Source organism: Rhododendron vialii, chromosome 7a (genome assembly GCF_030253575.1).
Source record: "Rhododendron vialii isolate Sample 1 chromosome 7a, ASM3025357v1".
In the NCBI taxonomy this organism is placed as follows: domain Eukaryota; kingdom Viridiplantae; phylum Streptophyta; class Magnoliopsida; order Ericales; family Ericaceae; genus Rhododendron; species Rhododendron vialii.
In genome coordinates this window covers 6911224-7479888 of record NC_080563.1, presented here as the reverse complement: position 1 = coordinate 7479888, position 568665 = coordinate 6911224, and the positions used below count along the sequence as shown (strand labels likewise).

Here is a 568665-nt window from a genome sequence, read left to right as displayed (position 1 = left end):
GAGAATATATATATTTTTCTGAATATACAATGTTAGGAATTCGCTGTGGCGGCACTAAAGATCGTAGTCGTAATGTTGTTGTAGTAGATTGAAATATAGAAGATAATGTCAATCCTTTTCGGTGTTCTTGTTTGAAAATATTTTCAATTTTTGTTGTGTTGGTAGTTTTAGACACCCATTTTTGAATTTGAAAATATTTAAGCCCCACTTTGAGCGAATGTCGATAATAAAATGGCTTTTCCAAAACTTTGATGAGGTGTGGATACTCTATGAACGCTGTGGTACACTTATGCAAAGAAGAATTACCTTAGAATTAGAAATTTGATTACCAAATGAAGTGTAAAACGTTTTTTTTATGAAAAGTTGGTTGCAAGGAGACCGATTCAAAGAATATTGGAGCGACTAAGGCTAAATGTATCCTGGACTGATTTTTAATTTTTTTTGGGGATTGATTTTCGCACTCCCCAAATTGTTAATCGCACTCCCAATTTGGAAGTGCGGTTAACAAGCTAGATAGTGGCTTCGACGATTTTTGTAGTTGTATTGTTTCTACCCAATTTTCAAAAACGAAATGCAAATACCTTTATGGTTGGGTTCCACCATCTTATAGTACTTTAAAAACAACATTTATTGATATATAAGGGGTCTTGATCCGATTTAAAATGAGAAACATACACCTGTTTTACTAGAATGAATCATATTTGACACATCAAGGGTAAAATAGTCACTTATTTTAATGTACAGATGATTTTTGATTGGAACTACTTGATCTAGAAAGTAAATTGGACAAGGTTTCTAACGGTCCAAACCAAGCACAAATTGAAGTTCGGGAGTGTCCGAGGCAAGTTCGCAAAGTTGTACTTATTGTGCATGTTTCTAATGCGCCCGGGGCGCATTGAAACGCGCCTGGGCGCATAGGATTGTTCCTGGGGCGCATTAATGCTGCAAAACTTACCAAACTTTGCGGACTCATCCCGGACACTCCCGAACTCCAATTTGGGTGTGGTTTAAACCGTTAGAAAGCTTGTCCAATCTACTTTCCTAGCAGATTGGTTTTCATGAAAAAAAATTTGTACATCAAAATACATGACTATTTTACCCTCAATTGTTTGAAAATCAAGTTATTTCAATAAAACTTTCATATCGCTCTCATTTTAAATCAGATTAAGACCAATTATATAATGATAAATAAGATTTTCACTGTGTTGAAAGACGATGCAAACGAACATTTAAAACAATAAAGTTTTTTTTTATTTTATGAAAAGTCGGTCGCAGGGAGACCGATTCAAAGATCATTGGAGCGACAAAGGCTAAATTTATGCTGGACTGATTTTTTTAGGTTTTTTTAGGGAGAGATTTTCGCACTCTGCAAATTGTTAACCGCACTCCCAAGTGGAAAGTGCGGTTAACAAGTTGGATAGCGACTTCGACGATTTTTGTAGATGTCTTGTTTCTACCCAATTTTCATAAACGAAACGCAAATACTTTTATGGTTGGATTTCACCACCTTTTAGTACTTTAAAAACACTATTTATTGATATATAATGGGTCTTAATCCAATTTAAAATGAGAAACAAACACGCGTTTTATCGAAATGAATCTTATTTTTACCTATTGAGGATAAAATGGCCACTTGCTTTGATGTACAATTGATTTTTAATACAAACTACTTGGGCTAGAAAGTAAATTGGACAAACTTTCTAATGGTTCAAATCATGCGCAAATTAGAGTTCGGAAGTGTTCGGGGCAAGTTCACAAACTTTGATACGTTACAGAGCATTAATGCGCCTTAGCGCAATCCTTTGCGCCCAGGCGCACTTCAATGTGCCCCGTGCGCATCCTGAGCACCGCACTACAAGTCCATTCTGACAAATGTGGCTTTGGGAACTCTCTACCACAAGGCTCTTAACTTTTCCTTTTCAAGTCACTGTAACCACCCACAGAAGTTGGGGGCAGTCGCGTTGTGTATTGAGTTCGACATTTGAGGGTCCCTTAGGGCGAGGGTTCCTTTGGTTATTGCCAGTTGAGCTTCCTCTTTCTTCTGGAGCAGAGGGACCTTCCTTGAAGCTTCTCTACTCGCGCGAGGGTTTCTTTATCTGGGGACTCGGCGTAATGCCTCCGAATATATTGGGATGCAATGCTTCCATCTTATCTGTTCTTAATTTTTCGGAATTGGATATTTTTTTACTTTAGCATCATAATTCATATCATCATCCTTTGCCATACCTGTCCCATCCCCTTAGTAAAATGTTTGTTTCGCCATTCAAAAAAATTCATCCTTTGGCATAGAACTGAAACTGAGGGCTGTTTTTAGCATTTTCCTTCTACATATGTCGGAAGATATGTATATCTTGTGGTGTCTGTGCGCACACGGATAGCAGATTTGAATACAGGCTCCATTTGATTCAAAACACTCCAATGGGAAATGCAAATCTATCGGGGATAGGCGCAGAAGATGGTTGATGTACTGTGTTTTGCCTACTGCCCTTGCTGGGCGCATAGGATTGCGCCCGAGGCACATTAATGGTGCAAAACATACCAAATTTTGCAGACTTGCTCCAGACACTCCCGAACTCCAATTTGCGCGTGGTTTGAACCATTAGGAAGCTTGTCCAATCTACTTTCCTACCGAATTGGTTTCGATGAAAAATATTTTGTACACCAAAAATACAAGACCATTTCACCCTCAATTGATTGAAAATTAAATCATTTCAGTATAACACTCGTATCACTCTCGTTTTAAATCGGATTAAGACAAATTAAATAATGATAAATAAGGTTTTCACCATATTAAAAGAAGATGGAAACGAACAATTAAAATAATGATGTCTTATTTACGAAAAGTTGGTCGAAAGGAGATCGATTCATAGATCATCGAAGCGACAAATGCTAAAGTATATTTCTGCGCCCATCTTTTCCATATTCTTCCATTCGATTAATACATCCCTAGATCTAGGCTACTCCTTCATTTGGTAAGAGTTTCCACTAGGTTCACAGGGCTCTCCGTACTTCATTAAATAATCAAAAACCATTTCATCATACGATTCATCCAAAGCGAGACTTATGGTGAGGGTCAGAGATAATAACCTGAGGGAGTCGAGCTCATAGGGGTGCTCCTCTTGAGAGTTTTTTTTTTTTTTTTTTAATGTTATTGCATATGATCCACTAATAGTTAAGTTTCTCTCAATTCGTGTGTGAGTGTTTGGTTTTGATCCTCGACACAAAACACGAGTCCACTCAATGAGCATTAGTAGAAAACTTGTCATGTTCAAGACAATGCCAAAATCAAAACAGAAAGAAGAAAGGAATAACAGTGCCAAAAAGCAGAATGAAGGGAACTCAAGGGATAGCAATGATCAAAGACTTCCTGAAGTGTCGATGATGATGAAACGGTTCTTTCTAGGCTTTGATGAAGCGTGGATACTCCATGAACACTATGAAACACTTCAGCAAAGAAGAAATACCTTAGAATTAGGAATTTGATTACCAAATGAAAAGCAAAACGTGTTTTAGCCTTAGTGGCTTCGACGATTTTTGTAGTTGTCTTTGTTTCTTCCAAATTTTCATGAACGAAACACAATTATGTTTATGGTTGGATTTTGCCATCTTTTAGTGCTTTGAAAACACTATTTATTCATATACAATGGGTCTTGATCCGATTTAAAATTAGAAACATACGTGTGTTTTACTGGAATGAATCATATTTGACCCATCAAGGGTAAAATGGTCACTTATTTTAATGTACAAATGATATTTTATTAGAACTACTTGATCTAGAAAGTAAATTGGACAAACTTTCTAATGGTCCAAACCACGCACAAATTGGAGTTCGGGAGTGTCCGAGGTAAGTTTGCAAAGTTGTACTTGTTGTGCATGTTCCTAATGCGCCCGGGCCGCATTGAAAGACGCCTGGGCGCATGAATGCTACAAATCTTACCAAACTTTGCGGACTTGCCCCGGACACTCCCGAACTCCAATTTGGGCGTGGTTTGAACCGTTGGAAAGCTTGTGAAATCTACTTTCCTACTATATTGGGTTTCGATGAAAAAAAATTTGTACATCAAAATACATGACCATTTTACCCTCAATTGGTCGAAAATCAAATTATTTCAGTAAAATTTTCGTATCGCTCTCATTTTAAATCAAACTAAGACCAATTATATAATGATAAATAAGATTTTCACTTTATTAAAAGGTGATGGAAACAAACAATTAAAATAATGAAACTTTTTTTATGAAAAGTTGGTCGAAGGGAGACCGATTCAAAGATCATTGGAGCAACAAAGGCTAAAGTAACTGTTCGCGACAAAGGCTAAATTTATCTTGGACTGATTTTTAGTTTTTTTTAGGGAGTGATTTTTGCACTCCCCAAAATTTTAACTGTACTCCCAAGTTGGAAATGCAGTTAATAATTTTGAGAGTGCAATAATCACTCCCTTTTTTTATACAGTGTATATATTTTCTTAATTAATTTTCCGGTCCAAGAATAGTTCAGTTCTCAATTTTTTATCATGCGACGTGAACCCTCTGTTGTTAGTATTATTTTTGTTTTCTCTCTCTCATTTTTGGTCAACTCTATCAGGGTGTATGCAATTATCGAGTATACCAAGTTATATACTCCTAAACTCAAATTTTGCCGATGTGAACCTAGATTAATTCCTGAGTATAATTTCACCGTCCAATTCTGAGGAGCCTACCGTATAACAAAGCTCTGTATGAAGTAGTCCCACAAGAGTTGATAACACAAGGGGATTTCGAACACGATATGTAGAAGAGAATAAACCTCTAAAGGCCTTGACTGCTGGTTCAATCCGATGGGATTATAATGATATACTAACAATTGAGGTATGGTAATTTTATCAGTGAAATCTGAAATATAGGTTCTTATAGTTGGAAATGCAAGTTATTACCAACTCAATAATTCAAAAACTGAACCTGGTTTCCAGTTTGGGCTGTGTTGATTGTTGTTCATTTAAATCATTTCAGATGCCCTACATCAACAATGAGACAATTTCCTTTAATTGCCAATAAAAGCACCAGAAACCATACTTATGAAAGGAGTCAAAGAACAATTCAAACTGACAAGTTTTTGTACTGTTAATTAAGAACACTCATTACTCATAGTTACAGGGGTAGCAAAGACTTTCTAAAGTGTCGATGGCGAAACGGTTCTTTCTACGCTTTGATGAAGTGTGGATACTCTATGAACACTGTGAAACACTTAAGCAAAGAAGAAATACCTTAGAATTAGGAGTTTGATTACCAAATGAAATGTAAAACGCATTTTAGCCTTAGTGGCTTCGAAGATTTTTGTAGTTCTCTTGTTTCTACCTAGTTTTCATGAATGAAATGCAATAATTTTTATGGTTGGATTCTGCCATCTTTTAGTGCTTTAAAAACCTTATTTTTTGATATACAATGGGCCTTGATCCAATTTAAAATGAGAAACATACACTCGTATTTTGACCCATCAAGAGTAAAATGATCACTTATTTTGATGTACAAATGATTTTTGATTGGAACTACTTGGTCTAGAAAGTAAATTGGACAAGCTTTCTAACGGTCCAAACCACTCCCGAACTGGGGTTTTGGAGTGTCCAGAGCAAGTTCGCAAACTTGGACTTGTTGTGAAAGGCGCCTGGGCGCATAGAATTGGGACTGAGGCGCATTAATGCTGCAAAAAATACCAAACTTTGTGGACTTGCCCCGGACGCTCTCGAACTCCAATTTACGCGTGGTTTGAACAGTAAGAAAGCTTGTCCAATCTACTTTCCTACTGAATCAGTTTTGATGAAAAATAATTTGTACATCAAAATACATGACCATTTACCCTCAATTGGTCAAAAATCAAATTATTTCAATAAAACTTTCGTATCTCTCTCATTTTAAATCAGATTAATACCAATTATATATTGATAAATAAGGTTTTCACTGCATTGAAAGATGATGGAAACGAACAATTAAAATAATGATATTTTATTTATGAAAAGTTGGTCAAAAGGAAATCGTTTCAAAGATCATCGGCGCGACAAAGGCTAAAGTATGTTTCTAAGCCCATGTCCACATCTAAGATCCATTCGCTTCATACATCCCTAGTTCTAGGGTACTGCATTATGTAAGAGTGTCCACAAGGTTCATAGAGCTCTCCACACTACATTAACTAATCAGAAACCATTTCATCATCAGAATTCACCCAAAGCGAGGCTTGCGATGAGGGTGAGAGATAACCTAAGGGAGTCAAGCTCAGAGGGGTGCTCCTCTTGAGAGTTTTTTTTTTGTAATGTTATTGCATATGATCCATTAATAGTTAAGTTTCTCTCGTCAATTCGTGTATGAGTGTTTGATTTTGATCCTCGACGCACAACACAAGTCCACTCAATGAGCTTTAGTTTAAGTTTTATTTGGTAAGTTGCGTTTCCTTAAGAAAAAAACAAACCAAGAAACATCGAACAAGGGGATATTGGATATCCTTGAGAGTCTAACACGAAAACCTGCCATGTAAAAGACAGGGCCCAAACCAAAACAGAAAGAAGAAAGGGATTACAGTGCTAAAAAGCAGAACAAATGGAACTCAAGGGGAGCAAAGACTTCCTGAAGTGTCGATGATGAAACGGTTCTTTCTACGCTTTGATGAAGTGTGGATACTTGCTGAACACTATGAAATATTTAGGCAAAGAAGAAATACCTTAGAATTAGGAGTCTGATTAACAAATGAAACGTAAAACGTGTTTTAGCCTTAGTGGCTTTGACAATTTTTGTAGTTGTCTTTTTTCTACTCAAATTCCATGAACGAAATGCAATTATTTTTATGGTTGGATTCTGCTATCTTTTAGTGCTTTGAAAACTTTATTTTTTGATATACAATAGGTCTTGATCCAATTTAAAATGAGAAACATACACGCGTTTTACCATAATGAAATATATTTTGACCCATCAAGGGTAAAATGTTCACTTATTTTGATGTACAAATGATTTTTGATTGGAACTACTTGGTCTAGAAAGTAAATTGGACAAACTTTCTAACGGTCCAAACCTCACGTAAGTTGGAGTTTGGGAGTATCCGGAGCAAGTTAGCAAAGTTGGACTTGTTGTGCATGTCCATGATGCGCCCGGGACGCATTGAAAGGTGCCTGGGCGCATAGAATTTCGCCTGAGGCGCATTAATGCTGCCAAACTTTGCGGGCTTGCCCCGGACGCTCCTGAACTCCAATTTGCGCGTGGTTTGAACCGTAAGAAAGCTTGTCCAATCTACTTTCCCACGAATCAGTTTTGATGAAAAATAATTTGTGCATCAAAATACATGACCATTTACCCTCAATTGGTCAAAAATCAAATTATTTTAGTTAAACTTTCGTATCGCTCTCATTTTAAATCTGATTAAGACCAATTATATAATGATAAATAAGGTTTTCACTATATTGAAAGACGATGCAAACGAACAATTAAAACAATAAAGTTTTATTTAAGAAAAGTTGGCCGAAGAGAGATCGATTCAAAGATCATAGGCACGACAAAGGCTAAATTTATCCTGAACTGATTTTTAGTTTTTTTAGTCATTTTCGCACTCCCCAAATTGTTAGTTGATTTTTGCACTCCCAACACCCCTTGGGAGTGCGCTTAACAATTTGGGAAGTGCAAAAGTCACTCCCTTTTTTCTACAGAAGATATTTTTTCTTAACTAATTTTCTGGTCCAAGAATCAGTTCTCAATCCTTGGTCATGCGATGTGAACCCTCTGCTTGTTACCAAGTTATATACTCCTAAACTCAAATTTTGCTGATGTGAAAGTAGACTAATTCCTGAGTCTAATTTCACTGTTCACTTGTGAGTGGCCTACTTAAAATCGCGACAAAAGCTCCGTATGAACTAATCCCACTAGAGTTGATAACACAAGGAGATTTCAAACACGGAATGTAGGAGAGAATAAACCTCTAAATTTCAGATCTTGACCACCGGTTCAACCCATGGGATTATGATATACTAACAATTGACTTTATCATGTAAAAGCTGAAGTATAGATTCTTTATTTGAAAATGCGAAGTTATACCAATTCAATAATCCAAAAACTGAACCTGGTTTCCTGTTTGGGCTGGGTTGGTTGTTGTTCATTTAATCATTTTAGATGCCCTTCATCAACAATGAGACAATTTCCTTTTATTGCTAATAAAAGCACCAGAAACCATACTTATGAAAGGAGTCTTAGAACAATTCAAACTGACTAATAAATTAAGAACACTCATTACTCATAATTACAGGGATACATATCATTGACTAATCTAACCTTTTGATATTTTAGGGTGGCCAGTTTAAGTGCACCTCCGTTAATACCCTGGAGACCAACCTAATTGAGCAGTTCATAGCACGACAGGAAAAGAAAAGAAACGTAACATTAGCTAACCTAACCTACCAAACTTATAAGGAGCTGAGAATTTGATGACCCATGAAGTTTTGTGACCTTGATAATGCCTTCAAAAGGCTGTTGAAATTTTTCGACGATGACCCGCCTTTACTGGTGGCCTCAACTGCTAGTTTCTTCCACTCCATCGCCTTCCTCTTCATCGCTTTACCCTCGTCTCCCTCCATCAACTCGCGAACTAGGCTTTCCACTTCTTCCTTCTCCATATCCTCGTTGATCTTCATCCCGATACCCCATCGGTTACAGCTGTACCGGCAAGTCACTTGATGGTCATGACCAAAATACGGCCAACCGATCATAGGCACTCCAGCACAAATGCTCTCAAGCATTGAGCTAGTCCCAAAATGACTCACGATCACTCCCACTGAAGGGTGGGCAAGAACTTGCTCCTGGGGGCACCATGTGGCTATCAGACCCCTTTCTTTAGTCTTTTCCAAGAACTCAAGTGGCAGAATCGCCAATTGGCTCTTGGCGAAATCTGGTGTAATCATCCAAAGAAATGGCTGGTTGCTATTGCAAATGCCCAAGGCAAACTCACATAGTTGTCGCGGGGTCATGACCGCGAGATCACCAAAGCTTATGTATACAACTGAATTGGGTTCCATGGAGTCTAGCCATTTCAGGCAACGGATTTCGTCTCCACGTTGATTGAAGGGAACTGATTCGAGATGATCACCGGAGCCAGTGGTAGCCGAGTTGAGCAGCATTTGGAGGGGGCCAACGGCATACACATGTTGAAACATGGGCTTGATTGCATCGAAAACATCGTGTTCCAGAGCTTCGAATGTTTCAAAGATGATACCCGAAGCTTGGAAAGCCTCCTCTGCTTCTCCTGTGGGGAAGCCATTCTCGTATAGCTTAGCATGTGGGATGTCACTCAGATGGATGTTTTTCAATACGGAGGTCGAATCTAGAACCATTTCCAGTTGCACATCTGTAAATCAGTTCAAAATTGTTAGCTAGCTTGAAATAGATGCAACTCATACACAAGATATACATGTTTTGTGGTGTTCAATGGGATTTACCCATAGGTGGCATTAGGCCTTTCTCGTGGAGGTATCCCATGAAGGCACAAGCATTTGGAACCCAAAGGAGATAGCCAGGGATCCCCAGTTCTCTTGCAATCATAATGTTGAAAGGCATCAAACCATCTGATACAATACAACTCACCGTCTTGCACCAGTTCAGTCTCGTAATGAGATGGTGTAGTGGAGGCAAGAATTTTTCCTGGGCAGACTGACAAAGCAAGTGGTAGTAGTCCGCGGTGGTGGTGGTGGCCGGAGGAGGGAGGATGGCGGGGATGGTTTCAAAGCGGAAGTTAAGGAGGTTGGCAAAGGATTCGAGGGCCCCGGATTTGAGCAAGTTGTTGTGACTAAACTCTGTGTTGACAAAGGTGATACGGAAGCCGAATGAGTGGAGAATGTTTGCCAGTTTAAGCATTGGCTTGATGTGGTCTTGAATTGGGTAAGGGATGCACATGACATGAGGCTTGTTAGGGTTCATTCTGCTCACAGTTGAAGATGAAGCCATAACTGTTTTCTCACTCCTATTCCTTGCTAGCTAGCTACTCGAGTGCAGCATAGAGGAATGTTTGCCTCGTTTTAGTTTCGATAGCACGTTAGTTGTGCATTTATATCCTGGCTCTGGCTGAGTTTTAGTATTCTATAATCTATATAGATATTTACTTGATTAATTTGTTGATTGATCCAATAGTAGTTTAGAACTCGTCTTTGGTCATGTGAGGTGACCCTTTTAATTCAAATATTAGTTTTATGGTCTCACTCATTTTTAGTCCACTCTCCTGGGAATCTCAGTGCCGGCCTTGGGCGGCCGTTTTAGGGCCCAAAAAATAGCCCAATTCTCGTATATACCAAACGTACACCAGATTGTGTGTGATCTATTTCGGGGTCCCATACTAATGATTAAAGTCATTCAATTTGTTTAAAATATTCTTTCAAGAGTACAAATAAAAAATCAGCTCATTCCAATGTCGATAAGGGATCAATTAATTCAATTTTGTCCCCGCGAATTCAAGAAGGCAAAGTACCCGTATGGACAGGGTGTTGGAAAGCTGGCCTTCTGGTTGGAGTTTGATGGAGTCTCTTGTGAAAATCAAGAAGAGAAAATCAATTTATGGCGCGTTACTGTGTCCCTTTTCTAACATTGCAGCCAAACAACCCGCGCGCTCACATGGTCATGACGCAGGTGTGTGAGCCGGTGTCGCTGGATAACGATGCTCCGAACAACAAGAGTTTAGCCACTTCAGCGCAAACCTAGTAAAGTAAACATACTAGAAGTGCTTCTACGTATAGTTTTACTCAAACTTTTCCCATCTAAGCAATATGAGACGTAACTCGCATAAGAAATGAACACTCCAAAAAGGAACAAGGAAAAGCTTTTCAAAACCCCCAAATCAAGATGCTGTTATTTTGAAAATTTATGACACTGGCCAACTTAGGCTGGAGGTTTCAAACCGCGAACCAGGAGGAAGCTAATTTCAACCGCTTGAGGTTAATAGTGCCGTAAAAGTTGATAACACGCAAGAGGTTCGATCCTCAGAAAGGAGCGAATTTTTAAATTCACGGCCTTCACCACCTGGCCAAGCTTCGGAGTTGCAATGAAAAGTATATTAGTTGCAAATTGATGACAATTCTTGGTTTCAAGATATCGATTTGTACCTTTCCAAGATTTCAATTTATGCTGTGGAACTCATGCTAACCACCTTAGTCACAAAATCCTTCAAAATAGCATTCGCTTCCGTTCTCAATTCTCTCACTCACGGATTTTAGTTGCTTCTGAGGTTTTTAAAAAACATTTTCACGGTCGTGTATTCGCGCTCCCACACTCGTACCGAGCCGTGCATTATGGGGCTTAGGTCACCACAGTATTACAGAAGAGAATCTTGAGGGTAAAATACGATAATGTCATTGCCACAGTCCTGCAAGTCTATCTTAAGCATTTTAGATCCTTTCATCTAACTTCATGCGAAACGGACCACAATCCTTGATAAATAAGGTAAGATAAGCACCAAATTGACCGGGGTTGGTAGAATGCAATCATGTAGCCATCATTTTCGACATTTTGTATCGTTAGTTACGAGATGTAATGTAACGGGGTCCGATCTTCTTTGTCCCGAAAATCTTTGTGCCTCTGTGCCGAAAGATTTTCTGGCCGTTGAATTGTGTGATGTTTTTTATGTTTTAAATCCAACGGCCGGAAAATCCCTTGGCACATAGACACAAAAATTTTCAGCACAGATAATCCTGTCTTATAATCTAGCAGCCTCAATACTCTTTGCGATACTAAAACTAACACATACGGGCCAATTCATATGGAGTTTGCTTCAACTTTAATTGAGTCTTTCACTAGTGTGCGAATTTTCTGTCATTTGATCATCTGGTCACTACCATGATAGAATCTAATTACACAATCTTTACATGTAAATGATGGAACCACTTGATGTATTGTTAAAGACGCCCTTTTCATTGTGTACATAAGCAATACATTATTTATCCATTGATCCTCTTTCAATCGCAGTATCAATTCCTAAAGATTTGTGTTGTAGATTTTCTTGTTTTTTTCATTAATAATAATAATGTGTGTAGAATGTTTGGAGCAATATACCAATTTAAAGGGGTCAAATTTATAAATTACTATCACAAACCCATATTACAAATTTTAAAAAGTTGGGTAAGGTAAAGTGGCCTTACTTGTATCTACTTTCTCTGCTCATGAGGGTCAGATTAAGATGGAATAAAGATGATGAGATTACTTTTGACCGTTGCATGAGAAGGGAGATAATTCAGAGGATGGCAACCGGAACCGTTCCGATCCCGCCCGCCCCGATCGGGGTAGGTTTTCGTCAAATTTTCAGGTTTCGGAATAGGTAGGTTAGAGAGAAATTACAAAAATCCAATCGAGTCAGGTATGGTTCGGGATGATATTAGCCCGCCCCGTTACTCGTCCCGAACCTGCCCCAAAATGTTTTAACACGACGCTCTGCTCCCCTCCGAATGGATTTGGATCCGCTACTCCGATCCAGACTGTCTAGTGTTTTGTTTGATTTTAACCCACTTGAACTAACAAACTAACAGCAGCTGACGTGGCTTCTTCTTGAGCTGTAGAAGAGCTGTGATCAGCTGTGGTCTTCACAAAAGCCATGTGCTATTGGTGTTAAATCAACCACATACAAAGACATTGACAGCAGACTACGGCTCCGTTTGTTTGGACGTAAAATATTTATTGGTAAAATGTTTTATCTATTTTTCGGTGTTTGATTGTGTAAAAAATTAGGAAAATATTTTACATGTAAAACATTTTCCATCAATTGGATGAAAATGACTTACTCTAAAATCTTCCATAAGTTATTTTTCGAAATGAATCCGCTGCCTTCTACTGTAATTCTCACAACTCAGTTTCCTCAATCGTCAGTCTTGACCCACATTCAATTCCAATATTCTCATATATCTCCACCATTTAAGCCTCTCCCATCTCTCTACGCTATTTTGTTGATTTCTGAAAATATTTTCAAGTGTCAGCCAAACGCCGAAAAATAAAAGTTGAAAGTTTATTTTCTGAAAAAATATTTTACATGGTAAGATATTTTACATCGAAACAAACGGACTCTAATTTTTTATTTTTTGATCCGCACAGCAGACTACATGTTGAATCCCCGTCAACAACCCATGTCAATGTGTTCACAGTATTTTGGACATTACAAGGTAAATAGAAACCTCCACTTGATATCTCGAGAGTCACTTTACAAAAGTTGTCGAGAAAAATGTTCTAACCTTTCTATGACGAAAAATTCGCAAATCTCCAAGAAACATTTAATACTGGCATGCCAATTCTTGAAAAGAGAACAATTGGACTAATAATCAGATTTTCACGAATTGCATACGGTCAGTCTAAACAACCTAAAAATGTGTGTGCGTGAGTATACATACATGTATGTATGTATATTTAGAGAGAGAGAGAGAGAGAGAGAGAGAGAGAGAGAGAGAGAGAGTTTCATGTGGGGAAAACCCTAAACCTGAAGCAACAACACTTGTAAACTTTCCCTAATTCCGAAAAGCCCTAATCTTAAGTATAAATTCAGAGTTATGGGGGAGAAAGATACAGGGTTACCTAGATTGCTGGTCTCAGTGAATCAGTGGTGCACCTAATAGGGAACGCTTAGCTAATCTAATGAATAGGCTACCCTATTACAAGAATGCTTAACATGAATAAAGGAACAAGATGAAAATAAAGGAAAAAGCTCTACACAATCAGCAAGAATAGAGCTACAATCAGAGAGAGACTTGCCATCTTGAATCAAAGCCTGAACTACCTGCAACGAGTCACTTTCAACAATAATTTCAGAAAAACCTTTAATAGCCGCAGTGACAAGGGCTTCACGAAATCCCAAAGCCTCAGTAGAACGTGGTGATAAGAAACCAGCAAAAGGAATCGAAATAGACCCCAAAATTTCACCAAAATGCTTCCTTGCTACAATACTCACACCAGAAATGCCATTCTTCTTGTTAACTGCACCATCAACATTAAGTTTAATAACATTAGGTGGAAGGGGAAGCCATGACGAGGGGTGGGGTGGAGTGGAGAGTCTAGGGAGGGAATGGACCATTTCTGTAGCTGCCTTGAACTCCTCGCATAGGGTGATCACTTTTTCAACTGTAGTAGAGCAAGTCCAGAACTTTTTATCAAAGTACGCAGTGTTCCTCCCCTTCCATAACATCCAGCACAAAGTGGCTAAAATAGCATAGAGATCTTCCACTCCACTAGAATTACAAACCGATTGGACCATACCAATCCACCATTTAGTAAATGAGAGAGAATCGCAAGAGGGTGAGACAACATTAGCAAAGGGGGAATTTTCCCACACTTTCTTGGATGATTTACACTGAAAAATGAGATGCTCGATAGTTTCAAATCCAGAATTACACCTTGGACAGTAAGGAGAAACATCAATCTTTTTCTTGAAAAGATTAAATAACACCGCAAGAGCGTTGTGAGAGCATCGCCATAAAAACATTTTAATCTTGTTGAGAACTCTTAAGGACCAGATTAGTCTCTAAATACCATCCTGTGAAGAGCCCGAACTGGATTCTCCTCTCTCTCTAGAGTTGTACGGAATACTGCTAGATCTCGTCAAGTGATATGCTGATTTGACTGAAAATAAATCATTATTTGTATAGTGCCATACCCCTTTGTCCGAAGCACCTTAAGAGCTAATTGGAATAGAAAGAATAGCTTCCACATCAATATAAGAAAATAAAGCCTTGATTAAAGGGATATTCCAAGAGTGAGTTACCTTATCAATAAGATCAGAGACCCGAGTGACACTGTGATAGAGAGAATCCATTGGTGGGGCGGGACTAAGCACACGAAAGTTAAGTGAACGGGGAAGCCAAGGATCATGCCAAATATTAATAGCTTTACCATCACCAACGCACCATCTCCACCCTTTTCGCAACACTGTTCAACCTGCACAAATAGTCCTCCAAGCCCAGGAGGCTGACTTTGGGCAGGAGGCCTCCCAAAAAGAGTAATAATGAAAGTATTTCCCTTTGAAAAAATGTTGGAATAGAGAACCGGGGCCATTAACCAAACACCATCCTTGTTTAGCAAGAAAAGCTAAATTGAAATCATGAAAATCACAGAAGCCAAGCCCTCCCTGCAATTTACTATCACAAAGCTTATTCCAATTAACCCAACTAATTTTGTTCTCACCTTCTTTCGAGCCCCACCAAAATTTTCTAATCACACTGCATAAGTCCTTGCATACTCGCTTTGGCAATAGAAAGCTTTGCATGATAAAATTGGGCATCGTAATAGCAACAGATTTAAGCATGGTCTCTTTCCCAGCCAAGTTCAAAACCGTGTCCTTCCAACTCTTAAGTTTGTCAATAACCCAATCTTTAACATATTTGAAGACACCAATTTTTGATCTGCCAATAATAGATGGTAAACCCAAATACTTCCCACCATGATTCTCAAAGCGAATATTAAGAGCCTCCAAGATCCCTTGCTTCACGTTCGCTGGAGTATTAGGACTAAAAAACAAAGAGGACTTATCTCTATTCACCATTTGGCCATAAGTTGTCACACCCTTGATTTTTAACATAAATATAAATGATTTCCATAAATAAAACCTCGCCATAATCCGTACAATAACCACAATAATGTAGCATTCCCAAAATATTACATCTTTGGCTCCGAGGCCCAAATTAACACAAGTACTGAATATTCAAGAGTTAAAGGTTATAATATTCCATAGTCAAAGGATCTACAAATAAAGTTACAAATACATCTTCAAAAGAGATTTACAAAGATGCCTAAGTAACTCCTCAATCGTTAGCTTTCAAAAATAATTCCACCTCCAAGCATTTCAACCATGCACGCTATTGCCCTATGTTAGTACCTGAAAATGATAATAGGCTTGAGCTACACTAGCCCAGTAAGAAATTCTACGCTAACATTATATGCAAGAGAGATGCAAGGATGATCACAAGGCAAGAACGGGATGGAGACCCAACAATAGGCAATGACCAAAGTTCAACAATCCAATATACTCGATACGAAATCTAGTAAACACCTCAATCTTCATTCATCTCAACTTCCCATGTGTCCGATGTCACTTCGCGTTATGTGTCATGAGCCGAAGCTCCTACCAGGCTAATTATGGGACCCCGATATCCCCTGCCAAGCGCACGCCTATAAGGTTGGGCCTTGAGAGTTCAATATGAGCATTCGCTCCCGCCGGGCTAATTATGGGACCCCGATATCCCCTGTCTGGCACCCACCCGTCGATGGGCCCCGAATGTTCTTGTTGTGTCGATAAGTGTCCAAGAATCTTATACTCACATAACGTGTCATTTCAATTTAATCAAAGTCCATATGGAAATCAACGTCCAATTATACCAAACAAGGGGCGAGGAATGCAAAGATACTCCACGAACTCAACGAATATGATTTTCAATGTTATGGAATGATTTGGTGATGATTAGAACAAGTTAGAAGTGATCGGGGGTCAAAACAATGGAGTTCAAAACAAAGAACGAAACCTGACCTTAGGCACTGTTGTATAGATAGTTTGAATTTCAGTATCTATACAACCATGCTTAAAAACGTTCCAGAGACTATAAATCAGTATCGATACAATAGTAACTTAATTCGTTCCAAAGATTCCTGTATCGATACTGAACAAATCAGTATCGATACAGATGGGTGTTTGACCAGATTTTCTGTAGATTTCAACGATTTCAACTACAACAACAATAACAACCATAAAGAACACGATTTAAGGCTAGTAAGCACTTCTATTACATATATTGAGAGGTAGAATCCCTACCTCGAGGCCGAAGAACGAAACCCACGAGAATTTCGAGCCCTAACTTCCGAAAATCAAAACCGAGTGCAATACGACTCCTTTGAGCTCAAACCGGTGAATTACGAACCACAATACGCGTAGAGGGTGAAGGATTAAAGGTAGTTTTAAGTGAGTTTTGAGTTATTGGAGTGAAATTAGGTGAGAGAACAAGAGAGAGGGAGAGAGGCCAGGAGAGAGAGAGAGAGAGAGAGAGAGAGAGAGAGAGAGAGACAGTGAGAATGAGAGGGGGAAAATGATCCCATGCTCTCTCACCCCCCCTATATATACTCCTACACAAGCAAACTACACATTGCACCCTTCCACAATCAATTCTAACATTTTAGCCTCAAATCATATAAAGACAATTGTTCCACTTTCTTCCCTAATAATTATGCATTTATAAAATATTAATTTTGATAAATAAATACGGGTCTCTACATAAGCTATCTTATATTTCCGCAAGATTTCATCAATGGCATGACACCCCGAGGATGTGGCTTCCCAGAATAAAAGCGAATCATCAGCGAAAACAAATGCGAGATAGAAGGGCAGTGCTGCGCTATTTTAACACCATTAAGAGATGACTTCATAATAGCCCTTTGAATAAGATAATGGAATCCTTCAGCACATAAAATAAATAGTTAAGGAGAGAGAGGGCAGCCCTGCCAAATACCCCGAGAGGGCGTGAATAGCTCTCACCCTTCTCCCCATTAATTAAAGTTGCAAAGTAAACTGTGGTGATGCAAGACATAACCCACCTGATCCATTTTTCATTGAACCCAAACTTGCGTAGAACTGCTTCCAAATAAGACCACTCTAGACGATCAAAAGCCTTGGCCATATCTAGCTTTAGAGCAACCCACCCTTTCCTCCCATACCGCCTATTCTTTACGGAGTGCATAATCTCATGCGCAATAAGAATATTGTTCGAGATTTGCCAACCACCAACAAAAGCACTCTGATTTTCCAAGATAATAGAAGGAAGAATATCTCTTAATCTATTAGCCAGAATTTTAGTGATAAGTTTGTACGATACATTGCAGAGGCTAATTGGGCAGAACTGACCTGGCGTGGTAGGGCAACCCACCTTCGGGATCAATGTAATTAGCATCTGGTTCACTAAACGAAGGAGGTGGGAAGAATGGAAGAAACTTTTAACAGCTGCCACCACATCCTTGCCAACAATTGACCAATACGATTGATAGAACAGTGCCGTCATCCCATCAACTCCAGGTGCTTTAGTAGGTCCCATATCCATAAGGGCCGTATGAAATTCTAACGGTCCAAACTACGCACAAATTGGAGTTCGGAAGTGTTCGGGGGCGAAGTAGTTTTTGATGTACAATTGATTTTTGATCCTCGATGTTAACATCTTAGGACTACACCACTGTCACTTCACCACAACCAAACACACAAAATAGTTTCAAATGATCGCAATAGTAAAATCAACAAAATCTCCACTATCAACTAATACATTAAGAATATTTCGCAATCTAAAATTTTTGAGCACTTTACCAATGTATATTCGGGTTGAGAATATATATATTTTTCTGAATATGCAATGTTAGGAATTCGTTGTGGCGGCACTAAAGACCGTAGTCGTAATGTTGTAGTAGATTGAAATATAGAAGATAATGTCAATCCCTTTCGGTGTTCTCGTTTGAAAATATTCTCAATTTTTGTTATGTTGGTAGTTTTAGACACCCATTTATGAATTCTCAATTTTTGTTATGTTGGTAGTTTTAGACACCCATTTATGAATTTGAAAATATTTAAGCTCCGCTTTGGGCGAATGTCGATAATGAAACTGCTTTTCCAAAACTTTGATGAGGTGTGGATACTCTATGAACATTGTGGTATAGTTATGCAAAGAAGAATTACCTTAGAATTAGAAATTTGAATACCAATTGAAGTGTAAAACTTTTTTTTATGAAAAGTTGGTCACAAGGAGACCAATTCAAAGATCATTGGAGCGACAAAGGCTAAAGTACTTGTTTGCGACAAAGGCTAAATTTATCCTGCACTGATTTTTAGTTTTTTTTAGGGAGTGATTTTCATACTCCCCAAATTTTTAATCGCACTCCCAAGTTGGAAGTGCGGTTAACAAGCTAGATAGTGGCTTCAACGATTTTTGTAGTTGTCTTTGTTTCTACCCAATTTTCATGAACGAAACGCAATTATGTTTATGGTTTGATTCCACCATCTTTTTGTACTTTGAAAACACTATTTATTCATATACAATGGGTCTTGATCCTATTTAAAATGAGAAACATACACGTGTTTTACAGGAATGAATCATATTTGACACATCAAGGGTAAAATGGTCACTTATTTTAATGCACAAATGATTTTTGATTGGAACTACTTGATCTAGAAAGTAAATTGCACAAGCTTTCTAATGGTCCAAACCACGCACAAATTGGAGTTCGGGAGTGTCCGAGGCAAGTTCGTAAAGTTGTACTTGTTGTGCATGTTCCTGATGCGCCCGGGGCACATTGAAAGGCGCCTGGGGCGCATTATTGCTGCAAAACGTACCAAACTTTGCGGACTCATCCCGGACACTCCCGAACTTCAATTTAGGCGTGGTTTGAACCATTAGAAAGCTTGTCCAATCTACTTTCCTACCAGATTGGTTAAGTTGAAAAAAAAAATTTACATCAAAGTACATGACCATTTTACCCTCAATTGGTCAAAAATCAAGTTATTTCAGTAAAACTTTCATATCACTCTCATTTTAAATCAGATTAAGACCAATTATATAATGATAAATAAGATTTTTACTGTGTTGAAAGACGATGCAAACAAACATTTAAAACAGTAAAGTTTTTTTTTTATGAAAAGTTGGTCGCAGGGAGACCGATTCAAAGATCTTTGGAGCATCAAAGGCTAAAGTACCTGTCCCGACAAAGGCTAAATTTATGCTGGACTGATTTTTAGCTTTTTTAGCGAGTGATTTTGCACTCCCCAAATTGTTAACCGCACTCCCAAGTGGGAAGTGCGGTTAACAAGTTGGATAGCGGCTTCGACGATTTTTGTAGTTGTCTTGTTTCTACCCAATTTTCATAAACGAACGCAAATACTTTTGTGGATGGATTCTACCATCTTTTAGTACTTTAAAAACACTATTTATTGATATATAATGGGTCTTGATCCAATTTAAAACGAGAAACATACACGCTGTTTACCAAAATGAATCTTATTTTTACCCATCGAGGATAAAATGGCCACTTCCTTTGATGTACAATTGATTTATGTTACAAACTACTTGGGCTAGAAAGTAAATTGGACAAACTTTATAATGGTTCAAATCATGTGCAAATTGGAGTTCGAAAGTGATCGGGGCAAGTCTACCAACATTGGTACGTTATAGAGCATTAATGCGCCTTAGGACCAATCCCTTGCGCCCAGGCGCACTTCAACGTGCCCCGTGCGCATCCTGAACACTGCACTACAAGTCCCTTCTGACAAGTGTGGCTTTGGGAACTCTCTACCACAAGGCTCTTAACTTTTCCTTTTCAAGTCACTGTAACCCCCCACAGAATTAAGTTGGGGGCAGTCGCGTTGTGTATTAAGTTCAACATTTGACGGTCCCTTAGGGCGAGGGTTCCTTTGGTTATTGCCAGTTGAGCTTCTTCTTTCTTCTGGAGCCGAGGGACCTTCCTTGAAGCTTCTCTACTCGCACGATTGTTTCTTTATTTGGGGAGTCGGCTTAATGCCTCCGAATATATTGGGATGCAATGCTTCCATCTTATCTGTCCTTAATTTTTCAGAATTTGATATTTTTTTCCTTCAGTATCATAATTCATATCATCATCCTTTGGCATACCTTTCCCCTCCCATTAGTAAAATGTTTGTTTCGCAGTTCAAAAAAAATAATTCTTTTGGCATAGAACTGAAACTGAGGGCTGTTTTTAGTATTTTCCTTCTACATATGTCGGAAGAAATGTATATCTCGTGGTGTCCATTCGCACGCGGATAGTAGATTTGAATACAGGCTCCATTTGATTCCAAACACTCCAATGGAAAATTCAAATCTATCAGGGATAGGCACAAAAGATGGTTGATGTACTGCGTTTTGCCTACTGCCCTTGCTGGGCGCATAGGATTGCGCCCGAGGCACATTAATGGTGCAAAACATACCAAATTTTGCGGACTTGCCCCAGACACTCTCAAACTCTAATTTGCGCATGGTTTGAACTGTTAGGAAGCTTGTCTAATCTACTTTCCTACCGAATTGGTTTCGATGAAAAATATTTTCAATACAGAGGTCGAATCTAGAACCATGTCCAGTTGCTCATCTGTAAATCAGTTCAAAATTGTTAGCTAGCTTGAAATAGATGCAACTCATTCACAAGATATACATGTTTTGTGGTGTTCAATGGGATTTACCCATAGATGGCATTAGGCCTTTTTCTTGGAGGTATCCCATGAAGGCACAAGCATTTGGAACCCAAAGGAGATAGCCAGGGATCCCCAGTTCTCTTGCAATCATAATATTGAAAGGCATCAAACCATCGGATACGATACAACTCACCGTCTTGCACCAGTTCAGTCTCGTAATGAGATGATGCAGTGGCGGCAAGAATTTTTCCCGGGCAGACTGACAAAGCAAGTGGTAGTAGTCCGGGATGGTAGCTAGAGGAGGATGAGGGAGGATGGCGGGCTGGGATGGTTTCAAAGCAGAAGTTAAGGGGTTGGCAATGGATTCGAGTGCTCCGGATGTAAGCAAGTTGTCGTGACTGAACTCTGTGTTGGTGAAGGTGATGCGGAAGCTGAATGAGTGGAGAATGTTTGCCAGCATAAGCATTGGCTTGATGTGGTCTTGAATTGGGTAAGGGATGCACATGACATGAGGTTTGTTAGGGTTCATTCTGCTCACTGTGGAAGAAGATGCCATAGCTGTTTTCTCACTCCTATTCCTTGCTAGCTAGCTACTCTAGTGCAGCACAAAGGAATGTTTGCTTCGTTTTAATTAGTTTCGATAGCACGTTAGTTGTGCATTTATATCCTGCCTCTGGCTGAGTTTTAGTATTCTATAATCTATATAGATATTTACTTGATTAATTTGTTGATTGATCCAATAGTAGTTTAGTACTCGTCCAGAGCACTGGATGGTGTATATAAATTTTAAAATGTTGATTCTTACGATCTTACTTTTTTAGGTTTAAATTATAATGGAACAACAAAAAAGAAGAGAGGAATTTTATCGTTCTTCAAACCAACTGTCAATATATCAGAAATTGATAGGGTACGTTTTTGTAGGGTACAACTTAAATAGGTACGTTTTTGTACTTTTCTTTTGTTTATTTTGAACATTTGCATATTTATGTACAAGTTTGTATTTTTTTGGTTTATATATATATAAAATTTGGTTAGCCAAGGATAGCATAATTTCCTGGTTCTACCCTTGGTTGAAGAAGTCTTGCAATGAACGCTAAGCAATGTCGGGTACGTTAGGGTGAGACCATACGTTCAAAATGTACGGCTCGAGTTCTTGATTGTTGGTTCAAACTTTTTCCGAACATCCACACGTACGCTAACAATGTACTTATTTCTTAGCCAGTAGTACCTCCGCAATCAAACCTCGACGTAGTCCGCGCAGGACACCCAGGCCATGCCCTTGTTCGCAAATAAGGTCCCTCCAGGCCATGCAAGCAGATTAGGAAGGCGAAGGTCAACTACTCAGGAGTCACAGGGATTGTTCATTTTTAGATTTTGAAGGAGGTTTGAGTGGAGAGAGATAGATAAAGAAAATGTATTAGGGACCGTGCGCAGGATTTTCAAAGCCCCCAAACAAACAAGCTCTATCGATGGATCTGATCCTTCTTGAAAGTCGTTGCCAGCCATGTGTGCCAAAAGCCACCACCTGAGACAAGCTGGGACACCACCCCACCCCCAAAAGCTGCTCTAAAGTGCACGGCCACCGGCCCAAGCGGGCGCCACGCAGAAGAGGGTCGCTTGGTTTCAACGATTTTTATAATGGTCTTGTTTCCAGTATATTTATGGTTGGATTCCGCTATCTTTTACTACTTTAAAAACACTATCTATTGATATGTGATGGGTCTTTATCCAATTTAAAATGATAAAGATAATCATGTTTTACCGGAATGAATCTTATTTTGACCCATCAAGGGTAAGATGGTCACTTCTTTTGATGTACAAATGATTTTTGATCCAAACTACTTGGGATAGAAAGTAAATTGGACAAGCTTTCTAACGGTTCAAACCACGAGCAAATTGGAGTTCAAGAGTGTCTGGAGCAAGTCTGCAAAGTTTGACTTGTTTTGCAACATCAATGGGCCTCGGGGCAATCCTATGTGCCCAGGCACACTTCAATGCGCCCCGGTCGCATCCTGAACACTGCAAACAAGTCCAACTCTGCGAACTTGACCCTGATGCTCCCGAATTCTGATTTGCGAGTGGTTTGAACCGTTAGAAAGCTTGTCCAATCTACTTTCCTACCGAATTGGTTTCGATGAAAGATATTTTGTTCATCAAAATACATGACCATTTTACCCTCATTTGGTCAAAAAATAAATCATTTCAGTAAAATGCTCATATCACTCTCATTTTAAATCCGATTAGGACAGATTATATAATGTTAAATAAGGTTTTCACTTTATTAAAAGGTGATGGAAACGAATAATTAAAATAATGATATTTTATTTATGAAAAGTTGGTCAAAGGGAGACCGTTTCTAAGATTATCGGAGCAACAAAGGCTAAAGGACGTTTTGCCGCCCATTTACACATTATATGTTCCATTTGATGCACACATCACAAGTTATAGGATACTCTCTCATTCTGTAATAGTGTCCACATGGTTCATAGGACTCTCCACACTTCATTAAATAATCGAAAACCGATTTATAATTAGGATTCACTCAAGGCGCGCCAGACTTGTGGGGAGGGTGAGAAATAACAAGAGGGAGTCGAGCTCAGAGGGCTGCTACTCTAGAGAGTGTTTCTGTAATGTTATTGCTATGATCAATTATTAGTTAAGTTTCTCTCATCAATTCGTGTATGAGTGTTTGGTTTTGATCATCGATGCAACATCTTAATATACTACACCACTGTCACTTCACCATCACTTTCACCACAACCAAACACACAAAATAGTTTCAAATGAACGCAATGGTAAAATCAACGGACACACTTCGGAAACATAATCTCCACTATCAACTAATACTTTAAGAATATTTCACAATCTAAAAATTTTGAGGACTTTACCATTGTATTCGGGTTGAGAATATATATATTTTCCTGAATACACAATGTAAGGAATTCGTTGTGGACGCACTAAAGATCATAGTTGAAATGTGGTTGCAGTAGATTGATATATAGAAGATACTGTCAATCCTTTTCGGTGCTCTCATTTGGAAATATTCCCAATTTTTGTTGTGCTGATAAAATTTAGACACCCATTTTTTAATTTGAAAATATTTAAGTCCGCTTTGGGCGAATGTCGATGATGAAACGGTTTTTCCTAAACTTTGATGATGTGTGGATACTCTATGAACGCTGTGGTACGCTTATGCAAAGAAGAATTACCTTAGAATTAGGAATTTGATTACCAAATGAAGCATTGAACGTGTTTTAGTCTTAGTGGTTTCGACAATTTTTGTAGTTGTCTTATTTCTACCCAATTTTCATAAACGTAACATAAATATCTTTATGGTTGGATTCTGCCATCTTTTAGTACTTTAAAAATACTATTTATTGATGGGTCTTGATCCAATTCAAAATGAGAAACATACACGTGTTTTACCGAAATGTATCTTATTTTTTACCCATCGAGGATAAAATGGTCACTTCCTTTGATGTACGAATAATTTTTAATACAATTACTTGGGTTAGAAAGTAAATTTGACAAGTTTTCTAATGGTTGAAACCATGCGCAAATAGGAGTTTGCGTAGACACCTCCCAAACGGGGCATCGCCATACAGATTGTTCATGTTTGTTTGATTCTACTTCATAAACCAGAATCGTGGACATTCCCATGGTTAGGAATATCTCCACACATTAATGGTTATCATTAAAACAGAGTCGCCACCTAGTTTATAAAATTAGGAAAAACAGATTGAGAATCTGGGTACGGGAGCCAAAAGTATGATAAGGGGAAGGTGTTAGGCACCCCTCTTCACCCAACAGTGAGACTGGCCCATAATCATTCAGCATACGATTATTACTTGCTTTATTTAATTCTAAACACATGGACGGGTTTTTAGCCTTTAATAGTTAATATGGTGAGCCAGGACAGTAAGTAAAGCATGCATGAAATAAACAGGAAAATAGCAGGTTGTCCCAGGGAATGGATCCCGCGGCCGGTGAATTGATTGGGTGGCCAAAGAATAGATTGGGCGGCCGAAGAATCGATCTGGCTGCCGATAAATCAATCTCTCAGGGAGATTTTCAAGTAACATGTTTCACGGGTAAAGGAATAAAGTTGAGGCCGTGAGATCAATGTTACGGCCGAAAGATAGATTCTCCCAGGATTCTATATTTCTTTCTGAAATGCTATTTGACTCCGAATTGGGTCCTCTGAGTGACTAAAAGTACTCACCAAAAGTACACGGGTTTACGAGAAGTCAATCAGCAATCACTGTATCCATTCATCATCGGGATGGTCCCCAATGAGAGACTTGAAATAATCGTTAGGCCAAATTGGGGTGTCTACAGTTTGGGAGTGTTCGGGGCAAGTCCACAAAATTTGGTATGTCTTGGAGCATTAATGCGCCTTAGGCGCAATCCTATGAGCCCAGGCGCACTTCAATGCGCCCCAGGCACATCCTGAACACTGCACTACAAGTCCATTCTGACAAGTGTGGCTTTGGGAAAGATGAGGCTCGCTTCGCTTCTGGTGGCTGTAAACATCATAGAAATCCTCAACCACATGGCTCTTAACTTTTCCTTTTCAAGTCACTGTAACCAGCCTCTCCACAGAAGTTGGGGCCAGTCGCGTTGTGTATTGAGGTCGACATTTGGTGGTCTCCTCGGGCGAAGGTTCCTTCGGTTATTTCCCATTGAGCTTCCTCTTTCTTCTGGAGCCGAGGATATTGAGCTTCCTCTTTCTTCTGGAGCCGAGGATTTCTTGAAGCTTCTCTACTCGTGCGAGGGTTTCTTTATTTAGGGAGTCGGCGTTAATGCCTCTGAAAAAATTGGGATGCAATGCTTCTATCTTATCTGCTTTTATTTTTCGGAATTGAATTTTTTTTCCATCAGTATCATAATTCATATCATCATCCTTTGGCATAGAACTGAAACTAAGGCTGTTTTTAGCATTTTCCTTCTACATATGTAGGAAGATATGTATATCTCGTGGGTTTCCGCGCGCACGCGCATAGCAGATTAGATTAAAGGCTCCATTAGATTCCAAACACTCCAATGGAAAATTCAAAGCAGTCAGGGATAGGCAGAAGATGATGGATGCACTGCGTATTGCCTACTGCCCTTGCTGGGCGCATAGGATTGCGCCTGAGAAGCATTAATGATGCAAAACATATCAAACTTTGCGGACTTGCCCCAGACGCTCCCAAACTCCAATTTACGTGTGGTTTGAACCATTAGAAAGCTTGAACAATCTACTTTCCAACTGAATCAGTTTTGACGAAAAACATTTTGTACATCAAAATACATGACTATTTTACCCTCAATTGATCAAAAAATAAGTCATTTCGGTATAACACTCGTATCGCTCTCATATTAAATCAAATTAAGACATTATATAATGATAAATAAGATTTTCACTGTATTAAAAGATGATGGAAACGAACAATTGAAATAATGATATTTTATTTATGAAAAGTTTGTCAAAAGGAGATCGATTCAAAAATTATCGAAGCGACAAATGCAAAAGTATGTTTCTGCGCCCATTTCCACATTCCAAGTTCCATTCGATTCATACATCCCTAGTTCTAGGATACTCCTTCATTTATTAAGAGTGTCCACAAGGTTAATAGAGCTCTCCACACTTCATTAACTAATCAGAAACCATTTCATCATCAAGATTCACCCAAGGCGAGACTTATGGTGAGGGTGACAGATAACCTGAGGGAGTCGAGCTCAGAGAGGTGCTCCTCTTGAGAGTTTTTTTTTTTTTTTTGTAATGTTATTGCGTATGATCCACTAATAGTTAAGCTTCTCTCGTCAATCGTGTGTGAGTGTTTGGTTTTGATCCTTGACGCACAACACGAGTCCACTCAATGAGCTTTAGTACAAGTTTGATTTGGTAAAAAGCAGAACAAAGAGAACTCAAGGGTTAGCAAAGACTTCTTGAAGTGTCGATGATGAAATGGTTCTTTCTAAGCTTTGATGAAGTGTGGATACTCTATGAACACTATGAAACACTTAAACAAAGAAGAAATACCTTAGAATTAGGAGTCTTCATTACCAAATAAAACGTAAAACGTGTTTTAGTGTTAGTGGTATTGATGATTTTTTTAGTTGCCTTGTTTTTACCCAGTTTTCATGAACGAAATACAATTATTTTTATGGTTGGATTCTGCCATCTTTTATTGTTTTAAAAACTTTATTTTTTAATATACAATGGGTCTTGATCGAATTTAAAATGAGAAACATACACGCATTTTACCCAAATGAATCATATTTTGACCCATCAAGGGTAAAATGGTCACTTATTTTGATGTACAACTGATTTTTCATTGAAACTAATTGGTCTAGAAAGTAAATTGGACAACCTTTCTAACGGTCCAAACCACGCACAAATTGGAGTTCGGGAGTGTCCGGAGCAAATTCGCGAAGTTGGACTTGTTGTGATTGTTCATGATGCGCCCGGGGCGCATTGAAAGGCGCTTGGGCGCATACGATTGCACCTAAGGTGCATGAATGCTGCAAAATATACCAAATTTAGCGAACTTGCCCCGGACAATCCCGAACTCTAATTTGCGCGTGGTTTGAACCGTTAGAAAGCATGTCTAATCTACTTTCCTACCGAATTGGTTTCAATGAAAAATAATTTGTGCATCAAAGTACATGACCATTTTACCCTCAATTGGTCAAAAATCAAATTATTTCAGTAAAACTTTTGTATTGCTCTCATTTTAAATCGGATTAAGACCAATTATATAATGATAAATAAGGTTTTCACTGTATTGAAAGATGATGCAAACAAACAATTAAAACAATAAAGTTTTATTTATGAAAAGTTGGCTGAAGGGAGATCGATTCAAAGATCATCGGCGCGATAAAGGCTAAAGTACGTTTTCACAACAAAGGCTAAATTTATCCTGGACTGATTTTTAGTTTTTTTAGTCATTTTTTCACTCCCCAAATTGTTAACCTCACTCCCAAGGAAAGTGTGAAAATCAATATGGAGTTGATTTTCGCACTCCCAACACCCCTTGATAGTGCGGTTAACAATTTGGGAAGTGCAAAAATCACTCCCTTTTTTATACAGAAGATATATTTTCTTAACTAATTTTCTGGTCCAAGAATCAGTTCTCAATCCTTGGTCATGCGATGTGAACCCTCTGCTTGTTACCATTAGTTTAGTTTTCCCTCCATCATTTTTGGTCAACTCTATCGGGGTTTATGCAATTATCGAGTATACCAAGTTATATACTCCTAAACTCAAATTTTCTTGATGTGAACCTAGACTAATTCCTGAGTCTAATTCACCGTCCACTTGTGAGTAGCCTACTTAAAACCGCGACAATGCTCCGTATGAATTAATTCCACAAGTGTTGATAACACAAAGATATTTCAAACACGGAATGTAGGAGAGCGTAAACCTCTAAATCTCAGGCCTTGACTACCAGTTCAACCCCATGGGATTATGATGATATACTAACAATTGAGGTATGCTGGTATGGTAATTTTATCATGTAAAAGCTGAAGTATAGATTCTTTTATTTGAAAATGCAAAGTTAGACCAATTCAATAATCCAAAAACTGAACCTCGTTTCCAGTTTGGGCTATGTTGGTTTTTGTTCATTTAATCATTTTAGATGCCCTTCATCAACAATGAGACAAAGAACAATTCAAACAGACTAATAAGTTAAGAACACTCATTACTCATAATTACAGAGATACATATCGTTGACTCACCTAACCTTTTGATGTTTTAGGGTGGCCAGGTTACGTGTACCTTCATTAATCCTCTAGAGACCAACCTAATTGAGCAGTTCATAGCACGACAGAAAAAGAAAAGAACCGTAACATTGTCTAACCAAACCTACCAAACTATTTATAAGGAGCTGAGAATCTGATGACCCATAAAGTTTTGTGATCTTGATAATGCCTTCAAAAGGTTGTCAAAAATTTTCGCCGATGACCCGCCTTTACTGGTGGCCTCAACTGCTAGTTTCTTCCACTCCATCGCCTTCCTCTTTATCGCTTTACCCTTGTCTCCCTCCATCAACTCGCAAACTAGGCTTTCCACTTCTTCCCTCTCCATATCCTCAGTCATCTTCATCCCGATACCCCATCGGTTATAGCTGTACCGGCAGGTCACTTGATGGTCATGACCAAAATACGGCCAACCGATCATAGGCACTCCAGCACAAATGCTCTCAAGCATTGAGCTAGTTCAAAAATGACTCACGAACACTCCCACAGAAGGGTGGGCAAGAACTTGCTCCTGGGGACCCCATGTGGCTATCAGACCCCTTTCATTAGTCTTTTCCAGGAACTCAAGTGGCAGAGTTGCCAATTGGCCCTTGGCGAAATCTGGTGTAATTATCCAAAGAAATGGCTGGTTTCCATTGCAAATGCCCCAAGCAAACTCACATAGTTGCTGCGGGGTCATGACCGCAAGATCACCAAAGCTTATGTATACAACTGAATTGGGTTTCATGGAGTCGAGCCATTCCAGGCAACGGATTCCGTCCCGGCGTTGATTGAAGGAAACTGATTCGAGATGATCACCGGTGCCAGTGGAAGCCGAGTTGAGCAGCATTTGGAGGGGGCCAATGGCATACACGTGTTGAAACATGGGCTTGATCACTTCGAAAACATCGTGTTCCAGAGCTTCGAATGGTTCGAAGAAGAAAACCGAAGCTTGAAAAGCCTTATTCCCAGAAGCAAAATACATGATTTTGCAAAAGAAGATTTCGGCAACATTCTTACAGATACAAGCAATGGACCAATTCTAAGTTCCATTCGATTCATACATCGCTAGTGGCTAGTTCTAGGGTACTCCCTTTTGTAAGAGTGTCCACAAGGTTCATAGAGCTCTACGTACTTCATTAAATAATTAGAAACCGTTTTATCATTAGGATTCATCCAAGGCAAGACTTGTGGTGAGGGTGAGAGATAACCAGCAAAAGGAGTCGAGCTCAGGGGGGTGCTCCTCTTGAGAGTTTTTTTTTTGTAATGTTATTGTGTATGATCCACTAATAGTTATGTTTCTCTCATCAATTCGTGTGTGAGTGTTTGGTTTTGATCCTCAACGCACAACATGAGTCCACTCAATGAGCTTTAGTACAAGTTTGATTTGGTAAGTTGCTTTTCATTAAGAAAAAACAAACCAAAAAACATGGATCAAAGGGATGTTGGATATCTTCGAGAGTCTAACACAAAAACCTGCCATTTACAAGACAAGGCCCAAACCAAAACAGAAAGAAGAAAGGAATTACAGTGCTGAAAAGCATAACAAAGGGAACTCAAGGGGTAGCAAAGACATCCTGAAGTGTCGATGATGATGAAACGGTTCTTTCTACGCTTTGATGAAGTGTGGATACTCTATGAACACCGTGAAACACTTAAGCAAAGAACAAATGCCTTAGAATCAGGAATTTGATTACCAAATGAAACGTAAAACGTGTTTCAACTTTAGTGGCTTCGACGATTTTTATAGTTGTCTTGTTTCTACCGAGTTTTCATGAACGAAATGCAATTACTTTTATGGTTGGATTCCGCCATCCTTTAGTGCTTTAGAAACACTATTTATTGATATACAAGGGTCTTGATCTAATTTAAAATGAGAAACATACATGCGTTTTACAGGATTGAATTATATTTTGACCCATTAAGGGTAAAATGGTCACTTATTTTGATGTACAAATGATTTTTAAAAGGAACTACTTCTTCTAGAAACTAAATTGGACAAGCTTTCTAACGGTTCAAACCTCAGGCAAATTGGAGTTCAGGAGTGTCCGGAGCAAGTTCGCAAAGTTGGACTTGTTGTGCATGTTCATGATGTGCCTGGGGTGCATTGAGCGGCGCCTGGGCGCATAGGATTGCACCTTAGGCGCATTAATGGTGCAAAACATACCAAAGTTTGCGGACGTGCCCCGGACACACCCTAACTCCAATTTGCGCGTGGTTTGAACCGTTAGAGAGCTTGTCCAATCTACTTTCCTATTGAATCAGTTTTGATGAAAATTATTTTTTACATCAAAATACATGACCATTTTACTCTCAATTGATCAAAAAATAAGTCATTTCAGTATAACACTTGTATTGCTCTCATTTTAAATCGGATTATGACAAATTATATTCTGATAAATAAGGTTTTCACTGTATTAAAAGATGATGGAAACGAACAATTAAAATAATGATATTTTTTTTATGAAAAGTTGTTCAAAAGGAGATCGATTTAGAGATCATCGAAGCGACAAATGCTAAAGTATATTTCCACGCCCATTTCCACATTCTAAGTTCCATTCAATTCATACATCCAAGTTTCTAGTTCTAGGGTACTCCTTCATTTTGTAAGGGTGTCCACAAGGTTCATAGAGCTCTCCAAACTTCGTTAAATAATTAGAAAACGTTTTATCATTAGGATTCATCCAAGGCAAGACTTGTGGTGAGGGTGAGAGATAACCAGCTAAGGGAGTCGAGTTTAGAGGGGTGCTTCTCTTGATAATTTTTTTTGTAATGTTATTGTGTTTGATCCATTAATAGTTAAGTTTCACTCAATTCTTGTGTGAATGTTTGGTTTTGATCCTCAACGCACAACACGAGTCCACTCAATGAGCTTTAGTAGAGGTTTGTTATAGTAATTTGCTTTTCATTAAGACAAAACAAACCAAAAGACATGGTCCAAGGGGATATTGGATATCCTCGAGAGTCTAACACAAAAACCTGTCATGTACAAGGCAAGGCCCAAACCAAAACAAAAAGAAGAAAGGAATTACAATGCTAAAAAGCAGAACAACGAGAACTCAAGGGGTAGCAAAGACTTCCTGAAGTGTCGATGATGATGAAACGGTTCTTTCTATACTTTGATGAAGTATGGATACTCTATGAACAGCGTGAAACACTTAAGCATAGAAGAAATACCTTAGAATCGGGAATTTGATTACCAAATGAAATGTAAAACATGTTTCAACTTTAGTGGCTTCGATGATTTTCATAGTTGTCTTGTTTTTACCCAGTTTTCATGAACGAAACGCAATTACTTTTATGGTTGGATTCCGCCACCCTTTTGTGCTTTAAAAATACTATTTATTGATATACAATGGGGATATATGCGTTTTACCGGATTGAATCATATTTTGACCCATCAAGGGTAAAATGGTCACTTATTTTGATTTACAAAATGATTTTTAAAAGTAACTACTTCGTCTAGAAACTAAATTGGACAAGCTTTCTAACGGTTCAAACTACGTGAAAATTAGAGTTCGGGAGTGTTCGGGGCAAATTCGCAAAGTTGGACTTGTTGTGCATGTTCATGGTGCGCCCGGGGAGCATTGAACGGCACCTGGGCGCATAGGATGCGCCTCGCGCCTAAGGCGCAGTAATGGTGCAAAGCACACTAAATTTTGCGGACATGCCCCGGACACTTCCGAACTCCAATTTATGCGTGGTTTGGACCATTAGAAAGCTTGTCCAGTCTACTTTCCTACTGAACTGGTTTCGATGAAAAATAATATTTATATCAAAATACATGACCATTTTACCCTCATTTGGTCGAAAAACAAATTATTTTAGTAAAACACCCATATCGCTCTCATTTTAAATCGGATTAGGACCAATTATATAATGAAAAATAAGATTTTCATTGTATTGAAAGATGATGGAAATGGACAATTAAAATAATAAAATTTTATTTATGAAAAGTTGGTCGAAGGGAGGCCGATTCAATGATCATCGGAGAAAGAAAGGCTAAAGTACGTTTTTGTGATAAAGTCAGGGAGTGATTTTAGCACTCCCCAAATTGTTAACCGTAACAAATTTGAGAGTGCGGTTAACAATTTGGGGAGTGCAAAAATCACTCCCTTTTTTAAACAGAGTATATATTTTCGTAATTAATTTTCTGGTCCAAGAATAATTCAGTTCTCAATCTTTGGTCATGCGATCTGAACCCTCCGCTCGTTACTATTAGTTTTGCTCTCTCTCTCTCTCTCTCTCTCTCTCTCTCTCTCTCTCTCTCTCTCTCTCTCTCTCTCTCTCTCTCTCTCATATTTTTGGTCAACTCTATTGGGGTGTATACAATTATCGAGTATACCAAGTTATATACTCCAAAACTCAAATTTTGCTGATGTGAACCCAGATTAATTCCTAAGTCTTATTTCACCGTCTACTTGTGAGGAGCCTACTTAAAACCGCGACCAAGCTCTATATGAACTAATCCCACTAGAGTTGATAACGCAAGGAGATTTCGAACACGAAATGTAGGAGGAAGGTGAACCTCTAAATCTCAAGCCTTGACCACCGGCTCAACCCGATGGGATTATGATGATATTCTAACAAATGAGGTATGGTAATTTTATCAGTAAATGCAAAAGTTATACCAATTCAATAATTCAAAAACTGAATCTGGTTTCCACTTTGGGCTGTGTTGATTGTTGTTCATTTAAATAATTTCAGATGCCCTTCATCAACAATGATGCAATTTCCTTTTATTGCCAATAAAAGCACCAGAAACCATACTTATGAAAGGAGTCAAAGAACAATTCAAACTGACAAGTGTTGTACCAATAAAATAAAGTAAGAACACTCATTACTCATAGTTTAAGGCCAATTTATGTGCACCTCCATTAATTCCCTGGAGACCAACCTAATTGAGCAGTTCATAGCAAGACAGGAAAAGAAAAGAACCATAACATTCACTAACTTAACCTACCAAACTTATTATAAAGAGCTGAGAATCTGATGACCCATGAAGTTTTGTGATCTTGATAATGCTTTCAAAAGGTTGTTGAAATTTTTCGTGGATGACCTGCCTTTACTGGTGGCCTCAACTACAAGTTTCTTCCACTCCATCGCCTTCCTCTTCATCGCTTTACCCTCGTCTCCCTCCATCAACTAGCGAACTAGGCTTTCCACTTCTTCCCTCTCCATATCCTCGTTGATCTTCATCCCGATACTCCATTGGTTACAGCTGTACCGGCAGGTCACTTGATGGTCATGACCAAAATACGGCCAACCGATCATAGGCACTCCAGCACAAATGCTCTCAAGCATTGAGCTAGTCCCAAAATGACTCACGAACACTCCCACTGAAGGGTGGGCAAGAACTTGCTCCTGGGGGCACCATGTGGCTATCAGACCCCTTTCTTTAGTCTTTTCCAAAAATTCAAGTGGCAGAGTCGCCAATTGGCCCTTGGCGAAATCTGGTGTAATCATCCAAAGAAATGGCTGGTTGCTATTGCAAATGCCCAAGGCAAACTCACATAGTTGTCGCGGGGTCATGACCGCGAGATCACCAAAGCTTATGTATACAACTGAATTGGGTTCCATGGACTCTAGCTATTTCAGGCAACGGATTTCGTCTCCACGTTGATTGAAGGGAACTGATTCAAGATGATCATCGGAGCCAGTGGTAGCCGAGTTGAGCAGCATTTGGAGGGGGCCAACGGCGTACACATGTTGAAACATGGGCTTGATTGCGTCAAAGACATCGTGTTCCAGAGCTTTGAATGTTTCGAAGATGATACCCGAAGCTTGGAAAGCCTACTCTGCTTCTCCATCAAGGAAGCCATTCTCGTATAGCTTAGCATGTGGGATGTCACTCAGACGGATGTTTTTCAATACGGAGGTCGAGTCTAGAACAATGTCCAGTTGCTCATCTGTAAATCAGTTCAAAATTGTTAGCTAGCTTGAAATAGATGCAACTCATTCAAAAGATATACATGTTTTGTGGTGTTCAATGGGATTTACCTTTAGGTGGCATTAGACGTATCCCATGAAGGCACAAGCATTTGGAACCCAAAGGAGATAGCCAGGGATCCCCAGTTCTCTTGAAATCATAATGTTGAAAGGCATCAAACCATCTGATACGATACAACTCACCATCTTGCACCAGTTCAGTCTCGTAATGAGATGGTGCAGTGGCAGCAAGAATTTTTCCCTGGCAGACTGACAAAGCAAGTGGTAGTAGTCCGGGGTAGTAGCCGGAGGAGGAGGAGGAGGGAGGATGGCGGGGATGGTTTCAAAGCGGAAGTTGCGGAGATTGGCAATGGATTTGAGGGCACCGGATGTAAGCATTGGCTTGATGTGGTCATTAATTGGGTAAGGGATGCACAGGACATGGGGTTTGTTAGGGTTCATTCTGGTCACTGTAGAAGAAGAAGCCATGGCTGTATTCTCACTCCTATTCCTTGCTAGCTAGCTACTCAATTGCAGCACAAAGGAATGTTTGCCTCGTTTTAGTTTCGATAGCACGTTAGTTGTGCATTTATATCCTGGCTCTGGCTGAGTTTTAGTATTCTATAATGTATATAGATATTTACTTGATTAATTTGTTGATTGATCCAATAGTAGTTTAGTACTCGTCCAGAGCACTGGCTGGTGTATTTAAATTTTAAAATGTTGATTCTTACGATCTTACTTTTTTAGGTTTAAATTATAATGGAACAACAAAAAAGAAGAGAGGAATTTTATCGTTCTTCAAACCAACTGTGAATATCAGGAATTGATAGGGTACGTTTTTGTACTTTTCTTTTGTTTATTTTGAACATTTGCGTATTTATGTATAAGTTTCTGTTTTTTTGGTTTTTATATATAATTTGGTTAGCCCTGGATAGAATAATTTCCTTGCTCTACCCTTGGTTGAAGAAGTCTTTCAATGAACGCTAAGCAATGTCGGGTACGTTAGGGTGAGACCATACGTTCAAAATGTACGGCTCGAGTTCTTGATTGTGGGTTCAAACTTTTTCCGAACATCCACACGTACGCTAACAATGTACTTATTTCTTAGCTATTAGTACCTCCGCAATCAAACCTCGACGTAGTCCGCGCGCAGGACACCCAGAGGAGTCAAGAACTGGACATGGATAGCATTGCACTCCCTTCTTCGCAAATAAGGTCCCTCCAGGCTCCATGCAAGTAGATTAGGAAGGCGAAGGTCAACTGCTCAGGAGTCACAGGGATTGTTTGTTTTTAGATTTAGAAGGAGTTTTGAGTGGAGAGAGATAGATAAAGAAAATGTATTAGGGACCGTGCGCAGGGTTTTCAAAGCCCCCAAACAAACAAGCTCTATCGATGGATCTGATCCTTCTTGAAAGTCGTTGCCAGCCTGGTGTGCCGAAAGCCACCACCTGAGACAAGCTGGGGCACCACCCCACCCCCAAAAGCTGCTCGAAAGTGCCCGGCCACCGGCCCAAGCGGGCGCAACACAGAAGAGGGTAGCTTGGCTTCAACGATTTTTGTAATGGTCTTGTTTCTAGTATATTTATGGTTGGATTCTGCTATCTTTTACTACTTTAAAAACACTATCTATTGATATGTGATGGGTCTTTATCCAATTTAAATTTGAGAAAGATAATCATGTTTTACCAGAATGAATCTTATTTTGACCCATTGAGGGTAAGATGGTCACTTTCTTTGATGTACAAATGATTTTTTATCCAAACTACTTGGGATAGAAAGTAAATTGGACAAACTTTCTAACGGTTCAAACCACTCGCAAATTGGAGTTCAGGAGTATCCGGAGCAAGTCTGCAAAGTTTGACATGTTTTGCAACATTAATGCGCCTCAGGCGCAATCCTGAACACTACAAACAAGTCTAACTTTGCGAACTTGCCCCGGACACTCCCGAACTCCGATTTGTGAGTGGTTTGAACCGTTAGAAAGCTTGTCCAATCTACTTTCCTACCGAATTGGTTTCGATGAAATATATTTTGTCCATCAAAATACATGACCATTTTACCCTCAACTGGTCAAAAAATAAATCATTTTAGTAAAATGCTCATATCGTTCTCATTTTAAATCGGATTAGGACATATTATATAATGTTAAATAAGGTTTTCACTTTATTAAAAGTTGATGGAAACAAACAATTAAAATAATGATATTTTATTTATGAAATGTTGGTCGGAGGGAGACCACTTCTAAGATTATCGGAGCGACAAAGGCTAAAGGACGCTTTGCCGTCCATTTACACATTCTATGTTCCATTTGATGCACACATCACTAGTTATAGGGTACTCTCTCATTCTGTAAGAGTGTCCATAAGGTTCATAAGACTCTCCACACTTCATTAAATAATCGAAAACCATTTTATAATAAGGATTCACTCAAAGTGAGCCAGACGTGTGGGGAGGGTGAGAAATAAGCAAATGGAGTCGAGCTCAGAGGGCTGCTACTCTAGAGAGTGTTTCTGTAATGTTAATGGTATGATCAAATATTAGTTAAGTTTCTCTCATCAATTCATGTGTGAGTGTTTGGTTTTGATCATCGATGCAACATCTTAGTACACTACACCACCGTCACTTCACCGTCATTTTCACCCCAACCGAACACACAAAATAGTTTCAAATGAACGCAATGGTAAAATCAACAGACACACTTCGGAAACATAATCTCCACCATCAACTAATACATTAAGAATATTTCACAATCTAAACATTTTGAGGACTTTACCAATGTATTCGGGTTGAGAATATATATATTTTCCCTAATACACAATGTTAGGAATTTGTTGTGGCGGCACTAAAGATTGTAGTTGTAATGTGGTTGTAGTAGATTAAAATATAGAAGATATTGTCAATCCTTTTCGGTGCTCTCGTTTGGAATTATTCTCAATTTTTGTTGTGCTGATAGTTTTAGACACCCATTTTTTAATTTGAAAATATTTAAGTCTACTTTGGGCGAATGTCGATGATGAAACGGTTTTTCCTAAACTTTGATGAAGTGTGGATACTTTATGAACGTTGTGGTACGCTTATGCAAAGAAGAATTACCTTAGAATTAGGAATTTGATTACCAAATGAAGCATAGAACGTGTTTTAGTATTAGTGGGCTTCGACAATTTTTGTAGTTGTCTTGTTTCTACCCAATTTTCATAAACGAAAGGTAAATATCTTTATGGTTGGATTCTGCCATCTTTTAGTACTTTAAAAACACTGTTTATTGATGGGTCTTGATCCAATTTAAAATGAGAAACATACACGTGTTTTTCTGAAATGTATCTTATTTTTACCCATCGAGGATAAAATGGTCGCTTCCTTTGATGTACAAATGATTTTTAATACAAACTACTTGGGTTAGAAAGTAGATTGAACAAGCTTGCTATTGGTTCAAACCATGCGCAAATAGGAGTTTGGGAGTGTTCGGAGTAAGTCCGCAAAATTTGGTATGTTTTGGAGCATTAATGCGCCTCAGGCGCAATCCTATAAGCCCACGCACACTTCAATGCGTCCCGAGCGCATCCTGAACACTGCACTGCAAGTCCATTCTGACAAGTGTGGTTTTGGGAAAGATGAGGCTCGCTTCGCTTCTGGTGGCTTTAAACATCAAAGAAATCCTCAACCACACAGCTCTTAACTTTTCCTTTTCAAGTCACCATAACCAGCCTCGCCACAGAAGTTGGGGCCAGTTGCGTTATGTATTGAGGTTGACATTTGAGGGTCTCTTCGGGCGAGCGTTCCTCTTTCTTCTGGAGCCGAGGATTGCTTGAAGCTTCTCTACTCACGCGAGGGTTTCTTTATTTTGGGAGTCGGCGTTAATGCCTCCGAATAAATTGGGATGCAATGCTTCTATCTTATCTGCTTTTATTTTTTGGAATTGGATTTTTTTTCCTTCAGTATCCTAATTCATATCATCATCCTTTGGCATAGAACTGAAAGTGAGGCTGTTTTTAGCATTTTCCTTCTACATATGTCGGAAGATATGTATATCACGTGAGTGTCCGCGCACAAGCGCATAGCAGATTTGAGTAAAGGCTCCATTTGATTCCAAACACTCCAATGGAAAATGCAAAGCTATCAGGGATAGGCAGAAGATGGTGGATGCATTGCGTATTGCTTACTGCCCTTGCTGGGTGCATAGGATTGTGCCTGAGGTGCATTAATGCTGCAAAACATACCAAACTTTTCGAACTTGTCCCGGACGCTCCCGAACTCCAATTTGCGTGTGGTTTGAACTGTTAGAAAGCTTGTCCAATCTACTTTCCTACTGAATCAGTTTTGATGAAAATGACCAATTTACCCTCAATTGATCAAAAAATAAGTCATTTTAGTATAACTCTCGTATCACTCTCATTTTAAATCGGATTAAGACAAATTATACAATGATAAATAAGGTTTTCACTGTATTAAAAGATGATGGAAACAAACAATTAAAATAATGATATTTTATATTTGAAAAGTTGTTCAAAAGGAGATCGATTCAAAGATCATCGAAGCGATAAATGCTAAAGTTTTTTGCGCTCATTTCCACATTCTAAATTCCATTCGATTCATACATCCCCAGTTCTTGGGTAGTCCTTCATTTTGTAAGAGTGTCCATTGGTTCATAGAGCTCTCCACACTTCATTAACTAATCAGAAACCATTTCATCATCAGGATTCACCACAGGCAGACTTGTGGTGAGGGTGAGAGATAACCTAAGGGAGTTGAGCTCAGAGGGGTGCTCCTCTTGAGATTTTTTTTTTTTTTGAATGTTATTGTGTATGATCCACTAGTAGTTAAGTTTCTCTCATCAATTGGTGTGTGAGTGTTTGGTTTTGATCCTTGACGCACAACACGAATCCACTCAATGAGCTTTAGTACAAGTTTGATTTGGTAAGTTGCTTTTCACTAAGAAAAAACAAACCAAAAAAACATGGACCAAGAAGATGTTGGATATCTTTGAGAGTCTAACACAAAAACCTGCCATGTACAAGACAAGGCCCAAACCAAAACAAAAAGAAGAAAGGAATTACAATGCTAAAAAGCATAACAAAGGGAACTCAAGGGGTAGCAAAGGCTTCCTGAAGTGTCGATGATGAATCGGTTCTTTCTACACATTGATGAAATGTGGATACTCTATGAACACCGAGAAAAACTTAAGCAAAGTAGAAATACCTTAGAATTAGGAATTTGATTACCAAATGAAACGTAAAACGTGTTCCAGTTTTAGTGGCTTCAACGATTTATATAGTTGTCTTATTTCTACCCAGTTTTCATGAACGAAATGCACTTACTTTTATGGTTGGATTCCGCCATCATTTAGTGCTTTAGAAACACTAATTATTGATATACAAAGGGTCTTGATCCAATTTAAAATGAAAAACATACATGTGTTTTACCGGATTGAATCATATTTTGACTCATCAAGGGTAAAATGGTCAATTATTTTGATGTACAAATGATTTTTAAATGGAACTACTTTGTCTAGAAACGAAATTGGACAGACCTTCTAACGGTTCAAACCACGCACGAATTGGATTTCGGGAGTGTCTGGAGCAAGTTCGCAAAGTTGAACTTGTTCTGCATGTTCATGATGCGCCTGGGGCGCATTTAACGGCGCCTGGGCGAATAGGATTGCGCCTGAGGCGCATTAATGGTGCAAAACATACCAAACTTTGCGGACGTGCCCTGGACACTCCTGAACTCCAATTTGCCCGTGGTTTGAACCATTAGAAAGCTTTTTCAATCAAGTTTCCCTACCGAATTGGTTTCTTCGAAAAATAATTTGTACATCAAAATACATGACCATTTAACTCTCAATTGGTCGAAAATCAAATTATTTCAGTAAAACGTTCGTATCGCTCTCCTTTTAAATCAGATTAAGACCAATTATACAATGTTAAATAAGGTTTTTACTGTATTGAAAGACGATGCAAACGAACAATTAAATAAGATTTTCGCCGAAGACCCGCCTTTACATTTGGCCTCAACTTCTAGTTTCTCCCACTCCATTGCCTTCCTCTTCATCGCTTTACCCACGCCCCCCTCCATCAACTCACGAACTAGACTTTCCACTTCTTCCCTCTCCATATGCTCGTTGATCTTCATCCCGATACGCCATCGGTTACAGCTATACCGGCAGGTCTCTTGATCGTCATGACCAAAATACAAACCGATCATAGGCACTCTAGAACAAATGCTCTCAAGCATTGAGCTAGTCCCAAAATGACTCACAAACACTCCGACTGAAGGGTGGGCAAGAGCTTGCTCCTGGGGGCTCCATGTGGCTATCAGACCTCGTTCTTTGGTCTTCTCCAAGAACTCGAGTGGCAGAGTTGCCAATTGGCCCTTGGCAAAATCTGATGTAATTACCCGAAGAAATGGCTGGTTTCCATTGCAAATGCCCCAAGCAAACTCACATAGTTGCTGCGGGGTCATGACCGCAAGATCACCAAAGCTTATGTATACAACTGAATTGGGTTTCAAGGAGTCGAGCCATTCCAGGCAACCGATTCCGTCCCCGCATTAATTGAAGGAAACTGATTCGAGATGATCACCGGTGCCGGTGGAAGCCGAGTTGAGCGGCATTTGGAGGGTGCCAACGGCATATACGTGTTGAAACGTGGGCTTGATCGCATCGAAAACATCGTGTTCCAGAGCTTCGAATGTTTTGAAGATGAAAACCGAAGTTTGGAAAGCCTCCTCTACCCAATCTTCTTTTTCCCAGAGGCAAAATACATGACTTTGCAAAAGAAGTTTTCGGCAACATTCTTACAGATACAAGCAATGGACCAATTCTAAGTTCCATTCGATTCATACATCCCTAGTGGCTAGTTCTAGGGTACTCCATTTTGTAAGAGTGTCCACAAGGTTCATAGAGCTCTACGTACTTCATTAAATAATTGGAAACCGTTTTATCATTAGGATTCATCCAAGGCAAGACTTGTGGTGAGGGTGAGAAATAACCAGATGAGGGAGTCGAGCTCAGAGTGGTGCTCCTCTTGAGAGTTTTTTTAGTAATGTTATTGTGTATGATCCACTAATAGTTAAGTTTCTCTCGTCAATTCGTGTGTGAGTGTTTGGTTTTGATCCTCGACGCACAACACGAGTCCACTCAATGAGCTTTAGTATAAGTTTGATTTGGTAAGTTGCTTTTCACTAAGAAAAAACATACCAAAAAAACATCAGGAAATTACTGGCCGGCCCTGTTTTTTAGTTGGGGCTCCTTCCGAACCCCCTTTTGTAATTTGTATTCCGTGCAGCCCCTTTATAGGGGTTGTTTTACAATTTTACCCGTTTTCCTATCGTTTTAATTGTTTGGGTCTTTTCCTTCGTTTATAACTCGATCGGCGCATGAGTCGATCACTTACGAGGACGCCTGGCAATGAGGAGAGAGGATTGCAGGATTGCAGCGAGAGGAGTAGATCGAGGAGTAGATCGAAGGTGATTGTAACAGTGATCGAACAGAATATTTTACAGTCGTAAGCAATGGTGAGTAAATTATAATAATTGAGATGCTGAATCAGTAAATTGTAAGCAAAGGTGATTGTTTTTTTGATTATTTGTCTTTCTCGTTAGTGTTTAAGGGAAAGAAGAATGAGATTTGGTTAACGGTGTTAATTTAAGCTAGAATGAGTTTTTGTTATCAGTCGGTGTGAGTTCTGGTTTGAAGTTAAGCTAGATTATTTGATGTTCTCGTTATAGTCTTGTGAATTGTGTGTTATAGGGGATGGTAGTTGCGTATTATGTATTATCAATTACTGTTTGGTGTGAATTTAAGCCAGAATGAGTAAACAGTTGGTGCGAGTTGTGGATAGGGCTAATAGGTGATGTGAATTGTTCGTTATAGTGTTGTGAATTGTGTTACAGGCTAGTTCGTAATATGTTTTAACATTCCTGTTTGGTGTGAATTGTGTCATGCAGTTGGTGTGAATTATTATTTTAATTTTGGATTGTGTGTTATGGTGGGGAGTATGTGCATGGGAGGGGGTGTGAATTGTTAAATTTGGTTCGTGAATTTTGTAGTTTTTGTGATTTATGAGTTTCGTGTGTTCATTTCTTTTCCATTTTTTTTGTTGATAGGGTGTGATTTCCGAGAATTCAGTCATCTTGATGTGTAAATGCAGTTTGCGTACTATTCCAATAAAGTGTTGCCGGTCTTTCACGTCGTACATGGATTTGGTCGACAAATTGTGCTTCAAGTTCAGTGGGTTGAGATTCGATTCAGTGAGGCTTTTTTATAATCTACGGGATTATGATGGCTGTGTTTTGGAGAATGATGATGATTTGGAGGTAATGTCTTCTTTAGCTGGTTGTTATGGTGTTGAAGTAATTGACGTTACAGTTGTAAATTCTGGTGGCAGTAATGGTTGTTTTGGGAGTGATGTTATGGCTATTGGAGTTGATTGTTGTGAGACTAGTTGTTTGACTACTGATGTTGGGTCTGTTGGACTTTGTGGTGGTAGTAGTGGCAGTTATGGTAGTATTTTTACTAGTTCAAAAGGGAAAAGGTCAACTGTTAGTTGTTTGACTACTGATGTTGCGTTTGTTGGACTTTGTGGTGGTAGTAGTGACAGTTATGGTAGTAGTTTCACCAGTTCAAAGGGGAAAGGGCAAGGTGTAAGTGGAAGCAATGATGGTTTGTGTACTGATGTTGGAAGTTGCAGCATTTCGAAAGGGAAAGGTTTAGGTGTTATTCGTTCGGAATGGAGGTTGGATGTTGAGAAAGAGAGAGACTTACTACCCACATTTTGTCAATATCAGGATCGTGCATTACTGTCTGACGGTTGGCGTCATTATATCAAAGAAGTTAACCAGAAGTTTGAGAGCGGTGCAGTTGAGTTTCGTGATAAATTGGCAAAGTTTGCAATATTTTATGGTTTTGAGTATAGTTTTGCAAAGAATGAAAAGGATAGGGTGACTGCATTTTGTAAGGATGCAGATTGTAAGTGGAGAGTGCATGCGAGGTTGGACAAGGTCAGCAGTTATTTTTATATACGTAGTTTTGATGATATCCACTCGTGTGGTGCTTCTGTCCTTACCACAAAGCATTCGCGGGCTTCGTCCAGTATGATTGGAAGATTAATGAGTGCTCATATTTGAACCACACCGCAGAAACGCCCGGTCGATGTAGTTAGTTCACTGAAGGGTTTGTATGGGGTGGATGTTCCATATAAACGAGCTTGGGAGGGTGTTGAGAAGGGGAGGTCTGAAGCCTTTGGGGATTATGATGCATCCTTTGATGAATTACGGTGGTATCGTGAGGCTGTTAGGAATTCTGATCCTGAAAGCGTGTTTGAAATAGAGGTAGACACTGAAACGAATCGATTTCAAAGGTTGTTTGTTGCGTTCAGTGCATGTATTTCTGGTTTTAAACATTTGAGGCCCCTTTTGTTTGTCGATGGTACATTTTTGAAGGGAAACTTCAAGGGATCATTGCTTTCTGCGAGTGCGAAGGATGGTGATAAAGGTACAACTTTTTAAAGTATTTTTGTGTGGTGAATTATTTTTGGATTGTGAATTATGTGTGAGTTGTTAATTGTTGTACTAATACACTTTTTTTTTCAAGACTGTTTCCATTGTGTATTGGTGTGGCTGATTCGGAGAGCAATGAGAATTGGTTGTGGTTTATGAAGAAGTTGCGTGGTATTTTGGATGGAGATACGATAAGCATTGTCTTTGTTTCTGACAGGAATGCTGGAATAAAAGCTGCAGTTCCCAGGGTTTTCCCTTCAGGATTTCATGGGTATTGTCTTTACCATTTGAAGAACAACCTTCGTGGTCGATTGACAGGTGGAAGGAACAAGTATAAAGAGCGCGTAATTGGTCTGTTCAGTTTATGTGCTTATGCACCAAATGAGATGAAGTTTAATGAAGAAATGGCTAGGTTAAAGAAAGCAGGTGGGGAAGCAAGGATTACAAATTTCCTAGTTGATTTGCCTTACGAACATTGGGCTAATGCTTTTTTCCCGGGACAGCGCTATGGAGAGATGTGGTCTAATTTGGCTGAGTGCTTCAATTCTTGGATAGAGAAGGAGAGGCACTTACCGATCACACAACTGGTTGATCGAGTACGGATCAAGCTTATGGAACAGATGTGTTTTAGGAAACAAACTGCAGCGAAGTGGCGTCAGGTTCTTTGTCCCACAATGGATGAAGCTTTGGCAATTGCTTTTCAGGAGTCCAAGGCCTGGGAAGTAAAATTTTCTTCACCAGATGTGCTCAAAGTTTTATGCAATCCATTTGTCAAGGTGGATATAGGGAGGCATAGTTGCACTTGTACGCAATGGCAATTGAATGGTGTACCATGTGTGCATGCAGTTTGTGCAATTAAAAAGAGCGGGAAGTCACTGAACGCATGTGTTGAACGTTACTTCCATGTGGAATGTTATCGGGAGGCATATTCTAGACCTATTATGCCTGTTCCTACGCTGTGGAAACCTGAAGTTGCCAGTGATGCTGTGATATTATCTCCTATTTCTAGAAAGCCACCAGGGAGAAATAAGAAGAAGAGGATTCGATCTTTTGGGGAGAAGGTCAGACCCATTAAATGTGCTAGGTGTGGAAAGAGAGGATCTCATAACAGGAGGAGTTGTAAGGAGGCTATCAATTAAATACTGCCAGGATTTCATAACAGGCTTTGATTTGAGTGGATATTAAGAAATAAGTTTTCATCTGGATTTAGTTGAATTGTATTGAGTTGAATTGATATTGAGTTGAATTGATTGAGGATTTATTGATTTGGTTATTTTTGGTGTTAAGTTTTTGTGGATTTTGCTGCTTTTTTTCAGAATGGTTTGTATTAATTGTGGTGAACAGGGGTTGTGAATTCTATCAAATAAAGGGAGTAAATTAAACAAGGGAGTGAATTCAACAAGGTGATGAATTCTGTTTTTGTGAATTATTTATTTTGTATATTTGTATAGTATGAATCTTTTTTTGGGCGTGTGAACAACATGGTGAATTTTGTTTTTAGGGTGTGTAAATGCTGTCAAATAGACGGGGGTGAATTCTATATTTAGGGCGTGTGAAATCCGACCAACAAGGGGGTGAATTCTGTTAATTCTGTTATTATGGTGTGTGAATTCTATCAAAAAGAGGAAGTGAATTCTATTATGGTTTCAATGTGTGAATTGTGTTCAATATGGGTGTGAATTCTATTTTGTTAATTTCTCATTGTCAAGCAGATTGCCAATTATAGACGCAGTGAGTTGCCCAGTCAGCTTGAGGATTTTCCTAGAAGAGAAATAGTTTCCAGAAATTCGAAACCTTCTACAATAAGTATTGTGCATGTGAAGGCTAGCAAAATGAAGAATTCACATCTTAAAAAAAAAAAAAACTTAACTCGCTAGCCGCAAAAATGAAGAGTTCATGACAAGAAAGAAAAAAAATAGGATTCACATCTCCAAAATAAGAATCCATACTTCGTAAAAAATCAAATTCCAGAACAATAAACTAAGAATTCACACCTCAGAACTTACTACGCAAAAAATGAAGAGTTCACAGCAAAGAAAAAGGGGAGAATTCACATCTCCAAAATAAGAATCAAAATATCGAAAAATCAAAATTCACAAAACGAAGTAGAATTCACACCTCAGAACTTACTACGCAAAAAATAAAGAGTTCACAGCTTTGAAAAGGAGAGAATTCACATGTCCAAAATAAGAATCCAGATATCGGAAAATCAAAATTCACAAAACGAAGTAGAATTCACACCTCAGAACTTACTACGCAAAAAATAAAGAGTTCACAGCTTTGAAAAGGAGAGAATTCACAGGTCCAAAATAAGAATCCAGATATCGGAAAATCAAAATTCACAAAACGAAGTAGAATTCACACCTCAGAGCTTACTACACAAAAAATGAAGAGTTCACAGCTTCGAGAGAGAATTCACAATTCACACCTCAGAACTTACTACGCAAAAAATGAAGAAAAGGAGAGAATTCACATCTCCAAAATAAGAATCCAGATATCGGAAAATCAAAATTCACAAAACGAAGTAGAATTCACACCTCAGAGGTTACTACACAAAAAATGAAGAGTTCACAGCTTCGAGAGAGAATTCATATCCCCAAAATAACAATCCACATCTCAGAAAATGAAATACATCTAGAAGAACGATAACAACTGAAGATACACAGTCTATCTCTTCAATGCAATAAGATTTTTGGACAGAAACAAGAGAATATCACATCTGAAAAACATTGAAATTTTACTCGATTTACAATGATCAATGTGCAGCTAGTACAATGACAAAGATTTTCCAGAAATGTGTTGCCGCTTTTGCAATCTATAGAAATGTGTTTCCTACTTTTTCCGCTGCAGTATCTCCTGCATTGGTAAACCTGTTAACCCAGCACCTCCTCACGGCTCATTCAATTTGACCTTGTTGTCTCTGCAGTTCAGCTTGCCATGGAGTCTCCTTGCCTCCTCTTCACTTTTGTGCATCTCCAACGTCCATGACCTTGATTTTTGGCTTAGTATCTTGTGTGTGATATCTGCCCTTATCTTTCTGACGTGATGCTTTGTGAGGCTTTGTGCAATCCCATCTACATCATTATTGATATAATGTTGGATGATGTAGCACACGATTGGGCCACAATCAAGTCTGCAGTAACAGATAAATTAAATGTGTTAGTTGAATGCTTATATTTTTTCTTTAGGTTTAGGTTTGTAGAGACAGAGAAGTGGTTTTAAGACAAACGAATTGGGCTGCTGTTTTGGTGTCGGACACATGCAAGCAGTTGATGAAAAGTTTTCCAGTCTTGATGTGCGTATTTCTGAACAGATGTATTTAGTGATTGCCAGCCTCTGATGAATTTAGAGGATCAATTAGTAAAAAACAAATGAATTGGATTCTAATATAGAGATAAGACAAAGTAATTAGTAAGAAGTTAACCAATGGAGTCGATGCATCAAAGTAGTTGTCCCTCCCTTGGATTTTCAGTGAGTTGTAGTATAACCACATTGGTCGAGTAGTATCAAGGATGAGCAGCGTCCGGTGGCTTTTGCAGAATATTGGGAAGATCAGATATGATGCGGAATTTATGGCATCTGGCAGTAGTTCTCCAAACATTTGTTCATTCTGCTCAGTGGTGTTCAATACAAACGAGTTCTGTTTTGAAGGAAAAGATTTTGATTTTTGTTTAGAGAGTTAATACATTAGGCTATTTAAAAAAATAATAATACAGTAATTTGTTTCATACCATCAGGTCTCCAGAGAAGATGTATGACCTATTCGGTTGTGATTCAATCAAACTGAAATTCGGAAACTTGTCGTACTCCTCGACCAGAAGTTCAGCATAGGCATTTATTGTCTGTAAGACAATGTAATGAATTAACTTATTATATAGCATGCGGTATTAAATTTATTATGAATGTATGTACCTCGTGGCCAAGCTTGCCATCTCGAAGTATCTCTTAGATGTTTTCAACCATTACAAAGCCTTTTGCTCCAGTATAGGCCACATTGCTGTTCAAAGAAGACAATGTTTTAATAGTACAAACAAAGATTTAGCTATGCAATCAATTAAAAAATGAAATTAGGAATACTGTCAGATGGAGTGTGAATTGTGTCAAATGGGGGGTGAATTCTGTCATGTGGCGTGTGAATACTGTGAAATTAGGGGGGTGAATTATACAAATGGGACATGTGAATTCTACATTTGTTGCTCCTGTATCTCAGAATCCCTAAACTACCACTATTCTATCGCATAAAGTAAGTTGGAATTCTGTCAAATTGGGGTGAATTTTATTTTCAGGAATGTGAATTCTTTCAGATGGGGTGTGAATTATATCAAATGGGGGGTGAATTCTTACTTTGGAGATGCATTTGCCCACATTTCTTTGATGAGTTGCAATGTTGGTTGTGGCAGAAGCTTTAAAACTTGCATCTAATTGTTGAGTTTTTTCAACTGCTTGCGGTTTGCTGGTCCATCTGTTTGCATTTCGCCAGCTCTCTTGTCAAGTAGGGGATAGGTGTACATGGGATCGACATTCAGCTTCCTTGTCCCCTGGCTTGTTTTGTCCTTGATCCTTCGATATTTTGATGGTGGAGTGGGTTTTTTGCTAGTCGCCTGTGTAATGGTGTGCACAAAGTCCAGAGTGTCTTGCGTTGAGTATGGTTTTACTTGAGCACTCTGTGTTACACTGTGGACTTGTTGCTCTATGTTTTGCTCTTCAGTCTTGTTTGAGAAGGGTTCAAGTTGTGGACTATCTTTGCTCCTTTGTTTGGTTTCTTGCAATTCTTTTTGCAATTCTTTATTTTCCCTTTCAAGCTCTGCGTTGTTCCTTTCAATCTCCTGTTTGTGTTGTTGTAGAGCTTCCACCTCCTTAATGAAAACCATCTTCTCCTCTTCCAGCTTTGTTATCTCAGTTTGCAATTGGTGTTCCTTTTTTTCTTCAGCCTTCTTCTCTGCAAGTGAGATTTTTTTCTCCTCAATTAATGCCATTCGTGCATCTGTAAGCTGCTACTCCTATTTTGCCACAGCTTCTTTGAATTCAAGCTCCATTTGCATTTTTTCCAGTCATGCATCTTCCAGTTCCTGAGCCTGTTTGCCTGCAGTTTCTTTCAATCCAAGTAGATCTTTTTCTCCTCGATTAATGCCATTTGTGCATCTGTGAGCTGCTGCTCCTGTTTTGCTGCAGCTTCTTTGAATTCAAGCTCCATTTGTATCTTTTCCTCACTGATTGCCACGTGTGACTCTTTGATATTTTGTATGGCCAAGAGAAGAGCTCTTTGTCTTTCCCTTGTTGATTCCTTCTTTCCTTGTACAAAAATCAATTTTTTGAAAGAGTTCTGCCATTTTTACCTCATTAGTTTTGTTTTGTTCCTTGAGTGTGTCAATTCTAACTTCTTGTTGCCTGTTTACCTCCTGGAGCTGCTCAACAAGCGGTTCAGTTACTCTTTGCACTGCAGAGGAACACAGAAATTCAAGGTTTGGTTAGGGTTCATCTTGATCAGGATGGATATATGTTGGCAAAGGGGATAACATAAGATGTGGAAACTCCCCTTCATTTGTTGGCAGGTACGTGTTAGGGACAAGTGTTGATCCCGAGTCTTTATCAGAGATAAATCTTTGGATTTGACTTTGATTTTGGGATATGTGGAGCAGCGCTTTTGATACTTCCAACTCATTCGCCTGAGGAGGGTTTTGTGCTTGAAAATGCTGGTTGGGTTGTGAAATGTCCTCAAGGCCAAGATAATCATGACCACTAGCATGAGCATTGTCATCATCTCTGTCTTCAGCATTAACAGGAGAATAATTACCAGCACCATCATCACAAGGACTATCATAATCATCAGCAGCAGCATCATTATCACTATCATCGTCATCATCACCATTGTTGTCATTTTCTTCAGCATTAACCAGAGAATAATTACCAGCACCATCATCACGAGAACTATCATCATCTGCAGCAGCATCACCATCGTCATCGCCATCGCCATTGCTATCATCATCATCATCATCTTCATTTTCAACTTCATCTTCATCTTCTTTTTCTGCTTCTCCTTCTCCTTCTCCTTCTCCTTTTTGAATACAAGGGAATTTCATTTTGTAAAGTTTGTGTTCTTGATCCGTTTCAGTAAGTTCAGCAACTCGTACCTATGACAATGATTGAATATGTCAAATAGATTTCTAACATCAATAGGAGGATACATATTTTACAGGCCGTGAAAGGCAGAATTCAAATCCTGTAATGCAGAATTCATATTCTCTGATGCAGAATTCACACCTTCAAGGGGGGGGGGGGGGGTTGAATGCTGTCATAGGGGGTGTGAATGAGGTCAAATGGGGGGTGAATTGTGTCAATTTTGAGGTGAATTGTGTCAAATTTGAAGTGAATTGTGTCATGTGGGGTGTGAATGGGAATGTAAATCCTATCAAATGGGGGGGGTGGTGTGTGAATAATACACATGGGGCATATGAATTCTACATTTTGTAGAATTCACACCTTTGAACTAGATATATTGCGCAGGCCAAATGAAGAACTGATATATTTGAAAAGGACAGTACTCACTTTCCTTGTGGCAATAATTGAGTTTACCTTAATTTTTCTTGTGTTCACGATGTTCGGAATGGCTTGCAACGCATGTTCAAGTGTGGATATATTCCACTTAAGTAATCTGGGCACTTGATGTTCTGACAACTCTTGTTCAAGAATGTTTGTGTGCTCGCATAGCCAGTACTGCAAATATGTAATTGATTAGCAGATGTATTGGAAGTGTTGTATGTCATGCAATTGTAAAAACAAATTTGAGTCAGTTCACTTACTGGAAGTAGCAATTGGCAGCCCTTCACATCTTTCGGTGAATGTTGGGATTTCTTTATTGATTCAACAAGCTCATAGTGTATTTCAGCTGCCCAGTTACTTCATCTTAGTTAGGTCTTCCATTGCATCGACATGCTTCCATGATACCGTTATACCGGATGTTGGGAAAAAAAGTTTGACGATGAGAAACATGCAGACCAAACGTGCAACATCTTGCACATCTTCAATGTTGGTTTTGTTCTCTTGGGCAAGTTCTTTCAACATATCTGATATGGCTTTGGTTGTCAGTCTTTGTTGAATGTTGTGTCTCTTGGCAAATGCAACCTGTTCTCTAGTCTTCAATTTTGCTGCAAACGGCTCCGTACCGCAAGATATTCCAAAAATTAACTTTACATGATTTGCCGTTAGCTTCACATTCTTCCCAACTATTGTAAAGTAATCTGTTTTGGGATTGTATGCAACAACAAGTTTTGTGAAAACCTTTTCTGACTTGATGCATTTATCAGCATTCAATGTCCGTGAGATGATTGCATCAATGATCAGCCATGATGGTGTTTTTTTCAGCAGGTTGGTCACCTCTGAGACTCAGATCTTGCAGAAACGTAACTGTCAACTGAAGGTTGGATCTATTTTTTGTGTCCGTTTGTGTATGTGTTTGTGTTGTTCTTGTCCTTTTCCTTGTGCTTGCTCTTCTCCCTTGTTGTGGGTATGTCAATGTCAATGAGGTTTGAGCTGGTTGTGCCGTTGTTGACCTTGTTCTAATTGGGTAGGTTAATGCCAAAGAGGAGTGGGATGTGGTTTTTGATGGAATTTGGCGTGGACTTTTCCTTGTTCTCTTGGGTTGTTGGACTTGGTGGTTGGGTTTGGACTTCTCGTTTTCTTTTTTCCGTCCCACGCGTTTTTGGTGGTGGTTGGGTTTGATTTTCTGTTGACTTTCTTGCCAACCTTTTTCTTTTTGGTACTTCCTGAATTGGTTGAGTTATTGGGCGCAGTAGCCTAATTGGCTGTACCTTGCATGGTGGTAGCTTCTTGGATCCAGAAGGACTAGCTGTTAGTGGTACCCTCTTCAATTCAACTTCCTTCATTTTTTGTTCTATTTCTTGATACTCTTTTTGGGAGACATAGCATCCCCATTCTATTGTCATTGTTCCTTGTAAGATTTTGTGTCTATGGTAAGAGACAAAGTGAAATTTATAAGGGACAATGACATCAGGGTATCAAACAATTCTGAAATGCTGAATTCAGACAGAAATAATTAATTCACTCTTTTGAAAAAAACAGAGCTTGCTACCCAAAAATGAAGTATTCACACCTTCAGAAAAGAAATATGATTCACACTAACAATTATTAAATGCAGAATTCACATAAGCATAAAGAATTCATAGCTTTAAAAAAAAACAAAAAACAAATCTCAGTACCCCAAAATGTAGAATTCAAATCTCAGTACCCCAAAATGGTGCATTTGAATTCTGTTTTCAGGAATGTATGGTGGAAATTGGATGAATTATGTTTTGAGAAATTGGTGTGAAGTATGATTTTTAGGGCGCGTGAATTCTTTCAAATTGGGGTGAATTCTATCATGGGGGGTGTGAATACTGTCAATTGGGGGGTGAATACTGTCAGATGATGTATGAATTGTGTCAAATGGAGTGTGAATTATGTCAAATGGAGTGTGAACTCTGTCAAATGGGGTGGGGATTCTGCCATTGTAGGTGTGAATTCTTCCAATGTTGTGTGTGAAGTAAACCAATGGTGCTTTAAGCAAATGGTGCATGTGAATTTGCACAACTCGCTAGCTGCAAAAAATGAAGAGTTCACAACAAGAAAGAAAAAAAAAACAAGATTCACATGCCCAAAATAAGAGTCCACACTTTAGAAAATTCCACAACAAATTAAGAATTCACACCTCAGAACCTAGTACACAAAAAATGAAGAGTTCACAGTTTCGAGAGAGAATTCACATCCCCAAAAATAACAATCCACATCTCGGAAAATGAAAATTCACAAAACGAAGTAGAATTCACACCTCGGAGCTTACTACACAAAAAATGATGATTTCATAGCTTCGACGGAGAATTCACAGCCCCAAAATCCATAAACCGAATTCACATCCTCAAAATCCACAAAACAAAGAATAAATCACACCTTAAAAGATAAACGCAACTCACACAGGCAAATATATAAACAAAAAGTCAGAAAAAGTCAAATCTAAGGTGTGTGGATCATGATACACAGGCAACAAAAGCAACATACAAGAATTCACATGATGTGAAATACGAGAGTATAGAAAAAGTATAGAACAAGAAGAAAACAGTGATTACCGAAGAAGGGGGACAATCTGGTGGAAGGATTGACGATGTTGATGAGTTTTTTTGGGTTTGTTGAAGGTAGAAGGACGTCGATAACGTTTTGAAGAACGTTGAGGGTTTAGGGTTTGCTGAAAGTTGAAAAGGACATGGGCGAAGTGTGTTTTTTGGGATTATATGTATTGTTCGACTATAGCGGGGGTATTTTTGGTAGTTTACTTAAAACAGGGCTTATGGGGAATGGGCTTTACAAATGGTGGGCTTGGATGGGTAGCTGTTGACATTTTGGGGCCGGCTAGTCAGAACCCCAAAAAACATGGACCAAAGGGGATGTTGGATATCTTCAATAGTCTAACACGAAAACCTGTCATGTACAAGACAAGGCCCAAACCAAAACAAAAAGAAGAAAGGAATTACAGTGCTGAAAAGCATAACAAAGGGAACTCAAGGGGTAGCAAAGACTTCCTGAAGTGTCGATGATGAAACGGTTCTTTCTACGCTTTGATGAAGTGTGGATACTCTATGAACACTGAGAAACACTTTAGCAAAGTAGAAATACCTTAGAATTAGGAATTTGATTACCAAATGAAACGTAAAACTTGTTTCAGCCTTAGAGGCTTTGACGATTTTTTTAGTTGTCTTGTTTCTACCCAGTTTTCATGAACGAAATGCAATTACATTTATGATTGGATTCAGCCATCCGTTAGTGCTTTAGAAACACTATTTATTGATATACAAAGGGTCTTGATCCAATTTAAAATGAGAAACATACATGCGTTTTACCGGGTTGAATAATATTTTGACCCATCAAGGGTAAAATGGTCACTTATTTTGATGTACAAATGATTTTTAAAAGGAACTACTTCTTCTAGAAACTAAATTGGACAAGCTTTCTAATGGTTCAAACCACGCGCGAATTGGAGTTCGGGAGTGTCCAGAGCAAGTTCGCAAAGTTGGACTTGTTGGGCATGTTCATGATGCGCCTAGGGCGCATTGAACGGCGCCTGGGTGAATAGGATTGCGCCTGAGGCGCATTAATGGCGTAAAACATACCAAACTTTGTGGACGTGCCCCGGACACTCCCGAACTCCAATTTGCGTGTGGTTTGAACCGTTAGAAAGCTTGGTCAATCAACTTTTCCTACCGAATTGGTTTCGTTGAAAAATAATTTCTACATCAAAATACATGACCATTTTACCCTCAATTGGTCGAAAATCAAATTATTTCAGTAAAACGTTCGTATCGCTCTCCTTTTAAATCAGATTAAGACCAATTATACAATGATAAATAAGGTTTTTACTATATTGAAAGACGATGCAAACGAACAATTAAAATAATAAAGTTTTATTTATGAAAAGTTGGCCGAAGGGAGATCGATTTAATGATCATCGGCGCGACAAAGGCTAAAGTACGTTTTCGCGACAAAGGCTAAATTTATCTTGGACTGATTTTTAGTTTTTTTAGTCATTTTCTCACTCCTCAATTGTTAACCACTCCCAAGGAGAGTGCGAAAATCAATATGGAGTTGATTTTCGCACTCCCAACACCCCTTGAGAGTGCGGTTAACAATTTGAGAAGTGCAAAAATCACTCCCTTTTTTTACAGAGTATATATTTTCTTAACATTTTTTCCGGTCCAAGAATTAGTTCTCAATCCTTGGTCATGCGATGTGAACCCTCTGCTTGTTACCATTAGTTTAGTTTTCTTTCCCTCATTTTTGGTCAACTCTATCGGGGTTTATGCAATTATCGAGTATACCAAGTTATATACTCCTAAACTCAAATTTTGCTGATGTGAACCTAGACTAATTCCTGAGTCTAATTTCACCGTCCACTTGTGAGTAGCCTATTTAAAACCGCGACAAACCTCCGTATGAACTAATCCAACAAGAGTTGATAACACAAAGAGATTTCAAACAGGAAATATAGGAAAGAGTAAACCTCTAAATCTCAGGCCTTGACCACCGGTGCAACCCCATGGGATTATGATGACATACTAACAATTGAGGTATGCTGGAATGGTAATTTTATCATGTACAAGCTGAAGTATAGATTCTTTTATTTGAAAATGCAAAGTTATACCAATTCAATAATCCAAAAACTGAACCGGTTTCCGGTTTGGGCTGTGTTGGTTGCTGTTCATTTAATCATTTTAGATGCCCTTCATCAACAATGAGACAATTTCATTTTATTGCCAATAAGAGCACCAGAAACTATACTTACGAGTAGTCAAAGAACAATTCAAACTGACTAATAAATTAAGAACACTCATTACTCAGAATTATAGGGATACATATCACTGACTAACCTAACCTTTTGATGTTTTAGGGTGGCCAGTTTACGTGTACCTCCATTAATCCTCTGGAGACCAACCTCATTGAGCAGTTCATAGCACGACAGGAAAAGAAAAGAACCGTAACATTGTCTAACCTAACCTACCAAACTTATTATAAGGAGCTGAGAATCTGATGACCCATGAAGTTTTGTGATCGTGATAATGCCTTCAAAAGGTTGTTGAAATTTTTCGCCGATGACCCACCTTTACTGTTGGCCTCAATTGCTAGTTTCTTCCACTCCATCGCCTTCCTCTTCATCGCTTTACCCTCGTCTCCCTCCATCAACTCGCGAACTAGGCTTTCCACTTCTTCCCTCTCCATATCCTCGTTGATCTTCATCCTGATACCCCATCGGTTACAGCTGTACCGACAGGTCACTTGATGGTCATGACCAAAATACGGCCAACCGATCATGGGCACACCAGCACAAATGCTCTCAAGCATTGAGCTAGTCCCAAAATGACTCACGAACACTCCCACTGAAGGGTGGGCAAGAAGTTGCTCCTGGGGGCACCATGTGGCTATCAGACCCCTTTCTTTAGTCTTTTCCAAGAACTCAAGTGGCAGAGTTGCCAATTGGCCCTTGGCAAAATCTGGTGTAATCATCCAAAGAAATGGCTGGTTGCTATTGCAAATGCCCCAGGCAAACTCACATAGTTGTCGCGGGGTAAAGACCGCGAGATCACCAAAGCTTATGTATACAACTGAATTGGGTTCCATGGAGTCTAGCCATTTCAAGCAATGGATTTCGTCCCCATGTTGATTGAAGGAAAATGATTCAAGATGATCACTGGTGCCAGTGGAATCCAAGTTGAGCAGCATTTGGAGGGGGCCAACGGCGTACACATGTTGAAACATTGGCTTGATTGCATCGAAAACATCATGTTCCAGAGCTTCGAATGTTTCGAAGATGATACCCGAAGCTTGGAAAGCCTCCTCTGCTTCTCCCTCGGGTAAGCCATTCTCGTATAGCTTAGCATGTGGGATGTCACTCAGACGGATGTTTTTCAATACGGAGGTCGAATCTAGAACCATGTCCAGTTGCTCATCTGTAAATCAGTTCAAAATTGTTAGCTAGCTTGAAATAGATGCAACTCATTCACAAGATACACATGTTTTGTGGTGTTCAATGGGATTTACCTTTAGGCGGCATTAGACCTTTTTCTCGGAGGTATCCCAAGAAGGCACAAGCATTTGGAACCCAAAGGAGATAGCCAGGGATCCCCAGTTCTCTTGCAATCATAATGTTGAAAGGCATCAAACCATCTGATACGATACAACTCACCGTCTTGCACCAGTTCAGTCTCGTAATGAGATGGTGCAGTGGTGGCAAGAATTTTTCCCGGGCAGACTGACAAAGCAAGTGGTAGTAGTCCCGGGTGGTGGTGGTGGAGGCCGGAGGAGGGAGGATGGCGGGGATGGTTTCAAAGCGGAAGTTGCGGAGGTTGGCAATGGATTCGAGGGCCCCAGATTTGAGCAAGTTGTTGTGACTAAACTCTGTGTTGACAAAGGTGATACGGAAGCCGAATGAGTGGAGAATGTTTGCCAGTTTAAGCATTGGCTTGATGTGGTCTTGAATTGGGTAAGGGATGCACATGACATGAGGCTTGTTAGGATTCATTCTGCTCACTGTTGAAGAAGAAGCCATAGCTGTTTTCTCACTCCTATTCCTTGCTAGCTAGCTACTCGAGTGCAGCACAAAGGAATGTTTCCCTCGTTTTAGTTTCGATAGCACGTTAGTTGTGCATTTATATCCTGGCTCAGGCTGAGTTTTAGTATTCTATAATCTATATAGATATTTACTTGATTAATTTGTTGATTGATCCAATAGTAGTTTAGTACTCGTCTTTGGTCATGTGAGGTGACCCTTTTAATTCAAATATTAGTTTTATGGTCTCACTCATTTTTAGTCCACTCTTCAGGGAATCTCAGTGCCGGCCTTGGGCGACCGTTTTAGGACCCAAAAAATAGCCCAACTCTCGTATATACGAAACGTACACCAGATTGTGTGTGATCTATTTCGGGGTCCCACACTAACGATTAAAAGTCATTCAATTTGTTTAAAATATTGTTTCAAGAGTACCAACAAAAAATCAGCTCATTCCAATGTCGATAAGGGATCAATTGATTCAATTTTGTCCCTGCGAATTCGAGGAGGCAAAGTACCCGTATGACAGGCTATTGGAAAGCTGGCCTTCTGGTTGGAGTTTGATGGAGTATCTTGCGAAAATCAGGAAGAGAAAATCAATTTATGGCGCATTACTGTGTCCCTTTTCTAACATTGCAGCCGAACAACCCGCACGCTCACATGGTCATGGCGCGGGTGTGTGAGCCGTGGTCGCTGGTTTAACGATGCCCTGAACGACAAGAGTTTAGCCACTTCAGCGCAAAGCTAGTAAAGTGAACATACTAGAAGTGCTTCTACGCATAAGAAATGAACACTCCCAAAAGGAACAAGGAAGCTTTTCAAAACCCCCAAATCAAGATGCTGTTATTTTGAAAATTTATGACACTGGCCAACTTAGGCTGGAGGTTTCAAACCGCGAACCAGGAGGAAGCTAAATTCAACCACTTGAGGTTAATAGTGCCATAAAAGTTGATAACACGCAAGAAGTTCGATCCTCAAAAAGGAGCGAATTTTTAAATTCATGGCCTTCACCACCTGGCCAAGCTTCGGAGTTGCAATGAAAAGTATATTAGTTGCAAATTGATGACAATTCATGGTTTTGGATAGCTATCAATCTAATACGGACTTTTCAAGATATCGATTTGTACCTTTCCAAGATTTCAATTTATACTGTGGAACTCATGCTCGTCGATTGACTTAAAGATCATTCCAATTGGTCTAATTATCACCAATCAAGTTATGTATCCTTCCGACAGGTAAATGGTGTGCTAATCACCTTAGTCACAAAATCCTTCAAAATAGCATTCGCTCCCGCTCTCAATCCTCGTTTTACGCTTGCGCTCTCAATCTTCTCACTCGCGAATTTTAGTTGCTTCTGAGGTTTTTACAAAACGTTTTCACGCTTGCGCAGTCGTGCTCCCACACTCGCATCGAGCCGTGCATTATGTGGCTTAGGTCACCACAGTATTACAGAAGAGAATCTTAAGGGTAAAATACGATAATGTCATTGCCACAGGCCTGCAAGTCTATCTTAAGCATTTTAGATCCTTTCATCTAACTTCATGCGAAACGGACCACAATCCTTGATAAATAAGGTAAGATAAGCACCAAATTGACCGGGGTTGGTGGAATGCAATCATGTAGCCATCATTTTGTATCGTTAGTTACGAGCTGTAATGTAGCGGGGTCCGATCTTCTTTGTCCCGAAAATCCCTGTACCTCTGTGCCGAAAGATTTTCCGGCCGTTGAATTGTGTGATGTTTTTTATGTTTTAAATCCAACGGCTAGAAAATCTCCTGGCACAGAGACACAAAGATTTTTGGCACAGAGAATCCTGCCTCGTAATCTAGCAGCCACAATACTCTTTGCGGTACTAAAACTAACACATACGGGCCAATTTATATGGGGTTTGCTTCAACTTTAATTTAGTTTTTAGCTAGTGTACAGTAAGATTAGTCTCCAGAGATTAGTCAAAATGCACGTAAAGTCGTAAAGTGACTCGAACAACTAGAGTCATAAAAAGAAGTAATAAAACTAAATCACCCTGTATCGCTGTATGTATTGTTACTTGTAGGGGTCTAATTTAACGAATTTTCTGTCATTTGATCATCTGGTCACTACCATGATAGAATCTAATTACACAATCTTACATGTAAATGATGGAACCACTTGATGTATTATTAAAAAAGTCCTTTTCATTGTGTACATAAGCAATACATTATTTATCCATTGATCCTCTTTCAATCGCAGTATCAATTCCTAAAGATTTGTGTTGTAGATTTTCTTGTTTTTTTCATTAATAAAATAATGTGGGTAGAATGTTTGGGCAATATACCAATTTAAAGGGGTCAAATTTACAAATTCCTATCACAAACCTATATCAATAATACAAATTTTAAAAAGTTTGGGTGAGGTCAAGTGACCCCACTTGTGTCTACTTTCTCCGCTCATGAGGGTGATATTAAGATGGAATAATGATGATGAGATTACTTTTGACCGTTGAATGAGAAGGGAGATAATTCGGAGGGTGGCAACTGGAACCATTCCGATCCCGCCCGCCCCGATTGGGGTAGGTTTTCGTCAAATTTTCGAATTTCAGAGTAGGTAGGTTAGAGAGAAATAACAAAAATCCGATCGAATCAGGTATGGTTCGGGATGATATTACCCCGCCCTGTTACTTGTCCCGAACCTGCCCCAAAATGCTTTAACACGATGCTCTGTTCCCCTCCAAATGGATTTGGATCCGCTACTCCGATCCAGACTGTCCAGTGTTTTGTTCCCTGAGATCCGCCGGGGAGGAATCAAAAGAACTGTTAGATTCAAGTATGAGTAGTTCACGCATGCTATAAAATCTATGATTTTACCCTATACCCTAACATTTTCTCTATTCATCCTTGTATATCCTCTACTATACCAAAAAACATTACTCCCTCCGTCCATTTTTAAGTGTCACGCTTCGTAACTCTAACTTATTAAGAAAACATCATCATTACACTTTTTTTATCAACTTTTACCTCAACTTTCCCTACTTACCCTCTATGGAGATATCATCATTACTCTTTTACTCACTAACTTTTTAAAAATATAATCTACTTTTAGGGGCAAAATGAAAAATGTACCAACTTTTACCCACTAACTTTACAAAATGGACATTTATTAAGAGATAGTCCAAAATAGAATATTGGACTTTAAAAAGGGGACGGAGGGTTTATATATTTTGGGGAAAATGACGGCACAAGACGTGTTTTAATAATTAATATCCTCCAAGGACATGCTAAGAACAATTGTTAATGTTGAAAATGTCCTTGACGGATATTAATTATCAAAACATGTCATTAGCCGTCATTTTCCCTTGTTGGCCTGGAGCAGAAGTCGCGAGAGAGATTGTAGAACTGTTCATAGAGAAAGAGAGTGGGCCTGGGCTAAAATGGCTTGTTGGAATGGGTTGGGTTTCAAAATAAAATTGGATGGGCTAAAATTATACATAAAAAAAATTTCTTTTAAGTTCACATGGACTATAGCCCACCTCACTTTAACTATACTTTTGCTACGTATGGCAAAATCCGTTGCGTTGCCATCCCTAATTAGAATGTGACAGTTTAATACCACACCTTCTCCTAGTTTTAGTTAATCCTCACATAGGATACTTAGGCCATCCACAGTGGTATAATTAAAAATGGATAACCAAAAGTTGACACATCAGCTTTTGATTATCCATTTAAGAGGTTGTTAAGCTTATCAATGTTGAGGTCCACAATGGTCACTTCTAATTCATAACCAAAATAAGGGGTTCACTACAATTTCAATCTCTCCTTATATTTTCCACCATTGATCACTTCCCTCCATTACGTTTTTTTTTTTGGCAAAAATATATCGTTTACATACCTTCCTTAATTTTGGGAAAAATTTCCCTCATATTATAAATTTGGAAAAAAAAATCATGTACTCAATAAATAAATAAATAAATCAGATATGTTCTTGAATTTGGAAAAGAATGCAAGGTTCTTCATGTACTCAATCACAGAGAGAGGATCGAAAAAAGAATAAAATAGAAACGGAAAAAAAAAGTAATATACCTTAATCCGGCGACAATTAGTTGAATTGTAAATGATCGAAAAGATATGAGCTTCATTTTTGGAGGGAAAGAAAGATAAACAGTTTGTGGTTAAAGAGAATGAGATATAGAGTAGACGAAGAAGAAAATACCATTTGAAACATGCGTGTATACAATTTTGGAACCAATTAACTTGTATGGTGTGGGATCCACAAATTTTGATTATTGAAAAAGGTTGTTAGTTTTGGTTATCCAAAGCCCAAAATTTGATTATTTCTAAGAATGTTGCTAAGTTTGATTATACCATTGTGAGCTATTTTTTACACTAACATTGTTAACTTTAAAAATAATTTGCTTTTGATTATACCACTGTGGATGGCCTTATAAGAGAATAAATTATATATAGTGTAAATATTTAATTTTTTTTTAAATCAATTATATTGTATCATATCACTAAAATAATAGTGGATCTCAATTATTAGAACACTGCGATATAACGCAATGTAATTAATTTGAAATAAATAAATATTTATTCCAACGGCGTAAATAATTTAATCTTTAATTGTAATCTAAATAATTTAATCTTTAATTGTAATCCAACCGGTCCCTGTTCCGTAATCATGGGACTAAAACAAATACTAATGAGAAACAGACGAGGAATGTCCAATTATGATCCAGATCCTGATCCAACGTCTCTAGTTCCAGCAAATCAAATAACCCCCGAAAGTATCTGCCGTTATCATCAGCGGTAAACCCCCGCATGCATCTGCCGCGTTGGCGAATGACGCCATTGGCGTCCGTTTATTCGAGAGACCTTCTTTGCTCTTTCGTGGAAACAAAATCAAGACGATCTCGAAGCCCACCCCCTCTCTCCTCTCTCTAAAACCCATCACGCCCACACCGATACTTTGATCAATTCCCTCAAAAACCCAGTTGCCCAAATCCAGTCTTTTCTCTTTCTCGCTCGAGTATTTTCATTTCGCTTTCATCACAACAGCGTGTAAGCCTCGAAGCTTTCGGCCGACACAGAGGCGCAAACCAACAAATATCCAAAATCAGTGGCCGACAAACGAAGGTTGTTTCAATTTCCCATCTATATCTTAGCTGCTTTTAGGATTATGACAAGTTTGGTGGGGTAGCTTACCCGATTTCATTGACGGAGTTTTCAAACTTTGGTGCCTTTGAATCTTCCTTTCATTGTTCACATCTGTTTTTTTGACCGATGCTGATTAATTGAGTGAAGGTGGAAAACCCAATGTTCTGAAACGCCTTCTTATTGTTGTTGTCATTTTCTCGAATTGAAGGAGGGGAAACTATTTGGAGTCAATTGGGGTTGATAACCTCATTGGAGCAAGTTTTAAGATTTCGGTGAATAAGTTGCAACTTGCAAGCAAATCATAGTTTCTTGATATTTGGGTGGGCAATTAGCTGATTCTGGTTGTGGGTTACGGAGGCTGAAGAACCTATCGTTGGGCTCTTCTAAGCATAAATTGATTGCTGATAAGGAGTTTGAAGTTTAGGCGAATAATTGAAGTTGGTTGTAACTGAGGAAGATGGTTGAAAATTCTGAGGCAATGACAAACAGTGTGCTCCCAAACGGGTCTATTCAAAACTCAAATGGGCACACAGAAGAGAAGCTAGACGAGCTTCGATGCCTTTTGGGGAAAGCGGACGGCGATCCATTGAGGATTGTTGGGGTTGGGGCGGGTGCTTGGGGTAGTGTTTTCTTAGCCCTGCTACAAGATAGTTATGGTCACCTTCGCGAGAAGGTTCAGATAAGGATATGGAGAAGAGCCGGGAGATCTGTGGATAAAGCAACAGCTGAGCACTTATTTGAGGTTATAAACTCAAGGGAAGATGTGTTGAGGAGACTGATTAGGCGATGCGCGTACTTGAAGTATGTGGAAGCAAGATTAGGTGATCGGACACTCCATGCAGATGAGATTTTGAAAGATGGGTTTTGCTTGAACATGATTGACACACCACTTTGCCCTTTAAAGGTGGTCACCAACTTGCAGGAGGCTGTGTGGGATGCGGATGTTGTTATAAATGGGTTGCCATCAACGGAAACTCGTGAGGTGTTTCAAGAAATTAGTAGGTATTGGAAGGAGAGAATTACAGCGCCAGTGATCATTTCTTTGGCAAAAGGTATAGAGGCTGAATTGGAGCCCGAACCACGCATTATAACACCCACTCAAATGATCAACCGGGCGAGTAAGACCTCACTTTCTCCTTCTTTCTCTTTCTCCTTCTTTCTCTTTCCACTCTATATGTCATTGCATTCTTTGCTAGAACTGTGACCATTTTTCTCCTGCATCAACTTGTGGTCTTTGTTATGTCGTAATGGATATCTTTAGCTAACTACGGTGGGAACTTTAATATTTCTGCCTTATTTTGATATTCCATGTTATGCATCCTTTTGTTTCTGTAGTAAATGAACTGTTATCTCCTTGTCCTAAAATTTAATCATTTGCAGCTGGAGTTCCCGTTGAGAATATTCTGTATCTTGGGGGACCCAACATTGCATCAGAGATTTACAACAAGGAATATGCTAACGCACGGATATGTGGAGCTGAAAAATGGAGGAAACCATTAGCAAAATTTCTGAGGCAGCCCCATTTTATTGTGTGGGATAATGGTGATCTTGTCACTCATGAAGTTATGGGAGGCTTAAAAAATGTGTATGCTATTGGAGCTGGTAAGATCCACACTCCACTTTATTGACCGATAAATGTTGAGCACTACATGATATGTCATTTTTCTGCATAACAACAAAGTTCATGTATTGTTGTACTTGTGGCCGTATAATCTATTCTGCCCATACACGAGAACAGTTTGGACTCCAAGTAATAGACAAGTGTTTCACGGTTGACGTTTGATGCTTGAGATGACCGGCTGTGTAAATTCGTTTGAAAATTGAGTAGCACCATTTTATGCATGGGGTGTTTTTTCTTTATGGATAATGTGTTGCTAGTCATCTCATCAAATTTCATTCATGGACATAAATGCCCGTGTAACCCACATTAACCTAATAATTGTTTGGCTTTAAAGATTTTTCCTTGTTTGAACCAAATATCTACGATCTCAGGATAGCCTCAGTGTGAATTCAATAGAAATAAAAGCTAATAGCAAAAGAGTGTCGGGAGTTCTCCTTCCTTATAGTAGCAGTTACATCTATGTATACGACAAGAAAGCACACACAAGAAGGGCGCTAAGTAACTAAGGTGATCCTTTCTATCCTAGCTCGTTTCTCGTTGAGCTAATTTTCTAATCTAGATCTTGTTCAGCCATGCAGTGCTTCTGCCTTTTCTGATCTTCAACGAAAAAACACATATGATCAACTGGAAGTCTAAATGTGTTCGTTTCAAGAATTCTCTTTTATTATTTTGTGGGGTTGTGATTCCAATCTAGGACCTCAACTGAGCCTCTGGTTCTGAGAATGGGTTGGCCTAACTCCGTCGTCTCAACCTGCACAAGCAACACCCACCGTTAGTGCCCAAGCCGGTCAGAGTCGACCGGCAAGGCACTCCGATGGTTACATAAGTGATTGCGAGTGGAGAGGAAAGCACTGAGCATTTAGGGTTGAGAGGAACAGCATACCCTCTAGGGTTGATCTTTTATCCCTTACATAGAGCCGCAAGACTTGCTCTCCAAGTATGCACGTGTCTGGCATGTGAGGTAACTGCTCTGGCTGGCGTCACATATGACGGGGCGAGGCGGTTACTGTTCACGTGCATGAGATGCTTCCCGAGTTTGCAAGAGCAGTAACCGTTCTGGCTACGTCAGTCGTGAAGTATGGAGCCATACAGCTAGGTGCACATGGCCAAGTCGGCATATGTAAATCCCCGGGTCATAACAGTTGGACTTGATAAGACACAACAACCTCCGAGTTACGCGGTTTGGATCCAGTTCTCCGGCCCGTGCCATAGTTGAATCTTACGACCCGAACCTTGGGGTCCAGCCTGTTCCTTCAGTCCAGCCCAATCGATTGAGTCCAGTTAGCCTGGTCTGGCTGTTGAGCCACCTGACCTAACTGAGCTGTATTAATTGGCCCACTACATATTACATATTTCATATGTTTTTTCCCCGAATCTTGATTGGTAGCCGTATTTGGGAGCACTTTTCCGGTTCCAATTCCCGATATTTTGATGTGTGTATATAACACACACAGACCATTGCGTATTGTAAAACAATGACGCTAATTTAACATGGAAAACCTTTTGAGGCACAATATAAATGTCATAGGCAGCAATCAAACTGAAGTGTGCTTCATGGAAGAATTGAGAGTATGTTTTAGTCTGGAACACTTCATATGTATTTTGAGGATTCAGAATGTGTAGCTGAAGTCTACAGGTATTTGTAAACTTGTTCAAATATAGCTTATTGTCTCCATTCTTTTGGTTATGGACTCGTTTCACCAAGAGGTGGATTACCTGGAATTCTTATGGCATCTTAGATACTGTCTTGTACTTGTGACATAAAAACAAATGTTTTCCTTCGTTTTGATGTCTTGTACTGTTGTATTATTTGTTATATTCATCTATCAAATCGATTCTGAGTCTCAGCTTGGAACCTTTGCATTGATGTTCCGGAGTTTGATATCACAGGTATGATAGCAGCTCTGACTAAAGAAAGTGCCACCAGCCAATCTGTATACTTTGCTCTCTGTACATCAGAGATGATATTTATTACTCATCTCTTGGCCGAAGAACCAGAGAAGCTTGCAGGTCCCTTGTTGGCGGACACTTATGTAACCCTATTGAAAGGTCGTAATGCATGGTACGGCCAGAAGTTGGCCAAAGGGGAGCTGAGTCTAGATATGGGTGACAGCATCAAGGGAAAGGGGATGATTCAGGTAAACACTTGATTAGAAAAGGAATTTCTTATTTGAATGGTTGAAGTCGTTGAGTCTGAAAATGCTTGAACTCAAACTGGAAGTTCAAGGAGATAAAATATCATGAGCTCCTTCCAAATCCATTGCAACATTTGCTTGCCCTTCAGTTGTTTATTACTTGAGCTTCTGGCAAGTATCAGGATATTTCTAAAGAGAATTTTTGATGCGTGGTTCTCATTTAACTTGGCGGGATGTTGTCAAGTGTCTAAAAGGAAAAAATATCTAATGCTGCCTATGAACATGTTTGTTATGCATTTAGCTTTCATATTCAAGTGAAAAGAACTGCGTGACTATCTTGCCTTTGGAATTTGATCAACTAGTGATGTGCTGCGAAATTCTAGGTTACTGGATTTGAACAATTTCTGCCATTGAGATATAGTAGAGATTTCTGTTTTACAGAGTCTTTCTGGTTCACTTACGTCTGATCAATCTGTCTCGCATGTCCCCAATGCTAAGTTTTCCTTGCCTTTATTACAGGGAGTCTCAGCTGTGAAAGCATTTTATGAACTGCTAAGTCAGTCCCATATAAGTGTGCTACATCCTGAAGAAAAGAAGCCCGTTGCTCCAGTTGAGCTTTGCCCCCTCTTGAAGACACTATACAGAACATTAATTACAAGGTATACATAACTAACTGCACATATCTCTCTCTCTCTCTCTCTCTCTCTCTCTCTCTCTCTCTCTCTCTCTCTCTCTCTCTCTCTTGACCTGGAATATGCATGAATTCTCAGGGAGCTTCCAACAGAGGCCATACTTCAAGCACTGAGAGATGAAACCATGCATGATCCACGCGAACGGATTGAGATAGCGCAGAGTCATGTGTTCTACAGACCTTCACTTCTTGGGCAGTAGTGTCAATGGCCCATAGTTCTGTGCCTCCTTTGACTACAACCTTTGGATGAAAGCATGGGCGAATCAAACCTTTGGGAACCACTAGGTACCTTATGTAACAAGGTTTTGTTGTAGCATGCTCTGAAGAAGCCGGCGGAAGTTGTGTTGTATGGTTATATTGGAAATATTCGTTTGTTTTTTCAACTTATTTGTTTTGATTGTTTGATTACAGTGCCTTTGATTGCAGGATCAATGTAAGTTTCTTCACACTTATGGAGATTATATAACGAAAAGATTGATCCCGTAGGCTTTGTTTGGATCATGAATTTGTGGCGGAAAAGGGTAGAGGAAAGATAAGTGAAATTAATTGGTAGAAAGTGTTTTGCATTAGAGAAAAACTTGAACTTAGAATTGAAGTTATTCCAAAGTGCATTTTAAAAATTCATACTGAAATATAGATACTATTTGAATTGTATCTGGAAATAATTTAATGCTGCGTCGTCCTCCTGAAATACATCATATAGAATCCATGACAAAGAATAGCAAAAAAAAATTGATCGTCTCGCTCCCTTTTTTTTTTTTTTTTGGCATCAAAAAAAGAATTTCATAGATACGGAGTAATAGATAATAGTCAATACATGAGATAACATATTACAGCCCCAATCAACAAAGAAAAGATTACAAAACTAAGAAATTACAAGCTAGATAACAGAATACAACGAGCATAAACAAAGAGAGCAACTCCCAAAGCAAAAAGATTCACTTGAGAAGACTATCTGTTGTCGAAGGGATAGGTTATATCGACTTCAGAGTGAATCCTAGAAGATGCAGCAAATCATGCCAAATGGAATGCATGTTGAACTTTGATGCGCTCTCTCCCTTCTTATTAGTACTTGTTTTGTGTCTTTTAACCTATGTGTATAATTCTATAATTTTTTATGTGCGGAAAAGTAATTTGTAAACGTGAATGAACGCAGAATAATATTATAACTTCATATGAATAAAGAGGAAGATGGAATCTAAATATAACACTTGTAATTGCAAAAAAATCACTGCAAAAAACTTTTTCAGCAGTATTTTGCCTTCCCAATATTTTTTTTTCCCGTTTTCAGGTAAAGTAACGACGACGCTTTAATCAATGTTGATTTTATTTTTCTCTTTGTAATCTCTCATAGATTAATAATAAAAAAAATTTCTCTTTGTAATCTCTCAAAGATTAATAAAAAAAATTCGCCGTTAAAAAAAATGTTCATTTTTAATTAATGGTTAAATTCAATCTTTTTTCTTAGTAAGTCGCGTTTTGTGCAAACGCTTTCGTAATACAACGAGAACGCGTGTTTCCCATGCACGGTTCCAGTAATAAGGATTTAGCGGGGATAGGATCACGTCTTTATGCCTAAACTTGGCCATTTTTCGTTTCGTTCCTCTGCCGAGAGAGTAAACTAGGGCACGAAATCTGCTCCCAAAATATCCCCGGTATCAGACTCTCTCTCTCTCTCTCTCTCTCTCTCTCTGTGGTTCAATAATTTGTTGCATGTTCTGTTTAACTTGTTGCATTTTGTAGATCTTAATGCGTATTTCAGTTGGGTAGGTCATTGGGTATCAATTATATCTATTGGTTATGCTAAATTCGGAGTACTAATTTGTTTATCCTCTTTCTCGTATGTATGGGGAGGAAAAAAGACAAGCCCCTGATAAGATACAGAGACAATACACAGATACGTATCACAAGGAGACAAATTTAGTTAGAGAGAGATGTCACTGGTGGACTACGCTTCTTCAGACGAAGAAGACGAAGCGGGAGTTGGCGAAGAAGGAGTGAGAGGAAGCTTCCAATCTCCGAAAGACGAATCGAAGCGAGATCAACCGCCTTCCCTGCCTCCTCAAAGCCAGTAATTCTCGTTTTGGTTAAAGTATTCGCCTTTAGCTTCTTCTACACAAGAAAGCCGAAACTAGGTTTTTTTTTAATTAGGTTAATGAACTGCTTTATTTTGCTCTGGTTGGTTGCACAGAAATGCCAATTTGGCTGTTACTTAGTTGAGAGCAGTTCAACAATTTGGCATCATTTGAAGTGATTAGCTTTCTGTAGGGGCTTCAAACACCATAAAATTGTTGATAAAAGTTTCTTAGGTTTTTCCCCCTTTCCTGTTTTCTAATGCTCCAAGTGGAGCGTTATTGAGTAGCGTTTTTTTGTCCTTTTTTTATTCGAAATCTGGATAAAGGATGGCCCTTTTAGGTATGGCAATGGAATATTGTAATTTGAATTAAGTAATTCAAAATCTGTGGATGTGTTCCTTCAGTGTTATATGTTCACGTCAAATAGAGAAGTTTTTTACTCCTAATTGTAGATTAGGGAATTGTTTCTTGTAAAGCAATGATCCTTATTGAATTTGGTTAAAGAAAATTTGCCGATAGAAAATGTGTAGTTATTTAACTAATGGTTGCCCCCTAATCCTGAGATGGCCCAGTTCACATTCTTTTGGAGAGAATGAAAACGCCCCTATATTTTGAGACACTCTCAATGGTGTGAAACTGGGATTCTGGTTTTGACTGTTTTAGTATTGAGATAATGAAACATATTGTCGGAAACCTACTGTGAATGCTATTGAAAGAAACAAGCTACTTGTTTTTGATGTTTAGGAAATCAGGGCTGTTATCGAATGAACACCTTCGAAGTTCAAAGTCGTCGGAGCCTTCTGTTGTGAAACTTCCTGATGCTTCACTCCTTTTAAATTCGACTCCTGTGTCATCTGATCTGGTGAGTGGTTCTGACCACTCTTTGAGAGTTGCAGCTGCAATAGCTGAACGTGAGTCACGAAAAAGAGAAGCAAATATATTAGCTTCTGCTCTACCCCAAAGTAAAGTTCCAAAGGGGAATTTGCCACATCAGAAGAGTATTCCAGATACGGTAGCCGGTCTGTTAGTTCCACCACAGCTTAGCGGAAGGTGAGCTGTGATCTGGCTTATATTTTCATCTATTATGCTTAAAAAGTCATTTTCTGTTTTCTCTTTGGTCTGGATCTATCTTTCTAATGCTTCTCTAGAGTAGTTGTACACATTGTGATTGAAGTTTGATTGTGCTACGCCTTGGCAAGTTAACAGTCGAACTATTGCTTCTGTGACCTACGTAATTGATGACATCCTAATTCAGACAGCAGTTTAACATATTTATTCCCCTCTAGCACAGTTTGATTTAAGTCAAGTTCAAGACTCTTAAGTTGGCAATTAGTAGCGGTATAGAACAACTAGTTTTGATGGATTAGTGGATCTGGTCTTGGAAGTTTTCTCTTACATTTCTAACAAGTCAATGTTTTTCGCCTTTCCCAACTACTTACAACTTTTCTGGCTGTGTAGTGTGCTCTTCAAGTAGGGATAAAATGAAAGTTCCACCTTTTGAGGGATTTTAATTAGTAGGGTTTGAGTGATGGAAGTGGGAGTGGCGGGGGATAGTGTGGAACTACGAATGTTTCCCCCAACATGCAATTTTTTCCAGGGACTTTAAATAGCTGGTAACAGAATATTGAGTTGGTTAGAGGGAGTAACGGGGGGGTAGTTTGGTGAGTTGGGAGTATTGGAGAGCAGTAAAATTCATTTGCTAGGTTGTCATATATGCACAAACTTAATGTAGCGCATTTATTGTAGATTTCGTACGACCATAGTTTCTCTCTGGAATTTGTATGCTCCTCAATTGCCACTCAGACTCCGAGAGACCTAGTTCAACTGGTTTTTTCCTTCTCCTGTTTTCCCTGATCATGTATATCTGGGGAAGGGTGGATTGGCAGGGTTCGTACCTGGCATGGTTTCAGAGCAGACTGGTTTTCTTTTGCATTGTCAGTATTTTAACATGTTTTATGCTGCTTCAGTTTTATTGTGGCAATCCATGATATAGTTTCTGATGATTTGGCAACCATTCTGGCAGGAGTAATATTGTGACAGAAGATATAGGCAAACTCTTTGTACGAAGAAATGCTGATCCCGCATCTCACTAAGTCCTGATGTCTGTGATAGATCCTTCATGCGAGTCTGCTGTTGGTTTGAACTAATGTACTCTGCATGAAGGTTACTAGGATTTTCCATGGAAGTACTTTCATATGAATTGTCAGTTGTGATGTTGGTGTTAGTTACTGAGTAGATTGTTGTATGGAGTCTGCAAGCGTGTGGTGGTTCTCTGATTTGGTCGAGATTTAAGGTAAACTATTTAGGAACAGAACCTTATAACATCTAGGATCGACCCTGAGTCAAAGCGCAAAAAACAGTGCCTGGTTCTAGTTTGCTTTCAGGGTTGATGCCATACCTAAACTATTTATCAAGTTAACATAAGTTGGTTTTAGCTACATAAGCAAAACAAAAATCTTAAATGAACTTCTAATTTTGCTGGATATTGTAGGACTTGCTTGTAAAATGTTTAAATATACAAACTCTTTGTACTGTACATTAACTGTTACGGAAGTACGATGGTCAATAATATAGTGTACAAAGCACACAGAATCGCATGTGCATTTGCTTATTACGATTAATTAAAAATACAAAGTGAATTGGTTTTATTGGTTCGTATACTTCTTATATCAATGCGTTCATATACTTCGTAGTATCACAATTATTGGAACTTTTGAAGTGTAAATCCAGAACCAAACCGTATCATGAAAATCAATCAAAACCATTTCTCAGTAGCCAAGGATTATCAGTTTCACTCCTTGCGTAGATTTATTATTGATTCTCCGCTGTGTGTATTTATAATTGATGATTGCAACTGTTTGATGTTGAAGGGAAACTTTCAAACGTGAGATCAAATTTGCAAATGGGTATTTATAGAAATCAAAGAAGAATCACTTGCCAAATCTCAAACCATAAATTCAGGACACACCAAAGTATACCTGAAATCACCCCCAAAAAAAAAATTCAAGTAACTTTCTAAGGTTTTCCTACCCAAAACACCAAATTTCCAGCTGAATTCTGATGAGAATCCTTACATCAGCCTAATTTGAAACACAGTTGGACTTGAAGCACCAATATCAAGCCAAATCTGGACCACTGGGGAGAGGATCATAACCATCATGATGTTTCTGAACAATGTTGCGAACTTTAGACTCGCCAACAGGGATGCACTTTAGGACAACTGCGACGGGCAGACTTACTGCTCCAATTACTATGCTGGTTAACCAAAGCTCCCAGCTCAGAGGCACAGTATCTGCAAAAGTGCCAAGAAATTCAACGATGACAACTTGAAAAGCCACTGTCGAGACGATGATGGTCATGAATAACCAGCTGCTAAAGATGCCGCGCAAAATGTTCATCTTCTCCATGTCCCTGCTGTTTATTTCGTTGAATACCTGACATAGCAAGAGCGATTTAAAGAAAAATGAAAAACAATGTTAACTGTTTATCAAGCCTATGGAGCTTGAGCAGCCTGATTTTTCGTGTGAAAGTGCTCCTTTTTTTTTCGAGTGAAAAGATGATCCTAGTTATATTAATCGGAAAGGAAAAATTATAATTAAAACAACAAACAAAAATAACAAAACAAAAAATACAACTGCAGTGTCGGAACCCAGGAGGAGGTGGAGAGTCCATGAAATTAAAAGTGGTAAGCCTGTTCCCGTTGCAATAGGCCAGATCAGGACCGGAAGATCGGAGCCGGATGAGCTGCACATGCCTTCACCGTTGCCGTCAGAGAGCTTGAAAACCGTCGCCAGGCGGATCGGAGTCACAAGCCAAAACCCAAATCTGGTCTCCGTAGTCCAAAAATGAAGGAGAGAGAGGGAGGTCATCCATGGCGGGAGATGAGCTGAGAGGGGAGGAGAGGAGAAAGAGGCCAGAATCGGGGAAGAAGGGTACTGAGTTATCAAATGTTCAATTAGTTTGTATAATAATGAGCAGATCACAAATGGCTTCTGGGGAGCGAGCAATCTCGAGTATGGCTAGTTACCACCCATTCTCCATCATCTATAATGATATACAGAATGATGTGACATTTTGCGATCCCTTCGTTTCAGGTCAAAACACCCGACATTGTGGTTTTGTTTTAAAAAGCGCCACAGTCCCGACAATGTTGATGTACTCATAAGATCATGATCATAGTTAAACCTACGATACACGATAGGTATTCTATGATTTGTATTGTCTCCTTCGGAGAACGATACGTATCTCACCCTATATCTTTTTTGTATAAAAATCCTACGATACGACTGCGTATCCTACGCGTATCCCAATTCGGTACGTATCCTACGATTAATTATTCGGAAAAAGTCGGACCTTATTTCTGGAAGCGGAACCCCAATGCATTAATCTAAGCCATTTGATCTACTTATGGCATCTTTCAAACCATTTGATAAAATTCAACCTCAATGTAGGGCAGAATCGTAATTCGATTGTATTTTGTTGCCTGACTTTTCTTTCCTTAGCAAAGAGAACATGAAGTCTTAATGTAGTAGGCTCCAATTGAGAGACTTGAAATTTTGCTTCTTAAAAACTTTTTTTTTAAAAGCAAACATAGTTTGTTGGTGTTATTAGGTGTATCAACTTTTTAATTGTATTTTCATATTAATTATGATTAACATTGTTGAAGCATAAACTAAATTTAGTATTTTGGCACAGGAAAGTTAAGTTCAAACAAGTCCAATTGACAAGATCCAAAGATGAAAGATATTATTGAAGGAGATATAAATATCTAGTCTTTAGGAACACTAAAAATATCTATCTCTAGAAGTTCTAGAATATCCTTGCGAAATATCTAGAGTTTTTTTGTGATATGTAATTCTAGAATTATCTCAAAGTTTATCTTGTATGAAAAATATCTTTGTACTAGAGCTTTCTATGGAGTGGTATAAATAGGGATGGGTCTAGCTATTTTCTACCAAGCCAAAAAAAAAAAAGTTTGTTCCAGTGTAATACAAATAGTCTCATTCCCCACTGTCTTTAGTGTTATGTTCTCCCAAAAATCTTGTCCAACTAAACAATAGAAACTCACGTATCTTAAGATACACAATACATAGATACGATGTATACAATTGAAAAAATGATACAAGATACGTATCCCAATTTTAAAACATTGATCATGATACGTTAGCTATATATGGTCAGACATTACTAAAAAAAGTGAAAGTTGAAAACCAGGCAATTCAAAAAGCATGCGTTAACAAGTCAATTATGCTTTCGATCGAAAAAGGGAAATGAAAAAAAAAATGAAGTCCATGCTTCAAGGAAGAAACAGCTGAATATAGCAGAAAGAAGTACCTGGCAAAACACAAAGGTATTGAATATGAATGTATTGAGAACAGATTCAGCATCTGATCCATTGAGCTTCAACAGCCGTTTTCCATCAAAATTGAAAATAGCAAGTACAACCAGTTGATAAATACTCTGACCAATAATATTCCTCCACATCACCTTAGTGATGAAACTAACATTCCTCCCAATCGGCGGCCTTTTCATCAGCTCATCGTTAGGAGGCTCGGTGGCCAGTGCTAGTGCCCCGAGAGTGTCCATAATCATGTTCACCCACAGCAACTGAACAGCGGTAAGAGGGGCAGATCCTGCAAATTTCTTAGAAATGTTAGTTTTTTTTCTCGTGCAATTGCGAAAACTATATAAAAGGGTGGACGAGCAAACCGGAGATGCAAGCAGAGACAAAATTGATCATGAGGGCGACGATGTTGACTGTTAGCTGGAATTGAACGAATTTCTGGATGTTGATATAAACTGATCGGCCCCATTTGGCAACGTTCACAATGGTTTTAAAGTTGTCGTCCATTATGACAATATCTGCATTTTCTTTGGCAACCTGTTGGAAATATCGGCGGAGATGTTAGTAAGAATGGCCTATCTGAGCTTTCATGAATTCCAGGTAAATTAAAGTAAAACTTGGTGTTCTTATGGAAAATGAACTGATTGGCAAACTGTGGATTTCATATCGATTTCTCTACTAGTACAAGTAAACAAACCTCCGTTCCTGCTATACCCATAGCAAGTCCAATATCGGCCTCGTGCAAAGCAGGAGCATCGTTCGTCCCATCACCGGTCACAGCCACGACTTCTTTGAAATTGTTCCTCAACTGGGTCACTAGCTTATGCTTGTCCAACGGTAATGATCTAGCCATCACCTACACAGAACAATAACTCTCAATACCCTTCCCAAAATATAAATACATTTGCCCACAAAATTTTCCAAAAGCTTTCGTCAAACCTGAAGTCTAGGAATGATATCCCTCATCTCCTCTTCACTCTTATCTCGAAATTCTGGCCCTTCTATTGCAACACCATCAGCTGTCAAAATCCCACATTCTCTAGCAATGGCTTTGGCAGTATGGATGTTGTCACCAGTCACCATACGGACCATTATTCCTGCAGCCAAACAGGTCTTAACGGCCTCCTTCACACCGGGTCTAACCGGATCCTTAATTCCCACAACTGCTATAAGCGTATATCCATCATCAGTAATAACACTATCCTTATCATAAGCCCCTTCTGTATCCTTGTAAGCCAAGCACAGAGTCCTTAGAGCCTCACAAGCAAAACTGTTGATAACATTTGCAATACTTTCCCTTTGTTCTATCGACATAGGAATAGAATCCCCTTCTTCATTGACAACTTTCTCACACATTTTCAAAACAATTTCTGAGGCACCTTTGGAAAATGCTCGAATCCCACCACTCGGGAGAGAAACAAGCACAGACATCTTCTTCTTAACAGAATTGAAAGGTTCAATTTTTAGTATCTTCGAGTCTGTCCAAGAGGCCTTAAAATCATCCCTGAAAATCATGCCAAATTCTAACAACGCCGCCTCTGTTGGGCTTCCCATAACGTTGGTCTTTCCGTCTTTACCCTTTACTATCTCAGAACTCGTGTTCTGGAAAATTGACTGCAAAAGCATTTCCAGTACTTCTTTAGAAACCGAAGAGTTTAATGAATTCACGGCTTCATACCCTGTTATTGATTTTTCTTGGCCACATATCCATAACTTGGTCGCAACCATATGGTTTGTGGTCAATGTTCCAGTTTTATCGGTGCAAATGCAACTAGCAGACCCCGTTGTCTCACAAGCCGATAAATGCCTCACAAGCGCCTTCTCGTTCATTAGTTTCTTCATTGCAAATGCAAGACTTAGTGTCACTGCCAATGGCAACCCTTCTGGAACTGCAACCACAAGGATAGTTACTGCAATTGCAAAGAAATTCAAAAGATCAAGCGCATCGTTAGTGGACCATTTCCTGATTTCGTTATTCATCTCCTTCACTATTAGAAACCGTGTGGTCAAAACCAGAAATGTCAACACAGCGAAAGCCAAGCCGATTTTCCCAATAATAGTTGCTACTCCATTTAGCTTCACTTGCAATGGGGTCTCATCTTCTCCCCCCTCATTCAAAGTGACCATCAATCTCCCCCATTCGGTCCTCATCCCAACCGATGTCACCATCATTTTACCAGAACCGTCTTGGACTTTGGTCCCAGATAAGAGAAAAGGCAAATTTTCTTCGACATTCACAGGCTCACTCTCACCAGACAAGCTTGATTCATCGATCGAAAGGCTGTAGCCCGATACGAAAAGCCCATCTGCAGGGACTTGGTCTCCAATTGATAAGTGCACAACATCCCCAACAACTAAGTCATAGATTGAAACCTTCTGTCTGGTTCCATCTCTTGTCACTTGAACAATTATGTTCTTCTTTTCCTTGTCCAAATCCTTAAATTGCAAGGACTGTTTGTAATCACTGATTGCAGTAACAAAAACCACCAGGAAAATACATAGGATTACTCCTAGGCCATCATACATTCCTTTCGGCCACCCTTCTGTGGCAATTCCCACACCTATTGAGACGGCAGCACAAACCATGAGGATGATCAGAGTCAAATCTTGAAGGGCATCCCAAACAAACATCCAGAAGGGTCTAGAACGCTTTTCCACAAATTTGTTCAATCCGTAGACCTTTTGCCTCAGAGGTAAATCACTCGCGGAAATGCCATCTTTTAGTGAGACCGAAATTTTCGTTGCACATCCGTCCACTCCACCGTGGGAGACCAAGGCCTTGGAATTGTGAGAACGAACAATCGAGGCGAGTTCATCCGGTTCAATGTCGAAACCAGATTGTCTAACTGAATCAGAGAGCTTGTGCTCGGTCCGACTACCCACTGCACTAGACAACAACATAAAAAGTTCAGAAGGGAAACGGAGTTTGAAATGAATGAGAAGAGTAGTATTGGGGTGGATTTAGTAACATTCGTACCGGCAATGAAATGCAGTGCTGCTTTATGCACGTACAGAGCTACTCTTATTTTCTCCTGGAAAAGAAAGGAAACATAATTAGACTAAAGTAATCAAATGTTGAGGAGCAAAGTATGGAGTTTTGGAGAAGTGGCAAAGTGCGGTATTCCGTTCCCACGGAGGGAAACACCAAATCATTGGGTACACCAAATGAATTCTGTGAAGTTAGAGGTACAGAATCTACTACGAAGTCATGTAGGCTCTCCTATTCAAACATGCTACGCATGTCGTGCTAGATCATCTGCTTTTATCAGCCAATTAAAGATCACCACCGCATTTTGTCGGTCATCCATTGTCTCCCAGCCATCCAACAAAAGTGAATGATCATGTCCCAACTAGGTAATTTGTCGCTACGTAAATAGTTAGGAGTACCACGTAGGCAACGCCACATAGTATTCCGGGAACGCTGAATAATTACTCGTTTTTTTGTTCTTTTTCCCCTCTGTTCTAATGCATTTGTAGTCGAATGGTAAGTGTCTTTTACAAATCCTATACTCCCTTCGTCTCAAAATTGTAATTCCTCTTTGGAACTCCAACTTTTTAAGGGAACACAATCTTAGTCTTCAATTTCGAAAATTTCCCCCTCTTTTCAAATGCAATGACTACATTTTACGCTCTAGTGTATTTTCTCCTACAGTTTGGTTTTTGAATTAGAATGTCGGGATGAAGGGTAAAATACACAATGCTTTAATTTTTTTCTCTGACTTAGTCAAAATGGTCAGGGATTATGTTATAGTAGATTAAAAAAAAGGAAAGATGGACCAAAATTTTGGGGCGGATGACACAAACATGGGACATTTGTTAGGACTGAGGATCACTGCCCATAGGATATTAAAATTGCCAAATAATACTAGGCCACTAAATAGTAATTATTCAATGCCCGATCTTGTGTTCGGTAAAGGATTTAAGGTAGAACTTTTGGGTAATGGGTGAAGAGAGATCGAAAGAAACATGGAGGCAATAAGTGGAGAGAAACTTATTGAAAACCGCGTGCACAGAGAGGGAGAAAGGTTCTGAGAACCCAAGGGAAAAATGGTTCTAGTTACTCAATTTTGAACTTATGACCATACCAGAAATTTATTGGCTCCATTCAACAATACAAGATAATGTGTTGCAGTATACCCGTTTTTGGTCTAAGGCTCTAATTCAGTATAGCCGTTTGTGGTCTAAGGCTCTAATGCAGTATAGCCGTTTGTGGTCCAGGCAATAATCCGATAAAAACAGAGCTACAATGCAGTGTTGTCTTTATTTTCTAACAATTCCATGTTTTCTACAGTGGTACAAACATTTAACCAAACAATTGAATTTTCATTCTAAATATGCCCTTCACAATTAGCAAAATTTCAAAGAAACTCCCCAGCAAATCATTATCCTAAATAACCCAATCGAAAAATAGATGGAGCAGGTTTCAAATAAAGGTGGTTACGTAACGTATCGGCCGTTACGTAACTGGATCTTGGATCTCCGATACCGTTCTTTACTAACGGTTCGGCTAATACAGACTGATATGGTACGATGTCAGCCGATGTATGGCCGCATCAACGATACTATTACGTTTTCCGATACCGCAATTTAAAACGGTGAGATTGAGGCAAGTCAAAGAAAAGAATAATTAATGAATTAATGAATTTATTGACTCCTTCTATGGGCTCCTGGAGACCCTTCTGAATACTCACACCATTGAATGGTGATAACTGGAAAGGTGATTTCCTAATTGGATAAAAAAAACAAGTGGGAATGGAGTGCATCATTGAAGCAAAGAAGAGATGAAAATATCTCCAACAATCATCATTTCACTAATGAAGATCATATGCAGGGAACCCATATATAAAACAAATATTTCTTTAAAACAGCCCCCAACAAGTCAATTGATATATATTTACTCATCAATGCAACTTATACCAATGCATTAGAAGTTGAAAACTTGAAAGGACTTTCCAGGTGTTTGGGAGTATCTCAATGTACTAGAATATCTGTCCACTAAACTGAAACTTTCTATTGATAAGCACAACATTCAGTTTAAAATTTGGGGACATTGTATCATGTGATTCATGTATTGTGTTCACAGAACTACTGCCCAAAATTTGGTATGAATTGGCTGATAAGAAGGATTTCTAGAGCTTGAAAGACAAGAAGGTGTGGGCAAGGAAAAAAATACAATCGTTGTATCTACCATTTTTTCATGTTCTGTTACTAAGAAAAAAAGTGTGGAGGGGTGACCAGCTACAACAATTTTTTCCATGACCACAAAGACTTCAGACCTGTCAGGAGCTCCGAAGGAATCAATCACCCGTAAGTTTGTATTATCTCATGGAGGGCTAGTGGATCATAGGCTCAAAGAAAGGGCCCACATCAATTGTGAGTAAACCATTTACCACTTGGCTAACACCTCAGTTGCATGTGCCGTTTTTCCATTGAGTTATCCACATTTATGTCTCGCCCATCCTGATCAAGCTTGGAATTCTCTTGTTCACACAAAGGAACAAACTTTTCATATTTTTTATTATTATTGAGAAACTCATGTTTAAACTTAATCCTGAATTCAAGCCATAAACACTGTATAAATACCTTTTTGCGCAAGTAGGTATTTATGTCTAATTTATTTACTGGTACTATTACCTCTCTTAAATTTAAATTATCTACCTTACGGGAAATCGAATTTTCCATAAATTCAACTATCGAATGACTAACATTAGTGATACAAAACAAATTGCACCATAAAAATGCATAACACGTAGTGAGCCATAAAATTCGTAAATAACCATAAAACTCGTAATAACTACTAGATATATGCATAACTTTATTTCTCTACGGTATTCACCTATTTGTAACTACACTAAAAACATATCCGATGCAAAACCGAAAATAACGCAACATAAGATTTAAGAAAAACGTAATGTTGCGATGGTTCACACATTATGACCATTTTAACTATTTACACGCGCGAAGATAGTATTGAGCAAGAAAGATACTTTTTGGCTATAAAAATTTCGCATGGTCACAAAAAAAATTGTGTAAACAACGGCAATACATGACTGAGGTTATTAAGCAAACAAACTTGAGTGGAACCTCTTGATGTCCCTAGCTACCACGGCACTGTAGAATAATCCATGCGTTCCATGGTTACGTGATAAGTTGATTTTTAGTAATTAGTTGCTGAAACTAAACCATAAATCAAACACAGCTTTATTTTTGTTAAGTCGTGTGGGATTCGTGTGATTATAAGACACATAGGCGACAGAAGGTTCTATTTGCCCGAAATTAGGGCACGTTTGGCGGCTGTCTATTTGCAAGCCCGTTGACACATCGGGCTATGAAAAACCTGGCTGGAACTTGTACGCAGCACTCGTACAGAAGAAAACAAGAAGGTGGGGGGGATAAAGGAAGAGGAATGGTGCATTGGGTAGATTTGTATTTTAGGGGTTTGTTATCAACTTTTAGAATGGATTCAAGAAGAACGCATTACGAAAAAATGAATCGAAGAATGCAGAATTCAGAAATTATCTCGGATGGGATTTTCGGATTCTCATTATATTCCATACATTTGCACACTTTTACTGTTTTGTTACATGTACATATGTACTCTGTACACACACATATTTCGTCTGATGATCCGGTTTATCCTGGTTTGGAATGTGACAAATCGGACCAAATCTATTTTCTCAGGTTGGCTAAAAAACTAACCGAACCAAACCGGTTACCTCTAGAAATCGAACCAAATCACCTGTTTGGTCCAAGTTCGCTTTCCGTCCCGTTTATCAGTTTTTCCTCACCCCTACTTTCCATGGCTATGTGAATGCTGGAATTCAAAAGAAGAATGGTGCACCCACTCCTACAAAAGTAAGACAAGATTTGTGTTTGTTGTTTTGTTTTTTTTCAAACCATTGACCTCTTTTTAGGAAGTTCTACAACGACTCGGTTGCTTAATTGACTTGGTGATCCATCTAACACGGTTATTGTTGGAAATTGTTGAAAAATCAATCCATATTGATCTGCCTCAAAGATATCAACAAACTTCTTACGAATATATTACCACATACGAAGAGATTTGACCATTCCATTTTTAACGTGCACAAAAATTCAGAAAACACAATACGTATATCAATGATATCACAATAGCTTACCCACAAAATCAAACATTTATCATGTTGTACGACATCATCAAAAATTTAATCGTCAACTAAGGTTTTAAATAGAGGTAGTTACGTAGCATTTTTTATCATCTACTAATACCGTTAAACTTAACTTACTTTGGTACACCGGTGAGACTGAAAAATAACACGCATATCCTTCGGTTCTAATTATTCATTGGTTCATTGTTTCGATTCACGAATCGGTTCACAATCACTACTGTTACAGGCCTTACGGCCACTACATCTCATTTAGGCACTTTAAAACTCTCAAACGTTACTTTTATAATTCACGACCACCACGACCTTAGATCACTTGTCAAATCTCCGAGAACTTAAACGAACGACGTAGTATATAGAAAACAAGATATAATCGAAACCTGAATTTTCTGGCGTTTGCGTTCGGCCTCGGCGCGCTTGGCGAGATCGGCAACCATGCGGAACCTCCTCCGAGGATTCTTCACCAACCAAACCGCAGATCTCCATCTCCTCAGCGCCTCCTCCGGCGGATTCTTCGGCTCCACGTCGAAGTTCTTCCTCAGGTAGCTCTCCATCGAATCTTGCACGTACGCGCACAGGGTACGTCGTCAAATCGAAACCCCTAGCTAGTTCTCAGCTGCGTTACGGGAAGAAAAAAACTAGGGTTAGAGGCATAATAGGTATGGACTTGTCGTCAATTTCGGCAGCTTTTAAGAGCCGAGTTTTTTTGCGGACGGAGAGATGAGATCCGCGCTAGAATGGCGGGAAAAGGCTGTAGAACCGGAAGGGTTTTGGCGAGGAAAGATCCTTTACGATAAACTTGTGCTGCATTAAGGACATGCACGGGAGAGACGAACTTATAGGTGAACAAGTCATTTACGGAGGCGCGAAATCTCATCCGTCCATCTTGACAGGGCCAGCTCTGAGATTTTGTGGGCCTAAGACGATTTTAAAAAATGAGGCCTTTAATAAATGTATACAAAAAAAAGAAGTCGATAAATGAATTTTTCAAAACTAAATACATGTATTCAACGCGAAAAATCCCACAAAAAATACAATAAATCGCAATATTTCAAAAGCATCATTGTCGTTACTTTAAACATCACTCTTCTTCTTCTTGGTTTTTTGTTTCTTTGGCCGGTCCGTTCTTCCTTTCTTGCGTTTGTTTGCAATGGGATAGTGTTTGTGTAAAAGGGGAAAAGATGATGGTAATGATGCACGGTGCACCCACCAGACAGTCCACACTGAATAAATTTCAAGGGCCCCAGATCAGCAATCCTGTGATTCCTTTTATTCCATCTTCTTCTTCTTCTTTTTTTGTTTATTCCTCGGTTCCGTGTTCTTTTTAACTGGGCCACTGGGCCCTGTTCGCAATAGCCAGTGGGCGATGAGAACAATGGGCCTTGGGTTTAAAAATAGGCCCTATAACAAACATATATACTTAGGTACTGAAAACAAATGGGGGCCCTAGTTTTTTGGCTTTTTTGGGGGGCTTAAGACTCAGGCCTCTTGGGCCTTAGCCCAGAGCCGGCACTGCATCTTGACAATTAGCGATTGAAATATGTTTTGAAACTTTGATTGATAATAAATATCTCTGACGGTAATAGTTTGTTTTTATCCGAATCGTTCAAAATACTTTTTGACGCACGAAATTGAGCTCCGTAAAAATTTTTCACAGCTCCATAAATAAGTTATTCTCCATGCACGAAAGCTTCTTCCGTTATAAAGACGCGTACGTAAGATGGGCTATTTCGCGGTTGTGGCCCATGCGGCCTGGCCTGTTAATTTTGGGTGCCATAGGCCCATAACTTTTCCATCAGCCCTTGTGCCGAATTGGCTCGGTTTAAATCGTGTCGCACCCTGCCAACCTATTTGGAAGTCTACAGACGCATATTTAAAACGCAATTGCGTTCGGAGCTGTCCTATGCATGTGGACCCATGTGCATCAAACGACTCCAAATGCAGTTGTGTTTTGTTGGTGCATTGCTCTTTTGATTAATTCTGAAACTGTGTCCGAACAGCGTTTTTTGTCATAATTTGTAGTATTTTGTTGTGCTCGCATTCAGGACGGAGCCAAGTGCAAGGACGGGGAGGCCCAAGTCTCCCCCAACCTTGCTAGATTCAGTTTTTTTTTTTTTGGGGTACGTCGGAATTTCATTCAAAGACAAGAAACGCAAGTTCACAACAGGAGAAATAAACAGGATACTCAAACCGGCCTAAAGGACCAAAACATCTAATCTAACCTGCCTAACATTTAGGCCGTCTCTGATAAGGAATTCCCTGAGGGAGATGGGGATGTCCACCGCTATGATCAGGTCTTCGTCTTGCTCTGCTCCCATGTGGGCGAGGTGGTCCGCACACTGATTAGCAGCGCGGTAGATGTGATTCAGTGTCGTATCCGTACAAGTGAGGAGGCCATGCGCTTCGTGAATAATAACACTCTGTGCGTGATTGCCCGGATTGCCATCTTTGAAAAGATTCACTGCCAACATAGCATCTAACTTGATATGGACATTCCGCAAACTTTTCTCCAAAATGATTTGCAGTCCTTTGTATATCCCCCAAAGTTTCGCTTCAAGGCCAGATTCGCAGTTAAGCTTTCCAAAGAATCCCAAAATCCAGTCGCCTTTAGCATCTCTTGAACACCTTTAGCATCTCTGAACAGGCCTCCAAATCCAGCTTTCCCCGTTTGATTCTGAAAAAACCTAAATCGCCTAGATTTATTAATATTTGCTATGTATGAATTCTTTAATAAATAAACCACCAATCAATCCAAATGCAGGAACGAAAAACAATCAAAAGATAATACCAGGATATACGTGGAAAACCCTAAACGGGAAAAAACCACGGGAAGGAATCAAGCACTACTAAACACAAGGTTACAAGAACTCTTACTATAAGTTTGAACTCCACAAACCTAAACCTAGACGATCTTGCCGAATCCACGTACACCTCTCTGAATGCTTGACCGCCACTGCCTTGAATCCACAAGCCTTCCGTTCGCCTTCCGGAATCCACCGAAGGACTTTACTTAGAGATTGATTGATCAATGTTGTTGTAGAACAAAACCCCTCGAAGATGATCCTTTAGAACATATGTGATGATATACCTTCACTAGTCTTCGAGGTGCAAAAACCCTAGCCACCAAAAGAGATGGAATATGAAGAATACGATCTCAGCCTTTTTATCTCATGGCTACTACATAATATGACCTAATAGGTCGATATTTATAGGCAGACTTCAATAAAGTTGTTTCCTTATTTCCTTAATAATCAAATCAATTGATTGCACATCTTCAATTGATTTTCCCACGATTCAAGCTTTCCATATTTCCTTCCTGCCACTGAATATCAAATCCCTTGATTGCCGTAATAATCTTCCACTACAGCTTCCTAAAGACTCGAACACTCGATTACAAAATATCATTGATTTCCTTCCACTTTTCTAAACAGACACTTTAAAAATGAATAAATAAAACATACAACTCGATAATATGAGATACACGCCGGTATGTGATTTGTCGTGAAATTGCCAAATAAGAGTGACCACAAAATATGGACCTTACAGATTCATACCAGCATCCATCAGTGTTAAGCTTGATATATTATACCTGCATGGGGAGGGCTCCAGTTAGAAGTCCGAGTGGTGATGAGGTCATGTAGGCGAGGGGTTTTAAAGGCTGAAACAATTTCATGAGCATAATCAAATATTGTCTTGGCACTAACAAGAACATCATTATCTAGATTATCAAAACTTTTTTTGTTTCGGTCTTTCCAGATTTGCCAAAGAGTGGTGGTGAAAAAGGTATGCCAAGGCAATGTAAAACTGCTGCTCACTGAAATTTTAGACTTAAGATTGGAGGAAAGCCAGTTGTTAAAAGGACCGTTAAAACCCGGGCGCATGACATGACCGAAAGGGATAACATTTCAAAGCTCAATAGCTTTGGGACAATCCCTGAAAAGATGGTTAAGATCTTCAGGGGAGGAATTGCATCAAGGACATAGGTCAGAGCTGCAGATACCTCTTCAGCACGAAGCTTCTTGGTTGGAAGTTTATGGAGAAAAATGAGCCAAATGAAAGTTTTGAATTTTGCAGGAACTTTGAGTTTCCAAAACCACTTCCAACCCTTAAGATCATTCGCGTCTTGAATGATAATTTTATAAGCAGCAGCAGTCTTGCCATGATGATAATTTTATAGGGTGATCTGGGCCTTGGTGGCCAACAGGTAATCTAAGGATAGAGTCAATAGTTCCTTGGTCCACAATCTGGCTAATCCCATCCAGATTCCATCTACCATTAATAATAATATTTACAACTTTGCCATTAGTAAGAGTGTGGTCTCCTGGGAAGCGAGTAGCAAGGGGAACATCCCCACACCACCAGTCTTGCCAAAGATCCACTCTCCTGCCATCTCTGATCACCCATTTTAAACCCTTTTGGAGGATTTCTTTGGTCTCCACAATGCCTCTCCAGACGTGAGAAGCAGGCCTATGTCTAGGCCATGAAAAAATATTATGGTTTCGGAGGTATTTGTCTTTCAGAATGTTAACCCAGAGGCAGTCCTCCTGAGTATACATTTTCCACCCCAGCTTCGTTAACAAAGCCAAATTCTGAATTTTTGCGGATTTAATACCCAATCCACCACAGTCTTTATCTTTGCACACTTTATCCCATTTGACCAAATGCAATTTTTTCCTATTAGGGGTGTCCCCCCATAGAAAATTCCTGTTTAACCTGTCAAGACGCTCACAAACAGAAGCAGGTAACTTCATAGTCTGCATAGTGTAACTAGGGATAGTAGTAGTGACAGATTGGGCCAAAGTGACCCTGCCCGCGAGCATAAGGGTGTTGGAACTCCAGCCGGAGAGAGTGAGTTGAACTTTTTCAATAATTTGATTAAAATGATTCTTATTAACACGACTGTGAAAACGGGGGATACCAAGGTATTTGCCCAAGTCATTGGTGAGAGGAATACCACACAAATTACTAATCTTCTGGCTTTTCTTCTACTTATGTTAGCAGAGACAAACAATTTAGATTTGGCAAAGTTAATGGTCTGTCCCGATATGTCACAAAACGTGTTAAGCACTTCCATGATGCTCCTACAAGTGGACATATTAGCTTGACCAAAAAGCATGAGGTCATCCGCAAAGAATAAATGAGTGAGGGGGCATGAGTTTTGAGAAACCTTTAACCCTTTCCAGCCTCCTTCGCTGCTTTTATTATTAATGAGGAGCGATAATCTTTCCATGCATAGGACAAAAAGGAAGGGGGATAAAGGGTTTCCTTGTCTAAGACCCCGGCCAGGGGAAAATTCATTGAGGGCTTCCCCATTCCAAAGTATGGAGGATTTGACATTAGAGACACAGCTCATAATGAGGGAAACCCAGGAGGCATTCAAATTAAAGAATAGGAGAGTATCAAAAAGGAATTTCCAGGAAACTTTGTCATAGGCTTTTGCAAGATCAATTTTGAAAATCATGCCTCCTTTTTTTCCTTTCTTCCTCCTCAGAGAATGGAGAAGCTCTTGGGTAATGATGATATTGTCATTAGTCGATCTACCAGGTATGAAGCTACTTTGGAAAGGGCTGATTATCTTTGGAAGCAAGGGCCTCAGTCTATTCACAATAATTTTGGTAAGGACCTTATAGACAACATTGCAAAGGCTAATCGGCCTAAACATCTTAATGGACTCAAGGGTTATCAGTTTTGGGGATAAGAGATTAAATATGCAAAATTACTATATCAGACCCTCCAAATTTTATAAAATAAAATAAAAAGTGTTTATTTGGTGGAAAATAATTACTCTATTTTATGGGTAAATATATGTTCTTCCAAGTATGAATAGAAAGTGAGTATATTTTTCTTGAAGAACATTATTCCCGTTTGATTTCATGCTTGACTTTTTATATGTAAGAAACACTTACAAATTTAACAACTACTGTATATGTAAATATGTGGAATTCTAGATTCTAAGTTTCGGCCTCCTCTCTAATTAAATCCTAGCTTCGTTCCTGCTCGTGTTTGAATTTTGCTAGTCCCGTGTACGTGCCAAATTATGCTTTGCAAAGTTAAAAAAGTGTGTTTAAGGGAAAGTGTTAACATATTTGAAGATAAGTTATTGGTCAAGAAATTTACAATTGAATGAAGTCATAAATTGTGAAATTAATGGCGATTGTGTTGCCTATACTAACCCAGCCTAATTCGATTCCCGTAAGCACTCATTCCCTTCTCATTTTCTCTAGGATAGAGTAGATTAGAATTAATGAATGACCAAAAAAAAAAAACACCCTAATTTACACCCAAGGCCAGCCCAAAGTATTTGGGTGCCCAAGGCCTGTTCTAAGAATGATGCCCTAAATGCTTGACAATTTTTACGGAAAAAAAAAAAAAACAATCAGAGAAATCCAAACCTTGACTATTACATGCATACATACATACATACATATATATATATATATATAAGTGTTACCCAAATTATGCAACCTAGAGGGGGGGTGAATAGGATTGCTAGTAATAATTACCAATAAAAATTTATCTCTAACAATATATGCAAACAATAAGTATGCAATCAAAATAGAGAGATAGAGAGATAGAACCCGTTTATAGTGGTTCGGTCCGGATTTGTCCACGGTCCGGCCCTACTCCACTTCTCCTCAAGCAATTACTTGAAGGTTAGACTAATCTTTAAAAGATTACAACTTGTAAGTCTTGCGGGTGCTTACAAGAACCGAATGCCTCTAGCTTTCCCGAGGAGCTAGCACAACCGCAAGAATTTTCTCCGAAAACTTCTCAAAAACAATAACACCCAAATTCCAACCCGAATTTGGTCTTCTAAGCTTTCAAGTGTTTGACTCAAACACTCACTTAGGAAATACAAGTATGTGAAGAAGGTATGAAAATTATCGCTCACGACTTGTACAAATTTTCTCTCAAGAATAATATGAAAGTGGAAGAACAATGAGAATTTTTGGCTTTGATCTTTTGAGAATTTGCTCTTGCAATAATATGGAATGTTGTAGCTTGTGTATGTACTCATTAATGAGTTCTTGATGCCTTATATAGCCATCCATATGCTTCCTAGCCGTTGGAAACTAGCCGTTGGAACTAGCCGTTGGAAACTAGCCGTTGGAAACTAGCCGTTTGAAACTAGCCGTTGGAAACTAGCCGTTTGAAACTAGCCGTTTGATAGAGTGGTCATCCGGGTGGTCGTCCGGTTGTCACAGCTTTCTGTTCAGACAGCCGGCTTGTCAGCCGGTTCGTCAACCTGTGGCTCACAATTTCATCTAAATAAACCCGTTAAAGCATGTATTGAGCTCAATAAAGTCTTTGTAAATATAAATCATGAATCCAAGAGACTTTATGCTATATTTCAAGGTCACGAAAATATTTAATTCGGGAATCGACTTTTCGATAATTTTGTATTTGCCGAATAAAAATATCATTGAATTAATCATCAAAATAATTAATAGAGATGCATATAAATTTTCACAAATTATAATGCATACATTTTTCAACAATCTCCCCCTTTTTGATGATGACACAAAATGATAGTTTTTATTCAAGTAGGAGTTATGCCAATCTCCCCCTTAATACATGCACCAAAGCAGTTATCTATGATCAACGAGTAATAGCAATAATCATCAGATCATAGCAAGCAATTTTTTAAATCAACAGATCATAGCGAGCAATTTTTTAAATTAGCCCACAACGGACAACGGTTAAAAATATTAAAAATGGCAAGATAGATCAATTAAAACTTGGCTTTTTCTCCCCCTGTGACATCATAAAAAAAACTAAAAAGAGAAAAACAATAGGGCCATGGTTCCAGCACCATGCCGCTCTTGCCCTGTAGCACTCTATCTTCGTTCATTGAGAGCTTGGCGTCCTTGATTTTCGTATTCTCGAATAATGGCTGCTACAACGGCAGCTATAATGCCAATCCAATACCACAGAGTATCCACATTTACATTCCACCCGAACCATGGTGGTATTCTTATTGTAAGTAACGCACACAGCAGAATGAAGATAAAGAGTTGCATCCAAATGGTTTGGATAAACAACCTGAACTCTGCTCGTTCGGCATCTCTTTCGTAAAACTCAAACGGTAACCCTTGCGGTAAGTTTGCCATTGCTCGATTTGGAAGGATAGAGATTTGGAGAGATTTAGGCCGAGAGAGAAGGAGAGATAGATAGATGAGGAGATAGAGATTGTGTTGTTGAATTTATAGAGTATGAGATTGCCGAATTGTTTGAAATGCTGCGCCGAATTGTTTGAAATGCTGCGCCGAAGTGTTTGAAATGGTGCGCCGAATTGATTGAATTGCTGCGCCGAAAGAGAGATAATAGGGGATGCGGCACCGAATAGAGATAGGATAGGGGATGCGGCGCCGAATAGGACAAGAATAGGGGTGGCGCCGAAAAGAACAAGAATAGGGGAAGAAAATTGTGTTCGGGTGTTTATTGTTGTGTCCCCTTAATACATGCTCCCCCTAAAAGAGAGTTTTTTAAAGAATGCGAGGGGTATTACCGAGAATGATTATCCCTGCAATCTTAGAGACAAGAAATTCATATCGGCGAAGTATATAAGAGACAATTTAAGCACTAAGCCATGAAGTTCATACAAACTAAGTGTAACAGACTTAATAAATCAGAGTTAGCAACGCAAAAGCTTGAATAAGTCTCAACCTCACGGTTGTCCGGTTGGACATCCGCTTGGACATCCGACTGACAAATGCAGGTTAAGTCCAGAAATCGTTTAAGAGGAGTAACATTAAAGACCATAAAACTGATTTTCTTCATACCAAACACAGGAAAATGAAACATATGATAAAATGTTTGGAGGGTGATTTCTTTATCAAGATCATTTGTACTCTCCATCAAGTATGATATTTACGAATTCAATCAACTCAACATTGAATCCAAAAAAAAAAACTTTTGACATCAAGAACACAAAACTTTTTCATAAATGATTAGACATGCCGAGTTCTCGTCGAATGAAACAAAATTGTTCTTCACCAAGGGGTTTTGTGAAAATGTCCGCCAATTGCTTGTCGGTACTAATAAAGTTAAGTTCAATATCCCCTTTTTGAACATGATCTCTTATAAAATGATGTCTAATCTCAATATGTTTTGTTCGAGAATGTTGAATTGGATTCTTGGTTAAGCTAATTGTGGTTAAGCTAATTGCACTAGTATTATCACATTTAATAGGAATATGATCATATTGCAAATTGAAATCCTCCATTTGTTGTTTGATCCACAATATTTGGGCACAACAACTTCCGGCCGCTACATATTCCGCCTCGGCGGTAGATAGAGCTACGGAATTTTGTTTCTTGCTATGCCAAGACACTAGAGAGTGCCCTAGAAATTGGCAAGTCCCACTTGTACTTTTACGATCAACTTTGAAACCTCCAAAATCCGCATCCGAATAACCAATTAAATCAAATACAACTCCACGTGGATAAAACAATCCTAAGTCATGAGAACCGCCAACATATTTAAAGATACGTTTAATAGCTTTTAAATGCGATTCTTTAGGACATGATTGAAATCTAGCACACATGCAAACACTAAACATTATATCCGGTCTACTTGCAGTGAGATAAAGTAATGAGCCGATCATACCTCGATACATCTTTTCATTGACGGCCTTACCATTCTCATCTTTGTCTAGCTTAGTTGATGTGCTCATTGGTGTGCTCATTGGCTTTGATCCTTCCATGCCAAACTTCTTAATAAGTTCTTTCGCATACTTGGCTTGGTTGATTAGGATCCCCTCATTAGTTTGCTTGATTTGAAATCCGAGGAAGAAGTTAAGCTCCCCCATCATACTCATTTCAAATTCACCTTGCATACACTTAGCAAACTCTTTGCACATATTATCATTAGTGGCACCAAAGACAATATCATCAACATATATTTGAATAATGAGTATATCTTTACCTTTGGCTTTAATGAAAAGAGTAGTATCAATTTTTCCACGAGTAAAGCCATTGTCAAGCAAGAATGAACTAGGTCTATCATACCATGCACGTGGTGCTTGCTTCAAACCATATAAAGCTTTTGAGAGTTTAAAAACATGATCGGGGTATACATGATCTTCAAAGCCGGGAGGTTGTTTGACATAAACTTCCTCATTTATGAACCCATTCAAAAATGCACTTTTCACATCCATTTGATAAAGCTTGAAATTTTTGAAAGATGCAAAGGCAAGTAATATGCGAATAGCCTCTAATCTAGCTACCGGTGCAAAAGTTTCTTCAAAATCAATACCTTCTTCTTGATTATAACCTTGAGCAACAAGTCTAGCTTTATTCCTAACAATATTTCCGGATTCATCTAGCTTGTTACGAAAAACCCATTTAGTACCTATAATAGTGTGATCAAGAGGCTTAGGTACTAATGCCCAAACTTTATTCCTTTCAAATTGATTTAACTCATCTTGCATGGCCAAAATCCAATTTTCATCATCTTGAGCTTCCGGAAAATTTTTAGGCTCAATTTGAGAAACAAAAGCTTGATTTTCACAAAAATTTCTATGAGACGAGCGAGTGGTTACCCCTTTCGAAACTTCTCCAAGAATCAAGTCCTTTGGATGGTTTTGCACGAATCTCCAATCCTTGGAAAGATCTTGGTTGTCTCCCATGGCATCTTGAGGTTGATTAATTACTTCATCTTCTTTGATTTGAGAGCTTTCTACTTGAGTATCACCATCAACTTTTTCTTGAATTGTCAAGTCATGAATCTTATGTGTAATCTCTAAGTCATCATTATCAACAACATCCTTAGTAGCACAAGGATTAGATTCATCAAAGGAAACGTGAATAGATTCTTCAACAAGATTAGTGCGCTTATTATAAATTCTATATGCTTTGCTAGTAAGAGAGTAACCAATAAAGATGCCTTCATCCGATTTTGAATCAAATTTACCCAAGTTATCTTTTCCATTGTTTAATACATAACATTTACAACCGAAGGCATGAAAGTAATTAATGTTGGGTATTCTACCATTCCAAAGCTCATAAGGAGTTTTCTTGAGGATAGGCCTAATTAAAACTCGATTCAAAATATAGCATGAGGTATTAACGGCTTCCGCCCAAAAATATTTTGGCAAAGAGTTTTCACAAAGCATAGTGCGGGCCATTTCTTCCAGAGTACGATTTTTTCTCTCTACTACTCCATTTTGTTGAGGAGTACGAGGTACGGAAAAGTTATGACCAATACCATGTTCATCACAAAACTTTTCATATAAAGAATTGTCAAGTTCTTTTCCATGATCCGTACGAATGTTAGAAATAACAAAGCCTTTTTCATTTTGAACTCTTCTACAAAGTTTAGTGAAATTAGGATAAGCCTCATTCTTATGAGCTAGGAACATCACCCATGTATATCTAGAGAAATCATCAACAACAACAAGACAATAATAGTTTCCACAAAGACTTGGAGAGCGAGTTGGTCCAAACAAATCCATATGAAGTAATTGCAAAGGTCTAGTAGTTGAAACAACATTTTTGGACTTAAAAGAAACCTTGGTTTGTTTTCCTTGTTGGCAAGGACCACAAAGTCTATCTTTTTCAAATTTGATTTTAGGAAGACCTTTTACCAAATTTTTTCTAGAGAGTTTTGAAATAGCATCCATACTTGCATGTCCTAGGCGCCTATGCCAAAGCCAACTATTTTCACTCAAAGCGGAAAAACATTTTATATCACAATTACTTAAATCATTGAGATTAAAAACATATACATTTTCAAATCTTTGTCCAACGAAGAGTGTCTTGTTGCTTTTGTCATTTTCAATGATACATTTGGATTTTTCAAAGATAACACGATTTCCTCTATCACATAATTGACTTATGCTAAGAAGATTGTGTTTTAAACCATTAACAAGTAAAACATCTTCAATAATAGGAGAATTACCTATATTGCCGATTCCTATGATTTTACCTTTGTTGTTGTCTCCAAATGTGACATGTCCACCATCTTTAGACGAAAGAGAATTGAAAGCCCTCTTGTCACCGGTCATGTGTCTTGAACATCCACTATCAAGGTACCAACTTCCTTCCTTGAGAGAACTTTTGAAGCATACCTACAATAGCACATCAATTCTTGACTTTTGGTACCCAAATCATCTTGGGTCCTTGAAGGTTAGCATTGATACGGTTCTTAGGAACCCAAACCTTTTTTGCATTAGAAGATGAGTATCCTTTCATAGGACATGTAGGAGAAATATGACCAATTTTACCACAATAATGACATGTCAATTTAGAATGGCTAGAAGGAGGAACATCTTTTCCAAAAAGATTTTTGTGTTGAGTGGGATTATAACCAATTCCGGCCTTGTGAAAAGAAACCATTTGTTTTCCAAGAAGAATGTCTAAACTTTCTTTTCCATTAGTGAGTTTTGAAAGAGAATTAGTTAAATCATCAATTTGTTTTTCTAAAGATTCGTTTTTGGAAGTATCCTTCAAATACTCTTTTTCTTTTGCCAAAGAGGTTCTTAAACTTTCATTTTCTTCCTCCAAAATATCTTTCTCTTCAATTAAATCATCCATTTCTAGTGAGAGATCTTTAGCAACCTTTTTAAGAAATTTGTTTTTAGAAACAACTTTTTCAAATTCTACTTTCAACTCTTTATAGGCAATAAACAATTCATCAAAGGAATAGGATGAGTCGAGATCTACCTCGTTTTCTTCGATGGCCATGAAACACAAGTTAGCGACCTCTTGTTGCTCATCGTCCTCATCGGAGCTACTATCGTCACTATTGTCCCATGTGGCCATCATAGCTCTCCTTTTGTCCTTCTTTGAATATTTTTTGGCATATGGACATTCACTTTTGATGTGGCCGGGCTTCTTGCACTCGTAGCAAATGATTGGATCCTTTTTGCTACTTTCTTCTTTGCCTCCATCTTTTCTTGAAAATCCTCTGCCTTTGTGAGATGCTCTATTTTTGAGGAGTTTCTTGAACGTTTTTGTGATGAGCGCCATTTCATCATCCTCACTTTCGTTGCTTGAATCCTCCTTGCTTTTTGATTTGCTTGTTGTACTTTTGAAGGCAAGATCCTTAACTTTCTTCTCTTTTTCACCCTTGAGGTTGTGATGCATTTCCTCCGTCATGAGAGATCCCATGAGCTTGTCCATCGTGTATGTTGAGAAATCTTTGGATTGTAGGATGATGGAGGTGGTAGTGTCCCAATTGGTTGGCATGGAACGGAGCACCTTCCTTGTCATTTCGGATTGACTGTAAATCTTTCCAAGAGCTTTTAAACCGTTAGTAATACTAGCAAATCTAGCAAACATTTGAGATATAGATTCATCCGGTTTCATTTTGAAGAGCTCATAGCTATGCACAAGAATATCAATTTTGGACTCCTTAACTTGACTATCTCCTTCATGTGACATTTCTAACTTATCCCATATTTCTTTAGCCGATTCACATGCGGAAACACAATCATATTTATTGGGAGTAATAGCACAAAAAAAGAAGGTTCATAGCTCTATAGTTCTTTTCTATTGAAGCCTTTTCCAAATGACTCCACTCATAATCTGGTTTAGGCATAGTCTCTTCTCCAACTTTCTTAGTAGGAATAATGGGACCATTTTTGATAATTTTCCATAGATCATAATCCGTGGATTGAATAAAGATCATCATTCTATTTTTCCAATGAGAGTAATTTTCTCCGGTGAACAAGGGAGGTCTATTGGACGATTGACCTTCGATACAAGAAACATTACTAGTGGTTGCCATGGATCTTAACTCTTAGATGGTTAAATCTACAAACAAGAGCCGAGGCTCTGATACCAATTGTTACCCAAATTATGCAACCTAGAGGGGGGGTGAATAGGATTGCTAGTAATAATTACCAATAAAAATTTATCTCTAACAATATATGCAAACAATAAGTATGCAATCAAAATAGAGAGATAGAGAGATAGAATCCGTTTATAGTGGTTCGGTCCGGATTTGTCCACGGTCCGGCCCTACTCCACTTCTCCTCAAGCAATTACTTGAAGGTTAGACTAATCTTTAAAAGATTACAACTTGTAAGTCTTGCGGGTGCTTACAAGAACCGAATGCCTCTAGCTTTCCCGAGGAGCTAGCACAACCGCAAGAATTTTCTCCGAAAACTTCTCAAAAACAATAACACCCAAATTCCAACCCGAATTTGGTCTTCTAAGCTTTCAAGTGTTTGACTCAAACACTCACTTAGGAAATACAAGTATGTGAAGAAGGTATGAAAATTATCGCTCACGACTTGTACAAATTTTCTCTCAAGAATAATATGAAAGTGGAAGAACAATGAGAATTTTTGGCTTTGATCTTTTGAGAATTTGCTCTTGCAATAATATGGAATGTTGTAGCTTGTGTATGTACTCATTAATGAGTTCTTGATGCCTTATATAGCCATCCATATGCTTCCTAGCCGTTGGAAACTAGCCGTTGGAACTAGCCGTTTGAAACTAGCCGTTGGAAACTAGCCGTTTGAAACTAGCCGTTTGATAGAGTGGTCATCCGGGTGGTCGTCCGGTTGTCACAGCTTTCTGTTCAGACAGCCGGCTTGTCAGCCGGTTCGTCAACCTGTGGCTCACAATTTCATCTAAATAAACCCGTTAAAGCATGTATTGAGCTCAATAAAGTCTTTGTAAATATAAATCATAAATCCAAGAGACTTTATGCTATATTTCAAGGTCACGAAAATATTTAATTCGGGAATCGACTTTTCGATAATTTTGTATTTGCCGAATAAAAATATCATTGAATTAATCATCAAAATAATTAATAGAGATGCATATAAATTTTCACAAATTATAATGCATACATTTTTCAACAATAAGAATTTGAAATTTTCCTTCAAATTAAGTTTAATTTTAATTCTGATACTTGCTGTCTGCGTGTTGCTTTCACGTGCAACCATTCTGTGAGCAAGTGGAACGAGTGGAGTAGAAGGCTTTATAGGTGAATACTTTGCCAATTGAGCCTTCTCTGTTGATGTGGGACAAACAAGTTGCAAAACAAAGCCTCCCACCTATAGTCATACACCGCTAGCTGAAGGAAACAATAAAGGCAAAGAATCTTTCATAAGTAGAAAGTCCTATTGTCTCGGTACCAATGTTTAAGAGACTAGGCATTGCTTCTGAAATTTGGATCGGGCCTTTCCTAAAAAAAGTCCTACCCAACCCAAATACTAAAAAGAATTGGAGTGCCCCAAAAATTGGACATCTTCAGACCTTGTGCCTGGGCCAACTCTGTTTACAACTTTACCCTAGTTGAAATAAGGAACAAGTGTATCTGACGTTTTATTTTTGTGGGCATGCAACAAGCCCACCATGACTTTAACCCTTTATTTGATAGAGCTTATCAAGATACTCCAGAACCGGCAAACTATCTACGAAGATCACAAGAATGACCAGATATTACGGGATCGCATGAACCAAACGCGGCAAACTATCTACGAAGATCACAAGAATGACCAGATATTGCGGGATCGCATGAACCAAACGCGTAGTTTACGATAATTGCTCGACTTCATATTTTCATATAGATGATATTCTTCATACACAGAATGATTTGAACAAAAGATATGATCCAGAACCGGCAAACTATCTTGTAAAGTTCAAATTTAGACTTTAGAGAAGCATGGTAAGGTGAGTGTGTGTGTGTACAGAAGGGGACTACGAAAACTTTTTTTTCCCACATAAAAGAAAAGTTGTTGAATTGCTTTAATGCTTACACGAACGATCTATTCACGAGAACATAAAAGAAAGAATGGTTCGTGTTTTCCAGATGTGATCCATAATCGACGACCGACCGATGAGTCGGCGAGCCAGTTTCTATTAGCATGTGGTGGATGTTTTGACATTTTTTTTCTATACTATACTCTCTCGTTCTCTCACGGGCTCGAGTCAATTACTTACATATGATTATATAAAGAAACAATTTCTTTTGATGTCTCGCGTTTACTTTGGAACAACAACTTGTTACAACTATATATGCCATTATATTTATTTTTTTCTGGTTGTATACGATTATAAGCAAACTTATTTTATGTCATGTTTTGATAATCTCTTTGACTCCAATAATTCAAAAGAGAAAATCGGATTTCCAGTTTTTATTTTATTTTATTTGGGAAGCCAATTATTGGAAAGCCTAATTAGAAACGAAAGCAAAACAATGATGGCTGATGATGTCTGTTGGGAAATCAAAACAAAAGCAGTCATTTTCAAGATACATCAACTTCGTCTAAGCTCCCCCTCCAAACGCCCTCGAGTGTTTAAATAATGGATACGGGCGGAGCTAGGATCTTTATCCGAAGGGACCGAATTGACAGAACTAACTTAATATCAACAAAATCACAGTCATTCTATATGCTTTTCTTCCGCATATAATACGTTGTATATAATTTTTTAGCCGTTTACTTTAATAAATTGATGATAAGTAGCATTACCCAAAAAAAATAGATGACAAGTACGAATTGACGAGCGACCAATGCAACCAGCTTGGACTAAGGTCTGCTCGGACTGTGGGTGGCCGTGCATGTGTCGTAAGCATAGAGGCGACTCCCGACAGGCTTACAACTATCTCCTAACTCATGGGGATAAGACCGGTCTTATCCCCATGGGAATCACCAATCCAATAGAGGTTAGAAAAGCTAAGGTCATTGGACTCAACCAATGCCATCCTTATCTAAGGATTAAAGGAACTCTAACTCCTAACTAAAATGTCCATAAAATCACTCTCTTGATGCAAGGGTATGTACAAGCGCAACTCTTGCCAGCTTGAATTCTTGATCTTCTTCCTCACTACAAATCGATTGACTTAGGTATAGGAGGGGTTTGAATGGCACACTCTGGTATCCTTAGTTATTGTTTGCAGGTCATTTATTGAGCGCGCCAAAAACTGCTTCATCCGTAGAATATCCATATCCTCGTGTTTGATTGTATTTTATGAAAAAATTAATTGAGAGATTCTTTGGCATAGTAAATTCATTGGAATTGAGAATTAAATTTAACTTTGTTTACAATTCTAGAGTTCAGTTTCCTATTACGAACATAATTACTAAAAGGTATATAAGTACATAAAATATTCAAAATTAGAGGGATGCCAGGGCCCGTTAAATCGCCGCCACACACAGATTCGTCCTTAGATATAGTTCCTCGGATCCCGAACTAAGCGCACTATCCAAGTCATTCATGAGTCTTTTTCAAATCCTCTTCCGTCATAAATCGTTCATTTTTTAAATCACGTCGAACAAATAAATCCTCTTCCGTCTTAGATTAGTATACATCAAATAAATCAAGAAACACGAAACGTGGACAGTGCAAAGACAATGATAGCTGGTGTCTGGTGGGAAAAATAAAACAAAAGCTAGCGGTCATTCTCAAGCTACACAAACAAACTTGGTCTGATCGCGCCTTCCAAACGCCTCTTGAGTGAATTTAATACTACGAAGCAAATTGCCCTTGCAAGATGTGACCCTAGCAGACTTAACAGCCAATCAATTGGGACTAGTTCGGTTGGTCAGGACTCTTGCATCTCACTAGGAGGTCAATAGTTCGAGTCTTTCCACCTGCATGTGAGTGTTCTTTTCTTAAAGGGTTTCTCTTTTCTTTGTTTGTTTCTACTCTATAATAGGCTTATTTCTTGTACTGGTTGAGTTGTTGGGTTTGGTTGTCTCGTGAACTCTCACAATTGATGTAGTGTCCCGGATTTGTACTCTGTACTTCATATCTGATGTAAAATGATCTCTTCTGTCGATTGAAAAAAAAAAGGGGACTTCATAGCCACAATATATGGCATAATCGAATTCATTTTTGTTTTATCAGCCAATGGTTATAGGACAAAGATAATGTACGGAAGTACTATTTGAAAATAGTCCATTTAATCTCGATGATTGATTTTTACCCTCTCCAAATTGTTAATCAAAAATCAATTTAGGGTTTATTTTTGCACTCTCCCAATTGTTAACTTTTGGGGAATTTGATAGTCAATATGAGTTGATTTTCACAATCTCCTTGGGAGAGCAAAATTAACAATTTAAGGGGTGCGAAAATTACTTCCCTTAACCTTTCATTAAGTATGTCATTCCGGAGGTGATACTGTAGATAAGTACCCTACCTACTTTTAACATTCCTAAACATATTTCCCGCCCAAGTCTCTAAAATTACTCTCTTTGTTCGTAAATGATAGTCCACGTTCAAATCTTTAATTTAATGTCAAGAAATTCAAAAAGTTATGCACTGAAGTATCTTATATTTGGGTTTAAAAATTGCACGTATTTACATGGAAAACTATCATTTAGAAATGGACAGAATACAATTTAAAAAGTGCATAAAGACATGTGCAATCCAAATATTTATTACTCCGTATTCATTGCAACTGCAATACAAATACTGTATTTATTTTCATCTCTATTTCAGTACAGTAAAACACAAACAATATTTCATTATTTTGTTTACCGAAAAACAATATTTCATTAAGTGAACTATAAAAAAGATTTTAAATAAAAACCGGGTTGGCAACGGAACGAGGTGGGGGGGATACCATTGTCCTCGTCCCCGAGCCTCAAACGTATATACACTTCTCATCCCCGCCCAGATCTCCACAGGATAATTTTTTTTTACCCTATAGATGTAGTTTTAGAATAAATAAGAAAAATACTGTACGGAGAAGTTTTAGAATAAATAAGAAAAATTTTGCAAGGAAAACGGGGATTTGTGGCGTAGGAGAAGTTTTTGGGTGCCAAGCAGGTATCACATGACGGTACTCAAACGCATTTTGAACGGTCAAGATTTTTTCCCTCTCTCCCCTCACTCGACTGCACTCTCTCCCCTCTTTCTTTTTCTCTCTTAAATCAGAACCGTCGAAAATACAATTGGACGATCCAAATTGCCGACGGAGTATCCCATGTGGACAATACCCTACCAGAACCCAAAAATTTATCGGTACATAGGATCGGATCGGACGAAATTCCATAGACGATGTTGGATTAACTTGTACTTACGCTATAACTCTCCTCTCCCTAGAAAATTTTTCAACGGAGTGTGAATACCATGTGATGCCCGCTCGACGCATTCAGATCATCCATTGCGGTTTTAGACGCCTCAAATTTAGAAAGAAAAAGTAATAGGGTGAAAGGGTATTAATTTGGACCATCAAAAAATACATTGGATGGCCCAAATGTTCCGAGCGAGTATTACGTGGTATATACTCACCCTACGCCGACAAATTTCTACCCGTCCTGAGTCCACAATCCACATCAAATTTGGAATTGGCTAAGATACACAGACAGTCGCACATTTATGTGAGGGTGTTGGAGCGGTTTGGGACAACATGTGTGACCACTAGATAGCTACTCGCAAAAATTAAAAAAAAGAAAAGAAAAAAAGATACATTAATTAAATTAAAAAAGAAGAGAAAATGTACACATGTTCACGAGCACACAGCCCCCAAAAGATTCCCTGCGTCGAGGCACTTTTGTCATACGTGTGGCATCACATCTACTTTTAGATCTGTTTATTTGTGTACTTTCCCCGTCAAAACCCACTATTTCTTCCTCCCCCCTAATTGGGCAAATTCCACTCACACCCCTCCACTTTTGTTCCTTTGACAGGTTTCCCATCTATGCATGGGTGGGTGGAAAAGGTAACGTTACAAGTTTCATTTAGAATCCTGAATCCGAACCTTAAATTTTGAATGAATATTTTCTGTTTGACCCAAAAAAAAAAAAATTCTGAATAAAAAGTTAGAATATCGGATCAACCATTTACGCATATCCAATGGAGCTTATTTTAAACAAGGTTACTCGAATCATTTTAAAATTAATGAAGGATTTGGATATTTCGTGTGAGATTCAAAAGTAAGCCCCAAACGCCGTTGTACATTTACAGTACCCCATTTTTTTTGGTACCACTTTTTTTGGGTTTGAGTTAAATTGATAGATACCACCACTGTCACCACTGACGAGAGAGATGTTGGAAATTAAAGGTACTTTGTTTTTATAGATGGCGAAAAAGAGATAGATGAGTGAGGAACAAGGCCCGGTGAAAAATGAGATTGCTTTTTTGTGTTGTGGCCTTGTGTTGCCTTGGCCCCTCACTCAACACTTCAATCCCCAAATGAGATTGCTTTTCTGTGTTGTTGTGGCCTTGTGTTGCCTTGGCCCCTCTCACTCAACACTCCGTTCCCCAACTACTCGTGTTACCATGTACTACCAATATGTGATCCCTCCTATTTTTGCATGGTTTCCGGTGGCAGTCCGATTAACCCCTCTATCGTATGTGCAAGGTGACGATTTCTCTTTTTAATCCAACTTCCAACGGCTGACATTTGCATCTAAGTCCTAGAACTGTAAATGAACTGAGCCATTCGCGAACTGTTCGAGGCTCAGTTCGGTAAGAGCTCGTTTGAGTTCGATTCGTCTGCTAAACGAACTGAACCTGAACCTCAATTCTAGGCTCGTTTCGTAAATGAACCGAACTTGAGTCTAACGGCATTCGGCTCGGTTATGTTCGCGAACCTATACTTAAATTTAATTAATAATTCAATAGGAGTCTATTTGTAAATGTAAAAAATTTTAAGGTTGTATGTATAATTCAATACTTATTTTTCTCTCAAATTTTATACGACCAATGAGAAAATTTAAGTTCGCTTGAGTTTAATGAGTTGAGCCGAATCAAACCTGAGTCTTGACGAGCTCAATTCGAGCTTAGATTCGGCTCGGCTCGATTCATTTGAGTTTAGCGAGCCAAACTCGAGCCAAGATGTTCAAGTTCGAATCGAACCCGAGCCGAATCCGAGCCGAACTCGAGCCAGACTAATATCTTAACGAACCCAACCGAGCCGAACCCGAGCCTTGAAAATTTTAACGAGTCGAACTCGAGCCGAGTTGTTCAGGCTCGAATCGAACCCGAGCCGAACTCATACCTTAACGAACCCGAGCTGAACTTAACAGAGTTCGGCTCGATTCGGTTCGTTTACAGCCCTACATCTAACTGTTGACTAACGGCTCGGTGTAAGTGAAAAGTGAATACAAACTACACGAGGGGAGAATATTTATAAGAGAAAAAACCTCCCGGGGTGTTGGGTGAAATTTGCCCATAGTACATGCATGTAAATACATGCTTACATGCCTATAGAGCGAGCAAAAAAATCTAGAGAGAGAGAGAGTTTAAAGGGAAGTGGGCATCACTTGCATCACATGGGTATTGGTGGATAGGACCCACACAAGCTGGCAATAGATAAATACGTAGGACCCACGTGCGGTGTCAGCATCCATGTGACAATGTGCCTCTCTGCCTTTTGTGGCCCTCCTCCTTTCCCCTCCACCACAGGCAGAAAAGAGAGAGGGAAAAAAGACAGGGACCCACCTCATTTTAAAAGGAAACAACTGCAGCAAAAAGACAAATTCTTCACGAAAATATGAAAACCACTAAACACGAGAGAGAGAGAGAGAGAGAGAGAGAGAGAGGGGAGAGGGGGTACCAATCAGATTTGAAAAAGACACCTTCGTTTCTCTTCTTTCTCAAATTTCCTCTTTTCTGTCTATTGAAATTCTAAGGTTTGATACTCTGTATTACAACAATAGTAAACAGCAAGTTATGGTAGAAACTACCATTTCTTTGAACCTAGAAAAGGCTAAAAACTTACGCCACTACTCATATAACTGAGCTGAATCTATCTTTTTTTCCTTTCATTTGGACCCTCTGAACTTCCAAACTTCTACCCTTTTGGGGGCACCAAATCAGCCTTGTAGTTACAACCATGATTTGGGACTGCTGCTGTACATTAATTTTGGTCTTCCTAAAACAACATGCAATAAACAAAACGCTACACTTTGGGACTATAACACTCATATGGGGAAAGGAAAATACTAACTGGAGAGAAAAAGGCAAAGAAAATAACAGACCCCCCAAGAGTTACTGCTACTGCTACTGCTACTACACATTGATATTGATTGCTTGTTTGGTTTTCTGTGACTTTTTTGCTTCTTTTTTTTTTTTACCTGCGGTCCAACTCCAGCTAGAGAAAAAGTGATGTGGGAAATAGTACAGCAGAGAGAAGCTGGTGGCCCACTTCTTTTACTGGCTCTTATGTATGCATTTGTATCTTAGTAGTATATGGTATGGTGGTGGTTGTGGTGGCGGCGGCGGCGGAGGCGGTGGTGGTTTCTCTACAGATCTTGGTTTTGGTTACTTCTTTTCAATCTTCCTGCAAAGCAAGAAAACATAGAAAAAACCCAAAAACCAAGACATCACAACCAAATTGGTTGACACCAATAAAATAAAATTATAGCTTAAAAATAATGCAGGTATGATTACTCACCTAAAAAGCTAAAGGAAGCTAAAACCCAAATGGGCCCTACATTCCAATGGCTCCATGGCTAGAAGAGAACCTGAAATCATAACCTTGGCTGAATATATTATACACAACACTGAGAAAGCTATGTTTATTTCCAGAAAAGTGGAGGGAAAAAAAATAGTACCTTGGCACTTGAAAGTAGCAGGATTTGAAAGGAGCCATGTCCAGAGTGGAAGTGGCAGGAAGTAAGGATGAAGTGATCAAGTGATTGTTAGCAGGTTCCAGCGGAACCACGATGCTCTTTCCGGCAGCCTCAACGGCAGCAGTGTCGGAGAAGGCTGTGCTGTAGTCTCCGGTGGCTTTAGGAGATGCAAATGGGCTATCAGGTAGATTGTGCTCCAACAAGCTATATCCAAACACCAGCATTATGGAAAACAAGCAATTAAATCAAGACCCAAAATAGAATCAATCCAGAAAAGCCACAGCATTACAAAATCTGGCAGAATCACATAATTAAGGCAAATCTTAGAAACAAAATGAGGCATGCCATTATGGGTTGACATTCTGTTAGATTTTTTTTTTTTTTTTTTTGATCCGACATTCTGTTAGATTTGAAACACCAAAAGTTCTATAATACCTTTCTGGGAAAAGATCACTTTCTTCACGCTGATTAGGGCTTTCTTTGCCATTGCCATTCTCAGCAGTGCCATTTGCAATTAATGAATCTTTCTCTTTCTCAGTCCCATTTGCGGTTTTTTCCGATTGCTCATCGGCAGCAATGTGCATTGCCACATTGGAACCATTTTCTACAGAAAGAAGAAGAGATGCATCAACATTCCATTTCTCATCTCAACATTCAACCAAAAATAGCAATCAGTTAGATATTAGTGAAAATCCCGGTCAACCGAGCAAAAGGCCGGAAACGAAATGTACACAAGTTATAAATACCGTTTAGTGCTTCTGGACTGGAGCGATCGAAGGGATGACCGGGAACTTGATTGAAGAAATTCGGAGAGTTAGTGGGGGACGGAAAGGAAGCGCCGGTGGAAAGGGTACGGTGGTGAATCGGCCTCTTCATGTCGAGAAGCTGCAAACCCATCAGTCTCTCATCCAATTTGCTTTTCCACATCAAGTCTTGGCTATCACAAAACATCCGCCCTCCTGAATTTGGAAATACAACCCATAATGTTAATAACGGACGATAACATTGTAAACAATTCCGCATAGCTTCAATGCGAGGATATTCGAGCAAACTTGAGACTTTTTTGCTTACCAAGATTGAGATCATAGGCGTCTCTTGAGTCTAACCCAGTTGGGCTTCCACATGCTGAGAACTCTCCCCTTTCCATTTGTTGCTGAAACTTCCTGCAATTTGAACTTACACTATTAGCAAAAAAATAAATGTATATATCTTTGAGAGAGAGAGAGAGAGAGAGAGAGAGGGAGGGAGAGTACCTGTACTTATCAGGAACTTTGCCCTTCTCCTTGTATGGCTTCACAAGAACCCGAGCATCACAAACAAAATGAGGGTTCCCTTTTGCAAGAATGAGCTTAACAGTTTCTGGGTAAACGAAGGTCACAAACCCGAACATCCTCTTCTGTTGATATGGAATTCTCACATCTTGAACTGGCCCATAAATACTTCAAACAAACAAAAAATGGCAAAATTAGAAAAATTAAGCAAGTTTCCGAATTTAACACCCACTGCAAATAGCACTGAATTAAGTACAGTTGATGATGGTAAACCTGAAGTAATTGGACACATCCTCTTCTCTGAAAGTGCTATCAGCTGGGAAAGTCAAGTAGATCTGTCTGGAACCAGGGCTCATCATCCCAACGGCGCCGTTCATCGGAAACTCACTCCGGTCGAGCCGAGACCGCCCGAACTTCAGCATATCCTCTCCCATCATCACCCCCCTTTAACATGGTGGCATATCAAACTTTTGAAACAAAACCCACTTGATGGGTTACATATGAATAACAGCATCTCCAGCCCTTACCCTTTTTGTTACTCAAACTCAAAACTCCAAGCAAAAAATATCTGGAAACTCACTCCACTCCGTTGACTCAAACTAGCACCCAACTAAATTTCACTCAAATTTCCACTAAAAATCGAATCTTTACTCAAATCAAGTGGACTCAAACTAGCACCCAACTAAATTTCACTCAAATTTTCTCTGGAAATCGAATCTTTACTCAAATCAAGTGGACTCAAATCTCTACTTGAATTACAAAAGACCAAGCTTAACTATGTTATAGTTCAAGTTTTTCCACTTCAATTTTCTGGTAAAGACCGAGATTTTACTAAAATTTGAGGGGGGGAAAAAAAGAAGCAAAAGGGTTGAAGATAATCTAGCATGTTTGAACACAAACCTTGGGGAATCGATTTGTTGTTGCTGAAGGAGAAGATTCAAGCACTTATTGGCAGCCAAAGCCGAGTAAGGAAAGCTAGAAGAAGCCATAAGCTGAGAAGCAGCAGCCAGCCTCTGCTGCTGCACCGACTTAGATCTAAGCAGCTCGTGACACTGCTCCGGCGACCCAACCACCGCGTCAGAACCCATGTCAGCCGCGGCGCCGCCGTGGACAAACCTACAACTGTTCCCGTTCTTGCAGTACCCCCTGGCGTAGTACAAGCACGGTTTCCATCCAAACCCAAAACCAGGGTCCACGTCGGACCCGTAAGAAGGGTCCAAATCGCTCACCGAGCAGCTCCGGCGGTGGAACCCGGCGCCCGCGCCTCCCCACTCGGCGGCGGCGGAGGCTAAATCTTGATGTGGGTTGTAAAGATCGGGGCTTTTTACGCCGTCGTTCAGGAAGGACAGGTGGTTTTCGAGATGAAACTCGTCTATCAAGTCACCCTCTCTGCTTGTGTAGAAAGGCAAGGCGGCGGAGTTCATCGAGGAGTGTTTCTGGAAAGGGGATAAGGCCGTGTTTGGACTGATTAATTCAGGGTCAGCAGGGCCGTGGTAGTCGGAGAAGGAGTTGGTCGCGTCCCACGAGTGGTTCGGTATGCTGAGGGGAGAGGGGAGACTGGGCCGCGAGAGCGGCCGGAACGGCGACGGAGAAGACGACGGCGACAGCGGCGTTGACGGAGAGTTTGAGGCCAGACCCAGATCTTTTCTTGCTTTATAAACCACTGAGTGGACCAGTGATTCAGGGCCAAAGGCCAAGCGAATCATCTCTTTCTCCCCGTGGTCTTGGATCAGGAGGAGGCCCATGATTTTCGAGGCATTTTCTGGGTCCAGGTTTTGGATCCTCTTGAGCACAATTCTTGTTGCTTCATATGTATCCATGGTTTTGGTTTTCGGGGGGTTGGTGGCAGATTTCCACTCCAACCCTTGTTTTGTTTTGAATTTGTGTCTACAAAAAGGAGTGAAAATTACTTCTTGGTGTGGTTTTTAGGCACAGGAGAAGTGGAAGAAAGCCCCCGGTTTTCTTCAACTACCACAGACCATACCTAACAGCTAGAGAGAGTGATTGAGTGAGTATTTTCTCTCTCTCTTGTTCCTGCAAACAAAAAAAAAATACATAAAAAAGAAAGTAAGGGAGAAGGGGGGAAAAGGAAGTGGGAAAAAGGAGTAAACCCGTGTGAGGGTTCCTTTATCTTTTATTTTTCTAGTTGGGTTTCTCTGTAAAGGGAAGCTATGAGAAGTAGAAAGCACAGGTAGAGGTGAGTATTTTCCACCAAAAAGAAAACAAAAAGAAAAGAGGCAGAGGTGAGAGGTCACTCCTCTTCTTTTCTCTTCTTTTTTTCGAAATTCAAAGGGAGGAGGACTTTGTACTGTTTTTAATTTCTACTACTTACCCATGAAATCTCTCTGGTCTTTCTCGTCTGACGAGGTCTGAAAGGAAGAGAGAGGAACAAAGCCAATTCATTCATCGGTAGTATCATTCATCTCTCTCTCTCTCTCTCTCTCTCTCTCTCTCTCTCTCTCACTCTGAATCAAAGTTATTGCTACAAAAGCCAAAGGGGAACCACCGCCTTGTTTCTATGCAGGTTGCAGAAATAGCAGCAACCAGAAGCAGAGCCCATCAATTCCTGCTTTCTCTGCTGCTGAGAGCACTCTCTTGGTTCGAAGCTTCCCTATCAACCCCTCCACTTTTCTTTTCTTATTAAAGTTTTGTGGGCAAAGTGGACAGGGAAGCTGATTTCCTCGCTCTGTATCTAGCGTTTTTACTGACCAATAAGTTACAGAGTACTCTTCCTTTCGTCTCAAATTGGACATCAATTTTTTATATCTATATTAATTTCAACTCTATATCTTTTAATATGAATTTTAAAAAATATGCAATATAGATCTTGTTTGATAATTTTTGATTAATTTTATTATACAAAATTTTCAAATTCATAAAAAATATTATAGATTAAAAAATATAAATGATAAAAAATGACACAAATTTTAAAAATTATCATTCTTTTTTAACGGAGGGAGTGTAAGTTATGGACAACTCTTGTTGTTGAAAAATGTAGTTTTTCTACAAAACACGGTCAAAGTGTTTCTACTGACTCATAAGTCATAAATGATACATGGGCGGGTCAAAGAAAAAATTGAAGGAGAAAAATAGGAGGGAAATGAAAAGAAAGAAGCATATGTAGATTAGTGTAAACAACGTGATAAAATGCATTAACTTGTAGTCAAAAATTTTTAGTGGAACCACCTCATGTACAGGTTTACAAATTGAGAATAAATTCTTTACACCGCCGGTGTAAACATTTGTTTCCTCCAAATCAATTGCATTACGACGTGTCAAAATAGTGGTCCCAATTAATAAAATATGACGACGTGGCGCAATACAATTGATTTGGAGGAAACAAATGTTTACACTGGCGGTGTAAAAAATTTATTCTCTTACAAATTAGGGAGTATGAAGGTAAATTATGAGATTTGGGAATCCTTCAGGTCACCGCAAATCACAGCCGTCCAAATATGCTTTCAACGGTCTGAAATTAAATGAAACTTTCCCTAAAAAGTTTCATCTAAATCTAGATCGTTGAAAATACTCTTGAATGACTGGAATTTGCTCTACACACCCTGTAGTGCCATGTAGTTTCCGAATCCAAAATTATGACCATAAAAAAGGGGGGTAAATTTATGAATCCATTTTTTAATTGCAATAAGTATGTAACCACATACAAATACTTGCCCTCACTCACTCGCACCCCTATTGTGAATGAATGTATGTAAGTATTTGTATGTTTGTGTGTGGTGGTAACATTGTTGTTTTAATTGATGTGGAATAAGATATATATTTGAACTAATTTAAAAAAGTTGTGCTTATGGTATTGAGACAAATTATCTCTAGTATTTGGATGTGAGTAGAATGATCTGTCTTGCAATCATTTTGTGTGCTTTATGATATGTTCCACTAACTTAAGTAAATAATTTTTTAAATTAAATATGATGTATTGTAAGAGAATGACATGTTCCGTAAAACGAAAGATAAATATTTAAAAAATAAGAACCTTGGCGGAACGAGGTCTTAGACCGTTTAGTCCATTTAAACAATATGGTAGATCGGCCCCGTTCCAAAAACCTTCTTAAAAAATAAACAGTTTATTTCACATTTCCAAACTCAAAAATAATGTAAATGAAAAATATTTTTTCAATTTTTTTTGCATCATATAAAAGATCTCATTGAGATCCGTCAAACAAGATCTATATTGCATGTTTATAGATTTCAATAAGCCCATAATTTTTGAGCTTGAAATTGTCTTCTTAAAAAATAAAGATTTTTTTTTTGTTCTGGAACGTGGGTTCGTTCTAGAAACCTTCTTAAAAAATAAACAGATTATTTCACATTTTCAAACTCAAAAATAATGTAAATTAAAATTAAAATTTTTTTTTGGCATTGTTTAAAAGATCTCAATGAGATCTACCAAACAAAATCCATATTGCTAGGAAATTTTTTTGCTTAAATACATGATTTTTGAACTTGAAATTGACTTCTTAAAAAATAAGCAGCTTATTAGAGTTCTGGAACGAGGCAATCCGTTCCAGAAACCTTCTTAAAAAATAAGCAACTTATTTCACATTTTCAAACTCAAAAATAAAGTAAATGAAAATTAATTTTTCAACTTTTTTTGCATTGTATAAAAGATCTCATCGGAATTTTTCAAACAATATCCATATTGCATATTTTTATATTTCAATAAACCCATAATTTTTTAGCTTGAAATTGCCTTCTTAAAAAATAAGAACTTTTTTTGGTTTCTGGAACAGGCTCTCGGCAGCCCAGAACTTGATTTAAGTACTTGTTTTTTAATAAGGTAATTTCAAGCTAAAAATTAATGTGTTTACGAAATATTTTTTCTAACAATATGGATATTGTTTGATAGATCTTAGCGAGATCTTTTATACGATGCCAAAAAAATTTTAAAAAAATTATTTACACTATTTTTGAATTTGAAAATGTGAAATAAATATTTATTTTTTAAAAAAGTGTTCTGGAACGAAACTATAATTCAAATCTAAAACTTTAGGAGGGTGTCGAGTCGGGCAGCCCTTAGATATTGATAATGAAAAGGTGATTGATGGTGAGTTTCCCATAAAAAGTCTATAACATATGGTCTTTAGGCAAGTACTAGTCCATAACTTATGCATCCAATCAGTGAACTTGATAATTTTGTGAGGGGAAGAAATTATTATGTAGTCTTGTTTTGGTTTGATAAATGAGAAGAAGCTAATGCGATAATATATCAATTGGGAGGTATTCCTCCGGACTAGACTACTGCTCATTTGTCAGGCGAATAGATTATGGGTGAATAAGGAAGAAAAATAAATAACAGGTGGACATGTTATAAGAGAGGTTAGTTAAAGTCTTAAAGAGTGGGATTGACTTATAGTTCGTTTAGCTAGTACTGTACTATATAATTGATGTGGGTAGACAAGAGTGAATAATGTGATAAATTACTTTGTTACCTTCATTATATCATTGCAATGAGAATACAACAAATGTTTGAGGGGTAATTTCATATTTTTTTCAACCAAATTAACTCATTCTAGGATGGGGTGATGTTAGTTGAGACGCTAGCAATGGGATAAGCTCTGCCCCCGCCCCCTCCCTTTTCCTCCTTCCTTTTACAGGTTCTCTCACTACCAAACTCCCTTCTTCGTTCTCATTCCCTTCCTTCTCGCACTCGCTCCCTTCTCCCCATTCCTTCTCCTCCTAACAAACGGACCCATAAGACAGCTCTTCTAGGGTTGTCATTCCTCTAATTTTGAAGAATTAACATATCACTAAGACTAATACCGAAATCGTTATTTTTTAAAACAAAAGAGACTTATTATATCTCATTAGTCACATAATCTTTCAAAATACTCTGTCCTTCAATGTTCTCAATATATTCCCGCATTTTGCTTCCGCTCTCAATCTTTACTTTTGTAAATTTTTGTACTCCCTTTAAAATGTTTTTCAAAAATGTTTTTATGCTCACGCACCTGCTTACCCAATGCATGCAAAATTACATAATAGTAGTAGTACACTCGTAGCAGTTGAAGCCCACCACCCATGAGAGAGGCCTTCAGAGTTTTCAGAAGAAATTATGGTTCTGGGTATTGCTACATAAACGTACTCTACCTAAATGGAAGGACTGTTTTTGGTCTATTTCAGTATTTTGCCGATTCTTCTCTTAAGTTTACAAGATACTTGTTATCTGAAAAAAAATCAAGTTGATTTGTTGTTGACAATATTGCCGTCGGATATAATGTATTTTTACAAAATGGCCAATACTAATGATTAGGGATGTCGAATATCCATTTTAAGTCAAATGTCATATACACAACAATCAATATCAGATAAATGATCCCTTAACACTAAACTTGTTAGAATAACTACTCGGATCACGTAGGTGTAAGCACCAAAAAAGAAGAAGAAAGAGAATCACGTATGTGGGCCCCTCAATGCCCTCAAAGCACCATTTGTATGGGGAATTAATACTCTTAATTGAGGATGACCGAAAATATCTAATTGGGGCGAAGCATTAATAACTGAGGTCAAAATCATAATCATGGTATTTTTTTTAGTAGTGGCAAAGATAATGTATTTGCTAATAATGGGTGAATTCAGATTCGATGCTCGTACTGTTACGCAGTGCATAAATTTACCTCATTAGATACGGTATCTGTATATCTTTTCGTATTGACACACGTAAATTATCAATAATCATTGGTCCGTCATTCAATTGCAAGCCGATTTCCACCATTTTTACTGGGAAGAGATAATTCCCCCCACTAAGTTGAAAGGTTAATATTTTATTTAATTGGTGCGGTAACTTGAAAAAATCTTAATATTATAATTTTAATGGAGTCAAATTTGAAACATAACTTTTGAGGTCACTTGTCCAATATTCTCTCCTCCCCCACGCACTTACGTAATCATAAAAAGATCAGCCCAATAATTAGGACCTGTTCGATTAAATAAGTCAATTAGCTTATTTTTTTTATTCTTATTTAAACTTTTTTTTGTAGCCATAATGAGAGGAATTTAAAAAGTAAAAAATTATGATAGGAATCCAATTTTTTTGAATAAAGACGAAAAAATTGACTTATTGGCTTATTTTTGTCTTTATTCAAAAAAATTAGGTTTCGATCGTAATTTTTTATTTTTTAGATTTATCTCGTCATGACGATGTAATAATCCCCAAAAAAATTGACAAAAAACTAACAAATATGAAAAAAAATTGAATAAAGACAAAAAAATAAAACCAGTTGGCTTATTTAGCCGAACGGAACCTTAGTTCGGTTGGTTAGTCGGCCGGTTTGCTCATCACATAATTGATCAAAATTTGATTATCTGGTTTAAGCCGTAAGAAAGTAATAATGTCTTGTGAATTTTTTAGTCCCAACGTGAATGTCCTGCCTTCGACCGGATCAAAGAGTGAATAAATCGAAATGCGCGTAAACTAACCTGGACAACACTGACTGTAAAAAAAAAAAAAAAAATTGTAAACATCTCATGCCAATGGTTCAAAAGTACTACTACCGTATAACTTCTCTTTTACCTTTGAGGTTACATAGAAAGGGAAGGGAGATAGAGAGAGGGGGGAACATACGGATAAAAAAAGATAATGGTAAATTTCACCTGCATCCCCTGAATTCTAGAAGAATTACACTACGAACCCCATGCTCTCTGAAATCACACTGACACCCCTTTTAGACAACAGCGTCGTAAATGATCTTTTAAACTTCTGAAACTGCCCTCAACTTATTCTCCATTATATCTCCTCTATTACCCTTTACTCCATTTCCCAATTAATCTCCTTCAATATATTCCTTTCAAACTCCTTGGCCCACTCAAAAATCAACCTTCGCCTCCACCAAAATCAACACCACTGCCACCACGAAACACTATTGAAATAAAAACCACACCATTTAATCTACAAACTTAATCAAATCAAACCCTCGACTTACAAAAACCAAACCCACCTCTATAAAAAAACAGATTTATAAAATCAAAATCTCATTACAGATTCATCGAAATTGAAATGCACAAGAATTACCAACCATTGGTGAAAGAAGTTTATGGAATGATAAGAATAATGGTACTTTAGGATGTATAAGAGAATTATATGTGAGAGCGATAGAAGTTAGGAGTCGGGTTCCTTCTCCGCACAAGTAGCCGTCAATTTGAGAAAGAAAATAATGTGAAGTATCGCAATGGTCCATAATCAAGATCTTATTTTTAATGGAGAGATAGAGAGAGTTGAGAATAAATGTAAGTGAGTGGATCCATTGAAAATGACGAGAGGAGAGAGAAAAAGGGAAAAAGAAAAGAGAGAGCGTGATCTCCATCAAATTTGATTATCCAAAGAGAAAAAATTTGCTAATTTTAATTATCCAAAAGCCAAAATTTGGTTATTGCTTAAGAGGTTGGTAAGTTTAATTATAAGATTGTAAGCCATATTTTGGATCAATGTTGTTAATTTTAAAAATCTTATACTAGTTTTGGTTAATGCCATTGCAGACACTCCTATGTCATGACTTTACATTTAGTCAACGAACGGTTTGTTAAAAATTGGACGAGGGTGTTACCAAAATTATACAGTGAGGAAGTGCAGTGTGATTTCAGAGAGAGGAGGGTGAAGTTGTGATTTCAGTAGAATTCAGGGGTACAGCGTCAGCGCGCTACTGTACTAGTCTACTGTACTGAAGCGGACAAGATCTGCTGTGCACGTTCTATTGTGCTAGTACAGGCGAGTTAAGTCCTACATGCAGTTATAGCGCGTGATCTCACCTTCCAGTGGGCATCTTTTCTGTAAAGGACGTGGGGCCCACTTCGTGCATCAATACCTGGCTCTGTCTGGTTTGAATTTTGAGATTTTTGTTTTTTGGTTAATTATAGAGAAAATTTATTGAGGAATCATATGGAGTCAGAGAGGGGTATTATATTCTAGAAGCTAAAAATGAAATGAGAGTAATACCTTAGGCTCTTTAATTTAGAAGGACCATTTGATCTCGCTCTCAATTTATGTTTCATGCTTTTGTTTTTAATCTTTACTCTACTTAAGTTTAATAAGTAATTTTAGATGTTTTTCAAATAAGTTTTTACGCTTGCACTCACGCTCCCACCTTTGAATAACACGTGCCTTATGTGACGTAGATGACTACCCTTCATCTTGAGAGAGATTATTTTGTGCTTATGAGGCACCACCACGTGATGCTCTATGCTCATTTCACATCACACATAGACGTGGGACCCAATAAAAAAAATGTGTAGGAGCATGTCCATATGTTATATCCTCTCTTTTTTTTTACTTAAATCCAAAATTTTAAGTAAAAACACCCTAAAATCACTTCACTCGTTTGTTTACGTAAACCAAGGGGTACACAAATTTTGAAAAGCTATTTCTCCCCTCCCATATTTATGATCTTGCCGAAGTTTTTACTCAAATTGTGCCTAAAATTAGATTTACTAGTCTGTTGGAGTACTTCCTACCAAATGAAGCTTCTACTTACAGTTTAATTCAAACTCGAGTAAAACTACAAGTATGTAAAGACCGGAGATGCTCCAAGCTCCCACCCCAATAGATGGCGAAAAAAAGATATGGACCACCTTGCGATAGTGCCTGTAGTCATCTACATCGCGTAACGTACGTGAGTACGCGTGAGCGCAAGTACAAGGACAAATGTTGAAGTGTATAACTCCCTAAATATCTGATGAAAAAGGGACCGGATGGATCACGTAGCGCCCAGGGCGCCGAATAATGTACTGTTAGTCTGGTATTGATGATGTTTTTAAGGGTTGAGAATTTCCGTTTGTTGTTTGATTGTACTACTAGTTCATGATGAGTGCATGCTTTGTTTAAGGTGAGATAGTCAATGCCTCTCCAATCACCTGTCTATAAAGAAGAAAGAGAAAGGCAGCTGCCTCTCAAGGCTCATCATCTCCTGCTAAAGACAAGAGAGAGTATATAAAGAAAGCAAAATTCGCTTTGCTTTTCCTGACTTTTAGAGAAAACACACGTCATTTAGGAGACCTGTTTGTTTTAATGTTTTGAATTTTAATTATTATTTTATTTTTTTTTAAATATTATTTTTATTTTTTTAACTATTTATTTTTAATTATTACTCTATTTCTCTACATTCATTACCTATAAATTCAAATTTAAAATTTCAAAACGAATGGGATATTTCCAATGGGTTAAGCTATATATTTTAAATTTAAGATCTTTTATAAATTGGGACTCAAAATTAATATGGTTACTTTAATCGAAAACACTATGGGAAGCAACGTGGAGGGTCTCGATTGAGAACCGACCATTTGTGGGGCGGCCCACTTCGGGATCCCACTCAAATGATCCGAGGTGTTGATTATTTTTTAAATATTTTTCCGGGTGCCCTGAAGAAATTTCAGATCATTTGGATAAATGCAAGTGTGTATCCATATGTTGAATGTTTCATTTAGAATTCATGATTCTAAACTATGAAACAAAAAGTGAACTTTGGATCAAGCAATTATAATTATCCGATTGAGCTGAAATTTTACAAGAATACTCGAAAAAATATTTTAAAAAATAACGGTTCAGATAATTTGAGTATGACCTCAAAAGCTTTGGGATTTGCATCTTTGGTGCTATCATCGTACTTGGCGCACTCTCGCGCTCTCTCTCTCTCTCTCCCTCTCTCTTCTGTTGGAAATAATTTACAGCGAGCTGATCAAATGATTGTAAATTATTTCGACTTTTTTTTTTATCTTCATCACTGATCTGAGGGTGGAAAAATGGTGGAAGAAATGAGTAGTTGCCACTTTGTGAGTGACAGTAAATTGTGTCTTGTTTTTTTTTTGAAGAGTGAACTACTATAATTTATTAAAAGAAAAGGGCATTCATTAAGCCTGGAGGACATGCACCTCTCCAAAATGCTTTTCAATTTCACCTGAGTTGCTGGCCTTGCTGCAGACAGTTCAACATTATTCTTTTGGATACAATTCCAAACACAACCTAACATCCCGTTTTTGGTTTCTTGCCAATTCGTATCTTGCTATTTATAGTATTTATTTACTACTTACTTTCTAACTTACTTATTTGCCTTTAAATTGAGTTGATAAGTAATACTAATAACCAGCCAATTAGGGGAGTTGCCAAAAAGTACTACTCTTACTACCCATTCCTTATTTGTTAAAAAACAGAAAACAATAAGCAAAGGAGAAAGCTACATGAGAATAACTTAATCACAAAGCTCTGTGAATAAGTTATTCATGGAAACGCTCAATCTCAGTCGTCCAAAAGTGTTTTGGACGATTTGTATATATTAAAAATAATACTCCTATCTATTAGCAGTAATAGATTGTTTATAGTCCGTATCGTCCAAAACACTCTTGAATAACCGAGATTGAGCGTTTCTATGGATAACTTATTCACGGCTAGCTCCTCCGTGAATAAGTTATTCTGAAGCTATAGTAGTATATCTTTCTCTTTCTCCCACAAACACGAAGCTCAGAAGTCAGACCTCAATGACTCGTGATGATTTTTCAAATTAACAAAATGTTCAAGTGGTGTTCTAAAATCCTTAATCTCATCATGCAATCAGAACGGTTTTATACATTTAATTGTTGATCTAGTAAAATCGTGCGGTGATTGGGGTCCAAATTAATAATTTCCAAGAATCACCCAACAATTTTCACGGTAGATTTCAGACCCTCCATCTCTCCACACATTGATATGGAAATTTATTCACTTCGTCTTGAGCCACCCTGGTGGTTATAATTTTTCCTCCAAATATACTAGTGAACATCTAGTTGAGTTGGCCCCCTTGAAAGAGAAGTAATTTCAGCTGTAGGAGGACACTTAAATAAAAACAAAACAAAATAAACAAATGAGTTACTGATATCTCTGGGTCGGCTCTCAAGTATTTGGAATCCAAAGTGAATTACTGATTCCAAAGGTAGGGCCCTCTACAGTCTATAGATTATTTATTTTGATTATTGTCACATTCGAAAGACTAATGTGAGAATTCGCTAAATAACTCGAATACGAGTTTTTCTACTTTAATTAGCTCATTGATCGAGTATCGAAAATACAATTAGTATCGGAAGCTTGAACCGGGGGTTTGTTCTTTCGGAGTCTTAGAGCCTTTTTTTTTTCTTCTTTGGACACGGTTTTCAATAATTTTTTTTTAATTTATTACTATTTCAATTTTTCTATCTATTTCTATTCGCTTGTTATCCAAAACACTTCCACAAAACCCCAAGAGAACAACTCTTCTTCGGACTTAGTTAGGTAGGAGAAATTTCTGGGTGCCGAGCAGGTACCACGTGTCGGTATCCATCGACGATCCTAGTCATCCAAACGTATTTTGGACGGCCCAGATTTATTTTCCCTCTCTCTATCTCACACAACCACTCTCTCTCCTCTTTTTCTATCTCCAAAATTCGGACCGTGACGGCTAGAATCACCGACAGGTATCACGTGCGCCCGACACCCAAATACTTCGGGTTCAGATCCCGTCCAGTATGGGGTTACCCTCCAGTCCCGTCTAGTTCGGCCTTTTGTGGGCCCTTTCCGGTTCCACAATAATGATTAGAACCGTTCACATTTTAGAGCTCGTCGAGACCAACGACCATACCAAAAATCACGTTGATCAAATACCGTTTGGTATCATTTCAAAATGCATTAATGTTGTCTAAAAAAAAGGTGAGAAACACAGGATTACAACCCTTCAACAAATTTTTTCGAAACTTAATACATTTTGAAATGATACCAAACGGTATTCGATCAACGTGATTTTTGGTATGGTCGTTGGTCTCAACGATCTGATCATTGTTGTGGGCCCGAAAAGGGCCCACAAAAGGCCGAACTGGACCGGACTGGAGGGTAACCCCATACTGGACAGGTTCTGACTCCAAATACTTCTCGGTAGGTAGGCATTTATTTTAAGACACGTATGGAAGAGATGGATACAAGTTATGCCACAATTTCAAATCCGTTAATTTGCTTGCGAACATTTGTGGAGGAATTTACGGAGGACTCTCACATTAAACGAAGTTTCTTGTACGGTTGGATTCTCAACAAAAAACTTGTTTTTCCCCCATGGCCTCGTACACAATTAATTTACGTTAGTCATTTCTTTAACTGAGTTTAATGATAATTACTAGGTTGGTCAATGGCATGGTCTTCAAACAAAACAAAAAATGGAAACAAAAAAAAATCACCCGAGATCCATTGAGAGATCGAGCTAATGACAAGCTGATGAAACAAAAAAAAAAAAAAAACACAGAAAAACCAAGTTCAGAGGAACATCATCAATCTTGTGCTTTACACCCTTCGCTCGTACCCAAAGACAATATTAATAACTTCTATTGTCTGTTGGGAAAAATGTTCCAACCAACCAGACTGAGAGAGAGACCTACACAAATCTAGAGAGACACCGACCACCGACCCCCGTTCGTTTTGGAGTTTTGGAATTTTTCTACACTCATTATCAACAAATTCAAATCCAAAATCTCCAAACGAACGGGGTCAATATATCCGAGTTTATAGTGTGAACGAAAATAAAAATTAATGTTCCACGTAATTGAATTGACCACAAAACATTATTACAACAATATTGCTAGCTACACAGATCTCAAGGGACATATGGGCTTGGTGGTAGGAAGACTGAATTCGAGGGGCTGTAGTGCGGTTGCCGCACTACACAGTGTAGTGCGGCTGATTCGACCGTCCATTTCGGTATAGACGGTTCGAATTTAATCCGAGCCGTCGATTGTTTGGATCCCAGTCCGAGCCGTCCATTGCCGAGATGGACGGCCAGATCAAACGCACTGCACGTGTAGTGCGAGGGGTGCACTACAGCACCCCGGGTAAGGGGGGGACTTGGGGCCTTGTTCCTGTCAAAATCTCGGATCAAATTTTTTTAGGTGCTATCAATTTTTGTAAGAAGATTGCATATATGAGCTTCTCGATAGCAATATTGGACCTTTGCTATAGACAGAAGAATTGATTCTTCACAAATTAATTGAGTAGCGTATAAGTTAATTGAATATATTGGACCTCTGCTGGACAGAAGAATTGATTTCTCAAAAATTAGTTGAGTAGCTAGCGCATAAGCTGAGCCGCATACTTGATGTATAAAAAAGAAAAAAAAGAATGTTAGTGACACCCACTTTTGCACACCCTCTTAATCTTTGTGAGTGTATGCACAAAAGTGCCTATAGAATCAAAATGTTAAAATAGAACGCTGTGTAACTTTCCAGCAGTATGGTTAATTTATAATATTTTAATGTGTTTCGTAATTTTTGTTCTAGAATTCATAACTTTTCAGCAGTATGATTCGTAACATTTTCATTATGATTCATAACATTTTGGTGTATTTCGTAACCTTTATACGATTCGTAACTTTCTAGCAATACGATTCATAACATTTTCTCTATAATTCATAACATTTTGGGAGTGCATATGATACACATCCAAATAAATAGTGTGTATTGTAGACTTTCCCGTCGTTGATTTACTAGTATTTTCCTTGGTGCGAAGAATACATATGTGCTCTCTCCATCCCATAATTGTGGTTTCCTACGAATATATGTGCAATTTTCGAACTTAAAAATAGTATATTTACCAGATTTTTTTTTCTGATGAGATCTTTTGAACGATGAAAAAAAAAAACTTATCGTAGCAAATATATTATTTTTTAATGTAAAATTGCATGTGTAGGAGACCAAATTTAGGGGGAGGGGGAGTAAAAATTGCTTACTCTATTCGTTAAGGAGTATTGCATCCAATATGAGCAATATCCCATCCAATCTCCTGCAAATCTCTAGCTAATTAGCTATCACTGCATATTCTCAGTGCTAAAAACATAAATTCTACTTAATCTTCTCAAGCGATTACAGAGACTTGAACCCTCATCTCGAACGAGAAAATTAGTGTAATCGTTGTTACCATTTTGTTTTGGATTTTCTTCAAATTTCAATTTCTTAATTTTTGAGTCGATCATTCACTGGTCTTGATGAACGAAACCTAAATGGTAAAAAATGATGACTAATAAAAGTCCCAGAAAACTCACTATGAAAGGAGTAAGTCCAAATAACATCTTTAGGCAATTTTGGTCCATATTTAAGCACTTTTTTTAAAAAAAATTTCTGCCGAGACAAATGATTATCTAAAATAAATTAAATAAAAAGTCAATGAACATCAATAACCCCCATTCTTTTTCGAAAAAATAATATTGTCAATACACACCCTTAAATTTGGAATTGGCTAATTGACAGTTTACTTAAGTGGATTGTACCGTGTGGTTGGCCCAATTTAGGGCATAACGGATCTAATTTGATAGTTGGAATCATTATTTTTGTAGATCTTTGTCGAGAACATAGATCATATAAAAAATCATGTTCTTGGGATACAATCAGTATGTGAATGAACACCTTCATTTTGTTAAAATTGTGTTGGTCACACTAGAGTGGACTTATTTTTTGTAAACTAAATGTGTTCGGATCAACTATTGATTGGTATCTAAACATCGTGATTTTTTTAATGTTAATGTGCTCTGCCAATTTTACAAAACAAGCGATTTGATCATTAAATAGGCCCGTTATGACCCCCAAATGGGCAAATCACCTGGTGGACTCTGCCAAGTAACTCAAGGCAGAATCTTCTATGCCGAAAATCCCTGTGTCTCTATGCCGAGGGATTTTTCGGCCGTTGGATTGTGTAATGTTTCAAAACTAACGGCCGAAAAATCCTTCGGCATAGAGACAGATGAATTTTCAGCACAGAAAAGATCAGATCCCGAGGAGCTCAGTCCTGAATTTTCCATTTTGAGATTATGAAATGCACTACTTGGTCGATCTTTTAATGTGAGAGAGAGAGAGAGAGAGAGAGAGAGGTGGAGCCGTTTGTAGTACTGGTATAGTAATATGTCACTATATGGTAGTGAGTGTGGACTGTGGAGCTCATCATCACTCATCAGTATGAAATTTAATTTGGTTTGTCGGTTGCGCATACAAAGTCGCTTTCAATTAGTGGGAGACATAATTTTAATACACACATGTAATATTGATGCTATACAAATATACTTAATCAATCAATGTATATAATATGTGTGTGTGTGTGCATGTATGAGAGAGAGAGAGAGAGAGAGAGAGAGAGAGAGAGAGAGAGAGAGTCTACAAATCTGCAAATAGTGAAGCAACATGCAAGTTGGGCTCCATGAATTATTGAGAGTCTCCTCTTCTGATCTCCTCAGACCCCACTTCTCTCACCTTTTTTGTACACTACTTTGAACTACATGAGTACTAACCCCCTTAACTCACCAATCCAGTTACAAATTCATGGCTACTCATATTGTAATTTGTTGCCAATCACAACGGAGAGTGAGTGAATGTAAACTGAGAATTTAACTTTGAAGTTGGTTTTTTTTGCTGTACATAGAACTTTGAGCGTAAACCTTCGCCCGACTCATCATGAATATTAAAATTTGTGTTCTGAGTTCCCGCAAAATATGCATGCTGAGAACACAGATTTTGATATACATGGCGGGTCGGGCGAAGGTATGCTTTGGGTCGTCTGTGGGTTTACGCTCCATGGCCCTGTTATAGGATGGTTCTAGTGTCATAAAAAAAAACTTATTCAGTTTGATTATAGATAAAAAAAAAACAAAAAAAACAGACACCAAAACAAGGCCGAGACCAAATAATTTGAAATACGTAACACAATTTTTACTTGAAGCTGGAAAAAAGACATAACTCAAATAAAATATTAAACTGATTGTGATGAATGTGTATCCGTGCATCCCCTCATAGAAAATAGTAGTACCAATTGCGTACTTGATCCGTCCTCCTTTACAGTGGTATTTATTTTGAGGATTCGGGACCGTACCTTAATAAGTGTATATTTTGAAATTAAAGTTAGGGTAGGTGAAATAGGATGCATTTTTCATTTTGTTCAGAGTAGATTCTAAAGAATTCCGTAAAAAGTGTAATTTTGATGTCTCAATTAATAGCAATTAGCAATTATATGATGTTTTCAACAAAAAAAAATAATAATAGCAATTATAAAAAGTTACAATTTTTAGTACTGACGATTTTTTCATAAAAATTGATTATACAAAGTTGGACAATTAAAAAGGGACGAAGAGAGCGTGATTTTCTCTCCGAACAAAAAGAAGTGATGCAAAGGTGTGTTGGCAGTTGTTGCCATTTATGCCTTTCTGCTATACAAAATTCTTAAGAAGATTTGTTCAAATCTTTTGAGAATGACATGTAGGGTCTTTTGTCTGCAGGAGAGGCCACTTTCAAAACTAGTATCATTTTTTCAAGCAAAAAACTGCAAAAAATATAAAGAAGAAACATTGAACCTTATTGCTAAGCAGGCAACCAAGATAATTACCAGAAGAAAATACCAGACGAGGGAGGCAGGGTAAGACTAAAGTGATGTACTGTGAGAGAATGACGTGTCTTGTGAAACAAAAAATAAGTAGTTGAAAATAAGAACCTTAATTAGCGGAACCGAGCCTAATGTATGATCTTTATTTCTTTTATCAAACCCCAAAGGTATGATGAGCTATTTGCTTTTATTTTGAAGAATTTGGAACTGACTGCCAAAAACATTGAACAATAGTAATCAATCGTGAAAAGGATAATACAAATTCGATCGAATTTTATGAAGTAAAGACCAAACAGTCCATACAACTAGAGATGAGAAAATGATCAAGAGGCAAAACACTAATGGCCTGCTTGTTGCATCAGATAACACATGGATTAGAGACTCTAATATTCAAGAGCAAGATATCTTGTAGTATTTGGACAAGATATTTACTGTCCCGGACTACATGTACATCGGCTATATAATCTCACAAAACGTGAAACACATATCATTGGAGTCGTATCATTATTCTCATCATTATGAGTTCATTGTGATTGCAAATTCTGTGAGTTATATATCTTTTCACTATTAATCCCGTCAAACAAAAGGACACCGAACTCAAGTTATCCTTTACCTCCGCCCAAGAATGCTAGCAGGGTTAAGTTTTGTAAGTTCACCCATGACCCACTTCTCTAGCCAAGCTGAAGCTCAAGCCCAATTTATATATATGAGACAAACTTTACCTCGAGTATCGAACGTTACCAAACAATCGCGAAAATTTAGTTCAATTTGTTCATCTAGCAAAGAAACCAACTAATCAAGTATGATTGAGCTTAAATTTTTCGCGATTGACCTCTGGTGCAGGCCCCTTGGGCCCTCTGTCGTGGTGGCACTCTTTAGTGACGAGGCTCTTGGGCCTGCGTTAGCTGGGCTGGCTCCCACATCGGGAGTTTGGGTATTGTGTGTGTGTGTTTAAAGGATTCATTATGCCTCTTCCTAGTCAGCAATTGCCTAGGTGAGTTAGTATGTGGAATTACTCTCTTGCCTTTCTTCAAAGCTTAAATTTTTCGAAGTTAGCATATCGGTTCACTTGTAGTTGTGTTCCTATTGGGCTAGTTTTTGCTTATGAATGTGCAGCCCCAAGTCCATCACAAGACCACGGAACTTGGGTAAACAAATCGTGACTACTAGAAGTTGAAGGGCACCATTAAATTTTTGACAAGAAGTCTGAGGAAGAAAATGACACGAGATCCTATTGTTGATCAACTTTGCTAATTAGGGGAAAAATTAAAAAAAGAATTCGGATCTTTGGTACTCTTGAGTGATATCAATCTAATTGTCCTTGCAGCCACTTTTAGTAGGAGTATATCAATTTTCTGTCTTGTTAGGTGGCCAATGGGCCTATCTGAGAAAGATTTTCTGTCCAATGAAAGACATCGAGTTTGGCCCAAGCACCATCAATATTGGCCCCAAAGTGAGCACCAGTCCTCTCTATTTCTTTATTTACACACAGCATTTTGAGGTCCGACTTTTTTTTTTTTAAAGGCGAAAAACTTTCATTAATCTTGAAGTTGTTGCAAGATTCATAGGAGCAAGGAAATAGCGTGCATGTTCAAAGAACATTTTTCTCTGATCCGAGACCCAAAACCTATAATTGGCAAGAAACCAATCGAAGGACATCCATATGGGACGAGCCCATCTACATAGGCCGAAGCCCAAACACCTTGTATGGGTCTAAAATTTCATTAATTTTGAAGTCCTACTTAAAAGCATCCCCAAACCAACTCGCTTTATTTCTCTATTTTGGAGACTCAAATAATTAGAAGTAAGCATGTCATTGTTCATATGCACTCCAACCAAAACTCTCTATTTTTATCTTCATTTTTTGAATACAACATCCATCCAAAATCTTAGTTTATAATAGTCTTATGTATTTGGTCACTATGTCGAGCATTTATCTCATTTTAAAGGTTTTGTCGATAACTTTTTAACAATACCAATTTTATATGCTTTTATATACATATTAAAAACTACTCCGTAGCATTTTAACAAGCAAAGATCTATCTCTATTTTTTGGAGGAGCGTCCATACGGACATTCAAAAGTGGACCTCCAAGTGCCGGACAGACTCGCCAATACGAGAGTCGATCAAGAAGAAAAAATGGCGTCTCATATCATTTTGCTAAACGATCTAATCTCACTCCCGGAGGTGGACATGCGAGGAATGGCTTTTGAGAGAGTTTAGTTTGTTCATTTTTGGTGTACCCAAAAAAAAAAAAAAAAAAAAGTGGGCCTCCATGGCCTTGTTCTTCAAAATGGAGATTTAGCACTTTAAAATGGAGTTTTAGGGTTAGGTTCAAGATGCCCTGAGTTGGCCGAATTAAAGCACTTCAGTTCGAAAATACTGTACTAAACTTCATCGGCAATTACAGAATACGCACTCAACAGATCAGATGGTATATTTGTGTTTTGTTTGGACCCTAACCGAGAGCCCGTAGTTGGTTCCAACAAGGCAGGCACAACGAGGGTGGGCGGAATGATCAGGCTTCCGCATAGCATCAGGGACAGCGAGAAGTTTTTCACAGAGACAACTAGTCGACTTCGATTCTTTATGTTGAACCCAAACAGAGATCACATAGTTGTAGGTTTAAAGGAATTCGATTAGTGGTCTCGTTGGGCCTGGATATCAGTCAGTATCAACCGGTGTAACAGCAAATAACATAACGTGATGTCCAAAACCGGCCTCAATATTGAACAATATCAGCCGATGCAACAACAAATATCAGAATAAGATGTCCAAGATTTTGACATGAGCCGGCCTCCTCCCGCGTACTAATTTTCCATTGTAGGTTTAGAAATTGTTTTTCTAAAGCCGAGGAAGTAGATTATAAAGCAATTATATAGCAATTAGGTGGACTCGAACTCAGCCAACTAGGCTACAATGTACCGGAGACTAACTAAAATAAGTACTTATTTTTTCAATTAAAGGTAATGTATTATGAGAGAATGAACTGCCTCGTAAAAAGGAAAATAAGTACTTAAAAAAATAAGAATTTTAGCTGAACAGGATCTAATTTTTAGAAAAATACTACCTTGTACTAAAACTATGGGAATGCATCTATGCTTCAATTGGCATCATGGTCTCTCTAGCACTACACAGAGCTTCACTTTGGTCCAATTAGATCATCATGTTGTTGCAAATTGTTCATGAAAATAAGGTAAAACCACCAATCTCCGAATAGGAGGACCAAATAACAATCATCTCTATTAAATTCTATCTTTCAACTCTAAGCTAACGAAAACTTTGCCGCAAGTGGGCTGTGGGAATTGTGATTTAGCCCCCAAGATTAATCGATGTGCACATAGGCTGACCCAGAGATCCAAGTTATTAAAAAAGAAAAAGACTAACAAAAACTTTCCAGCACACCTTTACCCAGTACTAGTTTTTTTTTTTTTTTTTTGATCCGCCTTTACCCAGTATTAGTTAAACCAAGCAGTTCTATTCACATGCCACTCATAGATAGCAAAACATGCAAATTCTTGAAACGGATAGATGTGTATTGGAACTAAACCTGTTTTTTTTTTTAAAACTTTTTGAACTGTGTGTGTATATATATATATAGTTTATTTGAACTGTTCGATAAAATACAAACAAAAACTGCTCGGATCAAGTTCTTTCCGGTCTTTTGTTTTGCTCGGATCATCGTAAATTTATCGGGAAAGGGACGTCCTTAACTTAATACGGTAAGAACGTCCTTACTTGAAGTTTTGTGTATATGTATATGTTCCACCAATAACCACTTTATATCAACAGAAGTACTATCTGCTTTCTGAAGGTCAAGCAGTATCAAAACAGGACAATCAAAGGATTTGTGAAACTTACAAGAACATGAGATCTTCCTCTTCAGATTTCTTCAGCACTCACTACATCATTTGTGTTAGCTCGACAGTTGATCACCGTCGGTTGACAATTCTCTTCCCATGGAACAGCTAGGTCCGCTATCTTCCCACCTCCACCACCACCACTAGCCACCACAGATGCACCCAAATAAGGATGAAAGCATGGAACCTCATTCCCACACTCTAACACCAATGCACTCCCATTCGAGTCCAACCCACAACCACCTTCCTTAAAACTAGAAGTAGGATTGCACAATGAGAAAACACCCAATTCACCGTCAATCTTCCCTCTGAGATCTGTCAATAACCCTCTCAGCCTCGAGATTTCGGCTTTGAGAATCGCCTGCCCTTGTAGTTTCCTAACCAACTGCTGGTTCAACAGCCTCAGTTTCTTGACTTCCTCTTCTAAGTAAGCCGTGTGTGCTTTCTTCTTCTCTCTGTACTTTCGCACCGCTTCTCTGTTCCCTAAAGGCCTCTGTTGTCTTCCCACTGGATTTTCTTCTCCGGAGGGAAATAACCGGGTGTGGGTGTGGTAGCATGTGTGGGTGTGGGCTGAGTAGGGGCCTGGAGAGTTGCACGTGTGGTTGTGAGTGCATGTTCTTGTTTTTTTCAAGAATTCATCAAGAAATGAGTCTATTGATGAAGATGTCTGAATGGTACTGGAAGGATAGGGATTTGATAGAAAACCCTGGTCTGGAATCTCTATCTCACCATCATCCATGTTATTTTTTCACTTGCCCGAATGAAACCCTAGTTCAAACACAAGCCACAATTCTCATTTTCTGGACTAATCAAACAGAACTGTGATATTTTCACCAAATTTGACTTCAAAACCCAACCATGAAAAAGTAGGATGCCATGATTGCTTTAAATCCAATCCAGAATTTATGCGAATTGAAGAATATGTTGAGATTTCAAGTGCCCACAGAACAACTCCTATGAATAGAGATTGATTGTATTAACATATCAGAAGCCAGAAACTTACTTGAGGAGTCAAAAGAATACCCACATGGAGATAATCCAGGAAAAGTAAAATTAGGCATAAAGTCAAGATTTTGAGGTAGAAACAGTTGAAGTGGAGAAGGGAATAAGAACCCCAGATGGGGCAAGGTGTGTGCCCAAAAAAGGAGATCTTTTGTACAGAATCTAGGAAGTGGCCGGATGGGTTTGATCAGATTGGGAAGCAGGAGATTCTCGGTTACCTTCTTAGTTTCTGGTTTACTATGCTCAGGATCTTAATTACTTGGTACTATAACTTATGACCACATAAATGTGGATGAGGGTTAGTTTGTAGTGAGCCTTTGGAGTTAGTTTGTTCTTAGTTAGTTGATGATGATCTTTGTATGTCCTTGGTTGGTTTCTTCCGAACTTCCTTTCTTACTTTCGGGGTGCTTTCGGGGTGCCAGGTGGCATGTGATTGTCCACGTCTTCGGTGCCAACCTAGTTGGGATCATGGCCGTGATTGTGATGCCGTTGTACTCATGCTCTCTTTAATCTTTGTAAATGTTTCTCAAGGATTAATAAAGCCTTTCTTTTGCTCAGGGCAAAAAAAAAAACTTATGACCACATAAATGGTTCAATTATTTGTGAGAATCAAGCAGCTCCTTTGTCATTCTTTTATACCTGTGGCAGGCAGAAATTTCTTGAATGAAGAACGGAAAATCTGGAATGAAAATATTGTCAAATAACCTTTCAGGCCTTCACTACAATTTGATATGTTCATAGATGAATTATATAAATGAAGATCACATGGGAAAGCGGTGGTTTAGGCAAAACTGGATGGTAGAATATGGAGTATCTATAATCTGTAACTATACTAAATTTGTAGCAATTGTAAAATGAGGGAGAAAAATTGAGATAGACGGGTCCTTCCTAAAAAATTTCTTAATAATAAGTTTCGAGCACGGTTACCCAAGTATGTTTCTTGCTTCCAGCGACAAATAGGGCTGCAAACGAGCTGAGTTGTACAATGTTCAGGTTCGTTCGTTATGGTTTTTGGCGAACTCGAGCTCAAACTCAATGAAAATTTGGCGAGTCAAGCTTGAGCCGAGATTTTCTAAGTTTGATTCGAACTCGAAACTTGTTCACAAGCCTTTACCAAATCGAGCTTATTGTTCACAAACAGCTCGGTTTATTTGCAGCCCTTGAGACAAAGGCAAGTCTAAGCATAACAAAACCAGCATGATTACTTGCCATTTTCGAGGGGCAATGTACCTGTCAGATAGTCATCTCACTGCACAAACTTTGCATGAAGAATAATTAAGCACCAAATGATGTATACCTTGCACAAAATTGCGTTAGCAGCGTTGCCAAGTGAGGATTGAGCATTTATCCTCGCTGTTTATCCCGCTATCCATTATTAAGAGGATGCGAATGGTACAACTCTATGATTTCTTGAAATTGTGGCAAAAGAAGTTCAAGATTTTGGCCCAAGAGATGGATCTTTTCAAACATAAACTGATTCTGCAAAAACGCAAATGCTGAGAAAGAAAATAGAAACCAAAGAACCCAAATGGGCTGATAGAAACCAAAGAACCCAAATGGGCTGCTAGAGGGGGAATATCTTCATGGTTCTCCAACTGTCTGAAAAAGAGAATGTGAATCCACAAAACAGATTAACATGGTAAAAGAAATGCTCCGACTGATGTGGTTCTTGTTTCTATATGTAGTTCATGTGTATCTCACCTGCAAATAGATGATGATTATCTTCTCTCTCTTTCATTCAACACCGGGAAAATGAAACTTCATAAAATAGGAAAAAAACAAAAACAAAACACCTGGTACAAGAAATGCAAAATCTCATTTCAAACACCTTCATATCCATACTTGTGCTTGCGGCCACTAGGTTGTCATACATTAGCAAAGTTGGCTATACTAATACATAAACATGGGTTATATTGTACAACGGAATATGAAATGTAACAGTTTTACAAGATTACATCATCCGTATTTCAGATTATTATAAAATTACTAATCAACATAGCAAAGAAGATTACAAATATTGTTACAACACTATGAATGGATCTCGGATCTTTAGAGAGAAAAGATATGAATGGATAGAGATATAAATACCGTATTTGTAGTGAAAGAAATTTTTTTTTTTCTTTTGTTGACTTCAAAAACCAAGAAAAGAATGAAATGATATTTATCGGAAATACAAGTTTTACTTAGTATGCCTGAAAAAATGAGTAAGTATGTTTGAATTTAATTTTCTTTCCCCTGGCGAATCCAAGATCACACATAGCACAAAGGAAAAGAAAATGAATATGATAGAATCACCAAGGATCCAATTGCCAGAGAATTTCTAAGTGATTGCAATTGATCGAACTTTTGACCCTATTTAGAGCTGCTTGCCTATGTTGCAGTAGCAAAAGTGAGCCATTGTCAAGTTGTTTCTCCGTCTCATCAATTTTCTTTTTCCGGGGCAGCTTCCTTGAAAAGATCTTCCATTTTGATTCAAACGCACATGCTACAAATAGAGATGATGGAAAATAAATAAGCAGCCTCATCCAAGAAAACAACAACAAATGGAGAAGTATATAAAGTAAAAAACTCAAGCAACAACATGAATAAGTGAATTCAACAAGAAAGAAAATAAGGAATATATGCAAAATTAAAATATTTCCACACCTATCTTACAAATGGAGTGTGTAATGAACTATAGCATCTGGGACCTACTTGAATGGCATGTAACGGACACTAAAATAAACATTTTTAATTAATATAGTATTTTTCAAAAAAATAACCAATAAACATGCAAACAGTATCATACGTTAATTGAAATAGGTCATAAACAAGCAACTGACAAAATACATATGGCATGCAATAGTTGATAACCAAAAGTACGTCACCGACTCTTCAACTAGAACTCTGAGAACATAAATTATGTAAACTACTAGATTTCTCAAGTAACTTGACCACAAACACATTAATTTGTTCCGAAGAAAAAAAAAAGAATTTGGTTGTACCTATACCACTGTACGAATCATCATGACTGGTAAAGGGCACAAGAATTATAAGTGTTACTACATGCTAAGTCAACTCTTAGAATTATTAGCTAAAGATATCCGGATGTCAATGAATTTCTCACTCAGAAGTGGCCATCAAAGATTAGTTTGTTGGGAGTAGCTAAAATGTTTTATGAAAATTATTCATGGCAGCAAGACTGTTTCATGCTTAGAGTCAGTGGCAGATTAAAAAATTTAGGTTAGAGGGGCCACTTGTTAAAGATATCCTAATTGACAAACCCAAAAGCAAATGATCAACAGTCCTAATCAGAAAAGAAACTCCAAGAACAAATAGATTCAATGTACAAAATGTGCAAAAAAAAAAAAAAAACACAATGCTTAATAAAAATAAAAATGCATCATATGAATGAAAAGAAACAAAAATTTGCTTTGGGGTGTTTTAAGTTCATAGGAGGGCCAGTTTGATAATCTTAAAGTACTTGGGGCATTAATTTAGCTTCTCAAGGGGGTAAATGAAAGATAATACAAATAGCAGGGTCTTATAGGGGCTATATGTAGTTCAGGGGGACAGGGGACCCCTTTGGTCCCTTCTAAAATCCACCACTGCTTAGAGCCTTATCTTCTACCAATCCCAGATTTAAAAAGGAGGGTTGTGCGTTAGGTAATGGACAACCAACACGTAAAAGACCTTGTTAGATCCTTATGACATGAATCTAATGAAGAAAATGGATTCTGTTACATTTATTGGCGATTTCAGGATTCCAACAAACCATTGAGTTTGTATTGGTCCTTTTTTCATTTGGGTTTGAAGGTGGTTTTTATTCTGTCGAGCCTAGATACTCCAACTCATTTCTATCTTCTTTTTTATTAGGGTTGTGCGTTAGGAACATTCTTTCTCTCTCTTGTCCATCTTTTCTTCCTCATCCCAATGTTCCTGACTCAGTTATTTGGACTGGTTCTCCTTCATCCAAGTATCAAGCCTCTCATGCTTGGAATGCGTTTAGGACCCACTGTCCTGTTGTACCCTGGCAATAGGTTGTTTGGTTCTCAAAAAATATTCCCAGGCATAGTTTTATTCTACAGATGGCTGTTAGAGGAAGCTTAAGATCCAAGGATAAACTTCACAAATGGCGGTCATTGCTAGCTCTACTTGTTCTTATGTGATCAATTTCCTGAAACTGTGGAACACCTCCTCTTTGATTGTTCCTTCTCCAGTCAAGTGTGTGCTGCCATTGCTGATCTCTGCTACATTCCTCTGGGTCCTGCCCTTTGATCTCAGAAGATTGCCTGGTTCTGCTCTAATTTTAAAGGGAAGGGTTTTCCTAATCTTCTACGGAGGCTTGCTTTTGCTGTAGCAGTTTATTTTGATTGGCAAGAGAGGATTAGTAGAGTTTTTGGAGGCATCCAAATGCCTCCTTCAGCTGTAATTGGGCAGGTCAGATTTGAAGTTAGGGTCAAAGCATCCCACAGCAGGAATATCAAGCCTACTTCTTTAGCCTCTCAGCTTTGCCAGAATTGGCACATTTCTCTCTAGGATCTTTCTACTTAATAGGCTTTAGTTTTTTCAGTTTTGCTTTCTTTCTCATGCCTTTGTACTTTGTACCTCTTGAGGATTCTCTCTTTGGTTTCTAATAATATGGATAACTAACACACACAAAAAACAAGTAAAAGAGTGATGCAAAAAAAATAATGGCGCAACAAGAATCGAAGAGTTATTTTTATCATGTCTTTTAATTTGTAGTCTAAGTATTCATTCACACAATTTTTAGTGTCATTTGTTGGTTCAAGGAGTCATTGAGTTGTTCATGGAGTCTACCTAGTTTTCTGTAGTCAAGTGTTTGTTTTTATTTAATTTTAGCTTTGAAAATGCAAGTGTCTTTTCCTATTCTTGGAGGGTTGTTCCAAGTGCCTATAAATTAGGTTGCTATGAATGAAATTCTTAGAGTGTGTTGAATTAAAAAAATAGCCTTTGGCTTGTGAAAAGATAATTCTTCTTGCAACTCTTATCCTTCGGTGGATTCCGATAGGTGGCGAGTTCCCCGTTTCTGTATCTCTTAGGTGGATTCCTTGGTGAGCGGTCCCCAGCCCTATATCCCTCGTTAAACCCTCGGGTGGTGTCAATCTGTATCCCGTTGGTTCCCTAACTTGGGTGGTGAGCTTTATCCTTTTTTCCCTTTTACCCTCTTTTTACTTTTCTTCAATCCCATTTGCAAAACCCGGCATCAAAGAGGCATTAGATCCTTGTGACATGAATATGAGGGAGAAGACATATTCATGTAGCCTACCCCAATTGATTGAGACGAGGCTCGGTTTTTGTTTGGTTTGGTTTATCCATGGCAGCAACGAAGTCAAACAAGCTAAAATATAGCTATGTTTGAAAGACCCGGTAAAGTTCATAATCATTTCGCATTACAACATCGTGAAACTAGGTGGTTCTGGCTTCAGTAGGTCAAACACCACCCAAAACGGTGGAATGTTTTGGGGGAAGGCAAACATATATAGCTCAGTGATTATTCCAAGTATTGTGTAAGAAATTGTTGCAGAACAAGTGCATATGTGCTGAAACAAAATTGTCTACTGTTAAAGTAGTCTCGTGATCTTCTACAGCTTTAGGCTAGTTAAATACCTTCACTTCGGTCCATAAATCCTTGAATAATGCATGCACAAACCCATGGCTTTCCAATACAGGAAGCTTTTGCACCACCTTTCAGTTCACCGTTATGTTGTCTAAGGCTATTAAAGAACAACAATCTTTTAGAAAATTGCTTCTATATCACATCACATATGCGTCGGGATTAAAATTATTGTAATCTTGCAACAAAAAGACTGAATGCCAGTAAAAACAGGAAGGACAACCCAATTTAAAAAGACAAAATGTCATATTAGTATATCCGCATAGGGAAACAGGACCAAGGCAGTATTTTCAATTTCTCCAGCTTTAAGGTGCCCCTAAGCCGAAGGAATTTATCACCCTTTTCAGTTTCCACACATTAAACGAACCTCAACTAGTGGTTTTCTTACTGTAATATAGATTAAAGATTCTCCGAAACAAGTATAACACAAATCACAAAGCAATGATACCTTCTGTTTTACTCGAGCATCTCCACTCCTACTCAAATCATGACTCAAACTCAAATATAAGTAAAAATCACCCTAAACTCTCTTCCACTCCTTACCCAAACCTATATCAAATTTAAATTTGGTTAGACTCAAATTTTAGAAGGCAAATTTCACTCCTTTACATTGACAATATTGCCATTAATGAAGTTTTTACTCAAATTTGTGCATAGTTGTGCTTGGGTTTGAATTTACCCATTGGAGAACACAATACCAAGTGAAGCTTTCTCATATTTTTACTCAAATTTGAGGAGATGCTCTAAGAGTCTAATTCGGAAATACATTCACAAACCAAAAGCTCTATTTTAATTTTTTTTCGATTTTTCTAACTTCTGCTTTGTTATAATTCATCAATCATTTAACAAATATTCAGTTACAGAAAACTTCCACATGGCCACATTCCTACTGGCTAACATTAACATAAAACAAAGCAGAATTCAAAATTAACGTCATGGACAAGCCGTAGTAATCATAACAATAATATTAAGGGCCCTAATATTAATCTGACTAATTGCAACAAAACAATCGGCGATTCTTAAATGAGAGAGAGAGAGAGAGAGAGAGAGAGAGAGAGAGAGTAGTACCGGCGAGAGAAATTGGTGGTGACGCCAACATATGTTTTGATTGGGGTATTGGTGGAGAGAATGAGGTATACCAACCATGAATGCTTCAATGAAGACGAAGATGATGGTGACGGGGAATAACTAGGTCGTAGAGGTGAGGAGGGAGAAAATTTTGATGGTTTATTAGGGTTAGGGCTACTACCAAGATGATGATGATGATGAATATGATGGGGTTTCACATATGGGAATGCTTTTGATAGTAATCTCGTCATTCCCTCCCTATGTGCGGATTGGTTCTCAGTTGGAGTTTCAGACACATGCCTAGAAAACAGGTTTCAATTTGGTAGGAATTTTTCAGGGGAAAGCTACAGGCAAGGCGTGTTTGGAAGTCATCATCAGGAGAAATTTTTCAGTGCTGAGTGATATCACGTGGTGCCCGTGATATCACGTGGTGCCCGCTCGGTGTATTCGGACCGTCTATTTCGATTTTGGACATTTCGGATTTGGAGAGAAAAAAAGGCGAGAGAAAGAATAGGGGTGAGAGGAGAGAGAATGTTTTAATCTGAACCGTCCAAAAATGCATCGGATAGCTCAGAAGTGCCGAGTGGACACCACGTGGGACATACCCGCAGGCACCGAAAAATTTCCCCTTCATCATCAGAGACACTACTATAGCCAAGTATGCCATAACTGTGGATACCCCTATAACCTGGCAAGAAAGAGAATGTTCCAAATTGGATTTGTAGGGAAGTTTCCGTTGAAATTTCTTCGATGCATTGATGAATAAAACTACTTACCGATTGAAAAAAAAAAAGAAAAGAAGACTAATGTAATTTTTTGTATCTTGTATTGAACAACTCAAATTGTTGCGGATGTACAATGAAATTGACAATTTACATGAATTGTCTCTATATCGTGACCTACAGATTACAGATAAACGTCATGTTAAAAATATAAGTAACTTCTTCAATTCTCTTAAAGAGACAACAAAAAGGTTACCTTCTTCAATTCTCCCAAGTACGATTTAAGCGATTCGCGGTACAAAAACATTAATTCTAATTCCTGAATAGAGAGCTACAAAAGAACTAAAGGTAATTTTCTTCCCCTTCCTTTCCCCAAAAACGATTGTCTTTAATCATCACTAAACAAGGTCAAAGCAACGATCAATAAGAAAAAAATCATGTTCAGAGTGTCCGAATAATGATTAATTTGGTTATAAAACCTATTTATCTTTAAAAGGAGTTTCAATTGATCAAACCAATTTTACATCTAAGATAAGATAAACCTGTAAGGATCCTATGTTGGTTGCTATCCGAGCAACATGAAATTTGGCACACTTGATAATCTTGAAGACCTTTAAAAATGAAAGGTTCCAACAATCTAAGTGGGTTTAGAAAGAGCTCACACATGGACAAAACTAAACGTCTAAACATATTAGAGATTGGGGAGTTCTTCCCAGTTCATGGGGTTTTTAACCTTCAATCCATAATGGCAAGGAAACCATGCTACAAGTTACACACTTAGCAACTGAGGGATCAAGGTGGGATAATCCGCTAGCCCCAATGGGCTATCCACCTTCCGTTTCTGTTTAATTCTTTTACTCTATTATTTTCGTTTTCTTCTGTTTCCGTTGTTCTGGTGTAACAAGTGGTGGCGATTGTGGCGGTCTCCAGTTTTGTACATATGCATGTGGCGGTCGTTCGACCTTAAGTGACGATCGCCAGTTAGTTGTGTTGATCGCAAGAAGTTTCTGGCGGTACAGAGACTCTATTTTCTTGTTTTCTACATGCTTCCCCAGTTCCCTTCCCTGTTTATGGTTTTATTACTCGTTCTCATCCATATCTGTTTAATGGCTAATTAAAACGTGCTTGCAAAATCAATGGAACAAACTGAAACGCTTTATGTCAAACAATTAGAGGCCAACCTTATCTCCTTAACATGTAACCCTTTTCTTTCAATACGACAACGAATCAAACTCGGGGTAGGTATATAGGTACATATAAGGCACAAACCTTTTGTTTATATCATCAGGTGAACTTTCGTCTTCGTTTCCACAATGTTACGCTTTTCCTTTCACGCAGCCACCAATTAAAATTTGGGCACGCTACATATATAGACATAAACCAGCTTTTCCTTTTAGTACGGGTAAACTTTGGTCTTCATATCCCCAACAAGTTACCTTTTCTTTTGATGCCCACTACCAATTGATTCGAGGTCTTTGTTTGTGTGTTTATCTTACCTTCTGTATTCCTTAACCTACATGAGTAGAGTATTAATATTTGATTCTTTTTTTTGATAATCTTAATGTTTTGTTGGTTCAGCAACTTTCTTTCTTTTAGGCAGTGTGCACTAGTTAATGCACTCAATTGACTCCATGGATGAAAAGAATTTATTCATTCCATAGATTCTGCTCACCCTCTTCGTTTCCCTACCGTTTTGTGATCTCTTTAGTCTGCAAACAACAGAAAAACATGGCTGGACAAGCACTTCTTGGCGCTGCACTTGGAGTGCTGCTTGACCGTTTGGCTTCCAAGGAGTTCATCAACTTCTTCCGGGGTCGAAAGCATGACGAAAGTCTCCTCAAGAAGCTGAAGTTGAAATTGCTTGGACTTAATAGGTCCTCATGAAATGATGCAGAGGACAAGCAGATCACTGATCGAGCTGTGAAAGAATGGCTGGACGAGCTTAAACGTGCTGTTTACGACGCTGAAGACTTGGTGGATGAGATTGCTAGTGAGGCTTTGCGGTGCAAGGTGGAAGCCGAGTACCAAAGCAGCCCAAACCAGGTACAGCCTTTGATATCTTCTTCGTCTTTCACTATATTATTTGACGATGAGATAGATTACAAGTTAGAGAGGATGATTGATTTATTAGAAGATTTTACGAAAGAAAAAGATGTACTTGGTTTGAAAGAAGTTGCTGGACAGAACTGGTCTCAGAGGTTGCCAACAACTTCTTTGGTGGATGAATCCTGTGTTTATGGAAGGGAGAATGACAAGGAGGAGATAATGAAACTGTTGCTCTCTGATGGAGAAAGTAGTAATCGGATAGATGTGATTCCAGTTGTCGGGATGGGTGGGGTGGGCAAGACCACCCTTGCTCAACTTTTGTACAATGATGGCAGAGTGGAAGCGCATTTTGGTAAGAAAGCATGGGTTTGTGTCTCTGACGTATTTGATGTTTTAAGTATCACAAGAACAATTGTAGCGGCATTTATTGGGTCAGCTTCTGATGCAAAAGACCTAAACTTGCTTCAAGTTATGCTGAAAGAATCATTGGCCGGCAAGAAGTTTCTTATTGTCTTGGATGATGTTTGGAATGAGAACTATGAACATTGGAACCTTGATTACTCCTTTGAAATTTGGAGCATGCAGGAGTAAGAATATTGTTACAACACGCAATGAGAGTGTTGCATCTATTGTTCAAACAGTTCCAATTCATGGTTTGAAGGAATTACCAGAGGAAGATAGTTGGATGTTGTTTTCCAGACATGCTTTTGAGAAGGGTGATTGCAATGAACATTCCAACCTTGAAAAGATTGGCAAGGAGATTGTGAAAAAATGTAAAGGTTTGCCTTTAGCCGCAAAAACACTGGGTGGTCTTTTGCTCTCCCAACGAGATGTTAAGGATTGGAATAATAAACTGGAAAGTGCCATATGGGAATTATCAGAGGAGAAGAGCAACATTCTTCCGGCATTAAGATTGAGCTATCACTATCTCCCCTCCCATTTAAAAAGATGTTTTGTTTACTGTTCCATATTTACTAAAGATTATAAATTCGTAGAGGAGGAATTAATCTTACGATGGATAGCAGAAGGACTTTTGGAGAAGCCCAAAAATAATAGGACAATGGGAGACGAAGGTTGTGAGTGCTTCCGCGAATTGCTTTCAAGGTCATTTTTTCAGAGATCAAACGTTAAAGATTTTTTTGTCATGCATGATCTTGTTCATGATTTAGCTCAATCTGTGGCGGGAGATTTCTGTTATAAGTTAGAAGATGGAAAGCCATGCCGTATTTCTGAGAATGTACGCCATTTCTCATATGTTCGTGGTAGATTTGATGGCTTTGATAAGTTCAAGGTAATTAAGGATGCAAAGTGTTTGAGGACTTTCCTTCAAATAGACCGTAGAACTTATGGCAAACAGTGGTTGAGCAGAAAGGTGTTGGATGAGATTCTATCAGGACTGACACGTTTACGGGTTCTATCTTTGCCGAGATATCAGATTGAGGAATTGCCTTATTCAATTGGCAAACTGATACATCTACGCTTTTTGGACCTCTCCTACAATCGAATCAACCAGTTGCCAGAATCAATCTGCACCTTGTATAATTTAGAAACATTGCTGTTATCTAATTGTCATCTTCTTACAACTTTACCAGCAAAGCTTATAAAATTAATTTTGCTGCGTAATCTTGATTTAACTGGAACCAACTTAAAAGAGATGCCAATGCACATAAGTAGATTGAAAGATCTCCAACAATTAACTGCTTTTGTAGTGGGAGAGTGCAGCGGGTCAGGTATTAATGAGTTGAAAGAGCTTCATAGTCTTCGTGGAGCAATCACCATTGCAGGTTTGGAAAATGTAACAAGTGGCAACGATGCATTGGAAGCAAAGTTGAAGGAGAAAAAGCACCTTGAAAAGTTAGCGTTGGAATGGGGTAGCCCTACGGAGGATTCACTGAAGGAAAGAGATGTTCTTGATAAGCTAGAGCCTCATACACACTTGAAACACCTCCATATAAAAAACTACAGAGGCACACAATTTCCTACTTGGTTAGGAGATCAATCATTCTGCAAGATGGAGTCGTTACGTTTGGAGAATTGTGAGTTTTGCTTTTCCTTGCCACCACTTGGTCAACTGCCCTCTTTGAAGGAGCTTACCATTGCAAGGATGCCTTATATAATGAACGTGGGCCATGAATTTTATGGAAAGAGTGGTTCTTTAAGCAAACCGTTTGAATCTCTAGAGACTCTACGTTTTGAAGAAATGTCGGAGTGGGTGCAATGGATTCAGTTAGATGCCGGAGAGTTCACTCGGCTTCAAAAGCTTGAGGTAGTCAAGTGTCCCAAGTTGATCGGAGACTTGCCGCAAAAGGTGCCTTCTCTGATGAGACTTGAGATAAAGGAATGTCCAAAGCTTGTGGCTTCACTTCCGAGTACTACTTCTATACGCGAGCTAGTGTTCGACAAATGCGAAGAGGTACAGTTGGAGTGGCAAGGTGTGTATTCCGTTGAAACATTAGAGATTTCAAGTTCTGCAAGTTTGGAGGAATTTGCAAGGGAGCTGTCAACACTAACAAATCTGAAGGAGCTAAAGGTAGAGAAATGTCCAATGCTTGCCAGAAGAGGGGCTTCCCACTTCCCTCTTTGCGCTGCAAATCGAGCGATGTCCGTTGCTGAAACCTCGTTGTCGCAAGGAAGAAGGAGAAGACTGGCATAAGATTGCTCACATCCCTCTTATAAATATCGATGGTGAAGCGATCTTCGACCAAGTCCATCTCGGTCCAGTAGACGTTGCTGATGTTACTGACTTTTACGATTTTTAGCCAGGGAAAAACCAGAACGTTGGGCTGAGGTAATTGTTCTACACTACTTATGCAATAGTTCCAAGAAAAATTTGACCTGTCATTATTCATTCCATTGATCATCTTCTGATTCTTCTGCTATTATTTGTCCAGCTAGCCTATAAGTATTAGTTTCTCAACCACTCTTCTTTTTTTATTGCTTGTCTCATACTTGTTTTAAATACAGTAAGCCATCATAATACTAAGCAGGATTTCAAAATAAATGTGATTTGATCGAATAGTTGTGGATGTACCATAAAATTGAGACTTTGCAAGAACAATCTCTAGATAGTGATCGACAAACGAACATTTTGAATTGTGAAAGTAGAAGTCGTGTTGGACTCGCCAAGGGGGACTATTTTATTTGGTTGTTCTTGAAGAGACCAGGTAAAAGTCTCACACCAAAAATCTAAAGAACAATCAAAATTTTACCAGTATTTGACGTTTTAAGACAAAAATAATTTTTTTTTGAAACTACTCAAATTGTTGTGGATGTAACCATGAAATTGACAATTTACATGAGTTGTCTCAATATCATGACCTACACATGAACATCATCTTAAAAATTGAAGTCTTTAACCCTCCATCATAATAGACTATTTGGTCGATTTTCTTGAAGAGAATAAAAAAAGTTGTGTCCGCCAAAACTCGCAAGTACAATTTAAGCGATCCGCCAAGTACAAAAACATTCTAATCCCTGAATATAGAGCTACAAAAGAACAAATCGAAACCTTGGAAGGATTTTCAAAACTGAACGTACGGTCCAATACATATCAGAGATTGGAGAGGATTTTCTCCTAACAAAAAAGACACACCATTGCTACAACAGGAAGTGATCTTGTTCAATAGTCAATAGAAATTCAAAATCATTGACAAGGGTGAAGGGACAACAAGTTGGAAGATAGTCACCCAAAGCAACTTAATGCATGGACTGTGGCGAAAAAAAAAAAAATTACTTATTCATATATCTATTTCTAAACACATCAAAATATAACTGTGAAACAATTAGCAAAGTCCACAAATGTCCTGAGAACTTCCATCTGTTTACTACTTTTAAAACACCAAGAAATTGGAACCATAAGCCTGCCGTAACCTATCTGAAAATCCGAGTTCTTGTATATATAAAGGTATCAGAGCCCAGGCATAACACCACAATGACAGAATTTCAAACTCCAACTTTAATGCTGGGCGGAGTTTTCCGTTCCAATTCATCTCACAATTTGCCGAGTCTTGATCATTCATTAAAGTGTTGTAGCCAGAAATTGCACTCATCCCAGTCACTAGTCGTAAGTTGCACCTGTGCGAGGCAGTACAAATGCATGGATCAAAATGAGGGGGGAAAACATAAAAGTGGGGAAAATAATGTACAGCATTCTCAGGGTTAAGAAATTGAGGTAGGAAGAGTGGTACCAGGATTTGAAAAGCAGTACTGAAATCAGCGTCATCCAACAACTGACAAAGCTGAACAAGCTTTTCAGCAGTAGCTTTTGAGATGTCCCCGCTGTTAAGCTTGGCAAACAAGGGCACCTATTTTCCTTGAATTATCATCAATTTCTCGCTTCTTAGCTAGACTTGCGCGTGAACTTCCCAGTGCTTCGATGTCTCATTAAAAAGCCGCGTCAAGGCCAGAATGACAGGTCTTTATGGTAGAAGCACATTATTCACAAATAGCAACACACATCAGATGAGGCAATATCTTTATGGTATTTTTTTTCATTTTTCACAAAATATGAAGATCTGAAATCGCACTTTCTTAAAAGTTATCCATTGTATCATCACTGAGTTTAGTACTTGTCCCTATCTGGTTCAATTGGTCACAAGTTTCGAAAGAATACCCATCTACACGTTTTAACGCTTATCATTGCAGAATAAAGGATTGAAACCTATATAAAGCTCCGAGTCTAACTAAAATACCACAAAACGTTAAACAAAAGCAGAAGACGTACTGTTGCTGGGTACATTTGAAGTATCATCTGTCTGGACCGTGTTGGGCATGTGCTGGCTGATTGAACTTGGGCTGGCTGAGTAGGGCTGTGTTGGACCCATGTCCAGGAACTGTAGTTCCCAGGAGGTCCAGTTTGATAATTGGGGTTGTTGGTTCCCTAAAAAATTAACTAAAGAGTAAATTTCAATATACCGCAATGCAACATCGACGCTGTCAACTAAAGTCTCAGTGAACATAATGTCATAAAAACAAACTTACAGGATACAGCTGAGAACCCAATGTCGGCTGCTGGTATTGCTCCACATTCCTGAACACAGGAGGGGCTGCATGGACAAAGGGTTTTACTGGTTTACTGTAGTCTGAGGGGTTACCGGCGGAGTAGCAAAGTTCATCTTGTATAAAATGTGTCAACATCTCAACAGAATCAGAGTTTGCAGCAAAATTTCCTTCATATAAACTGAAAGTTGGAAAGAACATCAAAATAATAGGAAGAAGAAAATATTTAAGTGAAACTGAGGATCAACAGGTTCATGCTATTACCATCGCAAATGCCAAAAGTTCTGGCTTCAAAGTTGAGAATTATTCTGGTGAGGAGAACTATCCTTTAGTGCGAGCATGAGTGGAATTAAAACCAATTATGTAAACCAATTGGGATGGAAGAAACATTTGAGACTGGAGCTGGCTGCATAACGTATCCCATGTGAAGAGCTCAATGACTGTAGGTAATTTTCCCCATAAGGATTCGTTGGAACGGCTTCTTGCTAGCTGTTGCAATGGTACTGTTTCCTACAGAACAAAGAAGGGATAAATTATATAAACAGTGAAAATATAACTACAAGCAAAATAACACAATTCCAAAAGTAGCAATATTCTAGAGTTAGACAGTTCCTGAAATATAGTTATATTAGTAGTTCCATAGGTCAAAATGAAAAAGATTAAGCACCTGGTAAAAATGGCGAGGGATGCACGTCCCGATTGTGACTGGAAGTTCTCAAAAGCCAGACACATGGGTACTTCTTTCTTTCTCTGCCATAATAGTGACACATTTATTATAGCTGGAACAGATGTTGCAGCAACGTAGCCCTACAATATTAGCCTTCACAAAGTCCTAATCCAAACACGGCCTAGATGATCTGCCATTGCTTATCATACAATTTTGGCCACCCAAGATCCGCCTGCTTTTAGAAGCCATGCAATGCAACCTGACCAAAGTTGTAAGTTTTAAACAAAAAAAGCCATGATTGCGATTTTATGATTCTGCAAGAGCTTATGCTCAGTAGAATACCAACCTAGAAAAATTAAGAATTAGAGAAATATGCAGTAGCTTAGATGCTTTACAGAACACAAGGACCAAGTAGTTTATAATGGAAAGTGACACAAGAATATCACATTTGACTCTGGAAAGTAAACTTAGGGCAAGTACAGAAAATGCAAGTGAAAAAAGCTAACATCTTGAGCTAAACCACTCAAGGGAAAACAGTACTCAGTCAGACCTTCACGTTTCTTCTACAGAAAAACCAGCCCTCATGTAGCTCAGCATTAAACCAAGTGGAATGCACCAATATAGGACCAATTGAAAGTCGACTCTATGCTGATTTATACAATTAGAAATCTTTGTCAATATTCCCTTCACTATTTCGAAAACTATATTTTTCAAGCTAGAAAAGAATACAAAGTGCTCATACTGAAGAAAGATGAGAGATCAAACCTCCATAGCTGTACATGCCTGTAGCTGTTTATTATCAGTCAACTAACTTCCAAACTCAGGAACTTGAAAACCAAATAAGAAAGCTGCGGTCTTTGCCTAATCCAAAAAAGAAGAAAAAAGAAGTTTAGCAAGCAAAAAATAAAGTGAGTTGCATGACACTGAAAAAGAATGTAACTTGCGGGCTTGAACGAGCACCAACTTCAATGGAAACCAGCTCAATAGTAAAGAGAATTAACAAGGAAAAGGCTTATGACATCCAATTTCTTCAAGTTATTCCACTTCATGCCTAATAACCATGTATTTTGTACGGTCTTTTCAGCTTATAAACATGAGTATCAAATGGTTACTATAATTCCAAATGATCTTAGAATGAGCACCAAGACCAATAATATGTGGTGGTTATTTTTACTGTCAGTATTCTAAGAAAAATACCTGAGTGGGAAGCTTTGGTTTTCCTTGGCCACATATCGTAGATGGACTTATTCACTGATTACTTCATCATTGATAGTTATGAAAGGGATGTGAGCAATCTTATGCCAGTCTTCTCCTTCCTTCCTGCGGCAACGAGGCTTCAGCAATGGACAGCCGCTAACATACAGCTCTAAGAGAGAAGTGGGTAATCTCTCTACCGTAAAGGATTGGAGCTGAGGGCAAATGAAAAAACACATGCATTCGAGAGAGCCAAGAAGTTGAAGGCCCCTTTTGTTGAGTGATTTGAGATTCTGCAGATCTCCGAAGTGGAGAAATGTAAGAGTGGGGGGCAGCAGCCCATCCTCGGGGAACGACTCCAACACATCTTCGGATTCACCCCACAGTGAAAAGCTTGTGAGAGAGGGTAGTGTTTGCAAACCCCATTCTCTTCGGCCACCGACAAGTTTCTTGCAATTCCAGATTTTAAGATGACCCAATTTGGAGGGCAGACCCCCTTCCGGAAAAGACTCAATTTCTGGACATCTGGATAACTCTAACGACTGAAGAGACGAAAGGAGGGTGTGCATTTGTTCTGGCAGAGCCTTCAGTTTCTCACAACGATAGAGAATCAAAGAAGACAGATTTGGAGCAGGTAATCCTCCGCAGGGAAAAGATAACATATTATTGCAATTACTGATGGTAAGTTTCTCAAGTAATGTCACATTTTCGAGCACAATGCCATCCGGAATCAACAGGGTCTCAAAATTTTTACAATCCATGATTCCCAGAGATTGAAGCTTTGGGAATAAACCTAGTTGGAGGGATTTGAGGCTCTCACAGCTATCCAAGGTCAGCCTTTCAAGGAACATACTGCACTGGCTGATCTCCTCAGATATTGGGACACAGAGACTTGAATTCTCTATCTTCAGCTCCTTCAGATTTGTTAGCGTTACCAGCTCGCTTGCAAATTCCTTCAAGCTTTCAAAGCCTGAAATCTCCAGTTTTTCAACAGAAGACACACTTTGCCACTCCGACTGTACCCCTTGGCATTGCTTCAACACTAGACTGCTTATAGAAGTAGTCCTTGAGAGTGAAGCCACAAGCTCTGGGCAGTCCACTATCTTAAGTCTCGCCAGAGAAGGAACATTCGTCGGTAAGTGTCCGATCAGCTTGGGACAGTCGCTAACCTCAAGCTTTTGAAGCCGAGAGAACTCTCCAGCGTCTAATATACACCAATTCACCCAACCCGACATTTTCTCAAAACGCAGAGTCTCGAGCGACTGAAACGGTTTGCTTAAAGATCCACTCTCTCCATAAAATTCATGGCCCACATTTGTTATTCCTGGCATCCTTGCAATGGTAAGCTCTTTCAAAGAGGGCATTTGGCCGAGTGGTGGCAAGGAAAAGCAATTCTCACATTTCTCCAAATGTAACGACACCATATTGCAAAACGATTGATCTCCTAACCAAGTAGGAAATCTTGTGCCTCCATAGTTTTTTATCTCAAGGTGCTTCAAGGTTTTATGAGGCTCTAGCTTTTCAAGTACATCTCTTGCATTCTGTGAGTCCTCTATAGTGCTATTCCATTCCAACGCTAGCTTTTCAAGATGCTTTTTCTCACTCATTTTTGCTTCCAACGCATCATTGCCGCTTTCTACATTTTGCAATCCTGAGATGGAGATTGTCCCGCGAAGGCAATGGAACTCTCCCAACTCGCTAATACCTGTGCACTTTCCTACTACAAAAACAGTTAATTGTTGGAGATCTTTCAACCTACTTATATTCATTGGCATCTCTTTTAAGTTGGTTCCGCTTAAATCAAGGTGACGCAATGAAATCAGTTTTACAAGATCTGCCGGTAATGTTGTTAGAAGATCACATTTAAATAACAACAATGTTTCTAAATTGTACAGTGTACAAACTGATTCTGGCAACTCCCTGATTTGGGCCCGAGAAAGGTCCAAAAAGCGTAGATGTATCAAATTGCCAATTGAATATGGCAATTCTCCAATCCCATATTCCGACAGCGACAGCAGCCGTAAACGTGTCAATCTTGGCAAAATCTCATCCACAACCTTTTTGCTCAACTTGATTAATTCACCTCTACCCTTGAATGGTAGGAAAGTTCTTAAACACGTAGCCTCCCTTATTTCCTTGAACTTCTCAAAACTACAAAATCTACTTCGAACAAATGAGAAATAACGCACCTTTTCAGCAATACCGTGTGGGTTGCCATCCTCTAGCCTATAACAGAAATCTCCCATCACATATTGAGCTAAATCATGAACAAGATCATGCATGACATACAAAGAATCATTAGCATTTGATCTCTGAAAAAATGACCTTGAAAGCAATTCGCGGAAGCACTCATAACCTTCTTCTTCCACTGTCTTATTATTCTTGGGCTTCTCCAAAAAACCTTCTGCTATCCAAATTGAGACTAATTCCTCCATGTTGAATTCATAGTCCTTAAAAAATGTGGAACAGTATGCAAAACATCTTTTTAAATGCGAGGGGAGATAATGATAGCTCAATCTTAATGCTGGAAGGATATTGCTCTTCTCCTCTGATAACTCCCATATGGCACTCTCCAGTATGTTGTTCCAATCCTTGAGATCTCGTTGGGAGCGCAAAAGACCACCCAATGTTTTTACAGCTAAAGGCAAACCGTTACATTTTTTCACTATCTCCTTACCAATCCTTTCAAGGTTAGGATGTGCATTGCAATCTCCCTTCTCAAATGCAAGTTTGGAAAACAATTTCCAACAATCTTCCTCTGGTAATTTCTGCAAACCATGAATAGGAACTGTTTGCATGATAGATGCAACGCTCTCATTGCGCGTTGTAATGATAATCTTACTCCCTTGTGCTCCAAATCTGAAAGGAGTCATCAAGGCATTCCAATTGTCATAGTTCTCGTTCCAAACATCATCCAAGACAATAAGAAACCTTTTCCCACTCAATGATTCCTTCAGCTTGACCGCAAGCAAGTTTGGGTCCTTTGTATCACAAGCCTTCTCAGTGACTGCCTCAACAATTGCTAGTGTGACCCTTGAAACATCAAATACGTCAGAGACACATACCCATGCTTTCTTAACAAAGTGCCCATCCAATCTACCATCGTTGTACAAAAGTTGAGCAAGGGTGGTCTTGCCCACCCCACCCATTCCAACAACCGGAATCACATCTATCCCATTACTACTTTCTCCATCTGAGAGCAACAATTTCATTATCTCTTCCTTGTCATTCTCCCGTCCATAAACACAAGATTCATCCACCAAAGAAGTTGTTGGCAACCTGGTTTGGGACCAATTCCGTCCACCAACTTCTCTCAAACCAAGTACGTCTTTTTCTTTCATAAAATCTTCTAATACATCAATCATCCTCTCTAACTTGGACTCTATCTCAACGTCAAATAATTTACTGAAGGACGAGATCAGAGACTGTACCTGGTTTGGGCCACTTTGGTTCTCAGCTTCCACCTTGCACCGCAAAGCCTCAGTAGCAATCTCATCCACTAAGTCTTCGGCGTGGTAAACGGCATCTTTAAGCTCATCCAGCCATTCTTTCACAGCTCGATGAGTGATCTGCTTGTCCTCTGCATCATTGAGCACCTTGTTAAGTCCAAGCAACTTCAACTTCAGCTTCTTGAGGAGCCTTTCGTCATGCTTTCGACCAAGGAAGAACTTGACGAGCTCGGGGGAAGTCAAACGCTCGAGCAGCACTGAAAATGCAGCCCCGAGAAGTGCTTCTCCTGCCATGTTTTTTTTTTCTGTTCTTATGCTTCACAAGATGGTAGGGAAACAAACAGTGCAGGAAAACCATGATTGAAAGCCTCTGCAACCTTATAAGGCTAAGCTGAATCTATTTATGGAATGAATGTCTTTTTGACTCTTTTTATTTTTATTTTTTACTATTGATGGAAAGCCACTTGCACCTGCTTAAAAGAAAACAAATCAAATTTAGTGTGCTGTACCAAGAAACCAATAAACTAGATGACGAAATTGAGACAAAATGCAAATTAAAGAGAATATTTTAGACATTTTACATTTTATTTTTACAATGAAAAGACAAACTCATACGTATTATATTTCTCACCTTAATTATTTTTTCATTGAATAATCAAAATATTTTGAGAAAATTAAGAATATTATATTAGAATATATTACATGTAATATTACAAAATTCGATAAAATAGAAAAAAATGAATGCCAAGCGATACATGTTGGAAACTTACCTACAACTTTGTGGAAACAATAAAAAAAAAGTTACTCCTTTTTAGTGTAAAGTGTTTTTTTTTTTTTGAGAAAAGTTTCTATCTCAAAAAGTCCTATATAAAAAGAAGAAATGATTTGTAACTATAATTTTTAGCTATTAAACTTTCTTTAGAAATTATTAATGAAAACTTTATTGTTAGGACAGATTTTATATTGTTTTAAAAATGCACTTGCTTCTTTTTCAAGCTCAACAATCTCTTTCGAGATAAATACTTAAAATGCGAGAGATAATGCCACGACAAGTTTTTATGGTGCCACGACCACCTCATTCAAAGTGACGAGTTTACCCTCAGGGCGTGTTTGATAAGAGGTTTGGAGGGGAGGATTGGATTAATAATCCCATAGGGTTGTTAATACCTTGTTTGGTTAGGTTTTTGTAGGGGGGATTAGTTATCCCATGGGATTGTTAATCCCCCAAAATTGGGGTATTAGCAATACCATGGGGGGGGTGTTACTAATAATCCCATCCCCATGGGATTGAGCAATACATGTTTAAAAACCCACTTCAATCCCAATCCCAATCCTAATCCTAGCCAAAACAAACATGTTATTTACAATTCCTTTCCATTCTCAATCGAATCCCAATCCTAATCCCGTGCAAAACAAACATGAATAAATAATTCATCTCCTCATTAATAATCCCACCTCATTCTCAATCCCAATCCTAATCCCATATCATTACGAATCCCCTCAAAACGAAATCTGCAATCAAACACGCCCTCAATTCGTAACATTCCGGCTTGGCGGCTTCCTTTCCCCTTCTCTCTCCACCCTCCCCTTCCCCCTCTCTCTTCCTCTCCCTCCATTTCAGAAACCCTGTTGTTGAATACCCATTCACGAGCCCCTCCATCACTCAACGATGACCCAAACAAGAAGGTCGATTGCAAAGTCTCCAAACTATCTTTTCAGTCTAGCTGATAGGAGTGCTCCTAATTTAGCTTGAGGAGGCGAACAATTTTGAACCAGAGATGAAAATATGAGAAGGTTCCTCTGGATTAAACTATTCTTTGCTTGTCGAAATGAATATATGTGAAGGTTTGTGTCTCAAAGTTGGGAATCGGGTTCGGACTCTTCGAAGCGAAGTCGAGAACCAATAAATTATTATTTTTCCCCTTCTCTGACCTGAGGTTGCGAACGAGAACGTATTTGAAACTAGGAATTTGCTTTGGCAACTCGAGAATGCTATCGATTCGATGACAATGTGGAGAAAAGGGGGTGGTCGTGGATCGGAGAAGGGGTGGGTCGATAGAGAGAACAAAGGAAAAGTGGGATTGTTTCGAGTTCAGAGGTCAAAAGAGACGAGATGAATTCCGACTTGGTTGCTTTGAATTCCAATGGCAAGATCGTCCTACAAGTTTGTGGCACTAAAAAAAGGGAAATTTTTAAAAATGGTCCCTCTAGTTTGCACGAGTTTTCATTTTCGTCCCTCTACTATTAATTGTATCATTTTTAACCCTATAGTTTTCATTCCATCTCAATTTCGTCCTTCTCCCTGACGCCGTCCATGAAACAAACGGAATTGAAGGGCAAAATTGTCATTTTCTCTCACAGAAGGACCAAATTGAAATTTTATGCAAACCAGAGGGATTATTTTTAAAATTTTACATTTTACTTTTGTTTTTTGCAAATAAAATAAAAAAGACCATAAGAAATGTATTTGACAACTGAATTATTTTTTATTGGGTAATCAAACTATATTGAAAAATTTATATTTCATTACACATTACAAAAATATTAGAAAATGCACAAATCAACCCCTTAGCTAATGTCTTTGTATCATGTTCTTATAATCTTCTTATTTTTTCACCCAATAAAAAAATGTTTAAAATCCGTGTTTATTTGTTATATGAGTGATCTTATGAGTAAGTCCAAAAATAAATACACTTATACCCATATTTTAATGTATTTGATCTCTTAATATTTAATAGTGTTTCATTGCTTAATTAAACACAATTACAAAATTTCTAAATACTACTGAACAACTTTTTCTTTTTAATCATATGACAAAAAAAATAACGATAGCGAAAATTCAATTGAAAAAAAAATACAAGACCAAGACAATTAACATAAGGGTTGTTTTTTGAATTTTCTCATATTTTTTGTGATGTATATAATAAAAACTTTACAAAATTTCAACATATATTTTATTATTCACTATAAAATGAGATGAGAAATATATTATATATGATGTATTTTAAATTTATTTACAAAAACAAAAGTAAAAAACAAAATTATAGAAATAGTCCCTCTAGTTTGCATGAAATCTCAATTTAGTCCCTCTGTGAGGAGAAATGACAATTTTGTCCTCCAATTCCGTTTGTTTCATTAACGCCGTAAGTGAGAGGGACGAAATTGAGACAGAATGCAAATTATAGGACTAAAAGTAACACAATTGATACTAGAGGGACGAAAATGAAAATTCATGGAAACTAGAGGGACCATTTATAAAAATTTCCCCTAAAAAAATTAGTCGTGGCATTATCCCTGTCCTAAAATAATTCCATGTTTTTTGGAATTTTTCACAAAGTATTTTTAAATGTTATTATGAACTTCAACAGTTTTGGAAAAAGTAATGTATCATCACTATGAATTGCGCAAAAAAAAAAAAAAAATTAATCGATTTGAGTCTTTAGTAACTTAAAATTTGACAAGAATCGTTTTTACAATCAAATTTGTATAAAAAAAAAATTTGCTCCTTTGGTTTGGCAGACATTTACAACCTTCCATTGTCAAAGCAATTTGAAAAAAACAATTGTACTCCAAAGTTTGGTTGAAATGTTAGAATATTTTAAAAAAAAAAAAAAAGATTGGCCTTAGTAATCTGTAATAAGCCCCAAAATCAACCAACCAAAATAAAGTTATCAAGGTGACCTAACCAATCAATTGAGCAAGTAATAATTTGCTTCCCATAAATGGACATTTGTGGTGGAAGAGAATTACCATCCCCACACGGTTTTTCCTTTTTCGTTTTGCGACTTTTTTCTGGGTTACCTCCTATTTGCAGGAAAAGATGGGGAGGTTCATCTCCTCTTTTTACAACACAAAAAGTTTGGCATAAAATTCACAAAGACGAAAAAAAATATTGAAAAAGACAAAACCAAATAAGTACTTATTTTATAAATTAAAGGTGATGTGTTGTGAGAGAATGACATATTTCGTAAAGCAGAAAATAAAGTACTTAAAAAACAAGAACAGGGCCATAGTCTACAATTTTTTGGTTAGCGGAAACATGGCCTGAAGTTAGGTAGGTGATCTGATCAAAATAAAGCTGCAAAGCCAAAAATAGGGTCACAGGGCAATAATTCATAGTGCCCAAAACTTTTAGCAATTTTTGGAGGAACCCCACACGGTTTAATTCCCATCCTAACTAAGCGTTTGGGAATTTGTGGAGGGAGTGAGCCAAACTCACACGGTATTTCCTTTTAAGCCCTTTTTCCAGGGTTAGGTTTATCTCCCATTTGCTGTAAACAACAATGTTGTAAATGCTTGTAATAGTGGACATTATTATGCAAACAAACCACACTCATTGACCGCTAATTGAAAGAAGCTTACCACATAGGAGAAATTTCCTTAGCACCTCCAGTTGTACATGGATTTGATTTGTAAACTAAATCATTTGGCCATGAAATTGAACTTGAACTTGTGAAAAACAGAGAGAGTGATGAGTCTATTTGCAAAAGTAGTTACACAAGCTTGTCGTACGTTAAGACAAATGAAAAGTACAGAATCGCTGAGGACCCAATTGCCAGTGAATTTCTAAAAGTCATTAATCGATTTGAGTCTTTAGTAACCTAAAATTTGACAAGAATCGCTTTTACAATCATATTTATTAAAAAAAATACAAATTGGTCCTTTGGTTTGGCAGTACATTTACAACCTCCATTGTCAAAGCAATTTGAAAAAAAGCAATTGCACTCCAAAGTTTGGTTGAAATGTTAGAATATTTATAAAAAAAAAATGGCCTTAGTAATCTATAATAGGCCCCAAAATCAACCGACCAAAATAAAGTTATCAAGGTGACCTGGCCAATCAATTGGGTAAGTAAATACAGTAATTGATTGAAGAGAACCAGCCCCACACGGTTTTTTCTTTTTCGTTTTGCAACTTTTTTCTGGGTTACCTCCTATCTGCAGAAAAGAGGGGGAGGTTCATCTCCTCTTTCTACAGCACAAAAATTTTGGCATAACATTCACAAAGACGAAAAAAAATTGAAAAAAGACAAAACCAAAATAAGTGCGAACTTATTATTTATAAGTATTTATTTTTTGAATTAAAGATGATGTATTGTGAGAGAATGACATGTCTCGTAAAGCGATAAATAAGTACTTAAAAATATTAAGAACCTTAGCAGAACGGGGCCGTAGTTTACAATTTTTTGGTTAGCGGAAACATGGCCAGAAGTTAGGAAGGAGTTATGATCAAAATAAAGCTGCAAAGCCAAAAATGGGGTCACGGGCAATAATTCATAGCGCCCAAGACTTTTAGCAATTTTTGGAGAAACCCCACACGGTTTAATTCCCAACCTAACTAAGTGTTTGGGAATTTGTGGTGGAAGTGAACCAAACTCACACGGTATTTCCTTTTTCAGCAGGGTTAGGTTCATCTCCTATTTGCTGTAAACCACAATGTGGTAAATACTTGTAATAGTGGACATTATTATGCAAACAACCCACACTCATTGACCGTGAAATTGAACTTCCTTGGCACCTCCAGTTGTGCATGGATTTGATTTGTAAACTAAACCATTTTTGGCCATGAAATTGAACTTGAACTTGGGAAAAACAAAGAGAGGAGTGAGTGTATTTGCAAAGTAGTTACACAAGCTTGTCGTACGTTAGACAAATGAAAAACTATAGAATCGCTAAGGACCCAATTGCCAGTTTTCTAGGACTGCAATTGATCGAACTTTTTTCTAAGCGACTGCAATTGATCGAACTTTTGATGCTATTTAGAGCTGCTTGCCTGTGTTGCAATATTTGAAGTGATCTATAGTCAAGTTCTTTCTCTATCTCGTTAATTTTATTTTTCCGAGGCAGTTTCCTAGAAACTTTCATTTTGATTCAAGCGCACATGCCACGAAATAGGGTATGAAAAATGATTAGCAGCCTCATCCACTATGAACACCTTGACGAATCGGCATGTACAAGAAGTGAAAACCTTAGAACAAGTGAATTCCATCAGAAACAAAAATGAGGAATATAATACCAAGATCGACTATTTGGTTGTTTTTCGAGGATACCGGTGAAAAGTCTTATACACCAAAAATCTCAAGTACAATCAAAGTTTTATTTGATGTTTTTAAGACTAATGTATGTTTCTTCTTATGAGACAAAACAAATGTAATTTGATCAAATAGTTGGGGATGTAACCATGAAATTTACATTTTGCATGAATGGTCTCTATCATCATGACCTACGGATAATCTCATCCTAAAAATATAACACGTGTTGAACCTTCCAACATAGACTATTTGGTGAAAATCTCTTACATACAAGAGAAGGGAAAAAAATGTCATATTAACCAAAAATCTTAATTACAATATAAGAGTTCGACCAGGTATATATAAAAACATTCTAATCCTTGAATAAAAAGGTTCAAAAGAACACATCGAAACCTTGGAAGGTTTTTTCCCCTTCCTTTCCCCAAAACTCATTGTCCTGAATTATCACCAAACATGTTCAAATCAACGGTTTAGAAAAAAAAATGCTCAAAGGAAAAAAGGGACGAATCTCAACCGTTGGATTTCCCCACTTATGGGCCCTTTTCGAGCCCACTTCAATGCTATTGCTAGCATTTTAGTTCAGGCCAAAAATCATAGTGACGAAATAGATATTAATCACCCCAATTATTTTTAGATCCACCTTCGCCACAATTGATTGAACACATTTTCTCTAAGATAAATATGTAAATACCATGTGTTTGGTTGCTATCCGACCAACATGAAATTTGGTGGACTTAATGATCACAACGAGCTCCAAAAATGATAGAGGTCTTAAAAACAAAGTGGGTCTAGAAAGAGCTCACCAATGGACAAAACTAAACAGGGATTAATTTTATCCAATAGTCATTAGAAGTACAAATGTATAGCCTCCCAAACACACAAGCCAGGGACAAGAAGTTGGAAGCTAATCACCCAAAGCAACTTAATGCATGGACTGGGGACAAAAAAATTATGACTAATTCTTATATATATTTTCTAAACACTACAAAATATGACTGTAAACCAAACAGCAAAGACCACGAATGTCTTGAGAACTTCAATCTGTTTATTGCTTTTAAAACACCAAGAAATTGGAACCATAAGCCTGCCGTAACCTAACTGAAAATGTGAGTTCTTGTATATATAAAAGGTATCAGAGCCCCGGCAGAGAACCACAAGCGATGAGTTTCCAACTCCAATTTTAATGCTGGGCGAAAAAAACCTTTCCAATTCATCTCACACTTTGTCGAGTCTTGATCATTTGTTTAAGTGTTGCAAGCCAGAAATTGCACTCATCCGAGTCGCTAGTGGTAAGTTGCACCTGTGCAAGGCAGGATAAATGCAAGGCTCAAGACGGAAGACAAAAGACATAATAGGGGGAAAATGATTGTTGCTAATTTGATTAAGAAATTAAGGAAGTAGTACCTGGATTTGAAGGGCAGTACCGAAATCACCGTTGTCCAGAGACTGACAAAGCTGAACAAGCTTTTCAAAGGCATTTTTGGAGATGTCCCCACTGTTAAGCTTGGCAAACAAGGCACCAATTTTCCTCGAGTTATCCTCGATTTCCCGCTTCTTAACTGGATTTGCACGTAAACCTCCTAGTGCTTCCGATGTCTCATTAAAAAGCCGCATCAAGGTCATAATGTTAGGTCTTCGCTGGGCTGAAGCACATTATTTACAAATGAGCAGAGCAACACATATTAGACGAGGCAGTATCTCTATGGTATCTTTTTTCACTTTCTCCAAACAATGAAGATTTGAATTCATACTTTCCTAAAAATTACATCCTTTTCATCATTAAAAAGTTTTAGCACTTATCCCTATCTGGTTTAATTCACAGGTTTGAAAAAAATAGGCATGGGCGTGTTCGAAAGTGCAACATTACAAAATAAGGGATTGAAACATGTAAAGCCCCAAGTCTAACTAAAAAATCACGAAACGAAAAACGAGAGGAAAAGAAACACCATTACCAGGTACATTTGAAGTATCAACTGTCTGTGCTGTAGGTGGGGGTGAGGCAGGAGCTATGGCTGGTTGAACTTGTGCTGGCTGAGTAGGGCTGGAAGGCTGTGTTGGACCCATGCCAGGTCTTTGGACTCTTGCACTATTAACCGACATAAATCCCCCAGATGAGACGGAATACTCCCAAGTGATCCACCAACACGAGGTCCTGTTTGATAAATGGGATTGCCGGTTCCCTAAAAAATATAAACAAAGAGTACTTCAGTACACCGCAATGCAACATTGAACAGTTACTAAGGTCAAAGTAAATTTAATCTCATAAAATCAAACATACTGGATACAGCAGAGAACCCAATGTCGGCTGCGGGTATTGCTCCACGTTCCTCAACACAGGAGGGGTTCCAGCCTTCCAGGGACAAGGGGTTTTACTGTAGTCTGAGAGGTTACTGGTGCTGTAGCAAAGTTCATCTGATATAAAATGTATAAACATCTCAACAGAATCAGAGTTTGCAGCCTAATTTCCTTCTTTTAAGTGACAGTTGAAAAGTACATTAAACTAAATTGATGGAAGAGAAACAAAATAGGAAGAAATTATTTAATTGAAACTAAGGAACAACAGGCTCGTGCTATTACAAAAGCAAACACCAGAAGTTCTGGCAAAACAATCATCTGAGTTGTAAAGCTTCAAAGTTGAGAATTCGATTTCTGTCTGCAAGATTTATAGCTAACCCAAAAACTTTTAAGTAGCAATAAGCGCTATGGAAGGACAAAAATCATTCAGGAAAGCAAGCTAACTGCTACGGAAGACACTATCATGATTCTTTTAGTACGAGAAATTATGTGCTCCCTAGTGGAATTAAACCCAACTATGCAAGTACCAGTTGAATTTGAGGTGCTTGGGATGGCACAAACATTTGAGGCTGTGGTGCTGGCAGATATGGGGCAGGAGCACCATATCCTCTCCCCTATGAATAGCTAAATGACTGTTGGTAATTTTCCCCATAACCATAAGGATCCGTTAGAATGCTTTGTTTCTGTTGCGATGGTACTGTTTCCTACAGAATAAAGAAGGGACAAACTACTAAAAGATTGAAAATATTACTAGAAGCAAAGTAGTACAGATTTTAAGTTAGACAGTTGCTGAAAATTAGTAGTTCTGTGAGTCAAAATGATAAAATATTAAGCACCTGGTAATAATGTTGAGGGGCCTCAACTGTGCCAAAACTGGATGGACCAGCACCGTATGCATGTCCTGCTTGTAACTGAAAGTTGTCGAAAGCCAGAGACTTGGGGTACTTCTTTCTCTGCCATAATAGAGACACAAAATCATCAGCAGGAAAACACGTAGCAACAACTTTGTAGACATAAATTTTGAACCGTAGAATTTATCCACGCTTCGAAATCCATATCTCAAATATCCACTGTTCAAGCGAACAGTGTTGATTTTTTATATGCAGGCTCCTATTCCGATTTGGATTTCAAATCGTTAATTACATACTTAAAAAATAAAACCTCCGATTAATAAAGAATAAAGAACAAGAAATAGACTGGAATAATTTAACTTTATTGATGATTGGGGTTTAAAACCCTTGTTTACATCAAAACAGAGAATACTGGATACATTTAGAGGGATTGGAACTCTTTACCTATCGCTTGATATGCTTACTCTTACTGGTCTTCGAAATTTGTTGAAGATTGCAGGTGGTAGTGAGCGAGTAGGCTGCTTTGATGGTTGTAGATCGTGGTGGTTTTGCGTGAATGGGGTATATCTTCTCTCTCCGTATATTTTCTACGTTGAGGGAAAAGAGGTATGATGATGAAGAGTTGAGAGATGAAGTATGAGATCTGAGGTTTGAGATCTTGGGGTCGATGAGAGATAGATGAGAGATGTTAGGTCTGATATGAGATTGAGGTCCTAGGTCTGATAGATACGATGAGAGAGATCTCCGATCCTTTTCCTTTGATGATGGACCTCATATTTATAGGGGCTTCTATCATCAGATGCTTGGCCGTCAAATAATTCATTTGAATTTGAATAGTTGTTGCCAGAGAAAAGATGATATCATATCTTCTCAGCCTCTTCAAATTTTGAATATTGGTTGCGTCAGATGACATCTATCTTATAATATTCTTCTGTTTGCACAGAAGTATTTTCTTGGACTCTACGTTTTATTTGATTTGAGACGATATTTGGTTTGTAGGCCCTGCGAAATGCGGGCCTACATGGTTCAACCGAATATTTGATTCGTAGGCCTTGCGAGATATGGGCTTACATGGTCCAACTGATTTGTAGTCCTGCTACTTCTTCCGCAGGCTCATATATTCGTTAGGCTTGTCGGGCCAATACGTGTTTGTTGATTCGCGGACTCGCTGGGTCAACACTTCTTCCGTAGGCTCATATATTCGTTAGGCTTGTCGAGCCAACACGTATTTATTGATTCGCGGACTTGCTGGGTCAACACTTCTTCCGCAGGTTCATATGCTCGTTAGGCTTGTCGGGTCAACACATGTTTGTTGATTTGCGGACTTGCTGGGTCAACATGCTTTTAGACTCTTTACATGTCTTTTAGTCCGCAAGCCCAACATAAGATATTCATCAATCTTTGGTTGAAATTTATGTGCCAACAAACAACTTAGCCCCACTTCGGACAAATAGTAGAATAGCTTTTCACTTCGAAGATCAACGTAGAAAACTCAAAACAAACTCCCTAATATGGAGATAATAAGCCTGAGGTGGCTCTTCTTATCACATAAAAAAGTACCAAATACAAAACTAGAAGTAAAAGCAGAATCTATGTAATCTAGTTACAATTGCAATAGGTCAAACACAGCCAACTGCCCAGCCCAGCTGGATATATACCCGGAACTTTCTTTTGAGTCCCAATTTTACGAGTATTCTCCAACACTCTTTCATCATGTCCTCTGGACAAAAGCAGTAACTATGATCTATGATCCATCTAACCAGGTTCCAAACTCCAAAATTAAATTGTAAATCAGAACTCAAAAGCCTTCAATGCCCATATACGAAACTTCAAGTACATTAAAAAATGTGGTGCTTCAGGAATATCAGAATCAGCAATTAAAGAAACATCTATTTCTCTCTCCTTTTCCCCCTTTTTTGCTTGGTCTAGTTCAAGAGGTGGATCAATCTCAAATAATTGCAGTTTAAATTTCAGAATTCTACTATACTATGAAAAAACAGTGTAGGGTTCATGTACATCTATAAACATCTGTTAAGTCTAGCACATATGCATCACTTCCAAAAAATGATAGTGATTGCATAAATTCTGAGTTTCCACAAGAGAATCTGTCTGCGTTGTATTTCGGGTTCATGTGCATCTATAAACATCTGTTAAGTCTAGCACATATGCATCACTTCCAAAAAAATGATATTCTTTGGCTAAACCACTCAAGGGAAGGGTCCAAAATATCTGTTCAGTATACAGAAGGACAAAGTAGTTTATAATAGGAAGTGATGCAACAAAATCAAGTGGAATGCAAAATGCAAGTGAAAAATTCTAACGTCTTTGGCTAAACCACTCAAGGGAAGGTGGTCCAAAATATTCTGAAATACATTACTCAGTTAGACCTTCAGGTTTCTTCAACAGAAATTTCAGACCTTATGTAGTTCAGCACTTGACCAAGTGGAATGCACCACCATGGGACCAATTGAAAGGCGATTCTACTTTGATTTATACAATTAAGAAACATTTTGTTCATCTTTTGAAAAAAAAAATCTTTGTCAACATTCCCATCACTATTTAGATAACTATAATTTCCAAGCCAGAAAATAATACAACGCGCACATGCTGAAGAAAGATGAGATCAAATCTGCACAGGTGTACATGCTCCAGCCGTTTGTTATCAATCAGCTAACTTCCAAACTCAGGAAATTGAAAACCAAGAACGTTGGAGAGTTGCGGTCTTCGCCTAATCCGAAGTTCAAAAAAAGATTAAGCAACTAAGGCCAATTAGATTTGTGGTGGTTATTTTCATTTTTTGTAGTAGTAGTAGTCGTAGGTCCAAATGGGGTTGAATCAATAACCTATACTGCTCGATCAGATCACCTTTTTGGGTATGCAAAGAAATAAAGAAATAGCTAAAAAAAAAATGAGGAAAGGAAATGAATATGGAAGCCCATACTTCCGCATGCAAAAACAAAAAGTGGATGAGGAATTAATAGTGGCTAGCTGGAGAATTAACGACAGAAGAATCACAGAAGATGAATGGAATGAAATAATAATGACATGTCGAATTTTTCTTGGAAGTATTCGAAATGGAATGAAATACCTGAGTTGGAAGCTTTGGTTTTCCCTGGCCACATATCGTAGATAGAATTAGTCCATGATTGGTTCACCATCGATGGTTACAAGAGGGATGTGAGCAATCTTATGCCAGTCTTCTCCTTCCTCCCTGCGGCAACGAGGCTTCAGCAATGGACAGTCCTGAATTTCCAGCTCTGAGAGGGAAGTGGGAAGCCTCTCCACCGATAAGGATTGGAGCTGAGGGCAATCGGCAATTGTCATGCGTTTGAGAGAGACAAGAGGTTGAAGGGCCATTTCGTTGAGTGATTTGAGATTCCGCAGATCTTTGATGCCGAGATATGTAAGAGTGGGGGGCAGCAGCCCCTCCTCGGGGAACGACTCCAACACATCTTCAGATTCACCATTCAGCGAAAACATTGTGAGAGAGGGTAGTGCTTGCAAACCCCAATCTCTTCGGCCACCAATAAGTTTCTTGCAACTATGGATAGTTAAAAAATATAATTTGGAGGGCAGACTCCTTTCCGGGAAAGACTCAATTTCTGGACAAGAAATTAATGTTAAAATCTCGAGAGATGGGAGGAGGGTGTGCATTTGTTCTGGCAGAGCCTTCAGTTTCTCGCAATCCATGACCAATAAATCCTTCAGATTTGAAGCAGGTAATCCACGGCCGGGAAAAGATAACATATTTTTGCAACCCACAATTTCTAGAGATCGAAGCTTTGGGAATAAACCTAGTGGGATGGATTTGAGACTCTCACACCTTTGCAAGCTCAAACTTTCAAGCAACATATTACAGTGGCTCATCTCGTCAGATAGTGGGACATATAGCCTTGGACAATTCCATACACTTAGGGACTTCAGATTTGTTAGTGTTACCAGCTCGCTTGGAAATTCCTCCAAACTTGCAAAGCCTGAAATCGTCAGGTCTTCTACAGAAGAAACACCTTGCCACTGCAACTGCATCCCTTGGCATTCCTGTAACTCTAGCCGGCGTATAGAAGTAGTGTTCGGAAGTGAAGCCACAAGTTTTGGGCAGTTCGGTATTTTAAGTTCCACCAGAGAAGGCAACTTGGTCGGTAAGTGTCTGAGCTTGGGACAATTGATTACCTCAAGCTTTTTAAGCTGAGAGAACTCTCCAGCGTCTAATATACACCAATTCACCCACCTTGACATTTTCTTAAAAAGAAGAGTCTCCAGAGATTGAAACGGTTTGTTTAAAGAACCACTATCCCCATAAAACTCATGGCCCACGTTCGTTATTCCCGGCATCGATGCAATGGTTAGCTCCTTCAAAGAGGGCAGTTGACCAAGTGGCGGCAAGGAAAAGCAATTGTTGCAATTATCCAGACGTAAAGACGCCATATTGCAAAACAACTGATCTCCTAACCAAGTAGGATATCTTGTGCCTCCATAGTTTTTTATCGCAAGATGCTTCAAATTTGTATGTGGCTCCAGTTTTTCAAGTACATCTCTTGCATTCTGTGAATCCTCTGTAGAGCCAAACCATTCCAACGCTAGCTTATCAAGGTGCTTTTTCTCACGCATCTTTGCTTCCTTTGCTTCGTTACCACTCTTTACATTTTGCAACCCTGAGATGGAGATTGTCCCGTGAAGGCAATGGAACTCTCCCAACTCGCTAATAACTGTGCACTTTCCTACTACAAAAACAGTTAATTGTTGGAGATCTTTCAACCTACTTATATTCACTGGCATCTCTTTTATGTTAGTTCCGGTTAAATCAAGATGACGCAATGAAATCAGTTTTACAAGATCTCCAGGTAAAGTTGTAAGATGACCACAATCAACTAACAACAATGTTTCTAAGTTATAAAGCGTACAAACTGATTCTGGCAACTCTTTGATTTGGGCCTGAGAAAGGTCCAAAAAGCGTAGATGTATCAAATCGCCAATTGAATGAGGCAATTCCTTAATCCCGCAATTCCTCAGCGATAACAGTCGTAAGCGGGTCAATCTTGGCAAAATCTCATCCACGACCTTTTTGCTCAACCACTTCTTGCTCAACGACTTCGAATAATATCTATGCTTTAATGGTAGAAAAGTTCTTAAGCACTTGGCCTCCCTAATTTCCTCAAACATCTCAAAGCCAACAAATCTACGTGGAACGTAAGAGAAATGACGTACCTTTTCAGCAATACCGTGTGGCTTGCCATCCTCTAGCCTGTAACAGAAATCTCCCATCACGTATTGAGCCAAATCATGAAAAAGATCATGCATGACAAACAAAGAATTATTCGCATTTGATCTCTGAAAAAATGACCTTGAAAGCAATTCCCGGAAACACTCATAACCTTGTTCTTCCACTATCTTATTATTCTTGGACTTCACCAAAAAACCTTCTGCTATCCAAATTGAGACTAATTCCTTCATGTCGAATTCATAATCCTTAATAAATATGGAACAGAAAGCAAAACATCTTTTCAAATGGGAGGGGAGATAATGATAGCTCAATCTTAAGGCTGGAAGGATGTTACTCTTCTCCTCTGATAATTCCCATATGGCACTTTCCAGTATATTATTCCAATCCTTAACATCTCGTTGGGTGCGCAAAAGACCACCCAGTGTTTTTGCGGCTAAAGGCAAGCCTTTACATTTTCTCACTATTTTCCTACCAATCCTTTCAAGGTTAGGATGTTGATTGCAATCTCCCTTCTCAAATGCATGTTGGGAAAACAACTCCCAACAATCTTCCTCTGGTAATTCATGCAAACGATGAATAGGAATGCCTGTTTGCATGATAGACGCAACACCGTCGTTGCGTGTTGTAACAATAATCTTACTCCCGTGTGCTCCAAATCTGAATGGAGTCATCAAAGCGTTCCAATTGTCATAGTTCTCGTTCCAAACGTCATCCAAAACAATAAGAAACTTTTTCCCACTCAATGATTCCTTCAGCTTGAGCGCAAGCAAGTTTGGGTCCTTTGTATCACAAGCCTTCTCAGTGACTGCCTCAACAATTGCTAGTGTGACCCTTGAAATATCAAATACGTCAGAGACACATACCCATGCTTTCTTAACAAAGCGCCCATTCAATCTGCCATCGTTGTACACAAGTTGAGCAAGGGTGGTCTTGCCCACCCCACCCATCCCGACAATCGGGATCACATCTAGCCCGTTACTACTTTCTCCATCACAGAGCAACAATTTCATTATCTCTTCCTTGTCATTCTCCCGTCCATAAACGCAGGATTCATCCACCACAGAAGTGGATGGCAACCTGGTTTGGGACCAATACCGTCCAGCAACTTCTCTCAAACCAAGTACGTCTTTAGCTTTCCCGACGAATTGGTCTAACTCGCCGATCATTTCCTCTAACTTGGAGTACTTCGTACCACCACGGTCGAAACACCGAGCGAAAGTCGAGATCAGGGAATTATCTCGTAACCTTTTTTTGCCTCTTGGGTAATAGGCTTCCGCCTTGCTCCGCAAATCCTCGGTAGCGATCTCATCCACCAGGTCTTCGACGTCGTAGACAGCATCTTTAACCTCGTCTAACCAACGTCTCACACGTTGATCAGTGAACTGCTTGTTCTCTGCATCATTGAGCACCTTATTGAGTTCAACCATGGTCTCCTCTAGCTTCTTGAGGAGCCTTTCGTCATGCTTTCGACCCCGGAAGAAGTTGATGAACTCCTTGGAAGCCATACGGTCAACCAGCACTCCAACTACAGCGCCAAGAAGTGCTTCTCCAACCATGGCTGCATCCATGTTTTTTTCTGTTCTTTGAATACAAGAGAGATGACAAGAGGGCGGGGAAACAAAGAGAGTGCAGGAAACCAAGATTGGAAGCCTCTGCAACCTTATGAGGGTGAGCGGAGTTTATGGAATAAATGTATTTTTTTAGGAGGCAAAAACAATAAACAATAGAGAAAATTGCGAATGCCATACAGCTGGTTCGAAACTTTCCTAAATCATGGTAATTTCTACCTCTCGACCAGTTTTGGCTCGAAATTTAGAGTGGTACTTTAATTAATTGGAGAGTGAAATGAATGGGACTTCATTTCCCGCTAGTAATGGTAACGCCGTAAATAAAGGCTAGAGATAGGACGTGGCCAGTTTTGGCTCAATTATTGAGTCGGATTTTTTTTTTGCCTTTATTTAGTTTTTTTCCCTGTATGTTAGTTTTGCATCTTCTTCTTTTTTGAAAATTATTAGCTTGTCTTGAGAGGAATATAAAACGTAGGAGTAAAAAGTTATCAAGAATTTCTAGGAGCTGAAACTTTCATTAATGCGGTCGCTATGTTGTTACATCTTCATGCTTTTTTTTTTCCTTTTGTTTCTTACTTATATCTGGAGATAAAATCAGTTCGGTCGGTTTTTGACCGTTTTTATCACTGTTCAAACCAGTCGGTTTGTAAATCTTTAAAACTGTCACTGACTGGTCGGTGCGAAACATTTCAGTTCGATGGCTATCGAAGCGGTTCGGTTCAGTCATTGCTCGCAGTCTTGGGATTTTTGAACATGATTCTCAACATGTCTATGTTTCTACGCACACTTCGAAGGTTGGATCAACACAGATTTGAAAGAAAAAAAATAGAGTGGGTGCTCAAGTGTTTGAGGGTTGGTGTGGTGTCTCTTTGTGGCACAAACCGGCGTAGTTTTGAGGGCCTTTGTGTTTTGGCTCCATTTGGCAAAAAAAATAAAATCGTTTTGATGTCCCACACGGCGGCAGCGCACTATATGGAGATGCACTACAACACCCCCAAATCCAAATACGACTCCTGTATGAAACTCAGTGTTCTAAAAGGTGCTCAGCGCTAGTCGGGTGGTAACACACTGCCAAGCGCCTAACTCGCCTAGGCACCGCTGAGAGATTCTATTTTTATTTTTAAATATTTTCTATGAATTTCTTGTGGAATAAATTAATCTGGATGTGATAAAATAAGTTTTGGCAATTAATGTCTCTCCAAACTAAGTGTTTACATCACTATAATTTGCATTTTGACTGTCTTCAAAAAAAAAAAAGTCTCCGCCTAGCCGCCAAGATTTGCCTAGCTCCGCTTAGAGCCGCCGAGGGGTATAATACTGCCTAATGAACCGCCCTTCATGTCCTTTAAATCGAAGCAATGGGATTTTTAGTAATAAAGGACATGAATCTGCCAATCCTTAGATGTTAACAAATTACCCAAGTCCAAAAACATTGATATCAGTTAAGCACGCTTTTTAGCCAAAGTTTTTGTGACCATAATTTATTCTATGCGGGGTGTACCATAAGCTTTTCCAAATTCTATACAATCTACTTTCTATTCACGAACTATTACTTTTTTTAATTTGGAAAAAAAGAACTAAAATTCCTGGCAATTACACTATGTTACATTAACAATTAAATCAGGGAAGTGCTACAATACACACCCCTTATTTGGGTGAGTATCATATGCACCCTTATTAAAATACACCAAAATGTTATGAATCCCAAAATGTTACGAATCTATTGCTAAAAAGTTACGAATCATATTGTTGAAAAGTTACGAATTTTTAGTATAAAAGTTACGATACGAAATAAAATGTTATGAATGACCGGTCCTACAAGTAAATTTTTATGAGGTGGCACAATATGAACCACACAATAGGTGCATATGGTACACACCTTAAAGGGGTGTGTATTGAAGACTTTCCCTAACAAATTAAAGCAGTGTATTTGAGGCAATGGGTATTGTACGTACCAATGGAGGTGAATTTGGCAATCCCTAGATGTGAACATAATGATAAAGTCCAATCATTGATTAATTTTATAGGAAAAATTAATTGATGAAATGGTATTTACGGAAAAGAAAATCAAGTTTTCTGATGCAAGACTCAACCATTACTGGGGGGTTGCTTGCGTTAACCAAACAAGGCTCATAATAATTGTACCATGTCATGTGTGTAGCACAGTAGCAGTTACCAATCAAAACGTAAGTAAGAAGGTAAGACATAGAAAAAAAACAAAAACCTCCGGGTCAATCGGTGGTTGCATTTAAAATCATAGCGGCCAGCATCAGTAGCTATTTTCAATTTGGCCGGCATCAGTAGCTATTCTATTTGACTGGCATCATTAGCTATATTTTTTTCGGTACTATCATCATTAGCTATATAGAAGATAAGATAAGACAAACAAAAACAAAGATCTCTCGGTCAATTGATGGTTGCATTAAAAAATTAAGGTGGCCGCCAGCGGTAGCTATACGGAAGGTAAGACATATAAGAACAAAGACCTCCAAGTCAATTGAAGGATGTTGCATTAAAAAATCAAGGTGGCTGGCAATAATAGCTGCATTCTATTGGCAGGTAGAATTAGCGATAAAAAATCAATGTGGCCGGCAGTAGTAGCTTTACAGAAGGTAAAACGTATGCAAAAGAATCCGAGTCGATTGATGGTTGCATTAAAAAATCAAGGTGGTCGGCAACAATAGCTATATTCTATCGGTAACATGTTGGAGGTAAGGACGAAAGTCTTCTAACAGAGAAACTTTACCAGGTCCAGCCACTCAGCCAGATCTAGAATCTGTGTGCATGCAGGTAACTGTTTGAATCATATAATTGCCGAACGATGTATGTAAACAGGTCGATAAAGAAATGTGAAAAAGAACATGAGACTGGCGAGTTTGCCCCACAAAATTTTGAGACTTGGGGCTTCTATTTTTGTTGTTAAACAAATGTAAGAATGTGAGGCGGTACATGACAAAAATTTCAACAAAGTTTTCTCTCCAAAAGTTCGATCCATGGTTCCACCACAAGTCTTGTGTTGATGATTTGAATCGTTCATCTTCTAAGAGATTTATTGTAGACAATATGTACACAAAAAAGATAGGTTGATTAAATATTGATGAAAGATACTAACTGAACCACATTTCTCTTGAGAAAATTGATGGTTGAAATTCTAGCTATTGTTGCCGGCCACGTACCTTGATTTTTTAATGCAACCAAGATAGGTGATTTGTTTAGATAGTCACGATTTGCGAATAATGAACATTCCGTCACTAGCTCCAGATCAATTGGTGGTTGCATTAAACAAAAAGAAGAAAAGGTTTATGCCTATATATGTACCTATCTCCTAGTTGAATAGGGAAGGGCATTGGTCACTTGTAAAAGAAAGTCTTGGTACAGAATAGTCTAACATTGTTTGGGTATGAACTGTGAGATCACTTAATAATATGAGGGACCTCTCCACGAATTGTCAATTGATTCTGGGTTGGATACGAATTTCACAATTCGATTAATTGAATAGTAGAAGAGCTTATTTGCCTATTAAAAAAAAAAAGTAGAAGAGCTTATTTGACTTCGAATATAAACGTAGAAAACTCTCATTAAGATGAATCAATAAGTCACAAAGATTTGACCCAAAACTAACAAATGCGATTCTTTTTCAATAAATACAAAAAAAGTTAACCTTTTTTTTATTTTATCCAAACTCACCCGTAGTATTACATCGATTTTTTGTGGGACTCACTTTTGGATCCCAAAAGATGATCCGATCCGTTCATTAATTTTAAAATTATTTTTTGCATGACGTTGTAAAAAATCAGTTCCATCGCATAGATGTAAGTGGTTGATCCAATCTTACAACTTTTTATCCAGAATTTTAATCCGAATTTTTGAATAAGAAGTTTTAAGTTTGGATCAAACACTTACCTTTTTATCGGATGGAGCTGATTTTAGAAAGGTCGCTCGAAAAATATTTTAGAATGAATGAACAGATCGGATCATTTGTATGGGACCCAAAAATGGGCCTCACAGAAAATCTGTTGAGAATTTTGTGCAAAAAAATCTGTTTGGTAGCAAAATTGGAGAGAGAAACATATTTTCGGTTTGTTTTTGGACGGAAGTTGACGACAGGGGTGTAATTGATGAGTTCTTTTGATACGTCAGGTGTTTATGTGATGTTTCGTTAAGGTCAAGTGTCTATGTGTAATTTGCATGAAAGGTCAGGTGCTAATATGAAATTTTCCGGAAGAGAAGGCTCTTGGTCACTTATAAAAGGAAAGCCTTGGTACAGAATAGTCTAACATTGTTTGGATACGAATTTCACAAGTCCATTAGTTGAACCTAACCTTCAGTCAGCGTTTTTTTATAGCATTAAACATTAATTTCTGAATTTACCATCCAAATCTAGAATCATTGTGGCTGCAAAAAGAAGTACGTAAATCGGTAAATGGAACATGAAAAAGAATAATGATGAGGGATGCTTGTTTCTGCAAGTTATCACAAGCCAGAGACTTGGGTACTTCTTTCTTTGGGATCATAAAAATCTTGACCGTCCGTTGCTCGGATTAAAATTCGAGCCGTTCATTATCGAGATCAACGGCCGGATGGGCAGATCGGACACCACTGCCAAGCTGGATGCTTGGCAACATCCCCGGGCCCTACTTGGGAGGAATAGTAGAAGAGCTTATTTTACTTCAAAAATCAACGTAGAAAACTCGAAACAAAACACCCTCTTATGAAACTAATAAGCATCGGGTGGCATCATCAATGAAACCATCTTCATATCACATAAGAAATTACCAGATAAAGACCTGGAATCTAAACTCGAAAGGATTATAATAAGCTGGTACAAGTAACAACGAATGTGTTATTACGAAGAGGTCAAACAAAGCCAGGCTCAGTTGGATATCCGCGTAAAAACCTGAAACTTCTTTCTAAGGCCCATTTTTATCAGTATCCTCACCTGTTATTTCATCAAGTCTTCTATAAACAAGCCCGTGAGTCCGTGACTAAGATTTATCTAATCCAATTACAATTGCAATAGGTCAAACACAGCCAGGCTAAGCTGGATATATATACCCCAAAACTTTCTTTTGAGGCCTAATAGTTTCACCAGTATTTCCCCACATTCTTTCATCACATCCTCCATACACAAGCTGTAACTATGATCTGTCGAACCAAGTACCAAATTCCAAAGTTCAATGCCCATAGTACTACAAAACTTCCAAGTACATTAGAAACATAGTCTCGTTCAAAGATATCAGAATCGGCAATTAAAGAAACATCTAATTCTCTCTCCTTTCCCCTTTCTTGCATGGTATAGTTCAAAAGGTGGATCATTCCCAAAATAATTGCAGTTTAAAGTTCAGAATCCTACAATAATATGATAAACAGTAAAGCTTCATTGTTCATGTACATCCATAAACATCTGTTAAGTTTAGAAGATCTGCATCACTTTTAAGAAATTATCGTGATTGCCCATATTCCGAGTGCGTTACATTTCGATCTCAAAATATTCTGTGGTACCGACTTCAAGGATCACTAGTTAATCCTCACAGTATGTGACAAAAAAAGCTACGAGCGTGCATCTTTCTTTTTAGAAGTACTAATTTGGTTATCCTGTTTCTCATATATAAAGCAAGTAACTAATGTAAGTAGAACATTAAAATGCCAACAGGGGCTGCTACATAATTGCTGCAAAAGAATTAAAATCAAAACAGAGTACACCCATACCAATTCCACTCCAGCTCATAGAAATTGATGATAAAAGCAGAAATCCAAGAAAATTGTGATGACTAATGAGACAAAGAGATAAAGGTAGCAGCACCTCAGGGCTCGGACTTATACACCTAACTTTGTTTCCTCCATGTCACACACTGAAAACTGGTTTGATCACAATCACGTAATGCCAAAGCGATACAAGCGCTTTCCTTCACAAAGTCATAATCCAAACACGGCCTAGATGATCTACCATCACTTCTCATATAATTTTGGCCACCCAAGATCAACCTGCTTTTAGAAGCCACTCAATGCAACCGGACCAAAAGTTCTTATCAGATAACAGCTAGCCATGATTGAGATTTTGTGATTCAGCAAGAGCTTATACTCAGTAGAATACCAACCTAGAAAAATTAATGATTAGAGAAATATGCATTAGCTTAGATGCTCTATAGAATGACCAAGTAGATTATAATGGAGTGATGCAACAATATCACATTTTTCTCTGGAAAGTAAACTTAAGGGAACTACAGAAAATGCAAGGGAAAAAAGCTAGTAACATCTTTGGCTAAACCACTCAAGGGAAGGGTCCAAAATAGTCTGAAATACGGTACTCAGTCAGACCTTCACATTTCTTCTACAAAAAAATCAACCCTTGTGTGTACCTCAACATTAAACCAAGTGGAATGCCCAACCATAGGACCAATTCAAAGGCGTTTCTCTGCTGATTTATACAATTAAAAAGCATTTTTTTACATCTTTTGAAAAAAAAATCCTTGTCAACATTCTCATGAATATTTCAAAAAATGCAATTTTCAAGCCAGAAAAGAATACAAAGCGCATATACTGAAGAAAGATGAGAGATCAAACCTGCATAGCTGTACATGCCTCCAACGGTTCACTACCAGTCAGCTAACTTCCAAACCCCGAAAATTGAAAACCAAATAAGGACGTTGGAAAGTTGCAGTCATCACCTAATCCAAAGTTAAAAAAAAAGCTCGGTGAGCAAAAAATAAAAGTAAGTTGCATGACATTGAAAATTAAAGAATTTAAAATGCAGGCTTAAACAAGCACCAAGTACTTCAATTGCAAACAACTCAACATTTAAGAGAATTAACAAGGACAGGTTTATGATATCGAGTTTCTCCAATATTTAAGAGCATTAATAACAAGGACAAGCTCAATGTTTACGGGCTTTTTCAGTTTATAAACATGAGTATCAGATCGATGGTTCTATAATTCCGAATTATCATAGAATGGGCACCAAGGCCAACTACGTAATTTGTGGTTGTTTTTTTTATAGTTTCTACTTTGTAGTAGTAGTAACAGTCGTAGTTCCAAATGGCGTTGAATTAATATGCTATATATATACTGCTTGATCAGCTAGATCACCTTTTTGCATATGCTAAAACAATTAATAACTAAAAAAATCATGAGGAAAAGAAATGAATGTGGAAGCCCATTCATCTACACACATGCAAAAACAAAGAGAAGTGGTCGAGAAATTAATAAATTAGTATTTATTAATAATAACACATGCAAGAATCAGAAGATGAATGGAATCAAGTAATGAGTGGGAAGAAATACCTGATCAGTGGGAATAGCTTATACTTCACCATCGATATATATACGAGGGATGTGAGCAATCTTATGCCAGTCCTCTCCTTCCGCCCTGCGGCAACGAGGTACCACCAACGGACAGTCCCAAATTTCCAGCTTTGAGAGGGAAATGGGAAGCCTCTCTACCGACAAGGATTGGAGCTGTGGGCAATCGGTAATATACATTTCTTCGAGAGAGACAAGAGGTTGAAGGCCCCTTCCGTTGAGTGATTTGAGATTCACCAGATGTCTGAAGCAGAGATATGTAAGAGTGGGGGGCAGCAGCCCCTCCTCTGGGAACGACTCCAACACATCTTCAGATTCACCCTTCAGCGAAAAGCATGTGAGGGAGGGTAATGCTTGCAAACCCCAATCTCTTCGGCCACCAACAAGTTTCTCACAATTACCGATAGATAGATAATCTAATTTGGAGGGCAGACCCCCTTCCGAAAAAGACTCAATTTCTGGACAGCCATATAAAATTAATGAGTGAAGAGATGGGAGGAGGGTGTGCATTTGTTCTGGCAGAGACTTCAGTTTCTTGCAATTCCATATTTGAAGAAAAGTTAATCCGGAGGGCAGACCCCCTTCTGGAAAAAACTCAATTTCTGGACAATCCTCCAACCATATTTCCTGAAGAGACGGCATTTGGCCGAGTGGTGGCAAGGAAAAGCAATTCTCGCACTTCACCAAAGTTAACGACACCATATTGCCAAACGGTTGATCTCCTAACCAAGTAGGAAATTTTAATGCCTCCATAGTTTTTAATATCAAGGAACTCTAAGTTTGTAGGAGGCTCTAGGTTTTCAAGTACATCTCTTTCCTTCCGTGAATCCTCCGCAGTGCTACCCCATTCCAAAGTTATCGATTTAAGGTGCTTTTTCTCCTTCAACTTTGCTTCTGATGCGTCGTCGCGGCTTGTGACATTTTCCAAACCTGAGATGGTGATTGCTCCACGAAGACTATTAAGCTCTTTCAACCCATTGATACCTGACCCGCTGCACTTTCCCACTACAAAAGCAGTTAATCGTTGGAGATTTTTCAACCTACTTATATTCACTGGCATCTCTTTTAGGCTGGTTTCGCTTAAATCAAAAAGACGCAATGAAATAAGTTTTCCAAGATCTGCCGGTAAAGTTGTAAGAAAACGACAATGAGATAACAACAATGTTTCCAAATTATACAGTGTACAGACGGATTCAGGCAGCTGAGTGATTTGACTGTAGGAGAGGTCCAAAAAGCGTAGATGGATCAGTTTGCCAATTGAATAAGGCAATTCCTCAACGCCATATCCCGGCAAAGTTAGCAGCCGTAAACGTGGCATTCCTGAAATAATCTCATCAAACACCTTATTGCTCAACCACACCTTTTCGCTCCGCCAAACATAGTAATTGGTTCTAGGGTCTATTTGAAGGAAAGTCCTCAAACACTTAGCATCCTTAATTACCTTTAACTTATCAACGCCATCAAAGTTACGTCGAACATACGAGAAATGGCGTACATTCTCAGATGTACCACATGGCTTGTCATCCCCTAGCCTATAACAGAAATCTCCCATCACATGTTGAGCTAAATCATGAACAAGATCATGCATGACAAACAAATAATCAACATGATTGGATCTCTGAAAAAATGACCTTGAAAGCAATTCGTGGAACCACTCATAACCTTCTTCTTCCACTGTCTTATTATTCTTGGGTTTCACCAAAAACCCTTCCGCCATCCAAATTGAGACTAATTCCTTCACGTCAAATTCATAATCCTTAATAAATGTGGAACAGAAAGCAAAACATCTTTTCAAATGGGAGGGAAGATAATGATAGCTCAATCTTAAGGCTGGAAGGATGTTACTCTTCTCCTCCGATAATTCCCATATGGCACTTTCCAGTATATTATTCCAATCCTTAATGTCTCGTTGGGAGCGCAAAAGACCACCCAGTGTTTTTGCAGCTAAAGGCAAACCTTTACATTTTCTCACTATCTTCCTACCAATCCTTTCAAGGTTACGATGTTCATTGCAATCTCCCTTCTCAAATGCATATTTGGAAAACAATTTCCAACAATCTTCTTCTCGTAATTTTTGCAAACCGTAAATAGGAACTGTTTGCACAATAGAAGCAACGCTCCTATTGCGCGTCGTAATGATAATCTTACTCCCATGTGCTCCAAATCTGAAAGGAGCCATCAAGACATCCCAATGGCCAGGGTTCTCGTTCCAAACATCATCCACGACAATAAGAAACTTTTTCCCACTCAATAATTCCTTCAGCTTGACATGAAGTGAATCTAGGTCCTTTTCCTCACAAGGCCCCCTTATAACTTTCTCAACAATCGTTTTCGTGACCCTTAAAACATCAAATAGGTCAGATACACAAACCCATGCTGTCTTCTCAAAATGCGCATCCACTCTGCCATCATTGTACAAAAGTTGAGCAAGGGTGGTCTTGCCCACCCCACCCATCCCGACAATTGGAATCACATCTATCTTATTACTACTTTCTCCATCAGACAGCAACAATTTCATTATCTCGTCCTTGTCATTCTCCCGTCCGTAAACACAGGATTCATCCACCAAAGAAGTTGTTGGCAACCTGGTTTGGGACCAGTTCCGTCCAGCAACTTCTCTCAAACCAAGTACGTCTTTTTCTTTTGAAAAATCTTCTAACGTATCAATCATCTTCTCTAACTTGGACTCTGTCTCATCGTCAAATAATTTAGTGAAGGACGAGATCAGAGACTGTACCTGGTTTGGGACGCTTTGGTACTCGGCTTCCACCTTGCACCGCAAAGCCTCAGTAGCAATCTCATCCACCAAGTCTTCGGCGTCGTAAAGGGCACCTTTCAGCTCGTCGAGCCATTGTTTCACAGTTGGATCAGTGATCTGCTTGTCCTCTGCATCATTGAGCACCTTATTAAGTCCAAGCAACTTCAGCTTCAGATTTATGAGGAGCCTTTCGTCATGCTTTCGACCCCGGAAGAAGTTGATGAACTCCTTGGAAGTCAAACGGTCGAGCAGCACTCCAAATGCAGCGCCGAGAAGTGCTTCTCCAGCCATGATTTTTTCCTGATTTTTGCAAACTAAAGAGATCACATGAGGGTAGGGAGACAAAGAGTGCAGGAAACCAAGAAGTGCTTCTATGGAATGAATATATGTCAATTTTTATTATTCATGGAGTGAATTGAGTGCATTGACCTGGCAGGTGACACGAATAAATGTAATATTATTTTTTCTGAGGAAATGTATTTTTTATTAGTGGAATAAATGTATTTCTCTACTTATGGAAAGCCACTGGCACACAGCTTAAAAAATACATATCAAAGTTAGAGGAGAACAATTTTGTTCATCCTCGCGAAGGTATACTCATTTTGCGTTCTACAGTAAAAATTCAACTAATTTTTTTCCAATCTCAATCTTTTGTAGAGATAAAACAATTCCATGCTTTTTGCATTTTTTCACAAAGTATTTTTAATTGCTTTTCATGATCTTTCACAATTTTCAAAAATATCAATATATCATCAGTATAAATTACGCAAAAATCTTTAAGGTCTTTAAAGATATTATTCATTCATCTCCGATAAATATGTGGTGCGATATTTAACCCAAAGGGCATTGCACTCCTATAGTAATGTCCTTTAGATGTACTAAAAGACATTAACAGATTTGAGTCTTCATTAAGTTAAAATTTGACAAAACTCGCTTTTAGAATCAAATTCGCTATAAAAATTTGCTACGTTGGTTAAGGAAATTAAAATGACTTTTCAAGGTATAAAATAACCCATCAAAGACTAATTTGCTCATGTAGTTGTTAGTTTACCACCATTTGAGTTGACTTCTCTTAATCTCAGCATGATTTCTTACCATAATTAGCTGGGAATGACTTCGGTGTCCCCAGTCATTTTGGGAACATCCTAACTTTTGGCATAACAAAATCATTATGAGTATAACCAAAATCCATTACAAGCATGGCAAAACCATAACAAGGGATAACTTGTTTGTTATGCATTGGTTGGGTTTGGTTATGCCTTGGTTTTTTGGATATTCCTTGGTTATGCCTTGTTTGGATTTTATTATGCTTGTAATGGGTCTTAATTATGCTCATAATGGTGAAGTTATGCCAAAAATTACAGTGTCCCCAAAATGACCGGGGACACCATAGCATCATCCTAATTAGCTAGACCAAATTAACTATATAGTACCACACAAGTAGATCGTTTGGGGAATGACTTCGGTGTCCCCGGTCATTTTAGGGACACCATAACTTTTGGCATAACAAAACTATTATGAGTATAACCAAAACCCATTACACTCATAACAAAACCATAATAAGGCATAACTTTTTTGTTATGGCTTGGTTGAGTTTGGTTATACCTTGGTTGATTTTTTGGATATTCTTTGGTTATATCTTATTTGGGTTTTGTTATACTTGTAATGAGTTTTAGTTATACTCATAATGGTGAAATTATGCCAAAAATTACGGTGTCTCCAAAATGACTGGGGACACCATAGCATCATCCGATGGTTTGGCAATGCATTTACAACAACACTTCGGTGTCTTCCTTCCTTTTGGAGACACTATAACTTTTGGCTTAATAAAACCATTAAGAGCATAACTCAAACTCATTACAAGCATAACAGAACCATAATAAGGCATAACCAAAATCAACCAAAGGCATAACCAAAATCAACCAATCCGACGGACGAGATTATGCCACCTTATTGGGAAATGCTATGGTGTCCACCCGCCATTTGGAGACACCGTAATTTTTGACATAACTGACCATTACAAGCATAGCCAAAACTAGTGATATATATAACCAAGGCCTACAAAGGCATAACCTCCAAAATTTTCAAAAATTTTGGAGATTTTGGGAGTTATGCTTTTGTAAGGCCTTGGTTATACATATCACTAGTCTTGGTTATACTTGTAATGGTCGGTTATGCCAAAAATTATGGTGTTCTCAGAATGACTGGGGACACCATAGCATCATCCTTACAAATTTAACCAAAACTGACCAGTCAAACAAGTAACTCCAACAGGTCAAAGAATTGGGTATAATAAAACCAGTAAATGGCATAACATGAAACCCAAAAAGGCATAACACGTGAATTTCATGGGTATAACATTTTCCAAACTGGTATAACATAAACCCAAATTAAGTATAATTAAACCATTAAATGGCATAACTAGTGAGTCATAACAACATGGCCATAACGGAAACCATCAAATAGCATAACAAAAAATCATAAAAGGCATCACTACAAGAAAAATGAACATTGGTGACGATAAAGTGGCGACGAAATTTAATTTCATCACTAAATGAGTATATTTGGCGACGAAAAAATAAATTCGTCACTATTTTGACAACTTTTGTGACGAAATAATTTCATCACTAATTATACCTGTTTAGCGACGAAAAATATATTTTTGTCACCAAAGGTACCCATTTGCCGACGAAATACATTTTTCGTCGCCGAAAGCTTAAAATTTGTGACGAAATTATTTTTCGTCACCAAAGATAATCATTTGGTGACAAAAAATATATTTCGTCGCCAAATGTGACCAATTTAGTAACGAAATATTTTTTTCGTCACCAAATACTTAACTTTGGTGACGAAAAATAATTTCGTCACTATTTTAACGCTTTCAGCGACGAAAAATATATTTTGTCGTCAAATGGGTACCTTTCGTGACGAAATTTATGAATTGTGCTTTGTCACTAAATGTATTTCGGACATAACTCTTTACTAAAAACTCTGATTGAGATAATTCAAATTGGGTTTAAACAATAACTCAATTGCCTACAACTTTCATGTTTATCAAAATTGCTAATTTTATTGTTTAAAGGTTCAAAATTACATTCAAAATACATTTTCATGTTAAACATACATGTTATATATTAGATATTTCAAAAATTTATTGAAAAGTGTATGTGGTGCAGTTGGTCGGAGCTTGCACGAAAAATTCAAGGGACTCAGGTTCGAAACCCAGCAGGAGCAAAAAAGAAGGATTTTTTTCCCATATGAAAACGTCTTTTGCAACGAAAAAATTCGTCACCAATTACTTATATTGGTGACGAAAATTTTCGTCACCTATGTGATCCATTGGTGACGATTGTTTTTGTCGTCAAATAGCACAATAAGCGAGGAAAAAAAATTCGTCACCAATTATTCACTTTTTGGTGACGAAATATTTCGTCATCAAAAGACACTATAGGTGACGAAAAATTGATTTCGTCTCCAGGTAGGAATCCTCGACAACCTTTAGCCGACAAATTTTTTTCGTCACCTATATTATTTGTGACGAAAAACATACAATTTGTGACGATTTTCATTCATCACCCAAAGTAATTTTTCTTGTAGTGCATAACAAAAATCATAAAAGGCATAACGAAAACCAAAAGTAGAAGAAGCATAACAATACCACATAAGAGCATAACAATAACCCTTAAAAGGCATAACAATAACCTCTAGAGCCATGACAATACCCCACTTGTCTTTTTTTCATTTCTTTTTTATTTGAAAATGTTTAACTGTGGTTAAGTGGGAAAAAATTTAAAATGTAAACATGTTTTGCGATTATGTTCAACAGTCAAATGTAATGGACCCCAGTAAATTAATCATTTATTTTAACAATCAAGGCTGTTGATTTGGTTGTTATTGTTGATTTAGTTATTTTTTGGAATATTAGGCTCCATCCAATTTATTCCGGTTTATGAAGATGTTTCATTGGTACAAAAATTGAACATAAGAATGATAACTTATGTCCGAAAAAGTTTGTAACAATAATCAATTTACTTCATTTTTTGTAGGAATGATCTAATCTCTCTTACACAAAAGATAGACGGTTCTGATTTTGAAAAAATAGATAAAGCGGTCATCGAGTTGTGAACTAAAGGAATTTAATACCTACATAAGCATCAAATGTGTTCCAAACATATACTTGCTGACATCCGATTATCACTGAAGTTGGCGACAAATATAGAATCGATAAGATGTGCAATCTTAATGGTTTAGATCGGTTATCAAAAAAAATTATTAAACAACTTCCTTTAAAATCTATGCGTTGAACCTTATTGTTTCTAAACTAATGTCTTGTGCTTTTGTGTAATGTACAATAATCATATGATCGCAACACAATCAAGACGATCAATACCGTCCATTTTGTTTTGCTTGGTGTTTTAATTATTCTCGTACATTTTTTGGTCTATCGGATTTAGAGTGGCCTTTTATTGGGACGTAGATACATTATTAGAATGACATTTTATATCCAATCAAGTATGTATTGTTAAGAGATGTAATTCATTTTTTGCAGAAGTATTCTAATTTAATAGAAAATTGGAAACCGTAATATTAAATTTTTTTTTTTTTGCTCTCATAGTTAATCTTAGCCTTTTTATAATACTTGTAATATTAATTTACTATTATTATCTTTCCTTATCTTTTGCTTTTTAGTATTTACTAAATGAAGCATATAAAAAATTAAATAATTTTTCTTTCCAACAATAATCTTTATTTCCCAAACACGAATTCCCAATATCTCCAATTCACCTCAACACTATTATATTCTTATGATGAACAATAATGAATTGATCTGGAGTTTCAAATATCGATAATTATTAAACGGAACAAAATTTCAGAAAAATAAAAATACCCAAATTTAAATCTCCGAAAAATTAATATTCTTTTTTTTAAAATTATTACACATATAGTTATGTCTTTTTAGAAGTTTATTTTCTTTTTTGTTTTTTGTACATACTTTAAATATTATTGTTTCCTTTACATAACATAAATAGGAAATATCTTCATTTTTTTCTATTCTTTTTTCTTATTGTATTCTCACACTTAATTCTCAGTTTTTTAATTTTTTAATTTTCTAAAATAACTTATAAGTTGTTATTAACTTACTATATTTTTTTCTTTATTACTTATAAATTAGTAGAAATATTTTCTACGTGAGTTTACAAATCCATTCACTTTTATATTATTCATAAAAATATACTACTTTATCCTTTCATAATACTCGTATATTGATTTATTTTTATTTATTAGTTTTTCTTTTCAAGATTTACTAAATGAACCATGTTATTAATTAAATAACACACACACACACACACACACACATATATATATATATATATATTTTACAATCACCAATACTAAAGATCATTAGAATATAGTAGGAACAAATACAAAAACTCATGATTTCTTCAATTAATTTAACATAAAAAATTAAATTGATATAATTGTGACGTTTTATACCCAATCGTTATTACCCAATCAATAATATCATCTCAGTCGCGTGTCATATTAGTAATATCATAAGGCATATGCAGTTAATATCATAAGGGCCATCATATTCATAAATAATATCAAATAGAATGTCGGGATCAAAAATAATATTACAATGGCTAAAAACGCAAAAAACACATGTAAGCTAATTTTGCAAAAAACTCATGTAAGCTATTTTTTCTGTTTGGACTCATTTCAAGCTCTCTTAACTAGTCAAAACTACTCTATTATACTTACGGAGAGTAAGAAAATAGTTGCCTACCTCAGGTTCGGTCGAAACAAGCTAAAAACAAGTTTTTGAAAGTTTTCGATTTCTCGGGGGATGACGGGAATGGGGGTTTAGGCTCGATTCAGGGAAGTTAGTAGCGGTTTTGGGAGGATTTTGGTGGGTAAGGAAGTTTGGAAGTGGTAATTCGGAGTTTGAGGTGGTGTAGGTGGGAAACCCACTTTTCTCTCTCTATGGTTTATCTCACTAAACCTCTATGGCCGGAGCTCGGTTTCACCTATTCCTCTACTGGGTTTGGACGTATTGAGGGCGAGAGAGGTGTGTGTTTGCTGTGGTTTCGGAGGTGAAGGAAGAGGAGGTATTTATTGAGGAGTTTGGAGGGAGAGGAATGGAGAGAGATGTCTGGAGGTGGCGCTGGCCGGCTGGAATAAAGATGAGAGATTGGAAGAAAAGAGAACTTCATATGTTGTCGATCAGAATAAAGATGAGATGTTAAAGGAGTTGTAAAGATGAGATGTAGAGAATAAAATTGTTAACTGTGGTTGAAGGGGTGGGGGTAAAGGTTTTTTTTTTTTTTTTTCCCACCAATGACTGGAATAAATTGGAAAACTAACAAAAAAAATTGGATTTCGATCGTAAATTGTAAACCGGAATAAATTGGATTTCGATCGAATATTTTACTTGTTAAATTCCTCGTCATGAATAAACAATAATATCCAAAAAATTGACAAAAAACTAACGAATACGAAAAAAATTTAAATATGAACAAAAAAAAACTAAGTGACTTATTTAGCCGAACAACTATAAGTATAGAATCACTGAGGATCCAATCGCCAGTGAATTTTTAGCCAGATGACTGAACTTTTGATCCTGTTTAGTGCTTTTTGCCTGTCTTGCATTAACAGAAGCAGCGATCTGTTGTCAATTTCTTTCTTTCTCCGGCTTATCAATTTTATCTTTTCGAGGCAGTTTCCTTGAAAATATTTTCCATTTTGATTCAAACGCAAATGATGCAAAATAAGGTATATATATATATATATATATATATATGGAAAATAATAAGCAGCCTCATCCACTGAGAACACCATAACAAATGGAAAAGTACATGCATAAAGTAAAAACCTCAAATAACAAAGCGAACAAGTGAATTCATAAAAAAGAAAATAAAGACAAAGTAAAAGATATATCCACAGCTATCTTTCACTTTCAAATTTACATCATTTCTTTCTTAACATCCTCTCACAATTACTTGTGAGACAGAATATAAGATTGAATGTGTCCCAAGCATTGCTCGATCGTCTTACAAATGAAGAGTGTAATGAACTAAAGAATGCATCTCGGACCTACTTGAATGATATGTAAGGGACACTTAGAATGGGTTTGGAAATTTTTTTTTTTATTTAAAGCCATTAATTCGATACAGTATTATTTCACTTTCGGATATACTGTTTTTATTTTTCGCAATAAATTTTAGGGGAACTTTCACATACATCCCTATACTTTTAGCAATGAACAATCAATTGATGAGCAAGTGATAATTTGATTCCCATTCTATCTGGATTGGACTTTTGTGGTGGAAGAGAACCCACCCCCACACGGTTTTTTCCTTTTTCCTTTTGCAACTTTTTCCTGGGTTACCTCCTACTAGCTATTTGCTGGAAAAGAAGGGGAGGTTCATCTCTTTTCTTTTTCTTTTTTCTTGTAAACAATAAAAAGTTTGACGTAAAACTCATTAAAGTGAATTTTTTTTTTAAATAAAAACAAAACTATAATGCCATAGTCTATAATTTATTCTATAATTTTTTGATTAGGGAAAATATGGCATGAAGTTAGGAAGGTGACTTGACGAGGTAAAGTTGTAAAGCAAAAAATTGGGGTCAGGGACAATAATTCATAGTGCTGAAGACTTAAGCAACCCCACACGGTTTGATTCCTCCATCTCCAATATTATCTAACTGATTGGGAATGAGGTTGTTATCTTTTTCACGAAGTAGTGCGATCACAGTAGTCCATTCGCGCAATCAATGGTTGAGATTCGTTTTCAATTCTTACCAGTAAGAATTGATTTTCAATCCGGACTGTCTAAAAACACTTTGGACGGTCGCGATTGGGCTCCATTACTTCTTCTTTACAGAAACAACCGTTAAAAAAGTTTTTCTGAGTGGGAATTTGTGGTGGAAGTGAACCAACCCCAGGCAGTTTTCCTTTTCACCTCTTTTTTTTTTTTTTTTCCTGGCTGTTTCGTCCTATTTGCTGAAAGAAGCTTGCCAAATAATTTCCTTAGCACCTCCAGTTGTACATGGATATGATCAAGAAATCAAAGTTTTGTAAACTAAACCATTTGATTCCCATTCTATCTGGATTGGACATTTGTGGTGGAAGAGAACCCACCCCCACACCACACGGTTTTTTCCTTTTTCCTTTTGCAACTTTTTCCTGGGTTACCTCCTACTAGCTATTTGCTGGAAAAAAAAGGGGAGGTTCTTCTCTCTCTTTTTTCCCTTGTAAATAACAAAAAGTTTGACGTAAAACTCACAAAAGTGATTTTTTTTTATAAATAAAAACAAAACTATAAAGCCATAGTCTATAATTTTGTCTATAATTTTTTGATTAGGAGAAACATGGCATGAAGTTAGGAAGGTGACCAGACGAGGTAAAGCTGTAAAGCAAAAAATGGGGTCAGGGGCAATAATTCATAGTGCTGAAGACTTAAACAACCCCACACGGTTTGATTCATGAAGACTTAAGCAACCCCACACGGTTTGATTCCTCCATCTCCATTACTCCCTCCGTCCCTAATTAACTGTCCACGTTACTATTCTGGACATTTTAAAAAATCATTTATATCTTCCAAAGTATAATATTTTTTATATGCAATATGGATCTTGTTTGATAGATCTCGATTGATTCTATTAGACAAAATTTTGAAAATTATGAAAAATAGTATAAATTAAAAGATATAACTCATTTTAAAAAATTTGGAAAAAGTGAAAGTGGACAATTAATTAGGGACGGAGGGAGTATTATCTAACTGATTGGGAATGAGGATGTCTTTTTCACGGATCACAGCCGTCCATTCGCGCAATTAATGGTTGAGATTCGTTTTCAATTCTTACCGGTAAGAATTGATTTTCAACCCAGACTGTCCAAAAAAACTTTGGACGGTCGCAATTGGACTCCATAACTTCTTCTTTACGGAAACAACCGGTAAAAAAGTTTTTATGAGTGGGAATTTGTGGTGGAAGTGAACCAACCCAGGCAGTTTCCTTTTCACCTCTTTTTTTTTTGGTTTCTGGCAGTTTCCTCCTATTTGCTGAAAGAAGCCTCCCAAATAATTTCCTTAGCACTACATGGATATGATCAAGAAATAAAAGTTTTGTAAACTAGACCATTTGGTCATGAAACTGAACTTGAACTTGGGAAAAACAAAGACAGTGAGTGTATTTGCCAAAGTAGTAACACAAGCTTGTCGTACGTTAAACGAAGTTGGCAATTCTACGTATGCTAATGGTGCATTAATTGTAGAAATGATGAATACAACATACAAATCACCCATGTTTTACATTATAATTCCTTTCCAAAAATATTGACCAACAGAGCAATGAAGATTACAAATGTTGTAATACTATCGATGGATCTTTGAAGAGAAAAGATAGGAATGGGAAAAGATATAAATATCAAATTTGTAGTGAAAGAACCAATAATTTTTTTTTTCCCCTGCCTTTGTTGAGTTTAAAAACCAAAAAGAAAACGAAATTATGTTTGCCAGAATACATTTTACTTAGTAGGGAATGACTTTGGTGTCCCCGGTCATTTTGGGGACACCGTAACTTTTGGCATAACAAAACCATTATGAGGATGACCAAAATTCATTATGAGCATAACTAAAACTATTATGAGCATATAGAACCATAGCAAGGCATAACTTGTTTGTTATGCCTTGGTTGGTTTTTTGAATATTCCTTGGATATGCCTTGTTTGAGTTCTGTTATGCTTGTAATGGGTTTTAGTTATGCTCATAATGGTAAAGTTATGCCAAAAATTACGGTGTCCTCAAAATGACTGGAGGCATCATAGCATCATCCTACTTAGTATGCCCAAAAAAAATTGAATAGGAATGTATAGATTCAATTTTCTTTCCCCATCAAATCCAAGATCACACATACCACAAGGAAAGTGAAAAATGAAAACGAGAAGTATAGAATCACTAAGGACCAAATTGCCAGTGAATTTCTAAGTGACCGCAATTGATCGAACTTTTGACGCTATTTAAAACTTTTTGCCTGTGTTGCAATATACCAAAAGTGATCTATTGTCAAGTTCTTTCTCTATCTCATTAATTTTATTTTTCTGGGACAATTTTCTTAAAAGTTCCATTTTGATTCAAACCCACATGCTGCAAAATAGGATATGGAAAATAATTAGCAGCCTCATCCATGGAGAACACCTTAATAGATCGATAAGTACAAGAAGTAAAAACCTCAGGTAATAGCATGAACATAGGTCAATTCCATCAGAAAGAAAAATGAGGAATATAAGAGTACCAAGATGGACTATTTGGTTGTTCTCGAAGATACAAGTGAAAAGTCTTGTACAGCAAAAATCTCAAGTACAATCAAAGTTTTCTTTGATGTTTTTGAGACAAATGTAAGTTTCTTTTTCTGATACAAAGCAAATGTAATTTGATCAAATTTTTGCGAATGTAACCATGAAATTGACATTTTGCATGAATGGTCTCTACGTCATGTCCTACAGATGAACCTCGTCCTAGAAATACAAGCCGTGTTGAACCCTCCAACATAGACTATTTGGTGAAAATCTCTTAAAAGAGAAGGGGAAAAAATGTTGAATTCACCAAACATCTTAATTACAATTTAAGAGTTTTTTTTTTTTTTTTTGGATCTTTACAATTTAAGAGTCAACCAGATATAAAAACATTCCAATTAATGAATAAAAATTTACAATTTAAGAGTTCGACCAGATATAAAAACATTCCAATCAATAAATAAAAAGATACAAAAGAGAGCACATTGAAACCTTGGAAGGTTATTTTCCCCTTCCTTTCACCTAAACTCATCATCTTGAATTATCACCAAACATGGTCAAATCAACAATTTAGAAAGAAAAAAAAATGTTCAAAGGAAAAAGGAGACCGTTCTCACAGTTCTCATCCGTCTGGTTTCCCTACTTTGTGGGTCCTTTTTGAGCCCACTTCAATGCTGGTGCTCGCATTTTAGTTCAGGCCAAAAATCATAGTGAGTGATTGATGGTTATGGAATGCATTTTATCAAATAAAAAAAACTTCGCCACCATTTTTTTTTTAATCCAACTTCGCCAAAATCGCCGCAATTGATTGAACATATTCTATCTAAGACAACTATGTATCTACCATGTGTTTGGTTGCTATCCGACCAATATGAAATTTGGTGCACTTAATGATCAACCCGAGCTCCAAAAATGAGAGGTCTGAAAATCGAAGTGGATCCAGAAAGAGCTCACCAATGGACAAAACTAAACAGGGATTAATCTTATTCAATAGTTCATTACAAGTACAAATCAATGGCCTCCCAAGCACACAAGGGACAAGAAGTCGGAAGCTAATCACCCAAAGCAACTTTTAATGCATGGACTGTGGACAAAAAAATTATGACTATTCTTATATCTATTTCTAAACACTACAAAATAAAACTGTAAACTAATCAGCAAAGACCACGAATGTCCTGAGAACTTCCATATGTTTATTGCTTTTAAAACACGAAGAAATTGGGCTACAGTACAATTGCTGCAAAAATTAAAATCAAAGAGTAGATCCACTGCACATACACTCTTGCTGAAAGAAATTGGACTTTGACAAAAAGCAGAACTTCCTAGGAAAATGTCATCGAATTTGTGAGGATTCAAAGAACAGTAAAGAAAGTTGCAACTCTGAATATAGCTAACTTCGTTTGCTCGATGTCACATGCTAAAAACTGTTTTGATCACAATCATGTAATGCTAGAGCGATACGAGCGCTTCCCTTTGCAAAGTCATGACCCAGCATGGCCTAAATGATCTGCCATTGCTGCATACATTTGGTTACCCAAGATCCGCCTGCTTCGGAAGCCGGCAATGCAACCGAACCTAAGTTGTAAGCTTTTAAAAATAACAGCCACATGATTGAGATTTTTTGATGCTTCAAGAGCTTATGCTGAGTAGAATACCAACCTAGAAATATTAACCACTGAATTAGAGAAATACGCAGTTGCTTAAATGTTCTAAAGAAGCACTAACTAGTTTATGATAGAAATGGATGAAACAAAATCGCATTTTGTTATGAAAATGGAACTTAGAGCATCTTCAACCTTGACCCATTTTAAGATTTAAATTTAAAAATGGGGCAAAAACTATAATAATCTCTCTTTAATCTTTGACTCAAACCCTTCCCCATTTTGGGTTTTACTCATTTCTTTGCCCAAATCTGGGACAACTTTTGTCGAGGGGGGGGGGGGGGGGGGGGGGGGGGGGGGGGGGAGGGAGAGAGAACCTCGTTGGCAGCGGCGGCGGTCTAAGAGGCGATGCAGAAAGCGGTGGCGGCGTTGTGACCTCTAAGCCTTCTTGGGTCCCCCAGAGTTGTCATCTTCTTTTCTGGCCTCCGATGATGATGATGAACGAGTTTCAGAGTTGTCTTTTGTGGTTGTGTCCGGTTCTGGGTATGTGTGAAATTTTTTTTGTGTTTGATTCTAGGGGAGAGAGAGACGGAGATGGAGAGAGAAGAGTACCAGGTCTCCTCATTTTGGATTTGATTGTTTTACCTTATTTACGATTATGCCATTAAGAATAAAATGCATATATAATTGGGTTTGATGGTTGGAGATGTGTCAACTTAAAATGGATTTTTACCCAAAATTTAACTCAAATTTGAGGGAAAAAATGGGTGAAGGCTGGAGATGCTCTCAAGGGAACTATGAATATGGAAAATGCAAAGCTAAAAATGGTAACATCTTCGCTAAACCACCCAAGCAAAAAATGAAGCACTAACTAGTTTGTGATAGAAATACCCTGAAATACGTTACTCAGTCTGAACTTCAGGTTTCTTCTATAGAAAAATCAGCCTCGTGCAGCTCAGCATAAAACCAAAATGCACCACCCTTGGAGCAATTTAAAAGGCGATTCTCGGCTGATACATACACAATTAAGACATTTATTTCAATGTTTTGTAAAACAAAATACTTTCTAACATTCCAATCTCTTCTGGAAAAAGATACTAATTTCCAAGCAAGAATAGAACACAAAGAACCCATATTAAGAGAAAGATGGAAGATCAAACTTGCATAGCTGTGCATGAGCTGTGCATGCCTCTTGCTCTTTGCTATCATCGGTCAGTTAAATTTCAAACCTGGAAACTGAAACAAAAAGAAAAACATCAGAAAGCCGCGGTCGTCGCCTAATCCCAAGTAAATCAAATTAGCGAAACAAACAAATAATAACAGTCACTTGCATGACACCGTAAAAGAATATAACATTCAGGCTTAAAACAAGCACCAAGTTCAAAGGCAAACTACTCAATTTGAAAGAGAATTACCAAGGACATGCTTACGATATCTCAGTTCTTCAAGTTATTCTACTTTATGCCTAACCACCATGCATTTGGCACTGATTTTTCAGCTCATAATAAACAGAAGTTTCAATGGTACTATAATATTGAAAGATCATCAAATGCGCACCAAGCTAGGACAATAACAATATTGTGTTACAGCTTGGAGAATGCAGCTTGCAATTAGCCCATACTTTTCTACATGCAAGCCTGTTTCGGGTGTAAAAGAAGATTAAAATCTCTGGAATTTTGACATCTTTATAAGATGAAAAAAAAAGCTAGTAACCTCTTCAGGGTCTATTGGACCGAGATAGACTTGGTCAAAGACAGCTTCAGAATCGATGCATATAAGTGGGACATGTAACACCCCGTCCCACATCGGAAGTCTACATGGATGATCTTGGGCATATAACAAACCTTGTGGGTTACTACTAGTACCTTGTGCTTAAGCTTTTGGGCCATGTGGTGTGGCTTGTGGATCAAAATCGGGATACTGGGCCAGTGGTCTGCTTGGGGCGTTACAGGTGGTATCACAGCCATCCATGTACACGACCATGTGGGCCTTTGGAGTTTGGTTGGATTTGGTTGTTGGTTAATTTGGTTTGATTAGTGTCGGTGATTATAGTGCTCAACCCCTCGCGAGGGTGCGAGGCTATAAAGTTGGGGAGATTGTAACACCCCGTCCCACATCGGAAGTCTACATGGATGATCTTGGGCATATAACAAACCTTGTGGGTTACTACTAGTACCTTGTACTTAAGCTTTTGGGCCATGTGATGTGGCTTGTGGATCAAAATCGGGGTACTGGGCCAGTGGTCTGCTTGGGGCGTTACAGGACATGAGCAATCTTATGCCAGTCTTCTCCTTCCTTCCTGCGGCAATGAGGATTCAGCACTGGACAGTACATAATAAACAGCTCTAAGACGGAAGTGGGAAGCCCCTCTTCTGGCAAGGATTGGAGCTGACTGCAATTCCAAATCAGCATGTATTTGAGAGAGCCAAGAAGTTGAAGGCCCCTGCAATCAGAAATTCGAAGTAGTGTCAGATTTTTGAGCTCAGTCCCCTCTGGAATCACCAGGGTCTCAAAATTATTACAATCCTCAATTTTTAGAGACTAAAGCTTTGGGAATAAACCGAGCGGGAGGGATTTTAGACTCTCACAGCCAAACAAGGTCAATTTTTCGAGGGATGTGTAGCAGCGACTCATCTCCACAGATAGTGGGAGTTCTAGTTTCGGACACCACCGAACAGTAAAGCTTTTTCAAATTGTTGACGAGCATCATTCCCTCCGGAAATGCCAAAAGCCTTGGACAATTCTCTACCCTCAGCTCCTTCAGATTTGTTAGTGTTGACAGCTCGATTGCAAATTCCTCCAAACTTGCAAAATACATAATCTTCAGAATTTTAATGGAAGGTACACCTTGCATCTCAAACTGTACCCCTTTGCATTCCTCCAACACTACCTCGCGTGTACAGGTAGCCCTCTCAAGCGAAGCCACAAGCCTTGGGCATTTCTCTACCTCAAGTCTCAGCAATGAAGGCACCCTTTTTGGTAGGCCTCCGATCAAATTGGGACAGTTGATGACCTCAAGCTCTTGAAGTCGAGGAAATTCTCCGGCATCTAACTGAATCCATTGCACCCACTCTGACATTTCTTCAAAACGTAGAACCTCCAGAGATTCAAACGGTTTGCTTAAAGACCCTCTCTCTCTATAAAATTCATGGCCCATGCTCGTTATGTTGGGCATCTTTGTGATGCTAAGCGACTTCAAAGAGGGCAGTTGACCAAGTGGTGGCAAGGAAAAGCAAAACTCACAATTCTCCAAATTGTTCCACGAAGACTATGAAGCTCTTTTAACTCATTAATACTTGAGCTGCTGCACTTTCCCACTAAAAAAACAGTTAATTAGTTGTTGGAAATCTTTCAACCTACTTATATGCATTGGCATTTCTTTTAAGTTTGTTCCACTTAAATCAAGATGACGCAATGAAATTAGTTTTACAAGCTCTGGTGGTAAGGTTATAAGAAGATGACAATTAGATAACAACAATGTTCCTAAATTATACAGGGTACAGATTGATTCTGGCAATTGAGTGATTTGATTGTAGGAGAGGTCTAAAAAGCATAGATGTATGAGTTTGCCAATTGAATAAGGCAATTCCTGGATCTGATCATATCTCGGCAAAGATAGCAATCGTAAACGTGTTAGTCCTGAAATAATCTCATCCAAAACCTTTTTGCTCAACCATTGCTTGCCATTGGTTCTACGGTCTGTTTGAAGGAAAGTCCTCAAACACTTAGCATTCTTAATTACCTTGAACTAATCAAAGCCATCAAATCTACCACAAACATACGAGAAATGGCATACATTCTCAGAAGTACCGCATGGCTTGCCATGCTCTAACCTATAACAGAAATCTCCAACCGCAGATTGAGCCAAATCATGAACAAGATCATGCAGGACAAATTTAGAATCAACAGCATTTGACCTCTGAAAAAACAATCATTCTACTTCCACACCCAAATATACACCCATTTACACACCCTCACTACAATAGAGGTGGAGCCCGCACACACTACACATCCAGTGTGTATGGGCCCCACTTCCATTATGAGTGGGGGTGTGTAAATGGGTGTGTGTTTGGGTGTGGAGTTAGAATTTTTGCTAAAAAAATGACCTTGAAACCAATTCGTGGAAGCACTCATAACCTTCCTCTTCCACTGTCTTATTATTTTTGGGCTTCTCCATTAAACCTTCTGCTATCCAATTTGAGACTAATTCCTCCATGTTTTTTTTTTTTTTGATCCGCTAATTCCTCCATGTTGAATGCATAATCCTTCATAAATATGGAACAATAAGCAAAACATCTTTTTAAATGGGAAGGGAGATAATGATAGCTTAATCTTAAGGCTGGAAGGATGTTGCTCTTCTGCTCTGATAACACCCATATTGCTCTTTCAAGTATATTATTCCACTCATTGACACCCCGTTGGGAGTGCAGAAGACCACCCAGTGTTTTTGCTACTAAAGGCAAACCTTTACACTTTTTCACAATCTCCTTGCCAATCTTTTCAAGGTCGGGATGTGCATTGCAATCACCCTCCTCAAAAGCATGTTCGGAAAACAACATCCAACTATCTTCCTCTGGTAATTCCTTCAAACCATGAATAGGAACTGTTTTCATGATAGATGCAACTTTCTCATTGCGTGTTGTGACAATAATCTTACTCCCGCGTGCTCCAAATTTAAAAGGAATAATCAAGACGTCCCCAATGTTCATAGTTCTCATTCCAATATCATCCAAGACAATAAGAAACTTCTTCCCACCCAATGATTCTTTCAGCTTGACCTGAAGCGAGTTTAGGTCTTTTGCATCAAAAGCCGGCCCCGTGACTTCCTCTACAATTGTTCTTGTGATACTTAAAACATCAAATACGTCAGAGACACATACCCATGCTTTCTTAACAAAGTGCCCATCCAATCTGCCATCGTTGTACAAAAGTTGAGCAAGAGTGGTCTTTTTTTTTTTGAGATAGGCAAGCAAGAGTGGTCTTGCCCACCCCACCCATCCCGACAATCGGAATCCCATCTAGCCCGTCACTACTTTCTCCATCAGAGAGTAGCAATTTCATTATCTTCTCCCTGTCAGCCTCCCTTCCATAAATGCAGGATTCAACCACCACAGAAGTGGATGGCAACCTGGTTTGGGACTGAAAAATCCTAGCTCCTCAAGGTTTAAAGATTTGCTATGTTTTAATCTCAATCAACGATTCACCAAGCGATAAACAAAATCAATCTCACAAACGGAAAGCAAACAAACAACGAACACCAAGATATACGTGGAAAACCCAAAACAGGAAAAAATCACGGGAAGAAATCAAACACTACTAAACAACGAGGTTACAAAAAACTCTTACGATAAGGTTGAACTCCACAAACCTAAACCTAGACGCTCTTGCCGAATCCACATACACCTCTCTGAATGCTTGACCGCCGCTACCTTGAATCCACAAGCCTTCAGTTTGCCTCCCGAAAATCCACCGAAGGACTTGAACTTGCCTAGGAATCCTCCTTAAGGCTTTTCTCAAATAAGTTGAAGAAGATGTTGAAACCTCTTGGAGATGTCGTGTATGCTCAATGATCCATCAATTGGATTGGAACTCCAAGATACAAAGTAGACTTCATTCACCGAAGTCTATTTCCTGCTGTCCTCTTTTTGTTTTTCTTAAAACCACATGCATAGCCGCTGCTCCCTTTTCATTGTTTCTTTTATATTCAAAGGCAATTGTTTAGACTGCCACTTTTCTCCCTTGCCCTAGCAGCCGAAAAGAGACGGTATAAAAATTACTTGTTCCGCTCCCAAATTTCGCCTTATCAAGAAAGGTTGCTCCGGTTGATAACCCAATCAATCCATACCATTTTAGCTCGATTCACTCACTCGCAATTAGATATGGATTTGATTTCCTTCCACTTCCTAAACAGACAATCTAGAAATGAAAATAAATAAAATACAACTCAATAAATGGAAATACAAATAAATGTGTTTTTGTCTTGGAATTTGCCAACACAGAGAGACCGTGACCCGTGGTCCTAACAGGGACCAATACCATCCAGCAACTTCTCTCAAACAAAGTTTGTCTTTAACTTTCACGACGAAATGATCCAACAAGCCAATCATTTCCTCTAACTTGGAGTACTTGATCATACCACCACGGTCAAAAAACCGAGCAAAAGTCGAGATCAGAGAATCATCTCGTAACCTTTTTTTGCCTCTTGTGCAATCGGCTTCCACCTTCCTCCGCAAAGCCTCGGTGGCGATCTCATCCACCAAGTCTTCGACGTTGTAGACAGCATCTCTAACCTCGTCTAACCAACGTTTCACATGTTGATCAGTGAACTGCTTGTTCTCTGCATCATTGAGCACCTTATTGAGTTCAACCATGGTCTCCTCCAGCTTCTTGAGGATCAGCCTTTCGTCGTCATGCTTTCCAGTACCCCGGAAGAAGTTGATCAACTCCAGGGAAGCCAAACGCTCAACCAGTGTGGGGGTGGGTTTTCCTCGTGATCTTTCCTGTGTAGCTTTCTCTGTCTGATGGACCGTGGGAGACGGTGTTGAACTTGAGGTACCTACAGAACCGGAGGGGGATGTTCCTCCGGGAAGAAGCTCCGACGAACTAGTCAGTAAGTGGAGAGAGAGAGAGAAGTTTGGCAAGAAATAAGCTAGTAGTAGAGAGAATACAACACATAAGAAATTTTTCTCATCATCTCCCTTAACGGTGGTGCTCTTCTATTTATAGGTGAAGGGGTAGAGTGCTGAGCAAGTTGGTTTTACTTTCCACGTGTTGTTTAATGCTCGGATGACGTCCTGCAGCAGGGCCATTTAATGAGCGCCTATTCCCAGATCTTACAGAGTCACATGGGTCGATGTCAGAAATGTCACATCGTTCAGAGATGTCATTTCGAATATCAGAAAGGACAGTTTACTTATCAAAAGATATTTCTGGAAGGTTCTATAAACTACTGTACTCGGTGGAGCCCATTCCTGACACACGAAGAATCTCCGGGCGTTTGGTGTTCTTTCCGAAGAACAACTTAGCCGAACGAGAGGACGTCCCCGGGCGTAGTACGATCACCGAGCGAGCTCAAATATATGTATGTTCGGATAAGGCATACAACGTTCGGCGAAGTACCCGGGAATCCGTCTATCCTTCGGATGACTAATGACACATCATGCCGAAGCTCACCCTTATTTACAGATGAACTGAGACAGCAGGACGACGGATCAAACAACGTGTGAACCTTTATTCCCCCTTCTGGACCTTGTGAACCTATGATCCTTCGGATATTTCGGCCCCCTACAACCAGCACTCCAACTACAGCGCCAATAAGTGCTTCTCCAATCAAGGTCGCAGCCATGTTTTTTTCTGTTGTTTGCAGAGTACTAGAGAGATCACTCACAAGACAGTAAGGAAACGAAGAGTGCAGAAAACCAAGATTGTAATTTTTATTCATGGATTTAATTGCGTGCATTGGCATGTACGTGAGGGCGGAGTTTATGGAATAAATGTAGTTTACGGAGTAGCCATGATTCCATATTCATGGAACTGTGCAATCTCGGCTTTAGACGGTCCGGATTTAAATGAAAGAAATTTTTAGAGAAAAGAGTTAACTCTTCCTCGAAAGAATGTTTAAAATTTGGACAGTTCAAAAGTGTTCTGGACAGTCCGATCCATCTCCTTAGAAACTACAGAGCTCTGTTTTTAAGTTTTTCTCTATAAAAAATAGAGAAAATTGCGAATGCCATACAGGTTGCTCGAAACTCACCTAGCTAACTCCAATTTTATGGACAAAGCTGCGGTAATTTCTACCCCTAGGCCAATTTTGGCTCAAAAAGTGTTAAATACTTTAATTCGATAGTGAAATGACTGGGACTTCATTTACCGCTAGTAATGGTGAAGCAGTACTATTTGAAGCAATTGGTATTGTACGTACCAATGGAGGTGAATTTGGCAATCCCTAGACGTGAACATAATGATAAAGTCCAATCATTGATTAATTTTATAGGAAAAATTAATTGATGAAATGGTATTTATGGACTAGAATTTTGGCATCGACAAGAACAGGGGATGCTTGTGTTAACCAAACAAGGTTCATAATAGTCCATATAGTACGTTACGAATTTTCTTGCACACTATTAACTTAATTCAAACATTTTTGTATTTCAAGATTTTCCTAATATTGTGCAACGTTTTTGGACTGGATTGTGTAGTGGTTGGGGCAGAAAGTTCTTGGCCATGCATCTACTTTCCCCTTTTTCTTTATTTATTTCAATCTTATAGGTGAGCATTAGAAAAACATAAAAGAAAAGGGAAAAGGAAGGGCGGAAGGTGTCTTGTGACCCCATTCTAAAGGCAGCAAAAAAGGAAGGTTAGGAAAATTGAACAGAACAGATGTTAAAGAGGAGAGAACACTCAAACAAAAGTTAGCAGAGGAAAGCTGTCAATACCACTGCCCCCCTCCCTCCTTTTCCTTTTAAAAAGATCATCAAAACCCTCTTCAAAGCCCACAAAAATCAGAAGGAAAAGAACACCAAAAAAAAAAACAGTTCAGATACAGCAAGCACAAGATCTGAAACAAAAGCCATCAACAGAAACAGAGAAAACAACTGAGAGGAAGAATTAGAAGGAAAGGAAGAAAGTGAGAAGAATAACTCATGAACAACATGAGAGGAAGAGAAAGTAAAGGCCCTCTTTCAACAGATCTCTTGGTCTGTTTTCCTGCCAGAGCCCATCTGACACTAATGCCCAAGCCCATCTGCAGTCCGGCGCGGTCATCGGATTCCAGTAAACGCCACCACCAAAACCACAATCACAACCAGCATCAGCATCAGTAACAGACCAACCACCACCTCAGAAAATTGAGCAGCAGAGGTGGTGGGGGTGGCCATGCCAGCCCTCTCTTATGGTCCAAAACAAAGCCTGTGGGCCCGGATATCTCTGAGCCCACATCACCGAAAGTCACATGCACTGGACAGTTCAAAGTCCGGCCCAAGGCCTCCTGTAAGAATTGGCAATCAGTCATGGAAGAGATAGAATAATTGCAGTTTAAAGTTCAGAATCCTACAGTAATAAGGAAAACAGTAATGCTTCATTGTTCATGCACATGAATACCATCTGTTAAGTCTAGAAATTATCGTGGTTGCCCATATTCGGAGTGCGTTACATTTTGATCTCGAATATTATGTGGTACCAACTTCAAGGATCACAAGTTAATCCTCATAGTATGTACCAAAAAAAGCTATGTGCATGCATCTTTCTTTCTACGAGTACTAATTTGGCTATCCTTTCTCATATATAAAGCAAGTAACAAATGTAGAACATTAACATGCCAATAGGGGCTGATACATAATTGCTGCAAAAAAAATAAAAATCAAAAGAGAGTAAGCTCATTGCAATTGCACTCCAGCTCATAGAAATGGGATTTGATAAAAGCAGAAATCCAAGAAAATTGTCACTTGACTTTGTGATGAGACAAAGAGATAAAGATAGCAGCACCTTAGGGCATAGGGCTTGGACTTATATACCCAACTTTGTTTCCGCCATGTCACACACTGAAAATTGGTTTGATCACAATCATGTAATGCCTAAGCGATACGAGCGCTTTCCTTCACAAAGTCATAATCCAAACACGGCCTAGATGATCTGCCATCGCTTCTCATACAATTTTGGTCACCCAAGATCAGCCTGCTTTTAGAAGCCATTCAATGCAACCGCACCAAAAGTTATTATCAAATAACAGCCATGATTGAGATTTTGTGATTCCGCAAGAGCTTATGCTCAGTACAATACCCACCTAGAAAAATTAAGAATTAGAGAAATATGCATTAGCTTAGATGCCCTACAGAAGGACCAAGTAGATTATAATGGAAAGTGACAAAACAATATCACATTTTTTCTGTGGAAAGTAAACTTAACGGAACTACAGAAAATGCAAGTGAAAAAAGCTAACATCTTTGGCTAAACCACTCAAGGGAAGGGTCCAAAATAGTCTGAATACGGTCTCAGTTAGACCTTCACGTTTCTTCTACAGAAAAATCTGTTCTTGTGTAGCTCAGCATTAAACCAAGTGGAATGCCCAACCATAGGACCAATTGAAAAGCGTTTCTCTGCTGATTTATACAATTAAAAAGCATTTTTTTTCCATCTTTTGAAAACCAAATAAGGACGTTTGAAAGTTGCGGTCTTGGCCTAATCCGAAGTAAAAAAAAAAAAGTCTGGTGAGCAAAAAATAAAAGTAATACCAAAAAAGGTGATCTGATCAAGCAGTATAGTAGATTGATTCAACCCCATTTCAACCTACGACTGCTGCTACTACTACTACAAACACTAAAAATAACAACCACAAATGTAATTGGCCTTGGTGCCCATTCTATGATCATTTGGAATTATATTACCATCTGATACTCATGTTTATACGCAGAAAAAGAAAAAAGAAATAACTAAAAAAATTACGAGGAAAAGAAATGAATGTGGAAGCCCATACATCTACACAAATGAAAAAACAAAGAGAAGTGGTTGAGAAATTAATAATGCTAGCTAGCTGGAGTACTCCATTTAATAACACAAGAATCAAAAGATGAATGGAATGAAGTAATGACATGTTGAATTTTTCTTGGAATTAAGTATTTTTTGGGTAAATTGGAATTAAGTATTGTATATGCAGTGCGGAACAAATACCTGAGTGGGAAGCTTAGGGTTTCCCCTGCCCACATATCGTGGAAATAGACTTATTTCTCCTCCTCACTGATTACTTCACCATCGATACATATAAACGGGATGTGAGCAATCCTATGCCAGTCTTCTCCTTCCTCCCTGCGGTAACGACCCTTCAGCAATGGACAGCTAAAACTTACCAGCTGTAAGAGGGAAGTGGGAAGCCTCTCTACCGACAAGGATTGGAGCTGAGGGCAATCGGTAATTTGCATGCGTTTGAGAGAGACAAGAGGTTGAAGGCCCCTTCCGTTGAGTGATTTCAGATTCGGCATATCTCCGAAGGTGAGATTTGTAAGAGTGGGGGGCAGCAGCCATTCCTCGGGGAATGACTCCAGCACATCTTCAGATTCACCCCACAGTGAAAATCTTGTGAGGGAGGGTAGTGTTTGCAAACCCCAATCTTTTCGGCCACCAACAAGTTTCTTGCATTTGCTGATAGTAAGTTTGCCTAATGTGGAGGGCAGACCCCCTTCCGGAAAAGACTCAATTTCTGGACAATTCCCTAACGTTAAATTCTGAAGAGATGGGAGGGTATGCATTTGTTCTGGCAGAGCCTTCAGTTTCTTGCAATTGCTGATAGTAAGAAAAGTTAATGTGGAGGGCAGACCCCCTTTCGGAAAAAACTCAATTTCTGGACAATTCCGTAACCATAACATCTTTAGAGAAGGCATTTGGCCGAGTGGTGGCAAGGAAAAGCAATTCTCACACCTCTCCAAACTTAACCACCACATATTGGAAAACGATTGATCTCCTAACCAAGTAGGAAATTTTGTGCCTCCATACTTTATAATCTCAAGGCGCTTCAAGTTTGTATGAGGCTCTAGGTTTTCGAGAACATCTCTTCCCTTCTCTGAATCCTCCGCAGTGCTACCCCATTTCAATGTTAACCCTCCAAGGTGCTTTTTCTCCTTCAACTTTGCTTCTAATGCATCGTTGCTGCTTGTTACATTTTCCAAACCTGCGATGGTGATTGCTCCTTGAAGACCATCAAGCTCTTTCAACTCATTAATACCTGACCCACTGCACTTTCCCACTACAAAATCAGTTAGTCGTTGGAGATCTTTCAACCTACTCATATGCATTGGCAGTTCTTTTAAGTTAGTTCCACTTAAATCAAGATGACGCAATGAAATCAGTTTTATAAGCTCTGCTGGTAACGTTGTAAGAGAATAGCAATTAGATAACAACAATGTTTCTAAATTATATAGGGTACAGACTGATTCAGGCAGCTGAGTGATTTGACTATAGGAGAGGTCCAAAAAGCGTAGATGTATCAGTTTGCCAATTGAATAAGGCAATTCATCAATCCCATATCTCGGCAACGATAGCAGCCGTAAACGTGACATTCCTGAAATAATCTCGTCCAACACCTTTTTGTTCAACAATGAACAGTGAGGTTTTCTACGGTCTATTTGAAGGAAAGTCCTCAAACACTTAGCATCCTTAATTACCTTGAACTTATCAACGCCATCAAACTTACCTCGAACATAAGAGAAATGGCGTACATTCTCATATGTACCACATGGCTTGCCATCCTCTGGCCCATAACAGAAATTTCCCATCACATATTGAGCTAAATCATGAACAAGATCATGCATGACAAACAAAGATTTTTTAGCATTTGATCTCTGAAAAAATGACCTTGAAAGCAATTCGTTGAAGCACTCATAACCTTCTTCTTCCACTGTCTTATTATTCTTGGATTTCACCAAAAACCCTTCTGCCATCCAAATTGAGACTAATTCCTCCATGTTGAATTCATAATCCTTAATAAATATGGAACAGAAAGCAAAACATCTTTTCAAATGGGAGGGGAGATAATGATAGCTCAATCTTAAGGCTGGAAGTATGTTACTCTTCTCCTCAGATAATTCCCATATGGCACTTTCCAGTATATTATTCCAATCCTTAACATCTCGTTGGGAGCGCAAAAGACCACCCAGTGTTTTTGCAGCTAAAGGCAAGCCTTTACATTTTCTCACTATTTTCCTACCAATGCTTTCAAGGTTAGGATGTTCATTGCAATCTCCCTTCTCAAATGCATGTTTGGAAAACAATTTCCAAGAACCTTCCTCTGGTAATCTCTGCAAACCATGAATAGGAACTGTTTGCATGATAGATGCAACATTCTCATTGCGCGTCGTAACGATAATCTTACTCCCGTGTGCTCCAAATCTGAAAGGAGTCATCAAAGCATTCCAATTGTCATAGTTCTCGTTCCAAACATCATCCAATACGATAAGAAACTTTTTCCCACTCAATGATTCCTTCAGCTTGACCGCAAGCAAGTTTGGGTCCTTTGTATCACAAGCCCTCTCAGTGACTGCCTCAACAATTGCTAGTGTGACCCTTGAAACATCAAATACGTCAGAGACACATACCCATGCTTTCTTAACAAAGTGCCCATCTAATCTGCCATCGTTGTACAAAAGTTGAGCAAGGGTGGTCTTGCCCACCCCACCCATCCCAACAATTGGAATCACATCTACCTTATCACTACTTTCTCCATCAGACACCAACAATTTCATTATCTCTTCCTTGTCATTCTCTCGTCCATAAACACAGGATTCATCCACCAAAGAAGTCGTTGGCAACCTGGTTTGGGACCAGTTCCGTCCAGCAACTTCTCTCAAACCAAGTACATCTTTTGCTTTCACGACGAAATGGTCTAACACGCCAATCATTTGCTCTAACTTGGAGTTCATTCCACCACGGTCGAATAACCAAGTGAAAGTCGAGATCAGAGAATCTCGTAACCTTTTTTTGCCTCTTGGGTAATCGGCTTCCACCTTGCTCCGCAAAGCCTCGGTAGCGATCTCATCCACTAGGTCCTCAGCATGGTAGACAGCATCTTTAAGCTCGTCCAGCCAAGCTTTCACAGCTCGATCAGTGATCTGCCTGTCTTCTGCATCGTTAAGCACCTTATTAAGTTCAAGTAACTTCACCTCCAGCTTCTTGAGGAGACTTTCGTCATGCTTTTGACCCCGGAAGAAGTTGATGAACTCCTTGGAAGCCAAACGGTCAAGCAGCACTCCAACTGCTGCTTCTCCAGCCATGTATTTTTCTGTTGTTCAGGAAACCAAGATTGAAGCCTCTGCAACCTTATGTGGGTGAGCAGAATCCATCTATGGAATGAATGTCTATCTTATTATTCATGGAGTGAGTTAGGTGCACTGACTGGCAGGTGACAGGAATATATGAAAAAGAAAATCAAGTTTTCTGATTCAAGACTCGACCATTACTGGGAGTTGCTTGCAGGACCAAACAAGGCTTAAATAATTTTACCATGTCATACGTAGGAGATAACAATCAAAACGTCGGTCAGAAGGTAATTAAGACATACAGAAACCAAGCTCTCTAAACAAGAATCAAATTTTGATACAATACCCATGAGCAACACAGCAGGTAAGACATAGTACTAAATAAACAAAACCTCCTGGTCAATTGATTGTTGCATTAAAAAAATCAAGCCGGCCGGCAACAATAGCTATATTTTATTTTACTGGCCAGGAGCGGTAGCTACCCATAAGGTAAAGACATAAAAGGAAAATAAAGGCCTTTGGGTCAATTGGTGGTTACGATAAAAGGTGGCCGGCAGCAATTACAAAAACAAAGACCTCCGGGGCAATCGGTAGTTGCATTAAAAAATCAAGTTGGCCGGCAAAAAAAAATGTATTCTATTGGCCGGAAGCAATAGCTATAAAAAGTCAATGTGGCCGGCAGCAATAGATTTACAGAAGGTAAGACATGCAAAAGAACCCAAGGTCAATTTGTGGTTGCATTAACAGATCAAAATATTATAATCTCTTGGTATCATGTTGGAGGTAAGGACGAAAGTTTACCAAGAGTAACTTTACCATACAATAAAACGAAAAGGTTTACACGTATATATTTACCTACCCTAGTTGAGAAGGAAAGCTCGTGCACTATATACACCTATACACGATTTTAGTTAAACCAAGCAGTTCTATTCGTATGCCATGTCTACACAGCCTACTCAAAACGGGTAGATTTGTTTTGGAACTAAACCTGTTTTTTCAACTTTTTGAACCATGTGTATAGATGTTCCACCAATAACAACTTTATATCAACAGAAGTACTATCTGCTTTCTGAAGTTAAGCAGTATCAAAACGGGACAATCAAAGGATTTGAGAAAGTTACAACAAGACGAGATCTTGCCCTTCAGATTTCGTCAGCGCGCACTCACTACATCATTCATGTTAGCTCGACAGTCGTCCTTCGCAGGTTGACAATTCTCTTCCTATGGGACAGCTATCTTCCCACCGGGCACCACCACCACTAACCACCACAGATGCACCTAAATGAGGATGAAAGCATGGAACCTCATTCCCACACTCTAACACCAATGCACGCCCATTCGAGTCCAACCCATAACCACCTTCCTTAAAGCTAGAAGTAAGATTGCACAGTGAGAAAACACCCAATTCACCATCAATCTTCCCTCTGAGATCTGTCAGCACCTCTCTCGGACTCAAGATTTCGGCTTCAAGAATCGCCTGCCCTTTTAATTTCCTAACCAACTGCTGGTTCAACAGCCTCAGTTTCTTGACTTCCTCTTCTAAGTAAGCCGTGTGTGCTTTCTTCTTCTCTGTGTACTTTCGCACCACTTCTCTGTTCCCTAACGGCCTCTGTTGTCTTCCCACCGGATTTTCTTCTCCGGAGGGAAATAACCGGGTGTGTGTGGTAGCACGTGGGTGTGGGCCGAGTCGGGGCCCGGAGGGTTGCACGTGTGGGTGTGAGTGCATGTTCTTGTTTTCTTCAAGAATTCATCAAGAAATGAGTGTATTGATGAAGATGTCTGAATGGTACTTGAAGGATAGAGATTTGATAGAAAACCCTGGTCTGGAATCTCTATCTCACCATCATCCATGTTTTTTTTTTTTTTCACTTGCCCAAATGAAACCCTAGTTCAAACACAAGCCACAATTCTCATTTTCCGGACTAATAAAACAGAACAGTGATAATTTTCACCAAATTTGACTTCAAAACCCAACCATGAAAAAGTAGGATGCCATGATTGCTTTAAATCCAATCCAGAATCTATGCAAATTGAAGAATATGTTGAGATTTCAAGTGCCCACAGAACAACTCCCATTAGTCAAGAAAAACCCCATACATCAACAACAGTAATTTTCTTTGACTTATGAGCATAGAACACCTTCAAACGTGAATAGAGATTGATTGTATTACCATATCAGAAGCCAGAAACTTACTCGAGGAGTCAAAAGAAAACCCACATGGAGATAATCCAGGAAAAGTAAAATTAGGCATAAAGTCAAGATTTTGAGGCAGACACAGTTGAAGTGGAGAAGGGAATAAGAACCCCAGATGGGGTAAGGAGTGTGCCCAAAAGAGGAGATCTTTTGTACAGAATCTAGGAAAGGGATGGGTTTGATCAGATTGGGAAGCAGGAGATTCTCGGTTACCTTTTTAGTTTCTGGTTTAATATGCTCAGGATCTTAACTACTTGGTACTATAACTTATGACCACATAAATGTGGATGAGGGTTAGTTTGTAGTGAGCCTTTGGAGTTAGTTTGTTCTTAGTTAGTTGAGATGATGATCTTTGTATGTCCTTGGTTGGTTTCTTCTGAACTTCCTTTCTTACTTTCGGGGTACCAGGTGGCATGCGATTGTCCACGTCTTCGGTGCCAACCTAGTTGGGATCATAGCTGTGATTGTGATGCCGTTGTACTCGTGCTCTCTTTAATCTTTGTAAACGTTTCTCAAGGATTAATAAAGCCTTTCTTTTGCTAAGGGGGAAAAAAAAAAAACTTATGACCACATAAATGGTTCAATTATTTGTGAGAATCAAGCAGCTCCTTTGTCATTTTTTTTATACCTGTGGCAAGCAGAAATTTCTTGAATCAGGAACGGAAAATCTGGAATGAAAATATTGTCAAATAACCTTTCAGGCTTTCACTACAAATTGATATGTTCATAGATGAATTATATAGATGAAGATCACATGGGAAAGGGGTGGTATAGGCAAAATTGGATGGTAGAATATGGAGGTATCTATAATGTGTAACTATACTAAATTTGTAGCAAATGTAAAATGAGGGAGAGAAATTGAGATTTTTCTCCCTCCAAGAACCAACAAAGCTTAGCCATGCTAATAGAGATAGACGGGTCCTTCCTAAAAAATTTCTTAATAATAAGTTTCGAGCACCGTTACCCAAGTACTATGTTTCTTGTTTCTAGCGACAAATAGGGCTGCAAACGAGCTGAGCTTTACAATGTTCAGGTTTGTTCATTAAGGTTTTTGGCGAACTCGAGCTCAAACTCAATGAAAATTTGGCGAGTCAAGCTTGAGCCAAGCTTTTCTAAGTTTGATTCGAACTCGAAACTTGTTCACAAGCCTTTACCAAATCGAGCTTATTGTTCACAAATAGCTCGGTTCATTTGCAGCCCTTGCGACAAATGCAAGTCTGCAAGCATAACAAAACCAGCATCATTACTTGCCATTTTCGAGGGGCAATGTACCTGTCAGATAGTCATCTCACTGCACAAACTTTGCATTAAGAATAATTAAGCACTAAATGATGTATACCTTGCACAAAATTGCGTTAGCACCGTTGCCAAGTGAGGATTGAGCATTTATCCTCGCTGTTTATCCCGCTATCCATTATTAAGAGGATGCGAATGATACAACTCTATGAATTCTTGAAATTGTGGCAAAAGAAGTTAAAGATTCTGGCCCAAGAGATGGATCTTTTCAAACATAAACTGATTCTGCAAAAACGCAAATGCTGAGAAAGAAAATAGAAACCAAAGAACCCAAATGGGCTGCTAGAGAGGGAATATCTTCATGGTTCTCCAACTGTCTGAAAAAGAGAATGTGAATCTACAAAACAGATTATATAACATGGTAAAAGAAATGCTCCGACTGACGTGGTTCTTGTTTCTATATGTAGTTCATGTGTATCTCATCTGCAAATAGATCATGATTATCTTCTCTCTCTTTCATTCAACGCTGGGAAAACGAAACTTCACAAAATAGGAAAAAAACAAAAACAAAACACCTGGTACAAGAAATGCAAAATCTCATTTCAAACACCTTCATATCCATACTTGTGCTTGTGGCCAATAGGTTGTCATACATTAGCAAAGTTGGCTATACTCATACATAAACATGGGTTATATTGTACAACGGAATATGAAATGCAACAGTTTTACAAGATTACATCATCCGTAAATCAGATTATTATAAAATTACGAATCAACATAGCAAAGAAGATTACAAATATTCTTATAACACTATGAACGGATCACGGATCTTTAGAGAGAAAAGATATGAATTGATAAGAGATATAAATACCGTATTTATAGAGAAAGAAACTATTTTTTTTTTGTCTTTTGATGACTTCAAAAACCAAGAAGAGAATGAAATGATATTTATCGGAAATACAAGTTTTACTTAGTATGCCTGAAAAAATGAGTAAGTATGTTTGAATTTAATTTTCTCTCCCCTGGCGAATCCAAGATCACACATAGCACAAAGGAAAAGAAAATGAATATGATAGAATCACCAAGGATCCAATTGCCAGTGAATTTCTAAGTGATTGCCATCAATCGAACTTTTGACCCTATTTAGAGCTGCTTGCCTATGTCGCAGTAGCAGAAGTGATTCATTGTCAAGTTGTTTCTCTGTCTCATCAATTTTCATTTTCCGGGGCAGCTTCCTTGAAAAGATCTTCCATTTCGATTCAAATGCACATGCTGCGAATAGAGACGATGGAAAATAAATAAGCAGCCTCATCCAATAAGAACCCCATAACAAATGGAGAAGTATATGAAGTAAAAACCTCAAGCAACAGTATGAATAAGTGAATTCAACAAGAAAGAAAATAAGGAATATACGCAAAATAAAAATATTTCCACACCTATCTTACAAACGGAGTGTGTAATGAACTACAGCATCTGGGACCTACTTGAAGTTGAATGACATTAACGGACACTAAAATAAACATTTTTAATTAATATAGTATTCTTTGGAAGATAACCAATAATCAAACAGCATCATACATACGTTAATTGAAATAGGTCATAACAAGCAACTGACAAAGTACATTTGGCATCAATAGTTGATTACCAAAAGTATGTCATGGACTAGAACTCTGAGAACAGAAATTATGAAAACTACTAGATTTCTCAAGTAACTTGACAGCAAACACATTAATTTGTTCTGAAGGAAAAAGAAGAAAGAAATCGGTTGTACCCTGTACGAATTATCATGACTAGTAGAGGGTACAAGATTTATAAGTGTTACTACATGCTAAATCAACTCTTAGAATTATTAGCTAAAGATATCCAGCTGTCAATGAATTTCTCACTCTCAAATGGCCATCAAAGATTAGTTTGTTGGGAGTAGCTAAAATGTTTTATGCAAATTATTCAGGGCAGCAAGCCTATTTCACGCTTAGAGTCATTGGCAGATTCAAAAATTTAGCTTAGACAGCCCACTTGTTAATGATATTCTAATTGAAAAACTCAATAGCAAATGATCAACAGTCCTAATCAGAAAAGAAACTCCAAGAACAATTAGATTCAATGTACAAAATGTGCAACAAAAAAAAAAACCCAATGCATAATAAAAACAAAAATGCATCATATGAATGAAAAGAAACAAAAATTTGCTTTGGCGTTTTTTAGTTCATAGGAGGGCCAGTTGATAATCTTAAAGTACCTTGGGGCACTAATGTAGCTTCTCAAGGGGGTAAATGAAAGAAAACACAAATAGCAGGGTCTTATAGGGGCTATATGTAGTTCAGGGGGGCAGGGGACCCCTTTGGTCCCTTCTACAATCCGCCACTGCTTAGTGCCTTAACCCTTATCTTCTATGGTTCAAACAATCCCAGATTAAAAAAGGAGGGTTGTGCGTTAGGTAATGGACAGCCAACACGCAAATTAAATGGATTCTGTTAGATTTATTGGTGGTTTCAGGATTCCAACAAACCGTTGGAGTCTGTTTTGGTCCTTTTTCATTTGTGTTTGAAGGTGGTTTTTATTCTGTAGGGCCTAGATACTCCAACTCATTTCTATCTTCTTTTTTATTAGGGTTGTGCGTTAGGAACATTCTCTCTCTCTCATGTCCATCTTTTCTTCCTCATCCCAATGTTCCTGACTCAGTTATTTGGACTGGTTCTCCTTCATTCAAGTATCAAGCCTCTCATGCTTGGAATGCGTTTAGGACTCACTATCTTGTTGTACCTTGGCACAAGGTTGTTTGATTCTCAAAAAATATTCTCAGGCATAGTTTTATTCTATGGATGGCTGTTAGAGGAAGCTTAAGGACCAAGGATAAACATCACAAATGGGTGTCATTGCTAGCTCTACTTGTTCTTATGTGATCAATTTCCTGAAACTGTGGAACATCTCCTCTTTGATTGTTCCTTCTCCAGTCAGGTGTGTGCTGCCATTACTGATCTTTGTCGCATTCCTCTGGGTCCTGCCCTTTGATCTCAGAAGATTGCCTGGTTCTGCTCCAATTTTAAAGGGAAGGGTTTTCCAAATCTTCTAATGAGGCTTGTTTTTGCTGCAGCGGTTTATTTTGTTTGGCAAGAGAGGAATAGTAGAGTTTTTGGAGGCATTCAAAGGCCTCCTTCAGCTGTTATTGTGCAGATCAGATTTGAATTAAGGGTCAAAGCATCCCACAGCAGGAATATCAAGCGTACTTCTTTAGCCTATAAGCTATGCCAGAATTGGCACATTTCTCTCTAGGATATTTCTACTTAATAGGCTTTAGTTTTTTTAGTTTTGTATTCTTTCTTGTACAGGCTCATGCCTTTGTTCTTTGAACCTCTTGAGGATTCTCTCTTTGGTTTCTAATAATATGGATAATTACCACACAAAAGAACACATAAAAGACCCATGTAGCCTACCCCAATTAATTGAGACTTGACACTCAGTTTTGTTTCGTTTGGTTTATCCATGGCAGCAAGTTCAGCAACCAAGCTAAAATATAGCTGTGTTTGAAAGACCCCGTAAAGTTCATAATCATTTTGTATTACAACATCGTGAAACTAGGTGGTTCTGGCTTCAGTAGGTCAAATATCACCCAAAACGGTGGAATGCTTTGGTGGAAGGCAAACATATATAGCTAAGTGATTATTCCAAGTATTGTGTAAGAAATTGTTGCAGAACAGTGCATATGGAGTTGAGTTTTGTTCACCCTCCACTTAAGAGGGTGAACATTACCTTCCTTCCTATTGGTTGAAATAGTGTGGATCCCACCACAAAGTGATGTCATGCATACCACAAAGTGTATTGCATGGTAAGCATGACATCACTTTGTGGTGGGATCCACACCGTTTCAACCAATAGGAAGGAAGGTAATATTCATCATCTTTTAAGGGGGTGAACAAAATTGCACTTGTGCATATGTGCTGAAACAAATTATCTACAGTTAACGTAGTCTCGTGATCTTCTACAGCTTTAGGCTAGTTAAATACCTTCACTTCGGTCCATAAATCCTTGAATAATGCATGCACAAACCCATGGCCTTCCAACACGGGAAGCTTTTGCACCACCTTTCAGTTCATCGTTATGTTGTCTCAGGCTATAAAAGAACAACAATCTTTTAGAAAATTGCTTCTACATCACATATGCGCTGGGATTAATATTTTTGTAATCTTGCAACAAAAAGAGTGAATGCAACTATGCAAGTAACTCGTGCAAACAGGAACGACAACCCAATTTAAAAACACAAAATGTCATATTAGTATATCTGCATAGGGAAACAGGACCAAGGCAGTATTTTCAATTTCTCCAGCTTTAAGATGACCCCCTAAGTCGAAGGAATTTTTCACCCTTTTCAGTTTTCACACATTAAACGAACCTCAACTAGTTGTTTTGTTACTGGAATATAGATTAAAGATCCTCCGTAACAAGTATAGCACAAATCACAAAGCTATGATACCTTCTGTTACTCTAACAGTCTGAATCGGAAGCACATTCACAAACCAAAAGCTCTATTTAATTTTTTTAGATTTTCCTAACTTGTGCTTTGATATAATTCATCATTCATTTAACATATATCCAGTCACAGAAAACACCCACGTGGCAACATTAATTAGCACATTGGGTTAATCTACATGATCCTACTAGCTAACATCATCAACATAAAACAAAGCAGAATTCAAAATTAATGTCCTGAATAAGCCGTAGTAATCATAACAATAATACTAAGCTGACTAATTGCAACAAACAATCGGCGATTCTCAAGAGAGAGAGAGAGAGAGACCGGCGAGAGAAATTGGTGGTGACGCCAACATACGTTTTGATTGGGGTATTGGTGGAGAGAATGAGGTATACCGCCCATGGATGCTTCGTTGAAGACGAAGATGATGGTGATGGGGAATAATGAAAAGGTCGTAGAGGCGAGGAGGGAGAATTTTGTGATGGTTTATTGTAAGGGACAGAATTAGGGTTAGGGCTACTACCAACACGATGATGAATATGATGGGGTTTCAAAGATGGGAATGATTTTGATAGTAGTCTCGTCATTTCGTATGTTATGTGGCCATGTGGGGATTGGTTTTTTATTGGTAAAGGAGGAAAATTGGAGCATCTGGGAAACCTACCATGTATAAGTAGTATTCCATAAGTTTCTAAATAAATATCTAACGAGCAAATTTAGGTCTTTAGGAAGATGTATTTATTTTATTAAAAAAATTAATTTTTTTAAGCAAATTAATATCAGCAATGAGTTCTATTAGGTTGTGAAAAAAAATTAAATTTTTTAATGAAAAACATGCATATTTTATAAGGCTTAGTTTTGCGCACCAAACACTTATTTAGAACGAAAGGAATAAGTTCTAAACAAAAAGGAAGGAGTAAGTTCTAAACAAATTGATTTAAAAAAATAGTTGTGGATGCACCATAAAATTGATCTCTAGGTAGTGATCTACAAACGAACATTTTGAATAGTGACAACAGAAGTCGTGTAATTTTATTTGACGTTTTAAGACAAATGTAATTTTTGAAGGTGCTAGAGGCACATCAGTTGTGTCACACCTCAACCGCCACACCCTTTTCACATACAGATGTGGCTCGTTTCAGTGGGTCCCCCTATATGTGAGAGGGGTGTGGCACACTGATGTGCCTCTAGCATTTATGTTTTTTTTAATCGAACAACCCAAATTGTTGTGGACGTACCATGAAATTCTCACGATTTGCATGAATTGTCTCTAGATTTGCATAAATTGTTTCTATATCATGACCTACAAATGAACACCATCTTAAAAATAGAAGTCCTAGTTAATCCTCCATCATAGATTACTCGGTCAATAGAAAAATCGTATTCGCCAAAACGCGCAAGTACAGTTTAAGTGAGCCGCCAGGTATAAAAACATTCCAATACCTGAATAGAGAGCTACAAAAGAACACATCGAAACCCTTCGAAGGTTTTCTTCCCCTTTACCCAAAAATCATTGTCTTTAATCATTACCAAACAAGTTCAAAGCAACGATCAAAAAGAAAAAAATCATGTTCAGAGTGTCTGAAAATAATGATTAATAATTTGGTTAGGAAACCCATTTATCTTAAAAAAGGCGTTCCAATTAATTGAACCAATTTTACATCCAAGGTAAATCTTTAACGATCTTTTGTTAGTTGCTATCCAAGCAACAGGAAATTCGGCATACTTGATAATCTCGATGACCTTAAAAAAACGAAAGGTTTCGATAATCTAAGTGGATTTAGAAAGAGCTCACAAATGCACAAAACTAAATGGTCCAATACATTTCAGAGATTGGAGAGGATTTTTTCCAAACAAAAATGAAACACCATCGCCAAAACAGGGAGTGATCTTGGTCAATAGTCATTACAAGTACAAATCATTGGCCTCCCAAAAACAGAAGGGACAAGAAGTTGGAAGCTAATCACCCAAAGCAACTTAATGTATGAACTGTGGACAAAAAAAATCATGACTAGTTCATAACTATTTCTAAACACTACAAAATATAACCGTGAAACAATCAGCAAAGTCCACAAATGTCTTGAGAACTTCCATCTGTTTACTGGTTTTAAAGAAATTGGAACCATAAGCCTGCGGTAACCTGTCAGACAATGCGAGTTCTTGTATATTTAAAGGCATCAGATCCTGGGCATAGCACCACAATGACAGAATTTCAAAGTCCAATTTTAATGCTTGGTGGAGTTTTCAGTTCCAATTCATCTCATAAGTTGCCAAGTCTTGATCATTCGTTGAAGTGTTGCTAACCAGAAATTGCACATCCAGTCACTAGGGGTAGGTTGCACCTGTGCGAGGCAGTATAAATGCATGGATCAAAATAAAGGGAAAAGACATAAAAGTGGGGAAAAGAAAGTGATTAATTACACTCAAGGTTAAGCTTAAGGTAGGAAGAGTGGTACCTGGAGTTGAAGGGAAGTACCGAAATCACCGTTGTCCAAGGACCGACAAAGCTGAACAAGCTTTCCAGCAGCATTTTCTGAGAGGTCCCCCTCTTTTAAGCTTGGCAAAACAAGGCACCTATTTTCCTTGAATTCCCTCAATTTCCCGCTTCTTAACTGGATTTGCACGTGAACCTCCCAAAGTTTCTGATGTCTCAGTAAAAAGACTTGTCAAGGTCATAAGGACAGGTCTTTGCTGGGCTGAAGCACATTTTTCACACATGAGCAACACACATTAGACGAGGCAGTATCTTTATGGTATATTTTTCATTTTCTCCAAAATATGAAGATTTCAAACCGCACTTTCTTAAAGGTTATCCTTTCATCATTACATAGTTTTAGCACTTATACCTAACTGGTTCCATTCATAGGTCTTGAAAAGGCACACATTGACATGTTTGAAAGTGTATCATTTGCAAAAAGGAAGGATTGAAACCTCTAAAGTCCTGAGTCTAACTAAAACAATCACGAAACGTAAAACAAAAGGAAAAGAAACCCCGTTACCAGGTACATTTGAAGTATCAACTGTCTGTACAGTAGGTGGGGGGGTCTGCAGGAGTTATGGTGGGTTGAACTTGTGCTGGCTGAGTAGAGCTGGAGAGCTGTGTCGGACCCATCCCAGATCTTTGGACTCCTGCACTAGTAATGGACATAAATCCCCTAGAACCGGACCTACTTGAGATGGATTAGGGCCAAGTGAACCACCACCAGGAGGTCCTGTTTGATAATTGGGGTTACCGGTTCCCAGAAAAGATAATTAAAGAGTAAATTTCAGTATGCCGCAATGCAACATTGAAACAGTTGACTATCAACAGGTTCATGTTATTGCTTACCATAAAAATAAAAAATAAAAAAATAAAAAATAAAAAAACAGGTTCATGATATTACCATCGTAAACGCCAAACGTTCTGGCTAACATTTATAAGAGTTGTATATGCTTCAAAGTAGAGAATTGCAATTCCGGCTAGGAGATCTTTCTTTTAGTATGAGCATTTATGTACTTCTTGGTGGAATTAAAACCAAACCAAACCGAGCCTTATGTCCCAATCACTTGGGGTCGGCTAGTGGAATTAAGACCAATTATGTAAATACCTGTTGAACTTGAGGTGCTTGGGATGGAAGAAACATTTGAGACTGTGGTGCTGGCTGATAAAGGGCAGCAGCAGCACCATAACGTTTCCGATGTGAAGAGCTCAATGACTCTGGGTAATTGCGCCCATAAGGATTCGTTGGATCAGCTTTTGCTGTTGCTGTTGCGATGGTACTGTTTCCTACGGAATTAAGAAGGGATAAACTATTTTAAGAGTGAAAATATAACTACAAGCAAAGTAGCACAATTCTAGAGTTAGAGAGTTCCTGAAACATAACTATATTAGTAATTCCGTACATCAAAATGAAAAAGATTAAGCACCTGGTAATAATGGTGAGGGATGCATGTCCTGCTTGTGACTGAAAGTTATCAAAAGCCAGAGACTTGGGTACTTCTTTCTCTGCCATGATAGTGACACAAAATTATCAGCTGGCACAGTTGTTTCAGCAACGCAGCCTACTTGGGAGAAATTGTAGAAGAGCTTATTTTACTTAGAATATTAACCTAGAAAACTAGAAACAAACTATCCATCAAACACCCTATTACGAACTAATAAGCTTTGGGTGGCATCATCAACAGCCATCTTCTTATCACATAAGAAAGTACCAAATACAAACCTAGAAGTGAAAGTAGGAATCTACAGTCAAAAAGAATAGAAAGATATAACAGAATAAGCTGCAAGAACCCATGTGTTATTGCAAGAGGTCAAAGTCAAAGTTCAAACATGGCCATGCTCAGCTGGATATCTATGTAAGAACCTAAAACTTCCTTTTGAGGCCCAAATTCACAAGCATCCTCCCATGTTCTTTCTTCATGTCTTATATAAACAAGCCCGAAACTATGATCTATCTAATTGAAGTACAATTGCAATAGGCCAAACACATCCAGGCTCAGCTGGATACATAGCCGAAACTTCCTTTTGAGGCCCAATTTTACCAGTATTCTTTGATGTTCTTGCATCATGTCCTCTATGCACAAGCTGTAACTAAGATCTATAGTCTAACCAAGTACCAAAGTTCAAGATTAACTCCTAAATCGCAACTCGAAACTCTTCAGTGCCCATAATAAAAACTTTAAGAAGATGCAGTAGTTCAGGAATATCAGAATCAGGAACAAACAAAACATCTGTATCTCTCTCCTCTACCCCCTTTCTTACTGGATCTTGTCCAAGAGGTGGATCAATCTCAAAGTAATTGCGGTTTAAAGTTCACAATCATACAAAATATGAAAAACAGTAAAGCCTCGTAGTTCATACACATGCATAAACATCTGTAAATCTAGCAGATATGCGTCTCTTCTAAGAAATGATTGTGATTTCCAATATTCTGACATTTGATGAGAGAATCTGTCTGCGTTATATTTCAAGGATCACAAGTTAATCCTCACAGTATGAACCAAAAAAAAGCTATGTGCGTGCCTCTTTCTTATTAGGAATCCTAATTTGGTTATCTATAAAGCGGATTATGAGAGGATCTTAACGTGCCCCTTCAAAGGAAGTACCGAATGTAACACTAACATCCAAATAGGATTTGCAATATAATTGCTACAGAAAAACTAAAATAAAAAAGAGTAGGCCCATTACACTTTCACGCCAGCTCATAGAAACTGGTTTGATCACAATCGTGTAATGCCAAAGCAATACGAGGGCTTCCCTCCACAAAGTCCTAATCCAAACACGGCCTAAATGATAGACCATCGCTTATACAATTTCAATCGGCCTGCTTTTAGAAGCCATGTTGTAAGCTTTTATCAAATAAAAGCCACATGATTGAGATTTTGTGATTCTGCAAGAGCTATGCTGAGTAGAACAACAAGTCAACAACGTTTGTAAATTAACCACTGAATTAGAGCTTAGATGCTCTACAGAACTACAGAAGGACCAAGTAGTTTGTAATGGAAAGCGACGCAACAATATCACAGTTTTCTCTGGGAAGTCAATGTACACTGAATTAGAGCTTAGATGCTCTACCGAACATAGAAGGACCAAGTAGTTTGTAATGGAAAGCAACGCAACAATATCACAATTTTCTCTGGGAATTCACGTACCTAAGGGAACTATGAATTTGGAAAATGCAAGTGAAAAATGCTGACATCTTGGCTAAACCCCTCGAGGGAAGGTCCAAAATAGTCTACTCAATCAGAACTTCAGGTTTCTTGTACAGAAAAATCAGCCCTTGTGTAGCTCAGCATTAAACCAAGCGGAATGCACCACCATAGGACCGATTGAAAAGGCGATCCTCTGCTGATTTATACAATTAAGAATCATTTTTCCAATCTTTTGAAGAAAAAAAATTCTAGTCAACATTCCCATCACTATATTGAATATTGAAACAAGCCAGAAAAGAATACAAAGTGCACATACTGAAGAAAGATGAGAGATGAAACCTCCATAGTTGTACATTCCTCTAGCTATTTGTTATCAGTCAAGCTAACTTCAAAATTGTGGAAAGTGAAAACCAAATAAGAACGTTGGAAAGCTGTGGTCGTCGCCTAATCCAAAGTAAGGGGAAAAAAATTGTTTAGCAAGCAAAAAATAAAGTGAGTTGCATGACATTGAAAAAGAATTTAACATCCATTCTTAAAGAAGCACCAACTTCAATGGCAAACAGCTCAATTTTTGTAAGAGAATTAACAAGGACAGGCTTATGATATCAAATTTCTCAAGTTATTCCACTTCATGCCTAATCACCCTGTACTTATCGAATTTCTTCAAGTTATTCACTTTTTATCAGCTTATAAATATGAAAATCGAATATTAATATGATTTCGAATGATCTTGAATGGCCACCAAGGCCAATTACATTTGTGGTTGTTATTTTTATTGTTTGTAGTAGTATTAGCAATCGTAGGTTGAAATGGGGTTGAATCAATCTGCTATACTGCTTGATCAGATCACCTTTTTGGGTGTGCAAAAAAAAGAAGGAGAAATAACTAAAATAATCATGAGGAAAAGAAATGAATGTGGAAGCCCATACATCTACGCATATGCAAAAACAAAGAGAAGTGGTTGAGAAATTAATAATGATAGATGGAGTATTTAATAACACAAGAATATCTGAAGATGAATGGAATGAAATAATGACGGGAATGGAAGTATTCTAAGAAAAATACCTGAGTGGGAAGCTTTTGTTTTCCATGGCACATCGTTGATAGACTTATTCACTGATTACTTCATCACCGATTTCTCTGTCGAACAATATTATGCCAGTCTTAGCCGATTTCTATAAAAGGGATGCGAGCAATCTTATTCCAGTCTTCTCCTTCTTCCCTGCGACAACGATGTTTCAGCAATGAACAGTCCCGAATTTCCAGCCGTGAGAGGGAAGTGGGAAGCCCCTCTTCTGGCAAGGATTGGAGCTGAGGGCACTTCCAAATCTGCATGTATTTGAGAGAGCTAAGAAGTTGAAGGCCCCTGAAGTTGAGTGATTTGACATTCGGCAGATTTCCGAAACGGAGAGATGTAAGAGTGGATGGCAGCAGCCCCTCCTCGGGGAATGACTCCAACACATCTTCAGATTCAAACAGATCCAAGTGTGCGAGAGAGGGTAGTTTTTGCAAACCCCAATCTCTTCGGCCACCAACAAGTTTCTTGCAATTATTGATTTCAAGAAGACCTAATTTGGAGGGCAGACCTCCTTCCGGAAAAGACTCAATTTCTGGACAACAACGTAACACTAATGACTGAATAGATGGGAGGAGGGTGTGCATTTGTTCCGGCAGAGCCTTCAGTTTCTCGCAACGCTCGACACATAAATAAGACAGATTTGGAGCACGTAATCCTCCGCAGGGAAAAGATAACACATTATTGGCATAACCGATGGAAAGTAATGTCAGATTTTGGAGCTCAATCCCGTCTGGAATCAACAGGGTCTCAAAATTTACACAATACCAAATTCGTAGAGATCGAAGCTTTGGGAATAAACCTAGTGGGAAGGATTTGAGACTCTCACAATGATTCAAGGCCAAATCTTCGAGGAACATACTGCACTGGCTCATCTCCTCAGATGGTGAGATGTATAGCCTTGGACACTGCCCTACATACAGCTCCTTCAGATTTGTTAGTGCTACCACCTCGCTTGGAAATTTCTTCAAACTGGAAAAGCTTGAAATCCGCAATTTTTCTACAGAAGAAACACGCTGCCACTGCAACTGCATCCCTTGGCATTCGCTCAACTCTAGCTCGCGTATAGAAGTAGTATTCGGAAGTGAAGCCACAAGCTTTGGGCATTCCTTTATCTCAAGTCTCACGAGAGAAGACACCTTCGGTAAGCCTCCAATCAGCTTGGGACACTCGATAAACTCAAGCTTTTGAAGCCGAGGGAACTCTCCAGCATCTAATATCCGCCAATCGACCCACTTCGACATGTACTCAAAACGTAGAGTCTGGAGAGATTGAAACGATTTGCTTAAAGAACTACTCTTTCCATAAAATTCATGGTCCACGCTTGTTATTCCCGACATCCTTGCAATGGAAAGCTCTTTCAAAGAGGGCATTTGGCCAACTGGGGGCAAGGAAAGGCAATTCTTGCAATTCACCAAACGTAACGATACTATATTGTCATACGATTGATCTCCTAACCAAATAGGAAATCCTGTGCCTCCATAGTTTTTAATCTCAAGGTGCTTCAAGTTTGTATGAGGCTTTAGTTTTTGAAGTACATCTCTTGCAATTTGTGGATCCTCTGTAGTGCTGTCCCATTCCAATGCTAGCTTTTCGAGGTGCTCTTTCTCACTCATCTTTGCTTCCAATGCATAGTTGCCATTTTTTACATTTTGCAATCTTGAGATGGAGATTGTTCCCCGAAGGCAATAAAACTCTCCCAACTCATTAAGACCTGCGCACTTTCCTACAACAAAAACAGGTAATTGTTGGAGATCTTTCAACTTACTTATATTCACTGGCATCTCTTTTAAGTTGGTTCCGCTTAAATCAAGATGACGCAATGAAATCAGTTTTACAAGATCTGCTGGTAATGTTGTAAGAAGATCACATCTAACTAACAACAATGTTTCTAAATTGTACAATGTACAAATTGATTCCGGCAACTCCTTGATTCGGTTGTAGGAGAGGTCTAAAAAACGTAGATGTATCAAATTGCCAATTGAATGAGGCAATTCACTAATCCTATGTCCTGGCAACGAGAGCAACCGTAAGCGTGTCAATCTCGAAAAAATCTCGTCCACAGCCTTTTCGCTCAACCGCTCTCCGCCAATATCTCTACGCTTTAATGGTAGGAAAGTTCTTAAACACTTGGCCTCTTTTATTTCCTTGAACTTCTCAAAGCTACCAAATCTACTTTGAACAAACGAGAAATAACGCACCTTTTCAGCAATACCGTGCGGGTTGCCATCCTCTAGCCTATAACAGAAATCTCCCATCACATATTGAGCTAAATCATGAACAAGAACATGCATGACATACAAAGAATCATTAGCATTTGATCTTTGAAAAAATGACCTTGAAAGCAATTCGTGAAAGCACTCATAACCTTCTTCTTCCATTGTCTTACTATTCTTGGGCTTCTTTAAAAAACCTAGTGCTATCCAAATTGAGACTAATTCCTTCATGTCGAATTCATAATCCTTAATGTATATGGAACAGAAAGCAAAACATCTTTTCAAATGGGAGGGGAGATAATGATAGCTCAATCTTAAGGCTAAAAGGATGTTACTCTTCTCCTCCGATAATTCCCATATGGCACTTTCCAGTATATTATTCCAATCCTTAACATCTCGTTGAGAGCGCAAAAGACCACCCAATGTTTTTGCAGCTAAAGGCAAGCCTTTACATTTTCTAACTATTTTCCTACCAATCCTTTCAAGGTTAGGATGTTCATTGCAATCTCCATTCTCAAATGCATGTTGGGAAAACAACTCCCAACAATTTTCCTCTGGTAATTCATGCAAACGATGAATAGGAACTGTTTGCATTATAGATGCAACACCGTCATTGCGCGTTGTAACAATAATCTTACTCCCGCGTTCTCCAAATTTGAAAGGAGTCCTCAAGGCGTTCCAATTGTCATAGTTCTCGTTCCAAACATCATCCAAGACAATAAGAAACTTTTTCCCACTCAAAGATTCCTTCAGCTTGACCGCAACCAAGTTTGGGTCCTTTGTATCACAAGCCCTCTCAGTGACTGCCTCAACAATTGCCAGTGTGACCCTTGAAACATCAAATACGTCAGAGACATATACCCATACTTTCTTAACAAAGTGCCCATACAATCTGTCATCGTTGTACACAAGTTGAGCAAGGGTGGTCTTGCCCACCCCACCCATCCCAACAATTGGAATTACATCTATCTTCTTACTACTTTCTCCATCAGAGAGCAACAATTTCATTATCTCCTCCTTGTCATTCTCCCGTCCATAAATACAGGATTCATCCACCAAAGAAGTTGTTGGCAACCTGGTTTGGGAACAGTTCTGTCCAGCAACTTCTCTCAAACCAAGTACATCTTTTTCTCTCTTGAAATCTTCTAATATATCAATCATCCTCTCTAACTTGGACTCTATCTCAATGTCAAATAATTTAGTGAAGGACGAGATCAGAGACTGTACCTGGTTTGGGCCGCTTTGGTACTCGGCTTCCACCTTGCACCGCAAAGCCTCAGTAGCAATCTCATCCACTAAGTCTTCGGCATGGTAAACGGCATCTTTAAGCTCATCCAGCCATTCTTTTACAGCTCGATCAGTGAACTGTTTGTCCTCCGCATCATTGAGCACCTTATTAAGTCCAAGCAATTTCAACTTCAGCTTCTTGAGGAGACTTTCGTCATGCTTTCGACCCCGGAAGAACTTGATGAGCTCGGGGGAACTCAAACGGTCGAGCAGCACTCCAAATGCAGCGCCAAGAAGTGCTTCTCCAGCCATGTTTTTTTCTGTTGTTATGCTTCAGAAGATGGTAGGGAAACAAAGATTGGGAGCCTCTGCAACCTTATGTTATGTGGGTGAGCGGAATCTATCTATGGAATGAATGTCTATTTTATTATTCATGGACTGAATATATAGAGCGCATTGACTGGCAGGAGACTGCAATATATGGAATAAATGTAATAGGCTTATTTACAATTTGGTCCCTATAAAATAAATCAAGTTTTAAAATCGTCCTTACAATTCTTTTAGTACCAATTTTTAATCCCTATTTTGCAAATCATTGTTCAATTAATGTTGTCCTTGCCGTCAATTGAGTGATGAATTTTGCTGATGTGTCTAACAGAAGATGAGGTGGAGCTAATGTGGTGCTATTTGTTCCACTTATTAGAGCATCCGCAATGGGAATAATCAAAATGTGTCACGTCAGCATTTGATTATCTATTTAGTTCATAATCAAACTTAACAAACTTGACCTCCACATTGGTTATTTTTGTATCCCTATAAACCCCCCCCCCCCCCCACCCAATACGTAATGCCCCTATGTCCAATTGCAAACGAGTTCCAATCACGCACCCGACCACACCAAATTATTCGTCTTGATGAGACGATTCTAATGTGAGGTGTTTTTTAATTTTTTAGTTTTGAATTTGGTTATTAGGTTTGGTTATTGAGTTTTGGTTATTGGTAAAAGTTGTTAAGTTGGTTATGGAATGAGTGAAATTTGGTTATTTGCTAAAAGACTTGTAACTTTGCTTATTACAATGTAATGTATTTTTTTAGCATTGTTGTTAAGTTTGTTTATCCATACCAATTTGCTTATTACAATGTAGATGCTCTTAAAGCATCCGTAGTGGCCTAACTAAAAGTTGTCACATCATCTTTTGGTTATTCATTTAAGGGGTTGCTAAGAGCATCTCCAATCTAATACTCCATTTTTGCCTTTATTTCTTCATTTGAGAGTATCAAAATAATATATTTTATTGCAAAAGTGATTTGGAGGAAATCTTACTCCAACCCAATACTCTATTTCTACTTCTATTTCTTTAAAAACTCATCCCAAATCTCAAACTTCCCCACTTTCCCTCCAAAACTCAAATTTTCATTTTTCTAACTTCATTAAAAAAATACTCAATATGGGTCTTATTTTGAAGATATTGTACATATCTTTTGATTGGTACAAATTTTATAAAGGATTAGTGTATCAAAACTAATTTGATGAACAAAATGGGATTTGGTGAGGGTGAATAGTGAAATGGAGGACATCCTCCATTTTTTTCTCCATCCTCCATATTTGGAGTACCACACTTAGGCCCCGTTCCAGAACACCTTCTTAAAAAATAAGTACTTATTTCATATTTTCAAACTAAAAAATAGTGTAAATAAAAAATAATTTTTAAAATTTTTTTTCACCGTATAAAAGAGCTCATCGAGATTTTTCAAATTAGATCCATATTGCATATTTTTAGATTTCAATAAATTCATTATTTTTGAGCTTGAAATTGTCTTCTTAAAAAATAAGGACTTATTTTACGTTCCGGAACGGGGCCTTAATCCTCTCAAATGAAGGAGAAAATAGAGGATGGGTTGGAATGGTATTTCCTCCAAAAATGATCCTCTCAAATGGAGAAATAGAGGAATGGATGGTGCATTGGAGATGCTCTAAGGCTATCAATGTAGAGGTCCACAAGAGCTTAATCAAAATTGAGTAACCAAAACTTGTCATATCACATTTTCAAACTAGAAAAATTTAAAAATTGTGAACATAAGAAATACTTTTTTAGAAATAGTTTTCAAACTAATAAAAATAAGTTATTAGAAATTGGAAACCGTTTTTTGAAAGCTTCTTTTTTTAAAAACTAGTTTTTGGGAAAAAAGTTTTCAAATCAAAACAATTTTTGAAGAAAAAAAATAATTTTTGTGTGAAAAACAGTTTTTTTAAATAAAATAACAGTTTTTGAAGAAAAAATAGATTTTGAATTATTTTTCTTAGAAATATTGTTGAAAGGGAGAGAGAAATTTTTGTGTGTAATGATGGGTGTCTTGATTGAGAAAATATGGAGACTATTAAATTTGGTTATTGACAAAAGATTGCTAGTTTTTTTTGATGAGTTATTAAGAGGTTGTTAAGTTTGATTATTCTGAATTCTTAGGAAGAAGGAGGATCTCACATAAGCTGACTCGAGAGTAGATTACTACTTTCTCGATACGAAGATTGGCTCAAGTGAAAACCCCTTCTAGACTTCGTGGAAGTCTTACTGCTACTGTCCGTCCTAGCTATTGGCTTCCTAGTTGTAGGCTTACTTTGGCTCCTCTACCCGGCAATGCCTTTAAAGATTGCTCCTAGAGCATCCACAGTGGAATAATCAAAAGTGGATAATCAAAAATTGCTACATCATCTTTTTATTATTCATTTAAGGGGTTGCTAAGGTTAGCAATGTAGAGGTCCACAATGATACAATCAAAATTGAATAACTAAAACTTGCCACATCATTTTTTTAACTTATAAAAATCTAGAAATTGTGACATAGAAAATAATTTTTTAAAATAGTTTTCAAACTAATAAAAATAGATTATTAGAAAAAGAGAAAATAGTTTTTTGAAAACTTTGATGTTTTTGAATAGAAAAAGTTTTTTTTTTTTCAAAAGAATAGTTTTTGAAAAAAAAGTTTTAATAAAAAAACTGTTTTGAAATAAATCTGTTTAAATTTTTTTTGGAAAAAACAGTTTTAATAAAAAAACATGTAAAAAAACTATTTTTGCAAAAAAATAAAAACTGTTTTTAAAAGTATTTTTGTTATAAACATGTTGAAAATGGAAGAAAAAAGGTTTTTGTATAATGATGGTGTACTTGATTGAGGAAATGTGAAGACAATTAAATTTGATTATTGACAAAATGTTGGTAGTTTTGATTATCTAAGAGCCAAAATTTGATGAGTTGCTAAGATATTTCTAAATTTGGTTATTCCAATATGAGTTCTTTTTGAGCAAATGTTGCTAACCTTATAAACATTTTTTGTTTTGATTATATCATTGTGAATACTCTAAGATGATTGCTATCTCTCCCTCTAACCCTAAGGAAGCCGCCACTCCCTATCTCTCTCCTTCCCATCCCCTTAGGGTTTATGCCGCAATGGGTGACGGGAGGGGAGGGATTTCTCCCCCTCGTAGGATTTTTCATCTCCCGATTCTAGATCTCGGAGGCTTTCTCTCTTTCCCCCTCCTCCTCTCCAAACTACCATTCGCCGCCCCTCCTCCGCCTCTTCCGTCGTGCAGTCTAATGGCTTTTGGATGTAGTGCCTTGCAGATCGTGGTCGCCAGAGGCGTCCTCCTCCCGCCGGAGTGGGATATCTAGGTGGGTGGATGAAGTCTGCTATGGTAGGGCGGACTCTGTCCGATTCCGTTACCATTTTTTTTTTTTTTTTGGTTCTTTTCTTTAGTGTCCCTTGTGAGAGATTTATCCGTCTGTTTGGAGCAATGATTTAGTTGGAGTAGGATTTAGTTGGGTTTAGTTTGCTATTCCGATATGAACACTTTTTAAACAAAAATTGTTAACCTTAATAATATTTTGATTTTGATTATTCCACTGCGGATATGCTCTTAGGCAAAGAAAAATCAACATGAAAATTCTAATTCGCCCACTCCTACCACCGAAATCCAACTGCCAAGTCTGCCATGGCCCGAAACCCGGTACACCTACTGCCGAACACACCATTTCAACCTCCCACCGGCCATAACCTCAACGCCACCATTACTACCGCAAATCCATTAGCTCACCACCACAACCTCCGTCTGTCGAACTCCACCACAAAACCTTCCCACTTTTCGATCGTCGACACTAATCTCATTCCTAATCTTTAAAAATTGGAAATACCACCATTTTCCTGACCTTTCAACTGTTCAAATAAAACCTAGTAGCTTTTAAACCTTGTTACTTTTCAAATAGAATATCTGTCCTAGCCCTCAAATACATTACCCTCAGTTGCTACAAACTATGGGCGAAAAAAGAGTCTAAAATTGTTGTGCAAAAATATCAATTGGGTTTATATATTTTTATAAACAATGCACTACTCAAAGTCAGAAACATTAAATTTTAAATTTTTTTTGGCTTTTGAGTAGTGCGTTGTTTATAAAAATATAAATAATCATTCTACCTCTATACCTAATTACACACCCTCACTTACAATAGAAGTGGAGTGGGAGCCCGCGCGCACTACACACCGAGTGTGTATGAGACCCACTCCTATTGTGAGTGTGGAGTTAGAATTTCCAAAATACAAAATGAGAAAGAGAAAAACGAGAGAGAGAGAGAGAGAGAGAGAGAGAGAGAGAGAGAGAGAGAGAGAGAGAGAGAGAGAGAGAGAGAGAGAGAGAGAGAGAGAGAGAGAGAGAGAGAGAGAGAGAGACTTAGGAAAAACTATTCTATTGTCCTAGTGAGGTACCGTCACGTGGTACTCCATATTCATTTTTTCACCACACATGTCTTTCGGTGCATCAAACGGGCATTTTGATGCATAATAGATCTGTCTTCCTGTGCATTGAATGTCACCTCTTTTTTTTTTTTTTTGTGTCCATTCGATGCACGAGATAAAAAAAATCGCATTGGTTTTTTTTGACCCCGTGCATCGAACAAGCACAACGCTAGTTGACAACGAAGAGAAAAGGAAAGGGTGGAAACGATCAAGAGGGGAATCAATCTTTGGTTTCTAGTGTGGTGGGTTTTGGATCTTAACGGTGGGGGCATGGGTTGCTTTCAAAATTAAGTAATTTTCATTTTCATTTGTCTTTGTTCTTTTAATCTTTGTAATTTCTAAAATTCGGAGATTAATAAAATTCTTTTGCTTATAAAAAAAATTTCCTCTAGATGTACTAAAAGCCGTTAACTATTTTGAGTCTTCAAGCTAAATTTGACAAAAACCGCTTTTACAGTCAAATTTGCTAATTTGGTAAAGGAAATTTAAAAATTCTCTAAGTTGAATTTGGTTGATCTATGTAGACTTCTAAATTTCGTTTTCTAATGGTTGATAGCTTCATAGACCGGAGGAAGGGGGGCTGCTGTCCCTCAATGAACAGCGGCTGCTGTGCTGGCCAAAACCTGCTGGTTTTTGAGATTACTCAATGTGGTTTTTTTTTTTTTTTCAATTGTTCGAACCAAGGACGTAACGGCTAACTGAACCAAGGCAAAAAGGTTTTTTTAAAATTAAAGGTGATGTATTGTGAGAAAATAACTTGACTTGTAAAGCGAAAAATAAGGCAATTTGAAAAAAAAAATTGTACTCCAAAGATATGATAGAATTTAAACAAAAAATGGCCTTAGTACACTGTAAGAGCAGCCACACCAAAACTAAGATTTCAGCAAACAAACTAGAAAAACGGCAAAAACAAGGACGTAACAGCTAACTGAACCAAGGCAAAAAGGTCACAGGCAATAATGGCGAAGACTTTTAGCAACGAACAATCAATTTTTATTTTTATTTTTATTTTTCACGAAATGAACAACCAATTGAGCAAGTGATAATTTGATGCCAATTCTAACTGGATTGGACATTGGTGGTGGAAGAGAACCCACCCCACAAGGTTTTTCCTTTTGCAACTTTTTTCTAGGTTGCCTCCTAGCTATTTGCTGGAAAAGAGGGGGAAGGTTCATCTCTTTCTTTTCTTTTTTTTCGGTAAACCACAAAAAATATGACGTAAAACTAACAACAGTAATTTTTTTTTTAAATAAAAACAAAACTAGAAAGTTGTAGTCTACAATTTTTTGGTTAGCGAAAACATAGCCTAAAGTTAGGAAGGTGAACTGACCAGATAAAGGTCCAAAGCCATAAATTGGGTCACGGTCAATTATTTGTAGTGCTGAAGACTATTAGCGATTGAGCAACCCCACACGGTTTGATTCCTCCAACTGATTGTGATTTTGTGGGTTTCCTCCAAATTGCTGGAGTGAAAACACCACGCAGTTTTCCTTTTCACCTCTTTTTTTCTGGGTTTCCTCCAAATTGTCGGAAAAGAGGGGGCGAGGTTCATCTCCTTTTTTTTGCTGTAAACCACAAAGTTGTAATAGTGGACATTGTGCAAACAAATTGGGAATTCCTTAGCACCTCCAGTGGTACATGGCTTTGATCAAGAAATCAAAGTTTTGTAAGCCCCAATCATTAGCGGGACGGGTTTGGCCGTGAAATTAAACTTGAACTCGGGAAATACAAAGAGAGTGAGTGTATTTGCAAAAGTATGTAGTTTACACAAGCTTGTCGTATGTTGGACAAAGTTGGGAATTGTACATATGCCAGTGGTGCATTGTAGAACTGATGAATACAACATACAAATATCGCCCATGTTTTACATTATTTTCATCCACGAATATTGATCAACAGAGCAATGAAGATTATAAATATTGTAAGACTATAAATGGATCTTTGGAGAGAAAAGAAAGGAATGGTAAAAGATATAATATCGAATTTGTAGCAAAAGAACCGATATTTTCTTTTCGCCTTTGTTGAGTTTAAAAACCAAAGAGAAAACGAAATTATATTTGCCAGAATGCATTTTACTTAGTATGCCCGAAAAAATTGAATAGGAATGTCTAGATTTATTTTTCTTTTCCCATCAAACCAAGATCACACATACCAGAAGGAAAATGAAAAACGAAAATGAAAAGTATCTAGAATCAGTAAGGAGGGAACCCAATTGCAAGTGATTTTCTAAGTAACTGCAATTGAACGAAGTTTTTGACACTATACAGAGCAAAAATGCTAGGGGTACATATGAAATATACATATTATGTACATATCAATTTTGTGGGGCCCACTTCGGGTCTCACAAAGATGATTCAAACCGCTCATTATTTTTTAAACATTTTTTTATGGAGCCCTGTAAAAAATCAGCACAACCCGATATTGGTAAGGATTTTTTTATAATTTGTGGAGGTGAAACTACTTAACTGCTTAGTTTCTCCCCTACAAATTCACAAAAAATCCTTACCAATATCGAGTTAAGCTGATTTTTTACAGGGCTCCATAAAAAGATGTTTTAAAAATAATTAGCGGTTCGGATCATTTTTATGGAACCCGAATTGAGCCCCACAAAAATTAGAGCTCTTTGTCTGTGTTGCAATACCAAAAGGGATCTATTGTCAACTTCTCTCTCTGTCTCATTAATTTTATTTTTCCGGGGCAGTTACCAAGAAAGTTCCATTTTGATACAAACGAGAAATTCTTCGGTGCTGGCTGGGCACTGGCCACGTGGTGCCGTGCACCATCTCGGCCGTCCAATGAAGTTTTGGACGGCTCAGATCTGTTCAGCGCTCAGATCTGTTCAGCTATCGAGGGGTATTTTAGTTATTTCACACTTTATAAAATCAGCCGAACAGATTTGAGCCGTCCAAAATTTCATTGGACGGCCGAGATTGGTGCACGGCACCACGTGGCTGGTGCCCAGCCGGCACTGAAAAATTTCTCGATACAAACGCACATGCTGCAAAATAGGGAGGGGAAATCATTAGCAGCCTCATCCACGAAGAACGTATTCCTTAGCAAATCGATAAGGACAAAAACCACAGTAGCGTGAATTTTGCCAGAAAGAAAACGAGGAACATAATACCAAGATTGACTATTTGGTTGTTCTTGAAGATACCAGTGAAAAGTCTCTTTTTTTTCCCAAAACGATAATCGGTGATATTATTACGTCGAAACTCATACATCAAAAGAAAACCCCATCCCTACCTAGGGGATCGAGAAGCCAAACGGGAGACTCAGTCCAAAGACTATACCTCATCCCAAATAAACCCTTGCTAGCCAAAAGATGTGCAACTGAATTAGTAGACCTAGGGCTATAAGAGAAAATACAAGAAGAAAAACATTTGCTCAAAGCCTAGATATCTTCAATGATAATCCTCACTTCTTGGCCTACCGTTACTAGCCCATTGATCATATTCACCACCGCCTGTGAATCTCCTTCCAAAAACACATCCCTCAAACCCAGTTGTTGGCCCAGTTGAACTCTCCTACGAAATGCTATTGCTTCAGCCACCAAAGGCCCTGTGCACCATTCCACTTTTCCATTAGCCGCAGCTCAAAATTGACCCATATCATTCCTAATAATTACTCCAAAAGCTCCAAGCCCATATCCCCCTTTCCATGCTCCATTCACTTTTTGTTTTTTTGAACAGCAAGAAAAATATTTTATTGATATGGAAAAAAGGATTACAAGAAGGCATGAGAGACAAGCATCATAAAGCCAAAAATTATGGTGTCCCTAGAATGACCGGGACACCCACAAAGTGATACTGGTTGGAAACTTATCTACATTTTTTTGGAGAAAACTAAAACTGTTATGCCTTTTTTGGGTGTAGGTTACGCATTCTTTTTTTGTTTAGTTATAACTTATACGGCTGTACCTCATAGTTTTTGTTTTAGGCAATTTTTTGGGCGAAATTATAGATAGAGGTGTACAGACCCTAAAATATCTGTGTATTTTTTTGGTCTTTTATGTTTTTTATTTTTATTTTTACCAGTAGTTACATTTTTTAGCAACCGAAATTTTTTGAAGTGTGTACTATAGGCTTCTCCTTTATTCACTTTAGATTCTATTAACATCACGATTCTTGGAAAAAATTGGTTGTTTTCGAAGCAATTGGATTACAGGATTAGTGTGGTTGGTTCATTATTCTCCCTTCTAAGGGAGAGGTCCTGAGTTCTAGTCCTCATCGAGAAGGTGCTCGACTCCCGTCGTAACAACTAACAACTAACCTGTAACATCCTATCGTTGGAAAAAAAAAAATAAAGGACAAGAATTTGGCAATCTTAGATGTGAACAAAGCGACCAAGGATAGATCCAATCATTGGTTGATTTTAAAGAAAAGAATCAATTGATGAAAATCAAGCTTTCTGATGCAAGACACAACTATTACTGGCATGGGGGTTGCTTGCCGGAACCAAACAAAGATTGAAAGACCAAAGTTTACTTACCCGTAATAAAAAGAAAAGCTGGTCTATGTCTATACATGTTCCGTCCCCAAATTTTAATTGGTGGCTCCAGGAAAAGAAAAGATAACATTGTGGAAATGAAGACGAAAGTTCACCTGATGATATAAACAAAAGGTTTATGCCTTATATGCACCTACCTACCCTAGGTTTAATTCGTTGTCACATTGAAAGAAAAGGTTAAATGTTGGGCCTTAATGGAATGGTTTTGATATAGAGAGTCTGATGCAGTAGATATTTTAAAAGTGAGCAGCTAAAATAATAAAGTGGCTTTTTAAGGGGTAATTTGGTCCAAAATATAGAGAGCCTGATGTGGATGCTCTTACTTGATAATCTCAATGGCCTTCAAAAAACGAAAAGCTCCAACAATCTAAGTGGTCCATAACATTACTGACTTATTCATAACATTTCAGAGATTGGAGAGGATTTTCTCCTAAGAAAAAAGAAACACCATCACCAGAACAGGGAGTGATCTTGTTCAATAGTCATCAGAAGTACAAATCAATGGCCTCCCAAACACACAAGGGACAAGAAGTTAGAAGTTAATCACCCAAAGCAACTTTAATGCATGGAATGTGGACCAAAAAATTACTGACGTATTCATATATTTATTTCTAAACACAACAAAATATAGCTGTGAAACAATCAGCAAAGTCCACAAATCTCCTGAGAACTTCCATCTGTTTACTGCTTTTAAAACTCCAAGAAATTGAAACCATATGCCTGCCGTAACCTATCTGAAAATGCGAGTTCTTGTATATATACAGGTATCAGAACCCCGGCATCGCACCACAATGACAGAATTTCAAACTCCAATTCTAATGCTCGGTGGAGTTTTCCGTTCCAATTCATCTCACAATTTGTCGATTCTTGATCCTTCATTTAAGTGTTGCTAGCCAGAAATAGTACCCATCCAGTCACTAGTCGTAAGTTGCACCTGTGCGAGGCAGTACAAATGCAGGGATCACAACGAAGGGGGAAAACAGAAAAGTGGGGGTACTGCATTCTCATGGTTAAGAAATTGAGGTAGGAAGAGTGGTACCAGGATTTGAAGAGCAGTACTGAATTCAGCATTGTCCAACGACTGACAGAGCTGAACAAGGTTTTCAGCAGTAGTTTCTGAGATGTCCCCGCTGTTAAGCTTGGCAAACAAGGGCACCTATTTTCCTTGAATTATCATCAATTTCTCGCTTCTTAGCTGGACTTGCACGTGAACCTCCCAGTGCTTCTGATGTCTCATTAAAAAGCCGCGTCAAGGTCATAATGACAGGTCTTTAATAGGCAGAAGCACATTATTCACAAATAACAACAACACACATCAGAGGGGGCAATATCTTTATGGTATTTTTTTTTTCATTTTTCATAAAATATGAAGATCTGAAATCACACTTTCTTAAAAGTTATCCTTTGTATCATCACTTAGTTTAGACAAAACGTTAAACAAAAGCAAAAGAAATGTGTGACATAAACTATTACCGGGTACATTTGAAGTATCATCTGTCTGGACTGTGTTGGACATGTGCTGGCTGATTGAACTTGGACTGGCTGAGTAGGGCTGTGTTGAACCCATGTCAGGTCTTTGGACTCCTGCACTAGTAACCAGCACGAATCTCCTAGATGCTGGGGTCGGAGTCAAAAACTGAGACATCTTATGTCCAGGAACTGTACTTGAGATGGAATAGGGCAATGAACCACCACCAGGATGTCCTGTCTGATAATTGGGGTTGTCGGTTCCCTAAAAAATTAATTAAAGAGTAAATTCAATATACCGCAATGCAACATTGACACAGTCGACTAAAGTCTAAGTGAACATAATCTCATAAAAACAAACTTACAGGATACAGCTGAGAACCCAATGTCAGTTGCTGGTATTGCTCCACATTCCTGAACACAGGAGGGGTTGCACGGACGAAGTGTCTTACTGTTTTACCTACGGAGTAGCAAAGTTCATCTTGTATGAATGTGTCAACATCTCAACAGAATCAAAGTTTGTGGCAAAATTTCCTTCGTATAAACTGAAAGTTGGAAAGAACATCAAAATAATAGGAAGAATAAAATATTTAAGTGAAACTGAGGATCAACAGGTTCATGCTATTACCATCGCAAACGCCAAAAGTTCTGGCCTCAAAGTTGAGAATTGTAATTCTGGCGAGGAGAACTATCTTTCAGTACGAGCATCAGTGGAATTAAAACCAATTATGTAAATATCGGTTGAACTTGAGGTGCTTCGAAAATTGGGATGGGAGAAACATTTGAGAGTGGTGCTGGCTCCATAATGCATCCCATGTGCAGAGCTCTATGGATTCGTTGGAACGGCTTGTTGCTGTTGCGATGGTACTGTTTCCTACAGAACAAAGAAGGGACAAATTATATAAAGAGTGAAAATATAACTACAAGCAAAATAGCACAATTCCAAAAGTAGCAATATTCTGGAGTTAGACAGTTCCTGAAACATAGTTATATTAGTAGTTATATGCTTCAAAATGAAAAAGATTAAGCACCTGGTAATAAGGGTGAGGGATACATGTCCTGATTGTGACTGATAGTTATCAAAAGCCATAGACTTGGGTACTTCTTTCTTTCTCTGCCATAATAGTGACACAAAATTATTAGCTGGAACATATGTAGCAGCAAAGTTATAATCCAAACACGGCCTAGATGATCTGCCATCGCTTATCATACAATTTTGGCCACCCAAGATCCACCTACTTTTAGAAGACATGCAATGCAACCGGACCAAAGTTGTAAGTTTTTACTTTTTATCAAATAACAGCCACGATTGAGATTATATGATTCTGCAAGAGCTTATGCTCAGTAGAATACCAACCTAGAAAAATTAAGAATTAGAGAAATATGCAGTAGCTTAGATGCTTTACAGAACAGAAGGATCAAGTAGTTTATAATGGAAAGTGAAGCAACAATATCACATTTTTCTCTGGAAAGTAAACTTAAAGGAACTACAGAAAATGCAAGTGAAAAAAGCTAACATCTAGCTTCGGCTAAACCACTCAAGGGAAGGATCCAAAACAGTACGCAGTCAGACCTTCACGTTTCTTCTACAGAAAAACCAGCCCTTGTGTAGCTCAGCATTAAACCAAGTGGAATGCCAGCACTATAGGACCAATTGAAAGGCAATTCTATGCTGATTTATACAATTAATAAACATTTTGTAAATCTTTTGGAAAAGAAATCCTTGTCAATATTCCCATCACTATTTCGAAAACTACAATTTTCAAGCCAGGAAAGAATACAAAGTGCTCATGCTGAAGAAAGATGAGAGATCAAACCTACATAGCTGTACATGTCTGTAGCTGTTCGTTATCAGTCAACTAGCTTCCAAACTCAGGAACTTGAAAACCAAATAAGAAAGCTGCGGCCTTTGCCTAATCCAAAGAAGAAGAAAAAAGAAGTTTAGCGAGCAAAAAATAAAGTGAGTTGCATGACACTGAAAAAGAATGTAACATGCGGGCTTGAACGAGCACCAACTTCAGTGGAAACCATCTCATTAGTAAAGAGAATTAACAAGGAAAAGGCTTATGACATCCAATTTCTTCAAGTTATTCCACTTCATGCCTAATCACCCTGTATTTGGTACGGGCTTTTCAGCTTATAAACATGAGTATCAAATGTTCACTATAATTCCAAATGATCTTAGAATGGGCACCAAGACCAATAATATGTGGTGGTTATTTTTACTGTCAGTATTCTAAGAAAAATACCTGAGTGGGAAGCTTTGGTTTTCCCTGGCCACATATCGTAGATAGACTTATTCGCTGATTACTTCATCATCGATAGTTATGAAAGGGATGTGAGCAATCTTATGCCAGTCTTCTCCTTCCTTCCTGCGGCAACGAGGCTTCAGCAATGGACAGCCGCTAACATACAGCTATAAGAGGGAAGTGGGAAATCTCTCTACCGGAAAGGATTGGAGCTTGAGGGCAGCAGCCCCTCCTCGGGGAACGACTCCAACACATCTTCGGATTCACCCCACAGTGAAAAGCTTGTGAGAGAGGGTAGTGTTTGCAAACCCCAACCTCTTCGGCCACCGACAAGTTTCTTGCAATTCCAGATTTTAAGATGACCCAATTTGAAGGGCAGACCCCCTTCCTTCCGGAAAAGACTCAATTTCTTGACATCTGGATAACTCTAACGACTGAAGAGACGAAAGGAGGGTGAGCATTTGTTCTGGCAGAGCCTTCAGTTTCTCGCAACGAAAGAGACTTAAAGAAGACAGATTTGGAGCAGGTAATCCTCCGCAGGGAAAAGATAACATATTATTGCAATTACTGATGGTAATTAAGTTTCTCAAGTAATGTCACATTTTCAAGCACAATGCCATCCGGAATCAATAGGGTCTCAAAATTTTTACAATCCTTGATTCCCAAAGATCGAAGCTTTGGGAATAAACCAAGTGGGAGGGATTTGAGGCTCTCACAGCTATCCAAGGCCAGCCTTTCAAGGTACATACTGCAGTGGCTGATCTCCGATATTGGGACACAGAGACTTGAATTCTCTACCTTCAGCTCCTTCAAATTTTTTAGCATTACCAGCTCCCTTGCAAATTCCTTCAAGCTTTCAAATCCTGAAATCTCCAGTTTTTCAACAGAAGACACACTTTGCCACTCCGACTGTACCCCTTGGCATTGCTTCAACACTAGACTGCTTATAGAAGTAGTCCTTGAGAGTGAAGCCACAAGCTTTGGGCAATCCACTATCTTAAGTCTCATCAGAGAAGGCACATTCGTCGGTAAGTGTCCGATGAGCTTGGGACAGTCGATAACCTCAAGCTTTTGAAGCCGAGAGAACTCTCCAGCATCTAATATACACCAATCCACCCACTCCGGCATTTTCTCAAAACGTAGAGTCTCAAGCGACTGAAACAGTTTGCTTAAAGATCCACTCTCTCCATAAAACTCATGGCCCACGTTCCTTATTGTAGAGACCCGTCTTAAATATTAATTTATTTTATTTAATGTGGTTATGTGTAATTATATTTAGTAATTAAGTAAGGTAAGGATTTTTTTATATAGACGTGCATATATGTGTATATGTGTGTTTGGTTGATCAGGCTTGAGTTGTGTGCTATGGACCAAGTGCGTGGGACCCATATGTGATGGAGTTTCTTTTAATATAAGCCTTTAGAGTTAACTATTATTAATTGTTAGCTTTATGGGTGTTAGTGTAATGACTCAAAACATTATAGAAGATGGAACAATAGTTTAATTCTTGAAGGGGGCCATAGTGCAATTTTGAACTTTAAAAGGCTGAAGTCAGCCGAGAACTCTCTGGAGTTCTCTGTTTTCCCTGCTTTTTTTTTTTCCCCCTTTTCCCGTTCTCTCTCTCTGTCTCTCAACTCTACCCAAACCCTAGACTTCAACCCCAAAATTGGATGTCAAGATTCGAGAATCTCGCAAAAAGGCAAGAAGAGAACGTGATCTACGGACAGAGGGCTACACATCTATCCCAACAATGTTGCATTTGGCCAACTTTGGTGTTCCTAGCATTTCGGGATTCGGCTCTTTTGAAGTAGGATTCTTGCTAAATGCTAAGATATGAGAAAGTATAGTGAGATACACCTAAAAATCTGTGATTATCGTGTTTTTCTTTTCAATTTTAAGTTAACCCTAATTTGTTCCAAGTAGAGGTGATTTATGCGTAGTATGTCTTGTTCAAAGTATATGTGGACTATGTGTAGCATGTGTTATTCATGAGTTTTGAATTTTCACGATTGATTAAAGACCTTGATGATTATTTACTAGATTATGTAAATTTTAGTATGTTGGACTGGTTTGAGGATCGTGTGGTTTGAGTAAGGGATGATCTAATATGTGATGATTTGATACATTCCTATAAGGTGTTTGATAAAATGACAGAGAGAAAAGTTAAAGCAATTCTTGTAATTAGACACCACAGTTGATAATGACTCTACTTATATATTGATTTGATGATAATTTTACTACCGTAAATCGGGATTATAGATTATGGCTTTGTTGAGACTATGACTAGATTGTATGATCTTTCTCGTAGTTTTGGATGATTTGAAATTGGTACTTGTTATTTGGGTTAGTGAGCCACGTATTGGAGGTTGACTTGACCATTTTGTACTTGTTGTGTAGCCGGAAGCATATGGATAATGAGTTTATCCGTCGGTGTATAGTTCGTAAACCCACGCAGGATAAGGTGTTCCATAGGCTTTTGGGTTAGTAGCCCATAAATTTGGATGATTAGGGACCTGATCAGTCGCCTAGGATTGGTACACAACTTGTTAATTTGGACTATCGGCCTTATGTGCTCTTATTTTCTCCTATTGACTTATAATTTGATGTGTTTATGTTTGAAGGATTTTGGATATATGAGATGAGATGAGCTTACGTGGTTTGGTTATAACTTGGTATTTGGAGATTTGGATTATTATCTGAACGGATTATTTTTATCATTATTTCGGTTGGATGCATGAGAAGTAAAAGTTATTATGTATTCATTTGTTCTAAGTTACGATATATCCAATGATTATCTTTTAAGGCTTAATAAAATGCAAGTTTTCTTACAATATTGCATATACTCACAAATTGATCTGTTCAAAAAGAAGTAGACAAGGACAAATTATTTTGTGTATCGTGCATTTTGCTTGTGTTCTCTTATATTCGCCTTTAGCACGCTTCCTATTGAGTGTCGACTCACGTTGCATAATCCAACTTTTTTCAAGTAAGGCAGTGGATCTGAAGACATGATAGTGTTTGATTTGTTATATTTTCTTTTAGAGCTTAGTTGATATACCTGTATTCCATTAATTTGATAGTAAAATTTTGGAAGTCCTGTGACTTGGTATTCTCTTGGGTTGTAACAAATTTAATCACATATTTTTACTCTCTAAAAAACTTGAAACGTGAATACGCTTATAGGTAATTTTTCTATTGTTGGAGAGGTGGGAAGCCTCAAAGCCTCATTGGTCTTTATGGTAAAAACTTCCGGGTTTTCTTTTTATTGGTGTTGACCATTTTGAAAAAGCCCTTGAAACAAACACTCCCTTCCAATTTTTTTTTATAAAAATTAGGTCACCTAGAGGCGCGATTTGATTTGGTATTATGACATTTGACTTGGACCTTTCCATAAAGATATTCTTTTATTGTTATATGGAGTTTGTTTTAGAACTCACGTGCTCGGGTCGCGCGAGATCGGGGTGTGACACTTATTCCCGGCATCCTTGCAATGGTAAGCTCTTTCAAAGAGGGTATTTGGCCGAGTGGTGGCAAGGAAAAACAATTCTCGCATTTCTCCAAACGTAACGACACCATATTGCAAAACGATTGATCTCCTAATCAAGTAGGAAATCTTGTGCCTCCATAGTTTTTTATCTCAAGGTGCTTCAAGGTTGTATGAGGCTCTAGCTTTTCCAGTACATCTCTTGCATTCTGTGAGTCCTCTGTAGCGCTATCCCATTCCAACGCTAGCTTGTCAAGATGCTTTTTCTCACTCATCTTTGCTTCCAATGCATCGTTGCCGCTTTCTACATTTTGCAATCCTGAGATGGAGATCGTCCCGCGAAGGCAACGAAACTCTCCCAACTCACTAATACCCGTGCACTTTCCTACTACAAAAACAGTTAATTGCTGGAGATCTTTCAACCTATTTATATTCATTGGCATCTCTTTTAAGTTGGTTCCGCTTAAATCAAGATGACGCAATGAAATCAGTTTTACAAGATCTGCTAGTAATATTGTAAGAAGATCACATTTAAATAACAACAATGTTTCTAAATTATACAGTGTACAAACTGATTCTGGCAACTCCCTGATTTGGGCCCAAGAAAGGTCCAAAAAGCGTAGATGTATCAAATTGCCAATTGAATACGGCAATTCTCCAATCCCATATTCCGACAATGACAACAGCCGTAAGCGTGTCAGTCTTGGCAAAATCTCATCCACAACCCTGTTGCTCAACTCGATTAAATCACCTCTACCCTCCAATGGTAGGAAAGTTCTTAAACACTTAGCCTCCCTTATTTCCTTGAACTTCTCCAAACTACAAAATCTACTTCGAACAAATGAGAAATAACGCACCTTTTCAGCATTACCATGTGGGTTGCCATCCCATAGCCTAAAACAGAAATCTTCCATCACATATTGAGCTAAATCATGAACAAGATCATGCATGACATACAAAGAATCATTAGCATTTGATCTTTGAAAAAATGACCTTGAAAGCAATTCGCGGAAGCACTCATAACCTTCTTCTTCCACTGTCTTATTATTCTTGGGCTTTTCCAAAAAACCTTCTGCTATCCAAATTGAGACCAATTCCTCCATGTTGAATTCATAGTCCTTAAAAAATATGGAACAGTAAGAAAAACATCTTTTTAAATGCGAGGGGAGATACTGATAGCTCAATCTTAATGCTAGAAGGATATTACTCTTCTCCTCTGATAACTCCCATGTGGCACTCTCCAGTATGTTGTTCCAATCCTTGAGATCTCGTTGGGAGCGCAAAAGACCACCCAATGTTTTTACAGTTAAAGGCAAACCATTACATTTTCTCACTATCTCCTTACCAATCCTTTCAAGGTCAGGATGTGCATTGCAATCTCCCTTCTCAAATGCATGTTTGGAAAACAATTTCCAACAATCTTCCTCTGGTAATTTCTGCAAACCATCCTCTGGTAATTTCTGCAAACCATGAATAGGAACTATTTGCATGATAGATGCAACGCTCTCATTACGCGTTGTAACGATAATCTTACTCCCGTGTGCTCCTAATCTGAAAGGAGTCATCAAGGCGTTCCAATTGTCATAGTTCTCGTTCCAAACATCATCCAAGACAATAGAAACTTTTTCCCACTCAATGATTCCTTCAGCTTGACTGCAAGCAAGTTTGGGTCCTTTGTATCACAAGCCTTCTCAGTGACTGCCTCAACAATTGCTAGTGTGACCCTTGAAACATCAAATACGTCAGAGACACATACCCATGCTTTCTTAACGAAGTGCCCATCCAATCTACCATCGTTGTACAAAAGTTGAGCAAGGGTGGTCTTGCCCACCCCACCCATCCCAACAACCAGAATCACATCTATCCCATTACTACTTTCTCCATCTGAGAGCAACAATTTCATTATCTTTTCCTTGTCATTCTCCCGTCCATAAACACAAGATTCATCCACAAAAGAAGTTGTTGGCAACCCGGTTTGGGACCAATTCCGTCCACCAACTTCTATCAAACCAAGTACGTCTTTTTCATTCGTAAAATCTTCTAATTCATGAATCATCCTCTCTAACTTGGACTCTATCTCAACGTCAAATAATTTAGTGAAGGACGAGAACAGAGACTGTACCTGGTTTGGGCCACTTTGGTTCTCAGCTTCCACCTTGCACCGCAAAGTCTCAGTAGCAATCTCATCCACTAAGTCTTCGGCGTGGTAAACGGCATCTTTAAGCTCATCCAGCCATTCTTTCACAGCTCGATGAGTGATCTGCTTGTCCTCTGCATCATTGAGCACCTTATTAAGTCCAAGCAACTTCAACTTCAGCTTCTTGAGGAGCCTTTCGTCATGCTTTCGACCCCGGAAGAACTTGACGTGCTTGGGGGAAGTCAAACGGTCGAGCAGCACTGAAAATGCAGCCCCGAGAAGTGCTTGTCCAGCCATGTTTTTTTCTGTTCTTATGCTTCACAAGATGGTAGGGAAACAAACAGTGCAGGAAAACCATGACTGAAAGCCTCTGCAACCTTATAAGGCTAAGCTGAATCCATTTATGGAATGAATGTCTTTTTGACTCTTTTTTTTTTTACAATTAATGGAAAGCCACTGGCACTTGCTTAAAAGAAAACAGAGAAAATTTAGTGTGCTGAACCAAGAAACCAATAAACTAGATGACGAAATTGTGACAGAATGCAAATTAAAGAGAATATTTTAGACATTTTACATTTTATTTTTACAATGAAAAGACAAACTCATGTGTATTATATTTCTCACCTTAATTATTTTTTCATTGAATAATCAAAATATTTTAAGAAAATTAAGAATATTATATTAGAATATATTACATGTAATATTACAAAATTCGATAAAATAGAAAAAAATGAATGCCAAGCGATACATGTTGGAAACTTACCTACAACTTTGTGGAAACAAATAATAATAATAATAATGAGTAACTTTTTATTTTTTGAGAAAAGTTTCTATCTCAAAAAGTCCTATATAAAAAGAGGAAATGATTTGTGACTATAATTTTTAGCTATTAAAATTTCATTAGAAATTATTAATGAAAACTTTATTGTTAGGACAGATTTTATATTGTTTTAAAAATTCACTTGCTTCTTTTTCAAGCTCAACAATCTCTTTCGAGATAAATACTTAAAATGCAAGAGATAATGCCACGACAAGTTTTTATGGTGCCACGACCACCTCATACAAAGTGACGAGTTTACCCTCAATTCGCAACAGTCCGGCTTGGCGGCTTTCTTTCCCCTTCTCTCTCTCTCCCCCCTCCCCTTCCCCCTCTCTCTTCCTCTCCCTCCATTTCAGAAACCCTGTTGTTGAATTCCGATGATCACGAGCCCCTCCGTCACACACCCCCACTCAACGATGACCCAAACAAGAAAGTCGATTGCAAAGTCTCCAAACTATCTTTTCAGTCTAGCTGATAGGAGTGCTTCCAATTTAGCTTGAGGAGGCGAACAATTTTGAACGAGAGATGAAAATATGCAAAGGTTCCTCTGGATTAAACTATTCTTTGCTTGTCGAAATGAATATTTGTGAAGGTTTGTGTCTCAAAGTTGGGAATCGGGTTCGAACTCTTCGAAGCGAAGTCGAGAACCAATAAATTTTTTTTCCCCCCTTCTCTGAACTGAGGTTGCGAACGAGAACGTATTTGAAACTGGGAATTTGCTTTGGCAACTCGAGAATGCTATCGATTAGATGACAATGTGCAACGACGCGGCGGTGGAGAAAAGGGGGTGGTCGTGGATCGGAGAGGCGGTGGGTCGACAGAGAGAACAGAGGAAAAGGGGAGTTGTTTCGAGGTGAGAGAAGGTCAAAAAGACGAGCTGAATTCCGACTTGGTTGCTTTGAATTACAATGGCAAGATCGTCCTGTTACATACTGTACAAGTTTGTGGCACTAAAACAAACTAGTCGTGGCATTATCCCTGTCCTAAAATAATTCCATGTTTTTTGTAAAAAAAAAAAAATTGCTCCTTTGGTTTGGCAGTACATTTACAACCTTCCATTGTCAAAGCAATTTGAAAAAAGCAATTGGACTCCAAAGTTTGGTTGAAATGTTAGAATATTTTTTTTAAAGAAAAATCGGCCCTAGTAATCTGTAATAGGCCCCAAAATCAATCGACCAAAATAAAGTTATCAACGTGACAATTGAGCAATTAAAAATTTGCTTCCCATAAATGGACATTTGTGGTGGAAGAGAATTACTAGCCCCACACGGCTTTTTCCTTTTTCGTTTTGCGACTTTTTTCTGGGTTACCTCCTATTTGCAGGAAAAGAGGGGGAGATTCATCTCCTCTTTTTACAGCACAAAAAGTTTGGCATAAAATTCACAAAGACTGAAAAAAAAAAAAATTGAAAAAGACAAAACCAAAATAAGTACTTATTATTTGAATAAGAACTTATTTTTTGAATTAAAAGTAATGCATTATGAGAGAATAACATGTATCATAAAGTGAGAAATAAGTATTTAAAAAACAAGAACCTTAGCAGAACGGGACCGTAATCTATAATATTTTGGTTAGCGGAAACATGGCCTGAAGTTAAGCAGGTGATCTGATCAAAATAAAGCTGCAAGGCCAAAAATGGGGTCACGGACAATAATTCAGAGCACCGAAGACTTTTAGCAATTTTTGGAGGAACCCAACACGGTTTAATAACCATCCTAACTACAAGTGTTTGGGAATTTGTGGAGGGAGTGAACCAAACTCACACGGTATTTCCTTTTAAGCCCTTTTTCCAGGGTTAGGTTCATCTCCCATTTGCTGTAAACAACAATGTTGTAAATACTTGTAATAGTGAACATTATTATTATGCAAACAAACCACACTCATTGACCACTAATCGAAAGAAGCTTACCAAATAGGAGTAATTTCCTCGGCACCTCCAGTTGTACATGGATTTGATTTGTAAACTAATAAACCATTTGGCCATGAAATTGAACTTGAACTTGAGAAAAATAGAGAGAGTGATGAGTGTATTTGCAAAAGTAGTTACACAGAGCTTGTGGTACATTAAGACAAATGAAAAGTACAGAATCGCTAAGGACCCAATTGTCAGTGAATTTCTAGGACTGCAATTGATCGAACTTTTTTCTAAGCGACTGCAATTGATCGAACTTTTGAGTTTTGACGCTATTTAGAGCTGCTTGCCTGTGTTGCAATATTAGAAGTGATCTATTGTCAAGTTCTTTCTCTATCTCATTAATTTTATTTTTTCGAGGCAGTTTCCTTGAAAGTTTCATTTTGATTCAAGCACACATACCACGAAATAGGGTATGGAAAATGATTAGCAGCCTCATCCACTATGAACACCTTGACGAATCGGTAAGTACAAGAAGTGAAAACCTCAGAACAAGTGAATTCCATCAGAAAGAAAATGAGGAATATAATACCAAGATTGACTATTTGGTTGTTCTCGAGGATACCGGTGAAGAGTCTTACAATCCAAAAATCTCAAGTATTTAAAGACAAATTTAAGTTTCTTCTTATGAGACAAAACAAATGTAATTTGATCAAATAGTTGGGGATGTAACCATGAAATTTACATTTTGCATGAATGGTCTCTACCATCATGACCTACGGATAATCTCATCCTAAAAATATAATTCGTGTTGAACCTTCCAACATAGACTATTTGGTGAAAATCTCGTAAAAGAGAAGAGAAAAAAATGTCATATTGACCAAAAATCTTAATTACAATATATGAGTTGGACCAGGTATATATATAAAAATATTCCAAGCCTTGAATAAAAGGTACAAAAGAACACATCGAAAACTTGGAAGGTTTTTTCCCCTTCCTTTCCCCCAAACTCATTGTCTTGAATTATCACCAAACATGTTCAAATCAACGGTTTAGAAAGAAAAAAAAAAAAAAGGCTCAAAGGAAAAAAGAGATGAATCTCAACGGTCAGGTTTCCCCACTTATGGGCCCTTTTCAAGCCCACTTCAATGCTAGTGCTAGCATTTTAGTTCAGGCCAAAAATCATAGTGATGAAATAGATATTAATCACCCCAATTTTTTTAGATCTACCTTCGCCACAATTGATTGAACACATTTTCTCTAAGATAAATATGTAACTACCATGTGTTTGGTTGCTATCCGACCAACATGAAATTTGGTGGACTTAATGATCACAACAATCTCCAAAAATGATAGAGGTCCGAAAATCAAAGTGGGTCTAGAAAGAGCTCACCAATGGACAAAACTAAACAGGGATTAATTTTATCCAACAGTCATTAGAAGTACAAATCAATGGCCTCCCAAACACACAAGCTAGGGACAAGAAGTTGGAAGCTAATCACCCAAAGCAACTTAATGCGTAGACTGTGGACAAAAAAATTATGACTAATTCTTATATATATTTTCTAAACACTACAAAATATGTCTGTAAACCAAACAGCAAAGACGACGAATGTCCTGAGAACTTCAATCTGTTTACTGCTTTTAAAACACCAAGAAATTGGAACCATAAGCCTGATGTAACCTAACTGAAAATGCGAGTTTTTGTATATATAAAGGTATCAGAGCCCCGGTAGAGAACCACAAGCGATGAGTTTCAAACTCCAATTTTAATGCTGAATGAAATTTACCTTTCCAATTCATCACACACTTTGCCGAGTCTTGATCATTTGTTTAACTGTTGCAAGCCAGAAATTGCACTCATCCGAGTCGCTAATGGTAAGTTGCACAGGAGAACCCAATGTCGGCTGCGGCTATTGCTCCACATTCCTCAACACAGGAGGGGTTTCAGGGACGAGCGGTTTTACTGTAGTCTGAGGGGTTACCGGTGGTGTATCAAAGTTCATCTGGTATAAAATGTATAAACAGCTCAACAGAATCAGAGTTTGCAGCCTAATTTCCTTCTTTTAAGTGACAGTTGGAAAGTACATTAAAGTAAATTGATGGAAGAGAAAAAAAAATAGGAAGAAATTATTTAAGTGAAACTAAGGAACAGCAGGCTCATGCTATTACAATCTCAAACACCAGAAGTTCTGGCAAACAATCATCAGAGTTGTAAAGCTTCAAAGTTGAGAATTTGATTTCTGTCTGCAAGATTTATAGCTAACCCAAAATCTTTTAAGTAGCAATAAGCACTATGGCAGGACATAAATCTTTCAGCAAAGCAAGCTAACTACTATGGAAGACACTATCATGATTCTTTTAGTACGAGAAACTTTGTACTCCCCTAGTGGAATTAAACCCAACTATGAAAGTACCTGTTGAATTTGAGGTGCTTGGGATGGCACAAACATTTGAGGCTGTGGTACGGGCAGATATGGGGCAGGAGCACCATATCTTCTCCCCTATGAATAGCTGAATGACTGTTGGTAATTTTCCCCATAACCATAAGGATCCGTTAGAATGCTTTGTTTCTGTTGCGATGGTATTGTTTCCTACAGAATAAAGAAGAGACAAACTACTAAAAGATTGAAAATATTACTAGAAGCAAAGTAGTACAGATTTTAAAGTTAGACAGTTGCTGAAAATTAGTAGTTCTGTGAGTCAAAATGGTCAAAATGATAAAAGATTAAGCACCTAGTACTAATGTTGAGGGGCCTCAACTGTGCCAAAACTGGATGGACCAGCACCGTATGCGTGTCCTGCTTGTGACTGAAAGTTGTCGAAAGCCAAAGACTTGGGTACTTCTTTCTCTGCCATAATAGCGACACAAAATCATCAGCTGGAAAACACGTTGCAACAACGAAGCCCCACTTCGGACAAATAGTAGAAGAGCTTATTTCACTTCGAAGATCAAGGTAGAAAACTCAAAACAAACTATCCATCAAACTCCCTAATATGGAAATAGTAAGCCTGAGGTGGCTCTTCTTATAACATAAAAAAGTACCAAATACAAAACTAGAAGTAAAAGTAGGAATCTATGTAATCTAGTTACAATTGCAATAGGTCAAACACATCCAGCCCAGCTGGATATATACCCGAAACTTTCTTTTGAGGCCCAATTTTATGAGTATTCTCCCACACTCTTTCATCATGTCCTCTCTACAAAAGCAGTAACTATGATCTATGATCTATCTAATCAGGTACCAAACTCCAAAATTGAAACGTAAATCAGAACTCGAAAGCCTTCGATGCCCATAATACAAAACTTCAAGTACATTAAAAAAAGTTGTGCTTCAGGAATATCAGAATCAGCAATTAAATAAACATCTATTTCTCTCTTCTTTTCCCCCTTTTTTGCTTGGTCTAAATCAAGAGGTGGATCAATCTCAAATAATTGCAGTTTAAAGTTCAGAATCCTACAATACTATGAAAAACAACGTAGGGTTCATGTACATCTATAAACATCTGTTAAGTCTAGCAGATATGCATCACTTCCAAGAAATGATAGTGATTGCATAAATTCTAAGTTTCCACAAGAGAATCTGTCCGCGTTGTATTCAATCTCGACTACTATGTGGTAGTGACTCCAAGGATCACAAGTTAATCCTCACAGTACGAACCAAAAATAGCTGTGTGCGTACCTCTTTCATATTAAGAGAACTAATTTAGTTATCCTCTTTCTCGTATATAAAGTGGATTATGAGAGGAACTTAACGTGTCCATTCAAAGCAAGTACCAAATGTAGAACATTAACATCCAAATGGGGGCTACAATATAATTAATTGCTGCAAAAAAAATTAAGATAGAAAAGAGTAGGCCCATTACACTTTCGCTCCAGCTCTTACAAACAGGATGAATAAAAGCAGAAATCCAAGGAAAATGTCGCTGAATTTGTGTAGACACCCCAATTTAAACCTATTAAAAACCCTTGATTTGCGGCTTTTTGGTCTCCCGATGATGAATTTGGGAACGATGTGTGCCTCGGTTATGGTGAACCTTGCTTCTTGAGTTCATCAAAAATCAATTTTAATCCAAATAATTGAGTCCCAAGCGCTCAGGACGTATCTTTAAAAAACTCAGATTTTGTCTCATTCCTGAGCGCTCAGGTCAATAGATTTTCCATGGGAATTTAAATTCCCAGCTTTTTTTAGAAGCACATGGTAATGTTTTGTTCAATATTCGGTCTTTGCTATAGTGTTTTTCAACAGAACCAGCAGAAGACCAAATTATGCTATTTCATGTCCTTTCAAATATTTTTATATTGTTTTATAATTAAATTTCAAAATTCAAATTCAAATTCCCTTGGCCTATAAATAGCAACTCCAATGTTGCATTTTGGACCACCAGAAAATACCAGAAAGCCACCACGAAATACTGTATCTATACTCTCTCATTTTCAAAAAAAAAAAAATATTTTGCAAAAGAAAATCATTCTCTAAAATCAAGGCAATTTCCAATGTTTTCAAGGAAAATTCCAAAAATTAGGAGTGGTGTGAAGTCTTTGTTCTTAGAATTTTTCCACCAGTTTCCACCTTCGAAGTTCATTCAAGAAGCAAGAATTCACTCAAGAAGGTAGATTTCTTCTACTTTCTTAATTTCAAACTGAAAAGGTCTCAATCCTTCTGAGGGAGGTCATTCAGCCCACTTTAGAGCATCATAATGGAAGTGTAGTAGAATGATCTTGATATAAAATCAAGGAAAAAGAGTTGCAAAGAAAGTTTTCAAATTGGTTTTGTAGTACTCCTGAGCGCTCAGGAGTGATTTTGGTTATATTTTTGCATTTTTCAGTTGAATGCTCAAGGGAAAATGGGATTTTCATAGATTTATGGTATCTCTTTCACATTTTTGAAAGTAATTTAGTTCTACGGTTATTTCCAGAAGCTCTTGCTTTTCATTGAACAAAATGAAAGCGATGCATCTATATCTGCATGGAAAACCATAGTTCCCTTGAAAATTCTGCTCTTAATGCTCTTGTTAACTTCAAAAGTAGTCGGGATTATGCAAAGCCAGTTTAATTTTAATTTCAAGATGCTATGATGCGGAGTCTGGATGGCTAGGACCAGTTCTTGGCAGTTCGAACTTTTTGCTGAGCATTAGCTAATATTTCATTAGTACCATATATTGCTGTATTTTTGTCTAACAAAAATTTACAAGATGGAGCAGCAGTACTCCTGAGCGCTCAGGAGTGCGTTCCCAAGCGCTCGGGAGTAATCTCAAACAGATCTGCATTTTACATGCATCACTTCATATCTTGCACTACTTGATAAATATATATTGCACACCATCACAATCAAGCACTTCTTTACTTGATGTATTTTTCAGCATGTGCTAACTGATTATTAGATAGACAATGCAACAAAAAATATTTTCAAAAATCCCTCAAATGCTTAGTAGAGACCAATTTTAAATCGGGTGAGGGAGGTGCCGTAAAACCCTTCCTCCCTCGTAATATGGCTTCCGAATCCTCAAACGAATCTCTGGTTTTCAAATTCAATCAATCATTTTCAATCAAAACGGTTTCTCAGGTAGCGAACCATAAATCCGGGTGGCGACTCTTCAAATTTTCAAATCAAAACATTATTTTTCGGGCCGCCCCTATCCACCCCGGGGCTATGGTAGCCCACAATTTGTAATGAGACAGACATAAAAATAGCAGCACCTCAGACTTACATACCTAACTTCATTTTCTCCGTGTCACACTGGAAAGTGGTTTGATCACAATCATGTAATGCCAAAGTGATACGAGCACTTCCCTCCACAAAGTCATAATCCACACACGACCTAAATGAACAGCCATCACTTCATACAATTTGGCCACCCAAGATCTGCCCGCTTTTAGAAGCCATGTTGTAAGCTTATATCAAATAACAGCCACATGATTGAGATTTTGTGATTCTGAAAGAGCTTATGTTGAGTAGAACACCAACCTAGAAAAATGAACCACTGAATTGGAGAAATATGTAGTAGGTTAGATGCTCTATAGAAGGACCAAGTAGTTTTATAATAGAAAGTGATACAACAAAATCAAGTGGAAGGCAAAATGCAAGTGAAAAATGCTAAACTACTCAAGGGAAGGGTCCAAAATATTCTGAAATATGTTACTCAGTCAGACCTTAAGGTTTTTTCAAAAGAAATTTCAGACCTTGTGTAGCTCAGCACTTAACCAAGCGGACTGCACCACCATGGCACCAATTGAAAGGCAATTCTACGTTGATTTGTACAATTAAGAAACATTTTGTACATCTTTTGAAAAAAAATCCTTGTTAATATTCCCATCACTATTTAGAAAACTATAATTTTCAAGGCAGAAAAGAATACAATGCGCACATACTGAAAAAAGATGAGATCAAACCTGCATAGCTGTACATGCCTCTAGCTGTTTGTTATCAGTCAGCTAACTTCCAAACTCAGGAAATTGAAAACCAAGTAATAATGTTGGAAAGTTGTGGTCTTCGCGTAATCCCAAGTTTTTTAAAAAAGAAAATAGCAGACCAAGGCCAATTAGATCACCTTTTTAGCAGTTGTAGGTCCAAAATAAAGAAATAGCTAAAAAAAATTATGAGGAAAAGAAATGGAAATGGAAGTCCATACTTCCGCATGCAAAGGCAAAGAGAAGGGGATGAGAAATTAATAGTGGCTAGCTGGAGAATTAATAACAGAAGATGAATGGAATCAAATAATGACAGGTCGAATTTTTCTTGGAATCACAGAAGATGAGTTGGAATAGAATTATTCGCTGATTGGTTCACCATCGACGAATATAAGAGGGATGTGAGAAATCTTGGGCCAGTCTTCTCCTTCCTTCCTACGGCAACGAGGCTTCAGCAATGGACAGCCCCGAATTTCCAGCTCTAAAAGGGAAGTGGGAAGCCCCTCTACCGAAAAGGATTGGAGCTGAGGGCAATTGTGAATCTCCATGCGTTCGAGAGAGCCAAGAGGTTGAAGGCCCCTTCCGTTGAGTGATTTGAGATTCCGCATACCTTTGATGCCGAGATCTGTAAGAGTGGAGGGCAGCAGCCCCTCCTCGGGGAACGACTCCAGCACATCTTCAGATTCACCGCCCAGATAAATGCCTGTAAGAGAGGGTAGTGTTTGCAAACCCCAATCTCTTCGGCCGCCAAGAAGTTTCTTGCAATTGTTGATACGAAGAAGACCTAATTTGGAGGGCAGACCCCTTCCCGGAAAAGACTCAATTTCTGGACAATCATATAAATATAACCTTTCAAGAGATGGAAGGAGGGTGTGCATTTGTTCTGGTAGAGCCTTCAGTTTCTCGCAATGCTGGACCCGTAAAGAAGACATATTTTTGCAACCCTCGAGAATAAGGGTCTCAAAATTTGTACAACCCGTAATTTGTAGAGATCGAAGCTTTGGGAATAAACCTAGTGGGATGGATTTGAGACTCTCACACCCATACAAGTCCAACCATCCAAGGAACATGTTACAGTGGCTCATCTCGTCAGATAGTGGGACATATAGCCTTGGACAATTCCCTACAATCAGGGACTTCAGATTTGTTAGTGTTACCAGCTCGCTTGGAAATTCCTCCAAACTTGCAAGGTCTGAAATACTCAGGTATTCTACAGAAGACACACCTTGCCACTGCAACTGCATCCCTTGGCATCCATATATACAACTCTAGCCGACGTAGAGAAGTAGTGTTCGGAAGTGAAGCCACAAGTTCTGGGCAATCCTGTATTTTAAGTCCCACCAGAGAAGGCAACTTCGTCGGTAAGTGTCCAATCAGCTTGGGACACGTGATTAGCTCCAGCTTTTTAAGCTGAGAGAACTCTCCGGCATCTAATATACACCAATCCACCCACCCGGACATTTCCGCAAAACGTAGAGTTTCCAGATATTGAAACGGTTTGCCTAAAGAACCACCCTCCCCGTAAAATTCACGACCCAAGCTCGTTATTCCCGGCATGCTTTCAATGGTAAGCTCTTTCAAAGAGGGCATTTGACCAAGTGGGGGCAAGAAAAAGCAATTCTCAAACCGTAGAGTCTCCAGGGATTGAAACGGTTTGCTTAAACAACTAATATCTCCATAAAACTCATGGCCCACGTTCGTTATTTCCAGCATCGATGCAATGGTAAGCTCCTTCAAAGAGGGCAATTGACCAAGTGGCGGCAAGGATAAACAATTGTTGCAATTCTCCAGACGTAAAGACAACATATTGCAAAACGATTGATCTCCTAACCATGTAGGAAATCTTGTGCCTCCATAGTTATTTATCTCAAGGTGCTTCACATTTGTATGTGGCTCTAGGTTTTCAAGTACTTCTCTTGCATTCTGTGAATCCTTTGTAGTGCCATACCATTCCAACGCTAGCTTATCAAGGTGCTTTTTCTTACTCATCCTTGCTTCCAATGCATCGTTGCTGCTCTTTACATTTTGTAATTCTGAGATGGAGATTGATCCTTGAAGACAATTTAACTGTCCCAACTCATTAACACCTGCGAACTTTCCTACTACAAAAACCGTTAATTGTCGGAGATCTTTCAACCTACTTATATTCACCGGCATCTCTTTTAAGTTGGTTCCGCCTAAATCAAAATGACGCAATGAAATCAGTTTTACAATATCTGCGGGTAATGTTGTAAGATGATAACAACCAACTAACAACAATGTTTCTAAATTATACAGCGTACAAACTGATTTCGGCAACTCCTTGAATAGGTTGAAGGAGAGGTCCAAAAATCGTAGATGTATCATATCGCCAATTGAATGAGGCAATTCCTTAATCATGCAATTCCCCAATGACAGCAGCCGTAAGCGTGTCAATCTCGGCAAAATCACATCCACAACCTTTTTGCTCAACCACTTTTCGCCAATACCTCTATGATTTAATGGTTGGAAAGTTCTTAAACACTTAGCCTCCCTAATTCCCTTGAAGTCCTCAAAGCCATGAACTATATGTTGAAGATAAGAGAAATGACGTACCTTTTCAGCAATATTGTGTGGCTTGCCATCCTCTAGCCTATAACAGAAATCTCCCATCACATATTGAGCCAAATCATGAACAAGATCATGCATGACATACAAAGAATCATTAGCATTTGATCTTTGAAAAAATGACCTTGAAAACAATTCCCGGAAGCACTCATAACCTTCTTCTTCCACTACTTTATTATTCTTGGGCTTCACCAAAAAACCTTCTGCTATCCAAATTGAGACTAATTCCTTCATGGTGAATTCATAGTCCTTAATAAATATGGAACAGTAGGCAAAACATCTTTTCAAATGGGATGGGAGGTAATGATAGCTCAATCTTAATGCTGGAAGGATGTTGCTCTTCTCCTCTGATAACTCCCATATGGCACTCTCCAGTATATTATTCCAATCCTTAAGATCTCGTTGGGAGCGCAAAAGACCACCCTGTGTTTTTGCAGCTAAAGGCAAGCCTTTACATTTTCTCACTATTTTCCTACCAATCCTTTCAAGATTAGGATGGTCATTGCAATCTCCCTTCTCAAATGCATGTTTGGAAAACAATTTCCAACAATCTTCCTCCGGTAATCTCTGCAAACCATGAATAGGAACTGTTTGCATGATAGACGCAACGCTCTCATTGCGCGTTGTAACGATAATCTTACTCCCGTGTGCTCCAAATATGAAAGGAGTCATCAAGGCATTCCAATTGTCATAGTTCTCATTCCAAACATCATCCAAGACAATAAGAAATTTTTTCCCACTCAATGATTCCTTCAACTTGACCGCAAGCAAGTTTGGGTCCTTTGTATAACAAGCCCTCTCAGTGACTGCCTCAACAATTGCTAGTGTGACCCTTGAAACATCAAATACGTCAGAGACACATACCCATGCTTTCTGAACAAAGTGCCCATCCAATCTGCCATCGTTGTACAAAAGTTGAGCAAGGGTGGTCTTGCCCACCCCACCCATCCCAACAATTGGAATCACATCTACCTTATAGGTACTTTCTCCATCAGACAGCAACAATTTCATTAACTTTTCTTTGTCATTCTGCCGTCCATAAACACAGGATTCATCCACCAAAGAAGTTGTTGGCAACCTGGTTTGGGACCAATTCCGTCCAGCAACTTCTTTCAAACCAAGGACGTCTTTTTCTTCCGTACAATCTTCCAATATCTCAATCATCCTCTCTAACTTGGACTCTATCTCATTGTCAAATAATTTAGTGAAGGACGAGATCAGAGACTGTACCTGGTTTGGGCCGCTTTGGTACTCGGCTTCGACCTTGCACCGCAAAGCCTCAGTAGCAATCTCATCCACCAAGTCTTCGGCATCGTAAACGGCACCTTTAAGCTCGTCCAGCCATTCTTTCACAGCTCGATCATTGATCTGCTTGTCCTCTGCATCATTGAGCACCTTATTAAGTCCAAGCAACTTCAACTTCAGCTTCTTGAGGAGCCTTTCGTCATGCTTTCGACCCCGGAAGAAGTTAATGAGCTTGGGGGAAGCCAAACGGTCGATCAGCATTCCAAATGCAGAGCCGAGAAGTGCTTCTCCAGCCATATGTTTTTTTCTGTTTTTTGCAAACTAAAGAGATCACAAGAGGGTGGGGGTAGCAAATTAAGAGTGCAGGAAACCAAGATTGGAAGCCTCTGCAACTTTATGTTATGTGGGTGAGCGGAATCTATCAATGGAATGAATATGTCTATTTTTATTATTCATGCAGTGAATTGAGGGCATTGATTGGCAGAAGACTGGAATATATGGAATAAATGTACTAATATTTTTATATGAGGAAATGTATTTTTATTAGGGGAACAAATGTATTTCTCCTTATTGAAAGCCACTGGCACACCGCTTAAAAAATACTCTACAGAACAAAGTTGGAGTGCTGGACCAACAAAACAATTAACAATAGAAATCATCACTCCCTTCTGGGAGACATTGGATAAAATAGAAAAAATTACGAATACCACGCTATACATTTGGGAAACTTACCTAAAACTTTATGGAAACTTACCTAAAACTTTATGGAAACTAATAATATTATGCCTCTTATTGGGGTAGGTTACGCATTTTTTTAGCGTTAACTTTTTATTTTTATTTTGAGAGAAGTTCCTATCTCAAAAGGTCCAAAAAAAGGAAAAAAGAAAACTGATTTGTGTCTATAATTCTGGTACTTTTAAATCTATTCGAAAAAAGTATATTATTTTTGAAAAATCATTATAAGCTCTTAAATTTTCATTAGAAAGGTTCGAGATTTATTTTACACCAAAAGACTTTATTGTTGTAAAAATTCAATTAATTCTTTTTCAAGCTCAATCTTTTTTAGAGATAGAACAATTTCATGCTTTTTAGATTTTTTCACAAAGTATTTTTGAATTCTTTTCATCATCTTCCATAATTTTGAAAACAAATCAATATGTCGTCAATATAAATTACGCAAAAATCTTTAAGATCTTTAAAGATACTATCAAATCTAGAACCCTAGATCTGGTTCTTTGGAACTAGGTCAAGGTGACGTGACGGTGACGGCGTCAAGGCAGTAGGTTGCGGCAGGCATGTGTTCAAGTCGGTGCAGCGGGCCATCTTTAGCATTGCCCATACCTGGCCTCTCCTCTTGGCCACTCCACCCACCCTCACGAGTGTGTTCGGTGGGTCCGACACCGGTGTTCTGTTTCTTCGCAGCTTTGGTTTGTTTTGTTTTTTTTTGTTTTTATGGTTGTATTTCACTACAATAAAAAACACAATTGCAGACTAAAGGTTAGTCGCCTAATGTGACCTTTTTAGTCGCAAAAGTGAGCGACTAAAAAACTCAGTCATAGTTTCTCTTTTAGTCGGTAAAGTTAACTTTTGCCGACTAAATATTTAGTCGGCAATAATAATTGCATTGTGGCGTCAAATGTTATTACAAAAAAATCAGGGGGTGTCGCCAAAATGGAAAAATAATTTGCCATTTTTTATAGGGATTTGCCTTGGTAAGATTCCCTTGTTCCAAGATGGAGCCCCAAGTCTCGAACCTAAGGCCATATGGTCCATCCCACACACAACTTGCCACTCCACCACCGCTGTATATTGTTTTCTTTTCGGTAATAAAAATACTTATACCATTCGGTTTTGTCTGTTTTACTCTTATTTTTTAAATTTACTTTTCTTTTATAAGCTTTTAAATTTACTTTCTTAAAATACAAAAAAACTTGTTAGCACTAAATCTTTTTTTTAGGACCTACACACTAAAAGAGAATATTGCAAGACAGAACCTATTTCTCCAAATACGCAAATTAGAACCATTATCACCCGAGCCCCACTTGAGGTTTTTTTGTCCTGTTAGAACCATCTATCTTCGTTTTATTACTGGGTTAAAGATCATTCTTTACCGGAGATTATAGTTTGATCGTTTTTATTAGACAATTGTTTGAACGAAAATATTATTTTATTATGAGTTCATGTCTCGATAAAGGGGTTTTCTAAACCTGATCGAGTCACAAATTTACGAGGATGAATTAGTCAACAAGTGTAACAAAATGAACGGTCTCGATCATAATGATTTTCTCGCGATCGTGTGGCTTCTGCAACAATAAGTGCAACATAAGATTTAGTTGACTATCAAGTAAATCAAAGGTATAAATTGTAAAACATAACTGCCGAGTAATTTTTTATAATGCTTGTTCTGAACCGTTAGGATTTCACTTATTACCAATCATAGCATTGTCACCAAAATCGAAGATCACTCGATATCGGCGACCACATGATATACTTGGAGGACGAAAATGAGACTCGAGTGAAACTAGGAGGATCATTTATATAAATTTCCCAAAAATATATGTCTATTAAGCCGGTCCTTTTGGGTCAAAATCCTTGCCCGCCACTGATGACCATGTCGTTCTCTTATATATTTCCAGCCAATGTTGTCTCGCCCACAGAGATGTATAAGTTCGTAAACCCTTGTCATTTTGGTTACTATTGTAGTGTGGGCCATAATGATAACGTTTCTCTGCATAGTACAATTTGAGGTTCAATTGATAATGCTTGTGGGGATAGAAGTGATAGTAGATTTTGTGTTAGAATTATTGATTTTGCTTATGTTCTATGAGAAAATTGATTTCTTAAAAGTATAGGTAAAATGTTTTTATTAAAAAGTCATTTTGAAAAACAAGGAAATGCTTTGCTGTATTCCTAAATAAAACTAATGTTTTGATATGAGTTTATAGCTAATTGCCTTCGTGCAAAAAGGGTTCTTTAGTAGGCAAATAGTTATTAACCTTTTTATTATCTAAAGCCCGCAAATGAGCTACACATGATCAATAATACATAATTTCATTTTTCTTCACACTAATAACGACACTAACGACGAGTCGCCTATTAAATTAGATTCATTGCACCTAGGGGGAGCAAGGAATTTTGTTTCCTAGGGCCAAAAGTTAGATTCACATGTTAGATACTTTTCATTTACAAATCCAAAGAATAACTAAATTAAGAGGTTAATTATAAAATAGATATGCACTTATAAAATGTATTTCTGCTTTATAATTAATTGGTCTCAAAGACTAGATACATTTTGAAAACAATGCATTACTGGTCTAGTCCCATCGATTACCTGGTATACGTACGTGGGACAAAAAACAATAAATAAATGGGGACCAAAATAGATGGGCAGAGTGATCTTGTACACTTATATTGGGCTAGGAGGGCAAAAATGAAAAGGGCAGAAAAGACTACTCCAAAAAGTATGTGCGGAGTCTTTGGATCAAAGACAAGCATGCCCAAGTCAATGGGAATATGAAGGGCTTACCATCGACATCGACCAAGACAATTGGCAAAACCATCCAATAACCAAGACTTAGCATTTAACTCCGTGGAACCCATGATGACTCCGATAGGATGTCTATTTAATTTTTTTCTAAAAGATATAAGGGGGTTAGGGTTCTTACCAAAATTTTTTTTTTTTGGTCAAACTTTAGAGATACTTTCATTGATATGAAAAACATATATCGAGAATGGCCGAACAGGTAGCCACCTCCAAGGTGAGAGGAAAGCAACCGCAAAAGAGACCTAAACTCACAAACGAATTGAACATTCCAGACAAGACTCGTTTCTGACCTTGAAAAGCCATCAAGACGACGTAGAAAACCCACCAAAACGACACACACAAGGAGTGAGAGAAAGTCCCATGCAGAGGAAGAAAACCAACAAAAAAAAAATAGTAAACAAAAACTAAAGCAAAACCTACGAGCAAACAACAGATCCACAGCCGAACTTAAGTTTAGCCGCCCAAAAATGCTGATCAAGACCCTCACTGCTGCCATGTCAAGGGCGCCCGAGAGGCAACAAAGACCACAGAACGGAACCTTGATCAGCACAGCAACCACACCACACCGTACAACAACACCAACACCAACTACTATCTCCTTCCCAAGCAACGCGATTACGTTCGGTTTGAGTTTAGTGATCCAACCCTTTCTTTTTGCGCACAGTCCTTAATTATTACTTCCTCAATTCTAATTTTTTAGTCATTTTTTGGAGTCCGTGCGACTTTTTAATTAATTAAGTTCGAAAGATATTCAATGCGTTCGGAGACGTTTAAGTGTTATAGTGCACTAACTAAGCTCTACTTGAGGTCTTTTTTTTTTTGGCAAAATCCAAATCATCTCTTTTGACGTAATACAAATTAGATCATTCGTACTAAGAATGAAGTTAACCGCCTATGGATAGACACTTGATCTGACAACAAAATTCTTTTTATTTAAGAATTTGCATGCTGATAGACAGCTTTCCTTAACTCGATCGAGCCAAAAATTTATGAAAAATCTTATGATTAAAGAAGGAAAAAAAATGAACGGTTTAGATCGGGAAAGGTTGCATCGGGATCAGTGTCCATTGGAACAAATATTTTCTTTCTTGAAATTTGTGTAAAAGGGGAAAAAAATTGATATTCGCTGACCAAATGTAATTTTAGTCGGCAAATATTACCTATTCCATACTAAATTATTTAGTCGGAAAATGTTTCTCATTTGTTGATTTTGTAAATTAGAAAAAAAATTGATATACGCCAACGAAATGTAATTTTAGTCTGCAAATATTACTATTCACTACTAAATTATTTAGTCGGGAAATGTTTTTTCATTTATTGATTTTTTTAAATAAGGGAAAAATTGATATTCGCCGACCAAATGTAATTTTAGCAGGCAAATATTACCTATTCCCTACTAAATTATTTAGTCGGAAAATATTTTCCATTTATTGTTTTTTTCAAATTAGGGAAAAATTTATATTTGCCGACTAAATTTTTTTTTTGGTCAGCAAACATTATTATTTCCTGACTAAATAATTTTAGTCGGTAATTGTCCAATACTAGGCGACTAAATTTATTTTAGTCGGGAATTTTAATCGGCAATGGTGTAATTTCTTGTAGTGTTTTCGGACCAGTATTATCATTTTCTCCTTGTACTTTGTTTCTGTTATATATGATATGTTTTTGTCTTGATCAAAAAAAAAATATTATCCATCCGTCTCTGATAAATATGTGATGTTATATTTAGCCCAGAGGGCATTAGAGCATTCGCAATGTAATAATCAAAAGTGAATAATCAAAACTTGTCAAGTCAGCTTTTGATTATTTATTTAGAGGGTTATTAAAGTTAGTAATGTGAAGTCTCACATTGTTACTTTTGATTATTCAAATGTCCAAATTTGATTATTGGTCAGGAGGCCAGATTATTAACTTTGATTATTACAATGCGAATACTTTTGTAAATACAAATTATTAACTTTAGCAATATTTTAAATAAATGAAATCAAGGTGGCCTGACCAAAGTAGCAAAGACAAAAATGGGGTCACTGGCAATAATTTATACTTCTTCCGACTCTTTTTAAATGTCTACTACGGAAAGTCATGCATTTTCAAAACCCAAAAAATTTATTTCTATACAATATTTTTCAAATTTTTTACACCAAATTAAAGTGCTCATTGAGGACTTTAATTTTCTCTAAGAAATTAAAAAATTGATATATAAAAATTATTTTTTTGTTTTGAAAAATCACGGATTCTCGTAGTGAACTTTTAAAGAGAACGGAAGCAATAATGCTGAAGACTTTTAGCAATTGAGCAACCCCACCAAGTGTGATTATTCCCACACGATTTGAAGACTTCTAAGTGATTTGAAATTTGCGGTGGACGTCTAAAAGAGGACGGAAGGAATAGTGCTGAAGATTTTTATTGAGCAACCCCACATGGTTTGAAGACTTTTAACTGATCGGGAATTTGTGGTGGAAGTGAACCAACCCCACACGATATTTCCTTTTCACCTATTTTCAGGGTTTCCTCCTCCAATCAGGGGCGGACCCACCATAGGACACGTGGGGTCACGTGTCCCCACGTCCTTTAAATTTTTTTTTTTTGTATCTTGATTTTTATACTATTCAGGGGTTCGAGTTTATCCTTACATTGCATTTGTATACTTTTTGTCCCCAAAACTGTAATAGTAGAGTTAGTAATAGAAAAATAGATGATGAACATGTTATAATGCATATAGTCAAGGTGCGCAAGTTTACCCAAGTAGCTAATTATTAAAATACATATACTTTAAAATTGTTAATTTATCATGAATGCTAAAATTATTTTGGAGTAAATGTGTTTAACTGTAACTCGTAATAACGGTTACAAAAAAAATTGGTGCCCCCGCTATATCAAATTCCTGGGTGCGCCACTGCCTACAATAAACCATAATGTTGTAATAGTGACGCATACTCGCACATCAATTAATCCTAAAATACCATAAACCAATCACTAATTGAAAGAACTTTACCAAATTATTTTTCCTTAGCACCTCTTTTTTTTTTTTTGGTACATGGAATCGATCAAGAAATAAAACTTTAGCAAACTAAAACCATTTGGCCATGAAATTGAACTTGGGAAAACCAAGGAGAGAGAGAGTGTATTTGCAAAAGTACTTACACGACTTGTCATACGTTAATTAAAGTTGGCAAGCCCCCGAATCCGCTAATGGTGCATTGTAGAGCTGAACACAACATACAAATCCCCAATGTTTCAAATTATTCCCATCCACAACAAATACTGATCAACAGAACAGTGTAGATTAATTACAAATATTGCACTACAATCAATGGATCTTGGATCTTCGGAGAGAGAAGATGCGAAGGCAAAATATATAAATATCAAATTTGTAACGAAAGAACCAATATTTTTTAGTTAAAAAACCAAGAAAAAAAAATGAAATTAGATTTGTCGGAAATTTATTTTACTTGGTAAGCCTGAAAAACGGAATATGTAAAATCTACTTTTCTTTCCCCCAGCAAATCCAAGATCACACGTAGCACAAGAAAGAAAAAAGAGAGAAGAAAAATGATTAGTATAACATCACTGAGGATCCAATCGCCAGTGTATCTCTAAGTGACTGCAATTGATCGAACTTTTGACCCTATTTAGAGCTTCTTGCCTGTGTTTCAATAACAGAAGTGATGTATTGTCAATTTCTTCCTCCGTCTCATCAATTTTCATTTTCCAAGGCAATTTCCTTAAAAAGATCTTCCATTTTGATTCAAACACAAATGCTGCAAAAAGAGGTATGGAAAATAATAAGCAGCCTCATTCACTAAGAACACCATAACAAATGCAAAGTACATAAAGTAGAAACCTCAAATAACAACGTGAACAAGTGAATGCCATGAGAAAGAAAATAAGGAATATGATATACACAAGGAAAGATATCTCCACGTGAATCTTACAACAAAAATGTTAGGCAAACATTCAAGTCTACATCCTTTCTTACATCATCTCACAATCACTTGTGAGAGAGAATGTATGATTGTATGCACACCAACACTATGTAATTTCTGTCTTAGGGATAAAAGTATTGAACCCTATTTGCTGTTTAATCGGATGGGTTGGGCAAATGAAAAGTAATGCAGAATTGATACTTGCTTAGAAGTTTAATTTGCTTGGGTAAAGTCAGTGTTATTGTACAGAGAGTTGGTGCTGGTTTGAAGACAAAAATAATTTTGGGTCAGCAGAAGGAAGTCAGAGTATTGCTCGCTCAAAAGGTGTTGTGTTCTTTAGTTTTGAACTTCATTGTGAGATTATAAAGCAGGAGCTATATGTTGTTGCCTCCTAATTTTTGGACACTTTACGTATCTCTACCATAAGCTGAGCTTCCTACTACTTCCACGCACGGCCCTAGATTCTTCTAAGACTGATGTTTTTTTATTTTTCTTGCAGCTATGTCATCAGTTTTGGGGGTTCTTGCTATAACCGAAGGTATACATTTTTCCTTTCTTCATTTACACGATTGAGCATGTTTGTTGTGAACGTGTATAAACGAGATCATACCAAACAGTCTTTTGCTCTTTGTATATAGGTATAAATAACCTGATCACAATCATCTTAGCATCAGAAGTCTCAATTGTCGTGTTATTGCTAGGGCTTTCCATTCATTGTTGGAGTTGGACCTTATATTCGTGCACTCACGTTTCCTTTGTTCAGTAGATTAGATAAAACCTTTTACTAAGGGATGCACTTGAAGGGAGGTTGATGAAGCTGAGGTTTTACTATAGGAGGATGGGCGGGCAAGGGATTTGGAGGTTTATGACGAGTAGGAAGGAGTTGGAGGGGATTAGGGCTCAGATGCTGGTGGCGTTGGGCGACTGCATTGATCCGGCTGGCGAGGTTGGAGGCTAAAAAAAATTGGACTTGATTAGAAATGTCATTTGATTATACCTTTTTTTGTTGTTTTGACTGTTACGCTTATTTTGTAAACTGTTAGTTTTTTCCTTCTAAATTTCATTTACTGAAATTTGTTAGAAAGACCCTCTTTGAAGTTTATTAACAAGAAATAGAATATTTTTAGAGGAGTTAGAATTGTTGGAGGGGTGGTCAATATTATTGCACCACAGTTAATTTAGGTTGGGTTTCGAATTAATTGTTGAAGTTTATGCGCTGTTTTGGGTAGAAACTTTGAAGGCCTTAATGGACACAAATTGGGTAGGAACTCTAGAGGCCTTAATGAACACAGATCCTTCATTGTATCAATTCCATGTTTGAGTTGTGCCTTCAGGCACGGGCAATTTCTAGTCTATATAATATGACAGGGTGGTTTTTGAATCCCCTAAATTTCCTCCTACATTTTGGATCCTACGATCGGTACACATTTTTTCTACGGCTGAGATTTACGAGGTAGAAGGGCTAACGATATATTTAGAAAGGATGGTACAAATATTTATGGTCCTTTTAATTACCCAAAATCACAAGAGGATTGAAATAATATATTTGGAAAGTATGTTGACATTTATAGTGCAAATAAGATCAAACGTTTTTTTTTTCTTTTTAATCAATAAGATCAATTAGTGCAATCATACCATCTTATACCTTCTCAGCAAGCCGAAAATTTGGAAATAAGATTAATCTTTGCTACTTCAAAGATTTAAATTTGGAAATTAATGATTGTACAAATATTTATCACATTTCTAATTTCCCGAAATCACGGAGAACATTCAAATGATATATTTGAAAACGAATTTATAACTTCTATATGCAGATTTATACCTTCTATAATGCCACAAACGTGGTCTAGGATAATCCAAAACATGGTCTACTTTCCTTTTTGCATTTGAAGAGTTACGAGTTATGAGTTGACAGATTTAAAGATTTCGGCCTTCTATTCATACTTTCCTTTTTGCATTTGTTTATACCTTCCATAAGGAATTATTGTCGAGATTTTGGGATAAGAATTAAAGGAAACCTCTTATTGTTTGTCTTCTGCTTGATTTCAACTTGTTTCTCCACAAAAAGTGTCAAAACCAAGTCCGCTAGAGTAGCGCGGGCATGCTAGGGTAGGACTACTACCCAAATTTGTATCAAGGCCTGGAAGCCTCAATCTAACTTCTAATCAGACGAAAGTGCACGGCCTAAGGGTGGAGACCGTGAGGAGGTTCGTGGTTTGCCTTGTCGGGATAAGGACTTAGTATTTCCTAACCGTGTGAAAAATGGAAAGAAACGTAGAACAAGGCCTAAAACAGAATTAAAACGACTTTATTAACGGTTTAACAAAGTCTGATTACAAGGAAATGAAATAAAATCTAGGCTTGGCTAGATTGAACGGGAAAGTAAAGACAATTGAAAGATAAATTGGGTAAGCCGTGGGCTTGATGGTCGTGGACCATTGCCAAGGCCGCCAAAACTGTGATTTATAGGAGCTACAGGCCTTGAGCTGCTTCAAAATGCTCCAATGCATGGCTGCCATATGGCCTTCTAGCAAAAGCTTGGGCTTGAGCAGCTTCAAAATGCTCCAATGAGAGGCTGCTCTCTGAACAAAACGTGCCTTTTACTCTAAAAAAATAGCAAAGTCCTAAGAAATCCTTCTTCTCTTTGCAAAAGGGCAAAAAGAATTTCAGTCCCTGCACTTCCAGGCCATTTGAACTGCTTCAACACTCAAGCTATTGCTTGAATGGACTCCTTCCGGGCCCACCACAGTTGAAAACCAATACTTCTCCAGGCCTTCCTACCATTTTATTGGACCTTGCACCTCTTGGGGGCCCTCAAATCCTCTGGGCTTGACTCCTTATGGAAGAAGGATCGAGAAACAAAAGATAAAGTAGACCTGGGTGAGCTGCTTGTGAGCAGCTTGCTTAGGTCTGCATGAGTCATTTACCAGCAGCTCCAAGGGTTGCATGTACGCCACCTGTCATTGGCTTTGCTTCATGCTGAAAGATGGGGTCCACTCAGACGTTGAGCTGTTTGTAAGCAGCTTACCCAGGTCTGCCCAACAAGAACATTCTAGGCCTTTGAGCTGCTTGTGAGCAGCTTGTCCAGACCTACTCAGCAAGAACATTCTAGGCCTTTGAGCTGCTTGTCCAGACCTACCCAGCAAGAACATTCTAGGCCTTTGAGCTACTTGTGAGCAGCTTGAGGCCTTTTCTTGCCAAACGAGGCCCATATGTGACGTTTTTAAGGAAGTAGGCCCATTTATCAATTGGGCCTGAACTTGAGGTAAGTCATAGGCCTCTTTTCTTTGTAAGCCATGCGAGCCCAAGTTTGAAAAGAAAACTTGGGCTTTAACTGATTTAGGCCTACTTAGGAGGCCTTATTATCTCTAAGAACTGGCCTAGGTTTGGATAAAACATTCAGATCTAGTGGGTTAGCCCAAGTTTTTGGCCAATCTTAGGCTTGGGTTTGTGATAACGAAATTTTCGACATTAATTTGACCCAAGCCTTTGCAAAACTCAATTCAGTCAATGGCTTCCAAACCGACCCTATTTCGTGGGCAACTGGTTATAAGGCTTTTCAAGGCCAGAGATTGACTTTCAAGGCCAACTTTTAACCCATAAATTCATTTTCTGATTTTTGGCCAAAAATGGGTGTAAACACAACTTCTGATTCTGAACCATAAGGACCATTGCAGACATTACCGAGACACTAATGGTGAGGTTGATATGGATGCTATGTGTTGCATCATGCATGTATTTTGGGTTTGGAAGATTTTTTTCATTACCACCGTTTGTACAACGAATATGTATCCACCTTTTATACTTTGGTACCTCTTATTTGCTATTATAAGTGTGTTTGTCGTGGCACGTCAATTGTTCCAATTCTTATTTGTTGCTGTGTGTCTGTTGCACTTGAGACTTCTTAGGAGACAGGTTGGATTGGTCGCGTGAGGGGCAAAGCGGGAGGGTGAAATTGTGCATGCTTGGAATTGGTATGTAGAATTGAAGTTGATACAAAGACTTTTCGGACAGTTATGATGATGATGTTTGGACACATTCAACATTAGTTGTGTTTGTTGATAGAATTTCCTCGGGAGACTCTTAGTATTCTCTTTTTATATTTTGGCTCTTTTTGTGAATATAACATGTTTTCCCGTGTTCTTTTTATATATCTACTTAGAGACACGCATTTTCGTTATTATGTATCATTTTTTAATTTTCATTGGTGTTTTGGATGGTGCTTTTTGTTTTATTTGAGTTTGTGCATGCAAAAGTTAGGGATAGGAAAATTGTTTGTTCCTTTATTTGTTGATTCAAGTTAAACAGGTTAATGAATATGTTTGGGTTTTTTTTTTCCACATAGATGGATTTGTTGGTCAAGTGTTGATATATTGCACGCGAGTTCAGTATTTATTCGCATGCAGTGATCGTTGAAGTCGTGCCTTCATTCACGGACATGCACTAGCAACATGCATGTAGGCTTATGCCATGCCTTAGGTTAGAGGACGGAGATGGGTCGCTCGCTGGTACTGAGTCTGGTTTTGTAATTGCTATTGCATATGATTTGTTGGACATGCAATCACATTATGTTTGGACATTTGTAATTTATTTTGCTTCAAGTGTGGATGACTTCTTTCGATGGAGCTGTTGAATTCTAGATTACTCGATGTGGTCCCCACTAATTAAAAATCGGTTTGTGTTGGGATCATGCTATGTGGGTGTGTGTCTTTTCTTTTTTTTTTAATAGACAACATAATTTTATTGAACTCGACAAAGGATATATTGAGGTGGCCGTACTCTACATACAAAAGAGCATCTTAAAACATATAGCAAGCCAAAAAAGAGAAAAGGAAGAAGGAAACATCCATAAGTTGAATGAATCCTCAAACAAAGGAGGAAACATCCAACTCTTAGGATAGAACAAACAACTCAACTAGCCCAAGAATTGGCTCTAGAAATTAACTGTTCCTAGAAAAGGTCATAGATCCAGGAGGGTGGAGATCGAGAACGTTGAAACATTGAGAGACACCAGCACGGCCGTTGCCCGCACCTTGCTATTTCACCTAGAAGCTTGCAACTATATTCTTAGTTGTTACTTTAACTTGTTTGAAAAAGAGGACTAGAAGCATTTTAGAATTTGTGGAATTGCTTAACTTGAGGTTTAGGGACAGTTAGGACGCTAATTGGCTATGTGAAGTTGAAACGTTTTACCATGGCTGCTGAATTGTCGCCAGCTCAATCAATTACTGGGTTGTCTTTTGTTAGTAAGTTTAATGAAACTGGGTGCTTAGCTATTTGCGTTCTATTCTTGCAAGTGTAGTATTAGTTCTTGACTGATTTTGAGGGAATAATACCACCCCCGTTGTGCCTTTAAGTTTAATAAGTCTTCCGTCCAATTGAAATTAATATTGAAATGTTGGAATGAGATTTTTGGGTATCATTTTTCATTATCCGTAACCCTTTTACTATTTATATCAAATTAGCTTATCCCAATCTTTTGGGTTCTTTAATTCCCTCGTGTTAGGCATCTTTCAATCTTGGGATTAGAGGAACTTAAAGGCAATGACTCGGAAAGGGAAGGCAACACATGTGGGCAATGGAGAGGAAAATTCACAGGTATCACCTTTAGGCATATCTTCTATCTTTCTTTTGAAAAAAACATCGGGAGTCAACTAACTAAACTACAGTTTGATAGTGTTTTAATTCTGTTTGGAGTATTGGGATTACAATAATAATTCATAAGATTTGCTTCTACACATACTTTAGGCACAAAATGGTAAAGAGCTATCAAAAGCATCACTTGTACAACGTGCACGATGAGACCGAGAACGAATTTTAAAGCAAAGCATTGCTCGGAGATCAGAACAACACTTGCCAGGAGATACAAGTGTAAGACTCTTATGAATCACAGGAAAAAAAAAATAGCCGACTATCTACATCTTCTAACCATGCTTTTTAATAACTGTTATTTCTCAATTGGCTTGACAAGGCGTCAATTTCCAGTTCGCTTGGCATATGCTATGACTAAAAACAAATCACAACGACAATATGTCAAATTCTTTGGAGTCAATTTGCGTACACCTGTATTTAGTCATGGGCAACTATATGTGGCATTATCAAGGTGCACGTCTTTTGACCGTATAACCGTCCTTCTCCCCGAAGAAGATACAAATTCCACTACCAATATTGTTTACCCTAAAGTTCTGCTGTAGTTTGCTTTATCATATCAGGTACAACGAGTTGTAGAGTATTATAATTTAAATTTCCTCTGTTATCATATATCTCATTCTTTAAACAAATGACTTGGCATACTAATTGGGCTTCTGTTGACATATCATTATTTTTTAAGATTGTGATCGAGAAGCCTTGAAGCGCTTGAAGATTTTTATTCTTGTCATGTTTCATGTTCTCTTTTTAGATGTCTCCTTGAGGCACGCATTTTTATTAATGTATAACATTTTTTATTTTCATCGGTGTTTTGGATGGTATTTTTTGATTAGATCAAGATTTATGCGTTTGAGTTTGTTCTATGCGTCTTAGTTGGTTAAATTTGTTGTTCAATTTTAATTTACGTGTGCTGAATGTTCGAGCCGTGCCTTCAGGCACGGGCATTCGCTAGTCATTGATATGCAAGGGACACCTAGAATGGGTTTGGACCAAATTAATTTTTCTATGTGAAATTACATAAACACCCCCTCAACTATTATTTTTTTCCCACGGAGGTCCCCTCACATTTAAAATCGCCTATATAGACCCCCTCAACTAATCTCCGTTACCCAAGTAACGCCATTCCGTCTTAAAACTGTTTGTGATGAACCACCTTATCCATAAATTGGACAAAAATACCCTTGTTGCATTACATACGTACACCCCCTATAACCCTTCTCTTTCTCCCCTCTACAAATAGCTTCCAATCAAAATCCAAAACCAGCACAGGTAATCTCTCATCCCCCTACCCAATCACAGGTAATCTCTCCCTCTCCGTCTAAGCTATTCTCTCTCTATACTCTCACCGACTAATCACTGGTTTCATCCCACTTCGGCGACCTTCTTTTCTCTCTCCTTCAATACTCTCCCCCCTTCTCTCTCTCTCTCTCTCTCTCTCTCTCTCTAAAGAACCCAAACAAGTTACAAAAAAATGAGATGGGAAAAGCAACGCAGCCGCCGCCATGGCCACCACCACCATTCTCCTCACTTCTCTTCTCCCACACCTCTCTCCTTTCCCTCCTCTTCTTCCCTTATCATTTCTTCTCAGCAAAAGAACCACCACAACACTTGCCGGCGTCCCACCACTGTTTTCACGCTATTTTTGGTGGAATCTGATCTTTTATGGATGAAATAAGTGAAGATGCAATTTTCGGGTTATATACAGAAGGTTCTCTTTAAAATGATTGATGTAAAGAAAAAAGAAATTGTATAAAACGAAAAAAAAATAACCCGATTAGAACAATGATTGATAGAATAAGGGTATAATATAAATGTTATGGAGTCTCCGTGGAACAAAGTGATAGTTGAGGGGATGTTTATGTACTTCTGCCTTATAAAAAAAAAGGGTATCTTAGTCATTTCCTCCATTCCGTTAACGAAGTTAGCATTTTTTTGGTTTTCAGTAGTTGAGGGGGTCTGTATGGGCGATTTTAAATGTGAGGGGGTCTCCGTAAAAAAAAGTGATAGTTGAAGGAATATTTATGTACTTTCGCCATTTTTTTTAAAGCCATTTGATATTATTTAACTTTTAGTTACATTGTTTTTATTTTCCACAATATATTTTAGGGGAATTTCCACATACACCCCTGTACTTTGAGTGAATTTCAGAGGCACCCACTCATCTATATTTTTAAACATTTTTATCCCTCTTGCCACTTTTAGTAATTCCGCTAGCATTGACAGAAAAAGTGGTGTTGCGCAGCTAGCGACATTATCCCCTCCAAATACGCTAATAAAATTTCTCTATGGCCTTAGAAGCCATTTCTGCGTTATTTCAAGTTTCCTTAGCAAAACCAATAGAGCTTTTTTGACTTTGTTTCTCTCATTCCTCGCTTCCTAACTCTCTTCTCCCATTTTAAGGCCACCCAATCAAAATTAGTTCATTTCATTTCCTAAATACTTAAAATTAAATTGAATTAAGGTTTACCCCATACTATTTTGGTCCCAATGGATTTGTCAAACCTAAATTGGTCAAACCTCCATCGAACCCAAGGCCAACAACAAATATTAAATGAAAGGCCCTCTTTGGGTGTCCTTTTCCGACAATTTTTTGATCCTTCCTATGACACATAAACCTAGACCTAACTGTTAATATTGAAATTATCAAGTTCAATTAAATTAGCAAAAACACCCACAATAATAAATAAAGCATATAAGTATAAAAGGCCAGACGTCACAATTAGAATTGAAGAGAAAGAGTGTTAGAGAGAAATAAGATAAACAAAGTCAAAAAGCTTTGTTTTTTGGCCAATGAAGCTTTATATAAGCCATAAATGGCTTCTAAGGTCAATATAGGAATACTAAAAGCATATGTGGAGATAAAAATGTTGTCAGCTGCACAAAACCTTCTTTCCGTTAACAAAAAGAAAATACTAACAGTCTTGCATTGGTTAATAGTACATGGGGTATATAACTGGGTTACAAATATAGTTGAGGGGGTGTCCATAAAATTTGATCAAAGTACATGGGGTGTAAGTGAAATTTTTTTTAATTTTTACGTCGCATCGTCTATCTCATTTTGCATTTTTAGTTAATACTTCGAAAAATAACCAACAAATGTGCAAGCAGTAGCACACCTTAAGTAAAGTATCTCACAAACAAGTAAGCGACGCAAATATATCTTGCATGCCATAGTTGATAACCAGAAGTATGTCACTGATTTATATATACTACTACAGATTTCTTAAGTAACTCGACCACAAACACATTAATTTGTTCAAAAAGGAAAGGAAAGAAAAGAATCCGATTGTACTTGATTTATCTTGACTTTCTACGCCACTGTATGAATTACCATGACTGGTAAAGGGTACAAGATTTATAACTGTTCATATATGCTACATAGAATGATTACCTAATGATATCGGGCTGTCAACGAAGTTCTCTCTCTCAAATGGCCACCAAAGATAAGTTCGTCAACAGTAGCTAATTGATTTATGTAAATTATCCATGGCAGCAAGCAACTCCTCATGTTTCATGCTTCGGGATCAGGTCATAATGGAAAAGTAGTTCTTTTCCAACTCATTTCTGTCTTCTTTTTTATTAGGGTTGTGCGTTAGGAACATTTTTTCTCTCTCTAGTCCATCTTTTCTTCCTCATCCCAATGTTCCTGACTCAGTTATTTGGACTGGTTCTCCTTCATCCAAGTATAAAGCCTCTCATGCTTGAAATGCGTTTAGGACTCACTATCCTGTTGTATCCTGGCACAAGGTTGTTTGGTTCTCAAAAAATATTCCCAGCCATAGTTTTATTCTATGGATGGCTGTTAGAGGAAGCTTAAGAACCAAGGATAAACTTCACAAATGGGGGTCATTGCTAGTTCTACTTGTTCTCTATGTGATCAATTTCCCGAAACTGTGGAACACCTCCTCTTTGATTGCTCCTTCTCCAGTCAGGTGTGTGCTGCCATTGCTGATCTCTGCTGCATTCCTCTGGGTCCAGCCCTTTGATCTCAGAAGATTGCCTGGTTCTGCTCAAATTTTAAAGGGAAGAGTTTTCCTAATCTTCTAAGGAGGCTTGCTTTTGCTGCAGCAGTTTATTTTGTTTGGCATGCAATAGACTAAGAGAGGATTACTAGAGTTTTTGGAGGCATTCAAAGGCCTCCTTCAGCTGTTATTGGGCAGGGCAGATTTGAAGTAAGGGTCAAAGCATCCCAGAGCAGAAATATCAAGCGTACTTCTTTAGCCTCTCAGCTTTGCCTGAATTGGCACATTTCTCACTAGGATATTTCTATTGAATAGGCTTTAGTTTTTTCAATTTTGTTTTCTTTCTGGTATAGGCTCATGCCTTTGTTCATATTAGTATATCCGCATAGGGAAACAGGACCAAGGCAGTATTTTCAATTTCTCCAGCTTTATCACCATTATCAGTTTTCACAAATTAAACGGACCTCAACTAGTTGTTTTCTTACTGTAATATAGATTAAAGATCCTCCGTAAGAAGTATAACACAAATCACAAAGCTATGATACCTTCTGTCACTCTAAGGGCCCGTTTGGATGCGGGATAAGGATTGGGAGTATTAGTTATGAATGGGGGATAAAATAGTATGGGGTATTATGTAAGAAGGGTGAGTCCACATTGATGCAACGGGAAGATTAAATAGTACTTGGTTTGAATGAGGGATAAAATGGGGGAATAAGGTTGTTTTGTAAATGGAAGAGAGAGAGGGCCGTATTTGCTTCGCCGAGCAAATAGTCACTTTATAGCTCATCTTAGATGGGTAGCGGGGCGTTATCGCTCGGGTATGCGGTCTTCCACTGAGCATGATTGGTCCCCTGACTTAGAAAGGAAGTCAGGTAAAGAATGGACAAAGATGCAAGTGGCATGACAGTTATGAACTAACAGGTGGTTGGAAGGTTGAGTGACACCACCCACCTTAGCAAGTGAATGAGGGGCAGAACTCCCCAAAAACCCGACTAGGTATGTCGCGCTAGCGCCAACCATCGAGCGAATAGTGTACACGCGTAGGTTGGGCTCCAAGTTACTTTTGCCTATAAAAGGAGAGCTCCACCTTCAGAATAAGGTGTTCCTCTCTCACGCCTAAATCCCTCTCTTACTCTATAGCTTTCCTCTCCTAGATACTAATTTGCTCGTCAGAGCTTCTTTCCAGAGCTACACCCCCCTCCGGCCTTTCAGGATTGCTAGACGCTATACTCAAGGACTCCATCAACCTAACCACCATCCGAGAAGGTTCAACAGGAGAAAGTGCAACCCAGAGTATAGATGGACCGTGGATGTCATCTTAAAAATAGAAGTCCTGATTAACCCTCCATGATAGACTATTTGGTAGATCTCTTAAAGAGATTAAAAATACCGTATTTTCCAAAACTCCCTTAAGTCAAAAATTAATTATGACGTTTTATAATAAAATGATAAAAAAATAAGATCTTCTCATCGATTCAATCGAATTGAAAATTGAAGCACTTAATTTTTAATATATATAAGAGCTGCGGAACTGTGCCTTTTCGACTTTTCCATGCTCAAAACACAGACGTTTGTGGTGTTATTTTGGCATGCTGCAAAAGGATTATTTACCGCTGAGCCGTAAGTAAGTTTATCTCTATAAAAATATTTCAATCCCTAAGTAGAGACCTACAAAATAACACATCAAAACCTTGGAAGGTTTCCTTCCCCTTCTTTCCCCAAAAATCAGTCTTTAATCATTACAAAACAAGGTGAAAGAAACAATCAAAAGGAAGGAAAAAAAATAAAAATTAAATCACGTTCTGAGGGTCCGAATAATGATTAATTTGGTTTCGAAACATATTTATCTTAAAAATGTGTTCCAATTGATCGAACCAATTTTACATCTAAGACAAATCTGTAACGATCCTGTTGGTTGCTATTCGAGCAACATGAAATATGGTGCACTTGATAATCTCAATGACCTTAAAAAAAGAAAGATTCCGATAGTCTAAGTGGTTTGGAAAGAGCTCACAAATGAACGAAACTAAACAGTCCAATACATTTACTGATACCCTGTGGTTAAGCTTGGAAAACGAAGCACCTATTTTCCTTGAATTATCCTCAAATTCCCACTTCTTTAGCTGGATCTGCACATGAACCTTCCAGGGCTTCTGGTTCCGAAAAAATATCTATATTATAAAACAGAGCAGTTTTTGTCTAGCCATACAAACCTAACGCCCTCTATAACCATCGGATCGAATTTTCAATAGATCATATCCGTCCAATTGAGAGCATACTTCCTAGTCTATATTATAAAACATAGCGGTTTTTGTCTACCCATATAAACATGAGCATCTTTACAGTCGTTGATCGCCTTCAAGCTAAGATCATAGCCAAATGTTTCCTTAAGTTATACTTTGACGTGTTGTTGTAGTAATATACACACTTTTTCTTTCCAATTTATTACCTTTTGATTTTTTTCATTTTAAGTTGATATTATTTCAAAAGGGTTGATAATTAACCTGTAAATTATTGCCTTTTTTTTATTTCCTCTCTCTAGCTTGGCATGAGCTTTTTAAAGTGAGATAGAGAGTGAGTAGGTTATATGGACGGATAGAGCAGATAACTTATTTAAGTTAGGACTGTATTTCGTTTGGACGTGCTTTTAAGTATGGGCATCTACATGTTTGCAAGCACATCATTGCAAAATGAAGGATTTAAACCTGCGAAGCCCCAAGACTAACTAAAAAAAATCAAAAAACACAAAACAATAGGAAAAAAAACCCCATTACATAGTACATTAATTTGAAGGGTACTACTAAAAAAATGAAGATTTTACGACAAGCAAAGTAGTACTTCTAAAGTTAAGACAGTTCCTAGAAGACAACTAGTACTCACTCCATCTCATTTTCTTTGGTTTTTTTCGATATTTGCACCGTTTTTAAAACTTTTATATCTCCTAATTTATAATACTTTTTATAATTTTAAAATTTTTGTATTATAGATCTAATTGAGAACTATTAAATAAGATCCATATTACATATTTTTGGAGATTCATACCAAAAGATAAAAGAGTTTTAAGAATGACACAAATGTCAAAAAAGTTCAAAGAAAATGGGACGAAGGGAGTATATAACTGCAGAATTTCTGCGTCAAAATGATAAAAGATTAAGCACCTGGTAATAATGTTGAGAGGCCTCAACTGTGCCAAAACTATATGGATCAGCATCGTTTACGTGTCCTGCTTGTGACCGAAAGTTATCTAAAGCCAGACACTAGGGTACTTGTTTCTCCAGAAATGCTACTGGTACAGCGGCTGCTGTACAGCAGCCGCGTACAGATCACTTTTGTGCCCATTTCGGGTCCCGCAAAGATGATCGGAGCCACTCATTTTGTTCAAAATACTTCGTTTAGGGTCCCTGTAAAAAATCACCTCAATCCAATATCGGGAAGGGTGTTTACGAATCATCCAACTTTGCTTCAAAATTTAGCCTAAATTTTGAAGCAAAGTTGGATGATTCGTAAACACCCTTCCCGATATTGGATTGAGGTGATTTTTTACAGGGACCCTAAACGAAGTATTTTGAACAAAATGAGTGGCTCCGATCATCTTTGCGGGACCCGAGATGGGCACAAAAGTGATCTGTACGCGGCTGCTGTACAGCAGTGTCCTTGTTTCTCTGCCATAAAAGTGACACAAAATCATTAGCGGGCAGTGGAACAGATGTTGCAGAAAACTCTCAACAAACATCCATCAAACACCCTATCGTGAAATTAATAAGCTTGGGGTGGCATCATCAATAAACCATAACATAAGAAAGGGCCAAATACAGACGAAGAAGTAAAATTAGGAATCTGCAATCAAAAAGATTAGAAAGATAATAATAACATAAACTGCTACAGCCCTTGTGTTGTTGCAAGAAGTACAAAAGCAGCCACGCTCATCTGCAAATCCACGTAAGAACCTGAAACTTCTTTTTGAGGCCCAATTTTACCAGTATCCTCCCATGTTCATTCTTCATGTCTTCTATAAACAAGCCCGTAACTGTGATCTATCTAATCTAAGTACAATTGCAATTGGTCAAACATAGCCAGCTAGGCTCAGCTGGATATATATACCCGAAACTTCCTTTTGAAGCCCGTTTTCACCAGTATTCTCCCATGTTCTTTCATCATGTCCTCCATACACAAGCTGAAAATAAGATCTATGATCTATCTAACCAAGTACCAAAATCCAAGATTAAATCCTTACTCATAACTTGAAACTCTTCAGCCCCATAACGCAAATCTAAGAATATGTTAGAAGGAGTAGTGGTTCAGGAGTATCAGAATCAGCAATAAAAAAAAAACATCTCTTTATCTCTCTCCTTTACCCCCTTTCTTGATGGGTCTTGTTCAAAGGGTTCATCAATCTAAAAAAATTGCAGTTTAGGGTTCAGAATCCTTAAAACAGTAAAGCTTCATTGATCATATCAATGCATAAACATCTGTTGACACTAGCACATATTATGCTTCACTCCTTAGAAATTATTGTAATTGCCTATATTCTGAAATTCCGTAAGAGAATCTGTCCATCTGAGTATTATGTGGTACTGACTTCAACGATCACAAGTTAATCCTCATAGAGTCACAGTACATACCCAAAAAAGCCATGTCCATGCCTCTTTCTTTTAATTAGGAGTACTATTAATTTGGGTATCCTCTTTCTCGTATGTAAAGCGGATTATGATAGGAACTTATCGTGTCCCTCCAAAGCAAGTAACAAATGTACAATATTCACATTCAAATAGGGGCTACAAAATAATTGCTGCAAAAGAATTAAATAAAAAGAGTAGGCTCATTACACTTCCACTCCAGCTAATAGAAACTAGATTTGCTAAAAACAGAAATCCAAGGAAAATGTCGCTGAATTTGTGATGAGACAAAGTTTTCTCCATGTATACCTAACTAAGACTTGTATCCTCAGACTTGTATACCTAACTAAGTTTTCTCTATGTCACACTAGAAACAGGTTTGATCACAATCATGTAATGCCAAAGTGATACGACTGCTTCCCTCCACAAAATTACAATCCAAACACGACGTAAATGATCTTCCATCGCGTCATACAAATTTGGCCACCAAAATCCACCCGCTTTAGAAGCCGTGCAATGCAACCAGGACCAAAGTTGTAAGCTTATCCCAAATAACAGTCACTTGATTGAGATCTTGTTAGGCTGAGTAGAATACCAACCAAGCAAAGTTAACCACTTAGAGAAATATGTAGTAGCTTAGATGCTCTACAGAAGGACCAAGTAGTTTATAGAACAAAATGGTGCAACAAAGTCACATTTTTCTCTAGAAGGTGAACTTAAGGGAACTATGAATTCAGAAAATGCCAGAGAAAAATGCTGACATGTTTGGCTAAACCACTCAAGGGAAGGGCCCAAAATAGTCTGAGATACATTACTCACTCACACCTTCAGGTTTCTAGTACAGAAAAATCAGCCCTTGTGCAGCTTAGCATTAAACCAAGTGGCATGCCCCACCGTAGGACCAATTGAAAACGTGATTCTTTCCTGAGTGATACAGTTAAGAAACATTTTTTTCCATCTTTTGAAAAAATATCTTTGTCAATATTCCCAACACGATTTTGAAAAGTATAACTTTCAAGGTAGAGAAGAATACGAAGCGCACATACTGAAGAAAGATGAGAGATCAAACCTCCATAGTTGTACATGCTCTCTAGCTATTTGTTATTAGTCAGCGAACTTCCAAACACTGGAAATTGAAAACCAAATAAGTACGTTGGAAAGCTGTTGTCTTTGCCCAATCTAAAGTTTTAAAAAAAAATTAGCGAGCAAAAAATAAAGTGGGTTGCATGACACTGAAAAAGAATTTAACATGCAGGCTTAAATGAGCACCAACTTCAATGGTAAATAGCTCAATATTTAAGAGAATTAACAAGGACAGGTCGAATGTCTTCAAGTTATTCCAATTCATGCCTAATCACTCTGTATTTGGTACGGGCTTTTCATCTTATAAACACGAGTATCAAATGGTACTATAATTTCTGAACGATCTTTGAATGGGCACCAACCACTAAGGCCAATTACATTTGGGGTTGTTATTTTTATTATTTGTAGTAGACTAGTAGTAGCAGTCGTAGGTCCAAATGGGGCTGAATCAACTTTTTGCACATTGAAAAAAAGAAACTAAAACTAAAAAAGTCATGAGGAAAAGAAATGAATGTGCCCATACTTCTACACGCAAAAACAAAGAGAAGTGGTTGAAAAATTAATAGACGCTATCTGGAGAACTTAATAACAGAAGAATCAGAAGATGAATGCAATGAAATAATGCATTACAGGTTGAATTTTAATTTCTTGGAAGTATTCTATATGCAGTGCAAAACAAATACCTGAGTTGTAAGCTTTAGTTTTTCCTGGCCACGTATCGTAGATAGGCTTAGTCAATGATTGCTTCACCATCGATTTGTATAAGAGGGATGTGAGCAATCTTATGCCCGTCTTCTCCTTTCTCCTTGCGGCAACGAGGCTTCAGCAATGGACAATCCTCCAATTTCAGACGCAAGAGGGAAGTGGGAAGCCCCTCTTCTGGCAAGGATTGGAGCTGAGGACAATTCCAAATCAGCAAGGTTTCGAGAGAGCCAAGAAGTTGAAGGCCCCTGAAGTTCAGTGATTTGAGATTCGGCAGATCTCCAAAGCGGAGAAATGTAAGAGTGGGGGGCAGTAGCCCCTCCTCGGGGAAGGACTCCAACACATCTTCATCTTTAGAAAGTGAGAAGAATGTGAGAGAGGGTAGTGTTTGCAAACCCCAATCTCTTCGGCCACCAATAAGTTTCTTGCAATTATAGATATAAAGAGAAGTTAATCTGGAGGGCAGACCCCCTTCCGGAAAAGACACAATTTCTGGACAATTCCCTAATATCAAAGTCTCAAGAGATGGTTGGAGGGTGTGCATTTGTTCTGGCAGAGCCTTCAGTTTATCGCAACCCCGGACCCATAAAGAAGACAGATTTTGGAGCTGAATCCCGTCTGGAATCAATAGGGTCTCGAAATTTGAACACTCCCGAATATGTAGAGATCGAAGCTTTGGGAATAAACCTAGTGGAAGGGATTTGAGGCTCTCACAGCTATCCAAGGTCAGCCTTTCAAGGTACATACTGCAGAGGCTCATCTCCTCAGATAGTGGGACGTATAGCCTTGGACATTTCGATACCTTCAGTTCCTTCAGATTTCTAAGTGTTACCAGCTCGCTTGGAAATTCATTCAAACTTTCAAAGCCTGAAACCTTCAGTGTTTCAACAGAAGACACACCTTGCCACTCCAACTGTACCCCTTGGCATTCCTTCCACACTAAGCTGCGTATAGAAGTAGTCCTCGGAAGTGAAGCCACAAGCTCTGGGCAATTCTTTATCTTAAGTTTCACTAGACTAGGCACCTTCATCGGTAAGTGTCCGATCAGCTTGGGACACTTGATTACCTCAAGCTTTTGAAGCCGAGAGAACTCTCCGGAATCTAATATACACCAATCCACCCACCCCGACATTTCTTCAAAACGCAGAGTCTCCAGAGATGGAAATGGTTTGCTTAAAGAACTAGTCTCTCCATAAAATTCACAGCCAACGTTTGTTATCCCGGCATCCTTGCAATGGTAAACTCTTTCAAAGAGGGCATTTGACCAAGTGGGGGCAAGGAAAAGCAATTCTCGCAATTCTCCAAACATAAAGACACCATACTGCAAAATGATTGATCTCCTAACCAAGTAGGAAATCTTGTGCCTTGATAGTTTTTTATCTCAAGGTGCTTCAACTTTGTATGAGGCTCTAGTTTTTCAAGTACATCTCTTTCCTTCTGTGAATCCTTCGTAGTGCCATCCCATTCCAACGCTAGCTTTTCAAGGTACTTTTTCTCCTTCAACTTTGCTTCCAAAGCATCGTTGCCGCTCTTTACATTTTGCAAACCTGAGATGGAGATTGTTCCACAAAGATGATGAAACTCTCCCAACTCATTAATACCTGTGCAGTTTCCTACTACAAAAACAGTTAATTGTTGGAGATCTTTCAACTTATTCATATGCTTTGGCATCTCTTTTAAGTTGGTTCCACTTAAATCGAGATGACGCAATGAAAGTAGTTTTATGAGCTCTACTGGTAAGGTTGCAAGAAGTTTGCAATTGGATAGCAACAATGTTTCCAAATTATACATGGTACAAACTGATTCCGGCAACTGATTGATTTGGGTATGGGAGAGGTCCAAAAAGTGTAGATGCATTAGGTTCCCAATTGAATGAGGCAATTCTGCAATTTCTGTGTTCGACAACGATAGCAGTCTTAAGCGTGTCAATCTCGGCAAAATCTCATCCACAACCTTTTTGCTCAAAAAACTTGGGCCATAATTTCTACGGGTCAAATTTAGGAAAGTTCTTAAATACTTAGCCTCCTTAATTTCCTTGAGCATCCCAAAGTCATTGAATATTTTACGTGGAACATACGAGAAATGACGTAACTTTTCAGAAATACCGTGTGCATTTCCATCCTCTAACCTATAATAGAAATCTCCCATCACATATTGAGCTAAATCATGAACAAGATCATGCATGACAAACAAAGAATTATAATTATAAGTATTAGATCTTTGAAAAAATGACCTTCAAAGTAATTCACGAAAGCACTCATAACCTTCTTCTTCCACTGTCATGTTATTCTTGGGTTTCACCAAAAACCCTTCTGCCATCCAAATTGAGACTAATTCCTTCATGTCGAATTCATAATCCTTAATAAATACGGAACAGAAAGCAAAACATCTTTTCAAATGGGATGGGAGATAATGATAGCTCAATCTTAAGGCTGGAAGGATGGTGCTCTTCTCCTCCGATAATTCCCATATGGCGCTTTCCAGTATGTTGTTCCAATCTTTAACATCTCGTTGGGAGCGCAAAAGACCACCCAATGTTTTTGCAGCTAAAGGCAAACCTTTACATTTTCCCACTATCTTCCTACCAATCCTTTCAAGGTTAGGATGTTCATTGCAATCTCCCTTCCCAAATGCATGTTTGGAAAACAATTTCCAACAATCTTCTTCTAGTAATTTCTGCAAACCGTGAATAGGAACTGTTTGCACAGTAGAAGCGACGCTCTCATTGCGCGTCGTAACAATAATCTTACTCCCGTGTGCTCCAAATCTGAAAGGAGCCATCAAGACATCCCAATGGTCCTTGTTCTCGTTCCAAACATCATCCAAGACAATAAGAAACTTTTTCCCACTCAATGATTCCTTCAACTTGACCTGAAGCAAGTTTAGGCTCCTTGTGTCCGAAGCCTGCCCATTGACTTCCTCGACAATCGTTCTTGTGACCCTTTCAACATCAAATATGTCAGAGACACATACCCGGCCAGGCTTTCTTAACAAAGTGCCCATACAATCTGTCATCGTTGAACAAAAGTTGAGCAAGGGTGGTCTTGCCCACCCCACCCATCCCGACAATCGGAATCACATCAATCTTATTACTGCTTTCTCCATCCGAGAGCAACAATTTCATTATCTCTTCCCTGTCGTTGTCCCGTCCATAAACACAGGATTCATCCACCAAAGAAGTTGTTGGAATCCTGGTTTGGGACCAGTTCTGTCCAGCAACGTCTCTCAAACCAAGTACATCTATATATTTCGTAAAATCTTCTAATTTATCAATCATCCTCTCCAACTTGGACTCTATCTCATCCACGTCAAATAATTTAGTGAAGGACGAGATCAGAGACGGTACGTGGTTTGGGCCGCTTTGGTACTCGGCTTCCACCTTGCACCGCAAAGCCGCAGTAGCAATCTCATCCACCAAGTCTTCTGCGTCGTAAATGGCACCTTTAAGTTTGTCGAGCCATTCTTTCACAGCTAGATCGGTGAACTGCTTGTTCTCTGCATCATTGAGCACCTTATTAAGTCCAAGCAACTTCAACTTCAGCTTGTCGAGGAGACTTTCGTCATGCTTTTGACCCCGGATGAAGTTGATGACCTCGCGGGAAGCCAAACGGTCAAACAGCACGTCAAGAGCGGAAGTGAGAAATGCTACTCCAACCAAGGTCGATGTAGCCATGTTTTCTTGTTGTTTGCAGGTACTAGAGAGATCACAAGAGGGTGGGGTAAACAAAGAGAGTGCAGGAAACCAAGATTGGAAGCCTCTGCAAGCTTTTGAGGGTGAGCGGAGTTTACTGAATTAAAATATGTAGGTGTTCCACTTTTTAAAAAAAAGTATTTTTTGAAAAGGAAAAATCATGTATTTACGTAAATAATTTTTCTACTAATATGGATCTTATTTGATAGTTTTCATTGAGATCTTTTAAACGGTACAAAAAAAATTGAAAAAATATTTTTTATTTTTATTATATTTGAGTTTGAAATTATCTTTTTTTTTAAAAAAGAAGATTTAAAAAGAAAGCAGAACGACCTCTAATTTTTATTAATGGATTGAATTGCGTGCATTGGCACGTATGTGAGCGGAGTTTATGAAATAAATGTACTTTATTTTTTATGAGGCAAAAACTAGCATATCTATCTATCTATTAATATCCTATATGAATGGTCGCCCAATTTATCTCTACACTACACGTTTTGTATGGTTCTCACTGTAAACTGTCGAGCCCGCACAAATTATTTTTTTGTCCTGTGCATCGAACGTGCATAATGTTAGATGATAAAAAAGATAGTTTAATATTTTTTTCGGGTTCTGTGTTGGATGAAAGCTACCATTGGTCTCATTTTATGCACCGAATGACATGTGTGGTGGAAAATAAATTTTTGGGGTACCACATAACGGTGGTCACTGCTCTAAAGAAAGGGGAACTTACAGTTCAACAAAACAATGGAGTAAACAATAGAGGAAATTGCGGAAATTGCGAAAACTACGAATATCTCGGAAGTAATTGATACTCGTAATTCGGATAATAGTATGTATATTAATTTTTGTGAGCATGATACTCATTGGGAAATGATAATGCCAAAACCGTTTTTGTTGGTGTCAAAACCATTTTTGTTGATGTCAAAATTTTAGTGTACAAAAAGCTTGTACTATTTGCAATGTACAAGACTTTTATGCACTGGAGTTTGGTACCAACAAAAAACGGTTTTGGCATTATCATTACCCTACTCATTTTATGTGTATGTTACCCACATTTTTTGGTTCATTAATTACACATTTGTGGTGTGAGATACGCATTTTTTTTCCGGTGAAGTAAAGGATGGGGGCGTACGATAAATTCTAAAATAATTACACATTTTGTGGTGTTAGTTACCCTTTTTTTTAATATTAGTTGCGCTTTTTTTTTATAACCAAAATTTTTATGACCATCTTTTTTTAAAGTGTACCAAGGCTTCTCCTTTTATTTACTCTATACTTTCTATTGGCAGTACGAACCGTTGGGGAAATGGTTTTATTCGAAGCAATGGGGGTTTAGTCAATAATGGACGCGAACTTGGGAAATCCTAGATGTGAGCAAAATGACCAAGTCCAAAAATTGGTCAATGTTAGAGAAAAAAAATCAATTGATGAAATGGTATTATATATGGAAAAAAAAAATCAAGTTTTCTGATAATAGCTAGATATAGAACTATAACTAGCATGGGGGTTGATGCGGGAATCAAACAAGAATCAAATAATATTAATACCATATCTTCCGACTGACCAAAAACAAAAATTAACACCATCATGTGCTCCACATAAGGGAGACCAATACGAAACCCAATTAAGTTCTCTAAACAAGAATCAAATATAAAATACCACACCCGCTAATATTATGCATTATTATTATTTTTATTATTATTTGGGTATATGTTAATCAATTTTATGGTTAGTTACACAGAGTGTACCTTCATAGTTTTTGATTAGGACATATGCATATTTTTTGGTGCATGAAACTCAATTTTTTTTTTTTTTTGTATATTATGCATATTTTTAGGTCATTACTTACACATTTTTGTAATGTTAGTAACACAATTTTTTTTTGAAACTACGGATAGGGGTTTCGGTAAATCCCAATATAGTTACACATTTTTTGTTTTAATAATTATGCATTTTGTGGTGGCTTAAACTTTTGTTACCAAAGTTAATTGAGATTCTGTTTCTTTTTTTTTTGTTGTTGTCAATCAATAGAATAGATCATTTTACATCAGATATGAAGTACATAGTACAAACCCGGGACAGTACATCAATTGTGAGAGACTGGCTCATTATAGGGTAGAAACTAGAAACAAAGAAAAAAAAAAGCCCGCTAAGGGAAGAACACTCACACGCAGATGAGAAAACTTAAACTCCTGACCTCCTAGTGAGATACAAGAGTCCTGATCAACTGAGCTAGCCTCAAATGGTTAATTGAGGTTCTGTTCACAGTACAAATCTTGGAAAAAAGGACAACTGTTTTTTTTTTTTTTGAATTGAAAAAAAACCCCTGAAAATCCTGGCAATTACTGGGTCAAATTAACTATTAAAATGGTTGTATTCGAAGAAATGGTATAGTAACAATAGCCGTGTGAATTTGGCAATCCTAGATGTGAACGGAATGACCAAGTCCAACCATTGGTTAATCTTGTTTGCTCCTAAAAGTGACGCTATTTTTGGGTTGACAATTCCATCGACAAAACGTTTTTTCGCATGTATTCTATTTTTTATCGAGTTGTAACTTTTTTAATATTTTCTAAACGTAGTGAGTCTGTATAGAATTAAAGTGGAAGAAATCATTATTTGTGATTGAGAGTAAGCATTTTTGAGCTGTATTGGAACGGATTGATCGTGTCATCAAGCTGTTATCAATCGGTACTTACTGACTATTTGTAGCTGCCGTTTGGAATTGGACCAGATGGATTAAGGATCGATCGGTGTATCGATTGGAATGCAATTAATATAAAAGGCGGCCTTTTATTTGAAGCCAGGGCAACGAGGAAAAAGATATAGCAGCCAAACCATATTGGCCTTGGGTTTAAAAAAAAAAAAGGAAACAACGAAAGAAAGGAAAAAAGAGAGTGCTGCTTTGGGTTTTCTATTAACAAGAGGTATGTCTAGCTTGAATCGGGGAGTTGCAATCCGATTGGTCGAATGTTGAAGAAATATTCAAACTCCCAGAGGTATTGCTCACGGTTTTTTTTATCTCAACAAAGATAGTTTCGTTCTTCGGTGGATTGGTTTTTTTGGAAGGCTTGAGGATTCAAGACGGCAGCAATCAAGCACGGAGTACGGTGAACAAGGACTCGGCTATCGTTCTTGAGTCAATTGTGAGGATTCTCAATTGTATAGTAAGTTTGATTGTAACCGTACAATGTTTTTTTATAGTACTTAATTCCTTTACGTGGTTTTTGCTCATTTAGGATTTTTCTACGTATATCCGATGTTCATCGTTATTTTTCAATTCCTATTTCAAATCTTATAGGAAAAAATATCAATTGATGAAATGGTATCATGGAAAAGAAAATCGAGTTTTCTGATTCAAGACTCAACCATTGCATGGGGTTCCTTGCAGGAACCAAACAAGGCTTAAATAATATATATTACCATGTCATGTGAAGGAGATGGTAGCAATCAAAACGTCAGTCAGAAGATAATCACAGCAGGTAACAATAGCTATATTTTATTTTATTAGCCAGGAGCGGTAGCTACACATAAGGTAAGACATAAAAATATAATAAAGGCCTTTGGGTCAATTGGTGATTGTAATAATAAAAAAAATTGAGGTGGCCGGCAGCAATTACAAAAACAAAGACCTCCGGGTCAATCGGTAGTTGCATTAAAAAATCAAGTTGGTCGGCAAAAATAAATGTATTCTATTGGCCAGAAGCAATAGCTATAAAAAGTCAATGTGGCCGGCAACAACAGATTTATAGAAGGTAAGACATGCAAAAGAATCCCAGGTCAATTTGTGGTTGCGTTAACAGATCAAAGTGGTCGACAGCAATACTACTATAATCTCTTGGTATCATGTTGGAGATAAGGACGAAATTAAGTCGTTTGAATTAGAGAATTACTGAATGATGTATGCTAACGAGCCAAATAATAAACATGAAAAATAGCATGAGATTGGCGAGTTTGCCCCTCAAAATTTTGGGTACTTCTTTCTCTGCCATTATAGTAAACACAAAATCATCAGCTGGAACAGATGTTGCAGCAACATAGCCCTACTTGGGACAAGCACTAGAAGAGCCTCTCTCTCTCTCTCTCTGGGTTAAGTGAAGAGCTTATTTCACTCTTCGAAGAGTAACGTAGAAAACTCTAAACAAACTTAAAGAGGTAGAGATTGATAGCAGAAAAAGGCTCTTTATTAAAAATTATTCAATACAACTGGACTTGTTTTGTATTGTATATATACAGTGTAAAAGCTACTCTATCTACACAAATGCGTAATTAAAAACAATGGAGAACTAGCCGTTGGTGGGTTGGTGGTTGTTGGTGGATAGTTGGTTTGGTGGCTCATTAATATTCATATTCTCTCTTTTTGACTTTGCATTCTCATCATGCATTGACACTATTTTAATACCCTCCCTCAAACTGGACTGTGGGTAACGCCATAGACCAAGTTTGGTCCTCAAATCGCGAAACCCAGATTTCAAAAGCGGCTTGGTAAAAATATCTGCAAGTTGGCTTTTGGATGGGACAAACCGCGTAAGAAGAGAACCAAGAGCGACCTTTTCCCGAACAAAGTGATAGTCTAGCTCGATATGTTTTGTGCGAGCATGAAAGACAGGATTTACAGACATGTGCAAAGCACTGATATTATCACAGAACAAAGTAGGTGGCTGAAACATGGGAACCCCAAGATCACGCATCAAATAAGAGAGCCATGTCAACTCAGCTGCAGTGGAGGCCATGGCACGATATTCTGCTTCCGTGCTAGAACGAGCGATGGTGGATTGTTTTTTTGCACTCCAAGAGATGCAATTGGATCCAAGAAAGGTACAAAACCCGGTAGTAGAGCGACGGGTGGTTGGACAACCAGCCCAATCGGCATCGGAAAAGGCATAGAGATTAAGAGAACTTTGACTTACAATACGGAGACCAAAATCCAAAGTCCCTTTCACATAGCGAAGGATTCGCTTGATAGCTTGAAAATGAGCATTTGTAGGTTTGTGCATATGCTGACATATGGTGTTAACAGAGTACGAAATGTCCGGACGCGTCATCGTCAAATATTGGAGAGCCCCCGCCACACTTCTATAATGAGTAGGATCATGATATAAAGTCTCGGCAGATAAACATGATTCTTTGGATGACATAGGTGTAGGAGATGGTTTACAAGCATCCATGGCAACACGTTGAAGCAGTTCTTGAGCATATTTGGTTTGACAAAGGAAAAGACCACCAGAGAAAGACCGGACTTCAACACCCAAAAAGTAGTGAAGAGGGCCTAAGTCTTTCATTGCAAACTTCCGACTAAGAATACCGATAAGAGAATCAACCAAGTTGGGATCATCACCTGTGAGAATGATATCATCTACATAGAGTAGTAAGATAAGAAAACCATGGGTAGATTTGCAGGTAAATAAAGAAGGATCAGCCATGCTACATATAAAACCCAAGCTAAGTAAAAAGGAGCTAAATTTGTCAAACCAAGCCCTAGGGGCTTGTTTAAGGCCATACAAAGCTCGATTTAGGCGACAAATATGAGTAGGCTTAGTATCATCAACAAAACCTGGTGGTTGTTCCATAAAAACAGATTCTTGAAGGTCTCCATGCAAAAAGGCATTTTTAACATCAAGTTGTTTGATAACCCATTTGTGAACAGTAGCAAGTGTAAGAACCAGTCTAATACTAGCAGGTTTAATGACAGGACTGAATGTTTCAACGAAATCCACGCCCTCTTCTTGAGCATATCCCTTGGCAACAAGACGAGCCTTTAATCGTTCTAAACTACCATCAGACCGAAGCTTGGTTTTAAACACCCAACGACATCCAACAATATTCATAACAGTGGTACGAGGCACCAAGTCCCAAGTATGATTAGCTTCCAAAGCTTTTAAGTTCATCAACCATAGCCGAATACCAACCGGAGTGTTTTAAGGCAGAGCGAATCGACTTTGGTTCACTAGGAATGGAAGTAGTTGTGAGGAGCACATATTTTGGATTAGGTTTGAAAATACCAGTTTTAGAGCGAGTGATCATGGAATGACGATTGGGGCCTAGTTCAGTAGAATTAGGTGCAGGTTGTGAATTTGCATTTGAAAGAGTGGTGGGTTCAAAAGGAACAGCACCCGAGCCAAAGTCCATGGTAGGAGAAGAGATAAGTTCTTGAACGGAAGGAGTGAGATCATCTAAAGGACCAGTGGTCGTGGAACTATTCTCTACGGGTAGTGTTGTCTCAAGAGTATGAGCTACAGATTGAGGAGCATATTCTGCTACTGTCGGTGCTTGTGGTGGTGCACTTGGAAGTGGATAAGTGCATGAAGAGGACGTATCAGTAGGTTCAGAAGTCTCTTCCCAATTATTGAAGGTAGCCATTTCACCATCAGATTGAGCAACAAATAAATCTGCAGGTCTTTTGAATGGAAGTAAATTTTCATGAAAAACAACATGACGAGATATGAAAACACGACCCGTTGGAGGATAAAGACACCGATAACCTTTATATTTTTCACTGTATCCCAAGAAAACACACGGCAAAGACCGTGGTTCAAGCTTATTTAGTGCATATTGACGAAGACATGGAAAACATCTGCTTCCGAAAACTCGTAAGCTTGTGTAATCCGGATATTGGTGATAAAGCAAACTAAAAGGACTTTCCATGTGCAATGTTTCGGATGGGGAGCGGTTTATAAGAAATACAGAGGTGGAAAAAGCTTCTACCCAAAATTTCTTTGGCAATCCAGCATGAAAAAGTAAAGCTAAACCATGCTCAACCACATGCCTATGCTTTCGTTCGGCAACGCCGTTTTGCTCTGGAGTACCGGGACAAGATGATTGATGAACAATTCCATGATCATGCAAATAAGCAACAAATTCTGTTTTACCAAATTCACCACCTCCATCAGATTGAAAAATTTTAACTTTCTTGGAGAATTGGCATTCAACCATTTTATGAAAAGTAGTGAAGCAGCGAAAAAAATCTGATTTGTGTTTCAGAGGGTAAATCCATGTATAACGAGAGTAATCATCCACAAAAAGAGCAAAATATCGAAAATGTTGAACAGACCGAGTAGGAGCTGGACCCCAAAGGTCACAGTGAATTTTATTTAATGGCTCTAAAGAGACAGTTTCAGATGCTAGAAAAGGTAATTTAGTACTTTTGCTCATCTCACAACTAGAGCAAACAAAAGGCTCTTTCTTCAAACCTGTAACATTTATCATGCTCTTTTTATGGAGAAAACTCACAACCTTGGCTTGGGGATGACTAAGTCTTTGGTGCCAAATATCTTCAGAAGTCTTCCGAAAACGAAAACGAGTTGAAAATAAAGCTTGTTCCTTCGCCCCATCCAAAGTATACAGACCGCTTGTTTTAGTTCCTCGTGCTAGAATCCTGTTGGCCTTCTGATCCTTTATGACAAAACCCGTGGATGAGAACTCAAAAATACATGGAAAATCAGATGTTAGTTGTGATACTGAGAGTAAATTCTTTTTCATTTTTGGCACAAGCAAGACATTATTCAATTCCAAGTTAGAATCCTTTGTAGACAAGAGAACATTACCACAATGAGTAATAGGTAGCTTTTCTCCATTTCCTACCATGACATAATCATCACCATGATAGGGAATAAGATTGTTGAACTTACTCTTGTTACCTGTCATATGGGCAGTAGCACCGGAGTCAGGAAGCCACTCATTTTCTTGCGGACCAGTGATCGCCAGGGCTGCAAGTGCTTGAGGAACATCATTAGGCTGGTAAGAATGATTGAAGCGATTATAGCAGTGAAGAGCATCGTGGTTGTGTTTGTCGCAGATTTGACACACAACACCAGCATTATTTGCTGATGAACCTTGGGTACCATGAGTTTGCAGAGTCGAGAGTGGTCTGAGATTTCGATTGTGTGTCCCACGATTATTGTTCACATAGTTTCTGTTATTGCCTTGTGAACTGGTAGGAGCAAATCCCTTCCCTTGGGAGGAAAAGTTGCGATTGGGACCATTATAATGGTTGTGATTTTTATTGAAGTTTCTATTTCCACCACCTGTCCTTTGTCCCACGAAGGCCATGTTTTGAGAAACATCTGAAGCAAGAGTGTTCTTATTGCGAAGCAAGAGTGTTCTTATTGCGAAGCTCGTAGCTTTGCAACAATGACACAGTTTCACTAAAACATGGAATTGGTGGTTTCAACATAGACGTGGTGAAATTGTCATATTTGGGACCAAGGCCATGAAGAAGTTTAAAGACCTTATTGTTGTCAGAAAGTGGCTTACCAATCGCGCTTAACTCATCACAAATACCTTTGAATTGCCGTAGATACTCAGAGATCGACCGGTTATCTTTGGTTATGTATTGAATTTGCTGAAGTAAATCAAACTCCCTCGTTTGAGAGTTTTGAGCAAAAGAATTAAGAAGTGCATCCCAAACTTCTTTTGCGGTCGTACAACCAACCACCAGGCCTAGCACATCTTCTGACAAAGTGCTAGTAATCCATGCCTTGACCAAACGATCGGTCCTTTTCCAAGCTCGAAAATCAGGATTCGGAACCATTGTTTTCCCGTCTCCTGATTCAATGTTGATTTCCGGTGTTGGTTCTTCTTCTTCTCCATTGACAAAGCCTATTACTTCTTGGCTTTCAATCAAGGAAAGAATTTGAGTCCGCCACAGAAGGTAGTTTTTCTCATTCAATCGTAAAGAAACAAAATTTGAGATATTAATCTGACTTGGGTAAGGATATTTGGTAGAAGAAGAAGAAATGACAGACATGATTTGATTCAAGACACAAGGAGCAGACAAGTTCTCCTTCAGTGCTCTGATACCATAAAGAGGTAGAGATTGATAGCAGAAAAAGGCTCTTTATTAAAAATTATTCAATACAACTGGACTTGTTTTGTATTGTATATATACAGTGTAAAAGCTACTCTATCTACACAAATGTGTAATTAAAAACAATGGAGAACTAGCCGTTGGTGGGTTGGTGGTTGTTGGTGGATAGTTGGTTTGGTGGCTCATTAATATTCATATCCTCTCTTTTTGACTTTGCATTCTCATCATGCATTGACACTACTTTAATAAAACTATTCATCAAACTCCGTATCATGAAACTAGTAAAGCTTGGGGTGGCATCATCGATAACCATCTTCTTATCACATATGAAAGTACCAAATACACACCTAGAAGTAGAAGTACGAATCTGGACTCAAAAAGATTAGAAAGATAGTAAGCTCCTACAACCCACATGTTATTGCAAAGAGGTCAAACACACCCAAGCACAGCTGGATATCACCTAAGAACCTGAAACTTTCTTTGGAGGCCCAATTTCACCGGTATCCTCCCCTGTTCTTTCGTCAAGTTTTTTTTCTATAAACAAGCTCGTGACTAAGATCCATCTTATCTGATTACAATTGCAATAGGTCAAACACAGCCAGGCTCGACTGGATATATCCCCGAAACTTCCATTTGAGGTCCAATTTCACCTGTATTCTCCAATGTTTTGTCATCAAAGATCTATGATCTATCTAACCAAGTACCAAAATTAAATCCTTAATTGTAATTTGAAAATCTTCAATGCCCATAACAAAAAACCTCAAGTACATTAGAAAACGTAATGGTTCCAGAATATCAAAACCAGCAATTAGAGAAACATTTCACTTTCTCTCTCCTTTACCCCTTTTGTTGATGGGGTCTTGGTGGACTAATCTCAAAAGAATTGCAGTTTAAAGTTAAGAATCCAACAATACAAGCATAAACATCTGTTAAAGTCTAGCAGATATGCTTCACTTCTAAGAAATGATCGTGATTGCCTATATTGTTATATCCCGTATGAGAATCTATTTGCGTTATATTTCAATCTTGAATGTTAAGTGGTACTGACTTCAAGGATCACAAGTTGATCCTCACAGTACAAACCAAAAAAATAAATAAAAAATTGTGTGTGTGTGCCTCTTTCTATTAGGAGTATTAAATGTGGTAATTACAGGAACTTAATGTGTCCCTTCAAAGCAAGGAAACAAAGAAAACGACCCTCAACCGTCTAGTTTTCCCACCAATGATCGTGCTCATACTTTACGCAAGGCCAAAAATCATAGTGACTGAATACTAATATATCCGGTTACGAAGTGCACTAATCATTATAAAAAATAATAATAATAAAATACTCTTTCACATTCTGTCATCCCCATGCCGATAACTATCTCTATTTTGTGTAGTAGTACTTCCATATGGAGATTCAAAAGTGGGCCTCCACTCCATGGCCTTGTTCTCCAAAATAGAGAATTAGCATATCATAATGGAGTTTCGAAGTTAATTTGGAGATGCTCTGAGTTGGGGAATTAAAGCATCGACTTCAGTTTCAAAGTACTCCACTCTATCGGCGAAGATATTTGGGTTGTGTTTGGACCCAAACCGAGAGCCCATAGTTTGTTTGACCCAAACCGAAAGCCCATATGTGGGGAAATAAGGGAGTTAGGGTCTTAGAGAGGGGAATTTTTAGGCCGACCCGTTTTCTTGGCTCGGACTTCAAATAGTCCTGACAAAAATATTTCTTCTTTATTTTAGTAATTTCTTTTGATTTTTCATGCATTTTTACTATTTTGCTCATTCTTCTTAACGTTTTGTCTACGTGTCTATTTTTAGTAAAAGTTATATTTTTAGAATCAATTTCTGATTCATATTATTTCGGACAAAAATACCCTTGATTCTATGAACTGGATTGCCAATTCTCATAGTCATTTCTATGAGAATTATGTGAACTGGAAAATACACAGTTCAAATAGCCTCACCACACGCTAAAATACGTAGTTCTCATAGAAAATACGCAGTTCTCATAAACAATCATCATGGACAATAACAGTTCTTATAGAAAAATTAGTTTTCATAGAAAAAACATAGTTCTCATAGACAGTTCTCATATGAAATGACTATATGAACTGAAAAATACACAGTTCAAATAACCCTACCACATACTAAAATACACAGTTCTCATAGAAAATGCATAGTTCTCATAGAAAAATACACAGTTCTCTTAGACAATCATCCTGGACAATAACCATTCTCATAAAAAAAACACAGTTCTCATAGAAAATATACAATTTTTATATAAAATATACAGTTCTTATTGAGAGTTTTCACAGAAAATAAACAATTCTTATAGACAGTTCTCATAGACAATCATCATGGACAATAACAGTTCTCATAGACAATTCTCATGTGAAATGACTATGTGAACTAAAAAATACACCGTTCAAATAACCTCACCACACAATAAAATACACAGTTCTCATAGAAAATACATAATTCTCATAGAAAAGTATACAGTTCTCATAGACATTTCTCATAGAAAATATACAGTTATATAAAATACACAGTTCTCATATGAAGTTCTCATAGAAAATACACATTTCTCGTAGACAGTTGTTATAGAATTGGCAATTTATCAACTGACTTCGGAGATATAGAGGGTAAATATCAGCTGACTTCAAATAGTGCTGCTGGTAGAGTTTTGTTTTTGAACGTAGAACTTCTCCAAAACCTTATGCTAATAGAGCTATGAGTACTTTTCACACTTACATAATCAAAACTTCCATTCGTGCAAAACTTGGCCATATGCACGCCCGTGTGTAATTATCAAGTAATTAAGTTCGGCATTTCGTCGTGACGGTTAAAAAATATCTACTTTGGATGGAAATTTTCACGTCATGACATAATTGGTTGTGTTTAGTTGTCAGTAAATAAGTAACTAAACTTTTTTCTGCTGTATTTGACGGTAAGATAAAACATAAATAGACATCTGTTCGAAATGGTTAGAGCTAGCGTGATTAGAGCTCCAAAGTGAGAAAACCGAGTGATTTGGGCTCCGGCAAAGTTCCAGCGAGGTTTTAAGATTCCGGTGAGATTTAGGGTTTCAGATAGGTGAGAAAAGAGCCTATGATCTAAGCCTAGATGGTCTGATACCAAATGATGCAATCAAAATATCAAAGGGAATTAAAGATTGAAAGAAAGAGAGCAAAATCCCATTCAATGGGATAAACCCCAAAGGGTAGAGAGAGAAACTATGTCTCAATCAAGATATTCAATATTCTTAATAATCAAAAGCTACCTAATTAGCACTCTAGACTCCTATTTATAGACCCTCTACTTCAAAGGACTAAAAATGACATACATACCCTTAAACCTGCTGCATCAGCCCCTCCATTATCTTCATAATGGAGTCTAGAAATAAAGAGAATAAAATGGAACGGCTTCGTCGCTCCCTTAAGTTTCAGCACGGTTTTTATGTTAATCCAGTAGGTCTTTCTGGTGGTCTTGCCTTATGGTGGAACACTGATGTCTCTATTTCCGTTGAATTTGCTTCAAATAATATTGTCCATACTCTATGTGAGTCTTTGCTTAATTCCAAGAAGTGGGCTATGACTTTTGTCTATGGAAGTCCCACAGTTCAGCACAAGGAAGCAGTTTGGGATCAAATTAGGGATATTTCGTTCCTTAATGTTGGTCCCGGGTTCTGCTTGGGTGACTTTAACGATGTGGCGACGGTTAAGGAGAAATCAGGAGGCAGAGTACCTTATTCGGCTCGGATCTCTGCGTTTAATGATTTCCTAAATGATTGTGCCTTAATAGATCTTGGTTTCAAGGGGCAGCAGTTCACTTGGAGAAATAACGGAGTCGGTTCAGATGCTGTGCTGGAACGGCTTGATAAGGCGTATACTAACTTAGAGGGAAGAGAGGCTTTCCCCCAAGCCCTGGTCTTTCACGAGCCTGCTATTGGTTCTGACCACTGCCCCATTATCCTAAGCCTGGAGGAGCCTCTGAAAATTCACAGCCCTTTTCGTTTTGAATCTATATGGGCCACTGAAGAGGAATGTGAAGGGATTATTAAAGATCAGTGGGGGTCTGATAGGGTGAATGACAATGTTACCTTGGTGTTTCAAAACCTAGACAAATGCAAGAGGAATCTTCAAGCATGGCACAGAAGGAAATTCAAGGATATTAAGGAGCAAATTGCTTCGCTCAAGAGCAGAATCAATGCTATTCAAGATGGCCCTAGCTCATATGCCACCAATTTGGAGGAAGGGGCTCTGCTGACTAAACTCAATAAACTGTGGGAACAAGATGAAATGTACTGGCATCAACGCTCTCGTTTGAACTACTTAAGATTTAGGGATGGGCACACCAAGTTCTTCCACATTACTGCCACCCAGAGAAGGCAAAGGAACCTGATCTTGAGATTGAAGAATGAGAGAGAGGAATGGGTCACTTCGCCTAAAGGTATCTCTGATATTATTAGTCATCATTTTCATAGTATTTATGCTGATGTTCATCCTTACACGAATTCTGATAGAGCTTTAAGTGGTGTTTCTAACAAAATTAGTGCAGATTCTAATGGTAATCTCTGTAAACCTGTGAGTGATCTTGAGATAACCTCTGCGGTATTTCAAATGGGGGCACTCAAAGCCCCTGGCCCTGATGGCTTTCCAAGACTATTCTACCATAAGTACTGGGAGTTGGTTAAAGTGGAGGTCAGTAATATGGTGCGGGGTTTCTTCAATGGCTCCTCTAATATGGATTCTCTTAACCGAACAAACATTGTCCTTGTTCCAAAGATCCCTCACCCTGAAGTCATTGGTCAATTCCGGCCCATCAGTCTTTGCAACTTCGTCTACAAGATCATCTCCAAGATACTAACGAACCGGCTCAAACCCCTACTACCTTCTCTTATTTCCCAAGAGCAATCTGCCTTTATTGTAGGGCGCCAAATACATGACAACATCATAATCGTGCATGAGGTGTTCCATTATATTAAGCACAAAAAGAAAGGCCCAAAAGCCCTTATGGCTTTAAAATTAGACCTCAGTAAGGCCTATGATAGAGTGAGATGGAGCTTTTTGGAGGATACTATGCGTAAGTTGGGGTTTAATGATAAATGGATCAACTGGGTTATGCTATGCGTGACTACAGTCAGATTCTCAATCATGTCAAATGGTAGAAAGGCTGCTGAGATTATACCATCCAGAGGCTTGAGGCAAGGAGACCATTTATCACCCTACCTCTTCCTTCTAGTGGCGGATTCGCTCTCTTCTTTGATATCTGCTGCGATTTCCAATAAAGAGTTAGATGGCATTCGGGTGAGAAATAGAGGACCTATGCTTTCCCATCTCCTTTTCGCTGATGATTCCTTGGTCCTTTTGGAAGCTAACCTCAAGAACTGCGAAAAGGTAAAGGAGATTCTAAAGGTGTCTAGAGATGCATCAGGGGAAAAAATCAATTTCCAAAAGTCAGAAATCTTATTCTCCCCAAATACCTCAAGGGACCTTCAACAAGAGATTGTGAATTACATGGGTATGGGGATCATGAAGGATGGGTCGAAATACTTGGGAGTGCCCACTAGCTGGGGGAAGTCGAAACAAGAAACCTTAGGGTACGTTAGGGACAGGATCATGGCAAAGCTACAAGGGTGGAAACAGATGGTCATGAACCTCGCGGGCAAAGAAGTTCTTATTAAAGATGTGGCTCAGGCTATCCCTACATTTCCGATGTCTTGCTTCAAATTCCCTAAAATGTTGTGCCAAAAAATAAGTTCTGATATTTGCCGCTTTTGGTGGGGGGAAAAGGAAAAAGGAAGTAAGATCCATTGGATTCGCTGGAGGGAGCTAAATGATCCCAAAGAGTGTGGGGGTTTGGGCTTCAGGGATCTTTAAGCTTTTAATGTAGCTCTGTTGGCAAAACAATTTGGGAGAATGGTTCAGGAACCTAACTCGCTATGGGCCAAAGTCCTTAAGGCTTCCTACTTCCCTGAATCCTCCCCGTGGGAAGCCAAAAGGGGAGCATCTCCATCTTGGATTTGGTCTAGCCTTTTAGAGGGGGGAGAGTTATTGAAGAAAGGTTCCCATTTGAGGGTTGGAAATGGAAGATCAATCAACGTTTGGGAGGATAAATGGTTGAAAGTGCTGGATGGCTTCATATCCCCTCTCCCTTTAGTACCCAACAACGGAAATCCCCCTCTGAAAGTCAGTGACCTATTTCAAGAAGGGGTTAGATCTTGGGATGAAGAGAAGATTGAAGCTTTATTTTCTAGAGAAGTGGGGTCTGCCATTAGAATGATACCCATCTCTTGGACTGGAAGGGAGGACGCTCTAGTGTGGGGGCATACCCCTTCGGGATTGTATACTGTTAAGTTCGGATACCACCTTGCATTCCAACTAGCCCAGAGGAAGAACAGGGGACAAGATAGCTTAGCCACTGATCTCTGTTCTCTTTTATGGAAGAAAATTTGGCACCTGAAAGTTCCCTCAAGGCTGAAACATTTTCTGTGGAGAATTATAAGAAATGTTGTAGCCACTAAGGAGAATCTGTTTGCAAGGAAATGTGCAAGAAACCCGATGTGTGGTCTATGTGGCGCTTAGATTGAATCGATCGAACATGTGCTCTTCAGATGTGAATGGACTGAGGAAGTCTGGGCTAACAGTGGTATTGTGTTCCCTTCTCCGGTTAATAGGGTGGTGTCTATTAAAAGATGGATGGTGAGCCTTGTCGAGGATTGGGGAGATCATTTTTCTGAAAAGATGGGAGCTATTGCTTAGATATGCTGGGCAATTTGGAAGCAAAGGAATGACTGGGTCTTTTCCCAGCATAAACCGAATGCGAAGAGGACCCTCACAAAGGCTCTGGAATTCAATGGTGAGTTTTTAGCAGCAATCTGTTCGCCGGTAGATGTCCCAGCTCGTAACCATGGGGATAGTAATGTTCCTGAGTGGCAACGTCCCCTCCACGATCGCTGGAAATTCAACTGTGACGGGCTTTTAACCCCACGGACAAATCTGCTGCATATGCTGTCTTAGTTAGAGATGAATTTGGGTCAGTGGTAGAGATCAACCATGGGAGAATCAAGGTTTCTTCTGCTCTGGCAGCTGAAGCTTGGGCTATCCGGGTAGCGGTGTCTATGGTCAAGGCATGGGGTAAAATGAATGTTATTATTGAATCAGACTGTCAACTTTTGATAGATATGCTCCAACCAAATGCAAAAAAGAAGAATTGGACTATTCAAGCTCTTTTAGATGATATCTCTTCCTTGTCAATTCTTTCTAATGTTGTTTTCAATTGGTGTAATCGGAAAGCTAATAGATGTGCTAATTGGATAGCTTGTGCTAGCAGATTAGGTGCCGTTTTTCCCCTTTCCCCATGTAATCTCCCGGTTGAGCTTTGCTCTCTGATCCGGTTGGATCTCTAATAGAAGACTTGCCTTTCAAAAAAAAAAAAACACCTGCTGCATCAGGAAAAAGGAAACTTTAAGCTTTGATGTGAACGGGCCTTAGACGTCAAGAGATCATTTGCCTAACATAAAGCTCTGAAGAATGCAAAACAACTGCAGAGCTCATCATTCCAGATGCAGTCACAAGATGACCGACAAAATCAATCTAATTTATTCTTTAATACAAAGAATGAACTTCACCATTTTAAAATAAATTGAATAACGCTACAGTAACGTCAACAGTTGCGTGAGTTTCAACAAATTGTGAGTTTCAACAAATTGTCCTTCGAAAACCTCAGCCTGATTAGATCGAAGTCCTCCCCGAAGAACAATCCGTCTTTGAACCCCGACGGTCGTCGGACTCCTCGTGGCTGGCAATCCAAACGGCGGCGGCTACGCTAGGGCTTATGGACTTCAGGCTGGTGCGGCGAATCGGGAGCGGTGACATCAGGAGGATGTACTTGTGCCGGCTGAGGAGCGGCCGCAGCAGGAGCGATGATGAGGGGAGGGTGGGAACAATGGGGTTCTTCAGATCAGCGAGAAGAGGAACTTCAAGAAGGAGGAGAAGATGGATCAGGTCAAGGAGGCGATGGAGAACGGGGCGGTGGTGGTGACGCGACAACGACGTTTTCTGAGTCGGAGTTGCTCCATCGGTGGAGAGAGAGAGAGAGAGGTGCTGGAGACAGTGGAGAGATAAAGGGGAGGGGGTTCCGTTTTTGTTTTTAACGTGGAGTGGGTCTTTGTGGGGAAAAAAAAGACATTAAGCAACATAACCGAGCTTATCTAAGTTTGAAAAAATATTTTAAAGTTGGGTTTAAACCGAACCCAAAAAAAGGGGATCGACCTCTAATTTTATTAATTAGAAAGCAATAGGAAAAGCCTTTTTTAAAGGAATTTGCTTAGTGGTCTCGTGATGTATCGGACAGTATCAGCCGATGAACAACAAATAACATAATGAGAAGTCCAAAATCCGCCACAATAGCAAACAGTGGCCGATGTAATAGCAAATTACCAGAATAAAAAGTCCAAAATTTTTACACTTGCCGGCCTCCTCCCGCAGACTAATTTTCCATTGCAGCTTTGGAAATCTTGATTATTTTTCGAAAACTGAGGGCTTATACCTTGTACTAAATGTATGGGAATATATTTATATGCTTTAATTGGCGTTCATGAGGTTCAGCTGCCTAGTGCAATTGGTAACCTCCCTCCACTCCTTCCAGGAGATGGAGGTTCGAGCCCTTTTGGGGCAGTTAGGGGTCCAGAGCTATGAAAAGCTTCTGGGCTGCCACTGTGCTAATCTAACTCACCTCGCTAACCCGTGACCCCCACAAACTATACCATGTGAAAAAAAAAAATGGCATTCATGGCCTCACTAGTACTCTACAGACCTTTTGTTTGGTCCAATTAGATCATGATGTTACCATTGCACATGAAAATCAGGTAGAACCACAATTCATCCAAACTAGGAGGACCAAATAACAATCATCACTCTTAATTCTAGGTTTTAACTGTAAAAACTCTTCGCCACATTTTTTTTTTAGTACTGCTATAGGTACATATGTATTGTACATACTATGTACATATGAATTTTGTGAGGTCCATCTCAGGTCATACAAAAATAATCTGAACCGTTCATTATTTTTAGATTATTTTTTTTATGGAGCCATGTAAAAAATCAACTCAATTCAATATCAGTAAGGATTTTTCCGGAATGCATAGGAACAAAACTGAACAGTTAAGTAGTTTCGCCCTTACAAATTCAGAAAAAATCCTTACCGATATTGGATTGAGCGGATTTTTTATGGGGCTCCATAAAAAATATTTTAAAAATAATAAGCGGTTCGAATCATTTTTGTGGGACCCGAGGTAAACTCCACAAAACCCATATATACATGATATATACACTCTCATTTGTACCTATAGCTTTATCGATTTTTTTTTGGATCCTCCTTCGCCACAATTGATTGAACACATTTTATCCAACATAAATATGTAGCTACCATGTGTCTGCTATCTCACCAACATGAAATTTGGGGCATTTAATGATCTCAACAAACTCCAAAAATGAGAGGTGTCCCAAAATCGACGTGGGTCCAGAAAGAGCTCACCGATGGAAAAAAACTAAACTGGAATTAATCTTATTCAATACTAGTAATTAGAAGTACAAATCAATGGCCTCCCAAACACACAAGGGACAAGAAGTTGGAAGCTAATCACCCCGAGCAACTTTATATGGACGGTGGACAAAAAAAATTGTGACTAATTCGTATATCTACTTGTTTACGCAACAGAATATAAATGTAATGCAATCGTAAAGTCCATGAATGTCCTGAGAACTTCATATGTTTACTACTTTTAAAACAGGGTAAAATACGGATTATCTCCTTGAGGTTTATCCATTTGGCAGATGATCTTCCTGAGGTTTATTAATGATCACATCGCCCACCTATGGTTTTGGAGTAAAGAGCAACACTTAACTCTGTTAACAGAAGAAGTAAAAAGACCAGGCTACCCTTTCCTAAAAAAAAATGCAGAAAAGGGCAGGAAGGAGAGAGAGAGAGAGAGAGAGAGAGAGGGAGGGAGAGAGAGAGAGAGAGAGAGAGAGAGAGAGAGAGAGAGGAGGTGGAGGAAGAGGAGGAGGAGGAGTGGTTGCCACCACCACCACCGATCCGATGAACCCAAATTAACTTTCTCCGAGGCCAGATTAATGCGAACACTTGGCAGACCCAATTCGAAATTCTCAGAAACCGATAAAACATAGGGGTGTATACGGTCCGGATTGGTCCGGTTCTCTAGAAAACCAGTAACTAGACTATTTCAAACGGTTCTAAAAAATTGGGAACCAGAACTTAACCAAAATATGCATGGAACCTAACCAGAACCAAACCGCAAGACCGGTCCGATTTTAGTTCGGTTCCGATTCTATCCAATAAGCATCCAAACACTTATTCACAAAATATGAACTCATAAAATTAAAGAAATAAGAAGTTAATCTGCTGGAATAAGAAATGAAGGAAGAAAAATAAAAGCTTTCCCAACTAACAAATGAGATTTCATCTCTAAATAAATTAAGTTTAGAAAAAAAAGATTAACCTACCAAATTCAAATATATATTTAATTACACACACACATGTCTTCCTATATTTATCTTAGTTTTAAACGGTCCGGTTCGGTTCTAACCACGGTTCATTAATTGGGAACCGGTAACCGAACTAAAATTAACGGTTCTTATTTTTTTGGAACCATAACCTAACCATAGAACCGCAGAACCGGACCAAATAAGACGGTTTGGTCTGGATCGGACCGGTTTTACGGTTCGGACAGTTTTCTTGAACACCCCTAATAAAACCAAGGGAGAGTTGGGTGAGGAATCGATTCCTGGTCGGATTTCTTCTTCTTTTTGGAGGGGGTTTTTCAAGCTTTCACGATTCTTATCGAAGAGATCGACGAGGAACGTGGGAAAGCCGGTCTCGACCACCAGGGATGCCGCGCTTGTGGGGCGAGTGGATGTGGTCTGATAAGAGTTTGGAGATTCGGTTGCACTTGGCCGCCTTCTTCCCCAGAGGCATCTTGATCTATATCTTGTTGTTTCTTGTTAATTTTATCCCTCCCACTCAACACAAAAACCTAATTTAAATATCAAAAAGGCTTTCAATTGACCAAGGGTTGGTTTTTCTTTACAAATAGAGAAAACCCAGAAAATCTAATCTAATAAATATACGGAAACAAGAGGAAAAAGGGATTTCAAGGGTACAAGAATTGATCTATCTTCTTGTTTCTTGTTCAGTACAAGGATTGTGCTTTTCTTTGCAAATGGAGTAAACCCAGAAAGCTATGAAAATAAGAACAAAGAGGGTTTTCAAGGGTACAAGAATTGCTCCGAAATCCCTTGATTGTCTTGAATTCTTTGCAAAGAGAACACCCACAGAAATTACTTTAAGGGAAGGAGTCGACGGGATGCAGAGGACCGTGGTGGCAGTCTGGCAGAGAGGATTTTGTTGTTTGGGAGGATAGTGCTGGGGAAGATGATGGAGAAGGATATTGTGGTCATCTTACACCAAAATATACCTTTATTTAATTTTTCTTTTCAATCTCACTCTCAAAATAAGCGTGTGTTTTACACTTCCGTCAGTTTGGAAGGAGAATGTAAAGGTAGCAGTTTAGTCTGAAGCCATAGGAGGCGAAATGATCATTAATAAAACATAGGGCGGTCATCTGTCAAAGGGCCAAACTACAGAGTTAATCCGTACTTTGCCCTTTAAAACAGCATCAGATTGGAACCACAAGCCTCCGTAACCTACCTAAAAATGCGTGTTTTTGTACGTACACATAAAGGTATCAGAGACCTGGGAAAGCACCACAAGTGACCAATTTCAAACTCCAATTTTATGCTGAGTGGCATTTACCGTTCGAATTCATCTCACAGTTTGCCGAGTCTTGATCATTTATTTAGGGCGCCGTTATTCGCAGCCCTTTATTTTCTCCCGTAGCCCACTACATTTCGGTAAATGATTGTTAAAAATCATAAATAACATTTCGGTAAATTGCTGTTGAAAACAAGACTATACTTCGGTAACTACATGTTGAAAATATGTTCAACTTTCGGTAAACAACTGCCGAACATGCATTTTCGGTAAACATCTGTTGAAAAAAATATTATATTTCGGTAATTGGATGCTGAAAATATATCTCAATTTCGATAGCTAACTGTCGAGTATAATTGGAAATTTTTAACGGGCTATGGAAGTAAATAGAGGGCTGCGAATAGCAACGCCCTTTATTTAAGTGTTGCAAGCCAGAAATTGCACTCATCCCAGTCGCTAGTGTAAGTTGCACCTGTGCAAGGCAGGATAAATACAAGGATCAAAATGAAAGAAAAAGACATAATATGGGGAAAATGATTGTAAATTTGTAATTACTTTGATTTATGGCAAAGAAATTGAGGTAGGAGTGGTACCTGGATTTGAAGGGCACTGCCGAAATCACCGTTGTCCAATGAATGATAAAGCTGAACAGGATTTCCTGTGGCATTTTTACAGATTTCCCCAATGTTAAGCTTGGGGAACACGGCACCAATGTTATCCATGATTTCCCGCTTCTTAGCTGGATTTGCTCGTGAACTTCCCAGTGCTTCTGATGTCTCATTAAAAGGCCGCGTGAAGGTCATAATGACATGTCTTTGCTGGGCTGAAGCACATTATTCACAAATGAGCAACACACATTAGATGGGGTAGTAATAGTATCTTTCTGGCATATTTTTCATTTTCTCAAAAATATGAAGATTTGAAACCACACTTTCTTAAAGATTATCCTTTTATCATTACATAGTTTTAGCACTTATCCCTATCTGGTTCCATTCATAGGTCTTGAAAAAGTACACATCAACATGTTTGAAAATGTATCATTCACAAAATGAAGGATTGAAACCTTTAGACCCCGTTTGTTTAAGGGTTTTGGATATTGGCTTCTAATCATTACCTTATTTCTCTCCAATCATTACCCTCATTTTTCTCTCTATTCCTCTCCAATCATTACCTTTATTTCCAATCATTACTCTATTTCTCTCTACACTCATTACCTATAAATCCAAATCCAAATCCAAAGTCCTGAGTGTAACTAAAACAATCATGAAATGTAAAACAAAAGAAAAAGAAACACCGTTACCAGGTCTATTTGAAGTATCAACTGTCTGTACAGTAGGTGGGGTGCTGCAGGAGTTCTGGTGGGTTGAACTTGTGCTGGCTGAGTAGGGCTGGAGGGCCGTGTTGGACCCATGCCAGGTCTTTGGACTCCTGCACTAGTAACCCGGCATAAATCCCCTAGAACTGGACCTACTTGAGAAGGATTAGGGCCAAGTGAACCACCACCAGAAGGTCCTGTTTGACACTTGGGGTTACCGGTTCCTGAAAAGATAATTAAAGAGTAAATTTCAGTATGCCGCAATGCAACATTGAAATAGTTGACTAAAGTCTACTTAAATTTAATCTCAGAAAAACAAACATACAGATACAACCGATAACCCACCGTGGGCTACTGGTATTGCTCCACATTGAGGGGTTGGACAGACGAACGTCGAACGGTTTTATTGTAGTCTGAGTGGTTATCGGCGGAGTAGCAAAGTTCATCTGATATAAAATGTGTCAACATCTCCATAGAATCGGAGTTTGCAGCATAATTTTCTTTATAGTAACTGAAAGTTGGGAAGAACATCAAAATAACTTTATTGAAGACACAGAAAATATTTAAGTGCAACTGAGGATCAACAAGTTCATGCTATTACCATCGCAAACGCCAAACGTTCTGGCTAACATTTATAAGAGTTGTATATGCTTCAAAGTTGAGAATTGTAATTCTGGCCAGGAGATCTTTCTTTTAGTACGAGCATTTATGTACTTCCCCGTGGAATTAACACCAATTATGTAAATACCTGTTGAACTTGAGGAGCTTGGGATGGAAGAAACATTTGAGACTGTGGTGCTGGCTGATAAGGGGCAGCAGCAGCACCATAACGTCCCATGTGCAGAGCTCAATGACTGTGGGTAATTTTCCCCATTAGGATTTGTTGGAACGGCTTGTTGCTGTTGCGATGGTACTGTTTCCTACGGAATAAAGAAGGGATAAAATATTTAAAGAGTGAAAATATAACTACAAGCAAAGTAGCACAATTCTAGAGTTAGAGAGTTCCTGAAACATAACCATATTAGTAGTTCCGTACATCAAAATGAAAAAGATTATGCACCTGGTAACAATGGCGAAGGATGCATGTCCTGCTTGTGATTGAAAGTTATCAAAAGCCAGAGACTTGGGTACTTCGTTCTCTGCCATAACAGTGACACAAAATTATCAGCTGGAACAGATGTTGCAGTCCAGCAACGTTGCCTTACTTGGGAGAAATTGTAGAAGAGCTTATTTTACTTTGAATATTAACATAGAAAACTCGAAAGAAACTATCCATCAAACACCCTATTTTATAAAACTAAAAAGCTTCAGGTGGCATCATCAACAACCATCTTCTTATCACGTAAGAAAGTACCAAATACAAACCTAGAAGTGAAAGTAGGAATCTGCAGTAAAAAAGAATAGGAAGATAATAACACAATAAGCTGCTACAACCCATATGTTATTGCAAAGAGGTCAAACACAGCCAGGCTCAGTTGGATATCCTTGTAAGAACCTGAAACTTCCTTTTAAGGCCCAATTTCCCCAGCATCCTCCCATGTTCTTTCTTCATGTCTTATATAAACAAGACCATAATCATGATCCATCTAATCGAAGTACAATTGCAATAGGTCAAACACATCCAGGCGCAGCTGGATATATAGCCAAAACTTCCTTTTGAGGCCCAATTTCACCAGTATTCTCCATTGTTCTTGCATCATGTCCTCTATGCATAAGCTGTAACTAAGATCTATAATCTAACCAAGCATCAAAGTTCAAGATTAAATCCTAAATCTCAACTCGAAACTCTTCAGTGCCCATAATAAAAACTTTAAGAAGATGTAGTAGTTCAGGAATATCAGAATCAGGAATAAACAAAGCATATCTATCTCTCTCCTTTACCCCCTTTCTTACTGGGACTTGTTCAAGAGGTGGATCAATCTCAAATTAATTGAAGTTTGTTGAAGAATGTCTTTATTTGCGTTATTTTTTTCCTAACTCTATTTATTTTATTTGGGGTATTCTTGTAATTCCCTTCCTATCTTGATATAAATATATTGTGGAGTGTAGACGCTAGTTAATGCTTCTACCTCTTGCGTTCTTTCCTCTCTCTTCCTCCTTCCATTCTTTTCTACAAACCCTAACTTCATAATATATCATTCAACTTGGTATCAGAGCAAGTGTCTCGTTCTTGTTTCGGACAATTGATCGTCAAGCTGGGCATGTTCGACATCTATGCTCCAGCCTGAGGGGGAGTGTTGAAGAATGTCTTTATTTGCGTTATTTATTTCCCAACTCTATTTATTTTATTTAGGGTATTCTTGTAATTCCCTTCCTATCTTGATATAAATATATTGTGGAGTGTAGATGCTAGTTAATGCTTCTACCTCTTACGTTCTTTTCTCTATCTTCCTCCTTCCATTCTTTTCTACAAACCCTAACTTCATACTATATCGTTCAACTAAGTTTAAAGTTCACAATCATACAAAACTATGATAAACAGTAAAGCTTCATATTCCTACACATGCATAAACATCTATTAATTCTAGGAGACGTGCGTCTCTTCTAAGAAATGATTGTGAATTGCCTATATTCTGACATTCGATCACAGAATCTGTCTGCATTATATTTTAAGGATCACAAGTTAGTCCTCACAGTACAAACCAAAAAAAGCTACGTGCGTGCCTCTTTCTTATTAGGAATCCTAATTCTCTTTCTCGTCTATAAAGCGGATTATGAGAGGATCTTAACATGTCCCTTCAAAACAAGTACCAAATGTAGAACACTGACATCCAAATAGGAGTTGCAATATAATTGCTGCAGAAAAACTAAAATAAAAAAGGAGTAGGCCCATTACACTTTTAACGCCAGCTCATAGAAATTAGATTGATAAAAGCAGAAATCCAAGGAAAATGTCGTTGAATTTGTGATGAGATAAAGAGATAAAGACAGAAGCACCTCAGACTTATATACCTAACTTCATTTCCTCCCTGTCACACACTGGAAAGTGGTTTGATCACAATCATGTAATGCCAAAGTGATATGAGCGCTTCCCTCCACAAAGTCATAATCCAAACACGGCCTAAATGAACGCCCATCGCTTCATACAATTATGGCCACCCAAGATCTGCCTGCTTTTAGAAGCCATGTTGTAAGCTTATATCAAATAACAGCCACATGATTGAGATTTTGTGATTTTGAAAGAGCTTATGCTGAGTAGAACACTAACCTAGAAAAAATTAACCACTGAATTAGAGAAATATGTAGTAGGTTAGATGCTCATCATGCTCTACAGAAGGACCAAGTAGTTTATAATAGAAAGTAATGCAACAAAATCAAGAGGAAGGCAAAATGCAAGTGAAAAATGCTAACATCTTTGGCTAAACCACTCAAGGGAAGGGTCCAAAATATTCTGAACTATGTTACTCAATCAGACCTTTAGGTTTCTTCACAGAAATTTCAGACCAAGTGGAATGCACCACCATGGGACCAATTGAAAGGCGATTCTAAGTTGATTTATACTATTAAGAAACATTTTATACATATTTTGAAAAAAAAATCCTTGTCAATATTCCCATCACTATTTAGAAAACTAAAATTTCCAAGCTAGAAAAGAATACAATGCGCACATACTGAAGAAAGATGATATCAAACCTGCATAGCTGTACATGCCTCTAGCTGTTTGTTATCAGTCAGCTAACTTCCAAACTCAGGAAATTGAAAACCAAGTAAGAACGTTGGAAAGTTGTGGTCTTCGCCTAATCCGAAGTTTAAAAAAAAAATACAATAAAATAAGCGACCAAGTCCAATTACATCTGTGGTTGTTATTTTCATTTTTTTGTAGTAGTAGCAGTCGTAGAGCAATTTGGGGTTGTGTCAATAACCTATACTGCTCAATCAGATCACCTTTTTGGGTATGCAAAAAAATAAAGAAATAGCTAAAAAAAATTATGAGGAAAAGAAACGAACATGGAAGCCCCTACAGAAGTGGATGAGAAATAATAGTGGCTAGCTGGAGAATTAATAACAGAAGAATGAGAAGATGAATGGAATGAAATAATGACAGGTGGAATTTTTCTTGGAAGTATTCGATATGGAATGAAATACCTGAGTTGGAAGCTTTGGTTTTCCCTGGCCACATAATCGTTGATAGAATTATTCACTGATTACTTCACCATCGATAGTTATAAGAGGGATGTGAGCAATCTTATGCCAGTCCTCTCCTTCCTCCCTGCGACAACGACCCTTCAGCAACGGACAGCTATAAATACTCAGCTCTGAGAGGGAAGTGGGAAGCCTCTCTTCTGGCAAGGATTGGAGCTGAGGGCAATCGGAAATCCCCATGCATTTGAGAGAGACAAGAGGTTGAAGGCCCCTTTCGTTGAGTGACTTGAGATTCCGCAGATCATCGATGCAGAGATCTGTAAGAGCGGAGGGCAGCAGCCCCTCCTCAGGGAACGACTCCAACACATCTTCAGATTCACCCCTCAGTGAAAAGCTTGTGAGAGAGGGTAGTGCTTGCAAACCCCAATCTCTGCGGCCACCAACAAGTTTCTTGCAATTCTCGATACGAAGATGACCTAATTCGGAGGGCAAACCCCCTTCCGGAAAAGACTCAATTTCTGGACAATTATATAAAATTAATGTCTGAAGGGATGGGAGGAGGGTGTGCATTTGTTCTGGCAGAGCCTTCAGTTTCTCGCAATTCCAGATACAAAGATAATCTAATTTGGAGGGCAGACCCCCTTCTGGAAAAGACTCAATTTCTGGACAATCATATAAAGATAACCTCTTAAGGGATGGGAGGGCGTGCATATGTTCTGGCAGAGCCTTCAGTTTCACGCAACCCTGGACCCATAATCGAAAGAGATTTGGTGCAGGTAATCCACTGCCAGGAAAAGATATATTTTTGCAACCCTCGAGGATAAGGGTCTCAAAATTTGTACAATTCAATATTTCTAGAGATCGAAGCTCTGGGAATAAACCTAGTGGGATGGATTTGAGACTCTCACACCCATACAAGTCCAACCGTTCAAGGAACATACTACAGTGGCTCATCTCGTCAGATAGCGGGACACATAGACTTGAATTCTCTACCGTCAGCTCCTCCAGATTTGTTAGCTTTACCAGCTCGCTTGCAAATTCCTTCAAGCTTTCAAAGCCTGAAATCTCTAGTTTTTCAACAGAAGATATACTTTGCCACTCCAACTGTACCCCTTGGCATTCCTTCAACACTAGCCTGCGTATGCAAGTAGTCATTGAAAGTGAAGCCACAAGCTCCGGGCAATCCACTATCTTAAGTCTCACCAGAGAAGCCACATTCGTTGGTAAGTGTCCGATGAGCTTGGGACACTCGATAACCTGAAGCTTTTGAAGTTGAGAGAACTCTCCAACATCTAATATACACCAATCCATCCACCCCGACATTTCCACAAAACGTAGAGTCTCGAGAGATTGAAACGGTTTGCTTAAATAACCACTCTCTCCATAAAAGTCACGGCCCACGCTCGTTATACCCGGCATCCTTGCAATGGTAAGCTCTTTCAAATAGGGCATTTGACCAAGTGGGGGCAAGAAAAAGCAATTCTCGCAATTATCCAAACATATCGACACCATATTGCAAAACGATTGATCTCCTAACCAAGTAGGAAATCTTGTGCCTCCATAGTTTTTAATCTCAAGCCGCTTCAAATTTGTATGAGGCTCTAGCTTTTCAAGTACATCTCTTGCATTCTGTGAATCCTCTGTAGTGCTATCCCATTCTAATGCTAGCTTTTCAAGTTGCTTTTTCTCACTCATCTTTGCTTCCAATACATCGTGGCCGCTCTTTACATGTTGCAATCCTGAGATGGAGATTGTTCCTCGAAGGCAATGAAACTCTCCCAACTCATTAATACTTGTGCACTTTCCTACTACAAAAACAGTTAACTGTTGGAGATCTTTCAATCTACTCATATTCATTGGCATCTCTTTTAAATTGGTAAACCTTAAATCAAGATGACGCAATGAAATCAGTTTTATAAGATCTGCCGGTAATGTTGTAAGAAGATCACATTTAAATAACAACAATGTTTCTAGATTATACAGTGTACAAACTGATTTTGGCAACTCCTTGATTTGAGTGAGAGAAAGATCCAAAAAACGAAGATGAATCAAATCACCAATTGAATGAGGCAATTCCTTAATCCTATATTGTGACAGCGACAACAGTCGTAATCGTATCAATCTTGGCAAAATCTCATCCACAACCTTTTTGCTCAAACACTTGGCGCCACCATATTTATGCTGTAATGGTAGGAAAGTTCTTAAACACTTAGCCTCACTTATTTCCTTGAACTTCTCAAAGCTACTTGATCTACTTTGATAAAATGAGAAATAACGCACCTTTTCAGCAATACCGTGTACGTTGCCATCCTCTAGCCTATAACAGAAATCTCCCATCACATATTGAGCTAAATCATGAACAAGATCATGCATGGAATAAAAGGAATCATTATATTTTGATCTCTGAAAAAATGACCTTGAAAGCAATTCGCGGAAGCATTTATAACCTTCTTCTTCCATCGTCTTATTATTCTTGGGCTTCTCCAAAAAACCTTCTGCTATCCAAATTGAGACTAATTCCTCCACGTTGAATTCATAGTCCTTAGAAATTATGGAACAATAAGCAAAACATCTTTTTAAATGCGAGGGGAGATAATGATAGCTCAATCTTAATGCTGGAAGGATATTGCTCTTCTCCTCTGATAACTCCCATATGGCACTTTCCAGTATGTTGTTCCAATACTTAAGATCTTGTTGGGAGCGCAAAAGGCCACCTAGCGTTTTTACAGCTAAAGGCAAACCATTACATTTTCTCACTATCTCCTTACCAATCCTTTCAAGGTTAGGATATGCATTGCAATCTCCCTTCTCAAATGCATGTTTGGAAAACAATTTCCAACAATCTTCCTCTTGTAATTTCTTCAAACCATGAATAGGAACTGTTTGCATGATAGTTGCAACGGTCTCATTGCGCGTTGTAACGATAATCTTACTCCCGTGTGCTCCAAATTTGAAAGGAGTCATCAAGGCTATCCAATTGTCATAGTTCTCGTTCCAAACATCATCCAAGACAATAAGAAACTTTTTCCCACTCAATGATTCCTTCAACTTGACCGCAAGCAAGTTTGGGTCCTTCGTATAAAAAGCCCTCTCAGTGACTGCCTCAACAATTGCTAGTGTGACCCTTGAAACATCAAATACGTCAGAGACACATACCCATGCTTTCTTAACAAAGTGCCCATACAATCTGTCATCGTTGTACAAAAGTTGAGCAAGGGTGGTCTTGCCCACCCCACCCATCCCAACAATTGGAATCACATCTACCTTATCACTACTTTCTCCATCAGACAGCAACAATTTCATTATCTCTTCTTTGTCATTCTCCCGTCCATAAACACAGGATTCATCCACCAAAGAAGTTGTTGGCAACCTGGTTTGGGACCAGTTCCGTCCAGCAACTTCTCTCAAACCAAGTACGTCTTTTTCTTTCGAAAAATCTTCTAACGAATCAATCATCTTCTCTAACTTGGACTCTATCTCATCGTCAAATAATTTAGTGAAGGACGAGATCAGAGATTGTACCTGGTTTGAGCCGCTTTGGTACTCAGCTTCCACCTTGCACCGCAAAGCCTCAGTAGCAATCTCATCCACCAAGTCTTCGGCGTCGTAAACGGCACCTTTCAGCTCGTCGAGCCATTCTTTCACAGCTCGATCAGTGATCTGCTTGTCCTCTGCATCATTGAGCACCTTATTAAGTCCAAGCAACTTCAGCTTCAGCTTCTTGAGGAGACTTTCGTCAAGCTTTCGACCCCTGAAGAAGTTGATGAACTCCTTGGAAGCCAAACGGTCAAACAGCACGTCAAGAGTGGAAGTGAGAAATGCTACTCCAACCAAGGTCGATGTAGCCATGTTTTCTTGTTGTTTGCAGGTACTAGAGAGATCACAAGAGGGTGGGGGAAACAAAGAGAGTGCAGGAAACCAAGATTGGAAGCCTCTGCAACCTTTTGAGGGTTAGCGGAGTTTACGGAATTAAAAGTAATTTTTATTAATGGATTGAATTGCGTGCATTGGCATGTGCGTGAGAGCGGAGTTTATGGAATAAACGTATTCTTTTTTTGTTTTTTTGAGGCAAACACTGGCATACTGCTTAAAAGAAAGGGGAACTTACAGTTCAACAAAACAATGGAGCAAGCGATAGAGAAAATTGCGGAATTGCGAAAACTACGAATATCTCGGAAGTAATTGATACTCGTAATTCGGATAATAGTATGAATATTGTTAGAACTGTGACTCATATGTTAAGGATGGAGATATATTAAAGAATTCTAGAAATAGGCCAGTTGCCTGAACAGAGCGGAGTGAGGGCAACTGGCCCATCACCGATGATCCAGTGGAGTGGATTGGGACAAAGGCCCGTGGGTTGGGGGTGCGGAGGGTGTAGCCCCTTGCGGTAAGGTATTAGGATTAGAATAGAGTTGGTATAAATACTTTATATTGTAAACTCTGTTTCATACTGTGATAATAAGAACAACAACCGCTCTTTCGCTCCCATAGATGTACCTGATTTTGGAACCACATATATTCTGTGTGTTGATTACTTTACTATTTAATACTTGCATAACGTGTGTGTTTCGGTCCTACACATATTTTTGTTGTGTGCATGATACTCATTTTATGTGTATGTTGCCCACATTTCTTTGGTTCATTAATTACGCATTTGTGGTGTGAGATACACTTTCTTTTTTTTTTTTTGGGGTAAAGTAAAGGATAGGGGTCTACAATAAATTCCAAAATAATTACACATTTTGTGGTGTTAGTTACCCTTTTTTTTAATAGTAGTTGCCCTTTTTTTGATAACCAAAATTTTTATGACCAAATTTTTTTGGGGGTGCACCAAGGCTTCTCCTTTTATATACCCTATATATACTTTCCATTGGCAGTACGAATCGCTGGAAAAATGGTTTTATTTGAAGCAATGGGATTTAGTATTAATGGACGTGAACTTTGGAAATCCTAGATGTGAACAAAATGACCAAGTCCAAAAATTGGTTAATGTTATAGAGAAAAAAAAAATCAATTGATGAAATGGTATATATTGGAAAGAAAATCAAGTTTTCTTTTGCAAGACAGAACTATAACTAGCAAGGTGGTTGATGTGGGAATCAAATAATACTAATACCATATCTTCCGATTGACCAAAAACAAAAATTAAAACCATACCCCATGTGCTCCACATAAGATAAGACCGATAGGAAACCCAATTAAGCTCTCTAAACAAGAATCAAATATAAAATTACCACACCCATGTGCAATAGAGAGAATGCAACATGCTGTAGGTTGTGCACTCACCCAGTTAAAATGAGAAGGCTCTTTTGCACCTACCTACCCAGTTGAAAATAGGGAAGGCTCATGTGCACATTTATTCAAGTACGTATGTACCTACCCCGGTTTTAAAGGAAAGGCTCTAGCTGTGCACATATGTAATCAGGGAAGGCAAACAATCGAAAAGCCAGTCATAATCAGTAGGGGATCCGAGGTGCAATAGTGCATCCTCGTGTAGTGCGTTGTGTAGGGCATTAAAACGACATCGTTCTGGTGCCAAATGGAGCCAAAACAGAGAACCTCAAACTATGCCTTTTTGAGCCACGGAATCTGTAGTGCATACCCGTGTAGGGCGGCAAAACTACGTTGTTTTGACCGGGCAAAGGACACCGCATCAACCCTCAAAACTACGTGGTTATAATCCATCCTCCTAAATAATAAAGACCGGATTGGGGGATGGCATTTTTTGTCCAATTTTTCCAATAATGTCCTCCGAAGTTTCAGGCCAGAGGCTTTTGGGTGTCTAAAATCGTAATTTCGCACGGGCCTGGGGTAGTGGGCTAGCTGGCATGATCTGAGTGCCCTACGGGATGCGTGAAGTATCTCGCCCGTTCCTTTTACTGTCTTCTCTGGCAACTTCCCCCAGAGTTCAGACCTTTCCATCCAGCTCCACTGGTTTATTTTCCCCTTGGTTTTCTTTCTCTCTCATCCCCTCTGTGCTTTCAACTTGGAAGAGCAAAGACCGTCAACGCTTTGATCGCCGATATTTCATGGGTAATCTCTCTCGACCTCTTGACCTCCTGTTCAAAGTGTTTTTAGGGTTATCTCGATTTCGATTTTGTTTTTTCTCACCTCTATGTTTCCCTCTGTCTCATGGAGGCGCCGGCGTCGAAGTCACTCATCGGCTGCAACAGGTAGGTTTTACCCGTGCAACTCCAAGATCGCACTTTTCCTGCTCCAAAATCTGTCGCCGCCATAGATCTGGTACTCTCTCTCTCTCTCTCTCTCTCTCTCTCTCTCTCTCTCTCTCTCTCTCTCTCTCTCTCTCTCTCTCCATGGCAGGTGTTAAGAACACCAAATAATATACCTACGAGTTCTTGATTCTGGGTCTCTCGATTAATCTGGTAAAGAATGCCCAATAACTTTCATGGAGTTTCTCAGATTTTTTTTTTTGTTGAGATGTGGGTTTCTTGATGTAAATGATGCCCAATAATTAATTAATGAGGCTTGAGTCTTGTAGCACCTATAGCAGAAGAGTACCGGATCCGGATTTGTTTGAACAAACTTTTCTCTGATTTATAAATTGTCATGTTACTTGTTGGACGATAAGATTTGCACCCAGGGTTGGAATATTAAAAATTTGAGTATAGTGTGGTGAACAACACTTGCAGCCCTCATTTCTTTGTCTTCTCTCTTTGTTGTTACTTTCCTTCTCTGTTCAACAACATATTGAGGATTCTGTTCATAGGGCTAACTGATTGAGTTAAAAACTTTTGCTTTTCTTTTTCGTTAGTAGGGAATATCATTGATTCGATGAGTACAAATGGATGGCCCATGACCCCATTGTTCATTATATATATTCATCATATCCATATTACTGCAGAAAAGTATCCCAAATCGTCTCAACTAAAAGATCTAAAATTGACTCCCAATCTGAGCTTCAAGTGCTTCTACTCTCTCCCTCAGATAAAATACTATAGACAAAGAGGAGCTATGTTCTTAACTTTGCCTTTTTCATTGTACAAACTTCCCATCCTATGCAACTAGCCATCATCTTAGGCCTGTAATTTTCTAAAATCCAACTTGTTGAGTGAATGAGTCTGTGTAATTCATGGCATTTGGCCCAAGGTATTCTTACTCTCTCATCAAATTGTTGTATGGCCCGAAATGGATTGATGGAGAACCATCAAGTGTACATGTCCTCCAATATTACTGCCTTTATGTCATTGTTTTGGCTATGAATTTAAATTATTTACATAGTTTTGTCTAATTATTATTCATGCCTGCATACAATATATATGCCTACATATAAATTATTTTAACTTTATATATATACGAAGGCACCATGTACCCTATGGGACACGATTAGCAATTAACACCCCACTCTTGGGTTGGCTAATCCCATCAGTTGGGGGGATTGGGCATCACATGGGATTCCTAATCCATGGGATGAAATCGCTCTATGTATGGTTTTTGGTTCGCAGATCACTTTGGTAATTCTATCCCATGGTCCAATCCTGCTATCAAACAGGTCCTAAAAGTAGGTTTCACGGAATTTAGTTCTCGGCATTTGTTTTAAACCCCGTTTATTGGACTCTCTTTCAATCAGACAGGCTTTGATGTATCCTAATTTCGTTTACTTCTTAAGAAATATTGGACTTTATTTCCTTATTGTCTTCCTTTATTTTAGTGTTTGTTTTTAGAATAGAACTAGCGCTCTTCCTTTATAAAAGGTTCTTTTTCGCTGACTTGTGCAGTTCATTGAAGGAAATGTTGAGAAGGATTTAGATCCTACACCCATAACCCAAATCCGTTTCAGTCTATGTTCACGATTCCTGGTGGGTTTTCCTATTTCCAGTGGGTTTATTGATTTCTATTTGGTCGAGTTCCGAGACTGCCCTGCTTCTGGGCTTCATTCGGATGGCCACCCGGTCGATCGGATATGCCCCTGGGCTTCATCAAGGTTCGATTTCCAGCCCCACCGATTGACACCTACTATAGCATCAATTTTTGCCTACCCATTAGCCTTTAAATCAGATCTTTATATAGCTTAATAAAACCTCAAATCATGCCATCTATAGATACAGTTTTATTGTGGGTGTATCTCCAAACTTGAAGGGATAAAGTTAGATTTTGAGTTACTTATAAAAAAAAATAAGAATAATCGGTTTTCAGTTTGGTATAAGATGTGTAGAATGAGTTTGCAAGGGAGTGAAGAGAATGGAGGTGGTTGTTCTCAAATTCTTCTAATACAGCTGAGACTACCCTAAAGCTTCATTCATTCGGATCACCGCCAGTCGACCGGATATGCGTATATATTCGGATGTGCATATATATGTGTGTATGTATGGGTTTTGTATTTTTTTTGTTTGGTTTTGTATTTCTATTTTGTTTATTGATCTGATATTGATTGATGTGAACAAGAGAAATCATACAAAGTGAACTTAGGTCTGATGCGTCACGCGGCAAGATAGAATCGGTTTCCGACAGCCAACTCAGCCAAGAGGCTTGATGGTGAACCGGTGGTTTGTAATCTGTCACACCGGTTAAGAGAGTTAGAGACGAGGAGTAGGACTGTAGGAAGACGTCACTTTGAGAGCTCTTTATGAAACCAATTTGTTGAAAGTAAAAATCAAAAAGTAGGCTTGCTGACACTTCTTGGCTACCAATTTTTTTTCCCTTAACCTCTTTCTCTAACTACAGCTCTACTTCTTTCTATCTCAGATATGGGAATTCTACTCCATGGTCAAGTTTCGTTGGCGTAAGATCTCTAATTTTTCCTTTTTATTCAGCTTTTTGAATTTCTAGAGTTCTCATAAATCTGATTCATTTGGGGGCTATATACATGGCACTCCTACTATTTAGGCTTTCCTATTTGTATAAAGCGATTTGAAATATACCAAGATTAAATATAAAGCTAATGTTGCCAAGGTTGGAGCATTTTGGTTGGAGCTTGGCAGGATAAGGAGTGGGGAGGGTTTGGAATTGGGGGAATTGGGGGCTTATCACCTCGTAATGCTTTGGTGTTTGTCTCCTGCAGGTTTCAAGGAACATCAAAAGAGCCATGCCATGTGAAGGTTAGAAAATACCTACTGTAATTGATTGGTTGTTCCTTGTATCAATGTTGCTTTCTTTGTTTTGGAAGAGAAGTACTACTTGGCTACCGTACATAATTGCTTAAGATGACCTTATTTGGCAATATTTATTGCAGCAGAAAGATGGACTCGATATTAGAGCACATGTGGAATACGCGACGAATTTAGGAAATATTTTTCCCAAGGGCTAATATAAGGTATTACTTCTGATTTGGCCAAAAAGAAAAAAAACTTCACTTTAGAATTGCTGCCTAGCAAATAAACATTTATGTCATTGCAATTGTAGTCCATCCATGCGTGAGCAGATTAGTTGGATTATTGTATGCTATGTTGTTTGTCATGTTCTACTTCACTCCACCCCTTTCATTTACATGTTGAGTATTTCATATTTGAGAATAGGCCTGATGGGAGAAAAAATTAGATAATTTTTGGTGATAGGGCTCTGTTGGATGGTACAAATGCTCGGCATAATCATAGTCCTAGAGAGCTCCTTTAGTACTAACTCATTTAGAGCTCGCCATAGGAGTGTTAGTAAGGATAATTGCACGATAGTGCAGAATTGAACTTGCTTACAAGTTTGAGTATGTGAGTACAATTGCTGCTTACGTTGAAATTATTACCATTGTGCAAGGCATTAGTCCTCGATTGAAATCGTTTTTTTTTTTTTAATAACTTAAACATGGTGGTTTAAGGCAGGAAGGCAAGAAATGCATACAGGAAAAAGAGTTGACCATCTGCTCTCATACTTGTAGAAGTAGCAAACAACCAATAGTCATTTCATTTTATTCACTTCTCTTTTTCTTGTTCAGTATTTTTGCTATTTCCTGGTATCCCCTCTATAGAATGGATGGTGATTGTAGTTGTATGAGTTGATTTTACAGCGATTTAGTAGAATGAAGAAAATTCTGACCAACCATCTCAAATTGGCCGTGGAAGACTTTTTCACAGACTGAATGCTGTTGGCATCATTACTTTTGAATTAGGATATTTTCGATCTACATAATTTTTGGCTTCCTAAAATCTTCAACTTAAAAAGGTTGATATTGTGATTGTGAAGGACTACAACCTTGGAATGACTATCTAGGGGGAGTTTTTTCTTTTTCTTTTTCTTTTTCTTTTTCTTTTTCTTTTTCCTAGCCCATCTTCCCTTGATTACGTCATTGCTTGTACTATTTGTAAGAAATTGGTAGATAATTAGATGTATGTTGATGTGTGTTGAATGAATCTGTTTTTTGTTTTAAATATGAGGACTTTAGGAGTCAATTGTTAATATTTTGGCTTCCAGTATTCTAGAGCACAAGAAAATATCATTTTGTATCGAATTGCATAAGGTCAACTACCATGCTGCACATACTACTTTATACATGGGTCAAAAGAATTAATTTAGGTATCTGAGCTCAATGATGATGTTGTTGATGTCAATAGTCAAGGGTGTTCAGCTATCTAATCTCAGTTATCATGTAACACATACGATTGTGATGTAGTTTTAGAGTTTATACTTAAGTAATAGATGTTGTGGTGGTTGTTCAGCAATATTGAATGTTGCTTTTGAGATTTTTTAATTACTTCAGGATCAACTGAATGCAAGGAATGAAGACCTATTCTCTGGGTGCATGTGCATAACCTTGAGCTAAAATTGCAGAAATGGTAAGTTTAGAGGAGACGATTGACATGTTTATTTCACTTTTGGCTATGATGTTATTTTCATATATTGTTAGCTGCGAAAAGGCATAGAGTGCAGTTTGAATGCAGTTTGTAGTGCAATTTGATGAAGAGAATAAATTCTTTACACCGCCGGTGTAAACATTTGTTTCCTCCAAATCTGTTGCATTGCGACACGTGTCAAAATAGTGCTCTCAATTAATAAAACATTTGATGAATGCAGTTTTCAGTGGACTTTCAATGCTGTTTTAGTGCACATTGCAATGGAAGTACAGCTGTTGCTGTGTGTGTGGGTGTCCAAACTGCAATTTTATTGGAGATTTGAGGCTGTTTTAGTGCAGTTTTTTTTGTGTAATTTTACTGCAATATCTGTGGCAATGATGATTGTCTGTGCTCACAAATGGGCTACTTCCACTTTTGAACTATACTTCTGTGTGTATTGAGGTTGACAGCTATGTGCAATGCTGGACACAGTTTTTTCCCCTCCCAAAAAGAGGTCCCTTTTTTTGTCAAATCGGTCCCGAGAATGGACCCTTACTCAAGAATAGATAGAAGCATTGATTTTGAAAGATGGGTGTATTGGAAATCCTATGACGGTCAGTTAAGGAATGGTACTAAGTTAGAGATAAATTAAAAGACATATCTAGCCTATATCAGAACTTGTTTCCTTCAACGGGCATGCATTCGTGCTGGGCACGAAGGTGCACCTAGTAACCCTTAAAAAACTAGAGAAAGGAACCAGTAGGGCACTACAAATCATAGTTCTGAATACCGTTTCGGACAGGGTACCGGTTTTCCTACTGGTACGGTACGTACCGGTACCGGTCAGGTACCGGGTACCGTTTCGGATTTACCGCAACTACAATATATATAATAATTATATGTAATTATAATTCAAAAAAATCCCCCATATCATACAATTCATCATGAAATATATCTACTAGAGATTCTCTAGTCCCACATTGCTTAGTTACAAAACTCTTTTCCACTTTAAATAACTTTGCACACTAGTGAACTTGTGAATGAGAATCCAATAAGAGGTCTCGCGCGCTCGGGAAAATATGCCGTGGCAGAAGGCAATTTGGAAAAACTGATTCGGAAACCAATTAACCGGGTGCGCGTCACGGGTTATTTGTGCGCAGGGGGGTGCAAATCCGGGATCTAAGCCTCGCGCACGTACTATGGTTAAGCCCGTGTTTTGCTGAAATTTTTAAAAACGTTTTTTTATTTTTTTGGGCCTGAAACGTTTTTTTTTTTTTTGTTTTTTTGGGACCAGAAAAAGTTAAAAAAAAAAAACTCTGCAAAATTTCGGCCGGAAAGGCCGGTATCGGGATACCGGCCGGTATTTCCCGAAAAGTCCGGTACCGGCCGGTATTGAGACCGGAACGAAATTGGGGGGTTAGGGTACCGGTTTTCCTTCAAAACGGTACGTACCGGCCGGTACGGAACGGTATCCATTACTATGCTACAAATAACAATAAACAATCATCTCTTGTAACACTTAAAACTTTCCCATTTGTAAGGCAACGGAAACTTTTAAATTAGTATAGTCTTGTGTGGTTGACTAGTGATTAACTAACTCTATTTGTAACACTTAACTCTATTTTTTACAATTGTGATTAATGAACTAGCTAGCTAGGTTAAAGCAAGATGGCCGGCTAGATGTTTTTAAATCTTAAAATGAATACTCTAGTTAAAATTTCTACAAGCTGAAACTTTCATTAATGTGGTCACTATATCTACATCTTCGTGTTTTTTTTCTTCTCTTTTTTCCTTTGTATCTAAATTATATCTAAAGATAAAAGTTTATATCTAATGATAAAAGTAGGGATAAAATCAGTTCAGTTGGTTTTTGACCATTTTTATCACTGAACCGAATCAATCAATTTGTGAATCTTTAAAACTGTCACTGACTGGTCGGTGAGAAAAAATTCGGTTCGGTGGCTCTCGAACCGGCTCGATTCGGTCTGTTCATGGCTTGCGGCTTTTGGATTTTTGAATATGATTCTCAACACGTCTATGTTTCTAACGTACACTTCAAAGCTTGAATCAACACAGATTTGAAAGAAAAAATAGAGTGGGTGTTTAAGTATTTGAGGGTTGGTGTAGTGTCTCTTTGTGGCTCAAAATGGCCTAGGTTTGAAGGCCTTTGTGTTTTGGCTCCATTTGGCACAAAAATGACGCTGTTTTGATGTCCTACACGGCGCACTACACGGGGATATGCACATATTACATCACCCCAGATTCGGGTAGAACTCGTGTATGACACTTAGTGTTCTAAAATGCGCTCGGTGCAAGTCAGGCTGCGACCCACTGCAAAGCGCCTAGGCGGCCGCCAAGAGATTCTATGTTTTTTTTAAAAAAATTTATTCAATGAATTTCTTGTGGAATTAATGATGTGATAAAATAAGTTTTGGCAATTAATATCTCTCCAAACTCGGTGTTTACATCAATATAATTCACAATTTGATTGTCCTAAAAAAATGTCTCCACCTAGCTGCCTTGGAGGCCGCCAAGATCCGCCTAATCTTTCTGACCGCCTAATGAACCGCCAAGGGATATAATACCGCCTAATGTACCACCCCTCACGTCCTTTATTACTTAACTCGAAGCAATGGTATTTTTTTTTTAGTAATAAAGGACGTGAATTTGGCAATCCTTAGATTTTAACAAAGTGACCAAAAGTCCAGACACAATGGTTCGTTTTATAGAAGAAAAAAAAATCAATAGGTTAAATGGAATTATATATGGAAATGAAAATCAAGTTTTCTGATGCAAGACACCATTGGTTTACATGCGGGAACCTAACAAGGATTAAGTATTAGTAATACCATGTCATGTGTAAACAGTTAAAGACGAATACACAAACCAATGAGGCACTCTGAACAAGATTCAAATATTAATTCCTTACCCATGTGCACGCTGTTTAGAAGGTCGGACAAATATAAAACCGAAGAGATCCGGGTCAATTGGTGGTTTCTTTGAAAGAAAAAGTAACATGTTGGAGCAAATACTAAAACAAAGAGATCCGGGTCAATTGGTGGTTTCATTAAAACAAAAATTAACATGTTGGAGCAAATATTCAAACAAAGAGATCCGGGTTCGGAGAGAGATTGACGAAAGTTCACTTATAGTATAAAGAAAAATGTTTACGGTGATACTTACCCTAGTTTAAAAGGGAAGGCTCTTAAGTGTATAGATACAAGGAAATCATACGGAATATTAGATAATTGTGAGATTCCACATCTGCTAGATACTTAAAAGGTTAAGTAGTAGTAACCTCAAGAAAAAAACATGGAACATTAAGTGGTATATAAGGTATTGCCCACCAGTTACTATTAACCAAAAAAGATTAACATGGTAAAAGAAATGCTCCGATTGATGTGGTTCTTGTTTCTATACGTAGTTCATGTGTATCTCATCTGCAAATAGATCATGATTATCTTCTTTCTCTTTCATTCAACACTAGGAAAAAGAAACTTCACAAAATGGGGAAACAAAAAACAAAACAAAACACCTGGTACAAGAACTACAAAATCCCCGTGTCAAACACCTTCATATCCATACTTCTGCTTGTGGCCACTAGGTTGTTAGACATTAGAAAACTTGGCTAGTATACATATACAAAAACATAGGTCCGTTATATTGTACAACGGAATACGAAATGTTACAGTTTTACAAGATTACATCATCCGTGGTTCAGATTATTATAAAATTACTAATCGACATAGCAAAGAAGATTACAAATATTGTTACAACACTATGAATGGATCTCAGATCTTTAGGATCTGAGAGAGAAAAGATAAGAACGGATAGAGATATAAATACCGTATTTGTAGTGAAAGAACCAATTATTCTTTTGTCTTTTGTTGAGTTCAAAAACCGAGAAGAGAATGAAATGATATTTATTGGAAATACAAGTTTTACTTAGTATGCCTAAAATAATGAGCAAGTATGTTTGAATTTAATTTTCTTTCCCCTGGCGAATCCAAGATCACAAATAGCACAAAGGAAAAGAAAATGAATATGATAGAATCACCAAGGATCCAATTGCCATTGAATTTCTAAGTGATTGCAATTGATCGAACTTTTGACCCTATTTAGAGCTGCTTGCCTATGTTGCAGTAGCAAAAGTGATCCATTGTAAAGTTGTTTCTCTGTCTCATCAATTTTCTTTTTCCGGGGCAGCTTCCTTGAAAAGATCTTCCATTTTGATTCAAATGCACATGCTACAAATAGAGATGATGGAAAATAAATAAGCAGCCTCATCCAAGAAAACAATAACAAATGGAGAAGTATATAAAGTAAAAAACTCAAGCAACAACATGAATAAGTGAATTCAACAAGAAAGAAAATAAGGAATATATGCAAAATACAAATATTTCCACACCTATCTTACAAACGGAGCGTGTAATGAACTATAGCATCTGGGACCTACTTGAATGGGATGTAACGGACACTAAAATAAACATTTTTAATTAATATAGTATTTTTCAAATAAACACGCAAACAGTATCATACGTTAATTGAAATAGGTCATAAACAAGCAGCTGACAAGATATATCTGGCATGCAATAGTTGATAACCAAAAGTATGTCACTGACTCTTCGACTAGAACTCTGAGAACAGAAATTATGTAAACTACTAGATTTCTCAAGTAACTTGACCACAAACACATTAATTTGTTCCGAAGAAAAATAAAAGAATTTGGTTGTACCTACACCACTGTACGAATCATCATGACTGGTAAAGGGCACAAGAATTATAAGTGTTACTACATGCTAAATCAACTCTTAGAACTATTAGCTAAAGATATCCGGCTGTCAATGAATTTCTCACTCACAAGTGGCCATCAATGATTAGTTTGTTGGGAGTAGCTAAAATGTTTTATAAAAGTATTCATGGCAGCAAGCCTGTTTCATGCTTAGAGTCAGTGGCAGGTTAAAAAATTTAGCTTAGAGGGGCCACTTGGTAAAAATATCCTAATTGAAAAACCCAAAAGCAAATGATCAATAGTCCTAGTCAGAAAAGAAACTCCAAGAATAAATAGATTCAATGTACAAAATGTGCAAAAAAAAAAAAAAAAAAACAATGCTTAATAAAAATAAAAATGCATCATATGAATGAAAAGAAACAAAAATTTGCTTTGGTGTGTTTTCAGTTCATAGGAGGGCCAGTTCGATAATCTTAAAGTACTTGGGGCACTAATTTAGCTTCTCAAGGGGGTAAATGAAAGATAATACAAATAGCAGGGTCTTATAGGGGCTATATGTAGTTCAGGGGGACAGGGGACCCCTTTGGTCCCTTCTAAAATCCGCCACTGCTTAGAGCCTTATCTTCTACCAATCCCAGATTTAAAAAGGAGGGTTGTGCGTTAGGTAATGGACAGCCAACACGTAAATGATCTTGGTAGATCCTTATGACATGAATCTAATGAATCTAATGGATTCTGTAAGATTTATTGGCAATTTCCGGATTCCAACAAACCATTGAGTCTGTATTGGTCCTTTATTCATTTGAGTTTGAAGGTGGTTTTTATTCTGTCAAGCCTAGATACTCCAACTCATTTCTATCTTCTTTTTTATTAGGGTTGTGCGTTAGGAACATTCTTTCTCTCTCTTGTCCATCTTTTCTTCCTCATCCCAATGTTCCTGACTCAGTTATTTGGACTGGTTCTCCTTCATCCAAGTATCAAGCCTCTCTCTCATGCTTGGAATGCGTTTAGGACCCACTGTCCTGTTGTACCCTGGCAATAGGTTGTTTGGTTCTGAAAAAATATTCCCAGGCATAGTTTTATTCTATGGATGGCTGTTAGAGGAAGCTTAAGAACCAAGGATAAACTTCACAAATGGGGGTCATTGCTAGCTCTACTTGTTCTTATGTGATCAATTTCCTGAAACTGTGGAACACCTCCTCTTTGATTGTTCCTTCTCCAGTCAAGTGTGTGCTGCCATTGCTGATCTCTGCTGCATTCCTCTGGGTCCTGCCCTTTTGATCTCGGAAGATTGCCTTGTTCTGCTCTAATTTTAAAGGGAAGGGTTTCCTAATCTTCTAAGGAGGCTTGCTTTTGCTGCAGCAGTTTATTTTGATTGGCAAGAGAGGATTAGTAGAGTTTTTGGAGGCATTCAAATGCCTCCTTCAGCTGTAATTGGGCAGGTCAGATTTGAAGTAAGGGTCAAAGCATCCCACAGCAGGACTATCAAGCCTACTTCTTTAGCCTCTCAGCTTTGCCAGAATTGGCACATTTCTCTCTAGGATCTTTCTACTTAATAGGCTTTAGTTTTTTCAGTTTTGCTTTCTTTCTCATGCTTTTGTACTTTGTACCTCTTGAGGATTCTCTCTTTGGTTTCTAATAATATGGATAACTAACACACACACACACAAAAAACATGTAAAAGAGGCATTAGATCCTTGTTACGTGAATATGAGGGAGAAGACATATTCATGTAGCCTACCCTAATTGATTGAGACGAGGCTCGGTTTTTGTTTGGTTTGGTTTATCCATGGCAGCAACCAAGTCAAACAAGCTAAAATATAGCTATGTTTGAAAGACCCGGTAAAGTTCATAATCATTTCGCATTACAACATCGTGAAACTAGATGGTTCTGGCTTCAGTAGGTCAAACGCCACCCAAAACGGTGGAATGCTTTGGGGGAAGGCAAACATATATAGCTGTTTGATTATTCCAAGTATTGTGTAAGAAATTGTTGCAGAACAAGTGCATATGTGCTAAAACAAATTTGTCTACTGTTAAAGTAGTCTCGTGATCTTCTACAGCTTTAGGCTAGTTAAATACCTTCACTTCGGTCCATAAATCCTTGAATAATGCATGCACAAACCCATGGCCTTCCAATACGGGAAGCTTTTGCACCACCTTTCAGTTCACTGTTATGTTGTCTCAGGCTATTAAAGAACAACAATCTTTTAGAAAATTGCTTCTATATCACCTCACATATACGTCGGGATTAAAATTGTTGTAATCTTGCAACAAAAAGACTGAATGCAATTAACTCGTGCAAACAAGAAGGACAACCCAATTTAAAAACACAAAATGTCATATTGGTATATCCGCATAGGGAAACAGGACCAAGGCAGTATTTTCAATTTCTCCAGCTTTAAGGTGCCCCTAAGTCGAAGGAATTTATCACCCTTTTCAGTTTCCACACATTAGACGAACCTCAACTAGTGGTTTTCTTACTGTACTATAGATTAAAGATTCTCCGAAACAAGTATAACACAAATCACAAAGCTATGATACCTTCGGTTTTACTTGAGCATCTCCACACCTACTCAAATCGTGACTCAAACTCAAATATGAGTAAAAATCACCCTAAACTCTCTTCCACTCCTTACCCAAACCTATATCAAATTTAAATTTGGTTAGACTCAAATTTTTTAAGGCAAATTTCACACCTTTACATTGACAATATTGCCATTAATGAAGTTTTAACTCAAATTTGTGCATATTTGTGCTTGGGTTTGAATTTACCCATTGGAAAACAAAATACCAAGTGAAGCTTTCTCATATTTTTACTCAAATTTGAGGAGATGCTCTAAGAGTCTGAATCGGAAATACATTCACAAACCAAAAGCTCTATTTTAATTTTTTTTCGATTTTTCTAACTTCTGCTTTGTTATAATTCATCAATCATTTAACAAATATTCAGTTACAGAAAACTTCCACATGGCCACATTCCTACTGGCTAACATCAACATAAAACAAAGCAGAATTCAAAATTAACGTCATGGACAAGCCGTAGTAATCATAACAATAATATTAAGGGCCCTAATATTAATCTGACTAATTGCAACAAAACAATCGGCGATTCTTAAATGAGAGAGAGAGAGAGAGAGAGAGAGAGAGAGAGTAGTACCGGCGAGAGAAATTGGTGGTGACGCCAACATATGTTTTGATTGGGGTATTGGTGGAGAGAATGAGGTATACCAACCATGAATGCTTCAATGAAGACGAAGATGATGGTGACGGGGAATAACTAGGTCGTAGAGGTGAGGAGGGAGAAATTTTTGATGGTTTATTAGGGTTAGGGCTACTACCAAGATGATGATGATGATGATGATGAATAATATGATGGGGTTTCACATATGGGAATGCTTTTGATAGTAGTCTCGTCATTCCCTCCCTTTGTGCGGATTGGTTTTCAGTTGGAGTTTCAGACACAGAGAGAAAACAGGTTTTAATTTGGTAGAGGAGGAGGCGGACGACGTTTTAAGACTATGATGCAGGGGAAAGCTACAATCAAGGCGTGTTTGGAAGTCATCATCAGGAGAAATTTTTTTAGTGCCGAGCGAGTGCCACGTGGTGTTCGCTCGGTGCATTCGGACTGTCTATATTCGATTTTGGACGGCTCGGATTTGAAAAGAAAAAAATAAGAGAGAAAGACGAGAGGTGAGAGGAGAGAAAATATTTTAATCTGAGCCGTCCAAAAGTACATCGAACGGCTCGAGAATGCCGAACGGGCACGGAATATATCTGCTCGGCACTGAAAAATTTCCCCATCATCAGAGACACTACTATGGCCAAGTTTGCCATATCCGGGGATGCTCCTATAACCTGTAGGAGAATGGTCCAAACTGGGCTCGTAGGGAAGCTTCCGCTGATATTTCTTCGATGCATTGATGAATAAAACTTACCGATTGACAAAAAAAAAAAGAAGAGACTAATGTAATTTTTTTTATCGAACAACTCAAATTGTTGTGGATGTACCATGAAATTGATAATTTGCATGAATTGTCTCTGTATCATGACCTACAAATGAACGTCATTTTAAAAATAAAAAGGGGTGTTCCGGATTTTAAAAAAAAGAAGTAATTTTAAGTTCAAAAATCAAGTATTTATGAGAATAATTTTTCTAACAACATGGATCTTGTTTGATAGATCTTATTGAAATCTTTTAGACGGTGCAAAAAAAAATTAAAAAATTATTTTTCATTTTCATTATATTTGAACTTGTAATCACCTTCTTTTTGAAAAAGACTAAAAAAAAGGTTTAAAAAGAAAACGCAAGGGCACCTAAGTCCTGCAGGTTAATCCTCCATCTTAGACTATTTGGTCGATCTCTTACAGAGACAATAAAAAGGTTATGTTCTCCAATTCTCCCAAGTACAATTTAAGCAATTCGCCAGTTACGAAAACATTAATTATAATCCGTGAATAGAGAGCTACAAAAGAACGAAGGTTTTCTTCCCCTTCCTTTCCCCAAAAATGATTGTCTGTAATCATCACCAAACAAGGTCAAAGCAACGATCAATAAGAAAAAAATCATGTTCAGAGTGTCCGAACAGTGTCCGAATAATGATTAATTTGGTTATAAAATCTATTGGGAAAATTTCAAAATACCCCCCAATCTTTACTCCAAAATTTCAATTAGACTCTCAACTTTTTAAAAAAATTAATTTTACTCCCAAATCATCTTTCGTTAATCAAAACGCCATCTTCCATCCGAATGACTAACGGATTTTGTTAAAAGCTCCGTTAAATAGCGTATCGATCAAATTTCGATGATCTGAGCCGCTCAATATGATCAAAACGCGATTTTCAGGATACTCGCAAAGAAATCCGCAAAAAAAAAAAGAATGAAAAGGCTTCATCTGAATAGCTTTTTATTGAATAGTTCAATAAAAACTGCTCAAATCAAGCCCTTCCTGGTCTTTTTTTTTGCTGATTTCACGCGGGTAACTTTAAAATCACGTTCTAATCACATTGAGTGGCTCCGATCATCGAAATTCGATCGAAAAAGAGGAGGTGCGGACCGAAGCAAAATCCGGACGTCCTAACTTGAACAAAATCCGGATCGGTCCGCACCACTCCTTTCCCAATCGAATTTCGATGATATGAGCCGCTCAATGTGATTAGAACATGATTTTAAGGGTATCCGTGAGAAATTGGTTAAAAAAAATGGTTTGGAAGGGCTTGATCTGAGCAGTTTTTTATTGAACTATTCAAAAAAAAACTGTTCAGATAAAGCCCTTCCCGGTCATTATTTTTGCAGATTTCCAGTGGGTACCCTTAAAATAACGTTCTGAACACATTGAGTGGCTCGGATCATCGAAATTCGATTGGGATGCTATTTAACAGAGCCTTTAACGAAATCCGTTAGTCATTTGGACAGAAGGGGGCGTTTTGATTAACGGAAGATAACGTTGGGAATAAAATTGATTTTTTTAAAAGGTTGGGAGTCTAATTGAAATTTAGATTAAAGGTTGGGGGGTATTTTGAAATTTTCCCAAACCTATTTATCTTTAAAAGGTGTTTCAATTGATCAAACCAATTTTACGTCCAAGGTAAGATAAACCTGTAAAGATCCTATGTTGGTTGCTATCCGAGCAACATGAAATTTGGCACACTTGATAATCTCGAAGACTTTCAAAAATGAAAGATTCCAACAATCTAAGTGGGTTTAGAAAGAGCTCACACATGGACAAAACTAAACGGTCTAAACATATTAGAGATTGGGGAGTTCTTTGCAGTTCATGGGGTTTTTAATCTTCAATCCATAATGGCAAGGAATTAAACCAAGCTACAAGTTACACACTTAGCAACTGAGGGATCAAGGTGGGATAATCCGCTAGCCTCAATGTGCTAGCCACCTTCCGTTTCTATTTAATTCTTTCACTCTATTTTCTGCGTTTTCTTCTGTTTCCGTTGTTCTGGTGTAACAAGTAGTGGCGATTGTGGCGGTCTCCAGTTTTGTACATATGCATGTGGCGGTCGTTCGACCTTAAGTGACGATCGCCAGTTAGTTGTGTTGATCGCAAGAAGTTTCTGGCGGTACAGAGACTCTATTTTCTTGTTTTCTACATGCTTCCCCAGTTCCCTTCCCTGTTTATGGTTTTATTACTCGTTCTCATCCATATCTGTTTAATGGCTAATTAAAACGTGCTTGCAAAATCAATGGAACAAACTGAAACGCTTTATGTCAAACAATTAGAGGCCAACCTTATCTCCTTAACATGTAACCCTTTTCTTTCAATGCGACAACGAAACAAACTCGGGGTAGGTATATAGGTACATATAAGGCACAAACCTTTTGTTTATATCATCACGTGAACTTTCGTCTTCGTTTCCACAATGTTGCGCTTTTCCTTTCGTTTCCACAATGTTACGCTTTTCCTTTCACGCATGACGCAGCCACCAATTAAAATTTGGGCACGCTACATATATAAACATAAACTAGCTTTTCCTTTTAGTACGGGTAAACTTTGGTCTTCATAAACCAGCTTTTCCTTTTAGTACGAGTATTAATATTTAATTCTTTTTTTTGATAATCTTAATCAAGGACGGAACCAAAATTTTACCCTAACAGTGGCGAAATGTATATTAAAAAAATCTAATGGTGGTGAAACTATATAAGTTGGACATAATTTTTTTTTACATATAATAATTGCATTTTTTAAAATTTTTGTCGTGGCAATCGCCGCCGTTAGACCCCCTGATCCCATCCTTATCTTAATGTTTTGTTGGTCCAGCAACTTTCTTTCTTTTAAGCAGTGCGCACTAGTTAATGCACTCAATTGATTCCATGGATGAAAAATATTTATTCATTCCATAGATTCTGCTCACCCTCTTCATTTCCCTACCGTTTTGTGATCTCTTTAGTCTGCAAACAACAGAAAAACATGGCTGGACAAGCACTTCTTGGCGCTGCACTTGGAGTGCTGCTTGACCGTTTGGCTTCCAAGGAGTTCATCAACTTCTTCCGGGGTCGAAAGCATGACGAAAGTCTCCTCAAGAAGCTGAAGTTGAAATTGCTTGGACTTAATAAGGTCCTCAATGATGCAGAGGACAAGCAGATCACTGATCGAGCTGTGAAAGAATGGCTGGACGAGCTTAAACGTGCTGTTTACGACGCTGAAGACTTGGTGGATGAGATTGCTAGTGAGGCTTTGCGGTGCAAGGTGGAAGCCGAGTACCAAAGCAGCCCAAACCAGGTACAGCCTTTGATATCTTCTTCGTCTTTCACTATATTATTTGACGATGAGATAGATTACAAGTTAGAGAGGATGATTGATTTATTAGAAGATTTTACGAAAGAAAAAGATGTACTTGGTTTGAAAGAAGTTGCTGGACAGAACTGGTCTCAGAGGTTGCCAACAACTTCTTTGGTGGATGAATCCTGTGTTTATGGAAGGGAGAATGACAAGGAGGAGATAATGAAACTGTTGCTCTCTGATGGAGAAAGTAGTAATCGGATAGATGTGATTCCGGTTGTCGGGATGGGTGGGGTGGGCAAGACCACCCTTGCTCAACTTTTGTACAATGATGGCAGAGTGGATGCGCATTTTGGTAAGAAAGCATGGGTTTGTGTCTCTGACGTATTTGATGTTTTAAGTATCACAAGAACAATCGTAGCGGCATTTACTGGGTCGGCTTCTGATGCAAAAGACCTAAACTCGCTTCAAGTTATGCTGAAAGAATCATTGGCCGGTAAGAAGTTTCTTATTGTCTTGGATGATGTTTGGAATGAGAACTATGAACATTGGAACGCCTTGATTACTCCTTTGAAATTTGGAGCATGCAGGAGTAAGATTATTGTTACAACACGCAATGAGAGTGTTGCATCTATTGTTCAAACAGTTCCAATTCATGGTTTGAAGGAATTACCAGAGGAAGATAGTTGGATGTTGTTTTCCAAACATGCTTTTGAGAAGGGTGATTGCAATGAACATTCCAACCTTGAAAAGATTGGCAAGGAGATTGTGAAAAAATGTAAAGGTTTGCCTTTAGCCACAAAAACACTGGGTGGTCTTTTGCGCTCCCAACGAGATGTTAAGGATTGGAATAATAAACTGGAAAGTGCCATATGGGAATTATCAGAGGAGAAGAGCAACATTCTTCCGGCATTAAGATTGAGCTATCACTATCTCCCCTCCCATTTAAAAAGATGTTTTGTTTACTGTTCCATATTTACTAAAGATTATAAATTCGTAGAGGAGGAATTAATCTTACGATGGATAGCAGAAGGACTTTTGGAGAAGCCCAAAAATAATAGGACAATGGTAGACGAAGGTTGTGAGTGCTTCCGCGAATTGCTTTCAAGGTCATTTTTTCAGAGATCAAACGTTAAAGATTTTTTTGTCATGCATGATCTTGTTCATGATTTAGCTCAATCTGTGGCTGGAGATTTCTGTTATAAGTTAGAAGATGGAAAGCCATGCCGTATTTCTGAGAATGTACGCCATTTCTCATATGTTCGTGGTAGATTTGATGGCTTTGATAAGTTCAAGGTAATTAAGGATGCAAAGTGTTTGAGGACATTCCTTCAAATAGACCGTAGAACTTATGGCAAACAGTGGTTGAGCAGAAAGGTGTTGGATGAGATTCTATCAGGACTGACACGTTTACGGGTTCTATCTTTGCCGAGATATCAGATTGAGGAATTGCCTTATTCAATTGGCAAACTGATACATCTACGCTTTTTGGACCTCTCCTACAATCGAATCAACCAGTTGCCAGAATCAATCTGCACCTTGTATAATTTAGAAACATTGCTGTTATCTAATTGTCATCTTCTTGCAACTTTACCAGCAAAGCTTATAAAATTAATTTTGCTGCGTAATCTTGATTTAACTGGAACCAACTTAAAAGAGATGCCAATGCACATAAGTAGATTGAAAGATCTTCAACAATTAACTGCTTTTGTAGTGGGAGAGTGCAGCGGGTCAGGTATTAATGAGTTGAAAGAGCTTCATAGTCTTCGTGGAGCAATCACCATTGCAGGTTTGGAAAATGTAACAAGTGGCAATGATGCATTGGAAGCAAAGTTGAAGGAGAAAAAGCACCTTGAAAAGTTAGGGTTGGAATGGGGTAGCCCTACGGAGGATTCACTGAAGGAAAGAGATGTTCTTGATAAGCTAGAGCCTCATACACACTTGAAACACCTCCATATAAAAAACTACAGAGGCACACAATTTCCTACTTGGTTAGGAGATCAATCATTCTGCAAGATGGAGTCGTTACGTTTGGAGAATTGTGAGTTTTGCTTTTCCTTGCCACCACTTGGTCAACTGCCCTATTTGAAGGAGCTTACCATTGCAAGGATGCCTTATATAATGAACGTGGGCCATGAATTTTATGGAGAGAGTGGTTCTTTAAGCAAACCGTTTGAATCTCTAGAGACTCTACGTTTTGAAGAAATGTCGGAGTGGGTGCAATGGATTCAGTTAGATGCCGGAGAGTTCACTCGGCTTCAAAAGCTTGAGGTAGTCAAGTGTCCCAATTTGATCGGAGACTTGCCGCAAAAGGTGCCTTCTCTGATGAGACTTGAGATAAAGGAATGTCCAAAGCTCGTGGCTTCACTTCCGAGTACTACTTCCATACGCGAGCTAGTGTTGGACAAATGCGAAGAGGTACAGTTGGAGTGGCAAGGTGTGTATTCCGTTGAAACATTAGAGATTTCAAGTTTTGCAAGTTTGGAGGAATTTGCAAGGGAGCTGTCAACACTAACAAATCTGAAGGAGCTAAAGGTAGAGAAATGTCCAATGCTACTGTCATTTCCGCAGGAAATGATGCGCCTCAACAATTTGGAAGAGCTTAGTGTTTTGCAGTGTCCGAAACTAGAGCTCCAAGTATCTGTGGAGATGAGCCACTGCTACACATCCCTCGAAAAATTGACCTTATTTGGCTGCGAGAGTCTCAAATCCCTCCCGCTAAGTTTATTCCCGAAGCTTCAGTATCTAAAAATTCAAGGTTGCATAAATTTTGAGACCCTGGTGATTCCAGAGGGGACTGAGCTCCAAAATCTGACATCACTTCAGTCCCTAGACATTTCTGGATGCAACAATATGGTATTTTTTCCTTGCGGAGGATTACCTGCTCCAAACATGTCTTGTTTACATGTGTTTCATTGCAAGAAACTGAAGGCTTTGCCCGAACAAATGCACACCCTCCTCCCATCTCTTCAGACATTGGGGGTCTGGGATTGTCCAGAAATTGAGTCTTTTCCGAAAGGGGGTCTACCCTCAAAAGTACGTAATTTTGGCATCGGGAATTGCAAGAAACTTGTCGGTGGCCAGAGAGATTGGGGTTTGCAATCACTCCCCTCTCTTATGCGCTTTGCGCTGTACGCCGGATCAGAAGACGTGTTGGAGTCGTTTCCAGAGGAGGGGCTGCTGCCCTCCACTCTCACGACGCTCTGGATCAAAGGTATGCCAAATCTCAAGTCGCTGAACGGCAGGGCCCTTCAAATTCTCGGCTCTCTCAAGTACATGGAGATTCGGAAGTGCCCTCGGCTCCAATCCTTGCCAGAAGAGGGGCTTCCCACTTCCCTCTTTGCGCTGCAAATCGAGCGATGTCCGTTGCTGAAACCTCGTTGTCGCAAGGAAGAAGGAGAAGACTGGCATAAGATTGCTCACATCCCTCTTATAAATATCGATGGTGAAGCGATCTTCGACCAAGTCCATCTCGGTCCAGTAGACGTTGCTGATGTTACTGACTTTTACGATTTTTAGCCAGGGAAAAACCAGAACGTTGGGCTGAGGTACTTGTTCTACACTACTTATGCAATAGTTCCAAGAAAAATTTTACCTGTCATTATTCATTCCATTGATCATCTTCTGATTCTTCTGCTATTATTCATTCTCCTTTTATCGCTGTAAAAACCACAAAGTTGTAATAGTGGACATTATGCAAACAAATAATATCCTTAGCACCTCCAGGGGCACATCAAATCCATGTAACCGTACGTGGATTTGATCAAGAAATCAAAGTTATGCAAACGATCTGGCTTGTAGATCGCAATCCCCTTATGGGGACTGCACCGTGTAGTTGGCCAGACATCGGTTTGTACCAAGTTTATTTTCATGATCGGAACCGTTCATGTCGTAGAGCTTGTTGAATACTTTAACCACGTCAAAAATTATGCTAATCGGGTACATATTAATACCGAATCGGAGTGTTAAACTAGTGTTGATGGGTTTGATCCAGTGTGGCCATATCCATTTTTAGAAACATAAATGTGATCCGATCAGGAAGTAAGCAATGTTTAATTAATACTCCCTCCGTCCCTTTTTAAATGTCCTACTTCGTAACTCCAACTTATTAAAAAAACATCATCATTATACCTTTTACGTCAACTTTTTCCTTCACTTTCCCTACTTACCCATCATCATTACACTTTTTACTCACTAACTTTTCAAAATGAAATATATTTTTAGGGACAAAATAGACAATGTACCAACTTTTACCCACTAACTTTACCAAATGGACACTTATTAAGGGACAGCCCAAAATGAAATACTGGACTATAATAAGGGGACGGAGGGAGTATGATTTTTGACATGCTTGAAGTTCTCGACGAGGACAAGCTCTACTACATGAACGGTTTCGATCGTGGAAATAAACTCAAGACAAGTTGATATCCGGCCAAATGCACAGTGCGACAAGCCAGGTCCTTTCTGTAAACCATGTTTCAATAACTAAAATAAATACTTATTTTTTAAATTAAAGACGATGTATTGTAAAATGAAAAATAAATACTTAATACAAGAGTGGGGCCCACACACATTGAGTGTGAATGTGTGTGGGCTCCACTATTGTTATAAGTGTGGGTATGTAAATGGGTATATGAATGGATGTGGTTTTAGAAGGAACAAAGAGAGTGAGTGTATTTGCAAAAGTAAGTAGTTAAGAGCATCCACATTGTAATAAGCAAATTGGTATGGATAAGCAAACTTAACAACAATGCTAAAAACTTTTACCAATAACCAAAATTCAATAACCAAACTCAATAACCAAATTCAAAACTAAAAAATTAAAAAACACTTCACATTAGAATTGTCTCATCGAGACGAATAATTTGGTGTGGTCGGGTGCGTGATTGGAACTCGTTTGCAGTTGGACATAGATGCATTGCATATTGTGGGGGGGTTTTTATAGGGATACAAAAATAACCAATGTGGAGGTCAAGTTTGTTAAGTTTGATTATGAACTAAATGGATAATCAAATGCTGACGTGGCACATTTTGATTATTCCCATTGCGGATGCTCTAACACAAGCTTGTCGTAAGCCAGACAAAGTTGGCAAGTATACGTGGATATGCTAATGGTGCATTGTAGAACTGATGAAAATCACCCTTGTTTTACATTATTTCCATCCACAAATATTGATCTTGGGAGAGAAAAGATAGGAATGGAAAAATATATAAATATCGAATTTGTAGCGAAAGAAATGAAGTTATGTTTGCCAGAATGCATTTTACGTCGTATGCCCGAAAAAATTGAATAAGAATGTATTAGATTTAATTTTCTTTCCCCATCAAATCCAAGATCACACATACCACATGGAAAGTGAAAAGTGAAAATTTGAAGTAATACATATCAATGGATCTCCGATAAATATGTGGTGCGATATTTAATCAAGAAGGCATTACACTCTTATGGTTTTTTGAGGGAGGGCAAGAGGATAATTTCACTTACCAAACTCACCTAGGCAATTGCTGACTAGGAAGAGGTAGAGTGAACCCTTTAAACACACACACACAAACCCAAACTCCCGATGTGAGAGCCAGCCCATCTGACACAGGCCCAAAAGCCTCGCCGCGAAACGCAGCACAACGACAGCGGGCCCAAGGGACCTACACCAGAGGTCGGATCCCTCCACAACGGGTGGGCACGACTTAGTTTTTTTTGACACTCCTATGGTAATGTCCTTTAGATGTACTAGAAGACATTAACGGATTTGAGTATTCGAATCAAATTAAGTTAAAATTTGACAAAACTCACTTTTAGAATCAAATTCGCTATAAAAATTTGCTACGTTGGTTAAGGAAATTAAAATGACTTTTCAAGGTTATAAAATAACCCATCAAAGACTATGCTCATGTAGTTGTTAGTTTACCACCATTTGAGTTGATGGTTTGGCAATGCATTTGCAACCTTTCATTGTTAAAGCAAATTTATATTACTTCTTTTAAAACAACGAAGTTTTCAAGAATACCCTTTCAAAAGGGAAAAAAAAAACTGTATTCCAAAGAGGCAAAGCCGGATTGAAATGTTAGAAAGAATATAAAAAAAAAATTGGCCTTGGTGCAACTTTATAGAGTAGGCCACACATATCAATCGACCAAAGTAAATGAAATGATGGAGACTTGACCTGATAAAGCTGCAAAGACAAAAAAATATTCTATAATCACACTTAAAATCACACACCTAAATGCATATCTATATAATAAAACAGAGCTGTGTTTTAATCCAAAAGACAACCAACGCTCCAGATTTATCTCTTCCTCCTGCATAAATTTCTACCCTCCATTCTAAAAAATGGTATGTCCGTAAATTAATAACTTTTTTTGACCATTTTCTAATCACACATTCCCCTTCTATTTTGGAAATCCGATTTCCATTTCCAGGCCCCTCTCTCTCCTCTCTCTCTCTCTCTTCGAATACGATAGTACGATTTGATTTCCAGACCCTCTCTCTCTCCGAATACGGCCTTCCTCCGCCTCCTCCCATCACGCAGGTTGGCCAATCCCTAACGACCCAACATTGTTTTCGTGCCCTGTAACGCTATTTGGAAACGAATTGCAAAAGTCAATTTGGAAACGAAAACACATGCAGCTACCCATTTGGAAACGAATTGTTACGGGTTAGCACGGCTGATTATACCTATATTTTTTTTTGTACAATGTTGATTCATGCCCTGTACGTTGTATAATCTGATTGTATTGTTTTCGTGCCCTGTACGTTGTATATAGATTTTTCCAGTTCTTTGATTCATGCCCTGCACATGCATTGCGTGTACCCAATTTGTAATCGGTATGTTCAGGCGGTAGTCTTCGGGCAAACTGGAAGTTCCTTATTTTAATGCATCCTAGGTGTTTGTAAAAATGCCTCATACAAATAGAATTGCTCTGTCATAATTCATTAGCTTCAACTACTATGCCTTCTGCAATGTGGGTCAGTTGAATGGCATAGTGTTCCTTGAGCTTCTCAATTTTCAAAGAAATAATGCTTCAGTACATTACGAGACCAATTAAGTTGTTGCCATTCGTCTACGCCAAGCCAATTGAAGCTTTTCTATTCCATCGGTTCACCCCAGCAGAGTGCACCATTGCCTTTTAGTACTCCATTTGTCAGAGACTTAAGTGACTTTATTTTTGCCGTTGCAAGGCGGTGGTCTGCCCCATATCAATAGTATAAGGAGCCACTATTTCAATATTTTCTTTCCAATCTTGGTTTGTGATTTTTTTTTGTTGTCTTTTTGCATTAGGCAATGACCAGCAAAGGAAAGCCAACATGTATTAGCAATGGAGAAAAAGATTCACGGGTATCACCCTTTGACGTATCTTCTCTCTTCTTTCTTTATAGTCAATAAGCTAAACGACATTCTAATTTCTCAAATTTGTTTATACACGTATTTTAGGAACAATCTGGTAAAGATATATCAAAAGGTACACTAGCGCAACGTGCCAGACGAGAACAAGAACGTATTTTTAAGCAAACCACTGAAAGGCGATCGGAACAACACTCGCCGATAAATACAAGTGTAAGACTCTTATTAATCAAAATCATGTTTGATTATCTACATTTTCTACCCATGTTTTTTTTAATGTAATTCTTTCTCAATTGTTGACTTTGTACGTAAAGATTCAACCTCTCCGAGACGGAAATATTAGAGCCGATGGGCGAGACCACCATGCCGTACATGTTCCCAAGGTAGGTCTCCATATAATTGTGGAGTTTCTTGCAAACCTAATTAGTACCCGTAATGCAATTTATGTATTTCTTGCATTTGTTTCAACTGGTAGCATGATAACCTGTGCAATGAATGATCGTTCAAATCTGCAAATGTATATATGTTTCTTAGTAAACCAATTAAGAATGCACTGCTGGATGGGTTTGGTTTTCTTTATGACAAGACATAGTGCACTTTGGCAACTCTCAGTTATGGTGCAACTGTAGTCACGAGACCGCCATGGAACTCAAGAAGCCTTTGTTTTGGGGCTCGACTCTCACGCGTGTGCTATTAATTCATGTGTTCGACTATCTATATCTTCTAACCATTTTTTTTTTTTATAATTCTTTCTCAATTGATGTTCACCATGCTATCCACGTTCACGAGGTAGGTCGAAGCCTTTGTTTTGTGAAACTAAGCCTCTTTTTTATTTGTCATTAAGTAAATCAGCTTAGGCGATCACTGATTAGCATACAAATCATTAATTTTTTATCTTATTTATGTAGGAATATCGAGGACTGGCAAACGAACAATGGGATCGTCATGATAAGAGCTTTGTTAATAGATTGGGAATTTCATGAGGAATTTTTATTTGTTAGGTTGAGTTTTACAAATATATATTCGGTTTTATTACGCGTGTTGGGTGATTTATGGATTTGGGATATTTTTAACTTGCTTGAATATTTTTTGCACCCCAATTTGACATGCACATATACATCATATATTTTACTTTGTTCCTACCCATTTTTTGTCCACCATTTGCTCATTGTTCGACCTGTAGCTTTAGTTGTCTTCAAAATGTGTTGCGCCGTGCCTTCAGGCACGAGCATTCGCTAGTCCTTTCATAAAATATAAGGGTCTCACATACATTATATGTGCAATGTGTGTGGAATCTTTGTGTTTTGTGAGAAAATGTGTGTACTTTTGGGTGTAGTTATAGCATCTCTCCAATTGTATAGAGTAGGCCACAAAACGCAATTATCAACTGGCCTAAGTAATAGTAATAAATGAAATGAAATGAGAGAGACTTGAGGCAATACAGTAATAATTCCTTGAGCAGTCCCACACGGTTTGATTCCTCCATTATTATCTAACTGGGATTGGACATTTGTAGTGGAAGAGAACCAACCCCACACGGTTTTTCTTTTTGCAACTTTTTCCTGGGTTACTTCCTAGCTATTTGTTGGAAAAGAGAGGAGGTTTTTCGCCTTTTTTTTTTTAAACAAATTAAAAAAAAATTGATGTAAAACTCACAAATTTATACTTTCAACTACCAGAGCATTACAATGCTTTGGCATCTTGCCCGACGGAAAGGCTATTTTTAAGGCTGGCCCGATCATTTTGATCACATATCCGACATTTTTTTCCACTCTTTCAGAATTATTATTCTGGGAAAGATTTTGAATCATGAACTCTCCTCATCCTTTTTTTTGGATTGAACTGCCAAATTATAAATTTAATTAAATTAATTGTATAACTCATTAGATAATTTTTTTTGAATTAAAAAAAATTGTAATCTATAATTTTTTTTTTAACAGAAACATGGCCTAAAATTAGAAAGGTGACCTGACCAAATGAAGCTGCAAAGTCAAAAATAGGGTCACGGGTAATAATTTATAGAGCTGAAGACTTTTAGTAATTGAGCAGAGCAAATCCCACATGGTTTGATTCCTCCATTATTATTACTACTATTATCCAACTGATTGGGAATTTATGGTGGAAGTGAACCAACCAACCCCACACGGTATTCTTTTTCACCACTTTTTTCCTGGGTTCATCTCCTTTTTTCGCTGTAAACCACAAAGTTGTATTAAATTGGTTGTCTCGTCTCTTTTGTCACCTGAGTTCGAGTCCTACAGGGAACAGATTTGGAGTTCAGATCTATGGATAGTTTCTGAACCTTCGTTGACTAACATACGAACACCTCGCTAACCCCAACTAATATACAGTGTACAATATAATAATAATAATAATGATGATGATGATGGTGATGGTGGACACATCAAATCCATGTACCGTACATGTATTTGATCAAGAAATCAAAGATATGAGGATTGCACCGTGCAGTTGGCTGGATATCGGCTTGTATCGAGTTTATTTTCATGATTGGAATCGTTCATGTCGTAAAGCTCGTCAAATGCTTTAACTACATCAAAAATCATGCTAACCGGGTAGTTTAAAATACATAATCGGAGTGACTTTTTGCTTTATTAAACTAGAGTTGATGAGTTTGATCCAATGTGGCCATTTCTATTTTCAGAAACATAAATGTGATCCGATCATGAATTAAACAGTGTTTAATTAAAATGATTTTTGATATGCTTGAAGTTTTCGACGAGCTCTACGACATGAACGGTTCCGATCGTGAAAATAAACTCGGTACAAGCCGATATCCGGCCAACTGAACTGTGCAGTCCCCAAAAGGGGACTACCGATAGGTCCATAAGGTAAACCCCATTCCAATAACTAAAATAAATACTTATTTTCTGTATTAAAGGTGATGAATTGTGGAACGAAAAATAAATACTTAAAAATAAGAACATTAATAGAAAGTGGCCAATTTGGCTATGACTTGAACTTGTGAAAAACAAAGGGAGTGAGTGCCTTTGCAAAATTACACAAGCTTGTCATACGTTAGACAAAGTTGGCAAGCGTACATGCTAATGGTGCATTGTAGAACTGATGAATACAACATAAAAATCACCCATGTTTTACATTATTACCATCCACAAATATTGATCAACAGAGCAATGAAGATTACAGATGTTGTAATACTATCAATGGATCTTCGGAGAGAAATGATAGGAATGGAAAAAGATATAAATATCAAATTTGTAGTGAAAGAAATGAAATTATGTTTGCCAGAATGCATTTTACATGCCCGAAAAAATTGAATAGGAATGAATAGATTTAATTTTCTTTCCCCATCAAATCCAAGATCACACATACATACTACATACCATAATTACCACACACACACACACACAAAAGATCACACATACCACAAGGAAAGTGAAAAATGAAAATGAGAATTATAGAATCACTGAAGAACCAATTGCCAATGAATTAGTGCAATTAATCGAACTTGTGACGCTATTTTGAGCTGCTTGCCTGTGTTGCAATATACCAGAAGTACTGATCTATTGTCAAGTTCTTTATCTATCTCATTAATTTTATTTTTCTGGGGCAATTTTCTTGAAAGTTCCATTTTTATTCAAACGCACATGCTGCAAAATAGGGTATGGAAAATAATTAGCAGCCTCATCCACTAAGAACACCTTAACAAATCGATTAGTACAAGAAGTAGAAACCTCAAGTAATAGCGTGAACAAGTGAATTCCATCAGAAAGAAAAATGAGGAATATAATACCAAGATGGACTATTTGGTTGTTCTCGAAGATACCAGTGAAAAGTCTTGTACACCAAAAATCCCAGGTACAATCAATGTTTTATTTGATGTTTTTAAGACAAATGTAAGTTTCTTTTTCTGAGACAAAACAAATGTAATTTTATCAAATTGTTGCGGAAGTAACCATGAAATTGACATTTTGCATGAATGGTCTCTACATCATGTCCTACAGATGAACCTCATCCTAGAAAATAGAAATATAAGCCGTGTTGAACCCTCCACCAGACTACTTGGTGAAAATCTCTTAAAAGAGAAGGGAAAAAAATTGTCGTATTCACCAAACATCTTAATTACTTCAATTTAAGAGTTTTTTTTTTTTTATCTTTACAATTTAAGAGTTCGACCAAGTATAAAAACATTCCATTCAATGAATAAAAATTTACAATTTAAGAATTCGACCAGGTATAAAAAATTCTAATCAATGAATAAAATGCAACAAAAGAGCACATCGAAACCTTGGAAGGTTATTTTCCCCTTCCTTTCACCTAAACTCATCATCTTGAATTACCACCAAAAATGGTCAAATCAACAATTTAGAAAGAAAAAAAAATGTTGAAAGGAAAAAGGGGACCGTTCTCATCCGTCTAGTTTCCCCACTTTATGGGCCCTTTTCGGGCCCACTTCAATTCTTGTGGTCCCATTTTAGTTCAGGCCCAAAATCATAGTGAGTGATTGATGACTGTGGAATGCATTTCATCAAATTAAAAAAAACTCTTCGCCGCCATTTTTTTTTAATCCACCTTCGCCAGAATCGCCACAATTGATTGGACATATTTTATTTAAGACAAATACTTATCTACCATGTGTTTGGTTGCTATCCGACCAATATGAAATTTGGTGCACTTAATGATCAATCCGAGCTCCAATAATGAGAGGTCTGAAAATAAAAGTGGGTCTAGAAAGAGCTCACCAATGGACAAAACTAGGGCGCTGCTATTCGCAGCCCTCTATTTATTTTCATAGTCCGTTAAAAATTTTCAATTATACTCGACAGTTAGTTACCAAAATTGAGATATATTTTCAGCATCCAATTACCGAAATATAATATTTTTTTCAACAGATGTTTACCGAAAATGCATGTTCGGCAGTTGTTTACCGAAAGTTGAACATATTTTCGACATGTAGTTACCGAAATATAATCTTGTTTTAAACAGCAATTTACCGAAATGTTATTTATGATTTTCAACAACCATTTACCGAAATGTAGTGGGCTACGGAAGAAAATAAAGGGCTGCGAATAGCGGCACCCCAAAACTAAACAGGGATTAATCTTATTCAATAGTTCATTACAAGTACAAATCAATGGCCTCCCAAGCACACAAGGGACAAGAAGTTGGAAGCTAATCACCCAAAGCAACTTAATGCATGGACTGTGGACAAAAAACTTATGACTAATTAATTCTAATATCTATTTCTACACACTACAAAATATAACTGTAAACTAATCAGCAAAGACCACGAATGTCCTGAGAACTTCCATCTGTTTACTGCTTTTAAAACACCAAGAAACTGGAACCATAAACCTGCTGTAACCTAACTGAAAATGCGTGTTCTTGTATACATAAAGGTATTAGAGCCCCGGCAGAGAACCACAAGCAATGAGTTTCAAGCTCCAATTCTAATGCTGGGTGAAATTTACCGTTCTAATTCATCTCACACTTTGCCGAGTCTTGATCATTCGTTTAAGTTTTGCAAGCCAGAAATTGCACTCATCCCAGTCGCTAGCGGTAAGTTGCACCTGTGCAAGGCAGGATAAATGCAAGGATCAAAACAGGAAGACAAAAGACATAATAGGGGGAAAATGATTTTAGTTAAGTTGATTTATTGCAAAGAAATTAAGGTAGGAGTGGTACCTGGATTTGAAGGGCAGTACCGAAATCACCATTGTCCAAAGACTGACAAAGCTGGACAAGCTTTTCAGAGGCATTTTTGGAGATGTCCCCACTGTTAAGCTTGGCAAACAAGGCACCTCTTTTCCGTGAGTTATCCTCGATTTCCCGCTTCATACCTGGATTTGTACGTGAACCTCCCAGTGCTTCTGATGTCTCATTAAAAAGCCGCGTCAAGGTAATAATGACAGGTCTTTGCTGGGTTGAAGAACATTGTTTACAAATGAGCAGAACAACACACACTAGATGAGGAAGTATCTCTGCAGTAATTTTTTTTATTTTCTCCAAAATATAAAGATTTGAAATCATAATTTCCTAAAAATTACATCCTTTTTTATCATTAAATAGGTTTAGCACTTATCCCTATCTGGTTCATTCCACAAGTTTGAAAAAAATACGCATCAACATATTTGAAAGTGCATCATTGCAAAATAAAGGATTGAAACCTGTAAAGCCACGAGTCTAACTAAAAAATCACGAAACGTAAAACAAAAGAAAAAGAAACACCGTTACCAGGCACATTTGACGTATCAACTGTCTGTACTGTAGGCGGGGGTGAGGCAGGAGTTATGGCTGGTTGAACTTGTGCTGGCTGAATCGGGCTGGAAGGCTGTGTTGGGCCCATGCCAGGTCTTTGGACTCCTGCACTAGTAACCGGCACAAATCCCCTAGATGCTGGGGTCGGAGCCAAAACCTGAGACATCTTATGTCCAGGAACTTGACCTACTTGAGATGGAATAGTGCCAAGTGAACCACCAACGTGAGGTCCTGTTTGATAATTGGGGTTGCCGGTTCCCTGAAAAAAATAATTAAAGAGTTAATTTCAGTATATGCAATGCAACATTGAAACGGTTACTAAGGTCGAAGTAAATTTAATCTCACAAAAACAAACATACTGGATACAGCTGAGAACCCAATGTCGGCTGCTGGTATTGCTCCACATTCCTCAACACAGGAGGGGTTGCAGGGATGAAGGGTTTTACTGTAGTCTGAGGGGTTACTGGTGGAGTAGCAATGTTCATCTGATATAAAAATGTATAAACATCTCAACAGAATCAGAGTTTGCAGCATAATTTCGTTGTATTAAATGACAGTTGGAAAGTACATTAACATAAATTGATCGAGGAGAAACAAAATAGGAAGAAGAAATTATTTAAGAGAAACCAAGGAAAAACAGGTTCATGCTATTACAATCGCAAACACCAGAAGTTCTGGCAATTGATCGAGTTGTAAAACAGGTTCATGCTATTATAAATTGATCGAGTTGTAAAGCTTCAAAGTTGAGAATTTGATTTCTGTCTACAAGATTTATAGGTAACCCAAAACCTTTAGGTAGCAATAAGCATAATGGAAGAACAGAAATCTTTTAGCAGAGCAAGCTAACAACTACAGAAAACACTATCACGATTCTTTTAGTACAAAAATTATGTACTTCCCTATTGGAATTAAACCCGACTGTTAAATACCTGTTGAACTTGAGGTGCTTGGGATGGCACAAACATTTGAGGCTGTGGTGCTGGCTGATATGGGGCAGGAGCACCATATCCTCTCCCATATGAAGAGCTAAATGACTGTTGGTAATTTTCCCCATAAGGATTTGTTGGAATGTTTTGTTGCTGTTGCAATGGTACTGTTTCCTACAGAATAAAGAAGGGACAAACTACTAAAAGAGTGAAAATATTACTAAAAGCAAAGTAGCACATTCTAAAGTTACACAGTTGCTGAAACACAACTTCTGTGTGTCAAAATGATGAAAGATTAAGCACCTGATAATAATGTTGAGGGGCCTCAACTGCGCCAAAACTTGATGGATCAGCACCGTATGCGTGTCCTGTTTGTGACTGAAAGTTGTCGAAAGCCAGAGACTTGGGTACTTCTTTCTCTGCCACAATAGTTGTTGGAGATTTTCAAAATAAATTAGATTTTAGTTTAGAATTTTTGGAAAGGTACTGAGTGAGGTTTTTGTGAAAGGTTGTTACACCTTTCACATGGGTTGTGACTTTATGTAATTGGTTGTAACACCCATTAATTTAGGGTGTGTTCATTTGGGAAAGGATGTGAAACATGGGGGTGCCTGTTTGGACCATATATTCACCGCCCGTCGATAATCGACTGAAAGGTGGTGATTATATAAATGCAACCTATTTTATTATTATTTTTGGTATTTGTATTTTAATAACATGTGCAGGACACTTGGCGTATCTCTATTTACTTGAAAGTTGAAAGGACACTTGTCATTGTCCTACACACTTTGAGGTTGAAGAGAAGTTATTTGGACAAGTGGCATGCTCCTACACACTTTGATGTTAGTGGGAAGTTATTTGGACAAGTGGAAGCAAAGGAGAATGAGGAGTATTGAAGAAGTTGGGAAGTTATTTCCTGCACATATTTGTTTTCCTATAAATAGCCTTTTTAGGCCTCATTGTAATGGACACACAAACAACGCCAATCAGGCCTTTATCTTTTCTTTTCTAGGAGTAGAATTAACTTGTAATTGTTCACTCAATCGTCTCGATTGATTGTTCTTCTACTTTGAGGGTTAATAAAGTCCATTTTGTTAATCTTCTTCCATACTTCACCCACTTCATTGTTTGTTTCCAAAGAAGTCCGGAAATACGGCAAGGAACCAAACTCCACTTTTCACACCCACATTCCAGCAAGCTTACGATACGATTTTCCGTCGATTCTCCGTCGATTGGAAAGAAAACGAGAATTTTGATAACAGTGCCTCCAAGAGGCATGACCCTTCTAATTAAATGTTTCATGAAAGGGTTCCTACCAAGAGGCATGTTTCCTTCTAATTAAATGATGTCTGACATGACCTTTCCTAACTAGTGTCTTTAAGAGACATGACTATTCTAATGTGTGTTTTTCCTAAAGACACAGGCTCCGTTCCAGAAACCTTTTTAAAAAATAAGCAGCTTATTTCATATTTTCAAATTCAAAAATAATGTAAATGAAAAATATTTTTTCAAATTTTTTTGCATCGTATAAAAGATATCGATGAGTTCTTTTAAACAAGATTCATATTGCATATTTTTAGATTTCAATAAATCCATAATTTTTGAGTTTGAAATTACCTTCTTAAAAAATAAGAACTTTTTTCGAGTTCTGGAACGGGCTCACAATCTTTTATATTATGATGCCTATAAGTCTATAAATAGGCCATTGGTTAAGTCATTTAATACACCAAAAAAAAAAATTCCATACTGATTTGATCTCTCTCTTTACACATTTTCTTGCTTGAATGGCAAACCGATATTCTATTATCCCACAAAATAGAATATCAGTTCTTGGCTCTTTTACGTTCGCTTAGCGGATATTCTGTCTGTCTTCGTTTGTGCAAACGCAAACAGAAAGAACCTAGAGTTTGTATTCGATTTATCTTGAAAGCGGATTTGCTGTAACCCAGTGCACACCTTTTGGTGGGGGCAAATACTGTCTTTAAGAAAGCGTTCTCCAACGTGACTCGAATGGTTTCTTTCGTTTCCATATCTTGAAGAGACGATTCCATCACTTTCATCATTTTGAAGACCGGATTTCCAACAATCTAAAGACAGTAATTTTTGCAAAGATGAAAGTGGATTGATTATGAAATGGGTCCTTAAGACGAAGAAGGATACATGTGTTCAATGCTGTGAGTTTTTCATCATTGATGATGGTGGAGCGGGCCGAACGAGACAAAATTAGGAAATTGTTCGAATTTGATTGTTGGAGATTTTCAAAATAAAATTGGATTTTAGTTTGGAATTTTTGGAAAGATACTGAGTGAGGTTTTTGTGAAAGGTTGTTACACCTTTCACATGGGTTGTGACTTTATGTAATTGGTTGTAACACCTATTAATTTAGGGTGTGTTCATTTGGGAAAGAATGTGAAACATGGGGATGCCTCCAAAAGGCATGACCCTTCTAATTAAATGTTTCATGAAAGGGTTCCTACCAAGAAGCATGTTTTCTTCTAATTAAATGTCTGATATGACCTTTCCTAACTAGTGCCTTTAAAAGACATGACTATTCTAATGTGTGTTTTTCCTAAAGACACAATCTTTTACATTATGGTGCCTATAAGTCTATAAATAGGCCATTAGTTAAGTCATTCAATACACCAAAAAAAAAATTTCCATACTAATTTGATCTCTCTCTTTACACATTTTCTTGCTTGAATGGCAAACCAAAATTCTATTATCCCACAAAATAGAATATCAATTCTTGGCTCTTTTACATTCGCTTAGCGGATATTCTGTCTGTCTTCGTTTGTGCAAACACAAACAGAAGGAACCTAGAGTTCAGATTCGATTTATCTTGAAGGCGGATTTGCTGTAACCCGGTGCACACCTTTTGGTGGGGGCAAATACTGTCTTTAGGAAAGTGTTCTCCAACGTGACTCGAATGGTTTCTTTCGTTTCCATATCTTGAAGAGACGATTCCATCACTTTCATCATTTTGAAGACTGGATTTCCAACATTAGTGACACAAAATCATCAGCTGGAAAAGATGTTGCAGCAACGAAGCCCTACCTGGGACTAATAGTAGAAGAGCTTATTTCACTACGAAGATTAATGTAGAAAATTAAAGACAAACTATCCATCAAACTCCCTATTCTGAAACTAATAAGCTTGAGGTGGCATCATCAATAACCATCTTCTTATCACATAAGAAAGTACCAAATACAAAACTCAGGACCTTCTTCAATGATGGGATCTTCAACATGTTCTTCTGGGTTTTCAGGGTTCATCAGACCTAGAAGTAAAAGTAGGAATCTGCACACAAAGATTAGAAAGTAATAACATAAGCTGCTACAACCCATATGCCATTGCAAAGGGGTCAAGCACAGCCAAACTCAGCTGGATATCTATGTAAGAACCTGAAACTTCCTTTTGAGGCCTGATTTCACCAGTATCCTCCATGTTCTTTCTTCATATCTTCAATAAAGAAGCCTGTAACTAAGATCTATCTATCTAATCTAGTACAATGCATTTGGTCAAACGCAACCAGGCTTAGCTGGATATATACCCGAAACTTCCTTTTGAGGCAAAAGTTCGCCAGTATTCTCCCCTTTTCTTTCATCATGTCCTCTATACACCAGCTGTAACTAAGATCTATGATCTATCTAACCAGGTACTCAAGTTCAAGACTAAATCCTAGATCGTATGTTGAAACTCTTCATTGACCAGAATACAAAATTTCGAGTACATTGGAAGACGTAGTAGTTCAGTAATATCAGAATCAACAATAAACAAAACATCACTCTATATCTCTCTTTTACCCCCTTTCTTGCTGGGTCTTGTTAAGAGGTGGATCAATCTCAAATAACTGCCTTTTAAAGTTCAGAATCTTATCTTACCCTACTATGAATTATGAAAACAGTAAAGCTCATAGTTCGATACACCCTTAAACATCTGTTACTCAAGTCCAGCAGATATGCTTCACTTCTAAGAAATGATCGTGATTGCCAAGATTCTGAAATTCCGTAAGAGATTCCGTCCGTGTTTGTTATATTGCGATCTCCAATAACTGTTAATATGGAAATTAAAAAAAAAAAAGTCCACTTCTGTAGATTTCCTTCTGGCTATAAACATAACGATCTCTGTTGACTGTGTAATCCGATCCCGTAAGATCATGAGCTCGGTAGACAATTCCTCGGTTCCTATCAGTTTCAAGTACCCCATTGCTGTAGTGAAAAGCCCTTGACTTGCTAATATTTCAGCATATTTCTCAACAAGCTTGCACAAAGAAGCGCTAAGTTGCTTCTGCTCAGTTGCCAAAGCAAGGACCATAGTCTTTTCCATCAAATCCTGGTGACATAAACAAACACATTCCATCAACGTCCAAACTAGGACCCATATTGAAGTACGATAGAAAAGTAGAAACTAGAGCATATTTACTTGTACAAGGTCAACTTTGGATTTCCCTTCAGGCTCTGCTGTCAGACTCCGCGACCAAATTTCGACCGTCTTGTCAATATTTCCAGCACATATATAACAAAGGGTCGCAGCTAGTGTATTGCCAACAGCTCTGAGCCTAGAAGCAAGTGCATCACAGAGCAAAGTCCACTCTTCTCTCTGAGCAAACTGTACATGGATGACAAAATGAAGTAAACAAGGTGAAATCAAACAGAAAGTAATGCTATTCTCTTCTTATTCCATCATATGACAACTTTGGAGAATTATGTGTCTATATTTTTTCTTTTTCAAACACATGATCTATGTATTGGAAAGAACACATGGCCAGCATTGCTTGCTTTCAAAACTTCACTGAGGGACAGTAAAGTCTCTTGTCATACATTCAGCCAAAAAACTCTCTCCGAAAAGCAAGAATTTCAGAAGCACACAATCGGAAAATACTTGTGCCATAAGAGGGATGTATAAGCAGAAACTGGAAATGAATCATGTCAGTGTTACACTGACAGCAAGAGCAAGCCCCCCAGCCCAGAAAAGAAAACCAGATCAACAAACAAGCAAAGAAAGGTAAACAACCGGAATAACACCTAGAACAAAACCAGATATTGCTTAAAATCTGATTCCTCGTGCTTAAGACCATCATAAGAGACTTTTAAGACTAAACTCTAGTTGATTTCCGTGACAAAGCATGATCACAATTGCTACACTTATATCCCTCAGAGTTGAGGAACTTACAGTACAAAGCAGAGCAAGTCTCTTTCCAGGATTTCAGGGGCCTGATGTTCACAAGGCTAATGAGATCATTGTTAAACATCGCAGAAACAACCTGATGGTGAAACAAAATATCAGGAGAACCTTCAAATTACATCGTAATCAAACAATTTCATAACCACTAAGACAACTCTTTAATAGTTGAATAAAAGAAGAATTACACAGAAGTATGCCCATATCATCACTGATGGGAACTGGGAAGAGATAAATGGCATGATGACTTCCAAAGAAAAGAAAACAAAGTTTTGGCTACCTTTAAGTATGGAGAATGGCTCATCTTGAGGTATTGATCCCGTGTGCTCTCCCACAATGAGGCACCACCGACGTGAGCAATAACTAGAGCATCAGCCATTTTATTTGCAGATATACACAGTGCAACTGCTCCTTTGTAATCCCCAACAACCAATGCCCGTTGAACTGAATCTTCAAATGACGGGTCAGCACTCTCCTCTAGTCCATCCATTTCTTGTTGCATTTCCTCAACACTGGGAACTGAGTCTTCGACAGTAACGTTATCCCCAGAATTGGACACAGGTGTTTCAGCTTTAGGGCTTGGTAGATTGTTAAAGAAATCTTCCCCATTATCAGCCAGGAGGGCGGCAGTTTCTCTATCTACTGCATATCCTCCATTATGTGCTACCTTATCTTCAAGACCGATAGCACTTACTTCCTGTGAGAGATCATCTTGCACAACATCTTTTGCCTCAGTAGGTAGACTAAAACCAAGATGGGTAAGCAGTTTCGTCCTTCCTGTCCCATCATCTTCAAACATAACCTTCAAGAAGCCCCATGTTTCTCTATCATTCTCACACCTGCTCAAATAATCCAGCAGAATCATATATTTTTAAGTAATTTGTCAGTTTAGTATTCGACAGTGAAAAAGAGAAACAAGTTCACTCCATCATACTGAAACGTACTCAGACTCCTGAGTTTTTTTATCACATAAAAGCCTCAGTGGAGATCTCTCCCCATTTTGAATGGCAGCTTCAAATTCAGAAGAATGGCTCACCAAACTGTGTTCTGCTGCTAAGTTATGCACATAAACCTGGAACAGAGTGAAAAAATGAGCAAATAAGAATATCGGTAAAAGACCCAGAACTACCAATTAAGCATACCTCTGAAGCTCCACCTGCAGCATCCTTCGAGGAAAAAGAAACAAGTTTTGTTGTAACGAACGCTATGAATGCAAGCTAAGAACGAGAAATTGAAAACTAAACAAGAAATCACAAAGACACAAGATATACGTGGTTCCCCAAGATGGGTACGTCCACGGGCGAGGAGAGAGAGGATTCACTAACCAACGTGAAGAAGAGATACAAAGAGCCGGCTATAATCCGTAACTCTAGAAAGGCCACAATATGAAAGCCCAAAAGATAATTTTTAGAAGTACCCCAAAAGCCTTATTTATAATAGGCTACAAAAACGGGAACAACATAATTAACCAATGTGGGACTAAAGAATACAAGGCATTCCTAACAATTCTCCACCTTGACTTGAATTCCACTGAACCAAATCACCAAATATAGCTATCCCCTTCTAACCTCTCACTCGCCAAATGCCCCCGAGGGGCGATCAACTGCAAATACCAAGCAAGCCCAAGCAATGCTTGAACTTGGCAACCGGAACCGGTTTAGTCAACATATCTGCTGGGTTATCTGCCGTACCCACTTTCTTCACCTCAACTTACTTCTGTGAGATGATATCCCGAACGAAGTGATACCTGACATCGATATGCTTAGTCCTCTCATGATACATCAGATTTTTAGTCAAATGTATAGCACTCTGCGAATCACAAAATACTGAACTCACACCCTGTGCAAGACCAAGCTCACAAAGCAAACCTCTCATCCACAATGCCTCCTTCACAGCTTCAGCAATGGCCATATACTCCGCTTCTGTTGTAGACAGCGCAACTGTAGCCTGTAAAGTAGCTTTCCAACTAATGGCACTTCCGGACAGAGTAAAGACATAACCTGTCAGAGACCTCCTCTTATCGTGGTCACCGGCAAAATCCGAATCAACATAACCAACAGCATGATCACCAGAATTGACAATCCCAAACAATAGACCAACACCTGCAGTTCCGCACAAATACCGTAGTATCCATTTCACAGCCTCCCAATGTGCCTTTCCTGGACGCCCCATATAACGACTAACGACACTAACTGCATGTGAAATATCAGGACGAGTACATACCATGGCGTACATAAGGCTCCCAACTGCGCACGAATATGGAACCTGAGACATATACTTCTCCTCATCCTCCGACTGTGGTGACAACTCAGTTGAAAGTCGAAAGTGTGCTGCCAAAGGGGTACTGACTGGCTTCGAGTTCTACATGGCAAAGCGCTCAAGTACTTTGAGAACATAAGACTTCTGATTCAAAAATAATTTGCCAGCTACTCGATCTCTGCAAATCTCCATACCCAAAATACGTTTTGCCGCACCCAAATCTTTCATCTCAAATTCACCACCTAACTGTTGTTTCAACCTGTTGATTTCTGACACACTCTTGGCAGCAATAAGCATATCATCAACATACAACAGTAGATAAACAAATGAACCATCTGGAAGTTTTCGAAAATATACACAACTGTCATACTCACTCCTAGAATATGACTGGCTTATCATAAAAGTATCAAACCGCTTATACCACTGCCTAGGGGATTGTTTGAGGCCATACAAAGACTTACGAAGTAAACAAACGTGATCCTCCTTACCAGAAACAACAAATCCCTCAGGCTGACGCATATAAATCTGTTCCTCAAGCTCGCCATGCAAAAACGCAGTTTTGACATCAAGTTGCTCTAACTCAAGATCATAACATGCAACAATAGCAAGTAAAGTGCGAATGGAACTATGTTTTACAACTGGTGAAAATACCTCATTGTAGTCAACACCTTCCTTCTGGCTGTATCCTTTCGCCACTAGCCGAGCTTTAAACCGAGCGTCTTCTACCCCTGGAATACCTGGTTTGCGCTTGAAGATCCACTTGCATCCAACAATCCTCTTCCCTTTCAGCGGTTCTACTAACTCCCATGTCTGATTCTTCTGAAGAGACTCAATCTCCTCATTCATAGCAACAAACCACTGTGCAGACTCAGTGCTCGAAATAGCTTCCGTATAGTTGGAAGGCTCTTCATACTCAACTGTCTCAGCAACTGATAAAGCATAGGCCACCATCTCAGAATAAGCCGAATACCTTTCAGGAGGCCGAATCTCCCTCCTTGGCCTATCTTTAGCAATAGTGCATGGTTGCTCAACTAATGCATCAACCTCTGTGTCTGAACTCTTGAACTCCTCTTCAATTGGCTTCTCAATGTGCTTCTTCCCTGAGTCGGAAGCTTCACCCAAAAACTCCACCTGCTTTGGAACACTATGTTCCTGAACTGTATCATCAACCTGCTTAGACTCCTTAATCAGATAATTTTCATCAAAAGTCACATCCCTACTGATCAAAAACTTCAAATCATCAGAGCACCATAACCTGTACCCTTTGACACCTGCTGCATAACCCAAGAAAATACACTTCTTGGCCCGTGGCTCCAGTTTACCTTCATTCACATGAGCGTAAGCTGGACACCCAAAAACACGCAACACAGAATAATCAGCCGGATGACCTGACCATACCTCAAACGGAGTCTTACACTCAATAGCAGTCGACGGAGACCTGTTCACCAAATAGCATGTTGTGGAAACGGCTTCAGCCCAAAATTCTTTGCCCAATCCGGAATTGGACAACATACAACGTGCCTTCTCCAAAAGAGTCCTGTTCATTCGTTCAGCCACACCATTTTGCTGAGGGGTTTTTCTCACTGTGTGATGCCTCACAATGCCCTCATCACTGCAAAATCTATCAAACTCGCCAAGACAAAACTCCATACCATTATCAGTTCTCAAACGTTTTATTTTCTTACCAGTCTGATTCTCAATCAAAGTTTTAAACTGTTTGAATGTATTAAAAGCGTCACTCTTATGTTTCAACATATACACCCAAACCTTACGAGAGAAATCATCTATAATACTCATAAAATATCGAAAACCACCTTTAGAAGTTACCTCTGCGGGACCCCAAAGATCCGAGTGAAAATAATCCACCGTGCCTTTGGTGCGATGAACAGCTGTACTGAATTTTACCCTGCACTGCTTGCCGTAGACACAATGCTCACAGAAATCCAGTTTCTCAATTTTCTGGCCACATAGCAAACCCTGTTTGCTCAAAACTGTCATCCCCCTCTCGCTCATATGCCCAAGGCGCATATGCCACAAACGAGTCAAGTCTGAATCTGAAACCTTGGATGAAGCAACCGTTGCTGCAGCACCTAAAACTGTACTGCCTTGGAGTGTATAAAGGTTACCACGCTTTTGACCCTTCATCAGTACTAATGCACCCCTTGAGACTTTCAAAACTCCACCTTCACCGAGGAATTTGCAACCATGAGAATCAAGAGCACCCAGGGATATAAGATTTTTCTTCAAATCCGGAACATGTCGAACCTCAGATAAAGTCCTAACAATACCGTCATGCATCCTAAGCTGAATCGTTCCTGAACCAACAGTCTTACAGGCCATGTTGTTGCCCATCAAAACTGTACCACCATTGACCGCCTCATAAGTAGAAAACCACTCTCTATGCGGACACATATGGTATGAACATCCAGAATCTAGAACCCACTCGGTATTAGAGCGAGAATCGCCCTCTGTAACTGATAACACATTATCTGACTCATCTGAACTTTCAGCAATTCCAGCAATTACTTTACCCCCTTTCTGGTCTTCTTTTTCCTTCTCCTTGAGTTTTAAACAGTCACTTTTCCAGTGCCCGGGTTTCTTGCAATAATTGCACTTTCCCTTCTTCTTACCTGATGATCTGGATCTTCCCCTATTACTCGACTCCACCCTTTCTGTTGTTCTTCCCCTAACAAACAAACCCTCCGCATGTGCATCACCCTCACCTGACACTTTTTTCCTCAATTCTTTCGAATATAGGCTGGCCTTAACATCCTCCATGGATATCGTGTCTTTGCCATACAATAGGGTTGTAACAAAGTGCTCATACGAAAGTGGTAAAGAACATAGCAAAATTAGGGCTTGGTCCTCATCCTCAATTTTACTATCAATATTTTTCAGATCCATAATAATACGGTTGAACTCGTCTAAATGATCTTTAACAGGTATACCTTCTCGCATACGAAATGTATAAAGACGTTGTTTGAGATATAACCTGTTGGTGAGCGACTTCGTCATATATATGCCTTCCAACTTCAGCCAAATTCCTGCTGCTGAAGTTTCTTCTTCCACCTCGCGAAGAACGTCATCTGTCAGACTCAACTGAATAGAACTCAGAGCTTTGGCATCCGTATCATCCCAATCTTCCTCTTTGATTCCAGAACTAGTCTTGCCTAACAAAACCTTGTGCAATCCTTGTTGGGTTAGCAGAGCCTTCATCTTTACTCTCCAAAGACTGAAACTGCTGCTCTGCCCATCAAACTTCGCAATCTCAAATTTAGCCGCCATAGCCACAATCGGAAACGAAACCCTAGTTTTTGCAACCTAAGGCTCTGATACCAGTTTGTTGTAACGAACGCTATGAATGCAAGCTAAGAACGAGAAATTGAAAACTAAACAAGAAATCACAAAGACACAAGATATACGTGGTTCCCCAAGATGGGTACGTCCACGGGCGAGGAGAGAGAGGATTCACTAACCAACGTGAAGAAGAGATACAAAGAGCCGGCTATAATCCGTAACTCTAGAAAGGCCACAATATGAAAGCCCAAAAGATAATTTTTAGAAGTACCCCAAAAGCCTTATTTATAATAGGCTACAAAAACGGGAACAACATAATTAACCAATGTGGGACTAAAGAATACAAGGCATTCCTAACAAGTTTGCCTCCAAAACCAAAAGACACCCCTGCTTTACGTTTATACCATTTTGGTGCTCTCAAAGGCACTGCATAGAATTGTTCTAGAGTGAACACATTGACCACAAATAAACCAGGAGGGGAAGAAAATGTGAAAGAACACAGCTAACAGTGTAGGCAGGGGCCGCTCCACCATATCCCGAGGGGGTTCACTTCAAAAAATGCACTAAAAGTTTTTTAATTTTTGACATGTAACTTCATTTTTCCTTAATATTGTTGGCACCAATCGTTCAGTAAATGAATGTTCACTTAAATTTGTGAGTAAGCAGATAATACAGCTCAACAAAATAAAATCAATTAGGCCCAATAAATTTTCAACCAAATATAAATACTATTATTTTATATAGATCTCTGTATACAAAAATTTTCTTTACGTTTTTCTTGCCGCAAAACGAAATTCCTAGAGCCACCCCTGAGCGTAGGACAATGAGGAGATAGTGACTGAAAAACTAAGGATACAATAAGAGCAAGTAAAATAAGGAAATAGAAACAGGCGATAAAATCACTTCGTTTAACAAATTTTAATGATTTTTGCAAATTCAAAATTTCCCGTTGATACATCTACCATGTCCCTGTTAGACTTGTCCCACATCGCTTATCTAAGTCACCCAAACTTGGTTAATATATTCTAGAGACTACTCCATCTATTGCCAATTGGTTTTAGGTTGGAACCCTCCAAGAAATCTAACATGGTATCAGAGCTAGGTCTTGGGTGGCCTCACCTTTCGAGGAAAAGTCTCTGTCATCTCTGTCGCCCGAGTCAGTCAATCAGCTCTTGGTCAGTCACCTCCACGTGCATCCGGGCTACACGTGAGGGGGAGTGTTAGACTTATCTCACATCGCTCATCTAAATCATCCAAGCTTAGTTAATATATTCTAGAGGCTACTCCATCTATTGCCAATTGGTTTTAGGTTGGAACCCTCTAAGAAATCTAACAGTCCCCTCAAAGCTTGGTTAATATATTCTTACTCTGGGATCATAAAAATCTCGATCATTCATTGCTCGGATTAACATTCGAACCGTTCATTGCCGAGATAAACGGCCGGATGGACCGCTCGACACCACTGCTAAGCGGGGTGCTTGGCAACATCCTCGGATCCCTACTTGGGAGGAATAGTAGAAGAGCTTATTTTACTTCGAATATCAACGTAGAAAACTCGAAACAAACTATCCATCAAACACCCTATTATGAAACTAATAAGCTCCAGGTGGCATCATCAATAAAACCAGCTGGTACAAGTAACAACGCATGTGTTATTGCAAAGAGGTCAAACAAAGCCAGGCTCAATTGGATATCCGCGTAAGAACTTGAAACTTCCTTCTGAGACCCATTTTCATCGGTATCCTCCCATGTTATTTAGTCAAGTCTTCTATAAACAAGCCCGTGAGTCCGTGACTAAGATCTATCTAATCCAATTACAATTGCAATAGTTCAATCAAACACAGCCAGGCTCAGCTGGATATATACCAAAACTTTCTTTTGAGGCCTAATTTCACCAGTATCTAACCAAATTCCAAATTCCAATTTCCAAGTACATTAGAAACATAGTCTCGCTCAAAGAAATATCTAATTCTCTCTCCTTTACCCCCTTTCTTGCATGGTATAGTTCAAAAGGTGGATCATTCCCAAAATAATTGCAGTTTAAAGTTCAGAATCCTACAATAATATGATAAACAGTAAAGCTTCATTGTTCATGTACATGCATAAACATATGTTAAGTCTAGAAGATTTGCATCACTTTCAAGAAATTATCGTGATTGCTCATATTCCGAGTGCATTACATTTCGATCTCGAATATTCTGTCGTACCGACTTCAAGGATCACAAGTTAATCCTCATAGTATGTAACAAACAAAGCTACGCATGTGCATCTTTCTTTTTAGAAGTACTAATTTGGTTATCCTGTTTCTCATATATAAAGCAAGTAACAAATGTAAGTAGAACATTAAAATGCCAATAGGGGCTACTACATAATTGCTGCAAAAGAATTAAAATCAAAACAGAGTACACCCATACAAATTCCACTCCAGCTCATAGAAATTGGACGATAAAAGCAGAAATCCAAGAAAATATTGATGACTGGAGACAAAGAGATAAAGGTAGCAGCACCTCAGGGCTCGGACTTATACGCCTAACTTTGTTTCCTCCCTGTCACACACCGAAAACTGGTTTGATCACAATCATGTAATGCCAAAGCGATACGAGCGCTTTCCTTCACAAAGTCATAATCCAAACACGGCCTAGATGATCTGCCATCACTTTTCATACAATTTTGGCCACCCAAGATCCACCAGCTTTTAGAAGCCACTCAATGCAACCGGACCAAAAGCTCTTCTCAGATAACAGCCATGATTGAGATTTTGTGATTCTGCAAGCGCTTATGCTCAGTAGAATACCAACCTAGAAAAATTAAGAATTAGAGAAATATGCATTAGCTTAGATGCTCTATAGAATGACCAAGTAGATTATAATTGAGTGATGCAACAATATCACATTTTTCTTTGGAAAGTAAACTTAAGGGAACTACAGAAAATGCAAGGGAAAAAAGCTAGTAACGTCTTTGGTCAAACCACTCAAGGAAAGGGTCCAAAATAGTTTGAAATACGGTACTCAGTCAGACCTTCACATTTCTTCTACAGAAATTTCAGCCCTTGTATGTACCTCAGCATTAAACCAAGTGGAATGCCCAACCATAGGACCAATTCAAAGGTGTTTCTCTCCTGATTTATACAATTAAAAAGCATTTTTTTCCATCTTTTGAAAAAAAATCCTTGTCAACATTCTCATGAATATTTCAAAAAATGCAATTTCCAAGCCAGAAAAGAATACAAAGCGCATATACTGAAGAAAGATGAGAGATCAAACCTGCATAGCTGTATATGCCTCCAACGGTTCGCTACCAGTCAGCAAACTTCCAAACCCCGAAAATTGAAAACCAAATAAGGACGTTGGAAAGTTGCGGTCTTCGCCTAATCCGAAGTTAAAAAAAAAAATTTGGTGAGCAAAAAATAAAAGTAAGTTGCATGACATTGAAAAAGAATTTAACATGCAGGCTTAAACAAGCACCAAGTACTTCAATTGCAAACAGCTCAACATTTAAGAGAATTAACAAGGACAGGCCAGCTTATGATATCGAATTTCTCCAATATTTAAGAGCATTAACAAGGACAGCTCAATGTTTACGGGCTTTTTCAGTTTATAAACATGAGTATCAGATCGATGGTTCTATAATTATAAACATGAGTATCAGCCAACTACGTAATTTGTGGTTGTTATTTTTATTGTTTCTACTTTGTACTAGTAGTAGCAGTCGTAGTTCCAAATGGCGTTGAATTAATATGCTATATATACTGCTTGATCACCTTTTTGCATATATGAGCTAAAACAATTAATAACTAAAAAAATCATGAGGAAAAGAAATGAATACTGGAAGCCCATTCATCTACACACATGCAAAAACAAAGAGAAGTACGTGATCGAGAAATTAATAATGCTAGCTAGCTAGCTGGAGTAGTACGTATTTATTAATAATAACACATGCAAGAATCAGAAGATGAATGGAATCAAGCAATGAGTGGGAAGAAATACCTGAGTGGGAATAGCTTATAGTTTCCCCTTCCCACATGTATACCGTGGATAGACTTATTCACTGATTACTTTACCAGCGACTTTTATAAACGGGATGTGAGCAATCTTATGCCAGTCCTCTCCTTCCTCCCTGCGGCAACGAGGTTCCAGCAACGGACAGCGCCAAATTATCAGCTCTGAGAGGGAAGTGGGAAGCCTCTCCACCGACAAGGATTGGAGCTGAGGGCAATTGCAAATATCCATGTATTCGAGAGAGCCGAGAAGTTGAAGGGCCCTTCCGTTGAGTGATTTAAGATTCGGCATATCTCTGAACCTGAGATCTGTAAGAGTGGGGGGCAGCAGCCCCTCCTCAGGGAACGACTCCAACACATCTGATTCACCGTCCAGAGAAAAGTTTGTGAGAGAGGATAGTGTTTGCAAACCCCAATCTCTTCGGCCGCCAACAAGTTTCTTGCAATTATTGATACTTAGATAAACTAATTTGGAGGGCAGACCCCCTTCCGGAAAAGACTCAATTTCTGGACAGCCATCTAAATCTAATGAGCGAAGAGATGGGAGGAGGGTGTGCAATTGTTCTGGCAGAGACTTCAGTTTCTTGCACTTCCAGATGGAAAGACCAGCTAATCCGGAGGGCAGACCCCCTTCCGGAAAAGTCTCAATTTCTGGACAATTGCTTATCGTTAATAACTCAAGAGAACGCATTTGGCCGAGTGGTGGCAAGGAAAAGCAATTCTCGCAATTTTCAAACGATAAATGCACCATATTGCAAAATGGTTTATCTCCTAACCAATTAGGAAATCTTGTGCCTCCATAGTTTGTAATCGTAAGTCTCTCCAAGTTTGTGTGAGGCTCTAGGTTTTCAAGTACATCTCTTTCCTTCTGTGAATCCTCCGTAGTGCTACCCCATTCCAAAGTTAACCTTTTAAGGTGTTTTTTCTCCTTCAACTTTGCTTCCGATGCGTCGTCAACACTTGTAACATTTTCCAAACCCGAGATGGTGATTTCTCCATGAAGACTATTAAGCTCTTTCAAACCATTAATACCTGACCCGCTGCAATTTCCCACTACAAAATCAGTTAATCGCTGGAGATCTTTCAACCTACTTATACTCACTGGCATCTCTTTTAAGTTGATTCTATCAATACGCATACATAAATCAAGACGACGCAATGAAATAAGTTTTCCAAGATCTGCCGGTAATGTTGTAAGCGAATAACAATCAACTAACAACAATGTTTCTAAATTATACAGTGTACAGACGAATTCAGGCAACTGAGTGATTGAACTGTGGGAGAGGTCTAAAAAGCGTAGATGGATCAATTTGCCAATTGAATAAGGCAATTCCTCCATCTTATAGTGCGGCAAAAATAGCAGCCGTAAACGTGGCATTCCTGAAATAATCTCATCCAACACCTTATTGCTCAACCACACCTTTTTGCTCAACCACACCTTTTTGTTACTGGTTTTAGGGTCTATTTGAAGGAAAGTCCTCAAACACTTAGCATCCTTAATTACCTTTAACTTATCAACGCCATCAAAGTTACATCCAAAATAAGAGAAATGGCGTACATTCTCAGATGTACCGCATGGCTTGTCATCCTCTAGCCTATAACAGAAATCTCCCATCACATGTTGAGCTAAATCATGAACAAGATCATGCATGACATACAAAGATTCATAAGTATTAGATATTTGAAAAAATGACCTTGAAAGTAATTCGCGAAAGCACTCATAACCTTCTTCTTCCACTGTCATGTGATTCTTGGGTTTCACCAAAAACCCTTCCGCCATCCAAATTGAGACTAATTCCTGCATGTCGAATTCATAATCCTTAATAAATGCAGAACAGAAAGCAAAACATCTTTTCAAATGGGAGGGGAGATAATGATAGCTCAATCTTAAGGCTGGAAGGATGTTGCTCTTCTCCTCCGATAATTCCCATATGGCACTTTCCAGTATGTTGTTCCAATCTTTAACATCTCGTTGGGAGCGCAAAAGACCACCCAATGTTTTTGCAGCTAAAGGCAAACCTTTACATTTTCCCACTATCTTCCTACCAATCCTTTCAAGGTTAGGATGTTCGTTGCAATCTCCCTTCTCAAATGCATGTTTGGAAAACAATTTCCAACAATCTTCCTCTGGTAATTTCTTCAAACCATGAATAGGAACTGTTTGCATGATAGTTGCAACACTCTCATTGCGCGTTGTAACAATAATCTTACTCCCGTGTGCTCCAAATTTGAAAGGAGTCATCAAGGCTATCCAATTGTCATAGTTCTCGTTCCAAACATCATCCAAGACAATAAGAAACGTTTTCCCACTCAATGATTCCTTCAGCTTGACCGCAAGCAAGTTTGGGTCCTTTGTATCACAAGCCTTCTCAGTGACTGCCTCAACAATTGCTATTGTGACCCTTGAAACATCAAATACATCAGAGACACATACCCATGCTTTCTTAACAAAGTGCCCATCCAATCTGCCATCGTTATACAAAAGTTGAGCAAGGGTGGTCTTGCCCACCCCACCCATCCCCACCCATCCCCACAATTGGAATCACATCTATCCTATTTTCTCCATCAGAGAGCAACAATTTCATTATCTCGTCCTTGTCATTATCCCGTCCGTAAACACAGGATTCATCCACCAAAGAAGTTGTTGGCAACCTGGTTTGGGACCAGTTCCGTCCAGCAACTTCTCTCAAACCAAGTACGTCTTTTTCTTTCGAAAAATCTTCTAACGTATCAATCATCTTCTCTAACTTGGACTCTATCTCATCGTCAAATAATTTAGTGAAGGACGAGATCCGAGATTGTACCTGGTTCGAGCCGCTTTGGTACTCGGCTTCCACCTTGCACCGCAAAGCCTCAGTAGCAATCTCATCCACCAAGTCTTCGGCGTCGTAAATGGCACCTTTCAGCTCGTCGAGCCATTCTTTCACAGCTGGATGAGTGATCTGCTTGTCCTCTGCATCATTGAGCACCTTATTAAGTCCAAGCAACTTCAGCTTCAGCTTCTTGAGGAGCCTTTCGTCATGCTTTCGACCCCGGAAGAAGTTGATGAAGTCCTTGGAAGTCAAACAGTCGAGCAGCACTCCAAATGCAGCGCCGAGTAGTGCTTCTCCAGCCATGGTTTTTTCTATTATGCTTCACAAGATGGTGTAGGGAAACAAAGAGTGTAGGAAACCAAGATTGAAAACCTCTACAATCTTGTAGTGAAGAGAGAAATGTATTTTTTATTAGCGGAATAAATGTATTTCTCCTTATGGAAAGCCACTGGCACACCGCTTAGAAAATACTCTACAGATCAATGTTTTGTTTGGATTGATGTTTGAAATTTTTTTAAAAAAATAATAGGGATGATAAGTGAAGAGATAAAAAAAATGTTGAAAGTAGGAAAAATCTAGGAAGAATTTTTTGAAAAATTCTTTTTAAAAATGAAAGAGAACAATGCACAAATTTGGAGTGCTGGACCAACAAAACAATTACCAATAGTAGAAAACATTACTCCTTTCCGGGGACATTGGATAAATAAAATAGAGAAAATCACAAAAATATTAAGTACGGAGTAGTACATTTTGGAAACTTACTTAAAACTCTATGGAAACTAAAAATATGCCTCTTATCTCATTTTAGTGTAACTTTTTTAAAAAAAAGAAAAGTTCCTATCTCAAAAAGTCCGGAAAAAGAAGAATTGATTTGTGTCTCTAATTTTGGTACTTTTAAATCTAACCGACAAAAGTATAACACTTTTGAAAAAAAAATCAATTTTTTTTTTTCGACGAACAAGCTCAATGCATTATAATAAACACAATATTACAAGTTCAACAAAGCTGCCTTTGTTTTTACATGAGTAGCTTGCACTACTTGTCTATCCACCTTAACAACTTTAACTACATTAAAATGAGTACATAAGGAACAAAAATCCGTTCATAAGGTTTGAGATTTATTTTACACCAAAAGACTTTATTTTTGTGACATTTTTTGTTCGATTTGGATTTTGAAGAAAATTTTTAAAAGTAAATTAGTGAAGAAAGATTAAAAGAAAAAATTTATTAAAAATCGTTGGCAAAGATTTTGGATACCCAACAAACATATAGGCCACACAACGCAATTATCAACCGACCAAAATAAATGAAATGAGGATGACTTGACCAGATAAAGCTACAAAGACAAAAATGGGGTCACTGCCAAAAATTCAACAACCTCACTAGGTTTTCCCTTTTGCAACTTTTTCCTGGGTTAGAGCATCCGCAATGTATAGTAATATTGAAAGGAAAATGATTTTGTCTGTCATTTTTTTATAAGTGTATTTTTTATCAAAAATATACTTACAGAAAAGTAGTATTAATAAAAAAAGGAGTGGCAAAATCAGCAGCTATAATCAAGACTGAATAATCAAAATTTATCATATCAGATTTTGATGATCCATTTAGAGATTGTTAAAGTTAGTAATATTAAATTCCACATTTTTATTTTTTGCCCATAATCAAAATGAGTTGATAAAAATTCAAATCTAACGGTCAATTTTTTCCTTCTCAATCTAATGGTCTATATCGAATGACATTCTAGTAAAATAAGTGAAAGTAAAGAACATTTGTTAAAATCCATAATGAGGCAAAGACTCATTACAAGCATAACCGAACCATAGTAAGGCATAACCAAAACCATAGCAAGGCATAACTTATTTGTTATGCTTTGGTTGGGTTTGGTTATGCCTTGATTGATTTTTTGGATATTTTTTGGTTATGCCTTGTTTGGGTTTTGTTATGCTTGTAATAGGTTTTAATTATACTCATAATGGTAAAATTATGCCAAAAATTACGATATCTCAAAAATGACCGGAGACACCATAGCATAATCCTTTAAAAAAAGAACGAAGTTTTCAAGAATACCCTTTCAAAAGGGAAAAAAAAATCTGTACTCCAAAGAGGCAAAGACTGGTTGAAATGTTAGAAAGAATAAAAAAAAAGTTGGCCCTGGTGCAACTGCATAGAGTAGGCCACACAACGCAATTATGAACCGGCCAAAGTAAATGAAATGAAGGAGACTCGACCTGATAAAGCTGCAAGGCAATACATTAATAATTCCTTGAGCAACCCCACACGGTTTGATTAACTGGGTTTGGACGTAAATTGCTATTCCCCCCCCCCTGACACACCCCCCCCCCCCGGCCCCACCTCCCTTTTCCCATTCTACCCCCCTCTCTTCTCTCTCTCTCTCTCTCTTTTCTTTCTTTCTTTCTTTTTTTCTTTACCGTTTGGTTTTTTTTTTTCTTTTTCTTTTCAGTTTCAGTTTCGTTTTTTTTTTTTCATTTTATTTTCAGTTTTGTTTTTTTTTTCATTTTATTTCCTTTTCGTTCTTTCCAGTTTGAATTTTTTTCTCTCTTTAATAATAGGTTCAAGTCTAATTCTAGGCTTTGTAAAGTAATTGAGAGAAAAAAAAGTGTTTTAATTGATCATGTTTATCCGACTGTTTTATTTTTATTTTTTTGACCTTTATAGATTAAAAAATATAGTTACTAAAATAAGTGTTTCAATTTTCAATCCGTTTGAACCGGTGCAAAGTTGTTATTTTTCTGATCATTTCATCCTAAATGGATCTAGTAAATTTTTGGCTCCAAGGCCTTTCAATGGACACCCTAAGAGAGTTTTGAAACTAAATAATGAGTCTTAGGGTATTTGTTGAAAGGCCTTAAACCAAAAAATTCATTATGACCATTTAAAATAAAATAATAATAAAAACGATCTTTGCTCTGATTTAACTGAATTGAAAATTAAAACACTTAATTCTTGAATTATATTTTTAAATATACAAATGGTGTATTTATAGAAATTAAATAAATAAGGTATAAGTAATTAAATAAAAAAATAAATGAAAAAATAGGTGGGACCCGGGGGGCTCAACTGCCCTCATTGGCACAGTAGCCCTTACGAAGCCCCTAAAACGTTTCCGTTTTAGTTATAAAAAAAATAGAAACCAGCCATTTGCAATCCTATGGAGTAGAGACGTGATTTGAAGCAACATACTACTGAATCAGTTAAGAGGATTTATGCTAAATAATAGTTAACAAATTTATTAAATTGTACTATAGTTAAAAAAAAGTAATCCTAAATATAACATTTGTATTTTGGATTAGTATGTCGTTTGCAAAATACATTTCGTAATTAGTTCCCGAACACTAATTGTAATCTTAATTGAAAATAGAATTTGAGTTAACCAAAAAAAAAAAAGGAAGGGAGGTAAATGGGAAAAGAAACAAATAAAGAAAATAATTGAAAAAAAAAAAGATTCAAAGTGGAAGGAATAAAAGGAAATAAAGAGAAAAAAAACGAAAAAAAAAAATCCAGCCGAAAAGAAACAAAAAGAAAATAAAGAGGGAAAAAGAAAAAGAAAAGTAAATGGACGGAGGGGGGAAGCAGGAGAAGAAGAGAGAAAAAAAAAAGTAAATGGGAAGAGGGAGGGGCAGGAGAAGTAAAATGGGGGGAGGGGAGGAGGTAATATGGGAAATGGGGTGTGGGGCCGGGGGGTGGGGTGTCAGGGGGGGGGGGAAAAGCAGCCCTCGGTTTGGACATTTGTGGTGGAAGAGAACCAACCCCACACGGTTTTTCCTTTTGCAACTTTTTCCTGGATTTACTTCCTAGCTATTTGCTGGAAATGAGGGGGAGGTTTTTCTCTCTTTTTTTTAACAAATCGCAAAAAAAATTGGTGTAAAACTCACAAATTTATACCTTCAATTACCAGAGCATTGCAACGCTTTGGCATCTTGACCGACGGAAATGCTATTTCTAGGGCTGGCCCAATCATTTTGATCACATATCCGACATTTTTTTCTATTCTTTCAGAATCATTATTCTGGAAAAGATTTTGAGTCGTGAACTCTCCCTATCCTTTTTTTTTGGATTGAACTGCCAAATTATAATTTTAATTAAATTAATTATATAACTCATTTGGCGTTTTTTTATAAATAAAAACAAAATAAAAATTGTAATCTACAATTTTTTTTGTTTAACGGAAACATGGCCAAAAGTTAGGAAGGTGACCTAACAAGATAAAACTGCCGAGCCAAAAATGTGGTCACGGCAATAATTTTAGCAATTGAGCGGAGCAAACCCCACACGGTTTGATTCCTCCATTATTACTCATCTAACTGATTGGGAATTTATGGTGGAAGTGAACCAACCAACCCCACACGGTTTTCTTTTTCACCTCTTTTTTTCCTGGGTTCATCTCCTTTTTTCGCTGCAAGCCACAAAGTTGTAAATTGTAATAGTTCGATTGTCTCATTTCTCTTGTGACCGGAGTTCGAGTCTCACAGAAAGCAAGTTTAGGGTTTAGATTTATGGATAACTTCTGAACTTTCGTTGACTAACATACAAATATCCCGTCAACTCTAAATGATGTACAGTGTACCGTATAACAAAAATAATGATAATAATAAATAATAATGGTGGACATTATGCAAACACATATTCCTTTCGTTCCAATTTACTTGTCATTTTTAGGAGTTTGTGTCACTTTTTAATTAATTATATCTTGTAATTTATAATGGTTTAGGTGATTTCAAAAACATTGAATTATAGAACAAATCGAATCTATCAAACAAAATCTATATTGGATATAAAATTCATTACCGTTTTAAAAATATAACTAATTTTTTAATCAAGTTAGAATAAAACTGGGACAAATAAATTGGGACGGAAGGAGTATAATTTCCTTAGCACCACCAGTGGTACATCAAATCCATGTACCGAACATGGATTTAATCAAGAAATCAAAAATATGGGGACTTCACTATGCAGTTGGCCGAATATCGGCTAGCTTGTACCAAGTTTATTTTCATGATCGGAACCGTTCATGTCGTAAAGCTTGTCGAATAGTATAACTACGTCAAAAATCATGCTAACCAGATAGTTATTAATACGTAATCAGAGTGACTTTTTGCTGTATTAAAATAGTGTTGATGAGTTTGATCCAATGTGGCCATATCCATTTTCAGAAACATAAATGTGATCCAATCATGTATTAAACAGCGTTAATTAAAATGATTTTTGATTTGCTTGAAGTTTTCGACGAGCTCTACGACATGAACGGTTCCGTTCATGAAAATAAACTCGGTACAAGCCGATATCCGGTCAACTGCACGGTGCAGACCCTATAAGGGGACTACCAATAGGTCCGTAAAGTAAACCTCATTCCAATAACTAAAATAAATACTTATTTTTTATATTAAGGGTGATGAATTGTGAAGCAAAAAATGAATACTTAAAAAATAAAAACATTAACAGAAAGGGGCCAATTTGACTATGAAATTGAACTTGAACTTGGGAAAAACAAAGAGAGTGAGTGTATTTGCAAAAGTACTTAGTTACACAAGCTTGTCGTACGTTAGACAAAGTTGGCAAGCGTACATGCTAATGGTGCATTGTAGAACTGATGAATACAACATAAAAATCACCCATGTTTTACATTATTACCATCCACAAATATTGATCAACAGAGCAATGAAGATTACAGATGTTGTAATACTATCAATGGATCTTCGGAGAGAAATGATAGGAATGGAAAAAGATATAAATATCAAATTTGTAGTGAAAGAAATGAAATTATGTTTGCCAGAATGCATTTTACATGCCCGAAAAAATTGAATAGGAATGAATAGATTTAATTTTCTTTCCCCATCAAATCCAAGATCACACATACATACTACATACCATAATTACCACACACACACACACACACAAAAGATCACACATACCACAAGGAAAGTGAAAAATGAAAATGAGAAGTATAGAATCACTGAAGACCCAATTGCCAATGAATTAGTGCAATTGATCGAACTTGTGACGCTATTTTGAGCTGCTTGCCTGTGTTGCAATATACCAGAAGTACTGATCTATTGTCAAGTTCTTTATCTATCTCATTAATTTTATTTTTCTGGGGCAATTTTCTTGAAAGTTCCATTTTTATTCAAACGCACATGCTGCAAAATAGGGTATGGAAAATAATTAGCAGCCTCATCCACTAAGAACACCTTAACAAATCGATTAGTACAAGAAGTAGAAACCTCAAGTAATAGCGTGAACAAGTGAATTCCATCAGAAAGAAAAATGAGGAATATAATACCAAGATGGACTATTTGGTTGTTCTCGAAGATACCAGTGAAAAGTCTTGTACACCAAAAATCCCAGGTACAATCAATGTTTTATTTGATGTTTTTAAGACAAATGTAAGTTTCTTTTTCTGAGACAAAACAAATGTAATTTGATCAAATTGTTGCGGAAGTAACCATGAAATTGACATTTTGCATGAATGGTCTTTACATCATGTCCTACAGATGAACCTCATCCTAGAAAATAGAAATATAAGCCGTGTTGAACCCTCCACCAGACTACTTGGTGAAAATCTCTTAAAAGAGAAGGGAAAAAAATTGTCATATTCACCAAACATCTTAATTACTTCAATTTAAGAGTTTTTTTTTTTTAATCTTTACAATTTAAGAGTTCGACCAAGTATAAAAACATTCCATTCAATGAATAAAAATTTACAATTTAAGAATTCGACCAGGTATAAAAAATTCTAATCAATGAATAAAAAGCAACGAAAGAGCACATCGAAACCTTGGAAGGTTATTTTCCCCTTCCTTTCACCTAAACTCATCATCTTGAATTACCACCAAAAATGGTCAAATCAACAATTTAGAAAGAAAAAAAAATGTTGAAAGGAAAAAGGGGACCGTTCTCATCCGTCTAGTTTCCCCACTTTATGGGCCTTTTCGAGCCCACTTCAATTCTTGTGGTCCCATTTTAGTTCAGGCCCAAAATCATAGTGAGTGATTGATGACTGTGGAATGCATTTCATCAAATTAAAAAAAAACTCTTCGCCGCCATTTTTTTTTAATCCACCTTCGCCAGAATCGCCACAATTGATTGGACATATTTTATTTAAGACAAATACTTATCTACCATGTGTTTGGTTGCTATCCGACCAATATGAAATTTGGTGCACTTAATGATCAATCCGAGCTCCAATAATGAGAGGTCTGAAAATAAAAGTGGGTCTAGAAAGAGCTCACCAATGGACAAAACTAGGGCGCTGCTATTCGCAGCCCTCTATTTATTTTCATAGTCCGTTAAAAATTTTCAATTATACTCGACAGTTAGTTCCCAAAATTGAGACATATTTTCAGCATCCAATTACCGAAATATAATATTTTTTTCAACAGATGTTTACCGAAAATGCATGTTCGGCAGTTGTTTACCGAAAGTTGAACATATTTTCGACATGTAGTTACCGAAATATAATCTTGTTTTAAACAACAATTTACCGAAATGTTATTTATGATTTTCAACAACCATTTACCGAAATGTAGTGGGCTACGGAAGAAAATAAAGGGCTGCGAATAGCGGCACCCCAAAACTAAACAGGGATTAATCTTATTCAATAGTTCATTACAAGTACAAATCAATGGCCTCCCAAGCACACAAGGGACAAGAAGTTGGAAGCTAATCACCCAAAGCAACTTAATGCATGGACTGTGGACAAAAAACTTATGACTAATTAATTCTAATATCTATTTCTACACACTACAAAATATAACTGTAAACTAATCAGCAAAGACCACGAATGTCCTGAGAACTTCCATCTGTTTACTGCTTTTAAAACACCAAGAAACTGGAACCATAAACCTGCTGTAACCTAACTGAAAATGCGTGTTCTTGTATACATAAAGGTATTAGAGCCCCGGCAGAGAACCACAAGCAATGAGTTTCAAGCTCCAATTCTAATGCTGGGTGAAATTTACCGTTCTAATTCATCTCACACTTTGCCGAGTCTTGATCATTCGTTTAAGTTTTGCAAGCCAGAAATTGCACTCATCCCAGTCGCTAGCGGTAAGTTGCACCTGTGCAAGGCAGGATAAATGCAAGGATCAAAACAGGAAGACAAAAGACATAATAGGGGGAAAATGATTTTAGTTAAGTTGATTTATTGCAAAGAAATTAAGGTAGGAGTGGTACCTGGATTTGAAGGGCAGTACCGAAATCACCATTGTCCAAAGACTGACAAAGCTGGACAAGCTTTTCAGAGGCATTTTTGGAGATGTCCCCACTGTTAAGCTTGGCAAACAAGGCACCTCTTTTCCGTGAGTTATCCTCGATTTCCCGCTTCATACCTGGATTTGTACGTGAACCTCCCAGTGCTTCTGATGTCTCATTAAAAAGCCGCGTCAAGGTAATAATGACAGGTCTTTGCTGGGTTGAAGAACATTGTTTACAAATGAGCAGAACAACACACACTAGATGAGGAAGTATCTCTGCAGTAATTTTTTTTATTTTCTCCAAAATATAAAGATTTGAAATCATAATTTCCTAAAAATTACATCCTTTTTTATCATTAAATAGGTTTAGCACTTATCCCTATCTGGTTCATTCCACAAGTTTGAAAAAAATACGCATCAACATATTTGAAAGTGCATCATTGCAAAATAAAGGATTGAAACCTGTAAAGCCCCGAGTCTAACTAAAAAATCACGAAACGTAAAACAAAAGAAAAAGAAACACCGTTACCAGGCACATTTGACGTATCAACTGTCTGTACTGTAGGCGGGGGTGAGGCAGGAGTTATGGCTGGTTGAACTTGTGCTGGCTGAATCGGGCTGGAAGGCTGTGTTGGGCCCATGCCAGGTCTTTGGACTCCTGCTGTAAAGAGAACTCATTAGTTAGTTGTGGACCAAACTGTAATTACGTTAATTGTGTGGCTAGTTTGTTTAACTGTAGTTAGAAGTAGTTAACTGGGGTTTGGTTTTGTAACTAATGCTGGTAAGAGTAGTGCGCAGTATATCAATCAAGAGCTGAGTTCTGTATCAGCACGATTGAAAAGAAATGAAAATGGAGATTTCTCTCTCTCTCTCATTCTTTCTTTATCTCTTGTTCTTAGGTTGTTCTTGAAACTTCTTTATGGTATCAGAGCCTCTCTAAGACGAAAGTCTTGCGATCCTGATCTTTCTTTGTTCATTGACAGAAATTAGGGCACAGAACTTTGATTGTTCTTCGTTCGTTACCAGAAATTAGGGCACAGAAATGGCTTCGAATCCAGCAAGTTCAACAGCTACAAGTTCAACTACAGTCGTCATCCCTTTCGCTCTTGCATTTCTCGTCTCCAATTTTCACTCTTTGGTGAACATCAAGTTGGACAGCTCCAACTACTTACTTTGGAGGATTCAAGTCGAGAATGTAGTTGATGCCAACGGCTTCTTTGGTTATCTCGATGGATCTATACCGATTCCGTCCAGTCAGATTCGTGATGCTGAAGGTAATCTTACAACAAATCCTGAATTTCCTCTGTGGCGATTGATAGATTCACAACTTAGGTCATGTTTGACTGCATCTCTATCACAATCCACACTCCCATACGTTCTAGGGTTACGAACTGCTCATCAAGTGTGGGATTCTCTCTCAAATAGATATAATTTCTTATCTGAAACACATGTTCAAGAACTTAGAGATGAATTGTACAATTTGTCCAAAACGTCTACGATTGAGGCCTATATTGATCATGCTAAGGATATTGCACAAAAACTAGTCGCAGCTGGTAGTCCAGTTGATGATGATGAACTAGTTTTTAGAACTTTACAAGGCCTACCTAAGGTCTTCAATGGTCTAAGAACTGCAGTCAGGGCTGTACGAACTCGAGGTCATAATGTGAGTTTTGAAGAACTTGTTACTATGTTAAAAAGTGAAGACAAGCAACTTGGTAAAGAAACTTCTGAGCAAGATGTTGTGAACACTGTTCTTGTTACTACACATGGGAATTCCTCTCAAAATCAAGAGTCAACAAGAAGCATTTCTTCCATGATACCTTTTGTTTCTTCAGCTCCTGTGCCTCTGCCTCAAAATCAGATTGGGGCAAATCAATCTCAACATCAGTATTTTCCTCAGAATTTCAGATCTTCTACCAATAGAGGCAGAGGGGGTAGAGGTTCCTATTATCCTAAAGGACCCTGTGATATCTGTGGTAGAAGTAATCATTCCACGACTTACTGCTACTATAGGCCAAATAATATGCCTTTTGATGTTTCAAGCTCACAGTGGAGAGGGTACACAAATTTTCCTTCGTCTTTCCCATGGAATCCTATGATGCCTGGTGTTCCACAGTACACTATGCCTTTGTATCAAGGGTATCCTAATCAGTCATCTAGATTTCCTGCTCAGAACTCTGGTGGCTACAGATTCAGTGGTGGGTTTAGGTCTCCTAGTGGACCTGCTCTACCCATGCAACACTCCCAGTCCATATCACAGATGCCATCACCTCAACATTTAACACATCAGCCTTCATTTGCTGGTTTCACTGAGAGTTTTGGCATGCCTTCTTTCTCTGGGCCGTATGGTAGTTGCTACATGCAGCAAACTCCTTCTGCACCCTCAGTTGTTTACAATGCTGATTCCTACAACAGTACTGCATCACAGCCATGGTATTTTGATAGTGGGGCCACCAACCATATTACCAATAACTTGCACAATCTGAATCTGGAACATTCGCAACCCACAAATGTGAATGAAGGTGTCTTGGTTGGTAATGGGAACACATTGCAAGTTACTCACACTGGTAAGGGTCTATTACCCACTCCTGCTACTGTTTTTAATCTTTCTCATATTCTGCATACTCCTCACATCACACACAATCTATTGTCTGTTCATCAGTTTGCAAAAGATAATCAGTGCTTACTTATTTTTGATTCCAATGGTCTTGTCATTCAGGACAAGAACACTCATCAAGTCCTCTACAAAGGCCCTTGTCACAAGGGTTTGTATCCCATTCTGAACCACTCTAAAGCTGCTTCAGCTACTGCTCTTCTTAGTCAATCATCTTCTGCAGAACTGTGGCACAGAAGGCTTGGGCATCCAAGTACTCCTTTGTTTACTTCCTTAATCAAACAATTTAGTTTGCCTGTTGGTACTTCTACTTTAGTTGAGTGTCCTTCTTGTCGTATGGCTAAGAGTCACAAACTTCCATTTCCTATTTCCATTACTCATACCACTGCTCCTTTTCAATTAGTACATATGGATGTTTGGGGACCTTCCCCCGTTGCTTCTAATAAAGGTTTCAAGTATTATCTTTTGGTTATTGATGATTTTTCACGATACACTTGGTTGTTTCCTATGCATTACAAATCTGAAGTTAAGTATAAGAATTCTAGTTTCAAAGCTTATGTACAAACTCAATTTGGCACTTGTGTCAAAACTGTTAGAAGTGACAATGGGGGCGAATTTCTTAATCACTTTCTTCTTCATTTGTTTCTTTCATCTGGTGTCATACATCAAACTACCTGCCCCCATACACCTGAACAAAATGGGCTTGTGGAAAGAAAACATAGACATTTTTGATTGAGACAACCATTACCTTGTTACTCCAGGCTAGTTTACCTGTTTCTTTCTGGTTGGAAGCCTTAACCAATGCAGTGTATTTAGCAAATAGGTTACCTCACACCTCTTTGAATTTCCAGGTGCCTTATGTTCTGTTATTCAAGACTTCCCCTAATTACCTCAATCTCAAGCCCTTTGGTTGTTGTTGTTATCCTTGGCTCAAACCATATGTAGCACATAAATTGCTTCCTAGGTCTACTCCTTGTGTCTTCCTAGGCTATTGTGATAATACTAAGGGGTTTAGATGTTACGACCCTAAAACCACCAAAGTTTACACTTCTAGACATGTTCAATTCATAGAAGCTGAATTTCCTTATCCATCTCTTACTGCGTCTTCTTCTAATACTTCTTCTGTTGTTTCCACTTTCAATGTTCCCTTAACATCTTTTGATGATCTTATCATCTCTGTTCCTTTGTCTAACCTTCACTCTGAAGTTTCTGTGCCATCATCTTCTTCTAATCTTGTTCCTCCTCTTAATTCTAACCCAGTATCTGTTTCACAACCAATAGAGTTTTATGTTCCTATTCCTGATTCTCATTTTCCTGACCTGTCCACCACTTCTCTTGATTCTATTCCGTCTATTTTGACTCCAATATCTGTATCTCCTTCTCATTCCTCCTCTTCTCTTTCTTCACCTTTAGTTTCTTTCCAGTCTTCTCCTGTTGTGCTTCCTACTTCTTTACCTCCTACTGTACCTGTCAATACTCATTCTATGGCTACAAGAGCAAAACATGGGATAGTTAAACCCAAAACCATTGTGAGTCTCACTGCAGTTGCTAGTACCTCTGCACCTCCACACACTGAACCAAAACATTTTTCTGAAGCCATCAAACACTCTGTATGGCAAGCTGCAATGGCAGAGGAGTATCAAGCATTAGTCCATCAGGGAACTTGGTCTCTTGTGCCTTCTCCACCAACTGCCAATGTGATAGGCTGCCAGTGGATCTATAAAATCAAACGACACTCTGATGGTAGTGTGGCCAGATACAAGGCCAGGTTGGTTGCAAACGGGAATCAACAAGCCGAGGGATTAGACTTCACAGAAACTTTCAGTCCGGTTATCAAACAACCTACCATTCGAATTGTTCTCAGTTTAGCAGTGCACCATGGCTGGACTATCAGACAGCTTGATGTTACTAATGCTTTTCTTCATGGGGTAGTGGAAGAAGAAGTGTATATGAAACAGCCACTTGGTTATCAGAGTGTCACGTATCCCAATCATGTTTGTAAATTGCATAAAGCTTTGTATGGCTTAAGACAGGCCCCAAGAGCTTGGTTTTCTTTATTTTTAGCTTTCTTCTTCAACAAGGGTTTGTGAACAGCAAAGCAGATCCTTCTTTGTTTTCTCTCAAGACTGATCAAGGTGTGACTTTGGTTCTGGTCTATGTTGATGACATTCTCATCACTGGTAGCAATGTGTCTTATATCACTGAATTAATCAGAAATCTTGGCAGCCGGTTTGTAATGAAAGATCTGGGGACACTTAGTTATTTCTTGGGCTTAGAAGTTGAGTATCATGGTAATAGTTTGATTCTATCTCAGAGTAAATATGCTACAGACCTGCTGGTGAAGTCTGGTATGAATGAATGCAAACCTAGTCTTTCTCCCTCCTCTACTAAACCAGCTATCTTGGATCCTGATCCATATTTTGAGAATCCACACTGGTATAGGACTGTGGTTGGCTCTTTGCAGTATCTTACCCTTACTAAACCTGAAATTTCTTTTGCTGTCAATCTTGCATGCCAGCATATGCATGCTCCTAGACAAAGCCATTACATTGCTGTTAAAAGAATTCTGAGATATGTCAAGGGCTGCATACACCAAGGACTACATTTTGTTCCTAGTTCCCTTACCTTAACAGGATTCAGTGATGCTGACTGGGCTGGAGATCATGTAGATAGGAGGTCTACCACTGGTTTTTGTCTATTTTTGGGTTCTAACTTGATCTCATGGTGTGCAAAGAAACAACACACTGTTGCCAGGTCTTCCACAGAAGCTGAGTATAGAGCCTTAGCTCAGACTGCAGCTGATGTGTCTTGGGTTCAGCAGTTACTTCTTGATGTTCATGTTTCCCCTACTTTGCCTCATCTCATCTGGTGTGACAACCAGTCAGCCATTGCCTTGGCGTCTAATCCTGTTTTTCATGCAAGGACCAAACATGTCGAGGTGGACTATCACTTTATTCGAGAAAAAGTTATCAGCAAACAGATTTTGGTTCAACATATTGGTACCTTGGCCCAAATTGCAGATCTTTTTACAAAATCTCTATCTGTGGACAGGTTTCTTTCTTTGAAGGCCAAACTCATGGTCATGGATACTCCCATGAGTTTGAAGGGGGGTGTAAAGAGAACTCATTAGTTAGTTGTGGACCAAACTGTAATTACGTTAATTGTGTGGCTAGTTTGTTTAACTGTAGTTAGAAGTAGTTAACTGGGGTTTGGTTTTGTAACTAATGCTGGTAAGAGTAGTGCGCAGTATATCAATCAAGAGCTGAGTTCTGTATCAGCACGATTGAAAAGAAATGAAAATGGAGATTTCTCTCTCTCTCTCATTCTTTCTTTATCTTTGCACTAGTAACCGGCACAAATCCCCTAGATGCTGGGGTCGGAGCCAAAACCTGAGACATCTTATGTCCAGGAACTTGACCTACTTGAGATGGAATAGTGCCAAGTGAACCACCAACGTGAGGTCCTGTTTGATAATTGGGGTTGCCGGTTCCCTGAAAAAAATAATTAAAGAGTTAATTTCAGTATATGCAATGCAACATTGAAACGGTTACTAAGGTCGAAGTAAATTTAATCTCACAAAAACAAACATACTGGATACAGCTGAGAACCCAATGTCGGCTGCTGGTATTGCTCCACATTCCTCAACACAGGAGGGGTTGCAGGGATGAAGGGTTTTACTGTAGTCTGAGGGGTTACTGGTGGAGTAGCAATGTTCATCTGATATAAAAATGTATAAACATCTCAACAGAATCAGAGTTTGCAGCATAATTTCGTTGTATTAAATGACAGTTGGAAAGTACATTAACATAAATTGATCGAGGAGAAACAAAATAGGAAGAAGAAATTATTTAAGAGAAACCAAGGAAAAACAGGTTCATGCTATTACAATCGCAAACACCAGAAGTTCTGGCAAACAATCATCAGAGTTGTAAAGCTTCAAAGTTGAGAATTTGATTTCTGTCTACAAGATTTATAGGTAACCCAAAACCTTTAGGTAGCAATAAGCATAATGGAAGAACAGAAATCTTTTAGCAGAGCAAGCTAACAACTACAGAAAACACTATCACGATTCTTTTAGTACAAAAATTATGTACTTCCCTATTGGAATTAAACCCGACTGTTAAATACCTGTTGAACTTGAGGTGCTTGGGATGGCACAAACATTTGAGGCTGTGGTGCTGGCTGATATGGGGCAGGAGCACCATATCCTCTCCCATATGAAGAGCTAAATGACTGTTGGTAATTTTCCCCATAAGGATTTGTTGGAATGTTTTGTTGCTGTTGCGATGGTACTGTTTCCTACAGAATAAAGAAGGGACAAACTACTAAAAGAGTGAAAATATTACTAAAAGCAAAGTAGCACATTCTAAAGTTACACAGTTGCTGAAACACAACTTCTGTGTGTCAAAATGATGAAAGATTAAGCACCTGATAATAATGTTGAGGGGCCTCAACTGCGCCAAAACTTGATGGATCAGCACCGTATGCGTGTCCTGTTTGTGACTGAAAGTTGTCGAAAGCCAGAGACTTGGGTACTTCTTTCTCTGCCACAATAGTTGTTGGAGATTTTCAAAATAAATTAGATTTTAGTTTAGAATTTTTGGAAAGGTACTGAGTGAGGTTTTTGTGAAAGGTTGTTACACCTTTCACATGGGTTGTGACTTTATGTAATTGGTTGTAACACCCATTAATTTAGGGTGTGTTCATTTGGGAAAGGATGTGAAACATGGGGGTGCCTGTTTGGACCATATATTCACCGCCCGTCGATAATCGACTGAAAGGTGGTGATTATATAAATGCAACCTATTTTATTATTATTTTTGGTATTTGTATTTTAATAACATGTGCAGGACACTTGGCGTATCTCTATTTACTTGAAAGTTGAAAGGACACTTGTCATTGTCCTACACACTTTGAGGTTGAAGAGAAGTTATTTGGACAAGTGGCATGCTCCTACACACTTTGATGTTAGTGGGAAGTTATTTGGACAAGTGGAAGCAAAGGAGAATGAGGAGTATTGAAGAAGTTGGGAAGTTATTTCCTGCACATATTTGTTTTCCTATAAATAGCCTTTTTAGGCCTCATTGTAATGGACACACAAACAACGCCAATCAGGCCTTTATCTTTTCTTTTCTAGGAGTAGAATTAACTTGTAATTGTTCACTCAATCGTCTCGATTGATTGTTCTTCTACTTTGAGGGTTAATAAAGTCCATTTTGTTAATCTTCTTCCATACTTCACCCACTTCATTGTTTGTTTCCAAAGAAGTCCTGAAATACGGCAAGGAACCAAACTCCACTTTTCACACCCACATTCCAGCAAGCTTACGATACGATTTTCCGTCGATTCTCCATCGATTGGAAAGAAAACGAGAATTTTGATAACAGTGCCTCCAAGAGGCATGACCCTTCTAATTAAATGTTTCATGAAAGGGTTCCTACCAAGAGGCATGTTTCCTTCTAATTAAATGATGTCTGACATGACCTTTCCTAACTAGTGTCTTTAAGAGACATGACTATTCTAATGTGTGTTTTTCCTAAAGACACAGGCTCCGTTCCAGAAATCTTTTTAAAAAATAAGCAGCTTATTTCATATTTTCAAATTCAAAAATAATGTAAATGAAAAATATTTTTTCAAATTTTTTTGCATCGTATAAAAGATATCGATGAGTTCTTTTAAACAAGATTCATATTGCATATTTTTAGATTTCAATAAATCCATAATTTTTGAGTTTGAAATTACCTTCTTAAAAAATAAGAACTTTTTTCGAGTTCTGGAACGGGCTCACAATCTTTTACATTATGATGCCTATAAGTCTATAAATAGGCCATTGGTTAAGTCATTTAATACACCAAAAAAAAAAATTCCATACTGATTTGATCTCTCTCTTTACACATTTTCTTGCTTGAATGGCAAACCGATATTCTATTATCCCACAAAATAGAATATCAGTTCTTGGCTCTTTTACGTTCGCTTAGCGGATATTCTGTCTGTCTTCGTTTGTGCAAACGCAAACAGAAAGAACCTAGAGTTTGTATTCGATTTATCTTGAAAGCGGATTTGCTGTAACCCAGTGCACACCTTTTGGTGGGGGCAAATACTGTCTTTAAGAAAGCGTTCTCCAACGTGACTCGAATGGTTTCTTTCGTTTCCATATCTTGAAGAGACGATTCCATCACTTTCATCATTTTGAAGACCGGATTTCCAACAATTTAAAGACAGTAATTTTTGCAAAGATGAAAGTGGATTGATTATGAAATGGGTCCTTAAGACGAAGAAGGATACATGTGTTCAATGCTGTGAGTTTTTCATCATTGATGATGGTGGAGCGGGCCGAACGAGACAAAATTAGGAAATTGTTCGAATTTGATTGTTGGAGATTTTCAAAATAAAATTGGATTTTAGTTTGGAATTTTTGGAAAGATACTGAGTGAGGTTTTTGTGAAAGGTTGTTACACCTTTCACATGGGTTGTGACTTTATGTAATTGGTTGTAACACCTATTAATTTAGGGTGTGTTCATTTGGGAAAGAATGTGAAACATGGGTGATAAGCACCCAATAATGCATATTCTTGGTGCTTAAGTCCTCTAGTATGTTGTGTTTGTATATATATATTGTCGTTTTTATGCGATATTGCACGTAAGGTACGTTTTTGTGTATTTCAGATAAAACGTGCTAATAAGGCGATTTTGATGCCGATAAACGTTTCGGGATGAACCAAGTGTCCAAATGCCCGCCGGTATCACCGAAGCCTAACGGTGCCACAAGAAGCCTCGGAGATTGGCCGGAGGTCAAGGTTGGCAAGGAATGTGCCAAAGTGGTTTAAGCAAGGCATATGCATCGAGGATGGCCCTCGAGGGTATCCGAGACTCCAAGGCCATAAGGCATACCTCCGCCAAGTCCCGTTGATCATGTAATGAAGCATTGGAAGGCCGTCGGGGCACGACAAGGCATAATGGCCCAAGCTGACCCTGTTCTGCTGTTTTCACACAGAGGTACCAATACCTCATTTTTTAGGTATTGGTACCATCATGCCGAATTAGAAGACAGTTGGATTGGTACCAATACCTCATTTTTTAGGTATTGGTACCAATGCCCTTCGGCCAGCACCTTTTTTGCTGAATATTTCAACCTTCCATATATGGAAAGTTTCTACTTCTAGTAAATTTTTGGGATATTTTGGGGGCCTTTTTGTCCATTGTAAGGCTGATTTTGTAAGGCCTATAAATAGTCTTGTATGCCATTTATGGAAGAAATGGCCATTAGTTAGTTTTTTTTAGGCCTAAGTCTTTTCTTTCTTCCTAGGACTCCATTGTTAGTCTTTCAAGCTCTTGTTTGTGTTTCCTTCAAGAACTCCTTAAGGTAATTGTCTTATGTTAAATTCTCGTTTATTAATGTTGTAGCTATTGTATGGATCTTCTTATAAATCAAGTTTATTTCCGTTTTTATCGGTTAATCACGTTTTCATTTCTTAGCATGTTTTCTAGTCTTTTTATTATGAGTGAGTAGTTAATCGGTTCGGTCATGGGGTGAGGTTCACCCTATGGATTAGTCCATTAAATGGTTTCTCTAAACTTTAGCTTAATCTCAAGGTTTTGAATGAATTAAACCCATGATTTCTAGTTTTGATCATGGGGTTGGTGGCTTCTTTGATCAATGAAGTTTATCGCCTTGTGCTACGAGCTTGATAATCCTACGCGTGCGAACGATCTTTTTTCGTCTCTCACTTGCGTTAAATGAGTTCAATTTGAATTAGGGCTTTGAGTTAAGTTATAAGTAGTCTTTAGCTTTTAATTCTTCTAGTGGAATCCGGACGGTTTCGGTTCACTCATGAGTTAGATGAAGGAACCGTTTGATGGCTAAGTCGTGGGTAAATCAATCCCTTTGACTCGACCATCTTAACCTAGTTTATTTCCAAGTTTAATTTCGTCAATCGAATCAAAACTTCAAAGTTGGCCGCTTGAACGCCGCAATCTATAAGCAACTTCTATTCCAAATTCGCTAAAGAAGATTTCTCTGTGGGAACGATCCGGTCTTCCGGTTTATATGCTATCAACGACCTAGCCCTACGCTTGGGGTGTGAACCTTTCTAAGAGGTTAGGTTGCGACGAGAAGCAATGGGGATGCCTCCAAAAGGCATGACCCTTCTAATTAAATGTTTCATGAAAGGGTTCCTACCAAGAAGCATGTTTTCTTCTAATTAAATGTCTGATATGACCTTTCCTAACTAGTGCCTTTAAAAGACATGACTATTCTAATGTGTGTTTTTCCTAAAGACACAATCTTTTACATTATGGTGCCTATAAGTCTATAAATAGGCCATTAGTTAAGTCATTCAATACACCAAAAAAAAAATTTCCATACTAATTTGATCTCTCTCTTTACACATTTTCTTGCTTGAATGGCAAACCAAAATTCTATTATCCCACAAAATAGAATATCAATTCTTGGCTCTTTTACATTCGCTTAGCGGATATTCTGTCTGTCTTCGTTTGTGCAAACACAAACAGAAGGAACCTAGAGTTCAAATTCGATTTATCTTGAAGGCGGATTTGCTGTAACCCGGTGCACACCTTTTGGTGGGGGCAAATACTGTCTTTAGGAAAGCGTTCTCCAACGTGACTCGAATGGTTTCTTTCGTTTCCATATCTTGAAGAGACGATTCCATCACTTTCATCATTTTGAAGACTGGATTTCCAACATTAGTGACACAAAATCATCAGCTGGAAAAGATGTTGCAGCAACGAATCCCTACCTGGGACTAATAGTAGAAGAGCTTATTTCACTACGAAGATTAATGTAGAAAATTAAAGACAAACTATCCATCAAACTCCCTATTCTGAAACTAATAAGCTTGAGGTGGCATCATCAATAACCATCTTCTTATCACATAAGAAAGTACCAAATACAAAACTCAGGACCTTCTTCAATGATGGGATCTTCAACATGTTCTTCTGGGTTTTCAGGGTTCATCAGACCTAGAAGTAAAAGTAGGAATCTGCACACAAAGATTAGAAAGTAATAACATAAGCTGCTACAACCCATATGCCATTGCAAAGGGGTCAAGCACAGCCAAACTCAGCTGGATATCTATGTAAGAACCTGAAACTTCCTTTTGAGGCCTGATTTCACCAGTATCCTCCATGTTCTTTCTTCATATCTTCAATAAAGAAGCCTGTAACTAAGATCTATCTATCTAATCTAGTACAATGCATTTGGTCAAACGCAACCAGGCTTAGCTGGATATATACCCGAAACTTCCTTTTGAGGCAAAAGTTCGCCAGTATTCTCCCCTTTTCTTTCATCATGTCCTCTATACACCAGCTGTAACTAAGATCTATGATCTATCTAACCAGGTACTCAAGTTCAAGACTAAATCCTAGATCGTATGTTGAAACTCTTCATTGACCAGAATACAAAATTTCGAGTACATTGGAAGACGTAGTAGTTCAGTAATATCAGAATCAACAATAAACAAAACATCACTCTATATCTCTCTTTTACCCCCTTTCTTGCTGGGTCTTGTTAAGAGGTGGATCAATCTCAAATAACTGCCTTTTAAAGTTCAGAATCTTATCTTACCCTACTATGAATTATGAAAACAGTAAAGCTCATAGTTCGATACACCCTTAAACATCTGTTACTCAAGTCTAGCAGATATGCTTCACTTCTAAGAAATGATCGTGATTGCCAAGATTCTGAAATTCCGTAAGAGATTCCGTCCGTGTTTGTTATATTGCGATCTCCAATAACTGTTAATATGGAAATTAAAAAAAAAAAAGTCCACTTCTGTAGATTTCCTTCTGGCTATAAACATAACGATCTCTGTTGACTGTGTAATCCGATCCCGTAAGATCATGAGCTCGGTAGACAATTCCTCGGTTCCTATCAGTTTCAAGTACCCCATTGCTGTAGTGAAAAGCCCTTGACTTACTAATATTTCAGCATATTTCTCAACAAGCTTGCACAAAGAAGCGCTAAGTTGCTTCTGCTCAGTTGCCAAAGCAAGGACCATAGTCTTTTCCATCAAATCCTGGTGACATAAACAAACACATTCCATCAACGTCCAAACTAGGACCCATATTGAAGTACGATAGAAAAGTAGAAACTAGAGCATATTTACTTGTACAAGGTCAACTTTGGATTTCCCTTCAGGCTCTGCTGTCAGACTCCGCGACCAAATTTCGACTGTCTTGTCAATATTTCCAGCACATATATAACAAAGGGTGGCAGCTAGTGTATTGCCAACAGCTCTGAGCCTAGAAGCAAGTGCATCACAGAGCAAAGTCCACTCTTCTCTCTGAGCAAACTGTACATGGATGACAAAATGAAGTAAACAAGGTGAAATCAAACAGAAAGTAATGCTATTCTCTTCTTATTCCATCATATGACAACTTTGGAGAATTATGTGTCTATATTTTTTCTTTTTCAAACACATGATCTATGTATTGGAAAGAACACATGGCCAGCATTGCTTGCTTTCAAAACTTCACTGAGGGACAGTAAAGTCTCTTGTCATACATTCAGCCAAAAAACTCTCTCCGAAAAGCAAGAATTTCAGAAGCACACAATCGGAAAATACTTGTGCCATAAGAGGGATGTATAAGCAGAAACTGGAAATGAATCATGTCAGTGTTACACTGACAGCAAGAGCAAGCCCCCCAGCCCAGAAAAGAAAACCAGATCAACAAACAAGCAAAGAAAGGTAAACAACCGGAATAACACCTAGAACAAAACCAGATATTGCTTAAAATCTGATTCCTCGTGCTTAAGACCATCATAAGAGACTTTTAAGACTAAACTCTAGTTGATTTCCGTGACAAAGCATGATCACAATTGCTACACTTATATCCCTCAGAGTTGAGGAACTTACAGTACAAAGCAGAGCAAGTCTCTTTCCAGGATTTCAGGGGCCTGATGTTCACAAGGCTAATGAGATCATTGTTAAACATCGCAGAAACAACCTGATGGTGAAACAAAATATCAGGAGAACCTTCAAATTACATCGTAATCAAACAATTTCATAACCACTAAGACAACTCTTTAATAGTTGAATAAAAGAAGAATTACACAGAAGTATGCCCATATCATCACTGATGGGAACTGGGAAGAGATAAATGGCATGATGACTTCCAAAGAAAAGAAAACAAAGTTTTGGCTACCTTTAAGTATGGAGAATGGCTCATCTTGAGGTATTGATCCCGTGTGCTCTCCCACAATGAGGCACCACCGACGTGAGCAATAACTAGAGCATCAGCCATTTTATTTGCAGATATACACAGTGCAACTGCTCCTTTGTAATCCCCAACAACCAATGCCCGTTGAACTGAATCTTCAAATGACGGGTCAGCACTCTCCTCTAGTCCATCCATTTCTTGTTGCATTTCCTCAACACTGGGAACTGAGTCTTCGACAGTAACGTTATCCCCAGAATTGGACACAGGTGTTTCAGCTTTAGGGCTTGGTAGATTGTTAAAGAAATCTTCCCCATTATCAGCCAGGAGGGCGGCAGTTTCTCTATCTACTGCATATCCTCCATTATGTGCTACCTTATCTTCAAGACCGATAGCACTTACTTCCTGTGAGAGATCATCTTGCACAACATCTTTTGCCTCAGTAGGTAGACTAAAACCAAGATGGGTAAGCAGTTTCGTCCTTCCTGTCCCATCATCTTCAAACATAACCTTCAAGAAGCCCCATGTTTCTCTATCATTCTCACACCTGCTCAAATAATCCAGCAGAATCATATATTTTTAAGTAATTTGTCAGTTTAGTATTCGACAGTGAAAAAGAGAAACAAGTTCACTCCATCATACTGAAACGTACTCAGACTCCTGAGTTTTTTTATCACATAAAAGCCTCAGTGGAGATCTCTCCCCATTTTGAATGGCAGCTTCAAATTCAGAAGAATGGCTCACCAAACTGTGTTCTGCTGCTAAGTTATGCACATAAACCTGGAACAGAGTGAAAAAATGAGCAAAAAAGAATATCGGTAAAAGACCCAGAACTACCAATTAAGCATACCTCTGAAGCTCCACCTGCAGCATCCTTCGAGGAAAAAGAAACAAGTTTGCCTCCAAAACCAAAAGACACCCCTGCTTTACGTTTATACCATTTTGGTGCTCTCAAAGGCACTGCATAGAATTGTTCTAGAGTGAACACATTGACCACAAATAAACCAGGAGGGGAAGAAAATGTGAAAGAACACAGCTAACAGTGTAGGCAGGGGCCGCTCCACCATATCCCGAGGGGGTTCACTTCAAAAAATGCACTAAAAGTTTTTTAATTTTTGACATGTAACTTCATTTTTCCTTAATATTGTTGGCACCAATCGTTCAGTAAATGAATGTTCACTTAAATTTGTGAGTAAGCAGATAATACAGCTCAACAAAATAAAATCAATTAGGCCCAATAAATTTTCAACCAAATATAAATACTATTATTTTATATAGATCTCTGTATACAAAAATTTTCTTTACGTTTTTCTTGCCGCAAAACGAAATTCCTAGAGCCACCCCTGAGCGTAGGACAATGAGGAGATAGTGACTGAAAAACTAAGGATACAATAAGAGCAAGAAAAATAAGGAAATAGAAACAGGCGATAAAATCACTTCGTTTAACAAATTTTAATGATTTTTGCAAATTCAAAATTTCCCGTTGATACATCTACCATGTCCCTGTTAGACTTGTCCCACATCGCTTATCTAAATCACCCAAGCTTGGTTAATATATTCTAGAGGCTACTCCATCTATTGCCAATTGGTTTTAGGTTGGAACCCTCCAAGAAATCTAACATGGTATCAGAGCTAGGTCTTGGGTGGCCTCACCTCTCGAGGAAAAGTCTCTGTCATCTCTGTCGCCCGAGTCAGTCAATCAGCTCTTGGTCAATCACCTCCACGTGCATCCGGGCTACACGTGAGGGGGAGTGTTAGACTTATCTCACATCGCTCATCTAAATCATCCAAGCTTGGTTAATATATTCTAGAGGCTACTCCATCTATTGCCAATTGGTTTTAGGTTGGAACCCTCTAAGAAATCTAACAGTCCCCTCAAAGCTTGGTTAATATATTCTTACTCTGGGATCATAAAAATCTCGATCGTTCATTGCTAGGATTAACATTCGAACCGTTCATTGCCGAGATAAACGGCCGGATGGACCGCTCGACACCACTGCTAAGCGGGGTGCTTGGCAACATCCTCGGATCCCTACTTGGGAGGAATAGTAGAAGAGCTTATTTTACTTCGAATATCAACGTAGAAAACTCGAAACAAACTATCCATCAAACACCCTATTATGAAACTAATAAGCTCCAGGTGGCATCATCAATAAAACCAGCTGGTACAAGTAACAACGCATGTGTTATTGCAAAGAGGTCAAACAAAGCCAGGCTCAATTGGATATCCGCGTAAGAACTTGAAACTTCCTTCTGAGACCCATTTTCATCGGTATCCTCCCATGTTATTTAGTCAAGTCTTCTATAAACAAGCCCGTGAGTCCGTGACTAAGATCTATCTAATCCAATTACAATTGCAATAGTTCAATCAAACACAGCCAGGCTCAGCTGGATATATACCAAAACTTTCTTTTGAGGCCTAATTTCACCAGTATCTAACCAAATTCCAAATTCCAAGTACATTAGAAACATAGTCTCGCTCAAAGAAATATCTAATTCTCTCTCCTTTACCCCCTTTCTTGCATGGTATAGTTCAAAAGGTGGATCATTCCCAAAATAATTGCAGTTTAAAGTTCAGAATCCTACAATAATATGATAAACAGTAAAGCTTCATTGTTCATGTACATGCATAAACATATGTTAAGTCTAGAAGATTTGCATCACTTTCAAGAAATTATCGTGATTGCTCATATTCCGAGTGCATTACATTTCGATCTCGAATATTCTGTCGTACCGACTTCAAGGATCACAAGTTAATCCTCACAGTATGTAACAAACAAAGCTACGCATGTGCATCTTTCTTTTTAGAAGTACTAATTTGGTTATCCTGTTTCTCATATATAAAGCAAGTAACAAATGTAAGTAGAACATTAAAATGCCAATAGGGGCTACTCATAATTGCTGCAAAAGAATTAAAATCAAAACAGAGTACACCCATACAAATTCCACTCCAGCTCATAGAAATTGGACGATAAAAGCAGAAATCCAAGAAAATATTGATGACTGGAGACAAAGAGATAAAGGTAGCAGCACCTCAGGGCTCGGACTTATACGCCTAACTTTGTTTCCTCCCTGTCACACACCGAAAACTGGTTTGATCACAATCATGTAATGCCAAAGCGATACGAGCGCTTTCCTTCACAAAGTCATAATCCAAACACGGCCTAGATGATCTGCCATCACTTTTCATACAATTTTGGCCACCCAAGATCCACCAGCTTTTAGAAGCCACTCAATGCAACCGGACCAAAAGCTCTTCTCAGATAACAGCCATGATTGAGATTTTGTGATTCTGCAAGCGCTTATGCTCAGTAGAATACCAACCTAGAAAAATTAAGAATTAGAGAAATATGCATTAGCTTAGATGCTCTATAGAATGACCAAGTAGATTATAATTGAGTGATGCAACAATATCACATTTTTCTCTGGAAAGTAAACTTAAGGGAACTACAGAAAATGCAAGGGAAAAAAGCTAGTAACGTCTTTGGTCAAACCACTCAAGGAAAGGGTCCAAAATAGTTTGAAATACGGTACTCAGTCAGACCTTCACATTTCTTCTACAGAAATTTCAGCCCTTGTATGTACCTCAGCATTAAACCAAGTGGAATGCCCAACCATAGGACCAATTCAAAGGTGTTTCTCTCCTAATTTATACAATTAAAAAGCATTTTTTTCCATCTTTTGAAAAAAAATCCTTGTCAACATTCTCATGAATATTTCAAAAAATGCAATTTCCAAGCCAGAAAAGAATACAAAGCGCATATACTGAAGAAAAATGAGAGATCAAACCTGCATAGCTGTATATGCCTCCAACGGTTTGCTACCAGTCAGCAAACTTCCAAATCCCAAAAATTGAAAACCAAATAAGGACGTTGGAAAGTTGCGTTCTTCGCCTAACCCGAAGTTAAAAAAAAAGTTTGGTGAGCAAAAAATAAAAGTACGTTGCATGACATTGAAAAAAATTTTAACATGCAGGCTTAAACAAGCACCAAGCACTTCAATTCCAAACAGCTCAACATTTAAGAGAATTAACAAGGACAGGCCAGCTTATGATATCGAATTTCTCCAATATTTAAGAGCATTAACAAGGACAGCTCAATGTTTATAAACATGAGTATCAGATCGATGGTTCTATAATTATAAACATGAGTATCAGCCAACTACGTAATTTGTGGTTGTTATTTTTATTGTTTCTACTTTGTAGTAGTAGTAGCAGTCGTAGTTCCAAATGGAGTTGAATTAATATGCTATATCTACTGCTTGATCACCTTTTTGCATATGCTAAAACAATAACTAAAAAAATCATGAGGAAAAGAAATGAATATATACTGGAAGCCCATTCATCTACACACATGCAAAAACAAAGAGAAGTACGTGATCGAGAAATTAATAATGCTAGCTAGCTGGAGTAGTACGTATTTATTAATAATAACACATGCAAGAATCAGAAGATGAATGGAATCAAGCAATGAGTGGGAAGAAATACCTGGGTGGGAATAGCTTATAGTTTCCCCTTCCCACATATGTATCGTGGATAGACTTATTCACTGATTACTTTACCATCGATTCTTATAGACCGGATGTGAGCAATCTTATGCCAGTCCTCTCCTTCCTCTCTGCGGCAACGAGGTTCCAGCAACGGACAGCCCAAAATTTTCAGCGCTGAGAGGGAAGTGGGAAGTCTCTCCACCGACAAGGATTGGAGCTGAGGGCAATTGCAAATATCCATGTATTCGAGAGAGCCGAGAAGTTGAAGGGCCCTTCCGTTGAGTGATTTAAGATCCCACATATCTCCGAAGGAGATATGTGTAAGAGTGGGGGGCAGCAGCCCCTCCTCGGGGAACGACTCCAACACATCTTCAGATTCACTCAACAGTACAAAGAGTGTGAGAGAGGTTAGTGCTTGCAAACCCCAATCTCTTCGACCACCAACAAGTTTCTTGCAATTGCTGATTTCAAGAAAATATAATTTGGAGGGCAGACCCCCTTCCGGAAAAGACTCAATTTCTGGACAGCCAGATAAACATAATGACTCAAGAGATGGGAGGAGGGTGTGCATTTGTTCTGGCAGAGACTTCAGTTTCTCACACCCCCTGATGGAAAGATCAGTTAATCCGGAGGGCAGACCCCCTTCCGGAAAAGTCTCAATTTCTGGACAATCGTTTATCTCTAATGACTCAAGAGAAGGCATTTGGCCGAGTGGTGGCAAGGAAAAGAAATTCTTGCATTTATCCAAACATAACCGCACCATATTGCAAAATGATTTATCTCCTAACCAATTAGGAAATCTTGTGCCTCCATAGTTTTGAATGTGAAGGATCTCCAAGTTTGTGTGAGGCTCTAGGTTTTCAAGTACATCTCTTTCCTTCTGTGAATCCTCCGTAGTGCTACCCCATTTCAAAGTTAACGATTTAAGGTGCTTTTTCTCCTTCAACTTTGCTTCCGATGCTTCATCGCCGCTTGTAACATTTTCCAAACCCGAGATGGCGATTGCTCCACGAAGACTATTAAGCTCTTTCAAACCATTAATTCCTGACCCGCTGCACTTTCCCACTACAAAATCAGTTAATTCCTGGAGATCTTTCAACCTACTTATACTCACTGGCATCTTTTCTAGGCTGGTATTGCTTAAATCAAGACGACGCAATGAAATAAGTTTTCCAAGATCTGCCGGTAATGTTGTAAGAAAAATACATTTAGATAACAAGAGTGTTTCTAAATTATATAGGGTATAGGTTGATTCAGGCAATTGAGTGATTTGACTGTAGGAGAGGTCTAAAAAGCGTAGATGGATCAGTTTGCCAATTGAACAAGGCAATTCCTCATAGATATATCCCGGCAAAGATAGCAGCCGTAAACGTGGTATTCCTGAAATAATCTCATCCAACTCCTTATTGCTCAACCACAGCGGTTGGCTCCGTAAACCATGGTAACGAAGTCTACGGTCTATGTTAGGAAAGTCCTCAAACACTTAGCATCCTTAATTAACCTTAAGTTATCAACGCCATCAAAGTTACGTCGAACATACGAGAAATGGCGTACATTCTCAGATGTACCGCATGGCTTGTCATCCTCTAGCCTATAACAGAAATCTCCCATCACATGTTGAGCTAAATCATGAACAAGATCATGCATGACAAACAAAGAATTATCAGCATTAGATCTTTGAAAAAATGACCTTGAAAGTAATTCGCGAAAGCACTCATAGCCTTCTTCTTCCACTGTCATGTTATTCTTGGGTTTCACCAAAAACCCTTCCGCCATCCAAATTGAGACTAATTCCTGCATGTTGAATTCATAATCCTTAATAAATGCGGAACAGAAAGCAAAACATCTTTTCAAATGGGAGGGGAGATAATGATAGCTCAATCTTAAGGCTGGAAGGATGTTGCTCTTCTCCTCCGATAATTCCCATATGGCGCTGTCCAGTATGTTGTTCCAATCTTTAACATCTCGTTGGGAGCGCAAAAGACCACCCAATGTTTTTGCAGCTAAAGGCAAACCTTTACATTTTCCCACTATCTTCCTACCAATCCTTTCAAGGTTAGGATGTTCATTGCAATCTCCCTTCTCAAATGCATGTTTGGAAAACAATTTCCAACAATCTTCCTCTGGTAATTTCTTCAAACCATGAATAGGAACTGTTTGCATGATAGTTGCAACACTCTCATTGCGCGTTGTAACAATAATCTTACTCCCGTGTGCTCCAAATTTGAAAGGAGTCATCAAGGCTATCCAATTGTCATAGTTCTCGTTCCAAACATCATCCAAGACAATAAGAAACTTTTTTCCACTCAATGATTCCTTCAGCTTGACCGCAAGCAAGTTTGGGTCCTTTGTATCACAAGCCTTCTCAGTGACTGCCTCAACAATTGCTATTGTGACCCTTGAAACATCAAATACATCAGAGACACATACCCATGCTTTCTTAACAAAGTGCCCATCCAATCTGCCATCGTTATACAAAAGTTGAGCAAGGGTGGTCTTGCCCACCCCACCCATCCCAACTATTGGAATCACATCTACCTTATCACTACTTTCTCCATCAGACAACAACAATTTCATTATCTCTTCTTTGTCATTCTCCCGTCCATAAACACAAGATTCATCCACCAAAGAAATTGTTGGCAACCTGGTTTGGGACCAGTTCCGTCCAGCAACTTCTCTCAAACCAAGTACGTCTTTTTCTTTCGAAAAATCTTCTAACGTATCAATCATCTTCTCTAACTTGGACTCTATCTCATCGTCAAATAATTTAGTGAAGGACGAGATCCGAGATTGGACCTGGTTCGAGCCGCTTTGGTACTCGGCTTCCCCCTTGCACCGCAAAGCCTCAGTAGTAATCTCATCCACCAAGTCTTCGGCGTCGTAAATGGCACCTTTCAGCTCGTCGAGCCATTCTTTCACAGCTGGATGAGTGATCTGCTTGTCCTCTGCATCATTGAGCACCTTATTAAGTCCAAGCAACTTCAGCTTCAGCTTCTTGAGGAGCCTTTCGTCATGCTTTCGACCCCGGAAGAAGTTGATGAAGTCCTTGGAAGTCAAACGGTCGAGCAGCACTCCAAATGCAGCGCCGAGAAGTGCTTCTCCAGCCATGGTTTTTTCTGTTATGCTTCACAAGATGGTGTAGGGAAACAAAGAGTGTAGGAAACCAAGATTGAAAGCCTCTACAATCTTGTAGTGAATGTCTTTTTGTCTTGTTGAGAGGAATATAAAACGTAGGAGTAAAAAGTTATCAAGAATTTCTACGAGCCGAAACTTTCATTAATCATTGCCTGGCAGGTGACTGGAATATATGGAAGGAGAGATGCTACGTACACTATCATTCATCCACTACATTTTTTGTAGGGCTCATTTCGGGTCCCAAAAAAATACAGAAAAATGTTCATAAATTTTAGAATAATATTTTATGAGGCCCTGTAAAAAATTAGTTCCAATGAATATCGGTAAGTATTATTTCTTGATTTGTAGGGGCGAAACTGCTCAACTGTACAGTTTCGCCTCTACGGATCAAAAAATAATACTTACCGATATTTGTTGGAGCCGATTTTTTACAGGGCCCCATAATATATTATTTTAAAATTTATGAACATTTTTTTGAATTTTTTTGAAACCCGAGGTGGACCCTACAAAAAATGTAATGAATGATGTAGTGGTTGGTGGTAGTATACCTAGACTTATTGATATGGAAATGTATTTTTTATTAGCGGAATAAATGTATTTCCCCTTTTGGAAAGCCACTGGCACACACGCTTAGAAAATACTCTACAGATCAATGTTTTGTTTGGATTGATGTTTGAAAATTTTTTTAAAAAATAATAGGGATGGTAAGTGAAGAGAAATAAAGAAAGAAATGTTGGAAGTAGGAAAAATCTAGGGAGAATTTTTTTAAAAATTCTTTTTAAAAATGGAAGAGAACAATGCACAAATTTGGAGTGCTGGACCAACAAAACAATTAACAATAGTAGAAAACATTACTCCTTTCCGGGGACATTGGATAAATAAAATAGAGAAAATCACGAAAATATTAAGTAGTACATTTTGGAAACTTACTTAAAACTCTATGGAAACTAAAAATATGCCTCTTATCTCATTTTAGTGCAACTTTTTTTAAAAATAGAAAAGTTCCTATCTCAAAAAGTCCAGAAAAAGAAGAATTGATTTGTGTCTGTAATTTTGGTACTTTTAAATCTAACAGACAAAAGTATAACACTTTTGAAAAAAAAATCAAAAAATTTTTTTTTTTTCGACGAACAAGCTCGATACATTATAATAAAACACAATATTACAAGTTCAACAAAGCTGCCTTTGTTTTTACATGAGTAGCTTGCACTACTTGTCTATCCACCTTAACAACTTTAACTACATTAAAATGAGTACATAAGGAACAAAAATCCGTTCGTAAGGTTTGAGATTTATTTTACACCAAAAAACTTTATTGTTGTGACATTTCCTATTCGATTTGGATTTTGAAGAAAATTTTTAAAAGTAAGTAAGTGAAGAAAGATTAAAAAAAAAATTATTAAAAATCGTTGGCAAAGATTTTGGATACCCAACAAACATACAGGCCACACAACGCAATTATCAACCGACCAAAATAAATGAAATGAGGATGACTTGACCGGATAAAGCTACAAAGACAAAAATGGGGTCACTGGCAAAAATTCAACAACCTCACAAGGTTTTCCCTTTTGCAACTTTTTCCTGGGTTAGAGCATCCGCAATGTATAGTAATAATGAAAGGAAAATGATTTTGTCGTCATTTTTTTATAAGTGTATTTTTTATCAAAAATATACTTACAGAAAAATAGTATTAATAAAAAAAAGAGTGGCAAAATCAGCAGCTATAATCAAGACTGAATAATCAAAATTTATCATATCAGATTTTGATGATCCATTTAGAGATTGTTAAAGTTAGTAATATTAAATTCCACATTTTTATTTTTTGCCCATAATCAAAATGAGTCGATAAAAATTCAAATCTAACGGTCAATTTTTTCCTTCTCAATCTAATGGTCTATATCGAATGACATTCTAGTAAAATAAGTGAAAGTAAAGAACATTTGTTAAAATCCATAATGAGGCAAAGACTCATTACAAGCATAACCGAACCATAGTAAGGCATAACCAAAACCATAGCTGGTTGGATTTGGTTATGCCTTGATTGATTTTTTGGATATTTCTTGGTTATGCTTTGTTTGGGTTTTGTTATGCTTGTAATAGGTTTTAATTATACTCATAATGGTAAAATTATGCCAAAAATTACGGTGTCTTCAAAATGACTGGAGACACCATAGCATAATCCTTTAATAAAAGAACGAAGTTTTCAAGAATACCCTTTCAAAAGGAAAAAAAAAAATCTGTACTCCAAATAGGGATGGCAATGGGGAGGGTCGAGGGTGGATACCACTATCCCCGTCCCCGATCCCCGAACTCAAATCCCTCCCCATCCCCGCCCCAATCCCCACCGGGGATTTATTTTTACCCTTCATCCCCGCCCCGAACGGGGAACGGGGATCCCCGTGGGAATCTGTGATCCAAAGATCCCAAAACTTTTTTAAAAAAAAGTCATTTGCCATAAAATACGAACCAAGAAACTAAAAAAACAAAAAAATCTATGCTGCCATTTCAAACCAAATACCAAGGAAAATAGCCACAGTTGCTGCCATAGTATCATTACAAACCAAATCAAAATGAAAACAGTCACATCTGCTGCTGTAGTGCCATTATAAACCAAATTTAAATTAAAACAGTCACATAGTTGTTGCCATAGTGCATTACAAACCAAATTGAAATATAAATAGTTTCAAACAAACAAATAAAAACAGTTTCAAACAAACAAGACGAGTAGGCTAGTGGGGCTGGGGCGGGGATCGAGAACTCTAAGTCCCTCACTTATGTGTGTGTGTGTGTGTGTGTATATATATATATATATACATACACACACAGTCCGGATCCAATGAGGGATCCTTTATGGCCTTAAGGTGAGGGACTCCCCTTTCCCGATCGAATTGCGACAATCCGAGCCGCTCAAAGTGTGCAGAACGTGATTTTAAGAGTACTTGTGAGAAATCAGCAAAAAAAATGATCGGGAAGGGCTTGATTCGAGCAGTTTTTTACTAAACCGTTCAATAAAAAACTATTCGGATCAAGCCTTTCCCGATCACTTTTTTTGCTGATTTCTCGCGGGTACCCTTAAAATCACGTTCTGCACACTTTGAGCGGCTCGGATCGTCGCAATTCGATCGGGAAAGGGGAGTCCCGCACCATAAGGCCGTAAGGGATCCCTCATTGGATCCGGACTGTGTGTATATATATATATATATATATATAAAATTATGTATTATATATAGTAGGCTAGTGGGGCGGGGATCGGGGCGAAGCGGGGATCGGGGCGGGTACTACTTCATATCCACCCTCTACCCGTTCTTCACTTTTTAAAAAAAATTATCCCCATACCCAACCCGATCTCCAAATAATCTCCGAATCTCCTACCCATTTGGAGCAGAGAACGGGACGGATTGGGTTGGGGCGGCCGGAATTGCCATCCCTAAAGTCTCCAAAGAGGCAAAGACTGGTTGAAATGTTAGAAAGAATAAAAAAAAAAGTTGGCCCTGGTGCAACTGCATAGAGTAGGCCACACAACGCAATTATGTACCGGCCAAAGTAAATGAAATGGAGACTTGACCTGATAAAGCTGCAAGGCAATACATTAATAATTCCTTGAGCAACTCCACACGGTTTGATTCCTCCATTATCATATACTCTTTCCGTCCCAATTTGTTTGTCCAATTATCGAAATTCGTATTTTTCAAAAATATACTTATATCTTACATTTTATAATATTTTTTACTATTTTGAAAATTTTGTATAATAAAAGTAATTGTAATCTATCAAACAAGATCCATATTGCATATTAAAAACTTTACGAATTGAAAATTATAGTCAATTCTTTGAAAGGTCAAACGCTCTTAAAAAGTCAAAAATAGGATAAACAAACCGGGACGGAGGGAGTAACTGGGTTTGGACATTTGTGGTGGAAGAGAACCAACCCCACACGGTTTTTCCTTTTGCAACTTTTTCCTGGGTTACTTCCTAGCTATTTGCTGGAAATGAGGGGGAGGTTTTTCTCTTTTTTTTTTAACAAATCGCAAAAAAAATTGGTGTAAAACTCACAAATTTATACCTTCAATTACCAGAGCATTACAACGCTTTGGCATCTTGACCGACGGAAATGCTATTTCTAGGGCTGGCCCAATCATTTTGATCACATATCCGACATTTTTTTCTATTCTTTCAGAATCATTATTCTGGAAAAGATTTTGAGTCGTGAACTCTCCCTATCCTTTTTTTTTGGATTGAACTGCCAAATTATAAATTTAATTAAATTAATTATGTAACTCATTTGGCGTTTTTTTATAAATAAAAACAAAATAAAAATTGTAATCTACAATTTTTTTTGTTTAACGGAAACATGGCCAAAAGTTAGGAAGGTGACCTAACAAGATAAAACTGCAGAGCCAAAAATGTGGTCACGGGCAATAATTTTAGCAATTGAGCGGAGCAAACCCCACACGGTTTGATTCCTCCATTATTACTCATCTAACTGATTGGGAATTTATGGTGGAAGTGAACCAACCAACCCCACACGGTTTTCTTTTTCACCTCTTTTTTTCCTGGGTTCATCTCCTTTTTTCGCTGCAAGCCACAAAGTTGTAAATTGTAATAGTTCGATTGTCTCATTTCTCTTGTGACCGGAGTTCGAGTCTCACAGAAAGCAAGTTTAGGGTTTAGATTTATGGATAACTTCTGAACTTTCGTTGACTAACATACAAATATCCCGCCAACTCTAAATGATGTACAGTGTACCGTATAACAAAAATAATGATAATAATAAATAATAATGGTGGACATTATGCAAACACATATTCCTTTCGTTCCAATTTACTTGTCATTTTTAGGAGTTTGTGTCACTTTTTAATTAATTATATCTTGTAATTTATAATGGTTTAGGTGATTTCAAAAACATTGAATTATAGAACAAATCGAATCTATCAAACAAAATCTATATTGGATATAAAATTCATTACCGTTTTAAAAATATAACTAATTTTTTAATCGAGTTAGAATAAAACTGGGACAAATAAATTGGGACGGAAGGAGTATAATTTCCTTAGCACCACCAGTGGTACATCAAATCCATGTACCGAACATGGATTTAATCAAGAAATCAAAAATATGGGGACTTCACTATGCAGTTGGCCGAATATCGGCTAGCTTGTACCAAGTTTATTTTCATGATCGGAACCGTTCATGTCGTAAAGCTTGTCGAATAGTATAACTACGTCAAAAATCATGCTAACCAGATAGTTATTAATACGTAATCAGAGTGACTTTTTGCTGTATTAAAATAGTGTTGATGAGTTTGATCCAATGTGGCCATATCCATTTTCAGAAACATAAATGTGATCCAATCATGTATTAAACAGTGTTAATTAAAATGATTTTTGATTTGCTTGAAGTTTTCGACGAGCTCTACGACATGAACGGTTCCGTTCATGAAAATAAACTCGGTACAAGCCGATATCCGGTCAACTGCACGGTGCAGACCCTATAAGGGGACTACCAATAGGTCCGTAAAGTAAACCTCATTCCAATAACTAAAATAAATACTTATTTTTTATATTAAGGGTGATGAATTGTGAAGCAAAAAATGAATACTTAAAAAATAAAAACATTAACAGAAAGGGGCCAATTTGACTATGAAATTGAACTTGAACTTGGGAAAAACAAAGAGAGTGAGTGTATTTGCAAAAGTACTTAGTTACACAAGCTTGTCGTACGTTAGACAAAGTTGGCAAGCGTACATGCTAATGGTGCATTGTAGAACTGATGAATACAACATAAAAATCACCCATGTTTTACATTATTACCATCCACAAATATTGATCAACAAAGCAATGAAGATTACAGATGTTGTAATACTATCAATGGATCTTCGGAGAGAAATGATAGGAATGGAAAAAGATATAAATATCAAATTTGTACTGAAAGAAATGAAATTATGTTTGCCAGAATGCATTTTACATGCCCGAAAAAATTGAATAGGAATGAATAGATTTAATTTTCTTTCCCCATCAAATCCAAGATCACACATACATACTACATACCATAATTACCACACACACACACACACACAAAAGATCACACATACCACAAGGAAAGTGAAAAATGAAAATGAGAAGTATAGAATCACTGAAGACCCAATTGCCAATGAATTAGTGCAATTGATCGAACTTGTGACGCTATTTTGAGCTGCTTGCCTGTGTTGCAATATACCAGAAGTACTGATCTATTGTCAAGTTCTTTATCTATCTCATTAATTTTATTTTTCTGGGGCAATTTTCTTGAAAGTTCCATTTTTATTCAAACGCACATGCTGCAAAATAGGGTATGGAAAATAATTAGCACCCTCATCCACTAAGAACACCTTAACAAATCGATTAGTACAAGAAGTAGAAACCTCAAGTAATAGCGTGAACAAGTGAATTCCATCAGAAAGAAAAATGAGGAATATAATACCAAGATGGACTATTTGGTTGTTCTCGAAGATACCAGTGAAAAGTCTTGTACACCAAAAATCCCAGGTACAATCAATGTTTTATTTGATGTTTTTAAGACAAATGTAAGTTTCTTTTTCTGAGACAAAACAAATGTAATTTGATCAAATTGTTGCGGAAGTCACCATGAAATTGACATTTTGCATGAATGGACTCTACATCATGTCCTACAGATGAGCCTCATCCTAGAAAATAGAAATATAAGCCATGTTGGACCCAACAACATAGACTACTTGGTGAAAATCTCTTAAAAGAGAAGGAAAAAAAATGTCGTATTCACCAAACATCTTAATTACAATTTAAGAGTTTTTTTTTTAATTTTTATCTTTACAATTTAAGAGTTCGACGAGGTATAAAAACATTCCAATCAATGAATAAAAATTTACAATTTAAGAATTCAACCAGGAATAAAAAAATTCCAATCAATGAATAAAAAGCTACAAAAGAGCACATCGAAACCTTGGAAGGTTATTTTCCCCTTCCTGTCACCTAAACTCATCATCTTGAATTATCACCAAACATGGTCAAATCAACAATTTAGAAAGAAAAAAAAATGTTCAAAGGAAAAAAGGGACGGTTCTCATCCGTCTAGTTTCCCCACTTTATGCTCCCATATTAGTTCAGGCCTAAATTCATAGTGAGTGATTGATGGTTATGCGCCCTTTTCTAGTTTCCCCACTTTATGGGCCCTTTTCGAGCCCACTTCAATGCTGGTTCTCCCATTTTAGTTCAGGGCCTTCAGGCCGAAAATCATCGTGAGTGATTTGATTGTTATGGAACGCATTTCATCAAATAAAAAAAACTCTTCGCCGCCATTTTTTTTAATCCACCATCGCCAGAATCGCCACAATTGATTGGACATATTTTATTTAAGACAAATACGTATCTACCACGTGTGTGTGGTTTGCTATCCGACAAATATGAAATTTGGTGCACTTAATGATCAACCCGAGCTCCAATAATGAGAGGTCTGAAAATCAAAGTGGGTCTAGAAAGAGCTCATCAATGGACAAAACTAAACAGGGATTAATCTTATTCAATAGTTCATTACAAGTACAAATCAATGGCTTCCCAAGCACACAAGGGACGAGAAGTTGGAAGCTAATCACCCAAAGCAACTTAATGCATGGACAGTGGACAAAAAAATTATGACTAATTCTTATATCTATTTCTACACACTACAAAATATAACTGTAAACTAATCAGCAAAGACCACGAATGTCCTGAGAACTTCCATCTGTTTACTGCTTTTAAAACACCAAGAAACTAGAACCATAAGCCTGCTGTAACCTAACTGAAAATGCGCGTTCTTGTATATATAAAGGTATCAGAGCTCCAGCAGAGAACCACAAGCGATGAGTTTCAAGCTCCAATTTTGGTGAAATTTACCGTTCCAATTCATCTCACACTTTGCCGAGTCCTGATCATTCGTTTAAGTGTTGCAAGCCAGAAAATGCATTCATCCCAGTCACTAGCGGTAAGTTGCACCTGTGCAAGGCAGGATAAATACAAGGATCAAAACGGGAAGACAAAAGACATAATAGGGGGAAAATGATTTTAATTAAGTTAATTTACGGCAAAGAAATTAAGGTAGGAGTGGTACCTGGATTTGAAGGGCAGTACCGAAATCACCATTGTCCAAAGACTGACAAAGCTGAACAAGCTTTTCAGAGGCATTTTTGGAGATGTCCCCACTGTTAAGCTTGGCAAACAAGGCACCTATTTTCCTTGAGTTTTCCTCGATTTCCCGCTTCTTGCCTGGATTTGCACGTGAACCACCCAGTGCTTCTGATGTCTCATTAAAAAGCCGCGTCAAGGTCATAATGACAGGTCTTTGCTGGGCTGAAGCACATTGTATACAAATGAGCAGAACAACACACACTAGATGAGGAAGTATCTCTGCGGTAATTTTTTTTATTTTCTCCTAAATATAAAGATTTGAAATCATAATTTCCTAAAAATTTCATCCTTTTTTATCATTAAATAGTTTTACCACTTATCCCTATCTGGTTCACAGGTTTGAAAAAAAAAAACGCATCAACATGTTTGAAAGTGCATCATTGCAAATTAAAGGATTGAAACCTGTAAAGCCCCGAGTCTAACTAAAAAATCACGAAACGTAAAACAAAAGGAAAAGAAACACCGTTACCAGGCACATTTGACGTATCAACTGTCTGTACTGTAGGCGGGGGTGAGGCAGGAGTTATGGCTGGTTGAACTTGTGCTGGCTGAGTAGGGCTGGAAGGCTGTGTTGGACCCATGCCAGGTCTTTGGACTCCTGCACTAGTAACCGGCATAAATCCCCTAGATGCTGGGGTTGGAGCCAAAACCTGAGACATCTTATGTCCAGGAACTTGACCTACTTGAGATGGAATAGTGCCAACTGAACCACCAACGTGAGGTCCTGTTTGATAATTGGGGTTGCCGGTTCCCTGAAAAAAATAATTAAAGAGTTAATTTCAGTATATGCAATGCAACATTGAAACGGTTACTAAGGTCGAAGTAAATTTAATCTCACAAAAACAAACATACTGGATACAGCTGAGAACCCAATGTCGGCTGCTGGTATTGCTCCACATTCCTCAACACAGGAGGGGTTGCAGGGATGAAGGGTTTTACTGTAGTCTGAGGGGTTACTGGTGGAGTAGCAATGTTCATCTGATATAAAAATGTATAAACATCTCAACAGAATCAGAGTTTGCAGCATAATTTCGTTGTATTAAATGACAGTTGGAAAGTACATTAACATAAATTGATCGAGGAGAAACAAAATAGGAAGAAGAAATTATTTAAGTGAAACCAAGGAAAAACAGGTTCATGCTATTACAATCGCAAACACCAGAAGTTCTGGCAAACAATCATCAGAGTTGTAAAGCTTCAAAGTTGAGAATTTGATTTCTGTCTACAAGATTTATAGGTAACCCAAAACCTTTAGGTAGCAATAAGCATAATGGAAGAACAGAAATCTTTTAGCAGAGCAAGCTAACAACTACAGAAAACACTATCACGATTCTTTTAGTACAAAAATTATGTACTTCCCTATTGGAATTAAACCCGACTGTTAAATACCTGTTGAACTTGAGGTGCTTGGGATGGCACAAACATTTGAGGCTGTGGTGCTGGCTGATATGGGGCAGGAGCACCATATCCTCTCCCATATGAAGAGCTAAATGACTGTTGGTAATTTTCCCCATAAGGATTTGTTGGAATGTTTTGTTGCTGTTGCGATGGTACTGTTTCCTACAGAATAAAGAAGGGACAAACTACTAAAAGAGTGAAAATATTACTAAAAGCAAAGTAGCACATTCTAAAGTTACACAGTTGCTGAAACACAACTTCTGTGTGTCAAAATGATGAAAGATTAAGCACCTGATAATAATGTTGAGGGGCCTCAACTGCGCCAAAACTTGATGGATCAGCACCGTATGCGTGTCCTGTTTGTGACTGAAAGTTGTCGAAAGCCAGAGACTTGGGTACTTCTTTCTCTGCCACAATAACAACACAAAATCATCAACTGGAAAAGATGTTGCAGCAACGAAGCCCTACCTGGGACTAATAGTAGAAGAGCATATTTCACGACGAAGATTAACGTAGAAAATTCAAGACAAACTATCCATCAAACTACCTATTCTGAAACTAATAAGCTTGAGGTGGCATCATCAATAACCATCTTCTTATCACATAAGAAAGTACCAAATACAGACCTAGAAGTAAAAGTAGGAATCTGCACACAAAAAGATTAGAAAGTAATAACATAAGCTGCTACAACCCATATGCCATTGCAAAGGGGTCAAGCACAGCCAAACTCAGCTGGATATCCACATAAGAACCTGAAACTTCCTTTTGAGGCCCGATTTCACCAGTATCCTCCATGTTCTTTCTTCATATCTTCTATAAAGAAGCCTGTCACTAAGATCTATCTATCTAATCTAATACAATGCATTTGGACAAACGCAACCAGGCTCAGCTGGATATATACCCGAAACTTCCTTTTGCGGCAAAAGTTCACCAGTATTCTCCCCTCTTCTTTCATCATGTCCTCTATACACCAGCTGTAACTAAGATCTATGATCTATCTAACCAAGTGCTCAAGTTCAAGACTAAATCCTAGATCGTATGTTGAAACTCTTCAATGACCAGAATACAAAATTTCAAGTACATTGGAAGACGTAGTAGTTCAGTAATATCAGAATCAACAATAAACAAAACATCACTCTATATCTCTCCTTTACCCACTTTCTTGCTGGGTCTTGTTAAGAGGTGGATCAATCTCAAATAACTGCCTTTTATAGTTCAGAATCTTACCCTACTATGAATTATGAAAACAGCAAAGCTCATAGTTCAATACACCCTTAAACATCTGTTACTCAAGTCTAGCAGATATGCTTCACTTCTAAGAAATGATCGTGATTGCCAAGTTTCCGAAATTCCGTAAAAGATTCTGTCCGTGTAATGTTATATTGCGATCTCCAATATTATTTTGTACTGACTTCAAGGATCACAAGTTAATCCTCATGATACGTATGAAAAAAAAAGCAACATATGTTTTACCCATATGTTACTGTTAATATGGAAATTTAAAATAAAAAAAAGTCCACTTCTGTAGATTTCCTTCTGGCTATAAACATACCGATCTCTGTTGACTGTGTAATCCGATCCCGTAAGATCATAAGCTCGGTAGACAATTCCTCGGTTCCTATCAGTTTCAAGTACCCCATTGCTGTAGTGAAAAGCCCTTGACTTGCTAATATTTCAGCATATTTCTCAACAAGCTTGCACAAAGAAGTACTAAGTTGCTTCTGCTCAGTTGCCAAAGCAAGGACCATAGTCTTTTCCATCAAATCCTGGTGACATAAACAAATACATTCCATCAATGCCTAAACTCGGACACATATTGAAGTACGATTGAAAGGTAGAAACTAGAGCATATTTACTTGAAGAAGGTCAACTTTGGATTTCCCATCAGGCTCTGCTGTCAGACTCCGCGACCAAATTTCGACTGTCTTGTCAATATTTCCAGCACATATATAACAAAGGGTCGCAGCTAGTGTGTTGCCAACAGCTCTGAGCCTAGAAGCAAGTGCATCACAGAGCAAACTCCACTCTTCTCTCTGAGCAAACTGTACATGGATGACAAAATGAAGTAAACAAGATCAAATCAAACAGAAAGTAATGCTATTCTCTTCTTATTCCATCATATGACACTGTGGAGAATTATGTGTTTATATTTTTTCTTTTTCAAAAGCATGATCTATGTATTGGAAAGAACACATGGCCAGCATTGCTTGCTTTCAAAACTTCACTGAGGGACAGTAAAGTCTCTTGTCATACATTCAGCCAAAAAACTCTCTCCGAAAAGCAAGAATTTTGGAAGCACACAAGTGGAAAATACTTGTGCCATAAGAGGGATGTATAAGCAGAAACTGGAAATGAATCATGTCAGTGTTACACTGACAGCAAGAGCAAGCCCCCCAGCCCAAAAAGAAAACCAGATCAACAAACAAGCAAAGAAAGGTAAACAACCGGAATAACACCTAGAACAAAACCAGATACTGTTTAAAATCTGATTCCTCGTGCTTAATACCATCATAAGAGACTTTTAAGACTAAACTCTAGTTGATTTCCGTGACAAAGCATGATCACAAGTGCTACACTTATATCCCTCAGAGTTGAGGAACTTACAGTACAAAGCAGAGCAAGTGTCTCTTTCCAGGATTTCAGGGGCCTGATGTTCACAAGGCTCATGAGATCATTGTTAAACATCGCAGAAACAACCTGATGGTGAAACAAAACATCAGGAGAACCATCAAATTACATCGTAATCAAATAATTTCATAACCACTAAGACAACTCTTTAACAGTTGAATAAAAGAAGAATTACACAGAAGTATGCCCATATCATCACCGATGGGAACTGGGAAGAGATAAATGGCATGATGACTCCAAGGAAAAGAAAACAAAGTTTTGGCTACCTTTAAGTACGGAGAGTGGTTCATCTTGAGGTATTGATCCCGTGTGCTCTCCCACAATGAGGCACCACCGACATGAGCAATAACTAGAGCATCAGCCATTTTATTTGCAGATATACACAGTGCAACTGCTCCTTTGTAATCCCCAACAACCAATGCACGTTGAACTGAATCTTCAAATGACGGGTCAGCACTCTCCTCTAGTCCATCCATTTCTTGTTGCATTTCCTCAACACTGAGAACTGAGTCTTCGACAGTAACATTATCCCCAGAATTGGACACAGGTGTTTCAGCTTTAGGGCTTGGTAGATTGTTAAAGAAATCTTCCCCATTATCAGCCAGGAGGGCTGCAGTTTCTCTATCTACTGCATATCCTCCATTATGTACTACCTTATCTTCAAGACCGATAGCACTTACTTCCTGTGAGAGATCATCTTGCACCGCATCTTTTGCCTCAGTAGGTAGACTAAAACCAAGATGGGTAAGCAGTTTCGTCCTTCCTGTCCCATCATCTTCAAACATAACCTTCAAGAAGCCCCATGTTTCTCTATCATTCTCACACCTGCTCAAATAATCCAGCAGAATCATATATTTTTAAGTAATTTGTCAGTTTAGTATTCGACTGTGAAAAAAGAGAAACAAGTTCACTCCATCGTACTGAAACGTACTCAGACTCCTGAGTTTTTTTATCACATAAAAGCCTCAGTGAAGATCTCTCCCCATTTTGAATGGCAGCTTCAAATTCAGAAGAACGGCTCACCAAACTGTGTTCTGCTGCTAAGTTATGCACATAAACCTGGAACAGAGTGAAAAAATGAGCAAATAAGAATATCAGTAAAAGACCCAGAACTACCAATTAAGCATACCTCTGAAGCTCCACCTGCAGCATCCTTTGAGGAAAAAGAAACAAGTTTGCCTCCAAAACCAAAAGACACCCCTGCTTTACGTTTATACCATTTTGGTGCTCTCAAAGGCGCTGCATAGAATTGTTCTAGAGTGAACACATTGACCACAAATAAATCAGGAGGGGAAGAAAATGTGATAGAACACAGCTAACAGTGTAGGCAGGGGCCGCTCCACCATATCCCGAGGGGGTTCACTTCAAAAAATGCACTAAAAGTTTTTAATTTTTGACATGTAACTTCATTTTTCCTCAATATTGTTGGCACCAAATCGTTCAGTAAATGAATGTACACTTAAATTTGATAGTAAGCAGATAATACAGCTCAACAAAACAAAATAAATTAGGCCCAATAAATTTTCAACCAAATATAAATACTATTATTTTATATAGATCTCTGTATACAAAATAATTCTTTACGTTTTTCTCGCCGCTAAACAAAATTCCTAGAGCCACCCCTGAGCGTAGGGAGAGTGAGGAGATAGTGACTGAAAAACTAAGGATACAATAAGAGCACACAAAATAAGGAAATAGAAACAGGCAATAAAATCACTTCGTTTAACAAATTTTAATGATTTTTGCAAATATAAAATTTCCGTTGATACATCTACCATGTCCCCTCAAAGTCACAGGTAAATGTTCTGAAGAATCTGAACAGATGTCCACCTATCCAAACTGTTTTGATTGGCTCTCTAATTTCAACCTACGGAAAGACAAGTTGCCTGTAGCGCATATTGGTTTCCCATTTTCCCCGACTTATCACTTGGAGTAAAATGCTCTGCTTCTTTTTCATAGCCTATCCATATGTAGGCAACCTCCACCCTTTGTGAAGAGGATGATTATCCTGGCACTGTACTGCAAGTTCAGGTCAAAGGAACGGCTGCTTAACTACCACCTACGAAGCACTGACACACCTAGGAGTCACCATATCCATGTCGGACACGACGGGGACACAAGCGGCGTGTCCATTAAATTTCACAATTTCTTACGGTACGACAAGCCCGAGACACAGGAGGGACACAGTGGGGATGACATGGCGGGGTACTTGTAAGTTGCTTTCCCGAGAGTAATAATTCCTTCAAAAGTATTGGGCCAAAAGTGTATATTAAACATACGTGTGTGTACATATGCATACATAATCAACTGATAACCCATTCAATAGGAGCCCTAAACTGAATATCTGTTAGTTATAGTGTAGGTATGCAAAACTTTAAAATAATTAAAACAATTGTTGCATCCTCCGCCATATCCAAATTCTCTTAGAATTGTTGTGTCATGTGTCATGTGTCATGTGTCATGTGTCATGTGTCATGTGTCATGTGTCTGTGTCTGTGTCTGTGTCTGTGTCTGTGTCTGTGTCTGTGTCGGTGTCCGTGGTACATAGCCTACCACAAACACTACCATATGCAATTTATGTTCAACATATAAACACTGGCCTCCAATTGTAGGAACAAAATAAAAAGTCAATTATACACCAAGAAAGCTGAGCAAAAACCCATATGCAGACCACAGTATTATCACACCATAACCAGTCAAAAACTTCAGAACTGTATGTTATCAAGTTTTAGCATCTCAGAAGTACACTATAAACACTGGCCTCCAATTGTAGGAACCAAATAAAAAGTCAATTATACACCAAGAAAGCTGAGCAAAAACCCAAATGCAGACCACAGTATTATCACACCATAACCAGTCAAAAACTTCAGAAATGTATGTTATAAAGTTTTAGCATCTCAGAAGTACACTACCTGCACCAAAATCACCCTCCCCAACACCAAATCGGCTACAACCCTACAGGAAAATCCATTGAACGTGAATCAGTGACCCAACAACAAAGACATTGTTTCCTTGCCCATCAGACCAGCTCTATAGAAAAGTGTTCTCCAAAGATAAATTGGTAAACCAACACAATCACACACAAGAGATAGATGAAAGGACAGAGGCGAATGCCACCATATTGAATACAATGAGTAAAGCATTAAAGGAGACCATGCAGAAACAGTAGAAAAATATGTTTCCAATCCTATTTCGGGTATGGTACTAGAAAAATCACCCAGATGGAACATGTTCACCTACCTTCACTCTGTCAGCATTAATAAGCATCAGCAGAGACTGATTTCAGGGCTATTCAACCACTAATTAACTTTTATTGGCCAAATGTAATTTTACAGACGTGCCCCGCCAGTTAAGAGTGAAAGGTCCTCTGACGTGCTCATTCATTCAACCACTAAAGGTGTCGTCGCCGAATAATTATTTGCATAAAAAGTGGGGTAAAGAAAGTGCGAGTAAACAAACAGGTTACCCACCAATCTCCTACTATAAGAGCTCAATAAAAGTTCAATTACGGGGTAAATAAAGTATGAGAATGAGCAAACAGGTGAGCAACCAATCTTCATCCTAGTTCCGTTCTTGTTTGCGAATTGCTTTGAAAACGCAACAAAGTCATTTCTTGCATGAAGACACATCAACATAACAGTAAAGGACCTTACCTCGATGTTATAAATCCCGATTTTTCCATCAAACGAAGATGCTGAAATAACCCCAGGTATCTTTGGATACCAGTGTACATCAAAATTCCAGTTGGTTCCAGGTGGCAATTCAGACACAATCTGCAGCAGTAAACGTTACTAAGTATTGTCAGAATGTCAAAGCACAACCAAGTACACTGCAGACACATAACTACCATCAACATCATACTCTACCTCTCCAGAAACAATGTCCCAGCAAATAGTACGATTGTCTTTGGCACAGGTAAGCAAATAGGAGCTGTCAATGGGACACCATGACATCGCAATTACACCTGAGGAAAGATATGCGGGAAACAACAGAGAAACATCAAACTAAATAATTATATAAAAATAGACAAATGTCTCAAAAAAGGGAAGACAGGAGGAGGGCCTTATTGATGACAAGCTACAGATTCCGGCTATTAAACTATACAGAATCCCTACCTTTTCCTCATGGACTACACTCTACAGTGCACATGAATTGTCATTTCAATAAAACTACAAAACATCAAAATCCATAATACTACTGAATAGCTGTTTTACATCTTCCAACTCCAAAAATAAAAAAATAATTAAAACGAAGGGGAAAAAAAATGTGTTGTTTCTCATTTTCTGGTGGACCTCTCCTTGTTTTCTTTTCTGTTAGACAAAAACAACCCACCGCCAAAAGAGAACATACAATTATAACCATGAAATGATTCCAACAGTCAGTTCCACCCCAACGTCGTGTGAGCCAATTGGCATAACAAAAATACAAAGAAAATATTCAATCCAATGATGTCAGTCCCTTCTATCTTCAATCTTATCAATTACATCGAATAGAAAGCTATTCTTTTGGTAGAACAATTTTGCATGAGATCTTCATCTCCTAGCTGTTCATCTATCATTTTTTGGAATTCACGGCGCTTTGGCCTCTAATGGCTCAGAATCTTCTGTTAAACTGTCAACAATAAGTTCTTGATCAACAAATTCATTGGTCATTAGTCTTTTTGAGAAAATACACGAAGGGTCTCCAAAAATCAAAGTTGTCCAAATCGCATTTATCTCAATCAGAATCAGCTGTTGTATCATTTGCTCAATATGCTCAACCATTTGCTATTTCTTCTTTCTCATTTGCTTGAAGTCTTGTGAAAGGACATCAAATTTTGAATATAACTCTAAAGGAAATACTCCCTGTCCCATTTTGTGTTCATTTTCGTTATTCGTGTCATTCTTTAAACACTAATATTTTTCAATCGATTATGTTTTTCATAATTTTGAAAACTTTGTATAATAGACCTAATTAAGAACTATCAAACAAGATCCATCTTGCATATTTTTGGAGATTCATATTGGAAGATATAAGCGATTGAAAACTGACATGAATACCAAAAAAGGACAAAGAAAATGGGACGGAGGGAGTAGAAGACAGAAGATTTTTTGGTTGAGCCGTTGTTTTCTTCCGGCATTCGTGGGGGAACTGGATTAAGTGTCGAATGTGGATTGGGCTTGGGTGTTCTTTTGCTGGGTTTAGCTTAAAAGAAACACTATTTAGGTGATGGTCTGGGAAGCTAATATGTTTACGGGTGGTCTGGCTTGGGCTTGTGATTGTTGCTCTGGCAGTGGCTAAGCAAGTGGGTTGGGCTTGCGGGTTCCCAATATAGGTCATTGACTGGGTTTCCAAGGGCCTGGTTAATGGGAATCTGGGTATAAAGAAATAAGTAGGGTTTAACTGCAGTTGGGTTGGTCAAGCAGCTATGAAGCAAGGATACTCTATTTTGGCCTCCGTATCGCATACGGTACGCGTATCGGTTCCGGATACGTATCCGATACGTTTTTTTTTTTTTAAAGTATCTGGTTTTCAAATTTATTTTTGCCTAATTTCCCCTGACGAGAAAAGACAGAAAGGAAAAGAAGAAAAGAAAAGAAAAGGCAGAAATGAAAAGGGGGAAGAAAGCGATCCATCTGGACCATCTTTGTCGTCTCTCATCTCTCGATCTGGACTGTAAGCTCTCCTCTCTCTCTCTCTCTCTCTCTCTCTCTCTCTCTCTCTCTCTCTCTCTCTCTCTCTCTCTCTCTCTCTCTCTCGTTTGTCTCTTCTCTCTCTTCTCTCATCTTGCTGTGTGCCTGTGTAGCATATACATACATATATATACGCGCGCACGCACACACAACGCTGTATAGATATTAGCTAGTAGCTACTGTTGTCGTCTGATAATTTTATTTTATTTTATAACAGTAAACAGTATATTGAATCCGAATGGATTCTGCTTCCGCTTCTGGTAGTAGCTTTTGACTTTTGATGATGTTAAATGAACTCTCTTTTTTGCTTGGCATGTGAATGGTGAACTTGTGTAATGGATAACTTTAGTCGCCAATGGAATATTATTTTTATATTCAACGTATCCCCAACTTATCGTATCCTACTTTTTGGAAAAATCACGTATCCGTATCATATCGTATCCGTATCTCGTATCCGTGCTACTTAGAGCAGCCCTATAAACCCCGTTACAGTAGTCATCACCCGCAGGACTGCCCTAGGGCTCTCACAGCAATCCAACAATGGGGCGATGCTCACTAGTCGTCAGGAAAATGCTCTGGAACAGAAAAAGAGGATCTATAGTTCGAAGACGGACGATTCTAAGCCGTCGGACGATGGCCAAGCGAGGAAGAAAAAAAGTAGCAATCATTTGTTCGATGTGTGTTTCATAAAGACAAGAAGAAAAACGGAGAGAAAGTCCAACACTAATCACAAAAGAGTATCTATGCCCAACATCTGAACAGTAAAGAGAATATTGTCCAAATTGCAAATTAAAAATGTCAGGTTTGTTGGTTGGCATACCTTTAGTGTGCCCTACAAATTCCCTCACTGGTGAAATTATATTACGCATATCCCAGAGCTGCAAAGAAATTTCAACGTGAATTTCCTTATCAACTATTCTAAGAGTAACGTAAACTAGTCCTACAGCTACAAGTCAAAACAATAAATAAACAGTCATTACTCTCAAAGAAGGTGAACTGTCATCGTCTGAAGCGACAATAAGCTGTGTGGCCACATCTGGATGCCACTGCAAAACAGAGCACCGCCTTCTATTTGAATCTGTAAAACTGCCAATAGGAAAGTTGTCAGTTATTGAAAAGAGAAATCGTCAATCTGATTTCATTATCTCATGGAAAAGCGCCGAACACACATTGAATTATTGAAAGCCACTCACCTAAGTACTGGCTTTTGCTTCTTCAGGTCCCAAACCACTGCCACAACAGAATATATACTTAATCCCAGATGAAAGTGAAGAACTTAGTGATCAATTCAAGATGGTTACATAGTTTGTTTCTCACCGGTTGTCCCATTGTACGAAGTGGATGCTAATATATGTTGAACCTTGCTGTTCCAAGATAGAAATGAAATTTCACCTTGAGTAGCAGATCCACTACCCTGCAGAAAGGTCTCATATACTGTGTTAGCTGTTATAAGTGGAGCCTGTATGCGGAATCGGAAGAAATCCTAACAAATCCCTCCATCCCGTTTTGTTCGGCACCTTCGTATTTTGCGATGTCCATAATAAATTTCCACTTTCAAAACACAAACTTTTAGTTCTCTGTATCTATCACTTACAAATGGTTACCTTTTACAACCAGGGATAAAGGAGCAATGTTGGAAAGTAATCCATTAAATTCACCTCCCGTTAAAAAGTTGAAAATTCCAAAAGGGATTGTGGAACAGAGGGTTTATTCATTTATAAACTGAGACCATCATTTCAAAACTTAGACGCCTTCTATAGTAGAATAAAACAGATACAACAGCGCAAGTAATAGCTATTAACTATTTAAAAATAGAAGCTAAACCACGAAAACAGCAAAAATCGCACGACAGCAAAAAAATTACTGAAACCCTATTTGATATAAGAGTCAGGACCCATCCCTCACACATTCAACGTGACACTGGTAAAGGCTTGGATTCAACGGTTCAACCAGCTATAAGAGCCAAAACAATGCCCTAGAAATAGGAAAATAAAAGAACCACAAAATCATCAACTTCAAAGTTTTATAACTAAACCAACCTAGAAATAGGAAAATAAAAGAACCACAAAATCATCAACTAAAGTGCATGGGTTCACATTACTTATAGAGTGTATCCGAGAACTGTGCCAAATTTCGACTCTTCATTCTTACCTCCCAATGATCAAGGGTTTTCTAGAAAAATATGGCAGTGATAGATAGGAAACTTGAAGCCAATCGTTTCTTTATTAATATGGTACAAAAGCTTGCATCATGATTCGTACATGCAAAAACAAACTCCTACAAATGTTTATTTGGTAAATATTCGAAAAACATGAAGTGTAACTTCATGTGCGATATAACCAGAACATGGTTGCACACCTTAAGAGGAGGAAAATGGGTAGGTTCTGCCGGATGAGCTATATCCCATATACAGATTTCGCCTTCATCGGCTCCAGAAGCAAGATGATTAGGCATAAGAGCATTAAATTCCAAACCCCGAACCTAACAAAATAAAAAATACCACGTGAGAGCAACCAATCATTATATCATCAAATGTCTGAGTTACTAAGTATAAGTCAGAACACGCAGAATGGTCAAACTTACAGGTCCTCTATGCTTTGAAAGTTGTGACAAAAGAGCAGTTTCAGTTGCCTCAGAGCTGAAGGGGAACAAAAGTAGATCAGGTGTGAACAGAAGATTATTTCCTCCAAGAGGAAAAAAAAATCACCTACTGTAATAAGATTGAATATCCATTTCAAATTTTTCCCCAAGAATTAGGCGCCATTAATTAAAAGTTATATAGTCCAAAAGGATTCTGAATTGCAATATCACGCTCCAAGTGGTTTTCTTGATCATGGTAAAACCTTGAGTTGGTTTAACTAAAAACAGACTTTTTTTCTTTTGGAGTTGAAAGAAGTTCATATACAACGACAAAAAGACTTGTCTTTTGGGGAAAGACATTCTTTTAGTGTCTTTTTTCTGATCTTTAGTGAACGATGTGGTGTAAAAATTATACACTAACCTAGCAAAAATTAAGAGAAAACAACCAAAAAGACCGTGCCAAAAAGTTAGCCCAAAGGAGGCCCAAGTCCTAAGTCTTTCTTTCATCTGGCAATCAATATGCCATACACACCTAGGTTGCCAAGAAAACAAAGGATGACAGCACAAACAGAAAGTACAAATCTAAATCCGATTCAAAGATATCCTAATAGAGGCAGCAGCAAAATACATAAGGCAATGGTCGAGAGGTGAACACAAGAGTAAGACTGATAAATTTAGTAAAAATGAGTTTTCTCAATAGACGGAACAGCATATCCAGATCCCTCCAACAAAATAGGTGAAGGAGAAAGAAATCACTATAAACAACACCCTGCACTTAGCAAAGTGCGGATACCAATACCTCTCATCGGTTTTTTTATTGCAACCTTCGAAATAGGTCTAAACTCTAACCAAATGAAAATGCAAGTGGGTAGGATCACATCTAGAGCATCCAGTAGACATTAATAGTTTAATACAATATACATAATTTCCAAAAAATAATAAAAATCATACTTCCATTTTCCTATAAGGCCCTGTTTGACGTTTGCCTGAAAACCAAGATTATAACCTTTCCTGCATTTTGAAACTTTTGAATTTAGGATTAATATCCTCCTAATAAGAGATCAAGCAAAATGCAGGAATATCTGGTGCAGTTAGGTAATAATAATCCCCACAATATTTGTCAGCTTGGATTATTCGCCCTGGTATTCATTGTCCTAAGGATTGTCCTTAAACTAGTAATATAGTCAAATAAAGGAAAACTAGAACAACCTTTAATCGAGTGCCACATATACGAACTCAATCAATCCAGTTCATTTATTTGAAACACATTGAACATTGTTTATGAGCCCAACCATAAAAATGTATGTCCTCAACCAAAATCATCAACCACCGTATAATTCAGTTGTTTCAAGCTAATGCATTGTTCTTCCTAAGTTATCGTTCTGGTATTTTCCTCGGTATTATTCACTTTTCGTAATTTTTTTGTAGCTATCATTCGGCTCAACCAGAGAAGTAAGAAAAACATACTAAAAAATCAAATTTGAAAAAAAATATTCAAATAGTGCGCATACAGTGCCCATTGGAGACCCATAGCGCATTTGTTGGCTTGAGTTAGTTACCAAAGTCAGGCGCATTTGCTCTCCTAACTCAGGGTTTACAGGACATATCCGCATTCCGCACTAATAAGAAACTTGTTTTAAAAATTTACTTTAGTTCGTAAGTTTTTACTTTTTATATCCCTCTCGGTCGATTGTTTCAAACTTTTTTCGCCTTCAGTGAATTGTTTTGCTTTTGATCGTAGTTTTTGGCTTTTCTATAATCCTCACGTCCAGACGAATGATCAATTCAAAAAATATAACGAATAAAAAATCAGAAAGACTAAGAAAAGTACCAAAACAATAATTTAGGAACACGGTGGCCTTAATCACGAACCAAGCTACATAACTCAAATCAGAAAAACACAATTGCGACAAAATCAGTACCGGATTAGAGCAAGAGGATTCCAAATCCCAATGTTCCCGTCGACCATGCCGCCGGCGACGACGCCGAGCGAGTACCCCTCGGATCCCGACGGGGCCTTCCCCCACGACAGCCGGTTGAACCGCTCGGAGCTGACCGACTCGCCTACGACCGGCATCTCGCGATCCTCCGACCGGAAGTCTAGCTCGAAGATCTCGAGGCTCGCCGACGAGCTGAATGAGAGATCCACCGCCCCCGCCATGGTCCCCGCCGCCATGTACGGCGCGTCGGGGGCGAACGCCGCCGACGCCGATCTGTTCACCCCCTTTATGCATGTCATGGTGGAGCCCCGAACTATAGATACAACACAACTGTATGTCTATAAATATAGATGGAAAGATAGATAGATACGGAGAGAGAGAGAGAGAGGGGGGGAGAATGTTGAGTGAGAGTGGAGAGGGATTTAGGGTTGAGGGGAATTCGGAATTGAAGTGAGGTGCGATGGGGAAGGGAAAAACAGATCGGGATAAGTGGTTTCTTTGTGTTGAGAAGATGAGAACTACTGTGAGAGGAGTCGTTTTTTCTCTTGCTCTCTCTCTCTCTCTCTCTCTCTCTCTCTCTGTTTTCTGTGTTTCTCGCTCTTCGATCCTCTCTCTCTCTCTCTCTCTCTCTCCTTCCTTCCTTCTGTTACTTTCTTCTTTCAGTTGTTTTGGTTTCGGTTTTTGTTTTTGGGTGGATTGTGTTGGCGGGTTGGGCTGGTATTGGGATTCATTGCTGGGCGGCCCAATGGGGTTAGGCGGGTTTTCCGTTTGGGCTTATGCAATGTTACCAACTTACCACCGGGTTTATATCACCTTGTTTAGCTCTCATTTTTTAAAGTTATTTTTGATGTTTAGTTCTCATTTTTTAAAGTTATTTTTGATATAATTAATGGAAAGAGATAGAGAGAAAAAGATATTAAAAAATGTGTAGAGAGAAAAGAGTGAAGCTACAGTTTCCGACCGGGAAATCCCGATCGGAATCCCGATGTCCCGCCGGGCCCACTCCGGCCACAGGACGGCTGATCTGAGCCGTCTAAAAATTCTAAAAAAAAATCCGAGTGGGCCTACGCAAGAATCAACGGCATCCGACGTGTTTAGGTGGCCGATCCGAACACACAAATTGTCCTTATGGCTTTCCCTTCCCAAGTGGGATATCTTAGCTCTTTTTAAGTAAGTTAATGAATTTAGTCTATCTTTCGTGGTGATAATTGCCGGGCCTTTTGGGACTGAGACATTCCTGAGTGTTGAGTTTTCCTAAAGTAAGCTGCCACGATACAATCGCAGCATTCTGGATCTAGCCTAAAGGTTTTTTGTGATTGGCGGAGTTTGGCGCTCGTCCAGAAGAGATTTTCAATGTTGGAACTCCAAGATTGGCCTAATTGTGTGTTCGGATCAGCCACCTAAACACGTCGAATGCCGTTGATTCTCGCGTAAGCCCACTTGGATTTTTTTTAAAAATTTTTGGACGGCTCGGATCAGCCGTTCGGTGGCCGAAGTGGGCCCGGTGGGGCGTCGGGATTCCGATCGGGAAAATGGGTCGGGAAGTGTAGACTTTCTGGAGAGAAAAATGAGATGAGATAAGATGAGAATCAAACAAGGTGATTATCTCATGGGTGAGTCTCAAAAAATTATTCAATGCAGGCATTTGTGTGGGATCCCAAGGAAAATTATTCCTTTTAGACTAACTTCTGATTGAAAAGTTAGAAGATTATATCAAGTGCTTACACATATCTAATTGAGCTACTTTTTTATCAAGTTACTTGAAAAAAAATTTAAAATTTATCAACGGATCAGATTATTTGTGTAGAATCTGTAGTGGGCTCCACACAGCGATGTACGCCGTGTGTATACCACTCCATCGATATCGATAGTAGGGCTCTTTCTGAACTAATTCTATAATAAGTGCATTTAGATCTAACAGTCCATTTGAATGGAGTAATTTTATGAGAAAAGAAAGGAAGTGGTTGTGATATCTTACAAAATTAATCATTTGGGTGAGAAAATATAGAGAAAAGTACAAAAATAAAATGTTTTGACTGCCCATTTCTCATTCTCAACCAATCTCGCAAAAAATGGTGAAATCAAATAAGATTTATTTTTATAGTTTATGATTAAAATAAATACAGTAAGTAGTACTGTATTAAGGCCTCATTCCGGAACTAAAAAAAAAACGTTTATTTTTTAAGAAGGCAATTTCAAGCTAAAAAATTATCGATTTATTGAAATTTAAAAATATGCAATATGGATCTTGCTTAAAAAATCCTGATGAGATCATTTATACGATACAAAAAAATTGAAATATTTTTTTTTATTTACATTAATTTTAAATTTAAAAATATTAAATAAACTGTTTATTTTTAAAGAAGTTTTTTAAAACGGAGCCCAAATAAGAACTGAGGGATAGAAAACAGGAATTGAGGAGGTGCCGTGTGAGATGTGGGCAGAGGCTGCTGTGCCACGGTGGGCAGCAGAGCCTCTGGGTCGGAATTGAGGACGGCAGCGAGATTTTTAAGGAAGAGAGAGAAAATATGTAATGTGACGGCAACTCAGAACCACAACTGACACAGAAAACAGTAAAACACACACTTGCATCAGATCACTTCACTTCCACTCCTCCGCTTCCCAACCAAACCGACCCCAAACCGAAAACACTCCAACGGAACCACCAAACGCCACCGCCAGCTGCTACCCACTAAAACCAACACCTGCTACCCCCACCGCCTCCGCCTCAACCACCCCTCGATCGCCGCCCAACTAACCATGTACAGGGACGTGTCGGCGTGCAACACCTACAACTACGGCGACGCCCTCTACTGGGACGCCCGTTACATCCAGGAGGGCGGTTCCTTCGACTGGTACCAGCGTTACTCCGCCCTCCGCCCGTTCGCTCGCAAGTACATCCCAACCTCCTCCCGCATCCTCATGGTCGGCTGTGGCAATGCCGGTAATTGCCTCCACCCTAATCTCTGCCCTTCGTTTTTATTGTGCTTCTGTTTCAGTCCGGTTGTTCGCTCAATCTCCGAATTTAGGGGTTTTTTTCGCTGCAGTTGGCGTAACCCTTATTTATTTATTTTTATTAAGGAATTCAACATGAAATTGGGTTTTGAGGGAATTGGGGGAGCGAAAGGAAAAGATAAGCGACAAAAGTTTGAATGTTTTCCGATGTTTGTTAGTTTGGTAGTAGTTTCACTGGATTCTGCTTCAGGGTGCTGTTGATTATCAACAGTAATCACAGCACCCTTGCTTATGCCAGTTGGTGTAACCCTTGGTTATCTTTTTTATTACTAATGTTTAGCATCTGATTGGGCTTCGAGGGAATTGGGGAAATGAAAGGAAAAGATTTTTTATTTTTTTGTGGATGGACGTTAGTTTGGTGGTAGTTTCACTGAATTCTGATTCTGGGTGCTGTTGATTTCACTGAATTGAATGCTTTACTTTCCAACTTTCTGTTCCAGTGCGTTTTTCATGCCCTTTATTTCATTCATTCCCATTGTTAGCGTAACTAAATTCATTTTGATGGTTTTACGGAAGTTGCGCAATTTGCACTGTAGTTGGTGTAGCCCCTGTTTTTTTTATTAATGAATTTAAAATGCAATTGGTAGGAAAAGATCAGTTAAAGTTTAGATTTTTTTCCCTTGATGTTAGCTGTTTTCATTGGATTCTGATTCTGGGTGCTGTTGATTTCAATTTTCAAGCAAGTTATGGGTACTTTTGGAAGGGAAAGAAAAGAAATTTGAACTCACTGACAGTTCTGTTGTTGAATCGAATTGAATGCTTGACATTCCAACCGTCTGTTGCAGTGTTTCTTTTAGCTCATTCCCATTGTTTCTGTAACCAAAACGAGCATTTGGGGGTTTTACCTGTTTTCCCTCTCTTCCTTGACTGATTGAAAGTAGCTTGATTTTCGCCTTTTTGTTGTAGTTCTCAGTTTTTTGTTGTATCATGAATGAGTAATACCAGACAATGAGAATGAAATAATTCTACAACAGTAAGAAAAAAAGACCCATGAATTGTAGGCGCGAGGGATGCAAATGAACCGAGCTGTTTGCGAGCAGCTAGAGAAAGCTCGATAACAGCTCATTTGAGCTCGGCACGCTAAGCCCGAGCTGCAATATTGAGCTCATTTAATAAACAAGCCAAGCCTGAGTTGTTATAAGCTCGGCTCGAATGAGCTTGGGAGCCATAGTGAATACCAGTAATACTTGTAATTATTCATATTCACAACTTTATCGAAGATATCTATCCTTAAATAATTGCCAAGGGTCACCTCAATGTGTGACATCACACGGCAAATAGGTGGGGCATGGAAGGCTTTATAGGAAAGCATTTTTGCTCAGCAGCTTCTTCTCTCTGATGTGGGACAAGTGCAATGCGCAAAGGAAACCCTCCAATATTCAGTCCCACATTGGAACTAAAGGGAAATGAAGCCAAAGAAAGCTAGATAAGTAGAAGCCCAACTGCTCTCACTCACTCTTACCTCTAGATCCACTCCAGTGCTCCTAACCCGAGGTACATCAAGCTGAGCTCGAGCCCAATACTTTTAGCCTGTTCCGAGCTCGAGTTGAGCTCGAGCTGGCCCAATTTCTACCGAACCGACTTTGAGCAATGCAAACCTCAACTCGGTTTGGCTCGTTTGCAGCCCTAGTAAGCTGACTGAATGCTACAAAATAGTTGATGTATTTTATGTAGAAATAAAAAGAACCGAGTAGTTTTTGATATTTTTTATTGGGCTAATGGTCCTTCTGTTCAATGTAGTGTATCTTAATGGTTAGTAGAAATTTTTTGCTTATTAAAGTTACTGAGTAGTTGTTTCTATTTTTTTAGAGTAATTTTGCTGAACTGACACTATCTTGATGTTTAAGTGTGTTTTGGAAGTCCATCCAATGGAGAGAAAGACAACTATTTTTGTAAAACGAAACAATCATCTAGAATACTCAACATGGCATCTTGTCTTTTATAATAGTTGCAATGCATTTTCTTAACACTAAGGATGAGGCTTGTTTCTGAGTGATGCATCACCTGATAAACATGTATGTAGCATTTGCAATTTTGCAGCGTCATTGATGTACTTTTTGAGGATCTTTATACTCATTGAGAAACATAGAACCAAAAAAAAATATTATTCTTTGCAGTTATGTCGGAGGACATGGTCAAGGATGGCTATGAAGACATCATGAATATTGATATTTCATCAGTGGCCATTGACATGATGAGAAGGAAGTATGAGCACATTCCGCAGCTGAAATGTATCCTTTAGAGATTCGTTCATGTTAAGATATTGTGTTTAGGGTTTTCTGTTAACCAAACAAATGAAAAAAAGGTTTCCTTATACGAGCCAACAGACTTGCAAATGGATGTTAAGGATATGAGCTTCTTCCCAGATGAATCATTTGATGCTGTTGTTGATAAAGGTATGCTAGAGTCTCTGCATTACTCGCTTTGTCAAATTTTGCAAATTCTTGTGTGCAAGGGGTTGACAATACTTTGTTGTTACTTATTTGCATGCATTGTCCCGGGTTATCCATTCTAGGAACTCTCGATTCATTGATGGTAAGTAGTGTGTTCCAGTTGTTTCTCTTGAAATCTCCTAAAAAAAATTTGTGTTCTAAAGTTTTATGTATGCATGTTATTTTCAAGTGTGGTGCCAGTGCTCCAATTAGTGCTGCTCAAATGCTGGGGGAAGTTAGCAGGTAATTTGCTTTATGAGCGTTAAAGATATTTGTTGATTGCAATATGCTGTATAGAATAACTTGTCCATGTTGATCGCAATATTTGTTTTGATGGCATGTATTCATTAAAATCAATTACTTTCTGCTCGTAGGCTTCTTAAACCTGGAGGGATCTATATGTTGGTAATTATAAATTGAATGCGAAAACTTCTACCTTTCATAATTTTATGCCTTCGTCCTACAACCCAAGATTTTTTGTCTTCAATTTGTGATTTGCAGATAACTTATGGTGATCCAACAGTGAGGATTCCTCATCTGAGCCGACCAGTATACAATTGGAAAACTGAACTGTACATCATACGTGAGTTATACCCCTTTCTTGTGTCTTTCTCCATTTACTTTCAGGTATCTTATGTTCTTTTAATTCGTCAGGAATTGGTTTGTGCTTAGATTATTGATTAGTGATATTTCTTAGAATATTGCGATTGAACATAAGTGAGACACTGCTCCTAAGTATTGGATTATTGTATTGATCCACTGCCCCTCTACCAATTGGTTGAGTTGCATCATTCATAAGATTTTAGTTGTTTGGCCTTTACACCTACTCTAATGCATTTACTCTAGCCATTCTTGAATTGCCTTAAATTAATCAGCCTGAATTTGGGGAGGGACAGAGAGAAAGGTTTTCTGAAGGTTTTGTGGTGCTATTTGTTCCTCTGCTTCCTCTCTAGTGTGAGGAATGGAGAAAGTGGAATTAGAATAATTAGGCTAATAAGTGGCAGAGGGATCAGTAATCCCATTGATAGGTAGCATACTTTTGTATATGAAGAGCATGCACATCTCTTATCAACATTACGAAAAAAGGAATATGAAGAGCCTATGCATGGCCCTATTGAATGCCTTCTTAGATGTTTGGGACTAATCACTGGAGGGATCTTATCTATGTAGATCAGCTTCGTGACATTCATCGTTGTCAGGCTTGAGTTACCTTGAAAATATTATTGAGAACAGATAATCTGTATCAAACGTAATAAAGTGAACATAAATAATTGGTTATGATGCATGAACATATACCTGAGCTAACATACACTATTAGGCTGCAGTATTTGCTCTTTTAAATTATGCCTACATTAAGCCCATGAACCCTCAACGCTCAGGCAATAAAATAATCTATGCACCTTTTCACTGCCTTTGAATATTCAGTTTATTGCTCTATCTAGATCACATAGTGACTTGTTTCCTAGGGGCCAGGAGTTTGGTTCGTGTCCTATCTAGTCCTCTCAGTGGCATGGCAGAGTGGGAGTAAAGGAGTACAAAAATTATGAAAATACAACCAATGAGTAACCACAATCTTGGAATAACTGAAATTCCTTTACACTCCTAACTTAAAATAATCCAATAGCTGTCTAGAGATTATACTCCATGCGTGCCTCTTCTCCGCCCTATCACCTAGTACACTGCCTTGGCGACCTAAATAGCTGTTTTATGCTCATTGTATCTTCTGTTGGAGCTTGGCTCCCGATCATAGTCCTGGTGACAATCTATTGTGATGTGGCAATTATGAGAGTAGAAAATGACATTTATGTGAAGCATGCCTTGGTCATTGTATACACATGTATAGGGTTAGTTCAAGCCTGAGTTCTGTCATTTTGTAAGATTGTATTTTGGTCGCATAAGTATGCTACATTTAGGGTGTGGCAAGACAAATTACAAAATTACTGTGAGCCTTGGTGGTTTATTAAAGTACGGAGGGAGGGAGGTTTAAACCTACAAACAACCACTCACACTGCCACCACCAGTCACTCCACTACCTTCAGTTTAAACCTACAAACAACCACGCACACTGCCACCACCATCACTATATTCGTCACTGAGAGAAAACTGTCATCACAATCACAACCCCTCTTTCTTCTCAATCACTCTGTGAAACCCTAGTGGCCCTTCCAATGCAGTTCAAAAACAAGAGGCTTCCCAATTTACTACCCAGAATTACTCCTACTTGGGTACTTGAAAGAATTACTCCTTTCACCTCCTCCCTGTCATACGTAGCACTTGTGCTTCCAGTGGACGATCACATATTAAATGCAAATGGTAGTGCCCTAAATTGGAACACCAGAAAGTTGGAACTTGAAACTACAACAAATCAAAACAGCATGGAGTAGCACGAGGGGAGGAGAAAATCCCTATAAATTGCACCTTCTTTAAACTCCCAACTGTGTTCTAGTTCTTTTGAGAAGCATAGTGCATCGATACTACCCTGCTAGATACTGACACGTAGATATTTATGAATGCACATTAAAACTTGACAAAGTACAAATTAGCTTTATATTGGAGGCAGCATTTTTCTACTTGTCATTGAGCAAGTTGACTCAAAAACATATATATTCTCTACGATGAACGTCATCAAATATGGATGAACTTGACACAGGAGTGTTATGGACTTGAGGCTGTGTCATTGCGCTATATGTTTGTGCATGTCGAAAAGTAAATTTTTTTGTAAGGTTTCGGGATATGCTATGCCATCCTGGCCTTCTAAAACTTGTGTACAGATCGTAGTGAAAACTGTACCTATCATAGGGAATGTGCTTTACTATAGGGTGTACACTCACTCTATCCTTTTGTTTTGCAGCTAGGCCAGGGTTTCAGAGGCCAGCTGGTTCTACCTCCGCGAAATCATACTTGGAATCAGTTCCCACCACTGAAAAGGGTCTACTTCCAGCGGGATTCATTATGGAAGATCCAGATTCTCACTTTGTTTATGTATGTCGCAAGATGGATGAAACAACAGATTTAATTCACGTGCCCTCCTACCCTTTGACAGCCGATGCGTTATAACCTATTTGCTCGAGTGGGGGTCAGTTTCTTTGCTCTCAAGCTTCGATCTTCCAAAGTGACCCTTCACGTGATTATAACTGGTTGTACAATGCGACTAGTCGGTAGTTAGGTGTCCGTGGAGTTATGTGTGGTCGGAAAAGAGGTTTTTGAGGGTTTTAATCATGATGTTTTGTTAGATAGACTAGATATTGGAAAGAGGACTGCTATATACCACAGATTCTTATCACCCTTTTATTTCACTTCATACGTGACAGGATACAATTTGCTTTAATAAACTGAGCGGTGAAATAAGACGGCGATAAAAATCTAGTGACGTGTAGCGTTTCTCATTTCAAAATGAACTGGAGCGACGAATAAATGCTTCCGGACCGCAAATTACTAGGCGTAAGTGTCTTCGTTGAATCTTGTTGTCTGTATCAGTAGAATTGTGTCAATTGTTTCGAAAACCATGAGTTGTAATGTATTTCATGTATACGTGTGACCCTGAAGGGATTTTTCCTATTTAATAAGTAAAGTTTTCTAGTAATTATATTTATTTCGCCATATTAAAGTGCTAACCCATTGAACTTTGCCATGACTTTGAACGTCGGATTCACAGCTTCCAACTCAATGTTTTCAGTAGTTTTGCCATTAATAATAGAATTAATATTTTTGAGTATTTACTATTTTTAGGGATCATTTACAACTTCAGCCCAAAAAATTTGGCTTGAATTGTGCAAAAGTTGAAAGTCAAAAGAGATTTTGACTTATCTGTAACCGTTCAGTGAGTTGGTTTTAGTTTAAACCTAGTAATAGATAAATTTAGGTTAAAAGATTACGCCTATAGGAATTCTATACCCATATATATATATATATATATATATATATATGCAGCTCTAACCTTACCAAATCAAATCATTCAAAAAAAAAAAGCTCATACTGAATTTTGCACTTCTGGAAACTCAAGACGTGAAATTGGAGCACTTAAATTGTAATGGACGATTTTGTAAATCACCTCTTAAAATAGTACTACCTCTGTCCCCCCCCCCCCCCTCCCAAAATATATATATATATATATATATATATATATATCAATCAGCAAAATGAGTGCTTAATAATGTATTTTTGATGAAAAAATTCAAACTTTTTGTCGCTAGTTACAGAATATTAGAAAATATCAGAAAAAAGTTTAAATTTTTTATCGTAAAAAATTGTTGTAAGTTTCTATTTTATGAACATGACAATTTTTTGGGGATGGACGGAGTACGTCGTGACAGAGAGTATAAAGTAATTTACTTTTTGTACTTGTTTGATGATTACCAAGCATGAGAATCTTTAGGACGGGCTTGGACCAGGGGTTTGGTAAAAACTAATTGGTGAGGAAAAATAAAACTTAGCAGAAATGAAACATTAAATATGTGAATAAATCTCCTCCCAAATACTTGATCCAAACACAGTCTTAATATTTTGAGGAAATTGCATCATTTACTTCACACTTCCCATTGAAGATGGTTGTTATAAGTTTATCAAACCAAAAAAATGAGCAAACAAAAATAAAAGTCCAATAAAGGAAGATGATGCCCTAAATATTATAGGTCCAAGTAAAAGCAATAAATGCAGAAAAATAAATACTCAAAGCAGTCAAATAACAAACATGGAAAAAGAGTTGGTAATCCTCCAAAAACTGAAAAGAGTCCTACCTACCTCCCAAAAGGGGAACAAGAAATGAAGAAAATGGGAAAACAAAAATGCCCACCACCCTTTGCTAAATATGGGAAGCAAAATTTACAAAATCCTTCAAAAATTTTAAAATTACGGAGGTGAATCCCACAACTATTCATTTAAGTAACATAAAAGTCCAAATATGGCTAATGAGAAAAGAAGAAAAGTCTTTTGCAAGTTTCTTTCAAGTTACCCAAATATAAATATTTTATGTTATTATGTATGATAGCTTCTTTTTTTTTTTTTAGCCCGATTGGTTGGTAGATTTGCTTCCCGCCCAATTAATCAGAGTTTGATTCTTGAGGTCAAGCCACGATAAAGAAATTTTCAGTGAATACCCTAGTCCCGACATAGATGTCCCCTAGTTTCGATATAGATGATCAGCCTTTGACATAACACTCCTAAAAATAAATTTAAAAAAAGCCAAATTTTTGAATATTTTTTATACTTAAAATATACTGGCATCCAAACATAGCATAACGAGTAGTAAATGTTACAGCTAAATGGAGCAAACCAAAAGAAAGATCCAATTAAAGATAATGCATAAATAGGGAAACCCCCTAAATAATAGGTCCAATAAATGCATAAAATGCCTACTTAAAGTAGTCAAAATTAACAAAAATGGAAAAGGAGTTGGTAAGCCTCCAAAAACTGAAAAAGAGTCCTTACCCCTTCCTTAAACAGCAACAACAAAGCGAAAGTACAGAAACACCCATGAGCCTCCGGTAAATATGGGAAGCCCTAAAACAAATGGAGTGCAAAATTGGAAAGGATATGCAAGTATAAATGGGCTGTATTTCCTCTGCAGTTGTAAGTTCAACAGCATGGTGCAATTTCAAAGCATGAACCCTAATTTTGGACCTACTTTCATTATTTGAACCATTTTTCATGTAACTCATCAACCAAAACAATGACACAAATATAATTCATTATCTTTTACAAAATAGTTAGGCTATGTACTGTGTTTTTTTCTTAAAAAATATGTGTTCCAGTTTTACTTCTACTAATGTCTGATCTAAATGTTTGATAGACGAATCAAGTTCATCGAGCTCGAGCTTGTTTTCGAACGTTTGAGATTAATTTGTTACATAAACTAGTAACAAATTTGAACATTTTTTTGGAACTCACTAATAAGCTTTCAATCTTATTTCAAACAATTTACTATTCAGCTCGTTCGACTTATGATATAAAAAATAATTCAAGCAACTCGAAATCGGTTCCATAAAATCTCTTTTGAGATTGACTTATCTCATAAACAAGATAAGTTTAAACCTTTTTTAAAAATTCTTTAAGTTTTGTGAACAAATACCTTGTCGGCTCCGACTCGTTCAATAATTTTTTTTTTTTTTGTACTTATTCAGTTTGTTTATTACCCCTTTATGATCATTAAAATTTCTTTCTGAATAGTAATTTTCTCAACAAACATTACAAGACGAATGACCGATCATCGAAGTGAGCTCAGAACGAAGCCACACCACTAATTAAAACCGGACGCTGCAGTTGGAATTCCCAAACAGGAGAGGGATAGGGAGGAGAAAGCGGGACCCACGCCGACCCGTTTCAGCGAGAAACAAAGTCCAAATGTGGGAAAAGAGTCGTGCAGTGGCATAGAAATAGAAATTGCCATGCAAGCTTGCCGTTTCCAGACTTTCGCCATTTGGGGTAAATCTACCCCTCACGCCTCTTTACCTTCTCTCCCCCTTCCCCCCTCTATATATAGCAATCCCTTTCCCAACTTTGGCATATCCATCAATATACGTACATACCCCATTTACACACAGGCATTTATAGATACAGAGAGAGGAGAGAAGAGAAGAGAGAGAAGAGAGGAGTGAGAGGGCGATAGATTTGTTGTGGGTTTTTGATCAGTCAATTGGGTTTCTGGGTTTTGGGGGAAAACAAAAAAATGGGGAGAGGGAAGATTGAGATCAAGAAAATCGAGAATGCAAACACAAGGCAAGTCACATTCTCGAAGAGGCGAGTTGGGTTGCTGAAGAAGGCCAAGGAGCTCGCGATCCTCTGCGACGCAGAAGTTGCCGTCATCGTCTTCTCGAGTACTGGGAAGCTTTTCGAGTTTTCCAGTGCTGGGTATGTGTTGTTAATTTCTGGAGTCCTTGTTTTTCTGTTTTTTTGGTTCTGATTTATACTTGCACGACTTGGTGTGTTCTTGTGGATGGGCTGAAAGTCTTTTTCTTTTCTTGTTGATAGATCTTGTGCAAGTGATTTTTGTCGATAGAAGTAATTTGAAGAGTGATTAAGGCTGTTCATGCTTTTGCATGTGTCTGTTGATCACTTGATTGTCCGGAAATACGTTATTCGAAGTTTTTTTCGTATGTCCATGGTTGAAAAGCAATAGAAGGGGAAAATGTACACACTTGCATGCCGTTGTTGATGAATGGCTTTTCCAAATTTCGAGTCTTTCGGCGATTTTTTGGTGTCTAATTGTATACTCAGTAACTTCCTTTGTGGAGTTTTATCAGGATTTATGGAATGAACAGAGTTTCCGAAAGGTTCGGTTTTTGAGGTGTTTGTAACTTAATCGTTCTGATCTTGTTGCTCAGTACTTCCTTCATTAAAGGGATGTAATCACTCTTAATCTGGTTTTATGCTAGATTTGCGGCTTGAAAGAATTGTGAGTTACTGTTATATATGAACAGGTGATTTCATAGTAACAACTTTATGCCGTAATGATCCTTGAGTAATTGTTTGCTTAAGCTATTCAGATTTCCAGTTAACACAGAGAAATTTGTGTTTCATTATAGATACTGCGTAATAAACTGTGAAAGAATGTTGGGCAGTTTTATCCCAACAAGTTCTCTATTTGACTCGAAATGGCCCAAACAGAAATCTTGTAGATAGGGCGAGAAGATATACTGAAACTATATAAGTGGCACAGTTTCGACGATACGCAAGTTCCTTTTGTTTGCTGGTGAAGCAAAGTGTAGATAGGGTGAGAAGATATACTGAAACTATATAAGTGACACAGTTTCGACGATAAGCAAGTTCCTTTTGTTTGCTGGTGAAGCAAAGTGTCTTCCTCCATCATCTAGGGCCTATGAAGTGTCATTGGTTATGTTGGCAAATCAATTCTCCATTTTTCCCACAGTACCCGTACTGATAGCCAAGCACCCAATGCAGACACTTTGATCCTCTAATGGATTTTTTTTTTGGGTGCTATTTGAAGAGAGAGAATTTCATGTCAGCTAGAAAAGAAACATTTCTAGTAGCGACAGAGAGAAATTTCTTATTTTTCATTAATTCCAATTGATCTCAAGTTAACTGATTTTCAATGTTTGATATCAGGATATTCATGTACATAGGAGTTAAGTGTTTAGGATATGTTCTCGTAACCATTCCAAACTTTTGGACACGTACCAATATCCAGAGATCTAAGTTTAGGAAGGTCTTATAGTAGCAGAGCAATTACACATTCGGATAGAATGCAAAACTAGTAGCGGGGAAGGAGACTTGGTTCATTGCTTCTCATTGCTTGATGTGGTGTATTTTTTTGGATAACCAATTCACTCCTTGGTGGGAGGACTCAAACAGCCAATCAGAAAGTAAGTTTTGGGTTCCATTTAAAGCTGATTGTCGGGGTGAGTTGATCATTTGTTTGATTGACACGTGGATTGTGATCTAAGAGAATGTTTGGGATTAAGTAATCAAACTTTCATTTTCGTCAAGTTTATGCAGTTCTTGTTTAAGTTATCTGAGGTACCTACTCCTGTTTGTCTACTGTGGTTTTGCTGCAGCATGAGGCAAACTATTTCAAGATATAATAAAGGTCTGGATTCATCAGAGTCTGCTTTGGTAGAGAATTCATCAGAGGCAGCTTTAGTAGAGATCAAACCAGAGGTATTACACTTGCATCTTTTCTCATCCCGTACATGATTATCTTTATTTCTCATATATCCGTTAGTACAATGGTATGCAATTTCTGCAATATGGTTTTGAGTAACCAATCAAAACGCTGTTAAGGCATGTAGGTGATCTCTGGGCATGGATCTTAGTTACACGAAGCGGGAGCGGGAGCGGGAGGGGGGACGGGAGCGGGAGCGAGGGCGGGGACGGGGGAGCGGATGATCACAGAAGTGTGGGAGCTCCATTGGGAGCGGTTAGGAAAAATTATTAAAATTATAAATATATTTTGGAATTTTATATTGTTAAATGTCAATATAAAAATATTATTCTACCACATAAATATTACTATTAAAATTATAAGTTTCTAGTTATATTTCAACATTTTTATTGTAGCACATGATTACACAATAGAGCTCTTGTGCATATTAAGTAGGCGTAAAAGTTAAGGGTATTAATATGACTCTAGAAGGTTAATATCAGATGTGCTTACTAACAAGATCAAAACAACTTTAAAGGTACCAATTGCAACTTGAATCGTAAGTCTCTCAACCGTTTTTTGGGTGTAAGTTCCCATATAGGTAAGGAATGAGTTCCCGTCGTCATTGGGACGGGTTTCTTGGAGTTTCCTTCGACGGGAACGCGGAAACGCGTTTCCGTCGAAGAAACGTGGGCATAGTTGAAGGTTCCTGCAACTAAGGCATGGATAAAGCGGTTATTTCTTCATTTTCTGTATTTCCAATGTCGTGCTATGTTAAAAAATAACTACACACTTTTGACGTTCTATAACATACTAGAAACGTAAGCATGACTAAAAAGTCCTAATGTCATAATTTAGAGAGCTCCATTTGAGACAAATCCCAAGTTTTGGGCTTTAAAGTTTCTGAAATTCAAGTCTAAAGGAGGAGGGACTAGTTTTATCATCGGATCCGAAGTTAAGCTACAGACACATTCGTCTCCATGTTTCTGATTTGTATCCTCTCTGAAGCTAATTCGAACTATAATCGGGAATATATCGACCCTTGTCCAACACTTGTCCTCGAGTGTATGAAGTACTTGTCTGGCGCAGAAACATAACATTGCTAGTAACTGTCATGCTTGTTAGGTCAACACCTTAGTAGACCTCTTTGCTCGTGGAGCAATCATTGACTCTGGAATAGGACACGAACTTGATCATGAGTCTGTAAAGAATACACCTCGAACCCCAAACATTCAGTGAAAGCTATGTCAACCAAAAAGAAAAAAAAATGTATATTTCCATCATCTTGGTTCATGTTATGTACTTTTGTCTAATTTACTTTAAGTTGATTTTTTTTTAATGTTTAACTGTCATATACCATTTTTGAACTACTCTATTGTGGGTTTAAATTCTAATACCGGCCACTTAAATGAAACAGACACAAGAGTCAAAGGAGGTGGACATTCTGAAAGAGGAAATTGCAAAGCTCAAGGCGAAGCAAATGTACGTCTTTTTAACCTGGCATTATACTTGGATTTCGATGATTTATTTGGAGTTCTGATATCACAGGCAGCTCTTGGGCAAGGATCTTACTGGCATGAGCATGAAAGAACTGCAGCACCTAGAAGAGATACTAAATGGAGGATTATTATCTGTGAAGGAAAGAAGGGTATCAATTTCTCTTTGCCTTGTCAATTTTGTTTTCGTTGGAGAAAACACGTTTTAGCACTATGCTGATCAGTAGAATAGCTCTAAATACATTATGAACTCTTGTGGAAATTTCGTGCTATTTCAGGAGCAAATACTTATGGACCAGCTAGAACAATCAAGAGTTCAGGTAACTTTTGCATCATGAAATTTGAAGTTTGAGCACCAAATTTGAAGAATATATGAAACATGTACTTTTGAGCAACCATGAGATTGTAATGACTCATATCCAAGCTTTAGCGAAAAGGATCAACTCGTATAGTTTTTTGGAACTTCAGCGAAAGAATTTAAAATTGCACTTCACTGGATGGTTCTTTGTAAGAATAAGCTTTCTTTCTTTCGTTAGATAGTTCTGTTGCTCCAAGTGATTATTGAACTAAGTGTGTATGTGTAGAGATCTACAATATTGTGTTTATGTCACATATAACTGACAGTTGCTCTTACAATTTCAATTTCTACATGATACTAGTACTTGCTTTGGTTTCATTTCAGGAGCAGCGGGCTATGCTGGAGAATGAGACTTTACGCAGACAGGCAAGTAGAAATCTCTCTTGACGAATAACTTTCTCTTTACGGGATTTGTTTATAGAATCGAAATTAACATCTGGTATTTCTTGTTTTCTCTTTACATAATATTCCAGGTTCAGGAGCTTCGAGGTTTCCTTCCATCAAGCGAACACTCTGCCCGGACGCCTTACCTTGAACTCTATCCTGAGGAAAGAATTAATTCCTTTGTTAAACATGGTCCTGGGAGTCCGGACATTGTCCACACTTGTGCCGTTGATCTGCAATTGGGGTAATTTTGTTATTTGTAGTCTTTTTTCCAATGTATATACTAGAAAACCAACTTCCATCATTTCTCTTTGCTAGGTGATGACTGGAAAAAGAGAATCATGGATTGAATTTAAACTGAAAGCATGCCTTTGCCAGTTTCTATTCACATAGCGCCTTTCTAGTGTTGTTAAAGAAAATTACACCAAGTTTAGTCCTCATTAACCTTTGGCATTATAGGCAAAAAGAGGCTTCCCTCAGGTTTGAACCTATAACCTCAAGGTTAATAGGCCGAGTTCTCACCACTCAACTAATGCCCCTTGGTCACCTTTCAGCAATTTTTACTCTCTATCCCTTTTTGTTAGTCTATTTTGGGCAGTTGTGAACTTTACTTTGAGTTTGATCCACAAATAATCTATTCTCATAAATTTTCTATTTGAAATTGTTTTCAGCAATGAAAATATCTCAAGTAGTTCTCATACAAACTATTCAAAACAACATCTGAAATAAAAACAACTAAAGACAATTTTTTGAAATGTCCGCGAAGCGAAAATGGATGAACAAAGTAGGACAGATGGAAGTTTCTTTTGGAATCTTTTGCTAGATTTTATTTTTGGATGTAACACTACTTTGTTTTGTTATTGCACTCAAAGACTTTTTGAAAATTGGTCGCATGTTCTTATTCCTTATCTCTGTGGTAGTCTCATGTGAATGTCTTTCCTGCTCAGGCTACCTTCATCCGAAGTTTGTCCCAAAAGGGAGGTTTGTCGCAAGAGGAAGGCACCAGAGAAGGAAGATTGTTCCAGCAACTCCGGGAGTCAAATGAGCCTACTGTGATCGCTTTATTCCCCAGTTCTCTCCTCTTAGGTGATTTACAACAAACTGAATAGCAACAACTGGACTACTTTATTCAAGTTTAGCAGTTTTGGTCCAAGAATCGGTTTAGGCATCCATAGTTACAACCTTTTGCTGGCTTCTATGGCACCAAAGGTCAAGCATTGAGTATATAAAGAGAGACTGTATGGTGTGGTGGCTTTAAGGCCAAACTCATGAAATTGCCGATGTAACTGGATATGAAAAAAAATTAGCAGATGCAGTTGGGTTTTATGCATTTTCAAAGCGTTGAGTTAAATTTTTCTACTGAGTAATCAATTAAACACACACACAAAATGATTGATAGTTAGCTACAATCTTTACATTGAAAGAACACAATCAGCACAGAATTCAGTCACCAATATCACTGTTCCATGTCTCAATACGAACCCTAGGCCACACGATCGTGCCTCAAAGTCCATGTATCGGACATGAAGATTTGGAGACAGAGACACCATTAATATACAAACACAAATCATCTGTTGTTGTTACCCTATTCAAATAAATTTTATACACAGTTTTTTTTTTTTTTTTTTGGGCAAGTGGTTATATATGCAGTTGTTGCTATGGCTTCATCTGTCGGAGACCGTCAAGCAACTCAATTCTCCCGGCCATAATCTCCGAAAACAAACCATCCGCTCTCGTCCCTATACCATCCAGCAGCTTCTCCATTGCCTCCAATTTCCCTTCCAAATTTTTTCCTGCTTCGCCGTAATTTTCTCCCACGGCTACCGCTGCAACAAGATAAACCACACAATCATTCACTTCTCTCACCTCCTTTGCTGCCCCATTCTTCTCCATCGCCGCCATTGCTGAAGGGCTAAGGAACCCTCTGCACAGTTTTTCCATCTCCAAGCACGGTCTTGTATCACCAGATAATCCTAGCAACACAATTCCGCACACCCAATACCCATTTCTCTTCATGACCATCAAGGCTTCACCGAAAAGCCATTTCTTATCCCCACAGCAGAGCCTCTTCTCTTCTCCCCCTTCCTTTTCTTCCACTTTTATCTCCTTGTTTAGATTCTTGATCAACCGAACTGCTTTTAACCTCTCCATCGCCGATTCAGGCGAGCCATCGATAAGGCTTAAGGCATGAGAAATCGACATCCGAGCTCGACCAAGATCAGATAGCGATGAGGCAATCACGTTGAGGAAGTCTAACAACTTCAAGCTGTAATTGAGATACTCTTCAGCGGAAGTGATGTCCCATTTGCTCATGGGATAGTCAATCTCCATCACTAGCTTTGCAAAAGCCCTGTTCAGATTGGACAACAGCTCCAAACATTGGTGAATCCATGACAAGGAAATGAATTCCGAGCCGGGTATCGAATCCAAGCTTAGTTTGTTCATGCAGCTAGATACATGGGACTGAAAGGCTTGTAAAGAGGCCGAAAAGTCTTTGGACCGGCCGTGGTCGTGGCAGCAGTGGTGGTGGTTTTCCAGCTTGGAGGAGGGTTTGAGAGAATGGGAAAGCTTTTCTACTAAGAGAACCATGTCAAACAACACAATACAAGAGAGGTTCTGTTCTTCTTTGATGCCCAAAAACAGGAGAGGTTTTGTTGGTTGGTTTAGTCTTTTGGGAAAGTACAAAGGCTTGGGCTTTATTATATAGGTTGCTTGGGCTTGCGGACAAATGGCACAAAAGTGTGTGTTTGTGGGAAAACCATCAACTGGTGCAACTTGGAAACCACCTTGGAATCCAATTGGGTATTCAAAACAGAGGACTGTTTGGTGGAAGTCAAATGCTCTTATCACTTTGTGATTTTTTTAACTCGTCAAGAAATCTCGTTTTGGACACGCATTGGGGAAGATTGGGACCAACCGAGTGCCTTGCTGCTCACGATACCAAGGGAGAACAGGTCCAACACTTGTTTTTGAAGATTTTTCAATTAGTTCCTTTATTATTGAATTTTATTTGGTCGATAATTCGGTGTTCGGATCAATTTTTGTGCACAACCACATACAATTAGCACGGTCCTAGATTTAACGACCAGGCAAACCTACAATAACCCAAATAATTTGTCGCTAGCCATGGGAATCAAACATGTAAGTAAATGAAGCTCGGGAAAAAACGTATTGTATTTGCAAATTCTACATGGTTTGGGTTTGTATTATCATACTTTCTCAAATAATTGATTGTTCAAGTTGACATATTTCTCACGATATTAGTAAATTTTCTCCTACCAATTGGGCAATTGACGGGGGAAAAAAAAAAAAAAAAAACCTTAAGTGCTACCATCTACTACCAAGCACCATTGCTCAGTTTATTTACTAATTTTAGCAGAACTCCCAATAGCGTGGCCTAATGGGCTTAGGTGGATCTAACCCAGTGATAAAATGGAAACTGGGCTTTCTCCGGCCCGTGATGCTTCTGATGACCGATAGAGGCTACGAAGAACCAGATAGATCATAACCAATTGAATCTTTGCACTCTTCTTCGTTCGAATATACGTAGATATATACTCGTGTGAGTCGTATATGTACCCAATTAAGTTAATTGGTGAACGACGAAAATTCTATGAGCCGGGTTGTTTTTTTTTACTTTCGTTCTTTGCTTGATTTATTGGTCATGTCATCGTGTATCCGTCGGGTTTCAGCAATTCAACAACCCTTCACCCAAGGTAGTCGACGAATTTTTCAGCCTCTTTTTTCCTTCAATGTTCCTGGTGTCTTTTCCCCCCTGAACACTGTGAATTCATTTGTTTGATGGTATTAATAGTGAACTAATCGAGAGAAGCTTAATAATATCAAACAAATTGTAGAACTATTATCCTATAAATATTTTATGCGGGTTGTAAAAGTTTTACGGAGTAACCAGATACAAGATATGTAATTCCTTTGCATATGTAGGCTAATCTAATGCTTATATCGGATCAAACAAACTAACCCCATAAATCTCTAGGCCTTAATTCAGAAAATTAATAAAGTAAGTTCAAAAATATATTCAAAATTGATTAGTTCTCTTAAAATCAGATGAGTTAAATTATGAGTAACTTGTTTTGTTTGATAACCTTAACTCTTGAGTATGTGCTAACATGGAGCTTTCTATTAGTTGTTGTAGTGAAATTTGGAAAGCAAGGTGCCAAGGTCGAAACATATGTCGACATGGTGTATAGTGCCGGCTCAGAGATACTATTTGAGATCCGAACCGGAAGTCTTAATAGGGAGTCATTTATCTCCGCATCTTTAAACTAAATTTTGCCTTCGCAAAGAGAAAAAGTTATATCCGGATGAACCGGTAACTCAACTTTGTCCAGAAAACCAATAGAGAAACTCCACGTCATCCAAATGGCAGAAGTTGCAGCAGCATCATGAAAAATACTACTAACGTGTTCTTTTTCAACAATTTGGATGGGTGCCGCTCTAACCCTTTGGTTAACTTTTTTAACCCCATGTCAATTTACGAAAAAAAAAAACTCCCAATATTGGAAGTAACAAAAACTACCCCAAAAAAATCCCAATTCAATTTAATTTGTACCTAGCAAAAATCAAATATTAAACCATAAACTGTTCTTCGTACTAGAAACTCATTTTATTTGTTGTGAATGGCGTTGAATATAGGCGGAGAAGAACTAACTCGTTTTGAGGCGAGGAGGAGCCGTGTCGATTTTTCAACAACAAAACCCATCCATTAACAAATAAAAACAACAAAAACCGGCTAAGTTCTGATTTTTTGGGCTTTTTTTGTTTTGGCCTTATTCAAATTTTTTTCGCGTTTGTTTGTTTTGCGAATTTTTTTTTTACCCCTAATGATTTGTCTCAACGAAAGGAATCAGAAAAGTTTTTTTTTTTACTTTTATCCTAATATTTTCTTGTAATATCCAAGATAAAGTAATTTTTTGGACTTAATCTTGAATATTTTAAAAAATATTTGAGTAAAAAAATTGAAAGCCGAAAGCGACAGCTTCTTTGGCTTTCCCCGTAAGCCAGCATCATTTTTTACGTTGGTATGATGCAGAAAAGTCCATTTGGTTTGGGACCCCAATGGATAGTTGCTTAAATTCCCAATTCCTCTCCTCAACGGAAACAGTCAAAACAGTGATTACTTTTGTGCCACCACTCTGTTCCAACTAATCCCGGGAATTCTCTGCACAGCTGTCGATCGATCATTCTCGTGGACAGAAATGGAGGAGTCCCTCAGTTGAATCCAGGTCATTTAATCATAAATATTGTGAAAAAAGATTTTACAAGTATGATCCTAAAAATAAGAGACTTTTTATCGTTGGAAATGGCTTTGTCTGGGTCTAGATGCAGTCTAAGTGATCGCAACCGTCGGTTAGCGTTTTTAATGATCTAGATTTGTTTTGATTTTTTAACGGTAAAAATATTCAATATATCTGAACTATTAATTGTTAATATGAATGGTCCAGATTGGACTGCAGTCAACCGTAGAGAGGCCGGATCCTTATAGTTTTTGAGACAAGTTTGGTGAGATCACTTGAAAAAAAAGACAGACCAAATTATTAAGAGCAATAATTTGGTGAGCAAATAATTTTACAAATTCAAACATAGAAGTATGTAGAGTAGTTCGAAGCACGTAGGCCCCACAAAAAATCGCGACAAAAAATTGAGAATCCACTTGTATTGAATGACTTCAATACATTTGTATCTGAATTTGGCATATCATTGCGTGCACGCAGATTTTTGAGAAGGTACTTACGTCCAGGTACTGACTCACTGAGTAGGAAACATGTACTCCAGTTCCATTCTAAATGAACATGACTTTCCTTCCAAAGATTTTCGGCCCATTTTTTGGGGATAAAACTCCAACATTTACACAGTTTTAGCGTCTAGTTCAGTCTTCTCAGATTTCCACTATCAAAATTCTGAGACTTATAACCGTAAGATTTTTAACACTTGAACGGCTTCGGACACTTTCGGAATTGTGTTCTTAGCATTACTACTCATGTGTGAAAACCATAAATATATATAATTATTAAAGGGCCGTCACGGGGCCACGAGCATGGTCCAAACCACTAGGTAGACTAAAGCAAATCTATCATGCTTTCTTTCTGTGTGAGTAATCCACACCCAACAACCATCTTCGAATTCCCTTGAAAATGGGGACTCCCCACATTTGCAGTTGCAGTTTCACATCATTGATAGGGACTTCCGATCGAGTAAAGTCCAAGCAGCCGAAAAATATCAATCGACAAAATTCGTGCATACAATGTTCGTAGTTGGTCCCATTTCTTAGACATTTCCACAGTACTATTGAATGAGCATTTAAGAGTAATAAAGTCGGAGAGTGACTTCTTCGTTTCTCAACTATTCTCTCGCTCTAAAGACTAGCAGTGATTCCCGGATTAATAAATTGGATGGAGGAATTAAGGCGCACGCTCATGCATTAAAATTTAAAAAAAAAACATGAGAGAAATTGAATGATCTTTTTTCATTTTTCTTTTATTTTTAATCTACCAATCTATATGTGTTCTAACCAATGAAGCACTGACATCTCTAGAGGTCGACGTATTGAAGTGTCGGACACGGCGGGGACACGTATGTGGCTTGTCCCATAATTTAATTTATGTGTCAAAGTGTATTTTTTGTAAAACAATTTGGGGTCAAATTGTAATTTTTTAAAAAAAATCAAGGGTCAAACTATAATTTTTCAATAGAGTTATATTGAATTTATGGATGTCTAGTTTTGTTTGAATGATATTGTAACTATGGATTTTTCGTTTTGTCCACATTTTGACATTTAAATTTGAAAAAAAAAATTGAAATAAATAAATAAATATACACGTAGCGTGTCCCCTGCTGTATCCGTGTCCCCATTTTTTTAGAATTTTCGTGTCCTCGTGTCCGTGTCACTGTCCGCATCCATATCCGTGTCAGTGTCCGTGCATCATAGGTTCTAACCAACTAAATATCAAGCTTATATGACTTGGCAATTTTACATATCGAAATGGGGTTAAGGATAAATGATCCTCCTAATTTTGCCAAAGACTCGAGACCCTAGCCCTCCCAATCTACTAAAACAATTTAAACATGTGGAGTTTATCCAAACATGCGGTTTCAAGGACCCTTAAAAAAACCTCAGGCTTATATGACTTGACAATTTTACATATCGAAATGGGGTTAAGGATAAATGATCCTCCTAATTTTGCCAAAGACTCGAGACACTAGCCCTCCCAATCTACTAAAGCAATTTAAACATGTGAAGTTTATCCAAACATGCGGTTTCGGAGACCCTTAAAAAAACCTCTAAAAAAACCCTCCAAATCTTAATCTCATAGTTTCCGATCAAATTTTGATGATCCGAGCCGTTCAATGTGTTCAGAACATGATTTTAAAGGTGCGTCCTAGAAATTGGCAAAAAAAATAACTGGGAATGGCTTAATTTGAGCAGTTTTTTATTGAACCGTTCATTAAAGTTCACTAAAAAAATGTTCGGGTGAAACCCTTCCCGGTCATTTTTTTGTTGATTTCTCATGGGTACCCTTAAAATCATGTTCTGATTACATTGAGTGGCTCGGATCATCAAAATTCAATCGGAAACTGGGGGGGTTTAGAGGTTTTTTTAAGGGTCCCCGCTCCGATATATATATAAATGTATCCACATCTCAAATTGGATGAATTTAAGTTGAGAGATATATAGTGAGTACTAATTGTATGATATCTCAAACCTGGAATATACTACAGTATACTTCCCATTTGGGCACATGGCTAGGCTGTTATTAGTGCGCGCATGAATACAAGGGACAAATAGCTGTTTCTTTCATCAAACCAATAGTACTTGATGATCAAAAAAAAAATTCCAATAGTTCTTTTTTTTTTGGTAATGCAGGATGTTCCGAATTAACTTGTGTGCACCTTGAACTAATCTTTACAACCCCTACAAATGTCGTTTCACACGCTTAAGCATGGGGCTGAGGTGGCCCCAACTTCCAAGAGTTGTTGGCAAATAAACTCAAATCTGAGACCTCAATTAAGATGGACCAACACCTAAGTCCCAAACCAAGAACACTTGCTAATCCCTTAGGGTTGTCCAATAGCACTTGGTTTCATGACACATGTGTGGACATACTGTTTTTCTTTTTTGTTAAATCGATATTTGGAAATCACGACGAGCAATGCTAGAGACACATATGAAGGGCAGTGATGCGTCTAGAACCTTTTGATCGATGCATCATGCACATGGATTTCGCACAGTGCACTTAGGATTGCTACACATCGAACGGTTTGAAACACACAAATGTGTACGAATGTTTGTTCCTCTGTACGCGTCTGTAGCTCTTTTGAATATTACATAATCGTCTTCTGAACCCCACACCCACTCTTTCCCTAAGAACTGATGTTTCCTACATAATCGAAACACTTGAATAGGATAACCAAGTTATTAGATTATTGGGTTTGGGTGCTAGATTCCTCCTACTTCTCTCATCTAAGTTTCAACCATTCTCAATTATCATTGTATACCCTTTTGAGGAGGGTAGTTATATTGTTACTATATTTTATATAACACTCAGATGGTGAATGGGGTGTGATAAATAATATTGATGACAAAAACTAATCACATGCATGGGACCATGTTCTTGGTAGGCAAATTTGCATGTTTATACTTTTTCTTTTTTATGCAAATGCACTCTTTTATGGCAACGGCAAAAATGAGCAGAAAATATTATCTACACAAGAAATTTGTCAAAAATAGTTCAGTAGTTAGTATCAAAATTATTCGAGTTAGTGGCTCGTACTAGCTAGCTAAGCTCAGTGGATCTTTCATAATTAATATTAACCAATGAATACGAGACGTTTTATTCAGTTTCATTCCCACTTTTATTTTAGTTAAAAGTTTTCGCTATACAAAACTGCATATCACCGTGCAAATTATCGACGTGGCACTGGATGACAGGCCGTCTAAATATATTCCCCATGCCTAGGTATGAGGATATGTACTACTATACAGTGCTCCAAGAAAGAGAGAAAATGTGTTATGGCGTACCAACGGTTGGTTAGACTTTTTACATGTGTGATTTAAACATGGAGACCTCTTCCACCAAATTATATATACACAGCTAATTAGATCCAAATTCCTTGGGACTCTCTCTCTCTCTCGAAAACGAAAGGGGACCTATGGCAACCAAGGCCTCCGCAGTTCTCTTCTTCTTTCTCACCATCTCCTTCTTCATACCTCTAACCCATGCCAAGAAACAGACTGAAGCTCTAAGCCAACTCTACAAAGCCAAGTTGAGGAAGAATTCTCCGGTTGACAAGGGCCGTTTCGGTCTGATTCAAGATCGAAATGGGCCCAAGGTCTTTCCACAGGAGGGAATGAAGGAGAGAGACAGGATTGACAAATTGCCCGGGCAACCCAAGGCAGGGTTTGATCAGTATGGTGGGTACGTCACGGTCAATGAATCAGCTGGTCGCGCTTTCTATTATTACTTTGTTGAAGCACAGAAGGCTAAGCACTATTTGCCTCTTCTTCTTTGGCTTAATGGAGGTAATGTCTCTCTCATTCTAATATTTCAATGTTGTTTTGATGGTTTTTAATGTCATTGCCACTAGGTTAAAAGCAACTTGAGTTCCGGCCTCTCTGGTAGATGGCGGCATTGATCTTTTTTAAAATTCGTTCAGGCGTAGGTGGTCCGAACACTTTGAGTTATCAAAAAATACATAGGCTACGAAAAGTGAATGGATGAACAGAATTTCATGGTAGAATTAAGTTAAAGAATGTATGAGTCGAGCTTGACTCGATTAGTATTTGAGAATTTGAACTCGGCATGAGTACCGAACGAGCTTCTATAAACGAGTCGATCCCATATACACGAGTCGGGCTTATCTGCTTGAGGTAAGCTAAACACGAGCTCACTAAACGAGCAAAAAAATTCTGTTAGAGCTCGGTTAATTTATTAAACAAGCTAAAATTCTGTTCGAACTTGACTCGTTTAGTGAAAGAATCGAGCCAAACTAGCCCTTGAGCCCCTGTACAAGTAAGTGTATGGACTTCACAGAAATGTGTGGTTGTAAAGTGATCGGGAATACCACATGGCGGTACCCCCGGACTACTTAATAATTACTCTTACTCATGCATGCTAGTATTAATTGCGCGAGGCATGGGATTCAAATCCCCCCTTCCCTGATTCTCGCAGTGCATGTTGTTACATTCTTTTCTATGCACGGATATAGTAATATTGCAGAATATACTTTTTAAGAAGTTATTTTTAAAATCATAACACCTTTTAAGTATTCTAAAAAGCGGTTTTCAAGAAATGGTTTTCTTTTTTTGTATTTTCCTAAATAATCTATCTTCCCCCCAAAATTCCTCTGGAATAACTTCTCAAATCAGCCGATCAAATTTCTGAATTCGAGTTCGAAAATCGATCCTGAAAATTAGCAAACGACGGGGATTTCACGATATAACAAAGCAATGTCGTATATATGACTCTGTTTTCATGATACACAAATAATTATACTTTCATCTAAAAACGAGAAAACGCAAACAACAAACACATAATACAATTGGGAAAATCTAAAATGCTGAACAGAATCAGGACCACTGTCCAACCTAATCCGTTTTTTAAGTAAGTCCTATTACCTAATCAACACAGCTGGCTTAACTCGTGCATACATACCCAGTTAATAGCCATTAGCCAACCCCAGAATTGATTGGTCCAGACCAGATAGATTGCAACAGTTGTAACATAAACACAGCCCGAAAACAAAATTCATTCGCGTGAGACTCCGAAATGGGCTCCACAATTGGTCAGTACCCCATCAGTAGGTACTCGTCAATCCCTGTAGAAGGGCTCTTCATAAATATATAACACCACGTGATCATGGTTCTTACAAAAACCCAAACATCGAATTTTTTGTCAAGTGTGACAATAGTAAGCATAAATAAATATAGTCAGTACAGTTAATATAATAGTCCAAAGTATTGGGTGGTTAAAATTGTTTCCCCCGGTACGTTAAAGAATGCCACTTTTCTCGAAAATAAAATAAAATGGGCACAGAAAGGTCCTGTTTTAGTGCACGACGTTGATACATTTGGCCAAAAAAAAAAAATGGTCTCCACAGTTGAACGGTGGGATTGAGTTTTAAGGATTAGTCGAGGTGCGCGTATGCTGGCTCGGTCACCTGAATTATTAAATAAAAATGTTCTGTAAGATCCAGTAGGTGCGCGTATGAAATTTACTATTTGGGTTGTATTGCATTCGCAGTTTATAAGATATGAGCATAAATACTAATAAATACTTGGTATATATCTTTTTGCAGGCCCTGGTTGTTCTTCTCTTGCCTATGGAGCAATGCAAGAGCTGGGACCATTCCGTGTCCACAGCGACGGCAAAACTCTCTACAAGAATCCATTCGCATGGAACCATGGTATGTAAGGGCCGAGCTCCCGTCCACTCTCCTCCCCTTCACTCCGGTCCAGTTCGGACCATTTGTGGGCCGCCCAAACTGGACCGGATTGAAAAGAGAGGACTGATCAATGGGAGATCAGTTCGGTATATATGAAGATGACCTTTAATTTCCTTGTTAACTTCTTTTGCTTGATTTTATTTTATTTTCAGAATCAGTTTTCTACAAAAACAAAACAAAACAAACAAAAATAGAAAAGTCATTTGATTAATTTAATTCGGAACACGTAGAATTTTTTGGACATTGTTAAAAGAAAGTAACAAGAGGACGCTCGAGAACCTCTAGAGCGATTCCACTTTAAAATGATGGATTTTATAAAAGGTGAAAGGAATTGATTCAGATACAACCAGAAGAAGACGGGGGCTGTTTGGATATGTATAATTTAGTATAATTTCATTCTCTAATCTATGTGGTTTTTTTCGCAGCTGCAAATGTTTTATTTTTGGAGTCGCCGGCCGGAGTAGGATTTTCGTACTCGAACACGACATCGGACGTTACAAGTGGCGGAGATAGAACAACATCATCGGATAATTATGTGTTCTTGTTAAATTGGCTCGAGAGATTTTCTGAGTACAAAAATACGGAGTTTTACATTGGCGGCGAGAGCTACGCCGGACATTATGTGCCTCAGCTTGCGCACACTATCCTTCATTTTAACAAGTTGGCTAACAAGACCCTCGTCAACCTCAAAGGCATTATTGTGAGTCTCTTTCCCTCTCCGTGGACGGTCCTAAATGCGTTATCCACGAGGCGAAAAATAATTGAAAATTGAACTACAATAATATTTGTTTGTTTACCTTATCCTCTCCTCCCGGCCATCATGTCCAAACCCGAGACCGACACAATCCTTGCTAGCAAATTACAAACAAAATATTACAACAACTAAAAACAAACCTAATTTTGTGACTTTTCTTACTTTTGAGGCCTCCTTTGATAAACCACCTTCCCAAGTGAAGAAGATTTGAACTTATGATAAAATTCGTATAAACTAGTAAACTACCATATAAAGTGAGGGGCACAAATGAACCTCAAAGTCAGGGTGGTTGTGCTGCCACGGACCACTAGTTGTGGGTCCGACTTTGGGCATATACCGAGAATGCAATACTATCGGGCCCTCAAATTTTATCTAATGTTGTTCGCCTTTCATATTTCTTGTGCTCTTAAATTACGCCTATTGACAAGATTAGTTCCAAATTTTAATTACTCCGTACTACTTTTGCTGCAAAAATGCGAATAGTTATTAAGCGTTTTGATGTGCTATAACATCCAAAAAAAGAAATGTTTGGAAAAATAATTTAATCAAAGATATCGTGACACTCGTTTCCGGGTACAATTTTTTGCAGATTGGGAATGCAGTAATCAACGATCTAACCGATAATATAGGAATGGTGGATTATTTCGGGAGCCACTCTCTCATTTCCGATCAAGCTCAGCTCCAAATCCGGAAACACTGTAATTTCTCAGACGATGATGCCGCCGCTAGGTCCGCTGAATGCAGAAGTGGTTTAACTGAAGCTAACAGGGTTTTTGACGACATTGATGTGTACAACATCTATGGTCCTGTATGCTTCTCTCCCAATCTCACTGCAAAACCCATCAAGGCTTCTGTAAGTTCACTCTGCAGCACAAATTTTGCATAATTTTGTCTTTCCTATTTTTTTTTTCATTTCTCTCATCGAGACAAATTTGAAAAGCCAAATATTTCGACCAAAAATTTGAGGGGGGGAAAAAAAATACAAACTACAAAAGTAAGTCGTGGTCTTAAAACTAATTGATTCAGTCCAAACTCCTCGTTAATGGGTTAAGTTTTCCAGAGAAGCATCTCTCGCGCAGGAAATCAATTATTTGAGCTGAACTTATGACCAGTTTGATTAAAAAGCTTTTTCGAAATAACTTTTACAGGAAATAACTTAAAATTTAAACCCATTTCGGCAATAGTATTCAGCTCGACTTGACTTACTTATAACTGTGCTGACATTTGGTGCAGGTATTGAATTTCGATCCATGCACTGATAATTATGTGCATGCTTATTTGAATAGTCCTGAGGTTCAAAAGGCAATGCATGCCAATGTTACCAAAATCAGCTATGATTGGGAAGCATGCAGGTATAAGGCCCTCTGTACCCCTCCTAAGTCAATTGTTCGGTAGAATTAATCAGTACTCCTTAGAGTTTGCTACAGCTCTTTAGGGCCTGTTTGGACGCTGCATTATTCAGTACTCCTTCCGGCACTGTCTCTCTTTAAATTCCGAGTGTAATTGGCCGGTGATTTCGAAATTCATTCTGTCCAAATGCGTTATTGAAAATGAATGAGGGAATGCAGGACCCTGAAATCACCGGCGGATGAGCTTTTTGAATTCTTGATTTTCACACTATATTTCTGTAAATATACTTTTACAAATTTCGATTGTAATTCAAAAGTCTAGAAAGCATATGCCTCTCCCACTTCAACACTTTCCTCTTTGAAAGCACATGCCTCCATGTGGCCATGGACATGACTTTTTGATTGAAACTTGACATAATAATTGCAGCGATGTCATCCAAAAATGGAGAGACAGCCCATCCACAATCATTCCCCTCCTCCAAGAACTGATGGAAAATGAGGTCCGAGTATGGGTATTTAGGTAAATTAACTCTTTCTCGGATTTTAATCCTCTTCATTTCACGCATGGATTCGTTCTTTGCTTGTACATATGTACGATTTGCAATGCTTAACTAACAATCTAAAATTACGTGTCCATTCATACCACGTTTTCATGCGTGTTCATCGGTGCTCTCTTTTGTCTGCAATAGGACTTTTTTCTTCTTGCCACCCCCACCAAAAACTATGATCATGACTGTTACCCATCAATTCTTGGGAAATGGCCTTCCACTTGAGTAGTTGAGCTATATATGGCTGGTACAAACTAACAAACACATCATTCAACTTGGCTTTAACTTGGAAAATGCTCACAGATGGACCCTTAGATTAGGGCCCCTTAGCACATGCAAGTTTGGCAGTCTATATGTTGCTAGAACATGATCAGGTTCGTGTTCTTTTGTAATCATCCATGTATTGGATCTTGAATTTGTAAAATGTGAACGCATATAAATAGACATTCGTACATATAATTAACATACACATATATAGACATTCATTCGTAGCTCTTGTTTTGCTGTTTTTTCATTTCCTTTAAACAAAAAATAAGGTTATAGATGTTAAATTAATTACTTTTGAGGAAGAAGAATCACATGACCTTGTCCAAAAGTCAGCATGATCTATCTCCTGTTGGATATATAAAAACAACATTTATGACATTGATTGCTTGCGTTAATAAAATGAGAAGAAAATATTTGTAAAAACTCCTCTCTCTCTCTCTCTCTCTCTCTCTCTCTCTCTCTGCGCTTTACTATGTTAAAAATAAGTTAGTTTCCATTTTGTTATTGATTGAGTGGACACAAAAATGTAAGAGATTCAAACAAATAATGTCATTTGATCATATCACAGTGGAGACACTGATGGAAGGGTACCAGTCACATCAACCAAGTACTCCCTTAACAAGATGAAGCTTCCTGTGAAGACTGCATGGCACCCTTGGTTTCTCAATGGAGAGGTAATTTCCTCACTCTAATAATTTTTCTTCTTTTGGGTAAGAATTTTCTTAACGTATTTGACTTATTTGTTTCACTTGTTTTTAATACTCCTTCCGTCCCAGTTTGTTTGTCCGATTTCGACATACGTGCCTTTTAAAAAATTGTTCATATCTCACAATTTATAATGTTTTACATAATTTCGAAAATGTCATATTTTAGATCTATCAAACAAGATCCATATTGCATATAAAAAATATTATAAATTGAAATATATAGACAATTTTGTAAGAGGTCCCAAATAGTGAAAATGAACAAACAAATCGGGACGGAGGGAGTAGTTTTCTATTTATTTTTTCGCTCGTTTTAAAGTTTCCTTGGTTTTCTGGGTAAATTAACCTTGATCATATGGTATTTGCATTTGTGTCTCAGGTTGGTGGGTATACAGAAGTTTACAAGGGAGACCTAACATTTGTTACAGTTAGAGGAGCAGGGCATCAAGTCCCCAGCCTTAGCCCCCCAAGAGCTCTTGCTCTCATCTCACACTTTCTGGCTGGGACCACTCTCCCGAATTCTACTTCGATACAGCACTACTAATCTCCTCTTCTTTTTCCTAATCGATATTTATTTTTTGTCGGTATTTTCCTGTTTTGGCAACAAGAGGAAAATCAAATTACGAATCGAATAAAAAAACGAAATGCATTTCAGAGATTTAATGATTGTGTGCCAAGAGCAAGCAAACAGAAGCACTGGGAAAACAAAAAAATATTGCCAATAGACCTGCAGAGGCTCGTGAAAGAGGGTGTGCAAATAGATTTGTAACTAGATTAGTGTAAGCTGACCCCGGACATCCTGAGTTATGAAACGAAAAAATGTTTTTCCCCAAAATGAAAAAACCTTGCCAGAGTGCATGGCCTTCACTAACATGGTGTTTCAAAGAGGGCAGCAGATCAAATAGTGGCAAGGGGAAGCAAGAAAGCCATACCAAACGTCTCTTAAAGCCCATAGACGCCCTAGTTCCCATAACGGAACGGTAAAACATCATCCTCTGTTTGTTGGTTGTTTCCGATTCATTTTGCAAATTAAATTTGAGGTTAGCCACCAGAGTGTTCGATAGCCAGCACAGTGATACAGCATTCGATTGAGATGAAATTTCAGGACATAGCTCATGGCAGTGGAATGTACGTATCTCACAAATGGTTATGATCTTTTTCGAGAACATATTTCGATGTGTTGTAAATATTGGTACAATGTCAAAAGGCATTCATCCACTTAATCTACTCCTACTCTTAAAGACTGCATGATGATAAATCTGAATCTTATTGATTAATCATAGAGAAGGTATTTTACATGGGGTGCAATACACCTATACATAAATCAATTAATCAATATATAAATTTTGTGCACAGTAGGAAAAAATCACGTTTCTACAATGCCATATAGCATATTAGCCTTCAAGTAACTTTACCATAGTTTCTAACTTTTCCAGAGAAAAAGTAAAACTCTTTTTTACCTGTTAAATTTCCATATTCTGATGTTCTTCTCATTGTGTGTTGTGACAACCTTCTGCATTCCAACAGCCAAGCACCTAATTGAAGGGCGACATGTTTTAGGGATGAGGTCAATGCGAGTATCTTCTGAGAGCCTTCTTGCTTTCTTTATTTGGACGACTCCATATGAATCTCTCGAAGGATTTGAAATGTTGCTCTCATTCATGATGCACCTTGAGAAAACCTCACCTGTGTCCTGGTCCAAGAATCGTAGCACACCATCTATTCCGCCAACAACTAACGTCGAATTGTCACCTCGCATGTGATTCATAGAATATAAAACGTTTGGGCTCACTCGGACATTCCACAAAGTCCTCGTAGTCCTGCAGATAACAGAACAAGGTCATGTACCTTTCTCTAGTTCTTTTGCAAACAAAGAGCACATCATTGCATATCATAAAACAAGATACAACAGAGTTTGGAATTAGAGATTACAAACCAAGAGTAAAGTACTAAAAACATTACCAATAATCACTGAGTAAGGTCATGTACTTGCTAGATCACAAGACACAAATAAAAAATAAAGTAACAACTAGACCTTAAGAACTTGTAAAAATGGAAATAAAAAATAATCACGCTGCTAATATGCTTATCACAATTCACATCTGAAATTGGAAAAAGTTAACACTGCCAGATGGCTCCTCATGGTTCACCAACTGATCACAAGCGAGTAGTTTACTGGTTTTAGTTTAGTTCAACCAAAGGATGATTCTAAACCCCAATAATAGGACAAGAAGAGATTAGTTTCTCCAACCTGAGAGGTAGAATACAAAAGGTAGCCAAAGGAACTTCTATGGTTGACTCATTCCAATCACAAGCAGGGAGATCTACTAGCATACCTAAGGTCCCAACAAGATGCATATCCTGCAGTTGATCCAGCAAAGACTAAATGCGAAGAGGGGTTGAAACACAGGGTCCTTATGCCTGTCATGAGATACGAAACATGTTTATGACAGTAACAGAATTCGATTCCACAACAAATTATACAAAAGGTCTTAGTACGTTAAAATACACCATGAAAGAAGCTTTCACAATAAATTCATCTTGGAATGCATAGCTGGAAAATCCTTTTCACAAGGATGGAGAACACTCACATATAAATGGGGACAAAAGTAGTCAAGATCAAAAAAAAAAGAAAAAAAGAGTGTATAGTCAAGATTTCACAGGCCAGCACTCATAGAGTTTATTTACATAAAAAGAAACACTGAAAGCTAGTCCTGTCAAAATCCTACTGAAGACAGACCATCCAAGTTAGAAGTGTCCAACTAGAAACAGACAAGAGATTGCTTGCAGGATTCTCTAATTTCTGTATTAACAATCGTCTCTTCAGTGCTGCAATGTCCGCATTTTGAAACCTGGTTTTTCCAATAATATGTATGTAGCGTTACTTTCTAGAAGAACAGAATTATCAAAACAACTGGGTGTCTTCCTGCTAGTTGTCGCCTTGTCGGTGAATATATGACAACGTGTGCTGTGCAAAAGATGGTTACTTAGCTTTAGCTGGGTGACAGAACTTTTTCATTCTTAATCAACACAATAGTTCTGAGGTTCTGGAAGATACAGACCAGAATAATGTGGCATTCCGCTGGTGTACTCGCTTGAGTGAAATGGTTGCTTGATAGAACCCCATTTCATGACTAAGACTCAATTACAGAGAACTCAGGAGAGCACCCATTTCGTTCCCCTCTGAATCTCCCCAGGTTCCTTTTTCAAAGAGTCAATGTCATTCCCCTGGCCAGTTGGCCACAATGCCAAGTGTATGGGTAGCAGTTAGCTCCCTAAGTCAGCAGTTAGAAGTCTCTTAAGCTGGTTGAGCACCTCCCTGATTACCAGATGAAATTCAACTTTCATGGCTGTTCCTAGAGTAATCAGGGACAGTTAGAAGGGATGGTTGGCATCTGGTAATCCCCCTTGGGTCATCCAATGCAATAAGTTGAATATCCGTTGTTTTTTATGAAAGATTCAAATATCCAATAGTCAACATCCTCCTGCTTTGGTTATGAGTTATGACTACTAATTCAATTCCTTCTTGGTTTCATCATAAGGACAGAAAACACAATAATACACGGCCAGAGATGTACACATAGAAGGAACTACTGGTAAAGCCAGAAATGCAAAGATAATCAGATGGGTACTATCGCAACAGGGATATCATACAACCTCCAGAATCAGTTGACCTCAATGCAGATATCCGCTGATCAGAGGAAAGATCCGACAGTGTCACACGACCAAGACAGGAACCACTAATGATCAATTGATCATCGCTTAAAGCTAAGCATGTCACAGACCCAGCATGCATCCTGCAAAAAAGAAAGGCAAATGAAACTACCAAGCATTAGGAAAAAAAAGTTGACTATTTTTCTTTCTTTTATGGAAGAGAAACATAATTGGTATTAAGCGAAATTTTTTCTTCTTTTGCTGCCTCTACAAACTTCTGAAGCTAGCTTGTTACCACTAGCAGTAACCAGTCAGAACACATAAGAAAGTCTTGTAAGCTCTCTCTAATTTTTTTTTCTCTCTACACCTCTTCTTTTTTCCTGTGTTGGGTTCTGCTTTGTCACTTTGCTCCCATGAAAGCATGAAAAAACATCCCAAAAGCTACATTTTAGCAAGCTTTCAACAGAACAAGACCAAAAAAAGAACTATTCCTTTTCATGCTTTCTTTTTAAGTGCAATGAAATTTCGTATTAAGCAGCAATTTCTTCCTCTCTCTTTTTTGCATGGATACTGTATTAAGCATTAAGAATCGAATGAGACCTACAACTTATGTCTATTGGATAGAGAACTAGCTTTTCCAAGAAACATAGTAAACAGAAACTAGCTTTTTGAAGAAACAATGAGTTAATAAAACCAGTAACACAACAAAGGTAAAGCACACAAATCATGTGGGACTTTTCTTAACATATAACCTGGCTATAAATAGCCGATAAAACATGGATAAAGCAAATATGAGATACTGTGATTTCTTGGCATACATACTTTATGATTCGAGAACATTTCCGACTGTACATGTCAAATAATCGGACTGTCCCATCCTCACATCCAACTGCAGCCTCTGGATCTACATAACTGCACAATTTTAAAAAGTACATTTATGTTTTGCATATAAATGATCGACACAATTTTATAACGGAAAAACTAGAAAAAGTTCATAACAAACAAAATTTGATGTCTGCTTTCAGCATCATTCAGCACACCCCGAGCAATCGCCAACATAGTAACCGACAAAAAAGTGCAACTTGCAAAGAATATCTATAACTGTCCATGGAGCACTGTGAAATGAAGTTTGCAAGCAGATATGGGGTCAAAAAGGGGCAGGATGTCACTATGTCATGCTTTACGTGGTAAGCAGTAAGGATAGGAAGGAATATGTGTTGCCCAGAGGAAGTAGGCGGGGTGACTTCCCAGTTCCCGGCATTTATTTTCAGGCTCGGGCAGTGTTGATTTGGCATGTGAGATCTTCTATCACGTCTTGCCTTCCTGTGTAAATACTTTCCGAGACCAATCTTTGTCTCTTTTCATTTGCTGATGCTTCTCCAGCATTCGCGTATTCCAGCAATTTAACTTTCTGAAAGTTCGGCATCTCTACCAATAATTTCATGCTTCACAGCCTTAAAGTAGGGGAACATCAGTTCTGACTTTTGACGTGTTTCACAAATTTTCAGTGACTTTCATTTGCATCATTAAAACCCAAAAATGACAGATGCATAGTGTTTATGAAGTAGCATAAACTGCCATCAAAACAATGGTCGAATTAGCTCTTATTTACTTTGTGATGGCACTCTGAGATACTTTACATCATGGCCAAGAATTCAGAACATTTACAATGAGATGTAGTATGTTGGCTGGAAGAAAGGTTGGAGCCCAAATATATAAAGACTTCAAAGATCAAGCAATAATAGGTTGTAAATGGGATAGCAATACACGCACCGCATGCATAAACCCTTTGTAAACAGGCCTTCACGTGAGGAAAATATATCTCTTTTCCCACTGCGTCTCCATATGCAAATACGAGTCCCAACCAAACCAACAACCTACACACAAGTATATGGAGATTGCAAATCCTGTCAAAAACCACGGCAGTTTCTGCTTTTGGTATGTGCAGGAGAAATATATTTATTTTCCCACTGCGTATCCATGCATATACGAGTCCCAACCAAAACAACAACCCAGACACAAGTATATAGAGATTGCAAATCCTATCAAAAAGGCATTTAGATCAAAGAATGTTGGCTTCACTCTTAAGGAACCAGTCTCAAAAGTGATAGGATAGTAGTGCAAGCTATGCCTTACCAAATACAAACAAAAGTGTCTAGGTTGGGTAATTTCTCCTGCATATATTTCTGTGCTATCGCTCATTAGAGCAAATAATTGACTCACAGCCGGTAATACCTGCTAGCTTTGGAAACAATTCTCAATTATGAGTTCTATCAATGGCAATCAACTCACGTAGCAACATTAACATAATTGGGACCACAGCATCTATAACCTTTGTCATGAATGTTAAATGTCACACAATGTGAAGACTTGCTTCTGTTCAGAGAGAGGAATAAAACATGTTGAACCAAAGACACTGACTTGAGAGTCAATAGGAACTTGCCTAAACAACTTCTCAAAAGACGAGATGCTAAAGAAAAGAGGAATGGCCATAAAGATAGAGATAGACAATTTCATGGACCTGAAAGGAAAAGCATGTATGCAATTTGTTTCTTCGTGTTACCTTGCTCTCATCAAAATCAAAATCAACTAGAGGTGCTTTATCTGGGAGCGAATATTCGTCCAAGCATTTGTAATTTTCTGCTGACCAGAGACGCATAACCTACCAAAACAAAATATCAAACCATAATAGCTCGGTCTGTAGCATCTTCCCATGGAAAAAGAAACAAAAGACAACTAACAAATATAGATGTGTGGAAAGAAATAGCAATCAATATGATTTACCTACATAAATTATGGAGTCTACAGAAGCTAGAGCACTTAATGAAGATAAGTTGAGAGAAAGCCAAAAAACATAGTGAAAAAATGCATAGCCACTAAATTGCAACATATAAAGAGATATGACTATGGCTGTAATCACCATAGTTAAAGCATCCATCTCAAAACCAATTGGCAATGAGTGGAGAGGCCGCCCAGGCTCATATACTAGTTTTGAAGGAGATAATTAACCGATGTGGGACAAACTCCAACACTCCCCCGCACATGGGACCCCCGACTCACAGGTGGAGAGATAAAAAAAACGATCCAAATCACATGGATCACAACAAACAATGGTGCACTTATGGCACAAACAAAGGGGAGCAAATTCTTGGAGACCCTAGCTCTGATACCATGTTAAAGCATCCAACTCAAAACCAAATTGGCAATGAGTGGAGAGGCTGCCCAGGCTCATATACTAGTTTTGGAGGAATAATTAACCGATGTGGGACAAACTCCAACAACCATAAGCACGAGTCAAAGGCGCAAAGAACATAGGCGGGCTTGCAAGGACGAAATATTCCTACATCACCTAAATCTATCACCAAAGAAGAAAGTTACTTGGCCAGCTTAAGAAACAAAGGATGCATAATCTTTGTCTCCTTGGTGCCAACTGCCAAGATATGTCAATTTGAGAGTGCTTAAGGAGTCTTGCTATAAACCAGAGTAACCTAGAAGAACATCCAAAAAACTGAGGAACCCACAAACAAGTACGACTATCAAGAGAGACGCATAAAGGACCTCCAACAAGATATATAAACAACAAACATAAAAGACAAATTAAGCATGCTCCTAACCAAAAAAGAGAGTTGTTAAGTGCCCCCGAGAAAAAATCTAATAAGAGTATAAAAAGATTTGCACACCCACGTATTGCCATTTGGTAAACATTTATAACAAGTTCAGCACATAGAAGCGGTATCCTTTGACGGGTAATATTTCAACAGATCTCATATCTCATATGTATACAACAATGAGAATGTTCTCATAATGAAACTGCCTAACCTATGAATCTATGACCATGACAAAATATTGAAGTTAATGAACTTGTGATGCAGAACACGTACGTATTGTCTCTTAGTGCATACGTTGACTTTCCGGTTGGTATCTGAAGATCTAAAAGGAAAGTAATGGGACTTTTTCCAACAATTATGAAGACGTAGTTTTCTTCCTGACAATACCATAATAAATAAACAAATACTAAACATAAAAAAGTACAAGAACGTCTCCATGGTAGTAGCTAGTGTACATGGTGGCCATACCTTATCACCAACACCAGTAAGAATCAATCCCATCTTCATTCTACACTGATCAACCCTAATAAAAAGTAAGATTAGCCAAAATTGGAAAATAATGAGGTAAGATAACAAAACTGGAGAAGGTTCAGATTTTGACGGGAAACATTTGAAGTGTTTCTCTACTCAATAAAACAAATCAGGTTCAACAAAAAGAAATCCCATACTCCCATCCAAAGAAGACAACATATTTTTATCAAAAAAAGAATTGAACAACAATATCTAGTGAGGTTTTTGCAAGTCCAATACAAGTTTCAAGCATGAATCATTAACTAATATTACTTCCACAAAGCTTTTGTTTAAACTGTAGAGGACAATCGGAAGTGGGGCAGCAATAAAATGGCACAGGTTGACGAACTATGACATCAAAAAAAACTACCTCCAACTTAAGTCCACAAAAGTTTGTGTCGATTATAAACTTGTAACAAAATGCATGGCATGGCATGTATTACATGGTATCACAGTTAGATACCCATGGATGGTAGGGGATGCGTCCATGATGCTCAGTGAGCACACTGCACATCAGGGAGGCTCTGAAGTAAGCATGAGAGCCCCCTTACCTTGACATCTAACTTTTTTAGTTGAGTGCTACTCAAGATTGCTTAACATAATTTACATCCGAATTGAAGTTATCCCCTATTAGTGTTCCATGCTCTGTTTCAAACAGAAAAGTTCCAACAAACAGCAAAACAATGAGCTAGGGGAGAAAGGACTTACCCAACCGAATGACCTTTCCACTGAGAGACATCAATGGGACCTTGTTGTAAAGAGGACCTATGACGATCTATAGCCGACCTCTGCAAATGTTTCTTCAAAAATCTTTCAGAACTAATAGACATGTCGAAAGAACTGGGAGAACTCTGTTGTTGCTTGCAGTAAAGAATTTGTAATAGCTTGGATTTGGAAATAATTGTATTCCTTCAAAGGTAGGCAGGAAAAAAGAGAGGAAAAGAAGGGATCAGTAGTAGTCACATAGTAAAAGAAAGCCAACAAGAATTTGTATGGATTAAAAACAGCTCCCCGAAGAGAACCTTTGATAATAAAGAACCTAAACCAATAAACATTATGCCTCTAGCACATACAAATTCGATTTTCCGAAGAACATTATTCACATTACCCACACAATACAGTTACAGCACACCAATTGGGACAAACCAGATTATAATAGAAAACCTAAATCTACTTGTGCTCACAAGAATGCAATCAAATAGTACTATCTTAACTTGGAATTAAGCCACATTGTCCGTGTTTGATGTACGAATCCTATCCAAAAAGGAGTAAAACATCCATATTGGTGATACGGGCATTGTGCACTTCGGCTGCAATTGCATAGCTATTTAGCCAGCATGAGCATCTTGATTAACAAAGCAATATGTTTTCTTCGGGGAGAAGGACCGATAAATAACAGCAGCAAAAGTAAAATATTAGGGTAGGGGTTATCCAACTAAAATCTTCTATGTGTTAATATAAGAAATGATAAGAGCTAAGAAAAATTCAAGTTGGGTTAAGGTCTGCGGTCAAAACATTAACGACTGTCGTGGATAACAGCTCGACTGCTCTTGTGGGTAAGACTTTTAGTCCATTGTTCAAAATAAAGCCTTGTAAATCAAGGAGAAAGGACAAATAGGGGAAGGGAAAAAGTCAAAAAACTACAACGCCATACTGCAAAGGGACTTCTAAGTCGGTCTATTTCTAAACCCACTTTCTCACCACACACAGGGAGGTGTACTCTTACAAGGTATCCCATACTACAAAGGAGCATTGCATTGTGCAACAATAGAAAGCCAGTTGGAACTCAAAAATCAACGACATAGACTGCTTGCACATCCGAAATGAACCAACCATGGTTCGTATCCTTTATGTCCTGGAATTCAGAATACTGGGGAAATCAAATGGACACCCAGCTGTGCTATGGATAAACTGAAGCAATTGGTCCAATTAAATATTCTCATCAACTGGACACGATAACTAATGCATCAAAATTACCCACATAAGCTTAGACCCTCTAATTATTGCCAAAAGAGAACAATTATCTGGACTAAACAAGTGAAAAAACCAACACTAAAGCCATCTCCAATGGAGAGGCTAAACCCGGGTTAGCGTCATTAACTAACTTCCAATTGCACAATTAGCTAACAAAAGGAACGAAATTTGCTCCAATGGATTGCAGCAAATCAATCACTTTTTGGATTTGGCATCTTTTCCTTGTTTTTGTTTTTGTTTTGTTGATAAATACTAATAAATTTTAACTGTCAACTCCATATCAGTAAACCATAAGAAAACTAACAACTCAAAATAAATTGGTGCAAATAGACTAATTTCTACATAGCCTGGTTTGAACAGCTTAATTTGAGGTGAGATGCACTTTATCCGTGGCTTGATTTTGGCTCAAGCCTAGGTGTTATACGAGAGATCAAATAGAAACGAAACAAAGTAACAATTTCCACGCATTCTCTTTTGTAACGTTTTTTTTTTAGAGAGAGAGAAAGAGAGAGGGTACCAGGATTTGCAGACGCAAGAGCAGCGAAAGAGGTCGAGAAGGTCGAGGAAAGAGAAGAGGATACAGAGAATGTCGTGACTGAGGACGTGGACGGTAGCTCGATGTCTTGCGATTCTCTTCTCTGGCGGAGACCGGCCACCTGCGGCGGTTACGTCCATGGTTGTCCTCGCCGCCAGAGAGAGAGAGAGAGAGATTTTTGGAGACCGGAGAGAACGCTTCTGATCTGTTTGGAAGTTTGGAGTACAAAATAGAAGATAGATTTTGGTCTTGGACGCAAACTTTGTTTCCATGGCCGCTTACTTTAGTTATATACCCGCAGTCTTTTTCTGTGTAACCGTAAACTTTTTAACTATGGACGCAAGCTTTATTTATTGGACGCAACCGTTGTTTCCTTGGTGCATAAAAGGAATAAGGATATTGCGGTAGAGTACGACCTTGATGTGGTGGAAAGCATCAGCTCGATCTTGATTATCCCTAATCTCATATGTGAGTTTTTATTTTATTTTATTCGGACTTGCCACCCTCACCTCCTCTCGGGATTGAATGAGAATGGATAAGAGGCTCGCAAACCTTCTGCTTGTCCGAAAACTGGAAACCTTGCGTCTAGTATAAACCATAAATAAAGTACTCCTATATGACCTTATTTTTAATGCCTTTTAACCTTTTAATCATTTATGTAAAAAAATGATGTCAATAAAATATACTTCAAGTCAAGGCCATTTTGTGATGTCTTTTTAACCTTTTAATCATTTATGTAGAAAATAATGTCAAAAAAATATTCGTTATTACAAATTGGTGCTTTAATGAAACTGTATATCTATTGTTTTTGGCTTAAATACATGTTATTCGGTCAAGTACATATCAAAATAAGAATGACTAGCTTAAATTATTACGAAGACAAGCCTCGCAAAAATAAATCTTTGTGATAATCGCTGTAAAAAAATATGGCGTGAACTTTACGAAAGCGTGTAATGATAATGTTCACCAATTTGTTTCGGTGTGTGGGTTTCCGTGGATAAACAAAATAGTACTCCAAAATTTGAAAAATGCCGTTTGTTTCTCATAATTAGAAGAAAAATAATTTAGAGAAAATGTACACCTTAGTGTATATGAGACCTGGAAATTAATGCGAGTGTGTGCATAGGGTTTTAGTGAATGATTGTGGTTATAGATTTTCCTCTCTCACGTATGTGTGAACCCCACATATTGAACTAGGAGAGGCAAGTTAGGTGGGGCTCGTACACATGTGAGGAGAGTGTGATTGAATATATGGTTGATGGATGTGTACTTATCATTTGTGTTAGAGACTTACCATTTGCAATTTTGTGAACAGATCACGGTGTGGGGTCCAATGCAGATCTCACACAAACGATTCGAACTGATCATTCGACGTAAATATCTTTTTTTTGAGGGTTTATACAAAAAATTAGTTTAATCCAATACCTGTAATTATTCGATCAAATCATTTAACTTTTTCATTTAGAATCAAGGGTAACGAATCGTTTTGGGTGTACTCAGACTGTTTTGGCGCGCACTTAGAAAGCTCCCCCCGTCCAAATCTTGAGCTTTTGAACCCACAAAACAGAGAAATTATTCTATGCCCTTGGGGCAATACATCATTTTTGACAAGTGGTGCCTCACACCAATCAAAACCTGCTTTATTGATTTTTTGTCATTTTTTTGACACGTCAACAACTCTCAATGGCCAGCCAACCAAAACAAACGGCAAGGCACGGCGTTAACACGTACGGTACCTACCCCGGTCTTATCAATTTTGAACCTTGCTATTCTCTCTTCTCCTTTAATTTTGGCTCACATTTTTTCCCTCCAGTTTTGACTGCTATTTCTGCAATCCTATGTTTTCTTTTTTCTTTTTTTTTTATCAATCAACAAAAGAGAGAAGAATACTCACACGCAAGTGGAGAGACTCGAACTCTTGACCAACAGATTTTTACACAAGTATTTTGAGAAATATCCTAATAAAAACTCAAAATTTTTCCATAGGTATTTTTCAAAATATTTGTGTAAAAAATATACAATTTCTTACTTTTTCAGTTTCTCTTGTCGAAACGAACCAATACTATATAAATGTTTGGCGTAAAACTAACAATAGCAATTATTTGTTTTTTTTTTCTTTAGTGAATTTTTGTTTTTGTTTTGGGTCATAATTTTATTTTTATTTTTGTAAATTATCTCGTCAAGACAGTTGACTAATTAAAAAAATTTGATGAATAATAAAATAAAAAATTCCAAAATTTAGGTAGATTGGGTAGTATATTTTTTTTTTATCCGTGAATGGGTAGTATTTAATCTTGTCATTCTTTGGTACTTTTACAAGCCGATTTGGCTTCAAAAGTCATTTTGAGTTAATTTTTTTGTCCTTATTCAATTTTTTTTCACATTTGCTAGTTTTGCGTTAAATTTTTGTGACTTATTAATTCGTCTTGACGAGAGGAATTAAAAAAGTACAAATTTTTGATCGAAACTCATAATTTTTTTAAAAAAATAAGTAAAAAAATCGTCTTATTGATTTATTTTTGTCTTTATTCAAAAAATTATGAGTTTCGATTAAAATTTTTTACTTTTTAATTTCTTTTGTCGAGACGAATCAATAAGTTACAAAAGTTAGACGCAAAAAAAACAAATGCAAAAAAAATTTGAATAAGAATAAAAAAATCACTTTAACTTTTTGATACAAAAAACTTGTTGAGTGTTTAAATATTCAGATCTAAACCAAAATAAAAAAAAAAGGAAATTCAAATCTTACGCACCCATTTTAGAGAGTGAGAAGTCAAGAGAGGAAGACTAAAAAAACTGTGAACTGTCAGTAACCATTGTTGCTTCAAACGGCCCGTTAAATGTGTGTTGAGTTATGAGAACCATGTTTGACGCGGAATGGTGACGGACGGTCTTTCCATAAGGCATTCAATGATTGGTGCAAGGCACCACCTCTCAGAAAATGACGTGTTGCCCCGAGGGCATAGAATAATTTCTCTGCCGGCCAAAAGCGACCCAACAAAACTCCACACAGACCGGAACAAAAAAAACCGAAACAACAGAGTCAACGATCTGATTCCGCCTCCCTCCGTCCCCTCTCTCGCTCTCTCTCCAACTTCAAACGTAGATACATACATTTGATACAATACACGTACGAAACCCAAAACCTTTCCAATTCGATCGATCTCCGAGAGGTGACGAAAATCAAACCAACGAGAGGAGAGGAGAGAGAGAAGAATGTGCGGCATATTCGCGTACTTGAATTACAACGTCGGCAGGGAGAGGCGTTACATACTCGAGGTCCTCTTCAATGGCCTGAGGCGCCTCGAGTACAGGGGCTACGACTCCGCCGGCATCTCCATCGACTCCTCGTCGCCGTCGCCGCTTTCGAACGGTTCCTCCGCCGATTCTCTCACTCCTCTCGTCTTTCGGCAGGCAGGGAACATCGAATCGCTCGTCAAATCAGTCTACGAAGGTGTGTTGCTCCCGAATTTCGCACGATCTCTTTTGTACATTGTTGATAGGGAGTGTTTGACTTTTAGCGTTTATGGCTTTTCTTGGGGAAATTACTGGCATGTCCTGTTTTTTGGTGTGTACGGCGCAATTCGTATATTTCTTGTGCAATGAGTTCCGAAAACAGGACCAACATTAGTCGCACAATCCGCGGGCATGAGCGTGAAGGAACTTCCAAAAACATGTCAAATTACTAAAATCCGCAAGGGCGAGAATTGAGTGAGGGAGTGCAAAGCGAGGATTGAGTGGGAAGCGAAGGGCTTTTATTGAAGTATTACGTGATAAAGTTCTGTTTCGGTACCAGGAAAGTGAAAGATATGTCCAGAAAGAGGAGGAGAAAAAACCTGAAGAATTGACTTGAAATTGTTAAATTTCTAACATTTGGGACGAAATGAAGCAAAAACTTCGGATTCCATCCATACCAGTGCAAGCACATACAATTGACAAACACGATTGGTGGGGCAGTGAGATTGGGCCGTGAACTTTTTTTTTTTTTTTTAATAACTCAAGTGTCCGGGCGAGCGTACGCATACCTCGACTAATCCCGGGGACCAATCCCACCGTCCACTAGTGGGGCTCTGAACCTATGATACAAATTGATGTACGGCATGAGCATTTATGGGGAGTTAATGATGAATTTGCTCAAGTATGGGCTTGAGGTTGGCTTAGGGTCGGAACCGATTATAGGCTTAGGGCTTCCCTTTCTCTGGTTCCTAGCCCCAGGCTTCCTTCTAGGGTTCTAGAGAGAATTCCTATTGATTGAGTGAGTTGCCTACCCACTAAACTACCTTTCGAGAAGACCGAGACGAGAATCACGAGCTACCTTCCCTTCTGCCTTTTTGTCCCGAGATTAAATGATTCTAAAATGTTTCTGTGGTTTGTCGCAGTAGTGCTGAAATTGGTTCTATGGTAGCATAGGCTGCTCATTATATGGCTTAAAACATTTATTGTTGTTTCCAGAGGTTGCCACCACAGACTTAAATTTGGAGGAATCATTTTCGGTTCATGCCGGAATAGCACACACCAGGTGGGCGACCCATGGGGAGCCTGCTCCAAGGAATAGTCATCCTCAGACATCTGGCACTGGAAACGAGTTTTTAGTCGTTCACAATGGAGTTGTCACTAATTATCAGGTTTGCTTAAGATTTGACGATGAATTTTTCTCTAGTTAGATTCTGGTGTGAGATTTTCTCGAGTATAATAACAGGCTTTCCGATACTTCTGAGTATAGTTCTGGCTAAAAGATGTAGTGTATTGTGTTATCGTGTTCATGTTATATATTGGTGGTCTGACGGCACATCTGGGCTTGGAACTTGTAGTTTATTGTTTATAGAAGTTTATAGACCAGTTGAGTAGCCTGCGTAAGTTCGGTTCGAAGCGAGTACGAGATTGTTTTATGCACTTGGAAGTTGGTAACTAATTTAAGCTTATTGATAATTCTCTGAACTGATAAGATGTTTGTAGTTTATACTTAAGTGTATGTGCCTTTTCTGGCTCCATATCCATGCTTTTACCCAAATAGGTGACAATGCTCTACTTTCATAGTTGTATAGCTATTCTCTCTACATGTGCATGTATAACTCTCTATATACTATTCAAACCTTTGGAATTGAGAATAATTGTACTCATTTTTTTTTTGGCTACTGACGGTTTTCCCTCGTTTCTCCTTTTTTTTTTTGTCTCCTTCTGAATACTGGTGGGTTTTTTGCAGACCTTACTTTTTTCTGATGTGTCTGAGAGTCAGTATATTTGGTCTCTTGATGTTGAAGCAGCGGGTGTAACTATTTATTCATTCTTTTGAAAATTTATGTCTATTGCTAGCCAACTGCTCGCCCCAAAAGCATGAGTCACTAGAGAGTGTGCTGAACAATGCACATCAGGCTGTCATAGCTTCCCTCATGTGCAGGTCCCTGCCCATGTGGGGGAACAAACCAAGAGAACTGACACATAGAAAGCAGTGTAATAAACCAGAGTGCATGTGGTCAATCGTAATGGGAGAACAAGTAAACATGGTAAAAGTTGAGCTCAAATCTTCCTAGATTTGGAACTTCCGATTACTTTTTTTTTAATCTTTGTTTCTGATGACAGTGAAAAAAAAAAATCACTTGGGCATACCAGCATAGTTTGTTTTATTTGATTGACATTTTTCTGTTTTATTCCCGAAGAAGTTAGTAATAGATTCATGTGGAAGGCTCTTTTGATTGTTCGATCTTGGCCAACAAAGCCTTTCATTTATTTCTCGAGTTATTGGACATTCAAACGGGCTTAAGAGAGAGAAGTAAATTGCTGATGAGTGAAATAATTGATATTTACATTGCTGTTATAGAAGGTTTTTTTGCTGAAACTATTTTTGGTCCCTTTATATGCAAGTTATGTGTTCTATGCAGCTTTGGATTTTAGTGCACGCAACACAACTTGTATTTCCTGTCTCATTGGATGGTTTATACATCACCTCCTTATCTTCCCTTTTACTCAGCTTACTCCTACGATCATTTTCTTCCTATGATATTTATAGATCCATCTGACTTCTATTCCTGTGATTATTATTCCATCTCTGAAGCACTTTTATCCGCAAGTCTTCTACTTAATGGATTCCTGTTTACTTAAGGGGCTCATGCTGATGTAATGTTGTAATCTTCAGGTGTTGAAGGAAACACTACTCCGGCATGGGTTTAACTTTGAATCAGAAACAGATACAGAAGTGATTCCGAAGCTTGCAAAGTTTGTTTTTGACAAGGCAAATGAAGAAGGTAACTGGCTGTACATTTGACTACTAATGTTAGCTCAGCTTAAGTTGTTAAGGAGTAGGCCTAAAATTGATGGAAAATGGGAATCCAGTTGAGAGGGATGGGAATCCAACTCGTGGGTAGTGTGATCACCAGTGCTACTTACATTGTTCTCACACTGTTTTTTTGAGCACTTTTGTTGGATTTGCAATCTTTGTTGAATAACACAGCTGTCTGATTTCCTCGGCTTGAATTGGTGATATCATTTTTCTGGTCGCATAAAAAGCTCTTTCCTGTCCCTAAGCGCCTGTACATTAAGGATGCGCTTGGACTAGTAGATGGAAATTGTAGTCATAGATTTTGAACGCAATCTCCAAAGAGTAATAGTTCTCCTGTGATGGATGGGTATTAGGTGTGTTTAATTTTTTCTGGTGGAGAAACTAAACGTGCTTATTAGCTTAGTAAACGTTTGACTTCCTATTTTCTTTTGCACATAAATTTCATGGTCACTGGTGCAACTCGTTGTGTTGCAGGTGATCAGACTGTCACCTTCAGTCAAGTTGTGCTTGAAGTTATGAGGCATCTTGAGGGAGCCTATGCACTCATTTTTAAAAGCCAACATTATCCTAATGAATTGATTGCTTGCAAACGCGGTAGTCCATTGCTCCTTGGTGTCAAAGTGAGTTATATTCAAATGACACTTTTACTGAAGATTTCTTCCATTGCTCACCTGAGTTACAGCATCTTGCTCTATCATCATATTAGTTGTTTGGATTTTTCGTCAAGATTAGCTATATCTTTTTGCATAAAACATTTGCAGTGACTAACGTGGATGTGAGAAACTCTAGGTACTTTCTTAATGAGGGTGAGAACTTCAGTTCATTATATGGGTGGAAGTGTCTGATGATCCTCGAGTCTTGGAAACGCTCGCCCTTACCCCTTAGCTTAACCTGGCTTTGATGAAGAACTTTATCTATGGATTACTTTCTTTCAATTATTGTAATTGGAAATGCTTTTGTTGAAGCATTAGCTGGTTTTTCCACAATCCACCGTTCACCAGGCACAAGGAATTGTGCTATTCTTTTTTTGTTTTACTCTGGTTTCTTAAATTGAAATTGCTGTTATCACAGGAGTTTAATGAAGACATGAGCAATGGTCCATCCTTTCATGACGTTAAACTCCTTACAAAGAGTGGGCAACCCAAAGAACTCTTCTTGTCCAGTGATGCCAATGCCGTAATTGAACACACAAAGAAGGTCTTAGTTATCGAGGATGGTGAAGTTGTTCACCTGAAGGTATTTAAGTCTCATCATTTTCTCCTCCTTTAAGAAGTAATCTTGTCCTTATAATTCCACTCTAATGCTACAAGAAGTGCCATGATCTGATCTTTTCATAAAAGTCCGGATTTGTGACTAGAGTATCTAGAAAGCGTCCAATACTTGAAAGGTAAAGTTAATTGCTTTCAAATTGTGGATATGTTTACGAATTACTCAGATGCATATGTGTGATTAATATTGGGGTTATAGGTGTCATATGCTGATGCGACTCCATTCTAAAAGTGTCCATGCTTTTTAGCACAGCATTGCCATGGAGAGATGTGATGGTGATGGAAATGAAGGAGCACATAAAATGGGGTGATTTTAGTATTTTTAAGATGTGAATACCCTGAGTTTGTTGACGGTCATTTGCTGTTCAATTCCTAACTCATTGGGTGGGTGGGTTGTGGTTACAGAAAACATTCTAGAACACTGAAGCTTGAACTTTTAACTTTTCAGTGACTACGTTCTCAGGGTTGATGCTTGGGGAGGTACAGCTACTGTTAAAAAATGAGTTTCACTGCATTATCAGTTGCGTTCTCAAAACATTTGCTATACATTCGAAGTCTGGAGAAGAGATATTCTAGCTTTTGTGCAGACATTAGTTTAATACTCTGACAATGCCGGCGACGATATCAGCTAGGAATAGGGATTGCGTAGCTCAAGCTTAAATTTGTTAGATAGTATCTATAGATAGCTGCCATTGTTAAATTAGCAATAAAGTTGAAGCTGTTAAATGAATTGTCATCATTTGCTGGTATCAGTAATTTTAAATTAAAACCACGCAGGAAGCATTTTGTTTACTAGTGCAAGCAAGATCCTTCAAGGCTGTAGAGGCAGCCAAATTACTTGAAACTAATTTAAATGAAGAGGTTTCTGGAACCCTGGATAAGAACTGCCAATAAATGAACCGCTAGATCTAGCCCAATCTAGGTGATCTTCTAATTACCACAATATCTTCTCAATTGTCTTGGATCAAATGCCTGTCATACCAAGTTGCTTCGAAATCTTCCTTGTTCAGTCGTGACTTTGTGGGGACTTGTAACTGCACTGATAGGTCTGAGATGGTCGAGAAGCTTCCTATTTGACAAGCCTTTTGTCTACTATTTGGTTGATTCTCTTTTCTTCTTCTTTTTTCTTCTAGAGCTCTCTCTTCCATATTTAGTTGATTTTGGTTCTTGGGCTTACCAATGTTTCACTTGCTCTGGGCTGATGGGTTTGCTATTGGGTTCATCATTGATATCTTCATATAGATGGTATACACTATTTTATTTCTGATGGTCTTTGCTTCAGGACGGGGCTGTGTCCATCCTTAAGTTTGATCATGGTAAAGGAAAACGCAGTGGCGGTCTTGCTAGACCTGCTTCTGTGCAACGTGCGTTGTCCATTCTTGAGATGGAGGTTGAGCAAATAAATAAAGGAAATTATGAGCACTACATGCAGAAAGAAATTCATGAACAACCGGAGTCTCTAACGACGACCATGCGAGGGAGACTTATACGTGGAGGTTCATGCAAAGCCAAAACAGTTCTTTTGGGTGGACTGAAGGATCACCTGAAAACCATCAGGAGAAGCAGGCGTATAGTTTTTATTGGCTGTGGTACAAGTTACAATGCTGCTTTAGCTTCAAGATCCATATTGGAAGAACTTTCTGGTAAGTACTTCTTGATTGTTTTCTGCTATAGATAGTGAATTTCAAGGGTACTGCTAATGTTAATATGATCACTGCTTTATTGATTATTTTGTGAAATTCAAAGGCATACCTGTTACAATGGAGATTGCCAGTGATCTGCTGGATCGGCAGGGACCGATATACAGAGAAGATACTGCTGTTTTTGTTAGTCAATCTGGTGAAACTGCAGATACATTGCAAGCATTAGAATATGCATTAGAAAATGGTGCATTATGCGTTGGCATTACGAACACTGTTGGTAGTGCAATTGCCAGGAAGACACACTGTGGTGTCCATATTAATGCTGGTGCTGAGATTGGTGTGGCTAGTACCAAGGTGAAATAAACATAGGTTTCTTAAAGATCCTTTCTATGTGTTCTTGTATTGTAGTTATCATCTATTCATCTCATTACCTTTGCAACAGGCGTATACGAGTCAAATAGTAGTAATGACAATGTTGGCACTAGCAATTGGAAGCGATGCAATATCCAGTCAATCAAGAAGAGAGGCTACAATAGACGGCCTATTTGAATTGCCAAGTAAGTTATTTGGGTTTTTCCTCGTCATGTTGCATATTTTGTAGTCCTGTTCATGGATGAGATATAATTTTAGCACTCTTTTGTACACTCCAGTTTTTGTCTTTTTATTGAACTACAAAACTGCCCTTTCATTTATTGATTCTTACTTCGCATTCTCACATGGAAATGTCGAAAATTCATATCGATGAAGATTAGCTAATAAAGAGTGCCAATGGAAAAAAGACTTGTGCTATATTAATTTCCCTCAGAAATACTTCTGTAATTTCTGCTTGTTCTAATTTTATGACTTCTCATTTTGCAGGCAAAGTCAGAGAGGTGCTGAAGCTTGACCATGAAATGAAGGATCTTGCAAAACTTTTGATTGCTGAGCAGTCGCTTCTTGTTTTTGGGAGAGGATACAACTATGCAACAGCTCTTGAGGGGGCCTTGAAGGTGAAGGAGGTGGCACTTATGCACAGTGAAGGAATTCTTGCAGGTGAAATGAAACATGGTCCTTTGGCACTGGTTGACGAAACTCTCCCAATTGTTGTTATTGCAACTCGCGATCCTTGTTTCAGGTCTGTGTGTTTTTAGTAAAGAAAACACTCTTAGTCTTTTTCCAATTGAACTTTTGTTTCTGTGCTGACATCTTCTAGTTCTCTGACAGCAAGCAGCAGTCAGTAATTCAGCAACTCAATGCTCGCAAAGGTCGACTCATTGTGATGTGTTCACGAGGGGATGCAGCGTCTGTAAATGTGGGCGGTTCTTGTAGAGTAATTGAAGTACCTCGGGTTGAGGACTGTCTTCAACCAGTAATTAACATAGTTCCATTGCAGGTAATGTAATCAGACCAGTCTGACATATTTTCAAATATATCTTACTTTTGTTGAACTGGATATTAGTGACCAATATGAATTAGATGATGCAAGTTATATGGGATTTGAATCTTAGATCTTTTGTTTGGATATTTCAATGTCATGCTGTAGTTTGGTGGTTTGCATGTCTAGGAGCTTTAACAACTTATCAAAAAAATAAAATAAAATGTCTAGGAGCTTGAACTGTAAACCTGTTGCGGTCGTGTATGCTAATGTTCTAGAAGTGTTGTGATATGGACCTGCTAATTAAGAGTCCATTGAAGTGATGTGCACTATTGTTCTTTGTAGTGGCTCTAATTGAGGTTTTCTTGAAGTAGCTTGGAAGTTATGAGTCATGACTGAACAGCTTTATTTGTCAAGATTCAGCTCAAATTTTGTCAGTACTCGGAAAGAAGGCATCTTCAGTTGAATATGCCTTCCAAGTTCGTTGATACCTCTTCTAATTTTCTTTAGTCAACTTCCAACCACCCTTCATTCTCATCTGTCAGTTTGTTGTTCAACGTACCCAAGATCTATGGTCAAAGATACGTGTCCTAGAATAATGTGTAAGGATTTGTGACAAAATTCTATTGACTTTTCGTTTTTCAACAAACAATGAAAAATGATGCAAGCAAACTAAATGCAGGGAGTATCTGTGAACCATAATATGCATTACAAGCATATTGCTGCATGCAAGTGTAACTTTCTTTCTCCTTGTTTCGCATCCCAATTACCTTTCTCCTATGATTTTTTTTTTTGATCCAATAGTTCTCCTATGATTGTCCTGTTGAATTGTGTTCTTGCCGAGTTACTACATTCTTCATCATCCTTTTTCAATTTGTTTTTTCTCTGGATGCAGTTGTTGGCCTATCACCTCACAGTTCTGCGTGGCTACAATGTTGACCAACCTCGCAATCTTGCAAAGAGTGTGACAACTGAATGAGGAAGTTTCATCTTGCTTTTCTGAAGCTCTAAATTGTTATCAAGCCTCACAATTTTGCAAAGTTTGACAATCTGACGAGGAATCCTCATTCGGAAAAACCCGTGTGCTCCTTCAACTGAACACTTTTCATCTTCTGGGTTTATAACACCTAACCTTTCGGTCCAGATATTGAGAAGGCAATGGAACTTTTGTGTTGAAGTTGATTATCACAGGTCGAGATTACCGAACGATGACATGAATTCAGATCCTTTTGTGTTTTGTGATTAGTTGATTGACTTACTATTCGATGTTGCCGGTGTTTATAGTTATTCAGCCTAGTCATATTTTTGAATTTTTGAGTTTGGACAACTTGGTTTGTAGTCGAATCTGAGCTGGCTTCTAATGCTTTTATGCTTTATTTTGATCTTGGATTTCGGGGATGTAGAAGAGAAGAAAAATGAAAAAGATTGAAAGAAAATAATAGTAAGAGACCCATTTTTTCTTCCGTTTCTAGTTTTGCCGATGGGATTTCTAACTGAAAATAGAGAGTGGTTATCCGAAACATCCATTGGTCTCGAGATGGTGCAAATCTTCCCAGTATCGTCTTACACACTCGAGTTATCAAAATTAAAATTAGAAGTCATTTTTTCGGGGGGGGTGGTTTTGTGTGTGTGTGTGTGTGTCTCTTGTAGGTGTACTATTTTTTACGTTTTCAGGTGCTTTAAGAACAAATGCCATTTTTTATGCCTATTTTGATGGTACTAGCTGCAATGAGTTTCAGTATAGGAATTTTACCCAACTAGTTTCTGTACGGGGCTGTGAGATCTTTTTGAGCAATCTTTTCAAGTGAGAACCATAAATATTGCAAGAAATCTTTAATCAAACTGAATTTGATGAGGGCCAACACGATTTCAACCAATTTTGTCACACCCAACAATTAATCTTTCGTCGTATTTTGAACACTCAGCATTGCGTAACTCGAAATGACATACTAGTACTAGTGTTCTTAATTTTGTCCCCACTTGTCTTTACCGTAAATCCTCCGTTGGAAGCAATATCAATATTCCTATATTGCTATCGAGATGACTGCAAGGATCCAACTGGAGTGTTTTTTAAGGTCTTGTTCGGCTAAAAAAGTCATTAATTGTGGATTATTTTTTGTTCTTATTTGATTTTTTTTTTTCATTTGTTAATCTTTTTTGGTCAATTTTTTATCAAATTACTATTGGCCGCATCAAATTGCACTTGGCTGCTACGAATTGTTGCACTTAGCCGCTACGAATTGCTCTTAGTCACATTGAATTACATTTGGCCGCATCAAATTGCACTTGGCCGTTATTAATTACTATTGGCTGCATCGAATTACTCTTGGCTGCTACGAATTTCACTTTGCCGCTACGAATTACACTTGGTCACTACGAATTGCACTTGGCCGCTACAAATTGCTCTGAGCCACATCGAATTGCACTTGGCCGCATCAAACTGTACTTGGCCGCTACGATTGCACTTGGCTTGGATTATTGCTTCGTCATTACGAGAAAAATCTAAAATGCAAAAATTGGGACCAAAACTCAATTCTTTTGAATTAAGATAAAAAAAATAAGCCAATAATCCATTTTTCGTCTTTATTAAAAAAAATTGAGTTTTAATTGTAATTTTTATTTTTTAGATTCTTTCCGTCATAATGAAACAATAATTCTTATAAAATTGACGAAAAACTAACACATGTGATTTTTTTTTAATAAGGACAAAATAATCCATTTTGAATTTTTTAGCTGAACAACTCCTAAGCCACGAACTTGATCAAACATTCTCAAAATGCTGAAAGAAAAAGGAGGAAAAATCTTTTACCTTCTAATCAACTTAAACTCATAGTATCTTTTTTATTTAAAATCTCGAAACCAATAATCAGCTGAAAACTTTACGTTTATTAATTAGCAACCTCTCAACAATCTAAGTGGTGGCAAAACCACAAGTAGTTTGTTCCTCATTTTCCTACCAAGGCCTTGTTGTCCTAAGTTTTTCATGATTTTTGTTTTTGTTTTGCCCTTATTCAATATTTTTGGGTATTTGTTAGTTTTTGCGCTAAATTTTTGAAAATTGTTGATTCGTCTGAAAGAGAGGAATAAAAAATCAATTTTTTTTTTTTGGAAATATCCAAGATAAAGTTCAAAATTTGGCCTTCTATCTTGGATATTTCAAACAATATTTGGGTTAAAGTAAAAAAAAATTACTTTTCCGATTCTCTTTCGTCGAGACGAATCAATAATCCACAAAAATTTGACTCGAAACTAACAAACATGATTTTTTTTAATAAAGAAGACAAAACAAAAAACAACCCCCCCCAGAAAAAAAAAAAAGTTTAGGAGAAGCCTCACTAAATTGACGAAAATACAACAAATGTTAATTCCACTACGTTCAAAATATAGTTTCATTGTAATATCTTTTTCTACTACTTTTATTTTCTGATAACTAAACGGACCTTGGAGAGTTGAGGGGGCGGGCGGAAAGCGGGTTTCCCTCCGGTTTCAACCGGTTTAGGATTTCCAATGAACGGCCAAGATCAATTGAAGCGATCAAACTTGGCCCAAAACCGGGACTCCATTACGGAAACCAATTACGGCGTCGTCACGACCGTCTTCTTCGTGTCTTAAACCCCTTGCGCTCCAAAACCCTAAAAACTGATAAACCGCCAAAAATCACAGAGAAACACCTCTCTTCTCTCTCTAGAATGGGAATATTCGAGCCGTTTAGAGCAATCGGATACATTACAAGCAGCGTTCCTTTCTCTGTGCAAAGATTAGGCACCGAGACCTTCGTCACCGTCAGCGTCGGCAAAGCATGGCAGATTTACAACGTAATTTCACTTTCTTTTTCCTCTCCGTAATCTAGATATACTCTGGTTTTTATCGTGTAGGTCGTTGAAAGCACGTTATTCTAGCTCAGTTGGGTTAGATTATACTTGTTCGCTCTTTGATATATATATTTTTTGTTTTTTTCCCCTTGTGCAGTGTGCGAAGCTGAATTTGGTGCTCGTTGGTAAGACTTCATTAATTTCGTACTTTCGCATTTTGGTTAATTTTCAGATTTATGTTGTCCTCGTGTGTGTGTTTATGCATTCCTGTATGTGTTCGTCTGTTGTGCTTTTGTGCTGTATTGACTTTGTTAAACTCTGCAGGCTAAATTATGTAATTGTAAGAATGCTAGTGATAAGAAGACCTTCAAAACATGAATTTATGAAGTCGGCGTAAAGTTCGTTTGTTTTTGTGGTGTTATTATTTCAATGGATATATTACTCATGTCAAGGCTAACTTGTAGAATTGTAAGAACTGCTTTTGATATGAAGACCATGGAAACATGATTTCTGACATCGCTGTAAAGTTTATTTATTCTTGTGATGTTTTGGTTTCATCGTTTTTTTTTTTTTCACTTTATTCAGTCTACCTTACACTAAAGACAGTCAATAGTTGTATTTTCTGGTATGTGCAACTGATAGCAGAATGCAATATATTCAAATGTGACAGAGTATAACAGATTACCTGATACCAGTAATCGGAGTTTCGTTTATAGAGTGTGTGTGTGTTCATTTCTTTGTGTGCCTGTTGCTTTGATGGATAGAATTATTTGGGATCATATTTGATTTTTATTAACGTTTTTGTTGCTTTAGCCATCCTTTTTCTAACTGAGCTCCATTGAAAATTTTGGCTAAGGTCCTCTAATGCCTAAGAAGATACGCGCTCTTGCTTCCTATCGGGACTACACGTTTGCTGCTTACGGCAATGACATTGCAGTTTTTAAGCGTGCACATCAGGTTTGTTGTTGAGGACACTTTTTGGTATGAGAAGGTTATTGGTCATTCAAAACATGTCTTTGTTTGGATGCTGGTACCTTCAGCATTTGGGGTTTCCAGTTGATAAAGTACTAATTTATGCCAAATCATCAGACAAGAGTTCAACCATGGTGTAGTTTAAATGTATAGAATTTTACTATGGCTTCAATTTATCTTTTGTGTACTCTTTTATTTGTTGTTGATGATGCATTTGTAGCTATTTACGAGTATTTTTTTTTGTTATTGGTCAGTTTATATATTAGTTTTGATCCTAATAAGAAATACGACTTTCTTATATCTTTCTTCTTCGTAATGTAGAATGCATGTTTTTGGGGAGTATTTGAAATTGTTGGGCTGTTTCTGTGATTCTTTAACAGTTGGAGCCTCTTGAAAGTTTGAATATATGCAATCTTTGGTCTTATCACTCCTCGGTTGACCTTGAGAGAACCCAATCCAATTTCTAAGCAATGACCATTCATGGTTGACTAGTCATTTGATCATTTGCACTTTTGATACAAGATCCCTCTCGAGTTCTTAATTTTTTAATAGTTCGTTATTGATTGCTCACTAATAGGGCATTGTACTAAACCAAGGAATGCAGAAGAATACTACTTTCTTCAGTATATCATCCATGTTCTTTTACGTGAAAGAACTAATATCAGCAGCAACATAATCTACCACGATATTTTCTTTTCTGATTCAATATTGTGTCCAAGACCTGTTTGTTTATGCCAAACGGATGAAATTGATTTTATAAGGTGTACACAAAATACATGTTAGATACAAATTTGGGTGAAGCATGACACTTACTCCTGAACAGGTGGCAACTTGGAGCAGGCATACTGCAAAGGTCAACCTGTTGCTTCTGTTTGGGGAGCACATCCTAAGTGTTGATGTCAGTGGCAATATTTTTATCTGGGCTTTTAAAGGAATTGACCAGAATCATGCTCCACTTGGACACGTTTTGGTGGAAGATAAATTCAGTCCTACTTGTATAATGCATCCAGATACTTACCTAAACAAGGTAAGTGCATATTCTTCCCTAAGGGAGTAGTGGTAAGAACATCAAGTAGAACCATGGCAATAATGCTTTTCAGATGCTGCTTTATAGTTCTTCTCTCGTTAGACCTTCTCATGCAGAATCATATAAACAGGTAATTCTAGGGAGCCAGGAAGGTTCTTTCCAACTTTGGAATATTAGCACAAAGAAGAAACTTTACGAGTTCAAGGGCTGGCAATCTTCCATATGTTGTTGTGTTTCATCACCAGCGCTAGATGTTATTGCAGTTGGATGTGCTGATGGAAAGATCCATGTACACAACATTCGTTTTGACGAGGAAGTAGTTGGGTTTACACATTCCACTCGAGGGGCTGTGACTGCATTATCTTTCAGCACTGGTAAGGACAGGGATTATGTGGAACTTGGTTTTTGGTTGCAACAAATTTCCTATTTTGATATATGCAGTTTTTGTCTTTAAAACTTTAAACGATGATGTTGCTAATACTTGGATGAGTCAAGTTGAAGATAGCTATGATTGAGGAAAATTATAAATTGAAGTTTATCCAAGAGAAGGATTTGTCTAACTGGTCTAGTATTTGGGATGAGACATTGAGTTGTACAACCTAAATAAGTACAATAATTAGTCAACCGATTTGAAAAGCCATAGTTCTCCAAATATATTAATCTTGCTCATCTGATTGAAAAAATCCACAGACTTCCCTCTAGCTGTTATGTGAATGCTTACGTGTTTGGAAATAATTGGAATCATATGCAGGTTTAATTCTATGAGTATTTTGCATTTACGTTTTATCTATGCATTCTCTGCCATTGTAGATGGACAGCCACTCCTAGCATCTGGAGGTTCATCTGGTGTCATAAGCATATGGAATCTTGAGAAGAGGCGTCTCCAGTCTGTCATTAAAGAGGCTCATGATAGTCCAATAATCTCATTGCATTTCTTTGCTAATGAGCCAGTGCTAATGAGTTCATCAGCAGACAACTCAGTAAAGGCAAGAATATTTGTGATCTTTAGGTTCTCAATTGAGGTTTTATCATCTTTTTTGGTGTGGTGCTTTCTTGAAGTAAGAGAAATATAATTTTCTCTGTTCAACTATTAAATATGAATAGGTGAACTAATAAAGAAGTTTTAAGTAGGATTTTGCTCTATGCTAACCCAATCCATTAGACACACCCCCTTGGTGAGGCCAGAGTATTTCATCATCTTCTTTTTTATGCTCGTTTAATAATTCACTCTGTCAGTCTCTTGAGTAAGTTGGATTCAATTCTGAACTAAGCTAGGTTAGTCTTCACAAGGGGGTTCTATATTGCTCTATCCAGTCCAATTGGCTGCTTATAATTGGTCTGGCATTGGATGCATGAATGAAAGACTATAGTCGTTTACTTGTAGGATTTATATATATTATTGGGCTCATTTCCATGCAATTAAGCTTTAGAGGTAATTGATATTTTAACATGGCATCAAAGTTATGGTTTTGGGGAGGTCTTGGGTTGAACTCTCACCATTTTCGTTTGTTGCCCGTTCATGTTTGTTACATGGTCTTTGGTACAACTCAATCCCAAAAGCTAGCCATTGAAGTGAGGGTGCCCTCACACTTATATACTTTGTAGTACTTTGGTACCAAGGCAATGTGGGACTTCGCTTCACTTTCTCCTTCACACGTAGCATGCACACTCAGCAACACTTGTCGCGTGTAGACCAGATACACACACCCTACCCATCTCCTAACTCTGATACCATGTTGCACGGTCTTGGGTAGAATTCAACCCCAAAAGCTAGCTATTGAAGTGAGGGTGCCCTCACCCTTGTATACTTCATATTACTTTGGTACCCATGCAATGTCGAACTTCGCTTCACAGTATTCTCCTTCTCCCTTTTGCACTCTGTTGTGCATCTCCATGTGCAAGGTAGGCGTTAGGTGGCTTGATATAAATTGTTAACTTAACAATACTACGTCTCTAAACAGATGTTCAAAAGTGAACATTCCAATTAGTGGCACACTGATACTAAGATCTGGCTCTAAGGTATTGTGCAACAAGGAGGGTGCTTGTTCTAGTTCGATAGTTATGTTGTCACACCACAAAATGAGAAGTGACCGGCCATGAACCACAAAACCAAAGCTTGTAGAACATGCAGCCTAAAAAGAAATTTTATAAAAACTCCCAAGCAAAGATCCACCAAACAGTCAACCATTTTTTTTTATTAGAAACAATTTCAACCAATTAAATTTAACAAAAGCATGGGGCACAAACATCCCGTGAACCAAATAAAATCCAGTGATCCAATAGTTGTAAAATAATCCAAATGTCTGACAAAATGTTTCAATGCGGAAGCGATGAAATGAAACGCTAAGCTAGAATGAGACACCCTAAGGAGGTCAACAAACGAAATTCCCGAGATGCCGCCAAAGTCTTTGCCTAACTTCCCAACTTGCCAGAAAAAGAAGTTGGAATAAATCCGTCAGCTGACGAGCTCAGTGAGTAGTAAAACATGTATATTAAATACAGTCCTAAAATAGGGATCAAAATAATTTACCATGTCAACATAAATTTGGCATACAGGTGAACAATAAAATAATCAATTAATCCAATGAACGATTCATCCGATAAATCTTACTGGTGATCTCAATACAATCTCCAATAACAATGGGGAACCACAACCAATACCAAATAGTACCAAGTGCCAGTGAACAAATGCCTCATAATTGGATCCAATATCGAAACTTAGAGTCACCACTAGTAGGCAGCCCGTAGAACTTTTCTCTAAGAATGATCCGGTCAATAACAATCGTTGAGTATTAGGGTCACCGGCCTAATCCGGTCTCTTCCTTAATGGCCAGAGTCACCCATACACAGGGGATTAATTTCCCTCGACTTCCAAAATATGTTCCCAACAATATCTACAAAGTTCTCACCAAAAGATTATCAGAACAATAAATAGTTTCACCAATCCGCATGCCAATTTCAAGAACCAAATAAAACAAATGCATGTTTCCAATTTCAATCATTAATTTTCTAAAACAACAATTTAAGGGACACGGGGAAGTTCGAAAGTACATAACCTGCTTAACCATTCACCTGGGTCCAAAGCTAATGCAAACAAACAACACGAAACGAGTCTAACCTGAACAAAGAATCATGTAGTACTATTATCACTAACTGTATTAGGACTAATGTAAAATTAAAATTAACTAATCCTAGAACTCACTCAATCCACGAGAACCGTACAAAACCCAAACTTTAATTTCCAATTCCAACAATATGTCTCCCATGCAGCCACCTGTTCTCCATTCCCAAATTCCAACCTAAGTCCAAGTAATTCATTCATTTTCCCACTCGCACCACGTCAAACTTTCTGTTCTAAACTCTAGTTTTTGCACTTTCTTTAGTCATTAACCATTACCTAATCCTCCAATATCCACTACAACAGCCCACTACGAAACACGAAAAGACAATTTGAATAATATAATAGAAAGGGAATTAGTTGCTAATATATCAAAAGGACATCTAACAATCTTCGTCAATCCACCACGCACAAACCGACTTAGCACCCGTCCACCTTCCCTCTTGCCTTGCCACAAACCCAACACACCCAATAATTTTATGAGAAGGAGACATATATGTAGATTAGAAAGCAACTGAACCAATTAAAGAGCGAAGTACCTATTTTAGAAAAACCAAGACCATCCGTTGAAAGAATACTCGAACTCGAAGAACCCTTGAAGCTGCGCCCCTATATTTTTGTTTTCCTCAGAACGATATGTTCAACATAACAGAAACCCTACTCAGCTTATAGATATAGCCTTAGGTAGTACCTACTAATCACGAGCACCCACAATTATAGCCATCCTGGTTAAACAAAATATCTAAAATTCTAACTGAGGTAAAAACTAAATTATTTTGGTTAATTAAGCTCATACCCCTGTAGTTATAATAACGTCAATTATACCCGTTGTGTATGCAAAAATAATTAATCGGGACCCAACCATAACACCCAATTAAATAATGGCCAAAATAATTAATAAATTAAATAAAATTCTAGGCCATAACATATGTGGCTCCCTAAAATTCCATCCAAGGCAGTGCTTTTGTGTGTGGTTAAAAAATTGTGAAGAGATCAACTATGGATAATTCGGTTAGTTGAGGTGAGATGCTGCCTTTTCATATTGGGATGTCAACCTCGGGGTTGAAGAGTTGTCAACCATCTTGCCTTGAGTATATAATGAAAATACATTGGTTCTTTATCCTCTTTCATTTCGTTGCAGATAGATTTTCTCTTTTGGATGTTCTTTTGGCTTTGGTTGTGACTTTTTTTGACTTCTAAGTGTATTGTGACTAAGATTTTAAGGAACTAAGATAGTATTGTTCTTATAATTAACTGGCACTCTTATGGGTGAAAATCTTTTCAGGTTGGTTATGTACAAATAACAATATTACTTTGTCTCTTATACATACATTTCAGTAATTGAAATACTCGTCATGACGCTGATCTCTTGGTTTTAATTAGTACTATGGCTTGGATTATGATTTGGAGCAATCTTTTTATTTTTTCCTTCAATTTTTTATGAGTGCTGCTATTGGTACCGACGGTACCGTAGGGAAAATGCACCGACGGCCACCGGACAGCCGATCCGAGCCGTCCAAAAATTTTAAAAAATAAAACCGAGTGGGCCTACGCGAGAATGAATGGCATCCGAGGTGTGTAAGGTACTTGATCCGAGCACCCCTTTTTCGTGTATATACACGAAAAAGGGGTGCTCGGATCAAGTACCTTACACACCTCGGATGCCATTCATTCTCGCGTAGGCCCACTCGGTTTTATTTTTTAAAATTTTTGGACGGCTCGGATCGGCCGTCCGGTGGCCGTCGGTGCATTTTCCCTATGGTACCGTCGGTACCAATAGGATTTCTAATTTTTTATACATCCTGTGAAAGTATTCATTTGATTTATGAAATGGTTTTTCCTTTTCTTATGTCTCTTTAGATGTGGATTTTTGACACAAGTGATGGGGATCCTCGCTTGTTACGCTTCCGAAGTGGGCATAGTGCTCCTCCTATTTGCATAAGGTGATTATGCGTTACATATTTGTTGATCTTGAACATATATGGAGTTTTCTTGTTTGGGGAATATTGGAATGGTGACTACTCAACTATCAATTTATCTTTGATGATGTGTCTCCTTGATAAAGGATGTCAGAGTTTGTCCCATATTGGTTAATTATAACCTCCAAGACTAATATATGAGCTTGTGGGGCCTCTCCACTCATTGCCAATTGGATTTGAGTTAAATGCTTTAAGATGGTATCAAAGCTAGGCTTTTGGAGGCTTTTCAACAGGACTCTCTTGAGTTACTAAGTAGTCCCAAAAGCTTAAACTGTTAGAAAATGGGCCCAGCCGTGTATATCAAGCTATTTAACACCCTCCCTCACGTGCAACCCTGTCTTGCACATGGAGATGCAAAGTTTCAGAGATAGAGGGAAACATAATACGAAGAGGAAAAGCATAATGCAAATGAGGAACAAATGCAAAGAGAGAGATTTTACATAATACCATGTCAAGTTACCAGTAGTCCCAAAAGCTTAAGCTGTTTGGAATTTGGCCCAACCATGTATATCTAGCTATCTAAAATGATCGCCTTCTTGTTCTTGCCTTGAAAGCACCTTGTTTCGTCATGAGCTTGTCTCACGTCGGTTAATTATAAGCTCCAAAACTAATATATATACCTGGGCTGCCTCTCCACTCATTGTCAATTGGTTTTGAGTTGGATGCTTAAACAAAGGAAAAACACCTTGCATTAAAATGCTGATACAAAATGCTTGATTCACTTTTGAGTAGGTCCTAGCACAAACTGGTCATTGTATCTCAACAGTTTATTTTAATATCGATGGCGTTCCTCTATGCGAGTATATGTTTTTGCCCAATCTATCTTGGTTGACCAATGATGTTAATATCATGGTCATGCCTTTCTTGTTTTGGTTTTCCTGATTCTTTACAGGTTCTATGCTAATGGGAGACATATTCTGTCAGCTGGGCAAGATCGTGCCTTCCGTCTTTTCTCAGTCATCCAGGTTTATTGCTTGTTAGCCAAATTTCACAGTCAGTTGATACACTTATTCAGGCTTTGCAACATTTTCTTCCACTGAGTTTAACCCCCCTAACCCCAACCCCCAAACCCCCCCAAAAAAAAGGAGATTAAAAAATACCAGGAAAAGTTAGGGTTTCACCCCAATTAATCTTGTTAATTTTGTACTCTCTGTATGCGGTTTTTTAAATTTCTCGATAAGAAGCAATGCATGTGTTGACATCAGTTTAGTCTTCCCTATAGAATCTGTTACCGAATTGAGCTTATGTATGTCTACGATTTTCAGCTATCTATTTTTCTGTTTGTACTTCTCCCAACAGTCCCTCCTTCCCCTCTCTTATTGTTTTACTGGTGTTTGTTACCATGCTGTTCTATGAACTAATTGTTTGAATCTTGGGATTTAGTTAATAGATGTTTTGATTGTTTTAACAGGATCAGCAAAGCAGAGAGCTTTCCCAGCGTCATGTATCCAAAAGAGCAAAAAAGCTCAGGGTCAAGGTACGATAGGTAGCTGCTAGTACTTGTCTCTATTGTAAGACTATCTTGTCAATGTCTTGTTAAAGCAGACAAATTAGTTTGCAGACCCGGATCCTTGTTGGTTCCAATTTCTTTCTGTTCTCTTTCATTTTTAATGCCTTAAGAGCTTTGGATATTTATTAGAACGGAATATACTTGTTTGGCAAACCCAAGTCTTTTGTTTACTCGGTTCGTTGTAATCTTTAATTCATGGATATATATGAAGCAGCCTTTGCAATATGTATTTTACTATTGTAGATGGCTCTGTTTGTGTTTTTGACTACGAGGGCCATTTTTGTTTCGATAGGAGTCAACTTTTCATAAATGCATTCCCATAGTTAAAATGCAGTTATGGTCAACTTTTTTTTGCCTCCAAGTTATGAGTTTATTGTTTGTGAATCCAAGATCTGTTCTTTTACTTGATGGATAACATGTACTTCTAGTTTAGAGTTCACTCAGAATTGCACATCCAGAACTGCTCTCCACGCTCATCTGTCCACACCTTTACCCAAGCTCATTAACATGGTTCCTGATGTGGAATATCCTTGAAAGTGCATCAAAGTTGTAGACCATACTTGAAGTTACTGTTTAAGTTTGCAGTGAGTGCTGAGTAAAGGCTGTTCCATGATTCCATCAACTAATATTTTTTGGCTTGTATTTCAGGAGGAAGATATAAAACTGAAGCCCGTTATAGCCTTTGATGTTGGTAGGAGCTTTCTCTGTGTGCTATTCTTCTCGTGCAAGTATTCAAGTTTTGTTCTTGGATATAGTCGATAATGTTACATTTACTTGTTTGTTTATGTCTTAGTATTTAACCTGGTTCAACTTTAGTGATTATCATGGATCCTCTTCTTTCTCATTTCTACCTTTTGGGTTGTTGTGGTGACTAGTTTTGAAGCTCACATTTGGCTTAGTACTCTACAACGAGTCTTTTGGTGTTATGTTTCTTTTTCTTTGGTTCTTAATGTGTTTTACTCCCTAATAATTTCTTATGGGGTTGCTTATAAACAAAGTGCTTTCCTATTAGCTCATGTAGTTCCTGCCCCCTGTTATGCCAAATCTAGTTACCAGACCAAACTAAGCCTTGTTTCTAAATGGGTTGGGGATGTGAATTGTTTTTCGCCATTTTGCTCTGTCAAGGGGCCCCTATTCAATTTAATAGATTCATATCCTTTTTTACCACAATCACGTCATCTTTTGCCTCTACCTAGCATTTCTATTAATAGAAATCTTCTCATTTTTCTTTATTGTTTCCATCTACTGGTCTATGCTTAATCTCTTCAACTTCATTCTATTCAATTAAGATGAATTGAGGATTTTTTTTCATCAGTGAATCCGACAGATAGTCTATTATGGAGGATTGATTGGTAATTTGTCAAAAATGACCTCTCAAACACTTTTAGATTGCAGGGGCCATAACTTTCTGTAATAAAATTTTCTTGTCATTTGTTGCAGACTGAGTTTGAGAGGTTGTTCACTTTTATTTTATAATCTTTCTTTGGAAACATCCATCACTAAGGCAGAATTTTTCCTAATCTAAGAAGATGGATTTCTTTTGTTCATTTAACGAATGTCTGTACCTTATTGTATGCTCTCTCTCTCTCTCTCTCTCTCTCTCTCTCTCTCTCTCTCTCTCTCTCCGAATGAAATTACCTGATTTAGTGTACTTTGATTTCTTTGCTCAAAATCAATCAGCTGAAATAAGGGAGCGTGATTGGTGCAATGTGGTCACATGCCATATGGATACTGCACAAGCGTACGTGTGGAGGCTTCAGAACTTTGTTCTTGGCGAGCACATCCTGAAACCATGCCCGGAAAATCCAACATCTGTTAAGGTGATAGTTCTGTTTAACCTGTTATTCCTTCTTAGATAATATGTTGGTGCTGTTGCATAAAATGAATTGAAAAAAGAATGCGGGTACTGTTGCTTCTGCTGAAGTTAAGAAACTTGAATCAGACAAAACTTTATTAAGCTATTGTTAACTTAGTTGATCTCTTTTATTTTGTGATAGGCCTGCACCATCAGTGCCTGTGGCAATTTCGCTGTGCTAGGTACAGCTGGTGGTTGGATTGAGAGATTTAATCTTCAGTCTGGGATCAGCCGTGGCAGTTATGTGGATGTGTTAGAGAAAAATAGCTATGCCCACAGTGGAGAGGTGGTTGGTGTTGCCTGTGATTCCACAAACACCTTGATGATAAGTGCTGGATATCATGGGGATATAAAGGTCCATATTCTCGTCCAAAACCTTGATCCTATATTCTCTTTCATGCAGAAGTTGCCTGAAACCTCCTTTTTTGTAACAACTTAATTTTATGTCATCTCAAAATGATGTTATGTATGGCATGACACCATAGAACCATAGAGGGACTGAAATGAGTCCTGTATTCTCACTGTCACTTTGTGGAAGTGATGATTATGTTGAAAGCTTTCTACCATTTGAAAGAGAGTGGCCAATAATTTTGATCCACGCCTGTTCACTTCTCTGGGATCATTGCGAAATTTTTATATTGACTAATTACTCCTGAAGTGAAAGGACTTACATTTTCGTTTGTATAATTTGACTATACTTTCCATATTTATCAGCCATTCCTCCTCTCTAGTAGTAATTCATTGTTTCCAAGTTTCTATTGCTTGTTAAGGACAGAGAATGTAGTTTCTTCATACTTCATACGGCATGAAGATGATTTCAGACTTTAGCTTTAGAATAATGGAACACATAGCGCAGATTGGGAACATCCCATTACTCTTTATTACTGGTTTGCTTTTGGTGCCATCACTGAATAAGAATCACTCGTCATCTTCCAACCATAGCCTGTGATTACTTTTCAAAAACTGAAGGCCTTTGCTATGGTTTAAATTGTGGTGATATTCAGTTAATTAGATTCATGTCCGTACTTTTGTTGTTTATGGATGTTATGTACAAGAAATGACATTTTGCTCGGGGGAGGGCGGCTAGTCATCTTTGACCAATTTATGTAGTAACTGATCTATAGTTCTCAAGGTCTCATCTATAAATGTGCCATAGTTTTACATCTGGTAATTCCTTGTGTTTGATTAAGCATGCATGTTTGTGTCCAATGCTCTGCTGGGTTATTTTCTAACTAAATTTTCTTTTTCTATTGCAGGTGTGGGATTTCAAAGGACGTGAGCAAAAATCCAGATGGGAAATTGGTTGTTCACTGGTGAAGATTGTTTACCATCGTGTCAATGGTATTATATTTTGGTTTCCCTCTGGACATCTCCACTTATCACTTATGTACCAAACCAAAGATTTGTATAAGAAAGTGTAATTTTGTGCAATATTTTTTTGAATATTTTCAGGTCTTTTGGCAACAGTGGCAGATGATTTAGTCATCCGTTTATTCGATGTTGTGGCACTAAGATTGGTTCGTAAATTTGAAGGTCACACAGACCGTATTACAGACTTGTGCTTCAGCGAGGATGGCAAATGGCTTTTGTCATCCAGCATGGATGGGAGTCTTCGAATTTGGGATGTCATCTTAGCAAGACAAATAGATGCTATACATGTTGATGTTTCCATAACTGCACTGTCTTTGTCATCGAATATGGATGTTCTAGCAACGACTCATGTTGATCAAAATGGGGTCTATCTCTGGTAAGTATTTTGTCCACGTATTGAAATTTTCTCTTCCAAATGGCCTGTCCTCCATCTAAAGGTTGCTCACTCTATTCCTAATGGGGAAGCAATGTTAGGATCGCAATCTGGACAGAGTTCTTTAAGTTTATCAAAAGTAGGTTGAAAACGGTGCATATGTATGTCAGAGCATACTATAATTTTAGTGTATCGGTGATCTCATCTCCTTGCCATCTTCCAACCACATGCTAAAATCGAAGACGTTAGCTATGCTTTACATGAATGTGGTCTAAGAGTGCCTCAATTTTACTTTCCGTCATGATGTTTGATGAAGCATGCAAGTGTGCGGTTCTTGTTCTGCTATATAATTGAAGTTTTCCTGCTATGTATGGTATAAACATTTGACGGGTTTTATCTTTCTTTTCCTTGTTATTTCTTAATCTAGTAAATCCATGAATTGTAATTTTATCAGGGTTAATCAAGCAATGTTTACTGGAGCTCCTAATGTTGAGTCCTATGGAAGTGGGAAGGAAGTAGTGAATGTAAAGTTGCCATCTGTCTCTTCAACAGAAGGTTCTCGTGATAATGACTCTGAGAAGCCTGTTATAACACACTCAGAAGTTGCCTACAGTTCTCATACTCCGCTTTCAGTTAGGCAAATTCCAGATCTCGTTACTCTCTCATTATTGCCTAAGAGCCAGTGGCAAAGCTTGATCAATTTAGACATTATCAAGGTGATTTACTTTAACTCCAGTTTTATATGGTCTAGTCATAAAAATCTTGTACTTGCTGTTGCTGAAATACAATGGTAATAGTCCAATTTATGACATTTTTCGGTGCGTTGAAAATTTCCAGGCTCGCAACAAACCAATTGAGCCTCCAAAGAAACCCGAAAAGGCTCCTTTCTTCCTGCCTTCAATACCATCTCTATCTGGAGAAATAATGTTCGCACCTATTGAGTCAGCTAATGAAGAGAAGGATAGTAACGGTGATAAACGTGAAAAAAGAGAGGAACAAGCTCATTTGGCGTCATCCCGCTTTGTGCAATTTCTTCACACCTCAGCGGACTTGGAAAATTGTAGGTTTACTAGCTAAGAGATACTTGAACGCTTAAATAGCTAAATCTGCGAGTCTAATGATGTTTAACTGTTTACGCATATCTTCAATCTTTGGTTTTTGCAGTTTCAGCATTCACTGATTATATTAAAAGCTTGTCTTCGTCAACTTTGGATATGGAACTTAGAATGCTTCAGATTATAGATGATGATGATGAACAAGAACCCGAAAAGAGACCCGAGTTCCATTCTATTGAATTGCTGCTGGATTATTTCATTTATGAGATCTCCTGCAGAAATAACTTCGAGTTCTTTCAAGCTGTCATCAGATTGTTTCTAAAGGTACCGATTCTTCTTTGTTTTACAGCCAATTCAATAATTATAGTTCTTCTCCATTGATGTATAAGTGGTCAATGCGGTTGCACATAGTTGAGAATGTAACAAAGATTATAAATCAACCTTCGCCACATTAAATTTGGAGAATACAGATAGGTCTGGTAGTTTTTGTTGTTCGCTACTTTTAGGTTGTGCAGGTTTTATTAGATTGCTGTGGTAGAGAAGATGACGAAAATTATTTTCAGGTGTTTTTGATTATTTTCCTTTCCCTTGGTAAAACCCTCCACACTAAACACAGTCTTGGTAAGTAATTGGAAATGTTTTATGACAATAAATGAATTTCATCCTATCGTTTCCCTTTCCCTTGGTAAAACTAAAACCATCCACACGAAACACAGCCTTAGTTAGCATTTGGAAGTATTTTTTTAATTTCTGCTCAATCCATAAGTGGTTGTTTACTGGTTTCGTTTGACACCCCTGTATCTTCTGTCCAGATCCATGGTGAAACAATCCGCCAGCAGCCGAAGTTGCAAGAAAAGGCACGAAAGCTTCTAGAAATACAAGGAGCGGTATGGCAAAGGGTAGACAGGTTGTTCCAAAGTGCTAGATGCATGGTTACGTTTCTCAGCAACTCTCAGTTTTGATTATCTTGCATTATCTTCAATGTCTGTTGTTTAATTATATGCCCAATTTTGGTTCCTTAAAGTGTAAAAATAGCATTTTATTATTTCTGTTGTTATTTTTACGGCATCGTAATGCTGTCTGTTATCCTGGAAGTAAATCAGTGATCTGTTAGTAGAAGTGAGTTCATCGATAGAACACACACGAATCGTTTATTTATACGACTGGAAGGGTGGATGGCAATCCTCATTTTTGAACTTCATGGCGTGCACTGAATTCTTTCAAAAGCTTGTGGTTTTTGATGGGAAATTGATTTTCGGTTAAGTGGCGTCATTCTTTTGATCCTCGGCAGTTTTCCCCATGAAACCAAAGGAGTCAACTGTATCCATTTTAAGTTCATATTACTCTCAGAAAGGAAACCAAAATTCCTGGTTCAAATCCCAGTCTAGTACTCTCTAGCAAAGCTATCTTACTGATGCTGGATGCTATCTCAACAAATAGTAGATCGATAGAAAGACGAATATTTTGAGTACGGAAATGATTCCAGCACTAGAACATAATTTAATCCGAAATCAATGCTTGAGCATTGAAGCCAGAAGGAAAACCGGGGAAGAGTGTGTCCTCCGTCCAGAGGCGTCTCTTCAAGCAGTGGGAAGGACGAATTCTCGGCTGGCCCTGCTTTATTGGTTGAGAATCCGGTAACTATTTGAGGTGATTTCAAAACTAGTGGTTCAGAATTTTTTTCGTGACACTGTTTCTGAAATCACACTTTTTTATGGCACTCAGTCTTTCAAATTCCTACTCCTTTCCTTTCAAAACAATACAAGCGATGAAAAACTATTGGAGTTCTCCCACTGAAGTTTTAGCACACTGAATGGAAGACAGAAAATTACACAATTTTAAATAACCAAGCCAATAAGGCTCGAAATAAATATGTGGAAGACGTTCTAACATTTTGATCGTCACAAGTCTGATGCCATCGGTACATACCCCTAACCCCCTTTAGTGAATGGTGGGATTGGTCTCTCAAGATTAATTGAGTTGCACGTAAGCTGGCCGAACGCCTGAATTATCCCCCAAAAAAAGTCCGAAAAGCTTTCAAAGGCTCCTCGCATGGATATATTTCCTTCTGTAGTTCATTGCAGCTCTTCTTCTCGCCCAAGGGAATCTATACACAATCTTGTCTGCAAAACTGAAGTAGGCATCACTCCAAGGTCTTCTGATTGATATGATCAAAAAAGGAACCAGAACACCTGCAGCAAATCCCACCCCAATGCTGAAGTAAAGCCACTTATCAATAAAGCTATCTGAATCTTGATCATGATTCTCATCCGTCTTTCCTGTATCGGGACGTTTCCTTTGGCACTCAACAGGAAGAGGATCTCCACAAAGACCTGGGTTTCCAGCAAAACTGGATTCACTAAAAGTCGACAACTGCCCCAAATAAGGGATCATTCCTGTTAAATTGTTGTTGGATAAATTCAGATAACCCAAGAACGATAGCGAAGAAAGGCTTGCAGGAATTGCACCGGAGAACTTGTTACTTGAGAAGTCAAGCGACCCCAATTCGCGCATGCTGGAAATGTTTACTGGAATTCGGCCACTGATTTGGTTTCTGGACAAGTTCAAAACCACCAAACCATTCAACTTTGTTAATTCCTCTGGGAACTCTCCATACAAATTGTTGCCTGAAAGGTCTATGCTGGTGAGAAGGGAAAGGGTCTTGGTGTATTTCTGAAATCCACCTTTTGTGTTCACAACAAAGCTTTCTTCATAATATAGACCCCTGTACCTCCCATATAGAAGATATTGGTTCACTTTTCCCTCTCCTACCATGGATTTCAAATCACCTAAGGTAGCTGGAATTTGGGAATTCAAATTGTTTTCATCAAGGTCAAGGACTTGCAGTGAACTCAACTTCGAAATCCACGAGGGAATTCCTCCAGTAAAAGAATTAGACCTTAAGCTAAGAATTCTGAGACTGAGAAAACCATTTCCAAGCCATTGCGGAATCTGACCTGTAAAATTATTGTTTCCAAGATCTAGAGTCTCCAAACTAGACAAATTTTGCAAGGAAATAGGGATTTCTCCAGAAAGTTTGTTGTTACTGAGGTGCAGAGACTGGAGCTGTTTTAGCTCACCCAAAGACCCTGGAATCACCCCAGAAAAGTCGTTGGTTCCAAGGTCTAGAGCCTTTAAGTAAGAGCAATTTCCAATGCTTGGAGGAATGCTTCCGATAAAATGATTACTCGAAAGATCAATGACTTGAAGATAGGTCATTCCTCCTATGGAGTCTGCAACTTCGCCATTTAGTTGGTTACCAGAAAGAGAAAGGAAGACCAAATCCATCAAAAGTCGGTGATATTCTGAGAAATGGAGCCGGTGAACTGATTGTTGGCGAGATCAAGTAACTCAATTTGGACACTAGGAAGAGGAATGGGTCCTTCAAAGAAGTTAGAGCTGAGATCAACATCTGCAAAGGGGGCTACACTTAAGGGATTTGGAAGCTGACCCTCTAACCGATTGAGAGAAACGTTCAAGAGCGATAGATTCAAAGAGAGGTCCCAGAACCAGCTAGGAATGGAACCTGAAATGCTAGTGTTCGGGAAATTAAGAAACTGGAGCTCCTTTTGAGATTCAAGCCAAGCTGGGAACGAGGGACCCAGTTGGCATGAACCCAAATCGAGATTTCGGATATGGAATGGAGGAATCCAATTAGAACTAACATTGAATATGAAAGAATTTGATGATAAGAGTAGGATCTTCAGATTTCTTAGCTTGGCAAAATGTGCTTCAGAGATAAAACCACTCAAGTGATTGGAGGAGACATCCAAGGCATTCAACTCAGAAAGCTGCCCAAAACTCTCTGGGAGAGTCCCATTTAGTTTGTTCCCTCCTAAACCAATGTCAGTAAGATTCTGCAGTGTTCCTAAAGAAGAAGGAATAAGACCTTCAAACAAATTAAAGCTAAGACCAAGGTTCACTAGATTTCCAAGTTGACCCAACCATTCAGGCAATTTACCAGAAAGCTGGTTGTTGCTCAGTTCCAAAAAACATTAAACTAGGAAAAGGATTCTTAGCACCACAGTTTGCAGTAACTTCAAGTGATACTGGTAAACTTCCAGTCAAGTTGTTACTGGACAAATCAAAATTTACCAAATTGCAGAGTCTACCAATGGAGCTTGGAATTCCACCCTTGACATTATTCGCAAATAGATCAAAGTCGGTCAGAAATGTCATGTTTCCAATGGCAGAAGGTACTTTGCCATGTAGTTTATTCGAAGCCAAACGGAGAACCTCTATTTTCCCCCACCCTTTCCTGAAGAGCTGGAGGCAACTGGCACTAAGATTATCGTTCAATGCAAGGTTCAAGTATTGTAGGCTTGGAAGCTCACCAAGACCAAGAGGAATTCTCCCAAACAACCGACTACTGCTCATATCGACATAGACAAGGCTGGTGAGATTTGCAAACCAATCTGGGAACTTTGAATTGAAGCTGTTAAAACTAAGATCAATAACAGCAAGCGATGTGAAGTTAATAGATTCAATTGGAGCTAAAGTGGAAAGGCTGCATAGTGAAAGGTGGAGCTCGGTCAGATGTGGAATTGTATTTAGTACCTCAGCCCAGTTTGATTCCACAAGTGAAAGGTCCACTTGGTTCATCTCAAGATGTTTCAGTGAAACAAGGCCTTTCAACCATTGAAAACTATCAACACTCAAGAAATTCAAAGAAACATCAAGAGATACCAAGCTAGAGAGGTTTCCCAAATATGGAGGGATTTTCCCACTAAACCCAGCATTAGAAAGGTTAAGATATTCCAAATTCTGCAAAGAACCAAGAAATACAGGAATTGGGATGTCTTGAAATGTGTTGGAACTCAAGTCTAAATGTGTCAAGGACTTGAGTTTTTTCAAGGAAGGTCTAATTTCTCCACTCAAGTTCCAGAATCCATACCTGGTATTAGAATCAGAAGAATCTAATGGATATGGGTTGTGAAGGTTGATTGTAATGACAGCTCCGGTATTGTTATCGCAATCAATCCCCCTCCATTGACAGAAGTTGCTTCCACGCCATGAGGAGAGCCGGTTCTCTGGATCGTTAAGGCCGTTTTTGAAATCAATAAGAGCTTCAAGATCAAATTTTGTGCAACTCGTGAGATGGGTATTTCCATAACAAACGAAGTCTGTTGCTATTGAGCAAAGAACAAGTAAAACAGGGCCAAAAACTGACAATCTCTCCATAAGTTTCAAGCAATGAACCACTGCTATGAACCATAAACTATTTGAAGTCTCTATAGGTGAAGAGACTTGTTAATAGCATCAAGGTGGTCTAATTTTCATCAGAATACTTATAAGGCCCTGGACATATTTTAGAAGGTCTTTGACTTATTATGTGTTTTGATTTGCTTGATGAGCAAGGTAGGGTGATGATAAATCCATTGATGGACATTCCCCCAATGAGAAAGTCAAAAGATGCACACCATCATATTGAGGACTTGGGATTTAGTGGGGGGTTGGAGTTTTAAATTATAGAAGTGTTGAAAACACACAACTAAGGGCAATATGATGATAAAATTGGTACAATATCTTTGACAAGAATCCCAATTTAGTGTATGAAAGGGTGATAAAGGTGAAGAAACCAATTTGGTTTCACATGGAGTTGAGAATTTTTATCCACACCACATTTCTTTCCCCTTACATCAGTTACATTTATCGTTTTTTACCTAAAAGTATGAATCCATACTATGTACAAATCTGTTTGTACTCCCAAACCTCCAAACCCCAACCTTAATTTTCTTGACTTTTGATTTTTTTAGAGAGAGAGAGAGAGAGAGAGAGAGAGAGAGAGAGACGTTGGAGGAGGAGAGAGAATAATTTGAGGGAGAGAAGAGGTAGGGATGAATAAGTTTTATTAGATAAATAAATATTATACTTTGTTTAGTTTTTTTTTTTTTTTGTTTATCTTACATTTTCCACAATTACAAATAAATTTAAATCTATTTTATTCCCCCTTCAAATATTTAATTCACAATAGCAAATATATATGTCTTTCTATGCATAGAATAAGAAAAATGCTTCCGTGCATCGAACATCGAACACAGGGGTCGGAAAAAAATTGAACTTTTTTTTTTTTTTATCAACTAGCATTATGTCCGTTCCATCTATAAGACTTAAAAATATATAAATGTGATTTTTTTTTCACGCTAGTAAATGCATGCAAAAATGTATACTATGAGAGAATGATAAGAGAGAAAAGGGAGGGAGAAGAGGGGGGGAAGATCGTTAGCCAGAAGACTGGATTCTGCCCTTTGGGCGTTTTTGCGGATAAAAAAAGAAAGAAAGAGAAAGAAGAAGACTGGATTCTATTTCCAGGCTTTCTCTGATAATATTCCAGGCTTTCTTTAGTAATATTCGGGAAGTCATAAAGATTGACAGTCATGTCAAAAAAAAAAGATTGCCAGTGTAGTAGAAGAAACTCCTCCTGGGAAAATGACGATCTATGAAGTGTTTTGATAATTAATATTCGTCAAGGATAAGTTAAGAATATTTGTTAATGCTGAAAATATCATTGATGGATATTAATTATCAAAACACGTCATTGACCGTCATTTTCCCTCCTCTTTTTACTGCCAAACATACAACCCATTTGTCACATTATTAAAATTCATATAGGCCCGTATGGAAAATTTTATTTTCCTTTACTAGAAAAATAGTAAAATTTACGGCTTCAACTTTCGCCCTGCGAAATACTTTTTTACAAAATAGTTCTTGCGAGATGGAAGAAATTATAGTTTTCCTGCAAAATTCTTTTTAAAAGAACATACAAGAAAATAAAATTTTTTTTTTTACTTCACTTTTCATGAAAGTCTATTTCTTTTGCCCTTTCTCATACAACATTCTTGACTCTATTCCGCCAACTGAATAGAGTTATAGCGAAACTTCCGTGATGCTCCCAAGTGGTATGGGAGCATCATACTCCCAATGAATTATAGCCCTTGGATTGAACATAGATAAATCACAGCCCTTAAATCAAATCCAAAAACTAAAAATTGGGTGGTTTTGTTACAAAACGAGGCGGTTTTGACCTAAAAAACGGAGGATTACTTACCACAGAACAGGCCACACTTACCATTCACTAAGGCAACACTTACCATTGTATAAGGCAGAACTTACCACACTTGTATAGTAAGTCCTGCCTTAGTGAAATGATAAGTGTTGCCTTAGTGAATGGTAATTGTTGTCTGTAATTCATTGGGAGTATAATGCTCCCATACCACTTGGGAGCATCATAGCCATTTCCGAGTTATAGGCTTTATCATGTGGATTATCGGGAACGAGAGAGAGAGAATTACTCGTGCCAAAATTCATCTTTATCTGATTTGGACCATTGCATAATGGGGTACACATTTATGTCCAATCAAAATAATAAAATGAAAGTCTCAAACGAGAGAGAGAGAGAGGAGAGAGAGAGAGTGAGAGAATGAGTGGAGAAGGTAAGGTAGTGTGTGTCACAGGTGCATCAGGTTTCATAGCATCATGGCTCGTCAATCTCTTGCTTCAGCGCGGTTACACCGTCAAAGCATCAGTTCGTAACCTAAGTCAGTCTCTCTCTCTCTCATCTGTGTTTCGATTTCTGTTTACTTGGACCAACAGCTGCTTTGGATCATGAGAACTGATGCGATAAGAAAGGGTAGTTCTTTTTCATCAAATATCAAGATTTGGTGAGAAAGGGGTGGGGACAATCAAAAGATTTCATTTTTATATTTCTCTCCATTTCTCACCAAATCATTCAGTCCAAATGAGTGATTCGGGGAGACTCTCTAATCTTTTCTTTTCTTACAAAATCGCTAAATCGAAAGGGGCTAATATACACAAATATTCGTGGCCTATGATATGTTACTTGGATTTTCTTTTTGTATACTGTTGGATTTCACTACCACTGCTGTAAAGCGGGTAATTGATAGGCTCGGTTTGTTTCAACGTAACGGAAAATAATTTTGCCAAATATAAACTTTTTCGTTTTTGTTTTCTGGTTTTTGGTTGATAATGAAAAATATTTTTTCAGCACATAAATATGTGTATGAAAATATACATGTTTGTGAGAGAGAGAGTCACGGGCCAAAGAAATTAGGAGAATCTAACTGGGAAATTGACTTCAAGAGAGAGAGAGAGAGAGAGAGAGAGAGAGAGAGAGGAATTTAGTGGAGGGGAGAGAGACGAGAGATGACTATGTGAGGGATTGCCTGATTGGTTATATTTCAAGAGGTATCGGGAGAACAGAGAATTGATCGGGAAAATGACTTACCCAGTTTTTCTCGAAAAGTTATTTTACCTCAGTTTGTTGGGAAAGGTTTTCCTAACTAAAACATTTTCCCGGGTTTAGGACAACCAAACACCCAAAAAATGGGTAAACATTCTACAGGAAAATATTTTATGGCCAAACAAACGGAGCCATAATGTAAAACGAGTAGTTTAGCAGCTTGATAAAATTTGGTGAAGATCATGACCGACCCTTGAACTCAATCTGAATTACTATAAGCTACAGTTGCCCATTTTTGAAATGCTAACACTTGGTGTATGTCACATCAGAAGACTAAAACAACTTGCTTTTGGGGTACAAGCAGAGAAAAATTGCACCCAATGAATTTACAGATTACAATCCTTCCACCATGCGAAAACAGAACACTTGCACACAGTAAGCAAAAACGAATTTTTAGACTCGGAAAGGGCTTAATACTTGTGAAACTCCCATTCTAAGTTTGTCTGGGGAATTACCATGTCTTAGGAATTACTACTGGTTGAAGAAGAACAAGATGCTTTTAGAGGACTGTGACAGCAGAGAGAGCTTAGCAGGGAGGGAGAGAGATAGAGAGACACAAGGGATCACGGAGATAGAGAGATTAACTGGGCTATAACCGTACGAGGATAGTAGATCAGGATCGCCGCTGGCTGGTTATGTTTGGGGTTGATTTGAAGCTCTATATATCCTAGTAGTATTTAGTATCAAGATTTGGGTCACGTGGTTGTGTCATTCTGTTAACTGTTTTTGTGGGTAATGGTCAGCATGGCAGTATTGAAAAGTTTTGGAGAAAATGGGGCGGGCCTTAGTAAGCAGTTATGAAGGTACCCTGGACCGTTCCCTGGACTTGTTCTAAGTTTCTCCGGGTGTATTGGCCAGTTCAAAATCCGGTTTTTTTTTTTTTGGATCAACAAATTCGGTTTTCGTTGGTTAGAAGATGAATCTTTTGTGGCCTAACACAGAAATACAGAATGACAATATATGCGTGAGTCTCAAAATAGAATTTTAGAGCATACATGTCATGGCTACCGAAAGATTAATCAATTTTATTATAGAGGAGTTTTGAGTCAATATAGACTTCAATTCAATTTTACCGAATAGGTGATCTCCTGTGAAGCATGTTTTTATTCATCTCCAAATGTGAATTGTGTGCTTATAAAATGCTCGTAAGTCCCAGCTAAACCATTTAAGCAACCAAGTGAAGCAGTCATACGATATGCTTTTCTGCAGCATGTCATCCTTGCGTAGTTTCATATTTATCCAGTCAGATGCCTTCAGTTAATGAATAACTGATGCAGCGGAAGCTAATTGAAACACAAAACTACTAAATTGAGTCCGAATCCGTTGATTCGTAACGAATACCCGGAAATCGAAATCCTTCTCTAAACCTGTTTAGTCAAAGAATACCCAGGAATAAAGGCATCAAACACTTTGTTGATTCCGTAGAATACCAAAGAATTTGGCATAAAAGAGAACACTCTTTATAATTTTATTAATCATCAAAAAACTGAATAGCCCTAAGGCTTACAACTTAATTTATAGTAGGAGAAACCCTACACACTAGGAAATAAAGAAAAAGGAAACTACCAAAGTTAGAATTGAGTCTTCGTAATCAAATAATTCTTAAAAGGAAACTAAATAAACTAAATTGAAAAACTAAATAATGTAAACACTTATTTCTATAATTGCAAGATTCCTAACAAAATAAATAAAAATAAAAATAAGAAACTTTATATTCTTTTTTTTAAATAATATATAATATTTTCATTTTACATCATTCTCCCGGGCTTGAGAAAACTCGTCCTCGAGTTTCAATTGCTTCAAATAATCTTGCTCGTCGAAACTTGTCTGCATCAATTTTATACTTTATGTTGATCTTCTCGAACTTGAATTTTAACAAGAAGTCTTCAAACGCAAAAGGTGGAATATCAGTGAATCCCATAAAATCGCCGCGAACTATGTCTTCACTTTGTTCCTTGCAGAATCCAAATATTTGAACACCTAACCATGTGTATGTTGGGTTACTTCTAGATGCAATTTTAATTCCAATTGCAACGGCGCTGAAATTGTAGTATTCAACACAAAATGCAGATGATCATCTTTACGCAAAACAATCTCAAACTCCACATCATTGAATGGTTCCTCATCAAAAATAGGCAGTTTACTCCAATCCACAACTGGATCTGGAATAACTTTGGATGTGAAAGGCCACCGAACTGTAGCCTCCTCCATGAAGCACGAACTCAATGGGTTGTAGTGAGGTTGATTATCAATGATCAAGGCAGCCCTCTTGACCAACGCTTCATGCGTATTCTCAATCCGTTGAAACCATACCCTTAGTTGTTGTTGCACCATGATCCGGAATCGAGCGCTAGCTTTGATACCAACTGATGCAGCGGAAGCTAATGAAAAACGGAACTACTAAATTGAGTCCGAATCCGTTGATTCGTAACGAATACCCGGAAATCGAAATCCTTCTCTAAACCTGTTTAGTCAAAGAATACCCAGGAATAAAGGCATCAAACACTTTGTTGATTCCGTAGAATACCAAAGAATTTGGCATAAAAGAGAACACTCTTTATAATTTTATTAATCATCAAAAAACTGAATAGCCCTAAGGCTTACAACTTAATTTATAGTAGGAGAAACCCTACACACTAGGAAATAAAGAAAAAGGAAACTACCAAAGTTAGAATTGAGTCTTCGTAATCAAATAATTCTTAAAAGGAAACTAAATAAACTAAATTGAAAAACTAAATAATGTAAACACTTATTTCTATAATTGCAAGATTCCTAACAAAATAAATAAAAATAAAAATAAGAAACTTTATATTCTTTTTTTTAAATAATATATAATATTTTCATTTTACATCAATAACTTTGCACACATACAAGGTTGGTTACCTTTTATTAAATCAGTACCATCTATGCCTTGTCATGACATTGCATGCTATTTTTCGTCTACCAAGTAATAAGGAATACCTATATGAATGGCATAACAAACAAGGTTGTCCATACTGTTCCGTACCGGCGGGTTCCGATACACAGGAGGTCTAATTCCGTTTCAGGTTGTTTTTCGGCGTTCATCGGTGGGTCCGGCCAGTATCAGAGCGTTCCGGGAGTACCGGCAGTATGACCAAACAGTTGATAAACGGAAAAATCGAGGGAAAATAAAAGAAAGAAGGAGCTCGAAGGTGAAGATTTTCCGGCTTGTTTTTGCAACCAGTCCAGCGAAGATTTTCTAGCTTGATTTGAAGCCAAACTTGCTTCTGCAACCAGTTCGGCTTGGAAGAGATGAGAGATCTTCTTGCAAATTTGGAGAGATGAGCGGCTTGGAGAGAGAGAGAGAGAGCTAGGGTATAAATTAGAACAAGGGTAATATATGTGTCTGCCTAGCACGTGGTTGTAGTACTGGTTACTATCTAATAAATGTTACTGCATCATCTTATTTCTTTTCATATATCAATCAAATTTGGGTGACGTAAATGAAAGATAAGTTTATTAATCAATACTCCCTCCGCGAAGTTTGGCACTTTTGTGCTTTTACTTGTCCCATAATATTTGGCTGGTTTGAAAAGTCAATAGAAAAGTTAGGTGAACTTCCCACTTTACCCTTTTCTTTTGCACACTAGACAACAATCAGTTCAAACAAACAAATCAATTTTGAATTTGGGAGCCACAAATCAGCGCCAAAACTTTTGGCATCTGACACCCAATTTGAAAAATAGTTGTGAAAGTATTTTTTTTATGAAGTTGTGAAAGACAGATCGGTAACATTGGAAAGTTTGCTCATTAATTGTACATCAAATTTTTTCTCTTAAAAGTTGGATTTCCCAAAAGTGCCAAATATTGCGGGACGGAGGGAGTATAACATATTTTTTATGTTTCTAACGAGGAGTCTGAAATGGTACCCAGTAATATACCAGTACCGGTACGTGCCATACCAGTAGCAAAAACGGTATTATGTCCGGTACAGTATTCAGGACCTTGATAACAAACACTCACTCTGTGGAATATCTATTGCATGGGAACTTTGGTTCGAGGTGTTATCCTGGTTTGGGTTACAATGGGCTATGTTGAGGAATGTCGTGGAGCTTTTAATTGCTTGGAGGGGTGCTAGAGTGGGTAAGAAGAAGAAGCATGTATGGGCTATGATTCCTCTTTGTTTGATGTGGACTATTTGGCTTGAGAGGAATTTGAGATGCTTTGGAAGGGTTGAAAAGCCTTTGTTTAAAATTAAAAGTTTTGTGGTTTGTAGTTTGTATGGTTGGGACAAGGGAGAATGTAATCCATCCCTTGATCATTGTCTAGATTGGTTTGAGTTGTCCAATTCACAAGGTGGTGTACAGGGCCTTTTTGTCTTGGTTGCCTTTTTTTTGTATACGGGTGGCATTCCCTTAATGCCTTCTTTAATATAATTATTTACTTATTAAAAAAAAGAATATCTATTGCAATTAACTTTCCAATTGTTATGTTATCTACGCACTCAGAATGCCATGCCATGCAATTGTACCTATATTGAAGCTAGTCATGGTATATCTCTCACATTGGTACTTATGCAAAATATTTCTACGAGACAGATGACCAAAGAAAGACTGAACACCTGCTTGCGCTTGATGGAGCCAAAGAAAGACTTCATTTGTTTCAAGCAGACTTACTGGAAGAAGGATCCTTTGACTCTATAGTTGATGGATGTGAAGGTGTTTTTCATACAGCATCTCCTGTTCAGTTTTCAGTGTCTGACCCACAGGTACATATTGTGCTACTTTACTTCCTTTAACATGCTGTAATTTTAGGCTGAGAAATGTGAATGAAAACCATCAATCTTATGCTTGCTTCCGTACTTTGTGGCTCTAGGATCATTTTGTTCAGATAATCTACGTGTCATCGGCGCAAGAGACTGATGCATTAGGACTTACCCTGGCATGTAATGGACTTACTGATTTGTTGAGGAGTCTCACTTTACTAGAACAACTGCTATTATTTTTCTCTAACTAAGATTCCGTCGAGTCAAAGGCAGGCACGACGCACGATATTTGTCGGTCAAAATCACATTAGACAGAAGCAGTCAAAGAAATCAAGGAGCACCTTTTGAAGTCTGCAATTTTGTTTCAGACCTACATAGGCTCTCTGGTATTCGCTGGCATGATTGGAGCCTTAAATTATATGAATACTGAATTAGTCTGATTGTTAGATTTATTGTTCTTTGGGGTTTTCTATTCACCATGACACCAAGTTTGTGATAATTTTGAATGTCGAGGAGGCGATGTTTCTTTTTTGGAGTCTACTAGTGTTGGAAAGTGACTAGAATTCCTGTATTAAGTCGGTTTAGACTTATTTGACTAGAATTCCTATTCTATGTCAGTTTAGGTTTATTTTCAGTGCTTTCCTATAAATAAGGACCTTGTGGGGTTCCTATGGTTTGTCCATTATGGAGAGGCTCCTTTGGGTATTATTGTGGAGTCCTTTGTTCCTTTTGTTATTAGGGCTTGATATTAGAGTGTTGAATTGTCTTTTTGGGTTCCACCAAGGGTTTGTGCCTTTTGTGTTCCACCAGAGATTTGTCCCTGAATATCTTTTGGTGTTTCTTTGAGAGTTACAGATATAGCCAGGTCTTTGTATCCCTCGCTCTTCGCCCGTGGAGTACGTTCTTGCTTTGTGCTTGAGCAGAACCACGGAAATCTTTGACTTTGTTTGGTTTAGGTTTTGAGGTAATAAGTGGAAAGAGATAGACAGAGAAATGAGAGTAATAATTGAAGAGAAAACTTATTGGAGATCGTGCGCAGAGAGAGAGGGGGGGTTGGGTTTCTAGACCCACACCGAACACAGTCTTTGTGTCCTTGTTTTGATCACTTGTTGGTTTGTCAATTCCTACTTCGTGGTTATCATAACTTGGTATCAGAGCTTAGGGTTTCATTCTACGCTTTTGTTTATTCCGTTGTGTCTTGTTCTTGGTGCTCGTTTTTTCTATTGCGATAATGACGGCTCGATACGAAGTTGAAAACAAAGCAACAACGCCGGTCTATGGCTTGTGGAGATGTGGTTTTTGCTACTTCAACAAGGACTATACAAGATTTTGACATTTTGTTAGGGAAGAGGAGTGTTTTTGGTGAGAGGTTGAGGAGGAGACTTCGTCTACCATGATATAGTTGAAGCTCGTTGGTATGGCGCTCAGTTCAATTTTCAGTTAATTCTGGCCTATGATGTGCTTCGAGAAGTTTATTGCCCTTTAGAGTTTAGGGGAAGAGTTTTTTTGCGAGAGGATTGTTCTATGGTGTTGGATTCTATGGAATTCAAGTCAATGAGGAGATTCGTTGAAAGTGACTAGAATTCCTATGTTAAGTCGGTTTAGACTTATTTGACTAGAATCCCTATTCTATGTCGGTTTAGGTTTATTTTCAGTGCTTTCCTATGAAGAGGGAACTTGTGGTATTCTCTCCTCATTCATAGTGAATCATCTCTCGCTCTTCGCCCATGGAGTACGTTCTTGCTTTGTGCTTGAGCAGAACCACGTAAATCTTTGTGTCCTTGTTTTGATCGCTTGTTGGTTTGTTTATCCTTTACTTCGTGGTTGTCATAACAACTAGTTTAAGTCCTAAACTCCCAGTGAAAGCTAGGTCCACTTGAGAAACCTCGAACGATCTTTATGTTTGCCCAATTGTAGACCACCAATTGCAGGGGCTAGGTTGGTTCCAGCAAACTGATTCACAAAATCTGTTCAATAGACCCATTAAGGGAGGTCATGGGACAAAGTAAGTGCAGATGTCTAATTTGTATACACATGATGAATCGTCATTTGCCAACTTATTCTATAGTGACTCAAATTTTTGCTTGGCCTCATATTTCAGGCGGAACTAATTGATCCTGCACTAAAGGGAACAATTAATGTGTTAAGATCATGTGCCAAAGTTCCATCTGTTAAAAGAGTGGTTCTGACATCATCTTTGGCTGCTGTCACATTCAACCGAAAGATGCTAATTCCTGGTGTCTTAGTTGATGAAACTTGGTTCTCAGATCCATTGTTTTGCAAGGAGTCAAAGGTAGGTTAATGAGCTACATCTTTTATCATCGTTTTTGTTTATTTGCTATGCTTATGAAGAAAAAAGCAAGTAGAAGTTCTACATATTTGATTGCAATGTAATAATTCAAAACACTTCTGAGGATCACCAATGCAGTTTGGTATAGTTGTGAGGTGGAGCCAGGGTTCCGTCATGTATATAGAAGGATCCTTTTCTTTGTTTCAAATACTTTTATTGTTCGATCAGCAACAACTGTTGACAAAATGAACCTTCTTTTCTTCCTCCATGGTGCTTGCTTCTTTTCTTTGAGAGGAACACCTTTCTGTACAACTGTTAGCAGGATGTGCTCATCATTGCTGCAAGTTTGCACTTTCTAATGTGTTGCAATCGTATTGGACAGGCTTCCGTCATTTTGATGTGATTAGTCATCATAAAAGAAGTTGTTACCTTTTTGTTGAATTAGAGATGATTGTTGCCCTTCCATATGCCTCTTGGAAAGGCTTTTTACATGTTGGATCGGTGACTTTGATTTGACCAATCAGAATTATTGGTTTGAAGAATGATGATGTATTGTTCTTCAGTTGATATTAGGAAATACTTTAGTGACCATAAGGTATACTATCTGAAGCAATAAATGCACAGCTGATAATCAGACTAATATTAGACATATTTTGATAAGTGAAAACAATGAAGAGTATATTTCCAAGAGCGCATGTGTATTTTGATGGCTGACTCGATTTCACATGGCAAAAAGTTTATGAATACTAAGAGTACATCAATTATTAAACCCATTGACAGGTATATTTTATGACAAATAGTCCCTTCCTTCTTTAAAATCCATATTTTTTACTGATATCACAGTAAAATCTGCATCTTATGGACACTCAAACTGTAAACTTACAGGGGGTCCATATAAATGGTCATGTGAGTAGTTCCCATAGCCAATAGATCTTAGTTTTGTGTTGTATGCACGTGTTTCAGTTATATGCTGGTTAAGGGTCAACTAGTTTTACATTCAAACTGGACGCCTTTTTACTGATATTACTGGTTTCATCAGCTTTGGTATCAGCTTTCAAAGACGTTGGCAGAGGAGGCTGCTTGGAAATTTGCAAAAGAGTATGGGATTGACATGGTTACAATTAATCCAGGATGGGTGATTGGTCCTCTCTTACAACCTACTGTTAATTCAACTGTGGAGGTAGTTCTCAACCTCATAAACGGTACTTCAGCAGCCCATGCTTGCCGATTTGTCTTGGTACTTGAATTGTTTCTGTTTCTCTAGCTCAATGATTAAGTTCACCCCCTTTGCCAGAATAGATTTTTTTACCTGTGTTAAATAAGAGATTTTGAAGCATCATCATTGCCTTAGATGTCTAGAGAGTTCTGGATCTTTTTTTGTTCCCTTATAGGAGTTCAATAAATATGCATGGTAGCATTGATTCATTTAAAGGCCTTTTTTCTGTTAACGTGAAACCACAGTGCATGTCAAACCATGCACTGGCCACAAGTTTTGGCTATCTCCAAAGGTCAACGTGATGGGTTTATAAAGTAGAATAATCGTTTTCTTTTTATTCCATGTAGGAGCTAAATCATTTCCAAATGCAACTTATAGATGGGTAGACGTTAGGGATGTTGCCAATGCACATATTCAAGCATTTGAAATTCCCTCAGCCAGTGGAAGATATTGTGTGGTTCACAAGCCTGCACACTTCTCTGAGGTTGTCAGAATTTTGCACGAGCTCTACCCTGCACTAGACCTCCCTGACAAGTAAGTGCTCTTCATCCTTCCGTGTTCTTGTGAGGTTCAATTCATTCATTAGTCCTCCAAAAGAACCTTGTCCAGTTGTTCACAAATGACTATTTGTCACACCAGGTTACTTTTTTATTGCTTCACTCGTCTTTCGTTTTTATGGACAAGTTCTTCCAATCTTGTTTCCCCTTAATTAATTTTCGGTTATGCATAGCATAGTATCAAGAACATGAGTGAATTTGGAATGTCTCGTGGAGCATGTCAAGGACATTGTGTACCAGATTTAGGACTAATTTTAGGTCTGATCAATTTATTTTTTAGGGACCTGTGTCCCCACTTCGGGAACTTGCGAAGCGATGCACCCCAATCACACTGCCTGCATGGACGAACCAACCAGCCAATCATGCTATACTTACCTTCCAACCCAATTCAGCTTACAGGTTTTTATTATAGTTATGCATCTAATGCCACATCGCATACGTAAGCAGAAATTTCATTTAGTAACCATTTTAACCTCCATTTCAAGAGCTACTAATCCTAAGGAATTTCAATTGTTTGGACTTCTGAGGGATTTTGTGTTCATGCAATATTGTTGATGGATGCCTTCACCAATTAAGTAAATGCTCTAGATTATTTGTTATCTATTTGAATTGGATCTCAAGCACGTTTAACACTAATTTTGTATCGAATTCTCTAGTTAATATTTTATTGATGCTGTTAAATTAGCAACATGGGCAGTTTACTTTTATCCTTGAGGGGCAACTGGGATACATATTTTGATAGTGCTTGCTAAAGTTGATTTAATCCCTAATCGAAAGATACTGGAACACAAATTTTCTATGGGGTGTTTGGGAATTTGCTTTGCTTAGGTTGCACATTGTCCACCATGATTTATGCAATCTTTGCCCCATGTGTTTTTTATACATTGCAGACAGGACGATAGCACGGGTTTGCAACTAGGCTACCATGTAGTAAGTGAGAAAGCAAAAAGTTTGGGCATCGACTTCACTCCATTAGAGGTGAGCTTAAAGGATACTGTGGAAAGCCTGAAGGAGAAGAATCTCCTTGCTGTTTGAATCATGGTATTTACTAGCAAGTGAAGGCAAAGCTGGTCTTTTGGACTTCAGTGTCCTCGTTTTGAATTTCATATATACTTGCGATTTTCTAAGTGTTGAAGGTCTTGTACTGTTGTAATAATTGTCGTGCTGGAAAATCATTGACTACGTCTACAATTTGTGTTTGATGCAAGTCCCAAATCTCGAAATTCAACGAGGAATGATGTTCATTGATTGATTTACTCTCTTTGGTTCACACTGCATGTGTCCTGTAAGGTTGGCTACCACATGCAAATCAGAAACCGTGGATGTAAAATTTAATTGGATGGCAGTTGGTTCTACAAAGCCCTTGGTTCTTTGATTTCTATTTTCTTTCTCAGCATTTGCAGAATCATTTTATGTTCGAAGAGATTATCTCTTGGGCCAATCTTTAGCTTACTTTGCAGCATTTACCAGAATTCGTACCTTCTATCATGTTGAAATGGTTATGAGTGAAGGATAAATGCTCAAAACATATGATTTCATGGCAATTTAACAAGTTTTTGGTAGTTTCTGTCATGTCATGTCTAATATGTAGCCGCAATTTGGTGGTTAGTTACAGCGCGCGAAGTTTTTGGTAGTTTCTGTCATGTCATGTCTAATATGTAGCCGCAATTTGGTGGTTAGTTACAGCGCGCGGCCCCCCCCCCCCCTGCCCCCCGTTCATAATTTGGTTTTTCATGCTGACAGTCCTAGATGATGTCTTCCTTAAACAATTCGGGTTACCGTTGTGGAGTCATGATGGGGCTAAAAAACGAAGTTTGGAGAGGTTTGGTTGGATATATATGGTAACTTAGTAAGTATAGAGGAGAGGTGATCCCATCGTTCAATAGGTGATTCGTTCGTGAGGCCCACTGCTTATGTCAACTGTCAAGTTGTCAACGGCTGCTCTGCTATCCCTTTTATATGTCCCTGTTAAGTGATAAGTTGTTATTAACAGGGAGGGAGATCTAGAGAGAGAGAGAATGCGTACTGGAGAAGGAAAGGTAGTGTGTGTCACAGGTGCATCAGGTTTCATCGCATCCTGGCTCGTCAATCTCTTGCTCCAGCGCGGTTACACTGTCAAAGCTTCGGTTCGAAACCCAAGTCAGTACTCCTCGTTTCCCAAGATCAAAAACAAGCTCAGTCATTCATTTCTAGTTTCTTCTCTCTCTCTCTCTTTCTCTCTTTCTCTCTCATCTGCGTTTCTACGCATTCGTGTCGTGTTGCACGTTTCTTGGATTTTCTTTGCGTATACCCATATATCACTCTCCTAGGTAAAGAAGAAAGGAAATGACAGATCGGATAGAGGTAGAAGTTCAAGCCAGAAGTAGTGACTCTAACTCGTTGTAGTATAGAATTTGGGAGTGGCTTCTCCTGCATTTCCTGAAGAATCTCAGGAAGTTTTTCCACTCTCCCATGCATCTCCCCTCTAAGATAGACACGATCTGTTCCACCTTTTCGATCTGTTTCACACCCTGACTCCACGGCTGGCTCTGATTCTGCTTCAACTAGATCGACTAAAGAAACTCGTAATTTTTATTACGAAGCTATTCTCTTTCCTGGATTTTCTCTTATAGGAGAAAGCGGTAAGTTAGTGTTGTTCGAAGGAAGTGGTAGTTGGGACTTAGGAGGTATTTTGAACGCATCCTTGGGCGTGACCACCGGGGCTTCCTACCCGCTGTGAAATGTCCGGTTCGAGCCATAGCTACTGTCCAAAATCAGACAGACCGTCACCACAGCACCATCTAGGTATAAGTGGGCATAAGTGTTTACCCCCACTCTCCCTTGCCACTGGCAAGACTCGAAACCGAGTCTCACCTGGATGAAGGGCACCCTACCCACTAGGCTACCACCTTCGGTAGTTATACACACGTAAACTTGAGAACAAAAACAAACGACGGGCCTTGTTCGTTTTGGGGTCTCAAAACCTCTGGACATGGTCTCCAATAAATTTTCACAATCTCTTTCTCTACTCATTAATCTCGAAAACCTCCCTCAAAACCCAAAAGGGTAGGGATGTTTTGTCTTGTGGCGAAATTGACCTTTGTTGTTCAGAAGCATTTGGACTTCGGTGTCCTTTGGGGAGAGAAAACAGTTACCAATGTATACGTACAACAGTTGCATCGTGGAAAGTTTTGGGTGGTTTTTTTTTATTGGACCCATTTCACCTTAGGTGTTTTTTTTTTTAAATGTTTGATCATCCTGAAATTTTACGTGGATGACATATCCGGTGAGACGAACAAAATGAACGGTTTAGATCAAATACTGCCTCCGATAAAATTATGTGGCATGAGCCCCAAAATGCATGGCCATGAACTCACTTGTGCCGAAAGACTAGTCAATTTAAAAGAGGGACGGAGGAGTTTTGAGTCAAAATGGGCTTTAATCCAATTGTGCCGAATAAATCTCCTGTAAAGCATATTTGTATTCTTCATCTCCAGGCACACTATGATGTGCCTATAAAATGCTCTTAAGTCATAGCTTAACCCATTTAGAAATATGGTCACTTTGGTGACGGGGAATAAAAGCTTGTTGTTGGGCCTGTGAAGCCTGATTCGGTTTGGGTCACGCTTCGCTGAAGGTTCGGTCAGATTGTGTGGGCCGAGGGGTAGCGCCTTTATGCAGGGGCTCGGGGACTGCACCCCCGAAACCTAAACAGCTGGGAGTATTAAGGTAATTGGTAATGTAAACCATAGGCTATAAGTACTTGCTAAAAGCAGCAACTTGTACTCTTTTTCATTCGACACATAGTGTAAAGTGTAAACCAGACTTAACAATCTGTTAGCGAACCATGTAAAAATCTCTACATCTTGCGTTTTTATTTATGTTTCTTGATTGTCTTTGCGTGTTGTGTGTTTGTTGGTATGGCCGAATTCCCAACACTTTGATTGAGGTGAAGTATTCATGTGATAAGCTTTTGTGCAGCATGTCATCCTTGCATAGTTTCCGCCGTTATCCAGTCAGATTGTTTCAGTTGGTGAACGAATGAATTTGCACCCACATGAGGTGGGTTACCTTTTGTTGAATCATTCCCATGTAATTCTCGCCTGGCAAGTAATATGGAACTCTGAGGAACATATATCTTGATTAACTTTCTGAATGTAATGTTACGTACATACTTAGAATGACATGCCATGCAATTGTAACTATGTTGAAGCTAGTCATGGTATATCTTTCACATTGGTACTTACTCGAAACATTTCTGTGAGACAGATGACCAAAGAAAGATTGAACACTTGCTCGCGCTTGATGGAGCCAAGGAAAGACTTCATTTGTTTCAAGCAGACTTACTGGAAGAAGGATCCTTTGACTCTATAGTTGACGGATGTGAAGGTGTTTTTCATACAGCATCTCCTGTTCAGTTTTCAGTGACTGACCCACAGGTACATATTGTGCTACTTAGATGAAAATTCTATTTTAGTATGAAAAAAAAAATACTTAAAACTATCAATCTTATACTTGCTGACATACTTTATGGTTTGAGGATTATTTCGCTCGGCTAATCTTTGTTTCATCGGTACAGGAAACTGTTGCATTAAGACTTGCACTGGCATGTAATACTGATCTGTTGAGGACTCACTTTTCTAGAACAACCAATTTTACAGTTCTTTAACTACGACTCTAGGAGTAAATTCTATTGAAAAGGCATTGAGGAAAGAAAACAAAAGGGCGAACAATAAAAGGACCCATACACCACTCTGAACTTCAAAATATCTAACATGTCAAGGAATTGATCCTGGTTTGGTTTATAGTTCTGCCAAAACACCAAAATTACAAGAGAACTTTGAAGACTGCCTTTTGTATATGACTTAGGGGCAGGGGCTAGGCTGGTTCCAGCAAATGGATACAGAAAATCTGTTCAATAGACCAATTAAGGGATCATAGAACAAAGTAAGAAGTGCAGATGTCTGAGTTGTATACACATGTTGAATCATCATTCACCCCGGTCAACTTAGTGTATCATGACTCAAATTATCTTTCTTTCTTTTGGCCTCATATATCAGGCAGAACTAATTGATCCTGCAGTGAAGGGAACAATTAATGTGTTAAGATCATGTGCCAAAGTTCCATCTGTTAAAAGAGTGGTTTTGACATCATCTATGGCTGCAGTCGCATACAACCGAAATATGCTAAGTCCTGGTGTCTTAGTCGATGAAACTTGGTTCTCAGATCCATCGTTTTGCAAGGAGTCAAAGGTACGTAAACGAGCTACTTCTTTTATCATGGTTTTTGTTTGTTGTGGTATTGCTTATGAAGAAAGTGCAAGTAGAAGTACTAGCATATTTAGTTTCAGAGGATCACCAATTCAGCCTGCATGTTTATTTTGCAGGCTGACTCGATTTCACATGGCAAAAGGTTATTAAGACTGAGATACAATCAAATATTATGACCATGGACACGTATATTGACAACTGATAGTGCCGTCCTCATTCAAAATTCATGCTTTCTCGTGGTATAATAGTAAAATCTTGCATCTTATGGACACTCAAACGGTAAACTAACAGGAGGGTCCCTATAAATCCTGCATCTGACATATATTCGCATAGTTAATAGATCTCAGTTTTGGGTTGTTTGCATATTTGTTTCAGTTGTATGCTGGTTAAGGGCTGATTAGATTTGCATTCAAACTGGACACCTCCTGAATTTATTTATTACTATCCCCGGTTTCATCAGCTTTGGTATCAGCTTTCGAAGACGTTGGCAGAGCAGGCTGCTTGGAAATTTGCAAAAGAGTATGGGATTGACATGGTTACAATTAATCCAGGATGGGTGATTGGTCCTCTCTTACAACCTACAGTTAATTTAACTGTGGAGGTTTTTCTCAACCTCATAAACGGTACTTCAACAACCGCCATGTTTACCGATTTGTCTTTGTACTTGAGAATTATTTCAGTTTCTTAAACTCAGTGATTAAGCGCACCTCCTTGGTCGGATTCTAGATTTTTTACCATGTGTTTAACTAAGAGGGTGCCATCTAGGCTACAGGCAATTTATAACAGATGCAGCAAGCTGCGTCGCATTTAGTCTATAGAGTACCCATTTACCACCCCTACTTGAGATTTGTCCTTTCACCGTCCTAGGTGGTGAGTTTCTCCATTACATGATTTAGGTGATGAGTTTCTCTGTCACATGATGTATCAGTTTCATTCAGCTCTCTGCTAACTCCCTTTCAAGCAAAGGGTTTGGGAGATGCGCTGTATATTGGGACAGCTGGTGGCGAAGGGTGGTGGAGGTTTATGAAGGTAGAATGCAATTGGATTTAAACAATATAATTTTGGGAAAGTCTACAATACACATCCCTTATTTGGGTGTGTATCATATGCACCCCCGAAATGTTATGAATTATAGAGAAAATGTTACGAATCGTATTGTTAGAAAGTTACGAATCGTATAAAGGTTACGAGATACAACAAAATGTTATGAATCATAATGAAAATGTTACGAATCGTAATGCTAAAAGATTATGAATTCTAGAACAAAAGTTACGAACAAACTAAAATGTTATGAATGAACCATAAAATAGGTGCATATGGTACACCCTTTGAAGGGGTGTGTATTGTAGTCTTTCCTTTGGATTTTTAATGCAGTATGGAGTTCTTATGATGTTTCGCTACAAAATGGCACTGAGAAAATATGCGTTGAGAAAGAAATGGAAAGTAAGATTTTATCTGGCGCGTGGATGCCTCCTGGTTCCAGATTTTTATAGCACTGCCATTAGTAGATGATGTTGCGCATCATCAACAATGAGAGCGACCTGATACTTCTGTTCTCTAAACCTATTTGCTGCAATACCGAGTCTCATGGTTTCCCTCTCGGACTTTTCTATGGAAGAAAGAATAAATCAAGATAGAAGATCTAAGAAATTTGGCGTGAAGTTGCTCTATGTAGCAATAAGTATCACGTTTTCCTTAGAAGGGCAAATGGACTGCAAACGGGTATTCGCCATCTCCAAAGGTCAACATGATGATTTATTAAGGTAGACTAATAGTTTTCTTTTAATTCCGTGCAGGAGCTAAATCATTTCCGAATGCAACCTATAGATGGACCGATGTTAGGGATGTTGCCAATGCACATATTCAAGCATTCGAAATTCCCTCGGCCAGTGGAAGATATTGTGTAGTCAACAAATCTGCACACTTCTCTGAGGTGGTCAGAATTTTGCAAGAGCTCTTTCCTGCACTTGACCTCCCTGACAAGTGCGTGCTCTTTTTTCCTTCCTTCTTGTGAGGTTCAAGTCATCCATTAGCCCTTCAATAAAAACTAGTCAAAGTTGTTTATAATTGACTATTTGTTATACCAGCTTACTTTTTATTGCTTCACTCGTCTTCCGTTTTGATTGTCAAGTTCTTGCAATCTGGTTTTCCCTTAATGTCGTGAACGATCATGCAACATGGGCATTCTACTTTCATTCCTGAAGGGTGACGAGGGGTACATGTTTCGATAGTGCTTACTTGAAGTTGATTTAAGCCCCTAACCAAAAGATATTGGAACACATTATATATGGGGTGTTTGGGAATTTGCTTTGCTTATGTTGCATGATAATGTCTGCAATGAATTATGCAATCTCTGCACAATGTGGTTTTTATGCTTTGCAGATGTGATTGGCACGCGACTGAAACTAAGCCACCCGTAGTAAGTGAGAAAGCAAAAAGTTTGGGCATCGACTTCACTCCATTCGAGGTGAGCTTAAAGGATACTGTGGAAAGCCTGAAGGAGAAGAACTTCCTCGCTGTTTGAATCATGGTAGTTGCTAGCAAGTGAACGGAAAGCAGCTTTTTTGGACTTTAATTTCCTTGTTTTGAATTCCATATCTACATGTGATTTTCTAAGTATTGAAGGTCTACAATTTGTGTTTGATTCAAGTCCCATGTCTCGAAATTTATTGAAGATTTTGCTTTTGATCTATGAAGAATGTTGTCCATTGGTTAATCTACTTTCATTGGTTCACACTCCAAATGCCTATGATGAAAAAATATAAATGAATTAGGGATCCCCTTGATTTCATGCGGCCACAAACGAGAGAGAGAGAGAGAGAGAGAGAGAGAGAGAGAGAGAGAGAGAGAGAGAGAGATTGGGGCATGGGAGCGGGCAGATGATAAAGGTACTTGAAAACAAATTACAGCCTCCCTCTTTATTTTTCATTTCTCCCAAAGATAAGAAAGACACTTGACACGACTACAACAATGGAAACAGATCAAAATAACACAAGATGCCTCTAACTAAAAAGACTTGAGTACCATAAAACTAATTCGGATAAACCAAAGGAAATTCAAAATCTCCTTCGCGCTTATACATGCCAAAAAAAAACCTCTTCCAACGAACAACCAAAATAAGGTTACACAAGAACAAACATAACATCACATATACACCTTTTACGATAAAAGCATTATGTAATTGCCAGCAACCCTCGCCACCCTTATCCTCGGGGCACTTCTTCATATCGTAGCGCCTATTCAACTGTATATAAGCAGTGTGATCTCTTCATGGAAGCTGCAGATATGATGCATAGATAGTGCTTTCACTCATATACAAGCATGTCATAGACCTGTTGTGACCTATGTATGCTAGCCCATCCATAGCTTCAAAACTCTATCCCTACCACCAGAGGCTACCTTCTCACCATCCGGACTCCAATCAACAGCAAAAACCTTTCCAAAGTGACAAAGAAGCAAAAAAGGATTATTAATAACCATAATCTGATGGAAGTCTATAAAAGGCTTTTCCAAGGAAATGTACCTCATCTGCATGGCCTGGGAGGTCTTGTTTCAATTTCTTTGTCCGGATGTCCCACACCTGGAGAATAGATTGTTTCGACTAAAAAATCAATTGCATACAGATCAAGTCCAAGAAAAACAATGAAGTACTTAGAATGCACAACTACACAAACATAAGGTTCAGCATAAAGACTCAGAGGCTGAAGATCAATGCAGGGAATATTGCTTAACCAACCAAGGACAAAACTTAACAGCAACACTTAAAAGATCAAATTAAATGTTTTTTACAAGAACAAATCAGATGAAAGCTATGTTATTCTCATGATCATGTTAACAATGCGACAACTAATCCCCAATAAAACCTTACGAGACACCTCAAATAAAACACCCTGAAATACTAGTACCTTTAGAGTGGAGTCTTTGCTTCCGCTTAAAAGAAGCCTACTGTCAGCCGACCAGCTGGAGCACAACAGGTGTAAATATGAGCATTAGCTTTTCAAAATGGGATGAGAAACAATAAGACATAGGAAAACAAATGCCAACCTTATTTGATATACTGGCCCAACATGGCCGCGAAAAGCAGCAACGAATTGCCCGGTAATCCCATTCCACAACTTGACCGACTTATCAAATGAAGCACTTGCCACCCATTGCCCATCAGGAGAAAAATAAACATGGTTGACAAGCTGCAGAAAGCACAAATAGTGTAGGTTAACTGAGGTTGAAGAGAATATGTAATGGAAGTGGAACACTAGTGGCCCAGTGCCCCTAATCTTAAGATCAAACAGAAATACCATACCAAAAATGCGAAAGTGAGAATCAAAGAATACGCAACGATCAATTGATTCTGTATGATAGATAGAAATTTAGCATAATTATGGCTTTGAAATGTTGCAGGTGATGCATGTCCTGCCATATTAAAATCCAGTCGGCTTTAATGTAACAAGAAGCTGGAAGCTGGCTTTCAACATGCCATTTGGAATTCTTCAAAACATGAAGGCCGCACTCTCTGTATGAGAGAAGGAGATGCTAAAATAGCATAAAGAGGCAAGCGACTGAGTGATTTCCTAGCATAATTTAGGCACATTTAATGGAAGACAGCCTTATCCACTTGCTGAAGTTAGCTACTTTACGCGTCGCCCAATGAGGCTAATTTAAAATTGAAGACATCTGAGTCAGAATAAGAAATGTCATAGCAACAGCCAACCTATAACCAGGTCAAGATCTAGGTAGTTGACACTCATCCTTTTAAGAGTAGTTTTAGAAAGGTAGTATTACACCATCAGGCCAGGTCCCCAGATAATTTCTAGAAATTTAGATCATTTTTTCTTTTTTTATGAATGGCTACTTGACATAAACTTAGGTGGCTGATAAACGAACCAAACCGCTCGAGTTCGAGCTCGTGTTCCCTCATTAAAAGCTCGTTTGAGATTGGTTAGTTACATCAGCAAACCAAGCTTGAACATCTTTTTGAAGCTCGTTAAGCTTTCAAACCAAGCTTGAACAAACCACAGTTCGGCTTGTAATGTTCAAAAAATTCAAGCTACTCGACATTTGTTTGTGAACTGCTTGATTAAAGCTCGTTTGAGATCAATTTGTCTCATAAACAAGCCAAGCTCGAACATTTTTAAAGCTCATTAAGTTATCAAACCAAGCTTGAACAATCAACTGTTCTGTTCATTTATCAGCTCTAGGTGAAGCAAATTTGAGAAAGTCGGAACACCACGTGCTTCTTTGACAGGTGAAATGACCATAGAATTAGCTTTCTTATCAACGTTACCTCTTCAATGGAAGGATCAGAAGATCAATGATAAGCACAACAATGCTATATGCACTCCCAATAAAAGAGTTTAGTGGACAGAGTTCAAAAATTGAAAATTGTTCTTCAACCAAAACAAGGGAGAGAAAAACAGAGCAACAGCAAAACCCTTCAGCATCTAAAAGGGAGCAACATATGAGGGAAAAGGGAGAGAGCAAAACAGGGCAGTAGAGTGCCGTGGAAAGCAACAAACCAACCAAACAAAAGAGAACAACTACTTTGGTAAATGAGATAAGAGGAGACAACATTAGTTTGAACATGCAATTGATAAATAGGGATGCAAACTGGCATAAAGATACCTGCTGATGACCTGTCATGCGAGTTTTGGGGTGTTTACTCACTGCAGGTTCCCAAAGAAACATGGTGAAGTCATCAGACCCAGAAACCAATCTTTCGGGGGCATTCCCTTTCATCTTGTTGTACCTTTCCAGAGCCACCTGTTGCACCAAGAAGAGGACATTAATCAGTTGCGAATAAGAAGGAATATGGCAGGATCAAAGACAATCTTCTTCCAGGGTTACAAGCATATCACATGCAAGAAGCATATTAAATTTTAAGCTTTATAACATTAGTTAGAACGTAGGAGGAACTAAGAGCAGAAGAACTTGAGCATCAAGGTCAACTAATCTAACTGAGCAACACCCGCCAAATTTTGTGCTTCAGTTCAGGGTATGACAATTTGCCAAAGAGGATGTATCCAAATTCCAACTAGTAGCCCCTCTCTCCCCAAAAAACCAGCAAAATGGTCTCCAACAAGCCTTGGAAGGGTTTTCTATGATAACCCAGGCTGGGAATCAAGGCCTCAGCAATCCCCACAGATCAAGTGATGATATGGGTCGCCAACCTTATTGTATTTAATAAACTTCGCTCTCTTGAACCCTTCCGGCAGAGCTACATCTGGATGTGGGAAAAAATCCTTGAATCTCAGTTTCCTCCAGTATTGATCTGCTCTACTGCAGCTTGTATCATTGCCTCTAAATATTTTCGAGAGGCTTTTCCATGGGGACCACAGGGCGATCATAGGATAACTCTTCAATGGGAGATTCATAAGCGAATCGATTACATTCTAGCCAGCCAAATCCTCTACATTAAAAACACAAGGGCACAAGCCACTGCCCCCTTCCTTCTTCGCCTCCCTATCCTACCTCCTCTCCGACTTGCACGCATGACCCTGCGACCTCTTCTGAATATTCCATTTTTGGCTTCCACGGGAAATTTGTGGCTCCTTCGAACAAGCTTTCTAGGAGAACTTGGTTTCATGCATGAATGTCAATGTAGAGTTAGCGGATGAGTCAGGCGCTCAGAACTACCTTGGATTTGAAAGTAACATATAAATCATTTCAACCACAAACAAAAGGAGCACCATAATACGAGGAGATGCAGCAAAGCCAACTAAAACCTGCTAAGATTTCTGGGGGGCGGTGGGGGGTCTCACAAAACGAGAAAAGATTATTAGGTATTTAAAATCTGCCCCACAGTACCTCCTTCATTTCGTCTGGAGATGAATATTGCTTTGCAGTATGATCAAAAGCTCCAGTGCGAAGAACGTATTCAGTGCTCAATGCAAGGGAATTAACCCAATGCCCATGGCCCTAGAATCATTATGAAACATACTCAACGGTTAAAGGAGGTCATTAGAAGATAAAAGGAAAACCATACAAGATCAGTTTCTAATTATAAAAAACGATAGGCAAATAAGTTCCCTTGAGATAATTTTTAAGGATGGTGATTCTAAACTTCATGGGGAAGATATCAGAAATGAGTTGTGCTATATGTACCGACCATGGGGGAGGGAAATCGTACCGACGGCTGCCGTCTCCGGCCACTGGACGGCCGATCCGAGCCGTCCAAAAATTCTAAAAAAAAAAACCGATGTACATATATACACGAAAAAAGGGTGCTCGGATCAAGCACCCTACACACCTCGGATGCCCTTGATTCCCGCGAAGGCCCCATCGGTTTTTTTTTAGAATTTTTGGACGGCTCGGATCGGCCGTCCGGTGGCCGGAGACGGCCCGCCGGCGGCCGTCGGTACGATTTCCCTCCCCCATGGTCGGTACTCATAGCTTTTCTGATCAGAAATAGCCAGCACTTCTGGTACTTTGTATTGAACCAGAATCGCCTATGGGTCCTGTCACGCACATAAGATACAAAAGGCTAGAGTGTATAGCCAACAAATTTGTTGTTTTACCACTAACACCTTCCAATCTATCAATAAACAATCAATCTATCATTAAATAAATATAACATGACACATAGAAGACGCAATGTTAAAGAACATATATTCGAGAGATATGATCTGTCAAGAGGACTATCCAGAAATATATAAGAAAATGGCGAGAAACGTGATATAGATACATATTGGCTACATCAGAAGATCGCAAGCCCAAGGGAAGGCCTGACTAGAGGCCAAAGTTTGAACTACATAGATTCCAACATTCAGGGACAGAGCCTTCGACTTGGGTGGGGCGCTATGGCCACCCCCAACTTTGCTAGAAACAACACATCCCCCCCCCCCCCCCCAACAGACATTATCCTTTATGTATTAACACTAATGTCCCCTAAAATCCCTAATGTACATTAAATACCATATGCAAAATGAAGTGATTTTAGCACTCTCTTTTACGCATTTTACACTCCCATATGAGAGGTGGAAAGAAAAAAATTGTAGTGTAACAGTTCTAGCATGGAGTCCAAAAACCACCCTCCTAAGTCCCAACTTACATGAAGGATACATCTACAAGTCCATAGAGAAAACTTGGAAGACCCATCATTGGATTTGGAGTTGGAAACCTGGAAAACTCAGGTCTCAAGTTTCGGCGCCCCCTAACAATAAATCCTGACTTCACCCCTGCCAACATGACACCTACTCCACCATTACATTCCTCGGTTTCTCAAACCCACTGGAAAAATAGATTCATTTGCATCAGATACCCGATCCATTGCATGAGATGTGCATCACTCCTAACCTCAAGATAATAGAAATAAAAAAATAAAAAAAAAACATAAAGATGTATAGCAGCATATCTCTGCATACAGGAAAAGAAGGATCTGATAAAATTTAATTTCCCAAAGATGTATTCATTCACCTTAAGTTCCCGAATTAGCTTCCCTTGTGAAGTTTCCCATACTTTGATTGTACAATCTTGAGAGCTGCAGCATATGAATAGAAGATATCATCAACAATCTGAAACATACCAAGAGCTTCAATAATAGTGACTGCCAAACCATTAACGGACAAAATTACCGAAAAAACAGGAAACGCAAAATCAAACCTAATTAAGCAATACCGCCCAAAAACTTATTCACCAATGCAGTTGAGAATTCAAATAGGCAACATAAAGCAAATACATATCCATATTCTCTTCTTTATTTGTTAGGTTTTTCTCAATAAGGGACCAAAAAACCAAATGCTGTTACAAGAGACCAAGAAGAATTAGACATTTTCATATACCCAAAAAAATTTAGCGGGGTCATACAAAAAAATCTCCCCACAAACCCAAAAAAAAAAAAAAAAACCAACCTCTACCAATTTTGTTTTTGGCTTAGTCTAAACTCTCCGTAAAAAGTTGGCTCCTAACTTGAACTCTTTGATTTGTGTACTAAATTAACTCCAAACTACTAAAGAATAATAGTTTCATATTAAATGATAGAACGACCCCAATCTCCGATTTGTACATATTTTTCCAATTATTTTTACATATTGTATGTCCACAACTCCACATGTGCTTATACCCAGAGCAACCAAAGACTTATGCGATAAATATGACAATAACTTTATAAGAGCTTCAAGATTACATATAGAAAGTTTTCTCTAGGTTTGTCCAGTGTCCATAAGAACTTCAACAGAACAAGAAAATTCCATGAGATCAGAACATACCCAGTATAAATCACTCCATCTCCGCCCCATTTGACACAAGTTACTGCTAGTGTGTGACCACTAAGACAAATGACAGATTTCCTTGTTGAAATGTCCCATATTCGTGCATCACCATCTTTACTCGAGCTTACAAAACGACGGCAGGGAGCTTTCAGGTGTAGTGGTTCCCAAGACAAACCAGTAATCCATTTCTTGTGCCCCTGAGACAAGACAAATTTCAATCATCAGTACCACAACATTTTTCCGTTAGACATGGTGAAAGTTTACATTCCAGTTATTTTGACCAATTTCAAGTTGGAGAAATGTCATAAATGTACGATATCGATGCAACTCACAAGAGCAAATGAGACAAAGCTTTATTCAGTCAATATATCAACTCAAGTGATTGCACCCTAAGATCTCTTGTACTTCTATGACTAACAAGTTCTCAGAGCACAAACAAAACAAAACAAAACTACTGCACAGGGAAATATGACCGAGGTCCATACAACAAGGCACTGAGATCTTATTTTCCCTGTGTGCTCCAAAACCACGTTGTAGTAGTAGAATTTAAAGAAAAAAATATGACACAATAAGGAAATAAATATAAAGCAACAACGATGCAATTATGCTAAAATGCTAGGAATGTCGTACAATCAGTGGACCGCCTGATGGCTTTCCTGTTTGAGGGTCCCAGCATTGAAGCTCTCCAGCCTTACTTCCACTAACAAGGTGCTTACCATCAGGTGACCAGGCAATGCAAAGAACCCAATTCTTGTGACCTGAAATGACGACACAATAATAGTGGTTTTAGGACTATTCCAATATAATAACAACTAGAAAGGTGAAAAATAATCTCTCATCTTTTCCGCATAATGTTTACAGAACTACTGAGCACAAAACATCACCCTACTAAAATCACTAACCACTCCAATCTGTAAGAACTAAGAAGTAAGAAAGGAGAGATGACACTCAACATAATTACAAAAGGTACTAACCACAGTAAAGAATGAATTTAATAGCAAGATGCAATAACCAAATTGACTAATTTCAGATGGTTATGGGCATATGTTCTTGACTACAGTCCGTTACATAATGAAATCTCAATCAATTGCAATATGTCAAAACATAAAGAAGGTTATGACGATTTTAAAAAAAACATTTCAGAATGCTCAAGAATCCTGGAATTTGTATCATTTTCAATAAAGTGCCCACAGTCCAGACACTTGGGTTCACAGAGCTTCAGAAGCAGGTACTAGTAGCAGAATAGCTGAGTAAATAATCATACAACAAAACAGCTCCCCTTCATGTATCTGAGAGGAAAGCAGCTAGATATGTATCCTCCTCCAGCAATTCAGAAATGGTACTGGCAATTTAACTAGAGACCATATGGGTGCAAATATGGGAAATAAGTCAGAGGGACATACTTTAAGCCAGTCATACTCCATTAAGATTGTTCTCATCCCATATTAACCCATCCATAATAAATGTCCTCCAACATAATATGGTTTTAAGTACGATAATGATGCTTGGTAACTAACCTGTACATGTGAACAGTGGCGTCTGTGTGTTTTGGTCCCAAAATCGGACAGTGGTGTCGCCTGACCCACTTGCCAATTGCCTACCATCAGGACTAAAAGCAACTGAAAGCACAGCTTCCGTGTGACCTGCGGTGACGAAACTATTAGTAAAGGAGAAAGTACAATCGCTAGGAAGGTTGAGAAGGCAGCATTGCCTTTATGCCCTCCCATAAAAAAAAATGAACATATCAACAGACATGGTAAACAGGTGTGGGACCGCAACTGTAATAGAACACCACAGGAATCAAAGATAGATTGAACACTTCGTCCATCCATTCAGTCAATAATACAGACCCAGCATGAATTGAAATGGGAAAACATTCGGTTCCAGTCATTCAAAAATAGAAAAAGGCATGGATAAGGGAAAAAGAAGGGAAAAGGAACAGATGCAGAAGGAAAAAAAGGTAAACTAGAAAAATTTCTTCAAGTTCCATTTATAACACGAATAATAGTTATGGTTACCAATTAAATGGACGAAAAAGATGAAAAGACATTGTTACCTGCAATTGTTGCAGAGCAACGACTAACTGAACGTATTCGAAAAACTGCTTGTGGTTGATAAACTATTGTCAATACCTTCTCCACAGAAACTGCACAAAATTTTTGGCAAAAGTTGGAATTAATAACGATTCGTATTCAGTAAAACTAATCCAAAATAAGTGTAGTATCACCACCAGATCAAACTGTGGAAACTAGATAGTCCTGTCTCATGATCTATATATATCACAAACCTTTGTGTTTCTGTAAATATGACCCAAGTTGCACAACAAGCTCTTGGTCTGATACATAGAATACATAAGGTAACTTTTCTTCCTGCACAAACCAAAAGTTGATTACTACTCAGTACTCGGAGTTGTAAGCATAATGAACTCTGCAATCCCCAAAGACTTGGTAACCAAAGGGTTCTTTATAAATATGGCCTGATGAGTAATATGTGGAAATCAAATAGTTCATTTGCACAAACTTCTAACTATGGCAATTAAATGGGGCATCAATCGTTGAAATCCCATTCCAGATATGGGTTGCTTAACGGAAACCCCAAGTGTGACCACTGCTTATGGCAGATCTCCAGCAATGAGTTGGTTAAAGCAAATGGGTACTGCAACCTCAGCAGACAATCAAAACTAGAAATTGCAAATTGGTGCAGCTTTATTATTTTGTCATCAAGCCAGTCAGTTTCAGAAATAAAGAGTTCGCAGTTGTTGATTGCCAACTATCAAACAGCAAGAAAGCAAATGAGAAATGATCAAGTCGCGCAAGTCTACCAAAGTTGTACACACCAGGAGCAGATATTTGGCTAGCCAAATTCAATTCAAGAAACTACAACCTGTGAAGATCGTTCATTACCTGGGTCGGTTCCAACAAAGTTCAGTACTTTATCATGCTTATTTTCTATCTATTCCCAACTCACCAACATCAAAACCGACCTCGGTTTGTAGCTGCGCTAGAACGTGTCATCATTGTTATTGAGACTAGATTACATAAGTTCATACATTGATAAAATTCAAACATAGTTATGCGTCCCAATTACCCATATTCATTTCAAGAAACCACAACTTGAGCAGATTTTTGCAACCTGGGTCCACTCCAACAAAGTTCAATCTTTTATCATGCTACTTTTCTCTCTGTCTGCAACTCACCAACATCAAACAAGGACCATAGTTTGTAGCTAAAAGCTAGAACACGACATAATTGTTAAACTATAACCAGAGTTCATCCATTGGCAAAATTCAAACAAGAAAAAAACAAAAATAATCGACATAATTCCACAACCAAATTGGGATTTTGGGTCTAATTTCTCGAATTATCCTGCTCGTAAGCAAAATACAAAGCCACTCTTTAAAAAACAATAGAAGCACGCTTATAACGCGAAAAAAGGTAAAAAGCTTTACATTGTTTAGGAGCTTATTGACCATCTGTTGGAGCTCTTTGGGACCGGCGTTTTGAGGGAGGTACATGGGTGGGCCCAGAGGAGTCCCCTCTGGGTCTGCCAGCTGGCACATGACGTTGTTGTTCATCTCTACCAGCTGCTGCTGGTCTTCGACTGCTTCGACCTCCATTGCTATGGCGGCCATGGATGAAAGATTGAAAAGCTCGAAAGTATAGACTGTTCTGTTTTTTAGGTTTCTGAAAGTGTGGAAACTATTATGGGTTTTTAGGGTTTAGGAGTTGTGTTTTTTGGTTAGGGTTTGTTTGGAAGTTGCCGATGGAAAACCAATGGGTCGTGACAATAGAGCCACCTTATTTATTACTAGTACTTATATATTACGGACACCTCCTTTTTTTTTGGGTACAAATTATTGCTTACATCTAATTATATTAATACTTCCTCCTTCCAAAATGACAGTGCGGATTGCAAAACGAGAACTTACAAATCATACAATTTTTTTAAGAAATATTTAACTTTTTCTTTAAATAGATGGAAAAGTGATTTTTTTATTATTTTTAAATTCTCATTTTGTAAATTGGATTATCATTTGAGACGGAATGGATAAATACCTTTCGTCAAAGAAAATATATTTTGTTTGCAAAACGATAATTTCAAAAAACATGTTATTATCAAGAAAAATTTAAACTTTTTTCATAAACTAAAAAAACTCATTAATATCTTTAGTATCAAAAAGTTTTGACTTTTTCTGACTAAAATGTTATATTATTAAGTTTTTGTTTTGCAAATCGTAAAACCTTTTTGAAAAATATAAATATGTCAGTGGTGTGGCGGTAAATATTATTGGTAGAATTTTTTAGATTTAACCATAACTACTTTGTCGAAGTTGTTAGATCCATCATCGTAATTACCATTCTAAAATGATAAGCAACGGCACTTAAAAACAAGTTGATAACGGCCATGATGAAAAAGTTTGCGGCCGCAACATGGTCATGTTGTAGAAGTTTACGGCCATGATGAAAAAGTTTGCGGCCCCAATACAAAAGTTTGCAGTCATGATGCAAAAGTGTAAGTGTTGCAGAAGTTTGTGGTTCCAATACAAAAGTTTGCGGTCACGATGCAAAAGTTTACAGCAGTGTTGTAGAAGTTTGCGGCCACAACGTTAAAGTTTGCGGCCCTCATGCAAAAGTTTGCGGCCACAATGCAAAAGTTTGCGACCACGACGTTCGCGAAAGCAAAAGATCGCAACCATGATGCAGAGGCCAAGACGAAAAAGTTCGCAGCCACGATGTAAAAATTCGCAGCCACAATACAAAAGTTAGCGGGCAAGACGCGAAAGTTTGCAGCCAAGTTCGCAGCCATGACGTGTGTGGCTAAGATGCAAAAGTTTGTGACCACGACGCAAAAGTTCGCGCCAAATCTCAAATTTTTTGGTACCATGGGTCCAACCCGCTGATCCTAATCATTTAAATATCCCATATAAGAATGAAATATTTGTGGAAAAAATTAACTTTATCAATCACATATATTAACGTTTATAGAAACGAATCAAAAGATTGTTCTTATTATAATCGAGCAGACCATCCAATTCATCTATGTAACCATCTGTGTTCGATCCAGGTTTTTTCATTATTAGTATTTCCTTCTGCTTCACGTACAATGGATAGTGATGTAGAGGTGAGCTCAACCTTCGTTTTTTTTTTTTCCCTCCTGTTTTTGCAAACATTATCTACATGGGAAATTAGTGGATAACAAAAAATAAATAAAAACAAAAGAGTTTAATGTCTCAACTCGAATCTATCTCCCTGGGAAGGGAAGTAAATAGATACAACAACGAGTCCCATGGAAGCCAATAGATGCAACCAGATGAGCTAATAACACCTCTGCTTTAGAGCTGCAAATAAATTAGCTGCTCAAGGCTTGACTTGTTAGAGCTCGGCTTAACTCGTTCAGTAATCAAGTTAAACTTAAGCCTTGAGCTCATTTATTAAATGAATTGAGCTTAACACTCTAAGTTCGATTCGACTCATTTAGTCAATTAATCAGGTTTGACTCATTATGAGCTCTCAAACCAAACTTGTACTCAAATTTTTAGTTTATTTACGCTTTGTTTGGATGGGAATTTGAAATTTTTTTCCCAACTCAAAAATCACTAATTACCCTTATTTTCAATTATTCCTTTCATTTCTCTCTCCACTCTTTAATTATTATTCTTATTCCTCTCTCTATCTCTCTCAACTTATTACCCCTATCTCCAATTATTATCTTATTTTTCTCTCTACTCATTATTCCAAAAATAAAACTCAAAAATTCTCAAAAAAATCATTAAAAAATCACATTAATAAACAAACTGAGCTCAAATACAAAAGCTCTGGCTCGTTTGCAGCACTCCGTTTGCTCAACCTCCCATTTATCCACGAGAATCTAGTAGAGCATCTAGGCTTCGGATCCACTGTCCTACTTTCCTCTGTCCGACTCTCTGTCCCACTCTTTTAAATGTGCCACGTTATCTACTCCATTCTCCCCTTTAGTCTCCGTTTGGTGGTGCCTCTAATGTTTGATGAGTGCCTATAACATTTAATGATTTTGTGGGATTCATTTCGAATCCTAAAAAACTAATTCAAACATCAAGTTATTCTTAAAAAATATTTTTCTATCTGTTATTATAAAAATTTAACTCAATTCGATATTCGTTAGGACTTTTTCAGCATCTGTAGGGTTGCTACGAATTTAGGACAAGTCAAAGATTAACGACCAAATACTCAAATTTAAATTATTGATTGATTATTTTTTAGGGAAAATTTCACGTAGGCACTTGACATTTCACACAAATCACACATAAACACCTGACCTTTCTTAAATTTCATATAAACACACGAGCTTTTTAAAAACTCATCAATTTAACTTCTGCCGTCACCCCTTCATCTAAAACCAAACGGAAAAAAAGTTAAGTGCTCCAATTTTTTATTTGTTTGAACCAGTGCGAAGATCTTATTTTTCTGATCATTTTATTCTAAAGAATCATAACTAATTTTTGACTCTAAAGCTCTCGTTAGTCAGCCCTAAGAAAGTCGTATAATCAAATATCTCTTCAGGCTAACTAATGAGAGCCTTATAGTCAAAAATTAATTATGATTCTTTAGGATAAAATGATCAAAGAAATAAGATATTCGCACTGGTTTAAACAGATTGAAAATTAGAGCACTTAATTTTTTAATCATATTTTTTAATATATAAACGGTCTATACATAGTTGAAAAATTAATTGCTCAAATTTTCAATTCGTTGGAACCAATGTGAAGATCTTATTTCTCTTATCATTTTATTCTAAAGAGTCATAATTAATTTTTGAATCTAAAGCTCTCGTTAGTTAGCTTTAACAGATATTTGATTGTATGACTTTCTTAGGGCTGACTAACGAGAGCTTTAGAGTCAAAAATAAATTATAATTCTTTAGGATAAAATGATTAGAATAAGAAGATTTTTCGCACTAGTTCAAACAAATAAAAAATTGGAGCATTTAACTTTTTTCCCGTTTGGTTTTAGACGGATGAGTGACGGCAGATATAGAATTGATGAGTTTTTAGAAAGCTCAAGTGTTTATATGAAATTTAAGAAAGGTCAGGTATTTATGTGTGATTTGTGTAAAAGATCAGCTGTCTACGTGAAATTTTTCCTAAAAGATAATCAATCAATAATTTAAATTTGAGTATTTGGCTGTTAATCTTTGACTGTTCCTAAATTCGTAGCAACCCTACCGATGCTGATAAAGCCCTAATGAATATCGAATTGAGTTAAATTTTTATAATAACAGATAGAAAAATATTTTTTAAAGAATAACTTGATGTTTGAATTATTTGTTTGAGACCCGAAATAGATCTCATAAAATCATTAAACATTATAGGCACTCATCAAATATTAGAAGCACTACCAAACGGAGACTAAAGGGGAGAATAACGTGGCACATTCACAAGAGTGGGACAGCGAGTCGGACAGAGGAAACTCGGACGGTGGATGCAAAGCCATCTAGTAGAGTACATTGTGAATCCCGCAAACAAACAATTCCGGCGCACTTTTTCCCTTTTTGGACGGTTTCCGGCGCGCTTCGAGTCACTCCCAAAGCAAACATAGAAAAAGCGAAAACAAACATATACTGCGCCTAACATAATCATGAAACCCATCGAAGTTTGACTTGGATTCGGTGGAACCACTTCTCTACTCCTGTGAAGAACAATCATAACCCAAGACACAAAACATGCGCATCTCCAAGTTTCTCTTTCTGATTTCGATCCTGTTACTACCCATATCGCCCTCTTCATCAACGAAATCAGCAGAATCAGAGGCAATACAGGGTCTGCTCACACGACTGGAGGCCAAACGGTCACCTCCTTCCGTACAAGAATCTGCAGCCAAAGCTGTTCTCCGGAGATTGCTTCCTACCCATGTCTCCAGCTTTCAGTTCAAGATTGTATCCAAGGTGCTTTCATATTAGCATAATATTGGGTTGACTCTTTTTTCTTGTTTGGGCAGGCTTCATTCCATTTGGGTACCATTCTACAGGGGCGGTATTATGCTCAATTGCTTAGAATACAGAAGAAAATAAAATAAAATTGGGGCCAGTACATACGAAGCATTTGCTCTGGCTCTTCAAGAGGGGCACCCACTAGTGAACGGTGGGTTTATGGTCCCACGTTAGTCAGTCGAGGTGTATATAAGCCACCTGGTTATCAAAAAGTAAAAAGATAAAAAAATAAAAATTCAAATTTGTGTTAGGCTTAGTTTGTATGGGTCTTTTGGGATTTGGTTATTCTCCTTGCTCCTGACCGTGGAGAAAGTTTTTATTTTGCGACTCATCTTTTTTTTGCAAATAGGAAGTACAACTGCTTTATGTTCCTATAGATGTGCACTAGTTAATCTTTGGTGAAGTCTTTCTATTCTTTCAACTCCTAATATATTCGCAGTCAATGCCTGTTTGTATGTTTCTGATTTATCCTAATGGACTGTGCTAAGTAGTTCTCTGTTCCAACTTTTAGGACATTTGTGGCGGGCGCAGTTGCTTTCGGATAAGCAATTACAAGAAATCAAGCAAGAATGAACCTGAAATAGTGTAAGTAGAATTTGGCTCTTACACAAGTACTAAAATTTTGATTTTCTTGAAGTCTTAGGAACTTGTACAGTGAAAAGAAGGTTGGTGACTTTTAGTCCCCATTAATAGGTCACCAGCACAGGTAGATTGGGTAGATATTTTGCCCGCATCATATGCACAAAGTGGCTGCCCTTTAGTTCAAATCCACAGTCTCAAGGTTAATAGGTCGAGTTTGTTGTTTTCTCTCTCTTTATTATAGAATATCAGGCACCAGGTTTTTTCTCCTTGTTTAAGTAGATGATAGATTTGGAGTCATTGACTCAATGATGTGTTGAAATGAATATGGATATAGGCGACATCAAACAAGAAGAAAGTTAGATAGTTGTTTTTTATCACTGCTTATGTTGCAACTGTAATCTTTTCATGCTTGCATGTTGTATTTTTTGAAGGTCGGCTTTGGACTTTCAGCGTATTTGTGGATCTTTTCTGTCTATGGTTGTGTGATTAAACTAGACATACAGCTTCTCAATTTAGTTTAGAAACTGTGAACTTATCCTTCTTTCATTTTTTACGTAGTCTTGAAGGCAATAATTTCGGTGAAGTCTTAACACAGTTTATGGCTTTCATCCGTTGATTTCTGACTTTATTGGATTCCATATGTCGCACATAGTACTTGTTCGATGAAGCATGAGATCAAAACTCAAAAGGAATTTTAGGCAATTTCTGCCGATAGAAGATGGTATTTAACTTCTAGTTAGTCATTTGTTTCAACAAAAGAAATAGGTTGAAGGTCCTGAGGTTGGAAAACTACTTACTAATGCATGTTTCACTTGAAATAACATAGAAGAGATGCTTTTATTCTTTTCCTAAGAGATGCTTATTTCATCGTGAAATACTTATCTTCTATCTCTCTCTCCCTCCCTCCCTCCCTCTTTCTGTAGGATTGAAGGTGATACAGCGGTTGAAATTGCATCTGGCCTCCATTGGTATTTGAAGTATTGGTGTGCTGCTCATGTTTCATGGGACAAGACTGGTGGTATTCAGGTAGCTTCCATCCCAAAGCCTGGATTTCTGCCTCTTGTTTCAGATGATGGAGTAAAGATTCAACGTCCAGTCCCATGGAACTATTACCAAAATGTTGTAACGTCGAGTTGTAAGTACCAAGGCACTGCCAACTCGTTTCTGCTTACTAGTTAATCTTGCTGTCCTGAGCCTCTTGGCTATTTGCTACATTGACTTCGCTATTTGCTACATTGACTTCCATTGTAACACTGGCTCATCTTCTAGTCTCATTGGCGAACTACAGAGATACTTATGACTATATATCTACGTAGGGCAAAGTCTACCAATGCACTATTACTCGGTGACTGTATGTAATAGTTACCTGCATTGTAGAGAATCTAATATCTTCCAGTTGTTTTTTTCTTGTTTGCCCATGACATTGTGCTCCATTAGTTTATTTGTTCTTCTCTTTCCTGAGGAAACCTTTTTCCTTTCATTCCCTTAGATTAATTCCATTTTATTTTCCACAAAATTTCCATTCCATTTCGTTTTCGAAAGAATCTTCCAGTTCTTCCTTTTCTTTTTCTTGTTCTATTGAATTCATTTCACTAAGAAAATGGCATGAAGGAGGAACCATGTAAAATAGACGGGCATCACAAAAACTAAATCCCTGTACATCTTGAGAATAGTTAATAGCTATAATTCAGGAGATGATGTAATTTAGGACAAATGCAGTGAACACTATCTTCCTAGTAGTTCAATTATCTCTACTGGGACTATGCCTTCAATTCTTTGTCTTCCTAGTTGCGATGTTCTTGCTCAACACAACATGCATTTTAGAGTGTCATGTCGTGCCAGGGTGATAGTTGCATTGCAGTCACACAGTCTAGTGAGAGCCTTTGCCCTTCACTACTAAGGTTCACTAACACCGCATAAATTATTCGCCTTATTTGGAGATATTGCTTCCTCCAAATGCAACTCTCTTGATTCCAGCTGTGTTTCATGAACTCTTTTAAGTATGAATTACAAATGCTGTAAACTCATGCGTGGGTAAGGTCATATGAGGTGTCTACACTTCCCATGGCCTTGGCTACTCTAACCTGCCCGTCGGTTGGACATTAATACACAAGCATTCTAGTAAATTGAGTTCACTATATAACTCTCCATGATGCGTCTATGTTATGCATGAAGTGCTCTATGGCACCTTGTAACTCCAATTTATCCAAGTGTATGAAGGAAGTGCATCACCAAATATGAATATTTTTCTGCATCGCCATGTAGTTAGACGTAGGAGTTAAATAAATACAATACTTAAACACAAACCCGCACCTAACACCTGTACTCAAGAGTCAAGCCTTTGTAACACAGGACTTAAATAATATGTAGCTCCTCATATTATCTGTTGCTTCTACAGTTCTACTGCTAATACCCCATGATTACGTAATCTTATTTACAGATTCTTATGTTTGGTGGGATTGGGAAAGGTGGGAAAAAGAGATAGACTGGATGGCGCTTCAAGGGATTAACTTGCCTCTAGCATTCACAGGGCAAGAAACCATTTGGCAAAGTGTTTTTTCAGTGAGTACATATATCCATTATTATAACTTGCGATGATGTGCCTGTCAGTTTATCATCTTCTGTTTAAACTCTATTTGGTTGCACTGTTGATATAGCTGCGAATTGGTGATGCATATTTGAGTCACTTGTGTCTGGAGTGTAAAATGCTCTCTCTTTCCTTACCAGTTACGGAGAACGTGTGTGCCCACATTTGGACTGTTCTGGGGACAAAAAAAATGATGAGATTATCGTGGTGGTTGAATTAGGTTTTCTATTACATTCAATCCATTGGAATTTCAACCTTCTTGAGTCTTTGCAAGTTTATCTTGGAATCTTCTTGGTTTTGGAATCTTCTTGGTAGGTTGATCACTGGTCAAGTTTGCTTTTGTGATACGCATATGCATTCTAGGTTTTACTGTGGGAATTGCATTGCACAATTCTTGCTCTCATGATTTAAAAATGATTTCTGTCTTGAATGTCAGACAGTGCCATGTGCTTGAAAGAGACAGGAAAAAGGTGCATGATAGGCCGGCCTTGACACATATATGAACAGATTATGTTTCACAGGAAGAAGCAGATCTCGAATGGAACCAAGAATATCTCTATTTATTCTGATATAGAAACTGCTAAGAAAACTTTCTCCTAACTTCGAAAACTAATTCTAATAATAATTCTATTTGAAATGGAGAAGCAGGTTCCTAAAAGCTTCTTGTTGTGCTGAAATGAAGTTATAGCATGAGAGAATCATATCCAGCTACAAGAGAAAAAACCCTCATATGGGGTATCACATTATATATCGAACTGCAATTATATTCTTATGAGATGCATGCATCTATATGTTTTCTGCACTTTTTGCTTATTTTGTATTTAATTCATGAAAGTTTCAAGGTCATCACTCATTAGCTATATCATGTGCGCCCTAGTTGGCAATGCGCTCTTGCCATTAATAGAAGTGGTTGGACTGAAAGTATGCTTTCACGTTATTCTACTTGTACTTTATCGGGATTAGTTGTAGTTGCTTTTGCACTTGCATGTCCTGATGTCCTGAGTCATGTTCTTCTTTACTGGTATGATGTGCTTAGCAGCATTTGCTACTTTCAAGCAGCAGTTTATTGACGTAGTTGGACAAATAAAACTCTTACTCTTGCTTTCCCGTTGACAAGACATTAAAAAATTCACGTCTTTTCTTGTTGGATATTCAATCAAATGCCTTGTTGAAGTTTGAGATGACCAACAAGTCTTTGTGTTCTTCATTTGTCTTTTATTCAGTACTAGGTTTCTGATTATGGATACGCTCATGCTTTGAGTCCTAGTTTTTTTTTCCCTCCTGAAGGATGTATATGAGTGAATATCGTTCCTAGCTTTGCTAGCTTATGGAGCTGTAGATCCAATTGTGGGAATACAGGCTAGTTTGTTTCTTTGCTGATACTTCTCTGGTTTCAGTTTACAATTTGCAAGGTCGCATTTTAGGTTTCAAGTTCAGCTTTTATCGATGCTGGGATCAATACGTATGCAAGTTCATTTATGTTCTATTTTGAATTGCTCAATGGCAGGATTTTAATATTACCATACAAGATTTGAATGATTTCTTTGGTGGACCTGCTTTTCTTGCTTGGGCTCGAATGGGGAATTTACATGGGTAAGCAGTTGTGAGTTGCATACCCATCTAAATTGAAGATTAGGTCTGTTATACCTTTGAATCATGCTGTGCTATATCTATTTGTGGTACCGATTTTACCACTCAGATTGCAACCTTTGTTCATCCTTTCAAATGCTGCTTAAAGAAAGTACAAGATGGATGTTCTCGAGGGATTACGTTATTATTAGCCACTTTCAGAGCAAAGCATACCATATGAAAAGGAATTTCATTGTATCATTTGGAGTTACTATGTTCCTGTAATTCGATTAGATAACGCATGAGGGTTGGCAATGATGAAATTGTGCTTAAAATCATAGGTGTCACTGCTCATTACTAATGAAATACTTTCCGAATCTATTCTATTGTATAAAGGGAAAAGTCCTTTCTGGTGTGAATGACTTTTGAAGTTCTGTCACAAAAGTAATTTCCTCAATTGTCCCTCCAAAAATTAAGTTTTTACAACTACTTTTAGTGTGCCATTAAATAGCTGTTATGGGCAAAAGAGTAATCGATTAAAAACAGCCTTCTCAAAAAACCACTACTCCAGTATCCACAACCATCCATCCTTCTAGCGGAACGGAAAGTCAGAAAATCAGTTGTATACTACTCCTATCTTATCAAAAAAGATCAAATAATCCTAGAGAAATTCTCAGAGTGTGTCATTGGCCCTATGAGGTCCGAGGGTTTACTCTTGTTTCATGTGTCCTAGGGCTGGTTAAACCCTACACTCCATTTAAGTTTTGTGAAATGTTACACATGACATTATGGGTTTTCTGCATTATTCGATGAAATTTTTTGATCCATACACTGGTTTCCTTGGTCTCATCTTTTTTGCCATTTTCTATGATAGTCTAAAATAACCAAAATCACAGGTGGGGTGGGCCTCTATCAAAAAATTGGTTGGATCAACAGTTGGTCTTGCAAAAGCAGATTTTGTCACGGATGGTAGAATTTGGGATGACTCCAGGTATAATCATTTAATTTCATGATTTAAATGGCCCTTCCATCTGATGGATTTCATAGCACCTTATGTTTGGCTAAATATCCAGAGATGTGATCTTTGTTCTTCCAGGACAACCTGGAATTTGATCAAACTGACTTATTGTTCTAATGAAGCTCCCTCGACAGTGTTGATTTGTCTGATTCTTCTTTTTATCGGTGCTGAGTGTTGATGTGTCTGATTCTTCCTTTTATCAGTGCTGCCGTCTTTCTCTGGGAATGTTCCGGGAACACTCAAAGACATATTCCCTTCTGCAAATATAACAAGACTGGGGGAATGGTAATCGTTGTTCTTTCTCTTTGATGTGAATTATAGCTAGACTCGGGGAGTGAGAATTATAAAGCTTGTTTCTTCTGGTTATGGGAAATCAATCTGAAGTTCGATGATTTCATGAATGAAACTCTTAAATTGATTGCATTGCTGAACTCTTGTTCCCATGCTGAAACGAATTTCTTTTGAGGTTTTTGGATATTTGTGCTTCTGATGTCTTACATGAGTTGAAAATTTCCGTGTATCTCTATCTTAGGAACACTATCAATGGTGATACTCGCTGGTGTTGTACTTTCCTTCTTGATCCTTCTGATCCTTTGTTTATCGAGATTGGGGAGGCTTTTATTAAACGACAAATCAAAGGTGCGATACAGGTCTGTTAGTCACTTTCCAACCCTTTGCATGTGATTGATTTGGTTGTAGACTAGGCATGGAATGACTTTTCATCATTGGATTGCTTAAGAGTAATATTACTATGGAAGTTCACACACTGAAGCAGCCGTGCCTTTCTTAACGTCCATGGACCTGAACTTTATTTTTCCTCCCTGATGGGGTATTGGAAGGGGTTTAAGACGCTTAATAGTGGATTGTCTTCAACATTGAAGTGATAAAGTTGATTTGTTATTCCCATTAACATTGATGCCTCAATCATATATTCTATTTGTTTCTGTTCTACCGGATGCTCGTGTAGGTGTTCTCCACTTTGTTTTATCTCGTTGACTAGGTTTGCTCTTTAATTTTTGTTGCAGAATATGGAGATGTGACGGATATCTATAACTGGTAATTTTTGCCATTTATTCTAAATTGTTATCCTACTGTCTTGGAGCATATGTAACATCAAAGAAACTTTACGAGGCGATGTTAATTAGCATTTTGTAAATGGTTCATTATTCTCTTCTGTTGTCTTATAGCATGTTTAGTTTGTCATTTGTATTGTATTGTACTATTGTATTGCATGGAGTCCAACTTAATAGGTTAGCTTTAGTGTTGTCATCAGCTCAAAGACCTTTAATTTGCAAGAGGAAGAAACAGAGAAATTTTACTGTCTGCCATATTTTTGTTTCGAATCCTTTCGTGCTATTTGATGCTTATATTTTTGCTATGCTGCATAAACAAGTTGTCTTTTACTTTTTTTCCTCTTGATATTTTATGAGGAAAAGATGCTAGTACTTCACTTACTTTTTAATTGGACCTTGTTTCCTCGCCATTAAGTGTTCATTCCCTGCAAAATAATGCAAACCGTGGCCATGTGTATGTTTGGACAGTGACACATTCAATGAAAACACTCCACCAACGAATGATCCGTCATATATCTCATCTCTTGGAGCTGCTATCTTCAAAGCTATGTCTAAAGCAGATAAGGACGCAGTGTGGCTAATGCAGGTATGCTTCCTGTTCCTGCCCCTCTCTCCACCCCTAGTTCTCCTTCAACTGTCCTTGCCAACTTTTTACCAATTTTCTAAAAGTCACTCGGCGCTAGTCGGGCGGTTAGCCACCTTCGAGCGATTAATCTGATTAATCGGTGCATATTAATTAGTACTCGGTGATTAATCGTTAGTCGGACCTAATCGGATAGGCTCCGCCAACGATTAATCGGCGGTTAATCGCCGATTAATTCCTTGTTTTAGAACACTGCTTTTTACTGAGGTCAAAACGGTAGTTTGTCAAGTTTTAGCATTTACTTGACTCCTTTTGCATTTTCGAGTTGGCGTATTCAACATCACAAGGAGCTAAAGTTAGATACCATATAAGAATACAGAAGCAAAAACTTATGGTGGCAAATCAAATGAACTGTTTTGCACTTCTGATAGAAAGTTGAGTAAGAAATTGTTATCCCTTAAATATTAGGAAAACTATGAAATCAAGTGGACTCTTTTTGTCGCTTAAATAGAACAAGTGCTCTTTATATTTTATGGTGTGTGTGACATAGCCGGGATGTGTTTTTATATGACTGTTTATTCATATAAAAGCTTCTTTCCATGAAGTGGGTTTCGGGGGTATATGCTTTATTATACATCAAATGACTTACAGAAAAGGAATGATTTGCCCAATGTGCAGGGTTGGCTGTTTTATTCAGACTCATCGTTCTGGAAACCACCGCAAATGAAAGTATGAACTCCAAGCCAGTGGATATTCTCGCTCTTTCTCTTTGGCAAGGCCACATTATGACTTCTTTATTTGGCTTCTTGAATTCCCCTGAAGTGCACATTTTGTTTTGGTTGTTCATTTCATGCTTGTTAATTTCAAGTGTGTCGACGCAATGGCACCCTTAGTTGTACCGGTTGTCTGGGTGGTGGCGTCGTGCCTATTTCTTGGTGGCATTGGTAGCATATCTTACGCAGTGTACATGACTAGGTGTGTCGAGATGTTGGTGAGTTTTGCACTCACAGTCTCCGCATAACTTTCCAAAAGAATACGTGATGTCCATAATATATATCAAAAGCTTTCTGTCCAACCATGCTTTGAGGCGAATATACTGTTAAGGAGAAGATTACCTTGTAAATGAAAATTTGGGATTAGTAACGTGGGATCACTTAATAGAGTTGTTGAGGTAGTTTTTATTATGCAAGGAAGAGTGGAGACCTTGTCCCACTGAAGCTGAGTCATAGGCGGTAGGATTACAAAGCATGGGAAGTCGTAAGGTTGATAACTGAAGTGTGATAAAGCATCTGAAGACTTGCTAATGAGGTTGAAGTTGGATAAAGTATGGTTTGACGACATTGGAAACGTCCTAATAAGTGGTGTGGTAGTGGCTTTCTATAGAAGTCTTGCTCCTCTTGGCGTTGCTTTATTATTCTTCTTCATTCTTTTGTTGTGTGTAGATCAATTTCTTCTATTACAATATATGGTTTTTGTTGATTTTCTTTCCTAATTCTTTTAGTTGGAGATCTTCTTTGGCTGCATATCTTCTTTCTTCTTGGAGATTTTAACTCATGGAGTTAATGTGAAGTAATTTTTGCAGGCATTGATGACTGTTAATTACATCTATTCAATTTCTTTCATTAAATTTATCATATTTCCATCCCAATGTAGTTTTCTATACCAAACTTTTGTAAATAAGGTGTTCACTTCGTTACTATTTTGACAGGCACTTCTACACTCTGTTCCATTTGGAAAGATGATAGTTCTTGATTTATTTGCTGATGTCAAACCCATATGGAAGACTTCCTCGCAGTTTTATGGAACTCCTTATATCTGGTAGTAAGCTCTTCTATTCAAAGTTGCCTCACTTTATGTATCTTGAGATGGTACATATTTTGCATGTTTATGTTCCAATGTTGTATATCCCGATGGTGGTTATTTATGTATTTATTGAAGCTTAGGTTGCAACTTCACTGGTTCTTTTGTGTTTGTACTTTCTGTGGGTGGTTTTGTGAAATGGAAATTTACTTATTGTTGCTTCTGCTATACATAGGTGTATGCTGCACAACTTCGGTGGGAATATTGAAATGTATGGGATTTTGGATGCAATTGCTTCAGGTCCAGTTGATGCCCGTATCAGTGCCAATTCAACCATGGCAAGTAAATACTGATTGTTATGCATTTTCATCCTGATATACATTGTTGGATCCATTTTTCCTTACGACTTAAAGATTTTTCTTGTTTAAATAGGTTGGTGTTGGAACATGTATGGAAGGAATAGAACAAAATCCAGTGGTCTATGAGCTGATGTCTGAAATGGCATTCCGAAGTAATAAGGTCCAAGTTCAGGTAATTGAATTTCACTAGATTGTCATCTAAACATGATGGAGGACTTTTACATGCATTTTAAAAATGTTCAGCACCTTTGTTCATTTGTTGATATATAGAAGACATAGTCCATAAGACTAGTATGGTACATGGTCACCAACACGGCGGCACTGGTCTTCTTGTCTGACAACTGTAATGCTGTCAAGGATGCGCAGGGAAGAAATATTGAGTTGTAATGTAATTGCTGCTTTCTTGGTAGGGACATCCTGCTTGTTGAAGAATATGATGCACTGCGAATTTCACAATACAAATCTTTCTTCTGTTGATCTTGTCAGACAAAAGCCTCTTACGGTTTGGCTAATAACCCTAATAACATAGGTAACTAGAAACCTAAACAAATAAAAATGAATTCTTTAAACTAGGTTTTTGAGTCCTCGCGTGTAAATTATTGTGCATGTACTTGAAGTTTGGATCTCTACAGTATAGCTGTACTTCAGATATTGGCACGACATAGTTGCTTTATTGGAAGTCTTTTTTTAAAAATTTGTCAAAGGTTATTATTTATCAACCTCATTAGTATGAAAGCCTAATTGAAGTCGTAGGACTGGAAGTAATAATTAATATTTCTGAAAAATGTCCTCGTGCCATTGTGCTTTTGGTCCAGAAATCCTATTGGTACCGACGGGTACCATAGGGAAAATGTACCGACGGCCGCCGGACGGCCGTCTCCGGCCACCGGACGGCCGATCCGAGCCGTCCAAAAATTTTAAAAAATAAAATCGAGTGGGCCTACGCGAGAATCAATGGCATCCGAGGTGTGTAGAGTACTTGATCCGAGCACCCATTTTTCGTGTATATTTGTATATACGTGTATATACACGAAAAAGGGGTGCTCGGATCAAGTACTCTACACACCTCGGATGCCATTGATTCCCGCGTAGGCCCACTCGGTTTTATTTTTTAAAATTTTTGGACGGCTCGGATCGGCCGTCCGGTGGCCGGAGACGGCCGTCCGGTGGCCGTCGGTACATTTTCCCTATGGTACCGTCGGTACCAATAGCACTACTCCTTTTGGTCTGTTCCTTATTCTGTATTTTATTGCTAGTTTCAGACATGATTCATGATTTGGACAGGTGGCAGCTGCATTTATTTATGACAATAGAAGCTTACAGACTTTGTTGTGTAAGAATATACCAAGATAGAAATTTCATTGTTCCTCACAAGCGCTTTGTGCAACTTTGAATAATAATCACCTGATGAATTAGAAAACTATTTGACTGAGGAATACGACTTCCCATAAACCAAAGCTCTGATGATAGTTTAGATCACAATTGTCTTAAAAGTTTTAACTGTTTGGAAATGAGCTCAACATCAACAGTTATAAGTACTGTAACATGTTTGTCTTGTTTTGTGAACATGTTGAAGTGGTAGAGCTATGTTTTAAAATATATGCGTAACATTTTAGGATCTCTCTTGCTGAGCTGCATGATGCTTTCCACTTCCAGAATGTAAACATTTTGTTACTGTGGTGTTGCTGACATTTAGTTTTGTTGATTGTGCAGGAATGGCTGAAAAGGTACTCCCAAAGACGTTATGGCAAAGCAGTTCCTAAAGTTGAAGCTTCTTGGGAGATTCTTCATGGCACCATTTACAATTGTACAGATGGAATTGCTGTACGTTTTCTTTCAAATAAGTCAATTGGCTGTAGTATATCTCTGTTAATTTCCTTAATGTTGTCAGAGGGCTAATTTATGGAGATTTTTTTGAGATCCTGAATCAGTTCGTCCAGTTTGATCTTTTTCAATTTTATGATGCTTAAAGGTAATTTAGTCATAGAGTACTGCTAGGTGTACCGACCATTTTTGGACCGAAACCGTACCGACGGCCGCGCGCGGCCGTCTCCGGCCACCGGACGGCCGATCCGAGCCGTCCAAAAATTTTAAAAAAAAAAACCGAGGGGCCCCACGCGGGAATTAACGTCATCCGATGTGTGTAGGGTGCTTGATCTAAACACCCTATTTTTCGTGTATAATATATACACGAAAAATAGGGTGTTTAGATCAAGCACCCTACACACATCGGATGACGTTAATTCCCGCGTGGGGCCCCTCGGTTTTTTTTTTTAAAATTTTTGGACGGCTCGGATCGGCCGTCCGGTGGCCGGAGACGGCCGCGCGCGGCCGTCGGTACGGTTTCGGTCCAAAAATGGTCGGTACACATAGGATTTTCGTTAGTCATATATTCGTTTCATGTTATGTAGTTGTGCTTTTAATGTTTCAGCTTTGAACTTAAATCCGAGTTTTTATTGAGACACCCTTCAGCATCCTAAATCTGAGTTTTTATTTAGACACCCTTTGGCATCCAGTGTAGCATTGACTTTGTTTTCCATTGAGGTCAGGTCAACATAATTGAGATCTTTTATAACAGAAACACGCAGAGAAATGATCCAAATTTCAACAAATTACCTTTGTGTTTGTACCAGTTCTGGATAAAAACAAGAGTTGTAAAACCAGTGACTAAACATTTGAACTTGTGAAGAAATATATAGCGCAAGGAATTGCAGTTCCCAAGTAAAATGGAGTTGCATTGGCATGCCTGTGTAAAACAGCATCTGAGGATTCATATCAGGCCTCCTTCAATTCTCTAGTCTTGTCTTGTTAGACTTAGATTGCTTAGAAGATTTGATACTTTGTCTTCCCAATTTCAGTAGCTAAGTTAGAAAGAAAGTGGCACATGGTTTTGCTGCAGATTCGTTTGGACTGATAACTTCTTTTTCAATTAACTTGTTGCAGGACCATAATACAGATTTCATTGTTAAATTCCCAGACTGGGATCCGTCGATGCAAATGCATATCGCACCAAAGAGAAGAAGAAGATTCACACCAAACAGAGGAAGAAGATTCATTTTCAGCGAAACAAGCTCACCGTTACCTCAGGCACATTTGTGGTATTCTACTCAGGATGTCGTCAAAGCATTAAAGCTATTCCTTGATGCAGGAGGTGATATGGCTGGAAGCCTCACATATAGGTAAAATTTGCACACTAAAGTAACTAGATATATACGAGTAGAATCCCAACACCCCGTCTCCCAGCTTATTCTTCCAAGTTAATCTCTGGAGCATACACCTGGAAAAGTGCTAGTATTATTATTTTAGAAATGGCACTGCCTATTATTAGATAACCAGGTTCTGGGCTTGGATTCCCATGGCGCTTTATTGTTTTGGATCTTCAGATGGGTTTCTTATTCTTCTTGCTTTGTCTTTATTAGTCCGTCCATCTTTTTTCTATAATACATGTCTTTTTCTTTTTTCCAATCAAAAGAAAAATGAAAAAGGAGAAGAGCAAAGAAATGAAAGTAGACAATGAAGAAAGGAATTGCGCTGTTTAAGCGGATGTTCGTTGGCTTGCCGTAGATCATCTGTTGGCTATGTAAATGGTTATTATTGACCTATAGTCACCACTCCTTTAATATGAACGCTCATACATTACCTTTTCCAGAGTGAAATGAGCATGAAAAGCAAGAAGAGAAAATATGTAATGTACCCTCAAAATTGTTTTCGTTGACAAAACAAGAGTGAACTCAGACATTGAGTAGAAATTGGTGTGGGAAACTATGATTCCGATTACTTTTGGCCAAGTTTGAAGCTAAATGAGTTAAACGGGAGGTTTTTGCACTAAGATTGTGAGAATGATGTATAAATTTGAGACAGCGCTAATTACGGATGTACTTTCTGGCAGGTATGACTTGGTTGACTTGACTAGACAAGTACTGTCAAAGCTAGCAAACCAGGTATATTTGGATGCAATTATAGCTTTCCAAGATAAGGATGCAAAAACTTTGAGTTCCGAGAGCCGAAAGTTCCAACAACTTATCAAGGACATCGATGAACTACTTGCTGCCGATGATAATTTTCTACTTGGACCTTGGCTAGAAAGTGCTAAAAAGCTGGCTTTGAATCCTAGTGAGCTTAAGCAGGTGAGAATAAAATAACTTTAGTTTAAAATATCCAAACACACCACAAAAATACGTCATAGAATTATGTATCTTTGATACTTCAAGTCATCGAAGGAACTCAAATAAATAAATCAACACAGCTTGAAGTTGAGATGACTAAGTGGGTTCTTCCAACTTCAACTTTTATTCATTCTTGTTTCCTTTTCACATTTAGGCATATTTTTGGAAAATTATATTAAAATTTCAGTCAACTTGTACAGTCAGTTATACATTTTGCAAATTCACGTAACGTGAACAATTTGTCTGACTGCTTTGTATGTATTGCTTCAGTATGAGTGGAACGCGAGGACACAAGTGACCATGTGGTTCGACAATTCAAAGTCTAATCAGAGTAAACTTCATGATTATGGTAAATTAACTTCCCCAAAAAACTACAGCTTTAGTTGTGTAGTGATTTTTATGCTTTTTTGTTGGTGAAATAGTAAAATTTTCCCGTTTTTTTTTTTCCTAGCAAACAAGTTCTGGAGCGGACTCCTAGAAGGGTACTATCTACCGCGAGCCTCAATTTACTTCAGTCATCTGGTGAAAAGTTTGAAAGAGAATGAGACCTTCAAGTTGGAAGACTGGAGAAAGGAATGGATATCATTTTCAAACGAATGGCAAGAAAGTAATCAACCATACCCTGTGAAAGCTCAAGGAGACGCCCTTCTGATTTCAAAAGCGTTGTATGAGAAATATTTCGGCTGACCAAAAGTAAACAAATTAAGGCGTATAGCGCTCAGCATTGTTCCAAATTCCTGTAATATCATGAATTTGAACCCTTACGACTTGGGCTCAGTTTCTCGTACATTTTTGTTATCATACTGTTCGGAATCGAAAATTTTCAGCAGTAATACCAGTATTGATCTGAAGCATCAAGTCTACTTATGGGTCTTTTGTTTTAGTCTACTTGTGCTAATTTCAATCCGAGTTTTGGTTTTTTTTCTTCCTCCTATTTAGCCTACTATCAGCCACACAACAAATTACAGGCTAATCTAAGACACAATCGACATTGTGCTATATAGCCTATGCCTTTGGAAATAATTTGCTCTCCTTCGAACATTACATTAATATATACTCCAGTGCATTTGTTTTGTAAGATGGATACACCATCAATGAATCAAATTTACAGAAAGAAAGATAAAAGGGAAGAAAAAAAATGAAGTGTTTTTCTCACTTCCAGTACAATATAAAATTACAAAAGATCAAAAAGAACAAAAACAGGAAAAAAATTTATCATTTTTTCTCCCTATGTCCTTGTAGTATAAACAAATGCATCTGTCTCTAAACCAGCTCCATTAGAAGAGGGTCCCCTGCTGCCATATCTCTTATCAATTTTATGAACTCTGGTTCACTAGTAACACTCCAAGGGTGCACTGCCGGAACTTGAGCAGAATATAAGAATGAAGAGTTACTTGATTTTGTTTGAGTCTCGTAGATCATTGTATTGAGCACCAAATCAAAATTCAGCAATGAGTCCATAGCCCTAAAGAACATGGGTACTGCAACCTTGTGGTGGATTTCAAGATTGCCAACTAGATCCACCAGATCAATGAAGTCGTCCACAAATCGCCGAGGAATGTAGAACACCTCAGAATTGCATACAGTGAGGGTCTCATCGCGCGGGCCATTATCGTTATAGTTGAGCTGAAAGTGGATTGGCATTGTGCCCACCACTTGTTTCACCATATCTGCTTGTTTTGAATTCCAAAACGAGTCGTTGCTGGTGATTGGCACAGTAGTCCAAGACTGTGGCACCTGCAAAAGACAAATATTGAGAGAGAGAGAGAGAGAGAGAGAGAGAGAGAGAGAGAGAGGTGACATTATATATTTGAGGGTAGCTTACCATGTTGGTGATCCAAAGCTTTGATTTGTCTGCTTGCAACAAATTCCAGTAGTTGAGAATGGTATTGTCCTGAAGGAACAGGAATCCTTCCGTGCCAGTAAACCTGTTAAATATCTTGGGCAAATATCTGTCGACCGTTTATAACAAAACTGTTAGCAAATATAACAGAAAAGGACTTTCTGGTGATTAAAAATGAAGGTAAATTACGGAAACATAATTGTTTATATTCAGAAGCATACACATGGTATCACATCCACAATACTCTACCAGTTGCAGCTGGTATCAAGCATGAACCCTAATTTAAACGAACATCCCAAAAAATAAAAAAATGTTACTACTAACAAAAACAGCTAAGAATTGTTCATGACAAGTGGCATATGTTCCGTCCCTTAGAAAGAAATCGAGTCTCCCCCCAACAAAACACCATAAAACAACAGAAAACATGCTCATCCAATCTTTTGAAAGATTCTCTCACCCCTAATGCACAGCACGAAGGATCAAACACAGTACATGCACATGAGGTGAACAAGTGACCACCGTCGCCTCAAGTGCAAAAGTTTTAGGATCTTCTCATGAGTTCCCATCCCAAGAAAAAACCAACCTCTGGCATAATCTAAAGAACCCAAAAATCTATATGCAAATCTTTGCATTTGAAGGTCCCACTGTGTTTCCCAGTCTCAATTTCCTTCAAGCTTCTTCTAGAAAGCTAGATGACGTCTGTTTACAATATTGGCCTTTCTAGGTAAGATAGACATGAAATTCATCGCAGAAACATGTAGGGTCTCATCAGAAAGTCTTCGAGTGAAAAGAAAAAGCGAAAAGTTAATTTCCATTCCATTCGACCAGATACAAGTTAACGCATAGTATTTTCAAGGAGCCTAAACTGTTCCAGAGAAAAATAACTTCCATTTTCTTTTACATGGAGAATTGCAAGGAATCTACCCATATACTTGGAAACAAAAACAAAATAAAAAGATTTGTACAAAGAAATTTGTCTCCACCATTATTATTTGTAAGCTCCTCTATCAAATTATCAATAACTCATAGCCTGTAACTTTTAAATGCATCGATGGACACTGTACGGAAAAACTAAGATGGGAAAATTCAAATTTTACAAGTTTGAAGTTTGAAAACATTGGTGGCTGAATTCTACCATAAACATGGAAACTGAAAGTACCAATGGTAAGCTCATATATGAACAAACAAATCATAAAGAAAGTCAAAACCAACTTACTTGTATACTTGATCGAACTGGCTTTGCTCAACGGCTAAGTCTGCATCAGCTTGCACAGAGAGAATAACCACAGTTTTAAATACCCTTCCGTAGAGCAATCTCCATTCCAAAGCCATGCGTTCCACAGGCCCGCTAACAAACATGATGAGCACAACATTCCCAAAATTCCTCCTCCACCGAATCAAATTCCCGATTTCGTAATTCACTGTTCCCGATTCCTCTACCCCAAGATGCACTGAAGGTAATTTTCTGGGGACGAACTCCCTTCTATCACCATCACCAATTCTTGCCCTTTCCCTATGCAAATCTATCGCCATCAATCTCGGCATTGAATACCCAACAGCTAGCAAATCGTGAATCCAAGCAGCCGTGAACCTCACATCCTTTTCGCTCCAAAAACCCTCTTTAGCCATTGAATAACTTAACTCCAAAATTCTCTCACACAAAATGTTCTTTGAAGAATTCCAAGAAACTAAAAACTTAACTAGACGGCCCACATTTACATGTATATCCTTCTCGTCTGAAAACGGGTATGATTCTGTATCATCAGTTCTATGAATGGTGGGAGGATAAACCATAAAAAAGCCACCAATCTCCCACAAAAGCCTTTGTGCCCAGTAACCTCTAATTACATCAGAAGCCATAGTACTAACAGAAACAGGAAGCATTAAAGCCCAAAATGCATTATAATGGAACATCGTATTGAATGAATTCATTGGCACCATCATACCATGGGGCAAAGCAACTTTTGGGGCATTCTCATCAAACCTGATATCAAATGCTTCTCCACCTGACTTTCGAGTGGAATAGAAAACCGAATCAACATCCGGTAGGCCATTAGATATACCCTGCTGTATGTATTGATTTCCACCACTCACTTCAGTGTAGAACTCCTCATGCCCTACTTCACCCACATTCTCTAGTGGAAATCCCCTAGGCCAAACTGACCTTTGCCCAAAATGAACGTAGGGATTCACAACCGTTCGATTCACATTCAAATCACTATACTGCAAGACCCTTTGCTGCTTTCCCACTACCACTTCCAAATCCAAATCAAAATGCTTCCCAAGGTCCCCACCAATAACCACCCCGCGATCATCAGCATCAAAAATCCGCTTGGCACCGTGTTGGATAGCGAAAAGGTACCCAACACTCTTCCTAACATAAGACTCATAAGGAAGGTAATCCACAACCCTAAACCCTAGATTAGCTTGTTCTTCCATTGACAAGAAAATCACACCCTTTAGCTCCCAATCCGCGGGAGTCCTCGAATTACCCACCGCAACCACTTGCCAGCCCTTGATCTTGACAAGGGCACGAAGCGAATCGGAGGGGTAATCCGAGACAGAAACCACAACCCATCGATCTGACGTAAAGGAGGTATAAGGGGAGGACTTGTCTACAATGGGTGGGATTGAATTGTAGTGGATTTCAGGGTATTCGAGCTCTACGGGGTGCTTGGGGCGGTGGGTTTTAAGGCAGAGGAGGGCGGCGGGGTTGGCAGCATTGCGGAGGAAGAAGAAGGCGGCGACGGTGAGGGCTAGGAGGGCAAAAGTGAAGATCTTGGGGGTGTTTTCGGATACCCATGTGGAGAAATCTAGGGATTTGGACTCAGAGAAGCGATCTGAGAGATGGGTTGACTTGGATTTGAGGTAGGGTTTTGAGGGTTTTGTGGGTGATGAATGATCTTGGACTACCAATGAACCCATAACTTAAAACTCAAATGACTTGAATTCACAGCTACTTTCAACCTTTACTAGTCTTGAATTTGCTCTTTAACTAGTCTTGAATTTGCGCTCGCTCTCGCTCTCTCTCTCACCATGTGAGGTGATCTTGGATCCCGCTACCGACAGTTTTGTTAACGACAGTTAACAAAGAAACGCTATGTACTCACGCGTGTTGAAAGCACGTGAAGGAAAGGGCAAACCTGATTAAATGGAGTTTGATTAACATGCTCTGTAACCTTCCTCAATCCAACCACCGGTAGTTGATGGGCACGATTTGTTTCAGTGATACACTGGTTTCAGATGACACTTAACACGGCAACTAGCCAACTACTGCAATTTTGTTTTTCTTTGTTAATTTCTGAGAACTGATGTTTGAGTTTTAATACCTTTATTTTTAAAATAAGAAGAGATAAGAAATTAACAACCATCTTTTTTTAATTTTTTTAGCAACAAAATGTACGCCGACATCTCTTGTGTACATATCTAAACACAAGTGTTTTCAAAATCATTTGATGCATAAAGCCCGTATGTATTTGACCAATTCAATCACATTTTGTGTCAGAATTAGATAAATGATGTAATAATGATGTAATAACAAGGAAAATAATAATAATAATGATGCTACTATAGGAGTGTCAGAATTATTCCCCTTATCTCTGCTCTATTTTCTACTAAAATATTGTATTTTTGCTTGCAATTTTTCAGTTCGTATGATCTTGTTCTTTCCTTCGGCTTTTCATTTTTTTGCACAAATTCTCCACAAATTCAAGATTCAAAATATGACTGACTTTGGATACGATTTAGGCTCCGTTTCGGAAACTTTCTTAAAAAATAAGTACTTATTTTGTCACTTCTAATTCAAAAATAAGAAGGAGCATTTCACAAAATCCTTCTTAAAAAGTTCATTTCACATTTTCAAACTCAAAAATAATATAAATGAAAAAAAAATTCAATTTTTTTTGCACCGTATTAAAGATCTCAATGAGATCTATCAAACAAGATCCATAGTGGTAGGAAAATTATTTGCGTAAACACATGATTTTTGAGCTTGAAGTTGCCTTATAGAAAAAATAAGACTGTTGTTATGATAATGGGCGCCGACGGTGGGAAATCGTACCCACGGCCTCGCTGGGCCGTCTCCGGCCACCGGACGGCGGATCCGAGCTGTCCAAAAATTCTAAAATAATCATATATACACTGAAAAGGGGTGCTCGGATCAAGCACCCTACACACCTCGGATGCCATTGATTCTCGCGTGGGCCCCCTCGATTTTTTTTTTTAGAATTTTTGGACGGCTCGGATCGGCCGTCCGGTGGCCGGAGACAGCCCGGCGCGGCCGCCGGTACGATTTCCCTCCCGGCGCCCATTGGTACCTATATAAATTCTATCAAAATAATTACCACTCTTCTTATTTTCCGGAACAACCCTTCTTATTCAACAAAAAATAAGTTCTTAATTCATTTCTGGAACACAGCCCAAAACATCAACAATTCGCGTCAGGGTTTAAATACTAGTATTACTTTCTTTCTTTTTTTGGTCCGAATATTAGGTCCTGTTCCAGAACACCTTCTTAAAAAATAAGTACGTATTTCACATAATCAAATTAAAAAATAATGTAAATAAAAAATAATTTTTTAATTTTTTTTGCACAGTATAAAAGATTTCGATAAGATCTATCAAACAAGATCCATATTGGTAGAAAAATTATTTGCGCAAACACATTATTTTTGAGCTTGAAATTACATTTTTAAAAAATAAATACTTATATTCAATTTCGGAACGAGCCCTAGTATCACTTAGGTATGGGGGCATTATCTTTTTCTTTTTTAGCACGTAAGAAATTCAGAATTACGATATATATACCATTTAACATTCTCACCCCTAGCCGATGTGGGACTGGGGATTTCACAACGAGGGTTAAGGAAGTGAAGAAATATCATACATTTAAGCTACTCTTGCCACTCCCTAGTCAGCAATTGCGTGTGTGTTTAAAGGGTTCACTATGCCTCTCCCTAGTCAGCAATTGTCTTGGTGAGTTAGTATGTGAAATTACCCTCTTGCCCTCTTTCAAAGCTACTCTTGCCACAAATGGCATACCCAAGCTAATAAACAATTTCCCAGGTATTTACAAGACACTGTTGGTTGGGCCAAAAGCTAATTTTCAGTAATTATTTTTGCCCGATCCTCCGGCTTTCTGTATCTGCAGCACTATTTTTGTCGAAGAATCCTCAACCTGATCATAAATTCCAAGATGCAGATGCAATGCTCGCAGTATGAAGCCATTGTATTAATCTCAGAAGCCCTCTTTGATGTTATTAGAGATTAGAAGAGCCAAGGGGGAGCAGTTTGTCAATCCCATTAAGGAAACAATAAAATACAGCAAAATGAAAAGACTGTATCTAAGCAGCCATCACTCACAAAAAAATCCATTCCGGTTTGAGACCATTCTGATATCATTCTACTAAGCACACCATTATGATCGTCACGATCGTCTTTTTCCTCCTTATTCGTATCATATTTTCAGCAGTTTGAGCAAGAACCCTTTTCGATTACGTATGCTCATGAACAAGACGACCAAAGCCACAACCCCATTGCAGACAGTAGCAGCCCCATGGTTATATGACTTTTGTGTCCTACCACTGTCTCTACATGTTTGTGTTGGATCCACTACCATGTGCAGAAGGGGGGGAAACAAGCTGCATGCATGGCATCCTTATTTGACTCCAAAGGCATGCCCGAATCTAGAAAATCTCACGCGTGCCTAAAATGGCCTTGGACATTTGCTCTTTCTTTTTTGACCGCCCCGTGTGTGTATATATATGCAGTGAGGGCAGAGAGGTTAAGTGTGGTGAGAATAGAGAGAACCAGACATGGTGAGAGGTTGAGAGGTTCCATTGTGTGATCCCCAGATATTGCCGATATATATTCGTTTTTCTCCGTGGAGCGAACACTCAGGCCAAACCATGTAAATTTGTTTCTGTGTTTAGTGTGTGTGTGTGTGTGTGTACCATCAACTGAAAGTCTTATACGCAGAAAGAATGCTCCCTTGGGCACATTATCTAGCAGTTTTTGCAGCTACAGCTAGAACCAATTCAGAAGCCAAACCACTCCTTTCCTTTTGACGCTGGATAGATGATTTTCCAAGCGGTGTTTCAGCTTATTTAGCTTTGTTTGTTGTGTTTAATTTAGCTATTCCAATTGTATCTTTTTTCTACTCTGAGATGGCATAGCCATGGACAACAAATCAATTCAAAGCGTACAATGTCTGTAGATCTGAAAAGAAACTTTCTTTCATTTTTGGGTAACAACACTACAATTGGTATCCGAAGTATGCTTTGCCCTAAATTTTCAGTCCAGTAAACAACCTTCCTGAGTACCCAAACCAATTCACTTCGAAAACCATAATCCCTGGAGCCTAATCAGCACTTTCCTGGAGCCATATGCCTCAAAAAAGATGAGAGTCACCCAGATTTTCCGTGGGTATCTCTTTTTATTCTACTCTCTGAATCGCATCAACAGCTCGGATTAGATTGGATTGTATTCCATACCCTTTGGGGAATCTTTCTTGCTGAACTGATCAGTTTCGTAGTCAAAGTGGGGTTTATCAAGGGATTCCTTTAGTCATAAGATGGCCCCCGGGAGGCGTAGTTTGTTAGTACTAAGAAAGAGTTGTCTAGGAATTTCCCATTTGTGGAGACCTGATACTGCATCTGATTGAGTCAAGGTTAATGAGCCTGTTAATGCTAGTAACGGCTCTAGTAGAAAAGTTTGAGAGTCATGCTTTCTCTCTTCCTTCCTCAATTCTTCCAATAACGCTTCACCCGTGTCTATACCTGCTCAAGTTGTTCATACAAAGACTATAAGAAGGGAATACTAAAACTCTTCAATAGAGATCGTCCATGATCTAGTAAGATCATTGGAAATAACCTAAATTCACTTACCAGCAAGGTATCCCCCATGGACATAGCCATTAAATCTCTCGCTCGTGTGCTCTCCAGTGAAAAATAGCCTCCCCACTGGTGCCTGACCATGTAAAGTACAGAAATTAGAACGGATGTTGCAAAACAGTTAAGTTAGTTGACTCCTACTTGAATATTATATGGTTTATTTGTTTCTCATAATCTTTTAGTCCAAGAACTATTAGTCTACACGTCAAGAATTTCCCATACATGTTGCAAGTGCAACAGAATCACACAACTTGATTGAGGTAAATCATTCAGAGCAAAGGTGCAAAGTGCCTTTACCAATATCAGTAAGTTCTAATATACAAACAGGGAGTACTTTGTAAGTCCAAATTCTATGGATTCAAGTCTTACGTTTACTGTAAAGAGCAAGACAAAGCAATGACAAAGACGTGAACTGAACAAGACGCATTTAGGTTTTTATCACAGAAGGTAGGTCGATGCCTTTGATATTTTTATTTATGGAGAGTCCCTACCACATAGAGAGCTAGAAGTTAAGGTAGCATGAATAATATAATTGCCATAAATTAGTGTAGGATAACTAATGCACACCTTAATGTTATCAACAAGTTGATGGTTGAAGTAGATGGGATAATTGCTATAGCTGCCACACTGGAATCGATTGTTCCACCAGCGAGGCACAAGGATATCAGTGGCATCAGGTATGTCAGTCCCAAACATGTTTCTTAGGACGTCCATGGCTTCTTTTAGTGTTTCTTGGTCTGATTGTGCTTCAACGCGTTTTGATTCCCCGTTTGTCAATGTGACAACAAGAATGTTGGACCCCGGGTAAGCATTCTCCATGTGCTGGTGATAAAGCAAGAGATCAGCAACAAACTTTGATCAGTTTTGCTGAATAGTAATACCAATACCAAATACTCCCTCCGTCCCAAATTGTTTGTCCGGTCCGCAAAACGGAGACTCATAAATAATGCATTTCTCTCAAGAAAAAATTTAAATTTTTTTCATAAATTAAAAGAACTCATCGATATCTTGTAAATTATTAAAAAAAAAAATTAATTTTTCTTGCAAAAATTATATTATTTTTACGTTCTTGTTTTGCGGACCGGACAAACATTATGGGACGGAGGGAGTATATCACACAATCAGGGAACATGTTTAAGATAATGAGTTCCAGAAAGATAACATTCGATTTGCAATACTATACGTCCAGAATCTTTTGTAGGGCTAAATGAAAGAGAAGAGGATAAGAACACAAAGAGTCTACATGGTGCCAATGTGTGGCAAATAATATTTCACCTATCTCCTAGGAAAGCCAATGACACATTTGGGAGACAATGATTTCAAAATTATATTCGACTGACGTGATAATAGGAGAACAGCTTTCAATAGTGGAAATAAATTGCCAGGTCTAAGAAAGTGACAGACACGTGGTAAGATGAACCGATGACTCATGCAAAATAAATTTTTTAGCAGAGAACCATTGTTTATCCACACAAGAAATATCATTACACACATCTCTATAGTAGTAGTTGGACAGATGAAGAAACTATGGAGCACACTTGAGTGGTAAAAGTGTAAATGGCAAATGGGCATCACAGTCATTCAGAAACATTTGCAGATTGGGCTGGTTTACTTATGAACACATATCAATCGTCTTTCAACCAGTCTTTTGTATGCAACTTTTCCCTCATGATTTTCCAGTAACAAGGTTGCTAAATCTAATCACCTAGTGGGAAACATTGAACATTCACACACAAAGGGTGCAATAAAAATATACAGACCCTTTGGAAAGAGGTAGTATAAGCAACTAGATGAAAAGAAGACTGATATGTTCAACCGAAAGTCAAAATGACAAGATTAGAGAACAATTTAATCCACCAAACGAGCTGCTACTGCTTCCAGAGCTCCAACATCAAGTAGGTGAAATTTCCTCCCCACTGCCCAGTATTCTAAAAGTCAACTGCCTAGGCTCTAGTTGGTCGGCCGATTAGCGCCTAGTGATTTTTAGAACATTGCCACTATCCCAATTACTCCACATTAAAATATGTGAAGAAATGACAAAGCCAGAAACAAACAAAGTTCTTGCTCATCTGTCAGGAAAAAAATAAATAACTTTCCTCTTTCAACCTTTATGAAATACTCCCAAGTCAAACAACAAAAACAAAGATTGGATATAAAAAACGAACAAGACAACATCACTCTTAGCATGCAATCAGACAATTAGACTAAATTAATGGTAAATACTAAATTATACAAACCTGCCAGAACGTGTAGTAGCCCCTCCGCTCGTGGGCGTAAATAAAGAACTCTTTTCCAGGCCCACACGGCCAGAACTTAGACGGAAACTTTAAGAAGATCTTCGTGTACACCATCACATCACATTTCTCAATGGCTTCCATTTTCCACCTCTGTTTCATAACTTCCCGATTAGTTTATTCTTACATTGCGAAATCATACAATAAGTGAAGGGACCACAAACAAACAAACGTGTTGAAAAATTCAGAGGTACTTAGCAATTTTAAAACTGCCTAAGCAAATTATTGAAAGATGACATGCATGTGCATTGGTTCAGCAAATTCCAGCAAAAGAATATCTAGGCACAAAAGCTGGGCCATTGGAGGAGATAATGTATATAATTACCAGCATTATTATCAATTAACCAAAACCAACTCAAAAACAATGAAGACATGTGTTGGCATTGATGGCCATAATCACCCAATAATTTCCTATCCCAAGTCCAATGCATTGGCACGGATATTTTCTCAAAGGCTCAACAGTAAAAGATTCACTTAACCAAGTTCTTCCAGAATGATTCTTCGGCATTCACAAAACTAACAATATTGTATGCGTACGGATTTCTTTTAGTAACAAAATTTGACCACCATTATTTTTTGTCACCCATTTCCTAAACTTTGACTGTACCAAACAACTAATTATTTAAACCACCACAAACATTTTTTTTTAGTTTCTTCTCTTTTTCCCATGGTTTTGACAATCATGGGTTTCAAAACCCAACTTGCATTGATAATTCAGGAAATCATAAATGCTTGTTTCACAAGTTTAAGAGACCAGCTGTCAACAGATACCCATATAATTGCTTCCTTCCTTATATTGCGCCCTTGGCCTACAAGGTGTCAAGTCCACTTCACAAAAACAGGGCAACTCATTGATGAGCCACCGGATTTACAATTCTGTGGATTATGCAATCCGTGGTACATGCAAATTAATAATAGTTCAACTATATATCATTCTTGTGTCACCAAGACATCAACTAGATAATTCGTTTACCCAAAAAAAAAAACTAGATAATTCATAGAACCACCTACCTATTCAACCCTTATTTAATCTTTCTAGGTTATGGAACCAGGCCAAGTAAAATGTATTCTTATCCTCTGTGACTCTGTCCAAATGCACCTCAAATAGACAATGAATATTCAAAAGCTTGAATCTCGAGACATATTCGTGCAAGCATGAATGCATTTGGGGAAGATGCACGTAGACTTTTTATTTTTATAATTCTGTATAACCAACTAATTCGGAAAATCTACTTCCACCATTGGGGAGCCAAATGTACATAAACATTTAGAGGACAACCCAACACAAGATACCTATCTTCTTCAAAAATAGTGTTTGTACTTAACAATCTTTCAGTTAGGAATCTAAACTTTGTAACCTGCAATTGTACAACTTGGTTGGTCCCACCGATAGTGACCTAGTTCTTAGCCTTGACCCCCATTGTTACTGTACTGGGTCAGATCAATGGAACACCAACAGTGAAGCAACTGTGGTTTGTTTCCATGGTGGATAATTGCTCGTACAAATATTTAGCAGTTGAATAGATGTAAAGAAAGAAGTAGGATGCGTACGGGCAAGGGTGGTCTGAAGGAGATGAGGTGACTTTGGAGAACACCAATGCTAACGGACAAAATCACGTAATTGGCTTCGTAAATGCAACCATCCTCCGTTGTCAAAGTAATGCTGTTTCTCGAGTGCTGTAATTCCCGAACAACCTGGCCCAATTCCATGAAACCATATCATCAATGCACAACCAAATCTCACAGGACAACATTAGGTTTCACTCTTAGCCTAGCCTACAAATTAGTTTGGCATAAACAAAGCTATGTAGGTTTCCTTGTGAGTTTGTTTTTTGGACGTCTCTTGGTCCTTTTGATGTGTAGGTGGCCAGGGAATGCCCCTGTTGATTTCTTGTAGCTTCGTGTGCATTTTTTGGTTATAAATTTTTACTTACCAAAAAAAAAAAGCACAAAAAACAGAAAAATACTCCGTCCGTTAATCTATGAGCGCCACCATGTCATGTGCACATGGTGGGCGTTGTGACTAATACAGACACACAAACAAGGATGGATTAGGCTAACATTGTCTCCTCCAATGAACCCAAAGTAGGTTGGCCGAAGGTTGGTCATCTATTCCTATTTTATATTGGCATGAGTAGAATCTAACATGGCGTTTCACACGGGCATAGCCACATTTTCAAGTGAGTACCACACACACATGATTGGTGGTTGTACATATATGATACTCATAATATTTTTCAATCCTCAACATGGAGGAAGCTAACCATTGTTATATGTACATCTACAATACCATGTATACATACATGTACAATTAACAAAACAAGGATGAAGCAGCAAAAGGCAAGTCAACCACCAGCTCATCAGAGTCGTACAACTCTGAGCAGTCAAACCAAGAAAATTCGTGCCAAAATTTCCATTTCCGATTTTGAAATTGTGGGATTGGATGATATACTTCAAGAGGAGTCTCTGCTGATATTGAGGAACCTAGTCCATTTATGTTAAGTGTCTTCAATTTATGAGCTATAGTAAAAGCGTTGAGAAACAGTTCCACCCCAATAAGATATAACTTCCATTAAAGCTACTACTTAGGAAGCATACAACTAACCCCATTAAATGAGGAAAATGACAAGACCCTTTACATCATGTCCCTATTGAGAATATGTCTTGGGTCAATTCTAGCTCCTTGAACGAAAACCATAGGCCATATGCACACTGCGCAAGGTAGTGGCGGAGATTGGGATTTGGGACCTACACACTGGGACAATGAGTAGTAAAATGGGCTTCGAGGCTAGAAATATTTTTCCAGTTCATGACTATGATTATTGGAAAACGTTGGGCAGGTCAAATTACGATTGTATGGAGGGGTCCTCAAAAACTTTCCCCTGTTTCTATTAAATGGAGCTGAGTGTTTCCCATTTGACAACAGTTACAAGGATATTTCTCAATAATTACTAAGGGCTGCGTAGTGGGTACGGTTTAGCCTTTCTATTTAGAAGGTCCCAACGCCATAATTATTTAACATACGTGGACTGATATTTTACATGTACCTAATAGATAAGTCGGGAGTCTCGAGACAAGGTGCGTCGAAACCCGCATACCCTTGGAAAAAGAAAGTAAGGAAATTTCTAGGCAACATAGTAACCTCATGCACAAACATGTAAAAGATTCTCTTTCTAAGAGATTTCAAAAAGTAAAACCTAGAAAGGTAAGTAATCTCATACAGTTACCTATTTCTATATCTATACATTAAAGGAAATTGATATTCGCGCTCCACTTTTATAGCGCTTCACTTTGTTTATGAACCTTAAAATTGGAGCGTCATCAATAAAAAATAGAACTCAAAATCAGTTTCCTACATTAAACTATTGTCCAATATGATACTCCGTATCAGAAACAGAATACTAGAATATAAAAAGAGAACAGCTTTCAGTAAACGTCATTATCTGAAAAAACCCCTAAAGGAGGCTCTATCAATCTCAACAAATAACAACAAATGAAAAGGCAGGGAAGGTGCACTGCATGCATACAAAACAGAGTTGTGTTCCTTTTTCTCTTGTCTAACTGATCTACATGTCTCTCTGTTTTCGCCTGATGATTGGCTCATAATGGAAAGCATAACGGACAAGTGACACAACACTAGCATAAAAAAGTTTCTCCTAAGAGATACAAATACAAAATCTACAAAAAGATTTCTTTGTTTTTGTTTTTGTTTTTGTTTTTGTTTTTGTTTTTGGTAAGTAAAAATATTTCTTTGTTACCTTGTTGAGTTTTAGACGATTATCCATGATTTTACCCTCTGAAGTCAAAGGAAACGTTTCGGCCATCTTGTGCAGTAAGTGCTCGTAACCCCTTTCATCAGCAACCAAAAATTCTCGCTCCCCGAAATCCACGTAAGTTGATATTGGTTCAACCTCTGTAAAAACCAAACCCAATTCTCAATTTGACAGTTCATTATTGGAAAATAAAACAATTTCCGAAAATTTGTAATCATACACTTCGTTCACCATCTCGTAGCATTATTGATAAGATTATACTAACAATTTTTGAAGCCTTCCACTGAACTTCGCCTTATTCTAGTGGAAAGCACAAGCTCGAGAAAAAAGAATTCCCGGTACTAAATTTGGTCCTTTTAGAGAATCTACGTCCTTTTAGAGAATCTACGCGACATCACATCATCAAAGCACACATCAGTCTTAATCGGGTTCATGTCAGTGGGCAGTGGCATTGATTCTTCATGAAATAATCCATAAACAAGTCTGAAAACCCTGAGTTATAACTGAAAAGAAAACTGAAAGAGCGCAGACCGACCTGCCATTTCGAAGTCGTGAAGGATGAAGTCAATGGCCAGCTCTATTGGTGTCTTGGGAGTACTGTTAACAACAAAAAAAAGGTACAGAAAGCGTTATATAACGAACGTAAAAGCTCACTGCGTAGGAATTCAACCGCAATAACATAGTCATAGTCCACTCAAGTGGTCCGTTGCAGCGTCATAATTATAATTTGAAAATGAGACGCACAAATTAGTCTTGGGTAAGCCGTTTTTCAATTAATTTGGAAGATGTTTTCACGCTTTTACTAATGCTCATGCACACAGAGTAATCATTCAGTATTCCCAGAGCATAGTCACATGGTCCTTCGGATCATTCAAGGCTATCCATCACTGCACATTTATGCGGCGTCCATCGTGGTTCACTGATTAATTAGACACGTACGCATGCGCATTATGTGACTTAGGTCGTGATACCATTACAAATCCAATAACAAAGACAGAGACGATGAGGAGGAGAGAAAAGCTTACGATGGAGGTTCAGAAAATTTGAGCAAATCAGCGTCGTGGTTGTTAACCTCTTCCTTCTTGAGTTTCTCCATGGCTGAGTCCACCGCCTTTTTGTAAGAGTCCGCCGCGATTCCACTCGGAAAAATCTTCCCACTGTTTTCACCACAAAAATTGTTCAAAAGAGATACAAACTAGGACCACCGCAACGCACCGAGCGCAATCTAGAAAAACTCCAGAAACCGAGTAATGCTAAATTGCGCCGGTAGAAATTCCAACGAACCTTCGGTCGTAGATATTGTAACGGGCATTGCTGTAGTCCGAGAAGCATGTCCGGAGCCCCGAGCTCCGGGCGAGTTCCCAAACCGGGTTGCACTCCTTCCCGCCGACTCCGGCTATCCAACCCGCTCCGAGCTCCACCGACACCCCTCCGAATTCCTCCTTCCGGATCCTCCCGCCGATCCGGTCCGACGCCTCCAGGATTAAAATATCGTCCACGCCGTTCTCCGCCAACACCTTCGCTGCCGATATACCTGTAAATACATACATATACACATACACACAATTACATAACAACAAATTAGGCTCAACATTGTATATGCTTATGTTACGAGTGTTTTGAGTCTCTCTCTGTTATACCTGAAATACCGGCTCCGACGATGATCACGTTACTGCGAACTGGAGATTCCATTGACAACGTTTTAGAGAGAGAGAGAGAGAGATATGTTGGAAGTGTGATTGGGTTTGTGTTTCGTTAGCGAGAGAGGGAGATATGGGGGGGAAGTCGGTTTATATAGTTGGTTTTCCGCCTATATCGTGTGTGCGTGTGTGTATTTTGTAGGCTTTTTTTCCTCACTCTATATTGACGGGCGTTGAATTGATGGAGATGGATGGCACGGGGCAGCGGGTGTGGACGGAGGAAAATTTATTCGGTGACGGCAGCACGTGACGGTATCTCAAATTTTTCCTCTATCCAATACGGCATTGTCACGTGCTGCTCCAAATTCTTTTTTTATTTATTTTTGAATGGTAAAAGAAGATATCATTAATTTTGAAATTGCTACAAAACTAATAAGAACAACGAAATAACATCACATCAAAGTGGTAGTACAATCTTTTGTTCCATTCGAAACCCAAACCTATGATCACATACTATATATTTACGTGATAGAGAAGAATTTGAGGCACTAACACGCAGCACCAGAGACATGAAAGAATTACTCCGAGGGACAGAGGGAGAGTACTCAGGCTCCGTTCCGCAACCGGATAAAAGCCCTTATTTTTTAAGAAAGCAATTTCAAGTTCAAAAATTAAGGACTTATTGAAATATGCAATATGGATCTTATTTGAAAGATCTCATCGAGACTTTTATACGATGCAAAAAAATTTAAAAATTTATTTTTCATTTATATTATTTTTGAATTTAAAAATGTAAAATAAACTGCTTATTTTTTAAGAAAATTTCTGAAACGAGGCCTCAGTCATTTCAAATTGTTTCGTCGCAATTGAAATGACGAAAATTAACAACCCTTTTTCATCGGTACCCACACCAAATAACCAAATTTACCATTTTTTCTCAACCCACCTACCTTTCTCCTTCTCCTTCTCCTACTCCTCCTATCCACCTACACCTGTGAGATGGTGGCAAACATGAAAGAAGCTTTTTAATTCTCGACAATATAAGGCAGTGGTAACTCCAGGAATATATTCGAATTAGAGAGTTCAAAAACTACCTTAACTCTATTGGTTCTATTAATCAACAATGTATGCCTAAAATCTCGTATATTACTCCATCTGTCCCAATTTGTTGCGCCCATTTTGACTTTCACGTAATTTAAGAAAATATAATAATTACATTGACTTTGTGTCAATTTTATCCATTTGTAACTTATGATTTTTTGTCAATTTTCCTTATCATGTCATTGAAAGAATAGAGACAAATCTAATTTGCTCCACTTTTCTTTCAAATCAAGGAGAACTTACTTTGTGTGTGTGTGTGTGTAATGGAGAGAGGGGTTGGGGCACCACGGGCTTATTCGTTTGGGGTACTCAAAATTTTTGTGCATGATTTTCAATAAATTTTTTCTATCTATCTCTCTCCACTTATTATATTTTAAAATTTCCCTCAACACCCAAACCGAACAAGGTCCACGTGTTCTTGCCCCCGGGGCATTATATAATTTTTCGAAAACAAGGGGGATGAGAATAGAATTTACCGGGAAGCCGTGCGGTCAATATCAGAACGTGATTTGCATTGATCACACCGTGGCAGAGAGAGGTGCAGAGAGGAGCGGCTGCCTAATCACACGTGTGGCGTGAACCACACGTGAGGGTCTTAATTACCGGTACTAATTAATTACTACTAGTATAATAATAGCAGCCAGCCAGCCAGCCTGTGACGTATTAGTCTTAACTCTTACTTAAGTGACAAGTGAAATCGTGGGCTCACTGGCTCTGCGTTGTCCGACTTTGACTTGGGTTAGGACCGTAGATCCAGATCGGCGACAGTCTGTATACTCCGGGCGTATTTCTGTTAGTGAAAAATTCGTAGATTTTTATTTGTAGTTGAAAATTTGTTAGGTGTTTTCGGTAGTAAAAATTTTTTTGCCGAGTATGTGAGTGAAAAAATTGTTGAGTTGGTAAAAATTGAAACCAATTGATAAAAAACGTTAAATTTTTAGGGTTTTCTTCTTGTTAGTGAGAACGAGATGGTAAAATGGGTTAAGTTTTTTATTAATGGAAACGGGCCGAATTGTTCCCAAACTATCCTAGCTTCCGTTTCGGAGTCCCGTGATTCGATCCGTTCATCTGGTTTGGTAATCGGAACAAATGAAAGGCCAAGTTTAGGTAATGATTACCATGATGCACCTAATGATCGAGGATCATTTTTTTTTTTTACCACGATGCACCTAATGTACTTGTAACTTAAGTATGTTTTTACTTTAGGACTAGTTTGATTGGTCACACTGGACTAATACTTAAGGAATTAACATATACAATCTTCCGTACTGAAAAAAAGTGTATGTATTTCTATTTTCGTGCAATTTTTCAACCACAGAATTGCACAATAGTCACTTCTCGAAAAGAATCTTTTGTGCAATCGTGCGGCTAATTATATTATATGAGAACATATACTCATCGGGTGGAGAATCGAATCTCAGACTTTGAGGAATATTCCCCAGAGCCTGGGCAACCACTGGGGCAATTCCTGGGTGCGTATATAATCTACAACTTATGAGTTACTGATAACAACTTGACATTACAATAAAAAATTGTCCATAACTTATTGGTCGGTGGAAACGCCGTTTAATCTAGCTAATCAAACAAAGCATAATAATGTGTTCACTTTCACGTGATATGTCCTCTAGCCACCTTTACCAATGTGTTCACATCTTTTTATCCTAGGACCGATGATAAAAAGTATTTCCACAAACAAAACGACGCGTTATAGGGAACTCAAGTTTCAATTGTTAGAAAGAAAAAAGGAAACTTCCATGCAAAGATTCCTATGATCACTTTTTTTTTTGCTTCATTAATCCTCATTTATCATGAGGTTTTGCGATAAACTATGGAATTAGTTGGGAAGATTATGTTATAAAAGGAAATGACCTAAACCCAAAGTCGGCAGAGCACTTCCTTTTTTCCTTTTTCCACATGAGTAGCTTTCATATTGTTGTTTTTCAAGGATGCTTTTTTTTTTTTTTTAATCAGTACTTTAGGTTTCCTTCACTAATCCTCATTTATCACAAGGTTAATGGAGGATGAGTTATTTGATCAGTTGCGAAGATTATCCCCGTCAATAAGATTAACAAAAGAATCTACATTCAAGTCGGAGAGCCTCGTTCCACTAACTAAAATAAGTGTTTATTTTTCAAATAATTACTCCTTCCGTCCCATAATATTTGTCCGGTTCGCAAAACGAGAATGTAAAAATAATATAATTTTTGCAAGAAAAACTCTAATTTTTTCAACAATTTACCAGATATTGACGAGTTCTTTAAAATTATGAAATTTTTTCCTGAAAGAAATGCATTATTTTTGAGACTTTGTTTTGCGGACCGAACAAATATTTTTGGACCGATGGAGTACTTGTTTTTTGAATTAAATTTAATATAATGTGAGAGAATGACCTATCTCATAAAGCGAAAAATAAAAACTTTAACAAAACGGGCCAATTGTTTTAGCGATAAAAAGTTTAAGAAAGAGATAGTAGTGTGTGTGTGTGTTGATGAGTCATTAAGAAAGAGATAGTAGTGTGTGTGTGTGTTGATGAGTCATCTAGTTGGGAGATTGCATCACGAGGAATACTAGAGCAAGCCCTATAAATACTTGGATAAAATTGTGGTTGCCGGTACGTTGCTTTTTTGGCTTGTCTTTTCCAATAAAAAGAGGTGGCATTAATGCCTTAATGACGAGATTACATGTCAAGTTAATCTGCTAATTATTCAATTGGGTCGCCATCATCCGCTAACAATATATTAATTGGCATGACTGAAAATGTTTAGGTAGAGAGGTTCTCCTCTAACTAGTAGTGGTTTAATGACCTAAATAGTTTAGGTCACATTACATCGACACGGTAGATAAATATATTTATGATCAGTACGTACTACATATATATAAGAATATCACATTTTAGGTAGCGTTCGAATGGCACCTACCTTTTTCCCCCCACTTCTCTTGTTTGTTGGAATCAAAAATTTCTCTCATCACGTCAAGGCAACATCGTGATTTGCTAAGCGTTATTTTCTGGTTGCGTAGTAAAAAATAGCCGACATCTTATGAGCAAATATTGATTGGTAAGTATTTATTTATTTTTTTGATAGGCAAGTATTACTGGGTAAATTTATGCAGTGCAAACTTGGATCTTGATTAGGTGATTCCACTTACTGTCAGCTTAATTAAATACAACCACTAATTACCCTCGGACGAAATGAATTGACTCTCTCTTGTAGCATTCCAAGTAGGCAAGTACATAGGAGTATATAAGTCCCATAGTCCATTTGGCAACCAAACCAGCTGGGAAAAAATATGATCTTGTGCCAAGTATCTAGTCATTTTCCTCACATTAACTCGCGGTTGTCCAAATGGTTTTGGCCTGGTACTTAAGAGTTTGCTTCTTTCTAGAATCTTAGGTTTGATTCTTTTGACTAGCAACTCTTGAGGTCACCTCATCTTCACATGTAAGTCTGTGAAACAGCTGTGGAAGGAGTTGTAGAAATTAATCCGATGTGCCTGTAAGCTGGCCCGAAACACCATGCAATATTACACACAAAAAAAGAACACAATTAACTTCTTTTCAATGCTACTCACGTGTGTGTGTATATATATATATACATGGCGGTTCAAGGGACACCTAAAAAAATACCTCATAGTTCACGATCAAATTTTGATGGTCTAAGCTGTTCAATGTGATCAGAACGTGTTTTAAAAGGTACTCAAGCCACTCAGTGTCAGTTCCTTTAATTTTTCCTTTTCCTCCACAATAAAAAATACAAACAAAGAGTAGGAATTACTGCAAAAATATATATATCTACAGCATATATAGCATCATATCTAATGCAATGGTGGGGTAGAACTCTAAAGTCAGATGAAAAAATTGTACTTCTTAATCCCAACAGGTGTTTAATTACACGCTTATATGTGTAGATATATACATGGGAAATAATTTTCACGCTTTGTTTTCTTATAAATGGACTTCAAATTTCCTCTTTTCATGTGCTTTGACAATTGCATTATTTGTCCTTTTGAACACCAGGATAAAGTGTAGAGTGCATTTATAAATAGGTGGAGTGTGTAAATTGTTAACTTGCATGTGTAAAAATGTAATTTACATCTTTCTGGTAAGCAATACTTCACCCCACGCATAAGCGTGTGAAACGGTTGTGGAAGAGACCGTAAAAAATTAGTTTGAATTGAGCGCAAGCTAGCCCAGAACATCTTGCATTACCCAAAAAAAAAAAAAAACTACTTATTAATTTATTTTCCCAGTGCTGATGACGAGCTAATTTTACATGACAAAGTAGCGGAGTATATAGCCTCCGTGTACTAGCAATTGTTTTTTGATAACTTCGACTAATTTTAGTAGACCAATTCCACCGCTCACTTGTAGGGGTCCCAATTAAAATCAAAACAAAGCTCATGGTCTGTTAGTAGTTAAAATAAAACTTTTTTTTTTTGAACGGTGAAATAGTTAAAATAAAACTTGATTAAAAAACTGAAACCTAGACCTTGGAGATACTATTAATCAGCCAAGCTGTAATGTTGATAACATTGAAAGGCTACTAATTAGAGTTGGGACCAAATGGACCATGCTAGGCAATCTAGGGGGCTTTTATTTAAACAAAAAAAACAAAAACAGGGTTTCACACATAAAATATATTATCATATCCCTTTAAACATATTTAATGCAGTGCAAACAAGTCATTAAGTGACGCGTCAAATTAAATAAATGGAGATAATTTAATTGCCAACCCTATTAAGGTATGATTCCGTGGATTACCAACACTTAATTAAAATCGAATTTTGCCAAATCCAGTTAGATTTAAACGAGGACAACTCGCGCGGCATCGTTTAATTTGACTAATGCTTATAATTACTAATTAGTTAGTGGGTACGATTTAGATGAACTATATGCATCATTAGATTAGATGAGAATCTAATAATTAACAAACTCATATATTTATAAACATGGTGAGTTATCTCAAGACTATTATATATATATATATACAGTCAGTTTCAAATGAGGGAGTCCTTATTTTAGTTAAAATGCGGACCTCCTCATTTCTCCTATTTTCCGATCGAATTTTGATGATCCGAGCTGCTCAATGTGTTTAGAACGTGATTTTAAGGGTACTTGTGAAAAATCGGCAAAAAAATGACCGGGAAGGGCTTCATCCGAGCAATTTTTGTTTGAACCGTTTGATAAAAAAACAAACAAAAACTGCTCGGATGAAGCCCTTCCCGGTCATTTTTTTTGCTGATTTCTCGCGGGTACCCTTAAAATCACGTTCTGAACACATTGAGCGGCACGGATCATTGAAATTCAATCGGGAAAGGGAGGTCCGCATTTTATAAAAATGAGGTGGTCCTTACGGGAGACGGACTGTGTATATATATATAGTCAGCTTACACGCACCCCGACTAATTGCGAGACCTTGAAATTAACAACCTAGCAAACCCTTCATTACAGGTTTGGAATGTTGGCCTCCGTAGAAATTGAACGTAGCCTTCGTGGAATGTTTGAAATGTTTTGACCTCTATTACAGCTACTACAAATAGGCCGTAAAAATTAAAAGTAGAGGAAGTATCGAGGCATTTTCGGCTATTTCTGATCAAACTTTTACCTATTTCCAAGTATTTTTGAAATACTATTCTCATGTCTATTGTAACGCCCCATTCCAGAACTTATTTTAAGTACTTATTTTTTAAGAAGACAATTTCAAGTTAAAAAATAATGTGTTTACGCAAATAATTTTTCGAGCAATATGGATTTTGTTTGATAGATCTCATTGATATCTTTTGAAAGGTACAAAAAAAATATTTTTTATTTACATTATTTTTAAATTTGAAAATGTGAAATAAGTACTTATTTTTTAAGAAGGTGTTGTGAAATAAGTACTTATGTTTCTTGGTGAATCTATGTGTGTTTCAAAAAGAATGAACACTGTCAATTTCGATTTCAATCCATGATTCTCCTCACCACCTCAAAGGGCGCTGTTTTTGGGTATCGGACGGGTACCACACATGCGGTATCCCGTTGGTATCCCGTCGGCCTAGATTTATTCACTCTCTCTTTTCTTATCTGACCACTCTCTCCTCTCCTCTCCTCGCTCTAAAATCCAAACTTTCCAAAACTCGTTTGGACGGCTGGAATCGCCAAAGGATACTGCCACGTGGTACCCGCTCGATCGGCACCCAACAATTTCTCCCTCAAAGGTATATAGCATCTTGTGTTTTTTTCCTTCGCGTATATCACGTAGGCACTAGCATTTAATTCTGGTTGAGGTGGTTTGTCCAACTATCAACCAAAGTGGTACACGGTACGTAACACACAGAATAAATAATTGAATTTCCTATGCACCGAAAGAAAGAATAAATACTTAGTTTATCACTATTGAATATTTCGAAATGATTTTCCGTCACTAATTTCTCCCATGCACCATTGTAATTGGGTCAATTAAACCTGCTTGCAGTAGTACTCCGATAAGAGAGGTTATGTTATAGGAGAAAAAACTTATTTACGGAAGCTGCTCTCTAATGGCTCGTAAACTAAGTTCTACAGCGCTCAATCTCGCGCATCCAAAAGTATTTTGAACAATTTGGAACCATTGATTGCTGAGGTGGACTGGCGAGATTGTGCGCTGCCGTAAATAACTTATTCAGGGAGGAGCCGTGAATAAGTTATTTTTTTGTTCTAGTTGCACATTAATAGAGCAATAGAACTTACATTAGAATGACTGATATATCTCTTCCAAAATTCTCTCTGTTGGTCTAGAGTCTTCCAAAATTCTCTCTGTTGGTCTAGAGTCTGTATGATGCCGCTCAAGAAAGATTAGCTATGCCTATTGCCTGCTCCTCTAACCCTTGACTGATAAAAAAAGTAAAAAAAAAAAAGAGAAAGATTTCACTAGCTATAAGTTGTTTCTTTTTCTCAATTTTCATGGATTATTCTAAAATTGTGGTTGTATTTTAGTTAATTAAGGCGTTTTAATTTGAACTTTTCTACGACGCGTTTCAAATCCTTTGAATTTGAAGACACATTAGTCTATTGAACATGAGTGGATTTCATATCCACAGCTTCAAATAATCCACATATATCAATTAATTAACTTATAGGAATAGGGTAGTTCCAGAAGATGTGACCAAATAATTTACTAAAAAAATTCTGCTGAACTTTACCTTTTATGTTCCTTTCAAAATCACTTTAACCCTACTTTTTTGTTAAATTTGTCAATGAAAAAGAAAAATGAAATGAAAACTATAATCCATTGTAGAATGTTTTCATTCTCTCACAAAGAATGGGGAAAAAAAGTAGGCCTTTTTGACAAATATATCATCATTTTCTCATCTACTTTTTAAACCACCAACAGAAAAGAGAGAACTCTTCTTCTTCCTCCAAAATTTCCTTGTTTAATTATCTAAAAAGTTCTATTGTGATTGGCTCTCATTTTGGTCATGGGGCATTGGATACAACATTCAAGAGATCTTCTTGTTTGTCAAACAATCTTGTTACTTTCCTCTCTTGACTCATGTATTTTGGATTTTGGATTTTGGATTTTTTATTTATTTCTTCATTATTGTCAAATGCATTTTAGCGTGCAGACACTTGCAGAAAAAAGAGGATCCAATCACTTTCGTACATTCTATCTTTATATGTTGTCTTGTAGAATTTGTACCATTGTGTGTGAACTAATTGTTGTGGTGGATGATTCTAATGAAAGCATGAATGGTCCCATTGGGAAAAGATGAAGATAGAATTGCTTAGAACAATTTTCCAAATTGTCAAGGGAGTTGATTAGAGGGGAATATTTGGCAAATGGCAATAGTGGAACTGTGGATGTAGCATATAGTGGCAACTGGGAATGGTATTGGCCTTAGGGAGAATTGAAAAGGTACAACTAGAAATAGTTCGGATGGCAGAAATCAGGGATGGAGTCGAGATTTTAGCATTAGGGAGACGGAGATTTGGGAGAAAATTTTACAAAGTACGATATGATATTTTTAAAAGTTTCCATGCTTATTTTCTAAAATTTAATCCCGCCAAAAATATATTAGAATGCATAACTAAAATTTGTAGTTGATAAACACAACTAATCTCATCGCGTCTCAGGGTATGTAAGAAAAAAAAGGACAGACGAATTGTGCAATTATCTATTGTCTTGGCTAGATCCCAATTTTCCATTCACACTCAAGATTACGATGATGACCGACATGCGTACTAAGGAAATTATGTTGGTAATTGATGATGTTTTTAGTATGTTATTTGTATACAACTGCCCTTAGTAGGGTACTGGTATATAACCTACGAATAGGATACGTTTATTCGCATAATGTATGCTGATAGCATAAACTTTTACATGGGAAGCCAAAGAAACACCCCCACAAAAATATTCCTCTTCTACTAGGTCGATACGTGACAATGATACTCCAGTAATACTGAATAATTTTTTAGTTTCCTCTTCTGCGAGCCGTCTTATCGTAATGATTTTAGGCTCATGATCACCATTTTCCTCTGGTATTATTACCTGGGTGATGGGTCCGACCAACTACGTTTGCTATGAGGATCCAAAAGTGATGGAAATTGGTCATAGTCGCTGTCCTTAATTTCAAACCAGAATTTTTGTGTCAGGGTGTTGTCATTTGCGCGCACCTCAATTAATTTTGGGGTTCAATTCCACTGCCTACTTACAGGAAGTCCAATTAAAATCGGAGCAAATTTAGACTGTATGTGGACTAACTCCAAAAAAACTAATAGCGCCCAAAATATTCCAAACCTAAGATTTTACGAGATAGCAAATCCCCGAAGTACTTGGAAAAATATCCCCTTCCCCTCCATTTCAAATCATTTTGTCATAAACTTCTAATCGGATTTGAAAGACAATGGTCAATGGGTACTTACACTTTCCGACATGGAATGATTGCTCTTTCAGTGGGTATTTGTAAGTCAACTTTATGATTGGTACAGTAGACTTTTTAGGAGGAGTAATGGGAACAAAATTTGAGTTCAGCCGAAACATCAGTTGACAAAAAATCGCAAATGAAATTGTAAGAGACTCTTTCACCGGTCATTAGTTTCAGGATCTTGGAATCACGAGCGCATAAAACACTCAATTACCAAATGAAAAAATGAAGATGGTATTCCCCATACCTAACCAGACAGTTGTCGATCGCGATTGCAATATTGTGAGATTTCTCTCATTTGTTGATGAGATGACACTGCCCTGTGATAGTAACCATTATACTCTCTCCACTAGGAAAAGAGAATAATGTTACAGCCAAAAGCAGTTCAAAAGAAAAGGATACAGCCAAAAAAATATATTATGGCAAAAAAAAAAAAAAAGGATACACAAAAGCCACAATAAGAAGAATAAAGTTTCATGTCTCATTCTAATAAACTTACCATTCAATAATTATTTTGATCTACATTATTGAGCATAACCTAAAGCTCTTAAAAAATTTGAGGCGTACTAAAAGGTGGTCGAATTAGTGGTAGTTGTTTATGTACTTATTCGACCACCTTTTAGTACATAAACAAGTTGTTATATACACACTAATCAAGTAAGGAACCTGAAATTACACTTAACACCTCTATCCCATAGGTTTTAAGCGAGCGATGTGTTATAGGGTTCTAGATCCTCTGTTGCCTGAATCCTCTCTTTTCGTTACCACAGCGGGAAATTAAAGTGATCGAACCTGCGATAGAGGATCCGAAACTCTTAAAGCAACCATGCACGAACGTGGTTTTTGAAATTTGTCGGTTTTTCTTTCTTGTCAAGTGATGTTACGGTCATGATTAATGGTCACCATTTTCCATATGCTATCATTAGTTGTGTCCGATCAATTGGATTTACCCAGAAGAGATGAAAATTGTCACAATCACTTTCCTTGGTTTCAAACTCAAAGTAGTTAAGAGTAGAGTATCACTATCTAAACAACTACCACTGATAAAAGCACAACTGAAAGAGCTGTGCTATCCACACAGATTTCTGTGCACAGATTTTGCACAGATTTTAATGTGGGACCCACTACGGGTCTCACATAAACAATCCGAGCCGTTCATTAAATGTAAAATATTTTTTCGATGGTCCACACAAAAAATCAACTCAATCCGATACATATAGAAGCTCGATCCAATCATCTAACTTTTCATTCAGATTTCAGAATAATGAAAAGTTAAATGATTGGATCGAGAGCCTATAGGTATCGGATTGAGTTAATTTTTTGTGGAGACCCTTGAAAAAATATTTTACATTTAATGAGCGGTTCGGATCATTTGTGTGGAACCCATAATGGACCCCACATAATGATCTGTGCATGATATGTGTATGAAAAGTCTGTGACAATAGACTTTCTGCAACTGAAATGGAAATACCATATATTGTTGCGCAATTACGTACACCACAATAATTTCTAAGTTCGGTACAAAGAATATAAAAACAGCATAACACCTCGTAACCCTACACCACAATAGGTGACCCCTTGAGTTTAGCTCGAAGGGTCATTTTGGCTGTCACTACATAGTCGGTCATAGTCGTGAAATCGCATTGCGAACGGGTATTTCCGAAAGGCAAGGGGTTGTATCATCACATGGTAGATTAACACAAAATCCACACTCCATATAGTTTGTATGGTTTGCACGGTCCTGAAGTGCTGACCCTTAGACTCGAAGGGAGAACCTCAACTTGAATATTGATGTCCTGTCCAGTTGAGCTAAACTTTGGGGTTAAGAGTCTCGCGACTTGCTCACAAAGCCTTGTCACGAAAAGTACTAACGTTCTTACTGTGATCCTATAATCACAAACCCTCATAACTAAAGATTTCAATGTTATTCGATTCATTTTCAATCACCTGAAGTGCCATACGTCCTTTCGTGTTTACACCAAAACCCTTTTCTGTGCCCAATTTTATCTGGACCATTGTTCGGTTCATTTTCAAGGATTGAATCATGTGACAATCTTGAGATGAGAAGATTTTTAGGTGATTAAAATATCCAAAAATCCTACGGTCACATAAGGTACACTTTTTTTCTTAAAGAAATGATGATGTTCGAGGGCTTTCTTTTGGGTCCAATTAATTCCATGATTGCTTCAATTGGTTTCGTTTAAAACTGCTGAGGGGACTTGGACTGTTTACACCTCCATTAGAAGCTTCTGGTTTTCAGCCTACGAAATTGAACTCTGGCCCAATGCTAGAAAACATGGGATTTTGACTTTTTCTCCAGCAGTGTTCCAACTAATGACTTTGGCTTAGGTCATCAGGAATTGTGTAGATAATTTAATTCACAGAAGCAAAATGGATAGGGAAAAAAAATAAATTTCAATTACTCAACTTCATACAATACTATACTGACTTTCGCCGATAAAAAAAGAAGAAAAAAAAAATTACTCAGCTTCATACCTTTTCATTATTCTCTACCAATCTCTCTACAATTTATGATCCAAAGACAACACTAGAGGCTTCTTTAATTTTTGTTAGCTGCCACCCTTTCTTCATGTGTCTACAGGAAAATAGTACGAAAATTAACATATATCCATCTCACTTATCATACTCGTAGTTATTTTTTTTGATAACTCAGGTGTCTGAGCCAGCTTACGCCCACCTCGACTCATTCTGGGGCCCAATCCCACCGCCCAATTGCGGGGAGCCCAATTAGAGCTGGAGGAATTGCTCCTTAAGCACTGACCCAGAGGAGTTGATGACATCTGTGAGATTTCAAACCAGGGAATTTGGGAGGAAGCAAACCCCTAAGATTCTTTAATTCGTGTAGCAACACTCATACTTGTGTTTATGAACTCGTAATATGCCGTTTAAATTATGTGTTGTTTTTGTGTACAAAACAGGGAAGCAGTTAAAACTTCAGAATCTGATAAACTGGCATATCGTCAAATGAAAATGTTATATTAGATAACTTCACTTCTCTGAAAATTTCTCTTTTCAGGACAAAAACGAATTCTCCAAAACTGCGCTAGAAGACTAGAACGAGATTTATTCTGTGTTCTTGGAGCAATGCTCGTTTGGATTCCAGGCCAATGTGTGGTGTACGTGTGGTGCGGAGGGATCCTAGAGCCTCCTAAGTTCAATGTGAACGGAAATTTTGGCAGGTGGCACTACTTCCCATCACTTCGGATCAGATTGCTTCCAGAATTGTTGGACCCATAATCAATTACTAATTCAACTGAGCACGTTTTTCATACTTATGATGAGAAAGATTTGCATTTTAATCAATCAAGATGAAACAAGTGTTTAATGGTGCCATAGCTATACAATGCATAAAAGACCAGATTTGTCACCAGAAACAAACTGACAAATAGGTTAATTAACATAACAATATTCTTCGTTCGAAGGTTATTATTAGCAGATGATGTACATCAAGTTCACAATCGTTTTTCCCAGAAAAATGGAAGAACAATAAGGCTCCGTTCAGTTGCCAGGAATATTGTACGGGAAAGTTATTCTCAGGAAAAGTCAAGTAAAGTGAAGTAAAGGAAAAAGAAAATTATTTTCCTGTGAGTGTTCATTTGACAAAAGAATTTTGCAAGAATAATTAAGGTTTAGTTGTTCATTTGTCAGGAAAAAGAAACTTTCGGGAAAATTTTGTGAGTGTTTACTCATTTTCCTTTTCCCGCGACGCAAAATCCTGTGTTTTTTGCAGGATCACTTTTGTAGGAAAGTAATTCCTGCAGGAAAACTTAAAAACATGTTTCCCATTACTTTCCTGCCAACTGAACACTACAAAAATCATGGGAAAGTTAATTTTCCCATCCTTTCTTGTACTTTCCTGGCAACTGAACGGAGCCTAAGGGAAAAACAAAATAGAGAGTCGAGCCAGGGAGTTTCCTTTAGAATTTAGAATTCGGTAGTTTCACATTATGCACGGTGGTATCTTGATATCTAGTTATTTGAGCATACCATAGCGACAGATTGTAAGAACTCTACAGATTTTCCTTAATTAGACAACAGTTCACAGATAAACCGAGGGTAAGAGGCCAAAAAAGTGTTCAAGAGCTGAAGACAATTACCGATAAGTCGCTCGATGCAAATTAGAAGCTCTTCACGGTCTTTCCTTAGCCAAGGAAATGTAAAAATGCACTCTGTAAGAATCCATTGTTTCAGATCTTTCATTCCAGATAACCAGAATAAGTTCGTCGGAAAAAAACAATCAAGAATAGGGGGCAATGTACCTACCTTGTTTCTTCTGGAGTTCAGTTGCAATCTTCACCCATGCCAGAACAAGTTGTAATTCTGTTTTGTTCCTTTGATAAAATCTGTATATATAACTGCATATACAGGCTCAAGAAACAAGCAGTTTGCCCTGTTTCAGAAACATGAATGCAGAATAATGAGAGAGAGTGTTTATGCAACATACATCAAACCAAACCAAACCGAGTCTTGTGTCCCAATCACAAGCAAACCACAATCAGAGAGATGATTTTTTTTTTTTTAAATAAAATACAGTGGAAGTTCAGAATGGAGTTCAGTTCAAGTCAGTTGCGGTGCAGTAAACTCTATCATATTTCCTTCTACCTGCATCTCAGGCTTCTGTAAGCTACCTTACGGAATTGAACACCCCAACAATCTCCCACTAGCTATGCCAACAACTGCTTCACAACCAAACAGCTATTCTACAGCTAAACGGCTTTTGCCATCTATTTACCGTCAGATCCTGGGACAAGAGGGTAAGAAGCCGAACAATGCCACTTTCTTTTTTCTTTGTTTCTGTTTCCTCCGGAGTACAAAAAATTCCTTTTTGCGACAAGAGCTTCCAAACAGAATGTGGAAACTTTATAGCCAACTCAAAACCAATTGGCAATGAGTGGAGGGGATCCAAATGTTATTAAGCTATCTTTCATTCCATACGTGGGACAACTACTCTAACACACAAAAGCATGTTTGATTTTCCAACAGAGATGACAAAATCCAAAAATAATCCAGTCTGAAAAGTGAGAAACTAATTATAGGAACAGATAATCCGTAATCCACACCCAAAAGTTTCTAACTTACAAAAGACAAGATCAAAGGAAACAATACTGGATCCTAACTCCATTTCCACTAGAAAATTGCTGGAACACAAGGACCAGCTGAGGAACATTCTTATGATCCAGTTGTTGCCCTGTCCATGTGAAAACCAATTCCTCCAGGAAAAAGGTTTGTCCTAGTTTTCATTTTTGATAAGTAAATTAATATATTAGAAACAAGGCATTAAGGGAATGTCATCCACATACAAAAAAAAATGCCACAGACGAAAAGGCCCTGTACACTACCATGAGAAAGGAAAAGATCAAAACAATCTATGAATTGGTCAAGAGAAGGATTAGATTCCCCCTTGTCCCAACTATACAAGCTACTAACCAAAAAACCGCCTACATCTATCAATTCCCAATATTGACTCTTCCTACTTTCTTGTTGGTTAGAAACGAACCAGAGGAGAACAAGATGCTACGAAGAATAGTACAGATAAGAGATGTATCAGGCTTGAAACGTTTCTGGAAATTGCATTTGGCAACACAGTACTCAAATGTATATGCAACTTCAAAACCCAACTAAACAAATCAAGGCAAAGGGAGAATGTTCGGAAAATAGTAGAGAAAATTGAAAACAAGGAAGAAAGTTGAACATACTCCATTAAACTTGGACGGCATCTAATACCAAAGTCTGTGAAGTTATATTATCAATTGGATAAAGCCAGCAGGAGGCAGGTCTTCTGCTACTATGCAGTGATACTAGTATGCAAGTTGTCATGGATCTTTATTGGATGGGAACTTCCTTATAGAATGTCTAGCATAGAAAAGGCTAGACAGAAAATAACCAGTTAACTTAAAAAGCATAGTCCAAAAACATTTGGCATAGGGAAAATGCTAGTGACTGCCCTTAGGGCAAGGGACAGTGTGTAAAATATGGATTGATATCCATGAGATGTTTTGGAATCTATGAATGTGCATTGATATCTGCGAATCTGTGTACTGGAATTTAGCACTTTTGGCATTACATGCGTCTAATTCACCACCTGTTGGGCTGTGGTAGCAGGACTGTTTTTATGTAGTCCAAACTTAGTTAATACTGCGCCCGCATCAGTCTTGTACCTACAGAGGTAGTCCTGAGCTCTAGAAGACAGATGCATAGATATTTTTTGATAAGTAAATATATTAGAAACCAGGCATTAAGGGAATACAAAAAAGGGGATTACAAAAAGGCCCTATACCCTGCCAAAAGTACAAAAATGATCAAACCAATCTATGTATTGGTCAAGGGAAGGATTACATTCCCCCTTGTCCCAATTATACAAGCTACTAATAAAAAAAACTCTGGATCCTAAATAAAGGATTAGCCAGCCCCTCAAAACATCTCAAGTTCCTCTCACACCATATTATCCACATCAAACAAAGAGTGATCATGGCCCAAACACTCTTCCTTCTTTTTCCCACTCTAGCACCTCTCCACGCAATTAAGAGCTCCATGACATTCCTCGAGATGGCCCACTTCAACCCAAGCCAAGAAAACGCCAAAGTCCAAAGCTCCCACGCCACCGAACAATAAATGAGAAGATGATCAACAATCTCCGCATCCCATTTGCACATACAACACCAGTTGACAATAATCCTCCGCCTTCGAATCACATTATCAACAGTAAGAATCTTACCTTGGGCCGCACACCATCCAAAAAAAAAAAACTCACCTTCAACGGAGCCATAGTCTTCTGAATTTCTTGTCAAGGGAAAGAGGGATTACCACACCCGCATAAAGCTTGGTAGTAAGATTTCACCTGAAAAGATCATGTCTTAGTAAGATCTCCTACCCTTTGCAAACCATACACTCTACAAAGCAAAGCCATCAATGCCTCCTACTCCCAATCAATCACATCCCTACGCAAGCGAATATTCCACAAGGAAAACCTTCTTTTAGACCCTTCTGAATTCAGTCAAATTTGGAACAAATGCCAGGGGGGTTGGGAAAGAGCCCTATGAACAAAGCTCCAGAGGACAGTAACATGACATGCTCATAATGCATCAAATTAGAGGTCTTGTATGAGTTACTAAATACCCAGAAGTGTTTACGTAGCAAAAATAGTGATAATCGAAACCCTTCGGAATGGAGCAAAACAAGCATTACTTGGTACCTGGTTTAGGAAGTGGTAGAATTCGCACATGTACGGTCAGTATGCTCCCTTTCTTCATGCTACCCTTCTTAATGTTAGCATCCGATCAACTTCATCCTTACTACAAATTTAAGATGAGAATCCTTTCAGATTTAAAACTAAAACAAAGAGAATGTGACCCGTAGAGAACAGCATGTTTCACTAACTAGCCACAATTAAAAAGTTTGCTAGTTAGGGGGAAAAAAATCTTGCTAAGTAGAAAAATTAGGAAGCATACCTGAATTTTCCTCATCAGAAATCATCTTATCCTCCAACTCTTTTACAGCCTCTATCATGCCTTGTTTTTTGTACGCTTGTATCAATGTAGCTAAGGTGATATTGTCCAGCTTACAATTTCTCTCTTTCATTGTCAATAATAACTCACCCATCCTTTTAATGTTACCAGCTCGACCATATGCACTGATAACACAATTGAAAAATGCCGTATCAAGAACTACATCAGAGTTCTCTACTTGCCTCATGATTGAATCAATCCTATGCAAAAGCCCAGATTTACTATATGCACTGACAAGAGTACAGTAAGTAACAGAGGTGGGCTTCATTCCCTGATGCTTCATCTTCAGAAAGAATTCTTCCATCTTCTCAATATTTCCAGACCTACCAAATGCCTCAATAACGGTATTAAAAGTGACAACTGTTGGGGAAAAGAATCTTTTCTTCATAAACTCCAAAACAGAACCCATCTTCTCATACATGCCAGCTTTCCCGTATGATTTAATCAGAATGTTAAATGTCTTTATGTCAGGTCCTATTCCCATTAGCTGAAATTCTTCAAACCACTTTTCCATTTCCACAATCTTCCCACAATTCCCATATGTTCCAATAAAAGAATTCAATGTGAAAACATCTGGATTGCATGCGTCACTTTCAATCATGTCCGTCAACGAGTTCTCCATGGGTTCAAACAGTTTGGCCTTGCCATATCCATCAATTATAGTGTTGTACGTAACTGCACTACATTCAACTCCCAAGTATGACATCTCAGCGAGTATGCCTTTGACGAAATGAAAACGATGGAGCTTCATGCAACAGTTGATAAGAATGGAATAGGTATATACATCTGGTCTGCAATCAGAGACTGACTTCATAAGATCAAGAGTATGAAATGCTTCATCAAGGAGACCACTGAGGCCATATGCACTCACAAGTGCAGTGTAGACATCTACAGTGGGTTCGAGCCCATCAGAATGTATAAGCTCAAAAAGAAAGCCTGCTTGTTTTGGTTGCCTGCACTTGCCCAGCATCACCAACAGCTTTGTGTATGTTTGGCATCTTGGTTCGTACCAATGTTGCTTACGAAGAAGACGAAAGATCTATAAAAGGGATACTCGTTTTTGTTTCAGGAAAATGATGGAATCATAAAGAGCTCATCTGGTACTTACAGGATATATCAAATCAACTTGTCATGCATTATAGCTATGAAACAAATTTCTGCAGAGAATAAATTTGTTTTGATAGCTATCACAAATTTTCTTTTACATATTCCTTGAAACAAATTCAAAGGAAAAAAATTTGTTATGTCAAAAATTTAGAAGTCCTGTAATTAATGACAACAAAAGCAGCAATACAGAAAGATAATGACAACTAGTTAACAGACACTGTTCCTCTAACCTCACCAAGATAAAAAATTCAAACAGCTCCAATCTCTCTCTCTCTCTCTCTCTCTCTCTCTCAATTAGGTTGCCAATATCACTAACCACTTCACTCGAAATTAAACGAAACAAAAAATTACCAAAAAATTGAAAAGAAAATACAAAACCTGATTTGGTCCCATTTGATGCAAGCCCTTCTAAGAAGAAAGCAAGCAAGAAACAGACTTTGGAAGGGAAAACCAGAGACACTGTGAAGGCGTAAACCAAAACAGGATGCGTTAACAGGAAGATGAATTGATCTTTAATTCTCTGAGAGCACTTTCAAGTATTTATGCTCAAGTGTCCTTCTTTACACCTAGTCTATAAATTAGACTACTCCCACTAATTAACTCAACTAACCCTCTTAACAAATTCTGACTACAACTAACTAACTCCAATTTCCAGAATAACTGAATAACAACTATTGTCAAAACCTAAATAATATCCATCACTTGAAAGGATTATTTACGGCATTCATCCACAGGAGGTACTTGTTTCCCATTTAAACAAAAAAAACATTGTTTTTATTCTATGATTAATTGTTTTATTAATCATTTTAATCCTTCACAATTTGAGGTCAATTTCATTATTCCAATTTGTGAAAAGCTCTCTTCTTTTGCCACCACTACAAAACTCCACTTTCCTCAAAACAAAATTCAAATTAGCCATGTATGGTCTGATTCCTTATAATTTGTGCTTCTCTGACAATCCATGGTTTGACCAGGGGTATTACGGGAATTGACAATGTAAACCCTAGGTTATAAATAATTGTTATACGCCATCCTATGCAACTTGTACTCCATTCGTCATTCGATGCATACTGAAAACTGGTTTAAGCAGTGAATGTGCTCAACTCCACAGTTAAGGAACCACGTAAAATCTTTTATATGTGTCTTGTGTTCTTTGTTTTTTTTCTCCTCTCAATTGCTCTTTGTGCGTTTGTTTGTTTGGCTAATTCTCTAGACAAGCCACACAAGATTACACAGACAACTACCCAATAATTTGCACTTCTCTGACAAGTTGTGGTTCGACTAGGGTTATTATGACAATTGACGATGTAACCCTGGGTCATAAATACTTGCTATACGCATCCGATGCAACTTCTACTGAAAACTGGTGTAGACAGTGAATGTGTAGTTAAAAAACTCCGGAAAATCTCTGATATGCGTCCTGAGTACTCCGGGTTTTTTTTCCTTGATTGTTCTTCTCGCGTTGTACGTTTGTTGGTTTGGCCAATTCTCTCAACAAGCCACACAAGATTAAGCAGACAACTACCCAGAACATAAATTGACACCACCATAACTCAAACAACCAAAGCCCACTTAAACAACACGAAAAGACAAACCCACAAACCTTTAGAGCAGACTCCCACTGATTCTCCCGTATCGCCTCGTCAAGAGCGTCCAACACCGCTTTGGGCCACAGCTGGTTATACTTGTTCGAATTAGCTTTCCTCTCAATGGCATTTATCGCCGCCTCTGTCCTCAGGATCCGAGACAGGTCCTTGTCGGGTTGCTTCTGGAGGCCTCGAGATGGGTTTTGTCTCTTGGCTGCTCTGATTAGAAACAATGGCAGGGTTGAGGGTTTTGTCGGGTCATTGAGGAATTTCGTCGAACGGGTGGTGGGGGGTGAGGAGGAGGAGGAGGGACGGAGGAGGATAGGTGAGTTTAGAAGTTGGAGATTCATTGCGATTGGAGTGGCGTTTGGGGGTTGGAGAAGGGAGTGAAAGTGAAACTACATTGCGCGGGTGGTGGAGCATGCGGTTTGTTCAGTTTTAACTGTAACGGACTTTTACAGAAAGGGGTGAGATAGAGAAATTATTCAATGCCCTGGAGCGAGGTTGGACATATATTCACTGGGTGACTTCCTTTTACGGGGATGCTGCCAAGCACCCCGCGTACTTGCAGTGGTGCTGAGCGGTCCAATCAGTTTCAGCAATCGAATCCGAGTGAGGGATGGTCCAGAATTTTATATACTTGGATCAAATCTTGGATTTTTATGCATTCGGATTAAATCTAAGCCGTTCGTGTCAAGATGAGTGGCCGGATGGGCAGTTCTGTACCTCTGCCAAGCATGGGGTGAGTATGAGCCCAGATCCGGGATGCTGCCGAGCAACTCCCTGCTGAGGGGTGCAGGGTGACTGATTCGGTCGTTCATCTCAACATGGACGGTTCATGTCAAATTTGAGCACATAAAAATCTGAATTGTTCATTGCTTGATTAAGATTCGAGTCGTCGATTGCCCACCACTGTACGGGAAGATGCTTGACATCATTCCCATTCCGTATGGGTCCTATGGGACGGATTCTCAATTTTGTTGTAAATCAAGAACCGAACTATAAATTGGACAAATTTGAGAAACGATTCGTAGAATTGCTGAATCCCAATACCGGACTGCGGTTCGATCCTGGTGAAAAAAAATGCGTTCAAATAATTAAAACCAAAACACATTGTAAATACCAGCATAAATATATATATGGACGTAATTGTGG

At 38.1% G+C, this 568665-nt stretch overlaps 48 protein-coding genes, 4 long non-coding RNA genes and 6 pseudogenes across 92 annotated transcripts; 16 read left to right on the top strand and 42 right to left on the bottom strand.

Moving 5' to 3' along the window:
• Positions 1-8207: 8207 nt before the first annotated feature.
• Positions 8208-9337, bottom strand: LOC131334712 (7-deoxyloganetin glucosyltransferase-like). Its single transcript, XM_058369896.1, has one exon. It carries the CDS (start codon positions 9333-9335, stop codon positions 8412-8414), a length of 924 nt encoding a protein of 307 aa, XP_058225879.1. The 5' UTR covers positions 9336-9337; the 3' UTR covers positions 8208-8411.
• Positions 9338-9426: 89 nt separating this feature from the next.
• Positions 9427-10258, bottom strand: LOC131332606 (7-deoxyloganetin glucosyltransferase-like). Its single transcript, XM_058366906.1, has one exon. The coding sequence runs from the start codon at positions 9943-9945 to the stop codon at positions 9427-9429; it is 519 nt and encodes a 172-aa protein (XP_058222889.1). The 5' UTR covers positions 9946-10258.
• A 2222-nt stretch (positions 10259-12480) lies between these two features.
• Positions 12481-18035, bottom strand: LOC131332605 (uncharacterized). The gene is made up of 6 exons (XM_058366905.1): positions 17457-18035; positions 15200-15523; positions 15007-15088; positions 14726-14889; positions 13745-14314; positions 12481-12579 (listed from the first exon to the last, which is right to left on the bottom strand). Exons 1-6 carry the CDS (start codon positions 18033-18035, stop codon positions 12481-12483), a joined length of 1818 nt encoding a protein of 605 aa, XP_058222888.1.
• Positions 18036-21001: 2966 nt separating this feature from the next.
• LOC131332604 (UDP-glycosyltransferase 85A5-like) lies at positions 21002-21680 on the bottom strand. Its single transcript, XM_058366904.1, has 2 exons — positions 21173-21680; positions 21002-21081 (listed from the first exon to the last, which is right to left on the bottom strand). Exons 1-2 carry the CDS (start codon positions 21678-21680, stop codon positions 21002-21004), a joined length of 588 nt encoding a protein of 195 aa, XP_058222887.1.
• Positions 21681-29330: 7650 nt separating this feature from the next.
• Positions 29331-33991, bottom strand: LOC131332603 (7-deoxyloganetin glucosyltransferase-like). The gene is made up of 3 exons (XM_058366903.1): positions 33909-33991; positions 33722-33746; positions 29331-29864 (listed from the first exon to the last, which is right to left on the bottom strand). The coding sequence occupies exons 1-3, from the start codon at positions 33989-33991 to the stop codon at positions 29331-29333; spliced, it is 642 nt and encodes a 213-aa protein (XP_058222886.1).
• On the bottom strand, positions 33728-34429 carry LOC131332602 (7-deoxyloganetin glucosyltransferase-like). The gene has a single exon (XM_058366902.1). It carries the CDS (start codon positions 34427-34429, stop codon positions 33995-33997), a length of 435 nt encoding a protein of 144 aa, XP_058222885.1. The 3' UTR covers positions 33728-33994.
• Positions 34430-40690: 6261 nt separating this feature from the next.
• LOC131332601 (7-deoxyloganetin glucosyltransferase-like) lies at positions 40691-41239 on the bottom strand. Its single transcript, XM_058366901.1, has one exon. The coding sequence runs from the start codon at positions 41237-41239 to the stop codon at positions 40691-40693; it is 549 nt and encodes a 182-aa protein (XP_058222884.1).
• A 3191-nt stretch (positions 41240-44430) lies between these two features.
• Positions 44431-45822, top strand: LOC131332600 (uncharacterized). Its single transcript, XM_058366899.1, has 2 exons — positions 44431-45336; positions 45727-45822. The coding sequence occupies exons 1-2, from the start codon at positions 44431-44433 to the stop codon at positions 45820-45822; spliced, it is 1002 nt and encodes a 333-aa protein (XP_058222882.1).
• Positions 45823-47082: 1260 nt separating this feature from the next.
• Positions 47083-47925, bottom strand: LOC131334710 (uncharacterized). The gene is made up of 3 exons (XM_058369894.1): positions 47700-47925; positions 47505-47611; positions 47083-47408 (listed from the first exon to the last, which is right to left on the bottom strand). The coding sequence occupies exons 1-3, from the start codon at positions 47874-47876 to the stop codon at positions 47165-47167; spliced, it is 528 nt and encodes a 175-aa protein (XP_058225877.1). The 5' UTR covers positions 47877-47925; the 3' UTR covers positions 47083-47164.
• A 1445-nt stretch (positions 47926-49370) lies between these two features.
• LOC131332599 (uncharacterized) lies at positions 49371-52218 on the bottom strand. Its single transcript, XM_058366898.1, has 8 exons — positions 52084-52218; positions 51277-51649; positions 51076-51161; positions 50849-50989; positions 50343-50406; positions 49832-50270; positions 49705-49712; positions 49371-49567 (listed from the first exon to the last, which is right to left on the bottom strand). The coding sequence occupies exons 1-8, from the start codon at positions 52216-52218 to the stop codon at positions 49371-49373; spliced, it is 1443 nt and encodes a 480-aa protein (XP_058222881.1).
• Positions 52219-55616: 3398 nt separating this feature from the next.
• On the bottom strand, positions 55617-57526 carry LOC131334708 (7-deoxyloganetin glucosyltransferase-like). The gene is made up of 2 exons (XM_058369893.1): positions 56855-57526; positions 55617-56763 (listed from the first exon to the last, which is right to left on the bottom strand). Exons 1-2 carry the CDS (start codon positions 57360-57362, stop codon positions 55826-55828), a joined length of 1446 nt encoding a protein of 481 aa, XP_058225876.1. The 5' UTR covers positions 57363-57526; the 3' UTR covers positions 55617-55825.
• A 4557-nt stretch (positions 57527-62083) lies between these two features.
• Positions 62084-67419, top strand: LOC131334707 (probable glycerol-3-phosphate dehydrogenase [NAD(+)] 1, cytosolic). Its single transcript, XM_058369892.1, has 6 exons — positions 62084-62795; positions 62849-63609; positions 63872-64093; positions 66003-66250; positions 66767-66906; positions 67018-67419. The coding sequence occupies exons 2-6, from the start codon at positions 62949-62951 to the stop codon at positions 67136-67138; spliced, it is 1392 nt and encodes a 463-aa protein (XP_058225875.1). The 5' UTR covers positions 62084-62795; positions 62849-62948; the 3' UTR covers positions 67139-67419.
• Positions 67420-68479: 1060 nt separating this feature from the next.
• LOC131334706 (uncharacterized) lies at positions 68480-71237 on the top strand. Of its 2 annotated transcripts, none has more exons than XM_058369891.1 (4): positions 68480-68593; positions 68801-69009; positions 69758-70063; positions 71037-71237. In XM_058369891.1, exons 2-4 carry the CDS (start codon positions 68873-68875, stop codon positions 71104-71106), a joined length of 513 nt encoding a protein of 170 aa, XP_058225874.1. In that variant the 5' UTR covers positions 68480-68593; positions 68801-68872; the 3' UTR covers positions 71107-71237. The 2 variants fall into 2 exon arrangements, with proteins under 2 accessions (XP_058225874.1, XP_058225873.1); XM_058369890.1 differs by having other exon boundaries at positions 68497-68593; positions 68793-69009.
• LOC131334705 (calcium-transporting ATPase 4, plasma membrane-type-like) lies at positions 71036-82330 on the bottom strand. The gene is made up of 7 exons (XM_058369889.1): positions 81883-82330; positions 77335-77389; positions 75297-77239; positions 75055-75213; positions 74723-74894; positions 74348-74646; positions 71036-72447 (listed from the first exon to the last, which is right to left on the bottom strand). Exons 1-7 carry the CDS (start codon positions 82054-82056, stop codon positions 72130-72132), a joined length of 3120 nt encoding a protein of 1039 aa, XP_058225872.1. The 5' UTR covers positions 82057-82330; the 3' UTR covers positions 71036-72129.
• Positions 82331-102975: 20645 nt separating this feature from the next.
• Positions 102976-107931, bottom strand: LOC131334704 (zinc finger CCCH domain-containing protein 53). 4 transcript variants are annotated; one of them, XM_058369885.1, is made up of 10 exons: positions 107582-107931; positions 106157-107281; positions 105530-105700; positions 105239-105424; positions 105057-105148; positions 104732-104944; positions 104421-104589; positions 103968-104189; positions 103808-103895; positions 102976-103693 (listed from the first exon to the last, which is right to left on the bottom strand). In XM_058369885.1, exons 2-9 carry the CDS (start codon positions 107074-107076, stop codon positions 103844-103846), a joined length of 2025 nt encoding a protein of 674 aa, XP_058225868.1. In that variant the 5' UTR covers positions 107077-107281; positions 107582-107931; the 3' UTR covers positions 102976-103693; positions 103808-103843. The 4 variants fall into 4 exon arrangements, with proteins under 4 accessions (XP_058225868.1, XP_058225869.1, XP_058225870.1 ...); XM_058369886.1 differs by having other exon boundaries at positions 106157-107290; positions 107589-107931; XM_058369887.1 differs by having other exon boundaries at positions 103808-103877; positions 107582-107930.
• An 18536-nt stretch (positions 107932-126467) lies between these two features.
• On the bottom strand, positions 126468-127770 carry LOC131334703 (basic leucine zipper 23-like). The gene is made up of 2 exons (XM_058369883.1): positions 127470-127770; positions 126468-127234 (listed from the first exon to the last, which is right to left on the bottom strand). The coding sequence occupies exon 2, from the start codon at positions 127203-127205 to the stop codon at positions 126489-126491; it is 717 nt and encodes a 238-aa protein (XP_058225866.1). The 5' UTR covers positions 127206-127234; positions 127470-127770; the 3' UTR covers positions 126468-126488.
• A 1495-nt stretch (positions 127771-129265) lies between these two features.
• LOC131334702 (uncharacterized) lies at positions 129266-134520 on the bottom strand. The gene is made up of 3 exons (XM_058369882.1): positions 134154-134520; positions 133079-133185; positions 129266-129953 (listed from the first exon to the last, which is right to left on the bottom strand). The coding sequence occupies exons 1-3, from the start codon at positions 134402-134404 to the stop codon at positions 129760-129762; spliced, it is 552 nt and encodes a 183-aa protein (XP_058225865.1). The 5' UTR covers positions 134405-134520; the 3' UTR covers positions 129266-129759.
• Positions 134521-136768: 2248 nt separating this feature from the next.
• On the top strand, positions 136769-139574 carry LOC131332598 (putative disease resistance RPP13-like protein 1; annotated as a pseudogene).
• Positions 139575-140426: 852 nt separating this feature from the next.
• Positions 140427-148006, bottom strand: LOC131334683 (putative disease resistance protein At3g14460). 18 transcript variants are annotated; one of them, XM_058369851.1, is made up of 9 exons: positions 143784-148006; positions 143352-143447; positions 142587-142845; positions 142184-142429; positions 142015-142100; positions 141902-141950; positions 141645-141812; positions 141109-141337; positions 140427-140995 (listed from the first exon to the last, which is right to left on the bottom strand). In XM_058369851.1, the coding sequence occupies exon 1, from the start codon at positions 147521-147523 to the stop codon at positions 143831-143833; it is 3693 nt and encodes a 1230-aa protein (XP_058225834.1). In that variant the 5' UTR covers positions 147524-148006; the 3' UTR covers positions 140427-140995; positions 141109-141337; positions 141645-141812; positions 141902-141950; positions 142015-142100; positions 142184-142429; positions 142587-142845; positions 143352-143447; positions 143784-143830. The 18 variants fall into 18 exon arrangements, 15 of the variants coding, with proteins under 15 accessions (XP_058225834.1, XP_058225833.1, XP_058225827.1 ...); XM_058369850.1 differs by having other exon boundaries at positions 141645-141800; XR_009202239.1 differs by having other exon boundaries at positions 141645-141800; positions 141902-142100; positions 147212-147352.
• Positions 148007-156187: 8181 nt separating this feature from the next.
• LOC131332596 (putative disease resistance RPP13-like protein 1) lies at positions 156188-163454 on the bottom strand. Its single transcript, XM_058366897.1, has 4 exons — positions 159411-163454; positions 158065-159165; positions 156392-156508; positions 156188-156259 (listed from the first exon to the last, which is right to left on the bottom strand). The coding sequence occupies exon 1, from the start codon at positions 163193-163195 to the stop codon at positions 159542-159544; it is 3654 nt and encodes a 1217-aa protein (XP_058222880.1). The 5' UTR covers positions 163196-163454; the 3' UTR covers positions 156188-156259; positions 156392-156508; positions 158065-159165; positions 159411-159541.
• Positions 163455-167549: 4095 nt separating this feature from the next.
• On the bottom strand, positions 167550-171004 carry LOC131332595 (putative disease resistance protein At3g14460). Its single transcript, XM_058366896.1, has 3 exons — positions 170521-171004; positions 168251-168340; positions 167550-167590 (listed from the first exon to the last, which is right to left on the bottom strand). The coding sequence occupies exons 1-3, from the start codon at positions 171002-171004 to the stop codon at positions 167550-167552; spliced, it is 615 nt and encodes a 204-aa protein (XP_058222879.1).
• LOC131334689 (putative disease resistance RPP13-like protein 1) lies at positions 168761-173661 on the bottom strand. Of its 3 annotated transcripts, none has more exons than XM_058369868.1 (3): positions 170477-173661; positions 169760-169863; positions 168761-169293 (listed from the first exon to the last, which is right to left on the bottom strand). In XM_058369868.1, exon 1 carries the CDS (start codon positions 173541-173543, stop codon positions 171090-171092), a length of 2454 nt encoding a protein of 817 aa, XP_058225851.1. In that variant the 5' UTR covers positions 173544-173661; the 3' UTR covers positions 168761-169293; positions 169760-169863; positions 170477-171089. The 3 variants fall into 3 exon arrangements, with proteins under 3 accessions (XP_058225851.1, XP_058225854.1, XP_058225852.1); XM_058369871.1 differs by having other exon boundaries at positions 168761-169180; XM_058369869.1 differs by lacking the exon at positions 169760-169863.
• A 19871-nt stretch (positions 173662-193532) lies between these two features.
• On the bottom strand, positions 193533-199605 carry LOC131334687 (putative disease resistance RPP13-like protein 1). 2 transcript variants are annotated; one of them, XM_058369859.1, is made up of 3 exons: positions 195816-199605; positions 194634-194931; positions 193533-194136 (listed from the first exon to the last, which is right to left on the bottom strand). In XM_058369859.1, the coding sequence occupies exon 1, from the start codon at positions 198905-198907 to the stop codon at positions 195866-195868; it is 3042 nt and encodes a 1013-aa protein (XP_058225842.1). In that variant the 5' UTR covers positions 198908-199605; the 3' UTR covers positions 193533-194136; positions 194634-194931; positions 195816-195865. The 2 variants fall into 2 exon arrangements, with proteins under 2 accessions (XP_058225842.1, XP_058225844.1); XM_058369861.1 differs by having other exon boundaries at positions 193579-194136; positions 194663-194931.
• Positions 199606-199942: 337 nt separating this feature from the next.
• LOC131334693 (basic leucine zipper 23-like) lies at positions 199943-240132 on the bottom strand (annotated as a pseudogene).
• Positions 202623-207458, bottom strand: LOC131334695 (structure-specific endonuclease subunit SLX1-like). The gene is made up of 3 exons (XM_058369876.1): positions 207118-207458; positions 206327-206433; positions 202623-203594 (listed from the first exon to the last, which is right to left on the bottom strand). Exons 1-3 carry the CDS (start codon positions 207378-207380, stop codon positions 203401-203403), a joined length of 564 nt encoding a protein of 187 aa, XP_058225859.1. The 5' UTR covers positions 207381-207458; the 3' UTR covers positions 202623-203400.
• Positions 208749-217297, bottom strand: LOC131334684 (putative disease resistance RPP13-like protein 1). Of its 2 annotated transcripts, XM_058369855.1 has the most exons (5): positions 213490-217297; positions 212764-212868; positions 210700-210778; positions 209250-210559; positions 208749-209135 (listed from the first exon to the last, which is right to left on the bottom strand). In XM_058369855.1, the coding sequence occupies exon 1, from the start codon at positions 217252-217254 to the stop codon at positions 213589-213591; it is 3666 nt and encodes a 1221-aa protein (XP_058225838.1). In that variant the 5' UTR covers positions 217255-217297; the 3' UTR covers positions 208749-209135; positions 209250-210559; positions 210700-210778; positions 212764-212868; positions 213490-213588. The 2 variants fall into 2 exon arrangements, with proteins under 2 accessions (XP_058225838.1, XP_058225839.1); XM_058369856.1 differs by lacking the exon at positions 212764-212868.
• On the top strand, positions 231271-232670 carry LOC131334701 (uncharacterized). The gene is made up of 2 exons (XR_009202244.1): positions 231271-231758; positions 232349-232670. It is a non-coding gene; the product is annotated as an uncharacterized LOC131334701 (long non-coding RNA).
• LOC131334690 (putative disease resistance RPP13-like protein 1) lies at positions 233427-237287 on the bottom strand (annotated as a pseudogene).
• LOC131332594 (protein transport protein SEC31 homolog B-like) lies at positions 239647-345213 on the bottom strand (annotated as a pseudogene).
• LOC131334686 (putative disease resistance RPP13-like protein 1) lies at positions 245733-275664 on the bottom strand (annotated as a pseudogene).
• On the bottom strand, positions 279632-356101 carry LOC131334688 (putative disease resistance RPP13-like protein 1). Of its 6 annotated transcripts, none has more exons than XM_058369867.1 (3): positions 353566-356101; positions 300521-300776; positions 279632-279648 (listed from the first exon to the last, which is right to left on the bottom strand). In XM_058369867.1, the coding sequence occupies exon 1, from the start codon at positions 356092-356094 to the stop codon at positions 353620-353622; it is 2475 nt and encodes an 824-aa protein (XP_058225850.1). In that variant the 5' UTR covers positions 356095-356101; the 3' UTR covers positions 279632-279648; positions 300521-300776; positions 353566-353619. The 6 variants fall into 6 exon arrangements, with proteins under 6 accessions (XP_058225850.1, XP_058225849.1, XP_058225848.1 ...); XM_058369866.1 differs by having other exon boundaries at positions 279638-279706; XM_058369865.1 differs by lacking the exon at positions 279632-279648 and adding an exon at positions 298629-298707.
• LOC131334699 (uncharacterized) lies at positions 307465-312887 on the top strand. Its single transcript, XR_009202243.1, has 5 exons — positions 307465-307897; positions 309391-309596; positions 310674-310710; positions 310845-310925; positions 312300-312887. It is a non-coding gene; the product is annotated as an uncharacterized LOC131334699 (long non-coding RNA).
• On the bottom strand, positions 315981-320627 carry LOC131334696 (uncharacterized). The gene is made up of 3 exons (XM_058369877.1): positions 320265-320627; positions 319187-319293; positions 315981-316619 (listed from the first exon to the last, which is right to left on the bottom strand). The coding sequence occupies exons 1-3, from the start codon at positions 320522-320524 to the stop codon at positions 316426-316428; spliced, it is 561 nt and encodes a 186-aa protein (XP_058225860.1). The 5' UTR covers positions 320525-320627; the 3' UTR covers positions 315981-316425.
• LOC131334697 (protein transport protein SEC31 homolog B-like) lies at positions 336740-337824 on the bottom strand. Of its 2 annotated transcripts, XM_058369879.1 has the most exons (3): positions 337344-337824; positions 337204-337228; positions 336740-337168 (listed from the first exon to the last, which is right to left on the bottom strand). In XM_058369879.1, the coding sequence occupies exons 1-3, from the start codon at positions 337686-337688 to the stop codon at positions 337134-337136; spliced, it is 405 nt and encodes a 134-aa protein (XP_058225862.1). In that variant the 5' UTR covers positions 337689-337824; the 3' UTR covers positions 336740-337133. The 2 variants fall into 2 exon arrangements, with proteins under 2 accessions (XP_058225862.1, XP_058225861.1); XM_058369878.1 differs by having other exon boundaries at positions 336740-337228; positions 337344-337771.
• Positions 356102-356141: 40 nt separating the features above from the next.
• LOC131332593 (putative disease resistance RPP13-like protein 1) lies at positions 356142-356692 on the bottom strand. Its single transcript, XM_058366895.1, has 2 exons — positions 356269-356692; positions 356142-356170 (listed from the first exon to the last, which is right to left on the bottom strand). The coding sequence occupies exons 1-2, from the start codon at positions 356690-356692 to the stop codon at positions 356142-356144; spliced, it is 453 nt and encodes a 150-aa protein (XP_058222878.1).
• Positions 356693-363975: 7283 nt separating this feature from the next.
• Positions 363976-365199, bottom strand: LOC131334698 (protein transport protein SEC31 homolog B-like). Of its 2 annotated transcripts, XM_058369881.1 has the most exons (3): positions 364580-365199; positions 364440-364464; positions 363976-364404 (listed from the first exon to the last, which is right to left on the bottom strand). In XM_058369881.1, exons 1-3 carry the CDS (start codon positions 364922-364924, stop codon positions 364370-364372), a joined length of 405 nt encoding a protein of 134 aa, XP_058225864.1. In that variant the 5' UTR covers positions 364925-365199; the 3' UTR covers positions 363976-364369. The 2 variants fall into 2 exon arrangements, with proteins under 2 accessions (XP_058225864.1, XP_058225863.1); XM_058369880.1 differs by having other exon boundaries at positions 363976-364464; positions 364580-365145.
• Positions 365200-366572: 1373 nt separating this feature from the next.
• Positions 366573-367935, top strand: LOC131334694 (uncharacterized). Its single transcript, XM_058369875.1, has 2 exons — positions 366573-367166; positions 367319-367935. The coding sequence occupies exons 1-2, from the start codon at positions 366623-366625 to the stop codon at positions 367390-367392; spliced, it is 618 nt and encodes a 205-aa protein (XP_058225858.1). The 5' UTR covers positions 366573-366622; the 3' UTR covers positions 367393-367935.
• Positions 367936-370533: 2598 nt separating this feature from the next.
• On the bottom strand, positions 370534-381568 carry LOC131332592 (protein transport protein SEC31 homolog B-like). Its single transcript, XM_058366894.1, has 6 exons — positions 381548-381568; positions 381442-381477; positions 371642-371755; positions 371342-371512; positions 370805-370930; positions 370534-370704 (listed from the first exon to the last, which is right to left on the bottom strand). The coding sequence occupies exons 1-6, from the start codon at positions 381566-381568 to the stop codon at positions 370534-370536; spliced, it is 639 nt and encodes a 212-aa protein (XP_058222877.1).
• On the bottom strand, positions 381159-384333 carry LOC131334692 (putative disease resistance protein At3g14460). Its single transcript, XM_058369873.1, has 4 exons — positions 382937-384333; positions 382875-382901; positions 382178-382281; positions 381159-381712 (listed from the first exon to the last, which is right to left on the bottom strand). Exons 1-4 carry the CDS (start codon positions 383994-383996, stop codon positions 381575-381577), a joined length of 1329 nt encoding a protein of 442 aa, XP_058225856.1. The 5' UTR covers positions 383997-384333; the 3' UTR covers positions 381159-381574.
• On the bottom strand, positions 384333-386146 carry LOC131334691 (putative disease resistance RPP13-like protein 1). The gene has a single exon (XM_058369872.1). The coding sequence runs from the start codon at positions 385982-385984 to the stop codon at positions 384335-384337; it is 1650 nt and encodes a 549-aa protein (XP_058225855.1). The 5' UTR covers positions 385985-386146; the 3' UTR covers positions 384333-384334.
• A 7368-nt stretch (positions 386147-393514) lies between these two features.
• On the bottom strand, positions 393515-409056 carry LOC131334685 (protein transport protein SEC31 homolog B-like). 2 transcript variants are annotated; one of them, XM_058369858.1, is made up of 22 exons: positions 408389-409056; positions 406470-406524; positions 406245-406367; positions 405204-405300; positions 405080-405116; positions 404867-404972; positions 404707-404764; positions 402081-402178; positions 401868-401987; positions 401127-401169; positions 399344-399453; positions 399146-399273; positions 398481-399039; positions 398191-398283; positions 397443-397628; positions 397139-397352; positions 395878-395993; positions 395578-395748; positions 395041-395166; positions 394658-394940; positions 394112-394350; positions 393515-393996 (listed from the first exon to the last, which is right to left on the bottom strand). In XM_058369858.1, the coding sequence occupies exons 1-22, from the start codon at positions 408703-408705 to the stop codon at positions 393907-393909; spliced, it is 3369 nt and encodes a 1122-aa protein (XP_058225841.1). In that variant the 5' UTR covers positions 408706-409056; the 3' UTR covers positions 393515-393906. The 2 variants fall into 2 exon arrangements, with proteins under 2 accessions (XP_058225841.1, XP_058225840.1); XM_058369857.1 differs by having other exon boundaries at positions 399344-399468; positions 408389-409047.
• A 1766-nt stretch (positions 409057-410822) lies between these two features.
• Positions 410823-417436, top strand: LOC131332462 (uncharacterized). The gene is made up of 8 exons (XM_058366718.1): positions 410823-411350; positions 413539-413652; positions 413749-413817; positions 413937-413956; positions 414044-414096; positions 414228-414258; positions 414355-414436; positions 416705-417436. Exons 1-8 carry the CDS (start codon positions 411167-411169, stop codon positions 416908-416910), a joined length of 759 nt encoding a protein of 252 aa, XP_058222701.1. The 5' UTR covers positions 410823-411166; the 3' UTR covers positions 416911-417436.
• A 2829-nt stretch (positions 417437-420265) lies between these two features.
• LOC131332461 (agamous-like MADS-box protein AGL15) lies at positions 420266-426866 on the top strand. The gene is made up of 8 exons (XM_058366717.1): positions 420266-420699; positions 422364-422466; positions 423867-423931; positions 423998-424097; positions 424224-424265; positions 424628-424669; positions 424777-424931; positions 425635-426866. Exons 1-8 carry the CDS (start codon positions 420518-420520, stop codon positions 425741-425743), a joined length of 798 nt encoding a protein of 265 aa, XP_058222700.1. The 5' UTR covers positions 420266-420517; the 3' UTR covers positions 425744-426866.
• On the bottom strand, positions 426344-427276 carry LOC131332591 (UPF0496 protein 4-like). The gene has a single exon (XM_058366893.1). The coding sequence runs from the start codon at positions 427274-427276 to the stop codon at positions 426344-426346; it is 933 nt and encodes a 310-aa protein (XP_058222876.1).
• A 6404-nt stretch (positions 427277-433680) lies between these two features.
• Positions 433681-440435, top strand: LOC131331955 (serine carboxypeptidase-like 40). The gene is made up of 8 exons (XM_058365936.1): positions 433681-434228; positions 436004-436111; positions 436576-436850; positions 437494-437757; positions 438138-438256; positions 438681-438773; positions 439637-439742; positions 440152-440435. Exons 1-8 carry the CDS (start codon positions 433859-433861, stop codon positions 440314-440316), a joined length of 1500 nt encoding a protein of 499 aa, XP_058221919.1. The 5' UTR covers positions 433681-433858; the 3' UTR covers positions 440317-440435.
• On the bottom strand, positions 440150-450295 carry LOC131331956 (F-box/WD-40 repeat-containing protein At3g52030). Of its 2 annotated transcripts, XM_058365937.1 has the most exons (9): positions 450036-450295; positions 448253-448453; positions 447503-447557; positions 445990-446088; positions 445200-445303; positions 444249-444338; positions 443430-443569; positions 442109-442193; positions 440150-441592 (listed from the first exon to the last, which is right to left on the bottom strand). In XM_058365937.1, exons 1-9 carry the CDS (start codon positions 450191-450193, stop codon positions 441229-441231), a joined length of 1296 nt encoding a protein of 431 aa, XP_058221920.1. In that variant the 5' UTR covers positions 450194-450295; the 3' UTR covers positions 440150-441228. The 2 variants fall into 2 exon arrangements, with proteins under 2 accessions (XP_058221920.1, XP_058221921.1); XM_058365938.1 differs by lacking the exons at positions 447503-447557; positions 448253-448453; positions 450036-450295 and adding an exon at positions 447308-447495.
• Positions 450296-453029: 2734 nt separating this feature from the next.
• On the top strand, positions 453030-461975 carry LOC131333338 (glutamine--fructose-6-phosphate aminotransferase [isomerizing] 1). The gene is made up of 11 exons (XM_058367801.1): positions 453030-453507; positions 454506-454678; positions 456187-456295; positions 456805-456950; positions 457402-457566; positions 458881-459241; positions 459345-459595; positions 459684-459798; positions 460100-460355; positions 460445-460613; positions 461491-461975. Exons 1-11 carry the CDS (start codon positions 453270-453272, stop codon positions 461572-461574), a joined length of 2067 nt encoding a protein of 688 aa, XP_058223784.1. The 5' UTR covers positions 453030-453269; the 3' UTR covers positions 461575-461975.
• A 2092-nt stretch (positions 461976-464067) lies between these two features.
• Positions 464068-478866, top strand: LOC131333430 (U3 small nucleolar RNA-associated protein 21 homolog). Its single transcript, XM_058367950.1, has 18 exons — positions 464068-464410; positions 464565-464592; positions 465264-465364; positions 466203-466406; positions 466537-466780; positions 467217-467392; positions 471385-471467; positions 472396-472468; positions 472915-472980; positions 473662-473704; positions 474694-474833; positions 475011-475223; positions 476125-476209; positions 476321-476615; positions 477067-477328; positions 477450-477672; positions 477777-477991; positions 478480-478866. Exons 1-18 carry the CDS (start codon positions 464285-464287, stop codon positions 478627-478629), a joined length of 2727 nt encoding a protein of 908 aa, XP_058223933.1. The 5' UTR covers positions 464068-464284; the 3' UTR covers positions 478630-478866.
• Positions 478867-479396: 530 nt separating this feature from the next.
• On the bottom strand, positions 479397-482984 carry LOC131333192 (receptor-like protein EIX2; annotated as a pseudogene).
• A 1937-nt stretch (positions 482985-484921) lies between these two features.
• On the top strand, positions 484922-496095 carry LOC131334362 (phenylacetaldehyde reductase-like). 2 transcript variants are annotated; one of them, XM_058369331.1, is made up of 6 exons: positions 484922-485205; positions 490487-490656; positions 492755-492946; positions 493983-494145; positions 494507-494693; positions 495607-496095. In XM_058369331.1, the coding sequence occupies exons 1-6, from the start codon at positions 485088-485090 to the stop codon at positions 495749-495751; spliced, it is 975 nt and encodes a 324-aa protein (XP_058225314.1). In that variant the 5' UTR covers positions 484922-485087; the 3' UTR covers positions 495752-496095. The 2 variants fall into 2 exon arrangements, with proteins under 2 accessions (XP_058225314.1, XP_058225313.1); XM_058369330.1 differs by lacking the exon at positions 495607-496095 and adding an exon at positions 494997-495598 and having other exon boundaries at positions 485008-485205.
• Positions 485215-488581, top strand: LOC131334364 (uncharacterized). The gene is made up of 2 exons (XR_009202138.1): positions 485215-486659; positions 486697-488581. It is a non-coding gene; the product is annotated as an uncharacterized LOC131334364 (long non-coding RNA).
• A 347-nt stretch (positions 496096-496442) lies between the features above and the next one.
• LOC131334363 (phenylacetaldehyde reductase-like) lies at positions 496443-502700 on the top strand. Of its 2 annotated transcripts, none has more exons than XM_058369332.1 (6): positions 496443-496855; positions 498965-499134; positions 499756-499947; positions 500426-500588; positions 501762-501948; positions 502348-502700. In XM_058369332.1, the coding sequence occupies exons 1-6, from the start codon at positions 496735-496737 to the stop codon at positions 502487-502489; spliced, it is 975 nt and encodes a 324-aa protein (XP_058225315.1). In that variant the 5' UTR covers positions 496443-496734; the 3' UTR covers positions 502490-502700. The 2 variants fall into 2 exon arrangements, with proteins under 2 accessions (XP_058225315.1, XP_058225317.1); XM_058369334.1 differs by lacking the exon at positions 502348-502700 and adding an exon at positions 502053-502336.
• Positions 502701-502854: 154 nt separating this feature from the next.
• LOC131334361 (notchless protein homolog) lies at positions 502855-512955 on the bottom strand. The gene is made up of 13 exons (XM_058369329.1): positions 512617-512955; positions 511456-511537; positions 511225-511314; positions 510686-510811; positions 509799-509926; positions 509166-509365; positions 508375-508438; positions 506767-506877; positions 505585-505722; positions 504010-504152; positions 503871-503925; positions 503489-503545; positions 502855-503400 (listed from the first exon to the last, which is right to left on the bottom strand). The coding sequence occupies exons 1-13, from the start codon at positions 512797-512799 to the stop codon at positions 503317-503319; spliced, it is 1461 nt and encodes a 486-aa protein (XP_058225312.1). The 5' UTR covers positions 512800-512955; the 3' UTR covers positions 502855-503316.
• Positions 512956-516652: 3697 nt separating this feature from the next.
• On the top strand, positions 516653-531724 carry LOC131334359 (alpha-N-acetylglucosaminidase). The gene is made up of 19 exons (XM_058369328.1): positions 516653-517088; positions 517645-517718; positions 518639-518850; positions 520156-520277; positions 521810-521895; positions 522768-522862; positions 523093-523174; positions 523422-523528; positions 523915-523945; positions 524431-524548; positions 525224-525274; positions 526254-526363; positions 526581-526683; positions 526778-526876; positions 528418-528528; positions 529648-529883; positions 530594-530831; positions 531141-531219; positions 531322-531724. The coding sequence occupies exons 1-19, from the start codon at positions 516867-516869 to the stop codon at positions 531555-531557; spliced, it is 2412 nt and encodes an 803-aa protein (XP_058225311.1). The 5' UTR covers positions 516653-516866; the 3' UTR covers positions 531558-531724.
• Positions 531725-531882: 158 nt separating this feature from the next.
• Positions 531883-536004, bottom strand: LOC131334358 (probable glycosyltransferase STELLO1). Its single transcript, XM_058369327.1, has 3 exons — positions 533930-536004; positions 532696-532822; positions 531883-532607 (listed from the first exon to the last, which is right to left on the bottom strand). The coding sequence occupies exons 1-3, from the start codon at positions 535636-535638 to the stop codon at positions 532134-532136; spliced, it is 2310 nt and encodes a 769-aa protein (XP_058225310.1). The 5' UTR covers positions 535639-536004; the 3' UTR covers positions 531883-532133.
• A 2920-nt stretch (positions 536005-538924) lies between these two features.
• On the bottom strand, positions 538925-547468 carry LOC131334356 (polyamine oxidase 1). The gene is made up of 10 exons (XM_058369326.1): positions 547311-547468; positions 546955-547204; positions 546696-546827; positions 546206-546267; positions 545656-545810; positions 543449-543592; positions 541841-541990; positions 540171-540425; positions 539598-539679; positions 538925-539489 (listed from the first exon to the last, which is right to left on the bottom strand). The coding sequence occupies exons 1-10, from the start codon at positions 547360-547362 to the stop codon at positions 539278-539280; spliced, it is 1494 nt and encodes a 497-aa protein (XP_058225309.1). The 5' UTR covers positions 547363-547468; the 3' UTR covers positions 538925-539277.
• LOC131334357 (uncharacterized) lies at positions 542548-543407 on the bottom strand. The gene is made up of 2 exons (XR_009202137.1): positions 543137-543407; positions 542548-543082 (listed from the first exon to the last, which is right to left on the bottom strand). It is a non-coding gene; the product is annotated as an uncharacterized LOC131334357 (long non-coding RNA).
• Positions 547469-561232: 13764 nt separating the features above from the next.
• LOC131334355 (pentatricopeptide repeat-containing protein At3g53170) lies at positions 561233-567999 on the bottom strand. Of its 5 annotated transcripts, XM_058369323.1 has the most exons (6): positions 567528-567999; positions 564761-565856; positions 564505-564604; positions 564064-564150; positions 561576-561702; positions 561233-561481 (listed from the first exon to the last, which is right to left on the bottom strand). In XM_058369323.1, the coding sequence occupies exons 1-3, from the start codon at positions 567858-567860 to the stop codon at positions 564579-564581; spliced, it is 1455 nt and encodes a 484-aa protein (XP_058225306.1). In that variant the 5' UTR covers positions 567861-567999; the 3' UTR covers positions 561233-561481; positions 561576-561702; positions 564064-564150; positions 564505-564578. The 5 variants fall into 5 exon arrangements, with proteins under 5 accessions (XP_058225306.1, XP_058225307.1, XP_058225308.1 ...); XM_058369324.1 differs by lacking the exon at positions 564064-564150; XM_058369325.1 differs by lacking the exon at positions 564064-564150 and having other exon boundaries at positions 561576-561667.
• Between the last annotated feature and the right edge of the window lie 666 nt (positions 568000-568665).

What these genes read in the sequence shown, in the direction of transcription:
- LOC131334712 (XM_058369896.1), bottom strand. Translation starts at nt 9,335, where the DNA reads ATGGTTCTAGATTCGACCTCCGTATTGAAAAACATCCATCTGAGTGAC.
- LOC131332606 (XM_058366906.1), bottom strand. Translation starts at nt 9,945, where the DNA reads ATGGCTTCATCTTCAACTGTGAGCAGAATGAACCCTAACAAGCCTCAT.
- LOC131332605 (XM_058366905.1), bottom strand. Translation starts at nt 18,035, where the DNA reads ATGGGACCTACTAAAGCACCTGGAGTTGATGGGATGACGGCACTGTTC. An exon ending in GCTTTCTATTGCCAAAGCGA is followed by an intron (nt 15,089 to 15,199) that starts GTATGCAAGGAC and finishes AGTAAATTGCAG; the next exon opens with GGAGGGCTTGGCTTCTGTGA. An exon ending in GTGTTTGGTTAATGGCCCCG is followed by an intron (nt 14,890 to 15,006) that starts GTTCTCTATTCC and finishes CAGGTTGAACAG; the next exon opens with TGTTGCGAAAAGGGTGGAGA.
- LOC131332604 (XM_058366904.1), bottom strand. Translation starts at nt 21,680, where the DNA reads ATGGCATCTTCTTCCACAGTGAGCAGAATGAACCCTAACAAACCTCAT. An exon ending in AGGCCTAATGCCATCTATGG is followed by an intron (nt 21,082 to 21,172) that starts GTAAATCCCATT and finishes ACTGATTTACAG; the next exon opens with ATGAGCAACTGGACATGGTT.
- LOC131332603 (XM_058366903.1), bottom strand. Translation starts at nt 33,991, where the DNA reads ATGGAGGGAGACGAGGGTAAAGCGATGAAGAGGAAGGCGATGGAGTGG. An exon ending in GAGGCCACCAGTAAAGGCAG is followed by an intron (nt 33,747 to 33,908) that starts GTCATCCACGAA and finishes CTGCTCAATTAG; the next exon opens with GTTGGTCTCCAGGGAATTAA. An exon ending in TCTCCAGGGAATTAATGGAG is followed by an intron (nt 29,865 to 33,721) that starts GTGCACATAAAT and finishes TGTATCTGTAAG; the next exon opens with AATGTTGCCGAAATCTTCTT.
- LOC131332602 (XM_058366902.1), bottom strand. Translation starts at nt 34,429, where the DNA reads ATGGAACCCAATTCAGTTGTATACATAAGCTTTGGTGATCTCGCGGTC.
- LOC131332601 (XM_058366901.1), bottom strand. Translation starts at nt 41,239, where the DNA reads ATGACCCCGCAGCAACTATGTGAGTTTGCTTGGGGCATTTGCAATGGA.
- LOC131332600 (XM_058366899.1), top strand. Translation starts at nt 44,431, where the DNA reads ATGAAGAAGTTGCGTGGTATTTTGGATGGAGATACGATAAGCATTGTC. An exon ending in TTCGATCTTTTGGGGAGAAG is followed by an intron (nt 45,337 to 45,726) that starts GTCAGACCCATT and finishes ATATTTGTATAG; the next exon opens with TATGAATCTTTTTTTGGGCG.
- LOC131334710 (XM_058369894.1), bottom strand. Translation starts at nt 47,876, where the DNA reads ATGTTTGGAGAACTACTGCCAGATGCCATAAATTCCGCATCATATCTG. An exon ending in TTGATGCATCGACTCCATTG is followed by an intron (nt 47,612 to 47,699) that starts GTTAACTTCTTA and finishes TAAATTCATCAG; the next exon opens with AGGCTGGCAATCACTAAATA. An exon ending in CCAAAACAGCAGCCCAATTC is followed by an intron (nt 47,409 to 47,504) that starts GTTTGTCTTAAA and finishes CTGTTACTGCAG; the next exon opens with ACTTGATTGTGGCCCAATCG.
- LOC131332599 (XM_058366898.1), bottom strand. Translation starts at nt 52,218, where the DNA reads ATGACAATAGAATGGGGATGCTATGTCTCCCAAAAAGAGTATCAAGAA. An exon ending in AGATGTGCAAGATGTTGCAC is followed by an intron (nt 51,162 to 51,276) that starts GTTTGGTCTGCA and finishes GTAACTGGGCAG; the next exon opens with CTGAAATACACTATGAGCTT. An exon ending in TGAACACAAGAAAAATTAAG is followed by an intron (nt 50,407 to 50,848) that starts GTAAACTCAATT and finishes TCATTGTCATAG; the next exon opens with GTACGAGTTGCTGAACTTAC.
- LOC131334708 (XM_058369893.1), bottom strand. Translation starts at nt 57,362, where the DNA reads ATGGCTTCTTCTTCAACAGTGAGCAGAATGAATCCTAACAAGCCTCAT. An exon ending in AGGTCTAATGCCGCCTAAAG is followed by an intron (nt 56,764 to 56,854) that starts GTAAATCCCATT and finishes ACTGATTTACAG; the next exon opens with ATGAGCAACTGGACATGGTT.
- LOC131334707 (XM_058369892.1), top strand. Translation starts at nt 62,949, where the DNA reads ATGGTTGAAAATTCTGAGGCAATGACAAACAGTGTGCTCCCAAACGGG. An exon ending in TGTGTATGCTATTGGAGCTG is followed by an intron (nt 64,094 to 66,002) that starts GTAAGATCCACA and finishes TTGATATCACAG; the next exon opens with GTATGATAGCAGCTCTGACT. An exon ending in AGGGAAAGGGGATGATTCAG is followed by an intron (nt 66,251 to 66,766) that starts GTAAACACTTGA and finishes CCTTTATTACAG; the next exon opens with GGAGTCTCAGCTGTGAAAGC.
- LOC131334706 (XM_058369891.1), top strand. Translation starts at nt 68,873, where the DNA reads ATGTCACTGGTGGACTACGCTTCTTCAGACGAAGAAGACGAAGCGGGA. An exon ending in TCCCTGCCTCCTCAAAGCCA is followed by an intron (nt 69,010 to 69,757) that starts GTAATTCTCGTT and finishes TTTGATGTTTAG; the next exon opens with GAAATCAGGGCTGTTATCGA. An exon ending in CCACCACAGCTTAGCGGAAG is followed by an intron (nt 70,064 to 71,036) that starts GTGAGCTGTGAT and finishes CCATTCTGGCAG; the next exon opens with GAGTAATATTGTGACAGAAG.
- LOC131334705 (XM_058369889.1), bottom strand. Translation starts at nt 82,056, where the DNA reads ATGGAGAGCTACCTGAGGAAGAACTTCGACGTGGAGCCGAAGAATCCG. An exon ending in AGCACTGCATTTCATTGCCG is followed by an intron (nt 77,240 to 77,334) that starts GTACGAATGTTA and finishes TGTCTAGTGCAG; the next exon opens with TGGGTAGTCGGACCGAGCAC. An exon ending in TGTCTCTGCTTGCATCTCCG is followed by an intron (nt 74,647 to 74,722) that starts GTTTGCTCGTCC and finishes AGAAATTTGCAG; the next exon opens with GATCTGCCCCTCTTACCGCT.
- LOC131334704 (XM_058369885.1), bottom strand. Translation starts at nt 107,076, where the DNA reads ATGGATACATATGAAGCAACAAGAATTGTGCTCAAGAGGATCCAAAAC. An exon ending in GATGTGTCCAATTACTTCAG is followed by an intron (nt 105,425 to 105,529) that starts GTTTACCATCAT and finishes GTTTGTTTGAAG; the next exon opens with TATTTATGGGCCAGTTCAAG. An exon ending in CGCCTATGATCTCAATCTTG is followed by an intron (nt 104,945 to 105,056) that starts GTAAGCAAAAAA and finishes TTCCAAATTCAG; the next exon opens with GAGGGCGGATGTTTTGTGAT.
- LOC131334703 (XM_058369883.1), bottom strand. Translation starts at nt 127,205, where the DNA reads ATGGATGATGGTGAGATAGAGATTCCAGACCAGGGTTTTCTATCAAAT.
- LOC131334702 (XM_058369882.1), bottom strand. Translation starts at nt 134,404, where the DNA reads ATGACGAGATTACTATCAAAAGCATTCCCATATGTGAAACCCCATCAT. An exon ending in ACCACCAATTTCTCTCGCCG is followed by an intron (nt 133,186 to 134,153) that starts GTACTACTCTCT and finishes GTTCTTTAATAG; the next exon opens with CCTTAGACAACATAACGGTG. An exon ending in ATTTATGGACCGAAGTGAAG is followed by an intron (nt 129,954 to 133,078) that starts GTATTTAACTAG and finishes CTCTATTTGTAG; the next exon opens with CATGTGCGTTTGAATCAAAA.
- LOC131334683 (XM_058369844.1), bottom strand. Translation starts at nt 147,523, where the DNA reads ATGGCAGGAGAAGCACTTCTCGGGGCTGCATTTTCAGTGCTGCTCGAG.
- LOC131332596 (XM_058366897.1), bottom strand. Translation starts at nt 163,195, where the DNA reads ATGGATGCAGCCATGGTTGGAGAAGCACTTCTTGGCGCTGTAGTTGGA.
- LOC131332595 (XM_058366896.1), bottom strand. Translation starts at nt 171,004, where the DNA reads ATGCACACCCTCCTCCCATCTCTTCACTCATTAATTTTATATGGCTGT. An exon ending in TAAGATTGCTCACATCCCTC is followed by an intron (nt 168,341 to 170,520) that starts GTATATATATCG and finishes TTGGTTCGACAG; the next exon opens with ATCATAGTTACAGCTTGTGT. An exon ending in CCTCAAAAGAAAGTTTTGGG is followed by an intron (nt 167,591 to 168,250) that starts GTATATATATCC and finishes TTCTTTTTGCAG; the next exon opens with CCACAATGATTCTAGATTTG.
- LOC131334689 (XM_058369868.1), bottom strand. Translation starts at nt 173,543, where the DNA reads ATGGCTGGAGAAGCACTTCTCGGCGCTGCATTTGGAGTGCTGCTCGAC.
- LOC131334687 (XM_058369859.1), bottom strand. Translation starts at nt 198,907, where the DNA reads ATGGCTGGAGAAGCAGCAGTTGGAGTGCTGCTTGACCGTTTGGCTTCC.
- LOC131334695 (XM_058369876.1), bottom strand. Translation starts at nt 207,380, where the DNA reads ATGACGAGACTACTATCAAAATCATTCCCATCTTTGAAACCCCATCAT. An exon ending in ACCACCAATTTCTCTCGCCG is followed by an intron (nt 206,434 to 207,117) that starts GTCTCTCTCTCT and finishes GTTCTTTTATAG; the next exon opens with CCTGAGACAACATAACGATG. An exon ending in ATTTATGGACCGAAGTGAAG is followed by an intron (nt 203,595 to 206,326) that starts GTATTTAACTAG and finishes CTCTATTCGCAG; the next exon opens with CATGTGCATTTGAATCGAAA.
- LOC131334684 (XM_058369855.1), bottom strand. Translation starts at nt 217,254, where the DNA reads ATGGCTGGAGAAGCACTTCTTGGCGCTGCATTTGGAGTGCTGCTCGAC.
- LOC131334696 (XM_058369877.1), bottom strand. Translation starts at nt 320,524, where the DNA reads ATGACGAGACTACTATCAAAAGCATTCCCATATGTGAAACCCCATCAT. An exon ending in ACCACCAATTTCTCTCGCCG is followed by an intron (nt 319,294 to 320,264) that starts GTACTACTCTCT and finishes GTTCTTTAATAG; the next exon opens with CCTGAGACAACATAACAGTG. An exon ending in ATTTATGGACCGAAGTGAAG is followed by an intron (nt 316,620 to 319,186) that starts GTATTTAACTAG and finishes CTCTATTTGTAG; the next exon opens with CATGTGCATTTGAATCAAAA.
- LOC131334697 (XM_058369878.1), bottom strand. Translation starts at nt 337,688, where the DNA reads ATGATTTCAAATCTTTATATTTTGGAGAAAATAAAAAAAATTACTGCA. An exon ending in GTACTGCCCTTCAAATCCAG is followed by an intron (nt 337,229 to 337,343) that starts GTACCACTCCTA and finishes TGCCTTGCACAG; the next exon opens with GTGCAACTTACCGCTAGCGA.
- LOC131334688 (XM_058369867.1), bottom strand. Translation starts at nt 356,094, where the DNA reads ATGGGTGGGGTGGGCAAGACCACCCTTGCTCAACTTTTGTATAACGAT.
- LOC131332593 (XM_058366895.1), bottom strand. Translation starts at nt 356,692, where the DNA reads ATGGCTGGAGAAGCACTACTCGGCGCTGCATTTGGAGTGCTGCTCGAC. An exon ending in GAAAGAAAAAGACGTACTTG is followed by an intron (nt 356,171 to 356,268) that starts GTTTGAGAGAAG and finishes GATAATGACAAG; the next exon opens with GACGAGATAATGAAATTGTT.
- LOC131334698 (XM_058369880.1), bottom strand. Translation starts at nt 364,924, where the DNA reads ATGATTTCAAATCTTTATATTTTGGAGAAAATAAAAAAAATTACTGCA. An exon ending in GTACTGCCCTTCAAATCCAG is followed by an intron (nt 364,465 to 364,579) that starts GTACCACTCCTA and finishes TGCCTTGCACAG; the next exon opens with GTGCAACTTACCGCTAGCGA.
- LOC131334694 (XM_058369875.1), top strand. Translation starts at nt 366,623, where the DNA reads ATGCCTTTTGATGTTTCAAGCTCACAGTGGAGAGGGTACACAAATTTT. An exon ending in ATTGCAAGTTACTCACACTG is followed by an intron (nt 367,167 to 367,318) that starts GTAAGGGTCTAT and finishes CTTGTCATTCAG; the next exon opens with GACAAGAACACTCATCAAGT.
- LOC131332592 (XM_058366894.1), bottom strand. Translation starts at nt 381,568, where the DNA reads ATGGCAGATCATCTAGGCCGT. An exon ending in AAGCACCTCAAGTTCAACAG is followed by an intron (nt 370,931 to 371,341) that starts GTATTTAACAGT and finishes TTTTTATATCAG; the next exon opens with ATGAACATTGCTACTCCACC. An exon ending in TGGGTTCTCAGCTGTATCCA is followed by an intron (nt 370,705 to 370,804) that starts GTATGTTTGTTT and finishes TATTTTTTTCAG; the next exon opens with GGAACCGGCAACCCCAATTA.
- LOC131334692 (XM_058369873.1), bottom strand. Translation starts at nt 383,996, where the DNA reads ATGCCAGTGAGTATAAGTAGGTTGAAAGATCTCCAGGAATTAACTGAT. An exon ending in TATAAGCTATTCCCACCCAG is followed by an intron (nt 382,282 to 382,874) that starts GTATTTCTTCCC and finishes ACTTCGGGTTAG; the next exon opens with GCGAAGAACGCAACTTTCCA. An exon ending in AGGCATATACAGCTATGCAG is followed by an intron (nt 381,713 to 382,177) that starts GTTTGATCTCTC and finishes TAATTTTTCTAG; the next exon opens with GTTGGTATTCTACTGAGCAT.
- LOC131334691 (XM_058369872.1), bottom strand. Translation starts at nt 385,984, where the DNA reads ATGGCTGGAGAAGCACTTCTCGGCGCTGCATTTGGAGTGCTGCTCGAC.
- LOC131334685 (XM_058369857.1), bottom strand. Translation starts at nt 408,705, where the DNA reads ATGACATGCATAAAGGGGGTGAACAGATCGGCGTCGGCGGCGTTCGCC. An exon ending in AAGCAAAAGCCAGTACTTAG is followed by an intron (nt 404,973 to 405,079) that starts GTGAGTGGCTTT and finishes TCCTATTGGCAG; the next exon opens with TTTTACAGATTCAAATAGAA. An exon ending in AAAAAAACTCAGGAGTCTGA is followed by an intron (nt 399,040 to 399,145) that starts GTACGTTTCAGT and finishes TTATTTGAGCAG; the next exon opens with GTGTGAGAATGATAGAGAAA.
- LOC131332462 (XM_058366718.1), top strand. Translation starts at nt 411,167, where the DNA reads ATGTACAGGGACGTGTCGGCGTGCAACACCTACAACTACGGCGACGCC. An exon ending in GGTCGGCTGTGGCAATGCCG is followed by an intron (nt 411,351 to 413,538) that starts GTAATTGCCTCC and finishes TATTCTTTGCAG; the next exon opens with TTATGTCGGAGGACATGGTC. An exon ending in TGATGCTGTTGTTGATAAAG is followed by an intron (nt 413,818 to 413,936) that starts GTATGCTAGAGT and finishes TATCCATTCTAG; the next exon opens with GAACTCTCGATTCATTGATG.
- LOC131332461 (XM_058366717.1), top strand. Translation starts at nt 420,518, where the DNA reads ATGGGGAGAGGGAAGATTGAGATCAAGAAAATCGAGAATGCAAACACA. An exon ending in TAGTAGAGATCAAACCAGAG is followed by an intron (nt 422,467 to 423,866) that starts GTATTACACTTG and finishes TAAATGAAACAG; the next exon opens with ACACAAGAGTCAAAGGAGGT. An exon ending in GCCGTTGATCTGCAATTGGG is followed by an intron (nt 424,932 to 425,634) that starts GTAATTTTGTTA and finishes TTTCCTGCTCAG; the next exon opens with GCTACCTTCATCCGAAGTTT.
- LOC131332591 (XM_058366893.1), bottom strand. Translation starts at nt 427,276, where the DNA reads ATGGTTCTCTTAGTAGAAAAGCTTTCCCATTCTCTCAAACCCTCCTCC.
- LOC131331955 (XM_058365936.1), top strand. Translation starts at nt 433,859, where the DNA reads ATGGCAACCAAGGCCTCCGCAGTTCTCTTCTTCTTTCTCACCATCTCC. An exon ending in TCAACCTCAAAGGCATTATT is followed by an intron (nt 436,851 to 437,493) that starts GTGAGTCTCTTT and finishes AATTTTTTGCAG; the next exon opens with ATTGGGAATGCAGTAATCAA. An exon ending in GTCCGAGTATGGGTATTTAG is followed by an intron (nt 438,774 to 439,636) that starts GTAAATTAACTC and finishes ATCATATCACAG; the next exon opens with TGGAGACACTGATGGAAGGG.
- LOC131331956 (XM_058365937.1), bottom strand. Translation starts at nt 450,193, where the DNA reads ATGGACGTAACCGCCGCAGGTGGCCGGTCTCCGCCAGAGAAGAGAATC. An exon ending in TCTTGCGTCTGCAAATCCTG is followed by an intron (nt 448,454 to 450,035) that starts GTACCCTCTCTC and finishes CTACCTTTGAAG; the next exon opens with GAATACAATTATTTCCAAAT. An exon ending in ACAAAGGGTTTATGCATGCG is followed by an intron (nt 444,339 to 445,199) that starts GTGCGTGTATTG and finishes AAAATTGTGCAG; the next exon opens with TTATGTAGATCCAGAGGCTG.
- LOC131333338 (XM_058367801.1), top strand. Translation starts at nt 453,270, where the DNA reads ATGTGCGGCATATTCGCGTACTTGAATTACAACGTCGGCAGGGAGAGG. An exon ending in CATTGCTCCTTGGTGTCAAA is followed by an intron (nt 456,951 to 457,401) that starts GTGAGTTATATT and finishes CTGTTATCACAG; the next exon opens with GAGTTTAATGAAGACATGAG. An exon ending in GTGAAGTTGTTCACCTGAAG is followed by an intron (nt 457,567 to 458,880) that starts GTATTTAAGTCT and finishes TCTTTGCTTCAG; the next exon opens with GACGGGGCTGTGTCCATCCT.
- LOC131333430 (XM_058367950.1), top strand. Translation starts at nt 464,285, where the DNA reads ATGGGAATATTCGAGCCGTTTAGAGCAATCGGATACATTACAAGCAGC. An exon ending in CAGATACTTACCTAAACAAG is followed by an intron (nt 466,407 to 466,536) that starts GTAAGTGCATAT and finishes TCATATAAACAG; the next exon opens with GTAATTCTAGGGAGCCAGGA. An exon ending in TGTTTACCATCGTGTCAATG is followed by an intron (nt 476,210 to 476,320) that starts GTATTATATTTT and finishes GAATATTTTCAG; the next exon opens with GTCTTTTGGCAACAGTGGCA.
- LOC131334362 (XM_058369330.1), top strand. Translation starts at nt 485,088, where the DNA reads ATGAGTGGAGAAGGTAAGGTAGTGTGTGTCACAGGTGCATCAGGTTTC. An exon ending in AGTTCTCAACCTCATAAACG is followed by an intron (nt 494,146 to 494,506) that starts GTACTTCAGCAG and finishes TATTCCATGTAG; the next exon opens with GAGCTAAATCATTTCCAAAT. An exon ending in GCACTAGACCTCCCTGACAA is followed by an intron (nt 494,694 to 494,996) that starts GTAAGTGCTCTT and finishes TTTATTTTTTAG; the next exon opens with GGACCTGTGTCCCCACTTCG.
- LOC131334363 (XM_058369332.1), top strand. Translation starts at nt 496,735, where the DNA reads ATGCGTACTGGAGAAGGAAAGGTAGTGTGTGTCACAGGTGCATCAGGT. An exon ending in TTTCAGTGACTGACCCACAG is followed by an intron (nt 499,135 to 499,755) that starts GTACATATTGTG and finishes CTCATATATCAG; the next exon opens with GCAGAACTAATTGATCCTGC. An exon ending in TTTTCTCAACCTCATAAACG is followed by an intron (nt 500,589 to 501,761) that starts GTACTTCAACAA and finishes AATTCCGTGCAG; the next exon opens with GAGCTAAATCATTTCCGAAT.
- LOC131334361 (XM_058369329.1), bottom strand. Translation starts at nt 512,799, where the DNA reads ATGGCCGCCATAGCAATGGAGGTCGAAGCAGTCGAAGACCAGCAGCAG. An exon ending in GCATGACAGGTCATCAGCAG is followed by an intron (nt 504,153 to 505,584) that starts GTATCTTTATGC and finishes TGCTTTCTGCAG; the next exon opens with CTTGTCAACCATGTTTATTT. An exon ending in TCCCAGGCCATGCAGATGAG is followed by an intron (nt 503,401 to 503,488) that starts GTACATTTCCTT and finishes CACTTTGGAAAG; the next exon opens with GTTTTTGCTGTTGATTGGAG.
- LOC131334359 (XM_058369328.1), top strand. Translation starts at nt 516,867, where the DNA reads ATGCGCATCTCCAAGTTTCTCTTTCTGATTTCGATCCTGTTACTACCC. An exon ending in AGTTCAAGATTGTATCCAAG is followed by an intron (nt 517,089 to 517,644) that starts GTGCTTTCATAT and finishes TCCAACTTTTAG; the next exon opens with GACATTTGTGGCGGGCGCAG. An exon ending in ATCCTAGTGAGCTTAAGCAG is followed by an intron (nt 530,832 to 531,140) that starts GTGAGAATAAAA and finishes GTATTGCTTCAG; the next exon opens with TATGAGTGGAACGCGAGGAC.
- LOC131334358 (XM_058369327.1), bottom strand. Translation starts at nt 535,638, where the DNA reads ATGGGTTCATTGGTAGTCCAAGATCATTCATCACCCACAAAACCCTCA. An exon ending in CAGTTCGATCAAGTATACAA is followed by an intron (nt 532,823 to 533,929) that starts GTAAGTTGGTTT and finishes AACGGTCGACAG; the next exon opens with ATATTTGCCCAAGATATTTA. An exon ending in AGCTTTGGATCACCAACATG is followed by an intron (nt 532,608 to 532,695) that starts GTAAGCTACCCT and finishes TGTCTTTTGCAG; the next exon opens with GTGCCACAGTCTTGGACTAC.
- LOC131334356 (XM_058369326.1), bottom strand. Translation starts at nt 547,362, where the DNA reads ATGGAATCTCCAGTTCGCAGTAACGTGATCATCGTCGGAGCCGGTATT. An exon ending in AAATTTTCTGAACCTCCATC is followed by an intron (nt 546,268 to 546,695) that starts GTAAGCTTTTCT and finishes TGTTGTTAACAG; the next exon opens with TACTCCCAAGACACCAATAG. An exon ending in GCTACTACACGTTCTGGCAG is followed by an intron (nt 540,426 to 541,840) that starts GTTTGTATAATT and finishes CTTTATCACCAG; the next exon opens with CACATGGAGAATGCTTACCC.
- LOC131334355 (XM_058369323.1), bottom strand. Translation starts at nt 567,860, where the DNA reads ATGAATCTCCAACTTCTAAACTCACCTATCCTCCTCCGTCCCTCCTCC. An exon ending in AGTGGGAGTCTGCTCTAAAG is followed by an intron (nt 565,857 to 567,527) that starts GTTTGTGGGTTT and finishes TCCCTTTTATAG; the next exon opens with ATCTTTCGTCTTCTTCGTAA. An exon ending in TTCTGATGAGGAAAATTCAG is followed by an intron (nt 564,605 to 564,760) that starts GTATGCTTCCTA and finishes TTAAATTTGTAG; the next exon opens with TAAGGATGAAGTTGATCGGA.